This window comes from Sceloporus occidentalis, unplaced genomic scaffold (genome assembly GCF_023333645.1).
Source record: "Sceloporus occidentalis isolate IW3139 unplaced genomic scaffold, rSceOcc1.0.p SCAF_3, whole genome shotgun sequence".
Classification (NCBI taxonomy): Eukaryota; Metazoa; Chordata; class Lepidosauria; order Squamata; family Phrynosomatidae; genus Sceloporus; species Sceloporus occidentalis.
Window position 1 is genome coordinate 26271079 of NW_028316983.1, and position 562938 is coordinate 26834016.

Below are 562938 nucleotides of genomic sequence, written 5' to 3' on the forward strand. Positions count from 1 at the left end.
TTGAGATTATAACTGTAGAGATGGGTCCAGGAGTACTCCCAAGCTGCGAACTTTGTCCTTAGGGGTAAGTGTGACCCCATCCAGGACTGGGTGACAAATCTTCGTCCCTGGACTTGGGGTGCCTATCATGAGTACCTCTGTTTTCTCTAGATTCAGCTTGAGTTTGTTTTTCCTCATCCAGCCCATTACTGACCCCAGGCAGGCATCCAGAGGAGAGATGCCATCCTTAGTCACTTTATCAGTCGAAGACCTAGAGAGATGGATGTGGGTGTCATCAACGTACTGATAACACTGTGCTCCATGACTCCAGATGATATCTCCCAGAGGCTTCACTTAAATGTTAAATAGCATGGGGGACAGAATGACGCCTTAAGGGACACCAGATGTCAGTTCTCTCTTAGAGGAGCAGCTGTCTCCCAGCATTACCATCTGGAATCTGCCTGAGAGGTAGGAACGGAGCCACTGGAGTGCAGTGCCCCTGATACCTAACTTTCAGGCGTTCCAGAAGGATACCGTGGTCAATGGTATCGAAGGCTGCTGAGATGTCCAAGAGCACCAACAGGGTTGTAATGACATTTTCATTGCATCACCTCCCTGAATGGTCAGCCAGGATCGAGGGGGCAAGTCGTCTTTCTTACACTTCCAAGGAGCTTGTCCACGTCATCGGTATTTACAAACTCAAAATGATCCAGTTTAATTCCATCCACAGAGTCACTGGATAGCTCTCTTTATCGATTCTGTTGTAATGCCAGTGTCAAGATCAGCCCTTATCTGAAAGATTTTATCTGCAAATAAGTCATTGAAAGCATCACAGCAGGCCTGAGTTGGTTCTAGTAAAGGGTTCAGGGTCAGAGGCAATTGAGTAAGTTCTTTAGCCACCCTGAACAGCTCCACTGGACGAGACTCAGCCGATGCAATTCGTGCAGCACAGAACAAGTTCTTTGCTGCATCGATTGCCACTCCATAAGAAAGCAATAAGTTCTCATGCCGTGTCTTGTCAGATAAACGCTGATGTTTCTGCCAGCAGCGCTCTAGTCGTTGTGCTGCCCGCTTCATTTTCTGAAGATCTTCCGTATACCAAGGTTTTTTATTAGGAGCGGGCTAGAAAGTGTCTGTAGCCCTGTTGAGCTTGTTGTTCCAGGTGTTAGCCAGGGTTTCGACAGAATCGCCATCGTTCCCAACCATAAAACCCTCTAGGGCTTCTTGGAACCTCTTGGGTTCCATCAGGCTCCGAGGGCGGACCATTCTAATAGGTACTCTCCCCCCCCCCCCCCCGAGAGGTTTTTGGGTTTTGGCCTTTAGTCCCACCTTGACCAGAAAATGATCCATTCATGACAGGGCCGAGGTTTGATTTACCTCTGCCCATGGATGTTCCAGGTCCGTACTAAAGACCACATCGAGTGTATTACCTGCACAGTGTGTAGGACCCGAGACTAATTGGCCCATGGTCGTCATGGAATCCATGAACTGCCGAGCTGCACCTGTCAGATCTAATGAGCCGGCCTCAAAGGAGATGTTGAGGTCCCCCAGGACAAGAAGCCTGGGGGACTCCAGCACCAGCTCTGAGACCAAATGTGTCAGCTCGGCCAGGGAGTCAGTTAGGTTATGGGGTGGATCCCTGGACTGTCCCTAGCCTTCAGGGTCAGGTAAATACACTCAATGTGTTCAGTTTTCTGGACCAGTTTCCTGGTCAGAGTGATGGTGCTTTTGTGGACCACGGTCATACCTCCCCCTCGCTCACTTTCCCTGACCTGCTCCTTAACAGCATACCCAGCTGGGAGGGCTTTAATCCAGGTCACACTACTATCCTCTCCCAGCCAGGTTTCTGTGATACAGGCCAGGTCAGCCTTCTCCTCTTATAACAAATCATGGATGATATGGGATTTGTTCTTTACCGACCTGGCATTACAGAGGAGCAGGGTACGGGTCTATAGTATATCACCCCTTAACCTTCTCTTCTTCAGGCTAAACATCCCCAGCTCCCTAAGTCGTTCCTCATAGGACATGGTTTCCAGACCCTTCACCATTTTATTCGCCCTCCTTTGGACATGCTCCAGTTTCTCAATATCCTTTTTGAATTGTGGTGCCCAGAACTGGACACAATATTCCAAGTGCGGCCTGACCAAAGCAGAATACAATGGTACTATTACAGTGCGCCTGCATCATATATACTGATATTCCAGAATATATTGGAAGCTGCACTGGAAGAAGTGGTGCCGTGCGCCGGAAAGTGTAATGTTGCATGCGTGAGCCCCATTAGCTTTAATGGGACTCGAGCATACACGGAATTTCTCTTACGCGGGGGTGGTGGTGATGGTAGTCCAGAGCGGATCTCCCTGTAGGGGAAGGGCCCACTGTATTTCTCTTGATGTAGACACTATACTTCTATTGATGCAGCCTAGAATCTCAATGGCCTTTTTAGCTGCCACATCACACTGTTGACTCATGTTCATCTTGTGTCTCGTTCAGCCAGGTGTCCCCCATCCTATATCTATGCATTTTGTTTTTCCGCCCTAAGTGCAGTACCTTACATTTCTCCGTGTTGAATTTCATTTTGTTAGCTTTCTAGTCTATTCATGTCATTTTGAATTTTGATCCTGTCCTCTGGAGTATTAGCTATTCCTCCTAATTTGGTGTCATCTGCAAATATGATAAGTATGCCCCCAATTCTGTCATCCTTGTCATTGATAAAGATGTTGAATAGCACTGGGCCCAGGACAGAGCCCTGTGGGACCCCACTGGTCACTTCTCTCCAGGTTGAAAAGGAGCCGTTGTTGAGCACCCTTTGGGTTTAGCTGGTCATCCATGTTAAAAAATCTTTGTTATAGGTGATCTCTCTTGCCCTTGAGGCTCCGAACTGGTATCAACTGGATGCAGGTGTAGTCTTCTCTGGAGCTCAGGATCAAAGCAAACTCCAACACAGGAAAAGCTTGCTGGAACAATGCCTAGTGAAACAGCTGCTTAATTAAAGAAATGAACTCTATAGAAGACTTCATTCAATGAGGGTTTTTATTGTCTTAGTTGCTATTTACAAAACTAACAGATACAAGTAGTGTATAACACATCTTTCTCTTTCAGAGTCCATGCTCACCAAAAAAAAAAAAAAAAAACTTGAACAGTCCTTTGTTCTCTCATCAGGAAAACATTCCCACGATATAGTCCAGCCTCTTCCCACATAGGAACCAATCACAGTACAAATAACAAACATGTCATGTTTACATTTTGTCTCGGCCATTTGTCCTTGAACATTCTGTTTTCAAGCCTAGACTTCCTGGCCTTCAACAGGAACCAATTTTTTACTTTAGCAAACTATTGTCACATCTGGACATTTTCAATACTAATACAAATATACATTAACAAACCAATTATAAATCCATGTAACAGTCGCCTTGTCTAGCCCACATTTTACAAGCTTGTTTGCAAAAATGCCTGTGATGGTGGCTGGACTGAGAGAAAGTTCTCCTCTCCAGGTATTAAAAGTTCATGCAGGCTCAGAGAGATAGTCTTTCAAATAATCTGGAAACAAGATGTGTATGGCTGTAAATGTCATAACCTGCACTTTGAATTCTGTCTGGAAATAGATAAGGATCCAGTGAAGGTATTTCAGCAGGGGGTCCTTTCTTGCAATTCCTAGTCCATACATGACCCTTCAAAGCCTACATGGGTGACCAAGCAACCCTCCCACATTTAGAACACATATACCTTAGCACTGGACCCTTTGGGAACTTGAAACTTCAGAAGAATGGGGGACAAAGGCTCAAGCAAAAATATAGAAAGGACCACTTCTTATTCCGACTATCTGGGAACAAAGGCTGCTCAGTCCTCAGCAGTGTTAAAAATGGGGTTAGGGACTTCAAAGATACACAGGCCAGGTTCAAGGGTAGACCCACCAAGATCCTATTCGCTCTCATTGCTGTTCCAGATCCTGGCCCACTTCACCAGTAGCCAGCAGGGAGGAGGGAAATGTAATAAAGGCAGGATACAGCCGCCCTGGTTTGCTCCCCGCAGAGCAAAAAGAATCCTTAAAAAGTGGGTTCTTGTGGCGCGTTTGTGACGCCGCAAGGCGCCAATGGCGCACTTGCGGCATCACAATGACTCCGTGACGTACGGACACTAAGCGTCCATTGTGTCAAAATGGTGGCGTCCATGTGTACAAGGTGCCACTGTTTGACGCCCCATCACGTGCTAGGGGTGAGGCTAGTATGGGTGATGCGCCCTCGGCCAACCCCTAGCACGTGATGGGCCGCACTTTAGGCCCATCTGTAGAGGGCCAAAGAGAGGGAGAACACAATGCAGTCGCTCCTCCTAAGGGACAACCTCCTATTTTCAATGGTGTGCGCACACCATTCAAACCTATAGGGCTTGAATATGTGCAAGTCAACTTTTTCGTGGGGGAAGGGGGCTCCAGAACAGATTTCCCCCATGAAAGCGGAGGGCCAACTAGTCTCAGGACAGATCCCCTTCCCAAAGGCCTTTCCAAAGATGTTCACAGTGGCTTGCACAGATACAAGGCCTAGAAGCATCCAAAGTGAAACCATCTTTCCTAGGGATAAGTCCAAAGGGGCAGGCTTCTCCAAATTTTATCCCCCCACTGCCACCAAAATTCATCTATTGAGAAAAAATTTTACAAAAAGAGTATGCCAGGATCGTACGTTTGCCTTCATGTCACCTGTCAATTTAAGATGACCATATAATTTCATAGGCAAGAAACACTCGGAGGTGGTTTTGCCAGTTCCTTCCTCGAAATATAGCCTACAGCACCTGGCATTCACTGACAGTCTTCTATCCAAGTATTAACCAGAATTGACTCTGTCTAGCTTTCATGATCAGATGGAATCTTGTGCCTTTAGGATATTTGGGTTTGTTAAAATGTAATCAGTCTGCAGAGTCTGTGACATGTTCTACAAGCTCTTTCCAAAAGTCATGTAATCCTTTACAGCAAAGGAACCAAGGGTTTGGTTTCTGTTTAATATTTCTCTGCCTAATCTCAACCCACCAGAACCCTGAAGTGTTAAACAAAAACAACACACTTAGAACACTAAAGACATAAATAACAAATTTTTAAAACAGATTAAACTATCATTTTCAAGATAGCTGTAAACTAGGGGGTTATTCAGATGGCAAAAATAATCCAGGTAGAATTGGATAATTTTTTGTTGTTCACATGCATTTCAAAGACATTCAATTAAATTGGGGGAAGGGGGGTTGCCAAAAATAAACCTACTTAACTAATGTCAGGTATTTTTCCAAGTTTTCCTAAAAGATTTGTATCAAATAGACCCATGATAAACCAGGATAAAACTGCATGCCTTGAAAGTGCATCAGATACATTCGCATCATTGACTCCATCTTTATTTGAGTGCTGACCCGTTGGAGCAACTGAACTCACAGAGACGCACACAGATGCAGTTCCATATTCATATTCCATGTGAATAACCTGGAATTCGCAAGCAAGATTATTTGCATTGTCACACACTCAAAAAAAGAAATGTCAGAATAACCGTCTCAGACAAAACCAGCTAGACAAGCCACCCCTAAATTTAAGAACTTAAAGCTATCTAAAACCAGTGCCCACTGGAAACTCAGAACAGCTTGATGTTCTACAGTCAGGGTGCTGCTAGAGAAAGTCCTTTCATGTTTACAAACCAGCTTAATTTCACAATTTGTTGGGACAGGCAACAGGGTTTCTGCTGAGAATCTTAGATTTCAAGCAGGCTTTTTTTAGGAGTAGGCAATTCTAAGATGTTTACCTTAGGGGTTTTAACTAATCAGATTGTCTAGCAGAAGAGGTGTCATTCCAAAGGATTTGTTAGCTTAAGTATTTTTATTACTTCTGTTCCCTCTCCTTTTCCTCATCAGGTGACATTGGGTGCATCCACACTGTAGAAATAATGCAGCTTGACATCACTTTAAGTGCTACAGCTCCATCCTATGGAAGCCTGGGCTTTGTAGTTTTAGAAGGTCTTTAGCCGTCTCAGCCAAAGAATGCTGGTGTCTCACAAAATTACAAATCCCAGGATTGTATAGAATGGCACTGTGGAATTTAAAATGGGGTCAAATTGCATTGTTTCTACAGAGCAGATACACCCACTAAGATACTTAGGAATAGCTATCTTCCATGGTGTATTATAACCACCTATGCCATGACCAGTTATTTTTGAAACAGAGGGGGTTGCATTTTGGCTGGTCCTTCGGCAACCAACATTCAGACCAAAACAAAACAAAAACATATTGCCACCTCTTATCTAGCTGAATAATAACAAAGGGCCTATACAGACAGGCCAAAATAAAGCTGCTTTGGTTCACATTGCAGGTATGCTGTTTAAATTATGTGTGCGTCCTAAGAGACCGTCCTTAGGGCTGGAGTGTGGCTTTGGTGTGGCTTCCAGACTCTTACAACGCATGCATCATTTAAACAGCATACCTACAATGTGAACCAAAGCAGCTTTATTTTGGCCTGTCTGTGTGGGGCCAAAGATGTCCTTTTCTCCACTTCAGGGGTGAGGGAAGTTAGCCATTTTGTTGAGTACATGCAAGAGAAAAATGACTGAGGTGTGTAATAATGATGGAGTTGCAGGGCTGAAAGCTATGTGGCATTCAAAATAGGTTATTCCTTATTGGCATCCTGGAGTTGTGATGACCACTTTTGGGGTGTGTATGTATATAGATGACAGTGGTGGTGGTGATATTTGTGGGGTGGACCCTTCTTGCCTCAGCTAATTCAAATGCTGAATATACACCATGTTGTGATGTCCCTGGTCTTTCCCTCATCACAAACAAGGAAGACTATAGTCCCCTCCCCATCCTAGAATGCTAGGATAACAATTTTTGCCATACGTCAGAAATTACTTGAAGGCACACAATGTACACAAGAATGGTTTTGTCAAATTGATGTGCCTGCTCAATCAGTATGGAGTTGTTGGATCCTTTTTGAGGAAGTCAGGTAATGGCAAGACTCTTCTTCTCTGGAGTAGGGATTGTGTAGCCCTCCAGATATTGTTTTTTGTGCGTTTTTCGGACTATGTGGCCATGTTCTAGAAGAGTTTACTCCTGATATTTTGCCAGCTTTTGTGGCTGGCCTCTTCAGAGAACTATCGATGCTGTCCATGAAAGCCTTTGACTTCACCTCCAGATATAGTTGAACTGCAGCTCCCAGTGTCCCCCACCATTGACTATGCTTGCTAGAGCAGATGGCAGTTACAGTTCAGCAACTTCTACAGGGCTGCATTAATCCCAACCTTGCTTTAAGATTTTTGCAAAGCTGCTGGGGCTGTCTGGGGATCAGAAAAAAAGGAGGAGGGAGGAACTACTGATAAATGTGATGGGTGGGTTATGGGTTGTGCTATTTATATTTTCTGGTTTCACCCATTTGATAAAGTTGTACATGTTTGCTGCTGGAGTGGGTTCCTGACTTCCTGTAGCAGGACTAATCTGGCTGGAGGATTTATGAATGGGAACATTAGTAAGAATATTTTCTCGGTATGTGGACCTTGCTCTTCCTCAGCTTTTGCTCCTCAGCATTCATGAGTGTCTGCTATTACGTCTACTCTAATTATGCATTCTTACCCTTCCATGACCTAGTGATCTATTATAAACAGCATATTTCCGCCTTGGCTTTTGAAATCACTTTATCTGGTACAGAATTCTCTACGACTGATATAATCATTGGCCTTGCTTTCCTTTTCCTCCCTTAACCTGTCTGTAACCATTGCATTTCCATATTACCCAGAGAGAACTGAAACAGGTGAGGGTGGCACTTTTGTAAATATCTAATCCAGTTGCAGTGAAAGCTTTATGTTGAGGTGGGGGACAAGGCAAGGTCAAGCTAGTCAGAATGGATGGTGGGTAAGTGGGAAAGTCCTGGGTTCTTTATTATTCTTAACATTCAAAATACATGTTTCAAAAATAAAGTTTGATCAGATGGTAGATTTCTGTGTTTTTGATACAAATATTTAATATGCTGCCTTTATCTTGGGATGGAAAAAAATCTGTGTTTTCCTTTCTCCTCCAATATTTGCATTTTTAAACTTCAATTTTTCCCCCAACACTGACTATAAAGAAATATGGAAATTTTGCTAAATTATTTTTTTTAATCCCAAATTGAAATAAAGTTCACCCGTCTGTACCAGTCAATCCAACATAGGTGTAACAATTTCTAACACAAGCGAGAACTATGACTAACCTAAAGGTGTCGACAATGAAGAGCTTCCCAGAAGAAAATAGGTGACAAGCCTAATTCAGCAATATAAAATTGGTTGGATACACAGTTCATAGCCAGACATGAAAGGGCTAACCACTAAAAGTCCTGGGTTTTAGACAAATATATGTGTTAGTTCTAGCCTTTTTGTTCAAACATTCTCAAGTTCTTCCCATCTCAAATACGAAGAAGTTTGTGAATTGTGCTAAATTTTCAAGAGAACTCATCTGAAAACCAAGTTCTTGTCCATCCTTGGTTATACCATGTCCCCATATCTAACCTGGATTTATGTTCTAGAATTTAGGTAAAGGATAAGTGTGCAAGCAATTATCTGCTGAGGCTAGTGCTTGGGAGAGATGAGACATAAAGAATGTGGTTGTCTAGTATAACAATGGCTAGTGGTGAATGAAGAAGTGATGGTTCAACATGAACCAGTGATGTCACAGGAAATGATTGTTCAGAACCAGAACATACATTTTAGGAAGGGCTCAAAAGATATCAGGAATGCATTGACACTACTAGTGGACAGCCACTCTTAGAACAGTGTTCAGCCTGGTAGCAGTGATTGAGTCAGTGTGGTATAATAGCTAGGCATTGACTTTTATGAGCAACACCCAGATTCAAATCTGCATTTTATCTAGATAACCTTGGACCTGTCATTAACTCTGACAGATGGGAAAAGGTGAGCTTATAAGCGCACACAAAACATCCTGAAGCCCTTGAAGAATGAAATTAAACATAGCTTTCAAAATAGAAGGGCTTTCTCACATGTGTGTACGTGTATCTCATATTATAATTTATAACTAATTCTCTTTTTAATGATAATACAGCATCAAATGAAATTGTCCAAATAGTACTGAGATGGCAAGTGGTAATATTCAATTTTTGTTCTATATAATCAATATCTAGTTCCCTTAAAGGAAGAAAGAGGCCCCAAAAGGGTGAACTTAACCATAGTAAAAATTTGCTAAAGTAGAAATTTTAATAAGATGGATAAAAAGGTTGACGTGACATATTTTGAAGGATAAATGCTGGTGCAGGATGTCTACTTTGAGTCAGAATAATTATGTTGATAAAGGGTTTGCATGGAATGTGTAGACTACTGAGTGCAAGGCCAGGGTGATGTGTGATATTTGGTGAGAGGCCTTTGATAAGAGAAAAGCTTGGAATGTTGGCAGAGGTTGCTAATGCATAAGTAATGAGATTTTGATGTATTCAGAATTCTTTGTCCTTATTGAATGCATTTTTTATGTTTAAAACTGTTTACATCCAATAGCATTTTGTTACAGAAAGTCTTTGTTAAGATGTCTATAAAAAGGAGGACTTTATTTTTATTCTTTATCTCAGGGGTTAATTAGGATCCAAATCCTAAACTGAGATCTTGCTAGCAAAATAAATTGTTTTCTTTACTAAGCTGGGTCTTCCTTGCTTGTTTGCTGTACTGTTCAAGAACCCATCATTTAAATTGGTTTATTAATATTGATTTCTGTAACAGTACATTAAGGAAAATAAACAGGTCTTCTGTTACTTTCTGCTGCCTTCATACACATTCACTGTTAAGCTATCCGTGGCTGCTAATATGTCCAGTCAATATGGATTCCAGTATTGGGTAAATGTTGGCCTTGATCTTTATTTTTTTATTATTATTTATATTCCAAAGATCATAGCGGTGAACAGCAAGTAAGCTAATTAGCAAGTAAGCTAATTTGCCCCCAACAGTCTGGGTACTCATTTTAGCGACCTCGGAAGGATGCAAGCCTGAGTCGAGCTTGGGCCCTTTTGCTGGTCTTGAACTCGCAACCTTGTGGTTTTGAGTGAATGGCTGCAGGACAGGCATTTAACCACTGCGCCACCAGGGCTCCTTTAGAATGATTTCTCCCTTTCCCATACATTTTTATAGCTAGTAATTCTATGCATAAGCATTATTTCTTCCTCATTTCTCCTGTTCATTCCAGTGAGTCATTGATTTCCATTCCTTCATTAGCAACTGAAATGTTAAAATATACACTGCCATTGCTTGAGCTTCTCTCTTAAATAACTCCAAAGTGCCATAAATGTGGATAGTTGTGCCTCACCTTCACCTCTTACTTTATAACTTGACAAAATATTTTTCCAATACAGTTAAACAGGAGGGGCAGTCATGTGAGAAGCCTCTGGGACAGATTCAAAAAAATTACAGGCAGAGCACAGGTGAAAGAATGATCAAAAATAAATAAATAAATAAATGTAATTTATATCCCACTTTTTGTTACCACAATCAAAGCAGTGTACAACATTTAAAAAATACAATATATACAATCCCCCCCTTAAAAAAGGATTAAACAATTCTATCCATTAAAATTACAGGCGATAACATCTAAAAACAATAATACAATAATAAAATAACAGTGGGCAGAGTCTTCACTTATATATGGCTGTGGGGGGAGTGTTACGTGGCTGGGTTCTATTCTGGGAAGGCCTGCCGGAAGAGATCCATCTTGACAGCTTTCTTGAAGCTCTCTAGGTTGGTAATTTGATGGATCTCATCCAGCAGACCATTCCATAAAGTGGGAGCAATTGCGGAAAAAGTCCTCTGGGAGGTCGCCGTCAATCTGGTCTTTGTGGACTGCAACAAATTCCTTCCAGAGGATCTGAGGGTACGGGGCAGATTATACGGAAGGAGGCGATCCCTTAAGCAGGTTGGGCCCAAGCCATGGAGGGATCAAGAGCTAAGGAGAGAGAGAGAGAGAGAAGAGAAATGCAAGGACAAGGATCTTCAGTTAACCTAATGGAGAATCTAGCAAGAAGCCAGTAATCTGATTTATAGGTACAGAAGATGTGATCCCAGTAAAGATGATGTGTGTATTTTTAGTATTCAACTCTTGCCCCAACCCTCATGTGCTGGAATTGTTCCATCATTGATTTTAGTGAGCTTCCCCACCTTCTAAGCCCCACATCTTGGCTGCTGTTGTTGTTACATGCCTTCAAGTCATTTCTGATTTATGGCAACTCTAAGGCAAATATATCATGAGGTATTCTTGGCAAAATTGGTTCAGAACATGTTTACTCTTGTCTTCCTCTGAGGCTGTGAAGATGTGACTTGCCCAAGGTCACTCAATGGGTTTCCATGGCAGAACAAGGATTCAAACCCCGGTCTCACAGTGTCCTAGTCCAACACTCAAACCTACACCATGCTGGCTTTCTGTACTGTACACATACTCTCTTGTTAGAGTAGCCCAAATTCCACAGTAAATGAAAAGATCTAGAGATGAAGGGAATTTTCTTTCTGTTTTTGGGTGGGTATAATTTGGAAGGAGTTTCTTGGGGGCTTATTAATTTTTTAAAAAAGATTTAACTACCAGCCCAATTTGCTTCTTTATGTGGAATTGGGATGAGGACACACTCTTCCCATTGCCTCAGGCAACCAAATGTCTTGGTCCAGCCTAATCAACATTGGACCTCCTGAGACATATATCTATGCATCCAGATATGCAGAACTTGAAAATGATACTTTACTAACTTTAAAAGGTATTTTTGGTAACTTAAAGTAATATGATAAATAACTTTTGGTAACTTGCATAGTAAAGAGTCAAAGGAAAAAGTGACACTGAAGGAAAGGAAGAAGAAACAAAAACAGGTGTAGCAATGCATTGTTGTGTGTCTTCAAGTATTTTCCAAATTACCAGTATTGTTTAGAGGGGGTTTGCCTTTGCCTTTGCCATACTCTGAGACTGATAAAGTATGACTTGCCCAAGTCAGGGCTGAGTGGTGATTCAAACCCTGGTTTCCAACGTCATAGTCCAATCTCAAACCACAACACCACACTGCCTAATGTACATGGATCTAAAAAGAGGGAAAGAAAAATCCTTGAACCACTGCTGATGCTGGGTAGGGGATTCTGGTTGTTGATGTCCAATAAAGTAATGTTTCCTTCTTTTCAGGGGGGTGTTGTTCATTTATATTTGAAAAATTTCTACATAGACTAAAAATTCAGATCCTTCAACAAATCAGAAAACTTCCCTTTAGCTAGGCTGGGAGAATAAGGGATTCCAAGGGGAGTGCAGATGATGCCATATAGACTCTGCTAACCAAAGTGCTGAGCTTCTGTCCTGCAAGCTCTGGTTCCAGTAGACCACTGCTGCTTCCCTGTGCCCTGGTGACCACTTATTCTTCACTATACTTCCACAGGGTGTTCTAGGGCTTCGAGATTTGCTGATTCTTTATTATATGTAACTAGGAGGTCACTATATAACTGCAGCCAAGTTGCTGCACTCACCAATACTCTGCCTCTAGGGCTGGGGGAAATGGGTGGAGTACTCAGTTACTCACTTGATGAAACAGGCATGGCCCCCTCCCTGGCATGTTACCCCCCCCAAAAAAAACCCAACAACAACAGTGTACTTCCTTGTCCTGATGACCTCTTGGCACACCTTCCAACAGAAGAAGAGAAAGATATTCACAGGATAGAGTTCAGGGCCCAAGTATAATTTCTCTGGGACTACTACAAAGATGCACTACAAAATTCTTTCTCTGATATCCAGTCCTTGTCTGCTTTGAAGAACAGGACCATGGATTGGCATCTGCTGAGGAAAAGGAGAGAGGAAGTTATTAGCATGCTCAGGAAAACTCTGAATCTTATCAGTTCTTGTTGATTTTAATCCCAAAATTTAACGTGGCACTCCCAAAATAAAGAAGTTGATATTCACTGTTAAATGTCATTTGGAAAAGAAAAACAGAATATTAGTTTGAGGAAGAAAAAGTGAAACATCCTGCTTTTCATGCCTCACATTCATTAGTACTGTGCGATGTGTGGTGCTTCAGATGTCCACTTCCCTTTAGGCTCAGGCAGCCTGGAAAATGCGGGGGGGGGGGGGGGAGGATGGATGTAGCAATACATCAACAGCAACATCTGGAGGACCAAAGGTTACTCACCCCATTATAAGATCCCATAAAACCATATGTTTAGCTGCTTGATCATGTAATCAACCAGAGAACAGCAGTTAGACATGATGGCACACTATTATATTTTATGGCAGGTAAAGAGCCAGTGCAGTGTAGTGGTTTAAACTGGATCGTGATTTCAAATGATTCAGTTTAAACCACCATGGTTCCCACTTAATTCAAATCGCTGAAGTGATTTGGAAAGGGGGGGCATGGTTTTTACCCATTTAACCCACATTTTACCAATTTAACCTGTGTCGAAAAGATGCTGGTAAAATGGGGTGTTTTGGGGGCAGAATCGATTTATTTAGAAATAAATCGATTCAGCCCAAGTGGGAACCAGGTGGAATCGAATCAGATTCAAATCCACCCTTGTTCCCAGTGACAGCGGCTTTCCCCCAATCTCTTGGCCCCTGTCATGTCTCCCTCTGTCCCCAGCCTTCTCCCATCACTGGCCTCTCTCACCTGCTCTGTTCCCGACTTCTCTGTCCCTGGCCCTTTGCCTTCTGGTCAATAATAATTATCAATAATAATTATTGATTTGAAAGTAATCATCAGTGTTAGGCTTTTGTCATTATTAAATTGTTACGATATTATTATTATTATTATGTTTTTGCTATGTATTGCTATGTTACATTTGTTTATTATTTTATGTTTATTGTTATTGTTTATTGCTATTGCTTTATATTTCCCTATTGTTGTAAGCTGCTCGGATTCCCAGTGATTGGGCGGGAAATAAATAAATCCTATTATTATTATTATTATTATTATTATTATTATTATTATTTTAGAATTTAGAGAATAGTTAGATCCAAAATTATATCTATTTATTATGGTTACAAATAAAAATCTGGAACAAAAATATGGTAAATTGTTATTTTATATGACAACTGCAGCTAAAATAATATGTGCAGCCAAGTAGAAAGAAAATGAATACCCAGATGTAGAAACCTGGTTAATGAAATTATACAATTATATGGAGACAGATAAATTGACCCATTTGCTTAAAAAAAAAATCCCTAGATGAATTCAAGAAAGAATTGATATGTTATCTTAGGAAAGAATGAGGTTCAAATTTTATGTTAGGTTTGGAGTGATTATATTTAGAGTATAAAATGTATATATATATATATTAAGGATGATAACAAACAAATGTAACATATATAGTGGTATTAATATAGTGTAGATTTAAAATTATGCTTTTCTGAAGAGGGAAAGTATGTTCAAATATCAGAGGATATGAAGAGTCTAGGAAGTGGTGTGTGTGTATGTGTGTGTGTGGATATGTGTTTGTTATTTTGTTGTGTCTTGTGGCAGTATGTTTTTTAACATAAGTATAGAACTAATAAAATATTAGGATAGAAGATCATCCAATGGTTTCATGGCTCAATACAGACTTGAAGCACTCAACAATAACTCCCACTTGATAAAAATGTAAGGTGCCTGCATTCTTTCGCTACCATCCTGATTCAGCCTACAAGCAGTAATCTGAAAGTTTGTCCAGATGTATCTTTAAGGCATATGTATCCTTCTGATTCAGTTTAGTTTAAATGTCATTCAGTTTTTTTCTGGGAAGCAAGGAAAGCCACCTTCCCTCAGCCCCTCCCTACTATGTCAGGTTTCAAAAAAAGAAGAAGAGGCACATAAAAGTCAGTGACTTCATCTCAACAAACAGAAACCTTGGCATTCCTCTTACCGAGCCCAAGCTTCTTATGTTATTCAATGGCTATGAATTATTTGTACCAGGAACTGTTAGGATGTGCTTTTTTTTTAAAAAGTTCAGTAGCTTTAAATCTACTTATAGTAAACAAATTGTTTCTTCATAAGATATTTTTACAAGATTTACATGCAAAATTTTTTTAACCCTTTACTTTCTTTTCTGCAATTAAACTTAGGGTAGTATATAGTGTTGTAGATCCCAAGTCTCCTTTTCATGGGAGGAGTCTTTCCATTTGTTGAAGAGCTGGTTGGGGATAGAGTCCTGTCTGTCAAAATGGGATGGAGTGTTTTTGTTGTTCTTCCTCCCTCTGCAGACCATCCCTGATCACTCCTTTTCCAGGAGCTACTGTTCCTGTAAGTGCAAAGGCAGGCTTACTGCTCATCTGTTAGAAAGCAAAATAATGACTGTGGAGGATTTACATATATTCAACTTAGACAATGAGGAAATCAAAATAGTTAAAAAATTTCCCATACTTTGGATCAATCATTGACCAAAATGGAGACTGTTGTTAAGAGATTAGAAGAAGACTGGGAATGGGTAAGGCAGCTATGAAAGAACTAGACAAGATCCTTAGGTGCAAAGATAGAAAACTGAACACTAAAGTTAGAATTGTCCAAGCCATAGTATTTCCCATTGCCATGTACAGATATGAGAGCTGGACAGTGAAAAAAGGTGATAGAAAGAAAATCAACTCATTTAAAATGTAGTGCTAGAGAAGAGTGCTGAGGATACAGTTGCACATGCGTCATACGTGGGCACGCTATATGCGGCTTTCAACTTATGCTGAAAGCTGTGTGACGGAAGTAGCAATGGCGTGCACACCCATGGCATGTGCACCATGCTGCACCACATGCACGAACGCCATTGTTTTCAATGGGGCTCAAGCATATGCGGGATTTGCCTTACGTGTGTGTGTGTGTGGGGGGTCTGGAACAGATCCCCCACATAAGGCAAGGGTGCACTGTAAGGTGGATGGCCAAAAAGACAAACAAAGGGGACTTTGAACAGGTCAAGCCGGAACTTTCCCTGGAAGCCAAGTAGACTAAAGTAAGGCCATTGTACTTTGGCCACATCATGAGAAGACATGAGTCACCAGAAAAGGCAACAATGCTAGAAAAAGTGGAGACAATAGAAAGAGAAGACGACAACATACCAGATGAATAGACTCAACCCAGGAAACCACAGCCCTGAGCCTGCAGGACCTGAGTAGAGAGGCTGAGAATAGGGAGTCTTGGAGATGTCTCATTCATATGGTCATCATGGTTGAAGCCAACTTGAAGGCAGTTAACAACAAACAACAAACCCATGTACCCCAACAATATTGTAGCAGAGCTGGTGAAAATGGATTTTTGCTGAAATAATATATTTTTGTGAGCCTTTTCTATTATAATGCAAATTAATTTGTGATGGCTTGGGGTTTTGCCAGTACATTGTGTTTTCCTAACTGTCTTTTTTTTTGGAGGGGGGGGGGGTGAAGGAAAGGAGAAAATGCAGGTAATCATTGCCATTACGTTGACCAATGGGAATATCCAAGAACATAGTTCTTTTTACAGAAACATGGGACCCAAATAAATATATTTCAGGCCTTTCCCACTGTAGCTGTTGACTTTCAGGACAGCAGGACAGTGAATCCACTCCAGGTCTTGATAAAAATACAAAGGAAACTCCCCAAGGTAGTGAATCTATTTTGGGGGGTATGGTTCAGCATCTTGACATTTGGACTAAAACCAAAGTAGATTCACCACTTCAGTGACATGGAGACCACAACATCCATCCTAGTACTGACTAAGCTTAGGACAGTTTAACTACAGCACATTTATTCCATCCTATGCCTTGTACTACTCATAGTTTCTGGTTAAACCATTCTCCCACACAAGTGACCCATATACAGGAACCCATCTCCATCTTATTTGGTTCTGTTAGTCCTGTGTCTGAGGCATTGCCTTCCAATGGAGAAAGCCCAGAATAGGCAATGTCATGCCTTGAAGCATGTTTCTTTTCCTTTGGAGCTGGGATCACATGCAGAGTCACAAGGTTCTTTTGTGAGTCTCTGGTTCTCAGTTTTGCCAATCACAAGGGCTAAAAGCATTCCCCTGAATAGTTGCAGTATTCAGAGCATGTGATATTACTCACCTCTTCTTGAACAATCAGTGTCTTTTTGCTGAGGCTTTCTCTTAGCATGTGATAATCCTTTCTATACCCTTTTGAAAGGCATTTAGAGGATCATTGAATGGCAGGAGATCTTGACTTTGCTATCTCTGTTACAAGCACATGAGCAGCTTTTCTCCTTGAAGGACTCAAGATGGATTTGAACTGACCTTTCTTAATTTCAAAGTAGGTTTTTCCCTCCTCACAGTAATCTTCTGTATTATTGGGTGTGTGATTTTAATTAAAGCAGAAGAAAGACTTTACAGTGCATGTACAGATTTGTGAACCAAACACAGTGTAGCAAATGCTTTATGTATTATAACACATAATGTGAATGCAGACTAAATCTTTCTTAATTGAACTTATTTTAAATCTGGGATAATGTATCCATTGTAATCATATTCCAATATCCCAAGCCTCTCATCATAACCATCTTTTCACTGAAAGTTCCACACTGCTCCCCTAGAACTATTCTACTAATATGCTAGTGGCCACAATAAAGTTCAATACAAAAGCTGCCCTTTTTCTTGAGACAAGACGGACAGTTATTTTTTAAAAAGTATATTAGGGTGAAATTAGGATAATGCATAAGGGCATCCCAGCTGCCAATGAACATTGCAATCTCCCTCTCTGCAGGTGGAGAGATAGGTCTGCAGTTGAGTTAGAGATTCTGTTATGGCAGCAGCAAGTTCTGCATGAAAGAATATTTGATATTTATATGGGCCAAAGTACAGTTATTTGGACATATGACTATAAACCAGGAGTGATTCAAAGGAAGATTAAAACAATGTATGTATATGTATGTGTGTACTCTTTCTGGAAATTCATTTGAAGATAGTGGGAAGTCCCTAAGCATGGTTACAGAAGCTCCTATGAAGCTGGATTCCATACAAGGACACACCTGCTCAAGAAACCATTACTGCCTTCCTCACTTTAACTGGGATAAGCAGGAACTGATCCCAGAAAAAGAAGAACATAAAACCACCTTCAGTCCCAGTACTGGGCAAAAGGCAGGATATAAATAGTGGAGGAAGAGGGGGTGGGGGAGTGGGAAGCTAAGTATAACAAACTACACATAGATCCAGACATGACAAGAGGGGAGAACACTGGGAGCTATGGATATGCTTATGCCTCACCCTCTGATTCAGATGCTCTAACAAAAACCCCTTCTGCTAAAGAGAGAGAAAAAAATTCTCTTCACATTGAGCACTGGGTAACTGTCTTACTTCTCCTTTTTGGGCAAAATGCATGCATTCTTTGCATGGTAATGTTTTTAATCTTCTTCTTCCGGCCTGAGAGGGAGTGATCAGGCAGACCCAGCTCCACAGGGATAGCCTGAAGGAAGAGTCTCCTCCCTCTTTAACTGTCATCCTCTGGCCTCCTATTCCCGTCCAGCTATGCTCTGACTGTGTGGGGGAGAGGCTTGCATACCCTAATGAAGTTGTGAGCTATGCTGGCGGTGGTATAATAGCCACCGGCAGGGCCTCCCATGCCAGACAGGTCACAACCGAAGGGTCTGACCAAGAGCGCCAAAGGGCAGGATGGGCTTTCTAGCCTTATGGCAACCATCCTAGGAGAAGGAAAACTCTAATCCCAAACCCGGGCAGATGGTGCTCGTCTAACCCTGTAAGGTCAACCATCTAAGAGAAGGAAACTAATCAAACCTACGACCCGAGGACCTCGCTGTCACCATCCATGCTTGTCAAGGCCTCAGCAGTCAAGCCTCTGGTTTAAAGGGTGAGGCCAGTTCTGTGCACGCTGTGCTCCACCAGAAAAATCCATTGCACAGGCTCGAAGGATACATCCAACGTCATCAACGCGCTTGTAGAAAGCACGGATGAGTCCTTCCTGAATCTTCGTTCGCGAAGTAAAGTCAAGAAGAAGAAGAAGAGGAAGAATGTTTTCATTTATTTCATAATGTGGCATGCCAGTCCATCTCCACAATGAAACCTTCTTACTTGTTGTGCTGCGCCGTGCTGTACTGTGCTATGCTGAGAAGGGCCACAGGTGTCTTCTTCAAGTCCAGTCTGGACTGTGCCACTGCCTCCATGCAGGAGATGAGAAAATGTCTGTCATGTTGGGCTGCATGTTGAAACAGTAGACATTTCTGTCTGGACCAAAGTCTCAGCCTGAAATAGGAAGCTCCTGAATTTTATGTTTTAATTTAATGTATTTTATTTGTCATTTGGAGAAAATGCTGAACACTTTTTGCTCTTGGCAGAGATTGGAAATGTTACTTTTTTTGAACTACAATTTTCAGAACTCTCCTTCCCAGCCAGCACTGTAATGGCTGTGCTGGATGGAAAATTTCTAGGAGCTGTAATTTTACAAAAGTGATGTTTCCAAGCTCTGCATCTTGGTAAGGCTCTTCTAGGCAGAGTATAAGGGTCTTTGAACTTGATAAGAGAGCAAGCCAACTTATAGAAACCTTTGCACATATAGATGCAGCTGATTATTGAGTAAAAAGTGAGGAAGGGAAGAGAAAAGGTTCTAAATTGGCAAATTAAGCATTTACCATCTTACATTTTAATTGTTGGATCACCCACTCAATCATGTGCTTTATGAGAAGGCCTGGTAACATGTTGGATCTTAAAGAGATTTGTAATTACAATAAGACCAAGGGACAGTAGGACTAAAAGTGAGAGCTTTGTTTGTTCTTGGCATTGTTAGGATTTGATTAAGAACATTTGGCTGATGTGTAAGCACCACTCCCTTGGATTTACATGGATTCATTCCAATGTACTTTCACTAATGGCATTTCTTTACAGAAAAGCTACACAGTCAAAGTAACAAAACACTCTGATCTTCAAAGGCTTCCAAGGGCTGTTCAACAGTGGAACACACTCCCTCGGAGTGTAGTGGAGTCTACTTCCTTAGAGGTCTTTAAACAGAGGCTGGATGGACAACTTTCGGGGATGCTTTGACTGAGAGTTCCTGCATGGCAGAATGGGGTTGGACTGGATGGCCCTTGCGGTCTCTTCCAACTCTATGATTCAAATGAAAATAAAGAACAGCTGGGGCATACTGAAGTTATAGTATGTTCTTCCCTACCTAATTCCCATTCTTCCCTGGGTTTTAAAGTTTGCTTACTAAAAAGGGTGCCCAATTTAGCAGGGTAGCATTCATTTTAATAGGTTCCTTTTGGAATTAGTTGGAGGAATTTTAATGAGCTGTGTAATGTTACCAAAGAGAAGTTACAGTAACGTGTGTGTGTAATGGGTGTATTTAGTACATATAGTAAGACATAACATGAAGTAGTGTGAGCATTGGACTATGCTTGAGGAGATCAGGATTTGATTCCCTGTACAGCTGTGAAACCCACTAGGTGATTTAGGGTGACTCAGCCCAGAAAACCCTGTGATGGGGTCGTCTTAGGGTCATGATAGGACAGAAATGAGTTGAAAGCACACCACCATCACAGCAACAATACATATAGTAACTCATTGTTTCACTCATTCCTGTTTTGTTATTTTAAAAGTTGATAACAGAATGGCATAACTTAAAAAATGGCATTTAAAGTGCTTCTAAAATTGCCCTAGTAATTGGAAATATTATTCATTATATCAAGTCCACCTCCCTCTTATCATTTCTGGTCATTATGTTATTTTTGAAAAATAATTCTGCTCCACCATACAATTTTTTTTAAAAAAGATGGTAACTTGTTACAATTTGGCTTGCTACTTCTATGCATATATTCTTTCCCTTAACCATTAGTCAAAGTTGACCATTAAAATGCCACCTTCTGAAGCACATGACTAGATATTTCAAAGATTTTGTGCTCAGGCCTATAGGAGACAAACCTGCATAATTTCTGGCAACACTAACCTACATTTGCATTATATGGAGGGATACATCTGGGACCTTGAGGAAAAGAGAAAGGGATGAGGCCTAATGCTTCTATCTGGCACCATATTTGCAGTCAAGACAATCTTCTCTAAAACTTCCTGTGACCCAGAGATTTAGACCTCCTTCACATGATTACCAGGATGAACAGTGACCATACTGATGCTCACATATAGGTATTCCCTATGAAGAGAATCTGCAGCTATATATGAATGTTTGGAATGAAGCCAGGAGCATGCCTGATGCTAAGAGCATTGATGTATTGATGTGTGTCCTCTAGTCATTTCTGCCTTACAGCAATCCTAAAACTCTGGTCTCCAGGGTTGTAAGCCACTGCATCATGCTGGCTCACTCTAATACTTTCCAATATATCCCAGACACATGTGTTCAATATATCCCAAACACAAATCTAGGACACATGTGGCCAAGCAACATGAGGTTTTAGACACTAAAATGGAGACCTAGGAAGCCCTCCTGTGACCTCAGCTGGCAACCCTGCTCCCTGTAGTGATGTGATGCTGTCTACAGAGATGCTATCTGAAGAGTCTGAGCACTTTACCAAGTTCTTTTTTTAAAAAAACAAAAAAACGACACCTCCCAGAATGCTCTATCTGGCACAACCAATGGCTGGGGATTTCTGGCAATGTAGTCTGGAAAAAAAAGAAAGAAAATTTCCCAATTCTGACTCATCCCCTTTGTCCCTCATAGTAACTGACCTGTTTTATTCTCTTTGAATATATTGTAAGCCACCTTAAGAGCTTTGGTTAAGCAGGATATTAACAAATCAAGTGAAATGAAATTGCTAACAAAGATACATGAAAAGTCACAAGACAGCAGAGACACAAAGAATGACAGGCTCCAGCACCAAAACATCAAGAATTAAAACCAGAAAAAAACATTAAAATTAGGTATCAGCAAAATCAAAAGTTTTCTGGAAAAGAAATGGTTGCAGGAGACTGTGAAATACCAAAAAAGGAGTATTTATAAGTTTGGAAGCTACTGGCTGGGAGACTCTGGGAACTGTTGTCCAAAAGGTAACTTTTCAAGCTTTGCATGGAAGATAACTGGGCCTTCTGGGACAAGATGTTCCATTAGTGCAAGATTGCAGGGATTCGAACCCTGATCTCCAGAATGCTGCACTGTCTCTCTGTCTGGTGGGCTACAGGGGGCTAAGCCCTGGGCTAGGCCTTTTGAGAATATGTGTTTTTGTATTTCCTATGAACATACAGTTTATAAGATTTTTTGTTCTTGTTTTTAATACTCTATATAGCAATAGCAAGCAGATTTCTATACCGCTTATCAGTGCATTTAAGCACTCCCTAAACAGTTTACAATGTGTAAGCCAATTACTCCCAACAAGCTGGGTACTCATTTTAGCAACCTTGGAAGGAGGCAGGGCTGAGTCGAGCCTGAGCCCTTGGCTGGTATTGAACTCACAAGCTTGTGGTTTGTTAGTTGAGTGGCTGCAATACAGGCATTTAACTACTGTGCCACCAGGGCTCTATAGAAGCAACACATATTTCATTCTTCTTTGGCCAGCAATCCTTCCAGACATTCCTAGTTATAATAACAAAGCCTTATTTAGCAATGCTGACCTTTATTTTCACATTGTCTGAGCACTTTGTCCTGTTTCAGATGAAACTTAAATATTTTTGTTGGTTTCACAGTCCTGAGATCACCACATGCACCAGAATTCTCTTACAGAGTTTCCTTCGATCCAAAAGGCATGTTTTTTTCCTTGGTCAGAATAACCTGAATGACACATAATAGCCGCAACTGAAAACCTGTTTGACAGATCCTGTCCAAGGTAAGATGCTTTCGCTTTCTGGTGAAGAGATAGGACAGGACAGGACCAAGCACTTTTTCTGCCTAAAGAAAACATCAAGATCCCTAAATTCCACATAAGCAAACCAACTGCAGTGGCAATTGGATGCGGTGGAGAGTACACTGGTGATGAGATTACACCTTCCACACAGAGTTTCGAAAAGGTAACTTTATAAATTTAGAGAGATTGTGTAGACTAACTGAAATAAAGAACTTGGCAGCATGAGCTTTTGTAGACTTCAGTCTACTCTTCCTCAAAAGATTATAATGGAGTGGAAACCAGGGACAGACATATATATGCCATTGGTATGTGAAAATGTCAATTCAGATTCAAAATCCTTTGTGTATGGAAATGAAAAGGCAAGTCCAGTTTCAATGATTCAAAAGATTTTGAATTTGAATTGACATTCTCACATACCAATGGCATATATATGTCTGTCCCTGGTTTCCACTCCATTATAATCTTTTGAGGAAGAGTAGACTGAAGTCTACAAAAGCTCATGCTGCCAAGTTCTTTATTTCAGCTAGTCTCAAAGGCGCTACAAGATCGCTCTACATACTGATTCTACAGACTAACACAGCTATATCTTTGAAGTCTAATTTTTAAAAAATGTACATCATTCAGAATATCACAGCAAGCATGGCCAGTGACTAAGCTGACTTTCCAAACTGTGTTTTCACCATATCTGAGGGCACAAGGCTATAATGGGGTGGACTGACGGGCAGATTGCCTGAAATATGCAGCACTCTGCCACAACACTCTACTAAGAACCACCTTGGTGTAGTGATTTGAGTGTTGGACTACAACTCTAAAGATCAGAGTTTGATTCCCAGCTCGGACATGAAACCTGCTGGGTGACCTTGGACAAGTCACCCATTCTCAGCCTCTGGAGAAGACAAGGGCTGCCCCTTATACCATCCTAAATCTAACACCTGAGGAGAATGCTTCACTTTGCCTTTTGGTAGGGCCAGCCCTATAAAGTGCAACAAAAAAGATAATAAATAAAACTTTTGTAAAGTCGAAGGCTTTCATAGCCGGCATCCATAGCTTTTTGTGGGTTTTTCAGGCTATGTGGCCATGTTCCAGAAAAGTTTCTTCCTGACATTTCACCAGCATCTGTGGCTGGCATAGAGAATGATGCCAGCCACAGATGTTGGCGAAACGTCAGGAAGAAACTTTTCTGAAACATGGCCACATAGCCCGAAAAACCCACAAAAAAGAATAAAACTTTTATTTATATCCTGCTCTTCTGTAGCAAGACAATCAGAGCGGCTCATACTAAAATATGCACGCAAATGATTTCATAATTTCCTGAAGAATGCATATGTTATTACAACTCAGTTGGATTTACATTTACAAGTAAGCACCTACACAATAGCACTTTTCATCTAAAAAACCCCCAAAGTTGGTTCATAATTCCCAACTCTTTATTGAGCTCAGAGTTCAGTGAGCAGCCCAAATAAGGAACTGGAATAGGCTAACCATGAATCATTACTAGACATGACACTAAGGGCCCATTCATATTACCTTTTAACCCAGTTTTGAAATCGATTCTTCCACGTGAAGTTCATATTGGGCCCAATTCTGTCACAATCCATGTCGAGGCTTGCACAAGGAAATGCCCCTTAGTGCGGGTTATTGGGAATCAGGCTAAAATCCATCTTTTCTGAAAAGACCCGGGTTCCGTGAAATATGAACTTGCCCTCGATCATGATGGGGCAAATTCAGGGAGGAATTAAGGTCAGAGGGTGGGCAGAGGTCAGAGCATTCCCTCCCCTCATCGAAGGGGAGGAGGAAAGAGCCAAAGGAAAAAGGGGGATCTGGATGCAAAGGGAGACAGGAGGCAAAAGGGGAAATCAGGGTGACTGGGCTGCAAAGGGCTGGCAGGGGGGGGGGACTGGAGAAAGTGATGGAGGAGGAGGAAGGAACTGTGGGAAGAAGGGAGCCATGGAGGGCATTCTCTAACGGTCTAACGGAGCAGCAGGAGGAAGATGAAGGGGGGGAGAAGGGTCAATTCAGGGCACCTCAGAGGGAGGGGAGGGTCGGAAGGAAGGAGGAGGAGGAGGATTGCCAAGGGAAATTGGGCTGTGGGGCTAAGCCAGAGGAGGGATGTAGGGAAATCAGGCTGCAACAGAAGCAGCCTCTTTTATTTTTGACAATTTATGCGCATGATTTTTTGGGTGACTGATAGGTCACTCTCTCTCAGCCTCAGTGGAAGGCAATGGCAAAGCTCCTCTGAAGAGAATGTAGCAGGAGGAAAAGGGTCAGGTCAGGTCAGGTCAAAGGCAGGGCACGAACGGTGCTCCCATCAGGCACCTCCCCCCTTTTTTATTTTTTTAAAATTAATTTTGACAGAATATGCACATTTTTTTTTTGTTTCTTCAGGTAGATATATAGATGGATAGAACATGGCTAGCAGCTTGTTAACTTTCCCTTTCATTTGCTGGTTTCCAGCAAAGGGGAAATGTTGCAAAGGGCTAGAATTGTGAATGAATGTAACAATTTGTTACATTTGTTGCTCTTCAAATTGGCAAAATGATACATGCTTTTTCTACTGTCTCTAAGGAATTCAGGGGTAGCCTTTTAAAAGCAAAAAAGAATGCATGACAATCACACCCTTTTCTGGCATTTCTGAGGTGAGGAATTTATTATTATTATTATTATTATTATTACCTGTGTATGAGGCATTCTGGGGTGGCAAGGAGTGGGGCATACAGGATTCATTAGCTTGCATTTTGGGGTTGAAAATGGGGCCAAGGGCAGATCATAACCTGCACTGACCCAGATGCCCACAACACACACACATGCACACAAAAGAGGTTTATTTGACAAAATGTGCGCATTTTGGTGCATTTTGTGCCTGGCTCTTTAAAAAAAAAGGAGGGGGGAAACATCCTCCAATGAGTGCTGCAAACGTCATCTATGACGATTGCTTGATTGACAGCAGGTGCCTTCAAGTTAAACCCAATTTCTGAGTAAGGCATTCGGGTTTAAATACCCCTCAAATCATAGTGGGCACTTGCTAACATAGAGATTCGGGACGCCCCCCCCCCCCCCGAATCTGCCCAGCTCCTTCCAAGGCAATGCTGCCAGTGTGAATGGCCCCTAGGATGTATCAAGAGGTGACAAACATTCACTTGACGACACAGGGATGCAATCTGGGGTGTTCCAAATTGCATTTGGTGTTGTAATAACCAGTTCCTTATTCTTAAGTATAGCCTGGGGTCATCCTATGTAAAATCATGTCATGCAAAATAAAATACTGCTTTAGGAAAGAGAATCAGAGTATCTCAAAGGGAACAATCTCCGGATTGTGGAGGTTTATTATTTCAGATAGTCCAAACTTACTTTGGAGTACAGAAATGAACCACAGGAAGAAATAGTTTACGATTCACACTTGACTAATCAGACCTCATCTGGAGTATTGTATCCAGTTCTGGGTGACACATTTTATAAAGTATTCCACTTAAAGATTTCATTATGTCAAGCTGCATATGAATACTATAGATAGATAGATAGATAGATAGATAGATAGATAGATAGATAGACAGACAGACAGACAGACAGACAGACAGACAGACAGTCAAATCTGAACAGGTTCACCAGAGGGCAACAAAGATGGTGAGTGATACATTAGGATACATTAGGAATGAGAGTGGGGGGAAATAGTGGCTGTTGGGACCAGCCCAAGACCTTTATGAAATCTGAAGTCACTGGCACTTGAACTTTCCTTCAGTGCTGGCAATAAGATGGCACCCTCAACTCCACTGTCCTGAGAGCAGCAGGTTGGCTTAGGTTGCATCTGCACTGTAGAATTAATGCTGTTTGGCTTGATGCTATGGAATTCTGGGATTTGTAGTTTTGAGAGATCTTTACCCTTCTCTGTCCGAGAGCTCTTGTGCTGCAACAAACTACAAATCCCAGGATTCCATAGCATTGAGCCATGGCAGTTAAAACAGTGTTACAGAATCATGGAGTTGGAAGATACCTCAAGGGCCATCCAGTTCAACCCTCTGCTATGAGGTATATCAAACTTCATTATTTTTATGTCAAAGACTGGCAATAATAATAATAATAATAAAATTTATTTCTATTTCCCGCCTCTCCCTGTGGATCGAGGTGGGATTACAGCAGTCAGCAAATTTCAACAATAAAAACATGGCACAGGGTTGCTTTAGGGTTGTCATAAGTCAGAAAACCATTTGGCTTGGGCCCAGGATACCTAAAGGACCGCCTCTCCCCGTACATTCCGCCTCGCACCCTCAGAACGTCTGGGCAGCAGCTACTGAAGGTGCCTGGGGCTAGGTTAGTCTCCACCACTCGGAAGACGTTTTCCATAGCTGCCCCAGCCCTTTGGAATGCGCTGCCCACAGAGCTCCGCTTGTCTACGACCCTGGCCCAATTTAGGAAGGATCTTAAAACCTTCCTATTCCAACAGGCATTCCCCGAATAAATATCCTGTGGGCCTCCCTCCTCTTCCGTGGCCAAGAGGTTGGGCTATGGGGGCTTTTTGCTGTTGAGTTGATTTATTGTGTATTTTAATTTGTGTATTGCGTATTTTAATCTGATTGTATTTTAACCTGCTGTGAGCCGCCCTGATCGTAGGAAGGGCGGCATACAAATAAAAATTTTATTATTATTATTATTTGCAGGCACACAGTAAGAAAAATACATATTATCTTGCTCAATTAAGTTGTGTGTATGCCTCACAGATACAGCACACAAGCATTTCCTATTGCTGTACTGTTGCTGGAAGAATCCTTTCCTCACCATGTAGCCATGTTCCTAAATTATGGGGCAGGCTGGGGTAGGATGGCAGCAGTGGATGGCATCATTCCTGAGAGTTTAAACAAAAAATTCTCAGCACTTTGCGCTACCAGTTTCCACTGCTGCCTCCCATCCTCTCCTGTCTGAGCAATGAGAAGTTCAAGTTTTCCCTCATTGCTCAGGGGAGTAAGGAGCAAGCAACCAGAGCTTTGATCTACCATATCTTTCCCCATCTTTATCAAGTCCAATTATTTCCCACACTGGACAAACAACTGGGGAAAATTTGGCTACTATCTTAATTAGATCTTGATAAAAAGTAATTAAGAAAGCCCACCTGAGAAATGCAACACTATTAACCTATCCATTCCTCATCACTAGACATAATGAGAACAAACTACAGTTAGTGCGCGCACACACACACACACACACACACACACACGAGCCTGAGCTATTCATTTACCTCTATTGACATTACGGAAATGCCACTGTCTATAAACTTTAATGCTGTATCAACAGCCGCCCAGCTTTCTGTTTTCCTATGGAATAAAAACCATTTCCTTGATGCTTCTTCATAGGGTTGGTTTTGTGTGCAAAAGTATCTCTGGCAAACAGGTAGATCCGGTATGTCTCAGGGAAGTCAAGGACAAAATGAAATGCTGTTGAGAAAGATTTTAAGACAATGAGTTCTCTGAGGGGTGGTAGTGACATGTACATTGTCTGCACAGATTCAATGGAGATAAAAAAAAAAAGACCTAGCACAGTTTGTGTCTCAGTTGGATGATCTTAGACCGCAACCTGGGAAAGCAGAGGACCTTTTGCTGTTGCAAGGAAGGGACTTAGATTTCTGGGGAAATGCTGTATTATGTGTCTGTGTGTATACATGTGCTTCCTATTCAGAAGCAGCTGCCAAGGAAGTAGGAAAGTTTCAGAAAGGGAAACCTTGGAAAGGGAGATTTTAATTATTTCCCCCCCTACAAATCCTGGAATTTCTTAGTAAGCACAGCCAGTAGTCCAAAAGGATTTTCCTCCAGCACTGCAGAGATGGGAGAGCATATTTAACTGGAAGATTGCAACCTTGGAATACACATACTTTAAAGCAGGTGTAGGCAACCTGCGGCCCGCGGGCCGGATGTGGCCCAGCGAGGCCTTGGGACCGCCCCCAGCCCGGTCCTGCCACCGATTGCCACCGGGGCCTTTGGGGTGCAATTGTCTATAGAAGCCTCAGAAACATGCATTTATATTAACATTTTTAAAAAAATCAGCAATTTTTTTCACGTGTCCTCCATTTTTTAAAAAAAAGTGTCTTCCATTTGAAAATTTTGTCCTACATTTGTCCTGGTTTATTTATATATTTATTTATTTTAAAAATTATTTAATTATTTATTTTTTGGCTTCGGCCCCCCCAGTTGTCTGAGGGGAAGCAACCCGGCCCCGGGCTCAAAAAGGTTGCCTACCCCTGCTTTAAAGTAAAAGCTCCAGCACCTCCAAGTAAACAGATTGCAGAAAGTCTGGGAAAGACCCTTGGCAGATGAGCTGGGGAAAAGTTACTGGTAGTTAGAACATGCAGTAATGAATCACACAGATAAGGAGCATGTACAGTTGGAATACATGCCCTGCAATTGTTTGGCAGAAATGGTCCTGATTAATCCCATGCCATCCCATTCTTTCAGTTGCTTTTGAAATATCCCAGTTTCTTTATCCTCCTCCACCTTTTCCCCTTTGTCCTCAGCTAATTTCTATTGCAGCAAACTATGGCCCATTACAGACCGCCTAAAAGTGGTGGTCTGCCGGCGCTGCTGGTTGCTTTGTCCGGGAACCGCAGCGGCCAAACCGTGTGGTTCCCGGATGCAGCAAGAAAGAAGCGCCGAAATGGTGCTTCTTTCTGCACCCTGGAAGTGCGACTGTGTGACGTCCGGACGCTACGCGTCTGCGACCTCAAAATGGCGGCCCCTGTGTGGACAGGTGCTGCCATTTTGTACAGACTTGGTCCGTACTAGGGTTGAGGGGCATCCGGAAGGGCCGCCCCTTCTCAACCCTAATACGCCCCTTCCTAACCCTAGCATGCCCCTTTGGCGTGTCTGTAACACGCCTCAGTTTCAAAGTGGAAAAGCAGTTTGCTGTCAATTAATTCAGCAGGTGGGAGAAGAGATGAGAGTCTGGTGGGGAGATTACCCTGCCCTCCAGGCTAGTGTATGAGCCACTTGTGTATAAAGAAAGTTAAGAGGTGATATGATAGCCCTGTTTAAATATTTGAAGGGCTGTCATATTGAGGAGGGAGCAAGCTTGTTTTCTGCTGCTCCAGAGACTAGGACCCGGAACAATGGATGCAAGCTGAAGGAAAAGAGATTCCACCTCAACATTAGGAGGAACTTCCTGACAGTAAGGGCTGTTTGACAGTGGAACACACTCCCTCGGAGTGTAGTGGAGTCTCCTTCTTTCTAGCGGAGATCTTTAAGCAGAGGTTGGATGGCCATCTGTCAGGGATGCTTTAATTGTGATTTCCTGCAGGGTGTTGGACTGGATGGCCCTTGAGGTCTCTTCCAACTCTACAATTCTATGATTCTATTATTCTAATCAACATAAACAATGTTTCCTCTCTATGGTAGACATTCAGGGAAGAGACAGTAAATCTGTGATACCATTTAACACAGAGAGAGATATATGTGACTGATAGACTGTGGGATTTGGAGCGTCTCCCCAGTAGGCTAATCTACTCTGCTCCAGCCCTCTCGCTTTGATTGAATTAAGCATGTAATCCTGTTATCCATGTGATCACTGAGAGAGGCATCATACTTTAGCTCAAGTATGTAAGTCTTTCTCAGTGCCTATGTCTGAATGGCCCTAATCCTCTTTGATTAGCCACCATGTATCTTCCGTACTCACTTTGCTCTCTTCCAGTCACAGAACTGACTGGCCCTTCTAATTAAGTAACATACAGCTAATTATTGCCTAATAGCGTTTAGCATCCAAGCAGCCAGTGCATCATATTGTAGAGGCAGAGTGAGAAAGCACAAGAGATTATGTCTTGTAAAAGACTTCTATTCTCAAGGGTCTGACTGAATTTAAGAGAGAGAGAGAGATCCAAGGTAATTTTTATTCACTCATATTATTCCCACTTGAAATGAATCTGATATCACTTGTCTTTGTTGAACTGCTTTTTCAAAATAACATTTTTTTTCCCAAAATTGTGTAAATTTTGATCAGTAATGATGATAATGATAATAATAATAATAATAATAATAATAATAATAAATTTAATTTCTATTTCCCGTCTCTCCCTGCGGATCAAGGTGTGATTATAACAAACAAATTATTCCAGCAATAAAACATATCAAATACATTCAATAAAAACAATAGCATATTATCAATACAATAATAAAATACAATTAACTTTCATAAAACATACACTACTAATGGAGGTGGGATATTTTACGGCAAATTTGGTGGATAGGCTCGCTGGAAGAGATCCGTCTTGAGTGCCTTCTTGAGACATCTAAGGTGGTAATAAAGCGGATCTCTTCTGGCAAGTCGTTCCATAACTTGGGGGCTATGGCAGAAAATGCTCTGTGGGAAGTTGTTGTTAATCCAGTTTTTGCACTCTCTAATAATTTCTTCCCAGATGACCTGAGAGTGCAAGGCGGATTGTGTAGGGAGAGGCATTCTATCAAGTAACTCAGGCTCAAGCCATATAGGGCTTTAAAGGTAATAACCAACACTTTGTATTGGGCCCGGAAGTTGATCAGCAGTCAGTGAAGAGATTTTAATATTGGTGTTATGTGGTCAAACCTAGATGTTCTGGTGACCAATCTGGCTGCAGCATTTTGAACCAATTGAAGCTTCCGAACTTGGTACAAAGGTAGCTCCACGTAGAGCGCATTACAGAAATCTAAACGAAAGATTACCAGTGTGAGTACCACTGCTTCAAGGTCCTTTTGGTCCAGGTAGGGACACAGTTGGCGTATCGACCGAAGTTGGTACCAAGCACTCCTAGCCGTCACATCTACTTGAGATGACAACTGCAGAGACAGATCCAGGAGTACTCCCAAACTGTGAACATCGACCTTTAGGGGAAGTGTGACCCCGTCCAGGACAGGTTGGCAAACTTCCCTGCCTGGGCCTAGGGATCCTATCGCTAGTACCTCCGTTTTCTCTGGATTCAGTCTGAGTTTGTTTTCCCTCATGCAGCCCATTACCGACTCAAGACAGGCATTCAGAGGAGAGATGCCATCTTTGGTCACTGCAAGAGTCGGAAGCATAGAGAAACTTATTTGGGTGTCATCAGCGTACTGATAACACCGCGCCCCATGCCTCCAGATGATCTCTCCCAGCGGTTTCATGTAAATATTAAACAGCATGGGGGACAGAATGGTGCCCTGAGGGATGCTGGATGTCCACTCTCTTTTACAAGAGCAGCTGTCCCCCAGCCTCACCATCTGGACTCTGCCCAAGAGGTAGGACCTGAACCACTGCAAAACAGTGCCCCCGATACCTATCTCTCTCAGATGTTCCAGAAGGATACCATAGTCTATGGTATCGAATGCCACTGAGATGTCCAAGAGCACCAGCAGGGTCACACTTCCCCTGTCGATGCCCAGACGGAGATCATCGACCAAAGCGACCATGGCAGTCTCAACTCTGTATCCCACCCTGAAGCCGGTTTGAAAGGGGTCTAGATAATCAGCTTCATCCAAGACAGCTTGGAGTTGGAAAGCAACTCCCCTCTCAATCACCTTGCCCAAGAATGGTAGTAAAGAGACTGGTCTGTAGTTATTTCTTATCAAAGAGTCCAGGGAGGGTTTTTTCAAGTGGTTTAACCACCGCTTGTTTGAGTTTAGATGGAAATTTTCCCTCCCTAAGGAATGCATTGATTATAGCCTGAAGTAATGTTGTTACTGCATCCCCTCCTTGAGCGGTCAACCAGGATCAAGAGGGCATGTTGTCTTCCTTACACAACCAAGAAGCTTGTCCACTTCATTGGTACTTACAAACTCAAAGTGATCCAGTCTAACATAGTCCACCGAGTTACTGGACATCTTTCTCATAGTTTCTGTTGTAATACCGACATCAAGATAATCTCTTATCCAAGAGATTTTATTTGCAAAAAAGTCGTTGAATAGGTCACAGCAGGCTTTTGTTGGTTCTAGAAGAGGGTTCAGGATGGGAGTCACTCAACTTTTATCTCTACCCTTTTCTTTTCCTCTTGCTATCCCTCAACATCAGTTAAGGACACAAATTATTTCACAGTCATTTAATTCTCTAGAACACTGACCCTCCCCCAGACTTTTGGGGCCTACCACCCCCTTTCCTCTTGGTCAACAATCCTAGCACTCCCAATGCCTATTTCTTCATATTAGATAGCAATAGCATGTACCTTTCTATACCACTTATCTGTGAACTCATCACTCTCCAAGTGGTTAACAATCTATAAGCTAATTGCTCCCAACAAGCTGGGTACTCATTTTACCAACCTATGAAAGGACAAAAGGTTGAGTCAACTTTGGAACCCCCGGGAAAGACTTTGACTTCACATTGAACTCACATCCTTATGGCTATAGTACCAGCATTTAATTACTATGCCACCAGGGCTGTACTGTTTGCAGCCAGCTGGCCAGTGGCATCTACCTCAGCTGCACCCAGCTCACCACTACCTCCTCTTCCGTCTCAGCCTCTCATGTATAAATATTGCAGGGGCAGTGTCCCAGGCCTGCTCTTCTCTCTCACCTGCATCAGCCTTCCAGCAAAAGGCTGGCTTACCAGCCCCTAAGTTGTTGCTCCCAGGGTGGCCGGATACAAGGGGAGCAGCAACCAAGCAGCCAGTCCCTTTGGGAGCAGCAACCAAGCAGCTGGACAAGCAATAAGTGAGAAGTTTCTTGCCTGTGCTGGCCTTGTGACAAATGCCAATGCAAATGAGGTGCTTCTCAATCACTGCTCTCAAGGTGGCCACGTTCCAAGGGAGAATCTTTTCTCTGGTAAAGAAGGACTCTCATTGTTTTGTCACTAGGGCAGGTGGGGGGCAGCCAGCTTCCCATTTTTCTCTTTCAAAAAATCGACCCCAGATACTTCTCCTCCTCCTTCCCCAGAGGGACGCCTTCCCCACATAGCTTCAAGTCTCCCCTGCCCCCCACCCACAAATGTTGTTTCTTCTGCTACCTTTTTTCTCAGCCTGTCTGATGAAAGAAAGCAGGAGCAGCAATGCAGCTCTAATCTGCCAAGTCCTGGAAAAATTCACAAAGCTTAAGCAGGTTTCCAAATGTGCAAGCTCCTTTATGTCGCTACTTTCTTCCCACCACCACGTGCTCCAACTTTTCAACCCCACCCCTTGCATGGCATTACTTTGCCTGAAGGCTCCTCGGTGGGCCTCTTTTCCCACACCACCTCTCTGGATCTTTCCAATGCCTCTGGGATATTGCTCAGGTTGAGAAACTCTGCTCTAGTACTTGTAACAAGAGAACAGCACCCCCCCCCTTTTTTTTGCTAGCCACATCCCAAACTATTAATCTTTTATTCTAGATCACAGTTAGTTACTTCATCAGGTTTTTTTTTTAGTAGAGAGAATAAAAAACTGAGCATTTATTTTCAGATATGATAAATCCTATAAGGATAAAATTACCAGCTTGGTAGATGAAGGGAATGCTGTGGATATAGTATATCTTGATTTCAGTAAGGCTTTTGACAGGGTTCCCCATGACATTCTCGAAAACAAGCTTGTAAAATGTGGGCTGGACAAGGCAACTGTTAAGTGGATTTGTAATTGGTTGACCGGCCGAACCCAAAGGGTGCTCAACAATGGCACCTTTTCATCCTGGAGAGAAGTAACCAGTGGTGTTCCACAGGGCTCTGTTCTGGGCCCAGTACTGTTCTACATCTTTATCAATGACTTGGAGGGAAAAATTGGGGGAATACTTATCAAATTTGCAGATGACACCAAATTAGGAGGAATAGCTAATACTCCAGAGGACAGGATCAAAATTCAAAATGACCTGAATAGACTAGAAAGCTGGGCCACAGCTAACAGAATGAACTTCAACAGGGAGAAATGTAAGGTACTGCACTTAGGGCGAAAAAATGAAATGCACAGATATAGGATGGGGGACACCTGGCTTAAGGAGACAACATGTGAAAGGGATCTAGGAGTCCAAGTAGACTACAAGCTGAACATGAGTCAACAGTGCGATGTGGCAGCTAACAAGGCCAATGCGATTTTAGGCTGCATCAATAGAAGTATCGTATCTAGATCCAGGGAAGTAATAGTGCCACTATATTCTGCTCTGGTCAGGCCCCACCTGGAATATTGTGTCCAGTTCTGGGCGCCACAATTCAAAAAGGACATTGAGAAATTGGAGCGTGTCCAAAGGAGGGCGACTAAAATGGTGAAAGGTCTGGAAACCTTGCCCTATGAGGAACAACTCAGGGAGCTGGGGATGTTTAGCCTGGAGAAGAGAAGGTTAAGATGTGATATGATAGCCCTATTTAAATACTTGAAGGGATGTCATATTGAGGAGGGAGCAAGCTTGTTTTCTGCTGCTCCAGAGACTAGGACCCGGAGCAATGGATGCAAGCTGCAGGAAAAGAGATTCCACCTCAACATTAGGAGGAATTTCCTGACAGTAAGGGCTGTTCGACAGTGGAACAAACTCCCTTGAAGTGTAGTGGAGGCTCCCTCCTTGGAGGTCTTCAAACGGAGGCTGGATGGCCATCTGTCGGCGATGCTTTGATCTGGATTTCCTGCATGGCAGGGGGTTGGACTGGATGGCCCTTGCGGTCTCTTCCAACTCTATGATTCTATGATTCTATGATTCTAAGAAGTCTTGATTGGTGCAATAGACGGGGAACATGAGAGAGTACAGCTTCAGCACTTTTTCTGGAGCATAAACTGGGACCTCATATATCCGAGTGCCAGCGTACTTAACTGACTCTACTTGCTTTGACAAGTGAATGGAGGTGAGAATGAGGTTTTCAGGTTTTATGTTGTTTGTTGATGTCAAGCTATATACATTCCTGTATTGGATAACTAGCATGATTTGAGTATTGGACTGTGACTCTGAAAATCAAGGCTCAAATCACCACTTGGCCATGGAATCCCACTGGTAGATCTTGTGTAAGTCATAGTCTTTCAGCCTCAAAGGAAAGCAAAACAAACCCTCACCAAAAAAATCTTGCCAAATAAACCCCGTGGTAGGATTACCATATGTTAGAAATGACTTGAAGGTACACAACAACAACAACAACAACAACGCAAAGGTAGATAACATATGATTTCCCACTGTACTGCTCTTCCAACTACTGGTGGCACGGAAACAGCAGTGAAGGTAGCATTTAGTGGGATGGAAATGCATGTGTGTCTCCCCAACCCCTGGATGTTGCCCGTGCCAGCAGACAGGGTATTAGAGAATGAGGCAATAATTCAGCAAATGCTGGAGTTCCTGCTTCACACCAGTTAAGTGGTAATACTTTCTTCCTTTGCATTTGTCATCAAAAGCCAAAGGGTGCATTCTGAAAATCTAATGCAGGAATGCATATAGTTGCAGGTGTTTTATTATCATTTTTACTTTAAAAATACAGTATCTTTTCTACAGCAAAATGGCACAGTATTTATTCTCCATTTAGTATTAAGGCAACACAAGCAAATGACCCTGGAGTTATGATGGTGATATTATTTAAGAGATTTTCAAATGTGAAACTGCACATGCTGAGAGCAATGTTATTGCTGTTATTTGGTTTCCTTTCCTTCCTTCTGCTTTTTAGTTGACTGGAGATATTGAACAATTGTATAGCATGTTATGTTAGTTGCCTGTTTGGCAATTGAAGATGTCACAGATGTCAAAACCAGCATGCTAGAGGCCACATGCTAGATGGATGGACTTTATTAAAGAGAACACGAATATGAGTTTTCAGGAGCTGGACAGAGCAGGGGGGGCCTGGAGATGTCTCATCCATAGGATTGCCCTGAGTCGAGATTGATGCAGAGACAATTAAAAACAACACCAGCAAAATGTTGTGGCATTCTATCGTAGAAATGATTTGAGTTGCTGATTTGTAACTCAGTGCTTATCTGCACTACAGAATTAAATTGATTTTATCCACAATCCTTCTCTTCTTAGAGAACTAGTGTGGTTTGAGTGTTGGACTACAATTCTGGAGACCAGGATTCAAATCCCTGCTCAGCCCACTGGGCCAAGGAAGGCAAAGGCAAACACCCCTTGCCAAGAAAACCCTAAGTTGGAGATCATGTGAAGGGTCACAACAACACATCAATCTTCTCTTCTTAACATGTCTTGGATACTATCATTTAAGGAAGTATACTACAGCTTCCTGTCAGAGAATTCTCAGCATTTTGCCAAACTAGTAATTCTGGGATTCCTTAGCATGGAGCAATTATTATCAAAGTGGCATGAAACTCCTTACTGCATATGCAGCATGGGCGTTGGACCTAGAATTAGATGTGTATATCTAGGCTGGTAGAAGTTGATGTCTGAACTGGTTCTCCCCAAGGCAGGTCCTCCAGTCATCTGAAAATATTATACAGAGCAACGGAGGACCTGCAAGAGTGAACTGTGATACTCCACAAATCTTCTTAAAGTGGAAAAAAACTCCTTTTGTTAGCAGATATGTTACATACATGGATGGTAGATCCTCCATCCAAGAGATTGTCTTTTAAATATTCTAATGTACCTGTAGCTCCCCTATCTATTCCCTTCCTGCAAAAAGCTCTACTGTTGTTCTAAATATGTGCACATGACTTGCAAAGTTATCTTGGGTTGCCATTCTGGCAATAATCCAGTTTCAGCTTAATCAAGACCCATGCAATACCTTCCAGTTTTGGTCATAACATACACGCCAATATTTCACAGATGAAAACCAGGACACAAGTGGCCAAGCAAGAGTAGCAACATAAGATGAGCAACAACACACAAGCTAGGAGGGACTGCAACACTTTGCTTTTGCCCGAGTCTACAGGGAAGGCAAGATTCTGCCTCCTCTTGTCCTCTCCCCCAGTTGAGTTAATTCAGTGCAAATTACTCTTGCATTTGAACTCAGTTGGCAGCAGGTAAGCTGAGATAAAGGGAGGGAATGGGAGGAGGAAGGAGAAACTGAGGCATTTTAAAGGCAGCTGAAAAAGTGGTACAACAGATCAGGACAATTGCTGCCAAATTAGAATAGTTGGAGGGTATGAAAGTGTAGTGTAGTGGCTTGAATGTTGGGCTAGGACTCTGGAGACCAGGATTTGATTCCATGCTTGGTCATGAAAACCCACTGGGTGACCTTGGACAAGTCACATGCTCTCAGCCTCAGGGGATGGCAATGGCAAACCTCCTCATCAAATCTTACCAAGAAAACCTCATAATAGGTTCACCTTTGGGTTGCCAGAAATACATTAGAAACAACTTGAAGGCACATAATAACAGCAACAAATAATAATCTGTAGTCATTATTTTTGTCTTCTTTTGCACTTTCTTCCTTAACTTTCTTCATTCATTCAAAGTCCTTACTATTTTTCACAAGCAATATAGTATCATGTCTTAAGTTGTTGATGTTCCTACCCTCTGTTTTCATGCATAATTCCACTGAGGCTAAATCTGCTTCTATATGAAATCTTCTGTATATAGGTTTATTTATTATTTTGAGAAAGGGTCTTTGTACTATCCCCAGCAAGTGTATTCACTTTTTAAAAAAATCTAACTTTTAAGACATTATTTGCAAAGAAAGAAGCTTCAGCTTATTCCTTTTAAACACAGAGATGGTGTAAGGTCCCCATCTACTGGTATGCTTGAGCTATGAAAATCGAGTAAAAAATATAACATTGGAAGTCTCAGTTTCACTTCCCATTTTATTAATGACCAGTGAGTGCAGTGAGATGAGCACAGATTGTAATTGAGCACATCCACTAAAATCATGGATTGAGTGATGGCCTCAGCACTTTGCAGTCTGTACTTAGAATACAGTTACGGATATCACAATTTTTTCTGGCAGAGCTCCTATGTCATCAACATCCATGTGACAAGCTTAAAGTCAGCATTTGAAACTCTTCCCTCCATGGTATCTGCATGCTTGGTTTTCTCCTCAGTTTTTGTTTAACATGCAGTTGTTAAAATTGCAGAAGCCTTAGTAGGAAATAAAAGCTGTTAACAACCAGACTCACATTCAGAGACAGATAAATACATGCAGCTGGCCAGTTGAAATTCAGCTGAACATGTTATATTTCAGCAAAACGAATTAAGTGAACACAGCCTCTTAAGTATAATCAGGCTTCCTACTCCATCCCCTTCTTCCCTTCCTTTCGCCTAGGGGAATCTCTGCTGCAGACCAGTATCAAGAGTCTTACCAGGAAATTATATAGATAAGCCTGGTAAGGTATGAGTACCTATGTTGAACATAAATTCAACCAATAACTGTTACTGTTAGGTGGATTTGTAGATGGTTGACCGGCTGAACCCAAAGGATCCTCACCAAAGGCTCCTCTTCATCTTGGAGAGAAGTGACTAGTGGGGTGCCATAGGGTTCTGTCTGGGCCAGTGCTATTCAACATCTTTATCAATGCCTTGGATGAAGGAATAAAAAGCATGCTTATCAAATTTGCAGATAGCACTAAATTAGGAGGACTAGCTAAAACTCCAGAGGACAGGATCAAAGTTAAATATGATCTTAAAAATTTAGAAAGCTGGGCCAAAACTAACAAAATGAATTTCAGTGGGTAAAAATGTAAGATACTTCACTTAGGCCGAAAAAACGAAATGCACAGATATAGGGTGGGGGACACCTATCTTAACAAAACTACATGTGAAAAGGATCTAGCAGTAGATCACAAGCTGAACATGAGTCACCAGTGTGATGCAGCAGTGTGATGCAGCAGCCATTGCGATTCTAAACTGCATCAATAGAAGTACAGTGTCTTGATCAAGGGAAGTAATAGTGCCACTCTATTCTACTCTGGAATGCTGTGTCCAGTTCTGGGCATCCCAGTTCAAAAATGATGTTGACAAACTGGAGCATGTCCAAAGGAGGGCAACCAAAATGGTGAAGGGTATGAAAACAATGCCCTATGAGGAGTGACTTAGGTAGCTGGAGATGTTTAGCCTGGAGAAGAGATGTTTAAGAGGTGATATGATAGTCTGTTGAAATATTTGAAGGGGTGTCATATTGAGGAGGGAGTAAGCTTGTTTTCTGCTACTTCAGAAAATATAACCCCAGAGCAATAAATTCAAACTATGAGGAAAAGAGATCCACCTCAACATTAGGAGTAACCTCCTGACAGGTAAGAGTTGTTTGACAGTGGAACACATTCTCTCAGAGTGGGGTGGAGACGCCTTCTTTAGAGGTCTTTAAACAGAGGCTGGATGGCCATCTGTCAGGGCTTTGATTGTGTATTCCTGCATGGCAGGGAGTTGGCAAGACAAATGCACAAGTATCACCCTGTTGGTTGCAAAATTTTTGTCACTGGCAGTTAAAATTAGAGAGCGCGAACTACTAAAAAGGGGTCTGACTAATGGATCCCCAATGCAATCTGACAACTTAATTTTACTCTTAACTTTCTGCATTTTAATGAAACCTTTTTCTTTCATATTGGTTTTATGTTATATATAATATTTCCATTTACAGTGGAACCTTATTATACGCGAGGGATCCGTTCCGGATCCCTCCGCGTATAAAAAAATCCGCCTATGCTCGAGCCCCATTGTTTCCAATGGGGCTCGTGCGCGGCGGCGCAGCGGCACGGCGGCGCGCGAGGCGCAACGGGTGTGCGCGCCCATTCAATTGAATGGGACACGCCGCCCCTTCCGCCCCCTGCGCGCCGGCGGCTTTGAGCGCCTATGCTCAAAGCCGCCTATAAAAAGGCAGTGTATGAGGAGGCTCCACTGTATATCTTTTAAGTTCTTCCCCCACAAGCAAGAGCCATCACTTCTTTAACCAGCTTCAAAACAGAGTTGAAAACCATCCTGTTTAGAGAAGCCTTCCCAGGCATTGCATAATTGTCGCTTACTATTTGATGTTCTTTTGGTGCCTGTTTATCAAACCATTTCCTGTATTGCTATGTACTTTATATGTATTATCCTACTTGAGAGTATGTATTTTCCCTGGAAGACGATTAACCATCCATTATGAAGCCAAGCCCTCCCTCCAGTCCATCTACCTTGGTCCAGGCCTTGGAGATAGAGAGGAACTGCTGGACCTCTTACCCTTTCCCTCCACCACTCTCTTCTCCTTCTGTGTCATGTCTTTTTAGATTGTAAGCCCGAGGGCAGGGAATTCGTCTAACTAAAAAGATTGTATGTACAGCGCTGTGTAAATTTACAGCGCTTCATAAATAAAGGTTAATAATAATAATAATAATAATAATAATAATAAAGTTATTGCATGCTTTGATGGGTCTATTGACCATAAATAAAAATTGTCATTGACTAATTCATAATGGCTGTGAAATGGCTGCTAAAACGGGGGGGAAATTTTGGTGGAAATTGCCAAAAATCTTGCAGGGATGTATGTGCACTAACATTGCCATTGTGTTTCCTTTGCTTCTGGAATCCAATTCAGGGCTAAAAGCATGCACTCCTTTTCTTGCTGACTACCACTGCCACCTTCTGGGAGGAAATGCTGGTTGTAAGAGCTCTTTCCTTTCTTCTTTCCAATTGTTAGGGCCTGAACAGACAGGCCAAAAATTAAGCTGCTTTGAGCCATTTTTTAGGTATGCTGTTTAAATGATGCATGCGTCCTAAGAGGCTGGAAGCTGCACCAAAGTCATGCTCCAGTCCCAACACATTTTATGCTGAACCAGTGAGCTCTGGGTGCTATATGTAAATGGTAAAAAATGAGTACCTGTTTTTAATGCCACCTTGCGCATAAAAATAAAACTTCCTCCATGTCCTATTCTGCTTGCCCTGAGATTTGTCTCCCTGCTAAAGCAGACTTAAAACCCATCTAATCCAGCATTCTATTCCCACAATGGCTATATAGGTGCCTCAGAAGCACATAAAACAGGACATGAATCCATTAAGACCCCCCTAAGGGTTTCCTGGCTATTCTTGGCTCTAAGATTCTTTTGGAGTCCAGTAAAGGCTTTTCTTTTATTCTTCTGGGAATTTCACAGATAATGGGACTTCCTCTTTTTAATTTCAGTAGCATGTGACTGCTGTTTTAATATTGATATTTACCTCATTCTTGTCAATGAGAATTAGGGATAGCATTTTTTTAAAAAAAAAACACAATACAATTACATAACCATTAGAGGATTAAGATCCTCAATAAAACAAAAAAGAAACACAGGCCCAATTGGCACTCCGGGGGGTCATTCACACATCATTTTTTTAGCGTAATGATGTGAGTAACATCACTCATGCATTCCAGGTTGTTCACAGAATCATAGAAACGTAGAGCTGGAAGAGACCACAAGGGCCATCCAGTCCAATCCCATTCTTCCATGCAGGAACTCTCAATCAAAGCATCCCCGACAGATGGCCATCCAGCCTCTGTTTAAAGACCTCTAAGGAAGGAGACTCCACTACACTCCAAGGGAGTGTGTTCCACTGTCGAACAGCCCTTACTGTCAGGAAGTTCCTCCTAATGTTGAGCTGGAATCTCTTTTCCTTCAGCTTGCATCCATTGCTCCAGGTCCTGTTCTCTGGAGCAACAGGAAACAAGTTAGCTCCCTCCTTGATATGATAGCCCTTCAAATATTTAAATAGGGCTATCATATCACCTCTTAACCTTCTCTTCTTTAGGCTAAACATCCCCAGCTCCCTAAGTCATTCCTCATAGGGCATGGTTTCCAGACCCTTCACCATGTTAGTCGTCCTCCTTTGAACACGCTCCAGTTTATCAATGTCCTTTTTGAATTGTGGTGCCCAGAACTGGACACAATATTTCAGGTGGGGCCTGACCAAAGCAGAATACAGTGGCACTATTACTTCCTTGATCAAGACACTATATGTTTATTGATGCAGCCTAAAATTGCATTGGCCTTTTTAGCTGCCGCATCGCACTGTTGACTCATGTTCAACTTATGGTCTACTTGGACTCCCAGATCCCTTTGGCACGTAGTTTCATTTAGCCAGGTGTCCCCCATCCTATATCTGTGCATTTTATTTTTTTGCCCTAAGTGCAGTACCTTCCATTTCTCCTTGTTGAATTTCATTTTGTTAGCTTTGGCCCAGCTTTCTAGTTTATTCAGGTCATTTTGAATGTTGATCCTGTCCTCTGGGGTATTAGCTATTACTCTTAATTTGGTGTCATCTGCAAATTTGATAAGTATGCTCCCAATCCTGTCATCCAGGTCATTGATAAAGATGTTGAATAACACTGGGCCCAGGATAGAGCCCTGTGGGACCCCACTGGTCACTTCCCTCCAGGATGAAAAGGAGCCATTGTTGAGCACCCTTTGGGTTCAGCCAATCAACCAATTACAAATCCTTGTAACAGTTACCTTGTCTAGCCCACCTTTTACAAGCTTGTTTGCAAAGATGTCATGGGAAACCTTGTCAAAGGCCTTACTGAAATCAAGATATACTATATCCACAGCATTCCCTTCATCTACCAAGCTGGTAATTTTGTCAAAGAAAGAGATTAGATTTGTCTGGCATGACTTGTTTCTCTGAAACCCATGTTGAGTTTTTGTGGTTATGGAATTGCCATCTAGATGTTCACAGACTCTCTTTTTAATGATCTGCTCCAGAATCTTTCCTAGAACTGATGTCAGACTAACTGGACGATAATTGTTGGGATCCTCTTTTTCCCCCTTTTTGTAGATGGGGACAACGTTTGCCCTCCTCCAGTCTGCTGGGATTTCTCCTGTTTTCCAGGAGTTTTCAAATATGATTGCCAATGGCTCCGATACTACATTTGCCAGTTCTTTTAATACCCTTGGATGTAGTTCATCTGGTCCTGGAGACTTAAATTCATTTAGATTAACAAGGTGTTCCTCTACTATCTCTTTACTTATTCTGTGCTGAAATTCCCCTAATCTGTCCTCAGCTCCATTATCCTCAGGTTGAGCACCTTTTTCCTTTTCAGAGAAGACTGAGGCAAAGAAGGTGTTGAGTAATTCTGCCTTTTCTCAGTCCCCTGTTAGCATTTTGCCATCTTTTCCCCGCAGCGACCCTACCATTTCCTTCTTCTTCCTTTTGCTGCGGACATATCCAAAAAAGCCCTTTTTGTTGTTCTTAACCTCTCTAGCAAGCCTGAGTTCATTCTGCGCTTTAGCTTTTCTGACTTTACCCCTATACATGCCTGCTGTTTCTTTGAATTCGTTTTTTGTGATTTCCCCCTTTTTCCATTTCTTATACATGTTCCGTTTCAAACTCAGCTCAGTTGAAAGTTCCTTAGTCATCCATCCTGGTTTCTTGAGACATCTCCCGTTTTTCTTTCTCACTGGAACTGTTTGAACTTGTGCCTTCAGTATCTCCCTTTTGAGAAACTCCCATCCGTCCTGAACTCCTTTATCTTTTAGTATTTCTGACCACGGGATAGCCCTCAATACTTCTCTAAGTTTACTGAAATTCGCTCTCCTAAAGTCTAGAATACGTGTCTGACTATGCCTGGCTTCTCCTTTCCATTGTATAACAAACTCCAGGAGAACATGGTCACTTCCACCTAATGAACCCACCACTTGCACCCCATTAACCAAGTCATCCTTGTTGGTTAGGATCAGATCTAAAATAGCTGACCCCCTTGTTGCCTCTTCCATCTTTTGGACCATGAAATAGTCTTCCAGGCAAGTGAGGAATTTGCTAGACCTTGAGGATTTTGCTGAGTTTGACTTTCAGCAAATATCAGGATAGTTGAAGTCACCCATCACTACTACATCTCTCTTTTCTGACTGTGTGGTCATCTGTTCTAGAAAGATATCATCCAATTCTTCAGTCTGACTTGGGGGTCTGTAGTAGACTCCCACCATAACATCCTTGTTGTTTCCCTTCCCTTTAATTTTTATCCAAATGCTCTCCACCTGGCTTCCATGATTGATGTTCTGGATCTCTTCACTGGTGTAAATATCTCTGACATATAGTGCTATTCCTCCTCCTTTCCTGATTGGCCTATTTCTCTTAATAAGGTTATACCCCTCTATTTCCACATTCCAATCATGAGACTCATCCCACCAGGTTTCAGTGATGCCTATTATATCATATTTGCTTTGTTGTACTAGAAGCTCGAGTTCATCTTGCTTATTTCCCATGCTCTGTGCATTAGTGTAGAGACATCGCAGACCATGGGTCCCATTTACTTGCTGCTTGTGCAAGTTTTTTTGCCTCCCACTTTTGGGTCCTTGCACTTTTTTTCTTGTTTCCTCTATGTCAGTTTGATTATTTTCTCCAGCCCTTTCGCCTTCCTTAATATTGTCTCCCTTCCCCAGGGAACCCAGTTTAAAGCCCTCCTGATCAAGTTCTTGAGACTGTTGGCAAAAACATTTCTTCCAACTGGTGTGAGATGCAACCCGTCCGTTGCAAGAAGTCCCTCCTCATGAAACCGCAGCCCATGATCAAAGAATCCAAATAGTTCTTGGCGGCACCATCTGCGGAGCCAGTTGTTCACATCTGCTATTTTCCTCTCCCTTCCTGGACCGTGCCCTTCAACTGGCAGAAGAGACGAGATGACAACCTGTGCATCCATTCCTTTCAGCTTCCTACCAAGCTCCTCGTAATCCCTTTTGATGTTCTGCAGGCTGTGTCTTGCAGTATCATTGGCTCCCACGTGGACCAAAAGGAAGGGGTATTGGTCAGTAGGCTTGATAGTCTTGTCAGCCTCTCTGTCACATCATGGATCTTTGCCCCTGGGAGACAACACACCTCTCGAGACATCTTGTCAGGCCTACAAATCACTGCTTCTGTACTCTTCAGCAAGGAGTCCCCCACTACAACCACACACCTCCTCCAAGGCTTAGCAGCGACTGTTCCCTTGGGTGGGACTCTCAGGCTTGCCTGCTCTGTCCCTGAAGTCTGTCGATGCTGCTCTTCTTCATCCTCCTTGATAAGGGAAAGAGCTTCGAATCAATTCTTTAGCTGCAAGCTCCCCGAACAATTCCTTCTTGGCCTACTTCTCTGTGTGACATTCCTCCAGCTGTCTGCCTCCTGTGTATGTGAAGTGACCTCCTTGGCTCCAGCATCTTCCTCTGCATTGTATTCATCCAGGATTGTTAGTTCTGTTGTGTCCAGGAAATCCTCCTGCTCCCTAATATGTTGAAGTGTAGCTACTCTGGACTCCAACTGCTGCACTTTCTCCTCCAAGAGGACTACCAACTTGCACTTGGGGCATGTTAAGTTCTCCACGTCTGTAGGCAAGAAGACAAACATCCCACAAGTGTTGCAGGTGACTGCCGTGGTTCCGTCAGTGTCCATACTGAAAAGTCTTAGGAAATTACTGGAACAGGACTGTGGGCTTTCTCCTGAAAAAAAAAATCCTCCAGAAAACACCAACATTAAAGCCCCTGATGTTTCAGCAATTTGTGGCAGTGAGCTCAATCAACTCCACCTCTGCTGTAGATCTCCTTGGATGAAAAAAGATAAAAATAAAAGGAATGATATAGAGCTAGTCTGCTAGCTCCGCCCCCTAGTGACTCACAGATGTGACTCACTGAAGCTCCACCCCCTCTGCAACAAGCACACTCTCCCTAGAGTTTTAAAAAAATTAAACAGTCACCACTCAAAATGGCTGCCCAGCTACCTCTCTCCTCCTCCTCTCTGTAGCAGGAACCGCTCTGGAGAGGCTCTGGGAGGAGTGAGGTAGCTGGGCAGCCATGTTCAACTTGTGGTCTACTTGGACTCTTAGATCCCTTTCACACGTAGTTTCATTCAGCCAGGTGTCCCCCATCCTATATCTGTGCATTTCATTTTTCCACCCTGAGTGCAGTACCTTACATTTCTCTGTATTGAAGTTCATTTTGTTAGCTTTGGCCCAGCCTTCTAGTCTATTCGGGTCATTTTGAATTTTGATCCTGTCCTCTGGGGTATTTGCTGCTCCTCCTAATTTGGTGTCATCTGCAAATTTGATAAGTATGCCCCCAATTCTATCATCCAAGTCATTGACAAAGATGTTGAATAGCACTGGGCCCAGGACGGAACCCTGTGGGACCCCATTGGTCACTTCTCTCCAAGATGAAAAGGAGCCATTGTTGAGCATCCTTTGGGTTCAGCCGGTCAACCAATTACAAATCCATGTAACAGTTACCTTGTCTAGCCAACATTTTACAGTGTTATTCACACCATGGAGTGGCATCCATCTGCATCTCTGCAAGTTTGGGACCGGAGCCGGTGGTTGCTGTGGGGTGGGTCCCCCATTGCCAAGCCTGGTCTTGTCCTCCATGGTCTGAGAGGAGAAAAGACGCTGCTTTCCTCCAAGGAAGTCACCAGAAGCCAGCTTGGAGCAATGGGTACAAAGGGAAAGATGAAGAGGAGAAGGGTTTCCTCATAAGCATGGCTGGATTGAGCCTTGTTCCCAAAAGGAGTTGACAATGCAAATATATTCAACACCCATTCAAGATATGCAGAGTTTTATCTGGGTCTATTTGCATCAGTTATTCACCCTGTAGGCAACGTGAATCTTCTTTAAAAACTCGGGAAAAGACATGATATCAATTATCCTGGGTTAAGTAGGGGTTTTGGTAGCCCCCCCCCCCCAACTGAATCAAGTGCATGTGAACAATAGAGATTCAACCTGAATTCATCCTGGATTATTTTCATTGTCTGAATAATCGCCTGGGCAATTCTTTGGGATAAAAAGAGTCCCCCTTTGCCTTGAACCAAGTTGGAAACTCTAGAGAATCCCTGGAGCATGAAGACTGAGCACTGGTGCAGGGCAGGAGGGTGAGCCATTGACCTCATTTCTCCCAGAACTTCCACCTCCCTGCCACAGCACTTTCACTTTCATGTTCCTGCAGTTCCTCCAGCACCATTTGATCACACAAATGCACATTCGCACAACAATGTATGTAGACAGTGCTGCTGTTATTGGCCAGTTGTGGGTGCCATTTGTGCAGACAGCTCATCCTCTCACTCTTGATGTTAAACTGGGTTTTCTCATCAGAGTGGACATGGCCTGTGCTAAGTTATTATTGCTGTTGTCACTACTAACATAGATTAGCATCCTGATCAGTAATTACAATGCTGTAAGGCTGATTTTTAAAAAATGTAATTAGTCCCATTCAAGTTTACATTTGTTGCATGTTTGCATTGAATAAAATGCCCCTTAACTCCTACTTTTGAATGATTGCAGCCCTCTAACACCACCATTTCTGGAAGTGGAGAGTGAGGCAGTGAGAAACAATGTATCTGGCTCTCTTCTGGTTATGGGGTACATGGCTGCAACAGGATCCCAACATTTCCCAGCAGGACTCACTGTATCTGTAGGCCTCAACACAAGCCACAATCAGGTAAGGGATGGACAACTCACAACTTGCTACTCGCCACCCCACTGCAGGATCTCACCCTTTATTTATATACTATCTTCTTCCTGACTGGAGCCCTGTCTGCAGAGCCAAATAAAATGTCCTCCCCCTAATCCATGGTGATAAATCTGGATCATGCAGGTCCCAATCCTTGGTTTTGGTGTGAACTGTCTGGCCACTTCAGCACTGAATCTGCCACATATCCCTTCCCCTTAAAACATTTTTTGAAAACTCACCTTTTGCTCTAGATCAGGGGTTCCCAACCTGGGGGTGGCATGGCCCTTTCTCAGGGGTCGCCAGGTTGGGAATCTCCCCTGCCTCCCCCTCCTCCCCTTCTCCCCACAGGTGCCAGCGCTGGCACAGGCACTGTGCGGGGAAAAGGGGATGGAGACACGTCTGCCTCCTCTTTCCCTTCTCCCTGCGGGTGCCGGTGCTGGCACGGGCACCCGCAGTGAGAAAGGGACGAGGATGGGGTGGCCTCCTCCTCCCTTTCTTCCCGTGGCTTTTGTCCCCAATGGGGGTCGCGGCCCAACAAAGGTTGGGAACTGCTGCTCTAGATCCTCCCAGAAGATCCAGAGCTCTTCGTTGTGACACCAGGCAGCTGTTCACATGTGTGTCCCACTGTGTCACCTAATGCCATTGCTGCTAAGATAAACTGCTGATTCTGGGGCCATAACAAGGCACATGATTGATTGACATAGTGGCGGATGTGCCACGTGGCTCAATGAGAGGCTTCAGAATGGAGGGCTTTGCAATGGAGGAGGGTCAGAGCAGCTACAGAGGCAGATAATCTGGTCTGCTCTACTCCAGTGTGGATGGACTTTAGCTGTTTAAAGGTAGCATACATAAGTTGACAGGTGATTTGAAGGCACATACACACATATACAAAGAAAGGATAGGGAGGATCTGGAGTTGCACAGGCAAAGTTTTGATACCCCTGACCCAATGGGGAAAACACCAGCAGTGTCACACACACACACACACACACACACACACACCACAAAACACACACAGAACACACTAAAAACAGAAATTAATCTGGAAGTAGTAAGAAGCCCACTTTTCCTCTGAAAATACATTTTCAGGGCAAAATTGTCTTTATCAATGGTCCCAAGGGCTTCCAGGAATGGAAATAGGCATTTTTGATATATTTTTCTTTTCCTCAAGGAGGCTTGGAGGGGGAGGGGAAGGAGGAAAGGACCATGGAGCACCAAACAATGAAAAGCTCCATAGGCTACACTTTGCCCTATCCTGTCTTTTTTCTGCTCCCGCAGAAGGCCTGCATGCCATATTAAGAAGCACACTCACAGATGATACTGTGAACAGATAGTCTGTGATGAAAGCTTGCTTATCAGATAGATAACAATAATATTTAGTTCTGACGAAGTTAACCTTATTCTGATGGATTCCAAGGTCGTCCCACACAGTTGAGCATTCCCCAGTGTCTGGTTCCAACATTTCTCTTATTTAATAGTTGGAACATTGCTGAGCCTCCTCCACCACAAAGAGGTTAGGAGGGCAGTGTGAACTGTAAACTATTGAGGTTGAACACAGCTAAGCAGCAGTCACGTAAATCTCCTTGGTCAGAAAGTAGGAGAGGATGAAAATGTGTCCACTGTAAATCCTGAAAGAAAATTGTACAGATAGCAATATCAGCTATGCAGGAAGGCACAACAAAAATCCAAAATATACATCACATTTAGGATAACCAAAATGGACAAACTACACTGTGCTAGATTTTGAATCTCACTGGCTTCTGCATCAGGCAAAGATGAGAAAAATCATGCAGAGGAACAAAAATGATGGTTTTAATAGAGTCACAGGTCTGCATCTTGCTTCAGATGTTTCCTAAGGTTTGATTAAGGTTTCCTAAGGAAGACCATTAATATCACCTCAAGAGAAGGTTGGTGCAAGTAGAGGCTGCACCTCTATTGGTCTTAAGAAGACTTAAAACAAAGGCAGTCAAAGAAATGCAATGAAATTTCCTTAAGCAAGCCCCAAATAACTTCCTTTGAGATCTGGCCCTGTTTCTAATTTTTTTGAAGCCAAAAGCCTCTTTGTGGGCAGAGTACAGTGAACCCAGCTTCCTTTTAACCTTCTTTCCCTGATGAAGAAGCTAATGTACTTCCAAAGGTAGCATGATGTATTTTGGTTGGCCTAAAGAAGATGTCACTATACCATATATTTTGGATTTTTGTTGTATACTGTAAAATTTAAACCTCAACTCTTTTCTCATCTCAAAATACTCATTCGCAGATGTTTCAGGCTACTATTTGTTTGAATTATCCTGAAGCTTTCCTCAATGGTGATGCTGCTACTTATAATGAAGGGACTGTTTTTTTCCCTTCAGTTTGAAGAATTATATTAGTGTTAAAGCTAATACATTTCATTTTAATACACTTAGAAGTATGTGGACAATATCTGTTGAAAATCTCAGAAGCCAGATGAATAGCTGCCTTCGATTTCCAATAGCAGGAGGCAGAATTGGTCTATAATAATGCCCAGGAAATCGGTCACATGGATAACAGTGTGAAAGAAGTTATTCGACATAAAAAGGCTTCCTTCAGAAATGAAGTCTTGCTCAAGTAAGTGAAACTTTTAAAAGCGTTGCTACCAGAGAACTGAATAGTGGCCATTGTAACAATATTTTTAACGGAGCTGTTGAGATCAAGAAAGTATAGCCCAGTTAGCTTAACTTCCGTTCCAGATAAATTGATGCTAAGAATCAATAAAGGTAAAATTGTCCAGCATATAAATGGACAAGAATTACCATGATATTCACAAAGGTACATTTTAGCCTCATTAACCTTCTAAAATGGTCCAGTAGACACCATCTGTTTGGACACTCAGCAGCTTTTGATAAAACCCCCACGTCAAAGACTCCTGAGCAAACTCAGCTGTCATGGAAGAAGAGAAGTCTAAAACTGGTTAAAGAACAGGAAGGAAGAATAAATGGTCAGTTCTTGCAATGGAGGAATGCAAACAGTGTGGTCTCACAGGAATTTTTATTGGGACTGAGGCTTTTAACTTGTTCTTAAAAGATCTGCAATTAGAAATGGCTTGTAAAATAAAAACAGATTGTGAAGAGCTCCAAAAAGATTTCTCCAAAGTGAAAGAATAAACAGTAAGATGGCAAATTAGATCAAACTAAAGCAGATGTATGGTCCCAATTCTACATATACAATGGTGACACCTAAAGGGCACTGATCAAGAAAGAGTCTTTGGATTATTAATAAAGGGCCTGAATAGACACGCCAAAATAAAGCTGTTTCAGGTCACTTTGGAGGTATGCTGTTTAAATGAGGACTGGAGCGTGGCTTTGGCATGGCTTCTGGCCTCTTAGGACACATATCTCCAAAGTGACCCAAAGCAGCTTTATTTTGGCCTGTCTGTTCGGGCCCAAAGACTGGTTTGGCACCATAGTGTGATGTAGAGTTTAATTGTAGTATTACAATTAAGCTATAGGTGGTGCTATGACTAGCCTGAAGCAGCTACTTACACTGTTCTAAATTGTTGGGTTTTTTTTAGCTAAAAAAAAAGATGTTTTTCAGAAGAGAGCCACAGGTCTGGCTTCTGTCTGAAATAATCTAACAGGAAGCTATGTATATGTTGGTTGGTCTCCCTATGAATATCACAATGGTTAAAGAGTTTGCTTTCCTTGAAATATAATTCTACTAGGCTGAAGAAATAGGGAGCCATGCTTGTTCTCTGCTTTTGGAGCCAAACCAAGATGCTTTTTCTTCCTTACAGTATCAAAAAGGACTTGAGAAGAAGTGGGAAAAGTGACTTCAGTAACCCGAACCTTTGGACAGAAGAAGGGACTTTTTCACACAGAAGGCAAGCATCATTAAAATGTGATTAAATTGTGCTAATAGTGCAATCGGGAGGAAGACTATCACACACACACACACACACCACGCTTCTCCTGTTCATGTCCCATGCATAAACTGTAATGGACATATCATTGGGCAATAAAAGAAACTCCTATTATTACTCATTGACGTGTCTATTACAGTTTACGCACAGGACACGAATGGGAGAAGCACACAGAGGTGTGATACTCTTCCCTCTGATCATGCTATTAGCACGTTTTAATCACATTTTAATGATGCTTGCCTCCTCCATGTGAAAGAACCCAAGGTCAGTGTAGGTTCAGAAGGCAAAAGATGCCTAAGCCTCTGTCTATTCCTATCCATGCATGTACATACTTCTTGATTGCATGTTGAGTCATACTCAACAGGCTTGTAGCAGATAGCATAATGAAAATGTTGACCCATTCTGTGTGTTTTTTGTAAAAAAGAAAAAAAGAAGACAAAGACAATTTCATGCTGGACATAATTAGAATGAGAACTGGGGCGGGTTACAGACCGCCATAAGGGACGTCCTCAGGACGTCCTAGGTTTAAAAAGGGGTGTCACTTCTTGATGCCCCCAAGCCTAATACGTCCTGAGGACGTACAAGATGGCAGCACCCCATCTACATGGGGGCTGCCATGATGGCGTCATGAACGCGCCGCGCGAGGGTGCTTAGTGCGCCCTTTCGTGGGTGCAGGAAGGAGCTCCGAATGGCCAAGCGGCCCATTTCTCCTCCTCCTCCCCGCCGCTGCGGGGTGTCCTTGGGGCTTGAAGCCCCAAGGACACCCCTTTCTAGGCCTCGGGGAAGTGGCCTTTTGCTGCTTCCCCGTGGCCTGGAAAGCAGCGGATTGGGGCCTCAGCGGCTGCCGCTCTGGCCACTGACGCCCCGATCCGGCAGGGAAAAGGACAGGTGCAGGCCGCCACTTTTCGGCGGTCTGTAACGCGCCTGAGAATAGCTAAATGAAAATGTTGGTTCATTGTGTGCCTGGTGTAAGAAGGCAAAATCTGTGTTAGGCATAATTAGAATGAGAATGGAAAATAAAATTACCAATGTGATTCTGTTGTTATACAAATCTGTGGTAAAACCACATCTGGAATACTGCTTACAGTTCTGGCCAACAGACCTAAAAAAGAATATCACAGAACTGAAAAAAGGGCAAAAAAGGGCAACTAAATTATTAAAGGGATGGAACAGCTGCTTATGAGGAAATTTTATAGTGTTTGGACCTATTAACCTTAGAAGTAGGTGAATAAGGAGAGGCATGATTTGTTGTTAACTGCCTTCAAGTCTATCTCACCCTATGGCGACCCTATGAATGAAACATCTCCAGGTACCTTGCCATCAGCAGCTCTATTCAGGTCTTGAAGACTTAGGGCCATGGTCTCCTTGATTCAGTCGATATAATGTGATCTTCCTCTCTTCCTACTGCCTTCTGCCTTATCAAGCATTATTAGTGAATCATGTCTTCTCATGTGGCCAAAGTATGATAGGATCAACTTAGTCATCTTGGCTTCTAGGGAACATTCAGGCCTGATTTGTTCTAGGACAAGTATTTGACTTAATATTTTAATGTATCAGGTTTTTCTCGCTCATGCCTTGTCTGCATTGTCTTTTTAGCAGTCCACAGTATCTGTAGAATTCCTCTCTAGCACCACATTTCAAATGAATTCATTTTCCATAGAGATTTATAAAAGCTGACGGGGAGATGTTTTTCTCTTTTCATAATGCCAGAATCTGGGGGCCATTCCTTAAAGCTAAGTGTGCGATTCATTACAAATGAAAGGCAGCATTTCTTCAGACATCACAGAACAGTGGATTTCACCATCAGAAGATATAGTTATGGCTGACATCTTGGGGAATTGAATAAATTCATGACATCTGGATGGCTCCATATTACCTCCAGGATCCTAGGCAGTATACCATTGTGTGATTTGCTGATGAACATGAGAAAGGAGATGCTTTTGTGTTTTTATACATGTTGGTGGGATTCTCAATTGACTGGCAACTGTGTGAACAAACCCTTGGATTTGATAGGTCTTTGGTCCAACATGGCTTTTCTTACATTTCACTTCTAACATATGATTTATCAGTGCGTCTTATCATGATACTTAGAGTGAATTAATAATGATCAAAGGTAGTATATCTCTTCATAACAGTTGCTGGAGAGCCAAAGGCACTGGACATGCTGGCAGATGGTACTGGGAACTGGAATCCAAAAGGCAAATTTTTCCATGCTCTGTCTTATGGCAAGAGTTGGAGTACATTGCTTTGGAAAGACAGACTGCCTCCTGTTCCTAATTGGATGGAGTAAAGACGGCCTTGCTGAATGGATGGCCATTTGACTAAGGCTTTGTCTACATGATGCAAAAGGCCTGTTGTCCCTCCCATACTGGTGGCATCCTGTTTGGATGACGCACAGCCCAAACCTTGGTTCTGGTGCAAACAGTCTGGATGACATCTGGCATGTTAAGCAACAGAACCAGGGTATAACACCATTAACATGCATTAAAATAACGTATTTTTTATTCTGGATATTCCAAGAAGATCTGGAGCCTTCCATCCCCACACAAGGGCATGAATGTAGGGGTGATCTAGCTACTTTGCATGGGCGTCCTACTGAGCCACCTAGTCACTCACCCTGTGGTCAGAACAAGGCACCCTGCAATGTGATCATTGCTGGGTATCTTATCCTGACCTCAGAAGTGAGCGACCTGTGGCAGTGGCAAACATGCCAGGAGGCTCAACAGGATGCCCATACAGACAGTCATCCCAGCCCAGGAAAGGAGGGCTAGGTAACTGGGGGAGCTCAGGGCAGCTCTGGGACCAGGATACCCTGGGCTACCCCCAGAGCATCCTGGCCAATGCAGACAAGGCCTGAGTGAGAAAAACCTGATACATTAAAATATTAAGTCAAATACTTGTCCCTGACAACTACATTACCAGAGGTAGCTGGAATAATCACACATCACACATAAATAATCTGTGGCAAATATTCCTTCTGAGGACAATCAGATTAAAGGTAGGAAAAATACATTCTGGCCTGAGCATTCTGGGAGTTACACTCTCCCTCCATGTCATATACAAATGGGAAGGCACTGCAAAAGCCTAAGCAATTTCTCACACACCCTACAAGGTTCTAGTTTTTGCAACTTCTAACTAGTTTTGGCTGATATAATGTAATGCTTGCTAAGCCTCTATGACATTTTTCTGGCATGCCTTTTGTTTTCAACAGCTATACAGTATGGTCTTGACACTTGTACTTAATGCCAGGAACACTTTGGTGTTGAAATTACATAACACCTCTTGCTGTGTTCACTCATCATCAGCCAATTTGGTTAGTCCCAACAGGGTAGGCAACACCCATAGATGAAAGTTGGCAGTAACTGACAAATATGGTGAGTTGTGAGTTTTTGAGTAGTGCTAAAGATGTTCAAAGAAAAACATCTCTAGCAGTATTTCCTGAACTGCCACTGGACATCTATCATTCAAGGATTCTATGTTTGAATTTCTATTTTATGACATTTTCAGAGTGCCCGAAAGGAATGTCACAGTAGGATCCACAATGTTGTGTTTGCATTCTACCTTGCCAGGGGGTTTAATGTGTGCTTTTGGAGAAGTCACTTCTTTGCAGTCACAATTTCCTTACTGTAAAAAAGGACCACCAGCTACCTTTCTCATCAATTACAACTAAAAAAGCATTTAATTAAAATAATACATTTTGCAACTAAATCCTATCAAGGTACCTTTTATCTTAGATGGGATTCTAGAGTCTTGCTGGTCTTATCATAAACCAGAATGCTAATGCTAGAGTTTTCTTTCTACAAATTCATCCTGGATGTGATAAGTTGAAAATGTTCTCCCCAGTTCATAAAGCAGAGGTTATCTAATCCCTTTGACCTTCAGCAGCTTGTCAAAATCTTCCTGTTCCAAAATGCTCAGGTCTAGGTTATCATAGGCATGTTACAGACCGCCCCTTTGGGGCGGCCTGTAGGCGCACCTTTCCCCGCTGGATCGGGGCCTCAGCGGCCAGAGCGGCAGCCGCTGAAGCCCCGATCTGCCGCTTTCCAGGCTGCAGGAAAGCGGCAAAAGGCCCCTTCCCCGCAGCCTGGAAAGGGGTGTCCTTGGGGCTTCAAGCCCCAAGGACACCCCACGGCGGCGGGGAGAAGGAGAAAGGGGCCATTTGGCCCCTTTCTCCTTTGGTCCGCTGGGTGCAGCCGTCTGAAGGCTGCGCCCAGCGGACTAAACCAGGAAGGAGCTCCGAAACGGAGCTCCTTCCGGGGTCACGGAAAGGGCGCCCTAGGCGCCCTGCCGCGACCCCAATACGTCACAACCGTGCCGCCTTGTTTGGAGGTGGCGCGGTCATCACGTATTGATGGCGGCGGCCGTGTGGAACGGCTGCCACCATTTTGTGCGCGCACAGCGCGCACTAGGGTTAGGGTGGTGCGGAAGCACTGCCCCGTCTTAACCCTAGTACGCGCTCCGCATGTACTTTTTAGCCCGTATGTAACGGGCCTTAGGCTCAGAACAGACCTCTGGTTTGTGGCAGCCTGGGGCCAATTTTAGGGTTCCAGACCGTGCAGCATCCACATGCTCTAGAACCCTAACATGTGCGGACAGTGCCATCTTTATGTGCAGTTTGGCGTCCCTCCGGAGGGAAACTGGGTGCCTCCAGCCCATCCCTTTGGGGTGGTCTGGAGGACTGTGACTCAACCTGCTCCCAAGCTCTGGAACGTTCTTCCTTGGGAAGTTAGCCCATTGTTAGAATCCTAATGTATTCTATCAGATGTATGGTAGATGTGGATGATGGGGGATGGGGTGTGCTTTAGCTAGCGAAAGTGAAAGTCACAGTGACTAAGCAAAAGCAATTAAGAAGCCACACAGGTGAAAAAGCTAATGTAATTTAGCAGTCCTGAATGTCAAGGACAGAATTGTAGAATGATCAATTGGAAACACCTGAGATTAATTAAGTGTACAAGGTGAAATGATGAAATCCTTAAGTATGGGTGGAACTATGAGAACCAATCAAAATGAGTGTACACGCCCACTGGGTGGAAACTGACTAAGTGGGTGGTGTTTGACAATGGCTATAATAATTGCTATGTTTGCCAATGTATTTTGTGGGTAGTTTGGAGTATTGGAGATTGTGAGGGCATTAGTATTTGTATATAGTAGATCCTTTATATAAGACTACTGAGTTGTCTGGTGTCTTGAGTGAAGATACAAGAGCCAGCAGGATCCTGGAGAAGATTGGAGACTTCTCAGGAAGAAGAATGAGAAGGCTTGGAGAGTTTGTCAGGGTCTTCAGCCTATTCTCTGAAACTCTGCTGCTTTGGAGAAAAGCATTAACCACTGACCAAAGCTGGTCAGCTCCGCTGCATAACAAGGTGGTGAGTTAAAGCCAGAGGTGAAGAGCTACAACTCCCATCATCCCTGACATTTAGAGATAGAGATATGTAGGGCCTTGCTTCGCCAGGTGGTGCTTATCTAGTGTCCTTGAAGGCCTTGCTCTCAGAGGCTGGGAATGTAGTTTCAGTATTGGAGAAGAGCAGTTGAGGGGGGAGTAATGGAGGATGGGAACCAGGGTGGTGAAAGAGGGGTTTTTCTTGTGCGGGCTTTTGCTAGGGGAGGATTAGTTCAGCTAAGGGGGGAGTTGGCTGGGAGGGGTCAGTCTCAGCTATGAAGCTGAGTGATGAGAGTATTGTTGATTCTGGAGCTATCAATAAAGTGCTGTTGATTTATTAATCAAACTGACTGGTTGATTGTCCAGGGTTCTGGTCTCACACTCTGACACCCATCTCTATTCTTGTTATACTGGCAAACATTTGACATAAGATAATGCATTCCAGATGGTTAATTAATACCTATCAGAACTAGAGACATGAAACCAGAAATTTTGATGGTTCAGTAAAAGCCTTTTTCCTGAATTTTGTATCTTGGAAAAAAATTGATATTTTCAGGAAAATTGAAAACAATGCAACATTAGCAGTCTTTACATATTGAAAGTCACTTTATTATTTTAAGAATATAAAATGCATCATGTATTAAGTTGGTTTGGCATACAGTTTTTATGTCTGATATGTTAAAACTGCAGTTTATTCCAAAAATAACTACCAATTGGATTTATTAAATGTTTTGGGTTTTATAGCTGGATTACAATGTCTTCCCCTATAAGGAACACCTTAAATATAATGTCTGTCTTTGGTTTTGCATATGAGGAGCAGGCAACCCCCCCCCCCATAAAAGCATCTGAAGCCATTAATACTGATAAAGCAAAGAAAATTGGTTTGTATCCTCCTCTAGTGTCAGGATTCTGTAGGATGGTGCCATGGCAACTAAAGTGTATTTGATGTATTTACCTATGTATATTTTTTATTTAATGTATTTGTTTATTAATTTGTAAACCACCTTGATCCTTGGAAAGGTGGTATATAAATAATAATAATAATAATAATAATAGTGGTGTCAAACTGCATTATTTCTACAACACAGATGCACTTTAAGTTGGCAATATAGGATATTAGCCTTTATTTTAATTATTACCCAGATCAGAAAAAATCCCAACTGAAGGCCTACCAGAAGGTGGAAAATTTCCAAAACTTTGCACACTACCCCTGAGTAGGTCCTATTTCACATACCCCAAAGCCTCATGAAGGAAATCTTATAACCTGAAGCTGAAGTAGAATCTATCAACAAGTTAGGTGTTTATTTCTAAATATTTATTTGTTTGTTATATTTATGCCTTGCCTTTCCATCAAACTGTGCACAAGACAGTTCCCACTGTGCAGATGGGAAAAGTTCCATCTTCATACACTCTGTGTCTGTCCTTCTTGCTATTTTCCCTATTGGACATAGAGAAAGATTATATTTGAGAGAGCTGGGTGACCTCAGGAGTCATGTATTTCTCTGAACCAATTTTGATTCAACTCCCATAGTCCAATGGTAAGAAAATTAACTTCCTCAGAAGCTAAATCTCCCATTGAATTTCAAGAGAAGTGTTCTCAGTGATTTCCACATACGGCTAGAATTATAACAGATAGAATGAAAGTGTGATTAACACAGCAAATGGAGTTCTGAAAGCCTGGGTCATCTAGGCTAAGTAGTTGAGTAATTGTCCTGTTATAACAAGTTCATTTACAAGTAGTCAGTGTATAACAAAGCCCACAAATGGATACCCAAGTCCTTATTAGTGTGATACTTTTATTAAGCCAATACAAAAATTATATCCAACATAAAATGAAAGCTGTACGCCATTTAAATTCATACTTTTATCCCTTGCTGTTGTTTGGCTTCAAGCAAGAAGGACAGTTTCCATCATTGTAGTGATGATTGATTCATGCACAGCGAAACCAGACATTTTAGTCGTGCCTGACACTATCCATGTGAGATCTCTCTTTTATGTCCTGCGAAGAGTTCCAGATGCTTAAGAGAAAAACAAGCAAACATGCAAACAAACAAAAATCTTTCTTAGATCGAGCCAAACCTCAGGGCTGGAGGTGCTGGTGGAGAAAAATGAGAATGAAAACTAAATACAATAAAACATCTTATTGTGGAATAATGGGTTGGGAATGCAGGGCTATCTCCAGTCTTCATCTTAATGAAGGTTTTATCCTCTCTATAATCAGGCCCAGATGCAAAGAGTTTTTAATGCCAGAAAAGGCAAGACCACTGAGTACCAAAAACAATTAGAAATGACAATGAAAGATCACAAGCCTTTCATAACAGTAACTTAGTTACTTTTTCCATTGCAGTGGATGAAAAAGGAGAAGGCTAAAGCCCATTCATTCCATATTCCATTTTTAGGTCTTTATTTTTTTTCCTGTCCACTGAGTAAGGACTCGGAGAAATTTCTTTGCTTCATATTTTATTGCAAAGTTACATAATACATACTTCCTGACCTGAGATGCAGTTATACTTCAGTCATTGCATTCTTCCAAATTCTGTTATTTATGGGTTCTCCAGACACAAATACATACAGCTATGCAGGTATTCGGGGAAAGGCTGCATAAAAATGTATATTAGTGAAAATAAGATATAAAAACAAATCACTTGGAAGAAACATGCCTCTTAAGAAAAAAGTGTACATAAAAATATGTATAGCAGGAGCAGCATGCATACATATAGATCTGCAGAGGTTTAAAAGAAAACTCACAAGCTGAAGCAGAAATGTGATAAAACCTATTTAAAATTAAGTTGGCAGATTCATCCATCCCAATGAGCTGATAAAATGGTCCAGAGAAAAATGTTTCTCTGTTGTACTAGAGCTAGAGAAAGATAGAGAAGTCTCTATCTTTCTCTCTCTTTTTGAACAACTCCCAGTGGCCAAAAGTATTGTTCCCAAGCTTTGTGCTATAGGCAGTTAAAATGGATTTGTACAGATGTCAGGAGAGAGAAACCAGCTGGCCTTTCTGCTGATCTGTCTCAGCTGACAGGATTCACTAGTTTTAATTGTGGTACTTCCAGATCTGATTAACACATTGTTTTATAGAATGAGTACTGGAATTTCTTGAGGAGGAGAACAGTAGCCCTAATACAGCTTGTTAGAACCAACTGGAGTAGACCTATATATCATTTGCTGAAAGGAAAATCAACACTGATGTAAATCTCATTGATCAAATGGGTATATTGAGCTGGGGCTTGCAACTGAAATGAAGATAATATTCCACAGTAATTCACCTAGGATCCAAAGACGTAAGATCTCTTCTCTGACTGTATTATAGAGTTGGTCATTGTGAAATTATTATGAAGTTGGTTATTATCAAATTGGCATGATCTTTAGCATCAAGGACCTCGCAGTTATTGAATGCAACCATTTAAAAAGTGGCCACTCCATAAAAATGAAAGAAATTAAAATTGAATGAAATTAAAGAATAAGAATATATTCTTATATATACTCCTAAACACCATTAACCTGTAAGACATAGGGTAGGCCAATGTGAAGTTGAAGGCTTTCATGGCCAGCATCCATAGTTTTTTTGTGGGGTTTGGGGGCTATGAGGCTGTGTTCCAGAACAGTTTGTTACTGACTTTTCACCAGCAGCTGTCCCTGGCATTGTCAGAGAATGCTGGCATGGAAGAGAATGGGGTATATATGCTGTTGGTTGAGAAGAAATGATTTACTGTACATGTTAATCTGTGGATTGTTCTGTTGTTGAATGGCAAAGTCTCAGGGTGTCTATTTAATTAATGATCCATTGTCTGAAGATGCCAGCCATAGATGCTGGCAAAACATCAGAAATAGGTCAGGGTAGGCATCTTAGGGTCTCTGCCATAGAAATAAGGGCTCCACAAGTCAAAAAGGTTAAGAAGCCATGATCTAGAGGATGTCAAGCAGGTGCAATGATGAAGGAATGTGTTTTGTGAAAGACCCAAAGAGATACGAGGATCAGCAGACATGTGAAATCATTGCTTCTTTTCTTTGCAAGTACAATTTTTCTTTGCAATATGTTTTTAAAAGCATATTGAGGGTACTATTAGGCCATGGTCCATTTCATCTAGAAGAAGGAAACACATCATTTCCCCTAATAGCCAGACACATGGCCACAACCAGACAAGCTTGCAGTAAAATGGCCTTCACTTTGTGCCCATCAGCTTTCCAGAAAAATGTAAAAATTTGCATAACATTTGGCTCTGGCCCCAGCCACAATTGGCGAGACCATATGCTCTGTTAGTCCACCACCATGGACTCCTCTGCTCCAGCAATTCTCTCCTGCCTTTTCTTCCTCTCAGAGTGCTCTTTTCCTGGTCTTCTCTATTTGGGGAGTTATACAATCTTAAAAAGAGAGCCAGTGTAGTGTTGTGGTTTGAGCACTGGACTACAGCTCTGGAGATCAGGGTTCAGTTCCCTTCTTGAGCATGGAAATCTATTGGGTGACCTTGGGAGAGTCATACACTCTCAGCCCCAGAAAACCCCATGACAAGTTCACCATAAATCAGAAATTATTTGAAGGCACACAACACCAACAATAGTCTAAGAAACTTCCCTTGTTTTGTTCCCTGTTCTTATAATCCCTCCTACAATATAAACAGATCATTTCTTATCCAGGCCATGGTGGATAAGTGAACACTGGTTTCTCTTCTTTATTATTATTTTTTGGTATAGTCAGCAAGGCTGCATACCTCTCCTAATGGCTTTTTTGTCTCCTGAGAATGAAGCTCTTACATTTCTTTTAAACTTTCCTTTGAATTCTTAGGTAATTGGCAACCTCAACATTCTTCTACCATTATATCGCATCAACCCAAATTGAACATGCTTTTTTAATTGAGACTGAGCATGTTGACTGAGAATGCCACATGTGTTTCTAAAATCTTGGTGGTATTGTTTCTCTTAATGAAACCAAAATTTTTATTTTGTATGGTACTTGTGCCAATATGTGAAACTATTGATTTTTTTTCCATTTGTTATATGCACGATAACATCTCAATCTTTCCCAGCTGTTCTGTTACATAGCCATTTACCTCCATTTTACAATTGTGTGTTTTCCTGCTCTCAATTTCTTTGTTTGGACCAGAAAAAGACAGACCTGGCTGATATGGACGAAGGCTAGTTTTACTTAGAATATCAGCAACCATGCTGGCTGGGAGATTCTGGGAGTTATAGTGTGAAGAGTAATTTTTTCAAACTCTGGGTTCACTAGAAGGTAGTGTGTCCTCTTTCATACCATTTCAGTATTATGCACAAATAAGAATGAGGTATAAGGAATCTTTTACTATGGATGCATCTACACTGTAAAAATAATGCAGTTTGACACCACTTTAAGTGCTGTAGCTCCATCCTATGGGATCTGTACTTTTACAAGGTCTTTAGCCTACTTTGTCAAAGAGTGCTGGTGCCTCACAAAACTACAAGTCCAAGGATTCTGTGGGATGGAACCAGGGCAATTAAAGTGGTGTCAAACCGCATTATTTCTACAGTGTAAATCCACCCTGTGTCAAAAAGAAAAAGAGACCAAGCAGGGAATAATTTTCACATCTCTCAGGAGTCCCCCCCTTTTTAATAATGTATTTTTTAAAAGTACCAGTAACTGCAAAACCAGTAAAATCTCAACAACTCAGCTGCAACTCAATTCCTGCAACAGTTTACAAATTAAAGCCCCAGGTGTATCTTGTACACTGATCACAGCTCAACTATCATGACTCCATCCTATGGCATACCCTCCAGATGAAAATTGGGACATTTGCAGCCAAACAACATCAGAATGTGAGTTATGATGGCAAAAGTTATTAATAAGGAAGAACACACCAGCTAGGAAAGGCTGCAGCAGATTGCTTTTGCTTGAGCCTACTTGAGTGGGTAACAATTTGACTTTATTCCCCTCACTCCCCAATACTGAAGTGATGCATATACTGCCTACTCTGCAACTATCCAAATTTGTCAGGTACAGTCCTAAATCATTATCTGCCACCCCACATTTTCAGCTGCTTTAAAAAATTTCCCAGTTCTAGTCTCCTCCCCACATTATCCACCTTTGTCTTTGTCTTTGTCTTACTTTACTGTAAACTGAGTTCAAAGTGCATAAGTAGCTTTCAGCCAGTTATCTCATCAGGGAGAGAAGAAGGGGAGGCAGAGACTCTCATCCTTCCCTGTAGACTAAGGCAAAAGCAAACCGCAGCATCCTCTCCTGGCTTATGTGTTCTTCTTCATTGATAATGTTTGCCATCATGACCACACTTACATTGCTTGGCCACATGTGTTCTGGCTTTCAGCTGTGAAATGTTGAACAGAGTGAGACTGGGTGCCTTCTAACCTCTTTAACCCTTATTACTAAGCATTATACAGAACTAGACCTGCCATTGTGTAGCATTGTTAATTATAAAAAAGTTCCACAAATATTAGCCACTTCATATATGGGTTATTACTTTTTAGTAAGGGCGGAGGGAAGCACCCAACCAGGATAAATAATGCCCCAACAAATCTTATGTATAAGGTTTAGGGTTTTGTTTTTATTTTTAAATTTGTACCACTGTAAAACTTTTTTTTGTATGAATCAAATTGGCCAAAAAAAGGTCCTTTAAAAAAAACACAATTACAATGCCAGCAAAGCAAAATGACGTTTTGCTACTTAGGAGATTATCACACTAGCATCTATAATGTTCTCATGGCATCCCCAAAATGCACTGTTAAATGAATGAGATTGGAACAGATGTTACCACATTTGACTTTCAATCACGTGATGTTTATGGAATGTCAATGAATACTATCACACATCTTTTGCTATTTTAGTAGTATTTGTGCTGAAGCCGTCTGTAAAGCAGCCTTTGCCACATATGCTTTCTTTTGCTGTGAGGTTTGTAGTACTGCACTTGTAAGTGATGTCATAATTCTATTGTCCAATCACCTTGTAATTTCCTCCCACAAGTTGGTTTTTCTCATTAAAATGGCACAATGATGGCAATAAAAGTTTAAATTTAAATTATGATTACCTGTTTGTCACCCTTCTTGCTTGCCCGAAGATCTTCCGTATACCAAATATTGTTAGATTGCATTTTGTGGGAACATTCGTCAGTACGTAATCTGAAATCTTCATGTGGCCCTATAGTTTTCTAAGGCAAGGAATACTCAGAGGTGGTTTTTCCAGTTTCTTCCTCTGAAAAATAGCCTACAGCACCTGGTATTCATTGGCAATCCCCCATCCAAGTACTAACTAGGGCTAGCCCTGCTTAGCTTCCAAGGTCAGACAGGATCAGGTGCCTTTAAGGTATTTAGGCCCTCTTAAGACTTAGAAAGACTAAATTCTAGCAAAAACTAAAGGCTCATCTAGACTGGTCAAATGCACCAAGATTTGGCAGACTTTGGGTGCATACAAATGGATTAAAAAGACTGGAAAGTCCCAGAATTTGTTCCTTTTCTTTGCAACGTTATTTTGGAGGTTCATATACATTTTATTCATCTTAAAATATTTTCTGTCAGCTCCTTGTATAATCAGAGAATGTTTATACCAGCACTCCTGGTAGGAGTTTTACCCCAATATGAATTTGGAAAGAACAGGAACAAGATCTGGAACTTTTCAATCAGTCTGAATGCACCCTTTGTTGCCCTGCTGGCACGGTGGTTAAATCCCTGTTCTGCAACCACTCAATCACAAACCATATGGTTGTGAGTTCAGTACTAGCCAGGGGCTTGGGCTCGACTCAGGCTTGCATCCTTCTGTGGTTGCTAAAATGATTACCCAGCTTGTTGGGGGCAATTAGCTTACACTTTGTAAATCGCTTAGGGAGTGCTTAAATGCACTCATAAGCAGTATAGAAATGTACTTGCTATTGCTATATTTGAGGTCTTCATAATTTCATATCAGGAACCAGGCATGCTCCTAAGCTAGTTGTTTATGTCATAATTATTGACATTACACTCAATGATATACAGGAATTACGATCGATGAGTAACATTAGTACAAAAAACTAAGGATTCTGTAAGGTGTGGTATGGGAGGAGGTCAATGGAAGGATGACACCATGAGGTACCACACTGGGTGATGCCAACCCTAGTGGTGCCACTTCCCAGAGTCAATGAGTGGCTTTCCATAGCCAAATAGGGCTCTGGGTCCACTGGCTCTCCAATAGCATCCATGGGTACTCTCATTGAGAAACTGATACCAACATCATGGATACACATTGAGGTTGGAGCAGAGAATAAACGTCAACACACACTCATGTCCCTGCCAGCTGAACCACCAGCTGTCTCTCTTCTTTCTGACATAGCCATCGACAATTCACAACAGGGGGGGAAACCATTGAAATTTAAGGCAGTCTGGCTCAAAACAGGCACATTCCATGGAAGATGTGTGAAAGAACTGGAAGTAAATTGAGTTGGAAAGAGAGGTTGAACAAACAGGCATGTTGTCACTGGGTGTTACAGAGCAAAGCCACTGAGATTGGAAATGCAGAGTAGAATGGAAACCTGAGAAAGTGACAGGGATGGAAATGGTACTTTTGGCTTCCTGAAGTGGAAAACTAACCCAACCACAAGACTCCACACTACTTATTATAAGGCAAGGGTTTAATGAAAGTGATCACAGCATGAACAAGGAATTTGGTCAAATTTAGGGTAAACATTATCAGTGTTCCACCGAGAATTTCAAAAGCCTTAGCTTTTGTAGTCTGTAAATTTCTGTATACATAATGCATGATATAACACACCCCTTTCCTTAGCAAAATAATGAGAGAGAAACTATTCTCTCCAGCACAATTGTTGGAAACAATAGTGAGGAAAGGGTGTATTATATGTGAGAGAGTGAGATTAAGCATACGTAGGTGAACTCCCTCCTTGCCTTCCCCACACACATCCACATACAGAAACCTTTGTGTAATTAAGCCAGTGCTTCTCAATTATTTTCTGTCATGCCCCCCCCCAGGAAGAAGAAAACATTTCGTGCCACCTGCGTGACTGTAAATAGTATCATTTGTCTATAAAATTGTTATAAGTACACCTCTGCATAACAGAGCCTCGCGCCCCCCTTTACGGAGCCTCGCGCCCCCCCTGGGGGGCCCGCCCCACTATTTGAGAAAGGCTGAATTAAGCTAAGAAAAGCTATAACTGAAACAAGCAAGAAAGTCACAACTAAGACATAACAGAATCACAGAATTCTTTTTAAATAAGAAAGAAGTATCCTTCTTTGATAATGATCTAATCCTACTCCTTGCTCAATGCAAGAATCCACAGCAATCTCAACAGATAACAGACTAATCTCTATTGAAATAACTCCAGCAAAAGAGAACCCATCACCTTCTGAAGCACTCTATTCCACCATCCAGCCTCAAGACATTTAGCATAGAAGGTTTCTTGTTGTCAAGCTGTTGCTGATGTATGGTGACTGTCATGCCATAGCTTTCCTATTCCATGCTTTCCAGGAAAGTAATCAACTGAAAACACTTCTTGAAAAGTATTTGCATACTCACATTTGCACATGCTTATCACTAATGATTAATGCATTTGTAAACTAAAAAGATTGCATGTACAGCGCTGTGTAAATTTACAGCGCTTCATAAATAAAGGTTAATAATAATAATAATAATACTGAAAGAAAATGAGATGATCTATAGTAAAGTTAGAGATGTGTAATGTTTGGGCTGCTGTAATGACAACATTCCCCAAATAATAGAACCAGAAATTCTGGTGAAGCAGCAATGTTTCTTAGAAAAATGCTCTGTAATACTCCTTTTTTCCTTAAAAGCTTTTTGGGAAACTTCTTATGAATTATTTCCCTTAATCACTCAGATTCTCTTTGTTATTTCTCAGTGCCAAGCAACAACATCTGGATGTTGCCTTAAGCTACATTATGTTGGAATATTTTATCATAGTTTATTGTATGACTACAGTTTTTGATGAAAGGCACTGGAATTCAAAATGTATTCCAAGCAACCCGAGAATTTCATGGAAACGCACTACAATGATAAGTTTTAAAAGTATTTTTTAAAGCATGTATTCCAATGTTCTACTTCAGAGTCCACAAAGCCACTTACAAATAGTCAATTAAGAATATAGTAATTAACAACTAATGTTAAATTAAACATTAAACATAAACCATAATCATACATGGAGTCAAAGACACCAATGGCTTGAAGAAACAAACTAAAAGTTTTATTATAGGAACTCCGTTCTAAAATAGGAAAGTTACTCAGAGTGCTAATCTAACCTAGCTTCATTCTGAGGAACAGCTGACAGAGGACTGGCAGAAAGAGAACAAACGGAAAAAATCCCTAAGCGTATCAGTTTACATAACAGAGGGGTCAGGACAGGGAGACAAGAAGGGTGTACACTCTCTTATTACTACCTTTTCTGAGGTATTCTTGATTCTTCAGTGCTGTGCAGTGTTGCATTTCATTCTTTAACACGTCTGAAGAGAGTGGCCCATAAAGGCAACCTCCCCCAACCTGCTGGACTGCAGTGACCAGGTTTTTGACTATAGATTCCACATTCACCAGCCAGCATGGCTATTGGGAACATGGCAAAGTTCCTCAAGATATCTTCTTTCCCACCCCAGCCAGCAACAAATGTTCAAAATGCCCAAGCAGTAACCCATGTGAACAACGAAGCCTAGAATATGCCTAGAGTCTACTACAATGCACTAGACTTCCATAGCAGAATCACAAGTATGCCTTAGAAGAAGACAACACAGCAAATACCTGTTATAGGGAGAAAGTTCGAAAATAATTCTTATAGAATCTGCTTTCAAAGTAAAGAGCATCAATGCAAGGAAGGAATATTTATTTATTTATTTATTTATTTGATTTATATCCCACCTTCCTCCCAAAATGGGATTCAAAATGAATTTCAACACCATGGTCTGCTCCCCAGTCACCCTTCATTGCTACCATCAGCAATCCTTCCTGCAGTTGAACTGCTAAACCTGTAAACCCAGTAGTTCATCCCAGTCTGTGAATAATACAAAGAAAAGTCTGTTTATATCATACAAATGAAATCTGACACTGCCAGGTTATGTATCAGGCACAAATGATATACAAACCATTCCATAAAGATGATTCATGGCTATTATGCAAGCCTTAAGGTGTGTCTGAGAGTTAGAAATTAGAATTCAGTCTTTAACCCTTTTCATACCCTCCTTTGCAAGGCTTTGACAGTGACATATAAGTTAAGCAAAAGAGAAATTAATATACGTTATATTAGGAGAATAATTTAAATCTGGTTCTGAACCACACAGACCACTGAATCTTACTTCAGCATTAGCAGTGGGACAGCATCTTCCACTACACCGGAGGGCAGCAGACTAGTTTGAAGGGGCCCCCAGATATGTTCTCTGGTGCTACCTTTGCTAGTGTTCCTCATCTTATAGCATCTGCATCAGCAGCTTGAGCCAGCTGCTTCCCTTTGTCTAATGTTGGAGCTGGACCTCTGTGTCCCACTGCTGAAATAGTTCCATCCTGGGTCTCTATTTATGGTGCCAAAGTGTTCTTATAAAATTCTAACTGAAAGCCAGAGGCAGAAAGACCTGGATTTGTAGTTTGTTGTGGTATTGGAGCTCTGACACAGGCTAAATATTTCACAAAAGTACAAATCCCAGAATTCCATAGCATTGAGCCATGGCAGTTAAAGCTGTGTCAAACTGTATTACTTCTGCAGTGCAGATTAGACCATAGACTAGGAATGGGGGAGGGGGAAGGTAGGCTCTGATCATGCATCCCATGCAGAACACATGTGAAAGTGTGCTTACAGTTCTTTCTTACCAAAAAACAAAAAAACCCAAATCATTCCTTGTTTTCTCTAAAGCTTTCTTAATAAGAGCAGCATGATTTGGAGTTTAGAGAGAGGTATTTAGAATTTCCAGACAGAGAGCAATACTGCCTCACCAAACTACACACCCCACAATTCCACATTATGGAGCCATGGCAGGTAAAATGTAATTTTAGTCCTATATTTGTGGAGTAAGAAAGGGCCCCAAGAAGGGAAACAGAGACCTTGACATTAAATTTGGCACCTGAGCAGTCACACAGGCCACCTGGTTTTACTTTCTTTGCCAGAGTATGTGACTGAGATGTATGGTATTACTGTAAATTTATAATAACCTGGGTGGTGTTGGACTATGACTCTGAGACCAGAGTTCGTTTCCCAGCTCGGTCATGAAATCCACTGGGTGACCTTTGGCAAGTCGCATGCTCTCAGCCTCAGGGAAGGCAGTGGCAAACTTCTTCTGAATAAATCTTGCCAGGAAAACCCCATCATAGGTTATGGTCTCCATAATTTGGAAATGACTTGAAGGCATACAACAACAACAACAACAACAACAACAACAACAACAACAACAGTTTTTAAATGTTATATATATAACAATGACATGTACATTTCTATACCACTTATCAGTGAACTCAGCACTTTCTGAGTGGTTTACAATCTACAAGCTAATTGTCCCCAACAAACTCAGTACTCATTTTACCAATCTACAAAAGATTGGAAGGCTGAGTCAACATTGGATTCCCTGGGATCAAACACACAATCCTTCCCTCTGGAGGAGATAGTCCTTTGTACAGAGACATTTGTACTGATTGTCCAGTCATTTACAAATTCCCTTCTCATTCTTCTCTCCTGGAAACTTCATTTAATCCCAAAATCTGCCCCAGGATACATTTAGCCATATAAATATGCCTAGGCACTACCAATTTGGTCTTGTTTTGAAGTCAGACAGATACTTTGGGGCCATTCAGACTACCTTTTGTACCGAATTGTAACCTGGATTAAAAGTGGGAAGTTCCCATTGGCACCGGTTTAAACACATCAAGATCAGGGTCTTGCACACCAGATCCAGGTCAAATTCCTCCTTAGAGCGGATTTTCCAAAAGTGGATTATTTCCAGTTTCTTTTTGGAAAACCCATTTCTTCCCTGCTGCCAGAAAATGTGAACTTGGCCCTGGTCATGATCGGGTCAAGTTCAGGGGAGGGATTTAGGTCAGAAGGTGGGCAGTGGGCAGAACATGCCTCCTCTCTTGCACCGGTCGCTTTGCAAGCGGCATTTTTAAAAAAAAATTTTTTGTGTGTGTGGGACAGAATATGCGAATGCTTGTGCTACATATGTTTCCCTTTTAAATTTGGCAAACTGATACAATGTGTGAATGCTTTTGCTACGTATGTGTATATATGGAGAGATGGCATTTTGGGGTGGCAATCGGAGGGAAAGCAAAGAAAGAGGATGCAGAGACGACATTCTGAGGTGGCCTACCCTGCAAGCAACATTTATTATTATTATTATTATTATTATTATTATTATTATTATTATTATTATGACAGATTATGCAAATGCTTTGGGCTGGAAGGGAGGGGAAGAGGCTGGCATTCGGGGGGGAGGCAAGGGCTTCGGAGGTGGCATTGGTCTGAAGCGGAAGGGAAAGGAAGAGGCTGGCATGGGGAGGCAAAGGTTTCAAAGGTAGCATTGGTCTGGAGGGGAAGGGAAGAGGCTGGCATTCGGGGGGAGGCAAAGGCTTCGAAAGTGGCATTGATCTGGAGGGGAAGGGGCTGGCATTCAGGGGGACACAAGGGCTTTGAAGGTGACATAGGTCTGGAGGGGAAGGGAAGGGAAGAGGCTGGCATTCGGGGGGGAGGCAAGGGCTTCAGAGGTGGCATTGGTCTGGAAGGGAAGGGAAAGGAAGAGGCTGGCACTCAGACACACACACACACAGATTTTTAAATTTGACAAGTTGACAGAATATGCGAACACTGCCACCTGCTTTTTTTTTAAAAGGAGGGGGAAAGCACTCATTCTGTTGGCCAATGGTTGTAGGACACATCACCTTTGACAAAAGCGGAAGTAAATTTGATTGACAACAGAGGAGGTTCCATTTTAAAGCGCAATGGCAAATGTGAACTTCAAGGCAAATTGCATCAATCAAAGTAAAGGGTAGTAGGAACTTCTTTCCGGGGAGATTCAGTACTGGCTTAGCGAATCCAGACTGGATCTACCCAGGGCAAATGAGCGAGTGGGAATGCGGCCTTTGTCTGTATCTCATCTGACTCCTCCTCATTGCTGGCAGCTGCTGAGCCATTTCCATCTCACAGAACCCATCCAATCAACTGGAACCTCCACTTCTGGAACCAGTATGGTGTTACCCTCTGCAGTCCCTTAAATCGCTATCTGCTACTACTTTTTATACTGTTAGCTCCTGAATGTGTGTGCGCAAGAGATGATTCCCTGTTAACTACAAATAAAACTACATTTGGACCCTGCATTCTGGAATTCTGTTTCTCAGTACTGATATACTGATATAGGCTTGATCCCTGCTTTTAGTTGCCCAAAGCACTGTCAGCAGCTTTTGGTGAGCTATCAAAATTCCCTATTAAATATTTGTTGTGGGTGCCCTCTGGGACTCTTGCATTTTGAGTAACAAGATACCTTATCAACTCCTGATCTGATAACAGAGGAAACCAGTATAATGCAAAAACTGTTTTAAGGGACAGTCAAAATATAATTAAGTAACTTACTGAAATGAACAAAAAAGCTTATGCACAATTTGCAATCCCACTCTGAAGCAGGATGCAAGATGTTTAAGATGTTTATAAATAGAGAATATGTGTGGGTCCAAGAAACTGCCCAGAGAATCTAGCATTCAAAAAAAGGAGCACGGATGAAAAATGGCCCCAGATAATAGGTCTGTTTTGTGTATGTTAACTGGGCTTGTGACACTTCATGGTGGGAACAATTCCTGGTGGCATGTCTATTGCCAGAAATAACTAAAGTTAAAAAAAGGTTTATTTTAGTTGCTTGCTTTTCTTCCGTAAGCCAAAAGATTATTTTAGTTTTATCAAACCTCTCCCTAATCTTTCCCAAACAAATTTTCCTGAACACATTCTAAAACAAACGTAGGTCCAAATGAATCTGGATAAAAGCTCAAATAATTGCCCTTCTTCAGGGGTGAAGAATCTTTGGCCCATCAGAAGTTGCTCACTGTTTGCTCTTATATTCCTAACCACTGGACAAAAAGCCCCCTCCTTTGCTCAACTCCAGCTCCATCAGCCCCATCCTATGAGTTGGACAAAGAACAGGATCTGGAAATTTTATTTTGGGGAACTAAAATTCCCAGAATTTTCCACTCACTATGCCCAATGGTCAGGACAATAAGCGGTGTCTGTGCGTCTCTGTGTGTGTGCCTTCAAGTTGTCTGCTAACTTATGGTGAACCCATGAATTTGAAAGCATTTTCTTAGGCAACAAATATTCAGAGATGAATGTAGTATTCCACTTTGGTCAGGCCTTACCTGGAATACTATGTCCAGTTCTGGGCACCACAAGTTAAAAAGGATGTTTACAAGCTAGAGCATGTCCAGAGGAAGGCAAACAAAATGGTGAAAAGTATGGAAACCATGAAGGAAGTTTTAAGGGTTTTTTTTTTAAAGAATGCACTAATCATATTACCATGGATCTGTGAGGCCAATGTAAAAATTAACATTTCAGGTATTATAGACCAGGTGTAACACACACACACACACACACACACACACACACACTTGTTGTCCTTTAATATATGAAAAAATTATCAACGCGATTTAAAAATAATCTCATAATACTTACCTTTAAAAAAATCCCAAAATTTTATGCATGAGCATCCAGAAGTCAGATTCACTGAGGCGCGTTACAGACTGCCGAATTGCGGCGGTCTGCTGCCGGCGCCGCTTGCAGTGTTCGGGAGCCGCAGCTTCTAAACCGTGGGACTCCCGGACGCTGCGAGGAAGGAGTGTGGAAATCACGCTCCTTCCTGGGCCCCGGAAGTGGCGCCACAAAGCGCAAGGCGCATTTTTGCGGCGTCACTTCCACCACGACACGTCTGGACGCTAGGCGTCCAAGACGTCAAAATGGCGGCGGCCATGTGGAATGGCCGCCGCCATTTGTTACGGACAGAGTCCATAACAGGAGTAGGGGCGTCTAGAAGAGATACCCCTTTTTTAAACTGGGATGTCCTAAGGACGTCCCAAATGGCGGTCTGTTATCCGCCTGAGTTCAGTGGGTCTTATTGTTCAGCAAGTATGCATACAATTGCAGCTTTATTGTCATTTTATGGGATAAAAGTCACAAGCTGAGTGTTAGCACATTTAGTAACAAAATATTCAGGGTCTTTCTACCCCTAGTGCTGAATTAGTAAAAAATATGTCATGATTAATAATGTATTAAGGTTGCTTAGTATGACTGGCACCATACTCACAAGAGTCTCAAAATACAGGTAGCTGTGCTGACCCATTTTCTGCATCCCAAAGATCAGCAACACATTCCATATTATCCAAAGTGCTAGGATCAGCTGATGGCCATAGAATACTGAGCTGGTAAAAACAGGGATGTTTTATTCCAGGTTCTGGAGTGCATTTTCCATCAGTCTTAGCCAGTACTGCCATTGATGAAAAATGATGTAAACTGCAGCCTAGTAACATCTGGAGAGCCACAGTTTGCTTATGGCTATGCTAATAGGTGGTATGCTGATGAGCATGTTGGACTTTGGTGTTCACATTCCTGGTTAGCCATGAAGTTCACCTGTGACTTTAGGTGAGCCAGTCGTTCACAGTTTAAACCTAGCCAGTCTAGCCCAAAGATTCACGAAATAGGCTAGTCCTGTTCTAAGCTTACAGAGTTGGCCAATACAGTTGGCCCTTGGTATACATGGACTTGCCATCCGTAGATTTAAGCATCCATGGATGGCAAGCCCATGTTGTTACCAATGGTGGCGCAGCCACAAAGCCACACCACCATTAGGAACACCAGGGCTTCTTACCTGCCTCCTGGCTGAGGGCTCAAAAGGCTAGAGAAATTGCTCTTGGACTGAACACAAAAAGTTTACTTGGGGCTCGCCTGGCTGCCTCTGCCCCACTTCTTCCACATTCTCATCAGCTACTGGTCAGAGGGAGCCATCAATCACCCGGTCCTCCTCCCTGGGAAAGGATCTCCCATGGATACAGAGGGCCGACTGTATCACTCTAGCAGATAAAGCCATTTGTTTCTTCTGTGGAATGCTAACAGAAAAGCATTGTGACCTATTCCTCCTTCACTGTATAACTGACCAGAGTTTGGAAAAGATACTTCCTCTACTACAACTTTCAAAATGCCCTTGACAGCATGGCCACTGGAGGATTCTGAGAGTTGTAATCCAAATATTTACTTTTCCAAGCTATTACACAAGTAAAACAAGGTGATGGTGATGATAGTTGAAGGATGTTAGCCTGCAACCTATAATCCCATCCTCCCCAATTTTGTGCTTTCCTTGTTGGACAAGGATACTGTACCTTGCAATATGTCTGACTGAATGTAACATGATTTAGTTCTGAGTACATTTATGTCAGATTGTGTTAATTATCTTGGCCTCTTGAGTGGCGCATTGAATGTAGTCCCAAAAGAATTGCTGTTGCCAAGTTCTGGAAATGATTATAACAACCAACTCACTGCTTGGCTTTGACAATCCTCTTCCAGCAAACCCACCCCCCCACCATGTTACTGTGTTTTCATATTAACTGCATGAACAGTCATGATTATAATTATGATGTGCATCCTTCAAATGTGGTCTGCTTTCCTCCTTCTCCAACAAAAACATCTCATTTGTCAAGATTTATTCATTCTTAATGTACTTTGCTAGTTGTATATAGTAGTATGCTGAACAATGGAGCTTTGGCTTACTTCTTACTACATATCACTTAGAAAAGTTCCTGTTTTGAACTGCAGTTCCCTGTTTCCCTAAGTCAGCATGGCTATTGTTTTCCAAGAAAGATGTTTTCTCAGGCTGTAATATACACAATTGTTGTATCCTTGCTCTTTTGAGTAGTGAGATATTCCTGGGACTATCCAGAGTTGGTGGGAGTACGAGCAGAGCAAGTTCATTGGAGGCTTGTTAATATTTCTCAGATTTGCATTTATTTGCAAATATATACATGGAGCTATCAAAACTGAGGCTATCATACTTTGGCCACATAATAAAAAGGCATAATTCACTTGAAAAGACATTAATGCTTGGAAAGATGGAGGGCAGTAGAAAGAGAGGTAGCCCACACACTAGATGGCTGGACTCAATGATGGAGGCCACAGGCCTGAATCTACAGGACGTAAGCAGTATAGTGGAGTATAGAGGGGCTTGGAGATGTCTCATCCACAGTGTCGGCATGAGGGCAGTTAACAACAACAACAAAAACAACAGAGGGAGCATGCGGGGGGGGGGGGGGAGAAATCTAATCCCAGTTGCTACTAAAACTTGCTGTGTGCCTTCTAGTTGTTTCCAACATGTAGTGATGGCAAATCTATCACAAGATTTTCATGGCAATGTTTTGTTCAGAGAGGGTTTGCCATTGCCTTCTTCTTAGGCTGAGGGAGTGTGACTTGCCCAAGGTCAACTAGTGGGTTTCCATGGCTCAGCAGGGATTTCTCAGAGTCCTAGTCTAACCATGCTGGCTCCCAAACTAGAGTAGACCCACTGAATTAATTGCTACAAGCTAAGTCAACCTTTCTGTAGATTCCACTGATTCAGTGGGTCTCCTCTAGTTAGAACTAGGCATTAGGTTAGTGTTGCAGAGATCTGATGACAATAGTTTACATGCAGAATGTACTGCTGGATGAGAAGTGTCACTAGATAGTTATAACACAGATATATTTTATAAATCTCCTCTTAACATTGGGCCCAAACAGACAGGCCAAAATAAAGCTGCTTCGGGTCACTTTGGAGGTATGTTGTTTAAATGATGCATGTATCCTAAGAGGTCGGAAGCTGCACCAAAGCTGCGCTTCAATCCTTAGGACTGGAGCGTGTCTTTGGTGCGACTTCCAGCCTCTTAGGATGCATGCATCATTTAAACAGCATACCTCCAAAGTGACCTGAAGCAGCTTTATTTTGGCCTGTCTGTTCGGGCCCATTGGTTCAGTACTTGTGCTACTGCAAACTTTCTTTAGGCTTATGTATGCCTCTCTATGTCAGGGGTGGTTAAAGTATAGCCCTCCAGATGTTGTTGGACTATAGACCGGTCTCCCTTTTACCATTCTTGGGCAAAGTGATTGAGAGGGCGGTTGCCTTCCAGCTCCAAGTTGTCTTGGATGAAGCCGATTATCTAGACCCATTTCAAACCGGCTTCAGGGCAGGAGTTGAGACTGCCATGGTCACCTTAGTCAGTGATCTCTGTCAGGGCATCGACGGGGGAAGTGTGACCCTGTTGGTGCTCTTGGACATCTCAGCGGCCTTCAATACCATAGACCATGGTATCCTTCTGGAACGCCTGAGGGAGTTGGGTATAGAGGGCACTGCACTCCAGTGGCCCTGGTCCTACCTCTCGGGCAGATTCCAGATGGTGATGCTGGGAGACAGCTGCTCTTGTAAGAGAGAGATGACATCTGGCATCCCTCAGGGCACCATTCTGTCCCCCATGCTTTTTAACATTTACATGAAGCCGCTGGGTGAGATCACCCAGAGACAAGGGGTGACATTTGGGTGTCAGTATGCTGATGACACCCAAATCTATTTCTCTATGTCTCCAACTACTGCAGTGACTAGGGATGGCATCTCTCCTCTGGATGTCTATCTTGGGTCAGTAATGGGCTGGATGAGGGAAAACAAACTCAGATTGAATCTAGAGAAAATGGAAGTACTTGCAATAGGTACCCCAAATCTGGGATGGGGTCACACTTCCCCTAAAGGATGAGATCCGCAGTTTGGGAGTACTCCTTGATCTGTCTCTGCAGCTGTCATCTCATATAGATGCGACGGCCAGGAGTGCTTGGTATCAGCTTCGGTTGATACGCCAACTGTGTCCCTACCTGGACTGAAAGGACTTTGAAGCAGTGGAACTTGCACTGGTAATCTCTGATTTAGATTTCTGTAATGCTCTGTACTTGGGGCTACCCTTGTACCAAATTCAGAAGCTTCAATTGGTTCAAAATGCGGCAGCCAGATTGGTCACCAGAAGACCTAGGTTTGACCATATAACACCAGTATTGAAATCTCTTCACTGGCTGGAGTTACTTGCAGAAACGTCTCTCCTACATAATGCACCCCACACTCTTAGAACATCTGAGAAGTTTGTATTAGAACATCATAATACCAGGTTAATGACAAACTCCCATCGTGCGTTCACTGCCACAGTCCCAAAATTATGGAATTACCTACAGGAAGAGATCTGTCTTATCACTACCTTAGAGGTCTTTAAGAAGGTACTCAAGACGGATCTCTTCTGGCTGGCTTATCCATCGGACTCCATATCAAAAGTTATGACGATCGCCCACTCTTGACTATGTTGACTAATTGCTGAATTGCTATTTTAGAGAACTAATAGGAATGTTGGTGAATTCAGTATTAGTGTTTTATTGATTGTATTTTGTACTATGTATTATTTTAATGATGTAATCCCGCCTCGATCTGTGGGAGAGGCGGGAAATATAAATAAACTTTATTATTATTATTATTATTATTATTATTATTTCAATCTATTTTAGCCAACTATTTAGCTGAGGGTGGGAAATACTGGGAACTGCATTTTATCCACATCTGGAGGGCCTACCCTTTGCTCAGCCTGCTCTGTGCTGAAGACATTATTGAATTTATAGGGCAGGATATAGGTTTAAGGCACACAACAATAACTAAAAGTTACTGGTTTCTGAAATAATCCTTTCCCCCATCCTTTCATAACATATCCTTGAATTGACCAAATTAGGCTGTGTAGAGACCTTTTTCAAAAACATTACAGTTTAGATAGGGGAAAGATCTTGCCCTCACAGTTTAAACTTTCTTTGAAACTCATAAGGCAACTAATCTAATATCTGTCACTCCATTTTTTTACTCCAAAAGAACTTGGGCACCTCAAGGCTATAATCTTGATGCCAGCTCTGAATCATTTCATAGCAAGGGGATTTGCAATTGTACTCCACAGTATGATTGAACTACAAATGCTTGAACCCAAACTTACATCTGTTTTGCAGACATTGTTAGTTATCTAAACTGTGACTAACAAGTCCTATCCATGTTGATGTGTGATCCAGTGAGGGGTGCCTCTGGGATGGGGACTTCTATGGCCATGGCTTCTGGGGACAGCACTCTACTCCCTTTATCTCATGTGTGTGGGGTTAAGAAAGGCACATGCAGGGGAAGGTAGAGGCATGCATGTAGGAGAAAAGAAGAAGTGCGCAGAGGGAGGAGTGGCCCGCGCACGGGGAAACACATGACATGCAGGGGGAAGGAGTGGTGCATGCATGCACAGTGTATGGGGGATGGTGTGGGGGCTGACCAGGTTATCACCCTCCTTTTGGGGTGTCACACGCTGCAGTCTGCACTGCCTTGTGCCCCGTCAGTGATGCTACTGCTCTAGGTAAGCCCAAAATTGGATTTAGTCCATTAACTCTGTTGAGAGTGGAGTGGATTTAGCCCATTTACTCCATTAACTCCATTGACAGTTTATTATTAATTTCACTAAAGGCTTTTAAAATGGTAATGTTAAAATATCAACAATATCATAGATCAAGAAAAGTTAACCTTCTCACTTAACAACAGTTTCATTTTGAAGAAAAGTTAAGCCTGCATATTCACTATTGGTGCAGATTCCAAATCTGCTTTAAAGGAAAGTTAGTAAGTAGAACCATGAGCATCAAAATATGTCTATCAGATTTTTAAAATTAACAAAAACACATACAATTCTGTATTGATTTTGTGTTATAAATAAAATAAAGAGTTTTAGAACACTCAGGAGTAACCCAAGTTCTCCATCTCTTCAAGGCAAGAGACAGAATAATGCTGTCCACCACCCTACCTCTGGTCTTATATTTAGCCCTGAAAATGATGAATTTGGTAGATAAGAAAACATAACAATTCTTGTGTAGCTGCTTGATTATGTAATGTTTTTCACAGGAAAGCTTATCTGGTGCTAATATTGTCATATTTTAGTTGTCATGTTCTGCCCAAGCAAGGCATTCTGTAATATATTTGATTGTCCTAGGTTTGTAGTTGCATAGTTTTGTTAATTTGCACATGTACTCTCCAACACTTCACAGATAAAAACAAGGACACATGGCCAGGCAACATCAGAGTGAGGGCAAGATGGCAAAAGTTATAATGGGAAAGAACATAAGCAAGCATGGGCTCAGTAGTTTTTTTTCTCCCTGGACCTACTTGGAAGAGCAAGGTTCTGATCTCTTCTCTTCTATCCTCATTTCTGCAGAGTTAACTGGGTGCAAACTTATTTTGTCAGTTGAGCTCAGGTTGCAGCATTTGAAGTAAGCTGAGGACAAAAGGAGACAAATGGGGGGGGGGAACTGGGACATTTTAAAAGCAGCTGAAAAAGTGGGATGGCAGAGGATTAATTGGGACTGGTAATGCCAAATCAGGACATTTGAAGGATATGTGTACTTATCTGCTAGCAGTTTATCAAACCTGACATTTTGGGTCATGTTTAGCCTGTTTTCCCTAGCAGATCACCCCTCTCTTGCCTATCTGTCATCAGCAATTTTAGTTGCAGTGTAGAAAGCCTGGTCTTCTCATTCCCTTTTCACTTCATTCTATCATAACTTTATTTGGGGCCTTCTCACACAACATAGTTATACTGCTATGATTCCAGTGCCACTGTTCAACTTTATGGAACCCTAGGATTTTCAGTTTGGAGAGGTATATTTAGAATTCTCCAACTAGAGAGCTCTAGTGCCTCATCAAATTAGAAAATCAAGGATTCTATAGAATGTGGTTCTATAGAATGTCAGTTAAAGTGGAATCATAGTGCTAGACAGTAATTTTGTGTTGTGAAACTGTTTACTTTCAGCTTTCCAATCCTTCCTTTTTTTTAATTTCCCCTTTTAGTTGCTGTTGTGTTGTTTTAAAATAGAGAGCCAGTTTGAGTATTGGACTATGAGCTTTACAGCATAAACCCCGTTCTTGCTGCAGTCACAGTTGCCAGTGAAAATAGAATTGTACATGTTTGTGTAATAGCCATTGCCACACATCTTCACAGTCATGCAATTGGGGCTGCTGCCACCATTGCACTCTCTTATACACTCTCTCATAATCTCACTGCCCTGCCCTATGCCCTAACTAGCATGCCTTTCAGGGAGTTTAAATTTTATTTTATTTTATTTTTATTTTTTTGCACAATTCTGCTACCTCTGTTTAATTTTTTAATAAAAGAAAAGGAATAGCAAAACAAAAAAACAAAAAACCTAAAGGTAACCAGGCTGTTTTGGAATAGTGAGGGGAAGCGGGGACTGGAGGGACACTGAAGCCCAAGATTGCCAATAATACAATTGCTCAGCAGCAACGTTTCACACGCGGGAACTAGCATGATTGGGAGATAATTGCTAGTTTCCCCCATCAATGAAAAGGGATGCCTTAACCACAGAAACAGCAGCTATGGGTCGGAGGTGATGTTGTGCAATAAGTAGCATAAGTAGCATCAAAGCCACTTTTTTCCAGGTTTAATCACAATTTAAAACCCATGTGCAGTAAACTTCCATGATTCTGCAGGCAGGGTTCACTTCCCTGCTTGCCCATGGAAAGCCACCGGGTGACCTTGGGTGAGTCACACTCTCTTGGCCTCAGAAAACCCTATAATAGGTTTGCCTTAGGGTTGCTTTAGGTTGAAATGGCTCAAATGAACATAATATCAAAGGCCTGAAACAGAGGGGAGAGGGGTGGCTACCAGCTGCTCTGGGGTATGTGGCATTTAGATGACAAATGTCCCTGGAGTGCCATGAAACCGCCATGTGGCTGTGCTGGGGCCATGTTCGCCATGGCCCCAGGGCGACTGGGCTGTGAGCAGCTTCTGGACACTCCTTCCAGCTCATCTGTTTTCCACCAAAGTTCTAGAATAAAGATGAGTTTTTATTTATCTGAAAGTGGATGGATGGGAATTTAGCCAGACACATACAAGGCAACACATGCTGAGGCCATTATTAACAGGTGAAGATGTTTCTATATTCCATAATATTTGATTAATCTAAGGACCACCAGCCACAGCTGTTGTTGTTCAATCCTATGGGGGATGTTTTTTGTCCTTCTGTTTTTTTTAAAGATGGATATCTTTTTTGCAATTTTTGTTGTTTTTAATGAATATGCTTTTACATATTGGATTTTGTCTTTTGTATTTTTTATTACATAATGCTTTGGGATCTCTTTTGGGTGTGGGAAGTGATTCATAAATTGAACAAAATACAGTTGAATTCAATTTGAATAGTATGGTTAGAATAAATATTGAGCTTTTCTCTCTGTGTTAGAACTTAGCAACAGCAATAGCAAGTACATTTCTATACCGCTTATCAGCACTCCCTAAGCGGTTTACAATGTGTATGCTAATTGCCCCCAAAAAGTTGGGTACTCATTTTAGCAACCTCGGAAGGATGCAAGGCTGAGTGTACCCTGGAGCCCTGCCTGGGGTCAAAATCACAACCTTGTGGCTATGATGGCTTAAATACCAGCATTTAACCACTGCACCAGCAGGGCTCCTTGAGAGCATTCTGTGAAATTTATTGATTAATTGTGACATTTAAAGCAAGAAATAGCTTTTAATTGAATGCATGAATGATTTAGGAAATTATCACATTGAGTTTAAGGTGCCTTATCTCCAATGGGATACAGGCGCTTTTCATTTTAGAAAAGAGTGTTATTGTACTCAGCTGCGACTGGATGAAAGCAGCCCGTATACAGCCTGGATGCCAGCCGGGCTTTTTCTGCGGTTTTGCAAGTACAGGAAAATACTGTTTTTGAAAAGCTGCCAGATAAGCCTGGTTGGAATCCAGGCTGTATATGGGCTGCATTCATCTGGCTGCGGCTGAGTGCAATAACAGCAATTTTTAAAAGGAAAGATGCCTGTATCCTGTCAATAATAAAGTGCCTTAAAGTCAATGCGATAATCTTCTTATAGAAGAAATAATGATGGGCACAAGAAATGACATGCATTTAAAAGAACAGGGAAATTAATGGAAGATACCAGTGGTGACTAATTATGATTACTAACAATCTTCTATATTCATTGGCACGTATGTTGAGGGGAAACAGTAAGCAGTGGGCTTCCTGATTATGACCTTTGGTGAGCTTCTTAGCTGGATCTATTCCATTAGTTTTGGAGACAGATTGTTGTATGGATCTTTGGTCTGAAGTTGAAGGCTTTCATGGCTGGCATCCATGGTTTTTTGTGGGTTTTTTGGGCTATGTGGCCATGTTCTAGAAAAAAATTTTCCTGACGTTTCGCCAGCATCTGTGGCTGGCATCTTCAGAGAATGCTTTGCCTGGAAAAAGTTGGGTGTGTATATACTGTGTGAGCCTGGGAATGCAGCAGTGATTTGCATGTGTATTGTTCTGTGCTGATGGCTGGCCTCAGGCTGGGAGGCTAATGCAAACGAGGATTAATGTCTGCTAATTGGTGATCATTATCTGCTGCGTAAGCCCCTGACTCTGAATGGTTTCCCATTTGCATTTGCCGAGTCTTTATTTTGCTATTCCTCAGGACTGGTAGCCAAATTTTGTTCACTTTAAGGGTTTCCTCTTTCTGGTTGAAATTATCCAGATGTTTGTGGATTTCAACAACCCAAAAAACCCACAAAAAACCCCACGATCTTTGATCTAATTCAACATGACAAAGTTCCAGTGCTCAGTTTTATAGCGAGAAATCAGCCAGTTGTGACCTTCTGAATTCCACATCTACCCCTTCCCTTCAAAATACCTGCATATGTACAGCTCATTCTCTCTTCTATGAGTGGAGCTATACATTCTGGACAAGGGGAACATGTAGAATCCATTCAACCATTCTGTTCCTTCCTCAAATATCTATCAGCCAAACAAATGCTGCATTGTATGCTCTCCACTCCCAGTTGAACCTCCAGGGAATGTGATGCCTTTGACACCCCATTAACAAATAGCCATTAGCTCTGATGGAAGAGCTGGTTGTCTGTCCATGAAACCATGTTGTAACAATGGGAATTAATCTTAGAAGCTCCATTACAGTAGCTCAGATTATTTCTCTAGTTAAGCAGTGTGGTGTCAGCACTAGAGTATAGTACTCAGATGTAGGAAATCCAGGTTCAAGTCCCTACTAAGCTATGACTCTAACTGAATATCCTTGGCCAGTTCCTCTTTTAGCTCAGCATATATCACAGGCTGTTTGTGATGATAAAATGGAAAGGAGGGAAGCCATGTGTGGCACACCGTGGTTATTGAAGCAAAGATTGGATGAGAATGGATGAATGTCCAGAGTTATGTACTTTGACTTGCAGTCTGTCAGTCTCCAAGGTCTCAGGCAAAGGTCTTCCTGCTACCTCATCCCTTTTAACTGGAGATGCTATGGATTAGCCTTGAGACCATCAATATGCAAACTACTTGATCTGCCACGGAGTTATATTTCCTAATATATTTCTCAATATATTCCTAGTCAAAACTAGACCTTGGAAACATTTCCTTTTTGGACTACAGTTCCATGAATCCTCCCAGCCAGCCTGACTAGTGGGTCTGCTGGCTAAGAGATTTTGGAAGCTGTAATACAAAAGAAATAATTTTTCTATGCTTTGGATGGCTATGCCATCTCTTCAGCAACCTGATAATGCCTGAGTCTGGTAAAGCCCTCAGTCACATAATAATATATTTACTTCCCTTCACTTACCTACCACAGTTGTTGTCACTGCACACCAATTTGGTGAGCAAGATGACTGCCAATTGTTTGACTCTGTTGGGCACACCCTGACTTCAGGGTATGCATCATTTCTGCAGAGTTTTTCCACTCTAAGTTTATGCCAAGCAAAATAACATCTGGATTATGTTTCAACAGAGGCCAGTGAAAGAAGTCCCGGAGGAGGGAGGAGGAGGAACAGATGTATTTACAGAAAAGCAAGCGTGGGTTCAAGAAGCACTGACCTGATGTGCCTTTAGGGAAATTACTCACCCCAGCTAGAATATGAAAGTTAATTTTGGACAAAGGAAAGGGAGAAGAGATCACTGTTCTTTCCACTCAATCGTTTTTCATTTTTAAATGAAATGTGTAGCAATTCAGGCCTTCACAGAATTGACGATTTCCTTATCAGAAAAACTCAGTCCCAAATGATACACTATATGGAAATGGGTGGACATTGTTGATCCATCTCACCCCACTCAGATCTTGATAGTCAAGGAAGAAATTATGTCATCAGCTTTTAACATTTCTTTATTCCCTAAAGGGACAACCAGGCAGTGAATGGAATAAAGAAATGCTAATGTAGTTGTGTTGTGCAATTTTCTACAGTTCCATGATACCACAAAGATGTGGACTAAGAACATTAAAAACATGCCTGGTTGAACGCACAAACCAATGTAGTCTAGCATGCCATTCATACAGTGCCCAATCAGTAGCCTGTGGGAAACCCACAAACAGCACATATGCTCATGTTCTCCAGCCAGTAGTATACCAAAGTAAACTACCTCTGGAATGGAAAGTAACATATAACTATCTCACTGATAGCTAAAATACCAATATTCCACCCGCAGAAGCTGAATGAATTGATAGCTTAATTTTGATACTGGCAATGAGACCCTCTACTCAGTCACAACAGACAGCAGTAAATTACCTTGGTGAGTGCAAGACAGGCCATGTGGCACACATATCACTGTCCTTCCATAGAGAGGAACACTCCATTTGGCTTTTCCCACAGCCACATACAACCCCACCCAGTGGCATCACTACGGTTGGTGTCACCCAGTGCGGTAACTCATTGTGTTATTCCCATCATTGACCTCCTCCCATGCCACACCATACATAATTCTTAGTAATGTTTTTTGTAGTAATGTTATTCATAAATCATAATTCCCTTATATCACTGAATGTAAAGGCAATAGTTGTGACATAAAACAACTAGGAGAATTAAAATTATACCTTTAAATTAGAATATCATATGCACAGCCTAAATGTATTTAAATGCACATAGTTTCATGTGGTTAAAGTGAAAATTTGCTAAGACACTATTTTAAAGAAAATTTTAAAAGAATACAAAAATTTAATTGAAAAACAGTTTAAACATTTACTTTTTTAAAAAACTGGGGCTTCTCCCTTTCCCCCCCACTAAGTCTAGACCCACTCACACCATCTCTTCAGCAATTTGCAGGAATGCAGGTAGATTCCATAGCTTGTTTGGGCCCAAAAGCAAATGTTTGGGAATCAGTGGGGTTATCCCCTCTCAGGGTGTCTTCTGGTGCAGTATACATACTCCACACCATTCTGGTGACACTCCAACCCCACCCAGTATTCTGCTGGCCTCATTTGGAATGGGCATAGGTGGAATGTGCAGCGTTTGGACCAATATCCCCCTGTGGCCATGGTAGCTAGGAGGATAATGTGATTTGAAGTCTAAAAGAATTTTTTTCTTAAGCTCTGGGTATATACTGGCCTTTCCTCTGACACTCCTATGCACTGGTGCTACTGTTTTCATCTCTGACCTTCTAGTGTTCATCAAGGAAGTCTAAAAGGGGCTTCTATGTATGTCCAATAGAATACAAGAAGAAAAAAAACTTCTGCATGGTAACCAAGCAGCTGTACAAATGCCCTTCAGAGCTTCTTGCACAGTGTTTGAAGTCTGGGAATGGAGTAGATGATGAACCTTTAGCCTTATTCATAGTACTAAATATGGTCACCCATTACAAGGAGGATTAGCACTTCCCATCTTATAATTAGATTATGATGTATCTCAATTGATTCAGTTAGGAACATTTGTAGAAGATGAGAATTCTGTGGCATAGATACAAATAGAGAGAAGTACATTATTGAATTTTTTCTTGGAAAACATTTTTTCAGAGTTAAGAATCCATGAGAAAGAATAGGTAACCCATTCACAGAAGGGATACTTATGCAGTGGTTTCCAAACTTCTGATCTCCTGGTGTTTGGGCCTTCAACTATCAGAAGTCCCAGTCAGCTTGACCAATAGTCAGGAATTCCAGGAGCTGAATTCTAAAACATCTGGAAGACCAAAGTTTGGGAATCATTGGTTTAGATACACAAAGCTGTTCGTGCTAGTACCCCTCTGTCCATTCCTAGAACACTCCCTATTTAAATAGAACAATAAATATAATCAGTTAAAGGAACAGAGAGAGGAGTGTACAGAATAACTGACATATTTCCAGTGGGTAAACCTATGCAAACTGATCATCTTAAAATTAAACTGCAACCAATAAGGCTATCATGGCTGCAATTAATTTAAATAAATACTTTTCTAGCTAAATTTATTAGCACAGAGGGCCCACTAAGAGCTTGCATCATATTTGAATTTATATGTAATAATAGTATAAATAATACAAAAGGTCAAGATTCAAAATTATATTGAATAATACATGAGGCTAAATTTGGCAAATCTAAAGGAATAAGATTGGCTTAGGAATCAGATTTGAAGATAAAAATAGTTGAAAATAAATGGAATTCAGTTTGGGAAACCCTACTTTATAAATCAATATTGACTCAAATTAGAGAGAATACACTGAAAATTATCCATAAATGTACTATTATCCTCTGAGGTTGCACAGAATTAATAATAGAGTATCAAAATTATGTTGGAGAGGATATGGAGCATTAGCAAACTGGAACCATATGTTGCTATAATAATAATAATAATAATAATAATAATAATAATAATAGAATTTTATTTTTATCCCGCTTTTCCGCGATGATCAAAGCAGCTTACAGATTAAGATACAAATTAAAATTATGGCCAAAGATACAAATATTTGGGAAGAGGTCTTAACTTGGATAAGCCAAAAAGTAAGAGAAAAAGTCCACTTCAGAGGGGCATTAATTCTTATCTCTCAGTTTGAAAATAGACATGAGAATCTATCAAATAAAGACCCTATATTACTTTTGGTCTGTGCTGCAAGGATGCAGGTAGTCCAAGTATGGGAAAAATTATGATAAACCTCTGATGCTGAATTGGTTAAATATGATATGAGCCATAGCTTTAACTGAAAAATTAACATACAAAGTAAGGTCAGAGAGAGGAGAAATAAAAGAGAATTTATTCAAGGTCATATGGAAACCATTTATCAGTTATACATGTCAGACCAATGGCAGGTTTAAACCACCATCAGATCAGGTGAGATTTTGGATAAGTTAACTAGTGGAAAAATTATTAATGAAAATAGATAATAAAAGAGAGGAAAACTTATAAGTAAGCGTATTGACAGGGAAGTGTTTTGCATAAGTGTATGATCTGGGGAAGGAATGGTGGGTGGATGACATAAAACGAAGTTTTTAGATTATGACGTATTGTTGTACTGTTATACTGTATTGCAATTTTAATGATAAAAAACTATTTTAAAAAAGAGTAGATGGGGATTAAAGCATTTGGGTGGGGCATGAGGACCCTATGCCCACTCTATGTTTTACAGGTCTAAATATAATTCTGCTCAATGGCAGGGCTGGCCCTGTGTTGGTTGCAGTTCAAAAGAGGCCACAAGCATACAACTGGGGCCATAAAATAACCTCTTCTGCTCTAAAGCATGGAATAACTTTTCAAAATCATCCAAGAGCTTTTCATTACAATGAAGTTGGGTTAGCATTACCATTAAGCAGAGTGAGTGAACAACTCGGGAAGGCAGCAGCTGGAGTTCAGAGGCAGGGCCTATAAGGGGTGTGTGTGTGTTCAGCCACTACATTGTTCTGGAACCCAGACAGCCAATAGGGACCCATTCATTTCTGTTGGCCCCTCCCTCTAAGCCCCCCTTCATAGTAGGAGCATCACTAGGGGTGCAGGGAGTGCGGACCACAACAGGTGATACCCTAAGGGGGATGACACCACTACTCCCCAAGCGTCTGTTTTTTGGCAGAAATGGCTGTGGCATTTGCCTGTGTCTCTATAAAATGCTGAAGAGATGGTGTGAGTAGAGCAAGGCTCATGGAGAGGAGAAAGGAGAGTCCCCAAGTTTTTTAAAAATTAAAATTAAAATAAAAAATAAAAATAATTTTCAAAATTAAATATTTTTATTCTTTTAAATTTTTCTTTTAAAAACACATCTTACCAAATTTTCACTTTAACCCCATGGAACTATGCACATGTAAATACATTTAGGCTGTGCCCATGATATTGTAATTTACAGCTGTACTTTTAATTTTTGCAGTTCTTCATATCACAACTACTACCATTTTTACCTTTACCTTTACTGTTACATTCAGTGATATATGAGAATTATGTATACAGGAATTACAATTTATGAGTAACATTAGTACAAAAAAACATTCCTAAGGATTGTATATGGTGTGGTATGGGAAGAGGTCAATGGTGAACTCCTTCAGTTGACACCATGAACTACTGAACCGGGTGACAACAACCCTAGTGATGACACTACCTCACCATTTTCTTTCACTGGATTATTTTACAAAGGTTAGCAAATATGTAGCTCTTCAGGTATTTTCTTGTTGTTGTTTTTAACCAGGACCTCTCTATTTTTCCTAAGGAATGAATGGATCATTTCACCTTGTGAAATGGGGTATATTCACTTAGACTCCAGAATGTTGGTTGTTGAACTCACACTGAAATGCTAACCAGCTCACATAGGTCACATTGACATGTTAACCAGGAAGGCCACCATTTCATTATATAACATATAATTATTATGTTTTTCAGGAGCAAATTTGACAAGTTTTTTTTTAAATCATTCATTCAGAATGTATGCTCACAAAACAAGATTGCAGAAATTACAGTAGGTTATATTCAGATAGCCTGAGATTAGCCATCAGACAGAATGTAGGCCTATGAATTGTTCAGCCATTTGATATGTCCACCTTCTCCAGGTTTTCCATCTGAAATGAACACTATATACACATACCAGCACACCATTTCCCATTTCTGCCTTGCCTGTACTGTGCTTCAAGCAGAATGCCAACACACATTTTCATTCCTATAAGTCTAGCATGAAAATTCATGCATTTATCTTATGCAGTCACTTCAAAGAAACTCTTTTTAAAAAAGAAGTGCAAAACTGACTGAAATATTGTGGTAGTGATTTTGCAGTGATATCACCAGAAGGCCATCAGTTGGCATATTCGTGATTTCAAACTTGGCCAAAGTACTTTTTTGTTTCCAAGCTCAATTCTGGAGAGAAAAGGCACATTTCAAAGCAAGCGTACTTCCTGAGCAACTTTGCCCAAGACATTATGCCTCACGCTTCCTCACTTCATTTCAGTTCACATTTTAATTACTCACTGGAGAATTTACAAATCTGCCTGTGCTACAAGCATGGTAAGCACAGGTCTCAAGTAAAAAATAGGAAACCTAGTCTGAGAAAGTTAGATGTTTTTTTTAAAGACTACTGTAAAACTCCCGGAATCTCTAGTCAGCATGATCAATAGCAGTTGTGGTCTAAAAAGTCACATTTCCAAATTTTGCTCTAACTAGCAGAAAATATTAATCTGCTATCTGGTAATGCTCTCTTAATTTCTTGTATCTGCAAATCTTCCAAAGAAAAAGGGTACTTTGCTTATCTGAAATGTCCAATTTCAGCTTATTTCATATGTCAAATATTTCCCAAAAATGTATTTTGCAGAATGTAAACTGACCATGAAGTGACTCAAATAATTTTTATTCCCCCCTTTCATAAATTTAACATTTGCAACATCCAAAAGACCTTCCAAGTATTCTGGTTGCATCATTTAGGGAAGCAGGAATAAATCTTACTCAGTATGGTTCTAGCACTGAGGAAATTGTTGCTCAGATATCAATTTCCCAGGAAAGACTGGAAAATCCCACTATTCTTATCACAGTGCTAGCCATGACCTACCATCCTTTAAAACAGTACTGCACAGTATTAAAGGGCCAATCCTATTCAGTTTGTAAAAGCCTGACAGCACAAAAATGTTTTGACCTGCTGACAGAAGGATAGCAAGGTTCCCAGAGCCTGGGAGCCCTCTCCCCTTTCCACACCAAATCAGCCTGAGAAGGTGGTGGGACAGAGAGAAGGAGCTCTCCAGGCAATTTTAGATCGATTAGAATGCAAGTTAACAATATGCATAATTATAATAGTTTGCATAATACACAAATTAGATGCCTGGATTTGAAGGACTGGAATATGGCAATTTTACCATCCTGAAGCTGAAATCTGAGAATATTCTATATAACAGCAGACTCAATTCTCTGGATTCTAAGCCTGTAATAATTTCCTCTCAGTGGTGTTGTTTTTTTTTTAAGCACTAAGAAGAACAAGTTTCTTGTGCACAAATCTGTTCAGGTCCTAATACCAACCTCCTCTTTTGCAGCCATATGCAAATAGAGTCAAGAGGGCTTCATTCACATGTATATCAGAAAATTTGTAATACCAGAGTCATGATCTTTGTGGGGTGGTAGGGGTGGGAGGAGAACCCCAACACAAAACTAAATCATAGGGAAACCTCTGTAGTCAAACATTTATTTTTATGCTTCTTTTCCTCCCAGCCACCAAGTGATACATTAACTACACATAGTATTCTTAACCAGTAACTATTGCAAAACAGGGCACTGACTGGTACCAGCCACACGGAACCCATCTCAGAATTGGCACTGATCCTGCCCAAAGACCTTTTGCTGGGGAAACTGAAGGGAAAAATGCTTCTCCCTGCCCAAGGTAACAGACTGGATGCTGAATCATTCCTCAACAGTGATGATTGGACACTGTCCCTGGGGGCACTAGGGAAAGATGGTTTGGAACATGTCTTCCAACATGAGTTGCATCTACACTGCAGAAATAACACAGTTTGACACTGCTATGGCTCAATGCTATGGAATTCTGGGATTTATAGATTTGTGACAGATTTAGCCTTCTCTGTCAAAGCACTCTGGTTTCACAACAAACTACAAATCCCACGACTCGATAGAATGGAGTTTTATCAGTTAAAGCTGTCAAACCACATTGAGTCTGCAATATGGCAGCAGCCAAAGAGGAATGAATGGCCACTGAGTATCTCTTGCCAGAGGCAGCTGCTTCATTCTGCCTTGACCTTCCTTCCTTCCTTAGGTCAACCCTCTCCCATAGCACAAGAGGTTGGTGGGTTTCCCTTCCTTATATATGACATAATTTCCAGTAAGAGCAGAGGTTGAGAACCAGTGTGGTGTAGAGTATTGGACTGTGACTCTGGAGACCAGGATTCAAATCCCCACTCATATGTGGAAACCCACTAGGTCAGTGATGGCGAACCTATGGCACGTGTGCCAGAGGTGGCACTCAGAGCCCTCTCTGTGGGCACATGTGCCGTTGCCCCAGCACAGAGTTTGCCAGAGTTTGTTACTACAAAGCCAGAGGGACATGACACTTTGCAATGGGCACTCAGCCTCTAAAAGGTTCACCATCACTGCACTAGGTGATCTTGGCAAGTTAGACTCTCAGTGACAGAAGAAAGGCAAAGGCAAATCCCCTGGGAATAAATATAGGTAAGAGAATGTCCATTGTAGCCAATGGAGACTTGTATCCATTGGCTACAACTATTTCTGTTTTCCCTGCAAAGTTTTTTGTGGGTTTTTCGGGCTATGTGGCCATGTTCTAGAAGAGTTTCTTCCTGACGTTTTGCCAGCATCTGTGGCTGGCTTCTTCAGAATGCCAGCCACAGATGCTGGCGAAACGTCAGGAAGAAACTCTTCTAGAACATGGCCACATAGCCCGAAACCCCCCCAAAAAAACTATGGATGCCGGCCATGAAAGCCTTCGAATGTCCTGCAAACTTGCTGAAGAGGCAGCTTACAGAGCAACACTGGAGCACAGACCACACTTTAGTATCTTTGCTGTAGACAATATGGAATAATATACTATATGACACAGCAGTTACAAAAACTCAGGGCCCATTCAGACTGGCATCAAAAATCTGGAAGGAACTGGGCTGATTCAGATGCCTCTCCACCAAATCTCTCCGTTAGCAAGTGCCCACTACAAAAAGAGGGGCATTTTAAATCGAATGCATTCTGTGCCTGCTGTGAAGGTGCCTGCTGTCAATCAAGCAATCGTCATGGTGATGTTTTTGCAGGGGCATCGGAAGTGTTCTTCCCCCTCCTTTTTTTTAAAGAGCCATGCACAAAATGCCCCAAATTGTCAATTTTTTTAAAACCTCTTTTTTGTGTGTTGTGTGTATGTGTGGGCATTTGGGTCAGATCTGCCCCTGTCTCCATTTTCAATCCCATGCAAGCTAATGCATCCCCCACTCCTTGCCCCCCAGAATGCCTCTTACACATGAAATAATAATAATGATAATAATAATAAATTCCTCACCTCAGAAATGCCAGAAAAGGATGCAATTGCCATGCATTCTTTTTTTTTTTTTTTTGCTTTTAAAAGCAATTCAGGGCTGCCCCTGAATTCAGTAGCAAAAGCATGTATCATTTTGTCTAATTGACAAGAGCAAAAAATGTAACATTCGCATTGTAGGATTGTAACATTTGCATTCGCAACATTTCCCCTTTGCTTGAATCGAGCAGAGAAAAGGGAAAGTGCACAAGCTGCTAGCGCTGTTCTATCTGCCTCAAGAAAATAAATCATGCGCATATTTGGTCAAAAATAATTTTTAAAAAATATGAAAAGGGGGGTGCCTGATGTGAGCTCCGTTCGTGCCCCGCCTTTGACCTGACCTGACCCTTTTCCTCCTGCTAGAGGAGCTTTGCCATTGCCTTCCACTGAAGCTGAGAGAGTGTGACCTGTCAGTTCCAACTAAAGTAGACCCATGGAATCAATTGGGAATAAAATGGAAATGCAGCGCAAGCATTCCTGTAGCATCCTCATATAACACAAATAATAATAATAATAATCCAGGAGCAAGAGGAAGTGAAAGTAAAACAAGCAGCCTGATTTCCCTACATGCCCCAGCGTAGCCCCACAACCCAATTCCCCCTGGAAATCCTCCTCCTCCTCCTCCTTCCTTCAGACCCTCTCCTTCCTCAGGGATGCCCATTGACCCTTTCCCCCAGCTCCTTCATCCTCCTCCTCCTCCTGCTCCGTTTTAGGATCCCCTCCATGGCTCCCTTCCTCCCACAGCCCCTTTCTCCTCCTCCTCCTCTTCCTTCTCCACCTCCTCCTCCTTCATCACTTTCTCCACCCCCCACCTTTCTCTGACAGCCCTCTGCAGCTCAGAAGTCACCCCTGATTTCCCCCTTTCCTCCTGTCACCCTTTGCTTCCAGATTCCCCTTTTTTCAGCTCTTTCCTCCTCCTCCTCCTCCTCCTCCCCCTCCCTTCTGATGATGGGAGGGAATGCTCTGACCTCTGCCTGCCCCCTGCCCCTAATCCCTCCCTAATTTGCCCCAATCATGATCGAGGGCAAGTTCAAATTTTGCGCAACCCGAGTCTTTTGGGAAAAGACGGATTTTAGCCTGAATCTGGTTACCTCGGTGTATGGGGCATTTCCTTGTGCAAGCCCCGACATGGGTTGTGATGGATTCGGATCCAATATGAACTTCACATGCAAGAATCACTTTCAAACCCATTTTTTTTCTGTAGTCTGAATGGCCCCTCAGTTTAGACAATGAGGAAATTGAAATAGTTAATTATTTCCCATACCCTGATTCAAACATTGACCAGAATGGAGATTGCAGTCAGGAAATCAGAAGAAGAATGGGACTGGGAAAGGCAGCTATGAAAGAACTAGACAAAGTCATGAGGTGCAAAGATATGAAATTAAATACCAAAGTTAGGATTGTCCAAGCCATTGTATTTCCCATCACTATATATGTCTGTGAGAGCTGGACAGTGAAGAAAACTGATAGAAAGAAGATCAATTCATTTGAAATGTAGTGCTGGCAAAGAGTGCTAAGGGTACTGTGGACAGCCAAAAAGACAAACAAATGGGTCTTAGAACAGATCAAACCTGAATTCTCTCTGGAAGCCAAGATGACAAAATTGAGACTGTCATAATTTGGCAACATCATGAGAAGGAATGAATCACTGGAAAAGACAATAATGAGTGGAAAGGTGGAGGGCAGTAGAATGAGAGGTAGACCACACACCAGATGGATAGACACAACCAAGAAGATCATGGCCCTGAGCCTGCAGGAGTGGAGCAGAGCAGTTGAGGACAGAGAGGCTTGGAGATGTCCTCATGAGTTGAAGTTGAATTGAAGGCAGCTGACAACAACAGCCATACCATATCAATCGAGGTCTGCTTTACCCATTTGTTAAGTTTTAGGCATCAAGTGATTTCAAAAAAGATTTTTAAAATAATTTAACAAGTATAAATAGATAATGGAGAGAGAGAAAGGGAGAGTTGGTATGGGCTGCAGAGTAGAGATGTATCTAGGGAAAATGGGGAGGGAGGGAGGTGATTAAAAACTCCCACATATACCATCACAACCCACATCATATGGATATCCACAAGTGAACAGAAATATGCCACATTTAATATCAGGAGGAGGAAGGTTAACAACATTTGGCAAGAAAGTGGCAAGAAGTCAAATTAAAATAGTGAGTCACAAATGAGCACAAATCACCAGAATGGGTGAGACCTTAGTTTTCAGTAATCCACACTGTTGGACTTAATAACACCACATGAACACAACTGCAACAAAAGAAATATCAAGACTTTAAGTTTTGGAATGTCAAATTATGATAATGATTAAAATGACAGTTTTAAAAATGAACTTGCATGATTATTGCTGTTTGCTAGATTATTGCCACTCACCAGCATATCTTTGTGTGACACTTTTGCCATATCAGTTTAAAAAAAAAAGCCATTCTAGAAATTGGAATTGTTACTTTTTTGGATTAAAACTCTCAGAAATCTCCAGAGATTATAGGAGTTAAAGCTCTAAAAAAAAATCTTTTCCCAGCTCCGCATTAGCTATTATGCATATCTTGTCACCAAGGTCTGACCCTGCTTACATTGGATCAAATGTAAGAAGCCCCACAGAATGTGGGTAATACCTTTAGTCACTATGCTTCCGCAAATAGTAATTTCCTAGGAGTTTTTTCTGAACTGGGCAGACAGCAGAAACCGCAAGGAAAATATCATTGTCCAAAATAGAAAAAAAACACACACCATTGGTTCACTTAAATCATAGCATATATTCATGGGTCTAGAAAAATTAGTCATTACAGCCATGGTTTTCTTAGTCATGATGGAGATGTTAAACCACCAGGTTCAGGAAGGAGCATTTGTTGAAAAAGATGTATTAATATGTATATATTTCCCATCTCCCATCAGTATCAGCCAGCTGGACCAATGGTAAGGGGATGTGGAAGCTGTAGTCTAAAATATTGGGAAAAGAAAATGTTCCTCATCTTTGCCATCAAATACTAGTTTCTGCAGAACTTCAGCTAGAGATTGTCATTGCCCACAAGTGATGTTTATGAACTCCCTGGTGTTTGGCTACTGTGGCAAGTAGGACGGACAAGAAAAGTTACTTTTTGTATTACAACATCCACCTCCCTAAACTACAATTGCACCACCCTAAACTAAAAATCCCAGAATTCACAGAATGAAACTATGGAAGTTAAAGTGGAATCATAACCCAATAACTATTTATTGTGAAAGGGCCTACTGTCAGCAGTTCCATTGGTAGGATGAAAAGGAAAGATAAGTGGCATTCCTGTTTTCTTTCTGTTCAGGGCTGGAGGTGGGGTTTGTTAGCAGGTATGGAAGCTGGTGCAAATATAGGAGGGCATCTTAAGAGAAAAAGTATTTATTAGAGAAATTGCCTATCTGAAAGAGAAGGATGGTGTCTACTGGTTACAGCTTTGTTGAGAAAGATGACTGACAGAGGAGATGGGGCTAGTGGAAGACCTGAGAGTATCAGTTTATTGATAGAGAAGCAGCCAAACAGACAACGCAAACAAGGAGCTCAACAAGAACTGTCTCTGCCTCCCCCTGTAGGCACATAGGAGTTTATCACATGGGGGAGATCCCATGCAAAAACAGAGGTTGAAATTGAAAAAAACCCCACAAAAGTGAGTTGATTTTCACATGACGTTGTAAGACGAATGAGTGAGTTCTGACTTAAACCCAGAGCTGAAGAACCGAAGAACCAAGGAATTGTGCTTTAAACATAGCTAAAGGAACAAACAAGATGGTTCCGCGCAAAGCACTGATGTGACGAAGGTATTTGGCAACCGAGGCGAGGAAAGTCTGAAAACTTGGAAGCTGAAGCGGGGTGCCGTCCAGGTGTGACGAACCATGACCGGGAAGAACCTTATCTCCTGAGTCGCCATGATGAGGAACTGACAGGACAATGGAGAACTTTGAACAGAACGAGTTGCTTTGAACATGGACTGATCTGAACAACCTGTCTGTCCTCCCAAAAGAGGAAGTTGAGTAATGGGCTGCAATATTGCAAGACTTCAGCAGCCAAGAGCCAGAGAGAAGAAAAAGTATAAAGACCCTGGACTTTCATCTCCATTTTGTTGGCACCATCCGCGGCAACGGTGTCACATCCCCAGCCTTCGAGAACAACTGATCAATGTTCGGCGGAAGGAAAGTGTGTGTGAGTATTGTATGAATGTGTGAGTGAAAGAGCTCTTGATAATCAATGTTTGTGTTACTTGTGTGATTCAATAAATGTTACATGCATGGTGTTTAAAACCAAATTTGGTGTCTCAATGTCTGTGTCAGCCCTACTGTGAATAAGTTCACAGAGAGGAAGATTCTCATTACACGCTCTCAGGATAAACAGGTTGCCCTTACAATCTTGGGCATAACAACGTCATTGTTAAATTAATATTTAATGTTGTCTACTGCCAAGATTTTGGTCCATGCCCTAGTGGTCTCATGACTTGATTACTGTAACATCCTCCTGGCTGGGCTTCCTCTTCCTCACCTCCGTCCTTTAATTTCTGTCCAGCATTCAGCTGCACGCATTATCACATCCAGCCACCGCTCTGACCATATCTCTCCTGTGTTGACATCTCTTCACTGGCTTCCCCTCCCTTTCTGCATTCAGTATAAGCTCCTGCTGTTGATGTTTAAAGCCCTCCATGGGTTGGCCCCTCCTTACTTATCAGACCTCCTTTCTCCTCACCTTCCCACTCGGGCCCTCCGTTCTGGTAGTCAAGGTCTGCTGTCCCAGCCCAGGATTTCCTCTGCCCCATCTCGGATTCACCCCTTTTCACTTGCTGCCCCTCACTCCTGGAACCTTCTTCCCCCGCAAGCAAGAACCATCACTTCTTTAACCAGCTTCAAAATGGAGTTGAAGACCATCCTGTTCAGAGAAGTGTTCCCAGGCATTGGGTGATTGTCACTTGCTATTTGATGTTCTTTTTTGTTGCCTGTTTTATTGAACCATTTCCTGTATTGCTGTGCATTTTATATGTATTATCCTATTATTTCTTAGATTGTACGCTATAGGCAGGTTTACTCTTTTATATTTATTGTTTTATGTACAGTGCTGTGTAAATCTACAGAGCTATATAAATAATAATAATAATAATGTTAACCTGAATGGAAAGTGGAGGGAAAGTAGACAAAAGCCACTCCTTTTTACTTTCGGAAAATCCCGAAAATAAAACGACGAAGCACCTTTTGTTTGGGTTAACACAAGTTTAACAATGACATGTGTGAAAATCAACCCAATTTTGTGCTTTTCCCCCTACCTTTTAAATCCTATTTTTGCACGGGAGTTCCCCTGTAGGATAAACCCCTTAGTTGTTTGTGCAAATACTGTTGCACTCTTCTGCAGCAATGGAAAGGGCTTTAATTCCTCTGATCCCATGTGGAAGGCATAGCTGAATGATTTGCTCATGTCATGTTACCATTCCTCCATCCTTTCACCATATTCAGTGTTGAATAAGCTAGTGCTGTGGAAATCTACCTAAGAAATCTCCCATGTCAGGCCACTTTCCCCACCCTAAGAAGGAGAGAGCTGATCTGCCCAATCACTTTCCTGGCTATGCTTTTCTAGGGAATGTAGGCAGCATAAATGGACTCTTTTCTCTCCAAAATGGATATCCCTTGGAAAATCAGGGGAAACTACTAGAAAGGAGTGGGATGATGTTTCATCTGATAAACTCATGTGGTAATGATTTTTTAAAGGCAACTCTCTTTACTATGCAGCAGTCAACATATTAAGTGGGAAGGAAAGAGCACATTCCATAACAAATGTAATGAGGTCTAACATAACTTTTTCCATTCAAAGCAGCCCAAACTTTCTAATCCCCTAAGCCGCATTTGAGCCTGTGCCAAAAAGCAAGTGAATGCGTGCAGATTGCCTGTAGCTTGAAACAGGGAAGTATACACATAAGGAGTTGTTACTGTTTGGACAGTTTCTCTCCAATGGCAAAATCTCTTTCTAAAAATAACTTTTCATGAAAGAAGAGTGTTTCCCATGGCAAAGGTCCCAAGGAAGCTACACAGCGACTTGGCAAATGTGGAACTTCTGTTTCTAGGACTTGATCACTCCGTCACCTCACTGCTCCAATCAATGCACATGTCCCCACAACCACACAGGAGAAATTCCTTGTTAAGAAGGCCACACAGGCTTCTGATTCTCTCTTCCTTAGGTACAGCAGGGACCAGGGCTGACATGAGTGGGGAATTGGTACAGATTACCAGGGCTTGACAGTCTGGAAGGGGGCCCAGAACTTGACTATGCTGCATATGGTTTTGTCATATTTTAAATTGGTGTACGCAGGCCATAGGCAGTATACAGAGATTAAAATGAATTTTCTTATGTTATATTATGTGTGTTTTATATTATTATTTAGTGTCCTTTTATAATTATATTTTTCTTTTTATGTAGCTCCTGAGGAAAGCATGTGTGCATGAGCACACACACACACACACACACACACACTCGGGCCTGACACATTTCACCCCCCCTCTCTCCATATATATATATATATATATATGCTGGAATTCATTGGGCTGTAATGAGAGGAAACAAATATCAACATTATATGCCATTCTACTACAAAGAAAATTGGAACAAGAGACTATTAAAGAAACAATGGTAAAATGGGCAAGAGATATAGGTAAAGAAATTGACTTTGACAGTTGGATTTATGCCAAAATTATGACATTTAAATTGACTAAATCCCAAAACATGAGAGAAAATTACTTAAAGATGGCTTTTAGATGGCATTTAACACCTGTTAAAATTGCTAAGATGTACAAGGTAGATCATAATAAGTGGTGGAAATGTTGAGAAGCAGCTGGTTTGTGGTTTAATATGTGGTGGAACTGTCCGGTAATAAAAACTTATTGGAAGAAAATACATACAACTGTCTGTGAAATGCTCAAAATTAAGTTCCCAAAGGATACCTGAAATCTACCTGCTTAACATGGTTAATAAAATCCAAATTCAAATAGAAAAGGACATTGGAAAAAATATTCTACATGGTCTCCACAGCAAGAATCCTACTTGAACAAATTAACTTCTACCCCAACAGTAGATGACTGGTTAATAAAACTAATAGATGCTATTGAAATGGATAAACTGACTTGCTGGATAAATGGCAAATCCTCAGAAAATTCAGGGTTAGAATGGAATAAAATCATTGAGTATTGTAATCAAATATAGAGCACCAAATAGCTTTAATAAGAAAATGAGAAATAGGAATAGAAAAAGAGAAGAAATAAGCCAAAGAGTAAAAACTCAGAATGCATGCTGTAGCAACAATATTGAGAACAAACAAAGAAAAAGAAAAAGATAAAACCTCAAGCAATAGTTTAAAGAGCAAGTAAAACATAAGGAAGATAATAACTAAGGAAGAAGCTTAACCACAGGAGATTAACTTAATCCAACTAAGGGAGTAAGAATAAAATAACCTGAACTGTTTATAGAAATAATCTGAATAAAGGGGGAAGACAAGAGAAGTTTTGAAATGGACTAAAGGTCTGTACAGACAGCACCAAAGGAGCGCCAAATTGGAGCTGCAGCAACCCCCAGCAAAATGTTTCTCTTTCTTAAAGTGGCAAAAAGCTGCCTTTGCTGCCATAGCGGTGACTTTTTGCTGATCCTTTGGTGCAGCTCATTTAAATACTACACTCAAGGGGTGTGCCACCACCTGCCATGCGATTGGGCGGGATATCAGGGAGAAGACAGGACATCTGGCGTGTGGTCACCATGCCCCCATTCCAACCCAATGCCGGCATTTAGTGTCAGTCAGTTTAGCCCCTATATTAATAGAATGTATAAGTGTAAATATGTGTCACTATAATCTTATTGAAAAATTGAGTTTCTTTTCTGTATACATTTGGTAAGATCATAAACCAGTCTGGAATCCCATTACTGAGTCCAGAGACAAGTAATTCGGCTTTTGTTACCTGGACAAGATAGCCCGTTGCCTAGGGCTAGTTTTAAGGTATCAATATGGTTCGCAAACCTAACCTCTGTACAGAGACAACATAAAGCTGACATGTACTCCTGCACTTTGTGTATGTTCTGTGTTGTCCTCAGACCTCCCAGTCTCAGCCACTCCAGCTTTTCATGGTCATCTCATCAGACAGGTAATTATAATAAACTGCAACCCCCTTTGAGTAACAGAGTAGTGGAAAATGTGACAGCACCCTGCACCTCCTAAACCTGTGAGTAAATGCATGTGGTCTAGGTCGTGTCAGATGTAGGGAAACCTGTGGAGACTCCTGCAGGCTTTTGTATGTGTGAATGCATGATTGCATTCTGTGCAAGTGCAGCCACTAGGGCCACCTTTTGGGTTGGAAATCTCCACCCTCTTTCTGCTTGGTGTATATCTGGCAATCACCCCCAAAAGGCCTTGAGTCTGGTGACAGCCATGAACCATTCTGGATCACCAGAGTTGGATACCTTATTGTCAAGGGAGTCTGTCCTTTTCTCTGGGTCTATCCTGGTGTGGGATCTGAGAGTTAGGCACAGTGGGACTGATGCATATCAGCCCCAATGCACATTGCATCAGTCCTGATTTACATCACATAAGTCCTAATGCACATTCGGCATTAATGGATGTTCCATCACACATCCTCACAATTCAGTAAATGGGTTTCTTAGTACTTCAGCTAGATAACTAGGTATACACAAAGCTTTGTAACTAACAGATCAGAAGCAGTACTTAGACAGATTGTTAAAACTGTCACGCTTAAATACATCTTTGAAGCTGCCTAAGCCACAGAGTTGATTATTTCCATTGTGTCACTGTTTTTGTATTCTGTCATTTTAAGTGATGTTTTACCCTTTAAATTTTTATGGTTTGATTATGTCTCTGGTCTGCTTTGACCTGAAGAGTGCGGGGGGGGGGGAGGGGGGGCTAAAACTTGCAATCTGTAAATAAAATCCACTGTGTCAGGGCCTGCTCAATACTTGAAGAAGCCCTGGGAAACATAGCACCTGGTAGCCATATTGAGCACGGAGCAAGCTTGTTTTCTGCTGCTCTGGAGAATAGGACAAGCCACAGGAAAAAAGATCCCACCTCAACATTAGGAGGAACTTCCTGACAGTAAGAGCTGTTTGACAGTGGAATACACTCCCTTGAAGAGTGGTGGAGTCTTCCTTGGAGGTTTTTAAACAGAGGCCGGATGAGCATCTGTCAGGGGGTGCTTTGATTGGACTTCTTGCATCGGAGGATGGACTGGATGGCCCTTGTGGTCTCTTCCAACTCTATGTGTATAAGCCTCCTCTGCATATGATATTTCCTGCATATATGTTGAACAAATGGCATGATAAGATGAAACCTTTTTCAACAGGGAAACATTCTGTTTCTCTGTATTCTGTTCTTACAATAGCCTCTTGCTGTGTACAGATTATACATCAAGACAATCAAATGTAATGGTACATACATGATTTTGAGATTATTGGGATATGTACCTCTGTGACCAAGTTATTAAAGAGATAGAAATTATCTAGAGGACACCTGGCTGAGGAAAGCTGGTGCACATGAAGGCTTTTTAGCAGGTGATACAGGTGAGCCATAACAGCTGCACCTGCTGATAATTAAAAATACAACCATTCTCCTGTTCTTTCTTTTTGTTCCTGAACACTCCCTATCAAGGTATTTTAGATGGGAGAGCTAGTTGCTTACCACAACGAGGTATTTCTTGTTTTGGAATTCCTGAATGGTGATTGAGATTTTGAGTAACTTTATTGGTTTCCAGCCTAGCTTTGTTGAATTCCACACACTGTAATTTAAAATTACATTCTTTTATGGCTTCCAGGACACTGGACATGTCAATTGACTCTGCCTATTGGAACAAATAAACAGTTCAAAGCAAGCCAAATGCTAATAGCTGAGACACATATAAGCTTATATGTATTTGGAATAGGATATTTGCTACCAAAGACTGGGTTCATCTGGCCACATATGATGCGCTTATCTTAGCAAGGATCTCAGTATTTGCCTTGTTAGACCACCTATCCCAATATTGTAGACGCCTCAAAACAATAATCAATACAATGTTGAGAAAGCACAAAGTTCCATCCTATGGAATCCTAGGGGTTTGTAGATTGGTATGACACTAGAGTTCTGAGAATTTAAATAAACCCCCCTAAAGTTCCAAATCCAGGAATCCATAGGATGGGACATTGTAAACGTGGGATAATGCAGTGGGCCCTTGGTATTCCCTAGGATTTCGTTCAAGGACCCCCCACAGATACTAAAACCTGTGGATGTTCCAGTCCCATTAAATACAGTGGCAAAGTGAAATGGTGTTCCTTATGAAAAATGGCAAAATTAAGGTTTGCTTATTGGAAAATATATATATATTGAAATATTTTCAAGCCAGAGATCATTGAATCCATGGATAAAAAATCCATAGATATGGAGGACCAACTGTAAAACTATGATTGTGTAGTGTAAATGGGCTCCAAGTGAATAGACAAGCCATAAGGGCTAGCTGAAGTTTCTGTATACTTATGAAAGGCAACCCCCTGTAGAATATGTTACAACAGATTAAACAATACAATCGTCCCTCCACATTTGCGGGTTTTACTTTCGTGGTTTTCTTTATTTGCGTCTTTTTGCACTAGCTGCTGCTGAACTAGAGAAGTCTTCTCTCCTTCTCTTCCTCCTTAACAGCCCCAGCGCCACCTGTCAATAGGCTCTCAATCTCATTACTGTTCCATTACTGCCTTTGTGTGATAGGTTCAGTCTCCCATTCAAGTACTAACCAGGGTTGACCCTCCTTAGCTTCCACTATCAGATGGGAGCTGGTGCATTTATGGTATTTAAGCCCCTCTCTCTATCCCATAACTAGGCCTAAAAGCAAACTGAAATGAATTGAAAAGGCAAGGTACAAACAAAAACAAAATTACAGTAAATAATGAGTCTAAATAATTAAGGGCACCAAATCCCACCTGATACTGGAAGCTAAACAGGGTCAGACCTGGTTTGTACCTGGATGGGAGACTGCCAAGGAATAGCAGGTGCTGCAGGGTATTTCAGAAGAAGGAACTGGTAGAACCACCTCTTGAGTATTCCTTGCCAAAGAAAACCTTATGAAATTCATTGGGACGCCATCCATCAACAGGTGACTTGAAGAAGTATTCATACATTGTAAATGGAGATGGCACAGATAATGCAGTAACATATGCACAAGGGATATCTCCCTCCTTTTTGTTGTTGTTATTATTCTTAGAATGCTTTTCCAGTTTGCACATCACTGGATGGTAGAATCAGGAAACACTCTGCAAAACAGCCTTTGCAGCTCCCAGTCAGTTCAGTTGGGGGTCATTACATCTTTTTTTTTTTTAGTGGAAATAACCTCACTCACGCATTCCAGGATAGCTATTCACACTATGGACCTGCATCTCTGCACATCTCTCTGTGTTTGGTTGCTCACATTTGCACCCGAATAAACATGGAGTTGATGCGAACATATTCAAAAGATGTTCAAGGTATGTCGTCTTCATTATTCACACTGCTGACAATGTGAATCTTTAAACAAACAAACAAACAAACAAAAAACTTGGAAAAAATCTGGTATTGATTATCCTGAGTTAAGAGGATTTTTGGCAGTCCCCCCCCCCCCCGCCCGTAACTTAATCAGGTGCATTAGGGATGCATGTGAACAATGGAGATGCAACCTGGATTCATGCTGGATTATTTTCAAATAATGGTTTGCAAAGGAGAATTTTAATAGCAAATGGTATCATAGAATCATAGGGTGGGATGAAACCACAAGGGCCATCCAGTCCAACCCCTGTCATGCAGGAACTCTCAATCAAAGCATTCCCGTCAGATGGCCATCCAGCCTCTGCTTAAAGACTTCCAAGGAGGGAGATTCCATCACACTCCGAGGGAGTTTGTTCCACTGTTGAACAGCCCTTACTGTCAGAAAGTCCCTGCTAATGTTGAGGTGGAATCTCTTTTCCTGTAGCTTGCATCCATTGTTCTGTGTTCTTGTCTCTGGAGCAGCAGAAAGCAGCTTGCTCCATCTTCAATATGGCACCCCTTCAAATACTTAAACAGGGCTATCATATCACTTCTTACCCTTCTCTTTTCTAGGCTGAGCATACCCAGCTCACTAAGCCTCCCCTCATAAGTCATTGTTTCCTGACCTCTTCACCATTTTGGTCACCCAAATGTTAGTGGGTGCTGTGGTACTTTGATCACATCATGAGAATACATGAATCACTAGAAACAACAGTGGATGTTATCAGACAAGGGAAATTGGAAGTATAATCCAATGGCAATCCGAATGCAATCATGGGGTTTAATGTTATTGCGTGATAGACTACCACACGCAATTTCAGGCAATGGTCAAGTCAGTCCGAACGCAATCATGGGGTTTCATGTTATTGCGTGAGAGGTGAGCACACGCAATTTTGGGCAATGGCAAGCTATTTTTAGGCAATGGGAAGTCAGTTCGAATGCAATTCAAATTCACATTATTATGAACTAGCAAATTCACGTGAATGCGTTCTGGCCCTGCTTTCCTTTCATTCGAAATTAAGAGAAATTCCTCCCGTGTGATAAACTCCTACGATACTAGGAAAGGTAGAAAGCAGTAGAAAGAGAGGAAGACCGCACATCAGAAGGTTAGACTCACTAGATCAAGTTTGCCATGGGGCTGAGCCTGAAGGATCTGAGCAGAGCAGTTGAGGACAGGGAATCTCTGAGATGTCTCACCCACATGGTCACCATGAGCTGGGGTCAACTTGAAGACAGTTAACCACAATAATATAAAATAAGACCAGGAATCAATTACAAAAATAAAATGCTTAAAACTTGGGCTAAATCACTTTTTTTTTTAAAATCACCAAACATCTGCTGCCCAGAAGATATTTAAAATATAAAAGAATGGCTGAGGGGAAAATTTTAATGGCATAATGAACTGATTTGTTGTCATCCATCTGCTGGAACGCAGAGAATGCAGCAAGTGGAATCACAAACTATGGTCCAAAACACACGGTGGAAATAATCCAATTTGAGACTGCTTTAACTGCCCTCATTGCTAGGGATTCCTAGGAGTTGTAGTTTATTGTGGCACCAGCACTCTCTGACAGAGAAGGCTAAATGTCTCACAAATATACAGTTCCCAGAATTCCCTAGTATTGAACCGGGATAGTTAAAGCAGCCTCAAACTGGATTTTTTCTGCAGTGTGTTTTGGACTAATGATGCTGAGCGAGTCCCATGGGATCTACGGAACTTACTCCTGAGTGTAGATTGAGGGCATGAATTGCTGGCTTACTGGCTCTGTTTAGCCCACAAGTCCCACATTACAGTTGCTTCAGGATCATAATCTGTGACCCAACCTTGTTGACCAAAGTGTAGTGAAGTGGCGCTCTGGTGCCCCAAGAAACTACGAATTCCAGAATCCCATCGTATTGAGCCATGGCAGTAAAATTAGGGTCCACACAGTGACACCACTGCTCCTCAAACACCTATCTTTGGGCAGAAATGTGGTGAGGCATTCATCTGCTTCCCTTTAAAACCCTTTCAGAGATGGCGGGAGTGGGGCCAAGCTCAGTGCGAGGAGAGAGGCCCTAGGAGATTTTTTGAAATTAAAATTTCAAATTTCAAATTTTTAATTTTTTAAAAAAATAATTTTTAAAATAATTTTCCAATTTTCTTTAAAAACATCACATTTTAATCCAGTCTTCACTATATATATATGTAAATATATTCAGGTGGTGTGTATGATATTGCAATTTGAAAGTCTAATTTTTTAATGTTGCTAGTTGTTTATGTCATCCAGGGGGCAGTTAAAGCGGGACCAAACCGGGTTATCCCTCCAGTGTGGATGCAGCCTATTATGAGTGATCGCACCGGGTGACCTCAGCCTTTGTGATGCCACTGCAACTGGAGAGTTTGTGCAACTGAGGATGGGTTTCAGGTGGGAGAAAAAGGGCCAGCATGCCAGCCACTTCTGCTGGGATGTCCGGCTGGGGCTGGAGGAAGAGCGAGGGGCGGAGACGGAGCTGCTTTTAAATAGCTCCGATCGAAGGAAGGAGTGAAGCAGCCAGAGAGAGAGAACTAGGGAAGCTGGGCTTCTGCCTTTGCTTCCTTCCCTCCCTCGCTCTCTCGGTGGACCCGCCTGGCTCCTTCCTTTGCTCACCTTCGGAAGGCATCTTCCTCTGCAGCCTCTGCCACGATGAGCACAGCTGCCTTCCTCCTCTTCGCCCTCCTCTTCCTCCTCCTTCTGGTGTCCTTTCGTTTCGGAAGATCTCGGTGAGTGGACAATGCTGGGGATCCCCACCATCCCCACAGCTGGAAGGGGAGGGGGACCACTGACCAGGCGTCCTCCTTTTCCAGGACATGTCCTCCATGACTGTCTCCTGCCCAGAAAGAGGCATTCCAGAATGCTCTCCAGTCTCAGCATTACTTAAAAAGCAGGGATTTCTATGTCTATGGGGTTTTTTGAGCTTTCCTTTGGCCAGGTCCTCCTATGTTTTTTTCGGGAAGGTCCTCCATTTGGAGTGAGGACATTTGGTCCCCCTGCATCAGACCCAAGACACCACTGTCTGAGTCTAGATCCAAATATTCCTCTAGTAAGTAATTTGGTCAGATTTTGAGATGAAGAAGAAGCAGGGTGATCAGACGTCCTCCTTTTCCAGGACATGTCAACCTTCATTCCAAAATGCCCTCCAGTTTCAGCATCACTAAGAAGCAGAAATTTACATTTCTACGAGGGTTTTTGAGCTTTCCTTTGGTCAGTTCATGTTTTTTCTGGAAGGTTCTCCATTTGGTGGTATCTTGTCCTCCTTTGTGGTCAGGCCATCTGGTCACCCTGCATCAGACCCAAGACTCCACTGTGTTTGTCAGCCAGGATCCAAATACCCTCCAGTAAGTAATCTGGGCAGGTGATAAGTAAATGGAGTCAGACTATGAGATGTAGAAGAAGCAGGTAGCCAGATGTCCTCCTTTTTTGGGACATGGCAACCTTCTGTCCAGGAGGAGGTATTCCAAAATGCCATCCAGTTTCAGCATCACTAAGAAGCAGGGATTTCTATGTCTATGAGGGGTTTTGAGCTTTCCTTTGGTCAGGTCCTCCATGCTTTTTCTGGAATGTCCTCCATTCGGTGGTGCTTTGTCTTCCTCTATGGTTAGGTCATCCTGCTTCAGACCCCAGACTCCACTGTCTTTGTGAATCTGGATTCAAATAAACCAGTGAGGAATTTGGGCAGGTAATGAGTAAATGGAGTCAGATTTTGAGATGAAGAAGAAGAAGCAGGGTGACCAGACATCCTCCTTTTCCAGGACATGTCCCACCTGTCAACCTTCTGTCCAAGAGGAGGCATTCCAAAATGACCTCCAGTCTAAGCAGGACTAAGAAGCAGTGATTTCTATGTCTATCAAGAGTGACCAAACATCCTCCTTTTCCAGGACATGCTATATCTTTCAACCTTCTATCAGGTCCTCAATTTTTCCTTGAATGTCCTCCATTTGGTGGTGCTTTGTCCTCTTCTGTGGTGAGGACAGCTGGTCACCCTGCATTAGATCCAATATTCCACTGTGTTTGTGCCTCTAGATCCAAATACTCCCCCCCCCCCATAAGTAATTTGGGCAGGTGATAAGTAAATGGAGTCCATCTCAACTCATGGCAACCATGTGGATGAGACATTTCCAAGAACCCTATCCGCCACTGCTCTTGCAGATTCATGTCCATGACCTCCCTGATTGAGTCCATCCGTCTGGCATATAGTCTTCCTCTCTTCCTATTAACTTCTACCTTTCCTAACATTATTGTCTTTGTTAATGCGTCATACCTTCTCATGATGTGGCTGAAGTACAACAGCCTCAATTTAATCATTTTGGCTTCTAGGGATATTTCAGGCTTGGTTTGTTCAAGGGCCTATTTGTTTGTCTTTTTGATGGTATCCTCAGCACTCCTCTCTAACACCACATCTCAAATAAGTTGATTATCTTTTTAGCCCTATTTTTCAATGTCCAGCTGTCACTTCCATACATAGTGATGGGGAGTACCATGGCTTGGATTATTCTAACTTTAGTGCTCAATTGAATATCTTTGCTCTTTAAGATCTTGTCTAGTTTCTTCATGGCTGCCCTCCCCATTCCTAGGAGTTTGTCACACAGGGGAAATCCTGTGCAAAAGCGAGATTTAAAAGCTGGAAAAAACCCACAAAAGTGGGTTGATTTTCACACAAGTCATTGTTAAACTGGTGTTAACCCGAACGGAAAGTAGACAAAAGCCACTCCTTTTTACTTTCATGATTTTCTGAAAGTAAAAAGGAGCGGCTTTTGTGTACCTTGCCATCTACTTTACCACTTTAACAACGACGTTGTGTGAAAATCAACCTGCTTTTGCGGATTTTTTCTGATTTAAACCCCTGTTTCGGCACAGAGTTTCCTCCACGTGATACACTCCTAGTCTTTATATCTCTTGACTGCAGTCTCTGTTCTGATCCGTGTTTGATCCAAGGTACAAGAAATCTTTTAACTATTTCAGTTTCCTCGTTGACTAGGTTGAATTTGGGTATATTAAATAAATGCATGCATAAATAAGGTGTTGGGCTCATGCAGCCCACCAGGTGTTATTGAACTGCAAGTCCCAACAGCTGTTGACTGGGGGTGAGGGATGATGGGAGTTTCACTCAAACAATATTTTCCAAGAAACAATAACAACAACAACATAGTATTAATAATCATGATGATTTCTTACCTGCTTCTTCCCATGGATTGAGGTGGGGAACAACAACAATTGACAAACAACAAAGCCATGTGAGTCTGGAAAATCAGTTTGCAAAGTGATCTTGTAGCATCTTTGAGACTAACTGAAATAAATTAGTAGCATATTTCATAGACCTGAGCCTACTTCCTCAGATGGATGTTTGGAGTGGAGAATCCAGAGACAGACCTATATAAACTAATTATGTGTAAGAATGTCAATTGAAATTCAGAAACCTGTGGGTATGAATTTGCAAGTTCAGTTTTAACCATGGGTTATTTATTTTATTCATGTATATCCTGCCTTTCCTCCAGTAATGGGACTCAAGGCGGCTAACAACATTTTAAAACAATACAGATTAAAAACACTGCAAAAGTTAAATGAAAGTATAAGGTATGCAATTAAATAATCATATATTAAAACAATTAAAATATTAAAATGCATTAAAAACAATAAAAAATTAAAAAGCTATATATAGACCCTCTAGAAACTTTTTAAAAATGCAGAGGGATGTGCGATTCCCATATCCTGATTTATATCAAGGATCTTAGCTTATTGGGCTGACTCTTAAATATTCCAGTTTCAATGGGACTGGTTCTCCCTAAAAGCCAAAATGTCCAAATGGAGGCTGTGTTCTTTGGCCATGTCATTAGAAAAGAAGATAGGCAATAGAAAAAGAGGTAGACAGAATTACAGGTGGAAAGACTCAGGTTGCATCAACATAGCAGAAATAATACAGGTTGATGATACCACTTTAACATGCCATGGCTCAGTGCTGTGGAATTATGGGAGCTATAGTTTTATGAGACATTTAGTCTTTTCCGTCAGAGAGCTCTAGTGCTATCACAATTCCCAGTATTTCATAGCATTGAGCCATGGCAGTTAAAGTGGTGTCAAACTGCATTATTTCTGCAGTGTGGATGCAGCCTCAGCCAATAAAGCCACAGCCCTGAATTTGCAAGACCTGAGCAGGGCTATTAATAACAAGGTGACTTGGAGGCCTCTCATTCATAGAATCAGAGAGTTGGAAGAGACCCTAAAGGCCATCCAGTCCAACCCCCTGCCATACAGGAAACACAATCAAAGCCCCCCTGACAGATTACCATCCAGCCTCTTTTTAAAACCCTCCAAAGAAGGAGGTCATAATAAATTGAAGCTGAGCAGAGCTGTTGATAACAGCATGACTTGGAAGTCTCGCATTCATTGCGTCACCATAATTCGTAGTTGACTTGAGAGCATTGAACAATAACAATAACAATGGTACAAGCACTTGTAGGCAAGGTTTGTGCCATTTTAAAGGCAAGCAGGTGAACTGTAGGGGATGCTTTTAGTGGACTAAAAACCACATAAGGCAGCCAAAATGATCAGGTACTTGGATGATGATGGGTGGAGTAATTTCCCAACAAAGAAAGGCTAAAATGAATGTTTGGAGGTTTTTTGGTGGTAGTGGGTGGCTGAAGGAAAGCGAATGTGAGCATGATAGAGGTTCATATGAATATTAAGGAAAGTGGGTCGGGAAAAATCCCCTCCCTTTCCTGTTAATATGTGAACTTGATGCTGTCAAATCAAACAAAATGGCAGGAAGGTCTGGGTGGATGGCTAGAAAGAAGTACTTCTCAACTGAGTTGCATGATGAATTTGTGGAACACACTGCCACAAGATGTGATGACTTATTTATTGGCTGAGATGGTTTTAAATAGAGTTATAAAGGTGCATGCAGGATAAGCTTGCTGATAGTTATTGTTTCATCCAGAGGCTGTATATTATCTCCACTATGCTTCTGTAGACCATTTCTGCAGATCGCAAAAAGTAAGGTGGCTTTTCATTTATGTCCTGTTTGTGAGCTTTCCAGAGGTAGCTGTCTGGATACAGATCCCCAGAAACTTCCAGTGTTCTTATGTCTTTGGAATGCATGTTAGATAATAGTTAATTAGATAATACGTAAATCTCTTGGTGTGGTGTATATCCATAGATTTATTTGTTTATTGATTCTTAATATTAACAGTCTCACTGATGATCAAAATTAATATAGTATGCATTCAGAAAATACACTAAAAAGTAAAAAGATATATAGAAAAGAGAAGAAAGAAGAGAAAAAATGTGGAAGAACATTTAATTAAGAAATGGTAAAGAGCCAGCATGTTGTAGTGGTTTCAGCATTGGACCCTGACTCTGAAACACAGGGAGTGAATCCCTGTTGATCTATGGAAACCCTCCAGGTAACCTTGGGCAAGCCACACTCTCTCAGCCTCAGAGGAAGGCAAAGGCAAAACCCCTCTGAACAGATTTTGCCAAGAACTCCCTGTAATATATTTGCCTTAGGATTTCTGTAAGTTGGTAATGACTTGAAGGTGCACAACGGCAAAAACAAGAACAACAAAAGCTTTGACCCCCCCCCCCCCAATCCTAACTGTAATGAAAGAAAAAATAAACAAGAGGAAAAAATAATATATTATTCTACCAATACAGATCCAGCTGACTAATCTTACTGAATTACAAACAACTATAAGCAGAGGTATTTTTTTTATTTCTCAGAAAAAGTCCATAAACAGTGTCCAATCTTTCAAAACATTTTCAGTTGGTTTATCCTTTAAAATTCATATCAATTCGGCCATTTTGGCTAACACACTTGTTCTAACAATCCAGTCCTCTGTTGTTGGTGCCTCAGCCCATTTCCATTTGAGCAAACAATAATCTTGCTGCTTTTATCATGTATCAGAGATGTATGTTGTTGTTGTGTGCCTTGAAACTGTTTCCAACTTATGGTAACCCTAAGATGACCCTATCATCGGCTCTTTGGAGTTTATCACATGGGAGGAATTTCTCTTAATTTCGAATGAAAAGAAAGCAGGGCCAGAACGCATTCACGTGAATTCGCTAGTTCAGCAAATTTATGTGAATTCGAATTGCGTTCAAACTGACTTCCCATTGCCCGAAAATAGCTTGCCATTGCCCAAAATTGCATGTGATCACTTCTCACGCAATAACGTGAAACCCCATGATTGCGTTCAGACTGACTTCCCATTGCCCGAAATTGCATGTGGTAGTCTATCACGCAATAACGTTAAACACCATGATTGCGTTCGAATTGTCATTGGATTATACTTCCAATTTCCCTTGTCTGATAACGTCCTTAGTGGCAAGATTTGTTCAAAGGAGGTGTGCCCTGAGGCTGAGAGCATGTGACTTGCCCAGGATCACCCAGTGGGTTTCATGGCTGAGCAGGGAATCGAATCCTGGTCTGTAGAGTTGCAGTCCAACAGTCAAACCACTATGCAATGCCGGCTCTACAAAAATCAAATTCTTTATCCATAATACCTAGGAAAAATATTTCTGGTAAATTATAAAGTCTACTTTTCAACATTTTTGGATTAATATATAAATCTTAAACCAGTAGCTTTTTGCCTTCTTGCATGTCTATCACATTTGTTTCCTTTTGGGGACTGGCTCAGTATCGGAGGCTGGATTGTCATCTGCCAGTGCTACAAATCTTTCTCTCATTTTTTGGTTTTACCTCAAGGGTATCAGTCCAGTTTACATTGACATTTTCATTTCCCAGTTTATATTTCATCCGTGTGTCATTTCTGATTTGGCTGAGAGAGACACATTATTGTTAGTGCCTTCAAGTCATTTCTGATTTATGACGAGCCCAAAGTGAAGCTATCAGGGGGTCTCTTGGCATGATTTGCTCAGAGAGGGTTTACCTTTGCCTCCCTCTGAGGCTGAGAGAGTGTAACTTGCCCATCGTCATGCAGTGGATTTCCACATCCAACCAAGAATTTGGTGTCCCAGAGTTCAAGTGCAACACTCAAAACACTACACTATGTTGGGTCTCACATTTTATTCCTGCCCAAATTTAAGATGTGTACATATAATGCAAGAATGGCTCTGAAAATGCCCAGAGGCTCCCCACTTCTTTTATTTTTTTTTTTAATAAACCTGCAAATGCTATCTCCTCTGGCTAAAGTTTAAGGCAAGAACATCTACCCTTCAGCATCCCTTGTAGACCGAATCTCTGTACAAAATATAAATTATAAAGATGTTGGGCACAAAGCACAGCCTTATAATGGAGCAGGCAAATTAACTGTCTATATTGCCTTTAAAACTGCACAGATCCTTGGATTTATATTAAGAAAGGTCACACATTTTGGAAATAAATTTAGCTACTTGCTTTCTCAGTTAAGCAGATGTGCTCCGGGGTCTAAGACAAAGGTTTTCACAGAATAGCATCATTACACATGTGGACTCACACCAAATATTTTAAGGACTTCACCTATGAAGTGTTCTCCTACATATTTATGGGTCCTCTAAATTGTTTCCAATTATTCATGGTTTGAAAAGTATTTTAACTTAGTGGTGGTGAGGAAATGCCTAGGGACTCAATGGAATTTCCCCTCTGAATATTATTGAACAAGTTCTGGGCATGCATGCGCCAAGGGGATTTTGATAAGGACATCTGTTTTGTTATGTTACTGTGTAAAGTTATATCTATTTATTTACTGAGATAGTTATGCTATTTATTTAATGTGTTTTTGAACCTCCTGTCCATACAATGAGCACTTCAGGCAATTTAGAAGATAAAATATAATAAGATACTATTAAAAGAAGAGAAACGAAGATAAAACCCTAAACCCAAATATATAAAATGCATACAATATAATTACTATATATTACAGATGAAATATATAAATTTCAATATAATGGGAATACTCTAAAATCAAATAATGGAATTAATGATTAAAAGCATAGTAGAACAGTAGTATAATTAATATATTAAGCACAATTCTGTGTATATTTAGATCTGTGTGAGTGCCATGTAGTTCAATAGGACTTATTTCCATGTACCTCTAGGTGTGCTGTGTAAAGCTACAATCTGATATTTGCTTACCTGGAAGTAAGCCACATTTGAATTGAAAGAGACTTTTTCCCCCTGAGAAGAGATGTTTCAGATTGCACTATAGAAGAATATGTTTTCCCACTCAATGATTAAAGGGCAGCAGCACAGGTATCCACAGTATTCTCCTCCAACACCAACGTGAGTTGGTTTTTCTTCAGCTTTTTTCACTTCCAGCTTTTCCACCCAAAGAAACTGGAAATACTATGGTATGGATGATTCTGACTTTGGTGTTTAATTATATATCTTCAGACTTTATGGTTGTGAAAGCTGGATAGTGAAGAAAGCTGATAGGAAGAATATCAACTCATTTGAGATGTGGTGCTGGAAAATAGTTCTGAGGATATCATGGACTGCTAAAAATAAATACTGGTAGGTCTTAGAGCAAATAAAGCCAGAACTGTCCCTAGAAGCCAAGATGACTAAAGATAATGATTATGATTCTGTTTTAACTGACATGGTACCGCGTTGTAGAATTCTGGGATTTACAGTGTAGGAAATGATGTTTAGAACTCTCAGAGAGCTCTAGTGTCTTCACAAACTACAAATCCCATGGTTCTGTAGGATGCAGCTTTGTTCCTCTGAAGGAACTACAGTAGTTGACTATTCACTATGGCCTGTTACAGACTGCCAAAATAAAGCTGCTTCGGGTCTCTTTGGAGGTATGCTATTTAAATGATGCATGGGTCCTAAGAGTCCGGAGGTCGCGCCAAAGCCACACTCCATTCCTAAGCACTGGAGTGCAGCTTTGGTGCAGCTTCCAGATTCTTAGGATGCATGCATCATTTAAACAGCATACCTCCAAAGAGACCCGAAGCAGCTTTATTTTGGCAGTCTGTAACAGGCCTATGAAACCAAAAATACAGAGAGCAAGGGTTCTGAGGTTGTCCAGCAACAGTCAGCAAATGGAGAACAGACTGACTGGCCCGGCACATTAGCTGCCTGTTCACATTCTTTCCCAGTGTGTCTCCATTTGGCCTGCTTGGAGGATGCATTCCTCTTTTCTGATGATGTGTAAGTGACTACCATAAAACCAGCTGAAAAAGGTCCAGTCTCCATTGAAATCCCATGGAAAAATAATAAGCAACATAATTTGCAACATTTTATTTTTAACGTCTTGGTTTTGAATGCCCAGGAAGACTTTGGAGCCAAGATGTCACCCACAGCATCTGTAAACAAAATGGTTGGTCAGCAACCAAATCCTGTGTGGCCTGCTAGATCTTGGTGAATAGAAATGCTGATTTTCATTCCTGTTAAACTCTGTTGGTTCAACAAAACTCTAACTTTCTGAAACAGGAAAACACTGACTTAAGACTGACTCACAGGAAGAATGACTCTTCAGGTTGGGGTGGGAACAGTTGGCAGCCCAACTTTAGTCAATGGTAGTTCTACAAGTACAAGGGCCTACCTTTAGGGAGGGGGAGGCAACCACCATAGGCAGCATAGGCACCCACCTCATGTGGTCCTCCTGAAGTGCCAGCAGTTACCCAGTGTAAGACTACAAGACAACATAGTTTACAGGAAACTTTAAACTACCCTGGTACCTGCTGTCTTATGTACAGTGGAAGACTATCTTGTCAGCAGTGTTGCAGGAACAGCCAACTTCTGGGTTTATAAACTTCTGTGGAGAGCAGGTGCCATTTTCTTGGCTGCTGAAAGGCTAAGGTTTGCCCTGAAAAATGGGGTCAATGCTGTCCATCCAGTTATAGGAATATAATTAGATGCTTTCAGTGATGTAGCCTTGGAGGTGGGTGGGAATGAAGGCATTGCTGTCCTGTTTTGGTGCCAAAACTAATCCAGGTCTCCAAGAGAGTGTACAAAAGCAAGAGAACATGGAAGAATCTCTGAAGGATGCATGGCTCATCAGCAAGAATAATATGGCAGTCAGGGCAGTCCAAATCAAACATAGTCAAGCAATAAATCCAAATGATAGTCCAAAAGGGAATTCCAAAAGTGAAGTTTTTAAAGGAGCAAGGTCTGAGGTTATCAGGCACCAGAACTAGGAGGAGGCAGGAATGTTGCATCCACCAGATAAATCTGTCATAAGCAACACATTCCCTGAGGGAGATGCCAGAATTTATAGTCTGTTATCAGCACGCAGCTGTTCTTTGATTAATGAGCGTTTGGTCCTTAAATGCTCTGACCTCCATAGACCCTCCTTTTCTCTCCTTCATTGTGCTATGGCAGGTGCTCTTAGCTCTGTGTCTTGCTATTTAGAAGCTGCCATGCCCTTTTGGTCCCCTGCCTTGTTAGTTTGGCATTCTGCCTCATTATCTGAGGAGATTATCAGATGGGGGATGAGAGTGAATCCTTATAATACAAAAGACATTCACACATTCACCCTGATTCTGTCATTAAACTGTCAGTGAAGTGGAATTACATTAACACATTCTTCTGTTAATACAAAATGAAGGGCAAGGATGGGACAATTCCACTTTAGTGACGTGACAATGACAGGATAAGCACGACGTCATGTGAAAGTCTTTTGCGTCATTGCAGTCAATCACAGTTTAATGACAGGGCACTGATGGGATAAATGTGACGTCGTATAAAAATATTTCCATGATCGCACTGTAAGGACAGGAAAAGAACAGGACAAGGATGGAATATCCTCTGTCTGATAATTTCCATTGTCTGAGTACTGGGGGTGTGGCACAACAATTGCCTCACAATAAAGATTTACTCCTTCCCATGGGATTATCCTTCATTTCCCAAATTTCAAGCATTCCAGAGAGTGAAACATTGAATATGGTTCACTCCTAGAACTCTTGTATTTGCGATGTTCAAATTCCTGTGATCATTTTGCCTGCTCTCTTTGTTTTGGATGTCAAAACTGTGTTTCTAAATACCGTCGGCCCTCCATATTAATACCTGCATCCATGAATTCAACCAACTATGGCTCAAAAATATTTGTGGGGGGTGGGTGGGGGAGAATACAAAAACCTAACCTTATTGTTCTCCATTTCATATAAGTGATGCCATGTTACTGTGTCATTGTGCATAATGGGCCTTGAGCATCCACACATTTTGGTATCCACTGGAGGTACTGGAACCAAACCTCAGTGGATACCAAATACTCATTGTACTCAACTGAAGTTTTAAGTTACTGCAATGTTAGAATTTTGCAGATTGAAGGAATATTTCATTTAGGGGGGCAGAATTGGGGCTAATTTGCTCCTCCCATAGCTACAACCTTGATTGCATCTCTGCCACTATCTGATCTTCCTCAGCCAATAATGGTCATGAGAGATGAGATACAACAGCCAAGAGAGAAGGAGAGAGGGAGAAGACAGCACATGGCTGAACTTTATGCTATGTCTTCTTGTTCCAGGATATGAAAACTATTAAAGCTATAGGAACAATGGATTTTATAACACAGGACGGATCCCACGTAGAAACTGATTTTAAACAAATAAAAACCACAAAAGCAGGTAGATTTTCAAACAACATTGGGGGTTAACCCAAACAAAAAGTGGAAAAAACCTGCAAAAGTGGGTAGATTTTCAGACGATGTTTGTGTGAAGGCGAAATAACGCAACGTTAATCCAAATGGGAAATTGCCAAATGCCATTCGTTTTTCAGGAACTTCTGAAACTAAAAAGCAGTGGGTTTTGGTGACTTTCCATTTGGGGTTACGTTATTTCGCCTTCACACAAACATGTCTGAAAAACAACACACTTTTGCAAGGTTTTTTTCAGATTTTAAATCCTGTTTCTGCTTGTGATTTCAGCAATTTGCCTCCACGTGATAAACTCCAATTCCCCATATTCAATCTGGGGTGCATCCACACTGCAGTAAAATCCCATTTTGACCCCACTTTATCTACCATGACTCAGTGCTAGAGATTTCTGTGAATTGTAGTTTGTTATGGCACCAGAGCTCTCTGACAAAAAAAGTTAAATATCTCACACAACTACAATTCTCAGAATTCCATAGCACTGAGCTATGGCACTTGAGGTGGTGTCAAACCCTAAAGTTGCCATGCTCAGTCATGCTCATCTCCACAATATGCCATTCAGTTCACTTCTCCATCTCAGACTGTCCACTGCCCAGCCTCCCCAAACAGTATTCCATGGCCTTTGAACACACTCCATCTCTTCTTAGGTTGGAGATAGGGGTTATTCCTAAAATATTGTATTGTACAGTTGGCCCACCCCATATGTGGGATTCCCATATGTGGACTTGAGGTCTGCGGATAGGAAGCCCTATTTAGATGAATGGTGTGCATGCATGCTGCACATACCACACCATGCACAGGAGTGCATCCCATTCATCTAAATGGGGCTTGAGGATGCGTGCAATTCATTTTATGGGGGGGGGGGGGCAGAAAGTATTCCCTGCGTAAATCAAGGATCCACTGTATTTAATTTCTGCTAATTGGATTTGCCACGAACTTGCAGACATCTCCTTCCTGTGGGTGGCTAGAGCTGTTCTGTTTCCATAAAATTCCGTGACTGAAGCAGGGCAATTGGACAATAAAAGCCTTGTCTAGAAGCATTGCTGGACAGCTGTTTTTGCCAAGATCCTCCCCAAAGAGTTTATTTGCCTTTCCCCCCCTCTGAATCTTGGTCGTGTTGTGCCAGTTTATTTCAATCACTCCTTTACTAAAAATGTATTTTTAATAAACAGCTGGCGCCTGTATCCTTTAATTATTCTGTAATAAAAAGCTGCAGCCAAAAGGAAAATCACCTTGCATCCCTCATATCACACAGTTAATTTACCTTGTGTTTCAAATTGTGTTCTGAGGAACCCTAGGATTCCTTAGAAGCTTATTTTATGCTTGTCCAGAAGAAGGTTAGTAATACTAAAAAAATTGGAAGCTGCCTTATACTGAACGGAACACAGCTGGTCTGTCAGATGGGACCAGGAGGAAGATGGTTATTCCCTTTTCTCAGATGCATTGTTGCAGCCAGTTAAAGACTATGAATCTCTTTGTTCCACTAATTGGCTATAGAGATGCCCCCAAGCCTTTCAGACTGGTGTTGCAAAGCTGGCATCCGCAGAAGCCCAGCAGAGGTAGGCTGGTATAGATCTTTGATTCACTGGCACAATAAAGGATGTTGACCATAGTTCCAGTTTTGGACTGCAAATAATGTGGCCACTTATACACTAACGTGTGTGTGTGTGTGCGCGCGCGTATGCACACAAACACACACACACATGAAAAAAGATGTGGATTTGTAGAATGTTTGCACATGGTGATTGCTACACATCCCAGCCAATTTAGAAATAATGGCCAATACTCTGTATCAACTACTTAGGGTCCATCACGTAATGCAAACATAATCCAGTTTGAGACCACTTTAACAGCCCTGACTCAGTGCTAGGGAATCCTGGGAATTGTAGTTTATTGTGGCACCAGAGGTTTCTGACAGAGAAGGCTAAATGACTCACAAAACTACAGTTCCCAGAATTCCCTAGCATTGAGCCAGGGCAGTTGCAGCGGTCTCAAACTGGATTATTTCTGCAGTGTGGTTTGGACCTAAGTAACCAATCCCAAACCTGATGGAAACACCATTCGCCTTTGCTCCAGTTAGTAGCAGGGTGGAGTTATGTCACTGTTCCATATTCACAGTCGTTACTACAGTAGTCATGATTACTGGACATCAGCTACATGAGGAGAAGGTCCATTTTGGTGGTGATGCGAGCATGAGTGAATAATGTTTCAATCAGATTTGGGGAGGTGTCAGGTCAGGAGAGGTTACTTAGTTTTACCAAGGGCATCACTAGGGGTGTGTATGGGTTGGGGACAACACCAAATGACACCAAACGAGGGGGTGACACTATTGCTCTCCAAACAGCTGCCTTTTGGCAGAAATGGGCTGTGGTGGTTGTCTGCATCCCTTTAAAATGCTGCAGCTCAAGTGGAAAAGATGGTATCAGTAAGGTTCAGTGGGAAGAAGCCTAAAGGAGAGGCCTACGGAGGTTTTTTTTTAATTTTTATTTTAAATAATTTGTTTATTCTTTAAAAATTTTGTTTAAAAGCATCACATTTTACCAAAAGTTTCATTTTAACTGCATCAAACTGTGTATATGTAAATATATTTAGACTGTGCATATGATATTGTAATTTAGAGGTATCATTTTAATTTTGTTAGTTGTTTACATCACAATTATTGCCATTACATTCAGTAATATATGGGAATTATGATTTCTGAGTGACATTAGTACAAAAATATTACTTAAGATTCTGTGTGCTGTGGTATGGGAGGAGGTCAATGTTGGGGATGACACCTTGAATTACTGCACTGGGTGGCACCAACCCTAGTGATGCCACTACTTTTAACTGTTGAAAATTATAATAACTGGTCAATATTCTGCATCAGCTACTTAGTTAGGTATGTTTAATTAAATAGCTGATACAGAATATTAGCCAGTTACTATAATTTTCAACAATCAGTTTCAAGGAAAACTGTGACTAGGTAACCTACATGCCTGCTCAGACAGCTTCACAAGTGATGCCTGGTGTTAGTGGCTCCTTGCTCTCTTTTATGGTTCTTTATCTTTAAGCAGGACTTGAACTGGACAGTTGTTGAAACAGAGGAAATTTTCAAATAGAAGGCTGTCTCCATAAACTAAAAACCTTATTGCATGCATTTTAGGTGCCGTTTTGGGCACAGGCAGGGGATGCTCAGGGTTGCACATTTCTGAGGGAGAATGGCTTTTACTGCACATCAAAGTGTCCTCAGGCCAGCCCCATTCCATCACCTGGTGCCAGGCTCTTCCCATTCAGTACTGAGGTACGTGAGTTTGTTCTGCCGGAAAGCTTCCATCGGAGCAAAATGACGCACCTCAGTACTGAATGGGAAGAGCCTGGCACCAGGTGATGGAATGGGGCTGGCCTGAGGACACTTTGATGTGCAGTAAAATCCATTCTCCCTCAGAAATGTGCAACCCTGAGCGTCCCCTGCCTGTGCCCAAAATGGCACCTAAAATGCATGCAATAAGGTGTTATGACACATGGCCAGCCTATTACCCTGTGCCTTACCCTCTTGAATGATTGTGTTTAGAGTTTATATAATTGTATGATTGTATTATTGGATTGTATCTATTTTTATGAGATGGTTTGTAATGGTCTTAATAGTCTGTAAACCGCTTTGATCTATGGAAAAGCGGAATACAAATAAAATTTATTATTATTTATTATTAACAAGTCATTGTGGCTGTGTGTTCCATCCAGCAATTTTTAATTTTAAAAAAAATATATGATGGACCCCTGCTGGTTCTCTCCCCCCAGCACTGCCAATTATTACTGTAGTTATTTAATTGTTTGTTTTTAAATACTGTTAAATCCAGGGCTATTTGTGGAAAAATCTGAAATTCCTAACCAACAATAAAGTGATTCCTTTCTATATCAATTCATATTGTTTCCAGGCGACCAGATGAACCTCCGCTTGATAAAGGTGTCATTCCTTGGCTTGGTCATGCTCTCGAATTTGGGAAAGATGCTGCCAAATTCTTGTCAGAGATGAAGAAGAAGCATGGTGATATTTTCACAGTGAGTATCTGATGCCACCTTCCTGGAGGTGCTTCCCAAGGCATATGGTCTCATAATGTGGGGAAAGTTGCTCTTTTTTGGACTATAACTCTCAAACATCCCAACCCAAGCCAGCCTAGACATTTGCCTATGGTGGTAAGAACATTCTGGGAACTGTAGTACAAACCTGAGTAATCTTAGTCTTTGATTCCTTGATTAATCTTTGATTCTAACAAATGTTTCCTCATGGCTTTTATTGTGTAATTAATTGCCTCGGCTTAGTCTCAGAATTTTACAAAGGATCCTGGATATTTTCATCTTCCATTCGTAATTCTCCCATATTTTCCCATATCATCATCTTTGCACAGAAAAACTATTAAAGAGATATATTTTTTATTTCATTTACTTCATTCATATGCTGCCTTTTTCCCAGGCTGGGGCCCAAAGCGGCTTCCATAATGATGAAAATAGAGAGAAAAAATAGAATAGTTTCTGTTAAAGAGAAAAATGTAGAATAGTTTCAATGTTTTGCCAGGGATCATTGGGAGCCATCCATCTGGAGGCACATCATATGTTACTTTGGTGTGAAAGTGATGGTCGGTGGTGCCACTGTGCATTAACACACCCTCCAATGTTTCATAGGTGAAAACCAGGATGTATGTGGCCAAGGGACATCAGAGTGTGGTCAAGATGGCAAAAGTAATTAATGAGCAGGAAACACACAAACAAGTAGAGGATGAAGCAGTTTGATTTTGCCTGGGTTTGCAGGGAAGGGCAAGATTACACCCCTTCCTATTAATTTTCCCTGCTGAGTTAATTCAATGCAAACCACTTTAGAACTTCAGTTTGCAGCAGCTGAACTGAACTTCCAAAGTGGTGTTAACATTTTTAAATAAATAAAACTACTGTATAAAGCAAATAGAAAGAACAAGATCCTATAGAATTAAGCTATTCTCTGCTTAACCCTAGATACTTTATCTGCATCAAAAGTAGATATTTCCCATTATTATAAAGTACTAACCACACAGGATCAGATTCTATTTCTCACACTAGTGTAAGTGTGGCTATTCAGTAAATAATAGCATTATAGATACGAAGGCCTACACAAGCATTTCCTGAATACTTTTAGGTATCATCATTTTTCAACTTGATCTTCAGTTTAACCAAATCATTAAAAACATATCGGTTTGTTTCAGAATTTTTTTGAGAATGGATAAAGCAATAACTTCAATGCAGTTTTCACTTTCTGAGTTACACTCCACTCCTCAAGTTGTAATTATTTTTATTTTATGATTATTGCCAATACTACCAGTTCAAAATAGAAATAGACTAGAAATTGACAAAAGCACAACCTTTACTGAGGTCAGGGTTTGTTGGTTCATTTTAAAATACATTGGCTTCCTTGAATTGAAATGATAGATTCCCCTGCCCCCACCTTGATTTCCTTACTTTGTTTGTATATAAGGTTCAAGCTGCAGGGAAATTTATCACCATCTTGCTGGATCCTCACTCCTATGATGTGGTGCTTTGGGAATCCCGCTCCAAGTTGGACTTCAACAAATATGCACGTGTTTTAATGGACCGAATGTTTGATGTCAGACTCCCAGATTATGACCCCAATGAAGAAAAGGCCATGTTAAGAATGTAAGTGTACCTCTTAGAATTAGATTGAGAATACTTGCCAGTTTGCTTGACCATTTCAAGCATACCACAAGACACATCAAGACCTGATTTTAGTTGTGACACTGGATGGAGAGCATTGAGTTACATGTTTATATCAATCTGTGCCCCATAGGCAGCAACATGGTGCTTGTAGATGACCCACAACACAAGAAAATGTTTTTTACAATCAATATAGATAGATGGATAGATGGACAGAGAGAGAGAGAGAGGGGGGGGTTTCACATTTGGAGGCCATTAGGAACATCTGTTAACATATAACAGTGGTCTCTGGCTCTGCCAAACCTAAGGACCCCAAATCAAAACTGGAAGTGGATTTCCAGTTTTTTCTGCTTTTATGTTTTTAAATAATATTTTATGTTTTCATAGATTCTTAGAGTTGGAAGGGGCCATCAGGTCTAAGCCCAGTGTGTTGATCTTCTTTTCTAAGAGAGCTACCACTTTGCACTTGATGCAAGTGTAGTCAGTGAGGTTTTCTAGCAGGAAGACAAACATTGGACACATGTTGCAGTAAACAATGACATACCATTCTGCCTCCATCCCTGCATTTATTTTTAAACCTCTTTCAGAGTGCAATAACACATACTGATATGGCTGCAGTTATACAGCACCAGTAGCCTTTTGCTTCACCAGCAACCAAATGAGAAATCAAAAGCACTGCCCCCTCAGATCCTGTGCTCATGGAGAGCATACAGTCAAAAACATACAAACATTTTTAGGTAATTTCTGGGCTTGTTGGGGCCTATAATGGGTGCTTTCCATTTTCATGGGGGGGGGGGAGGAGAACGGATCCCCCACAAAAACAGAGGGGCAACTGTACAAGTGAATCACTCTGTAATCATTTGTTCTATTGGATTAATCCTTTCCAAACAGGGTTTGGATGGGTTGATGGAATATGGGCTGATGGAATATGACTTCTTTCCTCATTAATTTAGACATCTCTGTCAAAATTTTCAGTAAAAAATCCTTCAGTTCTCTACTTAAAGTCTGAAATGGTATAGACTTGGAAGGCAGTAATATAAGCTACAGTAACATGCAACAGAGACAGACTGGTGTAGTGGTTTGATTGTTGGACTAGCACTCTGGAAAAACAGGGATCAAATTCCTTGCTCAGCCATGGAAACCCACTGAGTGATCTTGGACAAGTCACAGCCTCAGAGGATGGCAATGACACATCCTCTCTGAACAACTCTTGCCAAGAAAACCTCATGATAGGTTCACCTTAGGGTTGCCGTAACCAACATGAAGATGCACAACAACAACAACAACATGTGCAAAAATAGGTCTATGCTAAGTGATACATTTGAAAATGTTGTGTGGTTCAGATTCTGTTACATCATTTAAAATTCATTAAAATAAAAGCTTTTTTTTAGAAACAGCCCAGCTTTGCAGCTGCTTTAAAAAAAAATCTGTCTTCTGGTTTGAATTTTGTATTTTTAAAGGTGTCTGGTTTTATTCACTCACACTTTCAAAATCTTCAGCCTAGCTACAAGCGTCATTAAGCCCTTTAAAACTGAATGTGTTATGCAAGTGAGGGGGGAGAGAAAGCTATTTGAAAGCATAAATAGGCAGACCACAGAGTTTATGCTGGCAAATGAAAGGGAAACAAAACTACCACACAGAAAAGTACATGTAGATGGAGCTGGGACAATCTGACTAGAAGCATCAGGAGAGTGTGTTTATAAATCCAGGCGTAGTACTGGTGGGGATGGGCAGCAGAATATATTTGTGAGTTGTACATTCTTGGGAATAACCTTGTGCTGTGCCAGCAGTTGTATCAAAGCTGAATTGAAAACTGCGAGAAAGTGCAATTCCCACTGGGAGGAACTTTGGCTGGCCCATTTCTCTGAGCCACCTAACTGGTCACTGGAGGCAAAGATTGTTTAGAGCTGTACGTAAAGCAGTAAGTTATTAGAGAAATGCAGCCATGGGCAAGAGGTCCTGGGGTTACCTCTTGGACTATGTGGTTCAGCTACTTGAAACAGCAAAAATAGTTTTCCAAGACTGTCCAGAATGATAAACAGTGACATAAATGGCTATTTGATCACATCCTCTCCTCCAGTCTGTATCTTTACAACTCTTGGAAGAGCTAGGTTAAGCAATTTGAAAGGAAAGAGACATTATTGGAAGGGCTGTAGATGAGGGAGAGAGCACAAGATCACAACTGTGAACCACCAACCCCCCCCCCCCCCCCACAAAAACCCAACAACCCTAATACATGAAGACTACTGATCAACAGCAGACACGTTCACAATGTACAAAGTAGAAATTACATATATGGGAAAGAACAGGAGAAAAGGTCAATCAATTAATATATTTAGTGAATTCTTCAAGAAATGTGTCATAAGGAGTTCATAGAACAGTTCTTAATTCTCTGTACAATACGCTTAAGTAATTGTAGTGCAACAACTTTACTGAAATCCACAAAAAGATTCTTTCTTTATCCTGTTACCAAAAATGCTGAATCACAGATCTCTGACCTATTTACCATTACAGCTATGACTTTTGACTTTACTCTAAGACCTACCAAACAACGAGCTTGAATTGCTGCTGTGACATAAATTACACTGACACTGTTGATCTGTGTTTCAGCATTTTTGCTAACAGGACAAAGAAAAGGACTTTTGATAGATTTCAGTAAAGTTGTTTCACTATGATTACTTCAGAATACTGAGAATTAAGAATTGTTATATGAACATTTTAGACATATTCCTTGAAGAATTCACGAAATTCAATTAATTGATTGACCATAATGTTTTTCTATACTTTCCAATGCATGTGATTTCTATTTTTCATGTTGTGTCTATTGTTGATCAGTAGAGAGCACAAGATCCCAGACCAACATCTCCAGGTATGATTAGGAGAGATTCCTGCCAGAAACCCTGAAAAGCCACAGACAATCAGTTTTGACAGAATTGGCCTAGATAGACCAATTGGCTGACAGTATAAGATCGCACTCTGTATTCGTATTATCCCATGATGTTATTATCATCACCATCCTATAAAATACCTATGTAGCATCTTTATGTTTCCAAGCACCTTGCAATGCAACACAGTAAGACCAGGGTGAGAAACATGTTCTCCCCAGTGTGGTTGGGCCCCATTTCTCATATGTTCCAGTTTGTGTATGTGTACTTTCAAGTTGTTTCCAATCAATAGCAACCCTAAGGTGAACCTGTCTTGGAAAGATTTGTTCAGAGGGAGTTTGCTATTGCCTTTTCCTGAGGCTGAGAGTGTGTGATTTGTCCAAGATCACCCATTGGGTTTCCATGGCCAAGCAAGAATTTAAACCCTCATCTCCCAGAGTCCTAGCCCATAACTCTTAACTACTATACTAGTCTGGCTCCCACAAGCCCCAGTCTACTTGGCAAGTAATTGAGGCTGTGGCAAGTTGTAGTCCATTAATGTCTAGGATCAGAGGTTCCCCACCTCTGCTCTAAGGTAAGTCAGTATTGATATCTCCTGTCTTGCAGATGGGACAGAAGACTGAGGCTGAGAGTGGATAGCTTGCCTAAGGCAACCTAGTGAATTTATGTAGAAGTGAGATTTGAAGCAGGGATATTTGGATTTGCAGTTGGCTCTCCTAACCATTATAACACACTAACTGACGATAGCTCTGTATTATACACAAAAGCCCTGATATTAAAGGCAGCGCCTTTCTTTTTGCACCCCAACTGGAAAGATCTCAGTGTTATGGATTATAACCTTGTTAGGTAAATGAAATGAGCATGAAGGGCATACTAAATTAGTCTTAGCTATTGTAAACAAGTCAAGCGTCCTTTCACAGGAGTGGCTCTTCTCTTTCCATGTGAAAGCTTTTGTTGGAGAAATTTCCTGTTGACTGGGTGTGTAAAGAAAAACATGGCATAATTAATCCCTTCAGGTGTTACTGGCATTAACTCTAAGAGAAGAATTGATGCAGTTGTGGTTAAAGAGGCCCGTGCAGCATATGGAGGAGAGTGTTAAAAATGAAGAGTTTTGACTTCAAACCTTATGCAGGAATGAAGTCACATTGGGCTTCTTTAAGGACAGACATAGATCAACCGTTTAACTAAATTCACAGGGTCATTGTGAGGATAAAAGGATATCTAGAAGATATTTGAAGGACTGTATCTTCCTGTATGAGACTGCCCAACCTCTAAGATCTTTGAGAGAGACCCTTTTCATGATCCAACCACCTTGCCAGGCTTGTTTGGTGGGAACAAGGGAGTATGCTTTCTTGGTAGAAGCTCCCAAACTTTGGAACTCCCTCCCCAGGAAGACCAGGGTGGCTTCCTCCTTGTTCTTTTCCCATTTCTATTCCAACAGGCTTTTAGGAATTGACTGTAATGGGCTTTTAGTAGTGTATGGGTCTGCTCTTTATATTCTGTCACTCAACAAGTTTTAAAAAGTTTTAAATGTGTAAGATTGCTTAATTACTTTTTAGAATAAAACACACTCACATGTGTCACTGATGCTATTGCATGTTACTAATTTGTTCTGGGTTTAATATTCTATAAACCACCTTGCATCCCAATTTTTTTTGGGGGGAAGTGGGATATAAATTATGATGATGAGGAGTCTGGAAGGGGAGCCAACATGGTGGAATGGTCTGAATATTAGTATAATAGAAGATCAGGGTCTGAATCCCTGCTTGGTCATGTTAACCCACTAGGTGACTTTAGGCAAGTCACATTTTCTTGACCTCAGAGGAAGCCAAGGACAAGCCCCCTTTGAACAAATTCTGCCAGGAAAACCCCAGATAGGGTCGCTGTCATGGCCAGCCAGGCTGAGGACTCAGGGGAGGAGGCTGAACCAGGCCCTAGCTATGTGATGTCAGCTCCAGCAGAGTCAGTGGAGCCAGGCTCTAGCTCTGTTCTGCCAGCTGCAGCAGAGCCTGTGACTCAGCATCCCAGCCTCCCTCCAGCAGAGATTCCAGGCTTGGGAGACATAGAGGAGTAGGACGAAGTTGTACCTACCTTCAGCCAGAGAAGGACAGAAAGGGCATGCCTCACTCGATCCAGGAGATTATATGAGAAATGCTCATATTAGGATAATATAAACAGCTGCAAGATGCCAAGCTTCTTTGTCAGACCTTATCTGCATTCCCTAGCGAAAGCATCTTGCTCTGACTCCCTTGGACTTTGTTGACTGAAACCTTGCCTCCTGAATTACGAATTGACCTGGGACCCTTAACCCTGGACTTGACTTGCTGACCTGCCCTCTGGAATCCTGGACCCTTGGCTTTAGGGTTGCCATAAGTGAGGACCTCCAAACCGGGACAAATGTAGGACAAATGTAGGGCAACATTTTCAAATGTAGGACACATTTTTTATAAAAATGGAGGACGCGCAAAAAATGAGGTTTTTTTAAAAAAAATGTTAATATAAATGCATGTTTTTAGGCATGATCAAAATGGAGGACATTTTGGCATTATTCCTAGACAGATGGCAGGAATGTACTTGCCCTCGGGTTCAACTTTACTTCTCAGAAGTGTGTACTTGGGCAAGGGACTGTGGTTTTTCTTCACTGCGCATGAGTTTGTAAAAAGCACAGCAAGTTACATTGGTCGTGCCTCAGAGGCTTCTTGATATCAATATCACCATCATCATCATCATCATCATCATCACCACTATAATTGGCCAAGAAAGGCAGACTTGTTAGCATTAAAAGCACCATAAATACACAAAAAATGCACTTGCGTATATTTAATAATAAAAAATAATGAAAAAATAAACAAGGCAGGGGTGTATATATTTGATAATAAAAATTAATGTAATAAAATAAAAAACAAGCAATAATAAAAATTAATAAAATAAAACAAAAACAAGCAATAATAAAATTAATAAAATAAAACAAGCAATAATAAAAATTAATAAAATAAAACAAGCAATAATAAAAATTAATAAAATAAAATAAAAACAAGCTATAATAAATATTAATAAAATAAAACAAGCAATAATAAAATTAATAAAATAAAACAAGCAATAATAAAAATTAATAAAATAAAATAAAAACAAGCTATAATAAATATTAATAAAATAAAAACAAGCTATAATAAATATTAATAAAATAAAACAAGCAATAATAAAATTAATAAAATAAAACAAGCAATAATAAAAATTAATAAAATAAAACAAGCAATAATAAAAATTAATAAAATAAAATAAAAACAAGCTATAATAAATATTAATAAAATAAAATAAAAACAAGCTATAATAAATATTAATAAAATAAAAATAAAAAGCAATAATAAAAATTTAAAATATTAAATAAAATAAGTATTTTATATTTTTAAAAATAATTTAAAAAACCCCAAAAACAAAGTCAGACCTAATGGCCACTGACTCAGCTTTCCTCCTCCTCCTCCTCCTCTGCCCCAATTCTGCCCTGGCCTAAGTTCAGGCACCCTTCCTCCGGCTCCTTCCTCCTCCTCCTCCTCCTCTCCCCCCTCCTCCTCCTTATGAAGGCTGGCGCGTGCGGAGGGAAGTAGGGCAGGTGCGCGCGCGGGCGCGGAAGGAGGCAGGGAAGGCAGGCGCGCGGGGAAGGCAGGCGCGCATGCGCGCAGAGGGAAGTGGGGAAGGCGCGCACGCTGCCCCTGGCCCCTGCTGAGGCCTGGGCGGCGCGCAAGCCCTCCCAGTGGGGGCGCGGTGGCGGCGGCGCTTCTGCCGCCCGCTGAGGAAGAGGAGGAAGGCGGAGCCGGAGGAGGAGGTGTCTTGGCGCCGCAGCAGCCGCGTTAGCGGTAGCGGCAATGGCTGGAGCGGGCCCCCAAACCGGGAACAAGGCACGGGTGGGGGCCCAAACCGGACCGGGACCGGGAGGGGCCCCCCGAAACCGTGATTGTCACGGGGGCCGCCGGGTTATGGCAACCCTACTTGGCTTGCCTCTGACTCTGCTCTATTGGACATTGGATTGGTACTGTGATACCGGACTTGGTTTCTTGCTGCTGCAAAGCCTTGTATTTGTTTGTTTATAAAGTTGGTCTCAGCCTTTATCAGTAGTTCCATTGACTGCTTTCCTGGCCAGTCGCCATAAGTCAGAAATGAAATGAAGGCACACAATGGCAACAACAACAACAACATGGAAATATATGTATGTTGCCTAGAGGTATACATCTTTGCTTGTTTTTCTTTGAATTCAGGAATAAACAATGGGTCAAACTACAAGAGTTGTGCATCTTTCAATTATATTTCTCATTTCGAGACTTTTTTGTTGCAAAAACATCAATTTCTGGACCAACCCCCCCTTGTTTTTTTTTGGGGGGGGTGTTAAAATGTTTTGTGGGAAAAATTGTCCAGGAAGCAAATTACTTTGCACATAAAATGAAAACAACATTCCTTTGCAAAAGAAGCACTATCAGCCAACCTATTGGGAAGTTATGAGATTGTAAAATGACTAATGAACATGTGAAGTTGAAGCCACTTTGTATTCTCACATGGGGAACAGAGCTATGCCATCAAGACAATTCCACAAGCCCAGCCAGCAGCATGGCCATTGCAAAGCAGTCCGGTTGTTCAGTGTACCCCCATGCGCAAAGTGCTCCAAAGTGAAATGTGTCACACTGCGTAATAGGAGCTCCCATCGTTCAGTAGAACATTATTCATGATGCCCAGTTGTGCATCATTACAATTCCCTAGCATAGCTGGATATCATGTCAGTGACGTAGCTCTTGTCGAAGGTTAAAGTCAGCACACTGGGAAATGCTTAGATGTGTGTGTGTGTGTCCAGCAGCAGAAGGAAAAGGCTGATCACGCAGAGCTGATGCTCATAGCCTCAAGGACACTCTGGTGCCTGCATGCACTAAGCCCTGGGTGATGAAACATCTAGCTGGATTGAACAGGGGGACACTTTAGACTGTAACACAGGAAGTCACTGGGTTTGGGAGACCGCATGGTCTGAAGGCTATATAAGCACAGAGGCTTCCAGTGATTGCTTTGTGGGTTGTAGTAGGAGAGTTGGTATTTGTTTGTGATCTGTATTATAGCACTGTAAATAAAGCACTTCAGGAGACTTGGCTTGTCTGGTCCTTTATCAGCTGAAGCCCGGCATCAGTTGCTGAGAGTCCCCGGAGGTTCCTGCATTTCTTCAGTTTCTGGAAGACATCCAGCTGCTGTTATCTCAACTGAGGACTGAGAACCACATTTCTGAATATGCCAGCATTGGCTACAGGGCTCAGATGAGTTGCTGACAGCTCTGCCATCTCAAAGTTATACATCACAGCCTCTTAATTCAGACCATATTTTTTAAAATGACCAATAAACATCTGAGTGCAATCAAGATGGCAAAATATAGGGCATCACTAGAAGGTGCATGGAGTGCAAACTGAAACATTGGACAGGGGTATGTGTGACTAGGGTTGCCATAGTGCCGGACCTCGAAACCGGGAAAAATGTAGGACAAAAGTGTGTCCTACATTTGAAAATTCTGTCCTACATTTTACCGCGATCGCGGCGGGGAGCGGAGGCCAAGCGGCAAGGGAAAGCCTCCACTTAAGGAGGCTTTCCCTCCCCGCCTGGGCCCCGCCGCGATTAGAGGCCAGGATCGGGGCCTCGCCTCGTTCCTGGCCCCCTCAGGGACCAGATGTCATGGCCAGCCAAGATCAGCTCTCGGAGGATGAGGAGGAGGATGAGCCTCCTCCAGAGCAAGGGCTGATTGAGGCAACGCCAGGTGCTGTTCCTACCCTGCCAGGTCCCAGCTGTGATCCTCCAGCCCCAGAGGAGGAGATTCAACCAGGTCCTAGTGCCGAAGAGAGGCCCTCTATGGTACCACTGCCTAGTGGGGACTCTGGGGACGAAGCTTGCATGCAGGTGCCTTCTTTCAAAGAGAGAAGAGCCGAGAGTGCTTGCAGGCGCAGATCACAGAGAATTGCCGAGAGGCAATTAGCCAACCAGCCTCAGGTGGCACGAGGGAGAGTTTCCCTTACTTAAGCGGGAGAGAGACTAATGCTGGTTGCTAGAGTTTATTGCATGATCTCTCGGCGTGATTGCTGCTAGCACTAGCTCCTAGTGTCTGGATTCTTTGTTACCTTGACCTTGGACCGGACTTCGTTATCTCTTGGCTGTTTGACCTTGGACTGTTTGACCAACGTTGTTTCTCGGTATCCTGACTTCGGCTTGACTCTCGGAACGTTTGGACTTCTGGAATTCTGAACTCGGCTTGTTTTCTCGGACTGCTCTCAGACTGATTCCTTGCAAGGTCTGCTTTACTTTCACTTCCACTGTGCTAAGGTTCTGTTATCGGCTACTGTCAAGTGCCTGCTGGCAGCATTCCCGGACACCAGGAAGGAGGGGAAGAGGCCGGTGGCGATCGCCCCGGCCTCGCCTCGTTCCTGGCCCCAGCAGGGACCAGGAAGGAGGGGAGGAGGCCGGTGGCGATCGCCCCGGCCTTGCCTCCTTCTTGGCCCACTCAGGGACCAGGAAGGAGGGGAGGAGGCCGGCGGCGATCGCCCCGGCCTCGCCTCGTTCCTGGCCCCAGCAGGGACCAGGAAGGAGGGAGGAGGCTGGCGGTGATCGCCCCGGCCTCGCCTCCTTCTTGGCCCCCTCAGGGACCAGGAAGGAGGGGAGGAGGCTGGCGGCGATCGCCCCGGCCTCGCCTTCTTCTTGGCCCCCGCAGGGACCAGGAAGGAGGGGAGGAGGTCGGCGGCGATCGCCCCGGCCTCGCCTTGTTCCTGGCCCCAGCAGGGACCAGGAAGGAGGGGGGAGGCTGGCAGCGATCACCCCGGCCTCGCCTCGTTCCTGGCCCCAGCAGGGACCAGGAAGGAGGGGAGGAGGCCGGCGGCGATCGCCCCGGCCTCCCCTCCTTCTTGGCCCCCGCAGGGACCAGGAAGGAGGGGGGAGGCCGGCGGCGATGGCCGGGGCTTCGCCTCCTTCTTGGCCCCCGCGGAGGCCAGGAAGGAGGGAGGAGGCTGCAGGGAGGCGGGGAGGTTGGCGCGGCTGCGCCCAAGAGGCGCCGCCTCCCTGCAGCCTCCTCCGCCTCAGGCCTCGCTGCCCTCCTTTTCCTCCGCGCGACCATGCGCGGGGGAGGAGGAGGAGGGCAGCGAGGCCCCAGGGTTGCCCAGCAACCCCGCTGCAACCGGGCTTTTCCCGGTTTTTGGCTGCACCCGTGCAGTGACCGGGCAGGTGCAGCCAAAACCGGGAAAAACCCGGTTGCAACCGGGTTATGGCAACCCTATGTGTGACACTGCTCCCTAAAGATCTGCCTTTTGGCAGAAATGGGCCTGCCTCCCTTTGAAATGCTGAAGAGATGGTGTGAGCAGGGCAGAGCTCAGTGGGAGCAGAAAGGAGAGGCCCCAGGTTTTTGTTTTTTTGTTTTAAATTAAATTATTTCTTTTAAATTGAATTAATTTTTTAAAAACATTAAATATATTTTAAATAAGTAAAAATGAATTAAAATTAAATTGTAAATTAAAATCATTTGTATTCGTTTAAAAGTTTCTTTAAAAACATCACATCTTACCAAATTTCAACTTTAACCACAAGAAACGGTGTACTTTCCAATAGGCTGTGCATATGACATTGTTATTTAAAGGTATAATTTTAATTTTGCTAGTTTGTGTTACAACTATTCCTATACAGTATATGGGAGTTATGATTTATGAGTAACATTAGTACAAAAACATTACTAAGTATTCTGCTTGGTGTGATTATTGGGGGGGGGGGTTGATATCATAAGTTACTCCACCAGATGATGCCTATTGATACCACTGGCAAAAGGTATTAATACAGAAGAACACATAACCTAGGAGAGGCTGCAGTGGTTTACTTTTGCCTGAACCTACAGGGCAGGAGAAGATTCCTCCCCTCCTTTCCTCCCACTGATTTAATAGAGTACAAACTACATTTAACTTTGAACTCAGTTTGTAGTATTTAAAGTAAGCTGTGGACAAGGGAGGAAAATGGGAAGAAGGGGAGAAACTGGGATATTTTAAAAGCAGCTTGAACTGGCAGAGGATTATTCGAGACTATTTCTGTCAAATCAGGACAGTTGGAGGGTATATAGAGTGGACCTTTGTTATACTCTGGGGTTTGGTTCTAAGATCCCCCATGGATAACAAAATCCATGGATGCTCAAGTCCCATTAAATATAATTATATAGCAAAATGGTGTCCCTTATAAAAAAAATGGAAAATCAAGATTTGATATTTGAAATTTATACTTTTTTTTATTTTCAAACCATGTATGCTTGAATCCGTGTATAAGAAATCAGTGTATAAGAAGGGCCGACTGTAATTGCTGCTCCTGAATGCCACCTCTTGTTCCTGCTGCTGCTGCTGTAACTGACCTCCCCAATCTCCCCATAAGGGCCTGAAGTTGCAATTGAAAGTGACACTCTGCTGTAACTTCCTGCCAATCTACAGCTGAAAACCAGCATGCCACATGAGCAGTTGCTTTCTCCCCACATAAACTCTGGATAAAAATAGTAATAGGCAACACCTACAGGGCATTCATACCTTATAATACCTTGCTTCCTATGGACAAAAGCAAGGCAACATTTTGTCCTCTGGTTATTACTGAACTAATACTCCCAGCTTCCCACACATTGGCCAGGTTTGCTATGATGGATGGGAAATGGGGTTCAACAGCATCTTGGGGGAGGGGGACTCTTCTAACTTACATTTCCCAACATAGCAACAGTTTTGTGAGGCAGTTCTTCAAGAGGAGAATGACACAGTTTGAAAGTGTTGTTTTGTTTGTACTAGGCATTGAATGAAACCCAGTACAGATGGGAAGGAGGCTGAAGTTTCACACCGTAACATTTATTTCCATAGGACTCTGCAAAACAAGAATCTTTCCTCCCTGACAAAGGCAATGGCCTTCAATTTGCAAACTGTTCTGCTCTCTGACCCAAGAAGTGCTAGTCGCCAGTGGAAAGAGGAGGGCCTCTTTCACCTTTCCTATAGTACTATGCTCAGGTGAGTATGACATTCCCTTGGAAGGAGGAGATGGCAGTGCCACTAAGAGCAGGTTCAAATGTTGGTGAAAGTACTTTTCAGCCCTGCCAGCAGCAGATCTGTTTGATATGTGGAAGGCTGTGGGTGACCAAGTACCAATGGGTTATCTGGGTGATAGATTCAAACCAAAAGGGAAAGGGGTTGTGCATGAAAGAACAAAGTATGTGGGAGCAACCCCTGAAGAGTGGCTTTCTTTCTTGGCTCACCTGATGACAGTTTAGAGACCCTGAGAAACCAGGCAGAAATCTTTACACAGGGTTTTAAAGTTTTCTGTATTTACATTGTTTCAAAGTTAATCCATTTTAAAGAAATTAAGGAAATATAATATCACTCCCCTTCTGGGCCTCTGGGACCTTGTCTGCATGGGCCAAAAGGCCCTTTGCTCCTGTTCTGGAGGTGTCCATTTCTGAACAATGCACAGGCCAGACTCCAGTTGTGGTGTGAGCAGTCCAAACAATGTCTGGCATGTTCTGCACCAAAACTGAGCTTTACCAATCTGTCAAAATGTATGTCTAAGCAAATGCTAGACATTATAAAACAAAGACAAATATGCTACCTAAGATACTGATTTAATAAGAGGAAGACACTTGTAACCCTGGCCCTTATACACTTATGGAGAGTGTTAAAATTGTAGAAGCAGGGCAGGTGTCAATGACAAGGGACCTTCTGTAAGGAAGAGGTAAAGGTAGGGTTGCCATAAATGAAGACCTCAAAACCAGGACAAATGTAGGACAAAAGTTTCAAATGTAGGACACTTTTTTAAAATGGAGGACATGTGAAAAATTTGATGATTTTTTAAAAAAATGTTAATATAAATGCATGTTTCTTAGGCATGATCAAAATGGAGGACAGATGGAAGAAATGTACTCCTCTTTCTGGCCAAATCACCCCCCCTCCATTCCAAAACACACACAACAGCACATTTGAGCATTTCACATGGCTTTACTTAACATGGCCTCTTGCATATTTCAGAGGCTTATTGCATCATCATCACCACACTATCATTGAAAAAACAAGGGAGACTTGTTAGCATTACAAGCACCAAAAACACACAGAAAAGGCACTTGGGAAAAATGCACTTTAAAAATAAAAAGCATGGCCACTCACCTCCTCCTCCCCTTCATCCTCCTCCTCCGCGCCAAAAAAGGGCAAAGGAAAGGGCCCTTTCTGGCTGCAGCCCGGCCCAACAGAGGAGGAGCTCCTCCTCCTGAGCCTGGCTGGCCAATGGGGGCAGACTGGGGCTGGGACAGCCCCGCCCCCTGCCAGCTCTCACAGGCTCCAGCCTGGAGAAGGGGTGGGCTGTTCAGCCCCAGACTCAGGAGGAGGAAGTCCTCCTCATTAGCCCTATGTGCGGCTCCGCCTCCTCCTCCCCTTCTGAGGCCCTGCCTCCTTAAAGGGACCAGCTCCCTTTTGAGGCCGGCGGGCGGCCAGGGCCCAGGCAGGCAAGTGGGCCAATTGCGCGCTTCCGCCGGCTGCACCTGGGCAACTGCTCGGCGCGGTCACGGAGGAGGCAGAGGAGGAGGTGGGTGGCCGGCCAGCCAGCCAGCCGCGCACAGCCCTGCAGGCCAGGGGGATGTGCTGGGGGAGGAGGAGGCTGGAGAAGGGTGGCTGGTGGCCAGAGGGAGCGCGCAGGGGGCGGAGGAGAAGGAGGAGGCAGAGGAGGAGGAGGCTGATGCGGAAGTGGGTGGCCGGCTGGCTGCATGAGCAGCCGCGGCCATAAGGAAGGCGTGTGCGGGGGCAGAAGTGGCTGCAGGCGGGGCAGACCCGCTTTTGGCATGAAACCGGACCGTGACCGTGCCAGCACCCCCAAAAGCGGGTGTGGCACGCCTGCAGCCGGGTTATGGCATCCCTAGGTAAAGGTAACCTCAAGGCATATAAAGAAGGTCTATTCACATATATTATCAGTCCTCAGGTTCACTTCTGGGCCTCTGGGACCTTGTGTGCATGAGCCAAAAGGCCTCTTACTCCCATTCTGGAGGTGTCCTGTCCGGACGATTCACAGCCCAAACCCCAGTTCTGATGTGAGCAGTCCAAACAATGTCTGGCATTTTTTGCACCAGAACTGGGCTGTACCAGTCTTAAAACGGAGTAAAATAACATATCGTTGCTTCATATCTTCCAGGAACAGAGACCTCCCTTCCTGTATTCAGGGACATCCTGCTGGGTCATCTAGTCTGTCCACCTCTAACATGTGCCACTCATTCTGAGGTCAGAATAAGGTGGCCAGCTGCATCATTGCCACTGGGCACTTCATTCTGACCTCAGGAGTGAGTGACCCACAGTGGCGATGGATATGCTGGTTGGCCTAGTGAGGTGCTCATGCAATCAGCTGCCATCGCATGAAAACAGAGGCCAAGGTACTCCACTGTGGTACTGACATAGACTGAATACATCTGCTCAAGACTGTGCTCTTTAGAGTACAAGCATTTTAAAAAGTATTTCCCCCCACTTTGCAGAGCTGGATACCTGACACTCTATGGGAACGAAGGGAAGGATTATGAAGATATCTTTAATCAAGCAAAAGACCAGGCTCAATCACTGGAAGTTTATAATGAGTTTTATAAACTAGACCGTCTATTGATGAAAGCTGCCCGCTCCAGCCTAAGTGCAGGTTGGTATTATTGGTCAAGAATGATCACATTCTAATAATCAAACTGGAGGTTTCTTGGTTTAATGGTCTCTCAGTCTTTGCAGTAACAACTCAGTGCGGTGTCTTATTTTGTTGTGCATTTGTTCTTCTTCTGAATTGATGAAATTCAACCATGGGCAACTGTAGCCTTCCAGATGCTTTTGGAATATAACTCATAATTCCTCGCCACTGACTGTTTAGGGCTGATAGTAATGGTAGTTGCAAGAAAGGTCTGTTGATCTATTGCAATAAAACAACAAAAAGTTATTTGGCACCTTATATATATTATGGCCAAAGCTGTTAAGATAATGTCCATTCCATCATAAGTATCTTATGATAGAAAACATCTGTTTATCTTTAAGGGCACCAGGATGGTGACTAGACCCCATTGCAATGTAAATAAGGAAAGAAGGAAAGAATGAGCAGTAGATGGCACCATTGTGTAACCTTTCAGTATGTTCTAGGAACTTCAAGAACAGATACTTCTGATTATCCATTAAAATGATGCTTGCTGGGAAAAGCAAATTATTATATGAGGTATTTACTGTTCAAGACACATAAAATTCTTCTTCATATTCAATGTTTAAAATGGAAAAAATGTTATTTGGAAGAAAGCATGTTGCTAACTGTTACCTATAGTTTGTTTCAGTCTTAAAATTGGTTGTAGAGTTGTTGTTGTTGTTGTTGTGTATCTTTACATCATCTCTGAAATAGGCGATGCTAAGGTGACCCTATAATCGGGTTTTCTTGTCAAGATTTGTTCAGAGGGGGTTTGCCTTTGCCTTCTTCTGAGGCTGAGAGAGTGTGACTTGTCTAAAGTCACCCCATGAGTGATAATAACCTAATAATAATAACAAGATAATAACCTAACTGAATCTTGTCTCTCCCCCACCCACCCCGGTCTCCTCAACATCAGGAATTGTATCTTTTATTTGTGAGTCCAGTGCAACTCTTGGGATCAGCAACTCCCCAAAGTGCCCTGGCATCCCCCCACCATTTTTTCTGCCAAAATACATATTTGGAGAAAGTGGAAAATATTTGTGAAGTCAAAGGCTTTCATGGCCAGCATCCATAATTTTTTGTGGGTTTTTTGGGCTATGTGGCCATGTTCTAGAATAGTTTATTCTTGATGTGGCTGGCATCTTCAGAGAAAATATTGAAAAATATTTGTTTCTGCTTGAAAATGCTTCCAAGTGCCCATAAAAGCTGCTTGAAGTAGACACCCTAAAACGACAAGAAAGGTCACCCACCCAGGCCCCAAAAGTAACCAGGTAATCTCAGTTCTGATGCTCAAAATATTCAGTGGAGGTTGAACTAGTGAAGAATAAAAAGACAGTATCAGGAAGTACATAAATCAATGACTATGTAATAAACAAATGCTAAAATGTTGCAATAAATGTACCAAACAGTCAATAGACCACATATAAAATTGAAAAACCCATCACTGTGCAGAGCATACAGTTCTGGACCTACCTTTCGAATTCTGGGTCAGCCATGAAGCCCATTTGATGGCATTACACAAATTTCTTTCTTTTACGTAAATTAATTTGCTTCCTGATTAATTTTATTTGATAAAATCACTTAAACCTCACCTTTCAACTCTTAGACATACTCCAAATATCATACCAGATCATATCATATCATGGTATAGTAATCTCAGAGCATATCTGTCAGGATAAAGTGGGATAGCCTCCATATATACTGCTTTGTTCGCCTCAGAGGAAGGGTAGAATGCTGTTGTGGTTAGCAATATATTGATGCTGTATTTTTATATACATATGTAGAGGAGAAGAAAAAATTTGACAGTGTCAAGAAGGATCTCTGGAAATTACTTTCTGTCGAAAGGTTGGATGGCAGAGCAAACCGAAGTGTTTGGCTGGATTGCTATAAGCAGCACTTGGTCAACATGGGAGTGGATGAAGACATGCAAACTCGAGCCATGTTGCTTCAGCTCTGGAGCACTCAGGTAAAAAAAAAAGCAATTTCACATTCTCAGGGAATACTTTTCTTTTAGGATTTGGACTCTCTGCTTCTGTAACTTAAGGAAGAGTGAATGGCCTACTTCCCATTCATGTGGATCACAAAAAGCTAAAGTTAGAGACATAAATATTTGTAGCCAAAATCTTCATGTAATATTTTAGTGACAGCCAATGTAGGGTAGTGGTTTGAGTGTTGCACTAGGACTCTGGAAGACCAGGGTTCAAATTCTCAGCCATAGAAACCTACTGGGTGACCATGATAGGGAACTAAGTAAAGAGGTAGTACAGGAACATCTGGTTAATCTAAATTAATACAAGTCTGTAGGGCCAGAAGAAGTATATCCAAGGGCATTAAAAAGAACTGGAAGAAGTTATCTCAGAGCCACTGGCAATAATCTTTTGAGAATTCCTGGAGAAGAGGAGAAGTCCCAGTGGACTAGAAGGAGGCAAATTTTATCCTCATCTTCAATAAGGGGCAAAAGTAGGATGCTAACAATTGCTGCCCTGTCTTGACATCAATACCATGAAAGATTCTAGAGCAGATAATTAAACAGAGAGTCTGTAAGCATTTAGAAAGAAATGCCATAATCACAAAAAGTCAACATGGGTGCAGTACAGACCAACCCTTTAGGGCAGCCTGCACCCGCCTCTTTTCACTCCAGATTGGGGCCAGGGCGGTCTCATTGGCAGCCCTGCGGCCCCAATCCAGAGATTTTCCAGGCCACGGTGAAGTGGCAAAATGCCACTTCTCCATGGCACAGAAAAGGGATGTCCTTAGGGCTTCATGCCCCTGGACACCCAGAGCCAGGGAAGAAAGAAGCCGCCCGGCCCCTTTCTCCTTGGCATTGTTCCCATGGCCGTTTGGTTGCTGTGGGCATGATGCACGTAGTGAAAAGGAGCTCCATTTCGGGGCTCCTTTTCGCACTGCTGATAGGGCACCATAGGTACCTCCAGCGGCACGGTGACATCTCTTCTGCGCCCTGGCGTTTGGTCAGGGTGCACAAGTGACGTCATGGACATACGCCCCATGTAGATGGGGCCATGTGCCCATGCCGCTGCCACCACGAACTAGGGTTGCGTGGCGTGCTGCTGCCTTCCCTCACTATCCTTCAAGTAATATCAATGGCAAAAAGGGAAAGGTTTCCATTTTGACAAGATTATCTAGTCATGTCCAACTAGGGAGTGGTGCTCATCTCTGTTACTAAGCCAAGGGAGCCAGTGTTGTCAAAGACTACTCCATGATCATGAGGCCAGCATGACTGCATGGAATGCTGTTACCTTCCCACCAAAGTGGTACCTATTTATCTACTTGCGCTTTTACATGTTTTTGTATTGCTAGGTTGGCGGAAGCTGGGACTAGTGACAAGAGCTCACTCAGTCATGTGGTGCTTGAGTCTCAAGCTGCCAATCTGCCATCCTTACAATTGTCATAGTCAGCATCTTAACCACTAAGCCACTGCATCCCAGTATTATTACTGCTAAAAAAAACCTCCAGCTAGACAGAGGACAAAGAGGGAAATGTCTGTTTGTGCTTTTAAGTTGCCTGCAGACTTATGGTGACCCCATATATTTCATAGGGTTAGACAAGTAATACTCAGAGGTGGTTTTGCCAGTTCCTTCCTCTGAATTTATATCCTACAGCACCTGGTATTCATTGGGAGTCTCCCATTCAAGTACTAACCAGGGCTGACCCTGCTTAGCTTCCAACATCAGACAGGGTCTGGTGCCTTTAGAGTATGGACAGATGTAAGAAGACTGTAAAAACAGTTAAGATCTTGCATCATGGCTACAGTGCTTTATAATAACAGAGCTATATTGCTGACATGATACACGACCATCCTGGTGAACTGTGATGATACACAATGGGGCTCCCATTGCATGTCAGGAAATGTCAAGCATTGGGACACATTGTGCTTCAGGACCATTTTATAAGAACCATGCTGCTTGCTCCTCTTGCTCAATGGTCCTGATGGTGCAGTTACATCTCTGCTCCTCTCTTGGGAATACAAACATTGCACAATGGAGCAATCCAACCTTATGCGATTGTAAGCTAATTTACAGTGATGTAATTTCTCAACATGCCAGTCAGGAGCTTCTTTGTCAGATGTTTTGTTAACTGAGGTACGCCTGTACTGTTGATCTGATGCTTCTTCCGTCCCACCAAATATTCCTGTTCCTTGCATTCAAAGCAATTTTCCCTAGTAGATAGTTATAGGAGGTTTAAGGAATTCAGTCTCCAGTGAAGTGGAGGAGCCTTCATTTTCCTAAAGCATGAATAAACCCATTTGCTCACAACATGAATAATGAAAAACCCATGTGCACTTTGTTCCCCCCTTTAAATGCCTGCACTTTAATTAAAAGAGCAGCCACCTCCTTGAAAAGTTGGGCAGAATAGGCTTGCACTTCCCCCTTCTAAAAAACAACATGCATTATTTATGTCTTGCACTCCTCTCTGTTGGATTTAATGTACTGCAGAAGCACTTGCTATCAGTGGTGATGCTATATTGCATTTCACTTAATCATCACAATTTTGAAAAAGAAAAGCATTGAAAAGTAGATAGTGCTGGGCCATCAAATATTATTTCCTTTCCCGTTCATTGGGCATGGAGTGTATTTCCTGAAGTCTAAATAGCTTTGTCATGATGGGTAGATGGGTATTGTGGTGTTTGGGAGAGGGACAGAAACAAGGGCCTGTTACAGACTACCAAAATAAAGCTGCTTCGGGTCTCTTTGGAGGTATGCTATTTAAATGATGCATGGGTCCTAAGAGTCCGGAGTTCACACCAAAGCCACACTCCATTCCTAAGCACCGGAGTGCAGCTTTTGGTGCAGCTTCCGGATTCTTAGGATGCATGCATGATTTAAATAGCATACCTCCAAAGAGACCCGAAGCAGCTTTATTTTGGCAGTCTGTAACAGGCCAAGGTCTCTTAGGCCCGATACAGAGCGTCCTAAAAGGATGCTCTGCTGGCGCCTCCTTTTCCACTGGCGGGAAGCCACAGCAGATAAACCGCGCATTTTCCCGCCAGCAGAAAAAGAACCCGCAAAAAGCAGGTTCCTTTCCCGGTGCACTTGTGACACTTGAGTGCTCCAGTGGCGCACTTGGGATGTCACAAGTGTGTTGCGACATGCGGACGCTAAGCATCTGTCACGTCAAAATGGCGGTGCCCATGTGTATAGGGCGCCACCATTTTGACATATGGAATATGTGCTAGGGTTGCGGGGCGTCTGTAAGCGACGCCCCAAGGCAAGCCTAGCACGTATTCCTTACGTGCTAAAAGGCCCATCTGTACTGGGCCTTAGTAAATACCGTTCTAAGTGTGGGTTCACAACTTACCAGGAGCATTTCTTTGCTGGCTTCATGAAGGCAAAAGCTTTCATGGCCTGGCAAGAGGTCTTCTTTGTAGGAAGCTCCATGCCCAGCATACCAGCAGTAGAAATGGCTGATTATGATTGTCTGGCTGGAGGTGGGGCATCCCATTTTGGGCACTTGAAGCACTTTTGTCTGCCTAGGGAGTAGATAAATATTTCCACCTGCAATATAAGCCATGGTTCCCCCAAGTTCATTGTTTACCTGGCAGTGCTGGAAGTTTAGGAGGCACCGACAGGCATTTGCTCTCTAATTTCAACTTGTCTAGCCATCAGCATCAAACAGGAGGAGTTTCATTTCTTGTGTTTCTTTACACCAGAATTTGGAAATGTTACTTTTTAGGATCTCATTTTTGAAAACATAGCTTAAAAAAAAAATCTAAACTCAGAATCTAAGGGATTCTTAAGGCTAAACTTTAAGAAAGTGCCATTCAATGGAGATTTCTCATGAGTGTATAAGATGCTATAATGTATTCAGTAAGCCATCTTGAGTCCTAGTACAGTTAGTCCCCCATACCCATAGATTCTTTATCTATGGATTCAATTATCCCTGGCTTAAAAATATTCCAAAAATGTATAAATTTCAAAAAAGCAAACCTTGATTTTGCTATTTTATATAAGAGACATCATTTTACTATACCCCTGTATATAATGAGACTTAAACATCCACAGATTTTGGTATCAACAGTGGGTCCTGATACCAAATCCCCACTGTATTGGGGGAAAGACAGGATTGTTCTGGCTTGGTTGAGCTGCAGACCAAACAGGCCACTGAACTAGAGAAGCCACTGAATATCTCCTATTGGAACCATATTATTTGACATATTAAAAAAATCCATGAGGGGGGAGGCAAGGGCTTCGGAGGTGGCATTGGGCTCGAAGGGAAGGGAAAGGAAGAGGTTCCAAAGAGGAGGAAATGCTAGACTGGAAGCAAAGGGGAAGCTAGAGGCTGGCATTCAGAGGGACGGCTGTGGGGGAGTCACACTCTCTCAGCCTCAGGGGAAAGGCAAAGGCAAATGTCCTTGGAACCAATGTTGCCAAGAAAACCCCAGGATGGCGTCGTTTTAGCGTTGCCATAATGTAATGACCCAAATACACACAACACACACACACCTGGAGGTTTTAAAATTTGACAAGTTGACAGAATATGTGCACACTGCCGCCAGTTTCTTTTTAAAAAAAAAGGGGGGGGGGACAGAACCAGTTCTGTTGGCCAATGATTGTCACCTTTGATGAAAGCAGAAGTGAATTTGATTGACAACAAAGGAGGCTCCATTTTAAAGCGGTACTGCAAATGTGAACTTCAGAGGGGCAAATTGCATCGATCGAGGTAAAGGGTAGTATGAACCTCTTTCCGAGCAGATTCAGTATGGGGGCAACTGGATCTGCCCAGTTCTATCCAGCGCAAATGGGCTAGTGAGAATGGGGCCTTAGTCTTTCAGTTGCTGCTAATTCAATAGATGGATGGAGGACATATTCCAGGAACTCAAAATTTTGCAGTACAACAAATTCTGGAAATGGTCTGAACATGAACTGAGTCTAGTCTACATTCTATGGTCCTTTCCATAGCATGATGATGATGATGATGACGATGATGTAAGTTATCAGTTTTTTTAAACTTGATACAGATTTGGATTTCTAAGTGTGCAAATTATTGCTAGGTATTAGTCACTAGAATTGAACATTGGAACTGGACATAGACTGTAAATTCCACAGGCAGTCCTAGTAGACAGTCAAGCAGAATGTAATGCCCTGCCCATGCAATTCTGTATCCTCTCTCTGCCTCAGCAGCCTTAAGACCCCATGTGGGGGCTGGGACTGCTTATTGTTGAGAATGGGACAGGGTGAAGTGGTGATTGTAACATTAAAGATGTGACTGGTCTGGCCTCTGGAGGTGAGAGGATAATAAGGGCACATTCATGAATACAGTGCATGCACTTTATTCTCTCCCCAAAAGTCCAGACTGGCTGTTATCTTCACCATCAAAATTGCCTCCCCTCCCCAATGGTAAGCAGCACTGAGAGCAGCCCCATTCATTTTTAACATCTTTTGCCTGATGAAGAAGCCAATGGAGCTCCAAAAGCTTGCATCAAGTATTTCATGCATTTTAGTTAATCCAATAAAGATATTGCTGTTTTGTGGATGTTGGGTATCATTGTACTTTGTTGTATGGCCTGCACAGCTACTCCAGATATGTTTATTTGTTCCAAGTAAGACAATAGGTCCAACTGTGTTTGCATTGTTTGCACTGACTGGCAGTGATTGTGTAAGATTTCATATAGAATTCTTTTCCTATACAATGTAAATTGAAATTATTGTAAGCCAGTTTGGGTCCCATGCTGGAAGGAAAATAAGGTATAAATGGAATAAACAAACAAATAAATAAATAGTGGGCCTCTTTCACTTAGCTCTCTAGCAGTTTGTCTCTATTTGGAAACATGCTTATGTGAATTGGAGGACAAGGCTTCATACTTGTAACAGGCATAATTAAGTTCCAATTACAGGGTCAGGGAAAAAAGGGGGGAATAGGCTAATCAGTTTCAATAAAGATCTAGACTGGAACAAAAGCAACTCTTGGAAAGAAATGGAATAAAATTTGGACCTCACACATTCCCTTTTCTGCTTTAGACTGAAGTATAAGTATTTGTTGTAAATACCTTTTCTGCAGTTAGGATTCATAGAAGCCTTTGGTTTGCAAAACAAAAGTATTGAGGTGAAGGATATCAGGAACCTAAAGGAGCTAAAGGGAAGGACTGTTGCTTTATGATGGAGCACATACTTCACACACAAAAGATTCTGGATTTAATTTAATAGACTCATAGAATCACACAGTTAGAAGAGACCATCAAAGTACCCCTGACAGATGGCCATCCAGTCTCTGTTTAAAAACCTCCAAAGAGGGAAACTCCATCATCCTCCAAGGCTCCGTATTCCACTGTCAGACAACTCTTACTGTCAGGAAGTTCTTCCTAATGTTTCGGTGGAATTTCTTTTCTTGTAGTTTGTAGTTTATGACATCTCCAAATAGGACTGGGAAAGCCTCTTGTCTAAAACCATGGAGAACCACTGTCAGTCAGTTGTAGACACCACTGGACTAGATGGACCAAAGTGGTGCCTACACTTTAAGGCAGCTTACTGTGTTTTTCACTGTGGCTTACCAAGGGTATTGCAGTCTTTGAAATAAAGTTGTCCAGGGAGCCCCACATGATGGAGCAGAAGTACCATGTTCAAATTTTGCACCTGCCAGTAATTTCAAACCTTCTTCTTATTAAGAAATCTCTATCTTCAGCCCTCTTTCCCAGATATATCTTCACTCAGGCTCCTTTACATGTGTATGTTCTCAGCCCCTACTCATCGTTATTTTATAGCCTTTCTTGGTTGCTCAAAAACTGCAGGAGTCCTTGAGGACTGATAATGAAACTCAGGTTGGAGGCGCCAGGCAGCAGTGATTCAAAACCAACATCTGAGTTAGAGTAGGTGAAGTCTCAAAAGCTAAGTCAAGGCCAAAATTCAGTCAAGCAGAAGATCTGCAGTTCAGTGGAGAATTCCAAGGCAGACAGCTGGTTCCAACCAGCACAGCAGAAATGAAAGCCAAGCTACGCATGACATTATTCATGTCTTCAGGCCTCATGGTGATTAATTTTTTAATAAAGCTATGAGAGGGGAGCTATCAAGCTATGAAAGGGGGATGGAGGCTTCACCACAGTCCCATTCCAAGTGGTGGCTCCTTATGGCAGGAAAAGCTTTCTACCTATTGCCTGATCAATGTAGGGAGCTTCCATCTGGATTAAATGCTGGCCATTTATGTGGAGAAATGTACAGTTGGCCCTCCACATTTGCGGCTTTGACTCTTATGGATTTGATTATTTGCTATTTTAATTAATATGTTCTCTCTAAGAACATCTAGGTTCTCCAGCACAACTCTATGGTCAACTGCTAGCAGAGCTGCACATTTGTAGGTCCTCCAGCGTGATTCTTTTATCAGCTTCTGGCAGATGTTGACCATGTAGTTGCACTGGAGGACCTGGAGATTCCTAGAGTGATGTTCTCTCAGGTAAAAAGAATAGTGTTCTTTTTTCCCCACATTGTGGGTGAAATAAGTGTTATTTTCTAATTCCTAAACCCAACAAATGTGGAGGGACCACTGTACTAATACTATCCTCTGTAGTTTGACCCTGAGGCCGAGGCTGAGGCCTTGAAAACTGCTTTAGGCTCCAACCGCTTGATAAAGAATGGATCTTTTAAAGACAGTGTAACAAGCTTTGGCTGTCCAGATTTTTGGCCTGAAATTCCCACCATCCCTACCCAGCATTGTCAGTGACAATGAATTGTGGGAATTCTATTCTAATACATCTGGAGGGTCAAAGGTTTACAAAGTCTGCCTTAAAAGGGTATCTGACCTTTGGATGGTCTCAAAATGGGATCTGTGCATATTTGGTTCAACATCCTAAGCCTTTTCCATACAGGTTCTGTGCTATGTGATGGATTTCCCCCCTATTTATCTGAATATATGAGAATGTCACTTCCCAATCCAACTTCTGTTTAACAAATAGGCTGCAGCTGGAAATCATGAGGACTTTGAGGCTGTGGCGAATGTACACAGGCTCTGTCATTTCCTCAATACATTCTGAGAATACATGGATGCCAATGGTTGTTCATGGCTAGTGTGGGATGGATAGTATATTCACCTTACAGGCTATGGTGTCTCTTACATGCTACATTTAAATCTTGGTGGAAGGAGTTGTTTGCTTCAGAGCTAAGCATTTATTTTCTTCCCAGGTTTTGGTTCAGATGTATGTCTAAGTTCATTGTGTTTGACCAGCTCCCTTCTGTTATTGCCTTTTTGATAATGTTATTGTCAGATCCTTCATGTTTCTGAACCCTGCGATTAGTTCTGGAATAGTGTCATTAATAATGCAGAAGTGCCTGAAAGATATTTCACAACTTTTCAAGGCAATCTTTCAAGAGCTGTTCTGTTGTTAATTTACTGAACTACCAGCAGAGACCTTTCACATTGTGGATGAAATAAGTGTCATTTTTTCTAATGAACATGTGACTTACATTGGCTGGTTTCCACAGGACACAATAGATCTTCTTGTACCTATGGCACTTAAAAAAACACTGCTTCTGGAGTTGTAAATCATGTTTTTGCTTTATTTTTAGAGTAATGCAGGACCTGCAGTTTTCTGGCTTCTTTTGTTTCTTTTAAAACACCCTTCAGCTATGGCAGCAGTTCAAGGTGAAATGGAAAAAATATTGGGCTCCAGAAAACAAACAACTGGACATGTGTGTGGGATCAGCCAAGAGAAATTGGACAGCACACCCATTTTTGGTTAGTAATCTTTCAGTGTTAGCCTCCAGTAACTTGATATATCCAATGAAATAGTTTAATACTATATCTCCCACCTCCAATCATGTGTCTTGGTGTTCCTCTTCCTCCACCCCACTGTCCTTTTATTCATCCAAATTCCATTCATACATGGTCTTAAGATCATTGGATTTATCATAAGCCCCCTCATTACAGTTGCACTGTTTCCAATTATCACTATGATGGTGATAGCTATTTTTTGGTATTGCCCAGTCCCCTTATCTTTGAGATCTGTGTAGTTACTTGGAGGAAGTAAGTTGCATATGAATGGATGGACTAGCTTTCATATATAGGGCATAGAATGGAAAATTTATTTTTTGGACTACAGATCCCTGTATACCTCAGAAAGCATGGCTACTGACGTTATTAACATTGCTGTCCAAACAAATAATTTTCCCCATGCACTGGAGGGTTTAGCAAGCATCATGAGAAAATTATGTGGAGCAATTCCTTTCTTCTTGTATGCCTTTGTTTTAGCAAGTAGTATGCAGATGCCATCAGAGTCAGCTCAAGACATTTTACTGCCTGAGGCCAAGCAGCACATGTTGCTCCACCTAAAAACTCAAGGTGAATAGTATTTTAGGCAATTTATTTCTTTGGGTTTGTTATCTTGTTTTGGCATCTGAGGTAGAAGTGCCTCTCCTTCTTTCCCATAGTAAAAATACAAGAAAAATAAATCAAGCAACTAACAATTAGATGCCCTTTAATGACATCTAAAATCAGCTGCCTGAGGCAGCTGCCTCCTTCTGCCTATTTTGCCTGGCCCTAGATAATGTTTTTGGGAACACCTACACAGACACAAGAAAATCTCTTTAATGTAAGAAACAGTGTGTCATTCTGTCACACATCAGAGCAGAATTTTCCAGTATTACATTGTGTGTCTGTGTCCTGTGTTGGTCAGTCATCCATGTGAAACTGTGCAAGTTTTGAAAGAGTGAATTTGAAATACAGGATTATATAGCAAGTGCCAGCATTAAGTTTCACAGGACCATGACCAGTTCCTAAAGATGGATAACTGCTGCGTGCTTAGGATGTTGATGAATGTGTGTGTGTGTGTATGCGTGCGTGTGCGTGTTGCCTGTTGACTTATGGTGACCCCATGAATTTTATAGGGTTTTTGTAAGCAAGGAATCCTCAGAGGTGGTTTTGCCATTCCCCTCCTAGGAAATATAGCTTAAAGCATCTGGTATACATTAGTGGTCTCCCATCCAAGCACTAACCAGAACTGATCCCACTTAGCTTCCAGGATTGAACAGGATTTGTTTCTTTATGAATATTTAGGCCCATTGTAGATACTAATTAAATGTTTTCCTATGAAGCTGAGAGAATGTGACTTGCCCAAGATCACCTAATGGGTTTCTATGGCTGAGCAGAGATTCAAACTCTGGTTTCCCCGAGTCCTAATCGAACATGGCAAACCTCCTCTGAATCAATCTTATCAAGAAAATCCTTTGACAGATTCCCCCCACCTTAGGGTTGCCATAAATTGGGGAAAAGTTGAAAGCACGCAACAACAACAGGAACAACAACAAGAGGAACAGGCTAAATGTGTCAGATGGAGCTATACTTTTCTTCCTTTATGAATCTGAAGTAAGCATAGGGGAACCAGTTTTGGATTTGGATCACAGTACACAAGCAGAGAAGGTTTATTTAATTTTTCATTAGTTTTCTTCTAAATTTGACCCTCTGCTAGGGCTAGAGAAATGGGCAGGGAGGCTGGTTAGGAAATGGTGTATAATTCAAATATCATCTCAGAGTCCAGTTTAAACCTTTTTTATCCATGTGCGGTGGATAATTAATTAAATAATTTAATGAATAATTAAATAATTTAATTACTAATTAAATAATTAATCCTGATTGGATTACCCCCCCACCCCCCTTCGTGTCACTTATTGGGAATATAGTGTAGCTGCACATTAGACAGTGCCCTCTTTCATCCCAAACCAGTAAGTGGTGTCAAGATCTGAGTATTTGGGTACAATCCTATTTGTAAATCAGTACTCCAGCATTGTGTGTTCACCTGATATACTCTTTGACCTCTCAGCTAAGAGACTAGTGGAGTGTAGGATCATGACAAGCCCTGTGCTGAAATGTTCTTAAGCTACCCCTGTGGCAGAATCAGTTATGAGCTCTGTGTTCTTGGGATGGCCCATAAAGTTACTAGTAGGCCTCAATAAGGCTGGTGGAATGCAGGGTTACTGTCTGTACAGACCTCTCTTATCCAGGAATCAATATCAAAAGTGTAATGAGTTGCTTGGCCAGTACTGTCTCTAATTTGTTTGCCTACACTGCTCCGTAATGCACTGTAAATATAAATTGCTGTGGAGTTTCTCCTGCAATATTTATGTGAATATGTGATTATTGTTAATGTGGGCTGGTAATGGGAAAGAAAAGTGTTTGTGAATTACACTGGCCAATGCTGGAATCTAGCAAGAGCTTACATAATCATCACAAAGAAGCTGAATGCTCTCTTGCACTTTTTTTTAAAAAAAGATTTCTGTTGCTGACAGTTGCATCATCTAGTCCAAGGTTTCCTAACCAGGGTCCCTGGAAACCTGGGTTTCTTCAGGTGATCACTAGAGGGGTATAAAATCATAGAATCATAAAGTTGGAAGAGACCATAAGGGCCATCCAGGCCAATCCCCTGCCATGCAGAAACTCTCAATCAAAGCATCCCCAACGGATGGCCATCCTGCTTCTGTTTAAAGATCTCCAAAGGAGACTCCACCACACCACCTAACGTTGAGCTGGAATCTTTTTTCCTGGAGCTTGTATCCATTGTTTTATGTTCTAGTCTCTGGAGCAGCAGAAAACAAGCTTGCTCCATCCTCAATGTGACACCCCTTAAATACTGTTTAAATACTTAAACAGAGCTACCATATCACTCCTTAACTTGTCTCTTCTCAAGGCTCAACATCCCCAGCTCCCTAAGTTGTTCCTCATAGGATAGAGTTTTGTGTGTGTGTGTGTGTGTGTGTGTGTGTGTGTGAGATTGAGAGAGAGAGAGCGAGCTGTAGATACAATAATTTTTATGCAGGGGATTCTTGATACCTGAACATTATTTCAACAGTTCTTACAAGGTTTGAGAAGAGCTGATCTAGTTTATCCCAGTGAGTGTAGCCATTCGTAGTAGTAGCAGGTGTTGTTGTTGCTTGTCATCATGTTGACATTGACCCTATAGATGAGAGTCCTCCAAGAGCCCTGACCATCAAGTACTCTGCTCAGGTGTTGCAAGTAGAGGACTGTGGCTTCGTCAACTGATTTTATCTATTTATAATGCAGTCTTCCTCTTTTCCTACTGGATTTTATTTCATGTCCACTTCTGAGTCACATCATCTCACAATATATCCAAAGTATGACAGCCTCAGCTTAGTCATCTTGGCTTCTAGGGAAAGTTCAAGCCTGATTTACTCCAGGACCCATTCATTTGTCTTTTTAGCAGTCCATCATATCCATAGAACTCTCCTCAAACACCATTTCAAATATGCTGCCTTTCTTCCTGTCAGCTTTTTCCATTGTCCAGCTTTCACACTTATACAAAGAAACTGGAAATACTATGGAATAAATGATTCTGGCTTTGATATGCAATAATATATCTTTCCACTTTATGATCTTATGATCTTACCTGATTACATCGTAGCTGCCCTTCCAAGTCACAATCTTCTCCAGATTTCTTGATTACAGTCTCCATTTTGATTGATGATTGAGCCTAAATGTACAAACTCTTAACTATTTTAATGTGTTCATTTTAAAGCTGTGTAACTCATTTGTCATCATTATTTTTGTTTGTTGAATGTCTTGCACCTTCTTCTTTAACTTTCATCTTAGCCTACACAAAACATTTTTACAAAATGTAATGGGGGAATCCCTAGATCAGTGCTGTTCTAAGGTGTGGTCCATAAACAGATGTCAGTCCACAAGCCATTGGCTACTAATCCATGGTGAGTTTCCAGGGAAAAAAATGAAACAACTGAAGCAAATTAACACAAATGTGGTATTATTAACTGGCTCATTAGGGGAAAAAATAGCTACCCTTCCACATCAGGTAGTTTGAGTGGCACTGATCTAGATCACAGCAGTCTTTCATTGTAGAATTTATTTGGTGTAACTATAAAGTTACTATGTCTTTTCTAAACATTGTAAGTCTTGAATTAGTACAGGCTCTTTGCCATTAACCAAATCTCCTTAAAGAATATGCTCATTAACTGTGTTCGGAACTGCTCTTAACACTGGGTTGATTTGTCTGTGCAGTGACATATTTTCACACTATTCTTCTTCTAAAGATCAGCATATGCCATGCAAAAGACCTTTTACAGATGCTAGAGGAGATGGCCAATAAGCTTGTTAAAACCAAAAGAATGCTGATGAAGGCTAAGACTGTTTGTCCCATGTATAACTGCTTGGAACAAAGCGATTCTCTTGAAAGATTGTCACATCTCTTGTCACATGGTGAATTTAGGCCTGGACCATGCTGCTTAAATCTGCAGCTGGGAAATACCGGTACATGGTTGAATTCTGCATCATCTCACCTGACAAGAGAAAAATCCAAATCCATAAAAAAGTAGCTTCTTGGAGAGAAAGCTTAGGTTTCTCCTTGCTATATAAATTTCTACATATTAGGATTACAAGGAAAAAAAGGTGAGTTGTTCATGTTCACCTCTTATGCAGCTGTTGACTATCCAAGAACAGTTTGATCTTCTGATAAAGTGTTTCTCTAAAGAGTTTTTAATATGTCTACATAACAGAACTGGGTGGTCTAAATGGCATTTCCCAAGCCATGTAAGGGATAACAAAGGCTCTGGATCATTTGGGTTTTGAAACAGGACAGTACCAAAAATTACCACCTCGCACCCATTTTCTCTCAGCATTTTGAATCCCAAGTATTTTCAGTTATGTGGTCTGTATACTACCATGGACACGAATTGGTTGCATCTAGTGAAAGACATATATTATCTGGGCCTTACATATTTAAGATTCATTCTTACCCCTTTAGTTATGCTATACTGAAAGAAGTGAGAGATGTAGTTCCAGGAACTTCCTGGAGTATTTTCATAAAAGCAAAGAACTTCCAAGTCATCTTTTTTTTTTATAATGTAGAAGTGAGGGAAGCTTCATGCTTTACATGACTTTTGCATTTGCCACAGGTCAATCTGTGCTAGACATGTCTTTCTTAAACCAAACATGCACAGAATGAATCACAGGTCTGCATTCTTAAACACCTATGTACAGTGCAGGGTCATGGTCCAGTCAAGACTCAAAGAAACATGTACACAAATATATTTATCATATTATTATCCTATCCTCCCTCTGAGAGTATATCCACACTAGAAAACTAGAAAACTTTGACACCCCTTTAACTGTCATATCTCCATCAGATGAAATCCTCCAGTTTGGTGAGGTATTTCTGAATTCTCTGCCAGCTATACAAAAGAAAATTCTTAATACCCCTCCCCAAACTACAAATTCCAGGATTCCATAGCATGAAGTGATATCAGAACTCTGTAACAGTGCAGTGTGGATACATCCTTATACTCTAAGGACTTTATCAGACGGGGAAAAGGGGAGGGGGTTAAACTGTTATTATCCTGTGAAAGTCGTGCAATCGCTCTGAAGATTTTCACACGACATCACAATTAAAGAGGACATATTTTGGGAATAACTAGGTACTAACCAGCAACAAATCATTCAGGGGGAAATCTCGTAAATGATTTGTTGCTAGTTATTACCTGGTTATTCCCAAAATATGTCCTCTTTAATCACGATGTGTGTGAAAATCTAAGGAACTTTCAACTGAGCTAAGTTTTAAACAGAACATGTATATGAAATGGAAAAGTGGGGGGGGGGGAATCACAGAAAAGGAATTCAAAGAAATAGCAGGGATGTGTAGGGGTAAAGTCAGAAAAGCTAAAGCGCAGAATGAACTCAGGCTTACTAGAGAGGTTAAAAAGAATAAAAAGGGCTTTTTTTGGATATGTCCACAGTAAAAGGAAGAAGAAGGAAACGGTAGGGCCACTGTGTACAGAAGATGGCAAAAAGATGTCCTCTGCTTCATTATCCTCAGGTTGAGCCCTTTTTCCTTTTCTGAGAAGACTGAGGCAAAGAAGGTGTTCAGCAATTCTCCCTTTTCTCTAACAGGGGAGAGAGAAAAGGCAGAATTGCTCAACACCTTCTTTGCCTCAGTCTTCTCAGAAAAGGAAAAGGGGCTCAACCTGAGGATAATGGAGCAGAGGACAGATTAGGGGAATTTCAGTACAGAATAAGTAAAGAGATAGTACAGGAACACCTTGTTAATCTAAATGAATGTAAGTCTCCAGGACCAGATGAACTACATCCAAGGGTATTAAATCCTTCTATGTGGAGGGCTATGCTTTTATTTGCCTCCTCCCACCCATAGCTACAGTGCTGGCAAGAACCTCTGGCTTCATAGATAATTCAGTTCCCACAAGCCCCAGCCAACATAGCCAACAGGAACGGATTATGAGAGTTGCAGTCCTCAGGAGGACCAAAGGTTTTCCACCCTTTGAGTGAAGCTGTTCAAAGTGGTATGCACTGTTATTTCCTTTTAACTTATAATTACAACACCCTACAAGGTAGGTCACCAATAAATTCATGCCAGATCAGAGAATTATACCCATGTCTTTGGTATGATCCTTAACTGCCTGGCATTTACATTTAGTTCTCCAAGCTGTTTAAAACTGCAGACCTGTTTTTTACATTAGTGTTATAGTAATGTTTGCTGTTGTTAGCTGCTTTTGAGTCAACCTCAGCTAATGGTGGCCCTGTGAATAAGACATCTCCAAGCTCCACTATTTCTGCCTCTCTGCTCAGGGGTTGTAGACTGAGGCCTATGGTTTCCCTGACTGAGTCATGGCACTCAGTCTTCCTCTCTTTCCATTGCCCTCTACCTTCTCCAGTATCATTGTCTTTGTTATAGTGATGTACCTCTAGCAAATGTTCTATCACCTTTACTGGAGTCTGTGTTACTTTTCATTTGTTGCTGTTTTAGGAAATGATAGGAGCCTCTTGCATTTTTCAAGCAGATTTTTGAAAGCTGTTCCATTGTGGAATTTTAGGAAGCAAGTGTATCACTGGAAACTGAGCCATCTTCTCCTTTGTGCTTGGATGCAAAGACAGCCACCCACGCCTTTCCTCTTGCATTTTTATTGGCTGCAATAATTTCCTACTTTGGTTTTCCTCTTTGTGCAGACAGCGTAATGAATGAAACTCTGCGTTTGACAGCAGCTCCTTTTATCACCAGAGAAGTCCTTCGAGACATGTGTCTGAGACTGCCAGATGGCAGAGAATATTGCCTGAGAAAGGGAGATAGGCTTTGCCTGTTTCCATATATAAGCCCTCAAATGGACCCCCAAATCTACGAAGAGCCAGAGGTAATGCAGTGCCATTTTGAATCCTATCCCACATGGCAGTTTCCTTGGCAGGTTCCTTTTGCTGTATACTTTTGCTGAATTTGAGAATTGTGATGCAATATGCAATGTCCTTCCTATGGGCTCAAATCATGTAGTGATACATTTTGGACTGCAGGCACTTATTATGACAGTCTCCATAGCCAAGTCCACAACAAAAGTTGAAAAATGCATGCAGCTATGTTAATCCATATCAACAAACCAGTTCAAGCAGTTTTCATCCCTGCTGGGAGCAGATCTTCTGTAAAACTAATGTGAGATAATTGCCTGTTCGAGCCCATCCATGATAACATCACAGATCATGGCCTATGTTAATCTAAAAGAAAAGTGGGCAGCTGTGGGAGACTAGGGAGCTACATTGGCTCCCAGGAGACTTTGGAGTGTTACCCCCCCCCCACTGCATCCTCCTGCTAAAATTTGCCCCCACATACCCTTCATTTTTGCTCCAGAATGTTTCCAGATGTCCTCTGGGGGCATGGGGGCATTTTCTGCATGATTTCAGAAATCCTTGGGCCACATTTGGGCCCAGGAGAGGGTCTTTTAAAATAAAGCAGTAGGTCACTACCTATTAACATCATGGAAGAATTGCCCAAAGTACTCTTATGAACAAAGTCTGAATGGATCTATGATGCCATTTAAACATTATAAATCAAATACAAATCTGCTCCAAAACCACTAAGTTCCATTGTGAAATCACAAAGAGTGAGTTCACACATATGCACATCTCAGATGAGTTCTGCATTACTGCTGTACTCAGTTACTGGATGCTAAATGTTTTAATAGTTTCCATTTTAAAAAAAACATGGTGCAAATTCACCCAAAATTCATCTCTGTAGATTTGGTGTGGTAGTTCATACAGCCTATACCATAAAACTTGTGTCATATTAATCTATTAACCAGCTTGTGAAACAGAATTTTCTCACAATATTGGATCTCCCAAAAGCAAAAAATATGGATGTATATTTCATATCCCCAAAATAGAATTATACAAACAATACTAAAGAAAGACCAGTACTGATGCATTATGAAGAGTGAAATTCTTATTTGGCCGTTGCTGTGACAACAGCCTAAAGCACTTTTATAAAATATATCAGTGTAGTTTCTCCTTCTCAGTGTTCCTAACCTGGCTTCCCTCCCCAACCCCTTTAATTTTCTCTTTGTTAACAAAGAATGAAACTAGGATTCTTTCTTCTGAGAAACAGCTTCTCAGGGACCATTATGACAGAAATTATGCTGATATTATTGTAATACAAGTCTCATTAAATTATTGTTTGCAATATTATATGATGCCCACCTGCATTCCAGTAAGCAAGCAAATTCCTGTTTTCTGTTCTGGAACCAACCCCAAAATGTTTTAAATTATTAATTTTTAAAAAAGAAATACCCAGTAAAATCTAACTAGTTTAATGTTAAGTGAGAATCTCAGAGAAAGAATAAAGGAGAAAGAATCCCAAAGATTCCTATAAATTTGCTCATTTTTACCATGTTAAGCTTCCATTTCTAAAATTACTGAGAGCTTCTGGGAGGAAGGAGGCAAGGTTTTGGCTGGATTCTTGGTTGCGGTGCAAACAAGTCACTCTTCAGAGCTCTGGATTACAGCAAATGCAAATTGCTACTCCCAACTAGGAACAGGATAATATGGCTGCATCTGCACTGCAGAATTAGTGCAGTTTGACACTGCTTTAATGGTCATGGCTGAATGCTATGGAATCCTGGGATTTGTTGTTTGGTGAGATATTTAGCTTTCTTTGTCAGAGAGCTGTGGTGCCACAACAAACTACAAATCCAGGATTCCATAGGATGGAGCCATGACAGTTAAAAAAACTGCATTAATTTTGCAGCTGGATTATGTCAGTTTTAACTTTTTCCTCATTTGAAATTTTAAATGTCTTGTTGTTTTCCTTTTGAATATTCAGAAATTTGCCAATTTTGGCAAGTTTGTTTTTCAAAAAATGAATTTAAACAACAACAACAACAAACAAAAAGTCTGTGCATGTAAAAATTCAATAGACAGAGCTGCCAGTCCATTTCCAGGCACAAGTGTTGGTGATGAGCTAAAAGCCTTATACATCTCAGGTCTGGGTTATTTGAAAAGTTGTATTCTCCTTTTTGAGCCTGCTCCTGTTTAGTGATCTGTTGGGGAGGTCCTTCTCTGTGTCCCACCACCGTCGCAGGTACATCTGGTGAGAACATGGGAGAGGGTCTTCTCAGTGGCTGCTCCATTCTCTGAAACTCCCTTCTTAAATAGGTTAACCTGGCATCCTTCTGGCTCTCTTTCTGCAAAGAGATGAAAAACTTTTTGTTCCAAGAGGCCTTTGAGGACTGATTATTTAGGCAAGACAATGTGCTGAATTTTCTGTTTGTTAGTTTTGTTGTGCCATGTGTTTTTCATGGTTTAACTTTTTAACCCGTTTTAAATTTTTGTATAGTTTAATCAGTTTATAACTTCTGTATTTTATGCATTTTTAAATATCTATATATTTTAATATGTTGTAAGTCACCTTGAGTCCCACACTGGGAAAAAAGTGAAATATTAATAAATATAATCAGCTGCTTTAGCAACAGCAATGTCTCAAGCCCTCTCTAGAGGATTTACATATAAATTGTGTAGGGGAAAAAGTTGCTATCATGATGGCAAAGCACTTTAAATATAGGATAAAAGCAAGTAGTATCTTGCAAAACTTAAAAAACACTTCTACCTCTCATTTTAAACCTTTGTTATCTCAAGTTAAAAGAAAGCTTATCTAACCTCTTACCTAACAAAAAAAGTGACTTACTTATTTTTATTCCCTCCTCAACCAGAAATTCAAATATAATAGGTTCCTCAATGCAGATGGCACAGAAAAAACAGACTTCTATAAAGGAGGAGAAAAGCTACAGTATTACACCATGCCATGGGGAGCAGGAATCAATGTCTGTATTGGAAAGTTCTTCGCAGTGAATAGTATCAAACAGTGAGTGAATAAGTAACTTCATAAAGTGCACATTAGTAACAGCAATATTGATCAAAAGAAACTGTTGTTGGCTTATGGCAGAAATTAAATCTCTCAAATGATCCTGATAGGGAAAGGTTTTGATGCAAAGCAGTTTCAGTTGTTTTCATGTGCAAATATGGATTGGACCTATTTTTAAAAACTGTGCATGAAATCTCCAAATTTTTCCATAAAATTTATTCATTATGATTTCCCTCACAGATCAAGCTACCATATCTTTTGACCCATTCAGTTGAATATAGCTGAGCCGCGTGCAGTTCATCACCTCTGTCCAGGCATTATGCTGATGTACAGCTGAACACATTTTGTGCAGTAGGAAAATAAAATGTGCATCAGGAAATAGGTTTTTGTGCAATTGGCTACATAGGCTTTACTCAGAAAAAGGGTTATTTCTTCAAACAGATGAGACAAAGATAAACAAATAGAAAATTAAAATGTTACCATTCAGTCTTCATAACATTACATTAATAGTAAATTCTTGGGACCAACTACCGGATTTCTTTGTGATCAAGGAGGATACATGCATGAAAATAACTGCTTAGGATCCAACTGTGTTTCTGCAGACTTTGCAGCTGAATCCAGCAGTCCTTTTGCACCACGGCTCCTTGGAACCAAGAAGGAGAATGCTCCTTGGTACCAACCCTTTGGCTTCTTGTGCAGTGTGTATCTATTTGTGTGGAGGGGAAGCTTAGAAGAAACCCTGGTTCTGTCCTAGTAGAAGCTTGACCGTCCATCCTTGTCCTGCTTCTAAAGTTTCAGAAAACTGCAAAAAACGTGCAAAATGTCGTCCAGGTAGCTGCTCTTCCACAATGGTTGATGTGTTGCCCTGATTTTACACCATGGTACCCCAAATCTCCCAGTAGATTCTGGGCAATGTAATCTTAGAAGTAACTTTTCCAAGATCTGTCCAGAAATTCAGCAGATAGAAAAAGGACCTTGGTGAGATGATCTCCACAAAGTCGTCACCCCTAACATCACCATGGTTCTTTTGCAGCCCTGACATCTTATTTCCTGGTTTCTGAATTACTCACTTCCCCACCAGTTCTCAGGCAGCTGGAAGGGAAGAAACCCATCCCATTTCCTTTCCTTTTTGTACTCCTTTTCACATAGAGTTTGTCAACTGCTCTAGGAAGCCAAGCTGCCATCTGCTCACCAGTATCTATAAAAGACATAGAAAATAAAAGTGACTGATTTGTTCCTTTCTTTTATCCCTCTCTTTCACTCTTTTACTAGGCACAAGTGATGGGAACCAGAAATGGTAGTAGCAACTTGGAGGTCCCTCAAGTGGCAGAAATTATTCCACAATATCTTTTGTGGACCTTTTTTTAGGGAGGGGAAAAATCACCTTAAGAAGAAGTCACATTTTGCATTTTGTTCTAGACCTCTTGTGAAACAAAACTCCAGATTCACATTATCATCTGTCATCTTCATTCTCCAGATGACTTCTGGACTCAAATGGTCCAAAAGCCTTTTAGAGATGGTGGGGGCATGTGGAACTTTGGTCTGGATTGCACCTGACCTCTTTGTAAACTCAGACAGGCCTGAAATAATAACATTGCAGCAACCAGCACTTACATTTGAGGGACCTCCAGATGCAGAGCCTCAAAAAAAAATGCTCCATGATACAAGCCTTAGAAGTCCTGGTGTTTATCAACCCCTGCTGGTATATTATTGTTCAGGGTTGCTGGACTGTATTCAGCTTAGTGGATGAAAAGTTTTGCAGGCATGCCCTACGTAGCAAAGCTTGAAATGTGCATTTAGGGATAAACTGTTGCTAAACTGTCCCTTGCCTACAGACATCTCTATCACAGCTTATCCATTATTCATGATGCTTTTCTTTGGAGGAGCTGGGAGCAGCTTGCACTATGTTTCCCAAGCAATTTGCAAAGTCTGACTGTTTACTTATAGCAGTTTGAGTGCATGATGTGTCTTCAAAAATACTTCAAGCACATTACAGTCTTTGGAGTTTTAGAATTAAACAAAGTAATGTGGTTTGGCCACAATAGCCTGTGAATGGCAAGTGAATGGTAAATACCATATACTAAAGGAAACTAAACTTAAGGAAAGGAAAACTCCCATGTCTTCTTTTGTTTAATCTTCCAGAGCCATTTGGAGAACAGGTTTTGAAAATTGGTTTTGTAAACTAGCTTTGGTCTAGGATAGATCTTACATTCTTAACTATCAATGTTTATTTGCAGTTGGAAGGCCATCAAACAATTCTAGCCTTAAATTGACTGACACTGTGTATTTCTTTATTTTTGATATTATGGGTATCTTAAGTAATACACACTTTAGTTAATATGAGGAATCAGAACAATGGATGCAAGCTACAGGAAAAGAGATTCCACCTCAACATTAGGAGGAACTTCCTGACAGTGAGGGCTGTTCAACAGTGGAACTCACTCCCTCAGAGAGTGGCGGAATCTCCTTCCTTAGAGGTCTTCAAACAGAGGCTGGATGACCATCTGCCGGGGATGCTTTGACTGGGAGTTCCTGCATGGCAGGGGGTTGGACTGGATGGCCCTTGTGGTCTCTTCCAACTCTATGATTCTATGATTCTAAGATTTATATATTGGACTAGGTATTGGAGAGATATTAATGAGCATTGTGTAGACTATAAGCTTATGAGCCAAGATATAGAAAATCTTGAACTATTTTGATATGGATGTAAATCATGCCATGCTCAGGGCAGCATTGCTACCAGTACAGTGTCCAGTGTCAGACAGGCTTTTGCTTGAACTATTTGGATATGATAAATTATCCATAGTTGTTATTTTTGTTTTTGTAATGTTCAGCTGTAAACCCGTCTTTGTATTTTCTTCCTTGACTTTTTTCAGTAATCCTTCCAAATCTTTGCTATTTTTCTGTGAGTGAATGCTGCATATCAAAAACTATGGGTGTTCTTACCTCCGATATTCACCCCCTCTTTCTCTGAATCTATTCCTGCTTTATGTATGACATGTTCCACATACAAGTTAAACAGATAGGGTAATAAAATGCAGCCTTGCCTGACCCCCTTTCTAATAGGAAAGTTAATTGAAGCTAATTTAAGAGTTTAATCTATCATTCATTCAGACTTCTCTTTCTTTTTGGCTACAGATAGTGTCTGTCTGTGTTCCTCCCTGACAGTGTCCTTGGCTTCAGTCCAGAGTTCGTCTGGCTCCCAGTCAATTAAACTTAATATTGTAAATCTATTTTTCCACATTATCTTTACATTCTACAGAGTTGTTCTTCAAGTTGTATTTCTGCATGATGGATGGCTTAGTGTTTTTCTTTAGCTTTATTCTTATTTTTGCTATTAGTAGTTGATGACCTGTCCCACAATCTGCTCTTGGTCTTGTTTTTGCAGAATATGAAACTTCTCAATCTTCTGTTCCCAATTATGTTGTCTATTTGATTTTTATATTGGCCATCAGGTAATGTCCATGTATACAGTTGCCTCAATGATTGCCTGAAGAATGTGTGTGATGAATTCACTGTTGGCCTCACAAAATTCATTCAGTTACTCTCGCTTCATTTCTTGATCCTAGGCCAAATTTTCCTACAGTCCTTGATTTTGTTCTGCTTCCTGCTTTTGCATTCCAATTGCCTATGATTAACAAGAAGTCCTCTTTTGGCATATCATCAATTTCTTCCTGGACTCCAGCATAGGCCTGTTACAGACAGCCAAAATAAAGCTGCTTCGAGTCACAGTGGAGGTATGGTGTTTCAATGATGCATGCATCCTAAGAGTCCAGAAGCCACACCAAAGCCACGCTCCAGTCCTTAGGGCTGGAGCATGGCTTTGGTGTGACTTCTGGACTCTTAGGACTCATGCATCATTGAAACATCATACCTCCACTGTGACTCGAAGCAGCTTTATTTTGGCTGTCTGTAACAGGCCATTGAATCTTCCAGTCTCTTTTTTCTTTTGCTTCCATAGTTGGGGCATTAACTTCAATTATGGCTATATTGATAGGTTTTCCCTTTTGTCTTATTGTTTTATCCAGTCAGACTTTGGATTATATCCTTTGACTGCTTTTGCTATATCTCTCCCCACTATAAATGCCATCCCACTTCTTAAATTTTCATTTTCCAAGTAAAACACTGTATAATTATTTGACTCAAAATACTCTATTCCTGTCTACTTTAGCTTGCTCTTGCATGTATTGCAATGTTTAGATGTTCCATTTTTTGTTTTACTATGTCTATCTTCCTCTAATTCATGCTTCTCACATTCCCTAATCCTATAAGATGTGTTGTGCAGAGTCAGACTTTCCTTTCGCCTCTGAGCATGTCAACAGCTGGATGTCCTTTTGGCTTGAGTCCAGTTGTGTCCCTAGCCACAACACTACTCATAGTTGTGCTCTGCTGTATCCCAGTTGTTTGTTGAGTGCCATTTAACCTGAGAGTTTTACCTTCTAGTACTATCTCTTGTTTCATTTTGGGTTGTCTCATCATAAGGTTTTCATGATAAAAGACAATTCATAAGGGGTTTACCATGCCTCATTCTGGTCAATACTAACAAATGTTAGCTATTGGCCCCCAACCTCTGGAACTCTCTGCCCATCGAGCTCCGCTCGGCTACCTCCCTGGCCCAGTTTAAAAAGGGGCTGAAGACTTTTCTATTCACACAGGCATACCCTGATATGAGCCCCGAATAACCCTACCCTCTTCTCTTTGTCAGTAACGGCAAGCTGACTGGAGTGTTTTATTATTTTATTGGATTTTAATTGAATGTATAATTTGTTTATATGTATTATTATAATCTGTGGAATGTTGTGCACCGCCCTGATTTTGTAGAAGGGCGGTATATAAATAAAAATTTTTTTATTATTATTATTACTATTATCATGTCACCACTGTTGTCATTGAGAGGTCCTCCACCAGTCTGTCTCTGTCTCTCACACACATACGCACACAAACACGTGCACACAATCTGCTGCCCAGTAAATGTTTGGCACATTTAGTATGGCTCCTCAGCAAAAGCCTGTCTGACATGGGAGACCATACTGGCAGCACTGCTGCTGTGAGCATAGCATCTTGTTCAGAGGAGTATGGATTCTACCAATATGGGAAGATAATGACACTGGTGGGATGTTCTTAAAATGCTCTGAGTATCTCTCTCATCCTCCCACTTTCCCCCTTTGCCCTCAGCTTACTTCCATTGCTGTAAACTGAATTCAAAGTGAAAACATAGTCCGCACCCAATTAACTCAGTGGGAGACAAAGGAGAGGAGGGGACAGAATTTGAAATGTTTGGATGCCTGGTCCAACACCAATAATTAGGAAACCAACATTGGAGGGTCCATGGCAAGCGTTGACACTGGGTTTTTACACCTATCCTCAATCCCATAATTTTCACAATTTAAAAAAAAGAGAGAGAACGAGATTTCAGTCTTAAAACAGTCGCAGTCTGCCTAGGAGTAAGTCTCTCTGAACATTGTGAAACTTGCTTCTGAGTAACCTGAATGGGATTTCACTGTTGGGCTGCAATTTCTATCAGAAAAGTTCTAACCTATAAAATAAAACTAACAACTAACTTCAACAGGACAGGGGCCATCATGCAAATTGGCATCCTATCCAGAAAGAATTTTGAACTATAATTCTATATTCAGATATTTCTACTGACATTGTGTTCAAACTCTAGATATTTGTAACTGCTTTATATGAAAGCACAAAAAGTAGTGCATCTTGGGTCCTAGTTAATGGCTTATTTTATCATTTCAGGTGCGTTTTCCTCCTCTTGAGATATTTTGATTTGGAGCTGAAAGATCCTAAGATAAAGATTCCAGACTTTGACAAGGAAAGATATGGCTTTGGAATGTTGCAGCCAGAAATGGACATCATAGTTCGATATAAACTGAAAGAGCAGTAGTACAGCATGTTTCTTTTCCCAAGCAAATTCTGGAAATTGCTTCATAATCAGCAAGAAAACAGCTCTTCGTGGTTTCTGTTGAAAAAATGTTATCTCCATGCTATTCCTAAGGGATGACCTATGCAATAACTACGAACAGGCCATTTTAAGATGTTCACTGTCACCTGTAAGCCGTTTGCATGAAAAAGAATCAGTATTTGGGTTTGGCCATTTTTACCACATCACTTCAGCTCAACATTTTGGGACCTGCATGGTGGTGTAAGTGGATAATTGTAAACAGTTCACAACATGGCAGCTGTTAAAGTGACTTTCATGTGACAAGCACAAATATGAAGTGAACTAGAAAATATATCGGAATGGTTAGTAGTTGTTGGCTTATTTTATTTATGCCTCGGCTTCTTCCAGTAATATGAAATGCCAAATACCAAACAGATGCAATTTAGATTGTTACAAGGGGAATGGTTAGTAAGTGTAATCTGGGAGAAGTTGTTTAAATATTGGTTTGTTCTGCAATTGTTTTGCAAGATATCAACAACCATTTCTGTATCTTTTTTCTGGTCCTTTCTCCCCTCACCTTCAATTTTATCACTATGGTTTTAATCTTATACGCTCTTAGGCTGCACTTTTATACCCACTTACAACTGAAGTTGGTAGATTTCCTCTGAACTTGCATATTGATTTTCTACAATAGCTTTTACACACTTTTTAAGCCCTGTTTTTCTCTCTCTCTTTCCCTATTTCCTCCCCCAATACACTCATAGATATATACTGTATTATAAGATAAAGATAAAGATGGGAAGCAAGATTTTGCTTGCTGTTCCTGCTCTACCATCTATTGTTCAAAGATCTTGAATAGAGAAGGGTTGTTGTAGTAGTTGTAGTTGTCATTGTTGCTGTTGTTACTATATGCCTTCAAGTCAACTCCAATTTATGGTGACTCATAATAGGGTTTTCATGGCAAGATTTAGTAAGTTTGGCATTGACTTCTTCAGCTGAGAGAATGTGACTTTCCAAAGGTCACCCATTGGTTTTCCATTGCTGAATCCTAGGTTGTAGCCCAACACTCAAACCACCACAACACATTGGACTATCTATGAGCAATGTAGATACAGAAATAATATCTTTTAAGAAGGGGTCCCTGCAAAAGACATACTCCAGTTAGGTGTGCTGAACCTGTACCCACACAGCTGTATACATGTAGGTGCTGTTTAGACTCTTAGCTAACAGGACAGGGCTAGCAGATGCAGATCCCTGTTGTTTATATCCATGACTATGGCTGCTGTCACACAGCAGAATTAATGCAGTTTGATACAGCTTCTTCTTCCATAGCTCCATCCTATGGAATCCTGGGATTTGTAGTTTATTGTGACACTAGAGTGCTCTGACAGAGAAGGCTAAATGTCTCATAAAATTACAAATCTCAGAATTCCATAGCATTGAGCCATGGAAGTTAAAGTGGTGTTAAATTGCATTAATGCTGGAGTGTAGCTGCAGCCTAAGTCATAAAAAGATGGATACAATATGCCAGTTTTGGTTTCTTTCAGCTGCTGCTGCTGCTTTCTCCTCCTCTTGTTTTGCAAGTAGTTTTCTAAATATAATGCACTTTGAACATTATTTTTGCTAATATGCACTTTTTGTGTGCATTTTTTAAATTAGAGAATGTTCTTGCAAAATTCAAAGGAGTGTCAAGTTTGAAGGGTAAATTTCACAAATGGAAAGAGTGTAAAACCATTTTGGGGAGTGGGCCAAATTTGTCTGCCCCACAGCTACTGGTGGGATGGATGTCATCAGGATCATGGCCATGCCCTCTAACATCACTGGATTACTTGGATCAAGTGCCCAGGAACCCAACTGTATACTGCATGATATACCTATGATGGGGAGGGACTTTGAGAGGGAATATGTATTTTTAGGGATTCTATGGACTAGAGAAGAGATTAAGGGGCTATACAGACAGACCAAAGGGGTGGCATGCAGCCATCCCTGTTTCAGCCAGATTGGGGCTGCAGCAACCACACGCCGTGGCACCAACCTTGCCTTTGCAAGGCACAAAAAGGAGCCGCAAAACCCAGCTCCTTATGCACCTTGCAAAGGGCGCAATGGGCGCATTGCCACAGCTTGGCAGTGCTCCTTCGGTGCTGTGTTGTGCAGATGCAGCACCGAAGGAGTGTCGTGCTGCCGCATGCCATGTGCTACGGTGTGCAGTATCACAATGCCCTGGGGGCGGAGCTGGGGCATGCGTCGGGGAGATGCTATACACTGACTTTGCCCCCAGCCTTTTAGGCAGGTGTGTACAGGCTCTAAGTTCACAAATGTTCCCTTCCCCTGGCATATTGGCTTAATAGTGCATTAAAAAGCAAGCCAACATGGCCTTTGTTTGGTTTCACTAACCACATTACTGAAACACACTCTTATATCACTGCTATTCCACTTTTACTGCTCTGGCTGCCTCCTGTTACATTCTGAGGTCTGTGTTCAGTGAGGTCTAAGAGATCTCTGGCTGAGAATTTTAAATACCCCCCCTTAAACTGCAAATCCCAGAATGTAACAGGAACAGTTAAAGTGGAATAGCGGCACTATAAAAGTGTAGTGTGGTAAATTAGTAAAATAGTTAGATTTTTAAAAGACAGGGCTCTGTCACCTTTGAAAGCAAGCTGAGCCCTAATTTACATTAAGATATGATTAACAACACAAACCCTATGATAGGTTCAGATTGCTATAAATTAACAACTTGAAGAAACATGATAACAGCAACAAAAAAGACTTGAATGCTGACAGCCTCAGGTGAAGGCAATGGCAAATCTTCTCTGAACAAATATTGCCAAAAAAACCTCATGATTGGTTCACCTTAGGTTTGCCATAAGTCGTAAGCAGTTGAAGGCACACAACACGCACAAATGCACACAGCAGACTTGCAGGAGAGGAAGGACTGTGTTTTTAGTCTAGAGTTCCAACTGTCTTAGGTAGCATAGTCAAGGATGAAACATTGTGGGACGTGAAGTCTAGAAAAGTGGCGGGCTACAGTTGCCCATCCATGGGCAAGACAGACAAGCATAGCAAACAAACAAAAAAACAAAACCAGGATAAAATCCAATCTCACTACTTTAGAGGGACTCTAGAACTGTGAAAGTTTTTTTTTAATTACTTATAGAGCCCATGGCATATGTAATAGAAGCAAGGAAACAGAAGGGCAGTCTAACAATTTTGCTAATTAATAGGTAAAATGACCCAACTGAGTAGACTTTGGCAAAGTTCAGCTAGTGTCATAATGAGTTCTTTTCCTTTCAGATGCCAATTTATTATAAGCTATAACTTTTTGCAAAATAATCATGAATCCTTCATGAGTACACATTGGCTTTAACGTGCTTGAGATAGAAGAGCCAAGCTCTATTGTCAGTAATGTGCAGTATAGTTTGGTTTTGTTTTTTAAAAAAAGGAGGAGGAGGAGGAAAGAAAGAAAGAAAGAAAGAAAGAAAGAAAGAAAGAAAGAGAGAGACTCACAGACTGCACTAAAAGAAATGTACATTCTCAATAAGAAAGGTGTGTGTGTTCTGCAGTTCAATGAAAGCTAAAAATAAGATACCACCAAGCAGTACAGGTAGTCTGGTGTGTTGGCTAGAATAGTTTTGGAGCAGGGTGCCAAGGAAAATCTGCTTGGACACTTTGCTGCTTGCTTTTATTTCACGATTTTTTCCAAGTACCATGACTTAAATTGTGTTTATGCTGCGATTACCTTTTGGGGGGCCCTTTTTAGAGTGATTTAAAGGAGTGTTTCTATGGTTTTATTGATATTTCTGTTGTTTTTATCATGGTGTCTCCTTATTTTTGATGGTGGTTGCATATACACTGCAGAATTAATGTAGTTTGACATTATTTTAACTGCCCTGACTCAATGCTATGGAATTCTGGGATTTGTAGTTTTGTGAGATATTTAGCCTTCTCTGTCAGAGAGCTCTGGTGCCACAACAAAATACAAATCCCAGGGTTCCATAGGGTGGAGCCATGGCAGTTAAAGCAGCGTGGTAGCAGCCTGTGTCTCCTGAATATTTTGTAGAAATCTCAAAAGTAAAATGGAAAAATAAGCAATAAAGACTTTTATACGGGATCCAAGAGGTAATACTCTGAGAATTTCTGCTTTTGTTCCTTTTAGAAACCAAATTTCTAGTTTCTAGTTTCTAATCCTTATGACTGAAAAATAAGGATTGTGAAAAAGCATATGGGCATTATGATGTGTAGATTTAAGAGCAGCCAGCCAACAAGCTGTCATGTCTTAGATCCATTTCAGAGCTCGAGTAGCCTAGTCATCAAAAGGGTATATAATAAGTAAGTAAGTAAGTAAGTATATATCTAGTTGAATCTCAAAGCCATGGAAAAGCATGTCATGCAAGTTAAATGGTTGAGGGATGGAGAAGGAGCTGCTACTGCAAATGCAGTCATGTTACTCCTGGAAGTTAGAATATAGTGTGGGAACACTGATGGGCAAATCTGTCAGGTTCTTCGACATTCAGATTTTATATTTTTATAATTTTCAGTCATGAATGAACCCAAATGAAATCTCCACCTATTGTGCAGGGAAATCTGTCAGAACTAACAAAATAAATTTCAACAGGGAGAAATGCAAGGCGGGGCAGGGGGGGGGGGACCTGAAATGCTCAGATGCAGGATGGATGAGATCTGACTTGGTAACAATCTAGGGCCCCATTCCCACTGGCTGATAAAGTGGATCAAGACTCAGATTATGGGGGCATCATTCCCATTTGAGCACGCATTCGATCCTCATTGCGCTAATTTCGTTCCCATTGGAATTCGGATCTGATCCCCATGTAATCAATTTTTCCAGGGGAAACCCGAATCAGGGGGGCTTGAACCTGGGTTAATTTGACTGTACTTTTTCGGAGGTTTTTCCTGCACCTCCTGAGTCCAATACAGGGCAAATGAATGGGAATGACAAGGGTGTCAGATTCGGGAACCTGGGGATGGGAGGAGTTGGGCTTTGTTCTCTTTCCTGCATTACTGGCGCCATTTCCCCCATTCATGTAGCCTTTCCCCTGGTGGAGTGGGAAGCAGGGTAAGGCGATCACATGTGTAGACAAATTTATTTTTTTTAAAATTAAGCTTTCGATCGCTTAGACTCTCTGTCGGGTGTCCAAACATAGCAAATTGCTCGATTGACCTCCAAACGCGGTAAACACATCATTCCCCCACAACCTCCCCCCTGCTCCACATGCATAGATTGATGTGTGAGGGGAGCCATTGAACACCATTTTTAAACTATTATTACATGCTTGCTCGATCACCCCCCCAGACAGCCCAGGGAGCAATGGGGGAGGCAGAAGGACTTGAGGGGATAGAGGCTTCTTCTCCTTTTCTCAGAGGGGCTCTAGGAAGACAAAGGACAGCTTGGGAGACAAAGGGACTTGGGGGGATGGAGGCTCCTTCTCCCTTTCCAGAGGGGAAAAGCACCTAAGCGATTGATTGACTGCTTAAAAACAAAACAAAACAGAAAAACAGGTTTGAAAGATGCAAATGGGAACAGGGAACAAAAATAGCTCGCGCCAAAATGCATCGAAGCAACTGATGTCACTGTGACGTCTAATTGCCTAAGCACTTGATTGACAGCTCCTTGAAAAAAAAAAAGAGGTTCCAGAAGGGCACTGGAAATGGGGAACAAAAAAGTTCACTTTAAAATACAGCAGGGAAAAATGTAATTGGAACGAAAACATAGGTCAAAATAAATTGAGTCATTTTGCAGCCTTTCCTAATGGGAATGAAGGACCAGATTTGATTAGGACTCATAAAAATTTTTTGAGCCAGACTCACAACAATATACGTCGCTTTTTGTGCCCAGTGGGAATGGGGTCTAGGATTGGTAGAAGACCAAAAACTAAACATGAGTCAACATGATGCAGCCGCTAAAAAAACCTAGGCTGCATCAATAAGAATGTAGGGTATACACTGAGGGAAGTAATAGTACCACTCTATTCTGTTTTTCTCTTTTAATACATAACCATGAGATGGTTTTTACGCAAGGTGTGTGTTATAGCTATGGTTTGTTTTTTGTATTTAATGTATGTAATTTTATGCTGTTTTTATTTGATGTGGTTAATTGTTCTTAAAACTTTTATTGTAAAGGTTTTAAAAATGTTTTTATTTGTAAGCCACCTTGGGGTCCTTTTTGGGAGAAAGGTGGCATTAAAATAAAATAAAATAAATAGGTCAGACCTCAGTTTTGGGCACCACAATTCAAGAGGGATATTGACAAGCTGGAGTGTGTCAAGAGGAGAAGGACCAAAATGGTGAAGGATCTAGAAACCATGCCTTACAAGAAGCTATGTAGGGACCTGGGTATGTTTAGCCTGGAGAAGAGTCGTTTAAGAGGTAATATGATAGCCCTGTTTAAATATTTGAAGGGATGTCATATTGAAGATGAAGCAAGTTTTTCCTGCTGTTCCAGAGAGTAGGGCATGGAGCAATGGATTTGAACTATACGAAAAGCGATTCCATCTAAACATTCTTGGTGGCAAGAACTGTCCAATGGGGGAATATGCTGCCTTGGAGTGTGATGGATTCTCCTCCTTTGGAGGTTTTTAAACAGAGGCTGTATGGCTATTAGGGGTGCTTTAATTCTGTGTTCCTGCATGGCAGGGGTTGAAGTGGGTGGTTCAACTCTCTGGTTCTATGAGTTTTCCTTTTTCCCACATTTGGGATGTGGTGGTAAAACTGTGATGGAAAATGAGCTAAAACATCATTTTCACAGAACGCTCTGAGAGCTGTCTGACAGATCTGTCAGTTTCATAGTCTTCCTCAGCCAACACTTGCAAATTTTCATAGATTCTGATTTTAAAAACGAACAAATTTCAAACCATCCCTGGTAGCGGGCTAGGGAGGAGCACCATTTCCAGATCACAAGAAAACAACTGCATCAACAAAAACAGTACACAAATCTGCACAATACTGGCATTTCATTTTTATTTATATATAAAGGTTCACATTCAGAATCATTACTGTAGCAATGCAATACGTCTCACCATCATGGGGAAGACTGTGACCAGTGTGCTTGCTTTCTCAGTCTGTGACCAAGTGCTGTTAGTCATAGATGAGCAAACTGAAGGCCTCTGCTTTCCATTCAAATTGTTCTTTATCTTTAAACTAGACTTGAAGGCTTTCCATGCACCACAATTACAGCACTTTGATTTCACTTTAACTGCCATGGCTACCTCCTATGGAATCCTGAGGTTTGTTCTTTGATGAGACACTGGAGTTGAGAATTCCAAATCCTCCTCCATAAACTGCAAATCCCAGGGTTCAGTAGGTTGTGATATAAAAGGTCTCAGACTCAGCAGCCTTCAAATGGATTAGAACAGCAAACCTTGGTACTTTACTGCCCAAATAGGGTGGTCTGCCGGCACCTCCATTTCCGCCACCGGGAAGCCTCAGCCTCCGAATGGCGAGGCTTCCCGATGGCCGAAAAAGAAGCCCCCAAAAGAGGCTTCTTTTGGCGGCGTGCTTATGATGCCGCAAGGCACCAATGGTGCATTTGCGGCGTCATATGTGAGCTGCGGCATGCGGACAATAAGCATCCGTGACGTCAAAATGGTGGCGCCCATGTGTATAGGTTTCCGCCATTTTGTATGTACTAGGTACATACTAGGGTTAGGGTGTCCAGAAGGGACACCCTTTCGTAACCCTAGTACGTACCTAGTACATACTTTTTGCCCGTGCGGAATGGGCCCATGTTGCCTACAGCTGTTTGTTGTTTTTGTTCTTGTTGTGTGCCTCCAAGTCATTTTTGACTTATGGCGATCCTATGGTGAAACTTTCATTGGGTTTTCTTGGCAAGTTTCTTCAGAAAAAGGTTTCCATTGTCATCCTTTGAGGCTGAGAAAGTGTGAGTTACCTAAGCTCTCCCAACGGGTTTTTATGCTTGAGCAGGGAGTCAAACCCTTCTCTCCACTGTCATGGAGTGTGGTGGAGTCTTCATTGGAGGTTTTTAAGCAGAGCCTGGATGGCCATCTGTCAGGAGTGCTTTGATTGTGTATTCCTGCATGGCAGGGAACTAGACTGGATGGCTCTTGTGGTCTCTTCTAACTCCATGATTCTATTATTCTAGCGTTGTATCTCAAGCTGAGGTTTTTATGCATACTACCCTGGTTCACCAGCTATGCATTCTGGAATAAAGATGTAGTTTACAAAAACATGGAATGTACACACACACACACACACGTATATATAGAATTCCAGCTATCTTAATGGACCATGAGTCACTCTGTCTTCTCAATGTGCATGATTCTCTGCTTGGTGTCCACTTACGATCAGAAAGGGAGACACTCCTGAGACAGTGTGGGCGGAATGGCTATTTGCAAACTATTATACAGTCAGGGCCAGACCTAGGATAAATAGCTCCATGGGTGAAGAGCACTTTCTGTGTGCCCTCCCAAGCACACAGCTTTTTTTTTTTAAAGATTTACAGTGCTTCTAGTGTTTATAGCATGTGTTGTTATTATAGTGCTTAGTAATGCCTCCTCATAGCAAAGCCATATTCTGCTGATTTTCATTCAGAATGAGTGAATGACATCAGACTGAAAACTGAAAAAGAAACAGGCTGGCATCCTGTCCATGAATTATAGTGGTGTAAGTCTGACTCATATGATTGCAATTCACTTTTACAGTCATTGCACAGATCAGAAGTGTCTTTCAACCACTCCACAACCAAAGGTCCCCCCCCCCCCAACACATCAAAAACCCCTAACTTTTAAGCAGTGCAGCCCACCATACCATGGTCATTTCTGTGTTGCCAGAGTGTGGCAGGATGACCAGTGATATGTTCTGCTCTCTTCCTGTAGCACTACTTTTTCCATAATCCATCTCATTGGGGACAGTACACTGAACAAACACCAATGAACTCAGCTCACCACCCTTGGCACAACTTGTTACCCACTTCTGTTCAAGTGCCCACTTCTGAGAGGTTGCGCACTCCTAAAGCACCTGATTGCCTCCTCAAGTTCCTATATTCTGCCCTAAATAGGGTTGTACAATAGGAAATCTTGATTTTCCAGCTCCCAGCTCCATGTAGCAATAGCAATACCACACAATCTCTATACCACTTATTAGTGTGCTTAAGCACTCCCTAAGAAGTTTACAACGTGTAAGCTAATTGTCCCCAACAAGCTGGGTATTTGTTTTACCAACCTCCGAAGGATGCTAGGCTGAGTCGATCCCGAGCCCTTGGCTGGTTTTCAACTCACAACCTTGTGGTTTGTGAGTGAGCGGCTGCAGTATAGACATTTAACCACTGTGCCACCATGTACATCAGGGCAGGAAGATACTCCACACAGTATCTTGGCACAGGCAGTCCTTATTAATCCTCCATTGTCCCACTTTTTCAGTTGCCAGTTTCTCTCTCCTCTCACATTTCCCTTTTGTCCTTAGCTTACTTCATTTGCTGCAAACTGAGTTCAAAAGTAGTTTGCACTCAGTTAACTCAGCAGGGTGAGAGGAGAAAGCAGAACCTTGTGTCTCCCAACAGGCTCAGGCAAAATCGAACTACAACAGCTTTTCCTAGCTTATGTGTTTCTCCTCTTCATTAACTTACTTTTACCATCTTGACCACATGTGTCCTGGCTTTTTCACAACTCTCTTGACATTGATATTCCATTTTGATGTATTAGAAAGGTTTAGGAGTTGGCCAGTTATACTGAAATTCAACTTTCCTGTAGAGCCATGTGGTTCTTAATGCAAGGGTTTTGGTGCTTTGAGATGGAGCAGCATCCACTGGAGGCCTGAATCTTAATAAGCTGACAATGCAACAGATGCTTACAGCTCTTTGGGGTCTGTGGTCTGGACTTAATGTATCCAATTACCAAAAAGCCTCTGCAAAGCTGCTTTTCCCATGCGGACATACCTCTGGGTCTTTTTTTACTGTTTTGTCCATAAGCTGGTGCTAGCATCATTAAATATTTACCTAGAATTACCATTTGCATATATTACTTTTAAGCATTTGGCATGAAACTTCTCCCAACTACAAGTACTATAATATGACTGAAGGAACACCAAGGGAAGGTAAATGTTATGATAACTGAAAAGTTAAAAAAATACTCAGTTTTAGCTGCTTTTTAATCTGCCATCTCAGAGCAACGCTTCTACTATTAAAGCCTACAAGAATCACCGGAATTATGGTGCACATACATTGCAAAGGCCGTCAACTCCAAAGTTGTAAAGTTCAGCACATTTGGGTCTCAGATATAGCTTTTACAGGCCCTGGTTAACAGAATGGCAATGGTGGTCATGTTACTGTGAGTTCTCAAATCCCTATGATGATCTATAACAGGGGTAGGCAACCTGCGGCCCGCGTGCCGGATGCGGCCCGGCAAGGCCTTGGGACCGGCACCAGCCCGGTCCTGCCACCGATTGCCGCCGGAGCCTTTGGCCTCTCGCATGAGAGTGTGGGGCCTTTGGCCTATCAGGAGGAGGCGGGCAAGGGGGGCAATTGTCTATAGAAGCCTCAGAAACATGCATTAATATTAACATTTTTTTAAAAATCAGCAAATTTTTTCGCATGTCCTGCATTTAAAAAAAACCCCGTACTGCATTTGAAAATTTTGTCCTACATTTGTCTCGGTTTATTTGTTTATTAATTAAAAAAATATTTAGTTATTTATTTTTTGGCTTCGGCCCCCCAGTTGTCTGAGGGACAGCAACCCGGCCCCCGGCTCAAAAAGGTTGCCTACCCCTGATCTATAACTTCTGGTTGATCAATATATTCTGTATTCGAATCATAAAGTTGGAAGGGGCCTCGTAAGCCATAGAGTACACACCCTGTCAATGCAGGGACTCCAGCTAGATCATCCCTAGCAGTAGCTGTCCAGCTTCTTTTTGAAGACTTCCAGAGAAGGAGACCCACCACCTCTCTAGGTAATTGGTTCTTTTGCTGCACTATTCTTACCATCAAGAAGTTAATTTTAATATTCAGTCAAAATCCATTCTCCTGTAACTTAAAACCATTAGACCTGATCCTATCCTTTGGAACAGCATAGAACAATTCTGCACCTTCCTTTTTATGACAACACTGTGGACACTTAAAAAGAGTGCAGTCATGTCACCCCTCAAAGTCTTCTCTTCACCAGGCTGAACATGTTCGACTCTTTTAGCCTTTCCGCATATGTTTTGTTTTCCATACCTCTTATCATTTTTGTTGCCCTTCTTTGAATCCGCTCTAGTTTATCCATATCCTTCTTAAAATGAGCTGCCCAGAAGTGAACACAGTACTCCAGATAAGTAATGACTAGCACAGAACATGACTAGCACAGAACAAGCTTCCCTTGTCTTGGAAATTATACTTCTTTTAATGCAGGCTAAATTATTGGAATGTTAAATGCTCCATTTTAAGAATTAAAAAGGCTACAATCAGTGGCATCCCTCAAGTTGGTGTCACCTGGTGCAGCCCCCCCTTGAACTGCCTTGCCCTCCCCTACATCCAGCCAGACCACTAAAGCCCCCCTGCAAGCCCTCCCAAGCAGGAAACATGTCCAGTAGCCATACCAGTAACTTCAAGTGTACTACCCCAACGGGTGACATTCCCCCTCTGGGGTGTCACCAGGTACAGTCTGCACTCCCCTGCAGCCCCCTAATGATGCCACTGGCTACAGCTTGAACAGGGGCATCCATAGTTCAGTGGTGGAGCATATGCTTTTCATGCAGAAAGTTGCAGGGTAAATTGCTGACATCTCTTATAATGATCAGGGATCTACTGAGGAACCTGTAGCTGCATAATATATTGCTGGCCTCCAACTCCCATCAGCCCCAGCCAGCATGGTCAATGGTCAGCATGAAGGGAGTCAGACTCCATCAACAGCTGCAGGATTGCACACTCCTGACATAGTAAATAATGAGGGGAGGGAGCTGTTTGTACTTACTGGGTTCAAAACACACTGCAGAAATAATCCAGTTTGAGACCGCTTTAACTGCCCTGGCTCAATGCTAGGGAATTCTGAGAACTGGGGTTTTGTGAGACATTTAGCCTTCTCTGTCAGGAAGCTCTGGTGCCATAACAAACTACAATTCCCAGGATTCCCCAGCACTGAGCCAGAGCAGTTAAAGTGGTCTCAAACTATATTTCTGCAGTGTGTTTTGGACCTTAGAGACAGTGGCTATTGACACACTGCAGAACTAATGCAATTTGGTATTACCTTGTCTGCCATGGCTCCATTCTATGGAATCCTGGGATTTGTAGTTCGTTGTGTAGCACCAGAGTTTTGACAGAGAAGGCTAAATATCTCACAAAACTATAAATGCCAGAATTCCATAGCGCTGGGTCATGGCAGTTACAGCGATGACAAAATGCATTAATTCTGCAGTGTAGATACAGCCATTGTGCCAGGAAACAATACTGACCTAGGTGTGCATGTTGATTAGTATAAAGTAGCTTCCTACATGACTTAAGGCATCTACCACTGTAGCCTTTGCTTTCTTGATGTAGTTGCAACAGAAGCAGGAGGTGAGCATGATAAGCATGCTAGAATCCTAGGAGGAAGAGTGGATTCAACCACTTCATTCTGTGAGTTGTGCTGCTCCTTAACCCCCCCCCCGCAAAAAAAAAAAAAAAAGCCCAGGACATAGTACTTCTACTAGTTTTGGTGCTGCGTTAGTTTCAGGATGATTTTAAAACAAAACATGGCAAGAAATTGACCAATGGTACATCATTCCAGCTGAAGTCTGAAGTGATACAGTCCATTCTAACGTTCTAACACTACCACTTCATTCCCACAATATTGAGGTACACATAGAATCATAGAATCATAGAGTTGGAAGAGACCGCAAGAGCCATCCAGTCCAAACCCTGCCATGCAGGAACTCTCAATCAAAGCATCCCTGACAGATGGCCATCCAGTCTCTGCCTGTTCGGTTTATTTCATACCCTTCAATTGTCCCAATTTGGCAAAGACAGCCTCGATTAATCTATTGTCATTCCTCCTTCTCAACTGCTTTTAAAATGTCCCAGTTTTTCTTTCATCCTTCCACTTCATTCTCAGCCTACTTTAATCCTGCAAACTAAGTTCAAAATGCAAAAGTAGTTTGCACTATGCACTATGATTAAATCTACTTACATCTATTGGATCCTCTTCATGAAAAGAGAGAACTTAGCAATATGTTCCTTTTCATGAATGTTTTTTGCAAAACCTGAGGTCTGAATTTAGGTGTAGCTGTAGCATGCAGGTATTTTTATTCCTTGCACGAAATCATACACTATGTTCTAATGTAATCAAATTGCAGAGTTACACACAGAGCTACCTCAGACAATATTTTGCAACACTTAAGAGCCATTAGTACTCTAGATTCATCTTCATTAGTGACAGTAAATACAAGAAGACCCACTCAGTGTTTCCAAGGAAGAAAAACCACAATGGGGTTGTGTGAACAAGTATATGATCTTGAAAATGTATCTTTAGAAAGATATTGTCATTTTGGTTTTGGTTTTAGAAAAAGTATGTTCCAGGAATAATAATTATTTCCCCTTTCACTACTACTTCTTCTTTAACATCACTTTGCAATTTCTTTATAAGAACAGGTTAAAGAGATCCGTGCATTGGTTAAGAACAAAACAAAACAGACTAAAAGCAGTACAATGAGTTTTTTCTTTCCAAACTAATTAAATGTAAGCATTCTTTCACTTTTTAATGTACATTTGATGAGAGCAGGGAGAAGAAGCAGATTACATCTATGTATGAACTTATTGAGTGGCCGTGGGAAAGTGACTCTTCTTCAACCAAACCAAGCCTACAGAGTTGTTGTAATGATATAGTAAAAAGGTAAAGGTTTCCCCTTGACATGAATGTCTAGTTGTAACTAACTGTAGCCAAAGCACCAATGTTGTCGATTACTCTGATGGTCATGTGGCCATCATGACTGCACCGAATGCTGTTATCTTTCCACCAAAGTGGCACCTATTTATCTACTTGCACTTTTACAAGCTTTCAAACTGCTAGGTTGACAGAAGCTGGGACTAGTAATGGGAGCTCACCCCATCATGCAGCGCTTGGGCCTTGAACTGCCAACTGTCCAACCTTTCTATCATCAGAATTGGCATCTTATGTCAGGGATGATGGGAGTTGTTGCTCTTCACCTCAGGCTGTAACTCACCACCTTGTTAATGAAGCTGAGCTGACCAGCTTTGGTCAGTGATTATTGCTTTCTCCCAAAGCAGCAGAGTTTTCTGAGAATAGGCTGAAGACCCTGACAATCTTCTCCAAGCCTTCTCACTCTTCTTCTTCAGATGTCTCCAAACACCATCAGGATTCTGCTGGTTCTTGTATCTTCACTCAAGACACCAACACAACTCAGTAGTCTTAGATAAAAGATCTACTTTATTCTACTATATACAATTACTATCTCTATATGCCCAACAATCCACAATATCTCTACACTCTACCAATACTCCTCAACTACCCACAAGTTACATTAGCAAAACTGGCAATTATAGCAAATGTTTGTTATCACCCACTAGACAATTACCACCCAGTGGGTGTGTACATTCACAATGATTGGTTGACTTTTGTTCATCCCATATTCAAGTCCAACCCATGAACATCATCTGATCACCTTGTACATGTAACAAGTCTCAGGTGTTACCAATGTACATTCCTTAATTTTGTCCTTGGCTCCCAAGACTTCTAAATTATATCATCCTTTACACCTGTGTGATTTCTTAATTGTTCATGCTTAGTCATTCTGACTCTCACATACATATTTTATTTCTATAACTGCATGTCCCATGTTGCATTTCCTTGACATCTTAATCATTAAGCCACCATGTCCCTTAAATGATATAGTATTATTAAATGATATAGTACTATTGTCCAAATAGTACCTTGTAAAATACAGGTATACACCACCTTAAACTTATGGGAAGAAAAATGAAATATAAATGTGTAATCTTTTCAGAGGCTCCAGGCCTTTTCTCAGAGTGAAACACCCAAGTTGGCTAACCACAACATCAACAATTAAAATCAAGTTAAAATGAAATTAAAAGGAGAGGTAGAGGGAAATAATAAGTAGAAATAATACATTCAGAGACCAGTCTGACAAAAAATTTTTTGCTGCAGAACTACTTTTCTGGATTAAAACTTCAAATCTCCTCATCTAGTTTGGCCACTATGTATAGTATGTGGAAGATGTGTTACTAGGGGTGTAGCAGGGATCAGCAGAATGTGGGCATTCCCCCAGATAAGAACTCTGCCCCACACCATGAACTTTTATTTCAATCCCCAGGTTTCCAGGAGGCTTCTCTAAGGAATATTCACAGTGATGCTGTTGAATGGCACATGTGTCCAAGTTAATACTGTTAAAGTGGTGTTAGAAGTGGAGGGCATTTAAAAAAAGATAAAATAGATTTTAATTCTAGTTGATGTGGCTTTTCATTCCATTCACAGATGAAGAAAATGGAGGGAAATGATTTAAGCACACTTCTTGTGAATGCTGTTTTATATATGCTGGCATTTATAAATCTGACTACTGTGAAATATCACATTATATTCTCCTTTTCCACCAGCTGTTAGGAAATAATTGCCTGATGTAAAAGACATGATTATGGAAAGGAGGGTTCAGAGCTAAATATCTAGGGGACATTTTTATAGTTTTCATTTCAGAAAAGCTCAGATGCTTGAATGTAGAAAAGAGTCACCCTCAGTGAGACCAGGGCTGTAACTGCACTACAGTTACATCAGTTTCATGCCACTCTAACTTTCTCTGGCTAATTCTGTGGAATCCTCCAATTTATAGGTTTAATTCTTTGTTAAAGAACTCTAATGTCTGTTTACAATTACAATTTGAAGCACGAAGTCGAAGGCTTTCATGGCCAGCATCCATAGTTTTTTGAGGGTTTTTCGGGCTATGTGGCCATGTTCTCTTCTAGAACATGGCCGCATAGCCTGAAACACCCACAAAAAACAATTTGAAGCACCTTTCCAAATTACAAACCCCCAGGAATATGGTGTACAGAGCCATGGTAGTTCAAGTTGCATGAAACTGATATAATTCTGAGGTGCAGGTACAATGAAGCCATGTTGGTCCATTAGGAAAAAAAGGAAGAGGAAACAATACAGTAGAAAAATGGGACTTGCAACAAATATATTTCAGAATGGAGTGCTTCTGGTTATTTTTCCAGCCATAACAAGTAAGAAAAAAGGGTTGCAGTGTGATAGATAAATACACAGGAGTGTGTTTATCTATCAAAATAATTCAAGAACTGGGATTGAAACTGTATTGATACTGTAATGCAAAATGTCCAGTAATACACAAGTGAACACACAACAGTCACATGCCGATCAATAACATAGGTGGAAAGCATATACTACAGAGTGAAGCTTAACAATAAGCTATATTCAAGGCACATGTGGCTTGACTAAAGTCCATATATGTAAAGGGCATGTACAGATAGATAAAAACTTAATAAGCAATTTCAAGGCAATAACACATATTAAACACATATATGGCCTGACTGAAGCTGACAGGTGGCCAATCCAAAAACCCTGTTTCAAATTGCAAACTTCCTCAGAACACAAAGTGGTAGTCTTCACAGTAGTTTCTTAGATACAATCCACATAACTCTGACATATATCTATCCATAGTAATAACCATAGCGATTTTTCAAGTAAATTACCTACTTATGCTACTTACTACTAAGTCACACTGGAGCAATGCCAACAAAGTAAGTCTATAGTATTCCCTTGAAATGGTGAAGTTCCCCCAACAATACTGGGGTAATATCTGAAAATAAGAATCATTAGAATATTTAACAGCAAACGTACACAATTAAGCCCTAAAGACAAGGGAATTGAGAAAAATCTTACTCGCAGGTAATTTGCTTCTTTTTATACATCCATTAACACCAATCCATGCCAGGAAACAAGTATAAAACTGTTTGAAGGACCCAGTAAACTTATACTGTCGAACCACTACCAACATTAAAACAAGGAACTAGGTACACCTGTTATTACAGTATACCACTCACACTTTAGGAATGAACCAGTGTTCTGGGCAGCATGCTCAGTCCTCAGAGCTTTGATGTTTTCTTCCCTAAAGAAATACTTTATACATCTCCAAACCTTGGAGTTATCCCAAGCCTGCTGGCATCCCCTTCTTGTACATGGCAAATGCCCATTTGGCTACATAAGGCCCTATTGAATCCTTTTACAAACAACATTCTGGTTTTTTTAATTTGTTCATCCCATTGGCCCCTCTCACAGCATGCCATCAGCTGTGAATGGCTGTCTCTAGCATGTCTTGCCCAGCTTGCTGTTTCATGTTAACTATTCATCGGTATCTATAATGCACCGCTGGAATTGCAGAAGCAGCACACAAGAAAGATGGAACATTTAGAAAGGGCTATTTGTACACAGCAGTATATGCACATTTATTGTTGTTGTTCTTGTTATGTGTCTCCAAGAGGTTTATCACACAGGGATTTTTAGAGCTTTTGCAGGTCAGTTCCAACATGACTGCGCCTCCAACGATGCACATTCACATCAGAATATGAATGTGTTATCAGATGCCATTCCTTTCTATGGGAGTTCCTTGCGAGGTGCTTCCTCAGTGATTCCAAAGTGACCCCTCATTTTGGTAAAACTGAAAAAAAAGTGACCTCACAGAATTCGCTTCCAGGCTCACTTCGATTGCCCTGAAAATTGGTCTGGTGTGGAAAACCACTCCAATGTCACCCCCTTGCCTCCCTGCGTCCTGCTCTGTCATTCCCCTCCTCCTCCTTCATGCCATCTCACCCCCCTCTGCCACCCTGCAACCCATCCCATCATTCCCATCACCCCCTGCCTTCTCCTGCATTTCAATCCTGGCCCCAGCGATCCCCAGCGATCCCCAGTGAGCTATCCCATCATCCCCTGCCTTCTCCTGCATCCCAATCCTGGCCCCAGTGAGCTATCCCATCATGCCCTGCCTTCTCCTGCATCCCAATCCTGGCCCCAGGGACCCCCAGCGAGCTATCTCATCATCTCCTGCCTCTCCTGCATCCCAATCCTGGCCCCAGAAATCCCCAGCGAGCTATCCCATCATCCTCTACCTTCTCCTGCATCCCAATCCTGGCCCCAGCAATCCCCAATGACCTATTCCATCATCCCCTGCCTTCTCCTGCATCCCAATCCTGGCCCCAGTGACCCCCTGCCATCCATCCCATCATCCCCGATTGTTCCTGCATCCCCATCTCACCCTCTCTGCCAAACTGCCATCTATCCCATCATCCCCTGACTGCTTCTTCACCCCAATGAAGGATGACAGTTAAGGAGGGGGCAGGGAAGGAGGACAGTATCCAGAGCCCCACTAAGCATGTGCAAGGGTGCCAATTCGAATCGTTGAACCCTCCGGTGTGGTAATACAATGTACACTCACTCCTCTTTGCTTCAATCCGCATCACATGACTTGTTTGGAATAGAACTGATTCCGCTTCCCCCTCAGTTCGGAAGGGCAGCAGAAAGGCAACCAGGTGTGGTAAAACATCACGTTTTAACCTTAATTCACATTGCTAGACAGGAGTGACTCTGGATCTGGTGTAAAAAAACATCACACTTTGCATTGCTAGAACAGGAGTGACTGCGGATCTGAGCTGCAACCCCCCCCTCCCCACCTGTGATAAGGTCCCAAGTTGACTCCAACTTATGACAACTCTATGGTTTGCCATTCTTCCTCTGAGGCTGAGGGAGTGTGATTAGCTCAAATCACCCATTGGATTTCAATAGTTGAGTAGGGACTCAAACCCTAGTCTCCTAGAGTTCCAGTTCAACACTCAAATAACACTATGCTGGCTCTCTAATATCTATTCATGTATACATACATTTCAGCAATCTGAATACAGGCCAGTTTTTCCTCAGTGCTAGGAACCATGAAAATAGAGCCTCTAGTAGGAGGATCATTCAGGTAATAGTTATTGGCAGTAAAATTAGTTCAAGAAGATTTGGTGGTGATGATGGGTAAGGAATAAGAGCATCCTTTGAAGAATACAGGGAACACTTTAGAATCATAGAGTTGGATAAGCTGATCACCCCTGGTATATAGGATATCTGTACCTGTATCTACTAAAATGTCCTAAAGAATTAGCACATGGTGGAACTCACCACACATCTTCAGCCAAGATACTCAGCAGAACAAATATCAAAACAGTTGAGAAGAGAGGAGAGAGGAAAAATTCTGGACATGGTGAAAATGTTCCTGTGTGAAGATTGTGATAGTTTTATAGCACAATCCCCCATATGTTTACATATAAATAAGTATCTGTTTACTCTCAGGTGAGTATGCTCAGAATTGCACTTGCCAACTCTGGAATGGACTAGGGAAGGTATTTTGCAGGATGACAGCACAAAGCTATGCATCTCTACCTTTACTCCCAGATCAGTGGATATGGGATTTCATCTTAAATCACTGCATCTGATGAATTGGACCATAGTCCATGAAAGCTTATGCCAATTAGTTTATGCTAATTAGACTGTAAAATGCCACCAGACTCTGTTGTTTTAGCCCTAATCAAGTAAGGATTGAGCTGGATGAAAGGACTGGACACTGCAGCAAAAATGATCTACAGTCAGACTGGCAGTGCAATATTGTACATACTCAATAAGAGAAAAATACAGTTGGATTAAATGAGACATTCCCAAGTAAATATACATATAATATCACAGAGCAAGGATGAGATCTTACAGAGTGTAGTGTATGTGAAGACAGGTGTTGTTTGTGCTATGCAACTCCATTAAATGGTGCTTCACTAAATGGTGATGTTGCACAACCATAAGCACAAGTGGAAGTGCAACAGAGTGAACAATTGAGTATACAACCAATTGCACAACTGAATGGGCCTCCTCATAAGCAACTCCATTTCTGCCACCTTGGATTGGATGTACATGTTGCACACAGGACAAAAAGACCAACCATTTCCATAGTGAACTTATACATGCATAAGACACTAACAGGATTCCAGCCTAAAGCTGAGTAATCATAAGAATCATGAGGCTGAGGAGCTGAAATATTATATAATTAGTGGAGCAGAAGATCCAGCTTTGCATTGGTTTTTTTTCTGGACAAAGAACTGGGCTATGAGCCATCTTGTACATAATTACATAATTTACTTTGGTTTGTAGATTGCCACTTATATACAGATAGAGATCAAGATAGGCAGTACCCTTTGCTAATGAGTTTTCTATTGGTAGAAAACTAATGCAAGCATAATATTGTATTTGGTACAGCTCATAGACTCTGCTACCCATGACGTTCAGCCCCAACATCCCTTTCACCACAAATGCAAGTGGAAGAAACCATGAGTTTTCTCTTCTCCATCACTACCACCACTACCACCATCACTTTTATTCCTTCTTTAGCCAAGTTCCCAAGTAGCTTTGAAACAGCAACAGTAAACTTGAAAGCAAGAGAAAGCATCTAAAAGACATGGGCTGAATCTAAAGTGCAGAAATAGTACCACTTGACACTTCTTTAACTGCCATGGCTCAATGCTGTGGTATCCTGGGAGCTGTAGTTTGGTAAGGCACCAGAGTTCTCTGACAGAAAAAGCAACATATCTCCCAAAACTACTAATCCCAGAATTCCATAGCATTGAGTCATGACAGTTAAGGCAGTGTCAAACTGCATTATGTCTGCAGTGCAGATGCAGACACGGTTTAGGCACCAGTTCTTAAAGTGACAGTTCTTGTAATGACCAGCTGAAATGAGAATATTTCAAGTAACCTGATGGAATGACTGTCAACAAGTGACAACTCAGGAGAATCAAAGGCGGCTAGTATATGACATACTCAGCTTATCAACATCCTTCTTGAATTGTGGTGACTAGAATAGGACACAATATTTCAGGTGAGGTCTGAACAAAGCAGAACAAAGTCTGCAATCCAGACACTATACTCCTACCAATGCAGCCTAGAATTGCATAGGCTTTTTAACTGTTGCATCACATTACTGACTCATATATAGTCTGTGGTCCACCACAACTCCTAGATCCCTTTCGCATATTCTGCCGTCAAGCCAGGTGCCACCCATCCTATAGCTATGCATTTCCATAAATGTAGTACCTTACATTTCTCCTGGTTGAAATTCATTTTGTTAGTTTTGGTCCAGCTTTCTAATTTGTCAAGGTCATTTTGAATTAGCTACTTCTTCTAATTTAGTGTCATCTCCAAATCTGATAAGCATGCCCCCCTCTATTCTTTCATTCCAGTCATTGATAAAGATGTTGAATAGCACTGGGCCCAGGACAGAGCCCCATGGCACTCCACTAGTCACTTCTATCCAGGATGAAGAGAAGCCATTCCTGAGCAACCTTTGAGTTTGGTCAGTCAACCAGATACAAATCCGCCTAACAGGCATGAGAGATATGATCTTCAGTGAAGACTGGTGACTTCTATGTCAGTGGAGCAGTGAACCCACTGTGAGTTTTAGTTGGAATTTTTATTTATTATTTGATTTCTATGCTGCCCACAAAAGATGCTTATAGATATAGTAGAGTTTTAAAAACACATTTTAAAAAAACCGTATTAATATAACAAGTTAAAATATAATATTATTGAAAACATGCTAAGTAAAACAAAAACAAAAACAAAAACAGACAAAAGCAAACACCCGAATAAGAAGCCTCCCTGGGTGTAGTTGCATATTAAAAGCTTATGGTAACTTTAAGGGAGCTGTCTAAGGTGCTGAACATATGCTGGGCCAAACCCCAGAGGAGATTCACCATTCCGCTGATGGAGATGCCACCCATTGGCAATTTCTTGAGCTCTGCTTGTTGTTGAGGATGAGCTACAATGTTCGGATGAAATTGGTGTGAAATAAGGAGCTCGGAAAAGCTGGGTAAAACCAGCCTATCACGTCTCATGGAATGTGGTAAGGGATGTATCATGGGAAGGCTATAACATAGAGAGTCTTGTCTGTAAAAATGTTGGATAGGGACAGTCAGAAAGAGAGTTCAAACTGTTAGGGTGAGCAGACTTGAAAAGATCTGAAAAAATTTGGGGAGCTGAAGAAGGAGTTCAGGAAGAGACATTGCTCTGATTGAAACTGAGGTTTTACTATGTAGTGTGTGTGGAATTAACATAAGACTAGGGGTTTATTTGATTTGTTATATAGTAATTCTGTATTGTTTTTATTCTCTACATCTCTATCAGAATGTTTTAATGTAATTTAATACTTAGAATCATAAAATCATAGAGTTGGATGAGACTGCACGGGCCATCCAGTCCAACCCCCTGCCATGCAGGAACTCACAATCAAAGCACCCTCGACAGATGGCCATCCAGCCTCTGTTTAAAGACCTCCAAAGAAGGAGATTCCACCATTATCCAAGGGAGTTTGTTCCACTGTCAAATAGCTCTTACTGTCAGGGTGTTCCTCCTAATGTTGAGGTGGAATATCTTTTCCTGAAGCTTGCATCCATTGTTCTGGGTTCTATTCTCTGGAGCAGCAGAAAACAAGCTTGCTCCTTACTCCATATGACATCCCTTCAAATATCTAAACAAGGCTATCATATCGCCTATTAACCTTCTCTTCTCTAAGCTAAACCTACCTAGCTCCCTAAGTCTTTCCTCATGCTTGACCACACTGAGCCCATCAACATAGTCAGTGGTCCAGTATATAGGTCATCTTGATGCCCAAGCACCACATCCACTCCCTGCTTCAAAAAACAGAGATGCTGCCAGATGGTAAGAAAACCTGTTGTTGCTTATGTGAAGTGTCACCACTGAACAGCCACAAGTGGCTCATACTCCTGTATGGTTTTTAACACCTTGTCTGATGAAGATGCCAGTGGAACTTCAAAAGCTTGCAACATCTTTGGAGATCTTGTAGTACCTTTGAGACCAACTGTAAGAAAGAAGTTGGCAGCTTGAGCTGCCAGCTTCCCTTCTCTCCTCTCCAACAGTTACATTTTAAACTGGCAGCTCCCACAATTCCCTCAGCTCCAGTGGGAGGAGGACAGAGAAACTGGTACATTTTAAAAGCAGCTGAAAAAATGGGATAATAGAGTTTATTGGAGATAGTCCCTGCCAAATCACGATGAAGGCTATGGGAATGGCAGCTGAGAGCTGGAGGGACTTTTTGCAGGAACTCCAGCCAGGGAAGATGGAAAAGGCCAGGGACTTTTCACACTACACAACTGTTGCACTATGATTCCACTTTTACTGGCAAAAAATGGCAAAATGTTCAAAAATGGCAAAATGTTGATCTTTGCCATTTTATATAACTGACACCATTTCATTACACCATTATCTATAATGGGGTTTGAGCATCCCTGGATTTGAGCTGCGAACTTCTTTTTTTCAGTTAGTCTGAAAGCGGCTACAGGATCTCTCTCCATACTGATTCTACAGACTATATCTTTGGCTATATCTTTGAATTCTGCACCCTTGGAAGTTTTTATACGAGGTTGGATGGCCAACTCTTGGAGGTGCTTTGATTGAGAGTTCCTGCATCGCAGTGGGTTGGTCTGGATGAGGCTTGAGGTCTCTTCCAACTCTATGATTGTATGACTATTGTGCATTTTGACTGCCCCCATAAAGGTATCCCTGTTTGGTGGATTTTGGATGCTACTGGTCATGCTTCTTAGTCCTGCTCATATTGGATATTGTAATAGAATCATATAATCGTAGATTTGGAAGAGACCGCAAGGGCCATCCAGTCCAACCCCCCTGCCATGCAGGAACTCTGAGTTAAAGCATACCTGGCAGATGGTCATCCAGCCAAAGAAGGAGACTCTACCACATTCCAGCCTAGAATTGCATTGGCCTTTTGAGCTGCCACATCACACTGTTGACTGATGTTATTATTATTATTATTATTATTATTATTAACCTTTATTTATAAAGTGCTGTAAATTTACACAGCGCTGTACATACAATCTTTTAATTAGGTGGTTCCCTGCCCTCAGGCTTACAATCTAAAAAGACACGACACAAAAGGAGAAGGGAGATATTCCACTTGTGGTCTACTAGGACCCCTAAATCCCTTTCACAGGTCGTCTCCTTAAGGCAGGTGTCCTATCTTATATCTATGCGTTTCATGTTCCCGCCCTAAATGTTGGAATTCCTCGCAGAGAGAAGGCTGGAATGTAGGATGGGTGCTGGGAAAGAAGGACTGTTCCTGCTCACCTTTATTTTGGAGAGGAGAGAAGCCCAGAGTCAACTCTGCCTGTAACGCTGCATCCGGGCGGGAGGTGGCGCTCTTCCCTTCCCTCCTCCTTCGATTTCCAGTTGGCTTTCCAGCCTTTTCTCATCAAACTCCGGTACAGAATTGCAGGGAAAAGAAAGCCAGAGCCTCAGACTGGACTTGTTGATCACGAAGAAGCAGCAGCAGCAAAAAGGAGAAAGCAAAGCAAGCAAGCAAGGAACCGACCAAGAAAAGCAGGAAGCATTTTCCTCTCTCTCTCTCTCTGCTCCCTCTTTTCATACCAACTGGATCCGGGGACCATTTTAGATCATCTGATCTGAAGGTGGGCCTTGGAAAAAAAGAAGAAGAAGCAGAAGAAGAAAGAGGATCCAGAGGGCTTTCCATGCGAGCCCCCCTTGGAGGAGCGGCTGGCACGATGGCTTCCTGATAAACCTGGCATCCTGGACCGATTGCCAATTGCCTCCCCTCCTGGACCACTTTGGGATTGGGTGCCTGGAAGGAGAGGGGGGGTCCTTCTTCTCCAGCGCCCCCCCCCCCCCAACGACCTTCCCTCCGACGCCTTTTGCAAGGAAGGAGGCATGTCAGTTGCCTGCGCCTGGTTGCTGAGCTCCCTGCCTCTCGCCTGGAGCAGGATGTAGGAAGAGCCGAGGATCCCTTTAGGCTTCCTTTCTGACCCAAGAAGTAAGTGGGAAAACTGAGGCCGGGGGGGGGGGAGTGTGAGCTGGGTTAACCTCTGGGAGGCTCTCTCCTCCAGATCTCTCTGCTTTGTTTGCTTGCCAGGCTGGTTTAAGGGAAGTCAGCCGTAGGAATGCATGTCTGAACGGATCTTCAGGGAGCTCTGGAGGAGATCTGATCTTTTCTGGAGGAGCTCTCATGTTCAGGAAGCTCTGGGGGAGCCCTGCTCTTTTCTGGAGCAGTTCTCATGTTCAGGAAGCTCTGGGAGAGACCTGATCTTTTCTGGAGGAATTTGGCCTTTAGGTAGCTCTGGAGGAGAACTGGTCTTTTCTGGAGCAGCTCTCATCTTCAGGGATCTCTAGAGGAGACATGTTCTTTTTGGAGGAGATCTTGTCTTCAGGGAGCTCTGGAGGAGCCCTGGTCTTTTCTGGAAGAGATCTGATCTTCAGGGTGCTCTAGACATCTGCTCTTTTCTGGACGAACTCTGGTCTTCAGGGAATTCTGGAGGAGATCTGATCTTTTCTGGATGAGCTCTGGTCTTCAGGGAGCTGTGGGGAAGATGTCTTTTTTGGAGGAGATCTCATTTTCAGGGAGCTCTGGAGGAGATCTGGTCTTTTCTGGAGGAGATCTGGTCTTCAGGGAGCTTTGGAGGATACTTGGTCTTTTCTGGAGGAGATCTCATATTCAGGGAGCTCTGGAGGAGCGCTCATCTTCAGAGAGACCTGATCTTTTCTGGAGGAGATCTGATCTTGAACCCTTAGTGGAGGAGGCAAGGAGCCGCTTCTCAGCTTCTCCTACTTTGGGGATTTGTTTTTTGTTTTTTCTCTAGTCATCATGGATAAGCAACAGCCTTGCCAGAGCTGTTTCTGTTACTGACTGCCTTTGAACAGGGAAAGGGAGAGAGTTGTGTTGTTATGACAACTCCTGTTTAAGAATTTCTTGGTGGGGATAATGGAGGGGATCAGTGGGGAATGGTCTTCAACACCCCTATTTTTTTAAAAAACAACAACACACATATATAGAAAATAAATGCCATGATTGTCCCTGGTCAGTTTTATCTCTCTCCTCACCATAATCACCCACCCACCCACAAACACATTACATACATGTTCTTTCCTTCCTTTGGTCTCTTGTAGACTGTGGCCCAAAACACACTGCACACTAATCCAGTTTGAGACCTCTTTAACTGCCCTGGCTCAGTGCTAGGGAATCCTGGGATTTGCAGTTTATTGTGGCACCAGAGCTCTCTGACCAAGAAGGCTGAATGTCTTACAAAATGACAGTTCCCAGAATTCTCTAGCACTGAGCCAGGGCTTAATGTGGTAGTCCCAAACTGGATTATTTCGGTAGTGTGTTAGAAATATGGCCTACCACCTATTTGCCCAGGGTACAGTTTTAACACATTGGGCTTATAACTGGGTGGTAACAGGCAATATTTCTCCCCCATGCCAGCCAGTTTCACTAGAGGTAGCTGTTCAAGCACCTGGACCCTTTTGCACACTCATTCGCTTTCATTTGCACACCCACGCTCTTATCAACTTTAAATGTGGGTGCGTGCTGTTGACTTATACTTTGACCCCTTCTGTACCTTACTTAAATAAAAGAAAATGGATCTGTTTCTTCCCCATCATTCAGTACCTGAGATATTTTTTTCATAAGCCAAAAGTCTGCTCGCCTGTCCCACAAGTGAGTCCTCTGTTGATTTGTGTGTTGTGTGTCTTCAGGTTGTTTCCAGCTTATGGTGACCCTATCATGGAGTTTTTCTGGCAAGAGTTGTTCAGTGGTTTGCCATTGCCTTGCCCTGAGGTTGAGAGACTGTGACTTGCCCAAAGTCACCCAGTGGGTTTTATAGCTGAGCTGGAATCGAACCCTGGTCTCCAGAGTCATAGTCCAACACTCAAACGTCTATTCCACACTGGCTCTCCTCTGTTGGTGTAATCTGATGTAATTTCTTCTAGCATGGGGCCATTGAGAATCTATTGAATCCCTCATAAAGACCACTGCTGTGGTCATTTTAACCATCCCCAAGTAGCTGGCCTTCCTTCACTGAGGATTTACTTCAATTTACTCTTTCCTTTGGCATTGCCAGTTTCAGGCCCTGAATATGTGTCTGTCAGTATTGTTTGTTTATGTAAATGACAGATCAGCCTGCCATTGCTTTGAATAAGCTCTCACATCCAATGTTCAGGGAAAGTAGCCTGTGAAAGTAATTTGGCTTAGCTCCAGGTTAGACTTTCTCCTTGTAGACAAGGAGAACTACATGTGCTAAAGCAGGATTTGTCTTTAGATGGTCTCATCTCACCTGCAATCAGCCTGCGCCTTGTTGTTGTATGCCTTAAGGTCATTTCCGACTTATGGTGACCCTAAGGTGACCCTATCATGGATTTTTCTTGGCAGGATTTGTTTGGGGGGGGGGTGCCTTTGCCTTCCTCTGAGGCTGAGAGAGTGTGACTTACCCAAGGTCACTCAATGGGTTTCCATGGCCAAGAGGGGATTCAAACTCTGATCTTCAGAATCTTAGTCCAACACTCAAACCATGATTTGAATTTGTAAAGAATTAATGGATGAGAAGAAAGCATGAGGGGACTAGAGTGGAAGTGTTCACATTTCTCTGACTAGCTAAGAAGCAACAAACTATGATGGCTCTTTCAACTTTCATAGCTCAACCCCTTGGGAGAAGAGAGAAAGCCAATGTTGCTAAAGAGACCATTAAAGGAAAAAAACATTTTAGAAACAAGGGATTTTTAAAATGCCCCCCAAATGCTCTTGGATTGGATCCAGGCTTAGTCATGCTCAGAGGACACCTATTAAAATCAGTGGTACGTAAACTGATCATGACAGAGCTCTTCATGTGGCCTAAGCATGACTAAGTCTAGATTTAACTATCCATTTCAGTTGAATATACTTTCAAGCATTGAATTGCTAGGGGTCCCACTTTGGTGTAATTTAAACAGGTGTCTGTGGGGTGGGGTGGGGGGGTTGAAATTTGAGGTGTGTAGAAAACCCTATAAAATTTGTGGTGCTACCATGAGTTGACAGCTGATTTGAAGGCACATCGACACACGGAGTTTGTTTCAACATTGTAGTAATACATCTTTCCCTGTGCACACTGTTGCATGTAATACTAATACAACTTAGTAGAAGAGTGTTTATGAAAAGCTTTGGTTTGAATACTAAAGTGACCATCTTGGTGCATGTCCATTTATGTTTCTTTTAAGAAGCACACAGTTCATGAGGAAAGGCATTCCAATGGCCTAGCCTTTTCATTCAAAACAGTGAGAGCTAGACCATTCTCAAAACACAAGACTTCTTATGGTAGTACTGCGTGCAGCAATGTAGTGGAACCAGGGTTTACAGGGGTATTTTTCATTGACAGAGACAATGGCATCATCTGCCATCACTACCCCCCTTGGACTCCCCTGTTCCCTCTGTGATGTTTACAGTCACTGGAAGGGAAATGGATTTTCCTAGCAGTGGTCTATTGCTATGAGCTATTCCTACTATAACCCAAATTATTTTGAGGTGGCTTCATAAAATACCTGCTCCCAGCTGAGTCAAAAACTGCTAGAAATTGTTTTAGATCAACAAAACTATCTGATGCTTTGGACTTTCCATGGCATTGTTGCTATAGAGACTGTCCTGGGGAGGGTCTGTACTTTGAAATTTATTACTACAAGAGTGATCAAATATTTGCTTTTTCTAAAGAGAAAACAAAAAATATTACTGTAAGAATCAAACGAGAAGCTAACCCATGCGTATGTGGAGGTGTGTGTGAAGGAGAAGAAAGTAAAGAACAGGGCAAATGGGCTTTTAGTGGCAAATATTTATATGCATGTGCTTTAAAAAAACCTTCCAGGCTGTAAATTATTGAAAACACTTCTTTCTCATAAATAAGAAAGTAGGTGGGGGTTTGTATGATTGAGCAATATAACCAAGCTGTTTAAATGTTTCAGCTGAGAAACGGAAAAATGTTCACAAATCTAAACAAGAGTTCAGACTACAAGGAGAATAGAGGCCAGGAGAATACAGACTACTTCAATCAGGGTAAAGTGACTTAAAATGGATGCTGTCTTCCTTAGAGTTTGCTAAGGTTATCAAGGTGCCACCACAGAGACAAGGTGCAGCGACTTGCCCAGAGGGTGGACGCCATTTGCATAGGGAATCTGTTTCAGCACTTTAGGGCATGGACAGCGCTCAGAATCTCTGCCCAATTAGAATGGGTTCCTCCTGTGAATCGATTTGGCAAAGAGTAAAATCTTGTGTTAGCCCAGTGGCAAAATAATCCCAGCAACAGCAACAGCAACAGCAGCAGCAGCACATATACACACCCTTCCCAACTCACTTTCCTTAAGCCTCTCTGTTCATTTTCAGCACCAAGAAACTGAACAGCGACCTGTGTTCTTGTAGCCAGTCAGCATTCCCTGCTGCTCCTTCAGGCAGACTAACAGAGCTATTTGTATGTCTGCCTGATTAATTGATCCAGCAGGCAATCCACAAACAAAGGAAGAGGTTCTTGTTTGATTCTCGGAACTCACCAGGGGCTCTTTTCTTTCAGGCATGGAGGAGAAAGAGAACAGATGAAGAGATCTTGCCCAGAACTGTGAGTATCCTGGGAGTTGTCATCACCCTGTTCCAGCCTTATCGAGAGGAGCAATGCCTACGGGAATGAACAAGAATGGATCACGATCGACTACCTCTTTGCCTCCAGATCCCATGGAGATTGTTAGGAGCAAGGCCTGCTCCAGGAGAGTCAAGCTTAATGTGGGTGGCTTGGCTCATGAGGTTTTATGGCGAACCTTGGACAGGCTTCCACGGACAAAGCTGGGTAAGCTCAGAGACTGCAACACCCACGAATCCTTGATGGATGTATGTGATGACTACAACTTAGAGGAGAATGAGTATTTCTTTGATAGGCATCCAGGGGCATTTACTTCTATTTTGAACTTTTACCGCACGGGCAAGCTACACATGATGGAGGAGATGTGTGCTTTGTCCTTCAGCCAAGAACTGGACTACTGGGGGATTGATGAGATCTATCTGGAGTCCTGTTGTCAGGCAAGGTACCACCAGAAGAAGGAACAGATGAACGAGGAGCTCAAGAGAGAAGCGGAAACAATGCGGGAGAGAGAAGGAGAAGAATTTGATAATACCTGCTGTGCTGAAAAGAGGAAAAAACTCTGGGACCTGTTGGAGAAGCCCAATTCTTCAGTAGCAGCCAAGGTAATGTCCAAACTGTGCATTCTTTATCTTTGATGGATAGGCCTGGCATATGTTTATTAGAGTGATGGTAGTAGACAATGGTGTTTCAAGCATATCAAGAAATATTTTTGCTATGGTTGTTATCCACAACTGTGTTTGTCACTGAAAGGATTTGCTAAAAATCCCCATTACCAGTTAGTCCTATGGGGCTCCTCATTGTTTTCCTTCCTGTATTTACATACTCAGCTGTTGTGATGTGGTATATTTTTTTAAGAGAGAGGATCCAGGGAGGTGAGACAAATATTGGCACATCATTCTGTATTCCCTACTTTTTTTTTATTGACACAACAGTAGAGGATGGTCTGTGGGGAATAGAAGTACTTCATCAGAAGGGCAGCAAACAGTATAGTACAGTACAGATTATGTGAATATCTCATATCGCAAAAGGTGGGCCTGTAATGTATTTCTAAATGTGTAAGATGTTCATAAATTATATACTGTTTGGAAATCTCTTGTGCTTGTGTTTGTGTTTGGATGACTCTAAAAATATGTGTGCATGCAACAGATTTTAGTTAATGAGCTTCATATTACTTTTCTTCCTGCTGTTACATCCTGAGTAATATCTTTACAAGATGTGGTAGCCTCTAAAGTTAACCTTTTACAAAGAACCTTTCATCAACGTATTTGGTCTTAATTAATAGACAAATGGAAACATATATAGAGAGATAAATATAAGTAGTGTTATATCATCCAAAAGGCAAACCTCATAATGGTCTCAGGTGGTTTTTTAAATATAAGTACCAGCAATTATATTTTTCTGAAGACAGTGGCTAGTTTTAGAATTGATTCAAGTTTTATATTTGTTTTGTTTTGTTTTTTAATTATGGCTTCAAAAGTTTCTTGTAGATCTAAAGACTTTGGTTTTGCTTTACATAGAGCCCACAGCTACCTTCTACAACAACTATAAGTCCTACCAAAACATTGCTTGGAAGAGCTACTCGTTTTGAGCACAACTCCCAGAGTCACCAGAATTCTTGAAGAATTCTAGGATTTACAGTGGAAAAATATATTTTCCAAGTCTTGAGTAAAACTATTAACTGCCAACATTTCTTGTGGTCATATAGGATCACTGTGACTTTAAGGGTATTTTCTGGTATGTACTTAGGACCTATCATTGTAGCTTGAATTTATTTACCTTGAAACAGCATGGTCAACATATTATGGTACATGTCTGTTTTGTCCTCCAACCATTTGAGTAACTGAAGATTTGTCTGTTCTCTGTTGGCTTCCAACCAAGGTGTGTGCAGAACTTGGAAAAGTTGTGGTTTGGACTACTGCTCCGAGAATTCTCCAGCCAGCATAAATGGTGGGAGCTATCGTCCAAATCTCACCACCCCCACCCCCACCCCGAGCATTTCATGAAACAGCAAGTGGTTGAAACCTGCTGTCATAGAAGAGGGCAGATGAGTCAGTGGGGATGCAGCTTGGTTCAGGGATAGAGCTCTTTCACTTTGCCTTGTAGATGTACTCAGCTATTGTCCTTGGCATCTCCATTTAAAAGATTCTCAGACAGCTGTGCTATGCAGGATCTATAGTTGTTGACCTTGGATAACTGTTGCCAGTAAAAATTCACAATCCTGGGAAATAAGTTACTCAGTTCGGATGAATGGGACTTAATAGATTCCATTGATGTGTCACTTATTTTAGTGAGTTTACTCTGGTTGAGAATAACCCTGTATCTAGTCCCAATGACATCTTCTTATGCTGAATTCTTAGTTTAGTGATATCCTTAACCATATTGCACATGTCCACCACATCACTTGTGAATTTATATAAGTTCCCATTTCCCTTTAAATTTCTTGGAAGAGGTGACTCAATCCTGTCTAAGGCACCATCCCTTATAATGAGAGGTACTGATTTACATAACTTTATGCATCTAATATAATATGCACTTTTTTTGTACTTGAGTAATTGTTAGGTTGACCATAAGTCAGAAACATCTTGAAGGCACAACAACAAACTGTATTTATAGCTATTGTTTTTTTGTGGGTTTTTCGGGCTATGTGGCCATGTTCTAGAAGATTTTCTTCCTGACGTTTCACCAGCATCTGTGGCTGGCATCTTCAGAGAATGCTTGCCTGGAAAAAAGTGGGTATATACACACACACACACACACACTCTGTGTGAGCCTGGGGATGCAGGAGTAATTTGCCTATGTATTGTTCTGTGCATTCTCTGAAGATGCCAGCCACAGATGCTGGCGAAACGTCAGGAAGAAAATCTTCTAGAACATGGCCATGTAGCCCAAAAACCCACAAAAATATATGGATGCTGACCATGAAAGCCTTCGACTTCACATTGTATTTACAGCCATCATGATGTAGTGGTTTGAGCGCTGGACTATGACTCTGGACATCAGAATTCAAGTCCACACTCGAGCATAAAAAGCTACTGAGTAACGTTGGGCAAGTCACACTCTTTCAGCCTCAGAGGATGGTAATGGCAAACCCTCTCTGAAGAAACTTGCCATGAAAGCCCTATGACAGGTTTGTCTTGGTGCTGCCATAAGTCAGAAGTGACTTGGAGCATACAACAGCAACAACTGTAGTTATTATTATTACTGTTAATTATTATTGTATTTATATGCCGACTTTCTCCTGGAGTGGGAGTCAAGGCAGCTTACAGATAAAATTGATTAAATCTTATCAATACAATTTTTAAATAATTAAAATCATTTAATTTAAACAGTATAACATTATATTAGAAGTGCAACGGATAAAAATATAAACACAGCACGCACTTCCTGAGGGTGATTACATATTAAAAACCTGCTTGGACAAAAACATCTTTGGCTGCTGGTGAAAGGAGACTGTACCTGTCTACAGAATATAATGTGAAAATCTATCTTTATGATATAGCAGCTCTTGGAACATTGTGTGGGGTAATAATATATCTTGGAAAAATAAAAGCTCAAAAATCATCAGCATACCTAGCAGCTAATTAGATCTTGCATGTTGATATCTTAAAGCTGCATCTTGAAGCTGCATCTTTTCACTAGCAACAGCATGTTTTCAAAGAAAATGGGGGCAAGTATGATGACTAATACAGATACAACATGTAGCATTAGAATCAGAAAGCATAAGACAGCAAATTATTTTAAAAAGGAGCATGTGTGTGTCATACAAAAGCACTGATTTTCAAGTGAGGTCAAACCAAACAATACCTTTCACTTGCTTTTAGAAGAGGTGCACCTTCAAGTGGAGAAAGATGCCAGCTTGTCAGAGTATGTCTTCTCCTGTATATCTTGAATTTAATGTATTTCTGTATGTCTGTCAGTGGTCACCCGGAAAATATATAGTGGTTTAATTTGCAGTCCTGATTATTGAGGATGTCCTGTTGTGGATTTAAAAATGGCTCATTGCAGAGAATATGCATTCAATTTAACATCTAGTTGATTCAAAAAACATCTATTATTATTATTATTATTATTATTATTAGCTTTATTTATAAAGTGCCGTAAATGTACATGGCACTGTACAAAAACCAAATAAAATCAAGAATATATATAAAAAAGCCTGCCAATCTAGAGGTTAAAACAACAGGTTAGAAACGTCATAAGAAAACAAGTTAAAACAGCATATATCAAATATTGAGTCAAGCATCAAAACAACCAGATCACAACCACAGACTCCCTGGGAACGCTTCCCTAAACAATATGGTCTTTAACTCGGTTTTAAAACTGGTTAGAGACGTGTTGAGTTGTGCTTGTAAGGGGAGGAGGTTCCAGGAGTGAGGATGCAATTATACTTGGAAGTTTGTCAAATGTTCATCCCATTGAAGATCAATAAAAGTAGGAACGAGAGCTTTGGAATGTTACTTCTTTGAACTAAAACCCCCAGATTCTCCCAGCTAGCATGGTCACTGTATGTTGCTGGCTGGGGGAACTTGAGAGTTGTAGTCCCAAAAAGCAATGTTTCTAAGCTTTGGTAAGAACATAAGAAATACTGTTATACTGAGTCAGCTCACGGGCCCATACAGCTCAGTATTGTCTAATAATAATAATAATAATAATAATAATAATAATAATAGGTTTTATTTATATACCGCCCAATCGCTGGGAATCCGAGCGGTTTACAACAGAGGGGATAATAGACAGTTCCCTGCCCTCAGGCTTACAATCTAAAAGACACAACACAAAAGGAGAAGGGAAAGGTGAGGGGGGGAGGGGATCAGGTCCAGCACTCTTCTCTCCCTCTGAGGCCTGGACCAAGGCAGATGGACTGGAGGGAGGGCTCTTCTTCTTCAGGCTAGCCTAGTCTACAGTGAGTAATGATGGCGCTTTCAGGTTTCAGGTAGGAGAGTTCCCCAGTTCTACATACAGATGCTGAAGACTGAACACAGGACTTTCTTACATGCAAAGCATGTACCACACCAATGAGCTATAACCCTTCCTTGAGCTTTCTTGAATAACATCTGGTTCACCATTATCAGTTTTCCCTTGTATAGTATAGCAAGAGACAAATGATGATGGATTCATGCTCACTTGAAATAGGGTGACATCTGAAAATCTTGTAAATGCCTCATCTAATACAAATAAAAAATACATCCCAGATTCTTCTTCAACATGAATGATTCAATGGCATGTACTTAGTGCAGGGATGAGAAACCAGTGGCCTTCTGGATATGGCTGGACTACAACTACCATCGCTCCTGACCACTGGCCAAGTTTGCTAGGCCTCATGGGAGCTGGAAACCAACAACATCTGAAATGTGAGAGAATCACAAGCTTTGACTTTAGGTCTTCTTGGCAAACAAATTACTTTAGTTTAGTTAGTTGGAAAACCACACTGCCATTATGCAAACAGATATAAAAAGGGAGTAGTGGAAGGTGATGGCTTGCTTCCCCCCCCCCCCCCCCACTTCTACTCAGTTGGCTTTTTTGAAATATGTTGCTCATGCAAATGACATTGTATACAAAACAGTCTATAAATTTAAACCTGCTCCTCGGCATGCCAGGTGATAGTAAAAGAAACGGATCATTTCTGTAAAGTCTTGTGAAGGCATTTCAAAGATGAAGGGATGTTTGATGCAGTCTGTCAGGAGAAAGAATGTTGTGCACTTTTCAGAAACCAATTGTCATTTTTATTTCTCACAACAGACAGATCCAGGCTGCCTTTTCTTATATCTCAGATGTCAGAGTACAGAATGTGAATAATTTATCCGGGTGCTTTGGCATGCAACCAGGATCCCAAAAATGTCGGCCTCCAGCTTAGGCCGTCTGTGGCACAGAATCAAAATCCATTAGAGGCTGTTGATGTTTCATGATTTATTGTATATGAGGATGATTGTCCTTGCCAGAGAAATGTCTGCTGTGATTTATAAATTAAACCCAGCTTTGCCTTCATGGGTGGGGGCAGAATACTATGAATATGCATTTGGCATTTGGAAACATATTTACTGATTTAGAGTAGATTGCAGAAACATGTTGTTTTCCCAAGCAAATTTTCACTTCTTAATCTAGGCTTTTCTGTTCAAATAAAAGGGTGGGAACAGAGGGGGGGCCTTACCATTAGGCAATTGTGAGGCAGTTGTCTCAGTTGACATACTATGATGTAGCACTGGTCACATCCTAGTTATTCATTTTGAATCCCCTGATCACTTCCATCTGTTGCAGGACATGGCTATATGTGCTATATAGTATGTCCTGCCCTCTTTAAACTATTTTGCAAACCTCAAGAGTCATGATCAGTGTAAAGTAAAATTCAATTACTAATTCAGTTTCCTTCTGTTAATTGGATTGAGGCTGGCATCAACTTGTCCACTGTCTGTTGTTGCCCTCGCAGGGCAGTGATTTCTACCAATTTCCTCTATATCACATCCTGTACTATTCTCAAAGTTTCCCATCCAGCATAAAAGGAGGTGACAACGAGAAGAAGAAGTCTTGTGATGCCTTTAAGACTAACCATTTCATTTCAGCTTGAGCTTCCAGGAACTGCAATCCCCTTCTTCAGATACACGTGAAGAAGTTGACTGTGGTCTATAAAAGTGTGTGCTGAAATCCTTTCAGTCTTAAAAGTACCACAAAGTCACAAAAAATATCACTCTTCTTATATGAAACAGACTAACACAGATATCTCTTTGGAAATCGGCATCCCGCAGAGCAGGGGTGGTCAAAGTGCAGCCCATGGGCCTCATGCAGCCCAGCAGTCATTTTTGTAGCCCACAAGGGCAATTTGCAATAGACAGATAGAGCTCCAAATCTTTATGGGTTACAGAGGACATTTCCATATGCTGGCGGTCCCCCTGGATTTTTCAAAATGAAGTTTTGCCAAAAAATAAAAACAAAGATAAAATAAAATTTAAAAATTGCCCCAGAATGTCCCAAAATCCCCTCTAGAGACCCAGGAAGGTCTCAAAACATGCCCCTATGTGCTATAGAGGATGTTTAAGATAAAAAAAAAGATTATATTTTTTGAGGGAACAGGCATGTCCTAGAAAGCTAATGTGGCCGCCTCATCTTTTATGGTTGCCCACTCCTGCTCCAGTGTAAATTTTTTCAGGTGGCACAGGGAGCCACTAAGGGAAACAGGAAGGAATAAGCCATGTGAATGTGAGCTCATTTAACAGGAGTACAGTTAGGACCCAGCTAGGATTGCATGAGGAATATGAACTGACATGACCTGCACCTCTCACACTACCAAGCAGATTGGAACATAGATTTCCATGTGATTTTCTCCTAGTGTTACAGTGCAGCTTTTTGGCAGCTTGGGCTAAACACCGTATATTTAAGTATGCATATTTATGAGGCAATATGTTCAGAAATATTTGTTTAGGATGAAATGACTATCTTAAATGAAACCTAGTTTTAAAATAGGATATTTAAAAACTACTTGGATATGATTTTTTTGCAGATTTAAAAAAATGCACAGATGCACATGAAAACCATTAGTAAGTGAACAAATGCAAAATTGATGCAAGTAGATAATAATTATTATTGCTGCTGCTGCTGTTGTTGTTGTTGTTGTTGTTGTTATATTTCTTGCCTGCCTCTCCCCAAGAATTGAGGCTGGGACAACATAGATTAAAACACATAAAACCATTTAAACATATGCGTTAAAACACATAAGCATAGGACACCTTAAAATTATCCAACATAAAAATACCAATTTAAAATTCATAGTTTAAAATTGACTGGGTAGACCTCACCATATTCACCATCCCTGCACAGAAGCCAACGCCATGCAAATAGGGCTAAAATATATCATGCAAGTCTTATCATGTTTGAGCAAAAACAGTTTAGATCTTCTGAATTGTTAGAAAGCAAAATGGTTATATTTAAATGACTGAAGGTACTGATCTTCCCGAATCCCAAATTACTATACATCATTCCGTCTGAAACTATCTCTTGAATTAATCAGAATCTGCTGCAACTGTTCTTGAGAAATCTTTCCCTGATATTTAGAAGGAGCTTGGAGAAGGAAATATTGAGCTGTTGACAAGATTGCTTAAAGTTGGCCACTTACCCCTTGACACACGCTGCTAATACTACTGTTATCAAAATCAGGGATAAAAATAAAAGAGAACAGCAAAGACACAATTAAGCACTTTAATATCCCATTGTTTTCAAAGAGAGAATTAAGCCCATGCTTAGCTTTGTCTGATTGAAATAAAGGGGGCATTTAAAGTACTTAACTGGGGCTGTATACACAGGTGACAGGATGTTGCCCCTTTTCCCTTGGATTGGGGCTGCTGCAACCGCACACTCCGGCCTTTGTGTATGCTCAAATTACATTAAATATTAAGGCATAACAAAATGGTGTCCCTTATAAAAAATGGAAAATCAAGGTTTGATATTTGAAATTTATACTTTTTTGAACATTTTCAATCTGTGTATGCCTGAATCTGTGTTTAAAAACTCTGTGTATAAGGAGGGCCAACTGTAATTTTAATGGTGAGGGACACTATCAAAGCTGAAAATATGTAAAGGATTTGAGATGAAATCATCTTGAATGTGCATTATGTCATGTGGCTTATTCAGTCTCATCATCTCTAGGTTGATTGATGCAATGTAAAAGAATGTGATCATGTGAATAGGCTAGTTATTGGATCTCTTGCCTTTGTAAACATTAAGAGAGGTCCATACAGTCTTCAAACTGTTTAGAGAAGCACAATTGGGGAAGGAAATATTTAACCCTTTCACTGTGCTACTTGTCCAGTTTAAATCATCTCTAAAGCTGCTCTGAGTCCAATGTGAACATTGGGTGCAGGGTTAATTACAGTTTGGGGAAGAAGGGTAGTTTGAACTGAGAAAACAACAAGGAAGAAAGATAGTTAAATAATTTCCTATCCCAGTCCATTAACTCCAGTGTGCGCCAAACATGTACAGTAAATTTAAAAAAATAAAAGCAAGAGTGTTGATCATGTGTCACATTTGGTTTGGCCTTGTCATAAGGAGTTCAGCACCTGTAAAGGGCGAATATAGATTTTAGGCTCTGTTCTATTGTTATGAGTGAAACAGCCGTGCCTTATTATAATAATTTACCAACTACAATGGGCATATAGTTAAAATTCATCCCAAGCCATTGTATGCAACTACTATATAAATGTCATCCTTTGTGTTGAGCAGGTGACATTGTCTTGTGGTCAAGATTACTTTCTTTCGTTCTCGTGGCTTTTTATTTTTTCCCCTCCACAATTCATCTCATTCTGGGGAATCTAATATCAGATCAGTGTCTAGCAGTAGTTCAGGAATTTCTGAAAAATAATCTTCAGCCAATATGGTAGTGGCAGACAGAGCAACTCAGCAACAACTGCTGTTCTGATTTTTAAAATCTATAATCTGTTTTATTCTAGTTATAGAATAAAACAATATTTTATTTTATTTTATTCTATAGCAAATTGTAGCCCACCATCTTTTATGTTCTTTTTCTTGCCCCCCCCTTTTTTTGGTAAAAACAATGAATTTTTAACTGTAAAATTCGTTTTTATTTGTTGCTATGGTCCTGCACCAAAATGTAGCTGTTAGATTTCATGGCATGCACACAGAGCATGTTTAACTGTTAGGTTATGTATACTCATCCTGGAGAACCAGATGAATTGCATAAATCAACTGTGAATTAAGATGTGAAGGAGAAATCCCTATTTAAAATACATCTGTTTGAGCCTGACCAATGCTGCTTCTCCTTTAAAACAAGTTCCACATTAAATGAGGGTGGCAGACAGGCTTGCAACTGGAGGTTCCATCTTTGCCATTAAAAATACCATGAAACATATCACTGAATTACCAGATGAGGCAGACTCCACTTCCTTGACCTGCTAAGTGACATGCAAATAAGAGTCAAAGCTTGGGAGTGTTGTTTTTATTTTTATTTTAGAAGCTATATGCCCTAGATGTTTTTGTGACCATCATGTGACAGTAGCACTCTGATCCTAAGCACATTTGAACTTTGCTTTGCTCTGCCTGCAGACTTGAAGCCAGCATGATATAGTGGTTTGAGTGTTGTACAAGGATTCCAAGACACCAGAGTTCAGATCCCCACTTAGCCACAGAAACTCACTGAGTGCTCTTGGGCAAGTCACACATTGTCATCCTAAAGAGGAAGGCCGTGCCAAACCTATGTCTAAAGCTTGCCAGGAAAACCTTATAAGAGGGTCATCATAAGTCTGAGTCCACTTGAACTTGCATGACAACAACATGCAAACTAAAGCCATTGTTATACATGAAAAATCCATGAAAAGAAACCCAAGTGACATTTTTACTGTGACTGTGTGATGCTGACAGCTATGCACTCTCCAAATGCATTGGGTTCCCTTGCCAACCCTAAGACCTTGGGAGCTTTGATTCATAATTGCAAACTGTCACAGTCACCACTGACACACAACCTGAAGTTTTGAATTTCTCCACTTCTTTCTGAAGAATCAAAACTGGTAGCCAGAAGTTGTGAGGGAAGTAGGGTTGCCATTAGTCAGGACCTCCAAACCGGGACAAATGTAGGACAAAATTTTCAAATGTAGGACTTTTTGGGGGGCTACATTTGAAAAAGAGCCTCCCTGAGGGGAGGATTCCTTCTCCACCTGGGCTCCGTTCTCAGCAAGGACGGAGCCCAGGCAGAGAAGGAATTCTCCCCTCAGGGAGGCTTTCTTTTCCCCCTGTTCTCCGTTTTTGCCAACAGAGCCCAGGGGGAAAAGAATCCTTGTTGAAGGGAGGATTCCTTCTCCGCCTGGGGTCCGTTCTCACAAAGGACAGAGCCCAGGCGGAGAAGGAATTCTCCCCTCAGGGAGGCTTCCCCCCCCCCCCCGACTGCGCTCCGTTTTTGCCCAAGGCCTGGCTGGGGCCTGGGAGACAGCGTCTCCCAAGCCCCCGAGAAGCCTTGGAGGACTTCCCTGCCGCGGAGCCGCCTCCAGGGCCTCCCTGGAGCCTGGGAGACAGTGTCTCCCAAGCCCCAGAGAAGCCTTGGAGGACTCCGCTGCCGCGGAGCCACCTCCAGGGCCTCCCTGGAGCCTCCCAAGCCCCAGAGAAGCCTTGGAGGACTCCTCTGCTGCGGAGCCGTCTCCAGGGCCTCCCTGGAGCCTGGGAGACAGCGTCTCCCAAGCCCCAGAGAAGCCTTGGAGGACTCCCCTGCCGCAGAGCCGCCTCCAGGGCCTCCCTGGAGTCTGGGAGACAGTGTCTCCCAAGCCCCAGAGAAGCCTTGGAGGACTCCCCTGCCGCAGAGCCGCCTCCAGGGCCTCCCTGGAGCCTGGGAGACAGCGTCTCCCAAGCCCCAGAGAAGCCTTGGAGGACTCCCCTGCCGCAGAGCCGCCTCCAGGGCCTCCCTGGAGTCTGGGAGACAGTGTCTCCCAAGCCCCAGAGAAGCCTTGGAGGACTCCCCTGCCGCGGAGCCGCCTCCAGGGCCTCCCTGGAGCCTGGGAGACAGTGTCTCCCAAGCCCCAGAGAAGCCTTGGAGGACTCCCCTGCCACAGAGCCGCCTCCAGGGCCTCCCTGGAGCCTGGGAGACAGCGTCTCCCAAGCCCCAGAGAAGCCTTGGAGGACTCCACGATCGCGGAGCCGCCTCCAGGGCCTCGCTGGGGGTGGGCGTCCCAGGGGTGGGGCCAAACCGGGGCGGGACCGTGCGGACCCACCCCAAACCGGGAAAGTCCCGCCCCCAGGCAGGATATGGCAAGCCTAGAGGGAAGCTACCTTCTAATGCTTACATTTTATTTGCATTTATTAATTGGAAATCAAACCTAATTAAGCTCAGAAGGACAGGTCCTGTGATTACCTTAAGTGTGAGCTTGTGAAATATTAATGCACTGGACAGTAGATCTCAGTATAAAAAACTGATTAACTCACCTTCTACTTTTGTTCTCATCACTTTCCTGTAATACCTACCATGGTCTTTGTGAATCAGTTTCTTCTATCTGGGGACAACATGCTTGCCAGAATCCTGTATGGTTAGTTTGACATAACCCTTGTCATGTTACCAAAGTTTGCTTTTTACCTTCTTCTTTTGCAGCCTTTCTTAACATTGGTTTCTAAGATGCTGGACTAATACTCTCATCATCCCAAACAATACTGGTCATGGATTATAGCAGGGGTAGGCAACCCTTTTGAGCCGGGGGCCGGGTTGCTGTCCCTCAGACAACTGGGGGGCTGAAGCCAAAAAATAAATAATTAATTTTTTAAAAAAACATTACATAAATAAATAAACCGGGACAAATGTAGGACAAAATTTTCAAATGGAGGGCACTTTTTAAATAAAAAATGGAGGACACGCGAAAAAATTTGCTGATTTTTTAAAAAATGTTAAGATAAATGCATGTTTCTGAGGCTTCTATAGACAATTGCCCCACCATGCCCCTCGCGCAAGACGCCAAAGGCCCCGGCGGCAATCGGCAGCAGGACCGGGCTGGGGCCGGTCCCAAGGCCTCGCCGGGCCGCATCCGGCCCGCAGGCCGCAGGTTGCCTACCCCTGGATTATAGAATTATATTATATTATATTATATTACAATATGATGTGGCGACCCAAGTTTGGAAAATGCTGTAGCTCATTTTTCCAGTGCTTTCCTGTACCCATTCCTTATCAATTTGTCGATATTTGCTTTCTGTTTGCAGGCTCCAGAGTTCACTATGCCTTTCCTTAATCACGCTTCCTATTATTGTCAATAAGATTGGATTCAGCTGGAATAAAAATTAGTCTCATATTGTTTCCTAATTGTTCACTCTTTTTTGTTGAGCACATGGATGTTTCAGTGGAGGTTTCCTTAGAGATGTTTTTGCAAAGGTAATTGACGCTACCATATTTGTCACTGAAAATACAGTGTGTCTCCAACACTGGTATCAGTACGAAAGCAGAAATGTACTTATTATCAATGTTCTCCTTTGTAAAGTTTGGTGCTTGAATATGGACAGACACATATACTCACATTTTAAAGTAAGTATTTAGATCCTAACAAATATCTTCCAAACAATAACTGACTGTATGATAAAGTGAAGTTTATTCTACGTGTTTAGGTCAAAGCATAAAATTGTATTTTTAAAAAAGTAATGCTTCAACTCTTTTTAAAATACTTGCTTTTATTTACTTATTTTTAAATGGACATAAAATGACCAAAATACTACTGGTTGACCCCACCCCAAAAGCAATGTTTGAGGAGTAACAACAAGTGAATGTTATTTGCTACATGACAAGGTAATGACAGTATTACAGTACTTGTGAATTATGAATTTGGTGACAAGTTTTTAGTAACGGATTGGGGCCTGAACTGCCACAGTGGCAGCCTGGGAGCCCGATCTACATCTTTTCTAGGCCTCCCGTGGCCTGAAAAGGGGTGTCCTTGGGGTTTTATGCCCCAAGGACACCTCAACAGCAGTGGAGAGAGAGAGAAAGGGACCGCTTGGCCCCTTTCTCCTCAGTATCGCTGGCGTGAATGTGTAAAGGCCGTGCCAGTGATACACAGCACGAAAAGAGCTCTGTTTTGGAGCTCCTTTCGGCGCTGCTGAAAGGGCGCCAGGATGTAATGGCCACACTGCGCCGTTTGGACGCGATGTGGCCGTTACATCAAAATGGTGGTGCCTGTGTGTACAGGGCGCCGCCATTTTGATGCCCCCGTCACATGCTAGGGGTGAGGCTGGTATGGATGCTGCATCCTCGGCCAACCCCTAGCATGTGATGGGGGCGCCGTATCTGCCAGTCTGGATACCGCCTGGGTTTCTTATCCATTTGTACACATTTGTTATATTTATGTACTAGCTTGCTATAAAGACCATCTTTCATTGCTTCATTGTACACTGTTCATGTTACTCGGTAAAGAGGCCTTAAGGTAAACAAAGATGCAACTAGGCAGTAATTAAACTAGTCCTGATTCTGATAAGAAGCTCTCTCTCTCTCTGAGAGCTTAAATCTTCCTGTTCTCAGACTCAGAGGAGAAGGTGAGAGAAGCTTCTAAACACCAGCCCTGAAAGGATGTGGGAACACTTGCTTTGTTATATTTTCTCTTTCTATACCCTTTTCCAGCTTTTGTCACCAATAAAACTATTCCGTGTTTGTTGTTATATGCTCTCTAGTCGATTTACACTAATGGTGACTCTGTGGACGAGACACCTCCAACAACGCCTGTCTTCCACTTCTCTACTTAGGGCCTGAACAGACAGCCCAAAATAAAGGTGCTTCGTGTCACTATGGAAGTGTGCTGTTTAAATGATGCATTCTGTCCTAAGAGGCTGGAAGCTGCGCCAAAGCCATGCTCCAGTCCTAAGGGCTGGAGCGCAGCCTTGGTGCAGCTTCTGGCCTCTTAAGATGCATGCGTCATTTAAACAGCATACCTCCAAAGTGACCCGAAGCAGCTTTATTTTGGCTTGTCTGTTCAGGCTCTTAGTTTCTGAAAGCCCATGCCTGTGTCCCCCCTGATTGAGTCATCCATCTTCCTTTACTTTTTCTTCCCTCTAACTTTCCTACAATTATAGTTGTTTCCACTGCCTGATGCCTTCTCATTATATGGTCAAAGTACACTGGCCTCAATTTAATCATCTTGGCTTCTAAGGAGATCTTTAGTTTTATCTGTATCCTAAGCACTCTTCTCCAGCACCACTTCTCAAACGAGTTGATTTTCCTTCTATCTGCTTCCTTGGCTGTCCAAATCTCACATCCATACATGGTGATGGGGAATATGGTGGCTTGGACAATTGTAACTTTTGTACTCAGTTGTATACTTTTACTCTTCAGGTGTCCCTCTAGTTCAGTGATGGTGAACTTATGCCCCATGTGCTGTAAGTGGCACTTGATGCTATTTCCTCAGGCATGGGGCGAGGGAGAAGGCAGAAGAGGCATGTGCATGCCCGTTCCTCCTCCCCCCTGCCTTTTTCTGGCCTCCAACTGTCTCTCGGAGACAGCTGGAAGACTGAAAAGGGCGCTCCGGAGAAGGAGCCAGAGAAGCACGCCTCTGGCTCCTCCTCGCAGCCTTCTCCCGGCCTTCAGCTTCCTCTCTGAGACAGCTAGAAGCCGGGAAAAGGGCGGGGAGAGGAGGAGCAACCGGCACGTGCCAGTTGCTCCTCCCCAGGGACCTTTGCCGGCCTCCAACTGTCTCGGAAAAGACAGCTGGAGGTAGGAAAAGGTCCGTGGAGAAGAAGGGAGAGGGCATGCCCAGCCCACTTCCTCCCCAATTACCCTTCCTGCCTTTCAAGTGTCCCCAAATAGGGCACTTGGAGGGCAGGCAAAGGTCCGTGGGGAGGAAGGCAGGGGGCTTGCCCATTCCTCTTCTTCCGCTTTTGCCTTTCCTCACCCCCAAAGGGCTCCAGAGAACCCTTTGGGGCAAAGAAAGGTCCAGGAAGAGGAGGACTGGGGCCGTGCCCATGGCTCCCCCCCTCACGGGCCTTTGTTGACCCCCAGCTGCCTCTGAGAGACAGCTGGGTGCCAGGGAAAGGGTAGGGGGAGAAGCCATGCCCAGAGGGTGGAAGCTCCACCCACAGATGGTGGAAGCCACATCGCCTGGGCCGGAAGTCCTGCCTCAGAACGCAGCCCCAGCCTGAGGGGGCAGAAGCCCCGCCCCCTGGCATGCGAACCTGTAAAGGTTTGCCATCACTGCTCTAGTTCTTTTGTAGTTGCCCTCCCCATTCTTAATCTTCTTATTTTTTGACAGCAGTCACCACTCTGATCAGGAATTCTTTAACTATCTTGATTTCCCCATTGTCCATAACTAGCAGATTTCGAATGGCAAACAAAATGGTTGGCTTTTGTCCATGATTTTACACAACCAGTTCCTCACAGCTGGTGAGGGTGGAGTGAAGAATCAGACTATGTACTAGTTGATCTGCTGTGTGATGGGATTCTTAGCTGGGAACTGATAATAGTGGTAAACATCCATTTCAAAAAGTCATACAGAATCTGGCCACTTTTTTTTTGCGAATAATGCATACCCACTAGGCATCCCAATCTGGCAGGGACAGTCCCAATTAATCTTCTGTCATCTCACTTTTTCAGCTGCCTTAAAAATATCCCAGTGTCTCTCTCCTCCTCCCACGTTCTCCCTTCATACTCTGCTTTTTCATCAGTTGCCACAAACTAAGTGCAAAGTGCAAACGTAATTTGCATGTAGTTAAATCAGCACTGGGGAGAGGAGAGGGCAGAATCTTCTCCTTCTCTGTAGACTCAGGCAAAAGCAAACTGCTGCAGCCTGTCCTGGCTTGTGTGTTTGCTGTGATTAAGAATGTTTGCCAACTTGACCACAATCTTGATGTTGCTTGACTACATGCTCCCCTGGTTTCCATCAGTGAAATATTGATGGGTATGAAAATGTACCCAGGTGTTGTGCAGAGTATGCTCTCGATCTGGATGGAGCAGTTATCTGACCCTTCATATAGTGCAAAGAGTATCTTTGGGGCCAAATATCAGCTGAGAAATGGAATGACAATCAGACCCTTTATCTGGATGGGTAGAATGTTTTCCATCAAGAGCCCACGACTGCTTTTTCTTCAAAATAAAACTGTCTACTTTCAGTATGCTTCTGTAAACACAAAGTTTGTGGATACAAAATGGCATTAAACCGTGTTTGTTATTTCTCAACACATCATATTTTCAGAGGTCTCCTCTGCCCCTGTTTTGCTATTTGCAATTGATTCAACCAGCTATCTCTGAGAACCTTCTTTGTATGTGTTAAAGTGGACAGTGCCAACAAACATATGCCAGACCGTGAGATACTAATGTACATTCCATTCCAGGCATTAATTATGCCAGCTGCATTTTTTTAAAAACATACTGACTCATGTAGTTTGATTTCTGTTGCCTGGATGGAAAATGTTAGGAACACACAAAACAAATTGTATGTTCATCGACTTGTGTGAAGTCTTATCTAGTGTTTTTAATTCTTAAATATTATTCCAAATTCTCAGGGATATATAGATGAATTCAGTGAGGAGTTCATAGTCTGTATCAGGAAGTGCCCAAATCATCTTTTTCAGAGTTTTATTTACTCTTGTTATTTATTTATTGGGGTTTTGTTTCTCAAAATTTGAGAACTGCTTCACACTGAATTGTAGCCAATAATCTGGATTATATGTCTTTTTAACACATTCTGTTTATTGTTCTCTCATTTGCTATCCAATTGGATATGTGGAAATTCTCACTGCACATTAGATAGGATAAATGCTAGCTGGTTTCAGTGTGTAAAAATGACGCTGCCAAAACAAATATATGGATAGTGTGTGTGTGTGTGTGTGTGTGTGTGTGTGTACACGTATGCAACTGACACACTGTGCCGTGGCATTTTAAGTATTTAACCACTTCATCTGACTAAAGAGCTAGTCAGATACTGTAGTTATTTTGCTTGTATGAAAAATAAACACCAGGCTAATTTTACAAGGTGTATTCTTTATTTTTATGCATAAATAATGTAGCTGTGTGCCTTCAAATTGTTTCCCATTTATGGCAACTCTATCAAGGCTTTTTGTTGGAAAGATTTGTTCCACAGGGTTTTGCCTTTGCCTCCCTCTGAGGCTGAGAGAGTGTGACTTGCCCAAGGTCACCCACTGGGTTTCCATGGCTGACTGGGAATTTGAACTCTATTCTTCAGAGTTATCCATTACTTCATGTCCATTGTTCAAATCACTACACCACTCTGTTGCATTTGAGGGAGAATCCCAATTTATTTCCATTACCTGTAGGATGACTACAGGATGCTTAAAGCAGATGGAAGTAAGTGGGGTTCTAAACAGCCTAGGTATGCAGGGCAGTGCCAAGACTGGAATCAAGATGCTTGTGCATATTTATTTCTATGAAGGTACTGTATTATATTTCCCTTACCTCTAGAATATCCCTCCTCAAACAGGGCATCCTCCAGATAGCTTGACTGCAAATCCCGTTATCCTTAATGCCCAATAGCCATGCCAACGGGGGTTATTGGGAGTTGTAGTCCATTGCATCTGGATGAATCCAAATTAGGAAATGCTGTTCAAGAGACAAAAAGAGAAAGAAAGGGAATTAGAGAGAGATAGAGTGAGAGAGAGAATATATATTTATATGGAATATATATTTGCAGTGTTAGCAGTTTGACACTTTATTTTTTCATTGTTTCCTTTCCCATTGTATATTGAGAACTAGAATTCATTTATTTAATGTCACTATTTTTTCCCTAGCATGGCAATTAATTGAACTCACAGCACAAATTCAATTAGACATGATTATTATAATTTTTAAAAAGTTTCAAAATAATTAAACTACCCTGTTAAAATAATATTAATTTAAAACTGTTTACAAGCCTTTAGAACATAACAATAAGAATAAAAGTAGTCTCCATAAAAAGACCCTTCAGCAAAAACTAGTTAATCACCAAAACCCAGTCTAAGTAGAAAAGTCTTTGCCTCCCAACAGAAGACAAGAGAGGAAAATAAATATGATTTCTGCTGATCCAGAGGATAGGGCACAAAGCAGTGGATTTGAATTAGAAAAAACAAATGTTCCTCAAGCAAAACTGAGGAGGAACTTCTTGATGGTAAGAATTATTAGACAGTGAAATAGACTACTTTGGAACATTGTGAACTTTCCTTCACTGGATGTTTCCAAACAGAGATTAGATGACTACCTCTCACGTGTGTTTTGGTAGTAGATTCTTGTATGGCTGGAATTTTACTAGATAGCCCTTGTGTTTGCTTCAGTTTTAACTCTGTGATTCTGGGGCACCAGCCTACCTTTTCATGGATTTAAACTCTTTTAAGTGCTGATGCAAAATGTTTCTTTCTCTCTGCTATATATAAATACAGGTAGAACCATATTCGTAGACGCCACTGTGCAGATTTATTTCCATTAGCACCTGTCAACAAAATAAAAGCTCACCCCATACCTTTAGCAAACAGAAGATTTATCATGCAACAGGTGCCACATTATATTAAAAGAACAGTTCTGCATATTCTCCATGGCTGTGATCCATTGCATATGCAGCAATGCTTTTTGAATGGAAATTCCCAGGCAGTAGCAAAATAGAAGACCTGTAGGATAAAGAATAGAGACAACAAATCTTGTCTAAAAATAGCACCTCGAGTTGATTGGGAATATTTTCTTATATATTTTCCCAGTTTCGTTTAGAGTTAAAAAAAAAAAATTACCCAGCTCCAATCTACCTATTTCTCTGCTGTCTCAGTATCAATGTAATTAAACTCAGAGGCATGGGTGAAAGATGGAATCTGGGTTTCATTATGATCCAGGAAATGTTGTTATTGCTGTGTTGAGGGGGGAAATTGAATTGACACAGAAACATATGCCAAAAGCTTCCCCTTTAAAAGAGAAAGAAGTTGATGTCTGCAAGCAGGAGGGTTTCCTGTGAAATTTATGTTGTTCAGAAGCATACTTTCACTTCTCTCTAAAGCAGTGGTATAACTAGGGAGGTACAGGATGTGTGGGTCACACCTGGTGATGTTTTAGAGTGAGCACCACAGTGGGTGACACCTGGATGGGCCCTGCTTTGGTGCAGGAGGGGCAAACGCTCACCCTTTCCAGGTGACACCTTCTGCACCGGGTGACATCCCAGCTAGTGATGCCACTGCTCTAAAACAATCTGGATTTGAGTAACCTTCAAAAACTGTGCAGCATTCATCAGTGCTTTAGCCCAGTTTTGGTTTGTTAGAGAAGCACTTCCATTGTTTAGGCCAGGGTGGTCAACTGGGGAAGGGTAGCAGGATACATTAGCTCCTCAGGAGACTTTGAGATTGTGGAGGCATTTCCATCTTGTTTATGAGTGGCCTGAGCCGGGAGAAGCCTTTTAGACAAGAGGAAGTGAGTAGAAGTCACTTTCTGTTTCAAAAAAAGCCCCCTTCATTTAAGAAATACGCCCTCCCCCAGAGAACATTTGGGAAGGGAAAATTTGAAAATTTTCACAAAATTGTTGTTTAGCTTCTTTATTATTATTATTATTAACCTTTATTTATAAAGCGCTGTAAATTTACACAGCGCTGTACATACAATCTTTTTAATTGGACGGTTCCCTGCCCTCAGGCTTACAATCTAAAAAGACACGACACAAAGGGAGTGGTGGTGGGGAAGGGGCCTCTCTAGTAGGATAAAACATATAAAATACATAGCAATATAGGAAATGATTCAATAAAACAGGCAACAAAAGAACATCAAATAGCAAGTGACAATTATGCAATGCCTGGGAACGCTGCCCTGAACAGGATGGTCTTCAACTCCGTTTTGAAGCTGGTTAAAGAAGTGATGGCTCTTGTTCGTGGGGGAAGAAGGTTCCAGGAGTGAGGGGCAGTGAGTGAAAAGGGGCGAATCCAAGATGGGGCAGAGGAAATCCTGGACTGGGACAGCAGACCTTGACTACCAGAACGGAGGTAGTCTGGGGAGGGGAGGGAAATTCTCAATATAGATGCGGGATTTAAAACTCAAAACCGAGGATTATCACCAGTTGCCGGGTGACTGCAGTCAGGATCCCAGCTGTGCTTATCTAGTGGCTTTTCAAAAACCAGAGCTTGCCCTTTTTGAAAAGTTGCTGAATAAGCGCAGCTGGGGTCCGGGCCGCCGGCAGGTGCGATAACATCCATTTTTGAGTTTTCAATCCCGCATCTATATCAGGAGTATTTCTCAGTGCCATAATCTCCTTAATTGTCTATAATCATGCCATATTTACCATTGCTACTTAGTCACAATTGAGACACTATTGCTCTGATTGCAACTCTCCTCCTCCCTACTTTAATGGGCATCAGCTACATCATGGGGGAAAGGAGGGCCATTCTGCTGATGACTGGAGCACAAGTGAATGATTTTTTCCATCAGGTTTTGCAGGGAGGGGAGTTAGGCCAGGAGTATACAGTGTTTAACTAAGTAGATGATGTGTAATTTGTTGTTGTTGTGTGTTTTTCAAGACTTCAATTTCTGACTTATGGAGACTTATGGAGACAACTCTATCATGGGGTTTCCTTGGCAAGTTTTTCAGAGAGGGTTTGCCATTGCCATCCCTGAGGTTGAGAACGTGACTTGCCCATGGTCACCCAGTGGGTTTACATAATTCAGCTAAAAATGAAACACTGGTCCCCACAGTCATAGTTCAGTGCCAAATCACTATGCCATGTTGGCTCTTGCACCATACTGGCTCTTTACAACACTGGCCAATGGTTGAAATCAAAGATAGCAAATTATTTTTAAAGTAACTTTGGACCCTCTGAGAGCATCTCTGACAGAGACAGTAAAAATGTCCTCTACTAGCCCAACCATACTGGCAGCAGTTCTTCTGAATTAGGTCACTGCTCCATCTGATGCACAAACAATATTTTCAAGGCAACCATATAAATCCCATTTGGTTCTTCACACAGCTATTCTTACCTTCTCTTTCTCAGGCAATGGTCTGATTAATCACAGCAGGTGCTGCCACTTTTAACCAGCTGAGATCCCCATCATGACACCTGTTGCTATTTCAGTGCTGGCACAAGAGGTACACTTGTGTTCTCAAGTCTCTGAGTTTTCATCTAACTACTACTTCCAGTTTGTCTGGATGCCATTACATTAGAGTCTCTGAGGGAAAAATCTGACAATGTAAGCTTGAGTTTGGGGAAATGCTAATTTTCCCACATTCCCCATGGGGATTTCTGAGTGAGATACAACACTCAAGTTTCAGCATCTGGAGACAAGGAAGCATTGAGAGGGCATGAAAGAGTGGCTCTAACTGGCTGGATCTAATGTGTTGCTAAGTTGGAAAACTGGCAATTCAGTCTGATATATTTAGTGACTTTCATTGGACTAGCTCAGACATCATAGTTTGGGTTTACTAATCCCAGATTTATTAAGGTAGGAATGAATGCTGGGTTCACACACTCCCTCTTCAGCCCTCCTCTTCCCACTTCATATGCTGCCTTTGGTGTTAATATTGTAATTTGTCACAATTTCCTTTTATATGTGAACCAGGAAACTGATTTAATCTCATCTTAATGTCCAGGCTATGAAATCATGAGAACATGCAGTGTGGTATAACGGGAAGGGTGCTGCACTTAGATTTGGGGCATAAAACCCAATAGATGACCATATACCACTCTATCCAGGCTAACCTACTTCACAGGATTGTTGTGAAAATAAAGCAAGAAACAGCGGAGCCGAATACTGTGCATTGAGTTCACTGGAAAAACAGTGAAAGATAAATATAACAAATAAATACAAAACACATATTGCAACATGGGCCTTAGTTTAATAAACCATGATATATTAAGGTCACATTATTACATATGAAGTGACCCAAGGCTGGTGATTAACTCTCAATTGAAATGAAGGGAACAAAAATGCTTATCTTGGGCTGGATTTTGCCCATGATCAATGTATTTCTGGTGAAGACAATATATGCCATTCAACAGGCTACTGTACTGCCCATGAAATATAATAGAACTGCTTATTGTATAACAGGATGAACACTGATATTGATATAGCCTTATTCTAATCCATATCAGTGTAATGTGTTCATCACTTACATTGATATGTAAGTGAAATCCTTATCATCTCTTTAAAATTTGTTTGGTTTAATTGACACCACACATTTTGTAAATCTTGCCTCTCCCTTTCATTGCTTTGCAAGCTCATTGGCTTGGAGGCTTGAATCTTGCATATATTACTTCATAAAGTGTCATACACTTCTGACCTGTATAAAAATGAATTTACAATATATGCATGTTCGTGTGTGTGTGTGCGCATGTGCACACACACACACACATGAAAGACATCAGGAGGCACTGAGCCTCTTGATCAGTTGGTCTGTGTTAGAATTTGGAAAAGTGATATTTTGGATTAGCCATCTCATAATCACAATTATGTGTATTATGGGAACTATAGTCCAATAGTAACCTTTTCAAGTAGTTGCAATAGTAGTTTTAGATGACCGTGTATAAATTTGGGTGTAACCTGGCTTTTAAGGATGGGATTATTAATATTAAACTTCAAAAATCCTTTTGATGATGTTGAAATGCAGAACTCATAGGGCAATCAGTCCCAGCACAAATTCTTCTTGTTTCAAATGTCTGATGCATCCAAAAATTCACTTACAGTTCAAGGTGACCTTAGCCACTCTCTTTGCCACAAGGATGTATTTCTGGTAGCTCTGCAGCATTTGCAAGGAATGCCCCCCCCCCCCCCCACTAGACCTTACTTTGCTGATTAGCAAGTACACATTGTGTTCCTGTCTATGTTTACACACACAAGGTTATATTATAGGAGTAACTGAAACCTCTAAACAATCCCACCAAATGCAAAGGAAATGTGATCGCTTCAAACAGTTGGAATAGTAGCCAGAAAACAATACTGAATTTCCTTAGAGAAATGGATTGAGTATGTTACAGCTGGGGTGGCTATTACGTGGCCTATAGGCCATCTGGACAATTCCTGGGCTCCTCTGGAACTCTCTATGCATGCCCAAAACAAAAATCCACTCAAACCCTGAAAGTTGTATTTCTCAAGTCTACCAGGGTGAAGTGATTCAAACACGGAGTGTGTCTCATAGCTTGATCTGGGACCCAATCTCATTTTTGGAAAAATATTCACAAATGATCTTCTATTCTGTTGTCATTTCCCCAGAAAGGGGTAGCTGTGGCTCGTAGTGGTCCAGAGATAGATGGGAAATGGTCAGATGTGGACCCTCTATGGCTTTCCACCCATCCTTTAAAAAACAACAACTATGTATCTATCCAATGACTTAAGAATGTACTGTTACAAAGCAGTCTTTGGTGATCATTTGATCAGTTCAATATATGGTTCTCTTCCCATTATGCTGAGGTACCTTTGGATCCACTGCACATGTGTAGGAGAAACAGAAACATAATTGCATCCTCCCAAGTCAACTGTTGGTGTTTTCCACAATGTCGTGAACGATTTGTTTCTGGAGTATTCCTGGTTCTTCCTGGGATAAGTCCTCTCTAAATGCAATGTGTGTGAAAATCTTTGCTGCAATTGTGCGACTGTCCCGGGAAAATGCCTTTTTAAACCCCTAATTTCCCCCATATGGTAAAGTTCTCTGTCTCTAGTAATCAAGATGCTGGTCCTACCATTAGGCAAAATGAAGCAATTGCCTCAGGTTACAAATGCTAGGGGACAACAATAGGCACCTGGCTATTCTTCCAGAGTTCCACTGTTACTGGATAGAGCAGTATGTGCCATACCATCTGTCCACAGCCACTTTTCCATTATGTATTGCACCTTTCTTAGCAACAGTGGACCCAAGATAGCTAGCTTACTGTCCTCAGGTATGGTGCAGTTCGTTATCACATAAACAATATTGAGTTAAAATGCAACTGCTAATCTAGGCAATATCTTTAATTTGAAATGGGAGAGAATGACAGATTGTGCTTGTCTTCTGCCAGCAATATTCTTCAACTGTAGTTCAATTTTAATAGTACTCCTCCAGAAGGCAGCAAGGACTTTACACAATATGTACTGTTTTTAAACACCTTTGTCTTTTAACTTGCATTTTATTCTTTTAATTAGTGAAGTTTTTTTTAATACTGAACTAGTTTAATTTTATTTTAATACCTTCTTTTGTATGTTTTTAAATGTATTGTTTCATCCGGAGACATGGGGCAGGCTGTTATCAGTATGCTGATGACACCCAAATATATTTCTCTATGTCTCAGACTGATGCAGCGACTAAGGAGGGCATTTCTCTTCTGAATGCCTGTCTTAATGCGGTAATGGACTGGATGAGGGAAAACAATCTCAAATTGAATCCAGGTAAGATGGAGGTACTTGTAATAGGGACCCCTAATCTGGGAATGGAGTTATGCCAGCCAGTTCTAGACAGGGTCACACTTCCCCTGAAGGACTCTGTTTGCAGTCTGGGGGTGCTCCTAGACTCGTCTCTTCATCTGATGGCTCAGGTGGACACGATGGTCAGGAGCATTTGCTATCAGTTTCGGCTGATACGCCAGCTGCGCCCCTTCCTTGAACCGTGAAACCTTGAAACAGTAGTACATGTGCTGGTAACCTCTTGACTCGACTTCTGCAATGCGATCTACATGGGTTCTACCCTTGTGCCAAGTTCGGAAACTTCAATTGGTACAAAATATGGCAGCCAGGCTGGTTATGGGCACATCCAGAACTGCCCATATTACACTGGTTCTAAAATCTCCCCACTGGCTGCCTATCAGTTTCCGGCCAAGGTACAAGGTGTTGGTTCTAACCTTTAAACTGCTAGATGGCTTGGGTCCTGACTAGTTTGCGGGAGCACCTACTTCCTTCCCACACACTTCAGTCCTCTGGGAAGAATCTACTACAATCTAAGAAGACCAGACTTTCAAATCTGATGAGGACCTTCTCATCAACCGCTCCCAGGCTCTGGAACAACCTGCCGGACGATATCTGCCATATTACCCCCTTGGAAGCCTTTAAAAAGGCTATTAAAACGAATCTCTTCCGGCAGGCCTTCCCAGACTAGGTTAGATCCATTAGACTTGCCTCCCCCCTCTATTTATACCTCTATTGATATTGATATCAAAACTGATTGATACCATCATCTCCATCCCCCCTCCTCTACAGGAAGACTCATTTCTTGCACTAATCTGCCTGAAATTTCAGTGTATTCCTATTGGACAGGTTTAAATTTTTTGATGTTTAATCTCTTTTTATGTGCTGATCACTGTTTTTATGATGGGGGAGGGTTGAGGTTTTGGGGGTTTTAAATTGTAATTTTTAATTGTTTGATGTTTTATTTATACTGTTGGAATCCGCTTTGATTCCTTTGTGGAAAAGTGGAATACAAATTATTATTATTATTAATTTATAAACCACTTTGTATTCCAATTTTGGGGGGAAAGTGGGATATAAATAAATATTATAACAACAACAACAGCAGCACAGGAACAGAAATCAAGGAGCCCTACAGATGATTGACTGCAAATCCTAGAGGTCCTAGCCAGTACAGCCAATAGTAAAGAATGTTAGGAGTTGTAATCTGACAACATCTGGAGGCCCACCCGATTTCTACCTGATTTAAGAAAGGTGATTGCTCCAGAACATTATTAGAAAGTTAAGTCTTATCTCAGATTCACTCTGTATCTGTAAAGTTATTTTATTCGCAAATTATTTTATCTTTAATATTAATTTACATGTATCCATTGTTTGATACAAATTATGTGTGTGCAGACATCAACTTTATTCTTTTAACAAGAAACACAGGTGCTATTCTAGCAGAATCCTTAAAAGGCAATTGAAAAGCACTGCGCATGGTTAACCGATTTAAGTGTGGGTGGACTTTAAAGAACTGATTTCATGAAATGAGTGCGGTAATCTCTTAAATCAATTTGTAGTGTGGAATATATTGATTTTCCAGGCTTCCATTGGAAACATGCAGTTCAGTTTTATACTTACTTAATCAGAAGTAAATCCCACCCAGTTCACTTCCAGATAGGGCATGCAGAGAATTTGAAAATTACAAAGCTGTTTTAGTTCTATGTGGGCTCACTTCCTACACCAAGCTGAGAGAGATTGGTTTGGCATTTTCTTCCACAAATTGAGAATTTGGAGAATTTGGCCAGAACATTATCTTGACAGAGTAATTTGGCCACAGAGATATATTAACAGTACCAAAACCCATAACAACAACAACAAAAACTACACCAAATTTTGCGCGGGAATCCCTTTTACCTAGGGTTCAGTGGGCTGGAATTAGTTTATTGCAGCAAAAGCAATAAACCTTTCATACCACACAATTAAAACATTATGATTTCACTTTAATAGCTCTGGCAAGAGGGAATCCTGGGATCTCTAAGTTAAGGAAGAGTATTTAGAATTCTTGGCTAAATAGCTCTGTTGTCTCACTAAACTACAGACTCCAGGATCGCATAGTATGTAGTGATGACATTTAAATTGCAACCATAGACTGTAATATGAAATGGCCCTATAACAGGCGTGAACAAAGCAACATTAACAGGTCCAGAGTCCATCTCCATGGCCACAGTTTGTTAACCCTGCTGTAAAACATGTCTGTAAAAGGGAAATGGGATGCTTTATATTCAGCACCACAACAGTAATTTTTAAAGCATTTTATTTTAAGTTTGTATTAAAATCTAACACTATGACATTAATCTGGAAGTATATAAGAATAAGAACAAACAAGTAAATAACAATTAGGAACCAACAAATCAATAACAATTAAGGAAAAGCGATTTAACAATTTAAAAAATCAGTCTGAAAGCTGGAAGCCGAGTCATTCTTTTGTTTAAATCATTGAAAAGTCAGAAAGGTTGTCAACAATTTCAGTTGCACCTGCATCAAGATCTGACCATAAGCCTGTTTGATGAGAAGGCAAGTTGAACATTTCATTATTGTTAACAGAACTGAAGAAAGGAAACCAACGGTTAAGAAAAGCAGCCATACTTTCCATTTCTTTGGATAGCCTAATAGCATGTGATAGTTTTTTTCCTATCAAGATTAATGTTCCATATTTTATTCCACTGAGTATCTGTGTTAATATTACCTTGAGTTTTCCAATTCCTAGAAGTTTCAGTACAACCAATCCATAATAGGAGTGAAATAATGTCTCTGTGTTTTAAATTGGCATTTTCATAGGAGTAAACAGAGAGAAGTTATAAGCTGGGACACAATTTTATTGTTTGACTTGTAATATTCGAGACTTTTCTTCATACTTGAGGCCAAAAGTTATATGTAAACCACAGAACATTGAATCCACATGTACATATGTGTGCCTTTCAATAAACAACACATCCAACAGAAGAGTATTAAAACAATCTTAGTGAGAGTGAGGTATCATCACTTTTAGAATGTTTTCTTTAGTATAAGCTGACATTGATTTGTAAGGAGGAGTATACCAAAGGCTAATCATGACAGTATAGGGTTGCCATAAGTCAGGACCTCCAAACCGGGACAAATGTAGGGCAACATTTTCAAATGTAGGACACGTTTTTAAAAAATGGAGGACATGCAAAAAAATTAAGGTTTTTTTAAAAAATCTTAATATAAATGCATGTTTTTTAGGCATGATCAAAATGGAGGACATTTTGGCATTATTCCTAGACAGATGGCAGAAATGGACTTGCCCTCGGGTTCAACTGTACTTCTCAGAAGTGTGTACTTGGGCAAGGGACTGTGGTTTTTCTTCACTGCGCATGAGTTTGTAAAAATCACAGCAAGTTACATTGGCCATGCCTCAGAGGCTTGTTGATATTAATATCACCACCATCATCATCATCATCATCACCACTATAATTGGCCAAGAAAGGCAGACTTGTTAGCATTCAAATCGCCATAAATACACAGAAAATGCACTTGCATATATTTAATAATAAAAAATAATTAAAAAAACAAAGCAGGGGTGTATATATTTAATAATAAAAATTAATGTAATAAAATAAAAAACAAGAAATAGTAAAAATGAAATAAAATAAAACAATCAATAATAAAAATTAATGAAATAAAATAAAGACAAGCAATAATAAAAATTCATAAAATAAAATAAAGACAAGCAATAATAAAAATTAATGAAATAAAATAAAAACAAGCAATAATAAAAATTAATGAAATAAAATAAAAACAAGCAATAATAAAAATTAATAAAATAAAATAAAAACAAGCAATAATAAAAATTAATAAAATAAAACAAGCAATAATAAAATTAATGAAATAAAACAAGCAATAATAAAATTAATAAAATAAAACAAGCAATAATAAAAATTAAAAAACTAAAACAAGCAATAATAAAAATTAATGAAATAAAAACAAGCAATAATAAAAATTAATGAAATAAAATAAAACAAGCAATAATAAAAATTAATAAAATAAAATAAAAACAAGCAATAATAAAAATTAATAAAATAAAAAAGCAATAATAAAAATTAATAAAATAAAATAAAATAAGTATTTTATATTTTTAAAAATAATTAAAAAACCCAAAAAAAACAAGGCAGACCTAATGGCCACTGACTCAGCTTTCCTCCAACTCCTCCTCCTCCTCCTCCTCCTCTGCCCCAATTCTGCCCTTCAAGGCACCCTTCCTCCTCCTCCTTCTCCTCCTCCTCAAGGCTATGGAATCCTGGGAACTGTAGCTCTGTGGACTATTCAGCCTCCTTTTGTCAAGAGCGCTCTGGTGCCACAAGAAACTACAATTCCCAGAATCCTATAGCACTGAGCCATGGATGTTTAAGGGGGGGGTCAAACTATTTCTGCAGCCTTTTGCTACCCCAAAGCCCTTCCTATTTACAAGCAAGGCAAAATCTTTTCCTTCCAAGCCATTGAAAACCAACCCAAGTGGAGGGCTGATTGCTTCTTTCCCATTGGTCAGCTTTGGGAGAAATTTGCATATTACAAGTAAAGGTGTTTAGGGCCTCAAAAACGATCCTGTGATAAAGAATTACAAGAATACTGACGCGGTATACATTTAAAAGATGAGGCATTTAGACTCCCAGTGAAACATGAACGATTTATGGCCTTTTTTTTCCTCACTGTAACCTGGAAAGTAATGCCTTTTGCAAGACATATATACCAAGTGGGCTGGCAATAGCTCTGAGTGGCAGGTGTCCTGAAGACCTGCTCTCTAGGCTGAGCCAGGCAGGGAGGGTGGGACACAGCCACGGGGAGGGGTGGAGCTGCCTCCAGGGCCTTGCTGGGGGGGAGTCCTGGGGGCGGGGCCAAACTGGGGTGGGACCATGTGGCCCCGCCCCAAACTGGGAAAGTCCTGCCCCCAGGCGGGATATGACAACCCTATGACAGTACCTATAGCCATATCTCCAAGTAGAGTCCAAAAATCAGGCAGTTGTATTGATCCATACCCACAAATCAGTTGTAACAAAGGACTTGGGAACAAGTCTTTTGTAAAGCTGATCAGAAGTCTTAGTGTTTCAACTCTGCAAACCCAAGCTCCACTACAACACTTATATTGCTATCCTTAACCTTGGGGATTAGAATGCATTGCCAAGGCTAAGGACAAATCTAGGTTAGGCTGTGAAATTGATGGGGTCACCAAAACTCAACACGTAACTTGAAGGCACACAAAATGGCTTATATAAGCTTTGTTGGAGCCAGTACAGATCTTCATATGTATGCAGATCAGTTATTGGGTGACTGCTCAGTCATCAGGATTAGTACTGTACATATACTTAAAGATGCAAAGAATAAGATGGCACCCTCCATATTCCAAACTACAAAAGCTATTGAATACTATCAGTGCTGGCAATGGGACAGTATCAAGCCTGAAAGGCCAATAATGTGACAGCTTCCTTTGTACTGATAACCTTTGCACTGGAAATGTTAAAAATTGAGTGCCAGCGATCTTCAGTATGCAGAGCATGTCTCAGCCATGGTATATACTGACTGGCAACAGGATCATTCCCTGCCCTATCTGAAATCTTGGGGGATTGAAGCTGGGAATCCTTGCATGCAAAGCATGTTGTTTACCCCTGAGAAATACTCATCTGTGCCTATGATCCCAGAGGCGCACTGCCAGCCAAAGTAGACAAAACCAGGTATAAGAGACAAATGGCTTGCTCAGTATAAAGATATTTCATGTGCATGTTAAGATGAAGGCATTTCTACTGAGAGGAAATAATATGGAGGAAAAGCTTGTGCTGGCTTCAGGAAGCTGCTGCTTGGTGTTATGGGTATGCTTTTGTGGGTAGGTTTCTGATCTCTCCCCCACATTTCTGCCCAACCTCCATTTTCCTCACCTCACTGCAACTAAATGTTCCTCTCTAAATTGCCCTTCCTGCAGATAGACAGCAGCATAAATCCCTCCCATAAAGGCCACTTTGTTAACAACCGGCTCTCAACTGTGCTGATCTCTCGGCAGCCCTTCATGCTTGAATTCTTTTGGGTGCGTCATTTCACATCTGAGGTATTTGGTCAGCTTTTTTGCCATTATTGTGGATCTCATTCCGTTCAGGAAATGGCAGTTTGTCAGATATGAAAAGAGTGCAGTCAGTTGTGTAAGAAGCAGAAGCTATTCCAATTCAGTGTTTAAGGTATAACATACACTGCAGAATGAATGTGGTTTGACACCGCTTTAACAGCCATGCCGCAGTGCTGTGGAATTCTGGAATTTGTAATTTTGTGAGCTATTTAGCCTTCTCTCTCAGAGCGGTAGTGCCACAACAAACTATAACCCTAGAATTCCATAGCATTCAGCCCAGTTAAACAGTTAATCACAATGTCCAGAGGAAGGTAACCAAAATGGTGAAAGGTTTGGAAACCATGTCCAATCAGAAGCAACTTAGGGTGCTGGGTATGTTTTGTCTGGAAAAGAGAAGGTTAAGAGGAGGTATGGTAGCCCTGTTTAAATATTTGAAGGGATGTAATACTGAAGATGGAGGAAGCTCGTTTTCTGCAGCTCCAGAGAACAAGACACAGAACAATGGATGCAAACTGCAGGAAAAGAGATTCCACCTCAACATTAGGAGGAACTTTCTAGTCATGGAATATGAAGTTTCGGAGTGCAATGAAGTCTCCTTCTTTGGAAGTTTTTCAAGAGAGGCTGGATTACCATCTGTCGAGGTGCTTTGATTGTGGATTCCTGTATGGCCGGAGGTTAGACTGGATAGCCCTTGAGGTCTTTTCCACCTCTATGGTTCTATGGCTTATTTTTGAATGACCATGTATTAGATTGTATTCTTTGCTAAGATTTCTGCTTCTGGCGGTGGGTTAATTTACCAGAATTTATTATCCATGTTGTATCTTCCTGTTCATTTATTGTATACCTCTCACATGCTTTCATTTATTTGGGACTTTGATGTGTTAACAGTTATTTAATTTCTTGTGTGCCTTCAAGTCATTTTGAAATTATGTGATCCTAAGGCAAACCTATTGTGGGTTTTTCTTGGCAAGATTTGTTTAGAGGAGATTTGCCATTGCGTTCCCCTGTGGCTGAGAGAGTGTGACTTGCCCAAGGTCATCCAGTGAGTTTCATGGCTGAGCGGGGAATCAAACCCTGGTCTCCACTATGCCAACCTGGCTCTCAGTTACTTGACTACTAAAAGCAAATGTGCTCTACAGACTACATCTGAATCAATAGCTATTCCCTCTCCTCAGGACATGTTGGGAACTATAGTTCTATGAGAAGAACTGATGATGACGACGACAATGATGATTTGTTGAGTTACATCCTACTTGTTTGCTTGATAGAGGATTCAAAGCATCTTCCAAAAATTTTAAAAAGATCAACTTAAAACTTTAGTTCACAATAGTTAAAATAGAATTAAACAACAATATTATTTTTTAATATTTAACTATTTTATTTAACAGTATTACTGTAATATGAAGTGGTATAGAAATGTAAATGCTATTTTTTTAAAAAAATGATTAAAACAGTTAAAAACATTTAAAATATTTTATATTTAAAACATAATTCCCAATAAAAGATTTGAAAATATAGCACAACACTTCACACACACATACAACTGCTCTGTAATTAAAATTTATTGTCCTGCCTGAAGAAAAATGTCTTCACTTACTAGCAGAAAGAAAGGAGGGAAGGTTCTGACTTTTCAATGAACAGGCATAGTTAGCACAGGTGCAGTGGCCAGGAGTGCATTTAGCTGTGCAAATTCACTCCTGGCCACTGCTGAGACCGGGACATCCAGGCTCAGATCCATGTACAGGACTACAGCCAAGCTGCACACTTAAGATTTCAGGAGATGTGTAAACCCATCCAGCAGAGGCTGAATCCCTATTCCCTGGTCTGTCTTCTGATTAAGAGCACCTCTATCTTGTCTGGATTAAGTTTCAGTTTGTTCACCCTCACCTAGTCCACTGGTTTAGTACAGAAACAATCTCCTTGGAATCAGATGGAAAGGAGAGATAGAGTTTTGTGTCATCAACATACTGGTGACATGGCACCCCAAAATTCTAGATAATCTCTCCCAGCAGTTTCATGTACATATTAAACAGCATGAGGGACAGAACCAAGCCCTGAGTGACACTACAGCCTAGTCGCCAGGATGTCAAACAGGCATCCCACAGTACCACCTTCAGGGTCTGCCTCTCCAAGAAAGACCAGAGTCATAAAACAGCACCTCTGAGCCCCATCCCAGAGAAGCAACCCAGAAGGATACCATAGTTGAGGGTATTGGAAGCTGCTGAGAGATCCAGCAGAATCAGGACACATACTTCCCCTGACTAGTTCCCTGTGTAGGCCATCTACCAAGATGACAAAAGCTGTTTCTGTCCCAGAGGCCAGACCAAGATGGATCTAGAACCCATGGGGTTGGGAGGCCACCACATATTCTAGAATCTTGGCCAAAAAGGTTTATTGGAGACTGGCTGGTAGGATGGGAAGATCTTCTCCTTCTCCTTGGACAATGGCTTCACAAACAGCCACTTAGGCAAGATGGAAATCTGCCTTGCTGTAGTAAGACATTTACGATTCCCCTTACCCAATTCACCAGTCCCTTTCAGGCTGCTTTTAACAGCCAGGATGGATATAGATCCAGTGTGCATGTGGCAGCTTTTACCTCTCCATTGACTACAGTTCCATTTCCTCTTAGCCTTCCTGTAATGATTGACTCTTAACATTGTTTTCTTGATGTAATGCTTGCACTGCAATGTAAAGATACATTTGCTAAAGTACAAACATGAATAACTTTACACCTGTTGGTATTATACCATTTATTTTCTTTCATTAGTGGTCTGCTAAATTCTGGCATGAAATGGATTAAGAGGTCTAATGAAGAAGGATTATTTCCTATCTTTCCCTCCCTCTTTTCATTTAGGAAATCCCTAAGGGGGAAAAGGAGATTATGGATTTGTCAGGTGTTAAGAACAGATTGCTTTTTAAAAAAAAAATCCCCAAAGTGCAAATATTAAAATGGGCAGAAAGGGTGTATTTGATCTTATCCTTGTACCCAAAATGTACATGGTATTCAGATTCCATCTGCTTGTGAAATAGAAGCTCTTATCAAACCTGATTAAAAGAACTTGATGCTAAAGATACTGATTTTAGCAACACTCTAAAGCACATCTAAGAGCCTCAAAGATGCAAACTTTAAGGGGAATGAATGTTGTCAGAATTTGAGATGTATAAACATTTCTGAATAATAATAATAATCTTACTGCACATCAGTTGCAAAATTGCTTGTTTCGCTGTTCCAGATGCAAACAAGAAATGCAAATATAGAGATGCACAAAGAATGGAGAATAATTGGAAAAACAGACTGTAATGCAAGAAAATACACTTTGTACATGCTTGGAGCACTTCCTTTAGAACTGATGAATCACAAAGAGCTGGTGAAGCATAGAGGCAAAAAAATGGTCAAAGCATATGTGATGTTAGAGGTCATGTCTGGAACTCTTGATGCTGTTTTATTTTTTTTAAAAAGCAGCAGCTGAGGGTATGGGTAGTATTAGATCAAAGAGGGTCTAATGGCTCTGACGCAACCCAGATTCACCCCAAGGCTTCTACTGACAATGTACAAAAGGGCAATGTATATGTTTTATTATATTCTTAGAATTTTTGTAAGCTAATTTGAGTTCTCGCCTTGGAAAAAGGCAGGATATAAACAAAGGGAGGGAGGGAGGGAGGGAGGGATGGATGGATGGATGGATGGATGGATGGATGGAAGGAATGTAGAGAATCTGGAGAAGTTGGGAGTCACAAACACAGCCTTGGGGACCACTTGTGCAGACCCTGATCTAACTCTGCAATATTGATTATTTATCGCTAGGCTTTTCCAAATAAAAAAAGGTGTGTCTGGAGTTTTGATGGCATGCCTCCCCTGTAATGTTCAGCTTGACCCCAAAAAAATATCACTTGTGAAGTATTCTTCTATTGAATCACTCTAAATTCAGAGATTACTTCAGCCAATAACTCACCAACTGTCCTTGGTTTGGCAGTGTGTATCTCTCTCATACAGCCCTGAGAGAAGGAGACAAATACCAGTCTGCTTTGTGTGATGGCCGATTATAAAGATTGCTGGAATAATTTACGTCAGGAACTTCAGACATTGACAAATACCATAGAAATGCTATGTGTTATCACTTTGCAACTTTTAAAATGGAGGGCAACATCTTCATTCAGCTCAAGGGTTAAGGTCAGATACATTGTTCAAATAATGGCAGGGGAGACATAGTGTTCCTGAATGCAACATACAAGTTCCACCTTAAGAAAATCATACCTCCCCCACCAATTGTCCTGTCAAATCAGAAGCTAAAGTGTAAGATCGTAAGAAGAGCCATACAGGATCTGACCAAAGGGCTATTTAGTCCAATATTCTGGTCACAGAGTGGCGTAATAGCTGTCTTTGGGAGTCCAAAGGACCACATGAGTGCAGTTGCACCTTCTGTCTTATATTCCTGTAAGGTTGTGAATTTGATCCCAGGGGCTCCAAGGTCCACTCAGCCTTGCATCCTTCCATAAGTCACTAAAATGAGTACTCAACCTGTTGTGGACAATTAGCTTACACATTGTAAACCACTTAGGGAGTGCTTGGTTCACTGATAAGCAGTATAGAAATGTACTTGCTATTGATATTTGGCAGCTGACAGGATTCTGAGGCGCATTACAGACCACCCAAAAGTGGGCGGTCTGCCGCCGCCATCATTAGCTGTGCCGAGAAGCCCCAGCGGCCAGACTGCGAGGCTTCCCGGTGCAGCTAAAAAGAAGTGCCGAAATGGCACTTCTTGGCACCCAGAAGTGGCAACGCAAGGCGCGCACTCGCGGCGTCACTTCCTCCACGCCATGTCCGGACGTTGTGCGTCCAAGACGTAAAGATGGCAGCACCCATGTGGACGGGCACTGCCATTTACTATGCGCTCTGTGCGTACTAGGGACGGGGCCGGTTAAGAAGGTAAGACCCTTCCTAACCCTAGCATGCCCCTTTCTAACCCTAGTACGCACAGAGCGTGTACTAAATGGCGGTCTGTAATGCGCCTGAGGTTCAACTGATTTAGAATCATAGAGTTGTTGAGTTGGAAGGCAGTGCAAGAGCCATCTACTCCAAGCTGCTGTCAGTGAACAGTTGAAATATTCCTGAAAAATGCCCACCCATCCTCTGTTTAAAGACCACCAAAAATAATCCATGACTCTCTGAGGAATGTTCTTTCATTGGTATCTGCTCTTACACTCAATATGTTTTTTTCCTAATGTTTAGGGAGAAGCAGCAGAAAACAAGCTCACTCCATCTTTTACATGACATTCCTTCAAATATTGAAATATGCTGTCATATCACCTCTGAATGTTCTCTTCTCCAAGCTAAATGTACTCAACTCCTGAACCCATTTCTCATAGGACTTAGTTGGCAGACCTTTGACTATCTTGATCACCCTCCTCTGAACATGTTCCTGCTTGTCAATGTCCTTCTTGAACTGTGGTGCCCCATGGTATACCAGGTGATTTTTGACCAATGCCGAATGTAGTGGCAATATTACAGTGGACTCTACATATTCTCTGGGGTTAGGATCACAAGAACCCTGTGAAAGTGGGGGGGGGGGGACCCTGAAAATTTGAGTGTTGGACTAGGACACTGGGAAACAAAGATTCAATTCCATGCTCTTGAAAAACTATTGGGTGACCTTAGGCAAGTGACACTCACTGTGTCTCAGTGGAAGGCAATGACAAACCCCCTCTGAACAAATCCTACCAAGAAAACTCCATGATAGAGCTTCCATAAATCAGAAGTGACATGGAGGCACACAACAATAACCACAATTACTCTGGATGCTCATAGTAAGGGGGAAATAAAATATATATTTTTATTATTTCACAAAATTGGTTCTAAGATAGGACAGGAGATAGGCCCTAAATTAGCTTCCAGAAGCTCCTAACAGGCTTCTCTGCATGAGGGGTTTATGATGGATCAGGGCTGCCACTTGGAAGGAAGGGTAGACTTTAAGGAAACCAGTGTGGTGGAGGATTGAGTGTTAGACTATGACTGTAGAGACCATAGTTTGAATCCCTGCTCAGCCATGGAAACCCATCCAATGATCTTAGACAAGTCACACACTGAAAAACTCAGTAAGTTTAGGATATTGTGTTATAAAGACTCACCGAATAGAGTTAAGGGGTGGAGTCACCCCAGGAGTTTGAAGACATAGCTGGATTAACCTTTGTAGTCCTGTTTTATGAATATCTACTTGCCTTAATAATTTAAATTAAACTAACCCCCAGAAAGAACCAATATAGTAGTCTTGAGTATGTTCTACACCTCTGGAGGTCAGGGTTCAAATTCTGGCTTGCCCATAGAAACCCACTGAGTGACCTTGGGCAAGTCACACTTTCTCAGCCTCAGAGAAAGGAAAATGCAAACATCCTCTAAACAAATCTTGCCAGGAAAACTCCATGATAGGTTTGCCTTTGGGTCCCCATAGGTCAGTAACAACTTAAAGGCACACAACAACAACATCGATGAGGCAAATATCCAGATCAGGCCAAGATTTTTTTCTCCTTGAAGCAAATATTATTGGAATAGACACAAACATAAGTCTATACCTCAAATTTTCACTTCTGTAGACAATGTTGTAGATCTGGCAATCTGAGTGTTCTTCATGACAGTCCTCATCACCATGCTCCCAAGGAGAATCTGAAAATGCAGCAAGCTGTGTTGATTCATATGCACAAATCAGTTCTAACAGTTTTCACCACTGCCATGAGCAGATCTTCTGTAAATTCAAGAGCAAGAGAGCCCAAAAATGTACTTTTCATTACAAGAGGAATATCTCACCATAATACACTGGCACTGTGAAATCAGTGTTCCCATCAGTTACTGTGAGGTTTGGTGGGTTAGAGAGACTGGGGATGCCTGAGGGGGTGGCAGAGAAAGTCTTCATCATTTCTAATCAAAATCTCCTGGGACTTTCCCCCTGTGAGTTTTAGCTCCACCAGACCACTGCTTGAAATGTCTTCCAAAATGGCTATCAGCTGGAACAGATCAAAACAAGGAGTTGATCTGGAAGATGTCAGAATTCCAAATGCTTAATATGATTTTCAAAAACCAGAACACCATCTAAGTCTGATTCACCTCAGGCAAGTGTAAACAAATGTGTGTGTTTAAATTTGCACTTAGAAAGAGCACATGTTTGACTACCCTAGGATATATGTATTTGAAAGAGATTAATTAACGTTCCCTTTCTTTAACCTTTTTGTTTTGTTAGCCCCTATATGAAACAGAGAAAACAAAATGGACTCATTCATCAAGGACATACATCTCTGTGTAGTGGGGCTGGCTGGCCTCAGATTTAAAATTTGCAGGCCATTTTAAGCCAAATGATAATTCCCATTAATTAGCTGTGCCACAACACAATTCTTCTGCAGATGAAGAATCACATGGTCATAAAAGTTCCATAATATAAACAGGAGAGTCCAGCTCTGAATTCTATTTGGACAGATGTATCACTTGATTATGAAGCAGAAGACTTTGTCTGGGCTCTGTGCCACGAGAGATTAATATTGAAGGCACACTGTTTTCCCTCTGGATAATGTAACTTTCTTGTATATCTGTAATTTTGTGTGTGTACTGTAAGGATGAAAAGCCCACTCTCTGTGCAGCCAAACCCATTCTACTGTAAAACCCAAAATTATTTTTTTTCTCTTAGCAAGAAATAATCACTTCACCAATGTGGCATTTATTGACTTTTTCAACTGTGGCTTCTGTCTTCCTGTGCAGTCTATAGAATTCTTGTGCTGTACCTCCCACTGTAATTTGTGCTAAGCTGTTTTGTTGCCATTTCTTTAGGCTGATGTTCTCAGCAGTTTAATCCATGTTTGCCAGAATGGTGCAAACAGTGGATTGTGCTGCAACTAAAGCAGCATTTAGTGCTCCCAAACCATGGATGGGTTATCTTACTCTCCAGTTCCTATGAAAAGACAAAAAATGCAGGTTATAGCTATGCTAACATATAAAGTTTACTTTCACATAGATCATATGTCTATGTTTATGCCAGGGCTGTGAAATCAATTGACTATAAAGAGGACTTTTGAATTATGGGAAATATCAGTCGGAAGCCATAGATGATGGTGAAAGGAGTCATAGCTGATGATGGTCAAATACTGGACCAAAAGTTCAGTGAAATGTACAGTCCTACCCATTGTCTGTCTCTCTGTTTCTCTCACACTCATACATGTACACACACTCATAAAATAGAAGAGGAGATGATGGATGGATGGATGGATGGATGGATGGATGGATGGATGGATGGATGATCCAGGGAGCAAGACTAGGCTTGTCACATCTAGGCATTCAGAGGATGGGGAAGGCTATCTGAAACCAGGCCAAGTGAGGATGGAGGCTCCAATGCCTATGGGACAGGATTTAAGGGGGCTCTCAAACTATAAATGGTCTATCCTAGGTGTGTTGAGGATTGAGCTCAGGATAAAGCTCTTGCAATAGCTCTTTTAAATCCCAGAACAAATTCATCATCCCACTTGGATAAGAGCCACCAGCTCCCACTGCCTAGTGAGCATAGGTTCTCTCCTTACCTGGTGCTGGCCAGCAATGACTCTTCAAAGCCTCATGCAGAGATCTTTCCTAGATCTGCTATCCAAGGTCCTTCCACTTGAAAATAACAGAGATTGAACATAGGACCTTTTTGCATTTAAGGCGTATGCTTCACCACTGAGCTGCAAACCATTACAGAGGGTGGATTTTTGGCCTATCTTTCGACGTCACTCTCAAATCACAGCAGCCACCAGGAGTGCTCATCGATGGACCAATGCTTCTTCAGAATGAGGAGCTAGAGATTAGACAAGGTCAGGTCTGCCACTGTCAATTCTGACAAGATTTCAGACATAAACGGCTAAATCAATACATGTGTGTATGTGACCAGGATTATAGGTCAGGCCAGAAGACCAATCATGGTTGGGATAAAGAAGTTCCAAGAAAATGGTATGGTAATACAGTACAGTGAAGAAAATAAGGTACAGTGAGAACAGAAGAGTGATGGGGAACAGGAACACAGTCATACCATGTTGTATCATCAAGATGCTCCAGTATGCCCTAACCACTAAAAAGGCATTTCAGCCAATCTAGAAAATAGATTGCAAAATGTTTGAGAATTTGGTATATATTATGTGTACATTTCAAAAACTTGGGAAACTTGTCTGCAATAGAGGTGTAGCTGCAGGTTACTGGAAGTGAGCATTGCCTTAAAAATGACCCACTTGATCTAATTATAGAACTGACATCTCTGTTATAATTGATGTTTTCAAGCCTAGGTGGATCTGCCAGGCTGTGAGAATGGGGCGGGGTGGGAGAGCTGAGATACTTTTACATATTTTGTGACTGTGAAGGAAGAAATGTCTTACATTATCAGTCAGGAGGAAGTGTCAAGGTCACAAATAACATGCGGATGTTTCGAGACAGACTCTGATTACCAGATACCCTCCTAATGTTGTACATTTGCCCTCTTGTCAGTCTATCCTTTTTGGCAACCTGCATGCTTTGTACATTATTCATTTATTTCTTTTAGCGTCCTTTCTTTTTTCCTCCTTGTTTTTCAGCTTTCGAGAACATGAAAGTCAAGTGCACAGGAAACAATACTAAAAATGCCCTTCACTTTTTAGACATTCAAAGTCTTTCTTATTAGAAGTATAATGCTATATTAGTGGGTTTTAAGAAATACTATATATCTATTTTTTAGTTTCAAAAGAAATATTACAAATGTAACATGTAACAATTAAGGTAACAAGAAATAAACAGGAATTAATTATAATGAAGTAGTGAGTAAATAGGGGGGAAAGGAGTAAAGAAGGATGCTAACAGAGAGCATTATAGGGATGAAGTCTACAACAAAGATCTGTAACGATACTTCAAGTTGCATTAAGGCCTCTTGCACAGCATGTGCTGTTTAGGAATGAGGGAAGAGAAGAACTGTAGATTAGCAGATCATCAACAGCAGGGGTGGGGAATGTACAGCCCTCCAGATGTTGTTAGGGTTCAGTTCCTAGCAGCCTTAGCCAATGGTGAAGCATGGTGGAAGCTGCAGTTCAGCAATATCTGGAGGTATCTGCATTGCCATATATACATATAGGCTGACATCCTGTTGGTGAATTACAGTGGTGTGATTTGGATTTACACCATTGCAACTGATTTTGTTGTTGCTGCTGCAGAGTACTGGGATACTGTTCAGACTATCCAACAACCAAAATCCTCTCAAACCCACCTTGTCATCAATGCACCTCCACCTTCCAACACAGTCATTTCCATGTTGACAGGGAGTAGTGGGATCAGTGGAGCTATGTCCAGGCATTTTTCTGTAGCTGGACAAGCTGCAAGGACACTATTTGTTGGGATTTCCCATGGATCCCAGATCTCCCTGTGGATGCTGTTGGAACATGTCCATCTACAAGAGAACCACTGATTGCTTTACTGTTGAACCTATTACTCTCTAACAACCCAGAAACAACCATATGGATGGGGGGGGGGGCTTACACAGTGGGCTGATATAGCATTGGGAGTGTAGCACGGTGTAGCATTGGGAGACGTAGCTACAGAGATATAGCTATGTGATGACGTAAATCTCTCAATGCAAAATTTCAACTATGTTGTAAGCTTAGGTCTAGAGAATATGCTGGTCATGCATTGTTCAAAGCAAGGGGTAGTCTTCCATTTCAAGAACTGTCAGAGAGGAGAAACTGTCTTCCATTTGACTTCAAACATGCTCCCATTTCTCCAATTCTGAAAAAACCTTCTCTTGACCCCTCCTCTTTGTCTAGCTATCGTCCGATTTCTCTTCTTCCCTTTCTTTCTAAGGTCTTGGAACGGGTTGTTTATTCTCGCTGTCTCGAGTTTCTTGAAGCCAACTCCATTCTTGATCCCTTTCAGTCTGGTTTCCGCCCAAGGCATTCCACAGAGACAGCTCTCACTAAGATCTCGAATGACCTTTTATGGGCCAAGGCTAATGGCCTTTACTCTGTTCTCATCCTTCTTGATCTGTCTGCAGCCTTTGACACCGTTGATCACTGTCTTCTAGTTGATATACTTTCTAACCTTGGGTTCTCAAACTCTGTTCTTGACTAGTTTAGATCTTATTTGTCAGGCCGATCTTTTGCAGTAGTCACTGGTGGTCAAACTTCGTCCTCTGTTCCCTTATCTGTTGGAGTTCCCCAGGGCTCTGTTCTGGGTCCCCTTCTGTTTTCTCTCTACACACTGTTCATAGGTAAACTCATTAGCTCTTTTGGTTTTTCTTACCATCTGTACGCCGATGACACCCAGTTATATCTTTCCACCCCTGACCTTTCTCCAAGGCTTGAACAGCAAGTTCTGTCTTGTCTCACAGCTGTCTCACAGTAGATGTGCCATCAGCATTTGAAGCTCAATATATCCAAGACAGAGCTTCTTGTCTTTCCTCCTAAGTCCACCCTTCCACACTCCTTTTCTGTCTCTGTGAACGACACTTCTATTCAACCAGTCCAGCAAGCCCGCAGTCTTGGTTTTATCTTTGACTCTTCTCTGTCGTGTATCCCTCAGATCCAGACCACAGCCAAGGCTTGTAGATTCCTTTTGTACAATATTGCCAAAATCCGACCATTTCTCTCCGCCTCTACTGCCAAGATCCTGGTCCATGCCTTAGTGATCTCACGACTTGATTACTGTAACATCCTTCTGGCAGGGCTTCCTCTTTCTCACCTCCATCCTTTAATTTCTGTCCAGCATTCAGCTGCACGCATTATCACATCCGCCCACTGCTCTGACCATATCTCTCCTGTGTTGGCATCCCTTCACTGGCTCCCCCTCCCTTTCCGCATTCAGTATAAGCTCCTGCTGTCCACGTTTAAAGCCCTCCATGGATTGGCCCCTCCTTACTTATCAGACCTTCTTTCTCCTCACCTTCCCACTAGGGCCCTCCGTTCTGGTAGTCAGGGTCTACTATCCCAGCCCAGGATTTCCTCTGCCCCATCTCAGATTCACCCCTTTTCACTGGCTACCCCTCACTCCTGGAACCTTCTCCCCCGCGAAAAAGAGCCACCACTTCTTTAACTAACTTCAAAATGGAGTTGAAGACCATCCTGTTCAGAGAAGCGTTCCCAGGCCTTGCTTAATTGTCGCTTGCCTCCCTGGATGAAGATTAACCATCTGTTAAGAATCCAAGCCCTCCCTCCAGTCCACCTGCCTTGGTCCAGGCCTTGGAAGTAGAGAGGAACTGCTGGACCTCATCCCCTTCCCCACCACTACTCCCTTCTCCTTTTGTGTGGTGTCTTTTTATATTGTAAGCCTGAGGGCAGGGAACCATCTAATTAAAAAGACTGTATGTACAGCGCTGTGTAAATTTACAGCGCTTTATAAATAAAGGTTAATAATAATAATAATAATAAGGAATGCCCCATTTAATCATAAAGATTCATATGACAGATGAGCAAGGACCTTTAGTTATCCATCAGTACAACAGCCTGAACAGCAAGAACTGTCCCTTAGAGAATATGGTGAGATATAGTTGTGATTGCATCATGGTGATGATTTTCTTTCTTTAATTGTAATTTAAAATGTATATTAAACTATAAACAAGAAGGCAAGATAATTTTAAACTGAGGAACATCTCAAAACAAGTATTTTTCCACTGCATTATTTCTACCAGTCACAGCGAGAAACTTATATCCTACTCGAATTTGATTAAAACTGCCCTTCCAAAAGTCAATATTCATTGCTCGAGGAGAGCTGAATGTTGAAACTGTATTCTTATATCTAATAAACAGTAACTGTATCTCAGTGAAGTTGTCCTTAATTATTCCACCTCTGGCCAGCCATAATCTCTGAGTGAGCTTTTCCATTAAGGCAAAAGTCCAAATTCTGCTTCAATAAGTTTTGATACTTAAATCTCTCAGGCTTTTCTATCTGTACAAAATTTCCTCCCTAGTACCTGTTATGTATTAGAAAGAAATGCAGTCTTTGGCCCCATTCCCACTTGCCCATTTGCCCTGGATAGAACTGGGCAGACCCGGACACCCCCCCCCCCCCATCGAATCAGCTTGGAAACAAATGCCCACTATCTTTTACCTCGATCGGGGCAATTTACCCCTCTGAAGTTAACATTTGCGGTACCAGTTTAAAATGAAGCCTCCTTTGCTGTCAATCAAATTCACTTCCGCTTTCGTCAAAGGTGATGTATCCTGCAGCCATTGGCCAACGGCATGGGTGCTTTCCCTCCTCCTTTTTAAAAAAAAAAACTGGCGGCAGTGTGCACATATTCTGTCAATGGCCATATGAAATAATGTAGTCTTAGCTGCCCACCAGAGGCTTAAGAGAGATGGTGCCAGGGTGCCATTGCAAAGAAAGTCCTATCACATGTACTTACTAACGTGAACCTTTGGGCTGGTGGGGTGTACAATGAGGCATCTGGTAAAGATCTCAAATTTCAGGCAGGCTCATATGGGAAGAGGCAATCTTTTAGCTATCCAACCTTATGCCAAGATATAATACGTGTGAGAATATGTTCGCAGCATTTGTAATGCATATTTTTTGTTGAAGTACAAATGACTGGGTGTTTCTCTTTTCAATCACAGTATAAAATTATGGAAGCAGAACTGAACCAAACCTTACTCTTGGCAGTGGCATTAGTAGGTTATTGTCAACCCGTGCAGTAACTCATGATGTCACATCCTCCCTCTATTGATCTCCTCCTATACTACACCATACAGAATGCTTAGTAATTTTTTTGGTACTAATGGCACGTTACAGAGCGCCCAAGAAGAGTGCTCTGCTGCCGCCACTGTTTGCTACATCCAGGAAGCGCAGTGGCCAAACCGCGCGGTTCCCGGGCGCAGCAAGAAAGAAGCGCCAAAATGGCGCTTCTTTCTGCGACCTGGAAGTGGTGCCGTGAGGCGCTAGTTGCACACTCGCAGCGTCACTTCTGCCACGTGACGTCCAGACGCTATGTATCCGTGACGTCAAAATGGCGGCTCCCGTGTGGACGGGCGCCACCATTTTGTATGGACTCGGTCCGTATTAGGGTTGAGGGGCATCCGGAAGGGACACCCCTTCTCAACCCTAACACGCCCCTTCCTAACCCTAGCACGCCCCTTCGGCGCGTCTGTAACGCGCCAATGTTACTCATAAATTGCAATTTCCATATGTATCATAGAATCATAGAATCGTAGAGTTGGAAGAGACCACAAGGGCCATCCAGTCCAACCCCATTCTGCCATGCAGGAAATCTCAATCAAAGCATCCCTGACAGATGGCCATCCAGCCTCTGCTTAAAGACCTCCAAAGAAGGAGATTCCACTACACTCCGAGGAAGTGTGATCCACTGCCGAACAGCCCTTACTGTCAGGAAGTTCCTCCTAATGTTGAGGTGGAATCTCTTTTCCTGTAACTTGCATCCATTGTTCCAGGTCCTGTTCTCTGGAGCAGCAGAAAACAAGCTTGCTCCCTACTCAAGATGGCATCCCTTCAAATATTTAAACAGGGCTATCATATCACCTCTTAACCTTCTCTTCTTCAGGCTAAACATCCCCAGCTCCCTAAGTCGTTCCTCATAGGGCATGGGTTCCAGACCATTCACCATTTTAGTCGCCCTCCTTTAGACATGCTCCAGTTTCTCAATGTCCTTTTTGAATTGTGGTGCCCAGAACTGGGCACAATATTCCAGGTGGGGCCTGACCATAGCAGAATAGAGTTGCACTATTACTTCTCTTGATCTAGACACTATACTTTTATTGATGCAGCCTAAAATTGCATTGGCCTTTTCAGCTGCCGCATCGCACTGTTGACTCATAGACTCATAGAACCATAGAGTTGGAAGAGACCGCACGGGCCATCCAGTCCAACCCCATTCTGCCATGCAGGAAATCCAAATCAAAGCATCCCCGACAGATGGCCATCTAGCCTCTGCTTAAAGACTTCCAAGGAAGGAGACTCCACTACACTCCGAGGGAGTGTGTTCCACTGTCAAACAGCCCTTACTGTCAGGAAGTTCTTCCTAATGTTGAGGTGGAATCTCTTTTCCTGTAGCTTGCATCCATTGTTCCGGGTCCTGTTCTCTGGAGCAGCAGAAAACAAGCTCGCTCCCTCCTCAATATGACATCCTTTCAAATATTTAAACAGGGCTATCATATCACCTCTTAACCTTCTCTTCTCCAGGCTAAACATCCCCAGCTCCCTGAGTCGTTCCTCATAGGGCATGGTTTCCAGACCCTTCACCATTTTAGTCGCCCTCCTTTGGACACGCTCCAGTTTCTCCACATCCTTCTTAAATTGTGGTGCCTAGAACTGGACACAATATTCCAGGTGGGGCCTGACCAAAGCAGAATACAGTGGCACTATTACTTCTCTTGATCTAGACACTATACTTTTATTGATGCAGCCTAAAATTGCATTGGCCTTTTTAGCTGCCACATCGCACTGTTCACTCATGTTCAACTTGTGGTCTACTTGGACTCCAAGATCCCTTTCACATGTAGTTTCATTCAGCCAGGTGTCCCCCGTCCTGTATCTGTGCATTTCCTTTTTCTGCCCTAAGTGCAGTACCTTACATTTCTCTGTGTTGAATTTCATTTTGTTAGCTTTGGCCCAGCTTTCTAGTTTATTCAGGTCATTTTGAATGTTGATCCTGTCCTCTGGGGTATTAGCTATTCCTCCTAATTTGGTGTCATCTGCAAATTTGATAAGTATGCTCCCAATTCTGTCATCCAGGTCATTGATAAAGATGTTGAATAACACTGGGCCCAGGACAGAGCCCTGTGGGACCCCACTGGTCACTTCTCTCCAGGATGAAAAGGAGCCATTGTTGAGCACCCTTTGGGTTCGGCCGGTCAACCAATTACAGATCCATGTAACAGTTCCTTTGTCTAGCCCACATTTTACAAGCTTGTTTGCAAGTATGTCATGGGAAACCTTGTCAAAGGCCTTAGTGAAATCAAGATATACTATATCCACAGCATTCCCTTCATCTACCAAGCTGGTAATTTTATCAAAGAAAGAGATTAGATTTGTCTGGCATGACTTCTTTCTTTGAAACCCATGTTGACTTTTTGTGATTATGGCATTGCTTTCTAGATGTTCAGACTCTCTTTTTAATGATCTGCTCTAGAATCTTTCCTGGTATTGATGTCAGACTAACTGGACGATAATTGTTGGGATCCTCTTTTTTCCCCTTTTTGAAGATGGGAACAGTGTTGCCCTCCTCCAGTCTGCTGGGATTTCTCCTGTTTTCCAGGAGTTTACAAATATGATATCATGTTCAAATTGTGGTCTACTTGGACTCCCAGATCTCTTTCACATGTAGTCTTGTTCAGCCAGGATTCCCCTATCCTATATCTGTGCATTTTATTTTTCCACCCTAAGTGCAGTACCTTACATTTCTCCCTGTTGAATTTCATTTTGTTAGCTTTGGCCCAGCTTTCAAATCTGTTCAGGTCATTTTGAATTTTGATCCTGTCCTCTGTAGTATTAGCTAGTCCTCCTAGTTTGCTGTCATCTGTAAATTTTATGAGTATGTCCCGAATTCTGTCATCCAAGTAATTGATAAAAATTTGACATAAACAACTAGCAAAACTAAAATTATACCTTTACATTACAATATCGTATGCACAGAATAAATGTGTTTAAAGTGAAAATTTTGTAAAATGTGAAGTTTTTAAAGAAAAAAATTAAAACAAAAAATAAAACAATTTTTTTTAAAAAATTGAGACTTTAAAATTTACTTTAAAAAATCTGGGGCCTCTTTTTCCTCCTTTCACTGAGCCTCACTCCACTCACACCATCTCCTACAGCATTTTAAACAGAAACATGAATGCCACAGCCTGTTTCTGCCCAAAGGCAGATGTTTGAGGAGCAGTGGTGTCACCCCCACTTAGAGTGTCACCTGGTGTGGTCTGCAATCTCCGCCCCTCCCTTGTGATGCCACTGCATCCTGGTTAGAAGGCAGAGAATAAACAGCAGTTTCTTGATTCAGATGTAATGGGAACCTGATGGAATAATAAACCATGATAGAAGTGTTTGTGTCATCCACAGCCTTCTTTCCAATTTATGGAACCCTTCAACCTCAATGCCCCCCAGATACTGGCTCAGCAAGCCATATAACTAGTTTCATCTTTGCCTTTGCCAGTATTCTTGATTAATGACCATCTACTTGGGGAAAAAAAGCTTGAAAAAAGATTACTTTTTAAATTACAATTCCCAGAATGGCCATGTTGATGCTGACTGTGGGGATCTGGGCACCATACCCCCCAAAAGTTAATTTTCTAAGCTCTGGCATTTATACTTCCATTCCTGCAGCTTTTACAAATTCTATTCTCTTGTCACAAATGTAGAGAGATGCAGTATTATGTAAGTATTCATACAATTGATTTGAGAATACAATGTGCAAGTTCCTTGGGAAACACACCAGCAAACACAGAATTTAAATCTTATGCTATTGAGACCTTCTCTTTTCCTAACAAGAATGGCTATGGATTTGTTTTAGGATTTAAAATATACATAGCAATAATAATCTCAGTGTGTGAATCAGTCTCAGAAGTAGTATGACGACATCTCTTGGCTTAAACATTCCTGAAATAGTTATTCATGCTGGCAGCTTGACATTATTTATATGCTGTAAGCTGGGTAATAAGGCTTTTAAAATATAGAGGGGATAAACTGATTTGTTCTAAGCATGCCTGGCTCCATTGTATTATGTTATGCACATATGTGCTTCTGAAAATGTAATCCCAAAGGATTTATCATCCTCCTTTTAAGATTTGCTGTGACAGCAAGTAAATATTTAGGAAAGGACAGATTGTCTTATCCATCACACACTGGCATGAGCCATGGTGCTACTTCAGGACTGTCAAGGCCATACAAAGCCCATTTTTCAAGGCCCTGCACCTCTGCAGGCTGCACCTGGTAATGTTTGCAAAATTTTGGTTGCCACTGGCTTCTAAAATTTTCTGTTTGGGATCTCTTACAGTTGCAGTGGGGTCACAATTAAATGGAGGCTTCTGGAGAGGCAATTTCCCATTTTTAAGCAAAAGTGTTGAACTTTTCTGTTCATTGCGGTGGCTGTTAGAGTACTGTGCATCTCACAATTCCCATTCTGGTGATGTGTTATCTCTGCCAGAAACAGGAAAGCTCTGAAGCTATAATTTTTTTTTATTGAAATAGGGAAGTTTTTTCATGTTTAGTTTGTATTTGTATTAATACAAAGCTGTGTTTTGGAGCATATTCTTACTGTGCTTGAGGAGAGATTGCCTCTAGTACAATAGCAAAAGGTAGCGAAAGCAACCATGCAGAGGCTCTGTCCCCAGCCTCAGGTTCAGGGAGGATTGTCTCTTCCATGGCTTCAATTCCAGACAAAGTTCTGTGATTTTCTTTGGTTCTGTGATAAGGGTAATTAATGTCTGTATGCACAAGCATCTGAAAGAGCTGCCAAAAATGGCTGGAACCAAACACGCGTCATGACTGCACCAAACATTGCTCACCCCACCTAAGGCCAAGCCCACTGTTATTTGACTAGGAAAATTAGAATATTTATCCTATCTGTTTACAGAACTAGTGTGGTATAGCTGTTTGAGTGTTGTAATAAGATTATTATTATTATTATTATTATTATTTATAATCCGCTTTTTCCCGAAGGAATAAAAGTGGATTCCAACAGTATAAATAAAAAAATCAAACAATTAAAATTACATTTAAAAAAGACCCCAACTGTGACGAACTGAATTCCAAAACCCACCAATCAGAAGGCAGCTGAGGACCAGCCAATAGAATGTGGGCTGGGACTTTTAAAAAATTCCGGGCTGACAGTTGGAATGTTGACAGTTGGGAGTCAGTTAGGGGTTGGAATCCTGCGGGATAAGGCTGCAGTGGAATTTGGGGAGATAGTTATGTTTAGAGAGAGGGAACTATAGAGTCCAAGAGACGACTGGGTTCCAATAATTCCTGAGGGAACAGTTATTGAAGAAATTATTAGGTCTAGAGAGAGACAGTAGTTGTATTGGAGAGTCTTGAGAGGGGCTCTGTGTAACCAGACTCAAGAAGAGGGGTTTGGAGTTACATAATTGTTTGAGAGATATCATAGCCTTGATGGCTGAGTTAGAAAAAAGAATTGCCTAAAGAGGGACAGGGAAGTCCTGAGGTGGTTTAAAAGAATATCTGGGGAAAGAGAAATAATAATAACGAAATAAAGAGTACAAATGTAACAAAGTAACACGTGCCTGAACTAACAACTGTTTAATACCACTTAGTTCAAGTCATATCTGTTTAAACCCTTTGTTCAATAAAGTTCATATTTTGTTTTATCTAAAGGCTTGTCAGCCATATATCTTATAGCCACGCTACTATATTCTATACTACCGAGAACCTGCCACATTAGAAAGTGGGTTCGTTACATAAATTGGGTGGCAGCGGGGTAGGATTAGGAAACCCCATAGGACTGCCATAAGGTGAAGGAGTGTGTGTCGTTACATAAATTGGCGGCAGCGGTGGGATAATAAAAGGCCCAAGCGCCTACCACAATAGGAAGGGATTTCATTACACCAACCCTCCCCCACAATCATAAAATACTAAGAGGCCATGGTTTGAAACCCCGCTCAGCCATGGAAACCTACCAGGTTGATCCTGGGCAAATCTCAGCATCAGAGGAAATCTCTTCTGAACAAATTCTGCCAAGAAAACCCTGTGATAGGTTCTCTTTAGGGTCAGCCTATGTCAGAAATGACTTGAAGGCAGACGTTGAGAACTCTTAGTGAACTCTTTTTCTGAATGTGAGTCCTGATGTGACCCAGTCACAGGAGGGAGGTACCATCACCAGGACTGGGGGAACTACAAGGATTGCAGAAAAACAGAATATTTAGGAACCCGTTTAATATGGACTGAGTATGCTCAATGTCTGAAAGACCTTGGTTAGCTCTTTGAAAGGGGTAAATGGAAAGATGGCAGGGAGATAGAATGGAAAGGAATATATTGGAAGATGTCATGGTCATACCTTCCAATATTTTACAGATGAAAACCAAAACATATGGGGCCAAACAACATCACAGTGTGATCAAGATGATAGAAATTATTAATGAGGATGAAGACATAAGCTAGGAGCAAAAGCAAACGTTTGCTTTGCCTGTGCCTACTGAAAAGTGTAAGATTCTACTCTACTCTACTCTGTCTCTGCTGAGTACAGACTACCTTTGTATTTTGAACTCAGTTTGAAACCGTTGAAGTAAGATGTGGACAAAGGTGGAAGGAGAAGAGAGAAATGGGAACATTTTAAAAGCAGCTGAAAAAGTGGAACAGCAGAGGTTTAATTGGTTCTGTCCCTGTCAAATCGGGAAAGTCAGATGGTAATTATGGTTATGACAATTCTTTCATGTTGCAATTAATTCTGGTGCTTCCATATGTTTAATACTCAGCTGAGTTGTTTCTATAGGCTGCTGTGTTGTCAAGGATTTTTTAAAAAAGCATTTCTTTTCACCTTTTAGGAGGTCTGACATGGACCCTGAAAGTCCTACTGCTAAGAATCATAGCATTGGAGTATATCCAAAGGGTCGTCTAAGACTTTGTCAGTGGAATTGGAGCTTGGAAAAATTGCTTTTCTAGATAACAGCTCTCAGTATGGGAGCTCCCCGTAGATTCTGGAAGTCACAAACTAAGTAATGATTAAACTGGAATTTGGTAGTGCATGATATTTTGCCAGTTTGGGAGGAGATGGCTTCCAATTTGGGTGGCTTTAAAATGGGTTTAGTAATCCCATATTAGTCAATACCAGTCATTATGACTCTTTGCTACCTGCAGACAACATGCCTCTGAATAATGAAGAATATGCATGGGAGGATGCTATGAGCCTCTCACAGGCTTTTTATTGGTCACAAAGGGGTCAGAATGCTGGATTAGATGGTTCTTGGAGCTGACCCAACATGGCTGTTCTTATGTTCATATGGGGCCTGCCACATCATGATCCTGAATAAAGAGACAGAAGTGTTGACACTTGGTTTGAAGCTGAAGGTATGTGTCTGGTAGCTTCAAAACCTTGTTATGTTCAGGGAGCTTAGCAACAGTTTGGATCACAGCCGATATTTGTTAGATGGAGCTCAGCACAAAATGGGATTTACATCTCTGTCGTGGCAGCTTCCCAAGTGAAAACTCCGATGTGTTAGTCCTCTTCAAGCTGATTTAGATGTTGCAAGCTTTGTCTGCTGGTCATGAAAAAGTTCTTACTCCCACCAAGACTGTTCATGAAGATTGTAATGCTGTTTCCTGGCCACAATATAAAATGCTGCTGGTATCAGCCTTTAAAATTCTCCAACAAATAGTATCATGACACCTGAAGGATCCCCCATTTCTTTGTTCCCTGAGGTCATTATAGTAGCATCTTTCCCAAGTACTGCCTAACAAGAAACAGCAAATTATGGCCTTCTTGATGGTGCCCCAGCTGTGGAATGTTCTCTGAGTGCACCATCCAGGATCTCAGCCAGAATCTAAGCAGGGCCTTCGTTTGAAGGATCATTTTTATTTATTTAATTGAGGTCTATATGCCTTCCAGGTCCCTTTCACATTATGTAATTACTGTGCTTTAGTTCTGCTTGAAGTGCCATGGTTGCATCCTATGGAATCCTGGGATTTGTGGTTTGATGAGGCACTAGATGTCTCCAGCACAAGATTCTAAATAATTCACAAAACTACAAATCCCAGGATTCCATAGAATGGAGGGACAGCAGTTAAAGTGGAATCAAAGTACTATAACTGAGTAGTGTGAGAGAGACCCCAGATACATATTGTATGCATTATGTGTTATAACATACACATAGTTTTAGAATAGAAGCACTTATTCTGTTACTGGTGGTTTCTATTTCAACACTGCCGTTACTAGCAGGCAGCCACTTAACACCAAGTGTAACCATCTGCAAGAAATTATTCTTTTCCTTCCTGCTTTGTAATCTGGAAGTCTCGTCAGCTTCATTTACACCTTCTGTCAAAAGTATTAAAATCTCTCTCTCTCTCTCTCGCTCTCTCTCTCTCTCTCTCTCTGTTTCTCTGCTGTCAGACTTACTTTTTTAACAACGAGATTTGAAATGGCATTTCTTTTTGAAAGGTACATAAATTATGGCAAAAATGATGTCAGGGAGAAGAAAACTCTCTCGTCTGAAACCCACTGACGGATTACGACGATTGGAAAGTATGAGTCATAAGATGGTTTCTTCATTTAGACTTGGCTAATACAGCACCAGGCGGCTCTTGGAAAAGTACTCTTGAGGGAGTGATTGCGCTTTTTCCCAATCTTTCCTTTTCACTCTCCCTCCCTCACTTTTTCTCGCATTTTATAAAAAAAAATTGAGCATTTTGACACTTGTAACTTTTGTCAGAATTACAGTAAGGTAAAAGGGTGACTTTTAAAAATACTCTTAATTTTCTGAGTAGTACTTCTTACTCTTCCCTGAGCAGAGAGTTTGCAGATGTGATGTTGCACAGACCCACCAAAGTCAGTGTGAAGTTGTAACTCTGTGTTCTTGTCTTGGGAGGGGGGAGTAAATAATTGCTAGTTATAGTTAAGGATTACACTATATATCTCAAGAGGTCTTGTCTTCTTTACTTTCTCAAGCAATTCAGCTCAAAAGGAAGAAGCCTAGGAACTAAATAGTGCCATTCTGCCTGGCAAATGAACTAGAAGTTAAGATTACCTTTGAAGGCTCCAAGTCATGGCAAGATTGAAGCTGAGGGAGGAGAGCTGGCAACTGCTGGTGGCATTTGGTGTAGGGAGAAATGGATTTTGGCCTGAATTCTGTTATTATTCCCAGATAAAGTAGACCTTTTTGAGTCAATGAGATTTGCCTACATGTTGACTCAGTATTCAACAGCTGATTCAGAGAGTCTGCTCTACTTAGAACTGACTTGGAGGATTTAGGCCTCTGAATAGCATTTAGCAATAGTATTTACATTTCTATACTGCTTAATAGTGAACTCGGCACTCTGTAAGTGGATTACAGTCTGTATGCCAATTGCCCGCAACAAGCTGGGTACTCATTTTACAGCCCTACAAAAGGACAGCAGGCTGAGTCAAGCTTGGAGACCTGGGATCAAACTCATAATGTTGTGGCTGCAGTACTGGCATTTAACCACTGCACCACCAAGGCTCCCTCTGAATTTTGCCTTCCTAATAAATTGGTCCCTGTTTAAAATTCTGCTTGCAAATTAATGTTGCAGTTTCATTCTGTGTGTCTTATGATTATATCCCTTTGTCTTTATCCATTCTGCACCACTATAGCATCTGATACCACTTTAACTTCCTTGGCTCCTTCTTATGGAATTCTGGGATTTGTAATTTGGCGAAGTACTTAATATTCTCTCATGTATGTCCTCGAGGTACACAGTATTAGAGATCATGGTGGATAATTTTAAGCATGTTACGAAACTGGATATTACCACATGAGCCCATTCCCACCATAGTTGTGTTAATGAAAATGGAAACATTTGAGAGCAGCCATTATTGTATGTCTCCGCAAAGCACAACTGGAGCTGTTTCTTCCATTGTGCTCTCTTTTGCACTTCCCCTTAATCTCTCCTCTCTGCCCTATGCCCTACCCAGTGTGCCTTTTGGGTTTTTTTAAATTTTATTTTTAAGTTTACTTTTTAATCCAATTCAAGAGTTATGCTAATGAGATTTAAGTGAAAAGAAAAGAAAAGTAATAAGAAAAAATAAAATAAATGAAATGAAATCAGCCTGCTTGGGAATAGCAAGGGGAAGGGAGGTAGGACGAGAGAAGGAGACATAGACACTAGGTGATTGCCCATAGCAGAACTGCCATGGAAGCGGCATTTTGCACCTGAGGACCAAGGGTACTACAGTATGATTGGGAGCTTATTGATGGCTTTTCCATCAATGAAAAAGGATACCCTAAACACACTTCAGAGCGACAGCAGATATGAGTTGAAGATGATAGTGTATAATAAATATTGCCAAAGGTGCAATTTTCTGGCTATAATTTTGGCTTTAAAGCCACATGTAGTAATCGCCTACAAACCATAGAATTCTGGAAGATGGATGCATAGCAAAGTGATATAAAAGTGCTCTAACTGTGTTGTGCTGATACATCCCGAGATAAGAGGAGAGACAGATCCCACCCTATTATCTTACTGGGTACTATGGGCAGTGCTCTCCACGTTCTTTTCTCAACTGTAGTGTTGCAGGCAGGGGTGTCTCTATGTCTCCTGTCCCTGCTGCCTACTGGTAAGCTGTTGAGATGTTCCCCAGCCCTTCAAACTGTTGTTACTCAAGCTGGCAGCAACAAAATCCAAATGGGGGTATGTCCATATTTTTTTCAATATAGAATCTTGCCTATAGTCCCAGTTTTGGACTGCAAATAGGATGGCCACTTAGTAAATAAATGAGTTATCAATAATGTTTGCATATACTGCTTTATAAACATCTGAGCAAATTTAGAAATCAATATGTAGGCTGAGAGAATAAAATATTTTTCCTCCTTACTGGCTCTGATGTCTTAGACTTGAAGTTGGTTTGAGTAGCTCTAATAATTTTGGATGATAATCTGACATGCACTTTGTTTTTCACAGTCTGGCACATTCCAGGGCCATAAGCCAATTATCTCAGGTGGCAGATCAGGAAAGGTGATTTAGTTAATTCCAGCTTCCATTTGTCCCTGTTGTGCTGCTAGACTGACTATGTGCACTTAGCTCAAGCTCTTGCTCTCAGCAGCAGCCTGGACGGGTGCTCAATAACCAGGCCAACACCGACCTGGCCACCTTCTGGAGTTCCACCAATAGGTTACTTTCTCTTACGACTGTTGTTCAGCAGCTGCTGCACTTCAAAGAAAAAAGCAATCAAGAAACGACAGCTGTGCAACCAAATTTTCTGTGCCTGGTGTCAGTAGGCTAGGAAGGCAGGCTGACAACTGAACTATTAGGCACACAATGCCACCATGGACTGGGCAATGTAGGATGAGGCCTTCATACCCTCCATCTGCCCTGATTTGGCATGGACAGCTCCAATTGATCCTCTATAATACTACTTTTTCAACTTCTTTTAAACTGTTCCAGTTTTTTTCTCCTCGTGCCATTCCATTCCCCAGCTTATTTCTCTTGCTACAAACTCAGTGCAAAGTGCAAAAGAAGTTTGGACCTGAATTCAATAGTTGGGAGAGGTATGGAAGGGGTCTTTCACCCTGTAAATATTGGCTCCACTAAAACATTGACCAAAGCACAATAGAATGAATCTTCTTATCCCCATACTAATTTTAAGCATACCCTCTGACTGTCCTGATTAATCCTCTGTTGTCCTACTTTCCATCTCGTTCCCCCACTCCCCCTTTATTCTCAGCTTACTTCAGTTCCTGCAACCTGCAATCAAAATGCAAAATTGCACTCAATTTTAATTCAGCAGGGGTAGACAAAAAGAGGGAAGAGAATCTTGCCCTCCCTACTACGCTCAGGTGATAGCAAATTGCTGCAGCCTCTCTAGCTTGTCTATAGTCCTTCACTAATCTTGACCACACTCTCATGTTGCTTGGCCGCATGTGTCCCAGTTCTCATCTGTGAATGTTGGAAGGTTGGAATGGGCTTTATATGAAGGCCTCCCTGAAATATTAGTTTACCAAGTCTCATGAGACATGATGGAAGCCATGCAGTCTTGGTGAAGTACTGAGGAATATATAATCACTGTGGATAGTATTTTCAGCTAAAGGGGGGGGGGGAGTCCCACAAATGCATATCTTACAAAGATGGACATATCATATTGGAGATGTGTACGATTCCATTTCATGCATAAAATCAGTCCATATTTGCTTTTGAAAATTGTCACATTCAAGCATAGATCATCCTGGGAACTTGTTAAAAGCAGTCACTGATCATTCAAATCTCATGTTTGTTCTGGATGAGAAAGAGTTGGCCACTCGGGAGCGCATTTATTAACATAATAATCAGAGTCAAGTGAGATGTTTTGCTTAAATCCAACATCTCAGAAATTCAAAGGGTCCCATTCCTGTTAGGCATACTTAGAAAATGTCTCAAGTATATTTAAAAATGGAATTGTATTATAATAATACAAGATGATGAAAATACCTATATTGTTCTTTTATCTTCATTTATTACAGCATTTCCTTACCTCCTTTGTACAAAAATGTTTACAAGATGATTTGCCAAAAATAGAAGGTAAAACATTGCAAATACAAACTCTAGCAAACTGAAAACAAATAATTTAAAAGGTCAGTTAATAAGAAAATAGTGAGCCAGTGTGGTGTAGTGGTTTGAGTGTTGGACTACAACTCTGGAGACCAGGGTTTGATTCCCGGTTTGATCATATAATCCACTGGGTGACCTTGGACAGATCACATGCTCTCAGCCTCACGGGAAGGCAATGGCAAACCTCCTCTGAACAAATCTTGCCAAGAAAATCCCATGATGAGTTCCCCAGTGGTTTGAAGGCACACAACAACAAAAAACATGAAAATGCCTAGCAGTATTTTAATACATATACATATGTGTGTGTGTGTGTGTGTGTGTGTGTGTGTGTGTGTGTGTGTATATATATATATATATATATATATATATGAAGAAAATCCATGATCATCTCAGGGAAATGTATTCCATGGCCTGAATCTGTTGGTAGCCCCAGCTAGAGTAGATGTACTGGACAATTGAAATTTACATAAGTGTTGGCTTACTATTCACCAATTGATTCAAGGCATCAGGATTCAAGCCTATAACTCCAGGCCACAGTAGGATGCACATTTCCTGTGGCAGATACCAATGGAGAGGGGAATTGATCTAGGTCAACTAGACCTATGCATTTGTAATATTTTGGATTTTATTTATTTATTTATTTATTTATTTATTTATTTAATATCCTACCTTTCTCCTGATGTGGGACCTTGCAGCGTCTCTTCCGGGTTGCCGGAAGGAGCGCGATTTTCACGCTCCTTTTTTGCAGCGTGGAGGAGTCGCGCGGTTTGGCTGCTGCTACTCCTCCGCGCTGCAACCACTGTAACGGGCCTTAAGCATCCTTTTTCTTGGTTACTCTTTCCTTCAGCATTCAGATATCTAAGATCAGGATGAGGGCAGGAAGATGCATTCTATGGTGCTTTGGCCAATGTTGTAATAGGGTCAGTGTTCACCCTGTCCAAGAGCTTAAGAGCAGTGGCTCAAAAAATTAACTTTTCCAAATACTAGTGAATTTAAGAGTTTATGAAACGGCCTTGTTACAGTTGTCCTGATTTTTCATCTTTCAGAGACTTTTCTTATATATTTGTCATCATTTCAAACATTCAAAAGTGTTAGATTAAAGCATTCCTTCCTATGCTAGAAATACATGTCCTCATACTGTCACCATCTATGCAGAAAGTTAAGCCAAAACAAAAACAACTACCAAGATCTGGTGTGCTAATATTTAAATGAAAGCAGCACATCTATCCCCATTTTTTCTCCTCCCCTCTCTCCTCCTATGTGTGTGTTATATTCCATTGATGGATGTCCATAAAAACATGGATTTTGAAGGGCTGAGATTATGTTTTATTTTATTAATAGTTAGGCTTGCCATATCCCGGTTCCGGGCAGGACATTCACAGTTTTTTAACCATCTGGAACATCCCGTCCCGGGTATGGCAGCAGTCCCAGAAGCTCCTGGTTACCACCTCCTCCCTCTTAGCTGCTGCGCTTTTAGCACGGCAGTGGCAGTAATGCAAGGCCTAGCTGCCATGCTAGGCCTTGCCGGGAAGGTGGGCTCGGGGTGGAGCCGCGCAGGGCCTAGCCAGTGGGCTGGGCTCCAGAGGAGGAGGCCACGGCCACACAGCTTCCTCCTCTGGAGCCCAGCCCACTGGCTAGGCCCTGTGCGGCTCTGCCTCCGAGAAGGCTTGCCGCCGAGCTGGGCTCCTCGGAGATCGGCAAAGCCTTCTACGGAGACGGAGGTGCGTCCTCTGCCTCTGAGAAGGCTTGCTGCCATTTATATTAATTTACAAAATATGGCCTACATTTTCAAAATATGTCCTACATTGGGGGGTGCCAAATTTTGTCCTACATTTGTCCTACATTTTTTACATTTGTCCCGGTTTGGAGGTAGACAGTTATGGCAACCCTATTAATAGTGCAATCCCATGCATATATTTGTTGTTATTGTGTGCCTTCAAGGAATTTCCAAATAGAGTGACCCTAAAGTTAACCTGCTACAAGGTTTTCTGGGGCTAAGAGTGTGTGACAAGCCCAAGGTCATCCACTCACATGGCCGAGAGGGGAATCAAACACTGATCTCCAGAGTCATAGTCCAGTGCTCAGATCACCACACCACACTGACCAAGAGATAAATCCCACTGAATTCTTTGACACACCCAGTCCCTGGTATGTGTGTGTATAGGACAGCCGCCTAAAGATATATTGCAAGTAAAAAAGAATAGGCATTTACATGTCCTGTTGCCAAATATTCTTTGACAAAAGATTGAATATTTTTTCTTTTTCATTCCATCCACTCTGTAAATAATATGCTTTTGCTGATGCATTCAACTTAATGCCAAATACTGTTACTTAATTAACTTATTTGGGCTGTCATCTTGTTAGTGGCATATGCCTGCACAATTTCCCTCATGCCCATGCATGTCCTTATTTAAGTGCTTCCAAGGCTGATATTCCCTTCCTTCCTCTGCAACATGCAGAGCTTCCCCAAGGGACCTGTCATACAGCCTCTGAAGTGCCCCCCTCAACATCCATTCTGTGACTTCTGGAGAGCAAAAAGCATCAGAAAAGCATCTGATTATGTCCTGTACCTTGCTGCAAAATGTTTACAGAAGCACTGAGACCTCTGGACAGCCCTGATGGGTCTCAGCACTGATAAAATTATTTTGTATCTGGCTAAGGGGACACAGCAAGACACACATCCTAAGTCTAAGCATAGTGGAACTGTTACACAATGCTGAGCCGCACAAGATTGCAGCATTGTTTTGTAAACACTCCATCTTTCATTTATGTGACATATATTACTCCCATTTTTTCATCTTCAAAACAACCTTGTGATATAGGATAGACAGTGAAGGAGCAGCTTCTTCAATTCATCACTGACTTTCATAACTGTTAGTGATGTTACCTCAGTCATAGTCCAGTGAGCAACACCACACCATGCTAGTAGGGCTGTTTATACTGTATTAACATAGGCATCTTATCTGAGCCGGTGTGGCATAATGGTTTGGGTGTTGAAGTACAGGCCCAGAGACGAGGGTTCAAATCCCTGCTGAGCCATGAAACCCAACAGGTGACCTTGGACAAGTCACATTTTCTCAGCCTCAGAGGATGGCAATGGTACACCCCCTCTGAAAAAAATTTGCTAAGAAAATGATAGGTTCACCTTAAGGTTGGAAACAACAGCAACACATGTGTCTTTGCAAAAAAGCTCTGTTGGGAGCATGGAGCTCCATTCTTGGAAAGCTTCTCTTCTTACCCTAAATACTAGCGGTACAATTCAGAAGTGAACATTCAAATAGAAGCACAGAGGGTTCTTCCTTGCATGCAGTGTTTTTTAGTTTACATAACAGATGTCCACACCAAAGTATCAAATATTGATTCAGTCAAGAGGTCACAAACCTAGTGACATTATCTTGACACTTCATATGTGAGGATCTCCTATGCATCATAATACTCAGTTCCTATGTTCAAACTTGCCCAAAATCCCACATTCAGCTGGGAGTCAAGTGTCGCTGAAGCCTATTTGAGGCTGTGACCCAATGCAAAAAAGCTTCAAGGATTGGGAAACAGCTCTAGCCAATCTGTGCTTGCCATAACACATTTTTATTGTTAATTTCTTCAGAATCTGATTGTGCAAAAGGTGGTACATGTGAATTAAATGTGATAACATCATTCATAGCTAACCTCATTGTTCTGTACATCTTAAATAATACTTTCCTTAGCAATCTCAGTGAAAGAGATCAGATCAGTATCATGCTGCAAACTGAGGGGATGAAATCTGCCAAGGGCCACTTTCTGCCACATTTATTTTTGTTTTGAAAAAGTCATTTCCTTTTTGTCCTGCATTTGCAATTTGAAAATGCTGGTGCATTCATTAAGAAATTTACTGAAATAAAATTCTCTCCCCCCTCTCCCATTTGTAGTCTCTAAATTCTATAGGTCCAGCATTTCTTAGCATAGAGATGACCATAGAGAGGAGCCTTTTCAGGGGGAAATAAAAGAAGGGGCAACCCTAACTCATTTAGAACTAATATGAAATTATAGCAGTTTGATACCACTTTAACTGCATTTGCTCTGGAATACTGGGATTTGTCAATTCTTTGCAGGAGAGCTCATAGACTGAAATCATGGCAGTTAAAATGTAATCAAACCACTTTCACTGGCTGAATGCACAGGAACCAAAGCTTGATTTTTAATAACTATAGATTGAAAGCCTGGGCCTAGGGTTGCCATAGTGCCGGACCTCGAAACTGGGAAAAATGTAGGACAAAATTTTCAAATGTAGGACACACAAAAAGTGTGTCCTACATTTGAAAATTCTGTCCTACATTTTACCGCGATCGCAGCGGGGAGCGGAGGCCAAGCGGCAAGGGAAAGCCCCCACTTAAGGAGGCTTTCCCTCCCCGCCTGGGCCCCGCCACGATCGGAGGCCAGGATCGGGGCCTCACCTCGTTCCTGGGACCCTCAGGGACCAGGAAGGAGGGGAGGAGGCCGGCGGCGATCGCCCCGGCCTCGCCTCCTTCTTGGCCCCCGCAGGGACCAGGAAGGAGGGGAGGAGGCCGGCGGCGATCGCCCCGGCCTCGCCTCCTTCTTGGCCCCCGCAGAGACCAGGAAGGAGGGGAGGAGGCCGGCGGCGATCGCCCCGGCGGCCCGGCCTCGCCTCCTTCTTGGCCCCCGCAGGGACCAGGAAGGAGGGGAGGAGGCCGGCGGCGATCGCCCCGGCCTCGCCTCCTTCTTGGCCCCCGCAGGGACCAGGAAGGAGGGGGGAGGCCGGCGGTGATGGCCGGGGCTTCGCCTCCTTCTTGGCCCCCGCGGAGGCCAGGAAGGAGGGAGGAGGCTGCAGGGAGGCGGGGAGGTTGGCGCGGCTGCGCCCAAGAGGCGCCGCCTCCCTGCAGCCTCCTCCGCCTCAGGCCTCGCTGCCCTCCCTTTCCGTCCCAGGCCTCAGAAAGGCCTTGGAGCCGCCGCCGCGGCAGAGGTGGCCGCGGTGGGCGGGGCCGTCCCGGTTTGGGCGCCAAACCGGACCGGGACCGGGATGGCACCGCCCAAACCGGGATTGTCCCGCCGGGGGGCGGGATATGGCAACCCTACTGGGCCTAGATGGACAAAATGTCAAGATGGGCAATTTTTGGTCACTGTGAAATGTCTTATCCCAGCTACCTCTTAGACTGTATGAATGTATTCATCTTTAAAATCCTGTTTAATTGTTTGATTAATAATTACTCATTATATCTCATATGTACTGATGTTGCTGTTTGTTGCCATCTCTGCCCACCACCTTTTCCTCCTCCTTGGATTAGTTTCATAGGCAATCCAACTCAACAAAGGATCATTTAGTGAGTGGAGTAATGTCATGAACCTTTGTAACCAATTGGATTTGGATGTACAATGGCAAAATTGAGCACAAGTGAGAGCATGTGAGATTAAGGATAAGTAAACATGGTTTCTGAGGGCTTAAAAAGCACCCTAAAGGGACTAGATCCCATCTGATCTTGGAGGCTAAGCAGAGTAAGTTCTGGTATGGGAGACCTCCAGTGAATATCAGGTGCTATAAGCTATATTTCAGAAGAATTAGCTCGCAAAATCACCTCTGTGTGTTCCTTGCCTAAGAAAACCCTTATGAAAGTCATAAGTCAACAGGCAACTTAAAGGCACATACACACAAAGACAGTTATTACATAGGTTTTTACTGAACAGCTGTCCCATAGTTTAAAATTGGTGTTGGGAAAACATTGCAGAGTATGTATGTTCTTTAAAAAGAATGAGTTATGCATTAATGACTAAGGGACATGTTTGTGTTCTTCTTGAGCCTGGTCTCATATGTAATATATGCCATTTCTCCTAGTGAAGGGCAATTTGTATATTAATGAAAAATGTTGTCTCCACATCCTTTTCCACATTGTTTATGTGCAAAGGGGAAAAGCAAAAGAGTGAGAGAAGAGTGGGACTGTGGTGGAAAACAGGGAGAAATCATCTTGGTGCTTTCTTAGAATATACAGTAAGCCATCAGTATCCATTGGAGTTTGGTTCCAGAACTCCATGTGGACACTCAAATCCATGGATGCTCAAGTCCCATTATATAAAATGGTGTTGTAAAATGGAGTCCCTTATATAAAATGCCAAAATCAAAGTTTGTGGTTTGGAAGTTTTCATTTTTTTATTTTTGGGAATATTTTCAAGCCATTGATGGTTGAATCCATGGATGTAGAATCTGTGGCCATGGAGGGCTGACTACATTCCATGAACAGATAGGGATGTAAAATCTTTGCTTATCTTTTCTCTCACAACAGAGCAGAATATATTGAACCTTCTCTCCCTACTGGATGAAATTTTGAAAGTTCTTGAGCATATTTTTACAATAGTTTTGCAAGACTATTGCAAAAAAAAAAAAAAGACCTTTTTTGCCTAAAATACATTTTTGTTTTAAAAAAATTATACAAAAAGAAAAAAAGGAGCTGGAATCTTGTATCAGCCTCTCCTGGCCCAGTCCACCCCACACCTCACAGAAACATCATTCCCACATATTCCTGTCACTGGCAGAATGGATCACCATCGCCCCATGCAGCTGTTGCTTGGTAAAGTGGATTGGAAGCAGGGGGGAAGTTACAACCACAGAAACAGTTTCACAATCATGACTAAGTAGCTATCATGAATATTAGAGATTAGTAAATGTTAGTAAGTAGCTGATACATGATTTTTGAGCATAAACTCCCCAAAGAAAAACACAAACATAAAAAGAGTTCAAGTGATGGTGTTGTTTTTTTGCTCTCAAAGTCTAAAAAAAATCATAGAGGTTGAATTATTTTTATTATTACTGTTTATTAGACAAAGTGTGTCAGTGTCCTGAGATACCTTTCCTCATTGAGGCTGAGAAAATCTGGGAACATTCTTTTCATCCCCAATAACACATTCACTTCTCAGCTAACTAGAGAGTAACCCTAAATGACTGATGTTCCATTTTGGATTATGAAAATGCCATCAAAGCTCTAAACAATAGAGTAGAATCAATTCCAGACTGATGCTTTATTTAGTTTTCCATCTCATTGGATTTGTAGCAATTATTGATCTTTTGGGGATGGTGATAGCAAGCTGATAGCAAACATGTATATAGAAAATGCTTTTCGGGTTTTTATATCCATTTATAAATATGGGCTGGATGCAAGACAAAAGCAGCCTGCCCCTCCTCTTTAACCAAAAAGTGCTGTTGATTTCCACCAATGCTACAGTCTCATTATCTTGTTTCTTTTGGTTTGGGTAGGGTAGATGTCAGCTGTTCTGCAGCTAGCTGGGCCAACCCTACCATTAGGCAAAAAGAGGCAGTTGCCTGAGGCAGCAGCTGCTGCGGGTGGGTACAGGACAGTGGCACTATGTTATTTCTGCTGCAACAGGCGAAGCAGAATATCCTTTCTCTGGAAACTGAAAAATAGGAATTGCATCTCCAAGGAAACATTGATGGCTTCTAGGGAAAATGCCAGCCGAAAATGCAAACAAACAAACAAAATGTAGCCATGTGATCCATGAACAGAAACAAAAGACAGGGTATTGTAATGCCTTTCATAGTTCACTAAAATATCAGAAATGTGGAGTGCTTTGGTGTTCTCCAGAATCTGTCCTCTGATTGAAATAGGGAATGGTAGTGGGGGGGGGGGGGGGAGAAATAAAAATGTCTAAGTAACAGGACAGATGTAGTGGCTCTTATCCTGACAGGCAGACTGATTTGCAAGGTGGAGATTTCAGATACTGTCAATTAATCTGAGAAGGGAAAATCTTTCTCAAGTAAAGAAGATCTTTTAGAAATGTACAGAGAAATGTTAGGATTGGTATGGCGTAGGAGGCCACCATCTACTCCTTGCTCAGTCCACAAACTAACATTGCCCTATGATGCACATAATATTGTGGTTCTTCTCTATCTGGAGAAAGAGTGACAGTAGGATTTTCTTTCCTTCTTCCTGTAGCAGGATTTGATTCTCCTAGATTATGAGGTCCTGCTTGTAGAGATCTTATCACCAGGTAGGAGTGTCCAAACTAAACAGAAGAAATTGGATACTCTTCAGCATTTCATAGAAGAAAACTAGGAGTCATGTTGTTAAGCAACATCAGAGTGTGGTCAAAATGACACCGTTATTAATGATGGTGAACCCACAAACTAGGAGAGGCTGCAGCAGTTTGCTTTTGTCTGAGCCTACTGGGAGGGGCAAGATTTGGCCTCCTCCTCTTCTTTTTCACTCCACTGAGTTAACTGAGCGCAAACTACTTTTGCTCTTCGAACACAGTTTGCAATCATGGAAGTAAGCTGGGGACGAAGGGGGAAAGTGGGAGGAGGAGAGAGAAAAATGCAGGAGGTGTCCCTGCCAAACTGGGACAATCGGAGGGTATGTTATTGGCAATCAAATTCTATAGCGAATTCTATAGTGGCATGGATGGAAATCAAAGCAGATGATGTTTAAGATGAATACAGTTGTTTTGTGCTGTCAAATTCACTTTGATTTGTGGTGAGCTATGAGTGGGAGGCCTCCAAGAGACCTGTTATTAACAGCCCTGTCTTTCAAACTCAGTGCCATGGCTTCCTTGGCTAAGTCAATCAACCTATAATGCAGACTTCCACTTTTCAGCATTTAGTGACTGCAGATAGAGATATAGTCTTAAGCGATGAAGTGAAAGCTTGTGGTCATGGCCAATACTAAGGGGAAACAAAGGGATTTTTTTAAAAAGAAAAGACAGATTTTCCTTTGAATTAGAAGGAATTACCTGAAGCAATTTGTGGCTTCTTTGTTTTCTTTAAAACATCCCCCTATGAAGTCTACAACTAAAGCAGAGCAAGTTAGGAAAACTATAGGAACATGCTCAGTTTATATAATCCTTGCTGCTTCATTTTGATGCCTATGACATTTCCCATTGTGTTAGAAATATTAGGAGAATGACAGGAGGCTGAAGACCTTGGGTAGTATAAAAAGCTACAAAGTTGACATTTTTCATTTGTTTGTGCAAGAGATATCAGAAGCATGAAGAGAAAATTCACATTTTATTGAGCATAGGTTACATTTCAACACAGTGCACGTTTCTAAGGAAATATAAGATCCATTAAAATCAATGGGTCTTAATTAGATTTTCTAGCCCAGGTCTATGCATTTTGTACTTCAAGTCACCTGTCAATTTATGGCAACCCCATGAATTTCATATGGTTTTTTAAATAAAAAATAAATAAATATTTTTTATTTGTATCCCGCTTTTCTGCTGCAAGGCAATCAAAGCAGCTTACATATTTAAAACAGCACCAATATACAATACATGATACATGTACAATACAATGTCTACCCCCCTCCCCTTAAAAAGGAATTAAACATAATACAATTAAAATTAATCTGTTAAAGTAAAGTATTATTAACAATACCATAATACAGTGGGCAAAGTAGTGGCCTAATACATAAAATGAGGAGAATTCATTCATAGCTGAGTCATTCTATGCAGGGAAGGCCTGTCGGAAGAGATCCATCTTGACAGCTTTTTTTTTAAAGCTGTCTAAGATGGTGATTTGATGGATCTCCTCCGGCAAGCCATTCCACAGTCTGGGAGCAGTTGCAAAAAAAGTTCTCTGGGAGGTTGCCGTTAGTCTGGTCTTTATCAGCTGCAAAAAATTCCTCCCAAAGGACTTGAGAGTGTGGGGTGGATTATACGGAAGTAGGCAATCCCTTAGATAGGTTGGACCCAAGCCATGTAGGGCTTTAAAGGTGATAACCAACACCTTGTACTGTGCCCGGAAACGAATAGGCAGCCAGTGGAGTGACTTTAAGAAAGATGTTGTATAGTCACTCCTAGATATTCTAGTGACCAACCTGGCTGCCATATTTTGTACTAATTGAAGCTTCTGAACTAAGAACAAGGGTAGCCCCATGTAGAGTGCATAACAGAAATCGAGTAATGAGGTTACCAGTGCATGTACAATAGCTTCAAGGTCCCTTACTTCTTAGGCAAGGACTGCTCAGGGAGGGAGGTTTGCCATTGCTTTCCTCTGAAATATAGCCTACAAAACTTGATATTCCCTGCCAGTCTTCTATCTGAGTACTAACCAGGGCTGATCCTGCTTAGCTTCCAAGATCAGATGGGCTCTAGTGCCTTCAGAGTATTTAGACAGCAAATGCCATCATGTTCATAGTAAATGTGCATAAGATCATAGCCTTAAGTGCTTCAGATCCCATTGATCCTATTTGATTTCCTTTGTCCTGGAATCTGAGAAATGAACCACTTTTATTTTTTTCATCAAGTATCATGGTTTATTGATATTAATTCCACAACTAGCATGGATAGTGTCTGGCTGGGGAATCTGGGATTTGCCCTATAAAAATGACTTTGCTGAGCTCTGCCTGGTGGTTAAAGTCCAAAATGAAACAGGATAGGCAAAGATGCGACACGATTAGAAGCTCACATAAGTCTCACGCTTTGCTGTTGTGGGCAGGTTGTGTGCCCAGGGTCATCCACATCACTCTGATAGAGAGCTAGATTGAAGAAAAGAAACCCAGAGAGACCTCTATTTACATATCTATTTCCTTGAATTTCCCCAACATCAAAGCTGGCTTCTTCTATATTATCATATTACCATTTCAAAGTTTTGTTATCTGCCCTTTTTCTAAAGAACTCTATTATGTCATTAACACTCTGTCTCTGGAGAGGAAAACCCCTGTGAGGACTTGCTTGCTATAGCTAGTGAATATTAGCAAAAAATGGTGCTAGGAATACTTTTGATGCAATGCACTCTTCTCATATTGTTTGCTGTGTGGAATGTAGCCATAGAGCACTATTAAAGCAATTTGATGTCACTTTAACTGCTATGGCTCTAGCTTATGGAATCTTGGGATTTTTAGTTTGATGAATTGAGGTTTCGTGCTATAGTTCAAGGGAGTGTGTGAAGGAAAGAACTGTGTGAAGGAAGGAAAGAAAGAAAGAAAGAAAGGCATGTTACAGACCACCAAAAAGTGGCGGCCTGCACCCGCCCCTTTCCCTGCCGGATCGGTGCCTTGGCGGCTAGAGCAGCAGCCGCTGAGGCCCCGATCTGCCACTTTCCAGGCCGCGGGGAAGCAGCAAAAGGCCGCTTCCCCGAGGCCTGAAAAGGGGTGTCCTTAGGGCTTCAAGCCCCAAGGACACACTGCGGCAGCGGGGAGGAGGAGAAAGGGGCCACTTGGCCCCTTTCTCCTCTGCGTCGCTGGGCACAGCCATCTAAAGGCTGCGCCTAGTGACGCAAACCCGGAAGGAGCTCCGAATCGGAGCTCCTTCCGGGGCCACGGAAAGGGCGCACTAGGCGCCCTCGCACAGCCCCACTACGTCACAACCGCCCTGCCCCGTGTAGAGGCGGCGCGGTCGTGATGTAGTAATGGCGGCAGCTGTGTGGAACGGCTGCCGCCATTTTGTGTGCACTCCGCGCATCCTAGGGTTGGGGGCGTCTGGAAAGGACACCCCTTTGTAACCCTAGCATGCGTGGAGTGCGTACTTTTAGGCCCGTCTGTAACAGGCCAAAGAGAAAGTTACAAATCGCTAAATTACAAATCCCAAGAATCTCTAGGATGGGACTATGGTTAAAGTGGTATCAAACTTCTGTGATTTACACAGTGTGGATATAGACATGATTCTAGGAGCTGGAGAAACCTTCTCTCAGGAAAGGTTATACAGTCTGGTTCTCTTTGATTTAGAGAAAAAGTAATTGGAGGGTACATGACTTTTAGGAGATTAATGCAAGGCTTTAAAAAGTGACTTACTGCTGCCAGATTCAATTTGAATTGGGGATACATCCGGATTTTATTGCATGGATTTTTGCTGCCAACTCCGCCAGGCAGGTGCATCTCAAGTAACATCTGCCTGGAAACCAAATTCAGCTGGCCGTTTTGCAAAGCCAGAAATGGCACTGAAGGTTGTGGAGATAACCTGGTTTCACACTGGTATATTTCCATAGTGTGAATGGGGTCTAAGAATAGTACTCTCATGAGATATTTTATCTTTTCTGTCAGAAGAGCCCTGGTGCCACAAAAAAAACTACAGATCCTGGGATTCCACACCTTAGATCCATGGCAGTTAAAGTGATGTCAAACTGCATTATTTCTGCAGTGCAGATAAGTCTATGATGGCTGCTGCTACACTACAGAAATAAAGCAGATTGTTATGGCACCAGAGAGCTCTCTGACAGAAAAGGTTAAATATCTCACAAAACTACAGATCCCAGAATTCTATAGCACGGAGTCATGACAGTTAAAGTGGTATCAAACTGCTCTATTTTTGCAGAATGACAGCAGCTAACATTTGCTACCACAAGATATAATAATGTCTCCCACCTTGAGTAGCTTTGAAAGGGGATTTAACAAATCCCCTAGGGAAGGAATAGCTGAAATATAGCTTAAAGTATTTTTAAATGGTGATATAGGCACTCTCTTGGGGGAAGCATGATGTTTAATTTTGCTTTAATCTTTTCCCAAAGAAGGAAGCTCTGCATTCAAAATGTTTGCTCTCTTGTCCTTTGTTTTTGTTTTGTTTATGTACAAATACAAGTTTCTCCTCTGCACTGGAAATTCTAAGGAAAATGAAGAAGAAGAACAAGAAAAGATTCCTAGTCCTAGAAAACTCAGCCAGCAGCCTTCAGAATATTAATTACTATTCTATGCTATGTGGTATTCATTATTTATTCAAGGATTCAGTAGGAATGCCTGCTATAGCTAAGAGAACCCAAGCTGACTGGATGCACATAAAATGACCCAGCAGTCCCAAAAGATATATAAATAACCACAGTTGACTGGTAGTAGAGATGAGCATAAGATAGAACATTTCTATGGAGTGGAGGGAGAGACTGCCCTTCAAGAGACAAGGCCATCTACGGGACAAGCCAACAGTTTGTGCATGCTGCTTTTTTGTCATTGTTCATGCTTCCCCCCTAACTGCCTATTTACTCTAGCTCCATAAGTGAAAGAATAAACTAGCAGCCCCATCTTAACAAAATGGTCCTGCTGCAAAGGCACTTGTTCATGTGTAATTTACACTGTGGTAATAAGCATTGTTTGAACTAAATACCCTAAAGGCACCAGATTCCATCTGATCTTGGAAGCAAAGCAGGGTCAGCTCTGCTTAGTACTTGGATGGGAAACTGCCAACAAATACCAGGTGCTGTAGGCTATATTTCAGAGGGAGGAACTGGAAAAATCTCCTCTGAAAACCCTATGAAATTCATGGGGTCACCATAAATTGACAGGTGACATGAAGGCACATGCATACAATAAGCATCCTTATAAGGAGACAAACTGCTTTGATCTCAGTGGGACATAATTTCAAGTAAACAGGGCATAGATGCAGGGATATTTTGTAACCTATTGCATCTGGCATCCTTCAGAATCCTTTGAGCTTTGATCTTGGCCCTTGGTAGCCATGTTGAAAAATAATACCATGTCCTCTTAAAATTTCACAAATTAAAATAGGAATGCACCTGTAGCGCCATCATTTTCATAACTAGCCTCCTCCTAGTTATGCATACTTGAACATTTCTAATGGTGTAAGTTTGGTATGTCTGGGATGAGATATCATAGTAAACAAATCACCAGACAAAGGCCGGTTACAGACCGGCACTTTAGTGCGTGACGAGCACGCACTAGGGTTACAAAAGGGCGGTGCTTCCGCACTGCCCTAACCCTAGTGCGTGCTCGTCACGCACTAAACGGCGGCGGCCCTTTCATACAGCCACCGCCGTGAGGACGTCACGGCCGAGCCGCCTCTAGACAGAGCAGCGCGGACGTGACGTCCTTGCTCCGCGCCAGGGCGCTTAGTGCGCCCTGAACACGGAGCAGGAAGGAGCTCCGTTTCGGAGCTCCTTCCTGGTTTAGTCCGCTGGGCGCAGCCTTCAGACAGCTGCGCACAGCGGACTAAAAGAGAAAGGGGCCAAGTGGCCCCTTTCTCCTTCTCCCCACCGCCGCGGGGTGTCCATGGGGCTTGAAGCCCCAGGGACACCCCTTTTCAGGCTGCGGGGAAGCGGCGTTTTGCTGCTTCCCCGCAGCCTGAAAAGCGGCGGATTGGGGCCTCAGCGGCTGCCGTTCTGGCCACTGAGGCCCCGATACTCCGGGGAAAGGGGCGGGTCCAGACCGCCCCAAATGGGCGGTCTATAACCTGCCAAAGGTCTGTGGTTTGTTTAATCATTTCCAGTATACATTAGCAAACAGCACATGGTTTGTCCTTGATAAACAATGATTCACCCATTTATTGTGACATCCAAACATGGTCAAGTTAATAATATGTGCTATCTGTCACAAAACAAGACCAGGCACATCAATAGAGAGTAACCAGATGAACAAAAGTGGAAAGTAGGCAGGTTAATGTAAAGTCTAACAGCCACTAGCTTATATAAGTGACAGTTGTTCATAACAAAGAATAAATTTAGACCTCTAGAAAAGTGAGAATCTAGCTCTCTTGTGTTGATCATTTTGTCCAGAGATATATGCCTACAAACTTGGAGCACTTATAGCTTCATCTCGTGCCTATCTGACTTGATGACTCAGTAAATAAGGATTTGTTGTTGTTGTTATTATCCACCCTCAGAGGCTGGATGGCCATCTGTCGGGGATGCTTTGATTTGGATTTCCTGCATGGCAGGGGGTTGGACTGGATGGCCCTAGTGGTCTCTTCCAACTCTACAATTCTATGATTCTATGATTCTATGATCTCGACCCATGGTGAACCTGTAGATGAAACATCTCCCAGACTCCCTATGTTCCACTGCTCTGCTCGGGTCCTGCCAATTCATACCCATGACCTCCTTAATAGAGTCAATCCATCTAGTATGTGTCCTTCCCCTCTTTCTGCTTCCCTCCACCTTTCCTTGCATTATTGTTCTTCCAAGTGAGTCGTGCCTCCTCATGATGTGGCCAAAGTACGACAGTCTTGTAATCTTGGCTTCTGGTTTATCTTTCCTAGGACCCATTTGCTTGACTTCTTGGCTGTAACCTCAGCATTCCTCTCTAGCACCACATCTCAAATGAATTAATTCTCTTCCTATCTGCTTTCTTAACTATCCAACTCTCACATCCATACATGGTAATAGGCAATACAATGGCTTGTATGATTCTAACTTTTGTGCTCCGTTGTATGTCTTTACATTATTGGACAGTGATGGCAAACGTTTTAGAGACTGAGTGTCCAAACAGCAAACAAAAACCTACTATTTATCACAAAGTGCCATGTCCCTCTGGCTTTCTAGTAACAAACTCTGGCAAACTCTGTGCTGGGGCAACAGCATATGTGCCCACAGAAAGGACTCTGAGTGCCACCTCTGGCACTCATGCCATAGGTTCACCACCACTGTTATAGGATATTTTCTAATTCTCTCATAGCTGCCCTCGCCAATCTTAGTCTTCTTATGATTTCTTGGCTGCAGTACCCACTCTGATAAATATTTGATTCAGGTATGAAAATTATTTTACTATTTCTATTTCCTCATTGTCTAGGTTGAATCTATGTAAATTTTCTATGGTAATTATTTTTGTTTTCTTTATGTTCAACAATAAGGCTGCCTTTGCACTTTCCTCCTTGGTCTTCCTTAGCAGTTGTTCCATAACTGTGTTGTTGTCAGCAAGTAGTAATAGTCAGCAAGTAGTAATAGTGTCCCAATGCTTTGTTGGGATTGTGTTGGCAAAACTATTGCCAGACTGAGAGATGAGCCTTGGCAATTTTAGAAAACTGCTTTACCTTATTTGATTCTCACTCTACTTCAGGTTTAAATCTCAATATCTGAATATTCTGGAAAAGGCAGCCACTGTTTTCATCCATGGTTAACTCTGTCGTGCAGAGAAAAAGAGTAATTGACATCAGAGTGGTGCAATAAGACTTTTCAAGTGTTAGCTCAGAATGGGGGAGAAGGAATTATCATTTGCTGCTATGCTTTGGGCAACAAAATATCTTGATCTGGCACAGTTATCAGCTTCTGATGTGCTCCCAAGGAAGCAAAGGGATTCACCCTGCTCCTGTCTTTCTTGAGAGATGACAGCCATTTTACAAACATTTACATGTCCACAAGAAACAGATGTGGTTTGCAGGAGACACTCACAATTCCAGAGCTATTTCATCTTGCAGAGAGGCTTGCCACACATTTGACATATGTTCTCAACAGCTGCTGCAATCTAGCAAAATGGAAAGAGGAATAAGAAATTCACTACCATGGCTTCTGAAAACTGAGGAGCTGAACTCATTATCCTTTAAAGGAACACAGGGGAAAGTCTAGCTCTAGGTAGGAAGGAGCTTTGTCTGCCAAACATTGGACAGATCTTGGAATAGTGATGTAGTCATACATCTAAGAATTGTTCTTGATTACCCAGAGGGTGATTGCCATCCCACCGAAAGTGACTGAGTGCATCCCATATGACAAAGAGATTCTCCACTGGCAACAAGATTAATCTCTCCCTATTAAATATTGCCCTACATTTTGGTAACAACCCAATTTTGCAGTATTTCTTCTTCCCCCTTTCCTCCTCCAGGAAGCAGTACCATGATAACACTTTGCAATACAGCAGTTATAGCAGCAGCCCAAACACAGAGCCCTTCAGTGCTTCCAGTCTCCATTCATCATGATGTACTGCAACACTAAGAAATGTTTGTTTCTTCTTATACTTTGGACTTCTACTCCCATCAAACACATTCTTTATGGCCAATAGTAGGTTTATGGGATCTGATGTGCAAAACATCTGGTGGGCCAAATAATTTTCATCTATTGAGTGCAAGATTAAACCTTCAAGTAAGGAGGCATGATGCCAACACCTGGCACCATCAGTCAGCTGGAGAGATACCTTTATGTCTCATAGGCCCAGAATTTGGGGGGGGGGCATTGTGCATAATTTAAATGGCAGCTCCCAGACTCTTCGTTCTGCTCAGAGCATGGCTGCTTCCACCAAATAAGCTTAAAAGGACACATTAGTATAGAAAACGACACTCTCTTAAGTTGGAACATTCTTGGTATATTAGAACCAGCCCTGCAAGCACTTCTTCTCTAGAGGTTTCTGTTTCATACATTTGTTGGCACTTATTTTTCTTGACTTATGTATTGTAGAACAACCACCCTAGTTATGGTAGCTACATTTAAGGGTCTGTCTTTGCTGATCTGTTTCTACAATCAACAGTCAAATGATGGTAAAGCTCAGAACATGAAAGCAACATATTTCAATATTTCCTGTAATGCATTACTTTCCAAATTGTGATATTTTAAGTATCATTACTTTTAAAAAAATTAATGTCATGCCTATTAATGTTGTTTAATTTTTAGTATACAAGTAACGATTATTCCTTCAAAAACTTTATGGGGGTTCATTTTGGAGGATTTTGGGTTGCTTGGATGTAGGAGTATGTGATGACAGTGGGGTCTTGGTATCTGCTGGAGTTTTGTTCCAGGTTCCCCTGTGGCTGCTGAAGTCCACAAGCTGATTGAATCCATGGATAAAGGATCTATGGATACAGAGGGCCAACTGTATTTCAGGATCTGCTTCTATATTTGGTAGACAAACCTCTCTGCTGCGTAGGGCTAGGTATTTTAAACAGTATTTTTTAAAGTAATTCAAAAAGAACAAAAAGTAGACGATAGCAACACTATATAACAGCTTATTCTTTTAATGCCAGGCAGCAAGCAGTGTTTACCTAGAATCTGGTATCTAAAAGAATCTAAAAGTATTGAGCAAGAAGTAACAAATTGCTTGGTAATGTAATATTCCAAGATCTAGTGAGCTTTTCCTGATTTAGATACAGTACAGTGGACTCTTGTTATATGCCGGGGTTTGGTTCCAAGATCCCCTGTGGATAACAAAATCTGTAGATGCTCAAGTCCCATTAAATATAATGACATAGCAAATTGGTGTCTCTTATAAAAAATGGAAAATCAAGGTTTGATATTTGAAATTTATACTTTTTAAAAACATTTTCAAACCATGAATGCTCGAATCCATGTATAAAAAAATCAGTGTATAAGAACGGCCAACTGTATCAGGCTTCAAACTGGGGTAGGGCTAAATGTTTGGATGTGCTCTCCTGAAAAGTCTGCACATTAAGGAGAAAGCACCAGCCACAGAATCAGAAGGCTGGAAATGATCCCAATGATTGTCTAATTCAACTCCTGCTTCGTTATGCACAATGACAATTTTTTGTGGGGGAACATTCCAAATGTTCACCTGCAGCTTGGAATTATACAGCTCAGAGAGAAAAAACATTTGTGTCAAACAGTATGAAAGCAGAGATAGCAGAAACATCTGTTCTTTCCTACTTGCATAACTTCCTGCGTAGAACTTGGCAGTTCTTACACATTTTTAGCGGTAGCAGTTTGTACTTTGCATCCTGGGAATAAATTTGCAACAATCTAATTTTTATTCTCCTGGGCTTATTTTTTAATATACGCAGTGGACTTTAATATGCAGATGAACATAAGTATCACACATATGTGTCTGTGCATCATTTTATGGTGTAAATCTGATTGCAAAAGGCCACAGTGCATGTCTACTATTTAGTTTTATCACTTATTAATGACGCTGTTAAGGCAGGCCCTGAGCAGAGGTCTAGGGCCCTGCTGAGTTGAACAGAGAGCAAGACTGTCCTACCACATTTTGAAGTAAGTGGCATAATCCATATTCACATCTGACCTTTTTGCACTGGAAGGAACTGGGAAGCTTCAATTTCCTCCTCCCCAAATCCCTCCGGAAGCAAGTGCTGACTACCAATCAGGGTATTTTAACCCTGAATGGCCTCTCAGAGAAAGCGGGTTAAATTGAAGGCGCCTTTCCTGTCAATCAAATTTACTTCCGCAATCGTCATAGGTGACAATCCTGCACTCATTGGCCCATCAGAAGTGTCCTTCCCCCCTCCTTTTTTTTAAAGGCACCTATGTGTGCAGATTCTGTCAAATTAAAAACCTCGTGTGTGTGTGTGTGTGTGTGTGTGTGTGTGTGTGTGTGTGTGTTGTGGGTATTTGGGTCAGTGCAGGTTATGATCTCCCCTTGCCCCCATTTTCAACCCCAAAATGCAAGCTAATGCCATCTCCGCATACTGTATCCCCCCTCCTTGCCACCCCAGAATGCCTCATACACATGTAATAATAATAATAATAATAATAATAATAATCCCTCACTTCAGAATGCCAGAAAATGATGCGATGCCATGCATTCTTTTTTGCTTTCCCCAGGCTACCCCTGAATTCCTTAGAGACAGTAGCAAAAGCTGTATCAATTTGCCAAATTGGAAAGAGAAACATTGTAATATTCGCATTGTAGCATTCATTCGCAAAGGAAAAAAAGTTTTTTGCAAAGTGCTCTTTGCAGTATTTCCTTTGCTGGAAATGAAAGGGAAAGTGAACAAGCAGCTAGCCACGTTCTGTCTAATATATATCTATTACCTGAAGCAAAAATCATGCGCATAGACTGCCAAAAATATTTTTAAAAAATAATAAAGGGGGGGAGGTGCCTGGTGTGAGCTCCGTTCGTGCCCTCCCTCTGACCTGCCCTGAACTGACCCTTTGTCCTGCTTAGTTTCTCTTCAGAGGAGGTTTGCCATTGCCTTCCATTGAGGCTGAGAGAGAGTGACCTGTCAGTTCCAACTAAAGTAGACCCACTGAATCAGTTGGAAATGAAAGGGAAATGTAGCGCAGGCATTCTGATTGCAGCATCCACATTTAACACAAATAATAATAACAATAATAATAATATAGCCTCTTATAAGGTGCTGTTCCAAGAGCAAGAGGAAATGAAAGTAGCACAAGCACACACACATTCTGTCACCCAAAAAATCATGTGCATAGACTGTCAAAAAAATAAAAATAAAATAAAGAGCGAGAGAGGCTCCTTCCTCAGCCTGATTTCCCTACATCCCTCCTCCGGTTTGGCCCCACAGCCCAGTTTCCCTTGGCAATCCTCCTCTTCCTTCCTTCCGACCCTCCCCTCCCTCTGACCTGCCCTGAATTGACCCTTCCTCCTGCCTCTTCTCCTCCTCTCCTGCTCCGTTATAGAATGCCCTCCATGGCCCCCTTCTTCTCCCCCCCAGATCCTTCATCCTCCTCCTCCGTCACTTTCTCCAGTTCCCCCCCTCTGCCCTCCCTCTGACAGCCCTTTGCAGCCCCTGTCAGTCACCACGATTCCCCCTTTGTGCCTCCTGTCACCCTTTACCTCCTGTAACCCTGATTCCCCCTTTTTGCCTCCTGTCACCCTGCCTCCTGTCAGATTCCCCTTTTTTCCATCCTTCCTTCGGCTCTTTCCTCCTCCTCTTCCACCCTGATGAGGGGAGGGAATGCTCTGCCCTCTGCCCTCCCTCTGACCTAAATCCCTCCCATGAACTCTAATTCATGGGGTAGCAGATATGTTGGGTGGCCTAGGAGGATGCCCACCATGGCATGCAAATGAAAGGTGTGGGCAGTCCAGACATTGTCTGACTGCCCACACCAAAACTGTGGTTTGGCCCATTCTTTGTCCTAACAAAATGATGTCAGAACCAACTGTAGTGTAATCTTCCTGTTTTCTATCTTCCATGTTACCAAGTCTTGCCATGTGGAGTTGTCAGTGAGCTACTTCATCTCATGATATATCCAAAATATGACAGCTCCAGTTTAGTCATTTTCACTTCTAGTGAGAGCTCAAGCTTAATGTGCTCTAAGGTCCAAAACACACTACAGAAATAATCCAGTTCGAGACCACTTTAAATACCCTGGCTCAGTGCTAGGGAATCCTGGGAATTGTAGTTTATTGTAGTACCAGAGCTCTCTGACAGAGAAGGCTAAATGTCTTTCAAAACTAGTTTCCAGAATACTCTAGCATTACACTAGTTAAAGTAGTCTCAAATGGGATTATTTCTGCAGTATGTTTTGGTTCAAAGACTAATTCATTTCTCTCTTTTTAGCGGTCCTTGTATCCATGGAGCTGTTTGCCCGCAGCACATTTGAAATACTTATATTTTCTTCCTCTCAGCTTTCTTCACTATCCACACTCTTATAAAGAAATGAAAATACTGTGGCTGATTCTGGAGAGCTACCTGGTTTTCAAGACCTGCTGAGGTATGGGAAAGGATATCAGGAGCTGCAATTGGTAAAGGATTTGGAAATCTCGAGCATTCATGTGAAAGAGCATGAACAGTTCTTTTTGCCCAAGCCACAGTACCTGCTGCAGCCATATGCAGAATATATCTCACACTTCATAAAAGTCAATGGGAAAGTTACCCTCATGGCATATCATTGCTCCATTCCAATAAAATCTGTTAAAAGGGCTTTTGGCTGACTTATTTAAAGAGCAATTTAGAAAATATTTGGAGCTGGTTTCAAATAGCTCAATATCCAAGGCGGGCAGCAAACATTTTTTTAAAGAAAAGTCTCTTTAGTTCTTCTGGTGGTGCTTCGTAACTAAAATTTGAATTTCAAAGGCCCTTAACAGCACAGGCTTTTTTCTTTACCTCTTATTGCAAAATATCTCAAATGAAAAAGCTTATGCTTTTCATCACTGATGCTGCTGACAGGAGTGCCATCTTTATAGACATAACACCTTTCAGGCCTTCAGAAGCACCCTGCTGCCACCCACATCAAACTGCATATGAAACCCAGTTAAGACCTGTCAGCATAAATGATCAGCTGGAGTTTCAAAGTGCTAAGCAAATAGCAGATAGGAAATAGAGTGAAGAGCTGGGGTTTTATTTTTTAAAAAATAAAAGAAAGCGGGAGAAAGATTAAATGCATAAAGACAAAAGAGTGCTGTAGCACCCACATTTGCCAAATATCTCCAAACATCTTATTAGGTTTTTAGCTACATGTAATAAAAACATTTCCATCTCCTCTCTCCTTAACTTCATTTTCCCCCACGGTATACACATTCAAAACTTGGGTGAATTACTGTTTTGGACTACGGTTTCCAGAGCCCCACAGCCAACATAGGAGTTGTAATCTTTTTTTAAAGTCACTTTTCCAAGCTCTCTTTCAACCTGCCCTTCAACATGCACATTTTTGTTGTTGTTGTTGTTATGTCTTTTCATTTGTAACTTATGGCGACCCTACAATAAGTTTATCACAGAGGCTACATCTACAATCCAGAATTAATGGCTTTGACAACTGCCATGGCTCAGTGCTAGGGAATTCTGGGAACTCTCATTTGTTGTGGCACTAGAGCTCTCTGACAGAGAAGGTGAAATGTCTGACAGAACTTCAGTTCCCAGAATTCCATAGCACTGAGCCATAGCAGTTAAAGTGCAGTCAGCCTTGATTTTTTCTGTAGTGCAGACACAGCCCCAGTCCAGCACTCAGGCCACTATACTATGCTGTTTCAGTTACTGTATGTGCTACTGACATGCAAAGTCTTTTCTCCTCTATCTTAAAGTTAAATGTCATTGTCTTACAACAAGGGACAGCCTGTTACTGAAAGCCAAAGGACTCTGTAATAACCAAAAATAGTTAGAGTTGGGTAATTAGTACTCATAAACAGCATCTGATATGAATGGTGGATAATTTGATATGATTAAAAGCAAATTAGCCAAGCACAACAAGAGAATAATGAAGTCTGTGGGAAGGATGCACACAGAATTCATGAACTGCTGCTATGGATGAGTTCCTTAGGGGCTGAATGGTGATTTTCATTATTTGGTGGTCACATGTTTTGCACAGGTATGTAAACTAGGACAACATATAACAAGCATGTATCTCTATGATCAAGTGTTTTGAAGACATTCCACAGACCTCGCTATCACATAGGTATTTTACTGAAAGATTTGTTTTATCGGTGGCCTTTGTTCCTTTTGTATATTGTTGTTATTGTTGTTGTTATGTGCCTTCAATTCATTTACAACTTATGGTGGCCCTATGGCAAACCAGTCATGGGGTCTTGTGCAGCTGAGAGTATATGACTCACCCAAGGCCATCCAGTGTGTTTCCATGGCTGAGCAGGGAATCGAACTCTGGTTCTGAGTTGCAGTCCAATGCTCAAACCACTACACCATGCTGGCTCTCTTGTATGTTTATACTGGATGCATAATTGCATCTTATATTGGAAATTTAGATTGTTTAAGCTGCCTTGGGTCACCTAGAAAGAAAATCAATTCGTTTGAGACATGGTGCTGGAGAAGAGTGCTGAGGATAGCATGAACAGCCATAAAGACAAACAAATGGGTCCCAGAACAGATAAAGCTTTAACTCTCCCTGGAGGCTGAGGTGCGGTACTGAGTACCAAAAAGAGGTGCCGGGGAGGCACCTCTCCTTGCTCCACAGCAGTGCCATAGCAACTAAATTGCATGGCGCTGCTGCACAGCAAGAAAGGAGCACGTGAAAGCGGCTCCTTTTTTTGGGTGCACTTGCACCGCGCCAAAGCGGTGCAGCCCCGTTTGGATGATGTGCTGCTGGCATGTCATTGCTGTGCACACCATCTGGATGGTGCCACGCAGCTGCGGCGTGCCCATGACATGCTAGGGTTGTAGAGGGCGTGTTCACACCCGGCCCTGAGCAACCCTAGCATGTCATGGGCGCGCCGCAAAAGGCCCATCTGTACCGGGCCTGAGATAACTAAACTGAGGCTGTCGTACTTTGGCTATATCATGAGAATATAAGACTTCCTAGAAAAGACAACAAAGCTAGGCGGGGGGTGGGGGTAGAAAGAGAGGAAGCTGCATACTAGATGGATAGGCTCAATTAATGAGACCATGGCCCTGAGCCTTCAGGACTTGAGCAGAGTGATTGAGTACAAGGGGGCTTGGAGATGTCTCATACACAAGGTCACCAAGGCAACTAACAACAACAAAGCCACCTTGATTCATGCATAGATATTGATTAAGGGTAGATCTCTTCTGTGGATCAGGGAATTACACGGCTGTCCTTTCCCCTCCTCAGGTTATGATGCACTGAATTTTAGTGGTGTGGTTTCAAAAAAGCGATGTTGCATGTAGAAAGAACATATTTTGGATTGAAGCAGAATCATGCTTCCAAGAGAATTTTAGAAGGGCGATTCTGCTTTAAAATAAAACACATAATACCTTGTACCTTATTTTTAAAGGGAATTTTAGTTTTGGGAGCTAATACTGCCCTACTGAAATTTTCAGCAAGGCAACAAATTTCGTGTTTGGTGCAGCTCCTGCATGAAACACTCAAGGGGATAGAGTTTGGGGACAGCAAGATGTTTCAAGATGTCAGTAGTGGCAAAGGCTAAAATCTCTCTATTGAATTTTTCAAAATTACGGGCTAATGTCTAACAGAAGGATATCAGAAGCCGGCCTTGAGCAATTCCAGGTTTGTGGACAATCACACCATGGGGTTTCAACAGCCTGTCCCAACAAGGCAGGCATTTGAGTCCATGACCATATATGGTGAAACTCTCCCCTGTTTCTGAGCTTTTTATCTTCATGTTACAGCCACATGCATACAAGACGTAGACACGCACAAAAGAATTCCACAGTGACCAAGGAGAGGGATAATGACAAAGTCACATTTCTTACAATACTGCCAGGAGATAATTTTCTTCCACTGTGTTTCAGGAAATAACTGCAAGAAAAGGGCATTTGCAAGGTTTCCATGGCAGCTGATTCCCCGTCTCAGAACAGGGAGCTATGTCTGAAGATAATTAAAGCAAGAAAAATTGAGAACACAGAATACCTCTCTTTAAAATTTAACATAGTTCAGATCCCAGAATGTACCTGCCTCCCCCACTCCCATTTTTGGACTTTGCTTCAGACTTCAGCAGTGATAGACCATTTTTTGTCCATACTTTTTTCATCCGGGGATACATTCACAATTTCTGTTAGCTATGTTTGGAAGATCAGGAAAAAGGCCATACTTCAGTGCTGGTAGACCACCAGGTTTTTTTTTTTTCATTCACAAGGCCCTAGAATGTCCATTTGTTAAAAGAGGATCAAATAGTAGTTAATAAAGGGGGGGGGGGTTAATAAACTGGACAGCTGATTCCAGTCAAAGCAGAAAACACTAAAACCTTGTCTAGGTGGACAAGGATTGTGACCCATTATTAAAGCAGCTTCTGTATCTTCATATGGATTAACTACCATAAACATAATCCCATTTAGGGAGAAAGGTGGAATATAAGTGCAATAAATAAATAAAATAATAATAAACATAGTCTTGGCTCATTTCTAAGCGCACATGCAGAATCAAGATGACAAAGGCATAGAGAAAGAGTAGATTTGCCTCCTGCTGTGCATGATGTGGCATCGCACCAGATTGAGCATGTGTGGTTACCATCAAGATCAGTCTGGAGCCAATATGGGGTATAATACTCTGGACTGGCCCCAGATTTAAGTAGCTGGTGTAGACATGCCCATAGAGTGCATTAAAGTAGTCCAGATGGAATGTAATGAAGACATGTGCCACCACAGCCAGACCTGATTTCTCAAGGAAGATGTGCTCTAATTTTAACTGTGGAAATGCACATCAGGCTACTGCTGAGAATTGGGCATCCAGTCTCAGATCTGAGTCCAAAAGCACATCTAAACTAAGAACCTGAGATTCCAGGGGGAATGTATTCCCATCCAACATGGGCAGATTCCCTATTTCCCTGATCCACCTTCATCTAACCAGGAACACCTGATTAAGTTTCAATTTGTTCACCCTTATTCAGTCCATTACTGAAAGCAGACACTGGTTTTGGAAAGAAACAACTTCTTTGGAATCAGATGGAAATGAGAGATAGAGTACAGTGTGCGTAAGCTCGAGCCCCATTAGAAGTAATGGGGCTTGTGCCTGCCGCACAGCGCTGCATGCACACCACAAACACATGCCCCATTACTTCTTCTGGGGTTTGCAAGGATTTTTTCCGGCACGGCTTCTATGATGCGCCCATGTATGACGCACCCACGTATGACGCAGGCGCACTACTATATTACCAAATTCAAATCTGTGATCAGATACTGGGTTTAGACAAAAAGAATAGCCCTGTGCCTATCTTAGAACTATTGGTGGAGGGGGCAATGTATGAGGGAGTAGTCCATGAGGCCCATGTCCTGAAACCCTCCAATCACTGGATTATGGATTTTGGAAATGGGAAGACTTTGCATATAGTATTGTACACACTTCTTTGTGGCAGGAAACCTGTATGAGATTCCCAGTGGCACAAAAGCTTGCATGTATAAACTTCTTTGCTACACCCTGTGATTAATGTGTTCATCTGAGAGCAAGAGAGTGGCATGTGACATGGGTAGCCGGGCCAGGAGAGCTAATGAGTGTGCAAGGCCATAGTAATAGGCCTTTTGCCTGTAGCCAGACAAGCATCTGCAAGTGGATGCAAATTACTGGGATGCATGACAACAAGGGAGCTCCTAGCAATCATGGGCTTTGAATGGATCTCCCTTTTGCTACAGCCCAGAATTCTTACCAAGGGAAACTTCACCCATTCTATGGTATGCTAAATTATTAACTAATTGTTTATTAAACAGACAGTGTTCATTCCATGTGCAATTTGCTTTGCATGATTTAAGACCATTTGTCTGTTCAGCTTACATCTAGCAGTCAACAGAGATTAGAGCTGAAAGGGAAAGCACCTAGCACAAGGCAGCAGCAACGAATTACTAGATGGGGGAAGTCACTGAAGCTTTTAAATTCATTCATCACTTATTAAAGCATCCCATATAGACAATCTGCAAGTAAATGTTAGAGTCTCCCCACAGTGGGTTTCAGCAACACAAAGACACAGTGGCTGAAATCCTGCATCATTCTTGTGTAGTGTAAATGTATACTCATGTAGTTTCACCTGGGTAGTTCTGCTGAATACTGACAGTGTGCAACTGATATCTGCTAGTATGCCTACTTATTGCCCCATTCTGCAATGGGAAATGTGCACTAACTATTTCTGCAATCCCAGTGAATATGGAGGTACATTAAAGGCTCTGGCAAATAGTTACACACCATGCAAAAATGCACAATTGCATGGCTGGAATTCTTTTGGTTAGCCCCAACTACAATAGACTCATTGAATCAATGAGTCAACATGTAGGTAAATCCAATTAATTTAATAGCCCTACTCTGGGTGTAACAAACAATAGGATTTCATCCCATGTAAAATAGTTACACTTTTGGGATGCCACTAAAGCATTTTGACAAACTGAATATGAACATTGCACAATGACCAAAAAAGTCCAGCCACATGCATAAAATAATAGGGTTCTATCCCATAATTGTCAGTTTACATAAATGAAATGGTGAATTTCACCCTGCCCTGCAAAAGCAGTTCATCACATCCTGTGACCCTACAGGCTGAGGAAAACGTACTTTCTACACAAAGAATTCACTGGAATTCTATATAAAGGATTCATTGGAAAAGGTGAGAATGCTCATGGAAGTAGAAGTCAGTAGAAAAGAAGGAGACCACATTACAGATGAATAGACTTAATCAAGGAAGCCACAGCTAAGATCTTGCAAGACCTGATCAGGGCTGTTGATGACCGGGGTCTTGGAAGTCTCAATCATAGGGTGGCCAAATAAGTCAAAGTCAGTTTGATGGCACATAACAACAGAAATCCAGTCCCCCACCCAGACCCCATGTGTGCCTCTAAAGAATGGCTCAGTTCAGACTTGGTTTATTACACCAACAGAAACAAAAACAAAAACAATACAGAGTGGGTCTATCATATTCATAATGATTGTATGAAATAAGAGGCTCTCTGTGCCATCATTGAGTAGCTCCTCCATTTGACTCTTTTATTCAATTTGCTTACAAATACCTTGTGGTCGTGATGGAGAAAGAAAAGCTTGAAGATACATAGATATTTCATAAAAGGCTACTAGGGGGAAGGGGGGACCCTGGAATGTATGTGATGAACGTGCAAGCGTGGGTGAAGCAGGACTTCAGTGTAAACATTTCCTACCATCCTGCTGCTATGGCTATTATTCCCTGGCTGACCACCTTGTAATTTCTTTCCCTTCTTTCAGTGATTCTCATCCATGGAAACTTGTATTTCAGAGATATGGTAAATGTTGCAAAATAAATAAATACAGTACATGTATATTTATATAACGTGCAGGATTTATGTATGGCATAACATTCTGGTTTGGATTTTTCACCACTATAGATCCACTGATCTTGCCTAGCCCCTTCCTTCTTCAGGGTTCATGTTTTAGAATGTCACTTGGTTTAAAAATGACAACCTCATGTCTCACCCAATAAACTTAATCCTATTTTGTCCACCTCATGTTTTTTCCTACAGATGTACTCTTGTTACAGCTAATTGTTAGTGGCAGATGCTGTATGCTACTGAATGCAAGCCATTAAAAGACACAACAAAAATGCAATCATTCTGGATTACTATTGGCATGCTGTTTGTTACTGACAGATACATATGCATATGTTCCCAGCCTACAGTTCCACCCAGTGTTTCCAAAACCTAAGTGGAAAAAGCCCATACCACCTGAGCCAAATTGAGATACATATTTTATAATCCAATCAGCTTTAGGATGTCATTTTGTTAGGTTAGATTGCAAATTGCATTTGTATAGCAAGGGTCATTGTTTGCAAAGGTGCAGAGGCCAATCACATTTTTAAAAGGGTAGTTAGAGGCTGATTAAGGATAAAATTGAAATCAGAAACCAGCAGGAAATGGCTTAGATTCTCAGATTCGATTTATTTACTTACACTTATTTTGTATAAATGTATATGATGCTTTGTAAATATATGTCATAAATACAGGATGCTGTAGAATCATAGACTCATACAGTTGGAAGGGATCTAATGGGCAATCAAATCCAACCCCTACTCAGTGAAGGATCTACAGCTAAAGCATCCCCAGCAGGTAGCTGTCCAGTCTGTTTTTGAAGATGTCTAGAGAAGGAGACTCCACCAACTCTGGTTAATTGGTTCCATTGCTAGACTGTTCTTACTGCTCTGAAACTTACTGCTCTGAAACTGCTCCAGTGTGTCTATATCCTTCTTAAAATGGGACACCTAGAACTGGATGCAGTACTGCAGGCGAGGGCTCACCAGTGTATAATAGAGTAGAACAATTACTTTCTTTAAATTCGAAACTATGTTTTGATTAATGCAGGCTAAAGTAACATTCACCTTCTTTGCTGAAGCCTCACACTCTTGGCTTGTGTTCGACGATCAACAATTATCCCAAGGTCCTTTTCACATATAGTACTGCTGAGCCATGTATCCCTCGTTCTATACCTGTGCATTTGGCTTTTGTGGCCTAAGTGTAGAATTTTGCATTTCATTTTATTAATTTTCTTAGTTGTCTAGGTCCTTTTGAATCTGTTCCTATCTTCCACTATGTTAGTCACCCACTCCGGTTTTGTGTCATTTGCAGTCTTAATAAGGATTCACCCCATCATCTAAGTCATTTATAAAAACGTTGAAGACTAATAGCCCTAGGACAGAACCCTGAGACACTCCACTTGAGACCAACCTCCTTCTGGTGCAGCTGTTGATAACAGCTCTTTGAGCATGGTTTTCTAACAAATTATGGGTTCATCTGACAGTGTTCCCATCTATTCCACATTTAATCAGTTTGCTAATCAAAATATTATAGGAGCTTTGCTGAAATCCATATAAATGACATCCACAGCATTATGCTATAAACATACCTACATATATATGATACCATATGATTTCAAAACAAACATTACTTATGACAAGTTTGTTCTAAATCCCAGGGGCTGAATAATTATCTAAATGTCTTAGCAAAATGAAACTGGGAAGCTGAACATTTTTGCTGATGCATTTAAATAGTTCTGTTTATTAACTATTCTAATAAACACATATATGACATTATATATGTATGCAAGACATGCTGCTAAACTAAAGTCTTACAGTCTACACATAAAAATAGCAAAGGAAGGGAAGAGGAGAGGAAATGGATATGCAGTGGGTAGGTGGCGTAGAGAGAAAAATATGCATTATTCCAGTAGTTTCATGTGCATAGGCTTTTTTACTTGTTCAGTTATGTTAGTGCTTTTCTTATAATTTGAATCCATTTGTTCTTGTTCTTGTCTCTGGAGCAGCAGAAAACAAGTTCCCTTCATAGTATTTTTAGAGATATTTCTTCAGGTATGCCATTGTCTTATCAACCCTTATGCATTTAAAAAAAATAAATGAAATGTAGTGAGCTACCCAACATGTAATGCAACAAAGCACCTTTTTTTGTAATACTGCAATAAGTTATGACAATAAGTTCTGTTACAAATAGTGGGAACTAAATATCTTTTAAAAAGTAACTTGCAGTCTAAGCTTTTGCCTACAACTCTTTTCATCCCTTACCTTTAGCTATGCTGGATTGAGCTGATGGTGGTTTTAGTCCAACAACGCCTGAGTGGGTACATGTTCTTTAACCACAGTTGTGTTCTTCAAGTCATTTCCAGCATAGAGAACCTGAATGAGATTTCGAATACACAGGTCAAAACAGGAAAATCCAGATCGCTCAACAGTGCACTGCAAACAACTGATGACCCAGAAATTTGAGGATAAAATTGCTCAGATCCACTCTGACTTTGATACTATAATTGATACAGATCCACTAGATATAACTCTGCTCTCCTGCTTGTATGGTGACAATAGATACTTTTCGGTTTGTGCAACCTGAGAATTTAGAAAGGATTCTTAGAGATATAATAGTCACCAGATGTGTCCTAGATCCTTGCTCTTCCTTGCTGCTGTTGTTGTTGCTGCTGCTGCTGCTGTTGTTATCGTGTGCCTTCAGTATATTTGCAGCTTATGGCAACCCTAAGGTGAACCTATCATGGGGTTTTCTTGGCAAGATTTGGTCAGAGGGGGCTTGCTTTTGCCTTCTTCTGAGGCTGAAAGAATACAACTTGCCAAGGTGGGTTTCCGAAGTTCACTGGGTTTGAACCCTGGTCTCCAGAGTCCTAGTTCAATGTTCAAACCACTACACCTTTGGCTCCCTTCCTTCCTGGCTTATTGGAGCTCTTCTTGGCTAAAGGGGGCTAGCTGAATGGATAGAGGGAATGGTTAATGCCTTACTAAAACAAAGCAGAGTTCCAGCTTGTCTTAGGGAGGATGTTATAAAATAATTACTGAAAAAAGCACTACCTGAATCCCATAATTCTGGATAATTTTTGGACAGTCGCTAACATTCCACTGTTAGAGAAGGTTCTGAGTGTGTGGTGCCTTTGCAGCTTCAGGGATTTCTGAATGAGATATGTTATATATATTCATTTCAGTATGGTCTTAGCTTTGATTATAGAACAAAGGAAGCCTAAGTTGCCTTAATGGATGAGCTACACTGGGGCTCTGCTGTTAGTTCTGCTGGACCTCTTAAAAGATTCAATACCATCAACCATGGTATCCCTCTGGGCCGCTTTGCTGGGATGGGACTTGGAGGCACCGTTTTACATCGGCTTCATTCCTTTCTGGAGGGGAGAACCCAAATGACGATGCTGGGGGACTCCTGTTCAGCACCTTAGCTGTTGGTCTGTGAGGTCCATCAGGGTTTGGCTTTGTCCCCCATGCTATTAACATATATATTTAAAATGCTGGGAAAGGTTGTCTGGAGTTTTGGGATTCAATGTCATCAGTATGCAGATGACACCCAACTCTATTACTCCTTTCCATCACAAACCAAGAAAGATATTTTTGGTCCTAAAATGGTGCTTGTCAACAGGAATGGACTGGATGAGGATGAACAAACTGAAATTTAATCCAGACAAGATGGAGGTGCACCTGGTCAGCCAAAAGGCAGATCAGAGAATAGAAAATCAGCCTGTGCTGGATGTGTTTACACTTCCAATGAAAACTCAGGTTTGCAGCTTGGGTGTGCTCCTGCTCAGGTTTCAGTGGTGGCCAGCAGTGCATTTGCATAGTTAAAGCTTATGCACCAGCTGCACCCTTTCCTTGAGATATCAGATCTGGCCATGGTGACACATGCCTTAGTTATATCACAGTTGTATTACTGTAATGTGCTGCCTTTGAAGAGTGTTCAGAAATGTCATGTGGTCCAAACAGCCACAGTCAGATAGCTAACTGGGGCTGAGTACAAGGATCACACAACTCCTTTATTGCAACAGCTCCACTGGCTGCTGATCCATTTCTGGCAGAATTCAAAGTGCTAGTTATAACCTTTAAAGGATATGGCTCAGGTCCAGATTATTTGAAGGACTATATTCTCCATTACAAATTCCCATACATTGAGATCTGCTGAAGAGGCCCTTCTCTCTGTCCCATAACTTTCATTGATCTGGTACATCTGGGGAGAACACAAGAGAGGGCCTTCTCAGTGACTGCCCCCAGGCTCTGGAACTCTCTTCCCAAAGATGTTAGACTGGCACCCTCCCTGCATTTTTTTTTTCAAACAAATAAAGACATTTCTATTCTGACAGGCATTTGATGAGTGACGCTATTAGGTTTGTCCTACACAATGTGCTGCATATTGCTAATTGTTGTGCTGGTGTGTGTATGTTTTAATGATGCATGTTTTATTCTTGTTTTAATTTTTTATTGTTTATTCTTGTTTTAATTTTTCTATCTTGTGAATTTTTAACAATGACTTTTTTTATTGTTGTAAGCCACTTTGAGCTCCGATCTGTCAAAAAAGGCAAGACAGAAATAAATATAGCAGCAACAACTACCTTTCAGGGGGTTTTCTTGGCAAGATTTGTTCAGAGAACGTTTGGCATCGCCTTCTTCTGAGGCTGAAAGAATGTGATTTGTCCAAGGTCACTGAATGGGTTTTCATGGTCAAGGGGGAATTTGAACCCAGGTCTCCCAGAGTCTTAAACCACTACTGCACACTGGCTTACTACACAGTAGGGCATAACAACTAGGAAGTTGTATCAAAGGCTTTACAGAAAATGGGAAGGAAAATTGGCAAGGAATTTGGAGGAAGAAAAAAAGTGGCAGCTGATATTCTGGGAGTCAATTCTATCTGTCAAATGTTAAAAAATTGCTTGGTGTTGAAGTAATGGCTAAAAAATGTGACAAACAGTTGCAGTTCAAGTTTCCTATTCTAGTCATTGGAGTTGTCAGTATTTTGAGAATGTTTTGACTATAGTGAAATTCCTTTATCATGATTCTTTTCTTGCAAAGCTTAGAAGATTAGGCTGAATATGACCAAATTTTCCAGATGTCAGTACAACTTTACATACTTGGCAAAGGCCTACCTGCCCCAAGCTGATTAGTGGGCTCTGAGGATGATTGTAAGTTTATTCTCTTCAGTATACAAAGGAAAATTATGACAGAGTATACATGGCCATCTATTCACTCACTGTTGATGCCATAGTTAGCTGGTCCATGAATGGATGGCAGCTTTTGTTTTAGTTCATTTTTTATTACAAAATAAATATTGAAAATGGCCACGCACCTCCTCCTCCTCCTCCTCCTCCTCTTCCTCATCATCCTCGCCTTTGTGCCAAAGGAAATGGCCCTCTCCCCCCTGCTGCCTTGGGGACCAAACAGAGGAGGAGCTCCTCTTCCTGAGTCTGGCAACCTCTTGTTGCCAACAAGCCTCGATGATAGTTCCCCAAATGTTTGGCCCAAACTCACCAAATCCCCCCCCCCCCCATATCTCACCAAATATTCAGTCAAAATCCCTGAAAAGTCCCTATAATGTTAATATGTCAATAAAACGTAGCCCTAATTGAATAAAAATAATTGGAACTTATTTCAACTCTCAAAATTACCATTAAAACCAACCACCAAAATCACACCAAAGGCTCTGAAAAGTACCCATTTTGGTGTGAAAGTCACCAGATTGGCAACACTGCGAGTCAAGGAGGAAACGGTGCAGGGACGCCCCCTAGTGGTGAAAAACTGGGAATGTCCTGCCGGCAGGAGGGTTATGGCAACCCTACGTACAGCTGTCTTCTTCACGCTGGAATTAGCGATATCCAGCATCAGCATGCAAAATATTCAGTTTGCTGCCAGGCACCATAACTTCAGTTATCCCCATTCCCGCAAATGAAAGCGCTTCCCTCTAAATGAGATTTTTCTTCAGTTCCTTTATTGAGAGGGCCCACTTAGTTTTAGAGCAGGGGCCCTACACACTACACAGTTATAGTGCTACAATTCCACTTTAACTGCTGTGGTGCAATCCTATGCAATCATGGGATTTTGAGTTTTGGAAGAAGCATTTGGAATGCTCAGCAACATAGGTCTAGTGTCTCCCCAAACTACAAATGCCAGAATTTCACAGGATACAACCATGGCAGTTAAAGTGCTGTGGAATCATTGTGCTATAATGGTGTAGTATGAATGGGCCCCTGGTCCTGTATCAAGTGGTTCTTTCCCTCCCAGAAAAATCTCATGCAGCAGCTCACTTCTCTCTTACTCCCTGACCATTTCAGGGCTGATATATTTTAAACCATTTTAAACTTGGCCCTCTAGATGTTTTTGAATTTACCTATAATCCATGCAAGAGCCAGCATGATGTACTGGTTTGAGCGTTGGACTAGGACTCTGGAGACCAGAGTTTAAATACCTGCTTGGTCATGGAAACCCACTGAATAACCTTAAACAAGTCAAACTTTCTCAGTCTCAGAGGCCCGTTACAAACGGGCCATATAGTACGCGCAGAGCGCGTACTAGGGTTAGGAAGGGGTGGTGCTTCCGCACCCCCCTAACCCTAGTACGCACTCCGCGCGCACAAAATGGAGGCGGCCGTTCCACACGGCCGCCGCCATCAATACGTCACGACCGCGCCACCGCCAAACAAGGCGGTGCGGTTGTGATGTATTGGGGACGCGCCACGGCGCCTATGGCACCCTCTGTCCGGGAAAGCTGCCAGCAACACTGACAGTAGCCGATAACAGAGCCTTTAGCTTAGTGGAAGTAAAGCAGACCTTGCAAAGAAGCAGTCCGAGGGCAGGTCAAGAATACAAGCCGAAGTCAGGATTCCAAAAGTCAACGTTCCAAAAGTCAAGCCGAAGTCAGGATACGGGAAACAGCGTGGTCAAACAATCCGAGGTCAAAACAGCCAAGAGATAACGAAGTCCGGTCCGAGGTCAAGGTAACAAAGAATCCAGATACTAGGAGCTAGTGCTAGCAGCAATCACGCCGAGGGATCATGCAATAAACTCTAGCAACCAGCATTAGTCTCTCTCCCACTTAAGTAAGGGAAACTCTCCCTCGTGCCCCCTGAGGCTGGTTGGCTAATTGCCTCTCGGCAATCCTCTGTGATCTGCGTCTGCAAGCACTCTCGGCCCTTCTCTCTTTGTAAGAAGGCGCCTGCAGGCAAGCTTCGTCTCCAGAGTCACCACTAGGCTGTGGTACCATAGGAGGCCTCTCTTTGGCACTAGGACCTGGTTGAACCTCCTCCTCTGGGGCTGGAGGATCACAGCTGGGACCTGGCAGGGCAGGAACAGCACCTGGTGTTGCCTCAATCAGCCCTTGCTCTGGAGGAGGCTCATCCTCCTCCTCATCCTCCGAGAGCTGATCTTGGCTGGCCATGACACCCTTTGCGTGACCCCAGAAGGAGCTCCGTTTCGGAGCTCCTTCCTGCTTTGCGTCGCTGGGCTCAGCCTTCAGACGGTTGCGCCCAGCGACTCAAGGGAGAAAGGGGCCAAGCGGCCCCTTTCTCCTCCTCCCCACCGCCACGGGGTGTCCTTGGGGCTTGAAGCCCCAAGGACACCCCTTTCCAGGCTGTGGGGAAGGGGCCTTTTGCCGCTTCCCCGCAGCCTGGAAAGCGGCAGATCGGGGCCTCGGCGGCTGCCGTTGTGGCAGCTGAGGCCCTGATACACTGGGGAAAGCAGTGCCTACAGGCCCCCTCAAAGGGGCGGTCTGTAACGCGCCTGAGGGAGACAAAGGCAAACCTCCTCTGAATAAATCTTACTAAGAAAACCCTGTGATGGGTTCACCAGAAGTCATATAGGTTCACCATAAGCGGGGTTGTGGAAACAACTTGATAGGCACACAACCATAATCATAATTCCTCGTGATTGGGTCTGTTGGGTTGGAATGAGAGAAGTTCTCTGTGAAAACCATCTCAATGGCCCCTGTTACATATCCCTATTGCAAACTATTATTTTAACCTATGGGCCACCTTGAATTGCACTGGCATAAAGGTGTCACATAAATATAGATGGATCTCAAATAACAGAGGTTTCAAATATTCCAAATGTATTTGGGGACTATTCAGTATCAGAGCTATATTTTCTGGTGTCCCTAAAATAGCAGGGGGAAGTGGAGTGTGTGTGTGTGTGGACACAGTGTCCTTCAGAGCCCTTCTCTTCTGTCATGATTTTAAAGCTTTCTGTACTGGTTGGTACGGGTGACAGACCATCTGGACCATAAATATCTCTTTGAATTCTGTCCATGCACCATTTGTCAAGCAACACCAAACTCCCGCCCTGTTTGTGTGTGATTTTTTTTCTACCCAGCAGGATGAAAAGAGGCAGAACTGATCAATTAAGTTTAGTATGACTCAGTAAAGCATGGATTTCAATTTTCTCCTCCTCCTCCTCACCGTAGCCTTATATTTTCCCTAATTGCCTCATGTGCATCATTTCTCTGAGAAAGCCATCCAAAAAAGAGGGTGTGGGTGGAAAAGGACATTTGGAAGAGACCCTGTGTTTTTTCCCCAGGGTAGATGTATATTACTTAGAAATCTTCTCAACTTTCACTATCTCTCTTCTACTGCAGTGTCCTATGCATACTTTTCAGGGAGTCTATTCCAGTCAATTCTGTGGGGATTGCTACAGAATAGACATGCATAGGATCACATTGAAAGGCTACCAAGCCTTAATTGCATTTTGATTAGGTTATAGTAACATGCTTTGCAATGTACCTGTGCTTGAAAGTGTTCAGAAGCTACAGCTTAGAGAGAATGCGGTGACCATACTGTTGTCTAATGTGCACTTTTTAATGCCAATCTTGAATCAACTGCATTGGCTTCCTCTTTGTTTACAAACTTAATCCAATCTTCTGCTTTTGTCCCACTTTGCCCTGAATAGTTTGGGGCCTGCTTGGATTTCTCACCATTTGGAGAGGCCAGGTTGGCAAGTATCCAAGATGTAGATGTGTCTCACTTGTGGAACTCTTGCCTAAGAAAAGTCAGACCAGTGCCATCTCCCTCCTACGTTTCTGGTACTTGATTAATACCATGTATGCCTGGCTGTTGGTTTTAAAAATAGTTTTACAACTTGGTTTTAATCTGACTTCAGAGATTTTTTTAAAAAATCTTATTATACCTCACCTTGGAAGTCATGGGACAAAAATGTAATAAACACACTGGCAAAGAGTAGGTTTATGGTTTCCTTTCCCTTTGGGGTCAAATGACCCTTTCACAGGGGTCGCCTGAGACCATCAGAAAACACATATTTCCGATGGTCTTAGGAACCGAGACACCACTTCTCAGTTGAGGGTCACCACAACATGAGGAACTGTATTAAAGGATCGCTGCATTAGGAAGGTTGAGAACTACTGACATAGGAAGAGCTTTCTTTCAGTACTAAACAAACACAAATCCCTAGTTATATCTGCATGTGGCTTTTCTTGACAATATTTATTCAAAAGCAGTTTCACATGGCCTTCATCTAAGGCTGAGAGAATGTGGCTTGCCCAAAGTCACCCAATGGGTTTCCATGCCCAAGTAAAGATTCAAACTCTGGTCTCCAGCCTCAGGGCCCAGTGCTCAAATATTACACCACACCAGCAATGTCAGTCAGGGTCATGAGAAGGCCCTCAGCAACTGATAAGCAATTTTCTTCATTCCTTTCTTGCCACAAAGATTGTAGGAGAGGGGCAAAGCTTTGTGGAAACAGGTACTTCTGCATGTGGCACCCACAGCTGTAAAAGTTGTGTGCTGCACTACTTATAAGGACAGTCAAATAATACAGTTGGTCCTCCATATCCACAAATTCCTTATCCATGGATTCAACCATCCATGGCTTGAAAAGTTATTTTATTTATTTATTTATTTATTTATTTATTTATTTATTTATAAATTCAAAAGGCAAACCTTGATTTTGCCATTTTATATAAAGGATGCCATTTTACTACACCATTGTATTTAATGGGACTTGAGCATCCATGGAGTTTGGTATCCACAGGGGGTCCTGGAACCAAACCCCAGTGAAAACCCTGAAGAAAGGGAATGACTCCAAGAGCAGATTGCTTAGGATTCCCTGTTCTATGCCTCTCAGGATAAAAACAGGGAGAGAGTATGTGGTGAGGAGAAAACATTGATTTATATGGCTGAGGTAGATGATGGAGGCTGCACCTTATGTTTCTGTACTGTGCAGCCTCCATCCCCTACCTCAGCCATATAAATAAATGTTTTCTTCTCTCCACATACTCTCTCCCTGTTTTTATCCTGAGAGGTATAGAACAGGAAATCCTAAGCAACCTGCTCTTGGAGTAGTTCCCTTTCTTTGCCTTAGGAAATCCCACAAACTGGGTAGGGAAAACTCATCTGTGACTCAGAAAGCATTTTGGGCCTATCTTTAGAACTAATTTATACAAGATTTGCATTAACTGCATCCATGAGCATAAAATGCACGTCAGTCTTTCATGTGGATCTGTGGATTCCATATATACATACTGAGGAGAGATTGAAAGCAGCACACTTACTGTCCATGCAAAAAGGTGTGTGTGTGTGTGTGTGTGTGTATGTGTGTGTGTTGTTTGTTCCTGTTGCGTATTTGCAGCTTATCAGTTTATCTCACACTCTCTTCCTACCTCCTCCATCGCCCTTCTCTCCCAGCCAGTGGGTTTTTCGATTGCGTTACAGTGTGTTCCTCTGGCAAGAATCAGAGCTGTGTCCTTTTGACCAATTTCTAAAAAGGAATTATTTATGTCTCATGCATATTTCTGGCCTTGACTGCCAAAAATGGCAAGCAGCACTGGGGCATGCTGATAGCACCAGCGATGGAGCAAGAGATTCATGGTTTATGACAAGCAAACAGAACACAAAATAGCTGCATTTTCCAACCCCACCTCCTTTTAAAAAAATACAGTAAGAAACAAGAGAAGAAAAGAACAGATAGAAGGGCTGAGAGAAAAAGCATGCCTGTCCTTTGCTCTTTCTTGTCTTGGGGAAAGATCTCCAAAAGATCACAATCAAGCAGATACGTTGTTACAACAATCATATCCTTCCCCAGCATTCATATGTCAAGCAAGATATTTTAGTATGTCCTATATTTATTTAAAGTAGCAGAGGTTAAGAGTGGAAACCACACAGAACTTGGGAAAAATTCTCTTTGGGGAAGGGGAGTAAAACTCAAGTAATCTCCAGCTTGTATGGCCAGAAGGTGGGTGATTCTGGGAGTTACAGTCCAAAAAGAGAATTTGGCCAAGCTCTGGAAGGATGGCTGCCAAAGCATTTTTCAGCTTCCCAAGGCATTTGATGAGCCTATTCTTAGGTCTGCTTTCACACCATACAATTATAGCATTTTTGACACCAATAACTAGCATGGCTGCATCCATTGTTTAAGCTTAGCAAGTCACCAGAGTTCTCTGGTGGGGACTATCTCATAGAACTATAAATCTCAGTGTTCTATAGGATGCAGCCATAGCTGTTAAAGTGGTGTCAAAGTGATCAAAGTTGTGTGATCTGAAACAGATTCTAGAGACAAAGGATGAATAGAATTGGGATGGACCAGAATTGAGCGATTAGTAAAAATCTACCAAAATTCAAAACTTTCTTCATTTCTAGGATGGAATTAATCTTATATTTAAAATATTCAAATGTGGGAGAAAGTAAATCTAAGAGGCTCCTCTGTCCAAGCATGGGATTTTCAATGCACAGTTTTTATGTCTGGATATGTATCCCTGTGTATTCGACCATGTTTGTGCTAAGTTAAGGTGCCCCCTCTTTCTCCCTCACCCTCAGCTTAAAAACCTGTGCAGCAGGCAGGTATAAGAACATGGTCTTCCCCATGCTAGGAATATCTATATCTGTTAAATTTGACCAGTGTAAATGGGAGAGAATTTTAAAAATGGAGAGATTGGCAAGATTTGCCTATACCATTGCATTCAGAAGGGAACAAGCTGGAGATTAAAAAAAAGATGTAAACATTTAAAAAATAAATGCCCAAGAAATCAAAACTAGTAGATTTTCCCATCCCTGATACAGATGGGTAAGGGCAGGTCTACACTGTCCAGAATATTCTGGGAGCAGCCTGAAGTATTCTGGCCCTGAAGTTGCACCAAATTTCCCCCATTACAGAAAGTCCTGTTGTACAACCTACCACCATTTACATCACAAGTTGCTTCCTCCGAGGTCAGAAAGAAGGCACCCAGCATCGATCACAGGCTGGGTGCCTTGTTGTGACCCCAGAGGGAGTGACTCATGGTGGCGGCGAGTGACACCATGGGACACTGTGTAGACAGCCACCTGGTGTTGCACTGGAATGTTCCAGATTTTCTGGAAAGATCTAGAGCAAACGGTGACATTTTAAAAAGTCAATTAATGGAGGGATGGTCTGGATTCACTGTGCGACTGGCCTTCCCATGTGTAGACAGTCCACAGTCAAACTGGGCCTTTGACCCTGTGTGTCATCTGGACAGGGCAATGTGAGAACAGGGGAAAATAATTTCATGTGGTCTGCGTAGACATGCCCTAAGTGCCAAATCTTACATTTTAGATTACAACTTCCAGAACTCCCTAGAGGTATGTGCTTCTATTCCCAAAGTTTCACAGTATGTGCCTGGAACAGTCCCAGTGTATCCTCCGATAAAACTCTCCTCCAAGAATTTATCTGATCCATGGGTTTTCAGTCTTTGGTGTTCTAGAAATGTTAGGCTCTCAAGAGGCAAGCCCCAGTCATCATGAAAAGTCATTGATACTGGAAGTTAAAATCCAAAACATATGTAGGATGAAAGGTTGAAAACTTCTGATCTAATCCTCTGTTTCAAACTACATAGTACATTAAATGTGTAGCTGCCCCTCTCTTCCTAGGCAAAAATGCAATTGCTTGTTTCCTACCACATGGGAATTTTAAAAAGGGAGATGAATACCTCTGTTGGCACCATCTTTTGAAGAATTCACAGAATCTCTGTTCCCAGCAAGATAATTATAAAACTCATGGTGATCTATTTCTCAGCGTTATTATGGAAGCTATGCAAGACAGGATCATAAAGAACTTTGAACATCAATACTGTTATAGAACTTATTCATAATGGTACAGAAATGCTGTATCAATATTATGTGCAGAATACTGGAAAACCTATCAGTTCACAATATTTTTTAGCCTATATCAAAATCTTGAACATTACAGTTCATTTTTTTAAAAAAGGTTGATCCTGCACTAAATTGCAGCTCTCTATCCCCTATCATAATAATTGATTCTGCATTGAAAATCATATTTTTCCATATGCATTTTGGGATTGTTTGGTTGTTAACTCAGATTTAATACTTTAATTGGAACAATTGGCTCCTTCTTCTCACATCAGGATTGCCTTGCTGCTTGCAGTTATGGTCTTCAGGAACTGCAGGGAGCAAGTAAATTATAAAGGACCTGATACAGCATAGGTGGAACAAGCAATAAATGATAGATAAGGTGTTGCATCAGTTAAAGACCAGCCCAAAGAGTCAAGTGTTCCAGACAACCTAGGTCTAGACATGATGCAAAAGTTGTTAACCAACAGTATGCTGTAGGAATACTAGTTTTTAAGATCACCCAATGGGGGAGAGGATAAGCTGGGAACCAACAAAGGGAAGACCAGTCTTCATTGAAATTGAAATAACCCACTGCCTTCAGACAAACCAACATAAAGGAAATGACACACACACACACACCCTTTATACAAACCATGTCATGGTAACCTGATGTTCTCCAGATATTTTGGACTACAGTTTTTATAAACGTGAAGCAGAATAACTAGGGGCCAGTAGTTACAGGAATTATAGTTTAAAACTTTTGGAATACATACGAGTGAAAAGAAACTGCTGACAGTGCATTGTATCTATCCCAAGTGAATGAAGTCTCAGTAAAAGGCATTTTCTCTGTTTGAGTTTTGGGTCTCAAAAGTGCTTTTGGCCTGAAATTGGCTCAGTTCATTCCCTGTTGTTTGTTTGCTTTTTGTTTTGTTTGTTGGGGGAATGGATCAATTTTCTTCTCAAAGCTAGTAGCAAGACATAGTGGATGGGCTTGGTGTCTTGACAGAAATCCAGCCTTTGAGCCAAAGCAAAATAGATCAAACAATTCAGAGGAAAGTAAAGCCTTTTGGCTTATTATATGTTATTACTAAACCTCTCCTCCATCCATCTGTGGCAGGAGTGGGTGAGTAGGGCCACATGTGGTCCTCTGCTGCCAGAATTTAAGTCATCACTTTTTTGGACTTCAACTCCCAGTATCTTTTTAAACAACTAGACTTTATGCTGAAGTAACCCTGATGTTACATGATGTAACCCTGGTTCAAGAACAGCTGGATCCTGGGAGCCTGTGTGTTGTGTGCAAATTAAGCAATTTACATAAATACAAATTGCATAATTTAGTCTGCTAACAATCTATCCAGCTGCTATACAGAAAAGATTTTCTTATTTGGACATCATATTCAGCCATTGGTATGGTTATGAATAGCTCAACAGGCATTGTCCACACATTTGGAAGCTTATGTCTGCAACTACAAGTAACTGTGTTGGCCTTTCCCAGTCTGGCATCCTCCATATGTGCTTGGCTACAACTCCCATAAACTTAAACCATATCTGGAGGGCATTAGGCAGGGAAAAAAGCAAATTAGAAATGGGCCTCAAACAAATGCAGAATGCTGTTTTCTTACTCCAAATGAAATAAGCAAGAGTGGGATTTCAGTATCCCTATGATCAGTAATGTATTGTGAACTGGAACCACTCCCAAGTGGTAGATGAAGATGTACCTCTCCCCATCTATGAACTGTCTGGTTCACTTACAATAAGCCTGTTTTGCTTTTTTTTCTGCTTGGAGTTGTAACCACTTTTTTGTGTTGTCATACTCAATGAAAATCAAGCATATAAAAAAGTTGTTTACATTCCTGGCTTTAAGTCTTTTTTGAATGTCAGATAGGAAAACTGGTATTTTATCTTTTGAATCCCACTGAATATTTACCTTGAATTTTAACCTACCCAGAAAAATCAGTTCAGTGCATTCTTCAATGAATAAGTTATGTTTGGATGCCAACTAACTGTGCACCAGCCCCCTCAACACACACAGGCAGGCAGCCTTCAGCACAACACGGCATAGCACATGCTTGCTATCCAAATGCTTTGTATCCATTGTAACTCTTTCCCAGTAGAAAAAGAACCAAAAAAGAGCCTATCTTCTTTGCAATACATTTTAATTGCTGATAGCAAGTAATAAGTCATCTGTGATTAAAATCAGCAGAGAACTTGTTAACTTAATTTGGAAAATGAAAACCTCTCTTGGCAATGCATCTCTTGCTATTTACTTGAGTTATGCTCTCTCTGCAATATTGAGGCCAAAAGATTCCCATTCAGTGCTCTGGTTCAGACTGATTCAGAAGCCTCTAGGTTCAGCTTAAAGCCTGAAACTGAATTTCTGTTTGGAAAACCAAATTTTCTTACCACCTGCTTTAATGGAAATGTTTGAAAAGGTACAACCCTTCTTTCCTTATCTGATGGATGTGAATGACATTTTCAGACATATTCAGGAGTAGCCGTATTGGCCATGTAGCAAAATACAAAAGCCACAAACCAGAGATATCTTTCTTAGGCCAACTATGGCCCTGTACAGACAGGCCTTGAAGCACGTACTGAGTATGTGCTAGGGTTGCCCGGGAGCGTCCTTTTCAGATGCTCCCTAACCCTAGGATGTACTCAGTACGTTAAAATGGTGGCGCCCTGTCTACATGGGCACCACCATTTTGATGTAACAGCCACGTCATGTCCAAAGGGCACAGCGCGACCATTACGTCCTGGCGCCGCGTCAGGCCGCTTATGGCGGCCTAACCACGGCGCAGGAAGGAGCTCCAAAATGGAAATTCTTCTTAACATTTGGGTGGAATCTCTTTTCTTGTAATTTGTATCCATTGGCACATGTTCTAGTCTCTAGAGCAGCAGAAAATACGCTTGCTCCATCTTCTGTGTGACATCCCTTCAGATATTTAAATATGGCTAGCATATTATGCTCATCTTCTCTTCTCCAATCTGAACATTCCCAGCACCCTGAGTCATTCTTTGAAGAATTTGGTGTTTAGACCTTTTACCATCTTGATCACTTTACTTTGAATATGTTCTGTCTTGTCAGTTACCTTCCAAAACTGTGGTGACCATAACTGGATCCAGTACATCAAAGCGTTATTTTCTGAAGGGGAACTTCTACTTTTATTTCTTTATTTAGAATATTTATACCCCACTCTTCAGACACAAAGGCTCTCAGAATGGTTTACAGATTGCTAATTTGACAGTTCCCTGCCCTCTGGCTTACAATCTAAAAATATATGACACAAAAGGAGAAAGGAATGGCAGTGGGGAAAGGGATTATGTTCAGTAGATACTGCCAGTTCTTCTCTCCCTCCAAGGCCAAAACAATAGCAGTTGGAAAGAAGGGAGAGCCCTTCATCTGTCTCTGGTTCAGGGCATGGTGGAGCTCTGCCTGCCTCTTCTTCTCTTCCCCCCCCCCCAAGGCTAGGGTGGTAATAATAATAATTAATAATAATTAATAATTATTTATATCTCACCTCTGCAATTGGATCAAGGTGACTTACAACATTAAACAGCATTAAAATACATTAAAATACCAAATAATGATTAATGGTAGCAGTTAAGATGGAGGGAGGGCCTTTCATCTGCTTTTGCATTTATTCCATGGCAGGCTTGAATGTAATTTGTGGGTTTTCCATAGAAAAACATACTTATTCCCCAGGATTGGGGGGAGTTAATGAAAGTGATATAAAGAATACTGTATGTTTGAGAAGATTATTGCATACAGCTTTTAAACTGCTATTACACCTGGGGGAAAAACCCTGTTTTGGCAGTTCTTATCACAGACTGTCACCTTGGAATGACAGCTGCTGCATCCTTCAACCATGTTCAGGGTGTCCCTTTTCATTGTTGTCAATGAGCTCTCAATAGCACAAGTGTCCAAGTATGAAACATTGCTGCCAGGGCAGTTGTGTTACTGCCAGTCATATGGTGTCAGTGTCTCCTCCTCTCTCTCCTTGTCCCTCTTTTCCCTCATTATTCTCAAGCAGCCTGATTATCCTTCCCTCCTTTTTCATTTCTTTCTTTCTCTTTCTTTTAAACTTTTTTTACTGACCACTGTAGCAAAATTGTGTGAGTTAAAAAAATTATAAACACAAAAATGAGGCTTGAGACAAGGTAACAGGGTTAAAGGGGACCCATGAAGAGAATGTGACGGTGGCAGCAGCACTAGTCATGTGACGCCAAAGAAATGTGATATTGGGACTCCATATATTCCCCCATATATGATTGCTAGGAGAACAGGACTTGTGCAGTAAAGCCCTGAATGATTTCTGTGAAAGGGGGTATAAAGGGGGTATGGGAGAGGGGCTAAATTTTTAAAACCACTTCTCCAAGGTGGGATTTGGGGAGTCAATTTAAATGAAAATTAAATATATCAAAGAAATGTCCCTAGGCAAAAAAGATGAAAACCAGGACATATGTGACCCAGGAACATCAGAGTGTGGTTAAGATGGCAAAAGCTATTAATGAGGAAAAACAGACAATCTAAGCTGCAGAAGTTTGTGTTTTCCTGAGCCAACAAAGACCCCATTCTCACTGGCGCTGTTGCCCTGGAAGGAACTGGGCAGATTCGGGGGGCCCCCTCCCGAATCTCTCCGTAAGCAAGTGCCCACTACAAATCAGGGGCATCTTAACCCAAATGCCCTCTTAGAGAAATTGGGTTTAACATGAAGGTGCCTGGCTGTCAATCAAATTTAGTTCCGTGATGGTCATAGGTGATGTTTCCAGCACTCATTGGGGCATCAGAAGTGTGCTTCTCCTCTCCTTTTTTTTTTAAAGAGTCAGGCGCCAGAATCTGCAGATTCTGTCAAATTAAAATCCGTGTGTGTGTGTGTGTGTGTGTGTGTGTTGTGGACATTTGGGTCAGTGCAGGTTATGAGCTGCCCTTGGCCCCATTTTCAACCCCAAAATGCAAGCTAATGCCATCTCTGCATCTTGTATTGCCCCTCCTTGCTACCCCAGAATGCCTCATACACTAATAATAATAATAATAAATTCCTCACCTCAGAATGCCAGAAAAGGATGCCATGCCATGCATTCTTTAGGCTACCCCTGAATTCCTTAGAGACAGTAGCAAAAGCATGTATCAGTTTGCCAATTTGCCAAATTGGAAAGAGAAACATTGTAACATTCGAATTGTAGCATTCATTCGCAAAGGAAAAAAAGTTTTTTTGCAAAGTACTCTTTGCAACATTTCCCCTTTGCTGGAAGCAAGGAAATGAAAGGGAAAGGGAACAAGCAGCTAGCCATGTTCTATCTATCTATATATCTGCCTCAAGCAAAAAACATGTGCATTTTTGGTCAAAAATAATTCAAAAAATTAAAAGGGGGGGGGGGGGAAGGTGCCTGATGCGAGCTCCGTTCATGCCCTGCCGCTGACCTGAACTGACCCTTTTCCTCCTGTTTACATTCTCTTCAGAGGAGGTCTGCCATTGCCTTCCACTGAAGCTGAGAGAGAGTGACCTGTCAGTACCAACTAAAGTAAACCCATGGAATCAATTGGAAATAAAAGGGAAATATAGTGCAGGCATTCTGACTGTAGCATCTAATAATAATAATAATAATAATAATAATAATAATAATGGCTCTTAAGTTCCAGGAGCAAGAGAAAATGAAAGGGAAATGTGACACAGGCATTCTGGTTGTAGCATCTGCATATAACACAAATAATAATAATAATATAATGGCTTTTAAGTTCCAGGAGCAAGAGGAAATGAAAGTAGCACAAGCAAGCACACACACATTCTATGTCACCCAAAAAAATCATGCGCATAGACTGTCAAAAATAAAAAAGAGAGAGAGGCTCCTTCTGCAGCCTGATTTCCCTTCATCCCTCCTCGGCTTGGCCCCGCAGCCCAATTTCCCTTGGCAATCCTCCTCCTCCTCCTTCCTTCCAACCTCCTCTCCCTCTGAGCTGCCCTGGCTCCTTCATCCTCCTCCTCCTGCTTCGTTATAGAATGCCCTCCATGGCTCCCTTCTTCCCCTGGTTCCCTCCTCCTCCTCCTCCATCACTTTCTCCAGTCCCCCCACCCTCCCTCTGACAGCCCTTTGCAGCCCCCGTCAGTCACCCTGATTTCCCCTTTTAGCCCCCTGTCACCCTTTGCCTCCTGTCAGATTCCCCTTTTTGCATCCAGGCTCCTTCCTCCTCCTCCTCCTTCTCCGATGAGGGGAGCAGGGACGTAGCCAAAGGAGGGGGGGGGGTTCTTGGGGTCCGGACCCCCCTTCCGTTAGATAAAATGAATGGTGTGTGCTGCCGCGCAGCTGCACCCAAGCCCCATTATAATGGTGGCACTTAGTCTGGACCCCCCCTTCCCAAAATCCTGGCTACGTCCCTGAGGGGAGGGAATACTCTGCCCTCTGCCCGCCCTCTGACCTAAATCCCTCCCCTGAACTTGACCCAATCATGATTGGGGGCAAGTTCATATTCAGCAGAACCCGTTTTTTTCCCAAAGGAATGGCTTTTAACCCAATTCTGAATGTCCCGGGTGAAGGGGCATTTGTCGCAGAACTCTTGTGCATGCCTCGAAATGGATTGTGACAGATTTGGAGTGAATATGAACTTCACGTGGAAGAATCAATTCCTGATCCAGAGAAAAGTGTAGTCTGAATGGGCCCAAAGAAAGCAGGAGTCCTCCTTCTTCCCTTTCCTCCACTCTTTACTGAGTTAATTGAATGTAAAGTACCTTTGCAGTCTGAACTCAGTTTGAAGCACATGAAGTTAGCTGAGGATAAAGGGGGGAAAGTAGGAGGGAGAGAGAGAAACTGGGACATTTTAAAATCAGCTGAAAATTGGGACTGATCCTGCCAGTTGCTAAAAAGTATGCTAAAGACAAGAACCCAAGTAAACAGCTAGATTAAAAACCACCCTTTGTCATCTGTGATGGATATGCAGCCATGTTTTATTTGTTTTTTCCCTAGTCTAGTGGCTTAAGAAGCTGCCTGGGGCATATCAGGCACAGGTTAAATTCCTCTTTAGCCTTCCTTCCTTCCTTCCTTCATTTGGCAGCCTCAAGCAATTCACTCTCTCAACTGTGCCTTCACTTCTATGAAAAAATGACAAGAAACAGTATTGACTGTTTCTCATGATATGAGTATAGCTCGAATAAAGCAAGATGAAAGAGTACATCATACTTTAATTTGATGCAGGACTAGGACCTTTACAGAATATAAGATTCAGTCCTGCAAAATGTGAAGTAGTAGAGTGCAGTACATTCAAGCATGTGCAAAGTGTTTTCCAACAGAGAATATACTGTCTACCATTATACATCATCAAAGGCCTAGATAATTCTAGGTAAAGGAGCAGAGTTAACTGTGGGCCTTTGTTTTAAATTATCTTGAGCTGTTTTAACTGGTTTTAAACTATCCTGGTTTTGCCGTTTGCCTTCAAGTAGTTTGCAACTTGTGGCAACCCTAAGATGACCATATCACACAGTTTTCTTGGTAAAATCACATATTCCTTAGTGATGTTTTTTGTACTAATGGCCTGTTACAGATGGGCAAAATGTGGTGTGGCAGCAGCAGTACTAGGGTTAGAGAGCGCGCTCCATGTAGATGCTCCCTACTAACCCTAGTATGTATTCCATACATCAAAATGGTGGCATCCTGTACACACGGGTGCCGCCATTTTGACACAATGGACGCTTAGCATCCGCATGTTGTGACGCACTTGTGATGTCATGAGCGTGCCATTTGCGCACTCAGGTGTCGCAAGTGTGACACAAAAAGAACCTGCTTTTTGCGGGTTCTTTTTCCACCAGCAGGAAACTGCACGGTTTATCCACTGCGGCTTCGTGCCAGCGGAAAAGGAGGAGGCGGCAGACTGCCCTTTTTGGGCAGTCTCTATCCCGCCAATGTTACTCATAAATTCCCATATAACACTGCCAATAGTTGAGACATATTAAATTAAAAATATAATTTTAAATTGCAATATCATACACATAGCCTAAATGTATTTTCATGTATATTATTTCAAGTGGTTAAAGTGAAAATTTAGTAAGATGTGATTTTTAAAGAAGATTTAAATATTAAATATTTTAAAACAGTAAAAACATTTATTTTTTTAAAAAAATCAAAATTAATTTTTAAAATTATTTTTTTATAAAACTCGGGCCTCTCCTTTCTCTTTCCATAGAGCATGAAATCACTCACACATTCTCATCAGTGTTTTAAAAGGATGCAGGCAAACACCACAGCCCATATGCCTCTGGGTCTAGGAGGAAATTCAGGACAGATGCATAAGAATCTTGCATCGTGTTTCTTAGCAGCACTAACACTGCCAGTAGTATCTTGTAGCACCTTTAAGGCTGAGGTGCTTTCATCATGGGCCAAATAAACTGGCCTCCCCAGGACCTTTCTGAGGGGAATCCAGTGAACACACATCCTAAACCCTGGTTCTGGTGCAAACAGACTGGTTAATGTCCAGCACATTCAGCTTCAGGACTAGGATATAACACCCTTAAATATTTTACAAACTAACCTGTTTACTCCAGATCTTCCTGGAAAATCTAGAGCCTTCTGTTGTGATATCAGGCAGCTGTTGAAAACACATCCCACTGAGCCACCTGGTGCATCTGCTGCCAGTTGCTTGCTCTGAGTCAGGACAAGGTGCCCAGCAAGGCTGAGCACCTTGACCTCAGAGCAAAGCAACCCCCAATGGTGGTGGATTCGCTGGGCATCTCAGCAGGATGTGCATGCGAACAGCTGCTTCAGTGTTGCAATGGGGGGCCAGATAATGCATGAAGTTGGGGCCAGGATACTATGGGCTTTCCCTGGAATATCTTGGCCTGTGCAGACAAAACCTGAGAAAAAGAAGGTGGTATCACAAATTTTCATACACAAATCTACTGCATTAGTTGCAGGGAATCGCTGTCAGTAGTGTGCTTGATGGCCATGACATTGGAAGGAAAGACCAATCATTCTTCATTTTATTTTATTTATTTAATGTCCTACCTTTCTCCCAATATGGGACCTAGGTTGGCTTACAACCATCTTCCCATTCTGCTTCCAGTAGCATTAGTGGGGTGTGCTTGGCTTGAAACAGGCTCACATTTGAGATCAAATGTACTGAGCTATATTCCAAATTGAGTGCAGTTCTGAGATGGAGTAGGAGGACTTCACCCTTTACAGTCACAGGAGGCTTATTGGCAATTCTTTGTGAATTTCAGCCAGCATGCCTAGTAGAAATGGCATGAATAGGTAAATCAGGATGAATCCCTTATTCAAAAGCATGCTTGGAAGGTTGAAGCCCTTTGTCCTTCTTTCCCATTGGCTGACATTCTGGAGCAAATCAGGTGCTGTTTGTTTCCTTTCCTGGAGTGAGAAATCAAAGCATTGTTTTCATTCTGCCTAGAATACACATCAAACTACCAGCGAATAAGATTAGCACATCCTCCCCAGTTCTAATTAATAAGCATATGCAGGTTGCAGTGACTCAGCTCAGCCCACAAGAACTAAAATCTGTCCAGATTCTCTTTTATGTTGCTTTGGTTTGATCCACCTCCACATTCCAAGAACATATTTACACAAGCTATTTTCAGCATCACAAGGTAGCAAGACAAATAATCAGTGAACAGTTGCCATTTAAATAGATGGCACAGACACACAGACGTATATTTGCATTAACTATTCCAGAATATGCTTTAAATTGTTCCTTTAAATGGGAATTCTTGTCTAAAAGCATTATTTTGTTGTTTTCCAAGACACAGGTTCAGGCTGTAGCTTCTAGATTGATAATTTCAGGCTGCAAGGGAATGAGGAATGGGATATAAATTAAAGAGGTTTATCAGACGCAAGTTTTGGACCCTCAGTTCCGCTAAGGATGTGAAACGAACGTTGCGAAATGAAGTTATAATGCGATGTTCTACCACATTGTTTGCTTTCCCATCATTCCCCCGAAATGTGGCTTTAGCGCTATGATTGCGAAAATCATTGCGATTTGCGTGATGCGAAACCATGCATAGTGGAACTGTTTTCTACACCAGCGCCTTCCTTTTGTCTTGAACATTTCGCAACAACATCTTTGTGCATGCTCCTTGGAGGTTTTGATGGCATCGTGACCTTTGTGCTTCCGGGGGGGAGAGGGGAGAAGCCCCTTCCAGTTTCCTGTTTGACATATATGTCAGAGACACATACCAATAAACATATCTCTGCATATTCACAGTAGACACAATAGCTGATAACACACACGCGTTTTTTTATTCACATGTATTCCTTCAGGACAGAAGAAGGGGCTGTACTGGATGACCCTTTGAGGTCCCTACCATCTCTCTGGCATCCTATGTATTCCTTCAAGGCAGAAGAAGGGGCTGGAGTGGATGGCTCTTGGGGGTCCCTTGCATAGATTAGATTTACCTATAGGTACAGCCCCCTCCCCCCAAATATGCATATACCTATACCTATACATATAGAACACGCATACACACACACACACACACACATCCATATATATATATATATACACACACACACACACACACACACACACACTTTCACACCTCTTTATAAATACAGGCAGACAAGACAGATATACATATATATATAAACATATATGTCAGAGACACATACTAATAAACATATCTCTGCATATTCACAGTATCCACAATAGCTGATAACACAATTAAGGGGCTGGACTGGATGACCCTTTGAGGTCCCTACCATCTCTCTGGCATCCTATGTATTCCTTCAGAAGAAGGGGGGACTTGATGACCCTTTAGGGTCCCCTTCATTTATAGCATCCTATGTATTCCTCCATCACACATCAAGGCACCCCCTCCCCCCAGGGTTGCCCTGAAAAAGGAAGGCCACCGGAAGGGAATGGGGTGAAAAAGCAGCACAGCATCATGGGAACTTTGCTCTCAGTAACGTTTGCGTTGCGTTGCGTTGCTGCCTACCACACCAAACCATTTCACAACACATTAGAAAGGATAATGGGAGACAAATGCCGGACTTCCCTTTTTTCCCGTAATGCCCAAAAAGGGGAGGAATGACGCTAAAACTACGGAAGCGTTGCGCAACGGGCTCCCATAGAAATGAATGACGTCTGGAAGAACATTGCGTTATCGCTTTATTGCACTATGTTAGTTGCACAAAAGTGACTCTTTGGGCAGGAAAAATCGCCAAAAACTCGTGTCTGATAAACTCCAAAGTTTCCCACAAGTACCTAACAATAAAGGAGACTATCCAGTGTGTATCTCTATGATCCCTGTTGTGACCATGCCATCTTCCATGCCCAATCTAGGTAATGACTGAAATGTTTAATTGTTTGCAGCTACTGAAAAACCAGTAGAATGCCTATTCAATTTCCTATTTTCATTAATGACAATGTCTTGAATCCCCAAATACATCAATATCTTCTTCAGGCTTGAGGGACACAGAGAGCATGCTTGTCACTCCTCCTCCTTCCCTCGTGCTTTTCCCGGCCTCCAGTTGTCTCTGAGAGACAGCTGAAGGCCGGGAAAGGTCCGGGAGGAAGAGCCATGGGCATACAAGAGCCTGTTTCTTCTCCTCTCTGCTGTGTGCCGGGCAAAATGTCATTGGTGCTACTTCTGGCACATGTGCCATAGGCTCACCATCACGATCTTAGTCAGAAACAACTTGAAGGCACACAACAATAATACTACTGTAATCACTCCTATTATGATATGAAGTATTTAGGGAAGGCTTGATCTGGAAATGACAATTCAAACCCATTGGTTTTACAAAACTCCTCCTTCTGGTAGACTTGAAAATTGCTAGAATGAGTGTTAGTATAAAATTTATGTTATAGATCAACACAGCTGGCTACATTTTTTCACTCTCTTTTCATTAGGATTTGCAACAGCATTCTTATCCTGGAATTGCAGGGACAGAAGGATAAAGATGGAGAAAGTCAGAGTCTTGGGATGTTGCACAGGAAGACCCCTAAAATACCAGAAAATGGCTCCATGAGATATCAGAAGGGCAGGGCAGGCAAAAGTTTTTTGGGTGGACCAGAACTGCTTCTGGGTCAATACACTTTGGAAATTGACTTGAAAGCAGTGTAAATGGCTACAGAATTTTAAAGGAAATTGGGTTAACAGATAATATGGTATGCAGTTGCCAGGTAATCTGGCAACTCAGAGCCCAAAAATAATAACAAGGCATTTTCCAGTCACCAGACAGGCAGCACAATGGGCCCAGAAGCTGCTGTAGTTGGCACTAATGCTGCCAAGGCTTACACCTGGCATGGTTTCTTACAGCACCCATGATGTGTGGGTAGTTTTTCCAGGCTCTGTACTGCTTCTGGGGCTTGTATGATCAATGTCAGCTTGTTGGGATGGTTTACCCATCAGCTCTGGACCACTCCTTCCAGAACTTGAACAAGAAAGTTCACAAGTCACAGTGCTGACCCTACACTCCTGACCCTACATCTGCTGAATAACATGATGTCCCAAGTACATATGCCCCGTTTTCTTTTCCCTCAGCCTCTCTCACTTCACTCCAACCTGGAACTAGCGCTGATTTGTGCTAATGTTCATGCAGCTGGTTATATTCCCCAGAGAGAAACCCCCAGCTTTTGGAATGAATGAGTGAATGTTGGTAATAATTGGTTAAATGACATACAGGACAGAGCATTGGTTCTGAAAACATGGATCTTCAGAAGTGGTTGGACTACAGCTCCCAGAAGCCCTGATCCTTAACCATGTTGTGAGAGCTGTTACACAAAAAAGTACAAGCTGTGTTTGTAGTTTAGCAATATCTGGAGAGCAACGGTTGGGAGCCAGAGGTATATCCTAAGAGTCACTTTTTACAGCCTGTGGAATGAAGTAATAAACTGAACCATGTAACTTGGGACTGTGCAATGTTGGCTGGTGGCTTCCATGTAAATGGAGTAGTTTTCACTCAAACGTTTAAGAAACTATCCAGGGTACTTCACCCTTTCTCCCAAATATATTATCACTCTGTTCTGCTGATAGGATAAAGTGACTCTAAGATGCCTCCAATTGCAAACTAATTCTAATGTGCAAACATGCAAAGGGTTCTCAGAAGTAGTGATTGCCCCTTTCCTGTGTGTACAATTGGGTTATGGCTGGAAATGGTCCACTTGGGGCTTTGGAGGCTTCCATAAAGCACTTAACACTGTCACTTGTGAGCACAGAAACACACTAAAAGAGATAAGATTCTGTTAGAGTGGAAAGGCTGGATTCAGATCCAAGAAATTTTCTTGGCTGCTGGTCAAATCCCTTCTGCCAGTTTTTGAATGATGATTATAATAGTAATACTGTAATAATAGTAATAAGCTTTGACTGTCTACAGGGAAATGTTAACCATTTATCCACTATATTTATTGGATCATGCCACAGCAAATCCATTGTTGCAGTGAGAAAATGCAGAAACATTCCTAGGCCATCTATTCTCTGAAGAGACAGTCCTTGCACTGTACAAATAAGGAAAGGGGCTCTTTTCCACCCATACTCCAGGAGCTGGGCTTTGGTTATTATTTGCTTCTCTTTTGCCAGATTTTTGCCCTCCTTTACTCAGAGAGCCAGTGTGGTTGTAGTGATTCAAGCAGTTGGGCCATCAGCATTATATAGTCCCCATTTAAGCACAAAACTGGATTTCCCAAGAGCAATTTCTCTCCCCCTCTTTCCTTCCCCCTTTCCCCAAGCTGACCTACCTCACAAAAAGTTGTGTGAGAATAAAGTGCAGAGGAAAAGAGCCATGTGCATCACCTTTTGCTCCTTAGAGAAAAGGTGAATGAATGTTAGAAACAGTACAGAACATGTGTGAGTAAGAGAGCACGAATAACCTTTGAGCATTCTTTCCCTCACTTCTTACCAGCATGTGGAAGGTTGATGTAGCACATGGATAGTTGATGTCTCATAGCTGTTGACATGGATTCACACAAACATTTTTCTCCATTGTGCCATGTCTTTCCTCCAGCTTTCACTCAGAGTCAGAATTAAATTTAGCAATAACAGGGGAACTATGTATATTTTATTCATGTGTCTCCTTAATCCACATGTTAAGTGAAACATGGAGGCAAAGGAAATGGGAAGATGATGACAACTGCTAGAGGATTCAGAGTTAGTTTCTCTCTCTCTCTCTCTCTCTCTCTCTCTCTCTCTCTCTCTCTCTCTCTCTCTCTGGCATATACTTTAATCTTAGCTAAAGGGAAAGCTTCTTCAGATATTTCCCTTGCATTATTATTATTATTAACCTTTATTTATAAAGCGCTGTAAATTTACACAGCGCTGTACATACAATCTTTTTAATTGGACGGTTCCCTGCCCTAAGGCTTACAATCTAAAAAAGACACGACACAAAAGGAGAAGGGGAAGGGGATGAGGGCCAGCAGTTCTTCTCTACCTCCGAGGCCTGGATCAGGGGAGATGGACCGGAGGGAGGACATAGCAATACAGGAAATGATTCAATAAAACAGGCAACAAAGGAACATCAAATAGCAAGCGACAATTAGGCAATGGCTGGGAACGCTTCTCTGAACTGGGTGGTCTTCAACTCTGTTTTGAAGCTGGTTAAAGAAGTGATGGTTCTTGCTCGTGGGGGAAGAAGGTTCCAGGAGTGAGGGGCAGCGAGTGAAAAGGGGCGAATTCGAGATAGGGCAGAGGAAATCCTGGGCTGAGACAGCAGACCTTGACTACCAGAACGGAGGGCCCAAGTGGAAAGGTGAGGAGAAAGAAGGTCTGATAAGTAAGGAGGGGCCATCCCATGGAGGGCTTTAAACGTCAACAGTAGGAGCTTATACTGAATGTGGAAAAGGAGGGGGAGCCAGTGAAGGGATGCCAACACAGGAGAGATGTGGTCAGAGCGGTGGGCGGATGTGATAATGCGTGCAGTTGAATGCTGGACAGAGATTAAAGGACGGAGGTGAGAAAGAGGAAGCCCAGCCAGGAGGACGTTACAGTAATCAAGTCGTGAGATCACTAGGGCATGGACCAGGATCTTGGCAGTAGAGGCGGAGAGATATGGTCGGATTTTGGTAATATTGTACAAAAAGAATCTACAAGCCTTGGCTGTGGTCTGGATCTGAGGGATACACGACAGAGAAGAATCAAAGATAAAACCAAGACTACGGGCTTGCTGGACTGGTTGAATAGAAATGTTGTCCACAGAGACAGAAAAGGAGTGTTGAAGGGCGGACTTAGGAGGAAAGACAAGAAGCTCTGTCTTGGACATGTTGAGCTTCAAGCGCCGATGGCGCATCCACTGCGAGACAGCTGTGAGACAAGACGAGACTTGCTGTTCAAGCTTTGGAGAAAGGTCAGGGGTGGAAAGATACAACTGGATGTCGTCGGCATACAGATGGTAGGAAAAACCAAAAGAGCTAATGAGTTTACCTAAGGACAGTGTGTAGAGAGAAAACAGAATGTGAAAGTCTAACAGGACAAACACTTGAGGAGGAAACAAGACTGCCTTATCATCACCACAAAGCATGCCTGGTACTCCCAAACACAACTCTTCTTTCTGGTACCGCCAAACACAACACAAATGCCTGCAAAAAGGTAGCCCTTTAGTTGGCCTGGCCCTGCTCCCCACTCATGCATTAATCCAATATGTGAGGGGGAACATGGATCAGGACTGAACTGTCCAGCTCAGCCCATCTTGTTAACAGCCAGGGGAGAAGATGGCCATTGGAGAGTGGAGAAAATTCTGAAGGGATTTCAACCCAGTGATGCACTTGTGAGCTGCTGGCAAATGAATGTCAGTCATGAATACAAATCATGAAATTGCATGTGACTTGATTTTGGCTGCTTGGAGGTAAATAAAGCAGGCAGCATTGATGCAGCTGATTTGGTGTTCATCAGATACTTTTTTCACCCCTTTCCTCCTCTTTCTTCTCAACACTATTGATCTCATTCATATGGCTTTCCTTTTGGGGGCAGTCTGCACTGAATCTCTTTCTTTTCTTACTTGTCTAACTGGTCACTCTTTCTGGGAAGGCAAGTGATAAGGTGGTAATGGCAAAAAGACAAAGCAGCAGGGCAGGGAGGTTCCAAGGGTTAGCAATGGGCTCCCTACCAAAGAGTGGACTTCAGCAGATATTTGACAGTGTTCACCTCTTGCACAAGAACACCTTAAACATTCCTATACCAACACTATAGAGCAGTGATTCTCAACCTGTGAGTCATGATCCCTTGGGGCCAAACAACTCTTTCATAGGGATCACCTAAGACCATCAGAAAGCACATATTTCCAGTGGTCTTAGGAACCGGGACACGTGCTGGGGGGGGGGGGGGGTCACCACACCATAAGGAACTGTATTAATAATAATAATAATAAATTTTATTTTTACCCCGCCTTTCCATAAATATGATCAATATGATATCAAAGGGTTGCGGCATTAGGAAGATTGAGAACCACTGCTATAGAACAAGGATCGGCAAGTTTGGTACACCGTGGGACCGTTCTCCTGTTCTACCCACAAGCTATACCTCACTCCACAAACAGGAAGTGACTGGATATCCACTTCAACTTTCCTAGAAAATCTTTTTTGGAATCAAAACAAGGTATGGGACAAACCTTGGTTAAAAGGAAATTCACACTTCCTGAAGGCTTCTGGGAACAGGATTTGGGGGAAATGGTTTGCAAGGCTTCTAAGGTCACAGAATTGACCGGTGGGCCATGTGGGAGGGCCATAGCTTGCGTTCCCCACCTCTGCTATAGAGTACTGTTAATTCCATATTGCAAAGGGGGATGCCAAGACTGAAAGAATGGTGGCATCACATCGTGAATTTGTGGCTCACAGTTTTGTACCATTCCATTTCTCATTCAAGGGAAGTGCTGTTGATGGATGTCATGAGAACATTTATTGGGTGCAGACTCAGACTAAGTACCACATGTTAATATATGGATTCAGTCAGGACAATTGGGAAGCAGGTCAGCAGGAAAAAAAATCTACCCATGGACACATGTTACTGGAGACAGAATCTGATGTTCGGACTTATTTTGACTTCTCTTAAAAAAATAAACTTAAAATAATTAACTGGAGGCTTCCCCCCCCCCCCCCCAATTCCAATTTAGGTATGATAGTATACAGAAACGCAAGCAAGGATGTATATATGGATTTTATGTTTATGTCTATGTCTATGTAATAAGTTTGTATAGATATGTATTCTTTAAAAAAAACAATTTAGCCTTGCCATACTCCTGTGAAGCCCAAATTTGTATAAGTAACCATTCTAATATCTTCAAGATTCCCAAACAATCTATGGCATAGAACTATTATCGCTAAATACACACACACACACACACACACACACACACACGATAATGTGATAATGTTTTGTAATGTGAACTTCTTCTCCCCACCCCAACTCCCAAACACTAGTGTTGGTAGGGGCAAGAAGATATAGCTGAGAAGAATTTATTCTAGGGTTTTTTAAGGACTGCATGAAGGACTTTGGTTCCAAGCATTACCTGAATGACTGCATTGCGTGTGGGTGGGTGTGCATTGTTTTTGTTTGAAGAACAGAATGAAAAGATCATACAGTTCTTTGGCTTGGAAACATGGAGAAAATCCATCGAGTTTACCTCAGAAATCCTCCTGGCAGGATTTCTAGCAAAGATAGCAAAATAACTCAGCACAAGAATTGTTGCTCTGAGATGTGATTGATGTTAAGATATAGCTTTACTGATTCTAAAGAAGGTGGCATTAAAGCAGTGGTCTCCAAACTTTTTCAGGCTATCGTTCCCTTACCTCTTCAGTAACAACTGTAGCATGTGCCTTCCCCATGTGTATTTCTTGATAATAGGTCTATTGTTCTACTGCAAGTTCAAAACAACCAATCTCAATTGCTGCGCCCTTTAAACCATGTCACCTTGGGACCAGCAACTGATCAGCAGGATGAGCAGTGACCAAACTTGGGCTGACCTTGCAGCAAAGGACAATGTAGGCAAAAGGCTTCTCAGTTACTGCTGACTGGATCCTCAGTCACTGTTCCCTGGGTGACCAAGTGCAAAGGGGAAAACCTTCCCCTGTAAGGAAGGACTCAGTCTTTCTTTGTTGGGGTGGAGAGGAGCATAGCCAATGTGCATGTAAGGGGTTTACAGAGGCCACATCCCCTGAACTAGAGACTGGCACGGATGAGGAAAGGTGGATCCTGGATACTCCTCCCTCTCCTTTCCCAAAGACACATCTTCCCCACAAAGTTTCAAGTCACCCCCCCCCCAAGCATTGTTCTTCTGCTACCTCTTCTCTCCCTGTCTGATGAAAGAAAGCAGAAACAGCATTGCAGCTCCAACCTGCCAGCAAATCCCAGCAAAACTCATAAAGTTTAAGCAGTGCCCCAAATCTGAAAACTCCTTTTTGGTGCTACATCTCCATTGCTGCTATGTGCACTGACACCTTGCTCCAATCAATCTGCCACTCAGAGCCACAGAAGCAATGACCTGTACCCAAGCCTCTCAAGAATTTCCCAACCACCAATTTATATTTTCGTATTAACGCTTGCTGTTTGTTTCATTCTCATAACAACTGTTTAGAAATTATTTTAGAGACTGTGATGGGTTACAAACCGCCATTAAAGTACGGACTCAGTCCGTACTAGGGTTAGGAAAATGTGATGCTTCCGCACCCCCCTAAGCCTAGTACGGACTGAGTCCGTACAAAATGGCGGCTCCCCTTCCACAAGGGGGCCGCCATGATGACGTCACGACCGCACCGCCTCTACACGGGGCGGCGCGGACATGACGTCGTCGGTCCACGCCAGGGCGCCTAGGGCGCCCTTTCCGCAGACCAGGAAGGAGCTCTGTTTCGGAGCTCCTTCCTGGTTTGCAGCGGCGCTTTACTTCGCTGGGCGCAGCCTTCAGACGGAATGCGCCCAGCGAAGCATTGGAGAAAGGGGCCAAGCGGCCCCTTTCTCCTTCTCCCCGCCGCCGCGGGGTGTCCTTGGGGCTTGAAGCCCCAGGGACACCCCTTTTCAGGCTGCGGGGAAGTGGCGTTTTGCTGCTTCCCCGCAGCCTGAAAAGCGGCGGATCGGGGCCTCAGCAGCTGCCGCTCTACACACTGAGGCCCCGATACACCGGGGAAAGAGGCGGGTGCAGACCACCCCAAATGGGCGGTCTATAACCTGCCTAAATGTATCTTTTGATCTAAAAAGAAAATGAAGTAGCCAACATTAGATGAAGCCACAAGAGAAAGCTTATCTTTAGTTAAAGTAACCTTATGTGGTAATAGAGTATTTCATTCATTTGATATAGAGGAAGGATGAATATCCTATGTTAGCTTTTTTTTTGTGGACATATGAAAATCACTAAGTAATTATATAGAGAAAAGCCCTAAGTAGAAAAAGACTTAACGAAACAAACGAGGCACATAAATAAATTTAAAATAATTTACAAACGAAATCTGGGAAAATTACAAACTTTTTGAAGTCAGAGATCGGTGGTATAAACTGAAAGATGAATTTACTGGAAAATAATGTGAACAATGAATCTAAAGTCATGTAATTAAGTAAATAAGTCAATGTCTTACATATCTGTTTATTATAGTAAATATGTGATGTATGTATTTGAAAATTTTAAACTCTTAATAAAATTTAATAATAATAATAATAATAATAATAATAATAAAGAATTTCCCAACCACCACTAACAGTGAAAGACGTGCCTAAGGGAGTGAGCTCGCATGGGGTGGTGAAGAGCGGGAGACGCCACCACAAAAAGTGATCTTTCCACCAACCTTGGTGGGCATACTGCCCATTTGGGAATCACTGCATTAAAGGAGGAGAGTGGGCATATTATGGGGCCTGATTTTCTTTTCATAGAATGATAGAATTGCAGAGTTGGAAAGAATCTTTCAGTTCCACCTTTCTAGTCCAACCCTTGCCAATGCAAGAAATCCAGGGGTAAGCATACCTAGCAAGTAGCTGTTTAATCTCTGTTTAAAAACTTCCAGCAAAGACAAGTCCCCCATCTTCCAGAACATTCCTTCCTTTCTTGAACATCCCTTACTTTCAGGCTGTTCTTTCTTGTATGTGACACCCTTTCAGTTGTTTGAACATGGCTGCCATATTATCTTTCAGTTTTGTCTTCAAGCTAAGCATGCCCAACTCCATAAACGATTCTTTATAGGGCTGGGTTTCAAGAACTTTTACCATCTTTGTTGTCTTCCTCTGGAAACATTTCAGCATTCAGAAGACAGATATGTACAACATATATTAATACAAGAATAAATACATGCAACATATATAAAAACAACTCAGTGTATCCCACTTCGAGTTACAACCTGTTCTGCTCTTGAAATCTTCTACAGCTGGTGAAACATTAGTGACTCGAAAACCTGGCCAGTTGTGATACCATGTTGTGATAATATTTTAATGTAATTTTATAGTGTTTTTAGTTAGATGGTATTAATTGGTAGGTTTTTTGTGGGGTTTTGGGGTTATGTAGCCATGTTCTAGAAGAGTTTATTTCTGACGTTTTGCCAGCATCTGTGGCTGGCATCTTCAGAGAATGTTGGCATAGAAGAGATCCAGCTCTCTTCAATGCCAACATTCTCTGAAGATGCCATCCACAGATGCTGGTGAAACATTAGGAATAAATAAATAAATAAATAATAATAATAATAATAATTATTATTATTTATATACCACTATTCCCTTCGATCACAGCTTTTCTAGAACATGGCCACATAGCCCCCCAAAAACACAAAAAACTATGGATGCTGGCCATGAAAGCCTTCAACTTCACATGATTGTAATTGTTATTAATTTTTTATTATAAAGTTTGAAAAATGTATTTACCTGTGAGCTGCCTTGGGTCCCTTTCTGGAGGGGAAAGGCGGCATACCAATGAAACAAACAGACAAACAAAAAATAATAATAACAGCCACTAGATTCTGATTTTTCAGAACATTTAAGGAAGAAGCTTTAACACAGAGTTGGATGGTCACACTGGGAAATCCATAAAGTACTGCACTATATAGATGTGGCTTCATATTGTCCAGTGTAGGGTAGGGATAGGTAAGAAATAGGTTGAGTTTAATATGTCAGTGCAGAAATCCACATTTCATATCTCCTGAGACAGCCAGTGGAATAAAAAGCATCATGCCTCAAGAATCCATCTATCCATTGCCAAGACTTGTGATGTGTTTTGGGGATAAAGGCATGCATTTGCAAAATGTACATGATTAAATCTGTATAGTTTTTATAAGAAATTACCTAGATTCACACATTTCTTTATATTTGAGATAGAAAAAAATGAAGTGTAAACTCGAACATATGAGAATTTAAAACTGCCCAATCCTTTCCAATCAAGGCTAGGACCTTGAGGGCATATCTCTGTGTATTCAATAGGACTACTACCCAATCAGGGCTTGTGGGAAGTTCTTTGGTTTTAACAATGGTACAGTAAGTAAGTACAGTGGGCCCTTTTTATCCCATGGAGTTTGGTTCCAGGATCTCCTGTGGATACCAAAATCAGTGGATGCTCATGTCCCATTAAATATAGTGGCATAGTAAAATGGTGTCCCTTATATAAAATGGCAAAATCAAGGTTTGCAATTTGGAATTTATACTTTTAAAAAATATTTTGAAGATGTGGATGCTTGAATCCATGGATAAAGAATCAGTGGATACAGAGGGATGACTGTATAACCTAGTTTTCTACATGTGGTAATAGCTGTATCTGTTGAATTTAAATAATTTAAATGGAGGAGAATATCCTTTTAATTCTTTTTTTTAAAATACTTTACTACATTTACAAATGTCTTCATATCTGGGTTGGGAAGAATCTAAAATTTAAACAATGTGGAAGATAGTAAAACTGTTCCCCATGCCTAGGTGGGAATGGGATAATGACTACTCAGCCCCAAATTCCATATTTCCTTTCCACTCTTCCAGGAGATATGTTATCTAAGTTGGGCTTAAAATGCTTCAGAGCATGCAAAAAGTTCCGACCCCCCATTCCCCTCTCACAATATTAACACGAGAGGTTATGAAATTAGGTAGTCTGGCAACAGATCTGGGAAGCAAGAGAATAAAGATACTTTAGTCTATGGAGTTTGTTGTATATAAACCTATTTAGGCATTCTTGAAATTGTTACATTTAATGCACAGGGAACGGGAGCATGCTTGCTTCACCCTCACTGTGACTGCTTTCTTCATGCGGGGAGTAATTGTCTTGTGGAGGCTGAGCCACAACAGAGAGAGCAGGGCTAGCATGTTTCCTCCCATCCTCATCCATTGGCTTTCATTATTTTATGAACACCAGGCCAGGGATCATAGGTTTACATGGCTTTAATTAGACATATATAGAGAGGGCAAGTGTATAAATTATTATTAGCCATGATAGCTGGATGGAACTTTCCAGGTTTATATAGGTTGAGTCTCCCTCATCCAGAATTCAGAAGACCAAAATATTCCAAAATCCAAAATTTTCCACATCGGTGGCTGAAATAGTGACATTTGTGATTTATAATGGTTCAGTGCACACAAACTTTGTTTCATTCAGAAAATTATTTAAAATTTTATGTATACAATTACTTTCAGGCTATGTTTATAAGGTGTACATGAAACATAAATGAATTTTGTGTTGAGACTTGGGTTCCATCTCCAAGATATCACCTTATGTATATGCAAATATTTCAAAATAAAAAACAAACCCCAAATCCAAAAGACTTCTGATCCCAAACATTTTGGAAAGGGAGACTGAACATGTAGGTGGTGTAGCTTCAGAGTGTACCTATCCTACAGAATGATAGCAGTTTGGTACCATTTAACTTCCCATGGCTCCATCCTTGAAGACTCATGGCTCTGATTTGATGAGCTACTTAGAACTATCTGCTGGAGCGCTCTAGTGTGCTCCCCTGAACTATAGCACTAGAGCATTTTAGCAGGGAGGTCTAACTCAAGAAACTACAAATCCTGGGATTCCATTGGACAAAGTAATGCAGTTGAAGTAGTATCAAGACACCAGTAGTAGCAGATGACACCAAATTAGGAGGAATAGCTAATACTCCAGAGGACAGGATCAACATTCAAAATGACCTGAATAAACTAGAAAGCTGGGCCAAAGCTAACAAAATGAAATTCAACACGGAGAAATGTAAGGTACTGCACTCAGGGCAGAAAAATAAAATGCACAGATATAGGATGGGGGACACTTGGCTGAATGAGACTACATGTGAAAGGGATCTTGGAGACCAAATAGACTACAAGTTGAACATGAGTAAACAGTGCGATCTTCACAGCTAAAAAGGCCAATGCAATTTTAGGCTGAATCAATAAAAGTATAGTGTCTAGATCAAGAGAAGTAATAGTGCCACTGTATTCTGCTTTGGTCAGGCCCCACCTGGAATATTGTGTCCAGTTCTGGGCACCACAATTTAAAAAGGATGTTGAGAAACTGGAGCATGTCCAAAGGAGGGCGACTAAAATGGTGAAAGGTCTGGAAACCATGTCCTATGAGGAACAACTCAGGGAGCTGGGGGTGTTTAACCTGGAGAAGAGGTTAAGAGGTGATATGATAGCCCTGTTTAAATATTTGAAAGGATGTCATATTGAGAAGGGAGCAAGCTTGTTTTCTGCTGCTCCAGAGAACAGGACCCAGAACAATGGATGCAAGCTACAGGAAAAGAGATTCCACCTCAACATTAGGAAGAACTCCCTGACAGTAAGGGCTGTTCGACAATGGAACACACTCCCTTGGAGTGTGGTGGAGTCTCCTTCCTTGGAGGTCTTTAAGCAGAGGCTAGATGGCCATCTGTTGGGGATGCTTTGATTTGGATTTCCTGCATGGCAGGGGGTTGGACTGGATGGCCCGTGTGATCTCTTCCAACTCTATGATTCTATGATTCTAAGCTCCACAATGTAGATGCATTTCCTGTTCCAAACATTCAGGCTGGCGGGGCTGCTGCTTATATAGACAAAGTGGCAAACATGCATGCACATACAGAAACATATACCAAGCAGAAAACTAGATTCTATTTAATTACCAAGACAGTTAACTCAAAGTTTCAGAGCTTGTTTTTTTAATCCATCCAACAAGGTAGGTATTATAATTTTGCACAGTTGTGCAATTTGCACAAAATCAGGTTTGCAAATCCTTATGGAGACCATGCTTTAAAAATCTGATAAGTGAAAGAAAAATTATGGGATGCAAGAACAAGGCAAGTGGAGATTGATGCCCCTAGATACTACCTCTAATGCTAGAAGTAATTATGAATAGTAGCCATTGATAGTCTCTACTTTATCTTTACTGCTTCTAGTAATAAAGGGAAAGTAGATTGTCATGATTAACCTGTAATATTGACAGGCTTACTGTTGATTAAAGTGTAGTAAATAAACAGTTAATAAGGTCCATCTAATCCAGGATTCTAAAATCCTACAGAGGTCAGCTTTGGGAAGTTTGCAATGTAAGTTGAAAGGCAACAGTTTCTTTATGTTTGTTTGGACATGAATCCAAGTATGAGAAATGCCAACACATGCTGTATTTTGACTCCATGCTGACACATGCACAAACAGTTATATTCTATGGAACATCTTCTATTGGAGAAGTGGAAAATCCCTTAGAAGCAGAAGCCAGGTCTTTGCTTAAGTGTATGTTGCATTAACAATCCTCTTCAGTAGGTATGGGGGTGTTTCTTTGGGCCAATGATGACTCACTCTCCCCCCACTCACAATTTCCTTGTCATCCCAAATAATAGGTCCTAGAAATGCCACTGCTAGCCTTCAAGCACTAACATCTGCTGAGATGATGCTAGGCTTAACATTTCTAAATGCTCTGTCTGTGACACATTTCCAGACTGCAGGTTAGGGAATTGTTACAATCTAGGCAATACTTGATTCTCCCCCTCCCTTTGTCTTTGCTTTAAAAAAGCAGATGGCACTAAATCCCTGTGGAATCTGTAGCATGATGTACTTTTCCTTAGATATCTTCTGCATTTTTGTTGATTTTTGTATGGTGAGAGAGAAAATATATTATTATTTCTTTAGACCTCTGTGTGTCTTCTAGTCATTCTGTATCCTGTCTTTTTCCCAGTGCAGGTTCCAAAATAGCCCACAACGTTGATTAAAACAAAATAAAGCTAAAATCAATCATAATAGTAAACAAAACAAAATAAAACAACTAAACTGTCAGATTAAAACAGCATTGAATGTAAAAGAATCCAAAAGCATAGGGCATATTAACAAGTGAGAAAAAAGGGTAGCACCTTGCCCTGAAAAATCCTTCCACAACAACCATTTAATAGACAAAAGTTGAAGGAAGGGGAGGATAAATCTCTTTGATATGCAAAGAGTTGGAATGCAAAGAGTTGCCTAAAGCACAAAAGTTGTAAATTTCATTGTTAAAGGAAGTAGAATTCCCTGAAAAGTGGGCACCTACTCTGGTGTTTGAAAGATAAGGACAGGAAAGATGGGAAGAGTGCATGAGCCAGAGGACTAAATAATGCTAAATTGTGATTCACTGTTAACATCTGAGCTGAGTCTGTTTCCTTCCTGCTAGACAGATCCTGTCTTAATGGCAAGACCTTGCAGCTCCAAGCACAAATACAGAAAAGTTGGGTCTATTCCCCTCCTGCCTCCACAATATTTTAGATGACATCTCCTATCACCATTGATAGAGTTGTAGTGCCAAACTTCGGATTAGCATCCAGTTCGGGGAGTCTGTAACATCATGTCAGATCCTAATAATTTAAAGATAATAATTTATGATATAATAATATATACGCAGGTCAGAATGAGAAGATTTTTTTTTCCTGATCATGGCCTTCCATACCTACTTTTTCTCAAAGCAATCAACAAGCAGTAATAACTCAGTTTCTCTCCTCACAGAAGTTTTGTTGTTGTTTTAAATCTCCAACAGCCTCATTAGCATCACTGGTAACGTTCAAATGTGAATGTCTGGGGAAAAGTTAGTCTAGTTGTATGTACAGCTTTACAGTTCTTCTGAATTCTGAAAGAAACTGTTAACATCCCTGTGATATTGTAGAGACTATTAAGTTCTTAATAAAAATGAAAAATAAGGAAGCAGTTGTAAGACCCCTGTTAAAGTGCCTCCTACTCTCTTGGTTTTAGCCAACTTGTTCAATAACCTACACTGCAAACTGGACAGAGTGAGCCTCCACTGGCCTTTAATAGCATCAACAATTTTGTCTTTGTGGGTCAACTCACTGGGATTGCATCTGGGGGCACTGATTTAGAGTGGGCCCATTCCTTTCTGCAAGGATGGACCCAGAAAGGGGTGCTCAGAGACTCCTCTTTGACTCCGTGGACATTGATCTCTAGGGTCCCATGGAGTTCTGTTTTGCCCCCATGCTATTCAGTATAAACCACTTAAACCACTAGGAGAGGTTGTCCAGAATTTGGGGATTTGGTGCCATCAATATGCTGATGATTCCCAAATCTACATCATCATCCCACCTCAATCTAAATCAGATGTTTTGGTGTAGTTAGTATGTTTTCATTAATAACTGGCAGGTTGTGGGTAAACAATCAATAGGTTAATTCTGACAAGACAAAAGTTAATCCTGTTCTGAAAAAAAGCAGATCAGGGAACACCTCTATCAGATGGGGTTACATTCCCTCTGAAGAGACAGATCCACAGTTTGGGTATACTATAGGATTTAGCCCTGAACCTGTGTGCTCAGATTTCAGCAGTGGCCAGGGGTAGAGTTGGACAACTGAAGCCAATGTGAAGCATCCCATTTGGATTACTGTAAGGTGGTCTGTGTGGGGCTGTCTTTGAAGAGTGTTCAGAAATTTCCAAAGAGCTGCAAACAGATTGTTCATTGTGGTTGGTTACAAGGAGCATACAACCCCATTGCTGCAACAGCCCCTCTGGTTGACAGTGGGTTTTGAGCTGAAATCAGTCCTTTATTACTAAGGTTGCACCCATATGCTGGAAATAATCCAGTTTGATACCACTAACTGCCATGGCTCAATGCTATGGAATTCTGGAAACTGTAGTTTTGTGAGATATTTAGCCTTCTCTGTACTATAAGATTCTGGTTACCACAACAAACCGTCAGGGCAAACTCCAGAAAAAAAAACTGGATTGTAAAAACCCCACAAGAAGGTGAGATATCCCAAATCTGGGATAGATAGGGCCATGCATCAGCGGTTTTTTAAAAGTAAAAAAGCCGAGTAGACAAACCCTCAGTCTCAGTTTTTCAAAAGAGGTTTTGCATAATTAGATCGATATAGATGGAAATGAAGAATTAAACCCTATCCCCCACCTTTCAGATGCCAGGCAGATAAGAAGTACTGACATTCTAAAAAAAAAAAAAAAAATTAAAGCCTTTTCTCACTCCATAGCATTTCAAAGTCTTCTGCATTTTTCTGCAGTGCTCTGAAGAGATATGAGGGTGGAGGGAGGGAGAGTTTCCATCCTAAAATGCATTGGCAACAGAACTCGGAACATTAGCTTTCGGACTATAACTCCCAGAATCCCTGGGTGGGGAATTATGGGAACTGCGGTACAAAAATAACTTTTCCAAGTTTGGTTGGTTTTATAGAGGCCTACACATATCTTTATACTGAAACTTTATTGTTTGAAACATCTAGTGCAAACCAAGTAACATGGTGGAACAACTGTAATCAATAAACCTATTTATTGATTATGACTGTTCCACCATGTTACTTGGTGTCCCCAAGTTCAGTATGTGATCTTTCTATTACAGAGGTAGACGTGTGAGCTGATAACTGATGTGTAATCTTGCAATTACTTAAATTGCTAACAGATTTTGAATGCAACGATTGTCTGCTAACCGGGCCTTCCTTAAAACTTCCACTGTAGTTGAGAAGCAGGAAGGAAACACTGCAAATCATTTTGGCTCAGCCATTTCTCCCAGAGTTAGAATATGATATAGCCTGGAGCAAGACTGAGAAATGTCTGTAGCAGCGAAGGTAGAGAAACGGCCTAATTGAGTCACAGAACCATCTGTCTATTGACGCTCAAATAACAGTTATGACACTTCCTCTATAAACAGGTAGCTGAATCCAAAATGTGAAAGTTGAAAACAGAGATATTGTTTCCATCCAAAAAAAAAGGCAAACTGGAAATACTATACATTTAAGGTCCTGCACCAAACTTCTTTTACAGTGGATGTCACAGGTGATTAATAGGTTGGACCACAAATATTATAAAATGTTTGGGTGCCTGGTTTGTTGCATTTTGAATTATATCTGAGTGCATTCTGATTGGGTGTAGCTGCTTGTCAAAAGGAACTCTGGTAGAGCTCTTTCCAAGATGCCAGAGGCAGCTAACAAAAGGTTGTGCAACATAAAATAATCTTTCATATAAACTCAATTATAAAAGTGAAAGAAAGAGAAGATTAAGACAAATCCACAGGAGCTTAACCGGTAAGGGCAGAAGCTTAACCAGTAAAGATGCAACACAGATCTTCTAAGGCAGAATTCCATGAACTAGGTGTCAATTCAGGTGCATCTCCACTGTAGAAATATAGTGAGTCCTTGGTTTCCGCTAGGGTTTGGTTCCAGGACTCCCCAATGAATACCAAAATCCATGGATGCTCAAGACCCATTACATTGTCCCCACATCATTTTTGGGCTTGCCGCACGCAGATTTGACCTTATGCAGTTTTCCACATACGCCCGGGGGGGTGGGGTCCAGAATGGATCCCCGCATATAGGAAGGGACCACTGTATATACAGTGGCATAGTAAAATGACGCTCCATATATAAGATGGCAAAATCAAGGTTTGTTTTTTGGAATATGTGTGTGTGTTTTCAATTCATGGATACAGAGGTCTGACTGCAGTGCAGTTTGACATGCTGTAACTGCCATGGCTCCTTCCTACAGACTCCTGGGATTTGTAGTTTTGTGAAGCACTAGCACTCATTGGCAGATAAGGGTAAATACCTTGTAAAACTACAAATCCTAGAATTCCATAGGAAAGAGCTATAGTTCTTAAGGTGGTGTCAGTCTTCATTATATCTACAGTGTAGATGCACCACAGACAAAGCTCTTTCTTTCCCACATTTCTACAAACCATGCTTCAAATGCAGGTGGAATACATATACAAACCACCTCAGATATGCAAATAGAACAGTTCATATAGGGAAAGATTGTGACAGAGCCACCCACTTGTCCTGTGTTGATGATACTGGAGTGTGTATTATATTTACTTCATGTGTGTAGGCAGTGACTTTTTAATCTTTTTGTGTGCCTTTAAGTCATTTCTGACTTATGGTTGCCCTTAAGTTTTTTTGGCTGGTTTCTTCGGAGGGGGTTTGCCATTGCCTTTCCCAGAAGCTGAGAGAGTGTGACTCGCCCAAGTTCACCCAGTGGGTTTCATGGCTCAGTGGGGATCTGAACCCTCCAGAGTCATAGTCCAATGCCAAGCTCTCATAGTCAATGATACAATGTACTAATTGTGATACTTTTAGTAGAGCAGCCTGGTAGCTTTCAAAGCCTCAAGCTTCTTCTTTAGGCAATGACAGTTAAAAAAAAATAAAGGGAAGAAAGACCACATTATTAGAGTCACAGGTCTTCTATATCATACTTGCTTGAGATGTTATAAAGAGTCTATATATAGTGTTCCACCAGTCCCCAAGAGCCATGAAGTAACTGGAAACCCAGAAGTAAAAGAAAGCAATACAATTTTCTTTCTCCATTTGAAGCCACAAAGTACCTCCCTTTGAAATGCTGGTCTCTGTCTTGGTCTCTGTCCTAAGTGAGGCCACACACTGCTATGATGCCAGAGTACAATGATTACTGCAGGAAGTCGCTGTGCTGTTGAGTCTTGAGATAAAATTAGGTGTTGTGATAGGCACAGCATGGTGATAAGAACCAAACTGCATACCTGGTGCATTGTGCTCCCCATCCCTTGTGCTGGGAAATGAAGTCCCAGTACAATAGGACAAACAGTCTGCTCTTTCCAGGTTAGGATCCCCTTGTTCAGCAGCTGTTTTGTCTGCATACACCCTTTCTATAACATCTATCTATAACATCTTAAGGAAACAAGATACAGGCCTATGAATCAGCCTTTCTTGAGCTTTTCACCCTGAAGAAACCCCTGAAATAATATTCAGGTCTCAGGGAACCCCTGTATAAAATATATTATATCTACAACTCAAAACAATGTTTTGTTTTGTTTTCAGTCTCCATCCCTCTTGGAATCCTAGGGGGCGTTCCCACTTGGCAGATAAAACAGATTATATTGGAGCGATTCTGATTCGGATTATGTTCCGGGAATAATTCGAATTTTTCCCATCGTTTGCATTACCAAAAGGGGCAAATTACCTCGATTCATTTAAACCTTGTTTTCGTTCCCATTTATTTTAAATCGCTTTATTTTAAAGCGGATTAACTTGCTCCCCGTTCCCATTTGTGTCCTCAAGCTGTCAGTCAAGTGCATAGGCTTCAGACGTCACAAGTCTTGGGGTTTTTTTTTGGGGGGGGGGGGCAGCCAATGAAAATTGAATGCATCCAAGGCTCTTCTGTTGTGTCTCCCCAGACTAGAAGGAGGCTTGGCAAATCGGATCAAGGAGGAGAAGGCAGCAAGCTTCATTAATGGGGAGAGAATCTTTGGGGAAAAGAGAAGATAAGGCTTGATACCCCCCCTCAGATCCCTGGACGTCCAGGCTCTCCATTCCCCAAAATCGCTTTTCCTCCCCCATTGCTCCTTGGGCTGTTTGGAGGGCGATCAAACAGGGATGTCCTGCAATGCCCATCCCATAGTTCCTCTGGAATGAGCCTTCTTTCCCAAAATCGCTTTGCCTCCCCCAATGCTCTTTGGGCTGTTTGGAGGGTGATCAAGCAGGGATGTCCTGCAAAGCCCATCCCATAGTTCCTCTGGAAGGAGCCTCCTTTCCCAAAAATTGCTTTGCCTCCCCCATTGCTCCCTGGGCTGTCTGGGGGGCATGTACTGCAAAGCCCATCTGCTGCTCAGGCACTCACGCAGAGGTGAAAAAAGAAAAAAGAATAGTTTAAAATGGTGGTCAATGGCTCTCCTCACACATCAGTCTATGAATGAGGAGCAGAGGGGAGGTTGCAATCCACCGGGGGAAAGGCTATGCGAATTGAAGAAAATGGTGCTGGCGATGCAGAAAGAGACCAAAGAGGGTGACACTCCCAGGCCAGCACCTTGAGCGCTGCTCCTCCCATCTCCAGGTTCCCGAATCAGACACCCTTTCGTTCCCATTTGGATACAGCGAATCGTACCCCGCTTTCAAAAATAACTCGCGTTATAAACTACTATTTTTTAAAACCGAATTATAGGCTGATAATCCGGTTTAAACATTTTAATTCGATTCTAATTCAAGATGCTGTGGGAACGAATGAGGGGTAATGGAGATTAAATTCGAGCTTCAGTGGGAACGATGCACCCTTCATTCGGATCATGACCCGCTTTATAGGTAAGTGGGAACGACCCCCTAGAGTTCCAGCATACTCTGGTTGAGAAACAGAATAACTTTTTTAAAAAAAAATCTGTGTAATTGCTAAGGAACTGAGAAGTATGAAGTTTTAAAATGTAATTTTTAAAGTGACTTGGCAGGATGGGAGAGAGGTATGTCCACGTTCATTCTAATGTAGTGATAGTGATCATAGATAATATTACCTTTTTGTGTTACAACTGTGATAACCTTATCCCAGTGCCACTACCATCACAGACACATTTGGTGAGGACACAGGAGTGAGCCTACTTGGTGCCTGCTCCTTGATGTGGCATCTCCTCCCTTGTGAGATGAAATTGCCCCCCGTCAGGTAAAGCCCTTTTTGCTGTACCTCGCCTTCAATTGTTAACTGACCACAACATAAGATCTTTTAACTGGAGTGTGCTGTATTTTACTTTATTTTATTTTATTTTTTACAATTATCTACTAACTGCTTTTTAAATTGTTTTCAGTGAATGTTGTTTTCTAATATAATTGTTTGTTTATTTATTTCTGCTTAGTTCCTGTAAACCCATACCCGTGATCTCTTTAATACAGTCTATCTATTTAGCATATGGGCTTCCTCTCTTTCTACTTCCCTCCACCTTTCCTAGCATTATTGCTTTTTTTCCACTGAGTGGAATGTCCAAAGTATGGCAGCCTCAGTTTTGTCATCTTGACTTCCATTGAGATTTCTGGCTTGATCTGCTCTAGGAGCCATTAGTTTGTCTTTTTGGCTGCCCACGGAATCCTCAGCACTCTTTTCCAGCACCACATCTCAAATGAATTAATTTTCTTTCTATCTTCTTTCTTAACTGTCCAGCTCTCACAGCCATGCATGATAATAGGGAATACAATGGATGGTTCTAACTTTTGTGCTCAATTGCATATCTTTGCATTTTAGGAACTTTTCTAGCCCTCCCCATTCTAAATCTTTTTCTGATTTCCTAGCTGCTGTCCCCATTACTATTGCTGCTTGTTCCCAGGTATGAAAACTCTTTTACTATTTCTATTGTAAGTCCAAGGTAGCTTACAAAATGCTAAAACAAGATAAGCTAATAACCTGATAATAAAGAAGTTAAAACACAATAAAACAGATCATCACTTTAAAACACATTCTGAAATTTTCAGAAATCATAAAATCATTTTAAAACTCAACAGTAATGTGAAAAACACAGTGTATGCCCCATAGAAAGGCTCCCTGTAACCAATTAATAATTAAATTCCTGTTTGAATAAGAGGGTCTTCGTCATACATTGAAAGGAGAGAAGAGATGGGACCAGCCTAGCCTCCTGCGGAAGGGAATTATTTTGACGAGGAGCAAGCACTAAGAAACAAGTGATTTAATTCTTTTAACTTTGTATTATGCCTTGTTTTCATTATATTCTTTTTTTAAATTCATATTATAAGTTACCATAGTCCCCATTTTGGGAGAAAGATGCAAAATAAATAACATAACATACCCTCCAACGGTCCCAATTTGGCTGTGGTGTTCCCAGTTAATCTTCTGTCATCAAACCTTTCCAGGGGCATTTAAACTGTCCCAGTTTCTTTTACCTCCTCCTGTTTTCCCACTTTGTTCTCAGCTCACTCTAGTTGCTGCAAATGTGTTGCTTGGCCACACATGTCCCAGCTTTTATCTCTGAAATTTTGGAGGGTATCAAATGAATAATGCACCAAGCTCTGATGTTGCCTGTTAAAGGCCTGTGCTAATAGCTTTATTTGAATTAAAATCTACTCATTTTGTCCTCAGTCCTACTGTAAGAAACACCTGGGAATAAATCCTGGACCTTGTTCTTTTTTTCAGAGCAAAATTCCCAATGTAACTACCAAGTCTCTCCACTCCATCAGGGGCTCCAATCCACTTCTATTTGGTCTCCTCCCTCCCCATACACACACATTTGAAAGGAAAAAAAATGGTGGTGGGAAGCCTACAGCACTTTAAAGGGAATTTGTGTAAGATGTGATGAAGCATAAAGTGCTAAAGTTAGAGCAAATTGGTAACCTGGCTATTTAGTGGGAAAAGGAGCAGGAACAATCACACAAGAATCTGGGACAAAGAGTCAAGCATATTAGATTCTGCTTGTTTGGCTTCAGCCATTAGTAGGTGGTTTCACGGCTGCAAAGCAAGTAATTGGTTTCCTAGGCTGAGTTTTCCATAATGTACACTGAACATAATGTATGCTTCATGCATTTCTCTTAAGGAATGGAGTTTCCTTCTCAAGCAGAATTTAATCAGTGGTAGCTGGCACTTATGGCTAAGGAAAAGACAAGATGTCCACTATTTGGGGTCAAAAGGGATACAGCAATCATTTTACCAGTTCAGAACTGAAAAACAATTTAGAGGAACAAGATGGCAAACTAAAAATGTGCATTGTGTGTGTAAATGGAAAAACACTGGTTTGAAAGGTCCACTGTTACCGAGGAGGATAGTACAAATGAATCAGAAGATAGAAGTGTTACCCTTCTGGAAGAAGCACTTGTGCTTGTGGAATTTTTTGTCTCATGTGTTAAAATAAATGGGTTGTTTTGGGGTACTATGCATTTGACATTGGAGGCTAGTGGTGGGATGACACACGCAGCAAAATTTCTTTGGTTATCTCTGCCTAATCTTTTTCTTGTTCCTGCAGTTGTCCAACTGCAGTTGCTGCAGAAGGAGGAAGAATACAACACAGTGTCCAAGAAGAACCCAAATAGCAATCCAAACAGTGATCAACTTATAAAAACATACAAATCACTGGGATCACTCTTTGGGGTCTTTATGGATTTTAAATCGCGTGCATACCCTCCAACATTTCACAGATGAAAACCAGAATGTACATTATTATTTCTTTTAATATATTTTTATTACTGTATATACAAAGAAAAAAGAATACATCTTTCAAACTCTCTATAACATTATCTACTTCTTCAGCTTATATAATAATCAATATATTATATAAAATTCAATACATACTTTGACTAGGGTTGCCATAAGTCAGGACCTCCAAACCAGGATAAATGTAGGACAAAATTTTCAAATGTAGGACACATTTTTTGTGTCCTACATTTGAAAAGGAGCCTCGCTGAGGGGAGGCTTTCCTTCCCTGCCTGGGCCCCGTCCTTGCCGCAGCGGCGGCAGAGCCCAGGCAGGGAAGGAATCCTCCCCTCAGGGAGGCTTTCCTTTGCCACCTGGGCTCCATCCTCGCCACGGCGGCGGGCCTCGGAGCCCAGGCGGTGAAGGAATCCTCCCCTCAGGGAGGCTTTCCTTTGCCACCTGGGCCCCGTCCTCACCACAGCGGCGGGCCTTGGAGCCCAGGCGGGAAAGGAATCCTCCCCTCAGCCTGGGGGCGGGGGCAATCCCGGGGGTGGGGCAAACCGGGGACTGTGCGGACCCACCCCAAACTGGGAAAGTCCCGCCCCTAGGCGGGATATGGCAAGCCTAACTTTGACTCATCTACCATCACTAAACTTCCTACGGCAAAAACCAATTTCCTCCATTGTTTAAATAATTATCTGTACTAACTCTTATCTAATATTTATATACTCTTTCCATAGAATCATTAATAACTGTAATAAAAAAATCTTATCTCTTCTATATCACCATGGTTGTCCTATAGCTCATTCACTTCCTGTTCAGCTTTCCAGCGCTATATGTATAACATCCTTTTTTTCTTTTTGCATATAATCCTTCCATGCTTCCCATTCTTTATAAAACTTTTCCACTGTTCCCTTCCCGAGAACTGTGGTCAATTTATCCATTTCATAATATTCCATCACTTTTATTCTCCATTCTTCCAAGGGTGGTAATTCTTCGGATTTCCAGTATCTGGCGAAGACTATTCTTGCTGCAACGATTATATAAAAAAGGAGTTTCTCCTTTCCTCTTTCTAAATCTAAAGTGTCTGTTATGTTCAAAAGATACAACTTAGGCTTGCCTTTCTCTCTGAGATTTACTATTTTTCCAATTTCTTTATGAATGGCCCTCCAATATACTTTAACCTTTGAACAGTACCACCAACAGTGTAGGTACGTTCCTACCTTCTTTTTACATTTCCAACATTTATTTGTGCTTTTCTTAAACATTTTTGATATTTTGTAAGGTGTTAAGTACCACCTGTACATTGATTTATATACATTTTCCTTTATATCTACACTTGGTGTGTATTTAATTTTTATTTGCCATAATTTTTCCCAGTGCTCTAATTGTATCTGTTCATTCAAATCTCTCGCCCATTTGATCATGAATTCTTTAATTGTTTCTTGTTCTAATTCAAACTTTCTGATTAAATTATATATTTTGGAAATTTGTTTTTTTTTTTATCTTTTATAATTTTTCCATTTCTACTTCTACTGAGCCAATCCCACTTAATTTGTTGCCCATTAAAAATCTTTTCTTAAACTGTCTATAGGTAAACCAATTAGATGAATAGCCTTCCTTAAAGAAGCCATGGTTAAATGGGCACAGAATTGTGGTGGAGTAATTGATTTAGACCAATGGGGGAGAGCATGGAATAAAAGGTTAAAATACTCTATGTCACAATATGTAAAAGAGAATTATTATAAATCCTGTATAGGTGGCATCTGATGCCAGACAAGATAGCCAAAATCTACAAAATGGGTAAAAGGATCTGTTGGAACTGTCACAGAGAGATAGGCACCTATTTTTATCTATGGTGGTCCTGTGACAGAGCAAAATTGTTTTGGAAACAAATGCAAGATGAAGTTCATAAAATTCTCGGGATTAAGTTAAAGTTGAGACCTGAAATTTGGCTACTCTGTATGTTGGATGATGAGGTAGAAATAGAATTCGGTAAAATTATTTTTTACATGTTAACAGCGGCTAGATTAACCTTTGCTAGATTTTGGAAAAGTGACAAGGATATAGACATGAATGATTGGCGTACAAAAATATATGAAATGATGGAAATAGATCTGTTATCATCTAAACTGAAGAATGAAGATAATACCAAATGGAGGATATGTTGGGGGAAAAACTATGAATTGTATGGGAAAAAAGTGGGGTAAAGTTGCAAACATGCTGTCTAATCGGGACGTACCGATCTGAAAGCTCAAATGTTTCGTATTGTTTAGAATACATGGATTCAATATTGTGATATTATAAGTTTATGTATATAAATATATTACTGCTATAATAGGATGGTATGTAAATGTAACAAGCTTGATAGATGAAAGGGTAAGCTTAAGGAGGATTTGGATCCCAAGTACAAACAATGAATATTACTTTATGGAGAAATCCTATTGTTTTATGATCACTGATGAAATTGTTAGATACTTAAGAGGGAGAAATCTAAGAGTACTGTGTATAGAAGAAGAACTCCTTCAAATATAGAACAGTAGCATGTAATATAAGCAAACTTATAGTGTGGGAGGAAACTATTTAGAGTTTTATTTTTTTAGAGTCACAGGATATTAAGAAGATGGAAAAGGTAATAGAGGTAGAGGGAATTCCAGTCACCAATGGGAAAGGAAGTGTGTTTAAGAAGTCACTATGGATTTAAATCTGAGACAAAGAAAAGAAAGGATTATGGGAAATAATAACAATGTCTGATGAGAAAACTGTGTACGATATATTATGTATTATGTATGTGAAGACAATCTATAATAAAAAGGATTAAAAAATGAATAGCCTTCCTTATTTAGTTCATCCTGTGATTTCATAACTCTTACTCCCTCCTGGAGTTTTGATATGTCGTTGTATGTTACCCAGTAATTTCTTTTTAATTCTTCTCTTTGGAATATTGCTTCATTGGGGGAAGTCCATAAAGGTATTTTAGTGCACCACCTATTTTTATATCTATTCCAAATTTTCAAAAGTGTTTTCCTAATCATGAGTATTGAAATTGGCATCGAGTTTAATTTTATCATAGAATAGATATCTGTGAATACCAAATTTCAGTTCGAATTTTTCCAAATGTATTGTTTGCTTTTTTTGAAGTCTAACCCAATCTAATACCCAGCCAAGAACACACGCATGGTAGTACCATTTTAGATTTGGTAGGGCTAGCCCCCCCCCCCTTGTCTATAGACTCTTGTAAGACCTTTATTCTAATTCTGGGTTTTTTATTGCTCCATATAAATTTGGAAATTTCCTTTTCCCATTTTTTGAAAGGTGTGTCATTGCTAATTATGGGAAGAGTTTGGAAAAGATATAAAAATTTTAGTAATATCACCATCTTAATTATTGCTATCTTTCCCATCCATGAATTCTTTAATTTCGCCCATTTTTCCAAATCTGATTTAATACTTTTCCATACTTTCTCATAGTTATTTCTGAATAGTTCTGTATTATTTGTTGTCAATGTAACTCCCAGGTATTTTACTGATCTGGCCAAATTAAAACCTGTTTTTTCCTGCAAAGTTTTCCTTTCCTCATTATTCAAATTCATCGTCAAAATACTTGTTTTCTCTATGTTAACCCGATAGCCTGCAACTATCACAATTTTTTTTAATACTTTTAGAATTTGATCACTGCTTTCAATTGGATTTGCTATCGTCAACACCAAATCATCTGCGTAGGCTCTCAATTTGTACTCTTCCCCCTTCAATTTAAATGCTTCAATTAACTGATTGTCTCTTATTTTAATTAGAAGTATTTCCAAGGTCAGTATTAATAATAGTGGAGATAATGGGCACCCTTGTCTTACCCCCTTGTATATTCTACATGGGGTTGTTTTTTCCCCATTTACCAAGATATATGTTTCTTGTTTTTCAGTGCCGCATGCAGATGTACATTATTAATGAAAAAATACACAAGCTAGGAGAGGTTGTGGCAGTTCATTTTTGCCTGTCTACAGGGAAGCAGGGACATCACTAGGGGATGTGTGGAACACGCCAGGTGACACCCTAAGAAGGGTGACACCACTCTTCCACAAACACCTGTCTTTTGGCAGAAATGGGCTGTGGCTTTTGCCTGCATCCCTTTAAAATGCTGAAGCTCAGTGGAAGGGATGGGGTGGATGTGGTGAGGTTCAGAGAGAGGAGAAAGGAGAGGCCTCAGTGTTGTTGTTTTAATTAAATTTTAAATTTTAATTTAAAAAATAAAAAATATATTATTTTTAATTTTTCTCTAAAAATATGACATCTCACCAAATTTTTAATTTAACTATATGAAACTAAGTATATGTAAACACATTTACATTTAGGCTGTGCATATGATATTCTAAAGTAAATGTAAATGCATAATGTATGGTTTTAATTTTACCAGTTGTTTACATCACAACTGTTGCCATTACATTCAGTGATATATGGAAATTATGATTTATGAGTAACATTAGTATAAAAAACATTACTAAGGATTCTCTATGGTGTGGTATGGGAAGAGGTCAGTGGGAGGATGACACCATAAGTTACTGCACCAGGTGACGCCAACCCTAGTGACACCACTGCAGGGAAGCACAACATTCTGCCCCTTCCTGTCCTCTTTTTAAATTGCAGATGTCCTCACTGGTTTTGTATTTGAAGAACCAAGCTTACATTACCCTCTGAACAGTAATATACCAAAGCAATTTTTGCAGTTTTTATACTTTCTGTTTTCACATTATGATCATGCAACTAATGGTTGATTTACACAGTTATTTTGTGCAAAGTGTTCTGTTTCTTTTTTTAACAAAGATTACATTTTCTTTACAGCGTGCACTTAATGTGCAATGTCCACCATGGATTCAAATTATAACTGAGGTTCTACAAGTGCAGAATTTAAAAACCATACTTATAGTACTCCTAGTGTACCCTGAACCACTGGCCAAACCATTAAGGGCCAGAGGCTGGAAAGTAATTTGTTACAGTTGAAGTTCCAGGATCATAAAAGATTTTAGTAGCAGTTCAAAGTAACACTTTGCCCATCTCAAAAAATAACTAGAATTGGCGCTGTCAGTGGGGACGACAGTCATGCCCAAAAAAAGTAATTCCACTCCAGTAAGGAAAAGATCCCCTTTCATAGTGGGAACAGGGGACCTTTTAGAATCGCTTTCGAAACCGGGGCAAAGGCGAATCAGTAAGCGATTCATCCTGCCAGTGGGAATGACCCCCATATAAACCTACTTTAAGCAATTCACACTCTCTTAGAAGCTTATCACACTTTCCCCTTTATGGGAACTGGAAGGGGATGCTCGGGGCCACGCACAACCTGGAAAAAACGGATTTTCTCACACAACAAATCATCCTCAAAAGGGCCCCGTTCCATCCCCTGGCACCAAGCCATCCCCATTCAGTGCTGAGGAGCATTAAATGTTCTGGTTGGAAGTTTTCCAACCGAGGAAAATGGCGCCCCTCAGCACTGAATGGGGATAGCTTAGCGCTGGGGGATGGAACGGGGCTCTTTTGAGGATGATTTGCTGTGCGATAAAATCCTTTTTTTCCAGGTCACGCACGTCCCCAAGCGTCCCCTTCCAGTTCTCATAATGGGGGGGGGGGGAGGTGTGCAATAAGCTTTTTAGCCTAAGAGGAACACAATACCACCCCACCCCCCTGAAGAAATTTGTGAAGAAAACCCCATGATAGAGTTGCCTTAGAGTTGCACTTAGTTTAAAAATACTTGAAAGCACACAATAACAGCAACAATGCAGTTATATATTAGTGGTGCTGTAAAATAAAAACAAAGGGACAGAGGACCATATGTGTTTGCACTGCATTGGCTTAACAAAATTCGATTAATGAAGTATATATCAACTTTGAATACAGTACCTAAAGTAAACGTGAATTCTGGTCCTTCAGTATCCAAGCCTGTACCAGTTTCATCAACATGGCAAAGTGTTGTGTAGCATAAACTATAATTGGTGGTTTCTGTTGGTTTTGCAAGTGTTCTGTTATTAGGGACTGTTAAGGTTAATCCTATCTTGTCCTCCAGCCAGCAGCAATTACTATTCATTTCTCATGTTTTCCAGCAACAAAAATAATAACAGAGGATTTATGTGCTAACACTACCTTGTGTATATTTATGCACCCTTTTTTTTCCATTTTACCTCCAGGCCATTCAGCCTTATCTACACAAAGCATCCCTGTTGTCACAGTAACCATTTAAATTTGCAGTCTGAGATCTCTGTGTGTGTATCTTTTTCTCCCCATCTTTTTTTTCTGTTTTGTAAATTGTGTCACAGTGGTTTGAGCACTGAACTATGACAGGAGATCAGGGTTTGAATCCATGCTCAGCCAAGGAAACCCACTGGGTGACCTTGGCCAAGTCACACTCTCTGAGCCTCAAAGAGAGACAAAGTCAACCCCCTCCTCTGAACCAAATCTTGCCAAGAAAACCCTGTGATAGGTTTGCCTTAGAGTCACCATAAGTTGGAAACAACCTGAAGGCACACAACAACCACTGCAGATGTCATTTTCTTTTCCCACAATTTTTTTACTAACAGCCTTACTCCCAGAAGAATTAAGAAGAAGAAAAGATGGAATAGCTACACAGTGCTTTCTAATGGCTTTGAGCATTGGACTGGTTTGAGCTCTGGAGTATGACTCTGAGAGTAGACTGACTTGTAGTAACTCCACGAATGAGAGATCTCCAAGTCACCCTGTCATCAACAGCCCTGCTCATGTCTTGTACACTCAGGGCTTTGGCTTCCTTGATGGAGTCTATCTCCCTGTAATGGGATCTTCCTCTTTTCCTACTGTCATTTACCTTCTCAAGCATTATTTTCTTTTCATGTCTTCTCATGATATGTCTAAAATATAATAGCCTCAACTTAGGCATCTTGACTTCCAGGGAGAATTGAGGCTTGCTTCGATCTAGAACCCATTTATTTGTCTTTTTAGCAGTCCATGGTATCTGTAGATTTTTCTACAGAACTCTGAGAGGCCAAGGTTCAGATTCCCACTCAGCCATGGAAAGTTATTGGGTGAACTTGGCCAAGTCACATTCTTTCTGCCTGAGTGAAAGGCAATGGTAAATGAACAAATCTTGCCAGAAAAACTATGTGATAGGCTCACTTTAACTGCTTGGCATAGACAACAACTACATCCTCCATAGGAAATAAGGAACCACTTATTTTTCTATAGTTTTCTGTGGGTTTTTCAGGCTATGAGGCCGTGTTCTAGAAGACTTTATTCCTGAAGTTTTGCCAGCAGCTGTGGCTGGCATCTTTATATATGAGATTGCCATATAAAATTGCAAGCTCTCTAGGGAATAAAAGACACAAAACCCAGAGCAGCGGCATGTTCTAGGGTTCTAGAGTGTGTGGTTGCTGCGTGCTCTGGAACCCTAGAATCGGCACCACCATACCACAAACAGGCCTCAGTTTCTTTCAGTTTTGAGGCTAGAACATTCCCAGTTTGGCACTAAAGCTAAAAAGTACCGACACATCCAGGAAGCCAATGGATTCCTCTGGTTGTGACTCTAGAATCAGCTTTATCCCACGCTTTACAGTTTCTCTACGCTTTCAAATAAATACCAAGTGGCATTTCCATTGTTCATGTAACTGCTTGCCATGAATTTTTCTGTATCATAATGACAGGTGCTGAACTGAGTATCAGTCTGTTGCTTCCTGAGATTTCTAATCAAGTATGTAATTATGGTTTTAAAAAATCCTCATTGGTTGAATTACAGGTAATTAGATGACTATGTGATTACATGCACACTGTTACATTATCCCTTGGTCACTTGTCCTCTTTATTTATGTTGCTTCTGCAATAAGTGCTTTTGTGTGTTGGACTTTGATCCATAGCTTGGCTTTCTTAACTAGCTACTTCTCTCTCTGTATCTGCCTTTGCTCCTAACTATCTATGTTGTTTCCTCTTTGGCTTCATTCTCTTCCTGCAGACTATCAATCTGAATTGGTTTTCTGAGCTTTGCTTAGCTGTTTGATGAGTCATATTGGACCTGTTTCATTGGGCCTCACTTCTACAGTTACTTGCAATTTTTTTTCCTGGCATGACTTTTGTATCTTGCCTTTAATAACACAGAAATTCAACCAGTGAAAAAATGATATATGTGACACCTATTTTCTCTTCTAATAAGACCCCTTTTGGATCCATGCATCCTTTCCTTAAGGTCCATTTGCCCTTTCATCTTATAGCTTCCTTTCCCAGTACTTCCTGAATTGTAATATACTCATTGGCATATGTTATTGTTATTAGGGTATGTGATTACTTTGGCTTGCAAAGCATATTCTGATTTCACAATTGGCATAAAAATGATGCAGACTTGTTTTTATCCCAGTGATATTTTTAAAAAAAACAACTGTAAGGTAACCACAAAGCTTTTCTGTGTGAATACCAGGACTTGGAAAAGTGTCCCCGCTTTTTCTTTGTTTTTAACTATAATCTCTAGGACCTACACCACCAGCATGACCACTCTAGCTGAAGACATCTGGATGTTATAAACCAAAACAGTTCTGTAAGCATTGGAATACAATTGATGTGTCTTCCTTAAGCTGTCACTGGAGTTTTCAAATCTTGGTATTCACTGGGCTGGTTATGCATCTCATCTGGCTAAGGTACACTTCCTTTTTTAAAAAAAATGATAAGCAGGCACAGCTTTAATACTCTAACACTTGCATGGAGAAAATATAAGAGATAGTAGGAGGAAGAAACATGAACATAAGTAGATGAAGAAATTGCCCACTCTGTGCAAGGTTTGCTGAGTGATCCACAGTAGGAGGTCAGCAAGAGTCTCTGCTATCAATAAAACATGAACCACAGTAGAGCCATGATGAAATGAAAGCGCAGATGGGAAGTGACAGAGCAAAGCACCAGCAGAAGCAAGGGAGCCATTTCACAAGGGACTGCCTGTACTATCAGTCAGTTAAACTTTTATACTTGGCAGAGAAGGCTGGTGACTGTTCAAATTGTTGGGGCTGCAGTGTTCAACAACTCCTCACTTTCCCATACCAGGAACTGTGCAGAGAGAAGGTATGGGTAAGTACTTTGAACATATTCAGAATGTGGCAATCTTTCCACTAAGAAACACATTCCTGGTCAAGGAAAGTGGCTTGTGTGGGCAGCTAGTCCCAGGTTCCAAAAACAGCTTGGAAAAGTGACTTCTCAGACTACAATTCCAAGAATCCTCCAGATAGCATGGCCAGTGACATGGGGATTCTAGTAGTTATAGCCACCAAGGTAAATTTTCCAAGCTCTAACTCCCTAGTACCTTCTGTTAGGTCCCTTTGTATGTTGTATTTGAGTGGGACAGCAGTAATGGACAGCATTTGGGAGCTGCTGTGATCCACTGTTGGAAACAAAAACAGCATTTCTCAGTCCCCGCTGCCTGGAACTGACTGGAGCAGAGCTACAGGGGGAATTAAAGGGAGAGCTAGGGTAGGCTTTGGAAGTACACTCTGCCAAATTTCAGAATAAATTCCTGGCTCAGAATACCTGGCATTTTCAGCCCAATTTTAGATGCAAAAATCTAGAAGAGGAATGTATAAAATTTGTCATTTGACATTATGGATTTCACCCTACTGAAGGGAAATGTTCTTGGTCCAATAATTCATATCCATTCTGTTCAATGGTACAGTGGAGTCATAAGAACAAAAGAACAATGACAACAGAAATAGACTTCCTACATTGGACCAAATCTGGGTCCCACTGATGTTTCCAAGGAATTGGTACTGAGAAACATTATGCCTCTGATAAATAATTCTGTCTCAGAATCATGGTTATCGCCTTCTCCCTCTCTCTTTTGTAAACATAATATCACCCTCACAATCTGCAAAGAGAACCACTGAGCCAGTAAGATGTATTGGTTTTAGTGGTGGACAGGACCTTGGGAGATCCAAATTCAGGTCATGAAATGCTATGAATGCCATTGTCCCTTTTTGTTGTAGTTACCATGTCAGGCCTTGAGACCATGAAGTTATAGGGAGGCAGGCCCTGGTGATGTTCATAAGGATGATACATTAAGCATCAAATTCAATTACACAGAGGATGCTATTCAAATAAAAAATACCAGGTCTAACCAATGAGAAGAGTACATGTACACCCACTTTTCAAGGCTGCACTCTCACCTTGGAATTCTTTTCCCTCACCCTGAGGACTGGAGAGGGGGATCCAAGCCCTGAGATGTAGTGCAGGGACCAGAAATCTGGGAACCTCATGCCTGGTAGATCTATACCATGAAATAGTTGTGAAGATAAAGAAGGACGGAGACTTAGAATCATAGAGTTGGCAGTGTTCATGAAAAAAGAGCAGTTAATAGAGTTAATAAACAATCACAACAACCACTTTTCATGTCAGAGACTTTCTGACTCACCATATCTCTGGTTGTTTATCTGTTTTCCTATTTCTCCTTTGAAATAGGGAGTGAAAGGTGAGGCTATCTATTGCTATTGTTGTTTTATGCCTTCAAGTCATAGTAACCCTAAGATGACTCTATCACAGATTTTCTGGAACTGAGAGAGCATGACTTTCCCAAGGTCACCCAGTCGGTTTTCAAGGCCAAGCAGGGAATTGAACCCTAGTCTCCTGAATCATAGTCCAATGCTTAAACTGCTCTGAGGCTATCTATCTGATGTTTTTATGTGCCTTCAAGTCATTTCTGACTTATAGCAACCCTAAGGCAAACCAATCACAGGATTTTCTTGGCAAGTCTCTTCAGACAGATGTTGCCATTGCTATTGTCTGAGGCTGAAATAGGATGACTTGCCCAAGTAGCAAGTGATTTGCCCAATTGGCAAGTAACCAAGTGGATTTACATGGCTGAGGCGGGATTCAAACTCTCATCTCCAAAGTCATAGTGCAACACTCAAACAACTACACCACACTGGCTCCTATACACATTGAAAAAGCGTACAGTTTTTTTCCATAATACATATTATAAGTTAGTGTGGCAATGAACCATACCAGTGCTTTCTAGATGTAACAACTGGTATATAATGACAGGGTAGGTTATGGATAGGATTTTTTTATTATTATGTCATTAAGGCAGTATTTTCAACAGCACAACTGAAAATGTCATTGGAAGCATGCCTATTAAAAAGCATTTTCTTTTCTGGGTATCCAAATAGCACCATTTATTTTGCTTAGAATTTCAAGCCATCAGCAGGAAGCTTATCATCTTAACTGAAGCCACTATATTATTATGATTAAATCAGAATAACTAAATAAATGTTCATAGAAATGCATGAACTTCCTATACTGTGACACAGCAAGAAAGTGAAGGAAGAGGGATGAAAAATGATTCTGCTGCTCCAATTTTATTGCAGTGGCCTAAGATTGATAGTTTTACTTTTGCAGTTAGAATTTTTTTTATTAACATTGCTTATTGGCTCTCAGCATGCTATGTGTGGGTGTACCTTTCTGTACATATTTAAGACCTTTCAGGAGGACTTGCAAAATATGGAATACTTAATGCCTTTTGACAGCATGATGTTAAGGCAACATTAGCTGGTGAACCAGGACCATATCAAGATTTGGGTTGGATTTTAGGAGAAGGACCACAGTATAAAATGATCAAAGCCAGAAAGCTGTGCCATCCTTTTCAGAACAGAGCATTATGACATCTAAGTAGAATGGCCATGTCATACTTTACAGAGAATAATCCTCTTCTTGAAGAATTTTCAAGAGGACAGCCCTCTTGTTAACAAGCCATATATTCTATTTAAGGATAAAGAAGGAAGAGTAGAGAACTCAAGGTTGTTCTGGAGCAGTCTTTAGGCAACAACTGAGCAGGCATACAGGTCATCTGGAGCCTTTTCACACAACAGAATGATAGCACTATGCTCCCACTTGAACTGCCATGGTTGCAACCAGTGGAATCCTGAGATCGGTACCTCTCAGCCTCAGAAACCCTATGACAGGATCAGCTTAGTATCATAGCATTGTATAGTTAGAAGAGACCACAAGGTCCACCCTGTTCAACCCCCTGCCATGCAGGAAATCACAATCAAAGCATCCCCGACAGATGGCCACCCAGCCTCTGCATAAAGACCTCCAAGGAAGGAGACCCCACCATGTTCCAAGGGAATGTGTTCCACTGTTGAACAGCTCTTACTGTCAGAAAGTTCCTTCTAATGTTGAGGTGGGATCTCTGTTCCTTGCATCCAATGTTCTAGTCTCTGGAACAGTAGAAAACAAGCTTGCTCCATCCTCAATGTGACACCCCTTCAAATACTTAAAGAGGGCTATCATATCACCATCTCTTCTCCAAGCTAAACATACCCAGCTCCCTAGGTCTTTTCTCATAAGGCATGGTTTCCAGACCCCTCACCATTTTAGTTGCCCTCCTCTGGACACACTCCAGTTTGTCAACATCTTTTTTGAATTGTGGTGCCCACAACTGGACACAGTATTCTAGGTGAGGCCTGACCAAGGCAGAATAGAGTGGCACTATTACTTCCCTTGATCTAGACACGATACCTAGGATCACTATAAGTTGGAAATTACTTGAGGGTGTACAACACCAAATTAAGAGGGGTAGCCAATACCCCAGAGGACAGGATCAGAATTCAAAATGACCTTAACACATTAGAAAGAAAGGGAGCGGCTTAGGAAACTGGGTATGTTTAGCCTGGTGAAAAGAATGTTAAGAGGTGGCATGATAGCCATTTTTAAGTATTTAAAGGGATGTCATATTGAGGATGGAGCAAGCTTGTTTTCTGCTGCTCCAGAGAATAGGACCTGGAACAATGGATGGAAGCTACAGGAAAAGAGATTCCACCCCAACATTAGAAAGAACTTCTTGACTTTAAGAGGTGTTCAACAGTGGAACACTGTACTTTGGAGTGTGATGGAGTCTCCTTCTTTGGAGATTTTTATACAGAAGTTGGATGTCCATCTGTTGGGAGTGCATTGATTGTGTGTTCCTGCACGGCAACAGGTTGGCTGTTGTGGCCTCTTCTAACTCTGTGAATCCTTGAACAACAACACTTTCTATAGCATCTTCAGGAAACATTGCTCTGAAAAATTGAAATACCACAGAGCAACTGCCCATCATTACACAATGTTGAGTTAAATGGGCTAGTAATCTGAGTGTGTAGAAGGCAGCTCCCTATGTTCTTGGCTTCATGTGTGTGTTGTGTTCCTTCAAGATGTCTCTGACTTAGACAACCCTAAGGCAGACATATTATGGGGTTTACTTTGCAAGATTTGTTTGGAAGAGCTTTGCCATTGCCTTCCCCTGAGAGCATGTGACTTGCCCAAGGTCACCCAACAGGTTTGATGACCAAGCAGGGAATTGAACCCTAGTCTCCATAGTCCAATACTGAAACCACTATGCTATGCTGGCTCTCACTTCATGTACTTACCCACTAAGAAAATAATATGGTTTGTATGAATGCATGTTTATATCATTCACTGGGCTTTTTTAAAGATTTGCTTAGTTTTTGCAGTAAGAGTAATTTGCTTTCTGGAGGGGAAAGCCATTAGCAAATGATTTACAAGTAAATCCAGAAAGCAAGATTTTGTTATATTACTGTTGAAGAATATGAAAAGGAAGCAGTTCCTAATTGAATAATTCTGATTATTAGATCAGCTAGGAGGAGTTGTGCTTGAAAATACATTTTTGTGACATATCAAATTTGATCTGCTCATAGTGAAGAATAAGGCCTGGCCGGTTTTGTCTTTGTAAGATATTTTAACCATTTTTCTTTCACAGAAGAATAATACATTATTTGAAAGGGCCTTAAAATGTACACAACAGTGCACATTATAATAGCACAGCAGAGTCACACCCAAACAAGGTGGACTGGAATGGATGTATATAGTCAGTGATCTATCTATCCATTGACCTTAATTTCTGTTATTTCTGAGCTTCTCATATTTAATATTGACATACCGATTGTACATAATAATCTCTGACATCCTATTAGTGATGTAACATAAGTATACTGAATTGTTTGCTTGTTGCAGAGGAAGGAATTTGGTGTCTCCTTCACACAATTACACAGTCTTCCCTCAAGAATCACCTCTCTCCTGGAGCCACGTGCCAGTGGAAAATGAGGGTATCTCAGGAACATCTGACTGTGACTCTGTAGCCAGACAGAGTGACCAAGGCATCCTTCAGGAGCTCCTGGGCCAGCTTCAAAGATCCCTAATGATATCATCATTGGGCATCTGGTTATAGGGGCATAGCCTATTATTATTATTATTATTATTATTATTATTATTATTATTATTTCTATTTCCTATCGCAAGTACCTCCGTTTTCTCTGGATTCAACTTGAGTTTGTTTTCCCTCATCCACCCCATTACTGATTCAAAGCAGGCATTTAGAGGAGAGATGCCATCCTTGGTCACTGCAAGAGTCGGAGGCATAGAGGAATAAATCTGGGTGTCATCAGCATACTGATAACACCACGCTGCCTGCCTCCGGATGATCTCTCCCAGTGGCTTCATGTAAATGTTAAATAGTATGGGGGATAGGATGGTGCCCTGAGGGATGCCAGATGTCAGCTCTCTCTTAGAAGAGCAGCTATCCCCTAGCCTCACCATCTGGAATCTGCATGAGAAGTAGGAATGGAGCCACTGGAGCGCAGTGCCCCCAATGCCTAATTCCCTCAGGCATTCCAGAAGGATACCATGGTCTATGGTATCGAATGCCACTGAGATGTCCAAGAGCACCAGCAGGGTCACACTTTCCCTGTCAATGCCCAGATGGAGATTATCGACCAAAGCAACTGTGACCATCTCAACTCCAAATAATCAGAATCTCTGGTACCTATTACTTTCTTCCAACCACTAAATGGCCATGGAAAAGGGAACACATGACAAAGGTGAGTCCTACAGGAGGGAGATGGAAGAGATATTATAGTTCCACTTCTGTGGAACTTTATGATATGTCTCTTGATGCAGGATCTCAGCAAGTTTGCAGGAGACCAAGAGGCCAATTAGCAAAGATTAAGACATAGATTTAGTCTTTCTAAAGAAAGTGCTTTCACCAGTATCCAAGTAACAGCAAAAACATTCTTAAGCCATAGGCTTAGTCTTCTCAATTATTTTCAGTAATATGCAGCTGAGGTGGGTTTCAAATTTAAATAAATAAATAAAACAGAAAGGTATATGATTAATTAGCCATATTATTAGGTCCATAGAGGACTCCTTCATGTTGGAACAAATGCTGCTTATTAGTTCCATAATTAAGGCAATTAATCTCTCTGCTTCAAAGCCTTCTAACTACACATTTTAAGATGGAGAGGGTGCTGTTTTAATGCAGAAAAGTTCCATATGGTAATTTCACACTCTAGGAGGATTTTAATTCATATATTATTCAGTGGTAGCCCTATACATATTGGTTCAGAATAATGAGAGGCAAGATTATGTGAAACGGCACAGGCAGCGTCGATTATATGCTATAGTTAAAGACTTGTGGAAACTAAATGCTTTGTTTTAAAGAGTTTCTCAACACCTGCAATAGTTGGGGGAAAGATTTGTCTATTGTAGCTCAACAGCCTTTTGTAGCTCATTTCCTCTAGGGAAAAGAACGCTGATGCCAATGTTACTTTACTCACAGCCCCAAATTTATTAATCCCAATGGGGTCCTAGATTGAGCATGTCAAGTTAGTCTGTTGGCAGAGGAGGTTCGTTGCTAGGAAAATAAAGTTTGGCAATGATTGAATTTTCTTTCCTCAGCTTCCCCCCACCCTGAGGCAAGTTGGAGATAAATCTTCAGTCACCAGGGAAAGTGGGTGAGACAAAATATTTTCCGTAGTGATCCTATAGTGTGACATTCTTTGATCTGAAAGATAATAGCAGTAGTTCACCTCCTCCTTTTTGGTATTCTGGTGATAGGTTGAAGTACCATTGTTGAGATGCTCAGTTGCTGAGTGTACAGCACTCTGGTGTAAATTAAGAAGGCATTTTTTATATTGATAAGGGTTGAGAGAGTTCCCTTAGGGACAGAAAGATGGGATATAAATATTTAAATAAATCAAATACATGAATACTTTTTTTCTAAAACAAAAATACCAAAAAAAATGCAGGGCTATGTCCCAACATATACCTCTGCTCAGTTTCTAAATCAAACAAGAGATTGTTGTCAAGAAATCAAAAGACTAGGATTTGGAAGGGCAGCTATGAAGAAACTAGATAAGATTTGATGTTGTGTGTCTTTGATTCATTCCTTTGGTTTTTCAAATAATTTTTATTATTAAAGACATCTTATTATTCTCATATCTTATGAAAAGCCTAATGGGGTTTTTTGGCAAGATTTTTTTCAGAGAGGTTTGCCTTTGCTTCCTCTGAAGCTGAGAGAGTGTGATTTGATTGATCCTATCCACCTGTAATGATGGCTATCCTCAAGATAAGATCCTCAAGTGTAAAAATATGTCACTGAATACCTAATTCAGGATCACCCATGCCATACTATTCTCAATTTCCATGTATGGATGGGAAAGTAGGATAGTGAAGAAAGCTGGCAGGAAGATGATCAATTCATCTGAAATGTTGTGCTGGAGAAGAGTTTTGGAGATACCATGGACTGCCAAAATGTCCAATAAATGGGTCCTAGAGCAAATCAAGCCTGAACTCTCCCTAGAAACAAAATGACTAAACTATGACTGTCATACTTTGGCCATATCATGGGATGGTATGACTCATTAGAAAAGAAGATAATGGTGGTAAGATGGGAGGCAATAGGGAAAGAGGAAAACTGCATTCCAGATGGATAGACCTGATTAAGTAAGCCTCAGTTGTGAGACTTTTACAGCACCTTAGCAAGGCTGTTGATGAGAGGATGTCTCGGAGTTCACTCATCTCTAGGGTTGTTATAACTCAAAACTGTCTTGATGGCAATTAAAACTAAGTGCCCTGAGACCATCCAAAATTACTGGGCTTCATTTCCAGTTCCGCCTGCAAAATTACTTATAGCAGATCTCTTCTAGATCTGCCAAAATATTACTAGGCTATTTTCTGGGTGCACTGTTCTACCAGAATGTTCATTATAAGAGTTTGAAGACTCGTATTAGTGGTGCATATTTGTTAACAATATCCTGAAGATCCCTTTCTCAGAAGGCTTTTCTTTTCCAACATTACCACTGTATTCACCATGGACAGAGTCAGCAAACTAAATATCTGCAGCTTAAACAGAGGCTCAGCCATTCCCCTCTTATTTCCAGCAACGGACCACAACTGAAGTCCCATCTCTGTATATAGTTTGAAAGAAAAGAAAAGCTTGGGCATATTGTGTTACCTTTAGGGAGGTGACAAGAGCTGAATGGTTCTCTCCCTTTTTAAAAAAGGTAACAGCTGTTTAAATTGTTACTTTTTCCAAGGTAATGAGTAATGCTTGCTTGTTATCTTTTCTGGGTACTTTTCTGGGGGGAAATGCTTGCGATGTACTTGGCATTTTTTTAAAAATTACACTATTTTCTTACTTTTAAAGGATATTTTTAAAGAAAAGAACTAAGCAACAATGAGCAATGTCACATGCAATGCACAATAATGCATTGTTTTAGAATGTATCATCAGTGGTAACAAGTTACCCCTTTTAGGAAGGTCTTTGGCTGCATCTACATCTGCATCTGCACTGCCGAAATAATCCAGTTTGACACCACTTTAATTGCCATGGCTCAGTGTTACAGAGTTCTGGCAACTGTAGTTTGTTGTGGCATCAAAGTTCTCTGACAGAGAAGGCCAAATCAGAGTCCCACAGGGTCCCACAGGGCTCTGTCCTGGGCCCAGTGCTATTCAACATCTTTATCAATGACCTGGATGACAGAATTCGGAGCACACTTATCAAATTTGCAGATGACACCAAATTAGGAGGAATAGTTAATACTCCAGAGGACAGGACCAACATTCAAAATGATCTGAATAGACTAGAAAGCTGGACCAAAGCTAACAAAATGAAATCCAACACAGAGAAATGTAAGTTAGGGCAGAAAAATGAAATGCACAGATATAGGATGGGAGACACATTGCTGAATGAAAGTACATGTGAAAGAGATCTAGGAGTCCAAGTAGACCATAAGTTGAACATGAGTCAACAGTGTGATGCGGCAGCTAAAAAGGCCAATGTGATTTTAGGTTGCATCAAGAAAAGTATAGTGTCTAGATCAAGAGAAGTAATAGTGCCACTGTATTCTGCTCTGGGCAGGCCCCACCTGGAATATTGTGTCCAGTTCTGGGCACCACAATTCAAAAAGGACATTGAGAAACTGGAGCGTGTCCAAAGGAGGGCAACAAAAATGGTGAAGGGTCTGGAAACCATGCCCTATGAGGAACGACTTAGGGAGCTGGGGATGTTTAGCCTGGAGAAGAGAAGGTTAAGAAGGTGATATGATGGCCCTGTTTAAATATTTGAAAGGATGTCACATTGAGGAGAGAGCAAGCTTGTTTTCTGCTGCTCCAGAGAACAGGACCCGGAACAATGGATGCAAGCTACAGGAAAAGAGATTCCACCTCAACATTAGGAAGAACTTCCTGACAGTAAGGGCTGTTCGACAGTGGAACAAACTCCCCCGGAGTGTAGTGGAGTCTCCTTCCTTAGAGGTCTTTAAGCAGAGGCTAGATGGCCATCTGTTGGGGATGCTTTGATTTGGATTTCCTGCATGGCAGGGGGTTGGACTGGATGGCCCTTGTGGTCTCTTCCAACTCTATGATTCTAAATGTCTCACAGAACTACAGTTCCCAGAATCTTGAACTATGGCAGTTAAAGTAGTATCAGACTGGATAATTTCTGCAGTGTGGATGCAATCTCTGTGCGTCACATAATGTGTTACTTTTTAACAGTAGCTTTTCAACCAATGGAGAAAAAGGAACAAAACATGCTGTGTTTAAACATGCATTAGAACAGCACAACAGCACAAAGCTGTTCTATCTATTCCCAGCTGAAAACTTCATCTGGGAACAGAGATAGGGTGATTTAAAGGTGATTTAATGACACTACAGAATTTCATTCAGAGGACACACTTGGGTAAAATAATGGCAGTCACTAGGATTATATAGAATTCCATCACTTGTCATCTCAGCCAGTTCTCCTTTCAGTCCCCACTCCAAAAAGCATCAAAAAATCTCCCCACCCATGGACTCTGTAAATGGGTTAGAGTAACCAGGGTGGGGTATGATTTCATCTCAGCAGTTATGGAAGTCAGAAATATTTCTTCTTTTTTGGTGGAGAAGCAGGATAATATTACCTCTTTCACCCTCCCACTCTCTTTTCCCATAATAGTGACCCCACAGGGCTTGGATGCTGCCAAAGGGCTCGGATAGCCTCTTTCATCCCATTCCAATAAAAGGACACACATATGTTATATGTCAGTAATCACATGCTAAGCAGAAACTGCATCCTCTATGAATTTGTATGCTACCAAGAGCTCCAAAAACCTTCATAATGGCTTAAGGACAAATTAAAATTTCAGATAGAAACAGCATTTAGCATAGGTCATGTGAATATGATACTAATTTGTACACGTCATTGCACTATTCCCAAAAGAGTCTCTCCCTTCTGATCATTTTTAAAAGCGTGAATCACCGCTACCACCAGTTTTGGAAACAAACAACATTTGTAGGACCCTGAGGTCAGGCAGCAAAGTCTGAAGGTACCTTTACTAGATTTTTAAAATTTATTGAAAATGTATTGCAATGCTCTCCTACAACAATAAAACAGCACAAACCTAAAACATTTCATTTTATGCATTTAATAAGTAACCAAAAAAGGATAATAAATATAGTTACATATTACGTGTTATTATTATTACAAAACAGGAAACCCAGCAGGAGGAAAAAAATCTTCCACCATTTCTGCCAATAAATGTAGTATTGTGAATTGCCACCAAGTCAGCTTCAACTTACAGTGCACATGTGAATGAAAGACCTCCAAGAATACCAGTCATAAATATTATGCAAACTTAGGCCATGCTTTCCTTAATTAAGTCTATCCAAGCATTATCATCTTATCTAACAAGTCACACCATCTCATTATATAACCGAAGTATGCCCCAGAAAAACCCATGGTAGGGTTGTCTTAGAGACACCATAAGTCAGAAATGACATGTGCACACCACCACCACAACAACAACATGGTAGCCAACATGGCTCCAATTCACTCCATGCAGCTGAGGAGATTGATCTAGTTCACTCCATGCATCTGAGGAAATCTATCACTCCATGTATCCAGCCTATAAAAGCTTATGCTACAAGTTCTTTCTAGTCTCAAAGGTGCTACAAGATCCCTTTTCAAAGTAATAAGTGTATCATACATCATTTCCAGACTGATCTGGGCATGGGCTGGGATCAGCACAGAATGGGCAAGAACAAATGTTACCACACAGGAGAATGTGTAGTCCCCAAGCTTTTCCCCATCCGTGCTATGGCATCTGGTCTGGAAATGACGTGTGATAAACTTACTGTATAACATTTCAGACTAATACAGCTACCTCTGTATGATTAGGGTTGCCATAAGTCAGGACCTCCAAACCGGGACAAATGTAGGACAAGTGTAGGACAACATTTTCAAATGTAGGACAACATTTCTTAAAAAATGGAGGACATGCGAAAAAAATGGTGATTTTTTAAAAATGTTAATCTAAATGCATGTTTCTTAGGCATGATCAAAATGGAAGGCATTTTGGCATTATTCCTAGGCAGATGGCAGAAATGTACTTCCCTTTCTGGTCACCCCCTCCCCCCATTACAAACAGCACATTTGGGCATTGAACATGGCTTTACTTAACATGGCAATCTCTTACATATTTCAGAGACTTATTCCATAACCAAACCCCTTGTTGGGTTTAACGCTTAGCATGGTTTAACATGGCTATGCATATTGAACATGTTAAGGTGGTTTCACAAAAAGTGGATTTGCCATTTCAGGTTTCTTGCCCCAAGTGTACTTCTCAGAAGTGTGTACTTGGTCAATGGACTGTGGTTTTTCTTCACTGCGCATGAGATTGTAAAAATCACAGCAACTTACATTGGCCAAACCTCAGAGGCTTGCTGATATCAATATCACCATTAAAGAACCAAAAACACACAGAAAAGGCACTTTGGAAGGTGACACTCTCTCGGCTTCTGAAACAGTGCGTCCATGCCTCTGAAACTGACTCATATCATCATCATCATCATCATCATCATCATCATCACCACCACACTATCATTGTCAAAGCAAGAGAGACTTGTTAACATTAAAAGCACCCAAAACACACTTTGGAAGGTGACACTCTCTCGGCTTCTGAAACAGTGCCTCTGAAGCTGACTCATATCATCATCATCATCATCGTCATCGTCATCACCACCACACTATCATTGTCAAAACAAGGGAGACTTGTTAACATTAAAAGCACCCAAAACACACTTTGGAAGGTGACACTCTCTCGGCTTCTGAAACAGTGCGTCCATGCCTCTGAAGCTGACTCATATCATCATCATCATCATCATCATCATCACCACCACCACCACCACACTATCATTGTCAAAACAAGGGAGACTTGTTAACATTAAAAGCACCCAAAAACACACTTTGGAAGGTGACACTCTCTCGGCTTCTGAAACAGTGCATCCATGCCTCTGAAGCTGACTCATATCATCATCATCATCATCACCACACTATCATTGTCAAAACAAGGGAGACTTGTTAACATTAAAAGCACCCAAAACACACTTTGGAAGGTGACACTCTTTCGGCTTCTGAAACAGTGCGTCCATGCTTCTGAAGCTGACTCATATCATCATCCTCATAATCATCATCACCACACTATCATTGTCAAAACAAGGGAGACTTGTTGTTTTTAGATGTTGTAACCTGCCTTGATCTGTGGAAAGGTGGGTATAAATAAATATTTTATTTATTTATTTTTAACATTAAAAGCACGCAAAATAAAATTAAAAAAAACTTGAGGCCTCTGGCCACTTACCACCACCACCACGTCCTCCTCCTCTTTCTGCTCCCCCCTTCTCCTCCTTCTCCCCCTCCCCCTCCCCCTCCTCCTCCTCCTCCTCCTCCTCCTCAAGGCTATGGAATCCTGGGAACTGTAGCTCTGTGGACCATTCAGCCTCCTTTTGTCAAGAGAGCGCTGGTGCCATAAGAAACTACAATTCCCAGAATCCCATAGCACTGAGCCGTGGATGTTTAAGGGGGGGTCAAACTATTTCTGCAACCTTTTGCTACCCCAAAGCCCTTCCTATTTACAAGCAAGGCAAAATCTCTTCCTTCACCAAGCCATTGAAAACCAACCCAAGTGGAGGGCTAATTGCTTCTTTCCCATTGGTCAGCTTTGGGAGAAATTTGCATATTACAAGTAAAGGTGTTTAGGGCCTCAAAAACGATCCTGTGATAAAGAATTACAAGAATACTGACGCGGTAGACATTTAAAAGATGAGGCGTTTAGACTCCCAGGGAAACAGGAACGATTGATGGCCTTTTTTTCTCTCACTGTAACCTGGAAAGTAAGGCCTCTTGCAAGGCATATATACCAACGTGGGCGGGCAAAAGCTCTGAGTGGCAGGTGTCCTGAAGACCTGCTCTCTAGGCTACGCCAGGCAGGGAGGTGGGGAAGGTGGCGCACAGCCGCGCAGGACGGCGGGGAGGGTGGGGTGGGGCTGCTCTGGGAGGCGGGGAGGGCGGGGCTTCCCCCTTCGCCTCCTCCACCCCAGGCTGCGCGGCCCGGTTTTTGGCGGCACGATCCGAGAGCCGCCTCCAGGGCCTCGCTAGGGGGGGAATCCTGGGGGCAGGGCCAAACCAGGGCGGGACCGTGCAGACCCACCCCAAAGCGGGAAAGTCCCGGCCCCAGGTGGGATATGGCAAGCCTATGTATGATAGCCTCAGTTTGGCCATTTTGGCTTCCAGGGATGTGAAGCAAATAACACCAATAAACTGTATTCTCATATATGATGAAAAATGATTTCAGGAGTTTTCTCCCCAGTAAGGAATGTCAGTAGCTGTTGATAACATGGGGAACAGTAGCAGGATTACAGCCTTCCTTTGACTCAGGCAGGAAAAGTAGACCTTATCTGAATGGGTCAAAAGTCCCATATTCCCTTTCTGGCATTGTCTCAACATGTTCTGCTGCAAAAGGTCTAGATGACGTCTGGCATGTTCCACACCAGAAGCAGGGTATACCAGCCTTAAAATAGTGTAATAAAACATATCTGTTGCTCCAGATCTTCCAGAAAGATGTGGAGCCCTCCATTCCTTTGCTGGGGTAGCTGTCTGCATGGGCATCCTGCAAGATGCCCAGCCTTTTGATAATCACTCATTTTGACCTCAGAATGAGTGACCCATAGCGGCAACTGATGTGCCAAAGCACCTCAGCAGAATTCCAAAGCATACAACTGCGGCAGCATGAGAACTCCCCCAGCCTCTACCTACACTTGCCTATGATCTAACTGGTAATCCTAAAAAGCCAACCTTATCCTTAAAGCATATCTTGTCAGCTTCCCAATTTCTTTTCATTTCATAAGGAAATACATGTTTTTTGAAGCTATTTCAGACCAGAGTCTAGCAGGACTGGACAAGTCAGACCTGTCTGCTTTCTTTGGTGACATATACCCTTAGTACATGACATCTTCATGTTAGAAATATAAGCTAAAGCAAATCAAAGCACACACTTCTCATTCACTGCTTCAGGCCAAAACACTTCACGGGGAATCCCAAGATAAACTTTCTTCCTGTCCCCAGAAGTCCACTTCATTGATTTTGTATATTATTAAAGGGTGATCTTTCTTATATAGAAGAGTTCATATGAAATGCATATGAAATGCATTTTGGAAGACAGAAATAACAGCAGAATGTTTAAGGCAGCTGGTTGCTTTAAATATATTCCCTTTTGTTCACATGCAATAATGTCATCAGAGTATTTTTTTAACATATATGTACCATACTGGAGTATCTTTAGTGCTATTTGGTATCTGATGAAGTGGATTGAAGTCCACAGAACTTTATACTACAATAAACCAGTTTGTCTCAATGTTGCTACAAGTTTCCTTTATGCCTCTTTATACTAAAAGAGACAAATGTGACTGTCTCTTTGAATACTCTTTCCTTCTGGGCAATGGGAAGGATTGGGTCCAGAGAAAAAGAGAAGCAAGTATGTAGTGCTGACAGTGATAAAAGAGGTTAGTCTACTAAAGGAGGTGGGCATCCTCTGCAGGACATCTTTCCAACCCTCTCCCTTCAATAAAGTCCTGAATCCAATATCTTCCCATATGAATCTGCCAGAGTTCTGAGAGCTGCAGGAGAAGGCTTTCTCTTGGCCCCATCATCATCACAGGCTCTCTTGGTGAGGCTACACTAACCTTCTTAGTGGTTGCTCCCACCGTCTGGAACTTCCTTCTGCAGAGTGTTAGAGTGGTCCCCTCCCTCCTTTCCTTTTGCTGACAGGCAAAAACGTTTTTGTTCAAGCAGGATTTTAATATGTAGTCACTCTCAGGGGAGCTTTTTATGGGGATGCATGCTGTGTTTATGTTTTTAACTTTTGTAATTTTTTAAAATGTAATTTTATACTGTTTAATTTAAATTATTTTAATTGTTTTTAAAACTGTATTGGTAAGTTGTTAATCAATTTTATCTGTGAGCTGCCTTGTGTCCCACTCAATAAATATACAAACACTGGTATGAGAATAGCATTGCACTTTACCTACAGGAATGGGTGAATAAAAATATCTCTATCCCCAGTAATAAATGAGTAAGAATAATGTATTGACTGAGGACACAACCACCAGCCACACTCATCTTTTTTTTTTCTGAACATACAATGCTCTAAATAGAATTCAGCATATACAGAATCCTGTCTGATTTATTATGTGCCACAGACAGAGGTGGCATTTTTGCAGCTGTCGATTTTTTTACATTTTTTTTAGTAGTTTCTGTCTCTTCCATCATTATCTTACTACTCTTGCTTCTGGAGGAGCTTCCTGCAAAGCAGTATTTAGGCTGACTGACTTTCTGTGCCTGCTGAGCACCAGTTTGCTAATTGTAATTTTGATTCTTCTGCAAGAATAGTCACTAACTGATAGTGGAAAAAAAAGCTAGTAAAGTTCATGCTGATATGCCTTTCTAACGTTACAGTATCTAAAACTAGAGTTGTGGTTCACTAATGATATTTCCAATACAGTTATTCATGGTGCCTTGCTTCATTTACGAAATTTAATAGGGGGTCATAGAATCTTAAGAATTGGAAGGGACCACAAGGGCCAGTTAATCTAACCCCCTGCCATTCAGGAATACATAGGTAGCATTCCTGAAAGATGCCTGTGTAACCTCTATTTAAAAACTTTCAAAGATGGAGAGTGTACCACCATCCAGGACACTATTCCACCATTAAACAGCTCTTATAGTAAATATTTTTGTATTACTGTATTATTATTATTATTATTATTATTATTATTATTATTATTATTATTGTGTAATCCCTTTTCTTGTCATTTGAATCCATTGGTTCCTGTTCTAGTCACTGAAGCACTGGAAAACAAGCTGGCTTCATCTTCTATGTTGGGATTCCCAGCCTGTGTGTTCACACCTCCAGGGGGTGCAAGATGAAATTTGAGGGGTGTGACAAGGATGTAGCCAGGATTTTGGGAAGGGGGGGGTCCAGACTAAGTGCCACCATTATAATGGGGCTTGGGTGCGGCGGCACACACCATTCATTGTATCTACATCCCTGGGTGTGACAAGGAGTGGTTTGTGTCCTTAAATGACAAGCTTTGAGTCCTCAGTCAGCTCCCAATGTGCCTTGAGGTAATAAGTGGTTGTGGTAATAAGTGGTTGTGTTGCATAGATAGTAGTCTCGTTGTTTATTTAATCAAAAGGAGAGAATTTTACAATTTACAATAGTTTACCATTTTTCTGAATTAGAATCTAATCACTAAATTTAGATTGGCATTTTATGCACTGAATTAAAAGCTTTTTTTTTACGTTCAGTTTGTTGATGTGCACTATTGTATGTAGTTCAATTGGTGGTTTAAAAATTAGAAATTAGACTTATTCATCTTCAAATGTGAGATTAGTTTTGTAGAGAGTAAAACATTAACCAAATCTTTCTGAGGGGATGTGGGACATAGAAAAGGTTGGCAACCACTATTCTATGTGATGTCCCATGTGTGTTCAGATTTTTGTCATCTTCTGGTTTGAGGCCCAGCCCATTTTTTCCAGATGCTGTGTTCTGAGGATCCCTCAGGGCAAGGAAGAGTGAGTTGGTGATCTTGCCAGGAAGATCTCCCTGGACAGCCTACCTACAGTTCTTGGTTCATAACTGATAATTTCAAAAACAGGTGTAGAGAGCCACACAAAGGAGCAGTGCAAAGCAATCTCTTAGGTCATGTCTACATGGACCAAAAGACCCATTCCCAATGTTCAGCATGTTCAGCTCCAGAACTGGTGTATAGTAACATTAGAACATAACATACCTGTTACTCCAGATCTTACAGAAAGATCTAGAGTCCGCCATTCCCACACTGCTGCGGCTGTGTATATGGGCATCCCATTGAGCCACAGTGCATTTGCCACTGCCATGGGTTGCTCGTTCTGAGGTCAGAACAAGTGGCCAGCCTCACTGCTAGATGCCTTGTTCTGATATCAGAAGCAAGTGACCCATGACAGTGGTGGATGCTCCAGACAGCTCAATGGGAAGCCTGTTCAGACAGCCACTTTGGTGCGGGAACAGAGGGGCAGGTAATAGGGGCAGGTTGGGGCAACTGTGGGGCTAGGATACTCCAGGCTGCCCCTGGAGTATCCTGGCCAGTGCAAACACAATCTCAGGGAGAGAGCTGCTCCCAAAAGTCTGGTGCTTAAGATGTCTCACTTGAACTATAGACAGGGCCTGTTTGTGTCTATCATTATGGTCTCATTCCCATTATCTTTTAAACCAGATCGCAAATCGGTTTGAGCTGGTTTAAGTGACCATGGTTTGCCATACGCTAGACCCATTTAACCCATGTCTTTTTGACGCTGATTTTTAAAAATAAATTATTAGTGAAGACAACACTTACACAGATATACATATAACAACACACTTATCACAAGACATCACATAACATCTACATCTATACATTTGATTCTCTACACTAACTAACAAATCTATCACGACTTTCAATCTCACATTCTTACCTATATAAACACATAAAAATATATACCATATATTTTTCTTGGTATTTTTTTGAATCTTCCCTTGTCAAGTACATTCACCATTTTCTTAACTAAATTACTTTGTAGATCTATTTTCCTTTCTAGCTTTTTCTGTTCTTAAAATAAAGATCCCATATTTCTATGTTCTTCTATTTTACAGTCAAAATCAAAGAGGTTGTATTTTAATCTAAATATTAATCCATTAGATTTCCCCACATTATTCTTTTAAGCTTAATTCACCATTTAATCAAAATTCCATCTGTTTGTAATACTATATGCTTTAAGACAGTTCCAATCTTCAATAGTACATTTTCTATATCTATCTTTCAAACCTGAGGTTAATATATCTAAATCCATAGCTTCTCTAAGTTCAACTTTTAAAGGAATATCCTCTTGTTTCCAATATTTTGCATATACTATCCTTGTGGCGGTAACCATATACAATATTATACGCGTTTTCTTTTCATCAGTTCTTAGCCTATGTGTCATGTTCAGCAGGAATATCAGGGGGTCTAGTGAGATTTTAATTCTTAATATTTCCTCCATCAAACCCTGTATTTTTTCCCAATACTTTTTGGCTTTTATGCAGTTCCACGATTGATGTTTAAATGACCCTTCTGGTTTACTACACTTCCAACATTTTATATTAACGGTGTTATACATCTTATTCAGTTTGTAGGGAGTCATGTACCACCTGTACATCATTTTAAGAAAATTTTCCTTATATTCCTGACACAAAGTATATTTGTTCGAGATTTTCCATGTTTTCTCCCAGGTTTCTAAATCTATAGGATTCCCAATATCTTGCGCCCATTTCACCATCACATGTTTTACAGTTTCATTTTCCATATTTCTAGCTTTTAATATTTCATAGTATTTAGATATATGTTTTTTACTCTTGTCCAAAAATATTTTATCCAACTCGTTTATCTCTTTTATGAATCCTCTTGTTTTCCTATCTTTTTTGAATTGCTCATATAATAGATTATATATAAACCATTGAATATTTATTCCTTCATTTTTCAATTGTTCTAAGGTTTTAAATCTATAATTCCCCTCTTTGTCAAATACTATTAAGTCTTTATACTTTATCCAGATTTCCCCTTTTTCCTTTGATCTGTATTGAAACGCCTCTTGTGGGGATACCCACATTGGTATTTCTTTATAAAATTGTTTTTTAATTCTTACCCAAATTTTAAAGAGCAATCTTCTAATAAAATGGTGTTGAAAATCTTTGTAAGGTTTATCCTTATCGTACCATAAAAAAGCATGAAATCCAAATCTCATATTGCAGCTTTCTAGTGTGAGTACTCTTTTATTGTCAAGATTAATCCATTCTTCTATCCACTGTAAGCATGATGCATAGTAATATAGTTTGAGATTAGGTAGCGCAAACCCTCCTTTTTCCTTTTCTTCCGTTAATAGTTTGTATTTGATTCTTGCTCTTTTTCCTTCCCAGATAAAATTTGTTAAGTCTTTTTGCCTTTTATCAAATATTTTTTCATCTGATATGATTGGGAGGTTCTGAAACAAATACATCATCTTTGGAAGTACCTGCATTTTAATAACAGCTATTCTTCCTGATAACGATAAGTTTAATTTGCTCCATTTTATTAAATATATCGGTATTTCTTTCCAGGTATTATTATAGTTATTTTGAAGTAAGTCAATATTTTTCTTTGTTAAGTGTATCCCTAGATATTTCGCTTTATTTATTGTTGTAAATCCAGATTTCTTGTTTAATTCCTTATCTTCTTCTTTATTTAGGTTTTTTGTTAACATAACTGTTTTTTTCTGATTAATTTTAAATCCTGATACTTTCCCGTACTCTTTTATCATTGTGTTCAAATATTCAATACTTGTTTTTGGTTCTTCTAAGAAGCAAATCACATCATCCGCATATGCTTTGATTTTAAAAGTTTGGTCTTTCACCGTTACACCTTTTATTTCTGATTTACTTCGGATCGCATTATTTAATATTTCTATTATGATAACAAACAGTAGAGGGGACAAGGGACAACCTTGTCTTGTTCCATTTCCAATATTAAAGGTCCGAGATCTTTCATTATTTATCATCATTGTGCTCTTTGTTCTTTGTAAATGTTCTCTATCCATATTCTAAAGTTCATGCCCATATCCATTTTTTTATTACCTCAACAAGAAATGTCCATTTAACCCTATCAAAAGCTTTATCAGCATCTAATAGTATCATTGCACATTTTTTTCGTTATGGTATTCGCAATATTCTATGATGTCTATTACTGTTCTTAGGTTATCTTTAATTTGACAGTTGGGTATAAAACCGTTTTGATCACTATGGATGATTTCTTGTAATATTTTCTTTAATCTTCCCGCTATGATTGCTGTAAATATCTTGTAATCGGTGCGGATTGATGAAATAGGTCTATAATTTCCAATATCAAGATTATCCTTCCCCCTTTCAGTAGTAATGTTATGAAAGCGTCTTTCCAAGTATCAGGTAATCCGTTATTTTTAATATCATTTAACTTGATGCTGATTTTTTCCATGTCTTTTTGGATAAATTGATTCCATGCAAGTGTGAACCAGATGTGGCTCGGAATCGATTTAACTTTGCCCTTTGGCCGGCTGGAGTGGGTCCATTTTGAATTGATTCATTCATCAATGTGAACCACATTTTATTTTATTTTGCAGCAAGAAAATACAATCAGGGCAAATGTAATGTGAACCACACTCTGCTGTTGAACCAATCCATCAATCTGGATTGCAAATTGATTTATTTGTAAGTGAGAATGTGGCCTATGATTCCTCACCAGAGATGATACTCTGCAAGGAGGAAAGGAGTGGCTATATGACTGTCATGAGAAATGTCCGACTAGCAGTCTGCAGGGTCAGCTGCATATATGTAGAAAGAGTTAGTTTAATATTGATCAGAAGATTCAACCAAAGAGAACTGTGAATACTTGCTTCTCCAGTGGAGAAACAGGAAGAACCAGTTACTTTCTGCTAGTTTCTGTCTCAAAGTGATGAGTGCTGCCCCCTCCTTCATGCCCTCCTGCTAACATACTCAATATGCAGCATTTCAGAGAGATATCTGCCCTTTTCAGGAGATGGGAGCCCTGATAGTTCTCTCATCAGCCATCAGCATCTTGGAATAATCCATATGTTCCAACAAAGGACACGGTAGGGTCCTCCCACAGCTATATTATTCCAAAATTCAGCACCAGAATGCATATTCAGAATATACTCCCACATCAAACCCTCTATATAAATTTGGGTGGGCCTGAATATCAGGGCTTCCTGGGGCTAAAATTGAACCCTTTGGGCTTTCCCCACTGGCCACACCCACTTATTCATGAATCATCATTTGGGGGTTCCCCAGCTTTTGCATGCATTTTCTCCTCATTGTATAAGTTTGAAATACTTCCCCTCAATCTGAGGCTGCTACCACAGTGCAGAAGTAATGCAGCTTGACACCGCTTTCACTGTCATGGCTCCATCCTATGGAATTCTGGTATTTGTTGTTTGTTATGGCACCAAAGCTCTCTGACAGTGAAGACTAAATATCTCACAAAACTATGACCCCCCTCCGCCCAGAATGCCATAGCATTAAGCCATGGCAGTTAAAGCAATGTCAAATTGCATTAATTCTGCAATATAGGAGATTACCGCACTACACTCTTATAGTGCTGCTATTCCACTCTTACTCCTCTGGCTGCTTCCTTTTGCATTCTGGAATTTCAGTTTAGGGAGAGGGATTTAGAATTCTCAGCCAGAGAGCTCTTAAGCCTCACTGACCTACAAATCCCAGAATGCAATAGGAGGCAGCCGGAGCAATAAAAGTGGAATAGCAGCACTAGTGTAGTGCCGTAATCTACACAGATACAGCTTGAGTTGCTGGGAATAGGAGCTTAAAACTAAAAAGTGTTGATAACTTTGATTCCATGCTTTTGCATTTGGCTCTACCCAGCACAGAATGTGGCACCCCATAGCTCAGGGGTAGGTAACCTGCGGCCCACGGGCCGGATGTGGCCCAGCAAGGCCTTGGGACCGGCCCCAGCCTGGTCCTGCCGCCGATTGCCGCCAGAGCCTTTGGCCTATCAGGAGGAGGCAGGCAAGGGGGGGCAAGCGGCGGGCAAGGGGGGCAATTGTCTATAGAAGCCTCAGAAACATGCATTTATATTAACATTTTTTAAAAATCAGCCATTTTTTTTGCGTGTCCTCCATTTAAAAAAAAAAAATGTGTCCTCCATTTGAAAATTTTGTCCTACATTTGTCCCAGTTTATTTATTTAATAATTTTTTTAAAAAAATATTTATTTATTTTTTGGCTTCGGCCCCCCAGTTGTCTGAGGGACAGCAACCCGGCCCCCGGCTCAAAAAGGTTGCCTATCCCTGCCATAGCTTCTCTGAACCCAAATCTTGAAAAAAGTTTCCCCACTGTACTGAAAAGAGTTTTGCCACATTCACTATATATGGAGAACTCTATCCATGATCAGAAATGTTCTACACTAACTTCCTCCCTGACAATCTAACTTTCCATGTACAGTGGCTGATTAATTCAGGGGATGGAACATTACTGAGGATAAGACAGGACAGAAACATGACAATCAAACAAAATAAATATATACCTTACACACACAGACACACACACACACACAATGCAGCTTGCCCTCCTTAAGTGGTACCATGTGCCATATGCTTTTTCAAAACATTTGAATCCGTTCCCAGAATCGCTGGTTCAAGGTGCAGGATTGGGATTTCATTTTGACACAGATCCATATTATTAATGTTGCTAATTTTATCTAATCCCTGTCTCTACTCTTCAAGATTACAGAATTGATGGAGTGTTTTGTGCTTAATCAGCCTTGCCTATTAATAATTGATTTCTGGAAGAGGGCGTTGACAGGCAGCATCCTTGGAAGAATGTCACAATTAAGGAGTGGGGAGGGAGGGGACTGGTTTCCTTCTAGCACACTGAGGATTACTTAGCATATTCATTTTCAAAGCATTTCCTAACATTTCCACAAGCCGATAACAAAAAAAGTAGGTCACTCTGAAGTTCTTGATTTTCAATAAGGAACATCTTGATAGAACACATGACGAGTGTAATTATATAGTGAGCTGACAGAACTTCACAGCAACTCATATTGTAAAGCATAAAAGAGATTATTTGACTGTTAGAATTTCATCTAAAACTGCTGTATTAGACACATACGATAATAAGCATGCTACTATGGGGCCTTCTATTCTACCTTTTCCATGTCTTACATTACCTGACAGGATCTGAGGTCTAATTCTTATGACCACATAGGAACAGAAGTTGTGAATGCTACCTTTTTAGACTTGAGGTCTAAAGACTCTTGAGGTCAGGCTAGCAGGAGAATACTGAAAATTGTAATTAGGGGGAAATTAACTTTTCCCACTTCTGAACAGGAGCACTGAATATATGTATTTATTTTAATCAACCTATCCAAGAAGCTTTTTTTTAGTCTAAAAGCAAGGGCTGTGCTGGCTGCAGGATTCAGAAAATTGTAGCAGAACGATTTAATATTTCCAAGCTCTGAATAGGAACACCAAATATGTTTGATTTTTTTTTTTAATTCTAATCACCCTACCCAAGAAGCCATGTAGGTAACATTATCCTATGTGATCTTCATTGCAACACTGGAAGCTGGTAAATTAAGTTTGCTCCCAGTAAAATTTCAGTGGTAAACATAGATTTGAATTCATGTCTCCATGATCTATACTGAAGACTTTATATACTACTGTATGTGACATGTGAATTAACCTTCCCTACCATGAAGGCTTCAAGAAGTTTTAGAACACTGGTGGTGATGTTGGCTGGTTCAGATAGGCACTGAAGTCCATAACATATAAAAGGCATCAGGTTGAAGAAAGCTGTTCCAGTAGATACTGAATCATGATGCTCTTATTGATTCAAGCAGATCTAAGTAGAATCATTTAGAATACTAGTGAATGAACATTTGGTTAAATTTACAATTTAACCTAACTACACAGTAATGCCTTGGTTGTCTCCATATTATTCATTTTGGCTAACATAGGCGGGGTACAGACCGCCCCTATGGGGCAGCCTGCACACGCCCCTTTACTGCACATAGTCCAGCCATGGGCAATTTCTTGGACTCAGATGGATGCATTCCTCTCCACTCACCGGCAACCCAGAGGCCCCAATCCGGCGCTTTTCTGGACCAGGGAGAAGCAGCAAAATGCCACTTCTCCCTGGTCCCAAAAAGGGGTGTCCTTGGGACTTCATGCCTCAGGAAACCACAGGAGCCGCAGCCAGGGAAGTAGGAGCCTCTCAGCCCCTTTCCCCCTGGCGTTGTTCCCGCAGCCGTTTTGTGGCTGTGGGAACGAGGCGTGCCCTCAGAAGGAGCTCCATTTCGGAGCTCCTTCACGCGCCATGTCCAGGCAGCCCTAAGCAGCCTGGGATGGCGCGATGATGTGACACACACGCTGCACCAATTGGACGTGATGCGTGTATGACATAATTATGGCAGCCCCCGTGTGGACGGGTGGCCGTCATGGTTACGCCCCCGTCACGTGCTAGGGTTAGGCCGCATGTGGGTGGAGCGCCCAAGGCAACCCTAGCACGTGACGAGCACATCACGTAAGGCCCGTCTGTACCGGGCCATAGTGTTTTATCTTTTGTGTGTCACATAACGACAAAAAGCTGTTTGAGGGACAAAGCCACAAGCTCATATTTCCTGAGCTTCTCCAGATTGGCTTAATATTCCATGTATTGCACAAAGTTTTCCCATGTCTAGTTGTCTTCTATAATGGACAGCCTTAATAGGCCCAGTTCAGATGTAGGAATCCTGGCCCAATAAATCCGAGTGTGTTACAGGAATGTATGACAAACCAACCGTGGGCTGCATGTCCTCCACCTTCTCTTGCCTTCCTTTGAGGCTGAGAGAGGGTGACTTGCCCCAAGGTCAGCCAGTGGGTTTCCATGGCTGAGCAGGGATTCATAGTTGAACACGCAAAACCATTATTCCATGTTGCCTCTTCAAAATAAATAAATAAAATTGAAAAATCTCTGAATAATTAATGCAGTCTCACCCAGAATGCAAGAACAAAATAAGCAATGATTTGTACCCCTATTATTAGGTAATATAGAGAAACCTGGCCTAAACAAACCAACATTTGGACCCAGTATCATCATGGAACGTTTCAGTATGAAGTTGTGCTACATGTACATTAACAAAAGCAGTATACAAATCAGATCTTGGAAATATTTGTTTTTAAAATGCAGCTCCTAAATCCCTCAGGCAGCATGAAAATGTAATGTTTCCAAGCAGAAATTGAAACCTGATTGCTGTACATAAGTTGTTTGGCCAGTTTGGGATAGATCTCTGTTTAAAGCTTCACCTCTGTAGGAATTTTTTCCTAAGATGCAAGAACGATGGAAGTTTCTATATTCTTCAGAAGAAAATAATCCATTCGGTAAAATGTTTTGCACTTTGCCAAATGACTTGCACTTCTTCACCTGTTTCCCTCCCAGGAGGCCCATTTACCAGACCAGACCATCAGTCATTGTTTATCTGAAAGCTTGTGTGGCTCTTAGCTGGGCTTTCAAATACATCTGCTGTCATAGCAACAAGGTTGCTTCCTTCTGCCTTAATGCACATCTTCTCTTTTTCTTCTCTTTTCCTCCCCCTCCATTATTTTAAAAAAAAACCCTGTGGCCAGAGTTGCTAAGTGGAGACAATAAAATCAGCATTTTCCACAAGATCTTTCAGGGGAGAACGGGAAAGCTCTTTCACTTATCATCTATTTGTTACTATACAATGTTCACTTAGGGCGCATCTGCACTGTAGAAATAATGCAATTTGAAATCACTTTAACTGCTATAGCTCCATTCTGTGTAATCCATTCCTGGGATTTGTCATTTTAAAAGTCTTTCTTTAGCCTTTCCTACCAAAGAGTGTTCATGCCTCACAAAACTACAAATCCTAGGATTCTGTAGGACGAAGTCATAGCAGTTAAAGTGTCATCAAACTGCGTTATTTCTACGGTGTAGATGCACCCCTATCTACCTATTTGTTACTGTAATATAGTAAAGAACTATTAAAATCCACTTTTTCACATAGTCCAGCCATGGGCAATTTCTTGGATTCAGATGGATGCATTCCTCCCCACCCACCCACCCACCTTAGAACCAGCATAGTATAGTGGTTTGAGTGTTGGGCAATAATAATAATAATAATAATAATAATAATAATAATAATCCTTAACTATTTCTTATGAGTCTGGAATATTGTTATTGTTGTTAACTACCCTCGAGTTAATCTCGACCCATGGCAACCCTGTGGATGAGACATCTCCAAAAAACCCTGCCCTCCGCTACTCTGGTTAGTTCCTGTATGTTCATACCCATGACCTCTTTAATAGAGTCCATCCATCTGGCATGTGGCCTTCCTCTCTTTCTACGTCCCTCCACCTTTCCTAGCATTATTGTTTTTTCTAGTGAGTCATGCCTTCTCATGATGTGTCAGAAGCACGACAGCACCTCATGTCTGCAAGGGTATTCCATAGCATTCCATGATCTATGCAGTCAAAGGCTTTGCTTTAGTCTATATAAAGCACATGCTGGTTTTATTTTGGAATTCCCTCATGCACACATGCTCTTAATTAGCATTGACTCTGGAGACCAGGTCCCTGCTGAACCATGGAAACCCATTGGATGACCTTGGGCAAGTCACACTCTCTCAGCCTCAGAGGAAAGCAAAGGCAAAACCCTATATGAACAAACCTTTTCAAGAAAACCCTGCGATAGGTTTGCCATAGGGTCACCATGAGTTAGAAACAACAGCAATTCCCCTGTCCACAACTCACCTTAATATAACAACAGAGGTTGGATGGCCATCTGTTGGGGGTGCTTTGATTCTGTGTTCCTGCATGGCAAGGGGTTGGACTGGATGGCTCTTGTTGTCTCTTCGAACTCTATGATTCTATTATTCTAACAACAACAATCCCTTTGTCCACAACTCTTTAGAAGCTCAACCTTTGCATTCCAGCTGCTGGCACTGCCATGTTTACTAGTGAGATTTGATGGCAATGGGGTGCAGGAGGAGGTTACAGAGTCATCCAGCACCATAGAGTCTTGTGAGAGCACTGAGCAGAACTTCTCCAGGATAAAGGTGGGGGAGGCGCATTTTTAAAAATGTTTATTAAATTTCAAACATTACATAGTTATATATACTGTACATATAGGTGGGTATGTGGTTCAAGTCACCTGTTGATTTATGGTGACTCCATGAATTTCATAGGGTTTTCTTAGGCAAGGACTACCCAGGGGTGGTTTTGTCCATTCCTTCCTCTGAAATATAGCCTACAGCCCCACTATCTACGCGCGTGTCCTCCTCTTCCTCTATGACTAGGCCTCAGCCCTGGATCACTCCCATTGTTAGATTTCTCCGGTCCTGCTCCCGAGCAGCCGAACGTCTCTGGAGAAAGTCAAGGGAGTGGGCCGACTTTATCCCTTTTAAGTTCATTCTTTTATCCTTTTCACGCGCCCTGTCAATGGCAAAACAAGACTACTTCAAATCATTGATTTGCACCAACGAGAGGCACCCGCAGCGCTTGTTCTCCTGTTTCAACACACTGTTGAAACCCTCTCCTCCCTCCGTTTCTCCATTATTTTCTCCCTCCGACTTCGCCAATTACTTCATTACAAAGATCACCACCATTTGTTCTGAGTTAACTCCTCATGATTTGGCTCCCACCATTAATCTCCTCGCCCCTCCTACTAATAAACTCTCTGTGTTTCCTCCTGTTTCTTTGGAAGAACTCTCTTTGCTGCTGAACTTATCAAAACCCACCACCTGCTCTCTTGACCCACTTCCTTCTCGTCTTCTAATCTCTATAGGCCCCTCTTTGTTACCCTCCCTCCTCTATATCTTTAATCTTTCTCTCTCCTCAGGTTCCTTCCCCTCAGTCTTCAAACATGCCTTAGTTTCCCCTATCCTGAAAAAACCTTCTCTCGACCCCTCTTCCTTGGCTAGCTATCGCCCAATCTCTCTTCTTCCTTTTCTGTCTAAGGTGTTGGAACGAGTTGTCTATTCACGCTGTCTTGAGTTTCTTGAAACCAACTCCATTCTGGATCCCTTCCAGTCTGGTTTTCGCCCACGGCACTCCACAGAGACGGCCCTTACTAAGATCTCGAATGATCTTTTGCGGGCCAAGGCAAATGGCCTTTATTCTATCCTTGTCCTACTCGATCTGTCTGCGGCCTTCGACACCGTGGACCACTGTCTCCTAATAGATGTACTCTCTGACCTTGGTTTCTCGGGCCTTGTTCTCGATTGGTTCACATCTTACTTGTCAGATAGATCTTTTACAGTGGTCTCGGGTGGTCAGACCTCGTCTTCTGTCCCCTTATCTGTTGGAGTTCCTCAGGTCTCTGTTTTGGGTCCCCTTCTGTTCTCTTTATACACACTCTCCCTTGGCAAACTTATCAGTTCTTTTGGTTTCTCCTACCATCTGTACACCGATGATACCCAGCTGTATGTTTCCACCCCTAATCTTTCGCCAGAGCTAGAGCAGCAAGTGTCATCCTGTTTAACAGCTGTCTCCCACTGGATGCACCATCGGCGCCTGAAGCTCAATATGTCCAAGACCGAGCTTCTTGTTTTCCCTCCTAAGCCCACCCTTCACTACTCCTTTTCTATTTCTGTCAATAACATCTCTATCCAGCCGGTCCAGGAAGCCCGCAGTCTTGGTTTCATATTTGACTCCTCTTTGTCATTTATCCCTCAGATCCAGACTACAGCCAAAGTCTGCAGATTCTACAATATCGCCAAAATCCGTCCATATCTCTCAGCTTCTACCGCAAAGACACTGGTCCATGCCCTAGTGGTCTCACGACTAGACTACTGTAACCTCCTTTTGGCAGAGCTTCCCCTCTCTCATCTCCACCCATTAATTTCTGTTCAGCATTCAGCTGCATGCATTATTTCACTCGCTCGCCGTTATGATCATGTCTCCCCTCTGTTGTCCTCCCTTCACTGGCTCCCTTTTCCTTTCCGCATCAGGTACAAACTCTTGCTACTCACCTTTAAAGCCCTGCATGGGCTGGCCCCTCTTTATTTAACCGATCTTCTCTCTCCCTACATCCCTACTCGCACTCTCCGCTCTGGTAGCCAAAGTCTCCTCTCTCAACCCAGGATCTCCTCTGCCCCATCTCGGATACGTCCCTTCTCTCTTGCTGCCCCTCATTCCTGGAACCTTCTTCCTCTGCATGCATGGCTCATCACTTCCCTAACCAGCTTTAAGGCTGAGCTGAAAACCATATTGTTTAGGGAAGCGTTCTCAGGGAATTTGTGATTGTCATCTGGCTGTCTGACAATATTTGATGTGATGTGATTTGTTTGATATTTGATGTTTTTAATTTGTTTTTTCTTTTCTATATGGTAATTTTAACTATTCCTCTTTTAATTGTTATTATTTTAGAATGTACGCCTTGGGCAGGCTTTTATATTCTCTCTAATTTTACCGACTTTGTACAGCGCTGTGTATAATTACAGCGCTTTAGAAATAAAGTTTAATAATAATAATAATAATAATAATAATAATAATTGTATTCATCGCTGGTCTCCCATCCAAGAACTAATCAGATCTGACCCTGCTTAGCTTCTAAGATAAGATGGGTGCTGGTGTGCCTTTAGGATATTTAGGCCAAATGCATATATGCATGGCTGTGTGTTTATAAAACAGTTTTACACATCATAACAAATAGTACTTAGCAAATAGGTGTGATATAAGAACTGAAATTGTAATGAATTTTTTGGACTTCATATCTGATGGAGAAGGAAGAAAATCTTCTAATGTGGGCTCAGTGGTTGTGTCACATTTAAACAGTTAGGGTTTTGACATTGGCTGTGTATCTTGTGTCACTGGTTGATTTACTGGTGATGGGGAGGCTGGGGTGCCAAACAAATATTCAAAGAGCCATAAATGGCCTACTGGCTATGCATGGCCCATCTAGGTCATAGGCAAACTACATTTCCAGGACCCACTGTTTAGGCATTTCACCACTTTCCCATCTTCCTGTTTCTCTGAAGAAATGGTGGCCAAAGATTTAATGAAAGGTTGAGTGGTGATGATCTTCCAAGACAGTAAATAGCTTTTCCTAGAGGGAAAATAATAACTGGCAATCCCCCACATCAGATAGTATTGGACGCACTGTTCAAGGATACAACTGGGCAGCTTAATGCTTTCTTAGGCGGGTTACAAACCGCCACTTGGGACGTCCGCAGGACGTCCCATTTTAAAAAAGGGGCATTTCTTCTAGACGCCCCTGGCTCTAGTATGGATTCTGTCTGTACAATATGGCACCGGCCGTTCCACACGGCCAGCGCCATCTTTACGTATCGAACGCTGTGCGTCCTAGCGTGTCACGGCGTCTGTGACGTCGCGAATGCGCCCCTGGCGCCTCGTGACGTCACAGAGGCGCCGCAAGAAGAAGCTCCATTTTGGAGCTTCTTTTTCGGTCCGTGCGGGAGCCGCGCGGTGTGGCTGATGCGGCTCCCGCACGGAGCAAACGGCGGCGGCGGCAGACCGCCTCAAAGTGGCGGTTTATAACCTGCCTAAAACATTAAACACTCTTGTAAAACAAAAACTCTATATTTTGGTAGAAGAAGCATATTTAATAATAGAAAGAAACATTCCTCCCACCCCTTCTGAGTATGCATCCTCAGCGCTTTTAGCAATTGCCCCATTATGAGGATAGTAATCTCATTTTAAAGTTTGCTTCACTCGTGTTACCTTTCCAGGCAGAACTAGACATTACCTCATTAAAAAATGTGGTTCCAAACACAGTCTTGCCATTGATCATGGGAAGGTATGAGGCCACGCAAGCTGTCGCTATATTATCATCTGTTGATTTGATTATAGTTCTTTAACAATAGGAAATGTATAACTGTCATCTGACAGCATTTTCAAATATGTCATGTACTTCAGGACTAGTTTGTCTTTCTCAGCCCTGTTTCCATTTATAAAAAACGTTCTTTTTCTCAAATTATTATTTTTATTAGGAGTTACATAATATAATAGTAAAGAAGCCTCTCCCCACCCTCCCCAATAGCCTACATTAGCTACTTAATATTCCTACTAACTGAATAACTACTTATCTAAATCACAGTGTAACTACCAACTTATTTAACTACTAAATAACTAATTACTTAACAAAATCACCTCTCTTGACCCACCTCTTCCCCAAATCTGATGGAAACATCATTCACGCATGCTTTGATTACCAGTAGAATGGACTTCCTCCACAAGCAACTGATCATCAGCAACCGGGGAGGTGGGTATAACAGATGTAGGAGTAGTGCCACAATCATGACTAAGTAGCAATCATGAATATGGAACAGTTACAGATGAGTAAATCTAGGTAAATGTTCCATATTCACTAAGTAGCTGACATAAAATACAGTCAGCATTCTGAATCCACAGATTCTGTATCCTTGGATTCAATCATCCATAGCTTGAAAATATTTTTGAAAATGTGAATTCTAAAAACCAACCTTTGTTTTTACTATTTTAGGTAAGGAGCATCATTTTACTATGCCACTGTATTTTATGGTACTTGAGCATCCATGGATTCTGATATCTACTGGGGTTCCTAGAACCAAACCCCAGCAAATACTAAGGGTCCCTGTATTAGCCAACATTCCATGATACAAAGTATAATAAGACAATTACTATCAAAAGTAAATGGCAGCAACAGAGATTAATCAATACCCAAAATGTGTTCAGCGTGATAGCTTCCAAAACATCAAATGGTTCAATGGTAGGCTTACTTGCTGATTAGCTTACTTGCTGTTCACCACTATGATCTTTGGAATAGCGGTATATAAATAAAACAAATTATTATTATTATTATTATTACTCAGAATTTGCAGGTGGCATATATGTTATGAATGGATGCCATGTAGTCTCAAAGATATCTTCAGGTATGTGTGTCAATTTTGCTAAAAATACATAAATATGACAGCAACACCATTTTCAATCATGTAACGTACACCAAACCTTAGACTAGGTTGTCTTTCTTAGCCCTGATTCCATCATTTGTAGTATTTAGAAAACTCAGTAAATGTCATCTAACTAAGGAAATGCCAGTCACCGCTGAAGCAACTAAGAATGAGTGGGAACACACCAAATGAGATGAGCAAAACTAAAAATAAATTGAATCAAGAAGGACTAATTTATTACACTATGGGAACAGTAAAAAACCAAAAGTACTTACGACAATGATTACCAGATATTTACACATATATCCAGCTAGGTGGAATAGCTGCTGAAAGTACAAATATTATTTAATGGGAAATCAAAATAATTCACAAGAAAAAAGAAAACCAGAATGCTGGATTTCAACTGATAAAGCTGAAAGGGAGAGATTATAAAAAATAGTCTATTATAAGGGATCTAGGGCATATGGGTCAGATGTTTGGGTCCCCATACTATCTGCCCACTTCTTCTTCCAGTCTTTCTCCCTCTCTCAGTAAAATAAATTTCTTGCAACCAACCTGAGGGAATAAAGTTTTCCTGCTATACACTGAAAAAGGCTCTCAATCTCTATAAAATATCTTATTTCCAATTAGCTGCTGATCAGAGAGAAGAGCTTTTCCTACCAGGAGAATGGGCATGACCTTGAGGAGGAAATGGCTGAATCCTGATTATTTATTAACTTGTTCTGCTGCTGCTTCAATAGAAATAGAAAGGCATCTTCTATTCTCTTTTGAACAAATGTGCAGCCTTAGTATTTGGGATTCTGCTTGAAAGACCAACAACAATGACTGTTAGCATTGTCCAGATACTACCTTGAAAGATAGGGCTATAAAGAGTTTTTCTCAAATTTTCTCATTCTTGATGAAAAAGGATGTCTCAGCACATCAGGCACCCTGGAGTTTATCACATGGGACAAATCCCATGCAAAAACTAAATTTAAACTGAAAACAAACCACATTTGCCTGATGTTTTTCAGATGACATTTGCGTGAAAGAGAGATAACGCAAAAATAACTCAAACGCAAAGTCCTCAAAAACAGCTCCTTATTATTTTTGCTAAATTCTGAAAGTACAAAGGAGCTTTCTGTTCAAATTATTTTCACATTCTCTTTCACACCAATGCATCTGACAAACAACACCTGGATTTTAAAATCCCATTTCTGCATGGGTTTTTACCAGTTCACCCTCCATGTGATAAACTTGCCTCCTGTCCAATTTTTTTTAAAGTTTATTCTGGGAATTGTAGTTTATTATGGCACCAAAGCTCTGACAGAGAAGGCTAAATGTCTCACCAAACTACAGTTCCCAGAATTCCATAGCACTGAACCATGGCAGTTAAAGTGGCATCAACCTGGAATTTTTCTGTAGTGCAGGCACAGCCTAAGTGGTAGGGGGAAGTTCCCAAACAGGGATCAGCTGGGAAAAGAAGGAAGATACCATTCTTCCAGATCTCCAGCTTACTCCCATGTTTTTACTGAAGATGTGGGAGAATGCTGTCTTTTCTTCCTGAAGTAAAAATTGCAGCCAGACACTGCCTGGATTCTCCTAGCCACTAATTGACCGTGAAAACACATAATCCAATGTAGGCAAGCTGAGTTGTACTGAATTGAAAGGGGAAGAATGTGGAAATATGCTGGTAGAGTTTTATGGTCCTCCAGGCTTATATAGAATCTTGGCCTGGAGACATTAAGTTAGCCACTGTATGAAATAGGAAGCTAAACTAGAGAGAATGTACCTCTGATCCAGCAGACCTCTTTCATGTTGTTAAAGTATTTATAAAGACCTCCTAATTGATCTGTGGAACAGGAGAAAAGTCCACTTAGTCTATCATGCTGGACTATACTCTTCAAGAGCCCACAGCAAGATGTTAGCTACTTTTTACTGTCACAGTCCTGCTGGTTGTCCCCAGCACTTGTAATCCAGAAGTAGTCTGCACAGCACTATGACAACTAGTAGCTCCATGATAACAATCGGTATGTCACTAGGTAGAATAATAACTTGCTTGTTTCCTAACTGAGCCATTCTTTCGCAGACATTGTCTGCATCATTGTTCCAATTATAAAGAGCCAAGGTTGAAATAACTGGCTCTTTCTATGGCTGGACTAATAGTCCAATTTAAAAAAAAAACACCAGTATTATTATGTTTGCCACTAGGAACAAGATATAACAAAAGAAGTGGATTTATTTGTTTTGATGTCAGCTGAATATTGGCAGGTTACAGACCGCCCGTTTGGGACGGCCTGCACCCCCCCCCTTTCCCCGCTGTATCGGGGCCTCAGCTGCCAGACTGGCAGCCTCCGAGGCCCCGATCCGCCGCTTTGCAAGCCGCGGGGAAGCGGCAAAAGGCCGCTTCCCCGCAGCCTGGAAAGGGGTGTCCTTGGGGCTTCAAGCCCCAAGGACACCCGGCGACGGCGAGGAGGAGGAGAAAGGGGCCACTTGGCCCCTTTCTCCTCTGCGTCGCTGGGCACAGCCATGTAAAGGCTGCACCCAGCGACGCAAAACCCCAGAAGGAGCTCCGTTTCGGAGCTCCTTCTTGCACTGTGGAAAGGGTGTTCTAGGCGCCCTCGCGCGGTGCAAAGGCAGCATGGTCGTGATGTTGTAATGGCGGTGGCCGTGTGGAATGGCCGCCGCCATTTTGTATGGACTGGGTCCGTACTAAGGTTAGGGGCGTCAGGAAGTGACGCCCCTTTCTAACCCTAATACGGACCCAGTCCGTATTTTCAGGCCCGTCTGTAACGGGCCTATATCAATTATCTTAAAATGCACATAAATAATCATAAAAATAAATGACCGTGTGCTTACTTTTTAAATTCATTTCTGTTCTGTTGATGACATGGATTGTATATATGTACCTTATTGGTAGGCATTGTAATATATCAATAAATCATGTTCTTGTTCACAAGTAAAAGGTAAGAGCACAGTCCTAACTGGCCAAAACAGTCAAAGGCCAGCTGAGGCTGTGCTTAATCCAAATCCCTCCCAGGTTAGGAGTTGCTGGAATTACTTACTACCCTCACCCTGGCTATACTTATTACTGCCATTGCAGCTATGCCTCTGGACTTGGCTGGAGGAGATTTGGTTCTCTTCCCATGCTTCACTTCTCCTCCCCATTGTTTACATTTGCCAGTTTAGAATCATCCCAGGCCCTGAGGTTTTAAAAACCCAAATTTGTGACCTAGAGATAGCCTCTTGTGATGTCACTAAGCCACATTCATTAAGTACCAACTGCACTTGCTCACTTACTTAGAGAGACAGGATAAGGAACATTTCATCCAGCCTACTTGCTTTTAGCCAGAAAGTGGCTGCAGAACAGATCAGAGGGTGAGCCCTGGCACCACAGCAACTGGGAAAGATGGGGGAAATTAAATAAATAAATCTAAATCCATATATCCCCTAGAAAATCTTTGAAAGTGCCAGCAACGAATCAATTAAGCCTTGTAAATTGTAGCAATGTGCTGCCATACCAGCTGAGCTGCAGATTTTTCACACAGCTCTTTCCTTTTGCCCAGAGCTGAGCTCACCTGAACAGGAGAATTTGCTCCTTACATCCCACCTGGAGATGACCCATGAAAACTGAAAACCTGAAATGTGCAATCTAATGACTTTGCCTTTTCTGCCAACAGATATTAGTCAGTCGATCAGTCGTGACTGATCTTTCTGCATCTTTCAGAAATCAGCCAGCAGGAGAGGGTTCTGCTAAGAAAAAGGCATTTCTGTTGGTTGAATACTTCAGCAATACTGAAGCAATAAAACTATAAAACCATCCAGAACTACAAATTTCAAATTAAATTCTCACCCTCTCCTTACCCCCAGTTGGATTGGGTGAGCTCTGACTTGTGTAAGAGGGCATTTTATATTTTAATTATCTCACACTTCACATGTGGGAGGAATATTTATTTCCTGCCTTTCTTCAGGGAGAAGAAGAATGATGAAAGCAATTTACATCCTTAAGGGAGAATGCCAATCTAATTTCTTTGGGAAGGGAGATCCAAAGTGTGGGGGTAGCCACTAAGAAGGCCCTCTCTCGTATTCTCACCAATGTACCTGTGATGATGGTGGGACAGAGACAACCCCCCCTCCCCCAGCAGATCTCAAAGTTCAAGCTGGTTCATAAGGGAGAATGCAGTCCTTCAAATAACCTGCAACTGAGTCTGCTCCTACATCTGAGAAGGTGGTGGAACAACAAGAATGGCCTCTTCTGAGGATCTTAGAGTTCTAGCAGGCTGTTATAGGGAAATCCAGTCTTTCAGATATTATGTTTGATCACAACTGTCAGGAATCTCCTAGCCAGCACATCTGTGAATCTTCCCATGTCTTGATGTCTTCTGAGGCAGCCCTGCTCTCTGTCCTGCCATCCTCACAGATACATCTGGTACAAACATGGAAGAGGGCCTTCTCAGTGGTTGCTCCAAAGCTCTGGAACCCCTTCTGGGGAAAGCAAAAGTGACACCTTCATTATCTTTCCACAAGCAGGTAAACCCCTTTTTATTTCATCAGGCCTTTGAGAATTTATTTTTCAGAGGAAAGAGGCCTTGTATAATGTGCTGGAGGTTTATTTGTTGTTATGGTTTTGATTTGTTTTAGCTGGTTTCACATTTTATGATGGTTTACTTGCTTTTAATTTTTGTATTCTTTTAACCATTGCTGAAAGTAACCCTATATGCTTTTCCATGAGGGGATTAGCCCCATTAAAAATGGGCAAGAACTTAATGGTGAGTATACATTTAAAGAAGCAGGCAGTAGGCAGTAGTCCCATTTATCACAGTAAGTTTACTTGCAACTAAACACGCAAAGGATCTTAGCCTTATTTTATCTCCTTTCCTTATGTTGGTTGACTAGAGAAATCATTTTGATTCATTCTTTGCTTAAACACAGTGCAAAGCATAGCCTTGGCAAGCAAAGCACTCCCTTCTTCCCGCCAGTGACCTCAGGTTGATCCTTGTTTGATGGATCAAATGTTAACACAAGACTGTGATAATGTTATTAAAAGTGTTTTGCAAGCCTTTCCCAACCCCAACTCCCTATTATTCTGAACTAGAAAACCCAGCTATATTTTTCTAAATTAGGTCCCAGCACTAATCACATAATTTTCCCTATGCTCACCCTTTTCATGTAACCTTTATTTAAATCAGTAGGTAATGCATGGTTGATCAATAATACTTTTCAATTATTTCATAGTCACATGAGTAAGGAAGTAGAAATATCCCTGGCCTCTGAACTAAGAGTTATTTCTCCCATTTGTATTTAGTTACAGTTCCTCTTTCAACCACCTCTATATTTCATCTGTTCAGTGAAATGTTTTACTGTTTAAACTGACAGAATGGGAAACAGAGGCCCATTACAGATGGGCATATAGTACACGCAGAGCGCGTACTAGGATTAGGAAGGAGTGTGACTTCTTCACGCCCCTAACCCTAGTAAGCGCTCCGCGTGTACAAAATGGCAGCGCCCTATACAGACCGGGGGCCGCCATGTTGACATCACGGACGCATAGCGTCTGGACGTCGCGCCGCGGAAATGACGCGGCGAGTGCGCCATTGGCTCCTCGCTGCTTCATTTCCGCAGCACAAGAAGAAGTGCCATTTTGGCACTTCTTCTTAGCGGCCGCAGGAAGGCTCGCGGTTTGGCCACTGAGGCTTCTCGCTGCCGCTAATGATGGCGCAGGTAGACCGCCGCTTTCCAGCAGTCTGTAACGCGCCAGAATGTTCATCTACACTGTAAAAATAATGCTGGTTGACACCACTTTAACTGCCGTGACTCCATCCTACAGAATCCTGAGACTTGTAATTTTGTGAGGCACCAGCACGCTTTGACAAAGAAGGCTAAAGCCTGTACAAAACTAGCAATCCCAGGATTCCATAGGATGGAATTACAGCACTTAAAGTAGCATCAGATTGCATCATTTCTACAGTGTAAATGCACTCAGTGTCAGCCCTCCTATTAGGCAATGTGAGGTAGATTCTGAGGGCTGCAGAACGATAATAACTGTGGGGCATGTAGTTGGCCTTGTGATGCCAAAGTAGGGTTGACTGTTTCTTCTAGTAGACCCTGAGATTTCCATTTCCAAACCTGAGACTTGAGACAGCCCCTGATGATATCATTAGGTACGACTAGTCCTTTTTAACTGTGGGCTTACTATCCATGGCTTAATTTATCTGCAGCTGGTCCACCACCACCCAGTTCTCCCCAATGACAGCACATGCATGTGACCATGTTGGCACAGTGCTGTACATGGTGCACCGCCATTAAAAACAACAGGACTTGAGATCCCACAGTTTTTGGGGTCTGCAGGGGTGGAGGACAGAACAGAACCCCTGCAAATATGAAGGGCCAACTGTACCAACCACAGTTGTTCACAGATTGCCATTCAAGTGGAAGGGGGGGGGGGGGGGGAAGAGAAAAAGAGAATATTTTCCTCTTTAGAAATTAAGACAGGAATCTTAGCTGGAGGGTGTATTCCCAGACCGAAGTGGAATCAGGGGATTATTAGTAATTTAGGTAGATGGAATAAGGAACATTTAATCTAGCCTACTTGCTTCTAGCCAGGGGGTAAATACAGAGTGGAGTGGAGGATGAGCCCTGGCACTACAACTACTCGGAAAGAATTAACATTAACTAAGGAAATATATAGACCCCCTTCCCAAAAGAGTTTTTGCAAGTTACAGCAATAGATCACTTAAACCTTGGAAGTTGTCAGAAGCTGTTGCTCTCCTACCTGAGCTGATGATTTGGTTTCTCTTGCCTGCAGCTGAGCTCACTAAAACTTAGAAGAAGCTGCATCTTTCACAAAAACTGGAGACAAGAGTCAGGCACTGAGACCTAGCAACACTATGGCTAAGCTATCCCTGAAGCCTTTGGGTGCAGTAGTGGAGACATAAAAACACAGGAAGTTGTCTTAAAGTGAGTCAGAGCCTTGATCCATTCTAGCTCATTATTTTCAGCTCTGCCAGACAGACTCTCCAGAGTTTCAGGTAGGATTTTTTACCTAGAGCTACTTGGAAATCATTCTATTACCTGGTGTTCTTCCATTCAAATACTAAGCAAGTCATTTAGCTTTGGAGATCATATGAGACTGGAATGTGTTCAGAGTCACAATCAATGAAACAAGATTCAACTGCCAGTTGATTTTGTATATGGACTTGGGAGCAGGACAAGATGCTGTTATTTACCTTAGGCAGCCAAATAGAAAGCCAATAAGATGGTCATTCAGCCCCCTCCACCCAGCTGCAAACCCAGCAAGCTGCATATGAATGTAATAGCACACTTGCACTTGTGCATTTGTGTTTTCTAATTTCCACTTGTGTTTCCGCTTCTGCCTTTGGTCACCACAGATAATAAATACTCATAAAGATTAACAGCCATTGACAGCTATGTTGTCCAATTATTATTATTATTATTATTATTATTATTATTATTATTATTGCAAGGAACAATAACAGATTAAAATACATTAACAGATTAGACATATAACACCAGTTTAAAACATATAACACCTGTTAAAAGAACATATAAAACCTGTGTGTGTGTGTGCGCACACACGCACACACACACATATATATATATATACACACACATACATACATACACACACACACACACACACACACACACACATATATATATATAACAGTAAATTCATGCTTTAAAATCTGTAACTTAAAAAGCATCTCCATACGTCTGCCAGAAAAGACTGGTCTTTAGTACTGATTAAAATCAAAACAGCATTGCCAGCTGTTAATCTCTTCTGACAGGTCATTCCACAGTCTGTGGGTGGCTGAAGCAAAAGTTCTCTAGATGATAGTTGCCAGCCTAGTCCTGGCGGTCTAAAGTAAATGTCCCCAGATGACCTGTGTATAGAGTGGATTACACAGGAGTATAAAAACAGAGCTTAATTTGAAAGAATGGGTGTTAAATGTAATGATTAATTGAATTCATGAGTGAATATTTTTGAAGATTGCTATTGTTGTTGTCCTATACCTTCAAGACAACTCTGATTTATTGCACCCCTACACTCAGGTATTCTTGACAAGATTTATTTAAAGGAGGTTTGGCATTGCTATTTTCTAAGATAATTTGCCCAAGGTCACCCAGTGGGTTTTATTGGTTCAGCAAAGATTTGAACTCTGGTCTTCTGGAGTCCTAGTCCAACCATGCTGTCTCACTTTGGGAAGAGTAGATATGGGCATTTTGAAGAGTGAAACAATTGTCATGACCCCTCCCCCCCCACACACACACACACTTAAAACTTAGAGTACACAAACCAACACAGCACCAATGGGCATAGTTAGATCCACTGAGTATCATGTGTTTTAAGTTGGAGTTTATCAAACAGGAGGAATTTCTCTTAAATTCGAATGAAAAAAAAGTGGGGCCAAAACGCATTCACTTAAAGTCGCTTGTTCCACACAATTATGTGAATATGCATTGCATTCGAACTGGCTCCCCATTGCCCAAAAATAGCATGCCATTGCCTGAATTTGCATGTGGCAGTCTATCATGCAATAACGTGAAACCACATGATTGCATTCGGACTGACTTCCCATTGCCCGAATTTGTGTGTAGTGGGTTATCATGCAATAACGTTAAACTCCATGATTGCATTCAGATTGCCATCAGATTATACTTCCAATCCCCTTGTCTGATAAACTCCGTTGTTATCGTATATCCCCTTACATATGAGTAAACTCTATTGAAGTCAACAAGACTTACTTTTGAACTGCCATATATATGGTTACACTGTATGATTGCAATCCTATATACATTCGGGAGCAAACCCAATTAAATTCATTACCACTTATTTCTAACTAATGATGCAAGGGATCAATTGCTCAATTATCTAATTTTGTACTAAAACTGTGGCCAGAAGATGAAATACAAAGCAGACAAGTGAAGACAATCCATGATGTATTCATATTTGCCCACAACAACAACAAACAAACAAAAATTACAAAGGCATAGCTAATATTGACAACCTGTCTTTCATTTTTAAGCTCATCTTCCTTTTTCACCTGTTGTTGCTTTCATGTTTTATCCAGTTTCAATTCGCATGCTGAAGTCAGATTTGATTCTGTTGCTGATAGCTTTAATTACATGGCCAAAGGACTCCTTGTAGAACTAAATGATCTGAATTAATTATAGCATCACTAAATTATGTAAAGTGTGTATAAAGGACTGTTTGGAATTCACCTTCATTTATATTCTAGCACAGTGATGGGGTTTTTCCCCCCCCCCCCTTGAGTACATGTTTTATTTCTCCAGCACTTTCCAGCAAATCAGTTTTGCAGGGAGTGGGCAGTATATAATTTATGGTTCCATTTATCTAAAGCAAAGTGTAGAAAAGAATATGAAGGAGAAAGGAGACTGCATTTGCTGCAGCTTAACAAATGCCAGTACACAAATTCCATTTCCATATTACTGCTGCAAAGACTAGAGTTAAGCATTAACAATGGAGTCTGAAATACAAAATGTAAATTGGCATATTCTACAGGCTGATCATGGCCAAGGATAAACCTTGAACTGGAGGATACTAGGCTCAAAAATATGGATGCTTTAAGGCTCACAGGGCTTCTCCAGACTTGTGGTTTGTACTGATTTGTCCCATACCTGTTTGTGTTGCTTCTTGCCACTTCTTATCATTTCTTTCCTATATCTCTCCCATTCTTCTCTTTCTTTATTTTTTTTTCTTTTATTTTTAACAAGAATTAAGGAGGCAGCAATGAGGCACGAGTTAGATGGGAGATAAATGGATTCCTTCTTTTCCTCCCATCCCTGTTCCCCCATAGTGTTGAAATCAATACAGTGTGACTTGGAGTTGTCATGTTATATTACCCACAATACCCCTCATTATAATGCCACTCCAGACCATTGCACGAAATGTTCAATGGTGGCTCTAAGCTCAAAGGCGTGGTTCACCTGGTCAGCATCGTGCAGGCAGGTATTGCTAAAGTGTTCAAGCTGTTGACCAACAGCATTAACAGTAGCAAATACATTCCCATACCACTTATCACTGAACTAGCACTCCCTAAGTAGTTCACAGTGTGTAAGCCAATCGCCCCAAACAAGCTGAGTACTCATTTTACTGACCTACGAAAGGATGGAAGGCTGAGTGGACCTTGGAGTCCTCTAGGATTGAACTTACAACGTTGTGGTGGCAATACTGGATTTTAACCACAAAGGATGCATTTCCCCAACAACATTGACCCTGTTGCAAACAGTACATTTGATTCACAGCCTGTGCAGTGCAAATGGGGGAAATGGATTGCTGTGGCTAAACCTATAAACAATTGATTTCTTGTTCCAAGACTTTAGAAAAAAAACTACTGCTCATCACGAAACTGCCTCTTGAAACTGCTCCTCATCTTCCTAGCTGTATCATTATCTTAATTAACGAGGAAAAATCCCTGGTCTGTTTTACAGCCTGCCAGCATCCCATAATGCTTCTAGAGTTCAATAGATGTGAAATTGCAGAGCAATAAAAATAGAGGGTACAGAGGGAAAAGAGAAAGGGCGGGGGAAGCAAGCTCAATGCATCCAGTTCCTCAAAAATATCTTAGCAGCTGTTTGGATACATGAATGCAGGGTTCAGAAACTGAGCAGGGATTTCAGGATATAAACTACAAGATTGGAAGTTGCCAGCCATGTGTGTTCCCCTGGTTTCAGAGAACATGACTTAGAAGGGTGCCCTTTCATGAATTCGATTAGACTTTTTGCACCATGTTTCGCCAGAGGAAATTTGGTTCAAGGTGGTTCACATCAGCCAATAAATAAAGCAATTCATTACATAATCAAACATGATATCATTAATTTTATTTTGGGTCTGTTATCTACCTTGGGTATCCTGTTGCGAGAAAATCAGGATACACATTAAATAAATATCTCTGTAACAATACATAAAGATATCTTGTAGCAGCTTTGAGACCGAGTGAAAGAAGTAGCACAAGCTTTCGTAGATTTGGTCTACGTCCTCAGATGCATGGAATGAACTGTTGCCCAGGAAGGTGCTTTATAATTAGACTATATGAATATCCATAGAAATGCAAAACATATGGGTATGGTGAGGAGGTAACAAGTTCAGTTTAAAGGGACAAAGGCAGGAGGGAAAATGGTACCTAAGGCTAGAGTTGTGTGGATGACCATATGAATGGTGGGGAGATTTGGAATGTGGTATGTGCAGGCTGGGAACCAGAAAGGAGATGTGATAAACTGGCCAAGAGCTTCTTTGTAAGGTTCATGACTGGTTGAGGTTCTATGTGAAGATTAGGTTCCTCATAAATTTATCCCTGGTTCAGCTTGAAGGTGTTTATCTGAGTTTCACAGAACATGACTTAGAGGGATGTGATATATTTACAGTATTTTCCAGGCAGCTTACAATAAAATAATTGGAACAATTTAAAATGTGAAACACTAAAGACATTAACATTTAACACAATAAAAATAATTCAGACATTCTAAAAAGCATATTAAATAATTGCAAAGTTTAGAAAATTTCAGTTAGAACAATATAAAGCTGTGTATGTGTCACACTGGGAAAAGTCAATGGGCCTCAAAAGCATTTATAAAAAGTCCAGATCTTGGTCATGTTCACATGGGCCAAATAACCATTCTCCTCCCATCCTCACACTGATCTGTCTGGTGCACACTGTCCAGATGATGTACAGCCAATTCAGCACCAAACCTGAGATGTACCACTCTTAGCATGGATTTTAAAAACTCACCTTTTGCTCTGGGTCTTCCCAGAAGATCCGGAGTCCTTCAGAGCAATGGGAGGATGGTTGTTTACAACATGTCCCAATGTGCTGCCTGGTGCCACTGGCATGAGTTGCCCCCTCTGAGGTCAGAACAAGGCACCCAGCCGTGTGATCCATGTTGGGTGTCTTGTTTTCAGCCTCAGAAGGAGCAACTTGCAGGAGACACAACAGGATGCTGTGTAGACAGCCATCCACTGTCACTCTAAAGTGCCCAAATAATGGGGGGACATAGGGGCAGTTTTGGAGCCAGAATACTCAGGGCTGCTCCTGGAGTATTCTGACATGCAGACACTACCCTTAGTGACTGAGACAGAAATTACCACAGGGACCACCACCACAACAATAAAAATATGCTAATAATAAATTAGATAACTCTTCACTGTACTTTCACTATATCCCAAACTAGCTGCCTAAGGCATCCCTTTCTGTTTAACAAAAGGGCCAGGCCTGCCCCAGTGCAATGTAAAGGCTTATGGTACAGTGGTTGTTGAATTCCATCAGAAGCACTTGTTTACTGGCTCAGTAGTAGCTTAATAAACTGAGGCACAGAAGTAGTTGAACAAGATGTTTTCAAGGTCAACGACAGAGAAAGTGCCAAGGCCTATGCAATTGCTCTGTTTTACTACCTGTGTCACTTCAGTTCACCTTTGTAGTAAGCAAGGGGATCTTTGGAAGCATCGGAGTGACAGCTAAATTGATAGACCAGTGAAAAAAGGAGAGTCTTTAAATTATGGTTTGCTCTTCAGAGACCTGTCAGGATTTTTTTTATTAAAAAAAAAGCACACTCTGCTATCCATCTTAGCTTCAGATCTTGTTTCTGGGGTCTCAGGCTGAGCTGCTAGCAGCATTTTGCAGGGCTGGCAGCAAACAGCTTTCCTAGATGAATTATATAAGGATAATCAATTTGCTTTAGAAGTTCTTCTTTTGCTTCTTCCCTTATACTCTTAAAGCATCATCTTGTACATGTCTGTTCAGAAGCAAAAGCTTAAAAATTTCTTACTTGGACTAGATCCCCCACCTCCCACCTCCGAGGATTCTGGCAATTGTAATCCAAACACAACTTTTCCAACTTCTATTCAGGAGCAAGCCTTTTTGAATTTGTGCTGCTTATTCCCAGGTAAATGGGTATAGCAGGGTTGCAGCCTTAGTCTGAAAGTAACAACAACATGTATTTATTTATTCATAATGCCCTTTCCATCAAAGAGCAGAACATCAAACATATACAGTCATGGACAAAGTCAATAAAACATAACACTATAGATATACATAGGATACCCAGCATCTCACTGGGCACTACCCATCTCTGCAACCTCAGGAACAACTCAGCAGCCTAATCTGGAAAATAGAACAGGATGGTCTTCAATCCATTATGAAAATGGGTGAAATTAGGATTGTGTGTTTTTCACTGCCTCAAGACACATTCATGATATAATAGTTCCCATTAAATGCAAAACAGAACACAAGGTGAGATTGGGATTCCATGCAGAGAACTAAGCAGGGAAAAATATACCTCAGCACTCTGGGGCATATTAACATGGTATTATACACTGAGTCACCAAATACCTTCATCTAATGAGCTTCTGAAGTGGTACACCGTATGGTACCAGCTTTAGAAATGTTAATCATACCTCTGTGGAATACAGTATATACTTCAAAATACACAAAGCTTGGGGGATCAGCCCATTCTCTGGACCAACCCAGGTCATCAGCTGAGGTAGCAATTATCCGGCAATAACTCCCAACAGTGTCCTTCCAATAAGAGGACAGAGTGGTAGAGGGCTAGAGACTCATAGGACTGGGATAGTGCTTTAAAATGTATTCATTATTACCCCAAAATCTGTCTTGATTTTCCAGTGGTGGGAGAACAAGCACATGAAGAGAATTAGTTGCCAAATTCAGTTTTGACTGATAGGCACCAAAGACATAGCCTTTTTAGTGCAGCACAATGCCTTTGTAACTGACTTTTTAGGGGAATACAGGTGAATTCATCTGTAGGAGTTACTAAATTCCCCTTGCAGACTTTCTTGTTTCATTCAGATTTCAGTCAGATATTGCATGTTGAGTTCTTGATTGATTGTTTTTTCTTAAGCTTCAGGGGGAATTCATCATACTTATTTAAACATCCTGAATGATGGTGGTGGTGGTGGTAGTGATTATGATGACGACGACAACGACTGTTGTCACAATCATTAGTGTGCAGCTGGGCATATTTTTTGCAGTAGGAAAATGTGCAGTAGGAAATAATTTATTTGCAGTTGGCAATATAGGGTTTAATCAGGGCAAGGTTATTTTTTAAAACAAGTAAATGAGAAAAGGATAAAGAAACAAAAAAAGTATATGACTATTGTTACCTTTTGTTCCCCATAACCTTATATTAATAGTATATTATTGAGACAAACTACCTGACTGCTTTATCTATGACCAAGAAGAATGAACATGTCTTGAAGCCATGATCAAGCCCACACATGCCAAATGAAGAGGTTTCCCACTGTCCTCATGGCACCCTGTTTTCATGACTCAGGACCAACTCCTCAATTTAAATGTAGACTGTCTTTATAATGTAAGTCCAGTTCTGCATTAAATGCACCCTTTCTTTCCCTTAAACCAGTTTAAAATAATTTACCTTTTCCTCCAAATTTTGCAGGAAAATCCAGAGCACTTCATAGTAACATCAGGAGGCTGGTTACACACGTCCCCAGTGTGTCACCCGGTGGTGTCGCTGCTGGCATGAGGAGTTCCGTCTGAAGTCACAACAAGGCACCCAGCCATGCAATTGATGCTATGTGCCTTGTTTCTGACCTCAGAGGGATTGACTTGTGCCAGAAGCAATGATGCTGGGCAACACAGCAGAACCTGTTGTCTCTATAGAATGTGGAGGTAACAGGGAATCTGTGCAGCTCCAGGACCAGAATACTCCAGGAGCAGCCCAGAATATTTTGGTTGGTGTAGATGAGTCCTTTGTCAAGCTGCCTTGGATACGCTTGTGTTGCTGCAGAGATTTCAGTTGCACCCAGCCCTCCTTTTTCAACATGGCTGCAGAATTCATGACCATTGTGAAAAGATAGATGTTCTCCACCAGATTCTGGAATTACTTTCACCATTCCATAAATTTAGGATATCCTATGGTTAGGGTATCCTAGGATTTGGTCCACAATGTTGTTTGTATGTCAGAAACAGTGACAGTGTATCTTCAGCCAGTGTCTCAATGAGGTTGTTTCTGTTAATTTCTATGATACATTGCATGGTCAAGCAATTAACATGTGGTATTGGGTGGATCAGGGAGAAGCATCTCCTTGGTATCAGCCCTCTGTTTTTTTGGGCAGTTGGGGAGGAAAGCTTAGAATTAACCCTGGTCAGTCAGAAGATAACTTCCCAGATTTCACTCCATCTTCCTTCAGTCCTCACTAATCATTAGAGAAAGATAACAGAAGCATTAGTTGTTAAATGGCCTTCCCTTAAATGATAATTAGCTAAATTTATTAATGAATTAAACATTCACTGGAGGTGGAGTGTAATGCCTTTCTTTTTTAAAAAAAAATCAGTAATTTCTTAAAATGAATGCTTTGCCCAGCCTTTCTAATTACAGAAAATTGTTATCACCCATTTATAATATATGATTGTTCATGCATTGCTTACATCATGGACAAAACAGTCTTTTATGTCCCACTTCTTTGCTATATTGGTCATTCAACAATACCGTTTTTTTTAACCTTTCCTAAAAGAATCCAAATTTAGTATCTGTTTTTAAGAACTATGATAATATGGCTGAAGCAAACTGGGAATTACAATTGAGGGAGGTCTGGCACTACCACCAAAGCAAACTGGGAAAGATAACTGGGAATGACAACTATCATTGAAGCAAACTAGGACTTACAGTGAAGTAAACTTGGGGGAGGGGGGGAATCATTTGAAGCAAACTGGAAATTATAATTGAGGCAAGTCTGGCACTAGGTAGAATGAGGAGACTGCTTCAGGCAGCAGCTTCTGTGGGAGCAATGGTGAGGCACTGAGGAACAGAGCTATGGATCCTATGCATCCTGCCCTGAACCAGTGAAGCTGCCTTTTAGCCCTTGGCTGTCTGTCCTACTGCCAGCACTAAAGTATGATTCAATTATCACTCCAGTCAATTTCTGTATGTAGAACTGGATGGGGTCAGTTTATCTTTTGGCCTCACACAGCAAAATATCTTGTGTCATCTCTACCATCAGGAAATGAAATTAGGGACAAGATTCAGTCAAAGGTAAGTACTCACTTATCCAGTTCACCAAAAGACATTTAAACATATGGCTGGCATCCTGTTAAGCAATTACAATGTTGTATGTCTGACTTAAAACATTGTGATTCACTTCTACAATCAGTGTGTATGTGTGTTATATGTCATCAAGTCACCCGTTCACTCATAGAAACCCAATTAATTTCATAGGGTTTTCTTAGGCAAGGAATCCTCAGAGGTGGCTTTGCCAGTTCCTTCCTATGAAAATATGGAAGCCCTAGGTACAGCACAGGGATGCAGTGTGTACTAACACCCCCCAACACTCATCTCCAGCAACTTGGAAATGGTTGGGTTTTGGTGGAAGGAGTGCTATGTTTTTAAAGGTTTTATTGTGTAGCATCGGGAGACATAGATTTATATCTGAGGCTACATTTCCTGATGCAGGATCTCAGCCATATGTTTGTATTTCCTACTAAAATGTCCAATGCTTCCCTAGGAGTAACTGTCATGGAACTCAACAGGATTTTTTTCTGAATAGACTTGGGGCAAGTCACACTCTCTCAACCTCAGAGGAAGGCAAAGGCACACCCTCTCTGAGCAAATATTTTCAAGAGAGACCCAAATGGTGTAGTAGTTTAAGCATTGGACTTCAACTCTGGAGACCAGGATTTCATTCCCCACTTGGCCATGGAAACCTACTCTCAGTGGCATAACTAGGGAAGCATAGGGGGTTGCAGATGACACCAGGTGACACCACTGGTCCTCAAACATCTGCTTTTTGTCATAAATGTGATGTGGCATTTGCCTGTGTCCCATCATAATGCTGAAGAGATGGTGTGTGTGGGATGACACTGTGTGGAAGGAGAAAGAAGAAGTCCCAGGGTTTGTTTTTTAAAATTAAATTTTAACTTAAAAAAAATTAAAACGTATTCTTTTTTAAAAAAATTCAAAAACATCACTTTTAACCAAATTTTTACTTCAACCATATGAAACTATGCATATGTAAATGCATTGAAGCTGTGCATATGATATTGTAATTTAAAGGTATAATTTTAATTTTGCTACTTTATGTCACACCTATTACCATGACATTCAGTGATACAAAGAATTACAATTAATTAGTAATATTACTACAAAAATATGACTAAAGATACTGTATGGTGTGGGATAGGAGGAGGTCAATTGGGTATGTGTGTGACACCATGAGTTACTGCACTGAGTGGCACCAACCCTGCTCTCAGCCCCAGAAAAGCTTATTATAGGGCTGCCTTAGAGTCACTATAAGCTGAAAATGACTTAAAGGCACACAACAACAACAACAACAGAGCACAGCTGGTCTCCAGTTAGTCTGGAAGAACTCTATGTAGGTGCAGTAACAGAATAGATGGTTGGGGGGGGGAGGTTTTGAGTTTTCCCCCACCTAGAACTAATGATTACATGCAGTTGTATAACTGTCTGACAAGTGATTCTCCTTCTTTGGTCCTCCAGATACTTTGGACACCATCTCCCAGTATCTCTGACCATTGTCCCTGAGGCATGAGGATTCTGGGAGTTGGTTCAACAACATATGGGGACTAGAGTTGGGAACCACTGGTCTAAATATACAGTCTGTTCTAGGAACATCTTTCATGTAGTGCTACCCATGATTCCAAAATGCCCAGGCAGACATCCTCATCTTGGCACCCTTCCACTGCCTTCCAGTTAGAAAGGATGCACATTTCAGTTAAGCACATGTGAAGATCTCCACATTGGGGAAAGCCTGTGCTGAAACGTTCTCCATTAAAAACAGCCTTGCCTTCTCCCACACATATGAGCATATTTTGCTGGAGTTTTGAATATCTGTTTTGACTGTTTTGTCTTACTGTGCCGAACAGTTGGATGAACTCTGAAATATGCTATTTTTTTTTTTAATTTGATGGCAAATTTAAACCCTCAAATCTTGACCTCCACTGTAGCTTTTCTTTGTTGTCGTTGTTTTCATTTTGAAAGCTCATTGACCAGCCAATGCCGTTATTCCTGCTAGGATACAGGCTGTTCAAAATATACTTGTAAAAAAACACACAAATACAACGCATTTATGAAAGAATACAGCAAGAATGTCAAAAAGTAGATTTGTTTATATTTATCTCATTAAATAATTTTCCACATTTGTTATCTCCATGAAATGGGGTTAAGAGACGTGAATCTTCTATAGCAGCAACAGTCTCATTGGATGAATACCTGAAACTGTGCACTGAATTCAAACAGCTTACACAGTAAACTGTTGCAAGGGCTTTCACAGAAATTACACCTAAATGAGGAATAATCTCCCATGATATTTGTTAGTTTGAGCACTTGTTGAAGACATTTTCCCCCTACCAGGCTATTAGATTAACTGTTGGCTCTACAGATTAGAATGAGATAGCTAGAGAGCAATGGGTATTGAATCTAACACTGACTGATAGTATTTGCATTAGATCTTTAACAACGATGATGTATTGTGACAATTCTGGAATCATTTGAGAATAGGGGTAGGAAACTTTAGATTGTCCAGGGCATGGTGATTATAGAACTCTAGAAGTTGCCCTCCGAACTGGTAATGAAGAACTTGGCCACACTGCAGCAACCTATTGGAGTTGGTCCAAAATATCCAAAGTGCCAAAGATCCAGCCGGTCTATTTATACCAAAGTAAATAACCTGGCAGAATGTGGAAGTGATGAGTTACAAGTAACATTTTCTTGTAACTAGATGTTTTTGGGGAGTAAAGAGGATAATTATGTTCAAACATAACACAATGAGCAAAAATGAAGTTATTTCACTAGTGCAACAAATAATAGGGTCTAGATACGTTCAAAAGTTACTTGTTAACAGACATTTTTCAGGGTTTATGTCATTGTTTTATCATTCCTAATGGTTTTGTTTTCTCAAAAGAAGTACAAAAAATGGAAAAACAGTGAAGAGAGAAGCAAGCAGTGGAAGGGATTACTTTTTGATATGGGCAATAGCAATGCATGGCTTACCAAACACTGTAATTAATAACAGAAAGAAATTACATTTTAAAAAATTCAGAGCTCTGGTAACATCCAGAAAGGCTGCAGTTAAACATGGTTGTGTGATTTCCTTATCGTTCTGCTGTATGTCCCTATGTCACCATTTTCTAGCCACTAGCTCCTTTATAATAGAATTGTATATTCCCTTTAAGGATGAACTGCATAAGGCAGTTGTGGACTTGCTTGCTTCTTGTTTGATCACTGGGATATTTGCAGCACAGCAAGTGCAACTGGCAACAACCTCGGAACTTTACTCTTAATAGTAAATGTCACTTCTAATACTGATGGCTTGAACTACTCATTTCATACCAGGATGAGCTATTCCATAAGAACAAGTTCCTCTGGTGTTCTTGTCCATAAAAGCCCATATAGCTCATCTTTGAAATACGCACACAATAAACAGAAGCCATATATATATATATATATATTGCTGCTTTGGTTATAGCAATCAAGATGGATTTGCTCAGTTGTTCACCTAAGAGGGCCATAAAACTGGACTTCAAAAGCTCCATCAGTAGGATTACTCAATAAAATGCATTTATCTTCCCACTGCTTTTGTTGTTGTTAACTGCCCTGAGTGAGTGATACATCACCAAGGCCTCTACTTCTCTGCTGTCCTCTACCTCTCTGCTCAGGTCCTGCAGGCTTAGACCTGAGGTCTCATTGACTGAGTCTAACCATCTGGCATGCAGTTTTCCTTGCTTTCAATTGCCTTCCACCTTTCCTAGCATCATTTTTTCTAATTATTCATTTTTCCATATGATGTGACCAAAGTACAGCCTCAATTTAGTTATCTTGGCTTCCAGAACCCATTTATTTGTCTTTTAAAACCTATTTGTTTGTCTTCTTGGTCATCCATGGTATCCTCAGCATGCTCATCCAGCACCACATCTCAACATGGAATAGCTTCTGTCCTCAGCTGCCAGTTTAGCCATGGAGTCACAGAGCACCCTGAACACCTAGATTGCTATTCTCAATGTCATTTTGCTACTTTATAAAATGAGAGTAAGAGTAACCTGACTCACAAGGTGATTGTAAGTGAGGACATGTGTAAAAGCAGTCAAACTTACTGTGGAAACAGGACAGTGTATCTGCCGGCAACAGATTCATGCACAGGAAGTAGGATGTGTTATGTGGCAGACAATGCTGTATTTTCCCATGCCTTACTAATGCCAACTCCACAATATCTGTTGCCTGAGGGGGGTACTGAACTCTTCCTGATGCAGAATGGAAAGTCACTTTTTAAAAAATTAGTTACTGTTATAGGCCTAAATGTAAAGTGATCATGAAGTAGATGTTTGAGTGTTGGACTGGTGGAGGAGACCAAGGCTTGGATCCCCACTCAGCAATGGCATTCCACTAGATGACCTTGGTCAACTCATACATTCTTGCACTCATGGAGAAGGGCAATGGCAAACCTCCTCCAAAGCAATCATGCCACAATTTTATTCAGACAGTGCCACCATAATTTTGAGTTGATGTCAAGGCACATGACAATAACAACAGTAGGCCTAAATTCAGTTTCAGTTGTTTGTATCACCTAAAGTAGATCAACTGAACGAATGGGAACTTGGTAAAGGAACACTCAGTATACCTATCCTAGTCATAACTAGCCATAGTTCCAAGATATGTTCACACACAGTCCACTAATACATAGAGACATAGAAAAAACTCTGCTGGAAAGTATGAAAGGCTTGGCTATTCCAACAATGTGTCCATACAGTGGCCACTACAAGAAGCCCAGCAGCAAGGTATGAGCACAGCTCCCTCCTTTACCTAACATTCCCCAGCAACTGATATGGAAAGGTGCCCCAATGCCCCATCTCTGGAGGCAATAGCATCACTAAGTGGTGCACCGGGTGACACCCCAGAAGAGGGGTGACACCTAGTCGGGCCCTCCTCCAGCTGTGGGGTGAGGACAGCCAAGTGTGCTCCTACCAGATTAACTACAGTGACAATGGCCTCTTCGCGAGGAGACCTCTACTGTGGCAGCAAAGGAGAGGCCCAGGCATACCTCTCCTGGCTTTTCCTCCTTGTGAGGAGACCTCCATTGCCACAGCAAAAGAGAGGTCCAGGTCTGACTCTCCTGGCTTTGCTGCAGCAGAGGAGGCTTGTGAAGAAGGATGAGCACCCTTTTGGCAGGCAGTATCACCATCACCCTGGCAGCTCCTGCACTGCATCAGGTGACACCAGGGGTGCGGATGCCACTGACTGATACAAAGCCACCCTGCAATCATTGGTGATCCTTCCCATGTGTTGGATAGGGAAAGAGCTCCACTTAGGCTTCAAGTATTCTTGCCAATATTTTAAAAAAACAATCCACTCAAAAACAAAAACCAGCACAAGTATATAGTCCTTGACCAAAGAAGTAATCAACTTTGATAGGAGTAAGAAAGAGGTGCAAAAGTCAGCCCTCTGTTTGAAGACAGTTACCATTACATTGTTGTTTGCTGTTAACTGCCCTCAAGTCGATCTCAACCCATGGCAACCCTGTGGAGGAGATATCACCAAGACTCCCTGTCTTCCACTGTTCTGCTTAGTTCCTGCAAACTCATACCCATGACCACCCTAATAGAGTCCATCCTTCTAGCATGCAGCCTTCCTCTCTTTCTACTTTTCTAAGGAGCCCTGGTGGCGCAGTGGGTAAATGCCTGTACTGCAGCCATTCACTCAAAACCACAAGGTTGCGAGTTCAAGATCAGCAAAAGGGCCCAAGCTCGACTCAGGCTTGAATCCTTCCGAGGTCGCTAAAATGAGTACCCAGACTGTTGGGGGCAAATTAGCTTACTTGCTAATTAGCTTACTTGCTGTTCACCGCTATGATCCTTGGAATAGCAGTATATAAATAAAACAAATTATTATTAATTATTATTACTTTCTATCTTATCTCTAGCCTTGCTTGCTGAGGATAAGGGAGAAAACCTTTTCAGTGGCTCTAACTTGTTATGGAGCTCCGTTCCTTGAAAGCTTTAGTTAGCCCCCTCCCTGCTGTCTTTCCACCAGCCGGCAAAGACCTTTTTATTTAGACAGGACTTTGGTCTTTGTTTGCAACAGACAGAGCTTTTAATGTAGTATTTTGTGTTTGTATCTTTTTATTACATTTTAAATGTGCTTTTAAAACTATTTTTAACTTGGTTTTTTAAACAGAATTGTTGTATAATTGTTTTTAACTTTTGTATTTATAGTTTACTAGCTGCACAACTGTTCAAGTAACTAAAAACGTACAACTACACCAGCAGAGGAGAGGTGGTGTTCCACACTGAATGGCAGTTTTAGTGTGAGGTAGTTGTAATATTATTTTAACTTCCTTTGTAAGTCATCTTGACTCCTGTAATGGGAGAAAAGTGAGATATTAAATAAGTAGAGGGGGCAAGCATAATGTCTTCGCTATTTGAAAAGATAACTGATTACAGTCGGCCCTCCATATCCACAGATACTGCATCCACAGATTCAACTATCCACTGATTCTGCTTCCACAGATTCAGGCATCCCAGGCTAGAAATCTCTCATATATATACATATATATATATATATATATATATATATATATATTAAAATCAATCCAAAATGCAAACCTTGGTTTTGCTATATATGGTTACTGAGCAACCATATATAATGGGGCTTGGACATCCATGGATTTTGCTGAAACCAAACCCGAGCAGTTACCAAGGGCCCACTGTACAATTAAGTATTTACTTCGAAGCTCTGGAGGAATGTTAGGGCTGGTGCTAGGGCCCACTGTGGAAGCAATGTGACTATACCAGTTACCTAGAGCACAAGATAATTATGCTTTATTTCATAGCTGTAGTACTCCTATTTTATTACTCACAACATCCAAACCATGCTATCTCTGCTATTGTTCTCACTCTGATGTCTCAAAGCCACCAGAGAATTTGCCACAGTGTTTTTCTCTCACCCATCCCATCATACAGCATAACCTTGCCAGAGGACTGGGTTGTCTGTTGTCAGGTAATATCATCATGCTTTGGTCCCAAGTTGATGGCGCTTCTATGTTTCTGAATATATAACACATTCTTTTATTCCAAACTGAAAAGCAGTTGTAGTGATTCACAGCCTACAGTTTTAAAGCAGGCAGCACATAGAGCTTGTGTATAAGAGTTGTGTTTGCCCATTACATTCATAATAATAATTTTTATTTAATTATGTATATATGGATGAAAGAGAAAAAGAAAAAGCAACACATAGGCTTCAAGTATTCTTTCCAAGATTTTTAAAAATAGTCTGTTCAGAGACAAAGCCAGTATGAGAGCACAGTTCTCTGCCAAAAATAACCAATTTCAGTAGGAGCAACATTTCATCTTCCCTTAAAGTAGGCACAGGTTCTTTTCCACATAGTATAGTCCTCAGCTTGAAAAGATTCCTCTCTATACATTTCATAGTGTATCAGCCTGGAATCAAGATTGTCTAATATCTGTAGAACATGTATTTCAGTGAGATCAGAGCAGCATCTGTGATTAGAAGTACTGGATACAATCAGGTTGCACACTTAAGAGAGGAAATCCATTATGCTAAAAGAGAAAACAAAACAGAAAAATAAAAGTGTGTGTGCTATTTTTTACAAAATAATGGCTATCATACAATCATAGGGTTGGAAGGGGCCTCATGGGCCATTGAGCCTAACCCCCTTTTCAGTACTGGATCTCCAGCAAAATCATACCCAGCAGGTAGCTGTCAAGACTCTTTGAAGATGTCCAGAAAAGGACACCCCACCAACTCTCTAGGCAACTGGTTCTATTGACAAGACCACTTTTATTTAATGCACTTTTTTTCTATGTATTCAATTGTACTGTTTTTTAATGTTGTGAAACTGCTCTGAGTCCCAGCTCTAGGAAAAGAGCGGGATACAAATAAATATAATAAATAAGTTCCTTTTAAATCTCAGGCAAAATCGACTCTCCTGTAATGTAAAACCATTACATCTGGTCCCACCATCTGTCTGGGGCAGTAGAGAAGAAACCTTCCCTCTCCTCTCTGTGGCAGCCCTTAAAGTTTTTAAAGAATGCAGTAATGTCATTCTTAAGTCTTTCCTCATGTGCTTTGTTCTGCATACCTCTTACCATCTTCGTTGCCCTTCTCTGAACCTGCTCCAGTGTCTTAAAATGAGGCAGCCAGAACTGGACACAGTATTCTAGATGAGGCCTAACCAGCACAGAATATAGTGGGACTATGACTTCCCTCAACTTGGAAACTATGCATCTACTAATGCAGTCTAAAATAGACTTCTTTGCTGTAGCATCACACTGCTGGCTCATATTCAGTTTACAATCAGCAATAATCCAAAGGTCCTTTTTTCTTGTAGTACTGTGGAGCCATTTATCCCCCATCCTATGCCTGTCCAGCTTTATGTCATCTGCAGACTTGATAACAATTCCTTCCACCCCATCATCTAACTTATTGAGAAACCTGTTGAAGAGTAATGACCCTAAGACACAATCCTGAGGCACTGCACTCGAGACCTCCCTCTACTTTGAAGCACAGTCATAGATGATGACTTTTTAAACATAGTTTTCCAATCGATTATGGACCATCTGACAATGTTCCTATCTATTCCACATGTAATCATTTTGTTAATCAAAATATTATTGGGGAAGGCTTGTCAAATGTTTTGTTGAAATGTATGTATATAATTATGCATCATTATGCCCTTCAAATGGAGTATATCTTTATACAGAGCAGATATGGACACCTTTCTTCTGTTGACTGCCATATTTCTTCATATGCTCCAACATTTCAGTGATCAAAACTGGAACCCATGTGGCCAGATAACATCAGAATGCGGTTCAGATGGCAAAAGTTATTAATGAACAAGAACATACAGGCTAAGCAAGGCTGCAGCACTTTGTTCTTTGCCTGAGGGAAGGACAAGATTCTGCCCCCTCATTTCCTCTTCTGTCACTGAATTAATGAAATGCAAACTATTTTTGCATTTTAAATTCAGTTTGCAGCAATGGAAGTAAGCTGAGGGCAAAGGAGAAAAGTGGGAGGAAGAGAGAGAAACTCCGGCATTTTTAAAATAGCTGAAAATGTAAGATGGCAGAGGGTTAACTGGGACTGCCCCTGCTAAATAGGAGCAATTGAAAGGTCTGCTCCTTTGGACAACCTGTAAGAGGTGGCATGCCAGCCACAGGAGCATCTGAAGTCAGGGGCTTGATGGAACCAAGACTGAATGTAGCAAACCTAGCCTTTTTCTTTCTCTCCCCCAACTTTTCTTTTGTCTTTCACACATTGTGTTTTCTCTTCCCCCCCCCCCCCCACCTTCCTGCTCTTGTATGAGCCACCAGGCTATAGTGGACTGTCCTCTGTAAAGCAAATCACAAACACCATCTGCATACAATCCTGCTCACATGGCTTCTTAGGACTGATATTCAGGCAAAGACTGAGAGAGAGAGAGAGAGAGAGAGAGAGAGAGAGAGAGCAGGGTTTGTTACCATAGTTAAGTATGTAGTTAGGATGGAGCCGTAGCAGCACCTGCAAGTGAATGTGAAAGAATATTTATCATGCTGATGATACAGCAGCCAAGGCAGAAATGGAGAAAAAAAATCAGAATATATAAAATTCAGTGAATATGGTTGTTCAGAACCACGGCCTAAAAATAAATGGAGACAAAACAATGGTATTACTGATGAGTAAGAAAGTTGCAGTACATTGCAGCAGATATATACGCAATTTTATATAAGTACAAGAATGTAGATAAAAAGAAGATAGAAAATTCAAAGCAAAAGTTTAAAACGGAATGCCTATGGTAAAAGAGATATATTGTAAGAAAGCACACGGGGATAAAGTAATACCCTTATCTGTGAAGAATATATTTTATTTTTTAAAAAACTTATCTTTGGACTATAGTTCTGTATAGATGTAAAGCACAGTGACTGACAAAATGGAAGAAAGAAATCTCGAGGTATTTAAGTTATAGAGTTGCAGAATAATGTTACAGTGGGGATGGGGAACCAGAGGCCCTCTGGAGGTTGTTAGACTACAACATCCATCATCACCAACAAGTAGCTGTGCTGGCTAGGAATAAACAAGAGTTGTAATTCAGCAACAACTGCAGGGCCCTAGGATCCTATGTGTTGAACAGGAAAAGAAATTCATGAGAAATTGTTGCTGAAGGCAAGAGGACCTGTGCACGGTGCTTAATAAGAGCTACAGTAAGTATGATAAGGCATCTCTGAAGATATTGTAGGTCTAACAAGGAGCCTTTTCTGGCTACACAATTACAAGTATACCTCATTTAACAAAACAGCTGTGTTCCTAGGCATTACTTCTTTAACAGAACATTTGGTATCAGAGGCACAAATAACATTGGAAGAATAGGGGTAGGTAAACAAAATAATTTGAACCTTCTAGATATTACTTGATTTCACCTGCCTCTGCTTTTCTTACAACTGTGCTTTTATTTTTTACCATGCTGGGAGGACTGATGAGGCGAGCTAATCTTTTTCTCTTTTTCCTCTCTGCTTTGCTCTTCCCACATGCTCAGTAAGGCATTCTGGAGGCAGCTGCTGTTTACCTTTCCTGTTGCAAGCAGACACACACAGCTTTCCCGCCTCAAATTTGGGAGATTATTACACCAGCAAAAAAGATGGGAGCATAGCTGTATGTCGCTATTCCCCTGTCTTTTTTGCAGGTGTGATAATCTCCTTTATTGCATTGTTTATTGCAGACATTTTTCTGCAACTGATCACTGAAAATCTGTGTTTTTCCTGTTCTTCTTCACCATCCTCCAAATGTCAGTGTGCTATAAACAAAAAACATTTAAGCTAGACAGAGAGAAAAGTGGAGATGGGAAAGCATTAAAAAAAACTTTGTAAAAAGAGCTTCTTTGTGAGAGGCGTTGTTAATTGTGATATCTGTATAGCATCATGATTCCACTTTAAACTGTGCTGCTAGTTTCCATGTCTGTGGAGTCGTGAACCCATTTTGGATTGTAGTCTCAATTTTAAAGGAGATACTCAAAGTGTGGAATCTAGTTTAGGGATAGCAGTCAGCACTTTAAACTGTCTACATTTATGGAGTTCTGGGATCTGTATTTTGGAGAGGCAATTCTCTGGCTGAGAATTCTAAATACCCCTCCCTAAACTGCAAATCCCAGGGTTCCTCAGGATGCAGCCATGGCAGTCAAAGTGGAATCATAGTGCTATAATTGTGTAGTATGGAAGGTCCCTAGATATAAACAATATAATTGAGAGAAGGAAGAGCAAAATGAACTTTGATAAAAATTTCACAAAGAAGATAAAGAGGAGAAAAAGATGGGAGTGTAAGTGGATCTCCAAAGCCTTGTGCAAGATAGAAAGGAGTACAGAGTTGTAACAACCCAGAGATACCAGTTTACCTGTGCAGTAATAATTTCCACTATCTTTATTTATATGTCCAATATTTATATCATCCATCAACATAATTATAGAGAGTGTGTGCAGCTAGGCTTGCCATATCCCACCTGGGGGCAGGACTTTCCCAGTTTGGGGCGGGGCCGCACGGTCCCACCCCAGTTTGGCCCCGCCCCCAGGATTGCCCCTGCTCCCGGGCGAGATATGGCAAGCTGAGGGAGGCTTTCCCTTGCCACTTGGGCCCAGGCCCAGAGGGAAAGCCTCCCTGAAGGGGAGGAGTCCCTCCCTGCTTGGGCTCCGCCCCCACCAAGGGCGGGGCCCAGGCCCAGAGGGAAAGCCTCGGAGGCTCCTATTCAAATGTAGGACACAAAAAAAATGTGTCCTACATTTGAACATGTCCTACATTTGTCCCGGTTTGGAGGTCCTGATGAATGGCAACCCTATGTGCAGCAGTTAGAGATCCTGATTAAGGAGTAAACACATCAATGGCTTGGAGAAACAAACTAAAGGCTTTCTTATAGGAACTCCATTCTAAGATAGGAAAGTTACTCATGCTGCTGATCTAATCTTGCTTCATCTAGGGAAGAACAAGTGGAGAGAGAAGAGGAGGAGAGACATCCCTAAGAGTATCAGTTTACATCACAGAGGGATCAGGATAGGAAGGGAGGACATTTTGGGTCACTCAAACTATCTGAGGATGTAGACCAGATCTATGAAAGCTCATGCTACAACTTTTTTGCACAGTTGTCTCAAAGATGCTACAAGATCCTTTTGTATACTATCTAACCCTGTAATATTACTGCCCACTCTGAGGCATTATTGGCTCTTCAGTGCTAAGCACTGTTGCACATTTAAAACATATAATCATCAGGACAGTATCCTTAAAGGTTCTGCATCAAGTCTGAACTCAACCCACAGATTTTGACTTTTTGTGGTCCTGATTCACTCAACTCAGGGTGTACAATTAGGAGAATGCTCCATTGTTGTTGTTTTTTAATGGTTATTTATGACCTGTCGTAATTATCTATATGATCATCGCAAGAGGTGCTTTCATCACCATGCCCCAGCCCCACTCCTTTCATGGGTTAGGAATATCTATCACACATACCGCATGCACACGCACACACTTCTACCCAGGCCACTCTGTTGCAGCGACAGCTCATGCCATCAGCAAATGCAAATCAAATCTAGAGTATGATGAGATACAATGTAAAGCAAACAAGGCTCTGATCCTTAAATGAGAGGCAAACTCAGACAAATTGTGCAATGACTGAATTATTAGTTATTAAGTAAGATGACAGTAACTTCAGGACAAAAGCTATATGAGGACAGCACAAGGGAAACTAACAGCAGCTGCAGAGAAAATACAGCATATCAATTCTAATTTCACTTCTCTTGCCTTTGGGTTGCTGCTAGCTATCACTTGGACAGACTTTTCTCCACTCAGAATGGATTTCTTGGGCTTAGCATCAGGGGAATGCTTTGTTTTTCTTTGGTCAGTTTTCTACTTTTTAATAAGGGCAGTTGTATGATGTAGTTCTTCAACTGCTTGGATAGATTCCATCCAGCTGTTATTTGTTTTTGTTTTGTTTTTGTTTTTTGGGACATCCCCTAAAGACAGAAAAGTACTTTTGAATCTGTTAATTTCACAGTCTTGCTGAAGGGGGGGGGGGGGGGACTCTATTTTCTTTTAGCCATCTGTACCATTTGTTTTTCCATGTGGTACTTTTAGATCACAAGGTGACTTAAAGACTTACATTTCACATGCTGCTTCTTACCTAAAAAGTCCAAAGCATCTTTTGAAGAGGGTTGACTGAAATGCTTCCCCTGCCCAAATATTTCTGAGAATTTTTTATCATCTGAGGTCTTGTTATGTGTTTCAGCTGAACCAGAGATGGGAGGTTGATAGCTTCTTAAGACTGGGCCTTGGAGGTAGCAGCACCTGCTCTGGAATTCCCGCACTAGGGAGGTTAGGTTAGTTTCTTCTATCTTGTCCCTTAAAGCTTGGTGAAGACAATTCTCCCAAGCATTTAAGAGTTAATCCTCTTCTCTGATTTTACTATTAATGTCAAGTTTTATTGTGTTGGGAGAAAGGCAGCATACAAATTAAATAAATAAATAAATAAATAAAATATTTTCAGCTTTTTATACTCTTCCACCCTCAGCAACAACCAGACCCCTCCACTGGACTCACTGTTGATTATTATTATTATTATTATTATTATTATTATTATTATTTATATACCGCCTTTCCAAGGAGATCAAAGCGGTTTACAGAATTACAATTACAAAATTACAAAACACATAAAATTCATGAAAGATTAAGGAAACAAAATCAATCAAAGAAAATAAAAACATTACAACCTAATGAAATTCATAATTAACCCCTTTCCCAGTCCCTCAACAAAGGTTCAAATGGCAAAAAAAAATTAAATAAAAATACATAGTAATTATAACAATAAAGTTGACAAGGCAAAATACAAACAAGTAATTGAGTATAAACAGGTGAAAAGAAAATAATCCCCATTCTCAACCCCCCCACCATCTCAATCCTAAAATCCAATATAAACTATACAAAGAAAAAAAAAAGAAAGAAAAAGGGGGGAGACAAGACTCCTCCTTAAGTCCAGGAGCCAATGCATGGGTGGAGCCGAGGTGGAAGGAAGGCAGCAGACACTCACTCAGCCCAGCATTCACTTCTCCCCAGTCCCATGGCCATTCCATGGCTGGTACTGATTATATGTCTGAAAAGCATCTGTTTGTGTCTTTATACCCAGATAGGTCCGCTCCCAACTCCCTGCCCTGCACGGCTTTATTTCAGAGGAAAGCCATGTGGAGCAAGGACCGGGGGGGGAGGGGGGGGCAGGCCAGGCCAGGCCAGGCCCTCTCTCCCTGTCCCTCATGATTTTACCCTAAAGTAAAGCTGCATGGGGCAGGGATGGGGGTGCCAGGTCCTCTCTCTCCCTGCCGTGTGTGGTGACACATGGCAGGGAGCTGGGGGTACTCGCTGGGTATCACCCCCCTTCTGCGGTATCACCCGATGCAGTCTGTACACCCCACAGCCCCCAATGATGCTACTGTCTCAGCCTATGTGTTCTACTCTTCTTCTTTATGCATAGCCTAAAATCCTTGCTGAGTGAGAATAATCCAAAAAATAATGTAAACAAACAAATTTACATTTTTGAGATGGGGCTCTGTAAAGATCCAGTACAGGCTCCCTAGGTTCTCAGTCACTTGGAGAAGCCTTGCCTGTGTATCACTCCTTCATTAATAGGGATCATGTGAACATGACAGGTGTGGGCAGTGGTTATAGCAGAAACAGGTGGTGGGTGGCATGGATGATTGTTGCAGTCCAGCTACTTCCTTATGTACTCACTCAGCATGAATGGGAAAAGTGAACCTTATGGGCTGCTTGTGGACCACAAGACTATTTTTGTGGTCTTCATACACCGGCCGTCCCTTTTTTAAAATTAAGGCCCCATACAGACAAGCCAAAATAAAGTTGCTTCGGGTCACTTTGAAGGCATGCTGTTTAAATGATGCATGTGTACTAAGAGTCCAGAAGTTGCACCAAAGCTGCACTCCAGTCCTTAGTACTGGATCGTGGTTTTGGCATGGCATCTGGACTCTTAGTATGCATGCATAATTTAAATAGCATACTTCCAAAGTGACCTGAAGCAGCTTTATTTTGGCCTGTCTGTATGGGGCCTTAGAAACCCATAATACACTCTAGGATAGTAACCCTCCCCTCCATGTTGGAAGTGATGGATGTCTCATTCATTTAGAGTGTCAAACAAATATTGACTATTGAAGCTGTGTGAAGAAAGCCAGGTTTTGCAAATATTTAGCTGCTTTGCAGTGGACTGTAGAACTAATAGTTGGCATGGTCTGATTTTTTTGTCTAGTTGCTATGGGCTGAGATAATCATAAGAATAAACCCTGACCAGAAAAGAAAATAAGCTCCCACCCAAAAGGTCTGGCTAGATAAACATGTAGGGAAGAGCAGTGCATAATATCATAGATGGCAGTGTTATTTTTAAAAACTAATCTGATTGCATTCATGTTTTTTCATTTTATTTTAAATATTACATGCAGCTCTTAGGAATTAAACTATAATAATATGTTTGTTAATGGGTTGCTTTACCTTAATTTTCTTTTGTTTAGCATAGCATCTTCCCCTCCCCAGACTTATCCATGTGGGATAGGATGGAGGGTTGGATATTGCAAAATTAACAAAAAGAACAACAAACATGCATGCAGGTTCTTAAATTGCATCCTTTTTATTATAAATTCAGCTTTTGTTGGCACAGAATGAAGATTTCCTTTTAGCATGGAGTACATGCAGTCCTCTTTATTATTATTAGTTTCCAAGCATGACACTCGAGAAGAATTGGACACAATCTGATTAACATGTTTACATGATCTTCACAGAAAACCAAACAATAAACAAATAATTGTAAAAGCAGCTGACACCGATAGTGCATGAAGAAAGAAAAACAGATCAAAAGATGGGAAACATGAATATTTTACACCAATAGGCTTGTCTAAATATCTTAAGGCAATTAGAATTTCAGGTTTCAATTACAAATCTGCGTAGATCAATGGGGGCGGGGAGGGAACAAAGTGCTGGAGCCTAACCTAGAATAGTGTTTAACTGGGAATAAAGCCAGTAAAGCCATGACCAAATATTCCTTGGTACTTTTGCATTTAGAATATGAGACTCTTACAACAGAAGACATTGCTCTGTTCAAGCAAGGAGTACTGGTTTTGAACATTTTCTTCTTCTCTTTATTTGAAAAAAAAATCTCCAAAAGAAACTTACAGAGATCAATAATATGTCAGTCCCTGCCTTTAGGCTTACATTCCGAAAGACAGGACACTAAAAGGAAAAGGATTGGGAAAGAGAAGGAGAATAACAAACTGAGGCACTAGTTATGAGGCTGAAGGCTTTCACGGCCAGCATCCATAGTTTTTTTTGTTGGTTTTTCGGGCTATGTGGCCATGTTCTTCCAGAATTTATCCCTGATATTTCACCTGCATCTGTGGCTGGCGTCTTCAGAGGCTGGTGGCATAGAAGTGAGTGGGGTATACTGTGTGAACTGTAAATCACTTCCTCTCAACCAAGGGTCACACAGTGTATATGGAGATAAAAGGGAGCTGACATCTGGCGTTTCTCAGGGCGCCATTCTATCCCCCACGCTCTTTAACATTTACATGAAGCCGCTGGGAGAGATCATCCAGAAACATGGAGCATGGTGTTATCAGTTTGCTGATGACACCCAGATCTATCTCTCCATGTCTCCGACTAATACAGTGACTAAGGATGGCACCTCCCCTCTGGATGCCTGCCTGGGGTCAGTAATGGGCTGGATGAGGGAAAACAAACTCAAGTTGAATCCAGAGAAAACAGAGGTACTTGTGATAGGTACCCTAAGCCCAGACAGAGATATTTGCCACCCTATCCTGGACGGGGTAACACTTCCCCTAAAGGATAAAGTTCGCAGTTTGGGGGTACTCCTTGACTCATCTCTGCAATTATCATCTCAAATAGATGCGATGGCCAGGAGTGCTTGGTACCAGCTGCGGCTGATACGACAACTGCGCCCCTGTCTGGACAGAAAGGACCTAGAAACTACTGTATAGTACATGCACTGGTAACCTCTCGCTTGGATTTCTGTAATGCACTCCACATGGGGCTACCTTTGTACCAGGTTCAGAAGCTACAACTAGTTCAGAATGCAGCAGCCAGATTGATTACAGGTACCCCAAGATTGGACCATATAACACCTATATTAAAATCTCTCCACTGGCTACCTATCAGCTTCCGGGCGCAATACAAAGTGTTGGTCGTCACCTATAAAGCCCTATATGGCTTGGGCCCGAATTACTTAAGGGAGCGCCTCTCCCTACATAATTTGCCCTGCACCCTCAGAACAACTGGGAAACTTTTACTTGATTTCCCCAAGGTAAAACTAGCAGCTACCCATCGGAGGGCCTATACGGCGACAGCCCCCACCCTCTGGAACTCACTCCCAGAAAAGATCCGACTGTTCCACAGTAGAAGCCTTTAAGAGGGCATTAAAAACCCACCTCTTTCAAGCAGCTTTCCCTTCCGACTCTGTTTAGATGAACAAGTCCCCCCCCCCCATAACTGATGGTTTTAATGGTCTGTACATGGCTCAGGTTTTATGCAATCTGTATGAAATTGTGATTTGTAATTAACGGAATTTTTACTGTCTTGTACTGTGACATGTGTCACATAACTGTTGTATTGGAAACCGCTTTGATCTACAGGAAAGGCGGTATATAAATAAAGTTGTTATTATTATTATTATTATTATTATTATTATTATTATTATATACCCCACTCACTTCCATGCCACCAACCTCTGAAGATGCCAGCCACAGATGCAGGTGAAACATCAAGGATAGATTCTTCCAGAACATGGTCACATAGCCCCCAAAAAACACAAAAAACTATGAGGCATTAGTTCTTCAGTGAAACATTTTTTAATAACTAGTTGCACAATTTGAAGTGAGGAGTCAAAAGTTGCCATTGACTCAACTGAACCAGCTGAATGTCCCTCCCTCCCTTCTCTTCCTTTATGGTAGCCTGTCATCTAACAGGCTGTCATCTAACTACTCTCAAAACAGTCAGTGTAGAGGAGCCAGGCAGGGTTGCCATCTTGGCAGAGCTGATAACCCTGATTTCCTTTTCCCTACACACACACACACACACACACACACCTCTCAAAGTCTTTGAATACGTCTGCTGTGAACAAATCTCTGCCTCTGTGAAGGCGAAGGCTTTCATGGCCGGCATCCATAGTTTTTTGTGGGTTTTTCGGGCTATGTGGCCATGTTCTATAAGAGTTCATTCCTGACATTTCACCAGCATCTGTGGCTGGCATCTTCAGCCACAGATGCTGGTGAAACGCCAGGAATAAAATTTTATAGAACATGGCCACATAGCCCAAAAAATCCACAAAAAACCTAATCTCAGCCTCCCTACAGCTTGGTATTCAACATAAGACTTGTAGTAGAACTACTTTCTTCACAGTGGAACTAGCTTCTCTTTCGCACTAATTGTAGCATGTAATTATTATTATTATTATTATTATTATTATTATTATTTGTATACCGCCCTCTGGCAAACCAATCCGGGCGGTTAACAGCAGTAAAATATAAAATATAACAATTAAAAACACTTTATCCCTCCCCCCTAGGGAGATTTTCTCTCCCTACAGCTGATATTATTTTATGTGTCATGGCTGCTTCCCTATACAATCCTGGGATTTGCAGTTTGAAGATCTCTGCCAAAGAAGTCTAAATGCCTTACAAGACTACAGATCCCAAGATTCCATAGGATACAGCCATGGTGGTTAAAAGTATAATTGGGTAGTGTGAAAGATACCAAAGTCCTGGAGCAACAGCAGTTGATGACTCTGATATCAGCTGAGTGACAACTCTGCTGTGGGTTTAAGAAGGTGCTATCCAAGGTGCTGAACTGATGGGGGGATATGTTGCATAATCTTGGATAGCTCCTTTGACATTCCTGTTAAAGTCAAGAGCAGATTTATTGTCTCTCTGATGGTAAAGCAACCAGCTAATGCAGCTTTCAAGAGCTTGACACTTGTCACAAGGTTTGTATGGTTGCCATTGCTTAATATCATAAACCCAACTACCACACAGCTCAGTGCCCTTACAAAAATAAACCAATTCCCTTCTATGCCACAACTCAGTGGTATTAGTGGATCTCCCTTAAGACTCTTAAATTCCCATTCAGTTCACTGGAGCACCAGGTATCAAGAGGCCTGATATCTCTTTTTTATATAAAAATCCATTAATTAATCAACTTTTATTCTACAAATGAGTTCCAGGAGATACACAGTGAGATTCTGTCATTTTCTGGGAAATGACAATGAACTGAACTGCTGACGGTCTTGTAAATACTTTTCCCCAAGACCTTTTGTTCAGGTCAGTTCTGTGCTGACCTCTTACTACTGACTGTAAAAGAACTCTTCTCTTTCCCTTATTTTTCTTCTTTGTTTTCCCATAGAATTTCCTTTTTAAGGGACCAAGCTGACATGATGTTAAGAAATTATGAACCTGCACTCTCACAACTTGTCAAGTGCGTCAGTACAGCTGGGTGTGGAAATATTTGGACCATGGTCATAATATTAAGAGATGGGGAAGTTGTCATGTCTTTTATGCCATTCTTTTACTTTAAAATGTCTGCCTGAATTTTTTTAAAAACCCAATGTTTGCCCCATAGGAGAATGCTTGTAGGTATCCACATCATGCCAATAAATTTTATGCCAGAAGGGTAAAGAATTGTTTGAGGAAGTACAAAAGTAGTATTCTTAAACCGTCTCTTCCTTAGCACCATGATGCTGGCTGATTTTCTCTCCCTACAGCTGTATTTACCTTTTCTTTTAAACAAACAGGGAGATTTTATCACAGATAAAGTGCCTAAATCCTCCTGTTCTCCACTAATTCCAAGAAGGCAGATTTCTTTTCTTATTCATATGCTTCTTAATACATCTAAAAACGAGAGGATTGATATAGCATATTACTTGGAGATCTTATTGAGCCGCTTGCTTATAATTTCTAGAAGCACTAAGACATCAGTGCAGAGTATTTCCTGTGTTGTGAACTTGGGCTTGACTGCTTGATAGATACTTGATTATTATATTATCCTTTATTATTTTGAACGCCTGAGTCTTCAGACACCAACACTGGATCCTGGGGGATACATTTTAAGCAACTTTAAGCAACTCTCTTCTGTACCACAACTTTGTACATTTATTTATTTTTTATTTATTTCATTTATATGTCACCTTTCTCCCCGAAGGGACCCAAGGCAGCCCACAGATTTAAAAAGCATTGTAATTTTAAATAGTTAAAACAGTTAAATTCACCTAAAAAACACAATATAAAATTACATTAAAAATATAATGGGAGTTAAAAGGCATGCCTCAGTAACATTAAACAACAACAACCTTAAGAGGAAGTCTAGTTAATAAACCAATGTGTTAGCATAGAGACAGCCCTACATGGCTGTTTTTATGACACTTGACCACTTCAGATTCCCAAACTGCCTTTTTTCCCCTAGCCAACAAAATGAATCAGAATACATTTCCTGAAAGATACATTTTCTCCAGAAGCAGCAATTTACCTTATCAATAAATTGCAGATCTACCTGCACTTGTTTAACATCACAAAATACTAGTTTTTCAAACCTATTTCTGGTCTTTACTGATCTTTGTTCATTAGCATTTCTGGCAGTCTGTATCATCACCAGAGGATCCCAAAGGCCAAAAATTGACTTTTGGAGCCCATACAATTGCCCAGCACTGATTTAGTAAATTAATGTGTTAATTAAACAAATTCCTGTTTGCAAGGCTGAAATAAAGAAATATTTCTTCAGTCATCTAGCTCCAGTCCATGCAAGATGTGCTTTACTGGCATAGAATTACAGAATTAAGTTACTTAGTTCCAATGACAGAACTTTAGGAGGATCATTCTTCAGTGCCATAAAAAAATGACAGGAATAAAGTTTCAATACGATATGCTTGAAACCAGTCATTCTCTCTCCCCTTCTATTTACTTCTGGTGGACATCCATCATGCGCTTAACTATCGACAGTGTTTGACATGACAGGGAATACTAGAGCTGCTGCTGTAGCTATGCCTTAGCCCCAAAAGGAAAACAGATATAGTGTAATTTATGAGTAATCATCATAGTGTAACAGTGGTACTTTTAGTCAAAACCAATCAACAACAGTGCTGACTATCTATTGGCGAAAAGCTGGATGTAAATGTATTTATTTCATGCTCCTGTTTCCCTCAGTGATGAGAATTCCCATGGCAGTGTTTGCTTATCATTAGAAGTTACTGGAAATTTGTGATGTTTGCCAGTTTGTTTCTTTACAGAAGGAAGGATGTTGAAGTGCAGTCAGGCAATACTGTTCTAACCCCAAACAGGCAATAGAACAACAACTCAAAATTCTGACCACCAGAAACGTCTTAATAACCTGGCTGATTTAGTCTAGCTGTATAAGTTGGTATGGTAAGCAAGACAGCAAATAGAGGAATATCCAAATGGCAATGAAAATGGTATTATTGGTACTAGCTCTAAACCAGCACTAATCTGGTATCCTTTATCTCCATGCAAAGAATACAGCCCATGTGTTCTTTCCCTGTGCTACAGAAACTAACATCTCAGTTAATAAAGGAAGAAGGTGATTCATTACTATGGAGTTTATCACACGGGAGGCATCCCGTGCAGAAACAGGATTTAAAACTGGATTTAAAACCTGAAAAAAAACTAAGAGATGCAAAAACACGATTGATTTTTAGACACATTGGGGTTAACGCAATATTAAACCGGCTAGAATGTCAACAAAACACAATTCTTTTTACTTTCAGGATTTTTCGGTCGTAAAAAGAATCGTGTTTTGTCTACTTTCTAGCCGGGTTAATGTCACATTAATGCACCTTAACAGTGATGTTGTCTGAAAATCAATTGCGTTTTTGCATGTCTTTTCTACTTTCTGTCTGGGTTATTGTTGGGTTAATCTGGATGTCATCTGATAATAAATCTGCTTTTGCAGTGGGGTTTCACTTTAAATCCCATTTTTGCATGGGATCCTTCCCATGTGATAAATTCCTAAGTGCATTAGAGCTAGGTCAAAACCAGCACTTTGAATTTCAACCTGCAAAATTTTTGCAGAATTTTGTCTGCAAATAGATGAAAGTGGACCCTAGTGTTTGTGATACCCAACTGGGCCTGAAGTCACGTAACCACCAGCTGTAATTTTTGAGCTGAGCCTAAAGGCAAGCTCTCTATGGCACAGAATTCAAGTCAGCAGATTGTGAAGGCATAACTGATGGGTACTGGGTCTGAAAAAACAACATTATTGCTAAGTTAATATGCTTTTGGCAATTCTAGCAATCTGAAATCCTAAGCACAGTGTTGTCAAAGAGAACATTAAGGATATGAGCCTCAGCAATCAGAGATGGGTGAACAGTGGGTATGCCCTCCGAGAGTCAAAAAGCCATCTGTTTTTCATTAGGTGTGTCAGCTTCAATTGCCTGCACCCAGGTCCTTCCATCAAGCCAGAGCCAGAGGCCAGTTTGCATAAACAAATTGGTGATTTGCAAATGATACTTGAGTGAAAGCATGCAGCATTTCATATCATCTGACCTAAATATCCTAAAGGCACTAGATCTTGCCTGATCTTGGAAGCTAAGTAGAATCAGCCCTGGTTAGTACATTATTATTAGTAGTAGTATTAGTATTAGTATTAGTATTGTTGTGGTATTTATACTCTGTCCTTCAGCCTTAAAGGTTATCAGAGTGGCTTTAATGGGAGACCGCCAATGAATACAAAAGTGTTTTAGGCAAGATTTCAGTAGGAACTGGAAAAACCACCTCTGAGGATCCCATGTCTAAGAAAACCTTCATCTTTAGTCACCATAAATTGACAGACAACATAAAGACACATACACATACAAAGCAATCTAACTTGTAACACCCTGAGTGAGTTATTTCAAAAGTGCTGAACATGGCTGAACACTGGTAAATGAAGCATGCGTAAAATGCTGGTATGCAAAGTAAGGATTCATTTAATTCCCTTGTTCATAGCATACCAATTTGGTTGTGTGAACTGACTGCATATAAAGATCTCTTTCTGGCTGTGGCAGACTGGAATGGGAAGGGGGACTTGCCATCCCTTTGTGACCAACAGACTGGCCATTTTAGCTATCCTCACCAGAGGACCATTTGGGCATTTCCACAGGGTATGTGACTGTTTTCTCAGCATGAAAGAAGCTGCTTAAGCTGGGACTATTATACTGCTGCTAGTGTCAACATTAATAACAGCACCAATTTTAAACCACCTACTACTTCTGACATCTACAGTGATGTAAATAAAGCAAATAACGCAGATACAAGTACAAAAGCTTACGGCCCAGTTGTGCTTTGCTAATAATATCTGGGTTACCAGCAAATCAAGGCAGGAACACAAAATACTAACCATGCCTCTCTCAATGACGCCAACTTGGAAATTTCTAAATACATTGGTTTCTATGGGGATGCAGATACATACACACATTCTGGGTGGGTTCCAAATAGTCATAATTCAGTCCTGTTGGAATAAATTTAACAAATTTAGTTATGGCTAATATAAATTGCACTGATTCAGTAGGACTAAAGTTTGAAACCTACTCCCCCTCCTGAGGACATTTAAGCACCTAGGAACCCCATGGCAGTGAATCCTTGGCTAGCAGCCTGTTAGTGACATATGCAGATTGTCACTAACAGATTGAAAGTTATGTCTGTATATTGAACATTTTTGGTTGTTGCAAAAGGAGAATTTAATATCTTATGCATGAAACAAACAAAATAATATCCACCTCAAGGGCCCCTTTCACCACTAGTGGAGAATGTGAGAGTATCAGAGAAGCATTTGCTATGTGCTTATAACCACATTCACAGAACAACAAAGGCTTCTTCCAGGACCTTCTCGGTGTCCTCCAGAGGTCCTGGAGGTAGTGTCATCTTTGTGTATCTGGTTACAACACCCAGCTAGATGCTCCTCTGATGCTGTTCCCCAAACACACACATTCCATTGGCCGTTAAATGGCCATGAGGGGACTTCAGGGGGAAGGTGGGTTCTGTGAGAGCAGAGACATGTGATACTTCTGTTTGGGCATCTCCTAATGCAAGATCTCATCCCTTGTGCTACAAATTGTGAGTACTGCTTTTCAGGGGAAAGGAAAAAATATAAATAAAGCTGATGGTGGTGGTGATGATGCTGGGATTCCATTTGTGGACTTTTGGATGGTGACTATTATAACAAGCTTCTGTATTTCAAAAATTACCATTTTGCCACTGCTCTTCAAAGTCATAAAGAAGTGCTTTTGCTAGATCCTTTAACTCAGGGATGAACAAAGCAAGGCACTAGGGATGTATGCAGTCCCCAAAGCTGTTTCTTTGGCCCTTAGACCTTCCAGACTCTTTGGACAACCCCTGTTTTGGCCAAAAAAGAAGGGTAACCTTTCTCTCCTGAAAACCTCAAAGAGCAGTAATTCACCCTTTAAATAGGTTATAGAAACACCCTGTTCTATTTAACATTTTTAAAAAATGCCTACTTTTCAAAATCAGGAGCAGACCTCCAACTACTTCCAGTATTTTGTTTTGTTTCATTTTATTGGCTTTGAGAGCAGTCTGTGAAGAATCTGGAGGACCCAGCACAGAAAGATGGCCCATGGACATACTGCAGTCGCTCATCTTAATTTGACAAGAAACCTAGAACTTTCGAATTTAGGAGTCATAGCATGATGATTTGCAAAAACTGGTTGTGGGAGAGTACCAACCACAACTGTTCTGTAACCTACAGAATCCTCAGCTTGACCAGAGTTGGCAAGAGCATGAAGAACTCACACAAATGCTTCTCTACCAAAAAGGCATGCCCCTGTGTGAACCCACTCATCAGTGTCAATGGCATCTTCTCCTACTCATATCGTCATAATCCCCATTCATACTGAGAAGGCAACAGGAGTTCTTACAGGTATTTCTAAGCAGATTAAAGTGTAAGGAACAATGAGCAAATCAGTCTGTAGAGTTGAAATGGCCATACATGTTGCAAGAATAAGCACAGTATCCTCTTTGTCATTTCAGATCAGAGCTTGAGAAAGTTACTTTTGGGGGAAGAAAATATCCCAGAATCCACTAGCTATATGCCTAATGACCATGGTTGCTGACCAAGCTTGCTGCAGGATTTGAGGAGCTGTAGTCCAACATAATTTTCTGTTTACCGTGCCCAGAGCCAGAGTTATCAACTATGTGTTGCACTGATATTTGGCCAGTGAAGACATGTATGGGCTGATCAGACAGAAGAGAAGATTTTAAAAGGTGAATAGAAAATGGTAGTACTATGACCATAAAGCTGTTAGAGTTAAGAAGGGTTTGAAACCCCTGGATAGCTGCTGCCAGTTAGTGTAGATAATACTGAGCCAGATGGACTACCAGCCTAACTTGACATAGCACAACTTTCTAGGATTGGGCTTTGGGATGATCATCACTGTTATAGACCAGTGATATGTCTTCTTAACTATTGAGATTCAGTCAGTATATAATTGAACAAAAATGTATTACCTACACAAAAAGCAAGCACCCAAAGAAAAAAGTCTATGAATTTTTTTTATCCCAGCCTTACTAGTGTTGCAGGAATCAGGACCTCAGAGACCACTTAGAGTAGAAAAACGGATTTTAATTACTCACGGTCCAAGCACAGAAATCACTTTCTAGAGGAGCTGGGCAGAAACAGCTTGGCTAATGAAGATTTTTATATAGAATCACACAAAGACAGAAAGCTATTCTCTCCCTCCCCTTGGTTAGTTTCACAAGGTCCATTTCAGCAATACATGTTTGGGCAGTTGTTGTTTACAGTACAGGAATTGTTATGGAACATAGCATAATGTTTATATAATGTGGGTATAAAAAAAGGGAGACAACCCCGTGGTTTTGTTTGTGGTATGTCCAAACCTGAATAAGGCCAAGGGAAAGGCTTGAGTCCATTTTGATTTTGTCTCTTGGCATATCTTTGCTGACTGGGTTTTCAGAGTCCTTAGTGCTGGATTCCTGGGAGCGTCTTTAATCCTTTGTCTGGGGTTATTCTCAGCACAGGTTATACATCTAGCTGAGCCTGTAGTTGTCAATGGGTACAGTCTATTTATGCATAATTGTCTCTCCAAAAGTTGGCCAAGTGCACTCTTTCGTAAATGTGAAGTGCCATATGTTTGTTTTACTAGCTGTCTACTTGTAGTCTCGCAGTCTACTTTTATGAAGTCTCTCAGGCCACATTGTTTTGATATCTGATCTTATGACTGTGTGTATGTGTGTGCACATGTGCAGGCACATGCCAGTGCATGCAATCCTGTTAGCCCTTTTCTGCACAACTATCTAATGCAGAGGCAGCCAAAGAGCCACCTTGGCACTGCATCCACGCACCCATTGGATGAAACCAATTGCTTGGAGAAATGGTAGAGTCTCTTTGTGGTTGGATGGCTACCTATTAGGGATGCTCTAGCTGTTGAGCTCATGAGGCCCTTTCAGCTCTATGATTCTATGACTCTATGACCTCTGTAGTCCTCAGTCCCTCTAGATTCACTGGACTGCCCTTCTTCCACCCCATCCCCATTGCTTTCAAGAGAGCCAATTCATGTTTTAAATTGGTTAAAGGGAAATCTTACCTATTTTTCAAAACCAGAAGACTCCTAACTACTTCTGTAATTTTTGTTGTTGTCATCATTTTTGACATTTGGGGCATTGTGGCCCTCAGGAGAGTCCTAGCATTGAACATTGCACAAACATACACACCCCAACCCTCCACAGTTTTCCACCCCTTGTTTAATTCATAGATGGTATATGTGCACTTCCCTGCTACTGCCCATTTCATTTTTGTACTCTGAATCCAGTACCTCCTTAAATCTAGTACCATCAGAACAGGACTTCAGGACAGAGATCCAGAACCCCAGACAACAGAAGGAAGAGAAGAGTAATGCTATTTTACTGCATTTGTGGAAAATTGAAACAATACACATTACCATTTAATTTAGTGCCTTGAATTACCTGCCTAATTCCATTGTGTTCTATACCTCTCTTCTTAGGGCTAAAATCTTTCTGTTTCTTGGTTCTTTGAATCTTAGATCTTGCAGCATTAGTCCTTCCAGCACCAGCAGCTCAAGAGCTGAGTTGGGGCAGGATCCTGCCTTATTCTGCCATTTTGTGGTAAACCCTCCTATACTCAGGCACCACATTGGCACCACCCCAGCCATTAAGACTTTTCTTTACTTAATGCTGTACCTGAGCAAAAGTGAAAACATGCATGGGTAAGGGATGCAACCTCAGTAATGAGGCCATACCCCAGTCCCTGCAAACAGCTGCCCTAGTGAGAGTGTAAGTCATAGCACTTTTTGGAACTCTGAAGTCCAAGTCTTTCACAGCCAGCATCCATAGTTTTTGTGGGTTTTTCAGGCTATGTGGCCATGTTCTAGAATACAAGCACATAGCCTGAAAACCCACGAAAAACTATGGATGCCGGCTGTGAAAGACTTGGACTTCATAGTTCCAAAAAATGCTAGAACACGGCCACATGGCTTGAAAAAACCACAAAAAGTATTTGTTGAGACCTCTAATAATTGTACTTATTGTCCTTTGTAACATTAAATAATGCATAGCAATATGCAGAGTTGGTTTCCAGACATCTCCTGGGAATTTAAATGGCATATGTTCTTTGTTATAAAAATGGCAGGAGAAATGTGATTGTGCTTTTCTAAACATACACACTTTTTGAATTAAAATCCAGGACATATGGCTCTGGCTATAGCCTTCGGCAAAGCAGAAGGATAATTAATCTGTAATATATATTCAAGAGCCTGACAGTGCATAAGTGAAGGTCCTAGGTAAAAGTTTACTCTTAAACTCTCTGACTTGGGTATAAGTAAACTGGAAGAAAGTTTCCTGCCTCTTCCTCTTTCCTCTTAGATCTGCCTGGATAGCCTCCCCCTCCCCCCAAAAAATCCCTCTCTATTCTAATCTATATCACAGAAATAATGCAGTTTGATCCTGCTTTAACTGCCATGGCTCAATGCTATGGAAATCTGGGGTTTGTAGTTTTGTGAGATATTTATTCTTCTCTGTCAGAGAGCTGTGGTGCCACAACCAACTGCAAACTGTCATGGCCCCATCTATTGAATCCTGGGATTTGTAATTACCAGAACTCTCTGACAGAGAAGGCTACATATCTCACAAAACTAGAAATTCCAGAATTCCATACCCTTGAACCATGTTAGGTAAAACAGTGTCAAACTGCATTAATTCTGTGTTGTAGATTCATCCTAAAATCCTATGCAGCAGGGCTCAGAACTGGTTCAAAACCATCACCCAGAAAAACCGTAGTGAGCAATATTTTATTTGTAATAATATCATTCTGGGGAGTGAAGTAAAAAACTATAATATACAGTAGTCACAGCTCCCTGTGAGCTTACTTGTATTCTGCTCACACCACTAGTGGGCAAGGAAAACTATGGGGTGAATTACTAGTAGATTCTTCATAATGAACATATACCTGCATATACCTGTCTTTTAGTACTAATTCGTGTGTGTGGTGAGGTTAGTAGATGCTAGATGCATTCACAAGCCAGTGTGACATAGTTGTTTGAGTGTTGGACTGCAACTCTGGAGACCAGAATTCGATTCGCAGCTTGGCCATGAAACCGACTGGCAGGCAAGAAACACGCTCTCAGCTTTGGGGGAATGCAGTCTTTCTAAGAAAACCCACGATAGGGTTGCCTTAAGGTCACCATAAGTCTTGAAGACATGAAGGCAGACAACAGTAACAACAACAAGAGGCATTCAGAGCTTGGCTTCATTAACCAAGGCTGGTTGGCTGGAGCTGATATTATTATAAGATCTGAAAGTTAATAGTCCTGCATATACTACCCCGGCCTTTATGTTCTGATGGGCGGAGCTCTGTCCATCTATTGGGAGTTCCTTGTCTGTGCATTCCTACATTAGAAGGATTGAACTGGGTGGTCTTTGTGGTCTCTTCCAACTCAATGGTTCTATTATTCTTTTGTACTGTTACATTTTGTGCAATGTTCTCCCTGTTGAAATCAGCTGGACTACTAATGCATAAGGCCCACCATTAATTATTCTAAAATGTGCTCCAATTCCTATGCATTAGTACATACACAATTTGTGCAAACCTGTGTTGCCTTTTGTCCTCTTTAGTTTGTGGGTGGTGCATTTCCTCCTTTTTGGGGTGATATGTAAGTCCTGCCCCTGAACCACAGTTGGTGCTAGCAGAACAGCAGCATGTTTGTCCAGGCCACTAACCAGTATTCGTTGCCTAAGAAAATCCTATGAAATTCATGGGGTTGCCATAAGTCAATAGGCAGCTTGAAAGCACAGACATACACATACAAGGCAAACCTGTTATGGGGTTTTCTTGGCAAAATTTGTTCAGAGGCATTTGCCTTTGCCATCCTGTGAGGCTGGGAGAGTGCAACTTTCCCAAGGTCAGCTAGTGGTTTTCCATGATTGAGCAGGAATTTGAAACCTGGTCTCCAGAGTCATAGGGGCAAAACAGATGGCCCTGAAGCAGTGGCTTAATGCTGCCCCTTTCAGCGCCAGATTGGGCCCACAGTAACCACATGCCATGGGCCCAATTCAGGGTTTTACTGCGCCAAAAAGAACTGGCAAAATGTTGCTCCTTTTTAGAGCAGCAAAAGGGCACCCATGCCATGGCAGGGGCTTTTCTGCATTTCTTTGGCACTGCATGTCTAAATGCTGTGCCAAAGAACTGGAGAGATGCCGCCTGCCATGCAGTAGGGTGGGCAGTGTGATGCTGGTATCAGGGTGGAGTCAGGGCATGTAGCATGCGGTTGCCACACCCCCACTCCACTCCGATGTTGGCGTTTTATGCCAATGTGTTTAGCCCCATAGTCCACATTGATTTTATTTCAGAATAAGGTCCCATTGATTTGAATGGGACTTAGGATTCCCCTATAATATAACTTCTTCTGTTTCATGTTAGGAATTTAACATTTATAAATGTGGAAAGAAGTATCACACATTAAGGAGTTGTTCCCTTCTCTGAGTTTTCTATTGTGCATTGCTGTATACTACTGTATTACAGCATCCTTTGAAAATACATTCCTACTGTGTAAAGGGCCATTAGGAGGACTTCCTGGCTTACACAACTGTATATAGCAATGGTAATCCTATTACATTTATCCCAAAGTGCCCTTTGCTGTTCAGTAAAATGTACTTCTCAAAGAACACTAGAAGCTTCATTAAGCCTTTGAGTCTACTGTTCAGAAGTATGGACTCACCATTTTGTAGTTTCCACCTGCACAATCATGCATCATGGAAATACCTGTCTATGCTATTAGTCTCTTAAGCACAGTCTTATCTATACTGGCTACCAATAGCTTTCCAGGGTTTTAGACAAAGCTGTTTCTCAAGGGTTATTCATACATTGGCTTTTTTTTAACGCAACTATCTGAATAATTTCACTCACACATTCCAATTTTGTTGTTTGGAATTTCAATTTTGTTTTTTATCAGAACCACATGTATGCACATCTCTGCAAGTTCTGTTGCTCACATGTGTCAGTACTTGAATAAAAATGGAGTTGATGATGCAGATGTATTTGAAACACATTCACATTCACATGCATTCTCTAAGGATGCCAACCACAGATGCTGGTGAAACATCAGGAATAAATTCTTCCAGAACACAGCCACACAGCCCAAAAACCCACAAAAAATGAAATAAATTATCCCAGGTGAAGTGGGTTCTTTGGCAGGTTCCCCCCCCCCAATCCCCCCAAAAAACTTACTCAGATGCATTTGAAAAACATGTGAACAACAATGATTTAACCCACATTCTACATGGACTAATTTTCACAGTCTGAATAGTTCTTCAGTCTTACTGGGAAATCCTGAGAACTGATCCAGGGATATTTTGCATGCATGTTCTGTGCTCTACAGAGAGCCAGCATGGTGCTGTGGTTAATAGTTAATAGTCCTGCATATACTACCCCAGTCCTTATGTGTTGGACTAAGACTCTGGAGACCAGAGTTTGAATCCTGGCTCATCCATGGAAACCCACTGGGTGACTCTGGACAAGTCATATTCTCTCAGCCTCAGGGGATGGCCATGGCAAGCTCCCTCTGAAGAAACGTGCCAAGAAAACCCCATAATAGGTTTGCTTTAATGTCACCATAAGTCATAAACAACTTGGAGGCACACAACAAGATGTGCTTTACCATTGTGTAGTTGCATTTGGTCACTCAGGAGATTTACACCCCTCTAATGCATTGACAAAAGGAGAGGGGCTTTTCCTCCTGCCTCCTGTGACTATGGGCTGCAGCTGCACCCCAAGCTACAGCCAACCATTATATGAATGCTCCTTACCATCCACACATTTAAACAGGATAGTAAAGATTGTGAAGAGCTCCTTCATGCAAAGATAAATTCTGATTGGATCAGAAGACTTCTTTGTATGGCAGGAGGACTCTCTATGTGGACTTTGATATGCAGGGAGAACAATTTTCACACTATCCAGACATGAAGGTGCTAGGGAGATCTATACGCGTAGCCTAGATCTACCCCACAAAATACCTGTCTGGTCTAATCTGCATGCCATTTGACCCTGCTTCAACTGCCATGGCTCAATGCTATGGAATTATGGAATTTGCAGTTTTGTGAGATATTTAATCTTTTCTGTCAGAGAGCTCTGGTAACTACGAATCCCAAGATTCCATAAGATGTGATGACAGTTAAAGTGGTGTCAAACTGCATTAATTCTGCAGTGTGGCAGCAGCCTTAAACATCCCATTAATAATGATCCCGAAAGGATTAATCTTTAATCCCTCTTTTCAGAGTATATCAGGAACTGTAATTCGGGGGAGTGCACTAGGCCTCTGTAGGACTTTCAGTATTTCACTAATCTACAAATCCCAGGATTCCTTAGGATACAGTCATGATAATTAAAATGACATACCTGTACAGTGAATACATTTGAAAACTGATCCATTTGTTAACATTCACAACTCAGTTTGCATCATTTGTACAATTTACTTTAGGCTTCAATCCTATATCAATTTATCTAGAAACAAGCACCATTGAATGTAGTAAGGCTTACTTCTGAACTGTTACCTATTTCATCTCTAGTGTGTAGCTAGTTGAATCCCATTGTGGGAGAAAGGTGGACTATAAATCCTTGAAGTAAATAAATAAAATAAATAAATGCTGTGGGGGTTTTTTCTTTCAGGGCCATCTTCATGTTAGAAATATCTGTTTTCTTTTTGTTTGTTTATTTCATCCCAGGCCTAGGTTATGGAGTATCAAGGGACTCTGAAACTCAGTTAAAAGTAGTCATCATGTTATATTCAGATGGAGAGTAAATATTGTCATATTAAAATATTTGTGTAGGCTATTTACAGGGCCCAGGAGAGAAATTATGGGCCCAGAGCAAGGCAATGTTTGTGAAAACTATTAACTCCATTTCTATTCCCAAGCCACACCTTCACCTTGTTTCCACTTGGTTTCGTCATTCCGTGATGTCTCTCTATATCTGGGGGGCATTTATAGGGTATCTCCTTTTTCCTTGCCATGTTCAGCAATTTAGCTTTAGCCTTCCTTGGTCCTTGAAATTAAATCAAGCACATTAAAGAAATCCGTCCCCGAAAACTAAGCTTTCAATACTAAACAGTCTCAGTCTAAAATTAAGCAGCAGTTGCAAGCTCAGAGTGAGAACTGACTTGTGTTTTAAGTCTTTTCTTCAAGGTTAACTCAAGGTCACTTTGAGATAAAAGGCCAGTTACTTTTTGTACTCATATCTGATGTTGCTTAACAAGCATTTGTTCTTCCAGAGGAACCTTGGGAACTATGCTTCTGTGAGTCACAGGGAGCAGGGAGGCTTCTAACTGAATTCAGAGCACTGTCACAACAACATATTTGAGTTTTCTCAGATTCTTTGGGGAAAATGGGAATGAATACAGTGCCATGTTTATAAGGCTGACATTTCTTCTTGTTTACTGCCCTCGAGTGGATCCCAAGTCATGGTGACTGTGTAGATGAGACAACTCCAAGACTCCTTTTCTTCCACTTTTTAGCCATGCAAATTCATACCCATCACCTCCCAATGCAGTCTATCATCTAGCATGTGGTCTTCCTCTCTATTTCCCTATATCTTTCCTAGCATTATTGCCTTTTTAAATGAGTCGTGCCTTCTTATGATGGGACAAAGTACAACAGCCTCAACTTGATCATGTTGCCTTCCAGGGAGATTTCAGGCTCGATCTGTGCAAGGACCCATTTGTAGACATAACTTTCTGTTTTCCCCCTGTAACATCCCAGAACATTTTAAACTTCTTTGAAAATGCCAGCCACAGATGCTGGCAAAACGTCAGGAATAAACTCTTCTAGAATATGGCCACATAGCCCGAAAAATCCACAAAAAACTATTTTAAATTACTGCTGCCATGTAGCTCAGTTTGCTTCCTTCTTGCAACGACATTTCTTTTTTTCAGAAGGGTCAAAAGGTAGAAAACACTGTTTTCTCTGTGTTTTTATATCACCTTCAGTATGTCTGTCAGCGGGCTCTACTACATCCTGCCTGCTAAAACCTAATGTGTGTAAAGTTTTAGCTGATGCATCAGGCATCACATTACCAGTTTTGCACCAGTATCAAGCTGTCTGCTCAAGCAACAGCTCCAGAGCTGGTTGTGAAAAGGAGCATTTTCTTCCATGTGGGTACTGGACCAGTCAGCCAATGACTGGGATGATTTCCTAATGAAAGGACAGCAAGCAAATATATAATTACAAAAGATGTGGAAGCTTAGAGATGCAGGGTGGCTTGAGGGAATTATCAGTATGTTCCCCACATTTCTAAATGCCAGAAATACACATGTAAACTAGCAGAGGTACATTTCAAACATATTTGTTCAAAGCATACATGATCTAATACTGACCTTAAACCTGAGACATCCAAATATCCTACAATACTAATACTGTGTATACCTTAATTAGGAATGTGTCAGTTTTTAGCATTTCCTTTTTACACACTATGATTTTCAAGAGTGTATAATTTAGCCAAAGATGCTCATTCTGGCAAAGTGTCCTCCCCTCTTCTCCTCAGCTTTTTTCAAAATAGATTTAGAGAACTTAAAACAAGGTATATAGCAGCAGAAAGAAAAGGAAGAAACCCCTCCATTACTAAGAACATATTTCCAAACTCAAGCATCCAAACTGTTCCTGGAAAACGCATTGTTGTTTGTGGTTGTTCATAGAATCATAGAGTTGGAAGAGACCGCACGGGCCATCCAGTCCAACCCCCTGCCATGCAGGAAATCCAAATCAAAGCATCCCTGACAGATGGCCATCTAACCTCTGCTTAAAGACCCCCAAGGAAGGAGACTCCACTACACTCCAAGGGAGTGTGCTCCACTGTTGAACAGCCCTTACTGTCAGGAAGTTCCTCCTAATGTGGAGGTGGAATCTCTTTTCCTGAAACTTGCATCCATTGCTCTGGGTCTTGTTCTCTGGAGCAGCAGAAAACAAGCTTGCTCCCTCCTCAATATGACATCCTTTCAAATATTTAAACAGGGATATCTTATCACCTCTTAACTTTCTCGTCTCCAGACTAAACATCCCCAGCTCCCTGAGTCGTTCCTCATAGGGCATGGTTTCCAGACCCTTCACCATTTTAGTCGCCCTCCTTTGGACACGCTCCAGTTTCTCAACATCCTTTATAAATTGTGGTGCCCAGAACTGGACACAATATTCCAGGTGGGGCCTGACGAAAGCAGAATAGAGTGGCACTATTACTTCTCTTGATCTAGACACTATACTTTTATTGATGCAGCCTAAAATTGCATTGGCCTTTTTAGCTGCCACATCGCACTGTTCACTCATGTTCAACTTGTGGTCCACTTGGACTCCTAGATCCCTTTCACATGTAGTCTCGTTCAGCCAGGTGTCCCCCATCCTATATCTGTGCATTTTATTTTTCTGCCCTAAGTGCAGTACCTTACATTTCTCCGTGTTGAATTTCATTTTGTTAGCTTTGGCCCAGCTTTCTAGTCTATTCAGATCATTTTGAATGTTGATCCTGTCCTCTGGAGTATTAGCTATTCCTCCTAATTTGGTGTCATCTGCAAATTTGATAAGTATGCTCCCAATCCTGTCATCCAGGTCATTGATAAAGATGTTAAATAACACTGGCCCCAGGACAGAGCCCTGTTGTTGTTGTTGTTGTTTGCCTTCAAATTGTGTCTGACTTATGGTGATCCTTATGTGACTCTATCATAGAATTCTCTTGGCAATATATGTTCAGAGGAGATTTGCTGTTATCTTCCCCAGAAGGTGAGGGAGTGAGACGTTCCCAAGGTCATCCAGTGGGTTTCTTGGCTGAGCTGGAAATCAAACTCTGGTCTCCAGGGTAATTATCCAACACTCAAAGCACAATACCATCTATATGGAAAATGCATATAGGTCCCAATTTAACAGGATGTATATTCCGCTGGTTTGGGGAAACCAGTTACCAAAGCTGTGTGCATCCCTTGACTGCAACACAAAGTGAACAAACACCTGTGTGAATGGCCTATCCTCTTTGGGGTTCTTTTTTAAAAAATTAATGCAAACAATTTGGCTGTGAATTATTTGAAGGACCGTATCCCAAATGTGAGGCTGCCCGAGTTCTAAGATCTGCGGGAGAGGAACTTCTCTCAATGCCACCAATTTCATAGGCATATTTGGTGGAAACTCAGGAAGGGACCTTCTCTCTGGCTGCTCTCAGATTCTAGAACTTCCCTTCCTTGGGATGCAAGACTGCGTCCTTCCTTGCTGTCCTCTCAGGTGCAAGTGAAGACATTTCTGTTCCAGCAGCCATCTGCTGTCTGGGGTGACAGACTCTCTAATAGTAGTCTGGCCTTACTAGTTGCCCATAAAGTCCACTGAGTAGCCCAACCTATCTCATAGGATTGATATAAAGATAAAATCAATGGTCTGAGAATATTGTCTGCCATCAGGATGGCAGGATGTGTACAATATATATGGAATAATAATGAATAATGTGTGAATTCTCAGTTCTCACACACCCTTACAATCACCATTGATGGTCACAAGTAAGTGGTTAGTAGTAAAGCTATTTTCAGTGGGGACCTTTGTGGATTGTGTATAAAAACATACACATGTTTTATGGTTTCTGATTTGATGTTGAAAGCATACTGATTTAAAGATAAAACTATATGTGATAATTCAGCAAGTACACATGAAGTAGTTATTAGCAAGGAAAACAGCCTATAGTTTCATCACTATAGAGTGTGAGATCCAAAATGTATGAGATGTTAATTATTTTTAACAACTTGGAAGACTAGCAGCTGCTAGCAGTAGAGTCTAATGTTGGCTCCCCCTGCAGTTTGTTTTCTGCATTGCAAGATTCTTATTTTATTGTTAAATAAACTCATAGAAGAAATCAGGAAGTCATGCTCATTTCTCCCAAACCAATCATAAGACCTTTGTAATAACTGATACTGATTCAATAGAACAGGTTTTACAAATGAAATTAATAAAAACTTAGAAAGGGCTACATGAAACATAATATTTATTTTGGGGGATTATTATTCATGGGAAGAGCTTGGAAAGTTACTTTTAAATAGCGTTTAGTTTTAATTATAATTCTAAGTCCCCTAAAATAGTTAGTTAAAGTTATTGTTGCATTTTAAAAGTAACTTTTTATTTTCTGCTTCTCAGAAGCAACTTTTAATAACTATTAGAAATATGTCTGAATCAGACAAGCCACTTACCTGCAGTAGATGGCATACTCCTCTCTTCTTTCTCATTGTCACCTAACATCCACATACACTAGAACAAGACAGCGACAACTATGTGATGTTCCTCCATTGTTTATTGAGACCACACGCCTCTAACTATAAAAGTAACTAAAAGGTTACAGTTATCTGTAGATATATTACAAAACTCCCTTCTTAAATTACAATGGTAATATAATGTAATTATATCTTAATTGTTGGGGAAAGCAACTAATTACAAGCAACACATTATTATAACTAGTGAATTCAAATTCTGTTCACAAGTAGTCAAGCACAGATACAATAGGGAGCATCAATGTCCCTATGCCAACTATTTTTCCATAAGCAGCTGATCATGGATGGATGCCCCTTTACATGCCCATACAATTTGGATAGCTATAGGCCAGAGTTATAGAGTTAGGCAGATCTTTATTTTTCAACAAACACAAAGTTCTCATGGGTGAAAAATCCTTGAATAGTGTGCAGAAATGCTCACTGGGGAGATTTTAGGGATGTGGGCTGATGGACATGCTAACCAACATTAGGGATTAGGGATTAGATCTCCGGGCCTGAAACTAAATCTCCAATTTTTATGAGATATTTTGAGATAGGAGGTTGCAAATTCTCCAGTTTGGGACAGGGCTCAGATATGGGCAAGGGAAAAGGGCTCTCTACAGGTCTCCGACACAGCTGGTAGAGCTTCAGCTTGCTGCCATTTGTAAATCTAAGTGATTTGTTGTACAACAAATAATAATAATAATAATATAGTTTATTTGTATCCCGCTTTTCCAAAACCTGATCAAAGCGGCAAACAACAGCATATAAAAACATTCCAATAAAATCAGTTAAAAACAGTATTAAAAACAATACAACAACACTAACAGCAAAGGGCCAGAGAAAAGGGGGAAGTCAATATATACAATCCAGGGTCATCAATGAAAAGGGGTAAGGGAAAGAATGATTTTTCATGGTGGAAAGGCTTGGGAAAAGAAATATGTCTTCAAGTTCTTTTTAAAAAGACCTAAAGATGTGGTGGAGCAAAGCTCATCTGGGAGACTGTTCCAGAATTTTGGGGCCATGACAGAAAATGCCCTCTGTGAGGTCCTCACATAGCGTGTCGCTGGGACCTCCAACAATTTCATCCCTGTTGACTGGAGTGTGCGGGGTGGATTATATGGGGAGAGGCGGTACTCCAAGTACCCTGGGCCCAAGCCATTTAAGGCTTTATAGGTCATTACCAACACCTTGTATTGAGCTCGGAAGCGAATAGGCAGCCAATGAAGATCTTTCAAGATGGGAGTTATATGGTCAGATCTGGAACAACCAGCGACCAATCTCTCTGCCATATTCTGCACCAACTGTAGCTTCCGGGTTTGGCACAAGGGTTGCCCCATGTAGAGCGCATTACAGAAATCCAATCGAGAGGTTACCAGAGCATGTACTACAGTTTCAAGGTCCCCCCGGTCCAGGTAGGGACGCAGCTGGCGTATCAGCCGAAGCTGATAACAAGCGCTCCTGATGACCGCATCCACCTGAGATGACAACTGGAGCGAACAGTCCAAGAGCACTCCCAAGCTGCGGACCGAGTCCTTCAGGGGGAGTGTGACCCCGTTCAGGACAGGATGGCAAATCTCACCACCCAGATCCGGGGATCCTATCACCAGTACTTCCGTTTTCCCTGGATTCACACTGAGTTTGTTTTCCCTCATCCAGCCCATTACCGACTCCAAGCAGGCATTTAGAGGAGAGATGCCATCCCTAGTCACTGCATCAGTCGGAGACACAGAGAAACATATTTGGGTGTCATCAGCATACTGATAACACCGCATCCCGTGTCTCTGGATGATCTCTCCCAGCGGTTTCATGTAAATGTTAAATAGCATGGGGGACAAAATCGCTCCCTGAGGGACACCAGATGTAAGGGCCCTCTTATCGGAACGACAGCTGCACCATCTGGAATCTACCCGAGAGGTAGGAACGGAACCACCGGAGCGCAGTGCCCCCGATACCTAACTCCCTCAGGCGTTCCAGAAGGATACCATGGTCAATGGTATCGAAAGCCGCTGAGATGTCCAAAAGCACCAACAGGGACATGCTTCCCCTGTCCATGCCCAGACGGAGATCATCGACTAGGGCAACCATGGCAGTCTCAACTCCATAGCCCGCCCGGAAGCCGGTTTGAAATGGGTCCAGAAAATCCGTTTCATCCAAGATCGATTGAAGCTGGAAGGCCACCGCTCTCTCGATCACCTTACCCAAAAATGGCAGCAGCGATATAGGCCGGTAGTTGTTATGAATCAGGGGGTCTAGAGAGGGCTTTTTTAGCAGGGGTTTGACCACAGCTAATTTTAATTTTGATGGAAATTGTCCCTCTCTTAGAGATGTATTAATTATGCGGTGCAACATAGTTAGCACCGCATCCCCCCCCCCCGAGCCGCCAGCCAAGAGGGACAGGGATCGAGAGAGCATGTCGTCTTCCTAACGCTTCGAAGGATCTTGTCCACTTCCTCGGTACTGACAAACTCAAAGTGATCCAGTATAACAGGGGCCACGGAAGCTCTGGACACCTCTCTAATAGATTCCGAAGAAATACTGGCGTCGAGATCAGCCCTTATCCGAGAGATTTTTTCCGCGAAGAAGTTGTTAAATTTGTCACAGCAGGCTTTAGATGGTTCTAAAATAGGGTTCAGGGAGGGGGGCAGTTGTGTCAGCTCCCTCACTACCCTGAACAGCTCTGCCGGACGCAACTCCGTGGACGCAATACGTGCAGCATAGAACGAATTCTTTGCTGCACTTATTGCCACTCCGTAGGCCTTCAAATGAGAGTCGAGGAGTGCCTTGTCGGCTAAGTGCTGGTGTCTTCGCCAGTCGCACTCTAGTCGTCGCAGAACCCGCTTCCTTTCCCTGAGGTCTTCTGTAAACCAGGGGTGTTTTTTGGAAGCAGGCCTGAGAGGACACTTGGGAGCGATACTGTGTATAGCCCTGGAGAGAACAGTATCCCACATGTTAGTCAGGGCATCAACAGAATCGCCGTCAGTTCCAGCCATATACCCCTCTAGGGCTTCTTGGAACCTTTTGGGTTCCATCAGCCTTTGAGGGTGGACCATCCTAATAGGTCTGCCACCCCCAGGGGGGCTAGAGGTAGAAGCCTTTATTCGAGCCTCAACCAGAAAATGATCCATCCATGACAGGGCAGAGATATTAGAGATCTCTGCCCACAGAGACTCCATGTCCGTACTAAAGACCACATTGAGGGTATTACCAACGCAATGCGTGGGTCCCAAGACCAATTGGGACAGGCCCATGGCAGTCATGGTAGTCATGAACTCCCGAGCTGCACCTGTTGGATTTTGACTGGCCTCGAAAGGGATGTTGAGGTCCCCCAAGACAAGAAGCCTAGGGGATTCCAACACCAGTTCCGAGACCAGCTGTGTCAGCTCGGCCAGGGAGTCTGTTAGCACACGGGGTGGCCGGTAGACCAACAGAATCCCTAGACTGTCTCTGGCCTTCAGGGTCAGGTAGATACACTCGATGTAATCCATTTTCCGGACAGGGTTCCTGGTTAAGGAGAGAGTGTTTTTATGAATCAAGGCAACACCACTACCCCGCCCACCTAACCGATCTGGTCCTTGACTGAGTACCCAGCTGGGAGGGCCTGTGTCCACACAGCCTCACTCTCAGGCCCAAGCCAGGTCTCAGTAATGCATGCCAGGTCACAGTTTTTATCCTGCAGAAGATCATAAATTATGTGGGTCTTGTTTTTTACAGACCTGGCGTTGCATAGGAGCAGAAACAGGGTTTGTGGTACAGCTGGGCTGACCCTCAGATCTCTTTGGTTAGGAGAGTGGATGGAAGGAGAGATATATTACGCATCGATCTCGCCTTCCTTTCTGACAATATTCACCAGGCTTACTTCTTTAGCTTCCTTTCCAGTCATTGTGGCACCAGGACTCACCCTCTGTTCTACTCTGTTCTGCATCTGCTTTTTGGTTACTTTCTGGCTGGTACTTAATACATTGATGACTTCACCTGAGGCAATCCCTAGGTCTTGGGATTTGGTTTGGAAACTTCAGGACCTGCGACAATCATGAAATGGCACCCTATTGGGGTTTATGTGGCTGATACAGTACCGTTCCCCACTCCTATATTGAATGAATGTTGAATGGTATTTCCCAAGAGTTGTAAAAGTGACAACATAACTTGAGATTCTGCACACGTAGAATGAAAACTCACTTTGAAAAATGTCTGAGAATATGAGGTTTTCTTTGGCATAGGCATTTATGTTATTTGTCATTTGAAACCACTCTTTTGTGACCCACTGCCAGTTTTGACAAAACAGGGCTATTTTCCCATGAAGACAATTAGAACATAGTTTGGCCCACTTTCTCTGCACAGTCATTCTGCTCATTGGTAGTCTATTAGTATGCCTATGTGCTCATCTTGGAAGACAAAAGAGATGTCCAGTGAGATTATTTATTCTGTGTAAAGCCTACATGTGAACAAATGGCCCCAGCTGTTCTGGAAGCATCTTTCTCTGGTCCTATCTTGATACAGTAACTGTGTCATTTGCCTTGAAAAATCTGCAGTAGGCCAGGGAAAACTAACAGTTCTTGTGTAAAACCAAACCTTTGTGATGTAACTACTACAAGTGTTATGTATTCAGTCATTAATCTGGAATGACTATTAATGCCTCAAGATTACATACTTGATTGCATAGTCAGAATTACTTGTGTTTTGTTTTTTGAGGAATACAGTCCCAACACTTGTTTCCCCTCCTACTACAAGGGTTAAAATGAGAGGTAGTAGTGGTTTGAGCATTGGACCGACGACACTAGGAAACCAGAGTTCAAATCCCCACTTAACCATGAAAACTCACTGGGTTGCATTGGACAACTCCCACTCTCTCAGCCTCAGAGTAAGGCAAAGGCAAAAAACCCTCTGAACAAATCTTGCCCAGAAAACCCTATTACAAGGTCCCCTTAGGGTTGCCATAAATCAGGAATGTCTTGAAGGGAGACAACCAAAAAAGGATTAAGTGCTACCTTAAATCATATTTGTCTGCTTTGAATTCCATTTGTTAGGGATTAAGACAGATTATAAATCCAATTAAAAATTTTAATGAAGTTTATCTAAACTAGGAAGGTTGTGTTAACACTAAACATTGCTCATGCTAACGAATTGTCAGTGTTGCTTGTTACATGTATTTGAACAGCTGTACAGAAGATTTGAGCCAGAGTGGTATGGTGGCTTGAGTGCTGGACTGTGGCTGGAGAACAGGATTCAAATCCTTACTCAGCCATAGAAACCCACTGGGTGACCTTGAGCAAGACACACATTCTCTCAGCCTCAGAGGAAGGCAAAGGCAAACCGCTTCTGAAGAAATCTTGCCAAGAAAACCCCATGATAGGATTGCCATAGGTCAGAATCAAGCTGCAGGCACACAAAAACAACAGTCCCTTACGTTTCATGTGGCCACCAAAAAAAGAAGATAAAGGGGAATGGGTTAAGATTAAATGTGAATTACAAATGATTACATTAATTGAAATAAATATACACTACAGCTCACCGTAATGGAGAAGACTGTGACAGGGTGACATGTGTGCCTACTCACCTATTGTCCAGATGCTAACAACTGGTGTGCAGTTCCAAGGCCCATGCTCTTTCCTTTGACTGCACTCTATCTGTAGACAAGAGTTAGACTGGAGTCTTCTACAAATAGAGGCTGTCAATTTGCTCATTCTCACAGTCACACATACAGAGCCACACATATAAAGTAATGCAAGTGGTGTCTTCCTTGGGGGATAAAATTAGAATTAAAACCCTGCTTTAGAAGCTAGCTGCACAATTGCACACAAGATATACTAACCATTCACTGCAATACTAACTGGTAGAAATTTGGAGTGAAAAGGCACAGGCACAGCCATTGGTGCTATTAATCTGTTCTGGCTTTTATTCTAGACTTTAAAGGAATTAGCCAAGGTGTTGAACCTATGTCGGGGGTAGCATTCAGCACCTTTAAAATTTGGAATACAGTATAACCCAAAATTGATTAATGATACCACTGACACGGAAGCCATCAGAGAAACAACAAAATGCAAGTGTTTAACCATTCTGCCACTCAGAGTCTCCCCACTCCAAATTCCCCATCCCAATGAGCTCTTCACCCATTGAGGTTTCAAACACATAGAAGGTAAAAGCAGCTTGCAGAAGAAAGCTCCTCTGAAGCAGAAGACATGTGGCAGGGAAAGGATTAAGCCCTTCCTTTTGCTAATTTTCCTCTTGAAATTGCCACCTCCTTGCAGAAAGGAACTTCGTTCTGAATAAAATGTGCCTAGGATTTCACCATAAAAGTAGTTAGATTATAACCCTACAGTTATCTAGAATCTTGGGAGTTCAGCAGTGATGCTCTTTGTGTTTGAAAATTGGGTAAGAAAAAGGCAGGGAGAGGCTGCCAGTATTCCATCCATGTTATGAGAGAATGGCAGCTGTAATGATACTGACTGCAGTGCAGTAAAACATAGGGTTTTGATGCCACTCAATCATAAAGAGACCCCTGCTGGTGTGTTGCTTTGTGTTAGGAGTACTGTAACAGCCTTCAGCTATTTGAAACAGGGTGCAAAATGCAAAGACAAACCAACACTGACAGCATCAAAGATCATCTGTGTTTGTTTGCTATCCCCCCCCCAATCTGTTTATTCATTTTCTCACATCTTTCATTGATAATTCCAGCTCAGCATCAAAAGAAAATGGAGGAAAATGTAACATTATAGTAGGTGACTACTTAGGGATGGAACAAGACTTTTGAATATACTTCTTCTCATTTCCACATAGCTCTATGCTGACATTTGGCTAAATCTTTCTTGAGGAGCTTGGTTGTTCCCTTACTTGAACTCAGGCCATTTTTAAAGCAGATACACAAACACTAGCAGAATTTTGTGCACCAGTGATCTTGGAAGTGGCGCAATGAATCTGTGAGGCAATCCCACTAACTATGATACAGGTTGGATGAGTTTGGAAGGTTGTCATGACAACAGTTCAGTTATATTAGACATAGTTTTTATTTATCCCTTCATTTATTTTTGTGGGCTGAGATCCCACATTCCTGACTTAGTTATGAAGGCACCAGTGTGGGCTTCTCTACACAAGCCAAATCGAACACCTTCACCTTGTCTTTACTGTGAGCTGTCCAGATGAAGTACAGGACTATTTGGGTCAAATCATCACGTCAGAATTATAATCTGGAGGGGGGAGTGGAGATTTACTTTGGATTTTAGCAGAATTTTAGCAGGTATTCACTCATATGCATAGACTGTGCTCCATAGTGACTTCAGTGTAGGATATGCTTTTGTTGTATGGGACTGTTTGGGTCTGGCAAGCCTAGTGTGTGTCACCATATTTTTCTGCTTCACTATGTTCAGCCATGAGATCACGTTTATTTGTACTGCTTTCATTCTCCCCCCACCCCAATCCTCCCTCCAGTCATCGAATCATTTTCTCACTCACTCATGGGAAAATCTCACAAACTCTGTCCTCCCCAATCCCCACCACACATATATTGTAGATCTCTGCATGAGACAGTGAGCAAATGATCAGGGGCAGGGGAGAGAGATTGGAGGGTGGAAGAATAAAAACAATACAAATGAAAGTGACACTTGGGCAGGGATGAGAAGGAAAGGGTAGCCTCAGCACTGATCTCATGGCTGGATATTTTCATACATAAAAGATGAACAATATACAATTTTATTTTATTTATTTTTTCTCTGGCATGCATATGTGTGTGTACATTTAAAATTCCCTAATTCACTCACTGGGGCAGCAAAGTGGGAAAGGGGATTGGATGGAGAAGTATCCATCAAAGTGGATTCTGTAGACTGACAGGCAAACAATAAGGGGCATTAGTTGATAGGCTGATGAATGCTGAGAAAGAGAAAAGAAGTGAGTTTGCTGGGGAAAATATTTGGCTGGTTGTGCTGATGTCACCACGCTGTGTCTGTGAGTGTGTGGTGTTAACAGGATCACTGAGAGCCTGAAAAATGCAAGGTGAAGCCAATTTTTTCACCAGTATAGACATGCCCTATGTATTGTCTCTTGCTCCAACCCTTTCCCTGTACATACTTTAACAACCACCAACTAATCCAAGTGATGGAGACCTGTTCTGCTGACAGTCAGGGTGGAACAGGAGGATGTTTCCCACCTTCTTCTGCCAGCGATGAGCAGTGTGATGAGAAATTGTGACACATTCTTGTTGCTGAATTTGGCAGCCTTGCTTGCTGATGGGAAGGGGCTGGAAACATCATCCAGCTGCACCAAGAATGCCAACAGAATAGACCCACCATCCCCCTGCATGGCTCCCTTGAGTTTAAGGTGAGATTCAGAGAGCGTTTATTATGGCAGTAGTGCCACAATCGTGTATAGGCAGTGCAATTGAGGAAGTAGGCTTAAGTCTATGAAAACTCGTTACCACCTTCTTTCTTTTAGTTAGTCTCAGAGGTGGTGCTAGATCCCTTTGCATACTGAATACAGAGTAATTATAGATCTGCAGCCCTACCTTATGAATCCGTAATTGCAATACAGGATGCCAGCCATTATAAGCAGAATTTACAACACGTTTCCCATAAAAATGGATATACTAGGATTAGGTAAGCTTCACTTATCCCATTTTCCACCTCCTAACCCCCTGTGATCAGATTCCATCTCTTTTTTTCCAAATTGGAAGTCACTGGAGGTATATCTCACTCTTCCCCCATCCCCTTGGGCTCCAGAAGAGTGAGTGTGAAACAGAATTAAATGGGAGAATCATAACTACTAGAAACTTGGGGAAGAGGAAGTTGTTCACTTGGGGACTGAAATGTTGTTGTTTATAAGAAAGTCCTAGGAGATCTAAGGACCCCAGAGAGCCACACAAAAGACTGTGTGATTCCTATCCCTGGTATAAACCAATCACTTGTATGGAGAACCAGCACAAAGGAGAGTTGTTACTGAAAATGGTAGTCCGTGGACTGGTACCAGTCCATGAATCCTTAGCTGGCATTCCACAGTTTTTAGGAAACTATACTAATACAATAAGATTATACCCCAAATATGGTATCAATTCCTGGCACATGGGGGGTGGGGGGTGTTTAAATGCAAGTTTTCCACATGAGGTAACTAGAGAAGTCTTGGTGTAGTACCAAGGTGGGCAATGTGAGTCATAAGCAAAGGCTCCAACATTTCATAGATTAAAACCAGGACATTTCTGGCTGAGCAAAATCAGAGTGTGATAAAAAGGATGCCGCAAAGCAGGGGAAGGGGGCAAATGCAGAAAGAGCACCCAAAATTAAGAAGAAAAACCCAAGCCCATCTCTGGGTGGATGATGCAACAATCGGTGAGCTGGAGAGAAGGTTTAAAACATGTCTTTGAACCCAGTTTTGCACCTACAGATCATGGGATGGAAGAAGAGCTTTAGCTTCTTCTGTGTCTCAGCAAGCTAGTGGAGTGAGGTGAACATTTAAACCGGCTTGCTACTCCAGTGTTACTGCTGCAGATGAAGGAGAGAGCTTTAGCTTCCTCCCTATCCCAATAATCTTAAGAACAGGTAGAGAGGCCTTCAGACTAGCTTTGCTTCTGTAGATTATGGGGTGAGAGGGGAGTTTTAGCTTCTTCTGAGTGCTAGGAATATCGAGCAGAGTCAGTAGAGTGGGGAGAAGGTTAAAAGTTTGCCTGCTAACAGAACCTTGGTCCAGGAGATCCTTAGTTCTTCACCAGCCTTTGGTTTGTTTTTGTTGTGACCTGGAAGGCCAAGATTTTGCCTGTTCCTTTCCAGAGTGTAAGCTCTAGTTGCTGAGCTAATTGAGCACAGAGTGCTTTATACTCAGAGTTGAACCAGTCAAATTGATTGAGCAACATGGAAGGGCAAGGAAAAAGTGGGACATTCAGATAAGAAAATTGTAAAGTGAACAACTCAATGTAGCTGCCTGAATCTAGACAGTTGGAGAGCAGTGATGTAAACTTGAGTCGATTGACTTGGACTTGATTAAGCAATAACTGACTCACTGACTTGACTCGACTAGATTTCTGTATTATTAGTGATCAACTTGCTGGTCTAACTAACAGAAACAGCAAATATGTTAGGCAACGGGTTTGAGGCCAGGGTTAAGGTCTGCTCTGAAGCCTGTCCCTACTGCACATCAGAGGAGCCTTCTAAAGCTTTTGAAAAGCTTTAGAAGGATCCTTCTGCCTCAAGCCCATTGCCTTAACACATTTGCTGCTCTCCTCTGAGAATTCCCTCCCTAAGTTTGTGCATATTCTCTTGATTTTCTAGTTATTGAAATCCGCCCCAATACTACAACCTCTTCCTTTTTTTTCTGTTAAAGTTGATGCCCAGACTTGAGACTCAACTTGAGAATTGAAGGTACAGACTTGACTGAGAGTTGACTTGGGACTTGGAGTAAAAGAATTGAATACATCACTGTTGGAGGGTATATTGTTGATAGTTCGTCACTGGCACTTGGAGAGGTGCACTTTCCCCCATTCCCACACATACACAAAAACACTAGTTATGTTATAGTCTCCAACAGTTCTAATTTGGCAGGGACAGTCCCAATTAATCCTCTATTGTCCCACTTCTTCAGCTTCTTTTAAAATGTCCCAGTTTTTCTCTCTTCCTCCCACTTTCACCTTTTGTCTTCAGTTTCTCCCTCATTAATAACTCTTCCCATCTTGACAAGACCTTGGTGTTGCATGGCAAGGTGTTTTCCATTTTCATCTGTGAAATGTTGGAGAGTATGCTATGTTCTTCCCAACCTGTTTTGGGCCCAGAGGAATGCATTTTTATTTAAAAACAGAAGTAAACCGAACTCATTCCAGCTTTCAAAAACGTTCCCTGGGCTTGGTGCAGAGAAAAGTCTAGAGAACATGAAAGGCCTTTTGCAATTTCAGGAAAAAAATTATGTGCAGGGAGTTTAGGATCTTCACTAGACCTCACGGGGGGGACACTCTTGCAGGTAACAATCTACACTTTGCTTGCCCCTGCTGTAGTGATTTGTATTTTGAACTGAGACTAGAGAGACCCAAAGTTAAAAACCTTTCCAGTCATAAAGCTCACTGAGTGACACTTCCTTAGCCTAATTTACTTTGTAGGGCTGTTGTGAGCATAAAATGGAAGATTGCTAAGTCGTATTTACCATCAAGCTTCTTGGAGAAAAAGTGGAATGCAAATGTAATAGATTTATACAATTTAGAATCAAAACAGCAAAAAAACCAGCAACAGACTAAATCTAAATAAATGATGTAAAATAGGAAGGAATGTGATCACTTTGTATTTTCCTTGGAGTATCATTTTAGTGCTCAAGAAATGTTGGTTCAGTAAATAGGCATTTCATCTGATCAGAAGTAGAGACTGAGAAAATTACTTAATATTCACAAACTTCCCCCTTCCCCCAAAGATGTGATCAGGAGGCTTATACAATGTATGGTATTTAACCACCATCCAGATTTGGATAAGAAGCAAAAAAGTCACAGTGGAAGTTACATTTTGTAGCTAGTTTGAGATTCTTTGCTCATATTTGACTTTACACAGCCTTCACAGATGTGATAGTGAAACATATCTGAGTCATTGTTATCATGAGCCATGCTGGCCAATGATGACCAAGAGCACCTGCAGCCTTAAATGTGCAATGCATCTTTGGTACATCCCGGAAACTGGACAGAGCCTGCCTACCAGCAAATAGTAAACATGAGTATTACAAACTGCAGCATGTGCTGTTTGCTTTGCCTCATGTGACCAAACATACTTCTGATGCATCATCAGTATGAGCAATGTCTGTGGTGCCTTGGAGGGTTGTGAAAATAGGCTTTGTGTTAGTCAGAAATGAGCAGTTAGATTTGTTTTGAGCTCTCTGAACTTCCATTGACCTGTGCTAAGTCAATTTGAGGACTCTTCCAGAACCTACTGTAGCTTCGCCATCTTTGATCATCTTTTCTGAATTGTACATCTGAAAACAAATTCTTACAGAAACATTAGCAGTCTCCAGTATAGGGTTGCCACACCATAATGGTATCGAATCCATCCTTTAAAATAATTTTGGTTAGTGAGATAATATTGCAGTCCATATATCTCTTAGTCCACTCCTTCACCCCTAGGGTGTCCACTTATGCATTGTTTTAAAAACAGAACAAACAGTTGGCATAAAATTTGCATACATTAATTTATAGTTATAATAAATTTAGAAATTATTACTTACAAAAATATTCCATTATAAGTAAGATGTGTGCTTCTTCAGTTCTGCCATCCAGCTGTTCACAGTTGATGGCTAACTTAAAGGTTCCTGCCACTGCATCATATGGTTCTTTATCTTTAAACTGAACTTAGATTGGACAACCATCAAAACACAGAAGTGTCCTGTCTACAGTATCCTATCTTACCTCCCTGTCTGTTTTCACTCTCAAAATTCAGACAACTGTGAAAGCAAAAAAGTAATTGGGCTCTACTCCAGTTCACATATTATTTTAGGAAGTACAAATTAGACCACTCATATTGAAATATGAAACAGCAAGTATCATCCCCACCCTCATATTCCTTTATGTGCATCCTTACAGTTACATTTGTTGGGAGATAAATGGGATCATGTTACTGAAAAACAAATGAAGATAGCAAATGGAGCAAGGAAGACTCAGATCAGATTTGGGTTGCTGGAAAAATGTTACTGCAACTCTGTAAAACAATTTGTAAGCAGCTAAAAAGATGATGGATAACTGTGCGGAGGTTAAGAACCAATTTATCCTCACTCACCTTTGTATACCATCCCCCCCTCAACATCACAAGGAAATATCTCTTTTGGCTGTATCGTAGCCAAAATTGTGACCAAAAGTAGCATTGTTTAACTTCAGGATGCCACTGTGGCTGGAATAAAGGTGTAAAAGGAGGTAACTGGGCTTGGAGAGTTCTGGGGGGTGTTTGGGGTGGGCAGGTACTCCTGTGCATATCCACATATTTGTGGTGCTTTTGGTATGGTTTTCAGGCAAAATCACCTAAAATAATAGCAAACAGTATTTTAAAAAATGGGGGGGAGGCCTTTAGGGGCCACTTCCACAGCCTTTTGAGCTAAAGGAAGAAGAGTGATCACTGGTAGACATTGTGTGTGTGTTAAGAAGAAATGGTGACAGATTGGCCCAAATCCTAGAATCCTAAAATTATAGAATCATAGAGTTGGAAGAGACCACAAGGGCCATCCAACCTCCCTGCCATGCAGGAAATTTAATCAAAGCATCCCCGACAGATGGCCATCCAGCCTCTGTTTAAAGACCTCTAAGGAAGGAGACTCCACTACATTCCGAGGGAGTTTGTTCCACTGTCGAACAGCCCTTACTGTCAGGAAGTTCCTCCTAATGTTGAGCTGGAATCTCTTTTCCTAGAGCTTGCATCCATTGTTCCGGGTCCTGTTCTCTGGAGCAGCAGAAAACAAGCTAGCTCCCTCCTCAATGCGACATCCCTTCAAGTATTTAAACAGGGCTATCATATCACCTCTTAATCTTCTCTTTTCCAGGCTAAACATCCCCAGCTCCATAAGTTGTTCTTCATAGGGCATGGTTTCCAGACCCTTCAGTTTAGTGGAGTAGTTTCACATGCAGGTCATCAGCTATCCTCCAGACTTACCATGTAGCTGGCACACCTTCCCATGGTTATTCCGTGCTGGGGTAAGGCCAGACTGACCAGATGTCCTCCTTTTCCCAGACATATCCTATATCTCAACCTTCTCTCCAGAATTCCAAAATGTTCTCTATTTTCTGTTTTTTAACTCTTTCCATTCTTTGAGTAGAGTGGCAAAAGGAGTAGAGTGGGAGATGAGTAGAGTGTCTTAGTCTGTCCCAGGAGCTTTGAATGCTTAGGCAGGAAAGCAGCAGTGGTGGCACCTCATTGGTGCTTCACCTCAAAGGAGTGCTGAGAGGATTCAGGCTTAGAAGGATGTGAATAAGATAGTTCTGTATGAGGACAGTAAACTTCATTCTTTACATCCTTTGTTACCCTAAGATTTATCTTCGACTTATCCACATGTCCATAATTTTGGCCCAGAAACTTGCCTTCAATTTATACAACTTATAGTCAGGTGCATACAGTGGCTTTATTTGAATTTGTGAATTGATTTCTGCTTTTTTAACAGAAAAGACATAATGAGATGATAGATAGATAGATAGATAGATAGATAGATAGGCAGGCAGGCAGGCAGGCAGGCAGGCAGGCAGGCAGGCAGGCAGGCAGGCAGGCAGGCAGGCAGGCAGGCAGGCAGGCAGGCAGGCAGGCAGGCAGGCAGGCAGGCAGGCAGGCAGGCAGGCAGGCAGGCAGGCAGGCAGGCAGGCAGGCAGACAGACAGACAGACAGACAAATAGATCATTCTGCTTTCACTTATTCTGTGCAACATCTAGACTCTTTTTTGGCCCAAAGGAAATCTCCCATGTGTCACAAAACCCCTAAATTTGTGATATTGTGAAAAGTACTAAGTCCTTTATATCAGTTATCTTCTCCTTTCGAGAGCATCTTCTAAACTGATGTCCACACCATTTCATCTAAAATATTGTAGACATAAATATGGGTCAGCAAGAGAGCTCACTTTCTATAAAATATGCATCATCGCCAAGGGAAATTTTGCTTTCGAATAATAAATGTGGAAAATAGAAGAATCTTTCTTATTTGGCTTTTGTTAGGCAGGTCAGTGTTCTTTTTTTTTTTTTTTAACACATTGGGCTAAATCCTGTCATTAGTTCCCGTAAAAGTAAATCTTTTAAATCAATAGGATTTTGTAAGTCAACATTTATGGGCATCCCATTGATTCAGTGGGTTAACTGTCATTAGTATTTCACCCATTGGGAATACAGGATCTTGTGTGAGGCAAGCCAGCAGCTATATCTGCTAAAATGGACTTGAACTCTTGACTCTCGAGGCTCACATCCAATATTCTGGCCAGTTTTTTCACACACTGAGATTCTCCCTTCCATCAGGCTCCTTTTGGACCTTCCCATGTTCCCATTTTTAGAATAAACTTCTATAGGTTGTAAAGATATTTGGACAGCAGCATCTACACTGCAAAATTAATGTCATTGCTCAATGCTATGAAATTCTTTGGTTTGTAGTTTTGTAGATTTGTAGCCTTCTCTGCCAGAATTCTCTGGTGCCACAACAAACTAAAAATCTCAGGATTCCATAGGATGGAGTCAATACAGATAAGGCAGTGTCAAATTGCATTAATTCTGCAGTGTGGCAGCAACCTGGGTGGTCTCAGTGCTGGTAACATCAACATGTATTTGTTACTAGCTTCACTTTCTGTTCCTCCATGGAAAAGCTATAAATGTGCAAATTAAATTGTCCTTGGGTTTACACAAGCAGAGATATTTTTATCCTACTGCAAGATTTAGTTCTGGTTTGGTTTGGATGCTTTTGTGGGGGTTTTGGTCTTTGCTGTTCAGAAACTCATCTGGATTTATTTGTCTTGGCAAAAAGATGGTAAAGCAATAGCAAACAATTTTTGCCCCCGTGTTTCCACAGGGGGCTACATTAATGTTTTCTAGACAACCTGAAAATGGCATGACATAACTTCCTGTTTTGTCTCAAGGTGAAAATCAGCTGTTTTTGGTTTGTTGTTGTTCAGATGACAAACTGCTGGGGTTTTAAAGCCATTTTGCAACAGTTTGGGCAATGTTTCATCCTTTTCTTTTTCTTTTTTTCCTTTTTGTAATTTGGAGGGATATGGAGTCTGTGAGGGAGCTCTGGGTGGGATGCAGAAAAAGACTTGGAGGAGCCACATTGACCATGAAGAGCACTTTTCCTACTCCTGATGTAAAAGGAATATAACCCAATCGTAGACTTTGCTTTGAAGGTAAAGTCAAGTGAAAAGTTTATGCAAATCAGACAGTCTGTCTGAAGCATCTGACAGTTCAATTAGAGATGATTCAATCTGATTGTACACAAAACATAATCCAATAGGTGAACTCACATGAGTGGTTTTTCCATGACCTTCTGGAAGCTTGTACTAACTGCTGAAATGAAAGGAATGTGCTTTGATTCTCACACATTTGAATTGGTGCTTTGGAGTGCCAGAAATTTAAGTCAGAAGAGCAGAACTGATTTCTGTGTCACAGAAAGAATAGTAGGCAAGGGCAGAATCCCAACAACATAGCTACTTTTATCTAAAATCCAATTTTGCCTGCCCTAGCTTAGTGGTTAAGACATCAGTTATGATGCTCGGAAGATTGGAAGGTTGGCAGTTCGAGGCCCAAGTGTGGCATGATGGGGTGAGCTCCTGTCACTAGTCCCAGCTTCTGCCAACCTAACAGTTTGAAATCATGCAAATGCAAGTAGATAAATAGCTACCACTTCTCAGTGGGAAGGTAACAGCATTTGGAGCAGTTATGCTGCCCTCAAGACCAACATAGTAGTCCTTGAACAACACTGGGTCTTTGGCTTAGCAACAGAGATGAGCACCACCCCCTACACTCAGTTACAAATAGACATTCATGTCAAAGTACAGTGGGTCCATCTCTTATGCGAGGGATCCGTTCTGGACCCCCTCACACACATAAGGGGAATTCCACATATGCTTGAGCCCCCTTTAAATGAATGGGGCTCATGCACACAGCGTGACAGTGGATGTGCCATGGGTGCGCACACCATGACCCCTTACGAAGTGCGCCGCTCCTTTTCCCAGTGTGGCTTTCAGCATATGCTGAAAGCCACATAAAGCATGACCGTGTATGATGCAGGCACACTGTACTACAGTGGTACCCCGGGATACGAATTGACCGCGTTACGAAATTTCCGGGGTACGAAAAAGTTAGATTTAAAAAAACTGCTCCGGGTTACGAAAGATTTTTCGGGTTACGAAATTAATTTCGGCGCGAAATTCAAATGTAAAGCGCGGCTAGCGGCTTTCCAGCGCCTTTTCGGGTTGCGAAATGTATCGGGTTACGAACGGCGCCGCGGAACGAATTAAATTCGTAACCTGAGGTAGCACTGTACCTTTACCTTTACCTAGAGCAAGGGTGGGCAACATGTGGCCCATGGGCCAGATGCAGCTCTTGGGATCCCAAAGGGCAGCCCCTAAAGTCCCCAAAGCCCCCAGACCACCACCACTGACATACTCCTTAAGGGCAGGAGAGAGTTGGAGATGGCGTCTATGATGCCAGATAGCCTGGTAACCTCTGCTGGTAGCTTTGATGATGAGTTGACAAGAAAGCCATTTGTTTCACAAAGAGGGAGAAGCTTCTTAGTATTTCCAGAACTATGCATGCGTGTCCATGTGTGCTCATATTTCCATTGCTATCAACATCCAGGAAATAGGAGACCACAGTACTAAAATTTTCATGTAAGGAGAGGAAAAAGAGCTTCACAATTCATACAGACTCAGTTTAGAAGACACTTGTTGTTGTTGTTGTGTACCTTCAAACATAATACTTAATTTTTGCTTCAAGGTTTTCTTTTTCTTCCTTCTTTTTAAATCATTTTTATTAAACATAAATGCAACACACACACATAAACACATATACATAAACAACTACTGTACTACTAAACAACATAAAAATGGCAATTTGTTCATCCATGATTTATCTTCTTTCTATCTGCTTCATGGAAAGGTTTCTAGTTATGACTGGGGACAAACGTATCTCATTTCAGTTTTTTTAAATCTACTATATGTTTTGTGCATGCACAATAAGAGTAGCCCTGTAAATGAACTGTCAGTCTGAAATGGCAAAAGGTTCTAATCCAGATATGCTAAAACACTACAGGTTGCTGAAGGTAATGTGTATTCCCCATGGAGCCCTGGTGGCGCAGTGGTTAAATGCCTGTACTGCAGCCATTCACTCGAAACCACAAGGTTGCGAGTTCAAGACCAGCAAAAGGGCCCAAGCTTGACTCAGGCTTGCATCCTTCCGAGGGCGCTAAAATGAGTACCCAGACTGTTGGGGGCAAATTAGCTTACTTGCTAATTAGCTTACTTGCTGTTCACCACTATGATCTTTGGAATAGCGGTATATATATATAAAAAAGAATATTACAAGAAACAGGCAGATAGATCAGAAATGACAAAGATCTTAAGACAAAAATGAAAACATCAAATACAAAGTCAATCCTGTGATGGAATCTTTATTAGAAAAACTAAAAGGCACAAAATATATCTTGCTAGTTGATGAAATTATACAGGCTTTATCATCAGGCAAAGATAGTAAAACAGCATCCAGAGGAAAGGAAGTCCCAGATTTTGTTTCTGTTCTTTCAAGCTTTATATAGGAGATCCATACCCATTTTTTACCTCAACATATTTTATGTCCGCTCCCAGCATGAACAGAGAATTTTATACGAGCCATCCAGATCAGTTTATTTTAACCCAGTATAAAAGTGGAAAGAACAGGAATGAAATCTGGGACTTTTCAATCTGTCTGGATGTGCCTGAAGTTACACATCATCTCCCTCTGAAATCTGTACTTGTATCTATCAAGTACAAGGCCATAGGCCACCATGAGGGAAGACTGCAGCTAGTCCGTTGGGGAAATCTCCCTACCAGCCTTTATCAACCTTTGTGCCCCAGAGGAACCTTTGACATAATTTTCAGGGATAATTTTCTCAGAGAAACCCTGAATAAATTTCTGCAATGCACTCTACATGGGGCTACCCTGTGCTTAGTTCTGAAACTTCAATTAGTTCAGAATATGGCAGCCAGGTTGGTTACTGGTAAAACCAGAAGTGATCAGATAACACCTATTCTAAAATCGCTTCACTGGCTGCCTATTAGTTTCCAGGTGTAGTACAAGGTGTTGGTTGTCACCTTTAAAGCCCTAAATGGCTTGGGTCCAACTTATCTCTGGGACCACCTCCTTACATACAGTCCACCCCACGCACTCAGGTCGATTGGGAGGAATTTATTGCAACCTATAAAAACTAAGCTAACTGAAACCACCCAGAGGACTTTCTCGTCAACCGCTCCCAAATTATGGAATGGCCTGCTGGAAGAGATCTGTCACATCACCAGTCTGGACAGCTGTTCTATTTGTGATATGTGATATTTTGTGTTTTCATTTGTCAATCAACTGTTATATGTGTGAATATTTTCTGTTTATGTTTAGATGTTTTATTATATGTATGTTATTTTAAAATTTTTTGAATAGAATAAAAAAAGGGTGGGGGGAAAGCTGTCAAGACGAATCTCTTTCGGCAGACTTTTCCTGAATAGAAAACCCAGCCACCAATTTGAACCTTCTTACACCTCTGAATTCACCACAGTTTATTGCCTGATTGTTGTTGTTGATACTGATGATGTTGTTTTAATGTATGATTTTAAATTGTTACGGTTTAATTTATGTTTTAAGGGGAGGGTGGAATTGGGGATATGGGATTGTATGTAAATTTTAATTTGTAAACTGCCCTGATTGACATTGACAGAGAGGCAGGATATAAATAAAAGTTTTATTATTATTTATTTAAATATTATATCCACAGCAAAAACAAAACAAAACAAATTGTTTATTTATTTTAATCACAATTTTTCATGGAACCCAAGGAGCCCTGGTTGAGCAACCCTGCTTTGTACTCTCCAGTCTGTGTACTGTATCCTCCAGCTGTTTTGATATTACAGGGACAGTCTCAATTAATCCTCTGTCATCTCGCTTTTTCAACTGATTTTAGAACGTCCCAATTTTTCTCTCTTTTTTCCCACATTCCCCCTTAGTCCTACTGAGGTCAAAATGCAAAATTAGTTTGCACTCAGTTAAGTCAGCAGCAGAGAGAGAAAGGAGGGGTGAAATCTTGCCTTTTCAAGTAGGCTTGGGCAAAAGCAAACAGCTGCAGCCTCTTCTAGTTTGTCTGCGCTTCTTCATTAATAATTTTTGCCATCTTGACCACAATCTGACGTTGTTTGGCCACCTGTGTCACAATTTTCATCTCCGAAATGCTAGAGGGGATGGGTTACAAAATTATGTGTTGAACAAGTTTACCTTGTAGTCCTCAGAAAAACAGTTCCTAGTGTATGGTGATGCAAAATCCCACTTCCTCAGGTTTAGCACCCCCCCAGTTTGCAATTCAAGTTGGAATTCACAGATCAAAAACATTCTAGGGCTGTTTTGACCAAAACAAAAACAAAATCTCTACTGTGGTGATTCCTTTATTGGGCCAGCTGAAAGGTACAAAATATATTATGCTAGTTTTCAAAGTTTTACAGGATTCTTAATTAGGCAGAGCTGGCAAAACAGCAAAAGCCAAGAGTAAGCATTTATACTCACTGCTTAGAACAGAAGTCTGAACTGGGTTCAATTCCTCATGTGCAAAATCCTGTGCTTTTGGCAACAGAGCGCTGAATCAACTCTACCCACACCCACAAGATGGTCCGGTTTTCTGTGTACTGAAAGATCTCACAAAAGGGGATTTCACATGCAAGAAAAGGAGTTTGTTTGATCTACCATTCCCTCACCCCTGTCTTGCAAAAGCCACCAGTTCTTGTGTTGTGTTATGCACGCAGAAGTGTTTTTCCAAACGTGCTTTTGGTAAAAGCAGAAAGCATTTTCAAATCTGTTTAAAATGGAGAAGGGCTAAATTGAGCCAGAGTGGGGTAGTGGTTTGAGCATTGGACAGTGACTCTGGAGACAGGGTTCAAATCCCATCTTTGCCATGCATGAAAACCTACTGGGTGACATTGTGCAAGTCACATGCTCTCAGCCTCAGGGGAAAGCAATGGCAAACCTTCTCTGAACAAATCTTGCCAAGAGGACTCCATGATAGGTTTGCCTTAGGATCACCGTAAGTCAGAAACTACTACAAGCTACACATCAACAAATGTTCACTACCCTAATTCTAACCATTGTCCAACCTCATTTTATAAATTATATGGGAGTTTTACACAATGTCATCCTCTACACATAATCCTACACACACACACGTCTGACTTTTTCTTACTATGGAAAAATCTGTTAAGGAGAAAGAGACAAAACACTGGCAGAGTGCCTTTATTGTTAGTATTAAAAGCTTTCAATCTGGAATATCCATAGTCCATAAAAATATAAGAGCTACTTGAGAATAAACTAATATACATAGATAATTTATTTCTAGTTGTGCAACATTGCATCCATCAGCTGTCTTTTTCTCATGTGCAACTAAGGGAATAGGTCTCCATGTTCTCGTATGGAGAAATATGATTGTGAACATCTCAGTAACCAGTGCTGTTGGGACTGGCAGTCTTTGGAAGATCTTTGTACTGAGACCACTGGATTAACCTTGGAGGGTTCCATTTACCAATGTGTGTTCAGTATGTTGGCCGGTGACTTCTTGTTATCCTGTCCACCAAAAGAGAAGAATATAATGTACAGTATATTATTAAAATTTTATTATATATTATTTTGTTGTTAACTGTCCTCAAGTCAGCCTCAGCTCATGGCAACTCTGTGAATGATACGCCTCCAAACCCCTCTGTCCTCAACTGCCCTGTTCAGGTCCTGCAGGCTCATGGCCGTGGTCTCCTTAATTGAGTTTATCCATCTGGTATGTCGTCTTGTTCTCCTATTGCCCTCCACTTTTCATAGCATTGTTTGTTTTTTCCAGTGAATCATCTCTTCTCATAATGTGGCTGGAATAAGACAACCTTAATTTAGTCATTTTGGCTTCCAGAGAGAGTTCAGGTTTGATCGCTTCCAGTACCCATTTTTTGGCCAACCATGGTATTCCCAGAACTCTTCTCCAGCATTGCATCTCATATAAGTTTATTTTCTTTCTTCATTGTCCAGCTCTCACTTTAAGATCTTGTCTAGTTTTTTTATTGCTAGTCAATCCTAGTCTTCTTCTGAATTCTTGACTGCAGTCCCCTTTTCGATCAATGATTGATCCCAGGTATGGGGAATCTTTACTATTTAAATTTCCGCATCATTTACTTTGAATTCCTGTGGCTCTTCTGTGGTTTGTGGGGGTTTTTTTAATGTTCAATAACAAGCCTACTTTAGCACTTTCCTCTCTGACTGTGTTTAGCAATTGTTTCAAGTCTTTGATGTTTTCTCCTAGTTGTATGGTGTCATCTGCAAATCTTAGATTGCTGATATCCCTTCCTCTGATCTTCACTCTTCCTTCCTCTATGTCCAAACCTGCTCTGTGTATGATATTTCCTGCATATAAATTGAATAGATAGGGTGATACCTATTGGGAACTATTCTGTTTCTCCATATTCACCTCTGATGGTAGCCTCCTGTCCTGAGTATTCCTGTGAACTTGTACCAGCATCCTTTTTATCAGTCAAGCCAAGCTGTTTAATATTGTGGGTAAGACATAATGATTCAATTTCGTTTGCTAATTATATTATATTTTGTATTATGTTGCTGATAGTAATTAATATATCTTTGATTGTCAACCTTGTGTATTTAGAAGTATGGAACACACAATGTACTATATTATTCCGGTTATGAAATTAATATGCTGATGAAGACCTTGGTGAGTCGAAACGGCCACACAGGACTCCGGAGGTAGCCGTCCCATCTGAATTTCACTTATAAGGACCCTGCTACCAGCCAATATTATTAGTTCCAACTTCATGTTGATTTGTTCCAAGCATCATCCATCATCATTGCTTTTTAGATTTTGGACTCTAATATTATGTCACAGCAGTAGAACCTCTTTCACTGCTAAAATCAGCAACATTGTGTACTTGGACTGTTACCACTTCACTCTTCAGATATATATTGTCGATTATTGATGTTTCTTGTAATTATGTATCTTGATATATATATCTTGTGAATAGACATAGTCTAGATTTACACATATCTCTTGTTGTTCCCTTTTTGTTCAGTTTGTCTAAGTGTAAGCCTGCTGCTCGTTGGTTGGTGTTCCATTATACATCATATAATGTATATATAATGTGTGTGTGTGTGTGTATGTATATATATATATATATATATATATATATATATATAATGTATATAATCATATAACCTTGTATTTTGTATTGCATTATGATGTTTACTGTACACCGCTATGATCATTGCGGAATAGCGGTCTATAAATAAAACATATTATTATTATTATTATATGATTATGATGTGAACCCTAGTGCTTCTTCTTTTCCTGAATCCAGCTTGCACCTCTGGAATTTCTCACTCCATATTAGTAGAAGTCTGTGTTGCAAAACTTTAAGCATGCCTTTGCTTGCATGGGAGATTAATGAAACGGTCCTGTAGTTGCTATACTCTTTTGTGTTTCCTTTTTTTAGGATGGCGAATATATACTGATCATTTCCAATCTGTGGGCTATTGTTTTGTTTCCCATATTTGTTGACATATTTTAGTTAGAACTAAAGTCAGTTCTGTCTCCGTACACTGCAGCAGTTCTATTGGTATCATCTGTTCCTGGTGATTTATTCTTTCCAATTGCTTGGAGTGATGCTTTTACTTCACTTTCCAGAACTTGGGATTCATCTTCATATGGTTTTTCTTTCCATGTTTTATTTATCTTTCCTTTTCATTTATATAGGTCTTCTGTGCATTGCTTCCATAATCTTTTTATTATTTTTTTCTTGGTAGAATATTATGTTTCTCTTCTGATTGAATAGCACCCGTATTCTTGGTTTACATTTCTCTAATTTCCTGGATGATCTATTTGGCAATGCATTGGAAGAATTTCTCCAAGAGTATATTGCTACACAAGTACTGTTGGTGCCAGAAAATATTGCCTGTTTTTTACTTGCTTATAGAAAATTGTAAGGAGCATACCAGTTTAGCTCTCTGGAAAGGATACTACAGAGGCTGGGAGCAGCCATCGATAAGGCCTGCTCTTGTGTTCCTCCAAATATATCTGTGAAGGTGGTGGGACAGAGAGCATGACCTCTGCAAATCTCAAAAGGAGGACAGGTTTCTATACAAGCATATAGTCCTTCAAATACCTTGGACCTGAACAATACATAGCTTTATAATCAATACCAACATTTTGAATTCTGCCTGAAAATGGCAGACTAATGGCCTCACCAGCTATGTTCCTGTTTGGTTCAGCATTTCCCTTTTGATTCCCTTATATAGATTAAGAGCAGTAATGGAGAAGGAGAGATCTGGGGCAGAGTTCAAGTCCTTCCTTTTCCATAAACGACTCAGCATGTGACCCAGAATTTAGTCTGAGTTCCCATTGATCATGTTGGAAATAGAAGTGGCAGTCCACTTTGTGAATTAAAAGTAAATATTAGAATATAGTTTGTAAAGTACTTTGGATGTTAAAATGTAACAAATAAATATTTTTCCACTGACCACCATTGCATTATCTTCCAAAATGTATACCTCTCTTTTGACAATTCTCATTGTTTTACTCAGGCTTCTTGTACTTCTGTTCATTCATCCTTACCATTCATGAATATTCAATAGCAAATAAATGTTTCAGCCCACCAAGCCCTGCCTTCTGCTATCATTTAAATTCCAGCTAAAATAGAGTGCCACTGTACTGTGTGTCCTAATCTGCTTTGCTTCATTCAAAATCCAATTTGTGTTTTCCCCTTTCCCCTTTTACTGTAAAATAAAAGCTAATTGCCAAGATTCAGTTTTAGGGGGAAATTACTTTATTGGAATTAAATCTTCTAGAATCTCCCATCCAGTATAGTAAATGGCCATGGTAGCTGGGGGATTCTGGAACTAAAGTCCAAAAAAGTAATTATCCCAGATCTGGTTGTGTTAGGTTTCTGCATAACACAATTCTCCAAGAGCAGTCATGATTTTATATCCATGTTCCTCACAGTATGGAAACTCTTCATAAAGGAGTGGATGCCTATCATTTTTCTGTTCCTTTTAAAATGTTCCAGTTTCTCTCTCCTCCTCCCACTTTCACCATTTGTCCTCATCTTACTTCAGTTGTTGCAGACTGAATTCAAAATGCAAAAGTAGTTTGCTCACAATCAGGGCCAGCTCATCCATATAGGCAGCGTAGGCAGCTGCCTAGGGCGGCAAAAGTTTAGGGGTGGCACTGGTGCAGTGCGCTTGGCTGGGGCGCGTGCTCCCAGACAAGCCCCGGGTGCCACTTGCGCCCCTGCTATTCTTTGCTGTTTGCAAAGAGCAAAGATCAGCAGGAGTGCAGAGCACAGGGCGCTTGGCTGGGGCGCACACTGGCAGCCAGCCCAGACAAGCCCCAGGGCGCCACTTGCACTCTTGCTGGCTCTCTCTGCTGCTGTTTGCCACATTGCTGAAGCTCCCTTCTCTATTAATCCTCCTCCTCTGTGACTTGTGTGCCCTGAGGCGTGCTTTCCCCACACCCAGGTAAGAAGAGACAGAAAAGGTGCAATATTTAGCCTTCTCTGTTGGAGAGCTTTTGGGTAGTTTTGTGGGATATTTATTTACAACATTGATTCTCCAGTGTGATAGCAGCCTGAATGAAAGTGATGCAGAGGTTTTGTGTGATGTTTATTTAGCCTTCTTTGTTGGAGAGCTCTGGTGCAACTGCAAACTACAAATTCCACAACTCTATAGCATTGAGCAGTTAAAGTAGTGTTAAACACCACTGATTATTTCTCCAGTGTGATAGCAGCCTGAATTAAAGTGATGCAGAGGTTTTGGGTGATGTTTATTTTGCCTTCTTTGTTGGAGAGCTTTGGTGCAACTGCAAACTATAAATTCTATAACTCCATAGTATTGAGGAGTTAAAGTGGTTAGGGTTAAGGTTAGGTTTAGGGATTCCACTATATATATATACCCAATAGGCAGGGAAGTGAACCCTGGTATCCAGAGTCCTAGTCTAACACACAAACCACACAAAGCTACATCCCATGTCCTCCATTTTGAGCATAACTGAGAAACATGACTTTATATTGTTTTTTATTAATGTTTTTGGCTTTAGTTGGTCGTGTCCTCCATTTTTTGAACATCCTACAATTTGTCCTACATCATGTCCTACATTTTTCTATACTTTGAGGGGCTACCGGGGGGGGGGGCGCCAAAATATTTCTCGCCTAGGGTGGCCAAATATCTAGAGCCAGCCCTGTTCACAACCTAGCAGAGAGGATAGGAGAGCAGAGGAGAGGAGAACAGAGAAGGGAATCTTACCATTCTCAGTACTCTCAGACAAAGGCAGACTGCTGCAGCTTTTCTTCACTTGCATTCTTGCTCACTTCATAGTGTTTGCCATCTTGACCCCATTCTGATGTTGTCTGACCTCATGTGTCCCAATCTTCATTTGTGAAATGCTGGAGGGCATGTATATAGTTGACCCTTGAGAACCTTCTAAGCCTTACAGGAAAGTAGAATTGGTTAGAATTTCAGTTCAATTCATTTTCCAAAAAATAAAAAAACTTTCTTTTCAATTCATCCATGACAAGTAGGTAAGCATGGTCCTCTCCATGGTAGAAATCCATTAGATTTCATTGATGCAAATGGAAGATAAATTTGTTTGCTTACTTATAAAGAATTTGCCCAAATTTTCAAGTTTCTTCAGAAGAATTATTTCTAAAATAAAGAAATTAAGGTGTAAAACGCATCAGAATCTGGGGGAAAGAAAAACTGAGAGATTTCCCTATCCTTCACCTATTAAGTGATCTGTTAATAGATTAACTGTTGAGACTGTATTTAGAGTTTGGAAAAATTTCAGAGACATAGCCATGTTAGTTTGGAATATCAGTATGCAAAGGGAACTTGTAGCATCTTTGCGATTGAATGAAATAAGTCATAGCAAAAGAGCTCATTGACTTGGTCTGTTTCCTCAGATGCATCTGAGTTCACTTCATCTGAGGAAGTAGACCAAGTCTATAAAAGCTTATGATACAACTCAGTCTCAAAAGTGCTACAATACCCCTTTGCACTGAGTTTGGAAGAATGTTGGTTTTTTTCCTACGGCTCCCAGAAACCCTCAACAATGGTGTCCGAAGATCTGGGTATTGTAATTTAAAAGTAACTTTCCTACGCTCTCTTCTTATATGTGCAGTTCATATACACCATTACACTGAATGGAAGGTCACCATGCTTTGGTACTGGTAAACAGACATTTTTGTATTTATACCCATGCAGTATTTCATAGTTTAGATGGAGTTTCTCAAGAAACACAAGCCATGAGCAATATTTGTTTAATTATAGGTTGTTGTTTTTCTGCTGTGTGCTTTTGAATTATGAGGATGGTGTTGGCATGCTCTTGCTATTTTTTCACAATTCAGCAGACCAGCATATCATCAGCAACTTGGTATCTCCTTCCAGTAAACATAATTATAACTTTCGAGCTGAAGCATTTGATAATGCTGCTGTTTTCCTCCTTTTTTGAAGGAAGAAAAAGTACAGAGCATGTGTGGCAATAAAAAATGGATAGGTTTCCTCCCCTACCCCCTGTTTTTGAGGTGAAAGTATCAATTATTTTCATGCATATTCAGGAAAGGGAACCTTCTTCAGCAATCAAACTAATAATTTTGGCTTAATTACTTTTAGTTGATTTCATGGCCTCATTGCTGATTGAACTAAACTATCGAAAAGTCACCAAACACATTTTGTACTTGGCAAAAGCAAAAAATAAAATAAAAATAAAATAAGATGAAAGTAGCTAGGAAAAAGAAGAAAAATGAAATACCTTGAGTGAACAAAGCAGCCGGGTGTAACAAGCTTTTCAAAGTGTCATCTTCTGGTGTTAAGATGATAAAAGCACAGAGTACGGTGACAAGAATAGTCTTGACAACTGCAGTAGGGTGCATGACCTTGAATGGGATCCGGGGAAGAGATTGGAACTCAAACATTAGTTCAGCGAAAGCATGCACTGCATAGAGTTGTGAGCCAAAACAGGTATTTGGGTATTGCTTCTTTGCTTCTGGTGTCACCCTTGAAGAGGGACTTCATTTTTCTGGGATTTTGAGTGGATTCTCATATTATTCCATAGTTGTATGGGGTGGGGGAATTGTGGAAAGGGTGTCAACATCTGGGGTTGTTGTGGGGGTTTTATTTTTAAGACTACAAGAACCATATCATCTCAGAGCTAGGTTAGTTCAAACACAGCTGTGAAATCATTGGGCTCATCAGGGTTCTCCCCTCAGCTGCTTATTCCCCTTGGCTGACTCTATTATTTTATGAAATACTGTGACACAGGTTCCTTTTCTCAAGTTGTAGGGGCAAGGGGTTAAGAGGCATTCCCCTATGAGAAAATACATTTCTCATGTGAATAATATAATAATATAAGCTTTCTACTGATGGGGCAGAGCTATGGAGGAAAGAGGCAACTGGAAAGTCTCTGAGTACAATTGATTGTACCCTGGCCCACTGTTTGACTTACTCAGGACACACACAGGACTCGAGCACAGACTCTTTCCATTTCTTCTTCTTCTGCCTCTATAGTTGGAGAGTAAACTTGGACTGTGGTTAGACTGATGAGTTTTCCTTGAGGTCTTATTGCTATTATTTGGTCAGACTTTGCATTATATCCTTTGACTGCTTTTGCTACATGACTCCTCACTTTTATTGTCACTCTGTTTCATCTTAGATGTTCATTTGCTGAGTAAAATAGTGTGTAATTATCTCCCAGTAGCTATAGTTTTTTGTGGGTTTTTTGGGCTATGTGGCCATGTTCTAGAAGAGTTTCTTCCTGGCGTTTTGTCAGCATCTGTGGCTGGCATCTTCAGAGAATGCTTGCCTGGAAAGGAGTTGGATATATATATTATGCCCAACCACCATGATATATATAAAATCAAATTACTATAGTTTTAATTATATGTTCAATATGTCCTGATTATCCTGAATAATTTAGCTCTAATGAATTACTAGAAAACACAAAAAGTCAACCAGGAACGTCTTCACCTACATGGGTGTGAACAATTCAATGTGAGGGAAAGCTCTCCTACAAAGAGCTGTTGTTCTATGTTCCCGGAATCCTGCCTATGTATACTAAATTATATTCCAAGAGAGCAATATTGTTAGGAGCCAGGACATCTTGGCAGTGGCCCAGAGAAGTTTCTGATGCTGAACTATAAGATCTATACTGCACTGGAGTAGGTGAACCATGACAGCCCTCGGTCAATACAAAACATAATGGGAAGTGACTGGGATTATGGAGTGACAACATAAACACAGACAGGGAGTAACATCATGCCACTTTAATAGAATCATAGACCTGGAAGGCCAAGAGCCATCCAGTCAAATCCCCTGGCATGCAGGAATAAAAAATCAAAGCACTTCTGACAGATGGACATCCAGCTTCTGTTTAAACACCTTCAAAGAAAGAGACAATGGGCAAAATCTTATTGGTCGATCCCAATTTGAGAAGACTAACAGAATCAATATTTGAGTGACAACTCAACACAGAGGTAAATGCCTCTGGTTCGTGCTAGCTGGGACTAAGCATAGAATTTAGGCCAGTGTGTTGGCCATAAAATAAGATAAGAAACAGGTGGCAGGAACTAAAATTAGTAGACAATGAACTGAGCTCTGAAGGTGATTATTTTCAAATCCTAAATGTCTTGGGTCCTGGATAAGTTTAAAACTTCTCTCATATCAGCATATCCATACACTAAGATCTTCTGGGGATCCTGTTCTTTATCCTGAACCAAAGGGAAGCACAGTTGGGTAGAACAAGGGGAAAGGCCTTCTCGGTTATAGCATCCACATTTTGGAACATCTTTCCTGTGAAATCCATTTTCCTTCTGTTACCCAAAGGCAGATGGGGGACTGGGGGTCCCCATCATCATCATCATCATCATCATCATCATCATCATCATCATCATCATCATCATCATCAAGTTTATTTATATCTTCCCGCCTCTCCCAATTGGATCGAAGCAGGATCACAACAGAGCTTAAGAAATACAATTAAAACATTACAATATTATTATCACACAAGTTAAAACCACAGTTAAAAACATGTCAGCTTCTCTTTAAATGCTGGGGGAATTTGCTTAGCTCAAAGAAGCTTACGAGAGGCTGGGTAACTTTAGGGTCACTTGAACCTGTGTATACCAGTACTGAGTAGGACTCCAGGTTTGGGTGAATTAAGAAGACTTTTATTCAGAAATATGCAAGAATGAAATTAAATCCACAATAGTGACTCAAATACACCACACCAAGCTAACCATAGTAGAAGTATGGAAATAAGATAGCTGGTCCAATTGTAGGGAGGGAGATATTACTTGTCCTGTAGAGTAGATCATGGAAAGTGGGAAATGGCTGAGATGAGGTCTGAGGTGAGTGAAAGAATCTCTCTATGCACATGAGCGATTCAGTTACATCCACAGTGTTACAGTAATTCATATTTACACCTGATATCCTAGCCTCAAGGGATGGTAGATACAATCTTGCACTGTAACAAAGACCTGATGGTCTTCCCAGGAATTGACAATGGGATTCTGGACCAGTTGATGGCTGTAGACTTTAGAATTACAAAAACAGTAAGAAGTGCTGGCTTACTGCCTTCAGTGTAATGAGACCTCCTTTGTCTCATGATGCAAGGCGATGGGAAGAGAGCCCAGGTAGAGGAAGGAGCAATTAACACACTCTTCCACATGTCTTCAGGTCTTCGTGTCCTTACCATGGGAAATTCCCCTGGTGCTCCAAAGGGCATTGTGACCTCTTAGAACATGCCTGATCCCAGATATGAAAATATGGTGAGCCCAAATATGGCACGGGGTTGCAGAGTATACTAACACTTCCCCGCTTATCTTCTGCTTTCCATCAGTTGGTGTAAATTGTACTGTTCCATCAAATGGTATCATTTCTTAGTACTTTTCTCAATGGTATATTGTTTTACATGGTTGCTTTATTCCATTACAGGAATACTGGTACATGGTGGGGTTTATGATATCATTGCAGTGTTTTTAATATTTTTGAGGAATATGAATACTTTGGAAATGAAGGATGTAAGTCATTTGAAACAAATGCATGTACAGGATTCTACCTAAATGTAGAGAAATAAAGGCAATGATAGTAGACATATAGCAGTTTCAGCCTTTTGTTAAAAAAAGAAAGGGAAATGTTTTACCCTTAATGTCATGGAGATATGCTTCAAAATCATGTGAAAAGCGTGCCTTCAGTATCATGTCAGTTGACTACATGAGCAGTTGATGTTATTTCCTGTCAAGTCAGCTTCAACTTACAGTAACATGGGACTTTATCACACATGAGGAATTTCTGTTAATTTTGAATGGAAAGAAAGTGGGGCCAGAACGCATTCACGTGAATTCGCTAGTTCAGTGAATATACGTGAATGCGAATTGCATTCGAACTGGCTTCCCATTGCCTGAAAATAGCATGCCATTGTCCAAATTTGCATGTGGTAGTCTATCACACAATAACGTGAAACCCCATGATTGCGTTCGGATTGCCATTGGATTATACTTCCAATTTCCCTTGTCTGATAAAGTCCTTGGTGAATGAGAGACATCCAAGATTCATGGTTAGGCTTTGTAAACTAGAGCTATGGCTTGCTTAATTGAACATCTCCATCTGCAATGTGTTCTTTCCCTTTTCCTACTGCTTTCTGCTTTATCAAGTATTAATCTTCCAGTGATTTACTATTTCATGATATGTCCAAAGCTCAACAGCCTAAGTTCAATAATCATCTCTTCTAGTGAAAAATTGATACAGAACAAATAGGCAGAACTGCAAACATTTCAAAAATTATACAAGTTGTACAATTTGGCTTTTCTTGCTGCAAGTTTTATATATAAACAAAGCAAAACAAAGAAGGTGTGCATTCACCAGCACAGAGAAACCATCAGCAGGCCCAGGGTTTCATGGGATATTCCAGGGAACATGGCAAAATGACAGTCATCAAAGGTCAAAGCTGCAAAGGGGAGTAAAAGGTTCCTGAGAAAAATTAGTAACATCCAGGCGTGCTCATGTGAGAAAAGGAGATCCTTAAGGTATTCTTGTTGCAAGATGTGTAGTGCTTTAAATGTTAAAAGTAGCACTTTGAATTGTACTTGAAAACAGGCCAGGAACCAGTTTGATTGTTTTTAAACTGGCAAAATATATTCTGTATACCCTGTTAGGGTCAAACCACACCATGTCCTTAGGATATATTTAGAAGCAATGCTCCCTCAAGTAATGAAAGACATATGTTTCTCAAATCATGTGCTATTCCTTACCCACCACCACTGCCATATTTTCCATTTAGTATCGTTTCTTTTGTGTTTAATTATTAGCTAAATGCAAGCTTACTGCCAGACTTCAGTCAGATTGCTAAGCATGTATCTTTGAGGAAATTTCACTGCTGGAGGAAAAATGTGTTAATGACAGCAAATGTGCATTCTCCGTAATGTATAATTTGACCCACCATCCACAACCTGCCTAATATATTGTGGACCCCCTGCTTTTTCTGAACTCTCAAAAAGAAGGCCCATTGCTGAGCTGATATATTGTATTGACTGAAGTTTTGGACCAGCACAGGGAAAACATTGGTTCAGTTTCTCATTCAGCTATGAGACTCATTGGATGAATTTGTCCCAAGCACAATCTCTCAGCCTAACTTAATTAACATCTATGTTGTAAGAATAAAGAAGGGGAGCATGTACTCATCGGGCAGGAACTCATGTGCACCACACATAAGCTCCTTATAGAAAGACTAGGACAAAACATGTTAAATAAATTAATTTTTTTTAGAAGTCCAAATAGTATGTTACCAGAGCAGAGGTTTTTATTCTGTGATGTGTAATAATATGTAATGCAATATAATATGTGTATCTCTCGTGAACTCCTAACAAATACAAAATGTTTAGCACTATGATCCTAGTACATTAGGTGTGATTGTGATTGGAATTGACAGTTTATATGAGCAATGTATGAATATCTTATTTTAATTAGATTCTTGTTCAAGTCAGTAGCTCTACCTGGAATCTAATGCACTGTGACCACTGTAATATTTACATTTGGCAGAAAAAGTGACTTAACTGATTTATCATTCCCAAACCTGCCATAAGCCACAATGTATGGCATCAAATGCATAAAGTAATTAGAAATGGACAATGATATACTAGTTGAGGCTCAGTTGAGCATAAACTGGTAAACAATGTGGTGAGTAACCTTGAAGGATTATAGAAGACACACACCTAGTACAAGATATGCCAACAATGAATACATTATATAATTATAACATTTGTTAAACCCCAGGTATGGGAAATGTGTGGTCTTCCAGATATTGTTAAACTGCAAATTCCATAATCCTTCACCATTTTCCAAGTTGCTGAAAGGCTGACGGGAATTGCTATCCACCAACATTTGGAGCACCACATTTCTCCTACCTCTGTGTTAATGCATTTCAGCTTGATTGTTCTAAAAAGAGCCTTTTAATTTTTATTTCCTAGTTTCCTCACAAGTAATAATCCTGAATATATAGTTTTATGCATATATTGCCTTTTGTTTAACTGGGAATGGGAGTCCATCTTTTTGGAGAATATGTAATCAATTTATTGGAGCTAAATATTTAATCTTTTCCGTCACACTAACCATGGTCTATTTTCTTTGCAGATTTTGGCTATTATTTCCATCATGTTCATCGTCCTCTCTACTATTGCCTTGTCACTCAACACACTTCCTGAACTCCAAGGTGAAGATGAATTTGGACATGCCACGGATAATTCTCAACTAGCCCATGTGGAGGCAGTGTGCATTGCATGGTTTACAATGGAGTACCTCTTGCGGTTCCTTTCCTCTCCTAAGAAATGGAAGTTTTTCAAAGGTCCATTGAATGCTATTGACTTACTAGCCATCTTGCCCTACTATGTCACCATCTTCCTCACAGAGTCAAACAAAAGTGTACTTCAGTTCCAGAATGTGCGGAGAGTGGTTCAGATATTTCGTATCATGAGGATACTACGAATTCTAAAACTAGCCAGGCACTCCACTGGTTTGCAGTCCCTGGGATTTACACTGAGGAGAAGTTACAATGAACTGGGATTACTCATTTTGTTTTTGGCCATGGGCATTATGATCTTTTCAAGCTTAGTGTTTTTTGCAGAAAAAGATGAGGAAGATACAAAATTCAAGAGCATCCCAGCATCCTTCTGGTGGGCAACAATAACTATGACAACAGTTGGCTATGGAGACATCTACCCTAAAACACTCTTAGGTAAGATTGTTGGTGGGTTGTGCTGTATTGCTGGGGTCTTGGTTATTGCCCTCCCTATTCCAATCATTGTAAATAACTTTTCTGAGTTCTACAAAGAACAGAAGAGGCAGGAAAAAGCCATCAAACGCAGAGAAGCTCTTGAAAGAGCAAAAAGAAATGGGAGCATTGTATCCATGAATATGAAAGATGCTTTTGCCCGTAGTATAGAACTAATGGACATAGTTGTTGAGAAAAAGGAAGAAGATGCAGGGAAAAAGGATAATGTTCAAGACAATCATTTATCCCCAAGCAAGTGGAAATGGGCCAAGAGATCACTCTCTGAAACTAGCTCTAACAAATCTTTAGAGACAAAAGAACAGGGATCACCAGAAAAGGCTCGGTGTTCTTCCAGTCCTCAGCATCTGAATGTTCAACAACTGGAAGACATGTACAATAAAATGGCAAAAGCTCAGTCACAGCCCAACCTCAACATGAAGGAGTCAAGTCAACCGAGCAAGCAAAAAGAAGAATTAGAGATGGAAGCCATGCCTGGCCCTATGGTCCCTTTGCTGACCACTCGTGCAGATGGAATAATTGACATGAGGAGCATGTCAAGCATTGACAGTTACATAAGCTGTGCTACAGATTTTCCTGACTCTGGGAGATATTCCCATAGCCCATTAACAACATTGCCTAGCAAAGCTGGGAAGAATCCACTTCAGGACCCGTACAGACCAGAGGGAAGTGGGGCAAAATTTATGGAGATAAAACCAAATCTAGAAAGTGGCCATTGCTCTACCTTTTTCATAGAAAGCCCCAGAAGTTCCATAAAAGTTACTAATCCTCTCAAGCTACGATCTCTGAAAGTTAACTTTATGGAAGAGGATGCCATAGGATCAGGAGCTTCAAATGTCCTGAGAATATATCCAGATCCTCTCAAGAACAGGGGAGTCACAGGTGCTGCTACAGATAGTTCAGGACATTCTGATAGATCCTTAATGAGCCCAGAAACCTCTGTCTACACTACAGCAAGTGCTAGAACTCCCATAAGGTCACCTGAGAAGCAGGCAGCAGTAGTTTTTAACTTCCATGATGCTGGGATACATAAATATATTGATGCTGACACTGATGACGAAGGTCAATTGCTGTATGACTCAAGCCCTCCAAAATCCCGGCCAGGAAACACAAGCCCCAAATACAGCATTTCGCATAGTGGCTATTTAAGGCAAAGGGATAATGTTTATAGAACAGAGAAGAACCACTTAGAAACTGCTGCTTTGCCCTCCTCGCCCAAGCGTGTAGGTCAAAATTGTCTTTATTCCATGGAAAATATCACTGGAAGAACCCATGGTAGCCAGGAAACTGTCAAATTAGAAAATCACATTTCACCTGAGGTTCACATATTACCAGGTGGAGGAGGACATGGTAACACACGTGATCCAAATATTTGATGTGTGCCCCAGAACATTTTGTTGAAAGTTGAAAAGGAATGCCTTTACACTCGACACACAAAGAAGAGCTTCTGCATGGCATGAACCTTTGACTGAAACAAGCCACCTCTTTTGTAAAAGACAAGAGGATGCCCTCAAGATGGGTTTAGGGAACAGAACTCCTCGGGATCCACCACAGATTTGTTGTCCTTAACAGTTACAGTCATCAACTAAAATGAAAACCGTGCATCTTGATCATAATTTGATCTCCTTTCAGTTTCCTTTGTTGAAATCAGTTTGACCAAATATTCTATTCACTCTCCCTTTTTGACAGACCTCTTTTATGGCAATGCCAGTAACTGATTTGCATTACCCTCTTAAAGGCCAAAGCAGTCACAGTCAAATACTGGAACAAATTGAGAGAAGGAATACATCAATCGGAAACACAACACTTTTTGCTTAGGGGCAACTGTTCCCAACATTCCCTTTTTCTTTGATGGATATGAGGTCTGAAGGTAATAGGGTGGGCTTGGGTAAGCTTATGGCTACATTGCAAAATCAGTGAATTGAGAAATAAACTTTTTAAATTCTCTGTGTGTGCTTAATATTTCAAGATTCATTGAGACCTCAAGGTTTATTTTTAAAATGTCGGCAAGGCGAGTTGCACCATTTGTATCCTAAATCTAAAACACCCCTTCAAAACTGTTTAAAAATTGCATGTTCTATTCTGCTAGAAGGAACACCAAAACTGAGACCAGGAAAGCAGTTTTTAAATAGGAATTAGGAAGGCACTTAAAAATAGTAGGGTGTGTGAATGAGGTATTCTGATGATCTTATAAGTGACACAGGGCTCTGTTGGTATTCCTGGAAATGGATTTGTTGTTGTTGTTAGCTGCATCAAGTCAACTTCAATTTATGGTGACCCCGTGAATGAGAGACCTCCAAGTCACCCTATCATGTACAACCTGAATTTCATCCCTTTGTGTGTTGGGAGAAGGTATCCTTACTACCCAAAACCAACAAATGGAAAGTGCAGCATTTGGAAAGTCATGCTAGCTTTGTGAACAAATCTACTGGCAAAGAGATTAACTAAAATAAATAGTACAAAAAGGTATTCAGATTCTGTGCCCTGGATTATTTGCACACACTTTCAGGGTTTACACCCAACCTGTTTGCCATGGTAAAGAAATCTTTCTAGCACATTTTGCACTTAAATAGTGTTGAATAAAAAGATATGCAAGTTTTAAGTACAGAAATATGCAAAATAATAATAAAAATAAAAAATTGATCCTAAGCAATGGACCCGGGGCCTGATCCTCCTTTCATTTGAACTGATATAAATCAGAACAAATTGTGTTGGGTTTTCATAATGGGAAGAGAATCAAGGCCAAGATCTTAGAAAGCTTCAACAATTTCTTTTTATCCTTACCATTTTAAGCAAAAACATAAACAGCAGCACCAGCTTAGATTTATAACTTATACTGTTATATCAAATCTAGTATCATTAAATTGTATTGTTATTAAAAGCACTTTATGTTGATTTTATGATTGCTTTGGACAAAGGTGGAGCAGAGCGAACCAGATCGAATGTATATTTAGCAAAATCTAGCACTTTAAAACAAGCACTATCTTGATTTGTGCCTCATCACATCTGTGATTTGTTACCTAGCTGGTAACAAACTGTGTGATAACTGTGTTGCTAACACTTGATATTGTGCTCATTGTTACTGTAATATATATGTCATTGAGTTTGACTTCTCTTTCAAAATACACTACACTCTCACTATCCAGTGTGAGAGGTAGACTGTATAAGCAGATGCCTAAGGTCACTGCCATTCAAAAAGGACAATGGAGGAAAATCATATTTAAAAAGGCATGATCTGAAGCTCAGAGCAACCTGGCTAAAGATAAAGCAGTTGTTATTTTCTTGTTTTGGCCTACAGTAGAGGCTTTGATCCATTCCTCTTAGAAGAAACCTAAATAGGTGTTTTTACAGTGGTGACAGAGTAAATAGTAAAAGCTACAAGTGTAGCTCTTTGAAAGAAAAAAAACCTGGACAGAGTGACCGGTATCCTGACAGAGACACATGCAAGCTAAGTCCACCTTACATCTACATACTTCTTTTTTTTGGCCATTGCAGTGGTTAGTATATTTTGCCACAATCTGCAATGACCAACTTTCTCCACCAACTTAATGTTTTGCTGATGGAGAGTGTAGGAAATGGAGAATCTATCCATCTATGTCCTGTATCAAAGATAGATCAATGACATCATCCATCAAGAAGCTGGTGGATCTTGGTGGAAGATGCCATCAGTTTGAAATTGGCTATGGGGTATAGCCATATGTTTCCTCATTTCCTTCACTTTCCATCAGCCATGGAATGGCCATCCACGGGGCTATTGCAGAAAAACATCAGTCCTGGCCATTCAGGGTGCTTTTACATTAAAAAATCAGGTGCATGGGTAGCCATAGTGAAGATCCATCTGTATGCCGGGCAATGTAGGATCTAAGCCACTGATGGTTTACAAGATTTTCACCAACTGTTTTAAGACCTAAATCCCATTATTAGCTCCAGTTAGACTTGACCAACTGAACCAAGGAGAAGTTGTAAACTGATACCTATTCATTCTATAAGTCTGTTCTAGTTGTGGAGACTGACAATTGGGTTTAAAGAAGTGACAATAGTGATATTTGGCTTTTTGTCCAATATTTGAGATCAACCCTTTTAACTATGGATATCATTAACTGGAGCACACTGCATCTACTATAATGTGTAATGTGCAACATGTCTTGGCATATAATTTTTAAGTGAAACTCTGAAATCCACTGCATCCCTGAAAACAACTATCCACCTTCTAGAGATCACCATTTTGTCCACTAGTTACCTTTCTGGTGTCAAAATAGCTATTTGGTTGTTCCAGAATGTCATTCTTGTCAGTTCAAACTGTACTGTACTTCCATCTCTAATGCATGCAGCATGAATGGACAAAAAGCAATAAGCAACATTTATCATATAAATTGCTATGTTTAACTTTGTTAAGTTAGTCCTTTCCACAAGACTGTATGGAGGTACATATTTTACACATTTGCTCCTTTGATCTGGTACTATTGGGATGTTTCCTCAAAGGTCTGCTACCAACATTACCATATCCATTCACATGAACATAGAGTCCAGCATATCTAGTTGTGAATAAAACCAAATTGTCAGCAGCTTAGTCCAGTAAGGGTAGTGTGGTCTCATTTCATGCTAAGAGTTGCACGATTTAACCAAAATGATACCTCTTTACAGAGACAGCAACTGAGTATTGAACTTCAAAAGGCCCAACTGTTAAAAAGTATTACTTTAAAAATCTGTCTAAGGCCAGTCCCACAATAATTAATATATGTGTACTTTAGAGGAGCTGAGTTAAGTTGTAACCATCAAATAATTATTAGGAAATGAGTTTAAGGTCAGCAGTAAAGCACATGTTTCATATGCAAAAGGTTATATATAAATTCAGTTCTTGGAATCTCCATAGTAAAGCTGGAAAACTGTGCTTGAAATCTTGGAATGCTTCTGCCAAACAGTGTCAAGAATAGTGGCACAAATAAACCAGTGTGATCTGTCTCAGTCCTGGCAAGCTTCCTATGTTCCTGTAGTCGCACACATTTTGGCCTAAAATCCAGTTTTTAGTCCCAGTGAGTTATATGCCCTATTGACTCAATGGTTCTCCACTAGTTGGGATTAAGAATTGGATTTAGTAAACAGGCTTACTATGAGGTTCAGTTGAACACAGAGAATTTACTTGAACATAAACATGCCTAGGACTGGGTTCTAGACGTTCCTGTTTTAGGAGTGAAAACCATTTGCATTGGCAATTTTGATGTGTAATTTAACTGAGAGTGACTTAAATTATTTCAGTTCTAGGACTGGCAAGGATCCAAATGTAGTAGTCTGGTCCAGAAAAGTATTACTTCTGTGCTTAAGTTACAGATGGAAGCAAAGAAGAGTGAAATGGGAAATCTGCAAGTCAAACCCCTAAATTGTTTGTGTTACAAGTCTGTTGTGTCCATCATCAGCACAAATGTTTTTTTAAAAAAAAGAATTCAGGGAAAATTAATTTTTTGATAATTTTTTTAAAAAGAGTTAATAATAGTGAGTTTGATGTTGCATATTTTAAAGCTGATTCTTTCATATACATTTTTTTCAAAGGAACTGTATTTTTCATATCAGGAAAGGAAATGTACATAAATATAGCCATATGGAGAAATTATTTAGCACTTCAAATGAAACATTTGGTTCACAAATGACAGTCAAATGAATTGTGGCATTTAAAAACAAACCCTGGAATATCAACTGGTGCAACTCTCCTTGTAACCAAAGCCCCCACCCTACCCTTTTCTCTTTTTTTTTCCTTGTGAAGATAAATGTGACACAAATCTCAAACATACTAAGTCAAAACTTTTAAGTAGAATTATTTGGGGTTACTTTTGACAGCTGGATTCAAAGGTATCATGAAAAACCTATCTTTTAAGTGTGAATCACCAAAGTCCTGTAGATTTCTTATAGAAAGATAAAAATTAAAGCTGAGCATACAGTATGCTCCAGAGTATGTCTTTCTCCTGTTTGTGAACATGTCATTCTAGCTCACATTTGGTACTTAATGAAAAATGGAAGTCTGGATTGCCCCATGCTGATATGAATGGGAACAGCACAAAATGATGGTAACGCATCTGTAACTTTCATTCATTTCAGTGCAGCTGACAGTGGGTGTATCCACATTGTAGAAATAATGCAGTTTGACACAACTTTAAGTATTTTAGCTCCATCCTATGGGATCCCAGGATTGGTAGTTTTGCAGGGTCTTTAGCTTTCTCTGTCAAAGTGTGCTGGTGCCTCACATAACTACAAATCCCAGGTTCTGTAGGATGGAGCCATGGCAGTTAAAGTGGTGTCAAACTGCATTATTTTTACAGTGTAGATGCACCCCTAAATGAACTTCCCAGTGTTTTGTGTCCCAGATGAATTTAAATAATGTGGTGCCTGACAGTTAAATTGTATGTACAATTAAGCACAGATGTACTGTGAATGCACTGGGAAATCTACGTCGAAGCGAAAAGCTTTTGCAATGAAAGTGAAAATGCAAAGAATCTTATGAGTCTAGTTGCACTCACCACATTTCTTTTAATGATGCTTTTCTATAATTTGCTTGCTTGTTCGGTGCATAGCCATCCCTGTTGCTGGGTTGGCTGACCTAGTCAGGGGCAGGTGAGCTGAATTACAAAGAGCAGTGTCTGATAGCAAATCTATGGCAATGGGACTCAGAGCTAAAACAAACAAGCTGCTCTCCCCAACTCACCACATGTTGTTTTTCTTGCTAGACTGGACCATTTCAGACAATTCACTAATATCTTTCAGCCCAAGCAACCTCACATGGATGTTGTGAGAATAAAATGGAGTGGGAGGAATGTGAACAATGCCTTGAGCTCCTCCAATGAAAGAAAGGATGACAGAAATGTAGTAAATAAGGTTATGACTTAGCTCTAGACATGCACATTTATTAGGTATAATTAACCTGCTTAGCAGCTGTCAGCAATTCTCCAGTGTTGTCTAAAATTGTGTGTACCAGCTGTCAGTTGTAATAGTAAAATGACTTGGCAAATGACTTCAGGTGGTCCTCTACTTCTATCAGTAGCCCAGGTAGGTTTAAATAGTGGCAGTACTGGGCAACCACAGTAATTGATGTGCTTGTACCTAAGCTCCATTTTTAATTTTCCACATTGTCCCTGAAATTGCATTGCTCTAGGGTATTCTGGGATGTTAAATAGCTGCCCGCATTAGGCTGAAGTTTTAATTTCTCAGGATGCCCTGGAATGACAAGATGATGAGATTGGTAGCTAGACACAAGTAATTAGCATTGCTGGGAGTCTGGGGCTGTGAAGAGTAATAAATAATCCAGATTCATGAAGCAGAGTGCTGACACTGACTCTGGAAATGGTACAGTCCAGCAACACATATACCAGGTGAGGTTTCTTCTCACCTCCTACCACTTAATTTAAACTGCAATCATGAGTGGAAGAGGCAGATCAAGTGAATGACTTCACCATAGAGGAGGACTACTAACTGAGCTGGTGAGAAACACTTAAAGCGACCCCAGTTATCTAGATTAATTGATTTTTTTAAAAAAAGAAAGAAAGCAGTAAACCTTAGTGGAAGGCAGAGGGGAATACAGAATAATCTGTTACCATTTTAATCCTCCATGCCATTGGTTATGCATCATACCAACAAACAAGCTAGCAAACAGACCAATTTCTACAGTGGCAGGGCCTTGTAGCTCTCATGTATTGTCTAGGTTTTTGCTAGCATTTGGCACAATCAACATCACAATGTTAATGAATGGGCGGAAAGAAAGAGTACAGACTTTTGCACTTAGTTGGGAGGCAAAGTTTCTCTCAGCATCAAGCTTTTTTTTTTCATTCTTTTTCTTTTTTAGAAAGGAAATGTAACTGTATTTGTGATTGTGGTAGATTTCTCAGTGCCTTTTCTTTAAAAAAAAAAGTCACCGAAGCACACTTCAAGAAAATGAAAAGTATTATATGGTGTCCTGTGAATATACATTTTTTTAAAATGAAAGGCTCAAGAATTAATGATTTCAAAAGAAGAAAAAGATAACCCACAGACTGTGTATTTCCTCTCTGAACAGACAATGTGGTAAAACAATTGAGGTTTTTTTTAAAGAAAAATTCTCCAATGGATCTTATTTTGTGTTTAATTCCATGTGACATGTTTCCTTAGCAACTGTGGCTAACTTAAACTGTAGCCTTTCCTTCCCTTTGCAGATAATAAGGTAGAATATTTCTGAACAAAACAGTATTCTTTTCTGTAAAAAGAAGATGTAATCTATTGATAATATTTGTACCTGTTATATATTTATGTCTTGACAATGATGAATGGTACAAACATGATTCATATAACAGGGGCAGTTCAGACTCATGTGGAAGTCACTAAAGCCACATTCTCATGACTGATACACTCCACATGACATTTGGTAGGTTCGAACAATCTTCTGAAACTCCCACATCATGCCTTTAATGCAGTCACCAAGTGAAGCAACAATAACAGTGGGTATTCAGTGATGTAGTTGCTACACTGTATGTGGCCAAGGATGGATTCACCCAACCTGTTCATGAGATTGGCTATCACAGAATGGGCTCACTGTATTTCAGCTTTCCTCCAGACTGAGGGTGTGCTTATTTCCAGTGCTCCATTTCTTTCCATGGCTGACTTCCAGGGCTGTTCTCAATGTATTTGGATTGGAAAGTACGTGGAATTCAGCTATCAGCATTTCAGAAAGAAACTGCACAAGTGTCATGTTTTACATTGTAGACTATGATGGGGAAAAGCTGCACCTGTTGAATTCTCCCTCCTCTCTCTCACACCAATATAGCCCTGCAGCCTCTGTCAGCTAGTTCTCCAATTCTCTGTTCACTTTCCACAAGAGCCCTTCAATGAGGAAGCTGGCCAATCGAAATTTCATATATGCCTGCCAAAATTACTCTCACTTTGCTACTGTATGAGGAAGACCCTATATAACCCATTCTGTTTTAATATGGGGAGGGAACTTCTGTGCAATATCCAAGATGGACATGTCCACCAAACCCCTTATTTATAATGCCTGTATTTATCCCACCTTATAAAAACCTAGTTATGGAAATCTACTCCAAATGAGACAAATGCATAGAGTTTTCACTGTCACTCTTCTTCCCCTTAGTCAATTTTTCTTGTATTATCAATATGTTTGTAGATGGTAACCAAAACAAAGCAAAAGTAGTCATGTAGGTTGCTTTATAAACAACCTGTCAGGGAGAATATGGCTTTAATAAAGTTCTGGTTGAAAGTACAGATGTTTGCTGTACCTCCGGTTTGCCATTGTGTTGGCTCTGTAAGTATAAATGTAGGAGAAAGTCATGTGACTTTCATACATTCCAGAGTAGTCTATTTTTCTGTTCAGATGAAAAGAAACAAAATCATGTAAAAATATATAGCTGTATTTTTAGCAAATTTATAATAGGGCAATTAAGTCAAAATTCTTCTTTTGTATTGCAGAATAATATATCAGAGTCTTTACTGTCAACCACTTCCATAGCTGAACTTCTGACTTCACTGTGTGTGTGTGTGTGTGTGTGCGTGCGTGCACCTGTGTGCACTTACAGGTGCATGAATGAGTGTGTTCTGATGGAATATCTCTCATTGAATTGTGTCTGCAACGGTCATAGAATCTGATGTTGTCATGTTTTTTTTCTATTCTCCTTATCTGTTGGGTGTTTTATAATTGCAAATGAACGTTAATGTGTTTTTACCCTCCTGGAAATTCAGGGGGAATCAGAATGGCTCAGACTCTGAAACTGAATGGAACATAAACATGTAATCCATGAACTTCATCCTTTGACCTCTGTGAGGTTTTTCCAGATGTACATCATTTGTAATAAGAGTAAAACCAATTGGAATGCACATCAAGAAAGTATCACCTACCCAAAAAGACAGAAGCCACGAATCCAGATATTTTGGAGGCCCTGTCTTCTGAGACTGAGAGTTGGAGCTAGTTAGAGGAAAGTGCTCTCAGCATCCCTTTAGAAGCCCATTATTTAGCAGACAGCAGGAAATTATATCACAGTCCTAATAAAGATGAGTTAAGTGATAACAGATGAGATGTGAGAAATATCTCAGCAAGTCTGTGCCAGATATGGAGCTTATCAGATGACCTTAAAAACCAGCTCCAGCCTCCCAGGCCACAGCCAGGACGCAGGATGGAGGCGGGGATTATCACATGCTAAATCACCGCTGAATCGCACCCATCATCAGCCCGGGTCCCAGCCGCATTCTGCCAGCACTTTTTAGAAGCCAGAAAGCTTCCAGCTTCTAAAAAGTGCTGGCAGAGCATGACTGGAGCTTGGCTGGGACCTTGCTTGGACCCAGGCTAATGGCAGGAGGCTATTAGGCAGCGATTTAGCATGCGATAATCCTTGCCTCCCTCCCACGCCCAGTATTAAAGTCCATCTGATAAGCTCCTTAGAGCCAAAGCATTCAGACACATCCACCACCATGGCTGCTGGTCTAGCTGGCTGGAGGATTTGGGGTATTATAGTTTTTAACAGTATTGTTTCCAAACTCTGGACACATTCACAGTGCTGCATGTTAAGAATGAAACAAATTTTCATCTCTTTTCATTTCTGTTTTAACAGTTCCCCCTTGTCATACCATATTTTTCACAAGCCTATGGAAATCCATGACATTCTTAGCTTAATTGGATTTTGTCTGTGCTTTCTTTTGTGTAACAAATTGGCCAACCTTCATCATGGAGATTCAAATCAGTATTTAGGTGATTTGCCATCTTACCTTGTAGTACATCTGAAATGACACCTTGTCCAGACTTAGCCTCCTCTCAGAGGCAATAAAGGTGTGTGTGAAGAACTTCCCCATTAAAAGGAAAAAGGTGATGGCCTTCCACTGGGCATTTTGGATCTATTTGTTACATATAGAATGTATTCTCAAGGTCCTCTGGCCACAAACTGTATAAATTTTTCCTCCCCAAAGGTACCTTTGCTGAAAATTCCACCTGCAAAATTGAGACTGCATTTCCTTCTCAAAGGCATAACCAGCCTGCTAAATTCAAGAATGATTCCTCATGCAGTCAGAAACCATTATGGAAACAAACTTCTCAGTATCTGGTTGACAGGAGTGCTCTAGTAGCTTTAGCAGCTGCCTGACCGAAAAAGGTAGGGCGTCAAGCTTTCTCCAACACTTCATCTCCATGACACACACACACACACACATACACCATGAAAAAAAAAGGAAAAAATTCTCATATTGTAGTTGTTAAAGGCACAACTGTGGCTTTGGGGAAAAACAGGCATCCCCAGAGACAAAGGCTTAGCTGCAGAGGGAATGATGGCATTCCCATCACAAATAAGAATGCTTCCTCCCCCACACCATGACATTTTCCGTCAGTCCCCAAATTTTTAGCATTGCAGTAATATTTAAAGACAAAACTGTATGGATCTGTATCAGTATGCAAAGGGTCTCATCTGATGAAGCTGACCCAGTCTACAAAAGCTTGTGCTACACCCTTCTCCCAGTAAGGCCCAAAACACACTGCAGAAATAATGTAGTTTGAGACCGCTTTAAATGCCCTGGGTCAGTGCTAAGGAATCCTGGGAATTGCAGTTTTTTGTGGCCCTAGGGTTCTCTTGACCGAGAAGGCTCAATTTCTCACTAAGCTACAGTTCCCAGAATCCCCTAACATTGGGCCAGGACAGTTAAAGACCCAAACTGGATTATTTCTGCAGTGTGTTTTGGGCCAAAGTCTCAAAGGTGCTACAAGATCCCTTTGCATTCTAGTGCTGCAGTAACTTAAAACTTCATTTGAACATTTAAAAACACAGTTTAGGCATCCAAAGAAAAGGGACAGATGAACTTACCAAGGGAACGCAAGCACAAGAAGTGCAGTACAAGGGTTCTCTGCCCTCTGCCTTGCCAGTTCAAATGGGCAGCAGCTACTACTATTCTACACAGAACCCCTGTAGTTAGAGAAAAGTAGTGAAATGGCTGTTCTAAGATGGAAAAGCTCTGTATGAACTGAAGAAAGTTCATGCAAACTGTTCTGCAAATAGAAGGGCATTGCACCATTCCTGATGATCCTGATTGAGAGTCTATGAGAATGAAGGACTGTTTTTGTACTACTCTAACAATATCCCTAAACGAAGTGATTTATTTTCCCCTAAAAGGATCAATGTGGTGTAGCAGTTTCAGTATTGGACTAGGCACTGGAAGACCAGGGTTTGGATCTTCACTTAGACATGGGAACTCACTGGGTGACCTTAGTCAAGTCACACTTTCTCAGCCTCAGAGGAAGACAATGGCAAAACCTCTCTGAACAAATTATGCCAAGAAAATCCTGTGATAAATTCACCTTAGGGATGCCACAAGTGACAACAACAAATGAGTCAGTAGGATTTGGTAATACTGGAGAAAGGAAATGAGTTATTCTTGGCAACAATATTGTAAATGGGAGCTAAGGGCCAAGCTGTATATGATGTTAAGTTCATTCTCATGAATATTTTTTTTTAAAAAAATGCAAATTGCCTGAGTTGCAGTACCTAATAATGAATAAGATTATAGCTGACATGGAGAGGGAATCCTCCTCCAAAAATCCAGAGCTGGAAGATTCCTAGTCTCCCTCAACCATGGTGGGGAATTCTGGAATTCACAGTCCCCCCCACCCACCAAAAAAACCCCTCCACGGTTACTTATTGGCATGGCTTCTTGGAAATAGCTATGAACTGGCAGCTGATGGTTCATGACTGGCACCAGCATTTTGAGTAAGACTGGCTAGAGTGTACAAGACAAAGTTCAGCCCATCAATGGAGGGAAATAGAATCGAGTGCAAGTTTGCAACCAATGGCTGTTCCATACTGCTGAACATCTGCTACATGAGGTGACTTCCTCATCCCCCTTAACAAATGGACCAGATTTTAATCTATATGGCCATGTGATAAAATATAATGGATCCATATTTTTCCAAAATAGGATTCTTTTTTTGCTGTGGGTTGGTTTAGTTTGGTTTGGTTTGTGAAATGTGGTAAGCTGAGCCTATAGTACAACTAGTTACTACCTCAACTTCTTTGCCTTTTACAACCCTGGTCATTGTTGGGGGAATATTTATCTGGACCCCAGCTCAGCCTAAAAGCTTAGCTTATCTTTACATCATGGCTGTCCCACTTTGTTACTGCTGTCCATGCAAAGACCAGCTGCCCTTTTAACAATATATTGTCACAGGTTAACTGTTATTATTTTAAAGTTGGCTTAGGTGCTTAGTAATTCAAGAGAAGTCCATAGAAATACAGAAGGGGAAGAAGCTTTGGATAGACATGCATATATAAGCAGGCTGTTTGATTACCTCTATAGTCTTTCCTTATCTGTAACCTTCAACTCTGCCTCAAAGGCTAACCCGAGCTGAAACAGTATTTCATCTTGGGTTAGCCTTCTTGCCTGCTTCTTTTCCTTGACATTATTTCCTCTCTTGAAATACTTGTTACAATGTGATGCCTTTAGCCATTGAGGATTCTTTTTAAAATTATTCTTGCCAGGGAACTTGTTATAGAGTTCTTCCCATTTACTTTTGTGTAGATAGAGTTGTCACTTATGTTCCTTTGGCTTGTCTTCTGGGACATTCTCCATTTTACTGTGAACTTTTAAGTCATGATGATGTTCATGGCTAGAATCTTAATGACTATGTGCAGCAAAACACTTCCTGTGTTAAAGCAGCAAGAGAGCAATGACAAAGCTTTTGAAGCATGTAGCCCTAACACAGATTCAATACCTAATATGTGGTTGTGTTGTTGCTGTGGGCCTTCAAGTTGTTTCTGACTTGTGGCAACCCTAAGGTCAAGCTATTATAGGGTTTTCTTGGCAATATTTGTTCAGAGGGGGTTTGCCTTTGCCTTCCTCTAAGGGTGAGAGAGTGTGACTTGCCCAAGGTCACCCAGTGGGTCTCCACAGCTGGGTGGACATTCAAAGCCTTGTCTCTAGGGATATAGTCCAACATTCAAACCACTATACCATGCTGTCTGTCTGACAGAATCATGTTTGGTAGTAAATACATTCTTCAACAGGTAACAAATATCAAAGTGATGCACTAGCACATCACTGCCTCGGGGAAAAGCAAATACCTGGAATCTCCCTATAAGGCTGAGAAAAACTCCTGCTTGAAAGGAGGTTTGCTACCTTCACTATAGGACGCACAGACATAGGAACCCTATGGAGAACATTACAATTAACACTTGGTAATTCTGGTCTGCATTCCACCATTTCCTTTGAGGGGGAAAAAGTCAATTTGCTCCCAAGAGAGTGCTTTCCCAAAAGTAAAGTTCAGGTAGACGTGTCGGGAGTGCAAGAGGAGATCTTCCCACATCAAAGTTCTAAAATGGACTGGAGACCCTACACCTGTAACTGATGTTTTAAGAATCTTGCTCATTACCATGTGAGTCACATGTATTTAGGTCTTCAGTATAGTTCACAGATGAAGGATGTGTGGTTCTTCTGATGTGATAGGACTGCATCTAGCTTTAGCATGGACTAAACTGATTAGAGGGATTGGTTGTGGAACTAATAGGAGTTATAATCCCATGACATCTGAAAGACCATGCATTCTCTATCCCTGGTGTAGAGAGTACTTATGTGGGAGGCACCACTCTTCTTCTTTGATATATGGCAATGTCTTTTCTTCATAGGGATTTTCAAACATCACCCTGCAGTGAGTCCATATTAGACACATCTAAAATACTGCCCCATGGAGAACATCACAATGCCAAGGTGAATATCATTCAGCGTGTTACTCTACTATGTGAAATGGCTGAACTGTTTTGATTCAAGATGCAGGAGTTATCCACAGTCTATGCATGCACAGCCTTCCTATCTTGTGAATATCTATGTTCCACGCATGTACCATAGAAGAGAATGACTAGAGAGTAAGGCAAATTTATGTAGTCATTCACAACAGCTACATTTAATGCCCTATTAGCTGTTGACCACATGTTGCTGCACAGTGATTCATCAGATCTCAAAGGGAAAGATCAGTTAAATCACTTGCACCATGGCAAAATCCCTGGAGGTTGAGGTCCCTATCTCCCGTGCCATAACATTCATGCTTTTGATGGTACAATGCATCTCATTGACCTTTTCAGTTTTCCTGCCATGTTGGAGCAGCAGCAGTAGCAGCACAAGGCCTGAATGGCCATGATAGAAGTCAAATGGTTTATGTTTTTTTTGCAAATCCTCACTCTGTTATACAGAATACAGACATGAGTGTAACAAATATCATTAAGTTATGGTTTGTTTCAAGACATAACGGTTTAAAATCAGCAGTATTAAACACATACCAGAACAGGAAACTATCAAGAATATGTTACGGCAATTAAAACAGGAAAAGGCAAAAAAAAATCCAGATTTTGATCTTTACATTATAGACTGTACACCCCAACAAACTGCAGAAAGCAATGAATCAAACCCAGAAGCTGGATTTGTATGACAGACAGTTGATGTACAACAGCTACTAGTCTGCTAATTTGTGTACAGATTCTTTCCATTCATAGCCCATACTCTCAAGTCTCAATGCATCCCTTTGAGCATTAACAATTCCCAGGGAGGATTGTTGTCTGGGAGGAACTAGGATTTCGTTAGCCATATACTAGTGCACTTAGAGTCTTACTTTTTTAATATTTATTTTTGGTAACTTTAATTTAAACCTTACTTGATGAAGTTTATGGACCTCTCCAATTGTTTCTGTAAAAAAAAAAAAGAACTTTTAACAAGTGTCTTTATATGCATGTAGTGATATGAAACTGTGATCATTGTGTGACATTCAAAAATTGTACTGTCTTGTAAAATATGTCCAAATGTCTACAGATTTTAAAGCAATGGACCCTTCCTCAAGATTACAGAAATAAATAAAAAGGTATGGTTAAAATTGAGCTTGAGATTCATTTATGCTTAGCCTGTGTATTTATTTCAATTTAGATTTAGGGTTGTTTTTTTTCTGTAGTTACCTGCCCTGTCCTGTCCTATCCTTATGATGACAAGTCTTCTAAAAGATAGTTCCCTGTTCCAAAGATATGATGTCCATAATAACAACTTAAAGAATAGAAAATCAGATATTGGGACAGAAAATAATAAATAATGCTGTTACACAATAATAATAATAATAATAATAATAATAATAATAATAATAATACTTTATTTATATACCGCTTTTCCAACAGATCAAAGCGGTGTACAGAATCAGTCAAAATACACATATAACATCAATTACAATCTCAGATACACTCCAATAAAAATAAAACCTATAGAAACAACGTATAAAAACATAGAATCATAGAATAGTAGAGTTGGAAGAGACCACAAGGGCCATCCAGTCCAACCCCCTGCCATGCAGGAAATCACAATCAAACCATCCCCGACAGATGGCCATCCATTAAAATATCACAATCGCAGGTTGAACATCTTGAAGTAAGCTTTTGTTAGGGAATATCTTTCTCTATAATGAGTCAGGAGGGTATGCTAGCCCGAAGAGATGAGTTTTCAGTGCCTTTTTAAAGACAGTCAAGGTAATCAGATCTCTTCAGGGAGTTTATTCCAATACATCGGAGCTATCGATGAAAATGCTCTCTGGTGAGTTACTGCCAGTCTCACCTTGGGATACTCAAGTAGGTATTTCCCTGTTGTTCTGAGAGTGCGGGGCGGATGGTGTAGGGAGAGGCGTTCCTTCAAGTAACTCGGACCCAAGCCATATAGGGCTTTATAGGTAATGACCGACACTTTGTATTGAGCCCAGAAGCTAATAGGCAGCCAGTGAAGAGATCTTAATACAGGTGTAATATGGTCCGACCTTGAAGTGCTAGTGACCAATCTGGCTGCAGCGTTTTGAACTAGCTGAAGCTTCCGAACCTGGTACAAAGGTAGCCCCATGTAGAGCGCATTACAGAAATCTAAACAAGAGGTTACCAGTGCATGTACTACTGTTTCAAGGTCCTTTCGATCCAGACAGGGATGCAGTTGGCGTATCAGCCGAAGCTGGTACCAAGCACTTCTGGCCATCGCATCCACTTGAGATGATAACTGTAGGGATGAGTCCAGGAGTACTCCCAAACTGCAGACTTTGTCCTTTAGGGGAAGTGTGACCCTGTCCAGGACTGGATGGCAAATTTCCTTGTCTGGACTTGGGGCACCTATCACGAGTACCTCTGTTTTCTCTGGATTCAACCTGAGTTTGCTTTCCCTCATCCAGCCCATTACTGACTCCAAACAGGCATCCAGAGGAGAGATGCCATCCTTAGTCACTGTGTCAGTCGGAGACATGGAGAGATAGATCTGGGTGTCATCAATGCTTCCTGGTTGTTTACCTCTCTACCCCAATGAATTCACAGTTGCCACTGATTTCCCCATTGTCTAATAATAGTAATAATAATAATAATAATAATAATAATAATTTATTTCCACCTTTTCCCAGAGGAATCAAGGAGGATTACAGCAAAAACTATAATAAATACAAATAACAATAAAATCTTATTTCAAAATCACAATATACATAATGTAGGGAGAATCATGCCCCTAGCCTAATATCCACCTCTGTTGGCAGATGATGTTATGAGGATAAGTGAGAGGGGGAAGTCTATGGGCTCCACTGAATAAAGGGGTCCATATAGTAACAATGATATGCCACAGTCTCCTTTCACTACCGCTGTGTCACTGATGCCTCTTTCACAGGCAAGCCTCCCCTCAAACAGCTGCAGTCTCCATCTTAGAAGTCAATGTGTCTTCACAGAGAATGACCAGAACATACAGAAAGACCAGTTCATCAGGCCAGTTCCTTCCTCCCTTTCTTTCTCTAACTTCTCATCTTTGTACCAATTTGATTGATGAAGAGTTACGGGGAAGATCAAAAGCTTGCCCAATATGTGACATTTGGATGATCCAATAAAAGCATTACTGAAGCTGAATTTGTTGCATTTAGTGTGTTCATCATCACTATCAGATCACCTATAAGATTTCCAGTTTTAAAAAAGAAGAAAACATGCTTTTACAATTCTTAGCATACCATTGTATGTCTTCTGGAATTTACTCTATAAGGCTCATATATGAACAAATACTATACAAATTAGCAAAATGTAGATGATTGGAGAAGCTCCATCAGCTTTAAAGAAAAGACCTATAGGTTGTGGGACACCAATGAATTCTTTTTTAATTCCTGCAGAGCATAAATAGAATAGTGAAATTTTCTTTGTCTGGCCACAGGCTCCATAAGTAATGTTTTTCTCTTTTAACAAAGGAGACATAGCTTCATTGCTCCAGGGGGCATGTCAGGATAGTTAACATGGTAAAAAATCAGACAACATGGTTTGTTCTGAACTATAAGAAATAAAATTGATTGAAAGTGGCATCTATGAGTTATGTTGATAAAACTATAAGTACAAACTTAGACTGCTCACCCTATAGATATGGAAATCAGTTGTGAAAATTAATTTTAATAATGATCATTTTATCTAATGTCATAGATATTTATAATTAAAAGGGGGTTGTGTACATGCACACAAATATTTGTCTGTCAATGTCAACCATAATGCATCAGAACACTGAGTCAGGCACCTAAAAGTATAGCACCAAGTTGTAGGTTGCTTTTAAAGTTATGAGTTTCAAGTTAAAATTCCAAATCTGGGAGAAGGGAATCAGTAAAATCAAAGGGGCTGGGGTGTAGCTTGAGATAGGTGGGCAAAATCAGGGTACTGCCACTCCAGATAAGAATTCTGCCTCCCAATCAAATTTTCCTTCTGTCTCCAAATTTCTAGCATTACAAAGAGTGAGACACTGAAAACTGTTCACAGCTACAACTCTTACATTTGCTGTGTTCACATTCCCTCGGTAACTTTGCCTGCCTCCTTTCTTTGATGCCTCTAAATGTTCAGCTGAAGTTTTAAGTTACTATAATGATAGGAATTTGGGGACTGAAGGAAAAATTATTTTCAAGGTGGCAGAATTTTTATTTGGGGCAATGCCAATCCCCCCCCCCCCCAGATCTACACCCCACAGCAGCCATCGCTCACTAGGATGTCATGCCAAATGCCTGCAAATACATTTTTTGATGTCATCGAAGTTGCAGTGCCAATTTTTGTGGTGAAATTTCAAATGACTGGAATGGGGGGTGAGGAGGGAGGGATGTTGCTTGAAGTGAATACATCCATAATTATGAAGTCATGGTATATACCTCAAACTCTGATAAGGTTTTTCATTGATTATTCATATGGAAATGATCCTGTTTCCTGGGGGCTATACTGTATATTGAATATTTCCAATCTGTAGGCTATTGTTTTGTTCTTCATATTTGTTGGCAGATTTTAGTTAGAATTTGAGTGGATTCTGGGTTTATCTACATGGCCAATTAAACAGGTTTTCCCCTGCCCTCATAATGACCTGTCTGCACAATAGAGGACCGAATCCCATTATTTGAATGCAGACTGTTTTCATGACATGGAGCCAGTTCCACCCCGAATCTGTCCTACCCTTCCCTTAGTGTAAAAAACCAGACAGTTTCCTCCAGATTTTGCAGGTGAATCTGGTGGGCATGAAGCAGTAGGTTCTTTGCATTCAATGCAAAGGATTGGGCAACTTTACAGGTAGTTTGATTTAATGGAAGTGCATCCCATCAATGCTAGTGAATCTTTAATTTATCTAATATTTTTAAGATCACTATGCCAGGCTGTGATCTTAAGCATTCTGAAATATAGTCCTTTGAAATAAATGAAGCAGTAGAACAGCTACATACTTTAAGCTACTACAAGAGTCTTTTGTCATTCTTCCTGAAAAAGACTAAAACTGGCGGGTTACAGACCGCCATAAAGTATGCACTCCGCACGTACTAGGGTTAGGAAGGGCCGTATTAGGGTTAGGAAGGGTCTTACCTTCCTCACGGTCCTTCTCTGTAGTACGCGCGGAGCGCGTCATAAATGACAGTGCCCATCCACATGGGCACCGCCATTTTGACGTCTTGGACGCATAGTGTCCAAACATGTCACAGCAGAACTGACGCCACAAGGGTGCGCTTTTCCCCTCACGGTGCCACTTCCACGTTTTGAAAAGGAGCGCCATTTCGGCGCTCCTTTTTCGCTGCGCCGGGAAGCCTCGTGGTCTGGCCGCTGGGGCTTCCCTTTGAAGCAAATGGCGGTGGCGGGAAAACAGCCGCTTGAGGGCGGTCTGTAACCTGCCAATGTTACCAAAAGAACAGGTGGGGGGGACTGGGGAGTGCCTACCAACTGTCAGTGTTACTTCAGATGTTGCAGAAATTAGCTTTGCGGCTTGGGTAGTCTTTGGACCATTTGCACCAGTGTATACCAGCACTAACTTAGGAGAACTCCAGGTTTTCACTCAATTAAGGTTTTATTTAGAAAAATGCAGAATCCAATCACACAAACAAGATAGCAGCTCAGACATAGCATACAGAGTTAACCGAAATGGAAATATGGAAAGGAGATGGCAGAGTTTAGGGATTTGCAGTGGGCTATAAGTACTTGTCTGATGAGAAGACTATGGGAAGTTGGAACACCTTGGACAGGGAGGTCCAAGCTGTTCCAACAACACACAACATGTACAGAGTGCTGATGTGCATGTGGCTGTGTGCACAAAGGTTAGGTTTTTAAACCATATTTATATCTTAAAACTAGCTCTAGGCAATGGACTATCTTGCCAGGTTACAAAGGCTGAATGTCTTTTCTAAGGAATGGACAATGGAATTTCAGACTGGTTGATGGCTTTACTTTAAGTATGACCAAAACAGTGAGTGCATCAGGACATCCATGAGATGGATTGTTGGAGAAGTTTGGCTAGGAACACAACAGGGGATAGGCAGAGAGACTGGCTTACTGCTTTGGGTGCAAAGAGATCCTTTGTCTCAAGTTTTGAGAGGAAATGCAGATTACTTGGGGGAAGGAAGGAGCACTTTAGATTTGATGGTTTTGCTTACCTTGATGTCCACATGCTTTGGCGGGAAGGATCCTTTTTTCCCCTGGGAACTTGACCTAGTTTTCCTGAACGTTCATCATCCTATCAAAACATGCTATCTCTAGATATGAGGACCCCATAATACAGTGCAAGGTATGCAGGGGTGCTTAACAACACCCAAGTCCCTGAAAAGTCAGATACACACACTCAATTATTATTCACATTTGAAGACAAATGGAAAGAAAAAAAAGGAGGAGGGGAAAAAGGAATCTAGCAGCTCTTTTAAGACTGATTTATATTTTATGCAGTTACCATTACCCTACCCCATATCTCCTCCCTTCTTTTTGGCCATTATCAAGGAGATTCCAAGTGAAGTGGAGAAGGAGGTGAGAAGATAGACTTTACTTGAGGCCGGTAGTGGGTGTCTCTTAGTTATTGTCATAAAATAAGCACATTTTCATCGGACACAGAAATCTCTAAAAGTATTTAGAATATACTTGGATGGTTTTCGCAGTGTTAAGAAGATAGTCCCCCATGGTTCTATTTTCAAATATCCAGTCCATGTTCAGAGGTAGCATCATGCCATATAGTTACTAGGCAACAATAGAAAGAGGGTAATTCTGCATAGGCTTCTTGGAGTCAATTGGTTGGTCACTGTGGAAAGAAGACTGTTAAACCAGACAGATGAGGGGAGGGGATTCTAATGTGGTCTTCTCATGTCCTTAAAACTGTAGAGTAACAAACATGACTTTCCAGATGCTATTGGACTACAATTCATACTCACCTCTATCATACAACTAGTGGTCAGAGATAATGGGGACTGCAGACCAACAACATTTGGAGAGCCACACATTCTTTATCCATGATTTACAACAACTGATTTTAATAAATGTTTGTCTCCCACTCAGGGGTTGTGTGTGGCTATTTGGATTCCATACAAAGCATGATGTGTATGTGAAAGTCCTTCCCCCCACCCATATTGTGAAAGTTCTTTCCCACACTCATATTGAGCTTGGGAGAGAATCAAACATCTGCATGAATTCTGGAAAAATCTATTTTAAAGTGCTTGTTATGACCTACAAAGCCTTGTATGCCTCAGGTCCAGAATTCCATAGATGAGCCCACCTGAGCTCTAAGATCTTTGAGGGAGGTACTTTTCCCAGCCCCAGCCCCTTCCCTGGCATATTTGATGGACACAGGGTAGAGGGTCTTCTTCATGGCTATTCCCAGATTTTGAAATTTCCTTTCTATGGAGGCTAGGATGGTTCTCTTCCTGCTCTCCTTCCATCAGCAAGTGAAAATGTTCTTTCTTATTCAGGACTTTTGGGGATTGACTGATTATTATTTCTTACCTGCCTCTCCCCATAGATTGAGACAGGGGTCAACAACAATTAAAAAATGCATGACATCAATTAAAAACACATCAGTTAAAACATGCATCAATTTAAAAGGGCAAATAAGATGTACATATATTAAAACAATCCACATTTAAAATTCATCATTTAAAATTCACAGTTTAAACATAATCTGGATAAGCCTGCTGGAAGAGACTGGTCTTTAATAACCAGATTCAGGACAGGATATGGAGTGAAAACTGTCATGGTCACCTGAGTCGATGATCTCCGTCTGGGCATCGACAGGGGAAGTATGACCCTGTTGGTGCTCTTGGACCTCTCAGCAGCCTTCGATACCATAGACCACAGTATCCTTCTGGAATGCCTGAGAGAGTTGGGTATCGGCGGCACCACATTGTAGTGGTTCCGATCCTACCTCTCAGGTAGATTCCAGATGGTGTCACTTGGGGACCGTTATTCAGCCAAGAGGGAGCTCAAATCGGGCGTCCCTCAAGGTGCAATTCTGTCCCCAATGCTATTTATCATTTACATGAAGCCGCTGGGCAAGATCATTCGGAGTCATGGGGCAGGATGCTATCAGTACGCTGATGACACCCAAATATATTTCTCTATGTCTCAAACTGATGTAGTGACTAAGGGTGGCATCTCCCATCTGAATGCCTCTCTTGGGGTGGTAATGGACTGGATGAGGGAAAACCGGCTCAAGCTGAATCCAGGTAAGATGGAGGTACTCGTCATAGGAAACCCACTTCCTCTGAAGGACTCTGTCCTCAGCTTGGGGGTGCTCCTTGACTCGTCGCTTCACTTGACTGTTCAGGTGGATGTAACAGTCAGGAGCACCTGTTATCAGCTTCAGCTGATAGGCCAGCTGTGCCCCTTCCTGGAACCGGGAGACCTTGAGACAGCAGTACATGCACTGGTAACCTCTCGATTGGACTTCTGTAATGCACTCTACTTGGGACTACCCTCATGCCAAGTTCAGAAACTCCAGCTATTACCTTTAAAGTCCTACATGGCTTGGAACCAGAATTCTCCGGTACTGTCTGTCCCACACATGAAGGTCCTCAGGAAATAACTTACTTCAGCCAAAAAAATCTAGGCTGATTTCAGTAACCCAGAGGGCCTTCTCTACTGCTGCTCAAAAGCTATGGAATGACCTGCCAGAGGAGATCCATCATATTTCCACTCTTGCAGCCTTTAAGAAGGCTCTTAAGAAGGATATCTTCCAGAAGGCCTTCCCAACTTAATTCCTCTCCCTGCATACTATGATCTATGTTGGCTGCCTACCTATTATTTCCCCTTTTTTAAGTTATTGTATTTAACTGTTTTTAAAGTGTGATAGTTTAATTGTAATTTTAGTATTGAGAGGGGGGTTGGCAAGGGACTAAATTTGGATTTTATTGTATTCCATGTATTTTTACTGTTGTAACCCGCCCGGATTTCTCGTGATTGGGCAGGCTATAAATAAGTTGTTGTTGTTGTTGTTGTTACTGTTTTAAATTCAAACATCTTATTCAGGTGTAAATCTCTTCTGGCAGTTCATCCCAAAGTCTAGGGGTGGTTAAAGAAAAAGTCCTCTGGCTTTCGGTTGCCAACCTAGTTCTGGATGACTGGATTAAATGTCCATCAGAGGACCTGAGTGTATGGGGCAGTTTATATAGGAGGCGGGAATCCCATATATAACCAAACCATGTAGAAATTTAACTTTCAGACAAGGTGCAACAACACTTTGTACCTTGTCTGAAAACTAATTAGCAACTAGTGGAATGATTTTAATATTGGTGTGATATGATCATTCCTGGATGTCCCAGTAACCAACCTGGCTGCTGTATTTTGAACTATCTGATGTTTCCAAACTAGGTACAGAGGTAGCCGAACATAGAGTGCAGCATTTAATATCAGCTGGTCTAAATACCTTAAAGGCACCAAATCCCATCTGATCTTGCAAGCTAAGCAGGATAATCCCTGGTTAGTACATGGATGGGAGACTGCCAATGAATACCAAGTGCTGTGGGCTATATTTCAGAGGAAAGAACTGGCAAAACCATTTCTTAGTGTTTCTTGTCTTTTAAAATGTTATCAAATTTGAGACACACACACACACACACACACACACTATAAATACTTTGTTCTTCACTGGCAATTTCTATATTTACTCTCACCTCTAATGAGTTTGCCACTCTGTCCCCTTTGGCTCACTCCAAAAGGTGGGTACCTTATTTCTATATGTCCTGAGTGGTACTTTCTATCTTTTTTAACAGGTGTGATGGGCAATGGCACATTGGGAAGGGAAGGCTATTATGTCTCAGTATATATTTAATGTATTAGTTTCACAGGAGGTCATTTTGTATGCAAAAGGATCTTGCAGCATCAGAGACTAACTGAAAGATACAAGTTGGTAGCATAAGCTTTTGTAGACTTGAGCCTACTTTCTTGGATGCACAAGGCATTTGCATTAGCCATGTATAAATTCAGCAAATATATTATCTAGTTTTCTTCACAGAACCAAATGAGGATAGAAGCATATGACCCCTCCTCCTTTAATTATTTCTCCTGCTCATTTCAGTAAGGTAAGTATGCCAATGCATACAAACAGTGACTAAATCAGATTTTTAAATGGAAGATATAATGCTAGAGGGAAACATAAGCTTGACAATCAACAAAGAAGTGAATGAAGCTCCCAAATGTCCAGGTGGCTCCATGCCACCTCCTCCTAATCGTGAATTATTACAGGAGCAGAGAAAAGGATCAGCACATATGGTAATGAAAGCTACCATATTTTGGCAGCTTCAGCTGATGTCTATGGGAAAAGTGCCAATTTCATACTGAGAATTCTTTGTTATGGCACCTCCAGCATGAACCATAGTCTGATACTACTACATTTTTCATGCATTGCTTTGCAATACACCTAGTAAGGTCATGCACTCAAAACATAAAAGGACTTCAGAGCCCAATTTTAATTTGCCCATACAAGGATCAAGTCAGGAGCCATTACTGGCTGGGCTGGGATTTGCACAGATAGGTGTGAGAATCTTCCAGGACTGGGACTCAAAAATACTCAGAATCAGATTTGCTAAAATTGCTAGATACAGAAATACCAAAAATTATAACACTAGAACACAATTAGATAAATTATAATATCAAAGAACATCTGAATTAAAAGCACAGTAATAAGGAAAATGGAGCAAGTACCCATTCAAACCCTCCCATAGCAAACAGTCAATTGCCCAAGTCTATTGGAATTTTAAAATAAGTGTCTGCTTGCCAATGGATAGAGAGCAAAAAAAGAGATGGACAACTGAGTCTCCTTTGGAAGGATATTACATATACTCCATGTCACAGATGAAAACAGGGATAAATTTGGACAAACGTTAGTGTTGTCAAGATGGCAAAAGCTGTTAATGAGGAAGGACATATAGGTTTATGAGGAAAAACTGTTTAAATATTTGAAGGGATGTCATACTGAAGATGGAGCAAATTTTTTTTCAGCAGCTCCAGAGAACAGGACTTGGAGCAATGGATTCAAACTATAGGAAAGGAGATTCCATCTCAACATTAGGAAGAACGTCCTGACAGTAAGAGCTGTTCAACAGTGGAATACATTGCCTTGGAATGGTGGAGTCTCCGTCTTTGGTGGTTTTTAAACAGAGGTTGTATGGACATCTGTCAGGTGTGCTTTGATTGTGTGATGGCCCTCTCTCTCTCTCTCTCTCTCTTCCAACTCTTATGATTCTATGAACACACAAGCAGCAGTTTGCTTTTGCCTGGGTATATATCAAGAATGGCAAGATTCTATCCCCTCCTTTCTTCTTCCCCACATTAATTTAGTGAAAACTACTTTTGTATTTTGAATTCAGTCTGCAGCAATTGAAGTAAACTGAGGACAAAGGGGGAAAGTGAAGAGAAACTGAGACATGTTAAAAGCAACTGAAAAGTGATATGGCAGAAGATTAATCAGGATTACCACTGCCAAATTAGGACAGTAGGAGGATATGGGCCCCATTCACACTACGATATAAATAGGTCTGGAAACCAGTTTAAAGGAGGGGATAATTCATACTCGTGTTATGGCAACCCTACAGCCACCCTGGTATGGGGTGTAAAGATCTCGGGCTGCTTCCCGCAGCCCTTTAAAAAATTAAAGATGCAGGACTGTCCCCCCAGCCTGGGAGCAGCCACTAAGAAAGACCTTTTCACATCATTGATTATCTTGAGCAAGCTCTTCTGCAGACTTGATGGGGTTCTGGGTAAAGTCTTCTCTGCTGCTCCCCTCACCCACTTCTCTGTCAGTGTGTTTGGAAGTCCCTATTACACTGCAGGTTTAATTTCACAGAGTAAAGCTTCTTTGGTAAACCTCTCAGAAGTTTAAATGGCAAGCTGGATCCAACCACCGAGTGGTGCTTGGAATGGTGGGCTAGAGATGTGAAGAATAAAATTGAGAGGGACTTTGTTGTCAGAGGTGGACTTTGAAGCGGTCTACAATAAATGCATGAGGGCCCATTCCCACTTACAGATAAAATGGTTTGTGATTTGAATCGATGGATCGATTCAAGATTGGAGCATGGTTCCCACTACATTTACCTCGATCACATTTCCTGTCATTTTCCAGGATCAAAATAATTCACTTATGGTTCTCATTCACAATGAATCAATTCAAAATTATTTGATTCCAGCCAGCTGAAGAGCAAATTTGAATCGATTCCAATCTGCTTGTGGTTCACACTTGCGCAGAATTGATTTATCGAAAAAGATGCAGAAAAAATCAGCGTCAAAAATACGTGGTTTAAATGGATCTGGTGCATGGCCCCCCTCACCGAATCACTTCAACGATTCAATTTAAGTGGGAACCAAGGTCGTTTGAACCGTTTCGAACCGAATTGTGATCCAGTTTAAAAGGTAGTGGGAATGAGGCCGAGGATGCCAATTGCTAGGTCTGTTGCTCCCCACAGGAATAAATACAGTGCAGTTCTAAAATCTCCTGTTGAAGTATACTTAAACTTAGATTAAATATACTGATAATTTCCTCAGCTGCCAGTGTTATTACTTATGGAAAACAAGGGATGTGATGGCAACTCAGCCAACACCCCCAGACAGGCTACAAAAGGGTCTTTAAGGTTCTCTTGGAATATGTCCCATGGACTGCAAATGAAGTCAAAGGTGGCTGTAGGCCAGATTCAGCCACTGGGCTGACAAACCAAGACAGATGCTGGAAAAGGTTGAGGACTGATTTCTCTGCCAAACCTTCTAAAGATGACAGTTAAGAATAACTGTTAAGACAGACTAATCCAGATAAATGTAAAAATTTACATTATTTTATAAAAACTAATTTCCATTAGCTGTGGTTCACATTATAAGCTTCTTTGCAACCACCATCCACAGTGCCAAAGGTTACAATAAACTGAAGACATTAAGATATTAGGCATAAACGTCTGAAAAGGGGAGTCTTAAAACATTTTCCCCTATTTTTGCCTTTTTTTTCTTTTAAACCCTCTTGCGTTTCGCTTGTAGCCTGCTAGGACTATTTAGTAATGCACTGTGGACATTCTCACCTCAGATCATGCAACTATATGTGTGCATTATTTATTTGATTTCTATCCATCTTTCTCCAGAAACTGGGTGGCTCACAACACACACACACACACACACACATATGTAAAAATGAAGCACACTGACTTTATTAAGAAGCTGGACATTTCTGTTCAATGTAGAATATCCACATGCAATTCAAGGTTTATAGAATGATAGAATTTTACTGTTGGAATGGACAAAAGGAAAACATAATTAAAGCACTCCTGAAAGAGATCCATCCAGTCTTTGTTTTAAAATCTCCAAAGAAGGAGAGTCAATTGCTTTCTGAGACAGTCCATTTCACTCTTGGAGTAAAAACGTTCTTCCTCATGTTTAAGTAAAATCTTTTTTTCTTATAATTTGAATGCATTGATTTGTATTCTAAACTCTGGAGCAGCAGAAAACAAACTGGCTCCACCTTCTACATAGCATCCCTTCAGATATTTATAAATGGCTGTCATCTTCTCCAAGCTGAATATACTCTGTTCCCTCAATTGTTCCTTATAAAGCTTGGTTTCCAGACTCATGATCATCTTGAACATCTTTCTCAGAACATGTTCCAGCATGTCAACATCCTTCTTGACCTGTGGCACCAAGAATTGGACGCAGTATCCTAGGTGAGGTCTGACCAAAGCCTAATAGAGGGTACTGCTATTTCCCTTGAACTGCACACTATACCCCTATTGGTGCAGCCTAGAGTTGCATAGCTTTTTTGGCCACCATCTTGCACTGTTGACTCGTTTAAGCTTATGTTCAACTAAGACCCCTAGATCTTTTTCACATCCTCTGCTTTCAAGGCAGGTGTCACCCATCCTATATTTGTACATCCCATTTTTCTTATCTAGATGTAGTACTTCACATTGTTGTTGTGGTTGTGGTTGTTGCTGCTGCTGTTAGCTGCCCTCGCGTTGACCTCAACTCATGGCAACCCTATGGATGAGACATCACCAAGATTCCCTGTCCTCAACTGCCTTATTCAGGTCCTGTAGGCTCAAGCCCCATGGTCTCTTCAATCCAGTCTAACCATCTGATGTGTGGTCTTCCTCTCTTTCTACAGCCCTCTACCTTTCCCAGCATCATTGTCTTTTCTAATGAATCATGCCTTCTCATGATATGGCCAAAGTACAACAATCTGAATTTAGTCATCCTGCCTTCCAGGGAGAATCCCAGATTAATCTGTGGTAGCACCCATTTGTTTGTCTTCTTGGCCATCCATGGTATCTTCAGCATTCTTCTCCAGCATCTTAAATATTTAATTTTCCCCCATCTGCTTTCTTCACTGTCCAGCTCTTGTGTCCATACATTGTAATGGGGAATACAATGGCTTCTATTCACATTTATCCCTGTTGAAATTCTGGAAGACTTCCTCCCTCCCACATGTAACTCAATTTAAATCTAGTTTAAAAGCTACAGAAATTGAGTTGTGCATGAGATGCCATTGCATTTGCAGATGCCTATGCAGATACAGATGGATACACATGGATATGCATGCAGATTTGGTTGTGCATTTGGTTGGTTGCCCATTTGGACATGTGTTCAATGGCTCAATGGGTTAGTGATGCCATTCTACCCAAGGGCTGCATAGCACTATCAATGTGCAACTCTACATATGAAGACCCTAATGCAGGATCTCTACAACTAAGGTGTAATATGGAAACACAGACAAATTATAATAATAAAATGCAATTGAATGTGAAGCCATTTTAAACATGTTACAAAATTTCAGCATACATTCCTTTAAGGTCAACTGCCAGTAAATTGTTTGCTTGCCAGTGGAAGGGCAATGAGAGAGGGCTACCCTTGGAAAGGACTTCCACAGTTTGGGAGTTTCCACAGTCTATATACTATTGAAAGTCCATAAAAGTGTGATACCGTTGCTGGGCTAACCAATAAAGCTATCACTGTTTTGTGGATTTTGGATGTTATTATATTTTGCTATGTGGCCAACATGGTTATCCCTGGACACGGACAGACACTATTGAGTTATAAAGAAATGCATCCAGGTCCCAGAAGTTTTAAAGGACAGAAAACAAGTTCCAGCATGGTCCCTATCCTGGACTAAAATCAGGGCTGAATCATTTAATTGCCAAGCCTGACCTCCCCTATCCAAGACTATCTTCAGACTCACTTTAAAGCTACTAGATAAACGAATCTGAAGATGACAAGAAGGAACCACACACTGCTGAGAGTGCTGCACAGCACAGTGGGTACCAAGTCATCCAGTGTTCCACCCAGCACAGCAAGATAACATCACTTTGTTGACTCATCTCCTTGAGTGTAAATTACTCAACATCCAAAGGAAGCAAAAAAGCAATCAGAGCTGCATCAGGAAGGATTACACAAACAGTTAACTCACATTTCTTTCCCTCTCAATTTCTCAGTAGAGGTGGTCTTTAATGAAGTTTTCAGAATAAGCATTAATGAAGCCACCATACTTGACAGAGGATAGGATGTTCTTGGTTTCTACCTCGGGCACTAAGGTTTAGTCTTCTCATTTCCTGGATGTAACCCATGGTACAATATACATCTTCACACCATAAGCCAGAATGGCTGGAGTCCTCTAATTAGGTTCTCCTCCCACAGTTCCTTCCTTCTACCATCTGTCCCCTGTTATATGACACATCCCTTAGTCAATTAGCAACACCAATAGGATGGCTACAACAAGCCAACAAAATTACTCAGAATCTAGCTCTCCAGGACTCCTCACCTGTCATTAAGATGTACACATTTCTAAATACTTCCTTTTAAACTCTAGTCAGATAGCCACCTGGGGATTTTACACTGGGAAATTGAGGCTCTGCTGAAGGAAGCAGCCACCTCAGACAACAGATTTTAGGGCAGCAAATTGTTCACTATTTAATTTTATCATTATTATATTTCAACTGCCAGGGAGGAACAGAGGCCCCTTCTGGGATTTTCTGCCTCACGGACCAAAATAATTTGGCTGCCTTTCGTTACTGTGAATATTGGCTTGGGTTGAAGGTGCCATTTGCTGCTCGATGCCACAGCAAAATGTATTGGGCTAGTCCTTGCTCTCTCTCTCTCTCGCTCTCTCTCTCTCTTATACAGAGAGAGAGAGAGAGACTATTCCCAGTTCACTGTTAGAGGAAAAGCTCTGCATACTTTCATCAGCATCAACAAAAGAGACAATGGTCCTATTTCAGAATGAATATGAAGATAAATAGGGTTCTCACCCCTGCATATCCTCTGACCTTTCACAAAGGAAAACCATAACATATGTGGTCAAGCGACATCAGCATGAGGTCAAACTGCCCCAGTTATTAATGAGGAGAGGCTCCTGCTTGGAGAGGCTGCCCTAGTTTGCTTTTGGCTGATTCTACAGGGAAGGGCAAGGTACCACTCCTTCCTTGCCTCTCCTTTCTGCTGAGTTTAGTGCAAACTAGTTTTGCAATTTGAACTCAATTTGCAGCAACTGAAGTAAGAAGTGAGTTGAGCATGAAGCAGGAAAGTAGGAAGAAGAGAGAGAAAATGAAGCATTTAAAAAGCAACTGAAAAGTGGAATAACAGAGGATTAACTAGGACTGTCCCTGCCAAATAAGGACAGGTGGAGAGTATACCCCTAGATCCCAAAGTTACTCCTGGAACGTGTCATGAGGATTTACAAGGATACTTCAGTTAACAAAGCTTTCACAGATGATACCTCTTTTTACAAAGGCCTTGGACACACATGGCTAGAAGCAACTCCTTCCCATTCTTCCCACTTTATGTAGGAGAACACCCTCCCAGTCATGCTAGCCCACCCAACAGGCTTGTATCTGTAGCAAGATATCAAAAAGAAGAATGAGTCCTTGGGTTGCTAATGAAAGTTTACAGGAACTAAAACATACTTGCCTTAGAGGGGCGCCGCCATAATAAAACAAAAGCCAGTGATGGAGGAAAGGCCACAACTTTATTTAACAGACAGCAAACAATGTAGAGTTGGCCCAAAGCATGAGGCCAGGATCTGGAATATCAAACAACCCCCCGGTTGATTGATGACCGAAAATGCCTAGACACGGCCCAGCCTCGGGATGACCTAGGGGCTAAGGAACGCCATCTCTCAGACATGAACCGTCCGATCGCATGTTTTCCCAGAAGCCCCTAGTCACCGGGCGACATTATAATGCTGTGGCCCCTGCAATGGCCACAGCATATGCCCTCAGTGTACCCGATTCCCAAAGGACTCCCAATCCAGTGCTCTGCAGCCCTGGCAACCATGCCCCTCAGATCCATGACCTATGCTACCACTCCATAGTTGTGACAAACAAAGCACCAACTCCAGGAAGAGAGGGTGGGAGAGCCAATTTAAAATGGCCCTGAGCAGCCCCGCCCCCTCCAGGCTCCCGGAAGGAGCTGCCTCAGCGAGGTTCTCCCAGGTCCTAGAGAGGCTTGTCCACTGCAGAAGTCCCACCTCCGGCTCCTTATCCACCAATAGGAAGGCCCGTTTGCCCCAGCAAAGCATGCTGGGGCACGATGGGCCCCAACGAGGGACTAATTTTACGGCGTGGCCTCCCCACGGCAACGCGGCTTGCCGGGTGAGTCCAGCGGCTGTGCTTTGTTTGCAGCATAGAGCAAACAGAGAGACACAAGGATGTAAGTGGCTGCCAGGGATTCCTAAAAGCCCTTCCTAACTCAGCAGGGCAGAGGTTAACCCTTTGTGTTCAGGTTTTCAATGACTCAGCCGGAGTCCTTCCAAAGCAGCCATGGAGAACTGTGCTCACTTACATTGCTACATGATGAACCAGCATGGTGAGATGGACTGTATTTTGGACTAGGATTCTGGGAAACTAGGGTTCAAATTGGAATAGCATTTCTCTTGGCCATGGAAAACCACTGAGTGACCTTGTGCAAGTCATATTGTCTCAGCCTGAGTGGAAGGCAATGGAAAAATCCCTCTGAACAAAAGTTGCCAAGAAAACTCCATAGAGATCATCTTGGTGTCATCGTGGCGTAGTGGTTTGAGCTGGAGTTCAGGGTTTGATTTATTGCCTGGCCATGGAAATCCACAAGTCACACACTCTTAGTCCCAGAAAACCCTGTAGTAGGTTCACCCTAGGGTCATCATAAGTTGGAAATGACTTGAAGGCAAACAACAACAAAGTGTCACCAAACATCAGAAACAACTGGGTCATGTGAAGAAGGTGAAGCAAGCAGAGACTGTCCTCAAAATATCCCAATGCACATGAGGAGAGCAACAATGCAGGCATTGGAACTAGCACACCTCCCTTCATTACACATTAGGTTTAAGTCTGTGCTGAATGCCTGAATAGGACTACTCCTCTACCTAGGGTTGCCAAACGAAAAACAGGACAGGGCTTGCTCTTGTGATTTGAATGCTGGGCCAGGATTTAGGGAGACCAGGATTTGAATTGCCCCTCAGCCATGGAAACTCACTGGGATAACTTTGGGCAAGTCACACTCTCTCAACCCAAATGGAAGGCAGCAGCCAACCTCTTCTAAATAAATCTTGCCAGCAAAACCCTATAAAAGGGTCACCATAAGTTAGAGTCTAACTACAAGAGAAGAGGGAATTTCAGCAGGTGCTGCTTGTCAGACAAACTTTGCCTGCTCTAAGTCTCTCTTTCACACAACTGTTAAAACTACAGGAGCCCTGTTCTATTTTTTACCTGGCAAATCCATTCCCACCAAATCTGCTTTTTATGAAGCAAAGCCAAAAGAAGGGTGAGTTGCAGCCCAGCAGAGTATAACATCTTGAAATGCTGTTCCAATTTGCTTGCCAAGGTAGTGTTGAATTGCTTTTAAAAGCTGGAGCTTATTAGTCAATATCAAAAGGCATAATTCAAACCTTTTTTGTTGCTCTTAATTTCTCAAAACATTGAAAATTACATAAAATATAACATTTGTAGTCATGCTTTATGGATTCTGGATATGTGTAGATTTTATTGTGTGCTTTTAAGATGATAGACTGCAAGTGAAATGTCAACGTGAAATCCCCAGCAGTACCAGCTCTCTCATTTACTGCAGTCCTGCATTTATATCCCCATAACTACTACTATGGGTTTCAATATGATTTATGCTCTTATTAACATTACACAGGACTGCTTATTTTATTTAGTCTCCTCTTGGCCAATTGCCTGTTTCAATTGTATTTCCACATTACTGAAATGAAAACTAGCCTGTTTAAATGTACTTGCTATAGCAGTGTAAGCAAACTCCATGCACACCACTCAAACATGGCATCCTGGATATATTAATCTCAGGGCAGGGGACTGCCACCAGCTCTCAGCTGGAATCTTCATACAGGTCATAGGTTATCGGTGGAATTTGTCTCCAGGCAATGTGGTGCAATCATTACACACAGCAGTAGCTAGTGGCTTCTGTGTCAGCAGAGCAGTGAATCCATTGTGGGTCTTAATCTGAACTTTAAAATAAGTAGTCAAGATACTCCATCTCCAAAATCAGTTCAGCTCCTTTACAGCTGAACCTAAATCCAAAATGGATTTCCCACCCAACTGAAATGAAGCAACCAGGCATCACTGCAACAGAGTGTTAGAGGGGAACTTGGGAAATCCAGATTCTGGCCTCCAATGAACCATTTATTATTTCATTTCATTTCTATGCTACCTTTCTCCCAGAAAGGGACCCAAGGAAGCTCACAGATAAAATCATTTTTTAAAATTTTACAACAAAAATTTGAAAACAATTACAATCATCCAGCTAAAAACAATATAAAATGACATAAAGCATACAAAAGTTTTTTTTTAAATAAAACATAACTGGAACACAGCCCCTGTATAAGAGCCTGCCTGACACAATTATATACTAAAAGTCTGCTTGACTCATGTCAGTGGGGTGGGAAAACATTTTGTGTGCTGGAAAAAAGAAAGCAAGGAGGTGCCCAGCCTAGCCTCCAGTGGAAGAGCTTTTCATAGGGTGAGAGCAACCACCGATAAGGCTCTCTCTTGTGTCCTCACCAAGCAAGCCTGAGATGGTGGCGGAACCAAGAAAAAGCCTTTCCCCATAGATCTTAGTACCCTTGCAGATTCGTATGGCTCCCCAGGCCTTTCAGATTGTCTGGACCTAAGCCATGGAAGGCTTTACAAGTCATGACCAGCACTTTGAATTGTTTCTGGAAAACAAACCAGTATCTTATGGAGCTATTTCAACACGGGGGTTATATGGTCCATATACGTTGCCCCAGTCAGCATTTTGGCTGCTGCATTTTGAACCCACTGAGATTTCCAAACAGTTTCTAAAGGCAGCTCCACATAGAGTGTATTATAGTAGTCCAAATGGGTCCATCTAAGTGGGTGACCCTGGGCTGATCATTCTCTCTTAGCAGGAACAATTTCACAGGGTTCTTGTGGAGGTAATGCAAAATAAGAGCCTTCAAGCTTTTTATGGTTTGTATTAGGTTTGTTAAGTATTGTTTGTAAGCCAACCTTGGAGTCTGTTGAAATGGGGGTATCAATTCCTATAATAAACCAACAGAAATGCAAATAAATTATGTTGGCCTGCACTTCAAATTTTGAGTTCTGCCACCACACTTTAAGAAGGACAAGCCGGAACGTGTCTAGAAGAGAGTGACCCAGGTGACCAAAGGTCTGGAAACAAAGTCCTATGAGGAATGACTTAAGAAGATGGGTGTGTTTAGCTTGGAGAAGAGAAGACTGAGAGATGACATGATAGCCCTCTTTAAATATTTGAAAGGGTGTCATCTTTGTTTTGAACAAGCTTGTTTTCTGTTGCTCCAGAGAGTAGGACACAATCTAATGGTTTCAAACTACAAGAAAAATATTCCATCTAAACATTAAGAAGAACCTCCTGATGTAATAGCAATTCAACTATAAAAAGGACTGTCTCACTGGGTAGTGGACATTCCTTCATTAGATGCCTTTAAACAGAGATTATACAGTCATCTTTTAGGTCTTAGTTGTATATTTCTGCATGTTAGGGGGTTGGACTAGATAAGCATTGCAGCCTCTTCCAACTCTATGATTCTGTCCAACAATTACAATATGCAGATTTTTAAAAACATACTAAAGTTTCACATAGTACTAAATTGAGTCAGGAAAGAAATGAACTACGTCATAGAATTATAAAATTGGTCAGTACCCCAAGGTTCATAATCTAGTCGAGTGCTTATGGGATCTGATATGGTGGACTAGCAATGTTTTTCCAATGTGCCAAGGGCCAGTACAGTTGGCCCTCTGTATCACAGGGGTTCCATTTCAGATCCCCCTATGGATCCCCCCAAAAATTGGGACCACAAGTCCCAATGGGTGTGCGATGTGTGCATGACCACATTAGCATGACCACATGCATGTGCCACCATTGGGATAATGGAATGGGGCCATCCGTGGATGCTCCAATCCATGGATGGCTAGCCCACCAATATGGAGGGCTGAATGTACCATATTTATGCCACATTATTGTTGTATCTGCATAGTTTTTTTGGGAATTCACTGCAGATTGGTAGCCAATAGCACCAGTCCACAGACTACCACTTTGAATAGTAGCATTGCTTCAGTCCAAATCACTTTCAGGGTAGGAGTCCACACATAAAGCATCCCTGTGCATTTACACACACTGCAGACCTCTCAGAATCCAAATGGGCATCTCTCTGAGCTTTGTGAACATGTACAGCTGTTTTGCAGAGAAGCAAAAAAATCTCCAATTAACTTTACATCATAAAACAACTTTGATGGAGTTTTCAGCATAAGTGTAGATCTGGCAGATAAAATGCCTGCCAAGGAAAGCACTTGAAACAAAAGGTTATCAATGCTTGACAGTATCATATGCAACCCTTGGGCTAATAATTCTAGCACAGAAGTACAACAGAGAGAGAATAAACTCCATTTGCTATGAAGCAGCCTGCCAAGTAGTACAATTGGTACTACCCCAAACCAAACCAGTTCTCCATTCAATTGATCTAAAAATTACATTGCCCTTATAGCTGAATTTCAATAGGAATCAAATCTAGCCAAGCAGGACTGAAATTTGATCTGAGGAACTGTTTTGTCAGCCACTTTGATGCATAACTGCTATTAGGAATAAGGGAACAACAGCTAATGGCAGAATAGTATGTAGAGAAGAAATTATGACATAATCTTGAGCTATATCAAACCACAAAAACAGGTGTATGATGCAATTAAACTATATATGGCCCCATTCCCACTATAAAAAGAATCAGATTGCTGAGCGAATTAAATGACCCTTGTTCCCATTTGAAATCAGTTCCTGTCACAATGATGTTTATCACACTATACTCTTAAAGTGCTACAATTCCAGTTTGACTCCTCTAGCTGCCTCCTGTTGCATTCTGGGATTGGCAGTTTTAAGGAGGGGTAAAACTGCCAATCCCAGAATGCAACAGAAGGCAGCTAGAGGAGTCAAACTGGAATTGTAGCACTTTAAGAGTATAGTGTGATAAACATCAATGTGATCGAATCTGTCATGATGAAGCAAGGCAAAGGCAAAAGAACAGTTTTTTCCAGACACTAGCTAAAAAGTGGTTCTTTTGAAAAAACATGATTCCAAAGCTTGCGGAGCAAGTGGGAACGAAAGATTGGAATTGCAGCATTCTGTAGGGGTGGGACTAATGGCAGAGGGGTGTTTACCATCCCTCCCCATTTTTGGGGAGATGTCATCCCCCACCCAGTGCTGTCTTGTCATTATTGGTGTGATATTTGGTTCCTTTTTAAAAAAAAATAAAACTAAGCGATGAAGCAACAGAATGGTTTAGCAACTACTTGCAAAGATGCTAAATCACTCTGTAGCTTAAACGCTTAATTGTATTTACCAAAAAAAGAAAAGAAAGAAAAGAAAACATGCCCTGTCCACCTTCCCACAAGCCTCACTGGGTCCTGGTGCCCTCCATTTTTGTCATCCTCCTCCTCTTCTTCTCCCTTCCTGGCCTGGCGATGTCCCTTCCCCAGGCCCAAGCTCCCTTCCCAGCCTTGCCTGTCTCATCCTCTTCCTCTTCTCCACTCCCCCCCTCGCCTTGCCTTGCTCCATTACCATCCTCCTTGTCACACTATCTCAGCCTCACACTCTCTCAGCCTCAGAACACACTCTCTCAGTCTCCAACCCCCCCCCCCCAATTTCCAAGCTGGGCTTACGTCAGATGATTGACAGGGGAGTTTAAAGCGGTGCTGCCATTGGGAACCACAATCACAGAGTTAGGGGGGAAAAACCTTTCATAATGATAACTAGGAGTCTTTTGAAATCATTTTCCAAACCAGGGCAGGAGCGAATCATGAAGCGATTCATCCTGCCAGTGAGAATGACCACGAGGATTGTTTATATACATCTAATAAAGAAACTTACATCATACATTTAGCTCAATATGTATCAACAAGTAACTGAGGTTTAAAAAAATAACTGTATTACATACAGAAATCAGAGTAGTACACAAAAGGGAATACTTCCAAATCATTGAAAAGGAGTAATTATCAAATAATGGTTCACCATTGTAGAAATTAGTGGCAGGAAGCACCACTTGTTGGCTGACTTTATCAGCAGGACGGAATATCTCCGGGTAGTTTTCTTTTTGGACCATGACTCTGGAGACTAGGGTTCATATCCCTGCTTGGCCATGGAAACTTTCTGAGTGACGTTGGACAAGTCACATGCTCTCAGCCTCTGGGGAAGGCAATGGCAAATCTCCTCTGAACAAATCTTGCAAAAAAAAAACCCTGTGGTGGTGTCACCTTAGGGTTGCCATAAGTTGGGAAATGACATAAAGGTACACAACACGTTTTCTTGTCCAGTTTGACAAAAGATAAGCTTCTTCAACTGTGTACTATGTGATAAAGAAGGTAAAGCTATGTGATAAACAAAATAAAGCTAGTACCAAACAAGCACTAAAATAAACAAACTATTAAAATCAATGCCATACTTACAATTCAAATAGCAGTGTTCGAAACATTAATTGTGATGCCTATAGCTTGCTGACATTGGATTCTGACAAATGGGATGGCGTGTTACAAACTGACCTTCATCTAACTAAGTACTAACAAGACTAACAAGGCAAATCACAATGCCTAGCACAGAAGGTAATTTAATTCTGATTAACAGCAAAACTTCTTTAAAGTGGCCACAGATAAATAAACAAAACACTTAAGTATAGCAATATATAAGAAACACTCCCCGTCCAATCTGTCATTTAAACCATGAGGAATCACAGTGTTAATACTTTATATCCAAAAGCTTTCACATTTAAGATGTGCTACTGAAATATCCAATGGTTTGTGTGTTTTCTTTCTTTTTCTTTTTTAAAATTGTGTTTTGTATTTTAACATGTTGTACCCCACCTTGAGCCTTGAGAAGGGAAAGTATTATTATTATTATTATTATTATTATTATTATTATTATTATTATTATTATTTCCTAGTGCTGACTACTTAGATCACACAGAATTTAAAGGAGTCAAGGCAATGAATGAAAAAAGTGTTTATATAATGAAGAGTCTCTTGGTCCTGCTCTTGGGCGGCTCCTGTGCTCAGTCTCTCAAGATCTGGAATAGCGGTATAGAAATAAAATTTTATTATTATTATTATTATTATTATTATTATCATCATCTCAAATAACGGGGCATAATGGCTCATGAGTCTCCTTCTAGCTCTGTGCTTCTATGAGTAAGTTTTGTCCCCACCTGAGGATTTGAACTGACCATTTTTTCACTCACTGCTTGAATTAACAGTAGCTCCAGCAGCAATACTACTCTTGCTATAGTACCACTTTGTACATCCCATTTTTCATTTGACAATCAAATATCTCTTGATAGTGGTAATGTGGAAACTGCTATCAATAAACACCTGGTGAACAGACCTCATGAGTCATCCACTATAATGACAGGCAATTTACCCATAAATGGGAGTAAAACTGGATGCTGATAAACCTGTCCTGTCTTCTGTCAACTGATTGCTCTGCTTTAAATTGCATGCAGAAAGAAAAGGGACTGCACCACACAACAGAGTGAAGATGAGGGAAACCTATGAATGCAAAGCAAGTATGTTAATAACCTGGTTTGGAACTTTCATGATGAACTAAAAGAACTTCAAATTTTCTTCAGTGAAAATTACTCATTAGTTTCATCGTTAATAATAAAAGATGTCTATGTGGCTGTCAATCAGAGCAATAGTTCCAAGACCATGAAACAAAGACACCTAACATTGGGTATGGGATACTTAAGAATCATGGGGTTATTTTGTTTTTGGGACATGCTGATTTAATTTAAATTAGTATAAATATGACCATGTGTCTATTACCATCTTCAGTCACTAGGTGGCAGATATATGTCATCATTAGTGCAAAGATTTGCAGTAGATACAGTTTGAATAGTTCTAGGGATAATGTTAAAAGACTGCCTCACCTAGGGCTGCCATAATTGTCCACTTTTACCAGGGACAAAATGTAGGACAAATTCAAGACCAAACTGTAGGGCAACTGCAGGACAAAACTCAGCTCAAAATGTAGGACATTTAAGGTCCACCATTTTTCTTCAATGTCCTACATTTTGGGCTGAGTTTTGTCCTGCAGTTGTCCTACAGTTTGGTCTTGAATTTGTTCCACATTTTGTCCCTGGTAAAAGTGGACAATTATGGCAACCCTAGCCTCACCCCCTTGCTATGAGAAAGCTCCCTTTATGGGCATTGAGCAGGTAGATCCTTTCCCTTTATGCAGGGGTCTGGAGGGTTATACTATGGCAGTAGGAAACTTAGGGGGTCTCAAAACTATAATTTCATTTAGTTTGGGGCACAGTGTTTTCAACTTGACAACTGCTTCACTTTGGCTGAAGATCTTGGAATCTGAAGTCAAGATCCATTATTCCAACCCATGTGAAGCTAGGTAGTTTTTCTTGTAAGAAGGAGTGACAATAAACACTTATCCCCCAAGGATTTAATTTAAATTCTTCTTGATCTGACTTGCCAAGCTGCTTGCCTCATTTGATTCAGAAGTGGACTTCTAAATCAAATACAGCTACTTTTAACATCACCCCAAATCAGAAAAAAAATTGCTTACTTCCTTTTCAGTGTGCTCAGTTCCAAATTCAGATCCATTTCATGATTCTGATAATATATTTTTCCATGTAGATGGTAGCAATGGGAAAGTCGATAGAGGCCTCTGTTTCTCCCTGGAGGTAATAATAGGATGGACTCTGTACAGACAAGAAAATGTCTAAGCATCCTTAAACTAGTTGGTCCTGATCATCTGAAATATATTATTTCTTGCCAGCAGTTCTTGAAATTTCCTAAAGTAGCTATGTGTCTTACTTTACAGAGCACAGTCCTCTACCTGACAGGCTTTCAGAGAGAAAGCACTCTCACTGTTTGAAGGGATGCTCACCTGATGTCTAACTCTGGTTTAAGGATAAAGTACTGAAAGAAGAGATAGTCAGGCACTTGATGCTGCCCATTAGCATGTTGCTTCTAAACAGCAAATTAAACAGCCCACAGAATACCAACTTCCCTGCTATGGAAAGATGCATTCTATTCCTTATTATTTCTAAACTTGCACATATACACATAAATCTGCATGTGCAAGTATTATGCATATCTGCACCATCTTTTTTCACTTTTTCCCTTCTCCCAGGTAAAGCATATGTGGCCACTTTAAACTTCAGGTGGATTTAAAATTACTTGGCTTCTTTTAAATGTAAATCAAGATGTTGCCCAGAGGAGGGCTACACCAGCATCATAAAAGTCAGTTGATTCAAATCTGAGCAATTTGTGAAGCTGGGAGAAATAGACACTTGTAAAGAAAACTTCTATTCCTCTCACAACAGAAACATGGACTTCTAGAAGAGACGTATGGTTTAGAGGAAATGAGAAGTAGGCTGTTCAACTGCCTGACTGCCTACTTCGAGTATGAGCATGCCCTGCCTAGTAGTGCCTGTTCTAAACCATCCTGGCATATGCAAGGCTAAACAATAGAACTAAATCCTATCTGGGCATTTTGAAGATAGGGGATAGATAGAATAATAGAATCATAGAGTTTGAAGACACCACAAGGGTCTTTCTCCAGTAGTTTGTGGGGGTTTTAAAAAATATATATTATATAATACAATAAATAATAGACTCTTTTCGAATCGGTATGAAATTTAGAGAGTGTGCTAGGAGTCGAAGGCTTTCATGGCCGGCATACATGGTTTTTTGTGGGTTTTCGGGCTATGTGGCCATGTTCTAGAAGATTTTCTTCCTGACGTTTCACCAGTATCTGTGGCTGGCATCTTCAGAGTGTGCTAGGAGGTTTTTGACACACCTCTATCAAATATTTCACATTATGTAACAAGACGTTAAGTCAGATTTCTCAGTCACTGAGGAAGCTCAATATCCATCTTAGCTGCTAGCTCTTGGAGGCTTAACATTACTCCAAGTTAAACATGAGTCATTTACGACTGATTAAATATGATTGTCCCAGAATTTCACTGTCTTAACTGTGCTGTTTTGACATACTAGTTCAGAAGCTGTCACTTTAATTATAAGAATGCTTGAAGATACAGGAAACCAGCAAAAGTTACAAAAAGAGAATTCCAGGTCATTAAAAATGGCATTTTAATTAGATAAACATGGCACCCAATTATTATGGCATCAGAATGAGATTTACAAAATGTTGTGATGAGCTCACACATGCATATTTATCTGATGACTGCAATGTTATGTGATGACTTGTTTGCATGGAACAGTCATTAGAATCAAACCCCACAGACAAAGCTTTCTCATCATCTAATATTTGTTTATTAAATATTAATCTCACCTTCCTCCAAGTAGCTCTGAGTAAAGTTCTTCTCTCACCTTCACCCCAAATCCTAAGAGATGGTCTGAGTGACAGGGAGTGACTCAGATTTACCCAATACACTTCATTGCTGTATGGGAATCTGAAACTATATCTCTTAAAGCTGTAGTCCTTATCTAGCAGTACAGTGACTTTCCATCTCCAGTGCCATATATATTTTAAGGGAAGTAGTTTAATTGGAAGTTCCCAGGTGATGTAGCAATGGCAATGTCTCTTGTTTCAAAACAAGTCAAGACAAATTTCACTTTTTATTTAACCCAACTTTAATTGCAAAGTGTCTGCAAAAGCAACCAGTTTTAAAGCATTACTTTCACCATTTCAGGTTTCTGTATCTTTCCCATTCAAAAGCTTTATTCGTTTATTCTTTATTCTTTTGTTTTTTACCCCCTTCACCTAGTTTTATAAAAAAAAACCTTCTACTTTCATTTTACAATCCTGACATTGCTTAAGAATAATCTTCAGTGTTTCTCAAAATAATGTGAAAAACAGGGAACTTATTGAAGCACTGATTAACCACACTGGATCAAATTTTTATTTTAACCACTTAAATCCAGATGTTAATATTAGTAAAATAGTGGTTGCAAAGAAAGTGTGGCTGAGATTAGTGTCCATTAAGGCTGTTGCAGCAGGAAGGACTCATGGATTTGTCCCATGGTCTCCCCTCACCTCATTCCTGGCCAGGATTTTAGTGGAGTTTACTAACACTTGTGGGCACACTCCTCATGCCGCCTTGTCCAGAGAGGAAAACACCAGTAGGAATTTGCCTCCAAATCAGTGTCTACTGCAGTTTTCACTATACTGAGCCCCACAAAGGAGATATCAGCTGGCCATTGGCTACACCTGCAAGTGTTCAAGGGAAAAAAAAAAACTTCTGTTCTTTTTGTTCATTCAAACAATTTTCATTCAAACAATTCTAAACCCTGAATCCTTCTAAATACTTCTACTAGAAAGATTTGCAAGTCATTGCACCTAGAAACCCGCATCTCTCTTCTCTCTGAATGGTTGCTCCATCCAACCACCAAATATATTAAGGCAATGCCTTTAGCAGACCAATAAAAAGGACAGAATGATCAGATATTAAATCCAGATGTTAATATTAGTAAAATAGTGGTTGGCCAGGACCTAATACACCATGTGTACTGCGCTTTCCCCTTTGGTGTATTAGATCCTGGGCACTCAGAAAATGCCAACTGGTCATTAGCAAGCAATCAGGTTAATAAAGGATGGTCACGGAAAAATGTTAAAACTGGAGTTCATTTGTTATTCTAATGCTAAGGGCCTTATTTATTTATTTATTTATTTATTTCTCACTCTGTATCTGAAGATCTCACAGTACCATGCAATAAAATCAATTTAGGACAACAAGTAACAATAATAACAAATTTAAACAACTAAACATATGTATTGAGAGCCAGCATGGTGTAGTGGTTAAGCACTGGAAGTGGAGATGAGAATTCAGATCCCCACTCAGCTTTGGCAATTTACTGAGCGACCTTGAGCAAATCACACACTCTCAGCCTGAGAACAAAGCTTGCCAAGAAACTGTCTTAGGGTCACCATAAGTCAAAATTGACTTGCAGGGACATAATGACAAAATATATTAAATCATTTACCACATAAAACCAGAAATTTAAAACCAGTTAAAACAGTTTAAAATAATGCCAAGTCCCTAAATTATACAGGTTGAGTTTCCCTTATCCCAAGTGCTTGGGACCAGAAGTGTTTCCGATGTTTTTGGATATTAGAAAAACTGTATTTGCATTTGCATACATAATGGGAAACTAGATGGATCTCAGGTCTAAACACAAAATTCATTTATGATCCATATACACCTGATACATATAGCCTGAAGGTCATTTTATACAATATTTTAAATAATTTTGTGGATGAAATAAAGTTTGGTGACTATGAACCATCAGAAAGCAAAGGTGCCACTATCTCAGCCACCCATAAAAAAAGTTTTGGGCTTTGGAATATTTCAGATTTTGGAATTCCAGATAAGGAGACTCAGTTTGTACCAAGTTTATGCCCTATACCATTACCCTGCATAATTCAAACAGACTTTGTGGACATTTAAAGCTCCCTCTAATCTGAGGGTTACCTAGTTTATACATAGATCTGGTACTGATGGTGCTCCAGGAGTCTGTTATTGTTTAACTGTAAGGGATGTATCACAAATCTGGGAGTGATCCGGCCAAATTTGTCTCTACCCTGAGATCACCATAATTAATTGGATCAAAAATATAATCTTCCCCAGCCAGCTCAGGGATCATGATAGTTGTAATCTAGTAACATCAGGAAAACCAAAGTTAGAAAACATTGTTCTGTCCAAAGCATAGTTGTTGTACATTCCATTTTTTTAATACTCTGCAGTTGAAGTCAGTGTGATTTGACTTTTGATCATATGCAAGTTTATTCAAAAGTATCCTCAGCTGCCAATGGAACATGTTGATATATCCTTATTTGGCTAACAGATTTCCAGGAAAATTACCAAAGGGACTATTTATAGAAATGGTGTAAAGACTTGAGATAAATCCCTGACAAAACTGTAACGAGCACAAAAATTAGATATACGTTCAGTACTCTAGAAAATGGCATGTGCTTAATTCTAGCACTCACATACTTCCTCGTTAAAAGGCTTAAATACTCATTAAACCATTTGCGGTCAAGCATGAGCCCATTAATATTCAGCCAGTGTAGTTGTAGCATAGGCTTCCAATTATAACTGTTTAAGAAACTATTCCTAAAGCAATTTAGAAATATGGGGGTATGGATACGATAAGATATTTGTTGACTGGGTGTTAAAATTGCCAAAGCTTACATTACTTTGTAGCAATTACATTGGAGATCCTAGTGGTCCAACCACTAGTGAATGAATCAGCTCCTCCTCTGCAACAGATCGAGTTCAATTTTTTGTTTTGTTGAGGAAAGAATATCAGTTGTCACCTCTTCTTCATACTTAGAGTGTTTCAAAACAAGGCCTCCAACCCCTTAGGTAAGGGTGAGGAACAGGTGGCCCATAGATGCTTTTTCATGGCAATTTTCATGACTGCTCACCACAGGGGCATAACTAGGGCTGTAGGTGGTACTGATCATACCAGGTGACACCCTCAGGTGGGGTGATACCACTGCTGCCCAAACTTCTGACTTTTGGCAGAAATGGACTGTGGCATTTGCCTGTGTCCTTTTAAAATGCTGCAGCTCAGCAGAAGAAATGGTGTGAGTGGTGCAAGGCTCATGGGAGGAGAAAGGAGAGGCCCAAGGTTTTAAAAAAATAAAATGTTTTAATTTTTTTAATTTAAAAAAAATTAAAAAATCACATCTTACCAAATTTTTACTTTAACCACACGAAACTATGTACTTTTTGGCTGTGCATATGATATTATAATTTAAAACTACAATTTAAATTTTTCTAGTGTGTTATGTCACAACTGTTGCCATTACATTCGCTGAGATAGGGGAATTACAATTTATGAGTAACATTAGTACAAAAAAACATTACTAAGGATTCAGTATGGTATGGTATGGTATGGTATGGTATGGTATGGTATGGTATGGTATGGTATGGTATGGTATAGGAAGAGGTCCATGGATGGGGTGACACCATGAGTTACCACACTAAATGACACCAACCCTATTGATGCGGCTCACTAGGTTACCACTGGGCATGCTCACAAGAACTGATTGGGATATGCACTCGAACAATATCTGGAGGGTTATACATTCCTTAGTCCAGCTTTTTAAAATGTGTTTCATTTAATTACTGTAAAATGGGTAGCCTGACTGTTTTTGTTGAAGCAGACCAAAAATGTGTTATAAAAATAAAAAAGGAATTCTTTTTGAATTGTGGTGCCCAGAACTGGACACAGTATTCCAGGTGAGGTCTGATCAAAGCAGAATAGAGTGGCACTATTATGTCCCTTGATCTAGACACTATACTTCTAATGATGCAGCCTAGAATCGCATTGGCCTTTTTTGGTGCCGTATCACACTGTTGACTCAGGTTCAACTTGTGGTACTTGAACTCCCAGATCCCTTTCGCACGTAGTATCCTTCAGCCAGGTGTCGCCCATCCTATATCTATGTATTTCATTTTTCTGCCCTAACATTTCCTGCCTCATTACATACAATGGGGCAGGAAATCCCTATGTATTATTCAGCTTTCACTTTAAGGTACTTGGAGATCAAATTTCTGAATGTTTTAATTTAAGTTACATTAACAGCAAACCTTACATTTCTCCATGTTGAAATTCATTTTGTTAGCTTTGGCCCAGCTTTCTAATATATTAAGGTCATTCTGAATTTTGTTTCTCTCCTCTGGGGTATTAGCTACTCTTCCTAATTTGGTGTCATCTGCAAATTTGATAAGCATGGCCCCTATTCTTTCATCCAAGTCATTGATAAAATATGTTGAATAGCACTGGGCCCAGGACAGAACTCTGTGGCACCCCACTGGTCACTTCTTTCAAGGATGAAGAAGAGCCATTGCTGAGCACCCTTTGGATTTGTCCAGTCAACCAAGTACAAATCAATTTAACAGTAGCCTACAGCACCTGGTATTTGTTAGCAGTCTTCCATCCAAGTACTAACCATGGCTGATCCTGCATAGCTTTCAGGACCAGAAAGGATCTGGTGTCACACACATACACCTCCCACTTTTCTATATTTTTATTCTGCACTTAAGGACAATTCAAGCCTTTTCAAGTAAAGATTGCCTCCTGCCAAGCTTTTCTTTGCAACAGTTTTTTTTTAACTGACCAGCAAAGGGTAAAAAAGGGAAAAGGAAAAGGAAAGAAAGGGAGGAGGATTTTGCAGTATATTAAGCCTTTCTACTTCTGCCTTGACTGTAGATAAAGATCCCCTAAGGCTTATCAGCAGGGAGTAAGATTGTTTCAAAGGATCTCCTTCAAAAGGCAATCAGCCTTCCAAACCTTACTCACCACATGTCTTTCCTTCTATTTAGTCCCTTTCTTTCTAGTATCAGACAAATATCACATTCAATAATTTCAACATCCTATCCCAATGTATCAAACATCAGGAATAGGTAGATATAGTTTTAATTGGATAAATTACATCACGAACACTGGGACAAAAAAGAATAGATCAGATTGAATCATTTCATCAGAACAGAACAAAATCGTCAGGCATGTGAGAACATGCACATACACACAATGCAAGTTCTCTCCTCCCCCCTTCCCTCTCTCTTTCTCTCCAAGTAGGCTGAAGGCATGGTTACCTGTAACCAGTATTTCTGAGAATTGACTGATTCTAGGGCCTATTCATCACAATCCATTTCATCCTCTGTCCAAAGAACCTTTTTGTCCAAGGAGGAGCAATTGTATTGGGGCAGGAGGAGGGGATTGGGTTCCCCTGTTTCAGTCTTTTGCAGATTGGATGACTTGAGGGGACATGCCCAATCCACTAACGTTGAGAGCATGACCACAACTCCTGATAGCATTGGATTCCCAATCAAATTGTTGTCAGATTTGAATGTAGGATGCAGTTTTTCTGGATGGAGCTGAAAACTCTGCTCCATTCGTTTCATAATTCCACATGTGAAAGAGACAGAGCAGTGTCTGAGGAAGATCCCAACAGTTATCTCTAATCACAAACAAGATGAGCAGAAATTCTCTTTCCACCATGTTATAGCCTACAGCGAATGGTGTTTGGGAAAGAGGATGGGCTTGGGTAGACATACCTGGAGTCTCTACTTGATTCTCAACTTGAAAAAGTGGAGGCCCCACTATGGATACCAAATTCTATGGATGCTCAGGTCCCATTACATACAACAGGGCAGGAAATCCCTATATATTATTTAGCTTTCACTTTAAGGTATTTGGAGATCAAATTTCTGAATGTTTTAATTTAAGTTACATGAACAGCAAACCAATCAGCAAACTGATCTGAGTGGCAAACAGCTCAGACTGATATAACTAAGATGGCATTTGTCTCACTAAAATTGCCTGTCTCATTAAAATTGCCACATTTCTGAAATGTGGGTGTTATATATTTTATGATGTTGTATGAATATTAATTAGCACATAGATCTCCATGGAATAGACAAAACACTAAGTAGTCTTTTAAGGACTCCTGTGATTTTTCATCAAAAGTTTCTGCTCATATTATGGCTTCTTGTTGAATGGGATTAGAAGACCATCCATTTGCCTCTTGAATGGCCTTTCTTTATTGCACAAGTTTCCAATCCTTTTCCTTCCACTGTCCCTCTGTGTTGTATACCAGTCTCATTTCCTCCCCTTAGGATTGTGATTGATCATAATGTGAACATGAGCCAACAGTTCAAAAGTAGCCAGCTATCAACCTAGATTACATATATCTGAGGTGCTGTATGTACTTATGGGTGTTGCATGTTATGAAAGACTCAGAGAACTCAAAACTATATGAAAGAAGACAACAAATATGGTTTGTAATAAGGTGAGCAAGGAGTATGAGGAAACACTGAAGGCATGTGTTATATTTAACCAGGAGAAAAGAAGACTGAATGGTGGGTGAATAGTGGAACTGCAATATCCCTCACATATCAGAAAAGCTGTGAATAAGAAGAGGAAAAAGACTTCTTCTCTGCTGCCTCAGCAGGAAAGACTAAGGACATTGCCACATTCTCCATTCTCACCAAAATTGTGTTAGTTAAGGAAAATGGAAACATACTGGTTTGAAAGCAGCCATTATTGCATGTGTCATTTAAACAGAATACTTCCAAAGTGACCCAAAGCAGCTTTATTTTGGCCTGTCTGTTCAGGCTCTTAGTTTTGCATTCATAACTAAGGCGGGTTACAAACCGCCAAAAAATACGTATGGAATACGTATTAGGGTTAGGAAGGGGCGGTGCTTCGGCACCCCCCTAACCCTAGTACGTATTCCATACGTACAACATGGCGGCACCCCTTCCACATGGGGCCCGCCATGTTTACATATCGGACGCTGTGCGTCCGCACGTGTCGCGGCATCTATGATGCCGCGAGTCCGCCCCTGGCGCCTCGCGACATCATAGAGGCACGGCTTAAAGAAGCTCCATTTTGGAGCTTCTTTTTCGGTCCGTGCGGGAGCCGCGCTGTGTGGTTGCTGCGGCTCCCGCACGGAGCAAACGGCGGCGGCGGCAGACCGCCTCAAAGCGGCGGTTTATAACCCACCTAAGTAGGCAATATAGCATCTCAGCCTTTACACTTGGGTCACCATATCCACAGAGTTTGCACCTAAGTAACATCTCCTCACCCAACTCCCAAACCTTCCTTAACAGCCAGCAACCACACTTACGGTAACAAAGAACTGTTAAGTTGGGAATCATGGTGTAAAGGGACAATGTTTCCAGCCTCGTTCAGCCAGTGGTCAAGGCTGCGATGAAAAAATGCAATAGGAGTCCTACTAGGCAGTGGCATCACTAGGACTGGTGACACTCAGTGCACTAATTGTGTCACATACCACGCCATACAGAATCCTTAGTAATGTTTTTTGCACTGATATTACACATAAATCACAATTCCCATATGTCACTGAATGTAATTGCAGTAGTTGTGACATAAAAAACTAGCAAAATTAAAAGTATGCCTTTAAATTACAACATCATACACACAGCTGAAATGTCTTTACATGTAAATAGTTTCATGAGATTAAAGTGAAAATTTGGTAAAATGTGATGTTTTACAGATTTTTTAAAAAATTAAATTGTAAACTTTTAATTTTTAATTTTAAAAAACTGGGATTTTCTTTCTCCTCCCATTGAGCCTCACCCCACTCACATCACTTCTTCCACTAAGCTCCAGCATTTTAAAGAGACACAGGTGAATGCCATAGCCTGTTTCTGCCCAAAGGCAAATGTTTGGGAGCAGAGGTGTGACACCCTCTTAAGATGTCACCTGGTGTGGTCTGCACCCCCCCATGTCTTGCTAGTTATATCCCTGCTACTACAGCTGATTGTAGCTTCATTTGCTTGTGGGAATGAGAAGGAAACATCCTACTGCATCCTTATATCCAGCAGAAGAGACCTCTGTCACTTGAAGCAGCTGATGGCTATCCAGGTAGGTAGGGGGAAGCATTTATGATTGCAATAGTGCTACAATTGTGAATACATGGTCTTTGTTTATGAATTTGTTATGAATCCGTAACTGTATTATTATGAATCCATAACTGGATTTATTACTCCATAACTGCAATACATTTTATGAATCCCTAATGTAATACAGAATGCCAGCCAAAGACAACAACAGAATAAATGGATAGGCTTCCACTACAAATGCTTTAGGATGGGATTTCTTATATCAAGTAAGCATTGGCCTAGATGACCTACAATATCCGTTCTGACTCTCTGACTTATCATTCTAGCAAGGCAATGAAATATAGTGCACTTTTACTGTTTTCAAAAATGAAAAGAAACAAAAAAAAACTACAAGGAAGAAAGTAAACAAGCTCCCACTCCCATGGCAATTGACAGTGATGGTATAACAATAAAAACAGTCTTTTCAATGGCCCACTTGACAGCTTTTCCTTATTATTCCCATATTCACTCTCAACAGGAAGCAATAAAATACCCTTGTGAACTGAATTTAGTTGACTACACATTGTAGAGAAGGACCTAGCTATATTAAGTACAGTCAGCCCTCCACATTTGTTGGGGTTATGAGCACAGGACTCCTGTAAAAGTTCTACGAATAACTCTAACCCCCCCCCAAAAAAAAATATTTAACACACACAAAAAGTACAATTTAGGGATTTAACCCATCAGCACTGCCTTCTTTCCAAGGTAGAAGTGGGCCTCTGATGGGGCTTGCCACCACCTCGGCTGCTGCCTTACACCATTTTCAGTAAGGATTTACAAGCCTGTCTACACATTTGTAGTCATTCGGTCTCACAAGGCTTGCAATCTCTATTATAGTCAACAGAGGGATATCAGGGTTTTTAGGTGTTTTTTTAATTACTGTTTTTATGCTTGATATTGTGTTTTTAATATGTTATACTGTTTAATATTGTCTTAAGGGGGGAGGGATAAAGTGTTTTTAATTGTTATATTTTTTATTTTACTGTTGTCAACCGCCCGGATTGGTTTGTCACAGGGCGGTATATAAATAAATATTATTATTATTATTATTATTATTATTATTATTATTATAGTCAAACCCACAAAAGTCAACCCCACAAATGTGAAGGGCTAACTGTACTGCATGCACCCTTCATTTTAATTCCACTTCCTGCTAAAAGCATTACCACCACAGTGCTTGAGAGATGTGATCCTAAAGGAATCATAAATATCTGAATGCAAATGTTGTAGCAATTTCCATTCATCTTGATGCCTAACCTGTAATACATATTACTTGTGTTAGGAAAGAACATTATTTTAAATGCACTGGGTAATGTCTCCATAAGGGCATTCTGTTGCACAGAGTACCTGCTTCTGGCAGTGCATAGGGCCAGCCCTATCGTTAGACAGAGTGAGGTGGAAACCTTGGGTAGCAAATGATAAGTTGCATAAAAGAGTAGCAAAGGCTATTTGTTCTTTTACTGCCAAGTATGGGAAGAATATTTGCAGGACTGAGGGGGAGGGGTGCTCATGTGCCCAAATATCTCATTTGGCCTTAAAAACTGTGATCTTTGACTAGAAACGGGAGGTGGAAGTATTTGCTGCTCTGCATCAGGCATCAAAATAATGCAGGCTAGATTTGATTTTGTACCATATAATGTAGCATTCTTGATGCTACTTTTAAGCACCAGCATATGGCCTGTAGCCACCACTTCCAACCCCAGAGGTGGTAGTCAAAATCTAGAGATTTGCACGAGTGATTTTGCATTCCTAGTCTAACTTTTAATGTTCCATTTCTGAGCAGCAGCCCAGAGGGATATTTCAAAAGCACTTTGTTGTGATAAAGATTGGGTGTTTGCTGTTCCAAGAAACAAGTTAGAAATCCTACAGACTCACACTACACATAGCTTTCTGGATTGTGTCCATCATCACTTCCTGTTCTACATCTCTCGTTCTGTGGACTCACATAACAGTGACATCCCAATCTGTTGCACCAGCTTTTGAAATCTGAGTCAAATCATTTTGCCTCCTGCTTCAAATTCTGTTCTGTAACTCACTTCCTATTAAGATTCAAACTATCAGTAGCACATGGAACATTCATGCTGTTGAGCTGACAATTATATTATTCATCTCATTTTTGTCTTATTTTACACACTGCAATATTGTTGAGAGCTCCACTGAAACAGATCCAGTTTTATGTATTTGCAATGCATCTATCTTCAAGTTGCCATTTTCTGTTTCCAGGAAAGTTTTATTATTCACTATTAATGTTGCATCAATGAATGCCAAAATATAGTCAGGTAGATGGATCAGAATGAATCCTCAGGCCTGGGTTTTCTCAACCATATGTCAAGCTGATAAATGAGAAAAAAATGAAGCATACATGTCTGCTTGTGCTAAGAGGAAACTAAAATTGTTTTACACATATTGAACTGTCTCTGCTTGTATGCTCTATGGCATAACTCTTTTGTGAAAAATTATCTGATAAGGAGAACAAAAATGACAGCAACAACCTCCATCTTCCACATGCCTTCCAATTGTCCCAATTTAGCAGGAACAGTCCCATTTAATCCTCTGTTTTCCTGTTTCCACAGCTGCTTTTAAAATGTCCTTTTTTTCTCTTTCCACCTCCCACTTTTTGTCTTTGTTCTCATCTTACTTCAGTTGTTGCAAACTGAGTTCAAAGTACAAAAGTAGTTTCCTCTGAACTAACTGAGCAGGAAGAGAGGAGAAGAGGGTACAGAATCTTGGCCTTGAAGTTGAGTAATGTGACTTGCCCAAGGTCACCCAATAGATAGCTATGGTGCAGGAAGGATTCACACTCTGGTTTTCCAGAGTCCTAGTCCAACATTCAAACCACTACACCACACTGGCTACTTTGTATAAAATATACATCAAAAAAGGTGGAAACTGACATTTTAAAGTGACCTGTCTGGATTCTCAGTTGCCCTAAATATAAACAGCAGAAATGAACAACATGTAAATCCCTTCCTCCCCCAATCCATTTTTGTGGTCTTCCAAAGCCCTTGAGGACCTCTTGCCTCTACTGCCAAATAAAAATTCCATTTTGTCTTTTAACAGCAGCACCACCACCACCCCTTTAAATTAAGGTATGCTCTCCTTTCCATGTGCCTTATGTTCCCAGAGGCCTCCTAGAAGTGCTGGCAGAACTAAAAAGGCATAGAGGGTATGGATGCCCTGTTGTGATGGGGAAATTGTACTATTAAAGCAAAACAATCACTTTTGTCAGAAATTTAGTGATGGTAGAAAGTACGTCCCCTGGTAGGATTGGAGAAACAATGTGGACTCACCCCTGAAACACAGAGGAAGCTTCCTTATATAGGATTTATGTATCTTCAGGCAGCTTGTTTGATAATAGGACTTGCTCTTATGCTGATACAGTTGGCCCTCCACATCCATAGATTCTTTATCCATAGATTTAAGCATCTATGGCTTGGGAATATTCAATATGTGTGTGTGTGTGTTCCAAAGAGCAAACCTTGATTTTGCCATTTTATATAATGGACTCCCATCAGTCCTCTTGCCCATCATGATCAATGATTAGGGCAACTGGAGCTGTAGTCCAAAACATCTGGAGAGCACCATATTAGGAGAGAGAGCGTGGTATAGGCAGTGTTGTGCTAAATAGACCAAAACCATTTCCTGTATTGCTATGTATTTTATATGTATCATCCTATCATTTCTTAGATTGTACACCATAGGCAAGTTTACTCTTTTATATTTATTGTTTTTATGTACAGCACTGTGCAAATCTACAGTGCTATATAAAATAATAATAATAATAATAATAATAATAATAATAATAATAATACCATAAACGTAACAAGAGTCCTGCTGGATCAGATCACAGGTTCACCCTTCTTTGCACACTGGCCAGCAAAAATCCTGTAGGACATAAGCTCTCTCTGTTGTTTCACAACAACTGTGCATAAGCCAGTGTCCCTATACTATTTCTATATGAGATTAAGACAGGGGTGGGGGACATTTGGTCTTCTATATGTTATGGCTGCTCAAGGCATTTTCAGTAATAGTGGTGTGTCCACATGAAAACCCAGTGGAGAAAATTGAACACTTACAATGTAAGAGTGAACCACATGATTCCCAGAGCTATTTTAATGCCTTCTTCAAGTTACTGCCAACACATTTTAAAAATATATATCTTCTGCAATCCCAGATCAACTGTGGTTTTCAAACAATTTTTCTAAGCTTTGATAAGAGTTTTAGTCATTTTTCTTCATTTTAATTCAGGTATGTTCTAGTGCTGGCTGGGGTAATAAAAATGGCTAGGGTGTGTGAATATTTGTTTTTGTCACTCTGTATTGATTTCTCCTTTAAAAAAAAGAAGAATCTGAATATCAGGCTTGTACGTAGTGAAGATGCTTCCACTTACTAACTTTTGAATGGGGGAAGGGACAGGCAGTGACAATTTCTTTTAAAATGATTGGGGGGGGGGGGGCTAATAAATCCCATAATCCATATGTAGACAGCTAAAGATGGTGTGCTCTCTAGCAGGCTCACCTGACCATTGACCATGGAGTGATCTGAAATTGACCAGAAGGTCCTTTTCATTATATCCTGTGTGAAACATTTTGAACTAGGGGGATAGCAATTTAAAAAAGAGTTTTGCTTCCAGGACACTTCAGAATGTACAATTTTCTGTTTTTTTTTTTTTTTTCAGAGACAGATCCATGAGTCCTCCTCTCATATGGCTCATGGGCCATACTCTTCCCACCTCTGCTGTAATTCCTTACCCTTGTTCAGTCTGGCAGGGGTTTAGGGGAGCTGAATTCCAAAATGTGTAAAGTACAAAAATTCTCCACATGCTTTCCCCCACCATCAGCTTGAGCCTAGAACAATCCACACAACAAATTTACTTTCTTGACACCTGCAGAATGGACTTCTAAGTACCGCACTTCTCTCTCTTATGATTCTGTGTTACCACTCAATGTTTGTTAATTTCCTCTCTTAAGCTAAAAATCCAAATGTCTGTGCCTTTTAGATTTCAGTACCCCCAACATCTCCCACCCACTGAAGCATGTGTATAAATATTTGGTAACTGAAGCAACACTTATGATGATGGGGTGTGCAGCCTAAAAAAGCTTATGCCAAATACAGTGTCACTTTTTGGATTACCAGAATCCACTAACCAGCATGTCCAGGGGGGAAATTACTTTTCCAAATGCTGGATGTGACGCTGCCCTGATAATGTAAAATTAACAAAAATGAACAGCAGAAGAGAGAAAGGATGAACAAGGAAATAATATTTTTCAGTTCACATAGCTGTACATGGATTTAGTTTCACTAGGGAGTAAGAAAGCTAAGGACATGTGATCCCCGAAGTTACAAAATCACATTATCTAGTCTCACTTGGCAAAATAGCTTCTGTGGGAAAGTTGTTCATGAAACATTTTTTGGAACCAATTTAATGTAAAATATGGGTGGTAATTACTTCTGTGCAAAACTGGCATGGACAGGTTCTTCAGCTGCCTTAATTAAAGGATGGTCTTCAGCCACACTCCTATTAACATCCTTACCAAGGTTTCTTCCTCTATTATATCAGTCTGATGGAGCCAGTGTGATAGATTTGCAGTTGAGTCAGAATGGAAGGGTTGAAAAATAACTGCTTCTTTGCAATTACAAATTAACCGGGGTTGTAGCTTCAAAGGCAGAAATTAAACCTCCATTGCATGTTTGTTGTCTAAGGTCACCCATCAGCGATTGCTGTTTTTCTCTTTTCTCTCATTTTAAAGATGAATCAATGATGTTTGTAATTGTCTGGCAATTTTTTTTAATTGCACTGAATTCCACAGAACGATTAGCTACAACTGGCATTTCCAGGAGGGAGGAAATAGCAGACAGCTAATAATAAGTCTGGACCATGGGAAAGCATTCCTGTGATCAAGATCTGCTATACATAACCATCTGGGATAAAGGAATAACATTTGCAGTTACCTCATGACACAAACTTGGAGTCCTTTCAAATATCATATACAGTCCCATGGCAGTATTCCTCTTTTTTGGTCTCTGCTGATAAGACATGAACTGAGGCTTTAGACAGAATCCTCTTAGTACTCTGCCAGCACAACTATCTCTCCCACCAGCATAGTGGACATTTTACATGGTTGCACAACAGCAGCAAGGGAGAGGCAGATCACATGTTTTCCACCCTTGAAGCATACTTTTAGAATTGTGTGGTTGACTGTTGGTGGGTAAATGCAATAATAATATTGACTTTGTCTTCTTGCCATTGAGGAACAACCACACACACACACACACACACACACACACACAAAATTTTAAAAACATAATTAGTTCATTTACATGTGAACAACACTGGGCTATGACTCTGCAAACCAGGCTTTGAATCCCCATTCAGCCATGGAAATTTGGGCAACTCATGTTCTCTCAGCCCCAGAGGAAGGCAAAGGCAAACCTCCTCTGAACAAATCTTACCAACAAAACTCCATGATAGATTCACCTTAGGATGACCATGAGTCAGAAACAAGTTGAATGCACTTAACAACAAAGCTAAATGATTATTTTTCTTTGGAAGAGAAATATTTTCCAATATCTTTCTATGGGGATAGTAAAAACTTGTACAACATGAGCATTGCCAAATAAAAAGAGCAGGCAAGTGTGTTGTTCTTTTCTGTTGACTGTTACGTTCTGTTCACAGTTAATCTTTTTGGGATGTATATTGGTTGAAGCCAGTGATGGGCAAAGCCAGATCCAAAAGAGAGTGAAGGTATCCCTTCAATCTCTCTCTCTCTCTCTCTCTCTGTTTCAGCCATCTTCTTCCATCCCCCCACCTTTCTATCTCTCTCTCCTCTTCCTTTCCTCTCTCCCTCCTTACCCATTCAGTATGTTGTCAGGAAAGGGGTGGATTGTTCTTTTCAGCAGTCTGAACCTACCGCTTGCAGGTGCCTTTGAAATTAGAAATTAACCTAGCTCATTAAGAGCTCCTATGCTTTAAGGCCACAGGTTGCCCACCTTGTCCTAGGAGAAACAAATATGCAAACCTTATATGAGCAAAGCGGTCCAACTAGGATAAAGAACTGAAATCTGTAGCAGCCAAACTACCAATTTGAGGGCTCCAGTGAAAGGGGCAAGGCAGAGGAACTAAATTCTCTCTACCTTTTGTTATGACCCCTTCCTCTTTAAAGATTTTCCTTCGCAATGAACTCAGTGGGAGGAAAAATGAATATGCCAGCCTCATTGCTGGTGAGTTTTTCCCTTTGTCTAAGGCAGTGATGGTGAACTTATGGCACATGTGCCAGAGGTGGCACTGAGAGCCCTCTCTGTGGGCACATGTGCCATCACCCCAGCACAGAGTTTGCCAGGGTTTGTTACTAGAAAGCCAAAGGGACATGGCACTTTGCAATAAATAAGTGGGTTTTGGGTTGCAGTTTGGACACTTGGCTTCAAAAAGGTCCTCCATCACTGGTCTAAGGATTTATCAAAAGGACCCAGAGCCTCCCCTGGTCCATTTTCCACATGGCTCCCTTTTGGCCTCTCCACTTTTGCATCTTTAAAAGTAAACAAGCAATGATGATAATCCTTTCCATCACCACAATGATGCAGCTTCTGAGGACAGACCTCAGAATGGGGAAGGGCTGGGGACCATATATATTGTGCATAGGTGTATTTTTCCCATCCCTGCTCTAGGCAATGATGGTTGATGACTCCCATGTCACTGTGATGAATAACCTGCTCATTTGGGGAGATGATTCAGTACCTTGGATAGCTCTTTTAAAGTTCAATTTAAACCCCAGAATAGATTATCTGCCCAGCTGACCTGTCAACCAACAGCTATTGCTAGCTCTAGGTGAAGGGTAAACAGAACTCAAAAACTGCTTTTAAAATATTATTATTTATAGTTGCAAGGATCCCAAAGTAATTGTTTACCATTATATGTACTTCTAGTTTCTTTAAGTCAGCATGTTGTGGTGCATTGAGTCTTGGACTAGGACTCTGGGAGATTAGATTCAAATCCCCACTTGATCATGGAAACAATGCGCTGCAAAAGCCAGGACTTGAGCTATGTAACATTCCCGCTCCTCTATTTAGTGTGGCCAGACTAAGCTCATAATGTAACACCAAATTCCATGACCCTGGAAGACAGAAATATAGATCATCATCCTGATTAGACCTCCATGTGGCAACACCAAAAGATTCTCACTGGAACTGAAAGGGTTATCATATATTACATACAGTGATAGGACGTTTTGACCAGAATACATCAATGACAACAGTAGTACTGTTTCAGAGAGAGCCTGTGGTAAATATTGCCCAGTTGGGGCTACTTGAAATAAAAAGCAAACCTTCTGGGAGAGCTCATTGTTACTAGCACCCACAAAACTATCACTTCTAATATCCCTTCTCTTTACTGAGCTTGCTGCCACAAAACTAACAGATTAGATATATGGCCCTCCTCTTAAAAAAAAATAAGGAGGAAGTATCTGAAAGGGAAGGATCTAATACTGATACCACAAGTCTTGAGTAAGTAAGCTTTTCTGTAAAAGTTGAGTTCAACAGTTCATATGGCTCATAGAAAGGACACAAGACTAATTACTCTAGGCTTCTATATGCACACATTAATCCTGCCAATACATTAATACCAAGTTTTATAGAAATATGAACATATATCACATGCTTTCATGAACACTAAAGTGAAGATAGTCCAAAGCATCATATTCCCCATAACCATGTATGGTTGTGGGGGCTGGACAGTGAAAAAAACTGATAGGAAGAAAATCAACTCATTTGAGATGTGGTGCTGAAGAAAAGTACTGAGAATAACATGGAGAGCCAAGAAGACAAAGAAATGAGTCCTAGAACAGATCAAACCTGACCTCTCTCTGGAAGTCAAGATGATTAAATTGAGGCTGTTGTACTCTGACCACATAATGGGAGGAAATAAATCATTAGAAAATACAATGATGCTAGGAAAGATGGAGGGCAGCAGAAAGAAAGAAAGACCACATACAAGAAGGTTAGACTTGATCAGGAAGGACACAGGCAAGGGTCTGCAAGACCTGAACAGAGAGGTTGATGACAGTGGGTCTTGGGCCTCATTCCCACCACAAAATAAATCATTTTTGAGTCAAATGAATGAAGCTATTTATTAATATTATTATTATTATTATTATTATTATTATTAAACTTTATTTATATAGCACTGTAAATTTAGCCCTGTACATAAAATCTTTTTAATAAGACGGTTCCCTGCCCTCAGGTTTACAATCTAAAAAGACATAACACAAAAGCCGATGGAAATAGTGGTGGGGAAGGGGATCAGGTCCAGCAGTTCTTTTCTCCCTCTGAGGCCTGGACCAAGGCAGATGGACTGGAGGGAGGGCTCTTCTTCTTGAGGGTAGGCCCAATGGGCGCTGGGCCTGTCTTTCCCTCCAGGCTGGATGGTGTCAGATTTAGAGCTGAATAGACATTCACACCATTCGAGTGGTGATCGAACTTACCCATTTCAATTTAATCCACTTTACATTCACATTCAAGAATGGATCAAGAGTGGTGGCCACGCCACAGGAACTGAATCAAATAGACAGTACATTCACACTTGCGCTGAATCGATTCATTTCAAAAGAAGCTGTGAATTCTGTGGATCTGGAAAAACTGGTTTAAATGGGTTTAGTGCTGTGCCAGCCTCATCAAACCATGCCAGAAATTTGGTGAAAGTGTGAACAAAGGCCATTTAAACCAGTTCAGATCAGTTTGAAAACCAATTTATTATGTAGTGGAAATGAGACCAAGGAGATGTCTCATCTATAGGGTTGCCATGAGTCAAAATGAACTTGAGGGCAGCTAACAACAACCATAACCACAACAACAAAGGGGCTATAACATTGAAAGTCAGTGCTGGACTAGGACTCCAGGAGACCAGAGTTGAAATCCTTGTTCAGCCATGGAAATCCACTGCTAAAGTCACACTCTTTCAGCTTTAGAGGAGGTGAATGACAAACCTCATTTGAATAAATATTGTCAAGAAAACCATAGGATAAGACCACCATAAGTTGGAGGTGACCGGAATGACCCCCATCTGCCACCCCACTCCTCTTGGACTCCCATGTTCCCTCTGCATTTAACTGCAATTCTCACAGTAACTGGAGCGGAAATGGATTTTCCCAACAACAGAGCATATTTGTTGAAATCCAAAGTATTTGTGGGTGGCCTTAAAATAAGATCTACTCCTAGCAAGAGATAAATACTGCTAGAAATTGTTTTAGATCCACATTGCCACCCACACTTTCGCACTTTTTGTGGGGGTGTTGCTATAGAGACCATCCAGTAAGGTCTGCACTTGAAAATTTACCACTACACCACTGCCTCCCACTAGATGAATAAGATGAGATGTCTTGTTTATTTTTAAACATTTCTCCCTGCCTTCTCTTCTTCTATCATATCTATGAAGAGGATAATGGAAACTTTTGCTTCCAGGTGTAAACATCCCATAGTTTCCTGTGACATCCAAATTCTTTATTGGTTAGTGAGAACAAGCCAGGATCAAACTGGGACTTCAGATTTTGTCCCATATTGAAACCATTGTACAAAACCTGAGTTCCCCAAATGATGGGTATAGCAGGGGACCTGCCATTTCTTTAAAAGAGAAAGCTTCTGTTCACCTTCTTTAGGCACAATGAAAAGTGTCTGTTGTGGCATCTTCATTCATCAATTTAGGATGAGATGAGGAAATCTGAAAGAACCAAAGTTCTTTCATAGCAAGCATGACCTTTACTGAACAGAGAAATCTTTTCTTGTTAAAATGATGGTAGAAGGAATGAATTTCCTTTCCTCCTGATGTTCTTTCCTCATATTGAGCCATAATCTGTTTGCAACATCACAGGCAGCTATCTCCACGGCAACAAATTGTATTCCCACTTGCAAACTTCACAAGGCCTTTGCAACAATGTACAGAATTTCACATGATTATCATTTTCAACATGCTTTTGAATATAAGCTAAAGGGATTAGGTGACCACAGAGTCACAGAAACAGCTGTCATCATTGTGAGCTACATCACAGCATCAGAAGGTTTTAACGGTCAGCTTGCCAAGCATACATCCGACTGAAAATTTTAGGGGGGATGGATGCAGGCCTAAAAAAGACTGAATCATGATTGATCTGATCCTTCATGCCATGTATTACTGCTATTACACTTGCACTGTGATTGTTGGACTGGACAATCAAAAAACATAATGGAGCACTAAGCCTGAGCAACAGCAGAAGGGCTCTGATTGGCACTGTTGTGCCAACAGCTGTCTCCAACGCTATACACAGAGTTTGGAAGCAATTGATTAAAAATCAATTTGTTGCACCTGGTCTGTAAAAGAGAGCAATATTAGAAGCCATTGTTTCAATAGTTAAATGACAAAAACTTCAACAATTTGAATAACCTTTTATTTTAATTCATCAATCTAAGAAACAATTTTGCCATTTAAAACTATTACAAATCATTTTAAGAGGTTATTTTTTAAAAAATTTAAAAGTAGCACATTACTAATGCCTTGCTAACAGTTAAGGTAAGGAAAGGATTTTCTTTAACACTTTAATTATATTATAATTATATAATTATATTTTATATATTAGTATAGTTTGTTGTTGCTGCTGCTGTGTGCCTTCAAATTGTTTCTGACTTATGGCGACCCTAAAGTGAACCTATCATGGGTTTTCTTGGGCACCTTCTGAGGCTGAGCGAGTGTGACTTGCCCCAAGACACCCAGAAGGTTTACATGGCTGAGCCAGGATTCAAAGCCATAGTCCAACACTCCAACTACTACACAACTTGCCGATTTAGGGCCACAGACAGACAATCTTTGTGGACCAAGTAAAGGTGGGGAGTGCCCTACACCAATCCACAAATCACCCATAGGGAACGTGTGACCTTCTAGATCGGGTTGGAGGATCTTCTTACCATTATTCCTCACTTTTGCTTATACTGATTTGGCCTGATGGAGCTTGAATCCTCTAACTAGCCAATCTTTATGAGGAGCAGTTTAGGTAGGTTTAGTTTGAAGAACAGAAGACTGAGAGGTCTCATGATAGCCATCTTCAAATAACTGCTTGCCTGTCACATGGAAGGTGGGGTGAGTTTATTTTTTGCTGCTCTAGAAGACAAGCCAAACCAAAGAGATCAAAGAAATAGGATTCCATCTGAACATTAGGAATAATTTCCTGATGGTAAGAGATGTTTGACATTGGGTAGACTTCCTTGTAGGTGGCTGCCTCCTTCATCAGAGGTTTTTAAAGGGTGGTTGAATACCCATCTCTCCGAGGTACCTGAGTGGTGGATTCTTCCACAGGCAAAGTGTTGGACTTAGATGGCCCTTGGGATCCATTCCTGTTCCAACTCTACAATTCTATGTTCTCCATCTCACTTGTAGAGATCAGTACAGTGCCTCCCAATTGGTTGTAAAAGCTCAGCTGCTCAACAAACATTAGAGACTTTCAAGAAGAGACTTTTTAATCACATGTGAGGCACACAAAGAAGGTTCTGCCCCCTGACACCTACTTTGGATGCTACCTTTATTTTAGTGGCACAAACTTTTGTACTGTTGAATAATCAAAGGAGGTTTTAGATTCATACTGCAAGACCTTTTCATCACAAAATGAAGCAATACTGAACTGCATAAAATAACAATGTGACAAGAAGTTCACATCTTTTCTGTTATTACTCTTTCCCCTTGGGCCCAGGCTGTATATCTCAGAGGGAACAAGCAAGAGGAAAGTGGAGGAAGATGCTGCTATTGCTCTTGCCATCTTGTCCTTCCTTTTGCCACTTTTTGCACACTCAACAAGTGCAGCTGAATAATGGAGAAGAGCAAAAGGGGGTGGTGCAGGGACCTGTGGAGGGTGGAAGTAGACCTGATTCTGAGGTATGGTTCTTGGTATGTGCCCAGTAGTGCCAAACCTTGCTGGGATTAATGAAATTCAGTGGCTAGGTGGACCATAATCACATCCTATTATATTCACAAAAACTTGGGTCCATTAAAAAAGAAGTAAACTTTACCAGTTGATGCCAAGTTAAAATTGTTTACTATATTCCCATAACATTGATCTTGCTGTCAGAATTGCTTTCAAAACAGTTCACAATAGAATAAAACATGGATTTGTAATTGGTTGACTGGCCGAAGCCAAAGGGTGCTCAACAATGGCTCCTTTTCATCTTGGAGAGAAGTGACCAGTGGGGTCCCACAGGGCTCTGTCCTGGGGCCAGTGTTATTCAACATCTTTATCAATGACAGAATTGGGGGCATACTCATCAAATTTGCAGAGGACACCAAATTAGGAGGAATAGCTAATACCCCAGAGGACAGGATTAAAATTCAAAATGACCTGAATAGACTAGAAAGCTGGGCCAAAGGTAACAAAATGAAATTCAACACGGAGAGATGTAAGGTACTGCACTTAGGGCAGAAAAATGAAATGCACAGATATAGGATGGGGGACACCTAGGTGAATGAAACTACATGTAAAAGGGATCTAGGAGTCCAAGTAGACTACAAGTTGAACATGAGTCAACAGTGTGATGCGGCAGCTAAAAAGGCCAATGTAATTATAAGCTGCATCAATAAAAGTAGTGTCTAGATCAAGAGAAGTAATAGTGCCACTATATTCTGCTTTGGTCAGGCCCCACCTGGAATATTGTGTCCAGTTCTGGGCACCACAATTCAAAAAGGACATTGAGAAACTGGAGCGTGTCCAAAGGAGGGCAACTAAAATGGTGAAGGGTCTGGAAACCATGTCCTATGAGGAACAACTTAGGGAGCTGAGGATGTTTAGCCTGGAGAAAAGAAGATTAAGAGGTGATATGATAGCCCTGTTTAAATATTTGAAGGGATGTCATATTGAGGAGGGAGCAAGCTTGTTTTCTGCTGCTCCAGAGAACAGGACCCGGAGCAATGGATGCAAGCTGCAGGAAAAGAGATTCCACCTCAATATTAGGAAGAGCTGTTCGACAGTCGGACACACTCCTTCCTTGGATTGTGGTGGAGTCTCCTTCTTTGGAGGTCTTTAAGCAGAGGCTGGATGGCCATCTGTCAGGGATGCTTTGATTGAGAGTTCCTGCATGGCATAGGGTTGGACTGGATGGCCCTTGTGGTCTCTTCCAACTTCAGTTCCAACTGAATTCCTGGGGCTACAATTCCCCTCATAACAATGCCATTTCCATGGTGAGCCTGACCCATCATTTGAGGTGCTTTAGTAGAGACAAAACAGCCACCAGACATAAGATTGCCAGAGTGAAAACTGGAGAAATCTCCTGCACCTTCAATTATTGTGCAGAAAAAAGGAATTTCAGTAGCTGCTGCTGTCGAATAGCTTTTTGCTTCAGGAAGTTCTTCCTAATGTTTAGGTGGAATCTCTTTTCCTGTACTTTGAATCCATTGCTCTGTGTTCTAGTCCCTGGAGCAGCAGAAAACAAGCTTGCTTCATCTTCAATATGACGTCCTTACAAATATTTAAACGTGGCTATCTTCTCACCTCTTAACTTTTTCTTCTCTAGGCTAAACATACCTAGCTCCCTAAGGTTCGCCATAGGGCATGGCTTTCAGAACTTTTGATCAGTCTCCTCTGGACATGCTCCAGCTTGTCAATATCTCTTACATTGTGGTGCCCAGAACTGGACACAGTATTCCAGCTGAAGTCTGATTAAAGCAGAATAGAGTCGTACTTACTTCCCTCCATCTTGACACTAGATACTGCTTGTTATTTGGTTCCATGACAAGCAACATCTGCTGGAATTCCCTCGTCTACACCACCATTAAAAGTATAGAAATCTTCTCCAGCTTTCAGTCTGGCAACTCTGCACTGTTGTGAAACTACCACCCGAAAGAGATTTATAGCTACAGGTAGCCAGGTAGGCCTTCCTTATGAATTTTAGAACTGTACTCCCAAAGGAAGCAGCTCACCTGGTATCAGTAGGTCCACTAGACATTACACTATATATTTAATGAATATATGGAAATGAAACAGGATCACACAAGCAGGCCATACAATAGACATCAATGTGCCCATAACAGCTATGCATTCTATGTGAAAGGGGAGTCATGAACATGTTCTGCTGCCATAATAAAATTGTCATGCTATGCACTTGAGGGTATTGTTGTTAGCTGTCCTCGAGCCAACCTTGACTCCACTGCTTTGCTTAGGTCCACCTGTGAACTTATGGCACGTGTACCACAGGTGGCATGCAACACCATTTCGCCTGACATGGGCCAGGGAGAAGGAGGAACAGGCACGCACATGCTCTAGAGACAGCTGGAAGCCAGGGAAAGGGTGGGGGAGAAGTCCTGCTCCAGAAGCCCCCCCTCCAGGGGCAGAAGTCCAACTCCAGCACACAGCCAGGGGCAGAAGCCATGCCCCCAGTATGCAGCCCCCAAAAGGTTTGCCATCACTGGCTTAGGTCTTGTAGATTGACGTCCCTGATTAAATCTAGCCATCTGATGCACAGTGTTCCTCTCTTTCTGCTGCCTTCTACATTTCCTAGCATTACTGGTGGGGTACAGACTGCCCAAAAAGGGCGGTCTGCCTGTGCCTTGTTTTGCTGCGCGAGGAAGCTGCAGAGGACAAACCACATGGCTTCCTCACACCGCAAAAAGAACCCGCAAAAAGCGGATTCTTTTTGCAGTGCCATTGTGATGCCGCAGTGTGCCAATGGCAGACTCACAACATCACAATGGCATCGCAACACGCTAAGCGTCCGTTGCATCAAAATGGCAGCGCCCATCTGTACAGGGCACCACCATTTTGACATACGGAATATGTGCTAGGGTTGCAGGACGTCTGTAAGCAACGCCCTGAGGCAACCCTAGCACGTATTCCTTATGTGCTAAAAGGCCCATCTGTACTGGGCCATTGTCTCTTCTAAAGCATCATGACTTCTCACGGTGTGGCCAAAATACAACAGCCTAAATTTAGTCATCCTAGTTTCCAGGGAAAGTTAGGGCTTGATCTGTTCAAAGACCCATTTGTTTGTCTTTTTGGCTGCCCATGGTATCCTCAGCACTCTTCTTCAGCCCATCTCAAATGAGTTTATTTTCTTCTTATCCACTTTCTTCACTCTCACATCCGCACATGGTGAAAGGGAGTACAATGTGTTGGACGATCCTAACTTTAGTGCTCAATTGTATGTCTTTACTGTTTAGAATATACTTGAGGGTATACAGTACCCCTATAGAGAATAAAATTATGCATCTTTTGTACATCTGTTTTGTGGAAGGTTACATGTAGGCACAAGTGGTCATTTTGTACCTCCTAGCTAATTAGAGCAAATGCCAGTGATCATGTCAATGATCCTAAATGAAGATGCTTCCACATGCAACCACCATATTATCAAAATGGTGCCCCTTCCTGGAAAGCAAGTCCGTCTTCAGTACAGAAGACATTGATAGTTAATAGCAAAAACATCACAGAGTTGTCATGGGAACAGCTGTCATCTCAGAAAAATACTTTGTGCAGTGCAAGTATGATGTGAGCTCTGCTATGTATCAGCTTTAATTTCAGTAAACTGCCTTGAGAGGAAATGCAGGATCTAAACCAGGGGTGGGACTCATGTGGTCCTTCAGACATTGCTGGACTGTAACTCCCATCAAGGAACCTGGTGGTGCCGTGTTTACATGCTGGTACTGCAGCCACAACATTGTGAATAAGATGAGTTGTTGGGGCAACTGGCTTATATATTGTAAACCGCTTAGAGAGTGCTGAGTTCACTATTAAGTGGTACAGAAATGTAAATGCTATTGCTATCACTATCAATCCTAGGCAGCATAGGCAATACTGAGAGATGCTGGCAGTTGTTTTTCAATAATATTTGGTGGATAATATCTGGAGGACCATGCGATTCTTACCCCTACTATAAATGCAGTGATAATATTATGGGCCCCACATTATGAGAAAGGTGGGATAAGGTTAAATAAATAATACAGTAATAATGTCCAACTGACTTATTTATTGTGCAAAACCATTTAAGTGGTATTTTAATTTCTACTTTGCAACAGCACATCATCTTTGAATCTGAATATGCATTTATAAAAATTATTACTGCTTCAGAAAAGACAGATTGGGACAATTTGTAAGAGTTACATTGTATATTGTTTTTTACTTGTGGCTGAGAATTTGCCCTTTATGAACCTTTTTTATTAATGGAGCAGCTGTCCTCTCCACATTTTAATATCTATTCCCATGTTTTCTGCTTAAATCGGGGGGGGGGGGGGGGTTGCTGATAATAAAAGGGATAAGGGCTGCCCTCTTGTGGAAGAGATTGTTAGATTTCACTGCAGTAATTAGAAATTATGTAGGCCTCTTTTGGTGATACTAGAAGCAAGGTGGAATTCAGTATCACCATTAACCTTTTTACATGACTGCAATGCTTTCGGTATACATTGCTTTCTAATCTTTATAATGTACACTCTCCACACAGCTCTGTGAAATAGGTGACTTGTATTTCCAAAAAAGAAAGGAGCAAATTTTGTAATGAGGGTTGTGTATTGAAAATCCCTTTTCAGAGACGATATCATACCATTATCAAATGCATGCAAGGACCATTTGCTAGATATATTGTTCCTTCAAATCTGGTAGTTTAAGTTTTACTACATTGATGAAAACATCTAGTTCAAATTGTGGGAAGGGTCACACAAATTACCTGCAGGCGCACCTGAGACTACTAGGCAGACTATAACCAAACAGAAATAACTTGGGGTGCATCTACACTGTAGAAATCATGCAGTTTGATACCACTTTAACTGCCATGGCTCACCCTACTGAACCCTGGGAATTGTAACTTTATAAGGTACCAACAGTCTTTGGCAGAAAAAGCTAAGGACCTTGTAAAACTACAACTCACAGGATTCCATAGGATGCAGCCACAGAACTTAAAGTAGTGTCAAACTGCATGATTTCTACAGTGTAGATGCATCCTTGGAGATACTTTTCCATTACCTAGAATGCATGTTGTGTCAGCTTCCTCTCCCCTCCCCCTCCCCCATCAATCCATAAACAATATATAAAGTGCAGCTGTTGCAGAACTGTGGACTCTGTGTTCGTTAAATCAGCACTTCTAGCTGATTGTTGTGATGGTGCAAGTCCATCATACTCCTACAGGTAATCAACAAACAAAACTTTAACAAAGTGTGTTTCAAGAAAAAGAGTGATTTAGAGCAGAGAACCAGAACTGCAGTGGTTAACCTTTTCTCCACCTGTCTCATTTTTTCCACAGCAAATCCTCCTCCAGCCATTATTCCCTTGGAGGTTCTGGTTATATGTTTAGTGCTGCAAATGCACATCTGGAATTCTACAGGAAGAAAGGGAGGCTTGAGTGAAGAGATTTGTAATGTCTAGTTTAGGCCAAGCTAAACTGGCTCTCTGCCTGAAATATCCACAGAGAGGATTAATCCTGACACAATTTTGTTTTTCTTACAATGGCCACAGTGTATATTGGATTTTAAAACTAGATATTTTCTGCTATAATATTATACATACACACAGAAACTATTGTATATAGCTATATATAATAGCACAAGGCTCTTAGGGCCTAAATACTCTAAAGGCACTAGATCCCACCTGATCTTGGAAGCTAAAGCAGGGTCAGTTGTGGTTACTTGGATGGGAAGTCACCAATGAATACTAGGTGCTGTAGGTTATAGTTCAGAAGAAGGAACTGGCAAAACCACCACTGAGTATTCCTTATTTAAGAAAACCCTATGAAATTCATGGGCTTGCCATAAGTTGACAGGTGACTTGAAGATGCATACACCCACAAGGGGCTTACATGGAAACACTTTTAAGTTTCCTTTCAAAATGTTCTCAGGTCCAAATCAAGATGCAAAAACCCCCAAACTTCTTCTATTGTTTGTGTACCACATTCCAATGTCTGATAATTTCACACTAAACTTTTAAATGGTCTAGACTAGCTTTCACTAACTTTGCACCCTTCAGATGTGTTGCAACTAAAATCCACATCATCCTCAGTCAGCATGAACATTGGACATGGTGGCTAAAGGTAATGGGAATTACTATCCAATTTATCCACCAAATTGGGGAAAGTGAATGTAGCACAGAGATACATACCGACCCATTTTTTCCGAAGCAAATTATGAGAATGACGAGATTCAATGCTCTTGAATCTAGTAACTTTTTAGAGTATTAGAGTTTTTTAAAGAAAAAAAATATCAGGATTAAAATGCTGCCACTATTCCCAAACTGCACAAAAGTTTCAACATTTCACAGTTGCACGAGAGATTATTCTATTCAGCAGTGCAATCCTATATATGCCTATTCAGAAGATACCCCCATTGAGTTCCATAGGACTTTCTCCCCAGTAATTAAGTACAGTATTGTAGACTAAGGGGCTGCCTGCAGCCACCTCCAGCTGCACTGGATTGGGGCTGCAGCAACCACACACCACGACCCCAATCTGGCTTTTCCAAGGCATAATAGCTGTGGTGCCATGCCTTTAAGGAGATCCTTTGGGCCTACATCTTGTGGATGCAGTGCCAGAGAAGCACCAAGACACCACACACCGTGTGGAGTAGCGCACACCATCATGCCACCCTGGGGGCGGAGTCAGGGCATGCGTCAAATGGACGCCATGCCCCGACTCTGCCCCCAGGTCAGCCTTTATGGCTGGTGTGCGCAGTCCCATAGTCTACGCACACTTAGTAACACCCACTGAGTTCAGTGGTTCTTGCTGTAAATGAGACATGTACAGGAACCAATGAAGCATTTAAGCAGAACTAGAAGAAATGCAAGGGATCTGTGATTATAATACTGGGAGACATTTTTTAATTAACAATTTCAGAAGACAAGTGGTTTTGAACTGTGGCTCCAGGATGGGAAGTTTAATTTCTAACCCAGTACCTTCCAAATTATCTGCCACCTGAAGCTACTTACCACATGATTTTTAAAAAAATGCCTTTCTGTTTCTGCTCTGTGTGAAAAATATAAGTGCTTAAATTTTAATTGGCTATTTTTCTTTAGGTGCATAAAAATCTAATCAAGGATTTTGAGCATTATGTTCATTTTGACCACATCTAAGGCATTTCATCGGCAGATGAGGGGTGTGTGTGTGTGTGTGTGTGTGTGTGTGTGTGTGTGTGTGTAAGAAGAGTACATGAAGACAATGGACCAAAACAGACAACTGGACTGAATGTCCCAATGGTTTTGCCTTCAGTTTAACCAAACTGCAAGCAGCACATTTGTCTGAAACAGAGGATTTTAACCCTCCCTTGATCCAATTTGCCTCCTGAAGAGGATCAGCATTGATCGAATATGTAGTTTGATGCCAAGGCTAACATTTCTTTCATAGAGAACATATTCAGGATGAACCATGTTGGCCATGCAGCAAAATTTATGGAGTCTAATTTTGGATGGAAATTAATGGATTAACAGGGTTTAAATTTTATTGCCCTTTGTCCCAGTCCCCATGGCCAAGAAGAGAAGTGGCTTCTGCCTGCACTGAGATGCCTCCATACAAACTGAACTACAACAGAAATGACGTCTGATACAAAATGTAGGCTTGTGATCCATTATGTTTTCTCTCCTGTATGTTTTTTAATAGCTTTTGCCTGATGATGAAGTCAGTGGAGTCCCAAAAGTTTGCATGATTTATTCTGTGCATTTTGGTATCACTATTTTAAAATGTTTGGACATTATTGTATCTCACAGTTTGTTTTGTCCATAAAGTTACAATAAGTCATCACTAGGGTTGGTGTCACCCAGTGTCATCCCCCCACTGACCTCCTCCCATATCAAATCATATATAACGATGCCTCTCCTTTCTCTTCACACTGAGCCTCACCCCACTCACACCATCTCTTTAGTGTTTTAGAGGGATGCAGGCAACTACCACCACCAGTTTCTACCAAAAGGTGATGTTTAGGGAGCATTGGTAACACTCCCTCCATTAGGGTGTCACCTTGTGAAGCCCCCAAGGCAAAGAATGAGTCCCACAGATGGGAACTGGCAGGGAACAGACAGAGGTGTGAAAGCAGGAAAATGTTTTCTAATTTCACATATAAAAGCAGCTAACCTATATGCACAGAACCAGATTAGTTGGTCAGTTTATCTAAGCACTTGCAGGTGTGTGGATGCAAATTCTACATGAAAACACACACACGCCTTAGTCTCTTAGCAATATAAATTATGCAAAAATATGTACTTTGTGCTCATTTGGTATGTATGCATTCTGCTCCTCCTATCCAGGAAACTGACCCCTAACTCTCTGGAAATCTTATTCAATCACATGTTTCTAGCATCTATGATTACGACAGGTGTTGTCCTAATTGGTTAGTCATAACTTTGCAGCAGCCATAAGGGCTAGAAACTTGTTCTGATAAAATAAAAATAATAAACGCACAGAGTTCTGGGCTAAACACCATATCCAGGACCTTTCCTCTCTGTGTGTGCAGAATCCATTCAGACCTTATCACTAGCAATGCTCAAAAAGCTCTCCAAGTTCAGGTTTAAGATTAACTTCAGGGACTCATAAAAACTGAACTTTGCCAGCCTCCAAATTCTCCTCCAGCTTGGATTAAATCCAAGCCAGAAAAGAATTTCCAGTTACCACCCCCACACCCCAGTTTAGACGTCTTGAAGGCCAATGAGATTTCATGCTTCCTTTGCTCACCATAAGCATGTTGGTGAGCTGGGAGATCAAGTCTCCATTATTCCCTCTGTCTTATACCACTTCATTCCTCCTAAAGAGCATCACTGCTACTAACCCAAATGGATAAACCTTGTTGAAAAGGAAGGGACCTGAGATAAAGAGTTTATGGGAGTGGGTGCCTTAGTTTAGCTTCTGAAACTTTATTGTCACAAATCCCTCTCTAAACCTTGCTACCCAAGATTTTTTTAAAAAATAAAAATACCAGGAGCTTAAGGTAGGGTATTAGACCTTGGGAGGACACAAAAGTTTAGGAGGGGGAAAGCAATGGTCATGCAATAGCAAAGGTGAGAGCCTTATTCATCTGTGGGACATCCAGGTTACTGTCCAATCTGGACAAACAGCTACTTACTTTCACCAGATGTATCCACATATACTGTTTTCTATGCTGTAACAACAGCCTATTCCGACCACTGACGAAGACTTGTTGTTGAAACGCGTTTGGTCTCATTTTATCAATTTATCTTTTGTAATGGGCTTGCTATGTTATCCCTCCCATTTGTTTACTTGGAGGTGTTGAAAGTTTCATTTGTATTTGTATGGGTATTCAATATGTATGACATCTCCATATACTCGCTCCATTAGTTGGGATTTATAGTTCTATAGCCTAGTACACATTGGTCACATCAGCTCTTTTACCCATTTGACACGTGAGCTTTTGATTTTATCTTAGGGCTCTGCACACAGACTACAGCACATTTGTCTGTCTGGAGGACTGACTAGATTTTACCCATCCCTCCCATTTTTCATCCAACTTTTCTAGTTTGTTTCTAATAAAACCTTTGCTATTGCATGACCATTGCTTTTTTCCCCCTAGACTTTTGTGTCCTCCCATTTTCAGTTTAGGTTTAGGGCTACACCTTTGTGTCTTCATCAGGATATTAGACTTTCACAGAATGTTGTTTAGCACCAGCAGCAGCTCCTTATAGCAGCAGTGACCTGATCTTCAACTGTATCAGTCAATAGTCTGATGTGTTTCAGATGTGTTCCTTCATCACTGGACTTTTTGTCAGTGTGAAGTGGCCAAGAAATTACGACTCAAGGCCAACAGATGGGTATATGAATATCAGATGAACAAGAAACTGTGAACAGAAGGACAAGAACAAGTGTCCAACTGGCGGACTCTCTTCCAGGTTCCTCTACATCTTGGGTTTCCCACAGCCTGCCAGTGCAGTAACTGGTTCCTGGGAAAGAAAACAAAACAAAACAATGCATTGACACAAAATGTTTGCTTTTGCTAAGGCAGCATTTACAGTATTTATTTATTCTTTCATTTAATTTCATTTATATGTCTCCTTTCTCCCAAAGTGGGGCCCAAGGTGGCTTCCAAAAACATCAAAGCATACAAACTTTCTCACCAGTGGGCTGGCCAGCAGTTCACTAAACCTGTCACACCAGACAGACAGCAGAACCAGATGGTATAAAAGCAGAGGATAGCTTGGAAAAGTTACTTTTTCAAACTACAGTTCCTAGAATTCCCCAGCCCACATATTAAGTTGTCATGCTGGCTCAGGATTCTGGTAGCTGTAGTCAATACTGTAACTTTTCCAAATGCTGGAACTGAGTGTAAAAAAGAAACAACCAATCCTTATATTCTTTATATATACTATGACCTCATCCATTGTTCTGTACTTACAGAATGACATGAACTAAGAACAAGAGGGACACTTGCCATAGTAATTTTAAAACAACAAAACACTTACTTCAGAATCTGGAAGTTCTAGCAACCTAACTGCACAGTACTAGAACTTAGTTAGGTACATTGTGTTTCAATTTCCCAATCTGAAGACTAAGTTTTTTTAAAAAAATAAGTGTTTTGATTTCCCAGTCTAGAGATTCCAAATCAGCAAGTAAACAGGAGAAAGTTTACATTATATCATTTGGATGTTGTTTCAAATGATCTCCATGTGGTGTTTTCTCCATACTTCCACCTTAATATTTCACAAGAAGAGACATAGCTTTCAAGATGTCTCCATGGCATCGCCAATTTAAAAAGAATGAAACCTCAAAGAACTGTCACCATTTAAAACAGAAATTATTAAAATAGATGGACCAATGGTATGACTTAGTATAAGGCAGCTTCATAGATTCATATGCAACTATTTACAGGATTATTCTCTTTGGGGAAAAGGATTCTGTACCAGCACCCTTAGTTCCTGGCAATGTAGAAGCCCTTAGTACACATCCAAACCATGTGTACTAGCAACCAAAAGCTGATTTTCAAGGAAAGTAATATGCAAACTATTTTTACATCCGTTACAAATCAGGACCTGCTGATGAAGAAAAGCACATAAAGTTGCACTTGGAAAAACATTTTCTTACATTCTTCCTTATCTGCATGTATATAATTGTCCATCATCAAACTGCATTCCACAACTATCGTCATTTACTACAAACCTTAAGGAACAGCTAATCCTTGCAAGCATGAGGCACTGGCTCTTCTAGCAATTCCCAGTGCATGCTCTTTACAAATGTCAGCTGTGCTTACTCAAGCCTGAATCTTCTAATGCCTTTCTTTAAAAAGAAAGAAAGAAAGAAAGAAAGAAAGAAAGAAAGAAAGACAATTGCAACACCAATTTAAAGGTTGATGGTTCTAGGATTTAAAGTACCAGCTGTAAAAATATACAGCCACCTTATTTTCTAATATTTTACTGCTTATTAGTGGATTCCTTAAATGACTGGTGTTTAATTTGCATTTTTACATAATTCATTTTTTCATTATTGGAACCTTTTCAAATTATGCTGGAAGCCACTTTACATTCCACCTGTGTAAGAAAAGTAGGATACAAATCAAATCAGTCAGTATCACTAAATTGTCTCTGTTGCAGGCAGCTCTCAGAAGCCACTTTTATCTCAATTTGACTACTGTACAGGTTCAAGACAACTTGAAACTGTCTCCAATTAATCCAAGACAAAAATGCATGTTGACTATTACTAGGGATGGTCCTGCTATTCAGACTGATTAAACATTACTCAAGTAATGCTCAGCATCTCTCCCAGCCAGCATATATGACAAAGTATATTTAGATCTTGCAGGAGAGGAGATTGGGAGTAAACTAGATCTACACAAAAGGCTGCCTTATATCTGAGTCTGACCACTGGTCAACTCAGACTGGTAGCAAGGACTGATGAAAGTTTCAGGAATTATTCTTTCCTAGCACTATCTTTTATGCAAAGGGAACTGTAGCATCTTTGTGATTGTGTGAAAGAAGTTGTAGCATAAGTTTTCATAGGATATTATCACATGGAGAAAAAGGAAAGGAGAGAAGCGGGATGCTCTTCTCCTTATTGCATGATTGCTGGAAAGTTATCACACAACATCCCACAACATCATGCTCATCCCATCCTTCTCCCATCAATGAGGTGGTATGGCCCCATCACTTTTCATTAACGGGAAACTATCATTAATGAAAAGTGACGGGACCATTCTACTTCATTGACGGGAGAAGGATGGGATGAGCATGAATTCACAAGATATCATGTGATAATCTTTTAGCAATCACACAGTAAGGATGGCAGCATCCCACTTCCCTCCTGTCCTTTTTCTCCTTGTGATAATCTCCGAAGACTTGGTCTATTTCCTCAGATGCACAGTGTCTATTTGTTGTTATTACTTCTCATCAAGACAACTTCAGCTCAGTGGCATCACTAGGGTTGGTGTCACCCAGTATGGTAACCCATGGTTTCACCCCCCATTGACCTTTTCCCATACCACACCATAAAAAAATCCTTAGTAATGTATTTTGTATTAAGGTTACTCATAAATCATAATTCCAATATATTACTGAATGGTAATAATTGTGACATAAACAACTAGCAAAATTAAAATTATACCTTTAAATTACAATATCATATGCACATCCTAAATGTATTTACATATATATAGTTTCAAAAAAATTAAAGAAAAAAATAAAAGGTTTTCTTAATTTTTAAAAAATATTAATTTTTTTTAAAAAAATAAAATTTTAAAATTTTAATTTAAAAGAAACCTGGGACCTCTCCTTTCTCCTCCCACTGAGCTTTGCCCCACTCACACCATCTCTTCAGCATTTTAAAGGACACAGGCCCATTTCTTCCAAAAAGCAGATGTTTGAGGTGTAGTGGTCCACCCCTCCTAAGGTTGTCGCCTGGTGTTGTCTGCATCCCCAACACTCTCCTGATGACACCACTGCTTCAGTTTGTGGCAGACCTCCATGATCCCCAGTCATTACTTGCCCAACTCAGGGCTTTGGCATCCTTGACTGAACGAATCCACCTGTGGTGTGGTCTTCCTCTTTTCCTACTGACTTCTACTTTACCAAGGATTATAATCATCTTTTCCAGTGAGTCATGTTTGAAAATACAATATGACATGGAACAGTCTCAGTTTAATCCTCTTTACTTTTAGGGATTTTTCAAGCCTGATTTGGTCTAGGACTTATTCATTTGTCTTTTTGGAGTCCATGTTATTCATGGAACTCTTCTCCAGCACCACATTTCAAATGAGTTTATTCTCTTCCTACCAGGGCCTGATTCCCACTACCTTTTAAACAGGATCGCAAATCGGTTTGAACAGGTTCAAATGACCCTGGTTCCCACTGGAATCAAATCACTGAAGCAATTTGGAGAGGGGGGGCCATACTCTAGACCCATTTAACTCATGTCTTTTTGACGCTGATTTTTTTTTTCTACAGCTTTTTGGATAAATCAATTCCATGTAAGTGTGAACCAGATGCAGATCAGAATCAATTTAAATTTGCCCTCTGATTGGCTGGAGTGGGTCCATTTTGAATCGATTCATTCGTGAATGTGAACCACAAGTGGGTTATTTTACAGGGGAAAATGACATTTTCCACCTCAGCAGGGCCAGTGAATAACATCCACTACTAGCTGCACTGGACAGAAAATGTTTCAGGTGAAAATATATTATTTCTGTGAGACTGTAGTGTATCTCCTCTTCATCTCTCACTTTTGGTCATTTTAATAATTGGGGGGGGGGGCAGAGTTGCAGACCTCATGGTTCTCCTGAGCAGGCCATTAGTACCCTCTTATTTCTCAGTAGCTTGTTTCAGCTCCAGTTCTGTCTCACAACCATCCATCCTTTCACTGAATTCCTGCCAGAGATGAATTGTCTGCAAAAGACATGTTCATTCATTCTCTACCCATTCTAAAGATTTTCTCCAGCTGTCTTCCCAGCTCAAGTAATCAAGAATGGTAGATCTTCATGTCATCACATTCTCCAATAAAAAAAATGGCCCAGTGCTTCTTCAAAGGCCTATTTCAAGAAGAACAAAGAAGAAAGAAGCACTGACAAACCAGCCCAGTTGCCCAAGACATGACCTTGTGAGTCATTCCAAACATGGCTGAACTAATTTAACAAAATTCTTTTGAACTATGCACACAGAGAGAGGGGCAAGACTGAAATTAGATCACTCTCTTAAGCCATTTTCATCATGTTGAAGCACTTCCCAGGAGATCTAGCAAGAGTCGTCATTCTGAGTCCAAAAATAATGTCCCAGTGCAGAAAACAAAAATGTAACCTCAACATTTGGTCATCCAGTAGGGAAACGTACATTTCACAGGGAACTGACATAAAGAGCAGTCGCTTTGTTGTCAAGAGGGAAGGACAAGGCTGGAGTAGAGGAGATAGTGCAGTGGGAGATTCCAGTTGAAAATGAAACTGGCAAAGGACACAAGGCAATTAAAAACAACAATGGTTTTTTAATGGATTTATTTGTAAACACTTGGACAGCTCAAGTGGCTTTTTTTGCATGGAGGGGGTAGGATCTACATTGATTAAAGCTGTTCACGCTTTCAAGTCAGAAGGCCTGCTGGCAGCATGTAAGGGCCAGATAGATGCTGTCACTTTGGCTCTTAAATTGTCAAAAGCTCAGTGAATATTAAGGATCAATATTCAGTTTCTGCAGGATTCCCTTTTCACTACTGATCCTTTTTCATTAGTTCTCCCTTGCCATGTCACACAAGAGCTGACATAAAGTTCTGGACATTGAGAACCAACCATATTTTAATAGTCTGTTTGCAAGTAGTAAGGTTCCCCCCACTCCAAAGCTTCCCCATGTTATCAAGTATGGTTTTATCTAAATTTTGGGTGCCATGCAGTCTGAAGTCATGACCCCTGACTGACCCCATTGCTAGCCGCCATTATCCCAAAAGCGAGCAGACCACGTAGCCAGCAACCCTTGCTAGGCATGGTCACAGGAAAAAGGTAGATTTAAACCTTTCAGCAGCAGTTTTGGGAGTTGCTAGACTGGATTAGCAAGCTACCTGAAGCAGGAAGACAATAGCAATAGCTTCTTCATTAATGAGCCAGTGATTAAATTAACAGCTCAACCATCAAGATATTTGCTTCCCCTGAATAAGTGGCAGACCTAGGCTTTGTGTATCTATTGTATAAGTTTCAGCTTAGACAAAGATAAGTCATCAAGCCTTTTGTCCGCCAGGCTGCCATAGCCTGAGGTTATGTTTAGCAGTATATAAGGACTTCATTTCCAGCCCTTCCTTGGGCTTGTAGAGCAGACGTTCCGAGCCTGAGTTCCTGGCTTGTCGAGCTTCCAGCTCCGAGCCTGAGTTCCTAGAGCATCTTGCTCTGCTGAAATCACTTGAGCAAAGCCAAGCTCACTGTCACCGGGCCTCTAGTTAGCTTTGCCCGCCGGAACTCAGCTCCTAGCCACGGCGGCTGCCGCTTTCTTTCCCCATTCCCGCGGCCGTGTCTCACCATCCACCATTCCTCACATCCGACGTCTTGGAGAAGACTTCAAAGGTAAATATTCCCAACAGTGCCTCTATCCTTTTCCTTTACTCCTGAACTCACCCCTCCCTTGCTATAGTATTGAATGTGTGTGTGCGTGTGTGATCCCTTTTGTTGTGCGGCTTAATAAATGTTCATATTCTAATTCCACCTCCTTTGGCATCTGAGTCTCTGTCTCTTGGGGTTGGACTAGATGACCTCTGGTATACACACAGGGACACGATCCCGCTGCGTGCGTTGTTAGGACACGCCTCTCGTAATATTTGAGCTAATTAAAATTCCCCTAATTCGATCCTTCCTAACACCCAGGAAAGTTCAGGGAGTTTCTTCCTTCCCAAGCTGCTAGAATCCTGATAAGTTTAGTTAGCTAATGGTTTATTTGTTCCTTTTTTTTTAAAATAACCCATATACCACATTACCATCATTTGACATAATTCATTCAAAAAAATGATAATATTTGGAAAAGTAAGAGGCAGTAAAAAAAAAGATGACCACTTTACTGAGGAATTGATTCAGAGAGATTAATTCAGAAAATCACAGCCCTGGGCTTGCAAAAATTGTGTGGGCTCTTTCATTCATAGGGTTGCAATAATTCAAAGTTGCCATGACAGTAAATAACAACAAATACCTAAAGACAAAACTTTTTGTTGCAGAATCCATGCAGAACTAGAACTAAAAGGTAGACATTGTGCATTATCAGGCTATCGTATGTTGGATACATCGTGAGATGACCTGACTCATTAGAAAAGGGGAAAAAATGCTCAGTGAAGTGGAAGGCAGTTTTAAAAGAGGAAGACTACATTACAGGTGGATAGACTCCATCAATGAACACATAGCTCTGAGTTTGCAAAACCTGAGCAAAGACCTCCAAGACACCCTTGATGACAGGTGTTTTGGAGGTCTCTCATTCAAAATGCAGTCAGCCCTCCTTATTCATGGATTTTTTCTCCATGGCTTCAAGCATCCATGGCTTGAAAAAAAATTTTTTAAAGTATAAATTCCAAATAGCAAACCTTGATATTCCCATATTATATAAGGGACACCATTTTGTTATGCCATTGTATTTAATGGGACTTAAGCATCCATGAATTTTGTTGATTACAGGAACAACTAGGAGTGACCATATTACACCAATGTTGAAATCACTTCACTGGCTGCCTATTAGTTTCTGGGCACAGTACAAGGTGTTGGTTATTACCTTTAATGCCCTTCATGGCCTGGGCCCAACCTATTTAAGGAATCGCCTTCTTCCGTATAATCCACCCCATACCCTCAGATCCTCTGGGAGGAATTTGTTGCAGTCCACAAAGACCAGATTGACGGCGACCTCCCAGAGGACTTTTTCCGCGATCACTCCCACCTTATGGAATGGCCTGCTGGACGAGATCCATCAAATTACCAACCTAGAGAGCTTCAAGAAAGCTGTCAAGATGGATCTCTTCTGGCAGGCCTTCCCAGAATAGACCCCGGCCACATGAAGATCCCCCCACAGACATATATAAGTGAAGACTCTGCCCACCATTATTCTATTATTGTTTTTAGATTTTATTGTCTGTAATTTTAATGGATATAATTGTTTAATCCTTTTTTAAGGGGGGGTAGAAATTGTATATATTGTATTTTTAAAGGTTGTATGCTGCTTTGATTGTGGTAACAAAAATCAGAATATAAATTAAAGTTTTATTATTATTATTTATTCACAGAGGATCCTGAAAACAACCCCCAGTGGATAATAAGGGTCCACCGTACTGCCCCAACAAATTTATGGATTTTTGCCATGGGGATTTTTTTTGTTTATTTGTTTGAGAAAACCTAATATAAGGGTGGGGGTACTATTCCATGAAAATGTTTTCCAGTGACCTGTGATGCAGTGAAATATCATAGGTTGGCTTCCTTTAGGAAAAATAGAAACTTCCATTGCAGGGAGAATGCAATTGGCATTGGACATGTAGACCCTAAACGTAATCACAACACTACCCAACAGCCATTCTCAATGGGGGTCACAAATCAGCCTTCAATTCATACAATGCAAGTTTTTAAAAGAAAATCCAGTTAAAAACAACTAATTTTGAACTTATCTCTGTTTGATTCTATAACAAATGTACTGAATGGAAAGTAAAATTGACTTGACTCTCTTTCCTAACCTGAGGATGGTGTTCATATGCTGGTCATACTATCCAAGGAGGTAACACATTTAAAGCCAAAATGATTAAAATGAGGCTCAATCATACTTTCAACATATCATGAGAAGATATAATTAACTGGAAAAGACAGTAAGGCTGAGAAAAGCTCAAGGCAGTACAAATGAAGGAAAACCTCCACATGGGTTGATTGGCTCAATAAAGGAAGCTACAGCCCCACATTTGCAAAATTTGAGCAGGGCAGTTTAATAACAAGATCTTTTGCAGGTCTTGCATCCTTAGAACTGCAACTGAAACTGACAACATCCATTCACCTTAAGCAGGTAAACTTAGTTTCTTGTATCTCTGGAAAACAAGAAATATATTTTTAAAAAACGGTAGAGCAACCTATCCCTGAAGAAAACATACAAAATATATCTGACATCCTGTCCTACTTCACAGGGATGTAATATCAGCTTGTTGCTGAAATCATGGGAAATGTAGTTTGGACAGAAGTCTTAAGATCTCTAACAGAATAGCCAGAAAGCTCAAACTACAATTTCTAAGATTCTTTAATGTAAGGCATGGTAGCTCAGCAGATCTCAAAATGACATAAACTTAGGTCAGCATGGTGTAGTGGTTTGAATGTGGAACTACAGCTCTGGAGACCAGGGTTCAAATCCCCCTCAGCCATGGGAACACACTGGGTGACTGTGGGCAAATCACACCCTCTTCCCCTCAAAGGAAGGCAATGGCAAACCCACTTGGAACAAATCTTGCCATAAAAACCCTGTGCCTCGGGGTCATCATAAATCAGAAGGTCCACAACAACATTAGGCTAAACTGCAAAAAAAAAATGTTGTACAGCTGTTTCAACAAACATGCTTAACCTGACTGCTTTTGGTTTGGAGAAAATGCAGCTCTGAAAACACTGACACTCTGGTTACTTCTTCCCCTTATTCTCCCACTTTAAGACCAGCAGCCAAGTATGGGGTAATTTTTCTGCAGTAAAATGGGTGTGATATAAGCCTCAGGGTTGCTTCTTCACTTGAAGAAAAATGATAAGATTGACCAATCTATTTTAAACAGGGGGTCACTCTTTCTAAGGCCAAGTTGTACTTGGTGACACTCCAACTACTGAAACATACTGCCAGTGTTTATAATTGAGGCAGGGCTCATAAGCTTCATTAGCAGGGACAGTGATGTCATTTGTCACTATCACCTCCAGCAAAGGCTAACTAACTAACAAAGGCTAAAAGTCAGTCCAGGATGGCAGCTATAATTTTTCTGTCTTCGCATTTAGCATTGCTAACAGTACACCCTGGAAAGTTTAGAAAGTAAACTTATTTTTTTCCACAGTGATCAACATTGCATCTGCATCTGAATAAATAGGGTGCAAAAGGGTCCAAGATGGTACATGGAGATACTGCTAGAGGGCAGGAAGGAAAATACAGACATATGTAGATAGATAGCGACTGGCAACACAGGCTTCCATTTTTGGTCACATGTTGAGAGTATAAAGATGAGCATTTAAAATTCAGCATTTATCACTACACCACTGAAGGCAATATCTGACTGCAGCTGACAAGAAAGTTGTCTTTGTGGCAATTAATTTACTGTGGCTCATTCACACATGCCAGTCATAACTGGAGGAGGCGAATAAGCCGTGATGCTTGGGCATGCGTGAACTCTCTCTAAGTTTGATCAAAGAACTGTAGATTCAGGTCTTCCTCTCTTAGAATCCTGCAACTCAGTGGTTTTTGGCCTTACCTCATCTCATGCTTTTATTAGACTCCAGGGATTCCAAACAAAATAAAATTGTGTTAGGCTTCAACTTACATTTAATTTTACTGTATTTTATGGCCTTTTCAGACAGCTTTACTGGTTGTTATTGCTCTCTATCAAAATAACTTTGCAGCTCTGTACCATAGATGGGAGGGTAGTGTGGGGGAAGAGAGACCTAACAGCCTTGTTCTTGCTGGTGCCACAAATAAAGCCTAGCTTGAAGGGCTTTGCTGGCCTGAGTAGTGGTTTTCCACTACTGAGTGTATTTATAGCACCTAATAATCCAATGTTCATGTTTCAAATAAAATTTATCTGGAAACCTGGGAAAATAAAGCACTTTTGAAAACAATATAGTTAAGTAAAAGATAAATAGTTAAATTGGCAAGAGAGAGAAATATAATAATACTGAAGTAGTTAAATAACAGTTATTAAGTAAAATAATTATTTAGTTAGTTAAATGTTGTATGTTCACAAACAAACAAACAAACAAACAAGCTTCATTTATATACCGCTTCATACCGCCTAAGCAGTGTCTAAGCGGTTTACAACTGTAAGCTAATTTGCCCCCAACAATCTGAGTACTCATTTTAGCCACCTTGGAAGGATGCAAGCCTGAGTCAAGCTTGAGCCCTTTTCCTGGTCTTGAACTCGCAGTACAGGTATTTAACCACTGTGCCACCAGGGCTCCTGTTGTTGTGTGCCTCCAAATCATTTTGACTTATGGCAACCCTAAGAGTTTTCTTGGCAAGTTTCTCAGAGGAGGTTTGTTATTGCCATTCTCTGAGGCTGAGAGATTGTGACTTGCCCAAGGTCACCCAGTGAGTTCTTTAGGTTCAACTGAGGAATTGAACCCTGAACTCCAGATTTGTAGTACAACACTCAAACTATTTAATAGTAAAATAGTTTAAAAAACTGCAATCATTCAAGTAGAATTAGTTTCCTCATGAAGAATTGATCCTGGACCCTATCACATGGGGTTAAAAGAGCAGCTTACCTTTACCAAATTCAGTGTTAATTCGGGAGGCAGCCAGTTCCTATCACACATAAATCGCCACCAAATTCCCACTCAGGTCCAAAGTGGCTTAGACGACTCAGGCTGCATCTAGGACAGACATGGGTGGTGATTCAGTGGTGATTTATGTGTGATAGGAACCAGCTGCATCCCAAATTAGCACTGAATTCAGGAAAGGTAAGCCACTCTTTTATCTCCATGCAATAGGGTCGCTAGTTGAGCCTGGATGCTTTATAGTCAGCAACAATGTATACATGCATGTTCTTAAGGGAAGTGATTATCTCAGCAAAAGTGAATTCCCCAACACAGGCTTAATATTGCATATGAATTTTACATCACCACCTAACCATCACCTAACCAAACTGCTATTATCAAATACAGACCTGGCAAGCTATGTGTGCATAAGTAAAAACCAACTCTTAAGATTCCTTCTTGAATAGCCTGAACCGGAGATGACATCATACAGATTTTTTGCCTTACAAGTCCCAGTAGCATTTAGCAGCATTACCAAAGACAAAGAATGCTGGGAACTGCAGTCCAAGAATATCTAGATGAAGATGTTAATTGGAATAAAATAAAATTAGCCCGCACAGATTTCCAATTGCACAAAAGTGAAACCTAGAGTCTTACTTCTTGGCTCCACTGCCATCTCCAGAGCAGTGCAAGCTCCTGGAATCCAGAGCTGGATGCTGGCACTCCACACACACTCTGTGACCCTCGCTGAGGTACTTCATCCAATGAGTGTATGAACTGTTCCCATTCAAACAGCCTTCTGTGATGGCGGTGAGCTGAAATTCAACACAATACCTGACACAGAAAAGACAGAAGATGTGACCAGTAATGCAAGCCTATGCACATTTATTTGCAAGCATGTCTCTGGCAGAGCTGATCAAAGTACCTTTTTTGGACCACAACTACCAGAATTCCTCAGCATGAGCACTGGTAGTTCAACATAGCTCTAAGGTACCTGGACTGGATAGTTTAGATGGTAGGTGGCAGATCAAAAAGTGGAATGCTCCTTCATGAAAAAATATTCCTTGTATAAAGAAAACCAGAAAGCACACATGCCTAGCTTCATTATAGTATTGCTTTTCTATGTGCACAGGGATGCATTTGTTTTGTTCACAGAGAAACATTCAGCCTTCCGATCATGCAGCTGACAAGGGCACAATCCAACAATTTACCACAACTTCCATTGTGGATTCTGGATTTAAATGGGGTATTAGGGAGAAAATATTCTGATTGGTGGCATTCCTGCTTTAAAAGGCTTATTTCCACTTATGTACTACAACCCCACAGTTTTTAAAATGATACCAGAAATAATGGCAATACAATATGAATTTTAAAATGCAAAAAAAGCTTAAAATTCAATCCTAGAAGTATGAAATGAGGAGGAATACATACATACACACACACACACACACACACACACACACATATATATATATATATATATATATATTAGATTAAGTTTAGGAAGAATTTAAAAGCAACGTTTTACAAGAAACATTGTTAATCGAAAAAAATGCTTTTTTGTAATGAGGTCTAATTGAAATTGCATTGCAAAAGTAATGCAATAAATGAGAAGGGCATACATTTACTGATGTAATAAACCATATTTTCTATTTATGTTTAAAGTTCCTTTGAAAAGGCATTTTCAGCATTTTAACAGACAATTTGATAATAAAAAAAAACCAGACAATTTGATAAGAAAAGAATTTTTCAAGTTTTATGCCATTCTTTTATCAATCCTTAGCAAATAAATAAATAAAAACATGAAGTATGGTAAAGAAAATATAATGAGTAGCACAATGTGTTGCTGGAAATGCCATAATGAGCAATGGCAATGTCTTCTTTTAAAAAAATTGGGTAACAGCAAGAGTTTATTTTTAAAAGATAACTTTCTATGGTCTGGGACTTAGAAATCCCACAAGGATAAGCTCTTTTGGAGTTTTCTGACCCAGGTCTATGACTCTACTGGTACATCTGCACTATTAAGTTATATCAGTTTAACACCACTTTAATTGTCATGGATCCACCCCGCAGAATCCTGGGATTTGCAGATTAGTCAGGGATTTACAATTCCCTATGGACAGCCACTAAAGCAATCTAGCAGAGAAGTTTATGTTTTTCACCAAACCATGAATTCCAAGAGATTGCAGAAGGAAGCTACAATAGTTGAAGTGATGTCGAACCGCAACAAGGGTGCTAAGTGCAGATAAACCTTAAAACCAGCATCCACTATGTGCCAAGCAGACCACAATGTAATCCAGGATGGGAGGAACAATGACACTCCTATAGATTACAATGTTCAAAGGCATTACTTACCCATTTCTTTCATTTGCACTAGACACAGCACGCTTTTTCCTTGCTTTCCCATAGCCTCCAGTGGTTATTAACGCTGGGACTGTTCACATCAAAAGGGAAAAAGAAAACACCATAGACATGATAAGTGACAACTGTGCTCCAAGCCTGCTTACTTCTACAGAACAATAAAGATTGGGACATTTATGGGTTTTAATGCTATTTTATTTTCCCTCTGGCATAAAATCGAAGAGTGTTCTCTCCCACGGTTCCACATAACCAGTGATTATTCATCATCATACTGGACACAAATGAGAATCCTTCCTCAGCCCTGCTCCACAGCATCTCTTTATTGTCAGAACAGATCTGCCTATTGTCATTCCAATAAATAAGACAGAAGGAACAAACTATTTTAATAATAATTCTAAACAGGTTTTGTAGAAGAATATCTCTCATTTTAAAAATATACTGCTTGAACTGCTCTCCTGCCCACATATTTCATTTTGGTATCAGCAAAATAAAAAGAGGTGTGGGGAGTAAGGAATAATATTTAGCATAAACTAGTAAGCTATCTGCAACACTCTGTTCATACTAGAAAAAAGAACTAGTTCTTTAGGACTCCTGTCATTTTTCATAAACGCATGCATGTGACGAACTGACTTACAAACCAGCCAATCAGAAGTCAGAGACCCTAAGCCAATCAGGAGCTGGCTGAGGAGTTTGAAGATTCCGCTTGACAGTTGGGTTGAGTCAGTTAGGGTTTGGAATCCTGAGGGATGAAGCTGGAGTTCAGTGGGGGAATAATAATAATAATAATAGGTTTTATTTATATACTGCCCAATCACTGGGAATCCGAGCGGTTTACAATAGAGGGGATAACAGACAGTTCCCTGCCCACAGGCTTACAATCTAAAAGACACGACACAAAAGGAGAAGGGAATGGTGAGGGGGGGAGGGAATCAGGTCCAGCATTCTTCTCTCCCTCTGAGGCCTGGACCAAGGCAGATGGACCGGAGGGAGGGCTCTTCTTCTTCAGGCCAGCCCCTGGTGGAACTGGGCCAGCCTACTCTCTCCCTCAGAGGCCGAAAGATGACAGTTAGGGAGGGAGGAGCCTCTTTCTTCAGGCTAGCCCCTGATGGTACTGGGCCAGCCTTCTCTCTCCCCCAGAGGCCGAAAGATGACAGTTAGGGAGGGAGGAGCCTCTTTCTTTAGGCTAGCCCCTGATGGTACTGGGCCAGCCTTCTCTCTCCCTCAGAGGCCGAAAGATGACAGTTAGGGAGGGAGGAGCCTCTTCCTTCAGGCTAGCCCCTGATGGTACTGGGCCAGCCTTCTCTCTCCCTCAGAGGCCAAAAGATGACAGTTAGGGAGGGAGGAGCCTCTTTCTTCAGGCTAGCCCCTGATGGTACTGGGCCAGCCTTCTCTCTCCCTCAGAGGCCGAAAGATGACAGTTAGGGAGGGAGGAGCCTCTTTCTTCAGGCTAGCCCCTGATGGTACTGGGCCAGCCTTCTCTCTCCCTCAGAGGCCAAAAGATGACAGTTAGGGAGGGAGGAGCCTCTTTCTTCAGGCTAGCCCCTGATGGAACTGGGCCAGCCTTCTCTCTCCCTCAGAGGCCGAAAGATGACAGTTAGGGAGGGAGGAGCCTCTTTCTTCAGGCTAGCCCCTGATGGTACTGGGCCAGCCTTCTTTCTCCCTCAGAGGCCGAAAGATGACAGGGAGGGAGGAGCCTCTTTCTTCAGGCTAGCCCCTGATGGTACTGGGCCAGCCTTCTTTCTCCCTCAGAGGCCGAACGATGAGAGTTAGGGAGGGAGGAGCCTCTTTCTTCAGGCTAGCCCCTGATGGTACTGGGTCAGCCTTCTCTCTCCCTCAGATAGTGTTCGGTCCGGAGAGGGACAGTATTAGTTCTAGAGAGGAGAGACTCAATGTAACTAGACTCAGAAAGAGGGGTTTGGGTTACCTAATTTCCTGAATGATAGTATAGCCTGTGTGGCTTAGATATTATTAGAGAGAAAGTTAAAACCAGAATTGTATATATGTCACAAAAGAAACATAGTAACAACTTCATGTCAAAGTTACCTTTGCCTATTTTGTGTTAAAATAAACTTTTATTCTTGGTTAACTATCCACTCGGCCTGTGATTTAACATCCATTCACGCTACTGACCTTTAAAAACCCACGGGTGAGTTGGGTTACAAAGAAGGAAAGAATTGTGAGGTGGTGGGGAAATCATTACAATGCATACCTAGGCAAAGCTAGGAAAAGTTATTTTTGGACCACAGTTCCCAAACCCATTAGCCAGCTGGTATTGCACTTTGTTGTTTGTTGTTGTTAACTGCCCTCGAATTGACCTTGACTCATGGCAACCCCGTGATACTGCATTACATATCCAAAAACCCTCTGTCTCTCTCTCTCTCTCTATATATATATATATATATGTGTGTGTGTGTGTGTGTGTGTGTATATATATATATATATAGAGAGAGAGAGAGAGAGAGAGAGAGAGAGAGAGAGAGTGTAGCACCAGCACAGGTTGAGGAACATGGAGGGAAAGATGTTGCTATCAAGGAATCTCCACAAGGTGGCGGAGAGTTCTGTGGGTGCTGCTTCATAGCCCCCAGTGTGGGGGGCAGTACTTCCAGGGGCAGAATCAAAAGAGCACACCCCTCACCTTGCTGCCTTTTGCCACTCTATTCATGAGTAGCATGGCATGCAGCAGGGGGAAGTGTACAAACTTCCTCACCGCTGCATTCCATTGTACTCATGAGTTGAGCAGCACATGGTAGGGAAGGGGTGTCACCTGGTGTGGTCCACACTTCCCACACCTCCCTAGTTATGCCACTGATTCTTAGCATTCCTCACCATTGACTATGCAGACCTAGGTAGATGGTTATAGCAGTCCAATAACATCCAACAAGTTGACTCTCACTTATGGCAAACTTATAGTGACAGTATGTAGAGAGATCTTGCAGCACCTTTGGGACTAACTAAAGAAAGAAGTTGGCAGCATGAGCCTTCGTAGAATTAAGTCTACTTTCTCAGATGCATTATGATGATAGGGTTTTCTTGGCAGGATTTATTCAGAGAAGGGCTGCCATTGTACTCCTCTTAGGAGTGTGATTTGCTTGACATCATTTAGTGAGTTTCCATGGTTGAGCATTTAAACCTTGACGTCTCAGAATTCTAGACTACCACTCAAACTACTTCACCATGCTAGCTCTCAGTGCATCTATTTTTAAACTGTTTTTAAACAGTGCTATGAAACATCCTCCCCACATGACCCAGAATCCCAAACTGGTGCCCTGGTATATTATTATTGTTGTTGTTGTTGTTATTATTATTATTATTATTATTAACCTTTATTTATATAGCGCTGTAAATTTACACAGTGCTGTACATACAATCTTTTAGTTAGATGGTTCCCTGCCCTCAGGCTTACAATCTAAGAAGACACGACACAAAAGGAGAAGGGAGTGGTGGTGGGGAATGGGATCAGGTCCAGCAGTTCTTCTCCACCTCCGAGGCCTGGACCAAGGCAGATGGACTGGAGGAAGGGCTTGGCTTCTTAATGGATGCTTAAAAGGAGGCTTCCTGGGTTTAGTATACTTACTAAAGGATTGCTTGCATTCTGTTCCTTGGCTGGTCCAATACTCCAAGCAACCAGCCTTCTCCTCTAGGGAAGGGCATGCTTTGCCCCCATTTCTTGGCTCCTGGATTATACGCCTCCTTCGAATACGGTATGTTGCCTTGCAAGGCTCTGCACAGCTGCTCCATTCACTCCAGTCAGAGACCTTGCAAGAGACCACTGTAGGAACAAGAATATTTCCAGTTATTATCCATTCTCAGAATTACCAGATTGACAGTAGTCTCTCAGAAGAAGGACTAAGGTACACTCCTGAGCAGGAATATCAGCACTTAAGATGTCCAACTTAGATAACATTTCTGAGCTGATCGGTAAGTCTGGTCGTACCCTTAAGCAAAGGGAAGTTGCTGCCTCAGACAGAAAATTGGTGGTATTGTGAAAAGGAAATCAATGGCTAGTTCCTTAATTTATTATTGTAGTTTTAGTGTCAAGAAGGTGGAGAGGCACTTCTGGGATTTTCTGACTCATATGACAAAATAATTTTTCAGCATTTAGATACTATGTAATTTGATACAGTAGGTGGGAGGTGTCACATATGCTGCTCTGCCCTAGACAGCCAAATGCTTTGGCCCTGGTGGTGCAGTGGTTAAATGCCTGTACTGCAGACATTCACTCACAAACCATAAGGTTCCGAGTTCCATACTAGCGAGAGCTCAGACTCGACTCAGGCTTGCATCCTTCCAAGGTCGCTAAAACGAGTATCCAGCTTACTGGGGGCAATTAGTTTACACAGATTGTAAACCGCTTAGGGAGTGATTAAGTGCACTGATAAGCGGAATAGAAATGTACTTGCTATTGCTATTTGGGTCAGTCCTATGGACTAGCATACACAAGCAAATTAAGTAATAGAACAGACTGTTCCATTTCATCTGTACATTTAGGAAAAATCATTTTGAAGTGCTCTTCCACATAGAAACTAAGTATTCTATATGGCAGTGAGGGTGAACCTATGGCATGTGTGCCAGAAGTGGCACTCAGAGCCTTTTCTGTGGGCACATGTGCTGTCACCCCAGCACAGAGTTTGCCAGAGTTTGTTACTAGAAAACCAGAGGGACATGGCACTCTGAAATTAATAAGTGGGTTTTGGGTTGCAGTTTGGGCACTCGGCCTCTAAAAGGTTCACCATCACTGCTATATGGCATGAAGAAAACTAACAAACATAAAGGCCACTGCATTTGTTACATTTTGGGGTGGGGGGGAACAACTAATTTCTATTTTTGTAAAATGCCACAAGATGGCACCACTTACAAATATATTGTTGAGATATACATACCGTGTCTGTGTGTGCAAATAAAACTGAGAGGTAAGTAAGATTATTTTAGTAGTCCTAACAAGTGCTTATCAACCAACATGTCTTTCATGGAAAGAAAAAAAATCTGTTTGGTCTTAACTTTTCCACTTAAAATATACACATAGCTGTGTTTCATTTTGCCTCCTGTTGTATGAAACTTTTATTTCTTGAAAGTTTTTGTGTGCAGTTGGTGAACGAAGTGTCTTAGCATTTGGTTAATTAGATCAACATAGTGCATTCTCACCCTTAAAGATCAAGAAAAGCAACTTCAAACTGTCCAGACAATGAAGCAGGATCACATAGGGCTGGGAAAGATATCCAGTGGTTTGTCAGCATGGCTTTGATATGAAAGGGAGGGAATCATAAAATAGTGCCCTTTACCCTAGACTGAAGGCTCAACAGCTTAACAAGAGTAAAGAAATTTGCATGTAATGTTTTCTCTGTGTGGATAACTTCTGCTAATCAAGGTGCAATGAACCTGTGGAACACCAGACGTTGTTAGATTCTGTATCCCAACAGTCTCCACCAGCACACTCAATAATGATGGATGATGGGAACAGTAGTTTGTCAGCATCTGGAGGGCCAGGAGTTCCTTACTCTTCTGCTAAACACTTCCCTCTGTCTCCACATGCTTTCCTCCTATAAACTAAAGTAGTAGTTAGTCATCTTTGACAAGGCATTTGTGCAGTTCTGCTGGCCAAGTTTGAAGTTTTGTACTAGAATCCCTCCTCTGTAGTAACTCCCAAATACCACAGCATACAGCTCAGGTGGCAGAGTAATTGACTCAGCTCCCTTTATCTCCAATTTGCATTGGGCTATACCCCACCAAATAGGTTGAACTTAGTGCACCACACAATTCTAGCCGGAAACCAAAGTAGGCCCTGCAAAGCAACCATCCATCTAACCCTTGCACAGCATCATGTGTATGCAATATCCTCCCTTGGAATCCCAACTGACACCAATATTGGCTCCATTCCAGCAACAAACACATTTATTTCAGGCCTTAGGGACCTAAATGGATTTGGGTTTGTTTGTTTGTTTCCAAAAATAGATGCACCCAGTTATAAACTGTCTTAACCTTCTAAGCTGTTTTAGCTTGCTAAATTGTTTAACGTATTCTTAGTCTGTTTAAGTTCTTTTTATTGTTTCAGATCCTACATTGTTTCAAACAATTTAAGTGGATTTTTATTATCTCATGCTAAAGAAAGGACTATAAATAGTTTAATACCAAAAATAAACCAAAATACTAGACTAGAATACGGAAAGTCACTGGGTGACCTTGGGCAAAAAACACTCTCAGCCTCAGAGTTTGTATAGGCAAACCTTTCTCTGAACAAGTCTTGCCGAGAAAACCCTGTGATAGGGTAGCCTTAGGGTCACCATAAATCAGTCACTGCTTGAAGGTAAGCAACAACCATAGGGCTAGCATATAAACCATATTTGTTCACACTGATTTCCATCCTCTTGACATTTGATTGTATTAAAGGGATAGCAGAAAAACATGAGACCCGGGGTGGCTACTGTACATCTGCATTGTATTCAATATAGGACTGGTCTGATTCAGTGTAAGGCAGCTGTAAAGCAACTTAAGATGAGCCATGTGCTGGATCAGAGTGGATGTTTATTTAATCTAGCATTGCATTTCCACAGTGGCCAACCAGAGGCATCTGGGAAGCCCATAAACAGGGATTGTATGCAACACTACTCTCCCACTTGCCTTCATCAGCAATTGAATTTAAGAGGTATACTGTTTCTGATACCGGAGGTAAAATATAGTCATCACACTCAGTAGCCATCTGTAGTCTTTGTGTTTGTGTACATGCCTTCAAGTCACCTGTTGACTTATGCATCTGAGGAAGAAGGCTCAAGTCTATGGAAGGTCATGCTACCAGCCTCTTTCTTTCTGTTAGTCTCAAGGTGCTACAAGATCCCTTTGCATACTGTTAACTTATTTAATTGAGTTATTTTAGCTGAGTAATACTCAGAGAGTATTCTGACTGAGGAGGAATGTATTCAGACATTACTTTCCAGTTAATAAAATTTGTTTAAGCCCAAGTATTTGGCAGCTGCATTCCTATACACACAATGGCTTGGGTGAAGTTGGGTGCCTTGGGTGTAACAGTGTTGGCCACATTGCTTGGAGGAAAAGTATGAATATGAGCAATGAACTCAAGGTAGAACAGCTTTTTTCCTTTGTACTTTATCCTCGGAGCAAACCCGTGAGGCTGAAAGAGATTAGCTCAAGATCATCTAGTGAGTTTAATGGCTCAGTAGGGACTTGAGCGTGGATTTTACAGGTCCCAGTCCAACAGCCTAGACCAGGATGGGAGAAAGTGGGGCTCTCCAACGCTCTGTATCTGTGGCCCTCTGTATCTGTGGCCCTCAATAATTCCTGCCTCCACAGAATGACCTTTTTCTGCTGCTCCTGAAAGATTGAACTGACAGATGTATAAGCCTCCAAAGTTTGAATTCACTTTCTAAATAGGCTGCAGGGGCGTGCACTATTTAACCATAAAAAAAAACCCAACAACCTGTTTTTTCAAAACCTAGTGTACTTTTGTTTTGGGGGGGGGTTGTATGGGGGGAAGGCCTTTTTGTCAGAGCTTGAAGCTCCTGGGAACAATAAATTGGCCCCTGGGCCTGCTGCAATTGCCCACACCTGTACTTGACAAAAACAAAAACACACTGAAAACAGTCTGGTTGTTGTTGTTATATCTGAATCCCACTTTCTTCCCAAAACTGGGACTCAAGGTGGGATACAGTTTAAAAGAGCGATACAGTTAAAAACATAAAAAACCTGAACATTCAAATAGAACTATACTAGTCACAATATTAAAACTTTTCAAATCTCTACTTAAAAGACTAAAAACAGCAATGTTATCTCTCATATTTTTATTTATTTATTTATTTATTTCGTTTTTATGCCGCCTTTCCCTAAGAAAGGGACCCAAGTTGGCTCACAAATAAAAACAGTTTTAAAACATTAAAACATTCATGTTGGCTTCCTTTTGGCTGTTGCCAGGCTTGATATAGCTAAGAACTGGAAAACTGGAAAGTTGGGCATTGCAGGATGGTGGACTAGACTTTGGGACCTATGGTTAATGGAGAAAATAGCAGACAGTAATAACAGAGCAAGAGGCTTACACTCTGGATTGACTTTCCACATGATTTGGCATCCACTTATTGAATACACCCAGCAGGACTTGGTTTCTAGACATCCCCTGATCATATCTACATTTTTATGGAAAGATGTCTTCCAGGATTTCTGAATGCATGTTTTGATTATAATTTCCAAGGCATTATTTTGTGTTATGGTTTAATTTCTGCTTTTTCAGTGAAATAACCACATTTGAGGGCTTATTATCTCTGACGTAAGTTTTATTTGTTGTTGTTTTAGTATACTGTTTGTTGCCATGTTTTGTTTGTAAATAAAATTATTTTTAAAAACATTCAGAAGAACTTCCTGTTTGTAAAAGCTGCTCGGCAGCAGAACAGACTGCCTTGGAAGGTAGTGGAATCTCCTTCTTTGGAGATCTTTAAACAGAGGCTGGATGGCCATCTGTCAGAGGTGCCTTGATAGTGTATTCCCGCATGGCAAAATGGGGTTGGACTGGGTGGCCCTTGGGGTCTCTTCTAACCCTATGATTCTAAGATATGACTCTAGAGAGTCTCAGGGCAAGTCACTCCAGTAAGTAATTTTGTAATTGGGTAAGTAATTACGAGAGCCATCATAGTGGTGTAGTGGTCTGAGCACTGGACTAGGACCCTGGACAGCAGGGTTCGAATCCTGGCCCAGTCATGAAAAACCCACTGGCTGACCTTGTGCAAGTTGTATGTTCACAGCCTTGGGGGGAGGGGGGGGAGGCCATGGCAAACCTCCTCTGGACAAAACCTGCCATGATAAGATCCCCTTAAAAGGTAAAGGTATTCCCAGTTGACAAGGTTGTTAAGTCGTGTCCAACCATAGGGAGTGGTACCTACTTATCTACTTGCATGCTTTCGAACTGTTAGGTTGGCAAAAGCTGGGACTAGTGATGGGAGCTCACTCCATCATGTGGCATCCAGGCCTCGAACTGCCAACATGCCAATCTTGTAATCAATAGAATCAGCATCTTAACCACTGGAGGCACTAGGGTTGGTGTCACCTGGTGCGGTCACTCATGGTGTCACCCCCTTGTTGACCTCCTCCTCTCATTTCACACCATACAGAATCTTCAGTAATTCTGCTTTTTTTGCACTAATGTTACACGTAAATCATAATTCCCATATACCACTGAATGTAATGCTAATAGTTGTGGCAAAATTAAAAATCATACCTTCAAATTACAATATCATATGCATAACCTAAATGTTATTTACATATACATAGTGAAGATTTGATTAAAATGTAATGTTTTTAAAGAAATTTTTAAAAGAATAATTTTCAAATAAAAGTTTCAAATTAAAAAGATATATTTTTTAAAAAAATAATGAAATTTTCATTTTCATTTTTTTAAAAAAAATTCTGGGACCTCTCCTTTCTTCTCCCACCGAGGTTCACCTCCCTCCCTCCATCTCTTAAAGCATTTTAAAGAGATACAGGCAAATGCTACACTGTTTCTGCCCAAATACAGGTGTTTGAGCAGAAGTGGTGTCACCCCCTTTTAGGGTGTCACCTCTGCAGTCTGCACCCCTCTAGTGATCCCATTGGAAGGAATACAGCAACATCTCCCAGACACACACCTCTAACTCCTGGAAAGCATGGCCTCTATAGAATCATAGAGTTGGAAGAGACCCCGAGGGCTATCCAGTCCAACCCCATTCTGCCATGCAGGAACTCTCAATCAAAGCATCCCCATTGACAGATGGCCATCCAGCCTCTGCTTAAAGACCTCCGAGGAAGGAGTGTGTTCCACTGTCGAACAGCCCTTACTGTCAAGAAGTTCCTCCTAATGTTCAGGTGGAATCTCTTTTCCTGGAGCTTGCATCCATTGTTCTTGGTCCTGTTCTCTGGAGCAGCAGAAAACAAGCTTGCTCCCTCCTCAATATGGCATCCCTTCAAATATTTAAACAGGGCTCTGATGTCACTTCTCCAGCTCCCTGACCCTGGGTCTTTTATCCCTTCCCCTGGGCCTGCTTACCTGTCCTGGCTACCTACCTGGGCACACCTGGCGGTAGTCATGGCAACAGTCCCAGGTGCGAGGGCAGGCCTGGTCGCAGTAGCAGGCGCCCTGGGAGCCGTCGGGTCTCCATCCGGAGCTGACACAGGCCAAGCTCCGGCCAGAGCAGCAGCGGCCCAGCTGGGCACAGCCCCCGCCCTCCCAGCCCCTGCTGGGCACCGCCAGGCAGCAGCAGCAGCAGCAGCAGCAGCCGAGGAGGAGGAAGGCCAACTGCAGCCGGGCAGCGAAGCAGCAGCCCTGCCTCTGCATGGCTGGGGAAAGGGCTGGCAAGGGGCTCTCGCCGCCAGGGTCCGAAGGAGGCAGCCCTTGGGGCGAAGCCAGTCGGGGCAATCGGGACCCAGAGGGCAGGCGGAGCAGGGAGACTCCGGCCGCCTCTGGAGGGAGCCTTTGCTCGTCCCCGGCCTCAGAGCCGCCTTTCTAGAGATCCTGCCCAGCCCCAGCCCTCCTCCTGGGCTGCAGCCACACTGCAGGAAGGATAACCCGCTTTGGCACCGCCTGAACTCTTTTTCTGCCTCAAGGCTATGGAATTCTGGGAGTTGGAGTTTGTTGCGGGGCCCAGAGCAGGGATGTGTGTGTGTGTGGCTTGGTGTTTTTCAATGCACAGAGGGCTGTAACTGAGGGAACTCTTTGGGGAATATATATAGGATGAAAGTGGGTGAAAGTGGGAAGTCAAGTTGTAAATAAGTATATTTGACAAGGTATGTCTAAGTTTTAGTACTGTTTTGAAATGATATGACTTTGTGTATTATATATATATATATATATATATATATATATATATATATATATATATTAAAAAGACCCTCAGGGGAGCATAAACCCGTGCTTTTTCGTCCTGCTCAAAACAATGGAGCCGCCCTGAATCCAGTTTATGGCGACCCTAAGGGGACTCTGTCCTGGGGTTTCCCTGGCAAGTTTTCTTCAAATGGGCTTGCCATGATGGAAAACCGACTCAGACTGAATCCAGAGAAAACGCAGGTACTCGTGATAGGTTCCCCTGGTCCAGGAATGGCGGTGGTTCCACCTGTCCTGAACGGGGTCACGCTCCCTGTGAAGGACTCCGTGCGCAGTCTGGGGGTGCTTCTTGACTCGTCCCTTCGCCTGACTGCTCAGGTGAATGCGACGGTCAAGAGCACCTGTCATCAGCCTCGGCTGATTCGCCAGCTGCGCCCATACCTGGCCCAGAGGGACCTTGAAACTGTGGTACACGCCCTGGTAACCTCGAGACTGGATTTCTGCAATGTACTCTACATGGGGCAACCCTTATACCAAACCCGGAAGCTCCAAATGGTGCAGAACATGGCAGCCAGGCTGGTCACTGGTACGTCCAGGGCCAGCCATATAACACCGGTATTAAAAGATCTCCATTGGCTGCCCATTCGCTTCCGGGCGCAATATAAGGTGTTGGTGATGACCTATAAAGCCCTAAATGGCTTGGGCCCAGGATACCTGAAGGACCGCCTCTCCCCATACATTCCGTCCCGCACCCTCAGAACATCTGGGCAGCAATTACTTAGGGTTCCCGGGGCGAGACTTGTCTCTACTACCAGGAGGACTTTTTCCATCGCCGCCCCAGCCCTTTGGATCACGCTGCCCACAGAGCTCCGCTCAGCTACCTCCCTGGCCCAATTCAGACAGGATCTTAAGACCTTCCTGTTCAGGACTGCATTCCCTGAATAAGGTCCTATAGGCCTCCCCCTGCCGCCTGGCAACGGGATTGGCTAAGCTGGGGCCTTTTGTTTTTATGTTTTTGTAATATTGTTATGATGTACGATTTTAACATGTATGTTTATTGTGTTTTAACTGTTGTGAACCGCCCTGATCTGATGGAAGGGCGGTATACAAATAAAAATTTTATTTATTATTTATTTATGATGGCCATCCTCTGAGGCTGAGAGAGTGTGGCTTCCCCAAGGTCACCCAGTGGTTTTAGAGGCAGGTATCCATTCCTTGTAGCAGCAATAGGGGACAACCTTTACTTCCATGTCCTGCTTATGAAGAGGCCTTGCATGGTGTAGTGTTTGAGCGCTGGACCAGGGCATGGGGAGACCAGGGCTCAAATCTCTGCTCAGCCATGGAAAACACTGCAGGGCTTTTTGCAAGTGTTTCAAGGAAGGGCAATGACAAACCTCTTCTGAACAAATCTTGCCAAGGAAACTCTAGGAGAGAGTTACTATAAACTGAAGCTGACCTCAAGGCACCTAGCATTACAACAGCCTGCTTATGACTTCCCAGAGACATCTAGTTGACCATTGTGAGAAACCAGAGGCTGGGCTAGCTCACACTGAGGTTATTGGAGCTCAGATCAAGGGTGACTGTGGGCCGAACGATGTGAATTGACGTTATAACGTGAGTGCTTTATCACACCTGGTTGCCCTTCCAAATCGAGGAGGAATCGAATCCAAGGCAAGTCACGTGATGCGGATTCAGGCAAAGTGGAGTGAGTGCACATTGTATTACCACACCAGTGCATATCATGGGGATTCAAGGATTCAAATTGGGACCTTGCGCATGCTCAGTGGGGCTCTAAACACATCCTGAACCTTTGCACTTCTGGGGTGAAGAAGGGAGCCTGGTTCCACTTTCACAGGAATGACAGCTTCACCTTTCTTCCTCCCTTCTATTCTCCCATCCCTGGCAGCCAAATTCAAAGGGGTCCTGTGTGTCAGAGCCCCAACCCATTTCATTCACATCTACATCTATCCTCCTGTCATTCTCCTCATCTATTTCATCTACATCTCTCCTTCCCTTTGTAACAGTTGCCTTCTCTTAGGTTGCATCCACACTGGGGAGATAATCCAGTTTAACTCCACTTTAACTGTCCTGGCTCAGCACTATGGAATTCTGGGAACTGTAGTGTCCTGAAACATTGAGCCTTCTCTGCCAGAGAGCTCTGGTGCCTCAGCAAACTAATAACTTAAATTATTATTGTTATTATTAATATTATGTTAAAAATTAATTAATAATAATATTATTATTATTATTTTAAAATAATAAATTATTATTATTATTATTATTATTATGGGAGTTGGAGTTTGTTCTGGGGTCCTTGGCTTGAGGCTATGGAATTCTGGGAGTTCCATTTCTCCCTCCAGCCTCCAGTTTCTTTCCCTTCAGATCTGTCATCTGGACCTACCCTCCATCCCTAGCCTCACGTGAATGATAGGGAATGTCACCTATCTCTAAACGCCCTCTGCTTCATCCGAATGTATCACCCACCAGCAAAATAATAATAATAATAATTATTATTATTATTTTGCAGTGAAAGAATTTTTAATAATAATAATAATAATAATAATAATAAATTTCTTTCACTGAAAAATAGAATCATAGAATCCTAGAATTGGAAATAATCAGTGTAGAAACTGCAGTTCTACTTGGAAGTAAATCCTGCCTCCACCTTGGCCCCACTTTGGAGGACGTCCTGCCCCCACCCCCAAAGAGTCCTTTAGAAACTTTACTAACCCCACTCTCTCTCTTTGCCCGCCTCTTTTCCCTTTCTCTCCCCCCCCCGATCTCCCCCCTCCTCACCAGCATGTCTCCTGTCCACGTTAAAACGTGAATGCATTCATTCGGGGGGAGCACTGGAAGCAAATGGGGCAAAATTGCAGCACAGCATCATGGGAAATTTGCAACCCAGGGGTTTTGCAGTGGTGTACCAGAGCACAAGCAAACTGGCATTCCACACCAGACCAATGTGCAGTGAATTCGAAGTGAGCCTCAATGCGAATCTGTCAACTCACTTATTTAGCGAACTCTCCAAAATGAGGAGCCAGTAAGGATTCAGTTCGGAAGCTCTGTGGAAGCCCTATGGGAGGGGCTCCCATTGAAAGCAACCAGGTGTGAAAATACATGAATGTTATGACGTGAATTCACATCGCTCAATCTGCACTCACCCTGGTTCTGAGCAGGAAAAACCCCGTTTGATAAACGCCTAGGTCTCTGCTTTGATCTTCATGCAAGCTTATGGAATCTCTCAAAGTTGCCCTGTCTTTGCACACAGGAGTGGGTGGTATATAATTTTCTTAGCCAATCCTTGTTGCTGTCACTAGGCAGATGTGGAATATCCTTACAGAAGTCACAAGCAATTGCTGAGGTTTTCCCCCCAAACCAGCCACACTCAACAGTTTAAAAATGAAGTGCTAAAGATTTTCTGGCACACACAGATTCTGTCTCAGATCTAAGACTCATGGTACCTAGCATTTTGTAGAAGAAAATAAGTTCATTTTCCCCCCTGAAATTGTTTACAAGCACTGCCCAAGAGAGGAGGGGATTTTAGAATAGCTATATAAACCAGCTTGTATTCCTGGGAACTTTGGCTCCCAAATTCTAATCCTTGGCTTTTCCATTGACCTGTGCAAATCTGGGCACTTCTGTGTACTTTGGCTTTCACCCTTTGTAGAAAGGCCAGGATAATGCTCCAGAGGAATTTTTACTAACCACTTAATTAGGTAGCTTTGATTTTACAACTGCTATTTTGCAATTTGCCATCAGGTCTTCTGTGGGTGAGTGGAAGAGACAAATCTGAACACATCCATTTGGAGAATATTAAGTGATATGCCTTCAATATTCTGGAGATCCTTACTGCCAAAATAGCATTGAAGACATCTCATTATTCTTATATCACATGAATGGATGTGTTCTAATTTGAGAAGGCTCTTTAGTTCAGGATACAACAGATGCTTGCATGCTCAAGTACCTAGGCTCAGTCCCTGACTAACTTCTCATTTAAAAGATCTCTAATGCAGGTGGGAAACAATAGTTCTAAATTGGGGTGGTATTTGTGTGGTCCTCTAGATGCTGTTGTACTGCAACTCCCAGCAGCCCTGCCAGAATACCCAATGAGGAGGGATGCTGGCAGTTGCAGTTCAACAACATCAGGAGGACTAGATAATTCCCACCCCATTATAGTCTATGGAAGGTATATTAAAACACAGTGGCTTGCTCTAATATGCTGAATCTGAAAACCCCTCTCCATTGAAGGTTCAAAAGAGACACGTATATGCAGAAATTTGCACAAACCATATACTCACCATAGTTTTTAATGGGATGAGAATTATGAAGACATTAGGGGCAGCTTAAGGCTTGCAGGGGTTAGTGGTCCAAGAGCTACACTGGGCACCTCCTCCCCAAGTCATATTTGGCCTGAGGGCTGCATGATTACAATTTCTCAATGACTGTAACTGGGGATGACACTAATATTACTTGCTTCCTTGTGCATTTTCCCCCCAAGATGTACAATGACTTCTGGATGTTACCTGGCTGCAACCCCATATTCCCCCCCATAGACACACAAACACACATTTAATCAGCATTGACTGGATGGCAGGGGGGGACTCTCTTGCACCATCACCAAGGTGGCAGCCATAACCCTTCTGATATGGTGTGTCTTGATAAGCTGAGACAGCAGTAGTTCATTTAATGATTTCCTGCCACCACTGCTGCCTCTGCCCAAAGTTGTAAAGTAGTCTGTGTTGGTCTTATTAATCTCCTCCAGGGAAACAGTACCAGCTCTGTTTACCAAGCAGGATAAGAAGTGCCCGTAGCAATGTCCTTGACTCAAAGGACTTGTGCCTGTTTGCCAAAACCACACCAAACACTGGGAGTACTTTATCTACTCCTTTGGCACACAGTCTTTGCTGCCAGCCATTTGGGAGTTTCCTTTACTGCCTTAATTAAGAAAGTTGTACAGTGGTGGAACTGTTGGTGACCCAGTTCCCAGCGGCTCTCACTTTGTCCTCTTTTGTGAAGTGGGTGGGCAGGAAGATCCTGGCAGCTGGAAATTGACAGGCACAAAGGAACAGTTATACTCACTTTCACTGCTGGCTGGAATTTAGGATTGTTAATTGCTCTTGCTGGCCAGAGGCAGCGTCAGGATTGTCTGTGTGCAACAGGGGATATCCAACGTGAGCAACTTGTGCCAATCCCAACAAGCATGGAGGAAGCAATATGCATTAAGATCTATAAGATAATAATGTTTCATGTATCAGTCTCCTTGCTCCTTTCTGGACAAAATTTTGGCATGATGTTGGACTCCAGCTTTCATCATGCCCAGATAGCATGTGCAATCAGGGATTATGACCCAGTCAGGGTCAGGGATTATGAGAGTTACAGCCCAACATCTGTATGGCCAGCACTTCCCTATTGCTTCATCTAAGCAGTTGCAGTGGGTGTCCACCTCTCCAAAACTTTGTTGTTGTTGTGTGCCTTCAAATCATATCTGACCTACGGTAACCCTAAGATGGCAAGCCTATCATGGGGTTTTCTTGGCAAGGTTTTTTTTTGGGGGGGGGGGGTTGCCATTGCTATACTCTTAGGCAGAGAGAGTGTGACTTGCCCAAAGTCACTCAGTGGGTTTCCATGGCCAAACCAGGATTCGAACCCTGGTCTCCAGAGTCACAGTCCAATACTCAAACCACTACACTATTGTGGATGACCACTCTTAATGATGTATTTGTAACTGTTTGAATCTGAGGTGGAAATTTTGCACCCCATGGGCTTCACGCGCCTGTAGTTTTTAAAAACAATATCCAAGAAGAGAGAATCAATCCCCCAGAGGTCTTTAGGAGCCACAATTACTTTCATTTTTACTGTTTAGGGCTGGATAACACCAGGGCTGGATAACAAAAATGCTCAAATGGAGGAGTGCATAGTCAATAGTCACTGGAATTCATTTCTAGTTTCCCCAAAATGGCAGAATGCAGAGAATGTGGGATCCAAAACATCTGAAAACAGCCCTCACACTTTCTGCAGTCACCCAAACCAGTCTCTACAAGAGTGAGGAGCATGTGGCCTTCCAACATTTCAGAGATACAAACCAGGACATATGTAATCAAGCAACAATAGACTGTGGTCAAGACAGAAAAAGCTATTAATAAGGAAGAATATAATAAGATAGGAGAGGCTGCAGCAGTTTGCTTTTGCCTGAGGCTACTGAGAGAGGCAAAATTCTGCACTCTCTTCTTTTTTTTCCTGCTGAGTTGAGTACTTTTGCACTTTGAACTCAGTTTGCAGCAACTGAAGTAAGCTGAGGACAAAGAAGGAAAGTGGGAAGAGAAAAGAGAAACTGGGACATTTTAAAAGCAGCTGGAAACATGGAATGACAGAGGATTAATTGGGACGGTCTCTACCGTATCAGGACAGTTGGCAGGTATGGATCATATAGAGAATATGATCTCTGTACAATAGGAGCCATGGACAGCCTAGCAATATGTACATTTCTTTTACATTTCTTTTTATGGGAATTATTGTTCTGTGTCTGTTTGGCGGTATGGTGGAAGAGACAAAAAAAATTTTGTCTTACTAATGTTGATGGTTTCTTATGTATTTAATGAGATACTGATATTTTTTTCCTGCTCATCATAAACTGGCAAAGCCAAAGAGGCTTCTTACACTTCAAGACTCCCTCCATCCATTTGAAACAAAAATTAAAATTTGAAAAAGTAAATTCAAATTGTAATTACTTTTTGAATAACCTATACTTTTACTATATCAAATATGATAATTCTGTGTGAAACCAAGTTATACGTAATGTGTTTTACACTCCTAACGGGGGGAAAAACTGACTTTCAGTCTGTTGTTGTTCTTGTTGTATGACTTCAAGTCATTTCTGACTTATGGCGACCTTATCGTGGGGTTTGCTTGGCAAGATTTGTTCAGAGGAGGTTTGCCATTGCCTTTCCCTGAGGCTGAGAGCATGTGACTTGTCTAAGGTCACCAGCGGATTTCATGGCCGAGCTGGGAATCGAACCCTGGTCTCCAGAGTCGTAATCCAACACTCAAGCCACTATGCCACACTGGCTTTCTTTTTGTTTTTCCAAAAACCTCCATCCCTCCCCAAAATAGGGCAGAAATAGGGGGGAAAGCTTCTGCAGATTTGTATGTTTTACCTCTCTCATCATGCCTCATTATCATCTTAACTATGTTCCCCTTCCTACTCCTTGACATATTCTTTGGCTACATAGAATGAGTCCTGGTAATTATTAGATGAGGAAGAGACAAAAACTTCAGTTTGTATGTCCTAAGCACACACAAAAAAAATCAGTTTTATGGATGTGCAGTAATATTACTCTTTTATTATAAGCAAGTGGCAGGGAAAGCAGTGACAAAAGTGGATGAAATACTCTGGCTCCTGGGCCTTGTTATCCATTAAAGTTCCTTTTCACTCAGCTAATTATGTGTTCACTTCAGTGACCCAACAGAAAGGAAAATTACTGAAAAAACCTCCCCCAAACTGCATATTGAAGTGCTCAGTCTCTCACATTTCCTGAATGGCACTTCCCTCCAAATCTCTCTTTCTTGGAAAACAAAATCCCCATGAGAGGCAGAAATAAAACATGATGGCTGTACTTACCTATTAGCATCCTGCTGTCTGAGTAAATCAATTATTTCAAGAGACTTTTGCCAAGATGCCATCCCCCACTTTCCACCCCCATAATTTTATCAGCACTTCCAGAGTCAACCTCTGTTTTAAAAATCATATTTACTACTTACTTAATGTCAGCATTTTTATTCTGTCTCTCCATTAAAAATGTTCCCATGAAGCATGATTTTTTTTAAAAAAAATTAAAAAATAAAAATGACAAATCTTTCTTGAAAAATTATGTAAATCACACCTCCATCTCCCTACTCTCCAAAAATAGATTGCTGCATTATAAATCCACAATATGGTTAAAAGCAGCACAGGATCCATAAAAATGCTGTGAAGAATAACTAGTCAACTGAAAATACAGAAGTTTAAAATAGAAAGGTTTTAACCTGCTGCTGAAAAGAATACAATATCAGTATTAGGTATATCTCCCTTGAGAGGATATTATAACGTCAGAATTCAACAATGAAAAAGGGCATTATTATTATTATTATTATTATTATTATTATTATTATTATTACATTTGTATCCCGCTTTTCTCCCAAAATTGGGACCCAAAGCATCTTACTGTCTAAAAACTCTCTTTTGTACATGCTTAAAATGTTTTTTCTAAACATAGAAGATGGAGAAGGGCCTAATAAGCCCTATTTTGGTGTTCAATAAGTAAGAGTTAAAGTAAATATGAAAAGAAAGACTGGGACAAATGCATTCAATCTGTTTCAGTTCTCTTTGCCATGTTTGTTGGACTTCTTCATATGCAGAGAGTACCTTTTTGAAATATACAACCTCTTCTGTACATGGAGTTTATCCTTAACTCTTGGGACCTTCCAGGGTAGCTATAATAATAATAAAATACTTTCCTTCCACTGGACTGGGGAAGAGAGTGATATGGGTGGGGTGAGTCAACTGCTCCATGTCATTGGGGCCTTTCACACCACGCATTAATAACATTGCAATACTGTTTTAATTGCCATGGTTCTGCCCTATGGAATTCAGGGATTTGTCATTTTCGTGAGGTATTTAGAAATTAGAATGCTCTGTCAGAGAGCTCTAGTCCCTCCCCCAAACTACAAACCCCAGAATTCATGTAATGCATCCATCACAGTTAAAAGGAACTCAGAATGCTATAACAATGTAATGTGAAAAGTCCCCTTGTCTTCTTGGTAGACTGCCGAAGTAGACTGAAACCTACAAAAGCTCATGCTGCCAATTTCTTTCTTCCAGTTAGCCTCAAAGATGCTACAGGATCTCTCTATGTACTGATTCTACAGACTAGTATGGCTATATCTCTGCCTTCCTGAGTAACTGACATATAATTTTATTAATACAAAACATATCTGGCCATTAAAAAAGATTCAAGGAGTCCTCCTCTTGTGCAAAATTGTCCTGTCTCACAAAACCTGAAACAAGGGCAGTCATATGTCCGATTTTGTAGCCTCTCTGTTTAAAGGTTTCATTTATTGAATGTGAAGGGAGAGCCAAGAGCAGCCTTCCTAATGTTGCTGTATTGCGAATCCAAGCATTCCTTACCAGCAGCTATATGGGTTAGGGCTGATGGGAACTGAAGTTCAACAATATCTGAAGACAAATACTTTGTTCTTATGGAACTTCTAGTTAAAAGCTATGGTATCCCAAAAAGGGAAGTGCCATGGCTGGGAAGGTGCCCATCAGTCATCAGCACCTGGACAGCACTTGGCACTCGGGTCCACTGCTCACAGGGCTACTCAATACAGTATATAGTGAATATGCATTTTGTTTTCTTTGTTTGTTTGTTTAATGTTCCAGCTTTCTCCTGGCATGTGACCCAAGATAGTTTACAGCATAGATTTAAACAAAGTACAGCTAAAAATACCATGATAAAAAAAAGTTTTTTAAAAAATTAAATAAGCTGTCCCATTAAAACAAGCCAGTGTGTCATAGTGGTTTGTTGGACTACAATACAGGAGACCAAGGTTTGATTCCCAGCTCAGCTGTGAAACCCACTGGGTGATCTTGGGCAAGTCACATACTCTCAACCTCAGGGGAAGGCAATGGCAAACCACCTCTGAACAAGAAAGCCACATGATAAGTTCGCCTTAGAGTCACCAGAAGCCAGAAATGACTTGAAGGCACCACCAACAACAACCTATTAAAACACTATTAATTAAAACAATAAAGAGTCTTTTGAAAATGTAACAATAAGGATAACAATATAACACACACATACCATTAAAAGACCTTTTTGTACAACCACTCAGTTGCAAATACCTGCGTTTTATAAAAAGGATTTTCCCTGCTGGCAGAAAGTGAGTAAGCCCTGCAATGTACTGCTATTTGCAGTATAGCAATTATATCTAAATTAGCACATATGTATCTGCAAATGCCATGTTTTCCCTCTCTCTTTTTGGGCAACACAAAAGAGCAATCATAGCAATGACTTCATAACAGGTGTTGCTCTAGCAAGCAGCCATACATCATCATCACAAGAAAGGCCAGGATGGCGCCATCCATGCTCTCCTTTCTGTGACAGGTAAAAACATTTTTGTGCCATCAGGCTTTTTAAACTGCTGAGGGCTGGACTTTAAAATGCTATGCAAGTCAGATCAAGGTTTGTATATAGTTTTTAATACTTTTTAATATGTATTGTTTTAATATTTAAAATTGTTTAATTTAAAATATATTTGTGTGTTTATACTTTATTGATGCTCCTGTATTGTTTTTAAACTGTACTGTTTTAAATTTGCTGTTAGCCACCTTGAGCTGGGAGAAAGTCAAGATATAAGTAAATAAAATCATTGTTATTGTTGTTGTAATTATTTATTTCATTTGTATGCTGCCTTTCTCCCAAAGCTGATCCTGGATAGATTTTAAAACAATTGAAATCACTATATAAAATAATATAAAATAATTTTAAAAACATACAAAAGTTTTAAAAGATAAATAAAACATCCCAATAAGATGTTCCCCTATTTACACATTAAAAGCCTGCCTAAACAAAAAGGCCTTTGTCTGCTGGTAAAAGGGAAAGCTGAGAGGGAGCCAATATGCAGAAGGGAATTCCAGAAGGAGGGAGCAGCCACAGAGAAGGCTCTTTCTAGGGTCAAACTTTTGATGGATGGCAGCAGGACAAGAGGAAGCCTTCCCCTTTAGATCTTAGAACTCTGGCAGGTTCATGTGGGGAGATACAGTTTTTCAGATAGAATGAATCTAAGCCTTTTAGGACTTTATAGGTCATGACCACCCCTTCTAATTGTGCTTGGAAATCAACAGTTGTCATCCTTCCACATTTTCAGTTTTTACTTTTGCCAATTTTATTATTTGCGGGTTTGATTAATATGTTCTCTTTGGGAATTTCTATGTCTTCCAGTGCACCTCTGCCAGAGGTTGACCATAGAGCTGTGTTGGAGAACCTAGAGGTTCCTAGAGAAAACAGTTCTCTAGGCATTTGCAGGTCCTCCAGCATGATTCTGACAGATATTGACCACAGTGTTGCACTGGAGGGCCTGGAGATTCCTAGGTAAAGAGAATAGTGGTGTTGTTGTTTTAATTTCTTCCACATTCACAGGGTTCCTTCACCCCTAACTCCAGTGAATGTGGAGGAACTACTGTATATTGGAATTCCTATTCCCTGATGTGAATTTTGACTGACCAGATGCACCTTTGTCTTGTCTGGATTAATTTTTAGTTTGCTTGCCTTCATCCAGTCCATTACAGCAACAGACATTGAGGAAGATATATTGTGAGATTAATTGCTTTCCGACATCCTTGAATAAGACTTTAACAAAGGGGGGGGGGGGGGCTTCCAGTAATATACATGGACATATATAGCTGTACTTGCAAAAAGCACATTTGTTCTGTAGTTTGAAGATGGCAGATCAATGTGTTACGTTGCTTTGCCAATATTCCAACATCATTTTCTCAGACTCCTGTAATTTATTAGTTTTTTCTCAGTTTAATTGCATCTAGTCTCTGTCCCCTCTGTAACAAAAACAGATGACAGAGATTCAGCGCCCCCCCCCCCCCAACAGCCTACTCAGTCATAAATTTATCCACTCAATACGATAATAAAAAGAAATGAAAAAGAGAGATAATAGGGTTGTTCTCACTGGCTTATACTCCAGGTTACAAAGCGAATTCAAGGTAT

General features: G+C 41.3%; 3 protein-coding genes across 3 annotated transcripts; 2 read left to right on the forward strand and 1 right to left on the reverse strand.

The window, feature by feature from the left end:
* The first annotated feature begins 106446 nt into the window (after positions 1 to 106446).
* On the forward strand, positions 106447 to 165333 carry PTGIS (prostaglandin I2 synthase). The gene is made up of 10 exons (XM_089513852.1): positions 106447 to 106523; positions 121250 to 121373; positions 122818 to 122996; positions 134779 to 134922; positions 137418 to 137572; positions 139375 to 139556; positions 148102 to 148270; positions 155513 to 155694; positions 158533 to 158684; positions 164433 to 165333. The coding sequence occupies exons 1-10, from the start codon at positions 106447 to 106449 to the stop codon at positions 164578 to 164580; spliced, it is 1512 nt and encodes a 503-aa protein (XP_089369978.1). The 3' UTR covers positions 164581 to 165333.
* A 23513-nt stretch (positions 165334 to 188846) lies between these two features.
* Positions 188847 to 456320, forward strand: KCNB1 (potassium voltage-gated channel subfamily B member 1). Its single transcript, XM_089513851.1, has 3 exons — positions 188847 to 189417; positions 193967 to 194631; positions 453455 to 456320. The coding sequence occupies exons 2-3, from the start codon at positions 194065 to 194067 to the stop codon at positions 455483 to 455485; spliced, it is 2598 nt and encodes an 865-aa protein (XP_089369977.1). The 5' UTR covers positions 188847 to 189417; positions 193967 to 194064; the 3' UTR covers positions 455486 to 456320.
* A 66240-nt stretch (positions 456321 to 522560) lies between these two features.
* Positions 522561 to 550696, reverse strand: LOC149315670 (somatomedin-B and thrombospondin type-1 domain-containing protein-like). The gene is made up of 5 exons (XM_089513327.1): positions 550426 to 550696; positions 543965 to 544159; positions 540385 to 540463; positions 538687 to 538863; positions 522561 to 527575 (listed from the first exon to the last, which is right to left on the reverse strand). The coding sequence occupies exons 1-5, from the start codon at positions 550694 to 550696 to the stop codon at positions 527458 to 527460; spliced, it is 840 nt and encodes a 279-aa protein (XP_089369453.1). The 3' UTR covers positions 522561 to 527457.
* Between the last annotated feature and the right edge of the window lie 12242 nt (positions 550697 to 562938).

Coding starts and splice junctions, on each gene's coding strand:
- LOC149315670 (XM_089513327.1), bottom strand. CDS start 550,696: ATGCAGAGGCAGGGCTGCTGCTTCGCTGCCCGGCTGCAGTTGGCCTTC. Junction 540,464..543,964: donor AGAATGCAAGCAATCCTTTA/GTAAGTATACTA, acceptor TGATGTGAACAG/TCCCAGCGTTAATAACCACT. Junction 527,576..538,686: donor GATGGCAGTGGAGCCAAGAA/GTAAGACTCTAG, acceptor TTTCTTTCCCAG/GAACCAGTTACTGCACTGGC.
- KCNB1 (XM_089513851.1), top strand. CDS start 194,065: ATGCCTACGGGAATGAACAAGAATGGATCACGATCGACTACCTCTTTG. Junction 194,632..453,454: donor ATTCTTCAGTAGCAGCCAAG/GTAATGTCCAAA, acceptor TTTTCTTTGCAG/ATTTTGGCTATTATTTCCAT.
- PTGIS (XM_089513852.1), top strand. CDS start 106,447: ATGAGCACAGCTGCCTTCCTCCTCTTCGCCCTCCTCTTCCTCCTCCTT. Junction 106,524..121,249: donor TTTCGTTTCGGAAGATCTCG/GTGAGTGGACAA, acceptor TATTGTTTCCAG/GCGACCAGATGAACCTCCGC. Junction 122,997..134,778: donor GAAAAGGCCATGTTAAGAAT/GTAAGTGTACCT, acceptor TTATTTCCATAG/GACTCTGCAAAACAAGAATC.